Source organism: Anser cygnoides, chromosome 2 (genome assembly GCF_040182565.1).
Source record: "Anser cygnoides isolate HZ-2024a breed goose chromosome 2, Taihu_goose_T2T_genome, whole genome shotgun sequence".
Taxonomy (NCBI): Eukaryota; Metazoa; Chordata; class Aves; order Anseriformes; family Anatidae; genus Anser; species Anser cygnoides.
In genome coordinates, this window is record NC_089874.1 from 20954542 (window position 1) to 21531257 (window position 576716).

A 576716-nucleotide genomic window follows, 5' to 3' on the forward strand; every position below is an offset into this window, starting at 1 on the left:
CTATGATTCAGAGCATATTGCCAGAAAGTTGTGGAGAGGATGATGGATAAATATCAATGTGAATCGTGTCTTGTTACTTCTGTTAAACTTGAAATAATATGCCAGTTAATAAGAAAAAATCAGCTGAAAAGTTGTTCTGTGGTCCCAGGTATGAATACTATTGTGTTATTAAGAAAAAAAAAAAAGTAAAAGAAAAACAAACAAACATACCAAAAACCAAAACCACCACCCAAAACTAAGCAGTCTCATGCATGATGGAATGAAGACAGGCTTCCATGCACTTTTCTGTGTGGAGACTTGAAAGGCTAATAAACGTCAAGCATTTCAGATTTCCCTAAATTAACACAGATACTATCTGCTATCCATATGTTTATTGTAATAAATCTGAAAGAGTATTGTATCTTTGAAACTTGCCAATGGGTTTTAAATTAAGTGAAAATACAGTAAAGGAGGAAAACATAAGCACAGCAGGAACACTTAAACCTTCAAGTTGAAAACGACCTCTAGATAATTCAAGTGGGCATTATAGAAGATGACATATTCTAGTTTCTCTAGAAAAGACATTTCTCTGTAAATCACTAAGCTAAATACATCAGTAGCACTGTGGTAACCATTGTAGAGCTGACCAGAGGGAATTTGGTCAGATATGGCTTTCAAGGTTAATAATAAATATACTTATTTAAAATAAATGTACATACCAGTGTGTCACATTGCTGAATCACATACTGAGCTGATATTCATATCCATGATTTACGACCATTTTTGATTAGCTTGATATGCTTCTAATTATAAAAATACTTTCCTTTTTCTTCTGCCCCTTGGAACACTAAAACAGCTATTTAAAATCCCTTTCTAATGTAAAATTACAGAAATATTTGTTATCATTTCTCAAATAATAGGGACAAAATTATATTCTCAGACCTCAGGAATCTGGATTGGATTAAACATTTTATTAACATACTGGAATTTGAATTGCCCAAATGTAAAATGAATTCACAGTTATAGTTACCAATCCATTTCTGCATCAACAGAAATATGAAAGACTACATATATATATATGGATTGATATATGTTTATATATATATTTATAGATTCCATTTTAATGTAATGTTACATTCTGAATATAATTATACCAATAAAAGAGTTATTATGTAGAGAGTTATTCATCATATTGCAAATGCTGCAGTATCATAACATACTTTCAGATTTTAGAACAAATCTTCAGGCAAAGAGTCACAAGCAATATTAATCCTCTTTTTTGTCTATTTTCAAGGAACTGCATAATTTCTCCACGTCTTCTGTTGCCTCACCATAGAGAGGATTTAGAAAAGAGGTAGCATTCACACCTTCATTAAACGGATACTAAAAGTAAAAACAGAACAAAATTTAAAGAAACAACTAATTCAATTCATTAGTTAGAGCATAAGAATGGCTGTAGACTTTGAAGTGTCAAAGTAATATGGTAAGTTCAAATAAATTGATAAAATCTCTTAAAATTCTAGACCAGATTTTCAGCTGACAAAAGATAGCATAGCTACACCAAAATCATCATCCACCATTTATACCTGACTAAGTCACTTAAACTTCTTCCGCATCTGTTCCCACTTTGTTTTATTTGTCTGCAGAGCTCCTGCTCCAACATATACTATTATTTTGGGAGAATCCATGTACAGTAATGTAACTGAAGTAGGTCACTAATTTTGTTACATGGTATTGTAATTTAAAGGAGAAACAATGCAGACATATATCTCTTGAAAGATACTTCAGTTCATTACCAGTTCTAATTTTCTTGACTGAGGAACATATCAGGAAAAAATATAATATGAACTCTTCAGGCAAGGACTTTAATTGTTTTAAATATTTTATTCAGCATCTGTCTTACTGGAAATTTTTGAACTACTGTATGACATAACAAGCAGCTATAGTAAATAGTATTGATGAAATTTCTATTTTGAGGACCTTGGTGGCCATTACAGCCCGGGTCATCTTTCTCAGAGTTCCAGAGGTGCGAATACAATGAAGAACAGTATACCTTTAAGTGATTTCTTTCTATTTCATCTGCTACAGCATTTTATTTAATAGCCCAACACATATCCTACTTTAGAAGAGAAATATATTATTACATACCTCATGCCATGGAGAAACGCTGATTTGAACAGTGGGTGAGATGGTGTACCCAGGACACTGTAAAAAGACACAACTGTTTCAGAATATTTTTGTTGAGCTGCAAGTGATATTCAGGAAATATCATTCCATGTGGCTGTCAAAGTAACACACCCTGTGAATGCAAAAGTGCAAACAATAGTGTAGACAAGAGTGTGTCAACACTAGGCTTGCATTTAAGACTTGTTTAAGTGTTCAGAAAAAGTACAGTGAGAATTGTTCTTTCTTTATGAAATTTAGATGCCCACAAGTGCTTAACTTGTGGGTATTCAGTCTGAGATAAGAGTTGTTGCTCATGTTTTACAGTATCTTTTGATTGGTGATACATCATTTGGATTTAAGGTTCATCAGACTCAGGCAAAACTCATAACTCGTTTTCTCTTTTAAAGGAAGACTTAGTGAAAACACATATATTCACAGTCTTAAAGAAAACAGGAAAATCTGGTACAGCATTGGACTTCAATCACAGTGCCTGGAGCTGTCTTCTATGAAAATCTCTCTCCAGATATTGTGCTTCTGTTTTTTGAGCTTGCTATTAAATGAAGCATGTCAGGAATCTATTTTAACTAAAATACAAATGTCCTGATAAATTGGACATTATTGTGATGGGAAGGTTTCCAACGCGGAGCTCTCACAAATCCAAACCTATAAGTGAATTAACTTGATCTAATATCTCTAAAATCATGTGTAAGGAACCTTTTATAAAAAGTAAATGAGATGCCATAATTAATCCTGTTCAAAACTGTGGTGGAATCTTATATTACTGACTGTGGAAAGGACAAGGAAATTTTATTTTTCTATTTCTAACAAAACCTAATTATTTCAACACTAATAAGGGTAGTATCAAAATGAAGATGTGTTAAATTTTATTTGGTTCCTAGTAAATCCCAGGTCTGTATTATTTTCAACAATAAATAGCAGAGAGAGCTACATTTTAAGTCTATTATATTTCTCTTGTTAAATGTAAAACATAAAGTTTAGCTACCACTCTAATGTGATAGTTAAATCTAGACTTGAAATATTTTACTACACTATGTTCACTTTTAGATATATATTTTGTTCACAAACTTCTTTATTACTATAGAAGTCTCTTAATTATGATCACCAAATGGCATTAGGGAAAAACGTGGCCAAGGATCAGATAGTGTGTAGACTTGTTTGTTTAGTTTCAAGATGAATTTTATAGTGACGGAAATAGTAATGCACATTTTATTAAACATATGTGAGTGTGCAAAGACAACTTGAGTGATGAATTGTGTATTATGTTTGCAGTATTATTTAATTTTGTTTTGTTTTATTTTATTTTATTTTATTTTATTTTATTTTATTTTATTTTATTTTATTTTATTTTATTTTATTTTATTTTATTTTATTTTATTTTATTTTATTTTATTTTATTTTATTTTATTTTTTTCCAGAAGCAAAACATGGACATAAGTCCCAGTGAGCTTTTCTTCGATATGTTTGGCTAAATACTTAACCACTTAATCGAAAACCTTGTTTTTTTTTTTTTTTTTTTTCAGATTCAATAGCCCACAGCCAGTATTTGTTGAAAACATGTTCTCAGAACTGAATTGATTTCAAATCTGCCTCTGTACTGAAAATGCACTGGAACTGATCTGAGTGGTGCAAAAGTTTAGTCTTCTTTTATTAAATAGCATTCAGTGAGGAATTACACAGTTTGTTTTAATGGGAAACCTATTTGATGTTAACAACCTCACATTTTTCTAAATGTATAGGAACAGCTATTGCTGCTTACCTTTACTTTCCCAGGTGAATTAAGGTCTTCATACAATGGGTTGGCAAATGAAGTATTAGTCGTTTCCTCTAGTTTCCTTGAAAAGTCAAGAACAACAACAGCAACAAAACACAATATCACACAGGTTGTCAAAGAAACAGATAATTTCATGATGAAAAAGCCTTTTAAAAAAGTAAAAAAAAAAAAAAAAAAAAAAAAGATGGCTAAATATATTCCCAATTGAGCTCTACTGAAATGAATGAAAATAAACCAATGTTCTGTATAATTGTGATATATTAAAATAATTATTTTTATTTGTTTCTGTTAAAAAATATAAAGCTATTAAATACTCACTAAATGCAAGCACTGCTATACATTAGACAAAACAAGATATTAGCTAAAAAATTGCATTGCTATAATGTGTATGAAATTTTTTAATTTATTCATGAAAACTTACATTTTAGGCCATTTAAATAATCAGAAAGTTCTAAAGTTATAAGAGTTCTTCATAATTTTGCTGGAAAGTTAGGAATATTTTAAGAATCACTGAAGTTATTGGAATACCAAGGATTTATGATTGGATGCAATGACATAAGCAATTTATAATAGACAAATAGGAGAAATTGTGCTAATTATGGGTCTCCTATCCATTACCTCAGCTGGAAGGTTAATTTAATTTAATTTAATTTAATTTTATTTTATTTTATTTTATTTTATTTTATTTTATTTTATTTTATTTTATTTTATTTTATTTTATTTTATTATTTTATTTTATTTTTTGAAGCAGAATGAGCTGTACCTATTGATTCTGCAAAAGCAATGCCTTTTTTTTTTTTTTTTTTCCATATGTTTGACTTCAGAAGAGCTCCATTTAGCTTTTTGGTATTTTTTTCCCTAATGCTTTTATAATTTAAGAGCATACGCATTGCTTTGTGTACACAGAAAGCTGTATTTGCATTTGCTTTAAGCATTATCTCCCTATTGACTGTTAGACAGGCTCTGAAAGGCAGCAGTGAAGGGACAAGAGCAGCCACCAAGACACAGCTGACGGAGTGGTTGGGAAGGGAAGCTGTTGTTCCTCAGTGAGAGCTGGGGGCGAGACATACCACTTGATTTCTTTTGCAAAAAAATTTAAACCAGAATGGATGCTTAGAACAATGACACAGGTAGGCTACAAAAATATATCCCCTTATGAGTTAAATCAGTGCAAGAAAGGTCATAGGCTAAAAAAGATGTCTCCTTAAATTCTTTCACTAGACTGTCAGAAAGAAATTCCTTCTGATGTTAGTTTCATTATTCAGTTTGATTACCTGTCACGACAATGAGAAGAACTGAAAATTTCAACCTGTTGATTTGTTCATGTGGTCTTAATCATAACCTTAATTATTCATGGTATTCTGATGATTTTAGTTAGTTTAGTGAATCTATAATATACTGGATTATTTATACGCCTCTTAAGTGTATATTTGCATACTAATCCTCCTGAATAAAGCCCATAAAAATTACACAGAATAAATTTTTACTCTAAAATCACACTATGGTTCACAAAACCTGAAGCCAAAAGAAAACCAAGATAAGAAGTTTTCAAGAAACTTTACTCTGCTTGTAAACTAGTGCCCAAAGGGCCAGATTTGCATGCCTTAATTCTGGTGTCTCATTTAGACGTCAAAAACCAACTGTATGGGCTAATGGCATGATAAGGAATTAAATACTTAGGTTCTGCCTATAGTCAGTGGAGGCACTTCCAAAGGACAAGTCACACAATTCACAGTGGGAACCACCTTTAAAGTGCCAATAGGAAATGATATGAATAGAGATGGCTCTAATTCTCTTTCATTCCCCACTCCCTCATTGACCTTATACAATTTGTGCAAGGCGTATATATATTACATATTTGAGTAAGAACACACTGAGTACTTAGGTGTGTCCTGATGGAAAGGAGACTGAACACACATCTCCAGCTTCCTCTGCAAATCCATTAACCAGCAGGGTCCTGTGCAAAACTGTGGGCACAAAAAACCAAAAACAAACAAAAAAAACCACCACCACCAAAAAAGCATTGACTGTTTTCTTCAACAAATTCTCTCTGCCTGCTGTATTTAGAGCTGAAAATGGTCCTGCCTGTGTGTATGAGGTTTTCTTAAGCATGACAATTCAAACTTGCTCAGAGTGTCCAGCATATTTCAGATATCCCTCCACTTTAGGTCTGAATCGCAAAAGAGCTTATGTAGTTGGGCACCTAATCTGAGGGGACCATGGGAATTTTATGTGCATAATATGGATATTGTTTGAATTTATACTACCCAGGTTCAGATGAAGTGGAGAGTAAGCTTTGTTAATTGCTCTCCTGTTCTTAGGATTTTTTTTTTTTTCTAAACAATATTTTGGATGTCACTTTAAGTGTATTACCTTGCATATTACATATAGGCTATACATATATGCATATATATCCTGTATTCAAAGGTATTTATACAAACATATGTATGGATGCACCCTGTTTGTGAATGTAGCAAAAAATTCTTTTAAAGTGTATACCAATAATTATCCTTAAAAATTTCTGAAATCTTTTGGATGACTTAAAAGACCTCAAAGAATATACAAATGAAAATTTAGTCACATGTTTACACAAATGTTATAATCCATGAGTTAGATGAGGTGGTAATTGCCTGAAGAAGAGCGTGCTTAGGAAGTGAGATTATGCACTCATGTTACATGTTGTATGTACATCCCTAGAAGTAAATGCAACACATTACATTTTTTGTTAATTAGAAACATGAAGCCTTCCTTATTAGAGTAAAGCTGTGTAATGCTCACTCCACTACTCTGTCACCAATATAGTTACTGTTGAGGAAAGCATAAAAGTGCAGTATTACTCAGTAGGATAAGTATTGCCATCTGGTCATCAGTTTACATCCTAATTTTAAACTGCCTGATTGGGCAGCTGAACTAAATGTACTGCAGTAGCTTGAGTTAAGCTCATTCTTGCAGTGCTTGCTGTGACTTGCTATAACTGAAACATTACCCTCACTGGAAATGATACCTCATTGCTACAGTAAGGAGCAATATGCCCATCACGAGGTCTCATGATGGGAAAAAAGTTACATATGTGTTACCACTCTACAGTAAGGGCAAAGGTAACCCATCACTCACAAAAATGATGAGTCAGAATAATTAACAAATTTGAAATGTTGACAAATGTCATTTATGTAGAAAACCCATAAATGCCAAGTTCAGGACATTGTAACAAGCAGAGAATGAGAATAATTAGTGTTAAAAAAGCCAAGCATATGATGCTTTAGGAAAGGAGAAAAAAAATAAGACTCAAACGTGGGTGTTTGAGTTCCAGAGGGAGATGGATTTTCTAACATAACCATAAATACCACAACACGAAAGGAGAGGATTAATCATCTTGGAATGCATACCAGGTCACATGGGTCATAGCTTTGCTAAAGTCATCTGTATTCCTTAGTAACAAAAACTACTGCCTTGTTATAGGGTTTTCCATACAACCCCGATGGGAGAAAATTATATACTCCACAAAATACCTTCCAGAGTAGAAAGGGACTGTTGAGTAACACCATGCTTTCTAATGGAAAATCAAAGTATCTAGATTTGATTGGTTTGGATGTAACAACTCAGAATTCTTCACTTTTCCATGTACCTCTCAAAGAAAAATCAAGTATTTCTCTTTGTCAGTGCACAATTTTGTAGGTAATATATAGTACAGAAGAATATTTATCCTCAGGTTTATAACAACAACAAAATTCTAGTGGACTAAAGAGTCTATTACAATTAAAATACTAATTAAAATAATCCCTTAAAATAATCCTTTATACTGATAATCCTTTATACTGGTTTCAAAGCTTCTCTTCTAAATAGTAACTGTAACTCAATATCTCAATTTCCAAAGCATTTACAAAACCTTTTAAACTAAACTTACATTTGCAACAGTAGGTTATGTTTTGCATATACCACAGAAGAAATGGGAGACAAGATGTAAGGAGGGAAGACACTCTAAAAGCTTAATTTGGAATCAATCTAAAAGTCACTTGGTTGCTTGATTAGGTTGTTAATATCCTGCCTGGGCTTCCTAGGTCTGTACCTTTTACATTTTTGGTCACTTAGGAAACTTTATATGTATATACATATATATACATACATATATATATATAGTCCTTTTTATCTTTCATTCTTGGTGACACTGAGGGCTCCAGACCAACAAATTTCCTCTATTCTTTCAGCATGTGATCTTCATATTCTTTGCAATCTTTCCTATGTGTGATGGCCATGAGACATAAATTTCAGAAAAACTCTGAATAACAGCAGAAAGAACTGAATATCTCTTGTTATAGAACTTTTTTATGCTTCAGAAAAAATATTCTGCAGAAGGAATGGATTAGGATAGAAAAATTAGACTAATAAAATAACAAATATGGCTCTTTTTTTTTTTTCTTCACAACTATACCTTTTCCTCTTATTCCACACAAAGAATATCTGTCTCCCTTCTAGTTCACAAGTGGAAAACAACTGAAAGAAATGCTGAAATAATTGTCTTATCGTCTGTTTATCACTTAGGGGACATAGGAACAGAAGTATAGCAGCAACCACCTCTGGCAGTCTTTCAGATGTCCCTTGAGAACCTTCCCTGGAATACACTATCTGTTCCTCCACATCGAACTTCCAGAACTGGAGTTTTTGCCTAATTGGAGAGGGTACTGGGGACAGTAACTGGGAATGTTCCTATTTGTAAGGAACCCTTAACTGTGAAGAAAGGCTGAAAGCACCGAGCTTGCCTAGACTAAAGAAAGCAGACCGTAAGGACCATAAAATTGGCCTTCAAGTATATAACAAGATTTTTGCAGGGAGGAGGGGAATGTTCATCTGTACATCTCCATGGCAAAAAGGACAAGAGGTAGTGAACTTAAATTGCAGAAAGACATCTTAGCAGTTAGAAAAACTTTTTAACTTTCCATCTGTAGTACCAAGATTGCCTGAGGAGGCCATCAAATCCATGTTGCTAGAGGTCTTTAAGTGACATATTTGAGTCCCTCCTGTAACAGGATGAAGGATGACATTTGTGTCCTATTTCCCCATGATTTTCTGTCATTCTAAAATACTTTCTCCAAGGTGCTGTTTTTCACTCTCTTGCCTGTGTGATATAATATAATATGGGTATTCTTTGGAAAAATTTGTGTTCCATGCTCATTTCGACATATAAGCACTTTAGTGCATTAGCATTGCAGCTGATGGCACAGATCAAGAATAAAAAAGAAACAAGCTGAAAGGATCCAAAGACATTGACTGCACTGGAGGAAATCGCAAAGAAACACAGCTTAGCTGGATAGAAGGCATTCGAGTCTCTTTGTGTGTGTGTGTGTGTGTGTGTTTTGTTCTTGAAAGCAAAATGAAGCATGAGAAGGCAGCTGCAATAAATAAAAGTCAAAGTGAAGTTTTGTTTCTATTCAGTCAATAGAGACAGATGCCACTGAAGGAGTGAAGTAACTGGCAGCTTTTCCTTCTGACCTAGAACACGTCATCTCTGGAGCATGTACAGGAATGTGAGAAACATAAGCTTCCTCCAATTTGGGTAGTCTATACAAAAGTTTCACATATCCCCAGCTGGGATCTGGGAAGTTGCTTGCATATCTGAATGCCATTGTGGTAATGAAATCCACTGCTGCCAAGGCATGTGGCAGGCTGCTTTCGTCCATTAGTAAATAAACTTATGTGATGACTTCCAGTAACTCCCACTCAGGCAGTGAAGATTTTAAAGCCTGCAGATCAGAGATGAAATTCTTGCTAAAGAAGGAGGAGAAGGAGAGAGTGAAAGAAAAGAACAAACTTTTTGGGTTGGAGAGAGGGGATAAGGCACTAACACTCTTTTCCGTGAAGAAAAGAAGGATGTAATGTAACTGTCAGCTTCTCACCACTGCTAGCAACACCTTCTAAGGCCGCAGGTGACTAAGGGGTCACCAGCCTACCCCTTCAGCTTGTTAGCTAGTTTGCTAGTGAAAAACAATAGTTCTGTTGGACTCCGAAACTTTTCCTCTAGCTCTTGTGCACACTCCCGTGCCATTTTCTTTGAGGTACAGATGGATCTGCACTCCATTTAAAAACATCCTGAGAGCTAGCACCTATACATTAGTGTGCTTCTTTGAGGAGCAGCTACAAATGCCTGCACATGTGGTTCTATAGCAGGAAGGAACAAAGGAGACTCTTACAGAAGTTATTAAAAAATAGCTAGCAAAATAATTTATCAAAAGTCAGTAAACTTTTGCTCAAGTGTGCAAAAGCTTCATTGTGAAAAAGTGGCCAATCAGGCAACCTTAGAGTATGGAGTTCCTCTAATGCCTAACACCTTTAAGAAGAGAACATGACCGAGGAAGTCTAAGAGTGGACACAAACCTTTGAAACAAAAGTGAGTTGTAGGAAAGCATCGTGTACATAATTGAATGCCTCAAGTTCATTGAATTGCCTTTAAAAAAATGAGGAGAAAAATCTCATGCCTCTGTGTGGTGCTGTCACATTGTACATTTTCCAGCCCTTATGCAAACACAAGTCACTTCTTATTCTAAAGCTTTATCTTAAAGATCCAAACTGCAGTACTATAACACTGGTTACATTTTGGCTAGTCACTGCTGATTGCTGATTAAGTAGTTAAGGAAAAACTTGCATTAATTTACTGCTATGCTTCCAGCTATGATTTTTATATACAAAATCATGCTAGTTACTAGGTAGTTGAAGATGGAGAGACCATCTGGATGAGTTTATGTTATCAAATTCAAAGTTTCAGATATAATTGTTTTCACAAATTCACAATTTCAATCAAACTATCATTCAGTAGTTAGATTAGTTCTTGAAGAAGACTATACAATGCATCTTAACTAACATTTTAAGTCAACTGTAATTAAAAACAATGAACATATACATTTAGATTCTGTACCATGGGTTAAAATCTCCATCATTATAACTTACCTTTTTGGCAGCTCCAGTGAAAACAATCAAGATCAGAATGAACTCTGCTGTGTAAACTATCTAACCTGATTCTCTTCATTTCAGAGCTTTAATATTTCCTTAGTGCAATAGTGAGAAGATCCTTGTTCAACTCTGTTTAATTTCACACCTAACAAGAGTCTAAAATGTTTGGCATGTTGCAACGTGGTACCTTTTCATGTACAAAAGCAAACAAACAAACCCGAATCCCCACCTCTCTAGGTGCTTTTGTTTGTTTGTCTGTTTGTTTGGGTGTATATAATTACAAGAAAGAAAAAAAAAATTATTCTCTGAATACAGATATGAAGGTGGAAGAGAAGTAGAAGCCACTGCAGTAAACCTTAAGCAAACATTCATGAAAGAAAATCATAAAAGAAGGTGTTTAAAGCACAAGAAAAGTAGCTTAAGAAAAATAATATGATAAATAAAACAAGTTTTATTTGCAAAAATATTAATTGAAATTATGAAAAAATAAAATAAAATCAAGCAGCTCTTGCAATACACCTTATCTTGCGCTTGTGAGGTGCTTTTTCATATGTGTACTTTAGCAGGTTGTGCAAATGGAAATGAATTAATTCTTAAAGCCTCTGTGAAGTAAGATAAGGCAATGCTATTATTCCCACTTAACAGAAGGCGAAGCAGACATAAAGAAAGTAGGTGAAGCCATGCACTCAATTAACGGTAGCACAACCACTAAATGTTCTTGCTTCCCCATTTTCCTTCTGTGTTTATAGACAACTATCTGTCAGGGGTAGTGTGTGGTGTTAGGAAAGGTGTCAGCAGCAATAACATCATGACAGGAGTCTGTACAGTTTAGTAGATCATTTGGGAGATAACAACATCCCCAAAGAGAGAAAGATTTATAGCAAAGAAGAGGCTTAAAGGAAAAGAGACATATTTGAAGATGAATTCTGGAGAAAAAGATGTGGGGTGAGAGAAATCTAATACAAAAATGCGAAAGGCAATTCACTACAGGAATTCCTGAAATGGACGACACTGTTAGGCACCTGCTGAGGGAAAAGGATCTAGCACAATACATAAAGAGATAGGCAGAGAGAGAAATACAAATGTTAGAGGAAAATAAAAAATAGGAAAAAAGAAATTATCTTAGGAAGATGAGAGAAACTAGAACTTTTCAGAGAAGGAAATGCTAAGAGATAAGGGATCTGTGAAATAATGAACTGTCAGTCAGGGGTATGTCTTAAATAAACTGGAATCAAATAACTGGATAAAGAGAGATCTCTTTACCAGTACTACCAGTAATGTCATCCAAAGTACTTGAAATAAATTTTGAAATAAAACAACATCAATTTTGCTGTTTTTGTTGTTGTTGTTGTTGTTTCATTCAGTAAAGATGATCTCTATGCAGTGGGGTGTCAGAAGAAAATTTACTTGCTATTTGCACCGTACTAATAGCAAGCATAATACTGGATGGAAGAAACATGTATTTGGGAAGAAAAATTGCCATCTAGAGCTCTCCTTCACCATGAGTAAGACCAGTACTTGGACCACGAGCCAAGAGTCTGTACTGGAGTGGTGCTAGGGAAAGACAGCATTACTAGACAATGGGTGTGAGATGAAGAGGTAGAGGAAATGGGTGGAAGGAACAGATAACATGTCATTGCTGAGGCACATCTAAAGAACCACTGATTAAGAGGCCTAATACAAAATTAAACAGAAAACCAGATTGTGAGTGCCTGTAGGAAGTAAAGGAGAGGAAACAAAACAATGATTTGTGGATAAGGTCACATGATTCTGCAGTTTATCAGCTTGTATTTTTCCAATTTATCAGAGAGTTTTATACAAAACACTAGTCTTTTAAAGTGGAGAAAATAACCTAACACTTACTCCATCCAGTTATCACAGGTAAAGGGAGAATTCTCAGATGTCTGTAAGTATTGAAATATTTAGGGCAAAACTATTCCTTTAAGGCAAAACCGTTCCTTTAGGGCAAAACTGTTCCTTTAGGGTAAAAATGTTCCCCCAGGGAAAATTCTTAATCAGTAGCTTCAGGAAGAGCTGTGAGCCTGCCTTAAAAAAAAACTAATTTAGCCTCAGAGGTTTCAAGAAACCACAAATACATCATATTTTTCATATTTAACTGTCATGTACAAAAATCAGGGCTACTGCTCTTAGGATGGATTAATTTTCTAATTTAAGAATAATTATATAAAGTTGAATAAAAATAATCTAAAAGTCAAGCTATAACTCATTGTTTCCAGTCTGGGTTCCACTAAGATCAAAACTAGGTTGTTGCAAAATTAGGATTTACATTTAGTGTTGCATATGAAGGCACACAGACTGTGGGGATATTTAAAAGTTGAAACCAAGGAGACTGGGCAGTTAGCCATTGTTTTGTGCCACATTTGTGTCTGCTTTACACAAAATAAAAGTTTCACTTACATTTCAGGCTCTTTCTTCTTCCATAGGAAACACAAGGCAGCAGCTGCAATTTTAATCAGCAAGAAACCGATACCCAACCCAATCCAAATATCTGCAAAAATCAGAGCAATCAAAGGCGGTAATAAGAAAAAGGAAACACTCGAAGGATGAATAGAAAGATATTTCTTTTTTTCCAGACCCACCTTTTTGAAGGAGACTTGAAATTGGAGGTTGAAGAGGCTTAGCACGTATGTGACAACGGTTTCCTTTCCATTCTTTTCCACATCTGTGAATAAAACAAAAATTTCTGAAAAAGGGAGAAGCAAGAATCATAAACTGTGAAACTGTGATGAGCACAGAAGAAATAAAAATCCCTTCAAGCTTTTCTGCCAGTGACCAAAGCTCAATCGGGAGTCACAAATACTTATAGAATGAAATTTAAGTTAGAAATACATGAAACAAAGAATCCTCCCCATACAAAACAAAACAAACAAACAAAAAAAAAAAACATAAAACCCATCAAAATTCAAAGACTAGAATTGTCTTCCTTACCCATGTTGGCATAGTATAGTTATCCCCACAGCAAAATAAATCTGATTCGTTTCATTTCTCATTTCCCTACTTTCCCTCATGTGAGGGTTAAATACATTTCTGAACTGGGGATCTGGGACCCTAATATAGAGAAAGATACACAATTAGAGATGAGAAAGTTTTCTCTCCCCATCTGTCTCTTTTTTTTTCTATTTTATTGTAAAAATGATATCCCTTCAACAAATGTCTCTTCAAAACCTAAATACTCAATTTGAACTAACAACTGTAACCATGTCGAATTATAGTAAATTCGCTGTTTAATTCAAATGCAATCTTAATTTGAAGGAACCAAAATACAAACTGACACAAGCTTTGCAGTTGTTGCATAACAGTTAATTACAGTGCCCAAGTGTGTAACATTTCTCTCTTTATTTGTTTTAGCTTTGGGCTAGTAGCTTTTATTTTGTCCTTCACCATCAGGGTAAAGAGAACTTGGAGACCCAGGTCTCAGCTGCCTCTGGTGAGATATGGCCATTTAGATTGCTCCACACAGTTCTCCTGGGTACTCCAAGGAATCACAAATTGCAGTAGGTACCTATGCATACACACCCCAAATCAAGATTAGTGTGAAGGGTACTTTATACTGTAAAGGTAGAGGTTCTTTACACTGTAGAGGTATAGCAGTGTATTGACAACTACATTTCAGGCATCACATTTAATGATCTGAATCCCACTGTGACTGTCTCACTGGGTTAACTTCTATCAGCTTTTCAGTTATCTGAGTGACTGGTGGTTTAAGATCTCCAAAATTTCTCTTTTTTTTAAAATTATTATTTTTTTTTTTTTTTAAGAAAGAAGTGACAGCAGTAATCCAGTTTCAGTCCTACTGATGTTGCATGAATAGGAAAATAATTTCACTTCTCATGTCTTCTTTTTACGCTTTCACAAGCAATTAATTTGGGGGAATTTTACATTGAGCAGCTTTCTCACTGTAATATCAACATTTTTTTCATAGTCACCAATTTTTATGATGTGATTTTACTTTATAATTGTGATTTGCTCTCCTACCCTTATATGTATAATATGAAATTTCTTCTATACACGATTCAATCTTTAAATTAATGTTGTTTTATCCGAACACATGAGAAAGAATGCTGAGCTGTTTGTCATGGGTTAGTACACGGTATTGCCTATGTGCTGTATCCTAGCAGCTGCACTCTGAGTTAACTGAGGCATTCTGGAGAGAGGGGAGTATTTCATTCTCCTGGAAAACAACAGAGTGTGTTCAGATGGATGTAGGGAGAGGCCAGTTAGCATTATAGGAGCAGGAAGCATCTGTCTGAAGCCTCACTGAAAATTTGGAGAATCCTGAAAGGATCAGGCTGTGTCAGAACACAGATTTATATCCTAGTCTCAGGGATGACTAGAGGAAGATGACTTCACCAAAGACCAAAAGAAACTGATGTGGAATTTGTTGTGACTTATGGGGCCATGCTGTGTGGAAAGTACCAGCCCTACTCAGACACAGATAGCAAAGATTTGTTTAATCCATCTTCTACCACAGACCTGAGTTTTCTCTGGTTAAGGAGTTACTTTGTTCAAGGTTAGTAACTGGTATACTAATGAAGCCTAGCATTAGAGACTGGAGCCAGTAGTATCTTCTGACATTCATTTTAAAGGAAAAGTGGAACAATTTCAGCTGCTGGAGACCCATTGTACTCAGTGACTGAAAATACCTGGTCCCTTTAGTCCTCCTTCTTCTTCAGGATACTACGAAAAAATCATGTCATCCATAAGCTGTTCTTTTATGCAGACTGATGATTTTATACAAATGTGAAATTGCTCTTGGGCTCATACCAAGCCCTGTGGATCCATGTAGAAACATTGCAATCTGATGGTAATCACCCATCAAAATCATTTTCTGATTGCTCTCGATTGTATAATTTCCTTTCTTCCCATTTGCCAGATTTTCTGCTGAGCTAGATATGCTTTTAACCAAAATTGCCCTCTTTCTTGTCACTGCAGAACTTACTTGACTGTAGAAGAAAGAAAGAGAAAACAGATTTGCAGCTGTGCACAAGCACTACTCAGATATGGCAAAAGAAGTGACATCTGCTGCACTGCAGCCACCGGGGCATGACACACCTCAGAGCTGCAAAGACATGGTTCTGATAAAGTGTTTATACTGGTAAGAGTACGGTGAAATTCTACTACCTAGTAATAACTAACTATATCTTCATGTGCTATTATGTTCCCATTTAATGATGAAATATTTCTATTTATTCATGCCATCTGTATTTGAATAATGAATAAATGTCAAACACCTTTTAGTTTTACAGGAAATTTATCTTATACATTTAAACGTCTTTTAAAATCAACTACCAACTAACTTATGTTGGCTACTTATTCCCCTCCAAATCCCTCAATCCTAACAGAATGATTTTATGTTTCATGGCACATACCAACTAGGTAACTGATTTCTGACTATCAGTGTGTAATTTTGGCCAGTGAAATGACTTTCTACTGTGTGAAACTAGGTTGTTACAGCAAATGTCCTCTAACAATATATGCATTCAAAAAAAAAAGGTCAAAAATGGATTAAGTTGGGGTAAGAATAGTATTCTAAAACTTGGTAAGTAATTTGGACAAGTTCAAAAACAAATTGGTAGGGAAAAATATTGTGAGGCACGAAGCACGGTAAGTATTTCTAGGAGGTAGAAGACAAAGAAAAAAATGAAGGTAGTAAGGCCAATATAGCTAATTATCAAAAAACAGGATGGAAAAGGATTGCTAAGGAACAAAAACCCTGAAAAAATGAGTGTATAGGTTGGTGAAGATTTTCCACTTGTAGCTTCATGCATATATTTATTTGTTCATTTTCATCCTTGGAAGGGGAAATTAGCAATCATCCCCACCAGTGAGGTAAAATATAAAATTATCAGAAAAATCCAAGTTATAATTTGAAAAGCCATTCAACTCTTTCTAAGAATTGGCTGTTCATTCATAACTTGCAAACATCTTCTCAAGTAAGAAACAAGAGAAATATAGAGTTACAGCTTGCTGAGAAGCCTACAGCTGTCAGTAAAGCTGGGGAAAAACAAAACAAAACAAAACAAAACAAAACAAAACAAAACCTGTTCATTAACATCGTTGGGTCTCAGCTGATACAGATGCTGCATGAGGCTTCTGCTGAAACGAAGCATTTCTGTGCACAGAGCAGGGAGAACTTGCATTAAATATCCCAAACAAGATTTTTTTATAGATGTTTTACAAGATTTTTATCCTTTTATGGTTATCTTACTCTGTAGAAACTATAGCTGACTACAGTGCTATGACTGTGGCAGAACTATTACTCACTAACTTGAGGGGAGAAAATAGAATGAAACTTTCAGTGGCACCAGAATCTGCTGATAACTCAGATTAGAGGATATAACAGTTCTAGATCTTGAATTTAAAATAAAATACAAATAATTCTAAACAAGTTACTACAGTTATTTCACTGCAAAACGAATAAATACTATAGATTTTACCTTACACAGGATAACAGGAGATTTAGATAAGAAATCCAGAGCAATGAGAGTATTTTACAGGTCTTCAGATGATATACCACCATATATATAATTTTATTCTCTGTGTATCATCTCTGCTACACAATAGTTGCATAACATTAGCAGCTGCTAGATTAACATCTGGCTGAGCTGAACATGAGAGAGGGAGAGGAGAGGAGAAGCAACATTTGATGAACTTGTCCTGAATGCCTGACAGCATTTCACAGTGTTGCTGAGTTGTCAAACAGCTGCAGACACAATAACATTAGTATTAATATTAGTAAGAGAAGCAATAATAACATTCTATTTTACTGTAGCGATAAAAATGCAACATCAGTGAATCATCGAACTTATATGTAAAGATGAAAGAACCTTTATTTAGCCAAGCCCACCTGCTCTGAGGCCCCAGAGAGTTCCACAAGGATGACATGAATTTATATGTACTCAAAACAAAATCCAGAAGCCATTGCAGGCCATCCTTTTCAGCAAGGAATCAAATAGAAATATCAGGAAAAAAAATGGGAAAGGCAAGTTCCAAACCAGACATGGTATTACTTCAAGGAGGAGGTTCCCCTTAGATATTTCTACTGAGGGCACAGAACATATTCTCCTATGCTTTTGCGTTCAGAACAATACCGTCTCAACCACCAGACTTGGTCTTTGGCTGGTACTGCAAAGCTGCATTAGTGAATAACAGTAATAATAGTAGGCAGCTGTATATGACATTAAGTCTAACTTCAACTTTCTGCTGTGCTGTGGTTGGCATATGAAATCCTGAAGTGAACTTTAATTACTTTAACAGCTCCAGGTAGGTCATAGCAGCCTGTGGCACACACCCAAGAGATGGATCACTTGAAGTGTAGTTAATGGAAGAGAACACTCTTAATTACCTACTCACTGCTGTGCGAGGACTGTATTTACAGTGCTTTACTTTCTTTTTACTTTTACTGTTGGGAGGCAGAGAAGTTGCTTCTTCAAAGTCACCATTAGCTTCCTGTTTGACGGGAGCAGCTGGGAGTACGTGGATGATGATGTGGTGGAAGGACCTTACAGAGCACAGATCAACCGTATCTTCTGGGCAATGCGTTAAATTTTCATTAGCAGGGTAATGGGAATTTTGAAGAGGTTCCTTAATAATTATTTTCTGCTATTTTAAAGACAGGCAACTCTGAAAAGGACCTGAGTTCACTGTTTGAGCCGTGAAGCTGAAACTTTATATCATTTGTGTACAATTATTTTCCTTGGACTAATTACATCTTGACTAATTAGCAACAACATATTTTACATAAGTCTTAAGCTTATCTGAAATAGCCATTGCAATCCATTCAGACAGGAAGCTCCTCACAGTTGAAACAGGAAGGCCAGGAGAGAAAGACAGACGAAATAGCATTTGAATCCTTCCATCTCAGTGCACATCCTAAGCTATCCTGCCTGACAAAATGTCTTCTGCTATTAGCAAGTTCTTACAGGAAAGTGACCCTGCAGGAGAGAATGTTAACCCTCCAAGTTTTCTTGTAGAAGTTCCAGCTCATCATTTCCTAATACAGATATTGGTGATGCAGAGGAATGAACTTTAACATTGTTCATGTTGCTGCATCCTGTGCCTGGGGTTATGCCTCATTTCACTCAAAAAATGAAAAACGGACTCATTTTTTGTTGTTTTTGATGTTCATTCAGGACAAGATTAATTTACAAGAACATGTCTGGCTGACATAGTGCTGCATTTCAGAATATCAAACTTTATGCTGTATTATAGATAGTATATGCAAAATTCAAAATAAATGCAGACGTGTATTTGATTGCTTATTTTCCTACTGACATCTGATCCCTTACTTGTGCAATTATTTCCTTCAGTGTGAGAAAGATAAAAAATTCTACTGCTCTAATGCATCAGTATTACACATGGGTCTTGAATAGTGGTGAATGACAGGAGGAAATCTTGGCAGGAGGCAACCAAGCCCATGACCTCCAACAGCAAGCATGAACACAGTGCCTTGTTAACTTGGAAAGAGAAAGTTCCAACAAGCTGTATTTTCAAAGAAGACTTTGAAGCATGTGAAAAACTGAATGCTGAAATCTGTTTTCTTTCTTCTTTTTTTTTTTTTGCCTATTTGTTCGTTTGTTTGCTTGCTTTTTTTTTCCCCCACAACAGGAATTATTAATATTTTACAATGACTAAGGTTGTTTAGTAGACAACGGTGTTCCGTATTTTAATTTTTTTAATATGTTAACTTCTGCAAACATACTGTATTGGTTTCACCTTTTTCAAGACTCCTCATATTTTATGTTGCACTTGATATAAAAGGTAAAAAAGTATTAAATCATAGGTGATGTTAATCTAGCAGCATTCAAAGCATTAATTGCATTAATTACTAAGTATACATCTCCTCTGCACTTCTCTCTGTACTTCTTCAGATTTTATAATTTAATTGCAATCTCCTTTAAATGTTTGCATTAATACACAGATTGAACATCAAAAAATATCGTGAAAAGTTAATCATTTGTGATCATGGAAATACCTACAGAATTTTTATTTCTACCTATTTATTTAAATCTACACACGTGTGTAAAAGGAATTGCTCAACAAGCCATGGAGACAAAACAGAAAAAAAGTACCTGCTAGACAAACAACAGTGACCAAATCTGCTTCTGTCCACAGAGATTTCACAAGTAGATTGGAGTGAGATAAACTTAGCATGTGATAAATGTAAAAACAATACTAGTTTCTATTTTTGTCTACAAGTGTCAGTAACATAGCTCACTCAGTTACTGACAGAAAACAGTTAATGAATGGGAAATGCAGAATTAACGATTTCTACTTGCCAGAAGTCTCTCCATCATTCCCATCAATAACTCTTGGCCAAAAAACAATTTTTCTCTCTTTCAAGACACATCTGTTTTATTTATTTTTAACTGAAACATTTGCCATAGAAAAAACCTACTCTGCTACGTTATGTGTATATTCAGAGTGACCAACAGTTAGTCAGCTAACCATTTAATGCATGGTATTAGCAGTATTTAAATTAAGGCAGTAAAATGTAGATTAATATATTTATATTTTTGACTGCATTAAAATAAGTAGCATGACTCCTTATTTTAGGAGTATTCTCTAGAGACTGTTTTTACTTATAAATCTGCTACAAAGCATCAAGCCTGTGTCTTCTGTGTGAACCCAGATTTGCCATTGCTATGTGCATAATACATAACATGGGGATCATTACATATATGAGCATTGACATTATTCAGGAGCAGTGCCATCCCTATTGGAGTACAACCTGCTCCAGGACAAGTGACAGAAGATACAGGGGAAAAAAAGAAAAAAAAAAAAGAGTTCTCTGCAGAAAACAGACTTTATGTCCCTCTGTTATATCAGTGCAGAAGAAGCTTCTCTGTTCACTAGTCTTTACAGTCAGTATTATGCAAAATAAGCTTCACTGGATGTTTATGAGTATGATGAAAACAGCAATTCTTCATTCCACTGTAGGAAAAAGTAAACGCTACCTCAGAAAGGTAGTTATCCACTTATACGGTCTGTTATTAACAATGTACTCAAAGAAATAAAAAACAATCATATTCTTTCATTAGTCTTTAATGCTGATCCAAAATATACAATATTCCAACAGCAAAAATTGCAGGAATAGCCTCAGAAGATATCATACTTATGATGAATACTTTCGCCAGCTCACTGTAGCTGGAACAAGGAGACACATGACTACCTCTGTGGTTAAAATCACAGGACATGTGGGACAAGGAGAAAACTCTTGGAAAAGATGCGTGAAGTGGATGATAACCTTGAACGTCAAGAGCTTCAAATCAAGCATTCAAACACCACAGCTAGAGAGGCAACCAAACAATCCCTGAGATCCGGAGATGGATTTTGACACTGTTCCTCATGATATCCTTGTCTCTAGATTGGAGAGACATGGATTTGATGGATGGATCACTCGGTAAGTAAGGAATTGGCTGGATGGTCACACTAAAAGAGTTGTGGTCAACAGCAATGACCAAGTGGAGATCAGTAATGAGTGGTGTTCCTCAAAGGTCAGTATGAGGACCGGCACTGTTTAACATCTTTGTCAGTGACATGGACAGTGAAATCAAGTGTGTCCTCAGCAAGTTTGCCAATGACACCAAGCTGCGTGGTATGGTTGACAAGCTGAGGGAAGGGATGCCATCTGGAGGGGCCTGGACAGGCTTGAGAGGTGGGCCTGTGCAAACCTCATGAGGTTCAACAAGGCCAAGTTGATGCAAGGTCCTGCACCTGGGCTGGGGCAATCCTGAACACAAATACAGGCTGGGTGGAAAGTGAGTTGAGAGCAGTCCTGAGGAGAAAGATCTGGGGGTGTTGGTGGATGACAAGCTCAGCATGGGCCAGCAATGTGCGCTTGCAGCCCAGAAAACCAACTGTTTCCTGAGCTGCATCAAAAGCAGCCTGGCCATCAGGGCAGGGGAGTTGTTTCTGCCTCTCTGCTCTGCTCTTGTGAGACCGAACTTGGAGGGCTGCATTCAGCTCTGAGGCCCCCAGCACAAGAAGGGCATGGACCTCCTAGATTGAGTCCAGAGGAGGGCCACAAGGATGATCAGAGGGCTGGAGCAGCGCTCCTATGAAGACAGGTTGAGGGCGTTGGGGTTGTTCAGTCTGGAGAAGAGAAGGCTCTGGGGAGACTTTATAGCAGCCTTCCAGGACCTAAAGGGGGCCTACAGGAAAGCTGGGGAGGGACTCTTTGTCAGGGGGTGTAGGGATAGGACAAGGGGTAATGATTTTAAACTAAAAGAGGGTAGATTTAGATTAGATATTGGAGAGAAATTCTTTACTCTGAGGGTGGTGAGGCATTGATACAGGCTGCCCAGAGAAGCTGTGGATGCCCCATCCCTGGAGGTGTTCAAGGCCAGGCTGGATGGGGCTTTGAGCAACCTGGTCTGGTGGGAGGTGTCCCTGCCCATGGCATTAACATCCTTCATTCTATGATTCTATGAATAACAAAAAGATACACCTTTGTACAAACTTTCGTGTGCTGCTTCCTACAACCATTGAACCACTGGGTGGAGATGGCAGAGGAAGTAAAATTTAGATATATTACCAGAGTACTATGAGTTATCAATACAGTGCAACCTTGGGGGGTGGAGGGGGGGTGGAGGGGAGTGGGGATAAAACTGAAAACAAAATAAAAACGTGTAACATGTAGATAAGGGCACAGTAACCCACTGGGAAAGAACTGGACATTCTCTGAAACACTGTGTGCAGTTCTAGTCACTCTTGTTCAGAAAGATGAATTCATAGGACTACTAAACAGAGCAGACAAACAGAAAGTCTTTCTTTCAAGAGGATTCCAAAAGAGTTCAGCTTGTTTAGTCTACTGGAAGAAGAGCCAAAAGGCATATGGCTTTTCTCTACAAAGACTTTCGATAAACAACAGAGGTATTCATGTTAATGAAGGATACTGGCACACACAATTGGGTATAAACTGGCTATGAATAAATTTATGAAAAAATTATGAGAAAGTATCCAAGCAGAAGAGAAAGGCTTTTATCTGTCCTTCATTTCCCATAGCACATTGCTTCAGAAGAGTCAGCCATCTAGCTGGTATTCTCTGCACCTGGTGCCATGTACATGAAAGAACCTCAGGTGTTGGAAATTCACAGTAAAACAGCATAGCAGAGAGGAATATTCAAGCCAGGAATTCCCCATAATTGGTCATAAAATGAATCTAGCTAAATTTCCAAGTAAAATTATATGATGAGATTGTGTGTGGTAACAAAGGCCTGGATTTGCTGACCCAGATATATGCTTTTATTCTGAAAACTGCCAAATTCATAGCTGACAAGTACAGAAGAATTAACATGAGGCAGAATAATATGGGGTATAAGCAGATTCTAAATCAAATGTAAGCACTCTGAGAAAAGACCTGGGAATCCTCATAGATTATTCAATGAAAGTAAGTGCTCAATTTGTATCATAAAAACATACTATGCATAAAAAACTATGATAGAAAATATTAGAGATTACAGTGATTAAAATCATATGGCAGAGACTGAAAAGATCAGTTGTAATTTATACAGAAGATGAGTGGGAGTAGATATGCTAAAGGTAAACAAAATGATATATGGTAAATGGAAGAAAAATTGCTTGTTGCTGTCTATCCTCTAGAGCATTCAATCAAAATGAAAGGAAATACATCTTAAACTAATAATAAAGAAGCTATTTGTCACATAGTGCATAACTGACCTGGGGGAGTCCTTGCCATAATAAGTCTTAGAAGCCAAGAACTTAACACTATGTACTGGAGACAGATCCTTAAAACAGAGAATGAAACTCTTTAGAGACTGCAGAGCTTTAAGTTCTAACTGATGGTAAATTAGAAGAAAATTCTTATATAGGCATCATCATTTTCTACATTTGTCTCTCTCTTTTTTTTTAAAAACACTCCCAGGGTATGCTGTCATCTCAGGTACTCCCAGGTCCCAAGTGTGATACACTGATTACTCACTGCTTTTACAGTCACAATGAGAAGTTTTAATTACAGCCTACATAGAATAAGAACAGTACCTGTTAGAAGGAAGGACTCGGTTAGTATATCTACTTGCTGTTAACTGTTTAAATGAAAATTATACAAGGTCTGATGTAGGAGCACGAAGGTGAGCTTTGTATCACAGACAGCTTGTGAATGACCTCCTGTTAGGTCCAGGCAAAGCATTTATTAAAGATGGAAAGGTAAATACTATCTCCAGCTTCAATCGTTTTAAATAGCAATGATTGGAAAGTTTAGAGCAAATATTTCTTCACTGAAATTAGCAGTCACATGAAAAAAACTTATATTTCACAGAGAGTTTGAATTTAATTTTTAAAGAAATGCCACCAGTGCCTGAAAGCTGCATGATTTCCTGTTAGCTTTCTTGTCTGGCTACTATCTAAAAACCTCAGAGCAAATGCAGATTTTGAAATTATTCTGCTCATAATTAGATTGATAGTATGATAGTCTTGTACATGATCCATTTTTTTCAGTGTATTTTATCAAAAGGAAATAAAGACCTATATGCAAATTATTTACTGTGTCATTTCCTTTTGTGGCTTTACTCTTCAATTAAACAGTCCCCAGAATTCATTGAGGGGTGGTATGTAGCATGTACTCTTTCTAATGGCACAGATTCCTTCAGCTACAGCAATGAAGCATAGTTACGCACTCACAGCAGATGGTCAGACCTGAAATTCACCATTTCAAATATTTATGCTCATTTTAATGCTATCTTTTCTCACCTTAGACAATAGTTTTCTGGTTACAGAGTTTCTATTATAATGAAATAACACTGATGGTTAAAAGCCCCAGTGAGACAAAATATAAAGCTACTCCTGGCAGTTAAGAAAGCATTTGGTGCTAGATTCAACAGAGAAATGACTATCCATTTCTCTAGCCATTAAACAAAATAAAACCCTTCGAATTTCTTCCAGAAAACAAACAAAACAACAACAGAAGACAACAAAAACAACCAACTACAAAAGCATTTTTTTGCTTGTTTTATGTGATTTTTCAATAGAACTTTCTCTAGGACAAAAGTAATATTTCAACCCAACTTTTTTCAAAGGTCAAACCATCAGAAAGCATATTAATTCTAACTGATGCTAACATGAGACACTGACACAATAGGAAACAAATAGCTTGAAGCAGTGTTGTAGGTACATTGATCACTGACCAAGGGAGATCAGAGTTCAAATTGATACTAAGTGAGTATCAGTCCACTCCATTTGAGTCTGGAGCTGTGCTTTGTGAAAAATGGTAATCAGAATAAATAACCTTGCCTATAAAAAAAAAAAACTTGCTATTTTTAGTAAGGGTAAAACACTGAAACACAGTCACTCTGTGAAATAGATTTAAAAGGCTGGGAATGCAGGGCTGGCACCGTGTTAGCTGAGGAAACTTTGGTACAGGTACATCAAATGATATAGAATCATAGAATCATGGAATCATTAAGGCTGGAAAAGACCTCCAAGATCATCTGGTCCCACCACCCCCCTACCACCAATATCACCCACTAGACCATGTCTCTAAGCACCAAGCATAGCATTCAACCTTTCCTTAAACACCCCCAGGGACAGTGACTCCACCATCTCCTAGCACAGAGCTAGCACAGAGACATTTCACCAGTAAAAAGGGGCATATCACAATTTTTTCTTGCTCTAATATGGAACTAGGAGATTGAATTTAAAAAAAAAAAAAAAAAAAAAGTTAAGTACAATATGAAGTAAATCTACTCAAGAAGTCTATGTCAGTACAGAGGTGTCTGAACTGCTGCAGCAAAGTACCAGCTTACAGTAAAGAACCAGTGCTTTATGCCAGTCTGGCTGTCCATCTTGTTTTCAATTCTCACTTCACTTTTTTTTTTTTTCTTACTTTTTTTTGGTCTAATTTTCTGCCTTTCTTTTGTTGCCCCTCTTGTGTTCCTTTGTTCATCTTTTATTCTTTCCCTCCTCCCTCCCTTTTGCTACTCGTGGAACATGGGTTTGGAACTGATGCTTGATATGCTCTTGAAGTATATTCCAAGAAGAGGGAGAGGATAAGAGGGAGAGAGAGCAAGGACAAGGTGACAGAAAAACAGAAATCTCAAAAAAAAAAAAAAATCCACTTTTTGCATGTTTGTCTTCGATATAGCCCAGGGCTGCAATTTCTAGAGGACTGAACAAAGATTAAGAAAAGACCTAACAGAAAAGTCTGACCATGCAGCTGTATTGACAGCTGGTAGCAAATCCATTTGCTTTCAGAAATGGCACTGATTTCACATTTAGGTAAAATTAGAAAAACTATAAAGGAGATAATGCAATGAAGTATAGAACAGACAACTAATTTTAAGATAGGCCTATTAGATTTCAAAGAAAAAAAAACACAAAAACTTTTTGCTTAAATAAGAGTTCTGTTGATAGAAGAGATGGAGTTAAGTATCATTAGAAAGCCTAATAAGAATCTGAATATATTTACAGTGGGTAGATTTTTTCCTTAGTGACCTTTCCTTTCCTGCTTTTTCTATTTTTTTTTTTTATTTTTTATTCTTATTGTCTTTTATCAAACTGCAACTCTACTACATAGTGTCTAGTTTATTACCTGCATTTAGTTGGGAAAGAAATAATAGATATTTACTACAAAGTAAGTTCACATATCTGTTTTTCACTGATGTTTACCCTCTGAATAGCTTTCATATGGATGAATCTGTAATTCCCTGGTGTAATAAAATAGTTATTTTAAAACCTTGAACAATGAATGTTTTTGTCTGTATTAAACCACATATATGATGCAATAATAATAATAAAAATATAAAATTGTTTTCTTTCCTTCTCTCTCACCTCCCTTCCAGCATTGGTGTACTCTTTTTATCAGCTGAAATGGTCTGTTTTAACCACAGCCTGCCAACACAGGACATTGCTCATGGCAGGTGGATTGTAGTACATATTAGAGATTATAAATCATTTTGTCATTCCCAGACAGTCATAAATTTATCTGCTTACATGGGAGACACCACTATACAATAAAATCTGATGCTTCTGCTTCTCAACACTGTACAAATGTGGTGCACAAGCACAGGCTAAGATTATATCAACACATACTGATATTTTCTTTATTTTTTTTCCTATATTTTAAATGTATGCCTATAAGAAAACAAAACCAAAAAGCCAAAGAAGTTTTGCTTTGCTTACCATCCATGTAATACACAGCCATTGGTTTAAACTCCATTTGAATCATTCCTCGGAAAAGGCTTAAGTCCAGCATTAAATTTAACATGTGCCAATGTGATCCATGCAAAAAAAAAATCATGTTGGGACTCATAATGAAAATGAATTCCACAGAAGCATGGGGAATTCACTCTCTAGCATCATGCTAAGAAGTTAAAATTATGAAATCTTCAGAAAAATGACCTTTAAACAATTTATGAGAACCTAAGACACTTTAGATGCATTAAAAATAATTTTATCATAACCTTTCTCCCAGCTCCACATTCTCTTAGCGTTGTTATGGTTACAGAGTCAAGACTTCAGAATTTAGGAGAGGCTGGAGTTAAGGATTCCCATGCATTTTCAATTCAAACCCTCACGCATACTTGTTCAGACACAGTATTTAATTGGAAGACCATAAACTCCCTGGCACCTCACTCCCAAAAACTTCAATTCTGGTATTCAGTGTTTAGCTTTGCAATGAGATTATTATCATGGCATACAGCAGAGATAATTTACTTAACATAAACCAGAAAAAAATATTGTTATTATGAGTAGCTAAATCATCTCTTCTGTCATCAGTGCTCAAATCTTCAAACTTCAGCACTGAATACTAGTTTATTAGTTGACGTTAAGAAAATTGTGAACTCCAAGTGCATTCTTGAAACTTTTACTGAGGAAAATAGATCAAAATCTGGCTCATTTGCTTGAATTCAATAAAGGACTGAACAGCTTATTCCAATGTTATACTTGGCACTTTGATAAAGCAAAATCCTTCCCATGGTCTTTAGTGCATATTATTTTTAATAATATATGCTGAGCTATTGCTAACGATAGAAGAATTTCTAACAGCATTTAGTTTATTCATTCAATAAACTCTTTCTTGATTGCAGCCAAGGAATATGTAGTACAGATGAACGATGCAGAACTACTCCCCTGATGTTAATACTGCTGTGCAAGAATCACTGTACTTGTAGCACTGAGAACAGACTTTATGCTCCTTTAATGTGTACCACCAGGCAGAATGAAAACCAAACCTAGTTAACCTGCATTGCCGGTAAACAGTCTAAACTGATGCAGGTAGCATCCTAACATCTGTGAAGTCAATGAATTCTTGCCACGTTCTGTTTTTCTACTGATTGTCTTATGTCAACAGTTGGGATAAGGTGGCAGGGAGCCATGACAAATATTCCATATTAGTAAGGGACAGATTTCATTTTGTGAAGGTATAGTGTTAGTGGAGTAAGGCTTAGGACCAAGACTTATATAAGCTGAAGTCAGATGAAAAACTGACCTCATCAACCCACTTTATTTTTTTTTTTTTTTCCCTCTGAATGCAAGCACATTGCAATTTTTCATCAATTTGAAATAATAAAATATTTCTGCATGGTTCTGGCAGATGATTTTTTTTTTTTCTGCTCTTGAAACAGACTATTACAAAGCTGGCACAAGGCTTTGCCTTTATTCTTCCACATCAAATAACTGAAAGAAGTGATATCTTAATTTCACAAAACTTTTCAAAGAATGAGAGCAAGAAATGTATCATGTTACTGCACATCAATCACTTCTTTTACACTCATAATTTCATACTATAATTCATACTATAATATAGTATAATATTATATAATTATAATATAGTAATATAATAATTCATACTATATCCAAGCATGAAATATTTGAAAATGTGTTCCTAAATATGACCTGAGTAAGCCACCTCATATGTAGTATGTAAAAGTAGACTGAACGTATTTACGCGTAACAGTTTTCCATCTTTTGACACAGATTAAACATTGATGTTTTCTGTTTTTTGTGTAGTTTTTCTTACTAGAAAGATTTTCTCTTAGCAATTCTTTTGAATATCATTTTTTCTCCTTTTCATGATGTACTTGATGACCTGTTTTACAGAGTTGCCATTTTTGTCATCTAAACATTTCCTGCCCACTTTTTCTGTCCTTTTTCTTGTCTTGATACTCATAATTTTAGATATCAGAAGGCTATGGTACCCTTTTTCTTCCTCCTTCAGATTTCTTAGTTGTATTGAGATATCAGCCAAAACTTATTTTCAGAACTGAAGGTGATGATGTTACATCTGGACTCGGAAGATGTGGTATAGGCACCAAATATATCCACAAAATAATGAAAATAGTGTCACTCATGTTGACATGTTGGCCATCCTTGTGATTTTATCACAGAGGCTGTAATGCTTGCTTTTCATATTGAATATTCAAGAATATCAGACTGTTTCTTTCCAAATGTAAACACACAGATAGACTGTACATTTGTTCTCAGCTTTAATTTACTTTAAACAGCCTGATTTCCTTTAAAAGCCTTGAAACCTTTGGTTGAGGGAGGCAGTAACTTGCTCTTTCTCTGAGTGTTTTATCCCACTAAGCCTCAGTGTTTTTCACAGAAAAAAAAATAATCATTTTTTCTCTGAAAAACTCTGGGATTCAGCAGAATAAGGAGGTACCACATTAAGCTGCCAGCCTACAGCTCACGTGAAAAGACTGAGAAAATACTGAAAAGAGAAGAAAAAGGAAGAAAGGAAGAAGGGGAGGGGAGGGGAGGGAAAGGGAAAGGGAAAGGGAAAGGGGGAAAGGGAAAGGGAAAGGGAAAGGGAAAGGGAAAGGGAAAGGGAAAGGGAAAGGGAAAGGGAAAGGGAAAGGGAAAGGGAAAGGGAAAGGGAAAGGGAAAGGGAAAGGGAAAGGGAAAGGGAAAGGGAAAGGGAAAGGGAAAGGGAAAGGAAGGGAAGAAATTAGGGCTGAGGGGAAATTTCTCTAGGGCCAGAGGAGAAAAACCTCTCAGAAAGTGTTGAAATTAACCACAACAAAACTGGGAAGCAAGGTCATGTCTATGAGGACATATAGGCAAGGGGACAGCAGTGAGTAAATCCTTTTATGTCTACTCTGTCAGCCCTATTCACACTGAGTTTTCTCTATTTAGATAGTGTCTGGTTCAGATTCCAATAAAAGCTGTCTTTTAGTTTAAGAGCATTTTTGTGTTTGGTCTGGGCACATCCATTTTTAAGACAGAGCATATTACAAGTACATCTTAAGGGACCAAAAATATAGCACAACATTGCTAAAAACAAAACAAAACAAAAAAAGCAAATGTTTTTTCCTTGCCCTGGGTGTGACTTTCGGGTAGGTCATACAAGATTGCAATGTTGGTAGCCACAGAACTAGAGCTTCCTTTTGAGGTACCCATCTTGTGGGTGTGACGATATGGTCAAAATTTCGGAAAAAAAGCACTGCCCCAGGTAGCAGCTGCATCTGTAGGCATTTCCCATGCACAAGCAGAAGAGGAGATATTCAGCTACTGGGAATGGGCCTGCCTCTGTTCCTCTGCCTCTGAAAAGGGGGCAGGCCGTAAGAAAAAGTCTTGATTGATGGACTATTTCTGTGAGACAATGGTTGGAAATTAGTTTTGAAACTATTTTTTTTAAAGATTCAAGCAATCTCCAGCCACAAATTGCAGTATAAGTGCTAAGAATGTGCATTTTTCCTTATTCCCTAGATTCTCTCTTTATTGAAGTTTTTAATATCTTGAAATATTACATTCTATATAGTGCTGATTATGAACACTTTTTATAAAAAGATGTTTTGCTAACAATGGATCTAATAATGCCTGGCTTCCTATGGGTTTATGCCCATTCAGATTCACAATAACATCACTTTTCTTGTCACATCCTCATGATTTCTTCCATCTTCACCCTATAGCTCCCTCACATAAACTGATACTGTTGGACAAGAGTGTGTGTGGTACCACAAAATGAATGTGTGTTGATTTGATGGTCAAAATATGCAGGCCAAAGAGGACATATATCTGTTGAGTTCATGCTGTCACTTTGTCTTATTTTGGAGAAAAAAGAGGAGTAAAAAATTAGGTTGTCATATGCTTCTATAGTAAAACATTTTTTTTCCCAGAAAGTTGTAAAGATATTACATCTTTGATATCTCTATCTTCCCCACCACAATTGGTTAAAATTGGCTTGCAGTCTAAATATGCATTTAGGTGCAAAGAATTGTGGACAAATGCCATAGCAGTACAGTCACATTAACCTTGTTTTCTTAGGGTTTAAGATAAAAAGGTTAACAATGTAGAATTTCTCTGTTCTGCCTGTAACTCTGTCCGATGTTCCTTAAGATACTGGTATGTCCCAATAATGGTCTCAGACATACCTTTTCTCATAAACCATTGAGTCTGACAAGACTAAGGGATGGCTCACAGGTTATTTACTATAAATCACAGAGAGCAGTCCTGGGCTAGAGTTGAAACCTCTCACAGGCATAAGCTTCAGTGATGTACTATGCTTTCAACGTAGGCAGTTACCAGTGTGCACGGTGGCAGGGATAGTCAGTGCCCAGAATTTCTGGTGATTTCTCTGCTTCCTTCCTTCCTTCTTTCCTTTCTTCCTTCCAACCCTCTCTGTCTTCCCAGCAATTTAGTAAAGTGAAAAATCTTGTAGTCAGGCTCATCCCGGAGGAAATAAAAAGGAAAAACAATGTTGGTTTTCTTCTCTTTGCTCTTAGCGGGGTACAACACTAACCAGGCTGGAAGAAAACAATATATTGCCAGTATTTACATGTCTGTCTCCTTATCATCATTAATGTGCTATCTTCAACTTAATTTTTAGCTCATCAGACCATCCACCTGTATCTCTATCACCTACACCCTATTTAAGTTACTAACAAAACATATCCATCTTTTAGTTAAAGGTCTTAAAAAGTGATCTTTTCAGATCACAGAGCTCCACCAGTTTTCAAACACTCCTACATATCCCCACAGGAGAGATTTCACTCCTACACTGCCTGACCATGCCTTTCTTTCCAGATTTCTCATCCTACTTGAGCCTAACTAAGCAAGACAGGTAGGGAGAATTCAGATCTCTGCTCAGGCTGACCCGTTGAAAGGTTAAATTAAATGACTTGTAGGGCAGTGAATTATTTCCATTTGAGTGTAAAAGTTATTCGGAATGGATCAGAAAGCAAATTTTGACTCAGACCTCAAGCATACACATGACCAGCCTTCCCCTGCCTTTTAATTAATTCTAAAATGCCTTGACAGAATAGAAAGCCACAAACTGAAATCTACTCCTGAATGGATTAAAATAAAAAATGTGTAATTATTTTGCTTCTTGACTGCGTATAATAAATAAGAATTTTAAGTGGCTGTACTTAAGGAACAATATTTTGTGATGTGCACCAATTTTCAGTGTGTGATTCATAATTATATTTGTAAAACTTTATGGACATACAGGTTTTCTCCTTTAAGCAGTTAAAGTCCCGGGTAATTTCTATAACAAGGAACTCAATTCAGGATCTTTTGATCATATATCAAGGAAAGAAAAGAATGCTTATAATCCACTTTTATGTTCACAGATTTACTTTGAAGGTCAGCAATTAGATAGGGATCTAATCACAAACATTGGAGCAGATAGGATTTCTGAAAATGGAAGAGTTATAGTGCTGTCCACCCATAGCAGGTTGCGGATTATAATATTTTCTGAGCCTCTTTGCTTGATTTGGTTTGGAATTCCAATGAAAAAAAAAAAAAATATATATATATTTCCTATTATTTTATATTTTGGACAGACAGTGAATATCAAAAGACTATTTTGTAGGATACTTCTGCAGAGGACCTTAGGAGGAGAGGAAGCAAACCAAAGTAAAAAAAAAAACAAAAACAAAATAACAAGTTGTTCTAAATACAAATGAAAAGTAATACCTGTGCAACCAGTTTCACTAATAGATACTTGGCTGGTATTACTTTAGAAAAAAGATATTGCGTGTTGGATCTGAAGAAAACTCAATATCAATAAATTAAGACTACAACAAAGAATAAGATCAAATAAGCTACGTTAGGAGTCTTGAAAACCATGGAGTTTTAAAATTGGGAGACACTATCAAAAACATTAAAAATATTATTTGAATATTCAAAAATGGCAACTGTTATCCAAACATATAATGTGTACGTGAAGGACTGGGTTTTGTCACAAACTTCAAATCAAGATGAAAAAACAAACAAACAAACAAACAAAAAACCCCATATCAAAACAAACAAACAATAAACCCCACATACAAAATAAAATCTTATCTTTAAGTAGCTTATACAGCTCAATACCATGAGTTAACGGTTTCTTTGTTCAACAGACCAGCACCTAAAACGTTATATCTGTCAAGGACTGTTTAGCAATAAGTTCAACATTAAAAGGAAACATGAATGCCAGGTTTTCTTCAAAAACAGTAAATCAATTAAAAACAAGGCGTTGTTTCAAAGTAAGTCCTTTTGAACTTGAACAAAATCCTCCCTAACTTACAGGCTGTTTTTTTCACTCTACACTTCCAGATGGAGGTACGAACATTTACATCAGCTGAAGAATTGGCCCAATTATTCCTGTGGCATTACTTACTACTATGAGCTTCTTTTAGTGCTCCAGAACAAAGCCAAAAATAGAAAACCTATGCACTGACAAGAGTTGAAACTGAATTTGTTGTAGGAATTTAAAAATCATAGAATGTGTATGAACACCAGTGCAAACTGAAGGATCTACTCAATTTAGTAAACTGAGGGTCTACACTATTTGGTTTTGATTTCACCATTGAAATGTTGCTATTATCTCAGATTATCCTCAGTCTTTTCTTGAGAGGTTAAGGATTAACATGAGATTAACAGTGTTCATGAACATGGTGTTTTCATGAATGATCTCTTAAATGAGTTTATTTACCTTTGAGGTGAATTGTTTTTTCTTCCTGAGAGTTTAATGCTGTTTTAGAGCTTGTCCCTAAGCAGCACTGTTCCAGCTCTTCTTTAATTTCTTCCTCAAAAAATAAGCTTTGAGTACTTACTTTCCATGAGGATTCAATAAAAACAGCCTTCCTGTTGCTCTGGTCACCCACAAAGCAAAAAGGAAGTTAAACTGTTTGCTGACATATCTCTTATGGTTTGGGCTTGAGCCTTTGCTCATGAGCAGGCTGCCAGAAGTTTGACTTGCACAGACAATACTTTGTGGGTGGTGACTTCACTGAAGATTGAGAGCCAAGAACTGGGGAAATGTCCTGTGTGCCATATCTGTGGTGATTAGAAAAACATTACTGGATCCACACTTTTAAAGTTACAGCAGATGTGCTTATTTTGTGGGAACCATGCAGTGGAAGAAAGCTGTTCTCTGGTCCTTAAACCCCAGCTTAGCTAATCATAAAGAAGGTAAGCAAATGCAGTATTTTTCTCATGACATTTCATAAACACAGGGTTTCAAAATGAATGTGGATGGAAAGGGCAATAATCGCTTCATCCCTTGTCATCTGCATATAATTGTGGTTTGCCTGAACTGGATGAAAGCTCAGGATAATTATTTGGAAAGATCAGCCTTGCTTAGAGAGCTAACTGTATTAATTTCTGTCTTACCTATGAATTGCTTGAGAAAACACAGATGAATGTTGCTATATTCACCACTAGCAAATATGTAAGGTCCCTGTGTTATCCTAGATCCCGATGTAGAATTTCTATTATCACTGATATTTCCCTACAAGGAACTTAGCTCATGGTCAGCCCTAAGAAAGCAGATATGGAAACATTAACTAACGTTTACTAACAAGTGAGCAGAAATTAAAAATGTAGAGATATCAATAACTATTTAGCCTAAAGATACCTGGTTTACTCCTGTATATGCTATATGACATTATAAACAAAAAGGTAAAAGCTCCAGCAACAGTTAAGCAGTGATTCCAGGTAGAATAAGCCATTCCAGTTTTGCTTACATACATTACTGAAAATAACCTTTACTGAATATTCTGAGTTCAAATCCACAACTTCATTGCTAAAGTCCAGCAGAGTTTATTTATCCTACTGTTATGTACATCTATTATTGCCTCACTCCAGCACCAGGCTTCCAGAAGTTTCAACAGCATTAAAAAATAAATAGCAAGTGTGCTGTTTTTTAATTCAGTTTTCAACCCTTTTGAAATAAGCAAATAAGAAAATCCAAGTGTTCTGCAAGAACTCATATTATGCTTTTGCATTTTTACAACCGAGTTATTGTTTGTTTATTTATTTTGGTTTTTACTTTTTATTTTTCCCCAGAAAGTGATTAACTAGCTTCTCAGGATACTCAGAAGTCTCAAAGAACATGTAGGACCTTAACATTTGTTTATGTACTTAAAAAATACTATTGCAGGTCCTGTCTCATTGTAACTGGTCCCAGTTTCATCAAGGCAAACAAAACTCCAGGGTCCCTTTCTTGAAGAGCTTCAAACAAACAGGACTGAAAAGGCTAGAGAAGGAACACTGTTATATTCTCATTACTGATGAAGTAAGTATCAGAGAGGAAAAGGGTGAACTGTAATAATACCTAAGTAGTATTATGTCAAAAAGCCTCTTGAAGTAAGAAGGCTTTTAAAGTCACTTCTGTACCTTGGAAGGGTTTATATTAGGGGAGCTGCACCGGCTGGACTCTGAAGCCCTCATTTCCAGACCTGTATTTTAATCTCATGACTAGTTTTTATACCCTCACAGAAGCAAAGTGAATGCATATGCACAGTAAGTGTTCAGTTGCTAAAGCACTTTTCTCTGTGGCTTTAGAATTTTTACTTCAAAAATTTGTTTTTAAAGGACCAGGTGTCTTTCCTGCCAGGTTTCATGAATCTTTGCCTGAAACTTGTGCTTGAACTGCCCCAAAAAATAACAACGGGGGAAAAAAAAAATCCATGTGGGTTCTTTGTTGCAGAAGAGAGAAATCAGTCATGAGGAATGCACACACTGGCACAGCTCTGAACACTTAGCTCCAATAATTTCTGTAACCACAAAAAAAAAAAAAAGCCTTTCACAATTTTTCTGTTCTTCCTGTTGCCCTGATGATACACCAGAATATAAGCTACAGATGAAACGGTCTTCTTACAATCGTTGTATTCTGGTAACATTAGAAGGGAGACTGTTTTGGGATATCATGTGGAAATGTTTTGTAATAAGTACACGGTTTATTTACATGAAGGAAATTATTTTTTGGATGTTCAAAAAGTTGCAACTCTCTTGAGAACCTCTTCCCTTCATTGTGTAATACATATTTGTTTCTGATGTATTTGTACAGTGACAGCCCAAAGCTTGTACTGAGGACAGGGAATGCTGAATGGATATTTCCTTGAAATCTATATTAAAAAAAAAAAAAAGCAAGCAAACAAACAAGAAAAAAAATAAAAAGGAAAGTACAATATAAGAATGAGAATGAAGACAAGTATTCTTCCTTTCTAATGATTGCATAGATTTTTTTTTTTTTGCGAGGACAAATGGAATATTTTCTCTAAAAAATTACTTTGTAGACACTTTTTTGACTAGACAGATTTTTTTGCAGAATATTTTGTTGAAATTTATGTTTTTCATCAAAAACCTGTAAAATGTTTGTTATTATAGTAAAAAAGAAATGACCTCTTGAGAATTTGTTCAAGAATAACTGTATTCTCATTTTTCTTAATATGTGGGGGGGGGGGGGGGGGGGGGAGAGATTGAAAGGAGAAAAAGTTAGTACTTCTTCAGCTAACTTTAATTCCAGAATATAACATTTAGCAAATTTGAGTTTACAGAATTAGGGTTAAATCAGTCTATCTAAGAAATAATATTAGGTCCCTATTACTCTTCACATTGAAATCAAATTGTTCTTCTCCCAGCTCCAATTTAAAAGAAAACTATACAAAAAAGGGTGCTCAGCCCATGGCATTAACAAAGTTTTTTGTGTTTTTTTTTTTGTTTGTTTCCCAGAAGCCTCATGAACTACAAATTACTTTCTTAAACCAACATGAAAAAGAGGAGTTTTAATTTTGATTATTATGGCAGCACGTGTGCTTCTGAAATGTCGTCAGCAGAGCTTTGCATGTTGAAGACTAGCCTGACTTTACAAAATTTTACAGTTCTCTGCTGTACTTTTTTTTTTTGATTACTTGTTGTACATTCTTCACAGTTATAAGAAAAAATATTCCAAAAAAGATGGCCTGGAAAATTTATGAAAGTATTTGCTCTAGCTTTTGCGTGCCAATACCAGCTGTGAGGGCTTTGTTACCGGAACAAAGTAGATTATTAAAAAAGAAAGCTAGAGATTGAAGATGAAAAAGTTGTAAAAGAAGCTCAAATGTCAAAGGCAAGATTATTGTACTATGCTTTGATTCTCTGGATTTATAGGTAAATCATATGCCTAATTCCTTCCTGTGCTTAGTCCTTGTTTCATGTACATTTAGAACGAAGTTGTTTTGAAAGACATTCTTACTTTCTGTTCAGTAAGTATGAAGTATTTTGCCACATTGTGCTTTAAACGTTCACAAGGGCACAAAGACCTGTTAGAATATAGAAAATTAATTGCTATGTTTCTGCTCTGGAAAGGGCACAGACTTTGTTATCCATATTACACCCTCGACTAGCATCCAGTATTTAAAACATATTCAAATTATATTTGTTTAATGAGTCATAATAGATAGAGTGGGAAAAAATATGAAGGCTGTGAAAGCAGAATTAATAATTTACATTTGATGCAAAAGAGGGAGCAATGAGATGCAGAAAGAAGAATGATATGGTCAAAGCAATGGTCAGAAGAGCACTCTCTGCAGCTGCTTTCTGAGGAACATCAGCCTAGCAACCCTATAGTCATCTAGGCAAGTAGCGACACTGCTGTAGTAACTGAGGCACGTAGTAAAGACAGCTTGGGCTAGAACTTTTGTTAGATGTGACTGGTAAGAATGCATTCTAAAATGCTAAATTATCAAAGAATGTGTGAGGTTTAGACACAACCTGCCTGTAGGTAAAAGGGAAAGTTCAGAGTGGAGATTAAATTGATACAATTCCTATAAAAGCCCCTATGCTGTTGCGCAGCCTCAAAAAATATTTTACCAAATCACCTCACTTTCACCTCTGGAAGCAAAAGAGATGTGAAGACAATCTCAGTAGATTTCTATGACAATGTAAACACAATATTTTTCATATACTAAAATATTAAACAAGTCTGGGGAGATTCTTATTCCCTCTTCCTAAGTCCCAAATAAATTGAACATTAATAAAGTATTAATTTATTGGAAGGAAGGAAGGAAGGAAGAAGGAAGGAAGGAAGGAAGGAAGGAAGGAAGGAAGGAAGGAAGGAAGGAAGGAAGGAAGGAAGGAAGGAAGGAAGGAAGGAAGGAAGGAAGGAAGGAAGGAAGGAAGGAAGGAAGGAAGGAAGGAAGGAAGGAAGGAAGGAAGAGGAAGGAAGAAAGAGGAAGGAAGGAAGGAAGGAAGGAAGGAAGGAAGGAAGGAAGGAAGGAAGGAAGGAAGGAAGGAAGGAAGGAAGGAAGGAAGGAAGAGGAAGGAAGGAAGAGGAAGGAAGGAAGGAAGGAAGGAAGGAAGGAAGGAAGGAAGGAAGGAAGGAAGGAAGGAAGGAAGGAAGGAAGGAAGGAAGGAAGGAAGGAAGGAAGGAAGGCTTTAATACCTGGTAATATGAGTACCTAAAATCTGAAAATGCAATCACCAGAGTTGAAATAACTATTTAAAAAACAGAATTCTGCTCTGTGCAAAACATGTGTTAGCATGTTCAACTTAGCAACACTTAAAAATTGTTTCGTTTAGCTCCTAGTCATGAAAAGCTGTACTTTCAGTGGCTTGTGCAGGAAAGTCAGGTATGCCAGAACTGCGCAATACAGGTTCCATTTAGTTGTTGCTAGTTGCAAATGATCAAAACGTTAGTCTGCTGTAATTTATTCCTGATGTTTATTCTGGAGTAACGTTGCTGAGATCAATATTGAAACTCTTGCATGAACCACCTTACCTTTACATACTTTAAAAAATATTTCAAAGTTCACAACTTCAATCTATATTTTTGAAAGAGAAATATTTTTGTACACTGAAAATATGACTTGCAGACTAGAAGTGGGCAAAATTATTTTTTCTTTAATGTATATGTACTTTTTCCTTGTAGTAATATAAAAAAGTCTGTGTGGGAATGGCACATAGTTACTGCTTCCCTCTTAGAGATGCAGCCTGGTAGCTGATTAGAGCAATAGCAAACATGAAAAGATCCTTCCAAGCGTTGAGAAAAATCCTCTGTTAGTATGTGTTTAAAATTAAAATGCATGGAGCTTTCCAGATCAGTCAACACTACAAAAGCCAGGAAGAAAAGTTCAAAAGTTCTTAATTTAGTAGAATTTGCTGCTTTTAGGCAATCTCTTAGCCACCTAGCAACAGCACAAAGGGTATAATTCTTGGAAACTTAAATTCACGCTGGCTGAATAAGAGGGAAAATTGTAAACCTGCAAGATAGCTTGAGGACATTGTAACACCAGGGAGTTTTGTGGGTTAGAGTGGTTAGGACACATACCAGGATGTAGTTAGTACATAATAGAAGTTATCTGTCTTTCCTACACGATTTATGTAATAACACATTATCAAATACAGATCTCCACCATCCTCACTTTTCCTCCCACCATAAGCACAGGCCTATATGCATCAAAACTTTCCTCAATGCAGTGAAAGTTCAAAACTCTTAATAACTTGCTTGATTTTATATAGATTTTCCAAAAGTCTCTAAGTCCCTTACAACTTTTATAAAATATTGTGCATTGTATTAGATATGCTCAACCTGTAGCATCCAGGTACCTCCTAGAGAGATCTCTAGTGATGAGCTGATCCTAAGCAATGAAGTTTTGATAGCCAGACATGCAGAGGTAATCTTAGGATATGAGAATACTATATTCAGACAAGGTACTGTTTCCTATTCTTCATTTAAATCTAGAATGACAATCTGAAAGGTAAGTAAGAATATCTGAACCTAGAGTGTATTAACAGTTGTTTGATGTCATATATATAATTTATGGGCCTATGAATGGATATACCAAGATGTTTTTAAATTCAAAAAGGCAGCTACATGAATGTGAAGAAGAGGGGGCTGTAGCACAGGAATCTTTGCAAACCTTGTGTTTATGTTTCCTTCACTGGTATGTAATTCTTCAACTGTTGTCAAGTTTTGTTTTTATTGAAAAGTATTTCTGTGAATTTACACCTATTCCTTCCTGTTATGAGTAAATCAGATTCAAAAATGTTATGATTTTAAGCTTTTCATCTATATCTCCTACTCTTCAGCATCTGGAGTTCATAGGACTAACCCTTCGGGGAACCCTCATACTTTGGCAAGCATCCAATATCCAACATTAATTAACATCCTCCCCTGTAAAAACCTCTCTCATTATCACTCAATAAGCATCCTCTCCTACAGATACATTTCCCAGATCCTAAACTTGTCCCTGTCGTAGACAAAACTGTCTCCTGAATTTTAAGTGCAATGATGTTTATAGTCTTGGGGTATTCAGAGGTAAAGTCATTCAGAGGTAAAAGTGCTCTTAAGACATTTTTCTTCATTTAGTAATAATAAAATCTTCCTATGGTAGAAACCTTATTTCACTTTGACTTTGTTTTTAAAGAGGGAATAGAAAATCAAAATAGAAATATAGCATATTTATCAGAGAGGCTGAATGTTTTTAGCATCTCAAGCACTTTTGATACTAAGATTTCTTAGTAGAGGAAAGAAGGAGAGGAAATCCAACTGAAGAGATTTTTTTTTTTTCTATAAGCATTCTTATATGCCAAAGTAATTTTCACTGTATCTGCTAAATTATGTCTATTTGCATATACTCTTATGAATAAGATTACAGTATCTTCATATTAAAACATAAGTTATTTTGATCAGACTAAATATAAGTCTCACTTTGATTTTGAGAGCTGCAGTGGGGTTGGTAAAGTACTAAATTCAGGAATATACTATTCCCCTTGTACAGGGAATAAAAGAATATTTACAAATTTCAGAAATATTTTAGACTGTAAAAGAAGGGCATTATACCTAGATCACATATATGATGATTCTTTTGTACTACTTGTATTCTTAATGCAAGAATGAAAATATTAATTATTAATGTTTGAGTGTATAAAATTCCACAAACCTCTAGCTGAACTCAACTGATCATTTCATATGTCAGCCAAAAGCAAACACAGAAGTTTTAAACATGACAAATTTATTTTTAAATTGAAACACTTGGTGAAAAAAAAATCCCTATTCTCTCTCTATATATGTATCAGCAGCCATGCAAGAAATTTTATTGGGAGATGGTTCAGTTTAGGTTGCATATACTTCTGCTGTTTACATAACTCTATTGCTTTTTTATGAAATGGGAAACATTCCTGAAGAGTTCAATTTCCTCTGATGCTTAGTGTTCTGTTATCTCATATATATTCTTAATGACATGATGATCATCTGTCTTGGGAAAGACTATGAAGTCAGAAACATGAAAATCAAGATGCAATAGGATTACTTAATCAGAAATAAACATCTTGATATCATGAAACTTTTCTGAATAAGAAAAGATAAAGAATAAACAGAAAATAATACAGGAAATAGAAATTTTAGGAAAGAGTTTTACATAAGCATCAATATACTGTGTATTTTCTTTCACAATAAGCTGTGTCTTGTTTATTCTGGAGAATAGAGATTTTGTCCTTTCATTCTCAAATTAACCCAGCTCAGGCAAACTGAATTTATTATTTTATCTGCATCAACATCACTTTTCAGATGGCTCTTGGGTAATGGAAGGTTATGAGCATGCTTTTCTAAGTCAGCTATGTATGCTTGTATATGTGTTTACATATGTCTAAAGGCATATAAAAATATTCCTTTGTCTTCATTCCCCAGAAGTCAAATCTTAGCATAACATCCCTTTTCAATGTCTTATCTTTTTGACTTCTTGTGATAGTTTTCCTTTTCATTCATAGCTACACCCTTGTTCCATTCCTTCCCTATCTAAAAGTACTTTTGCATGACTAACACCTTCTTTGGTAGATATATAGGCTCTATATAGCTTTATCAATTTACCTATATCACATTTGTTCAGCAAATCTAAAAGAAAATTCTTACAAAAATTGAGAACTCAGTAGCAGTTTGCTGTGCTTCAGCAGGTTGTAACCCGCAGTAATTCAGCAGCTGTTACACCAGCAATCCTGCCTGCAACTGAGGTGGGAATCTCTGAGATCAGTAGGACAAACAGCTGAAATGGGAACTGTCATCTTCTCCCATTGTAAACTCATTTTAATAATGAATTGGATGTGTCTGTCTTGTCACTCTCTGGGCTTTATATTTTCACCAGATGACAGGCTAGATGCTTCAAAGCATTTTATTTTCTTAGTTGGGAATACTTTTTCATGGTATACTTTGATATTTAAACAATCCCCCTACTTTTAGTTTTTAAACACAACTATCAGCATCCCTCCTCAAAAATCCACAGCACATGTAAGAGCAGATCCAAGGGCAAGCGTCTAGAAAAACGCAGTCATTCCTCACTGGAAGACATTGCCCAGACAGGATGTGAAATTTCCGTTGTTTGGCACACATGATACTTGTCTGGAAAATGCATTGAATGAGTCTACTATGACATTATTTAAAGTTGCATGCCACCTTGTAGGGTTTCTTCTCAAAAATGTATTTTGCACAGCAGAAGTTAGCACTTCGAAGACAAAATCAGATTCTGAGAAAATGTCTCAACTACTACAAAGTAATGTTTTCATTTTTGTAGAATACTGTTATTGTGCCACTGGGGATAAAATACTTTATTTGTCCATTAAAACAGACCAGTTGTGATTAGAATAAAGGGCTCATTTGAAAAAGGAAGAGGAGAGAAGTAAAAAATAGGGGATCAAATAGACTATAGCTTTTCTAAGCAGAATAAGCAACATCTGAATCAATTATAACCCTGCAAAATAAATTCTTTTCTAAAAAGTAAAAACAAAAGGCAACTCTTTCACTATTATCAATCAAAGCAAACAAAATAATTTAATTTCTGTATTTTGAGCCAAATCAGCATTTAGATACACAACTACAAAGATAACATTAAATAATTATCTATGTATAAAGGCTCCTTGAAATTCTAATCTCTACAGCTCCATTAGCTAGATGGTACATATTCAAAAATGTTTAATGAAGATGTATTTCTAATTTATAACATGATTGTTTAATTACAGGACAGTGAATGTAATTACATTTTCTTTTTAAGGATAGAGCTTTCTTACAGGCCAGGCATTAATAAAAGCACTCTCTTTATACTCTTTTGTATAGTGCACTTACAGTGCAACTGCTCTGAATTTTGGTATATTACACAGAAAGTGTTTGTATAAAATAAAAGGAATAGCAAGCACTATAACGAGTTTATTATATGTAAGTTTTAGTATGTTTTATATGTGAATATATCTCATTAATCTTGTCTAGTTGGTATGAGAGTTAAAATATTGCATTATTGGTCTGGGAAGAAACATTTTTATTCTATTCTCAGTGTGGTTCATTTTGGTGGTGGTGGTGGTGGTTTTTTTTGTTTGTTTGTTTGTTGGTTGGTTGGTTGGTTGTTGTTGTTTGTTTGTTTGTTTTCCCAGCACTAATACAGTCTTTGAAGCCTCACCCTTCCATTTCAGTGGGTTCCAAAGACACATTTCCCAGATTGCTTTCCTATATTTCTAGAGCTCTGTGGTCTTACTTAAAAAAATTTAAAAAAAAAAAGAATAGGGAAGGTACATGTAAAAAGTCAAAAGAAAATTTTGGAAATAAGACCTTTGTATGTACAAAAATTCTAGCATTATCGCTCAAATTATGATTATTTGCATGTGCAGCCACAGTAGATGATTGCCAGCACTAGCCCACTAGCTACCTGGCTACACATCTACTACAAAAGGGAACTCAGGACAAACAGGAGCCACATTTTGTGAAATAAGAGTGACCATAGCGTTTGAGTTCCATCTATTTTGGCAGTCAAAGAGCATACCCAAGAAGCAGTAAGAACAAGATAAACGTGTTTTATATGTACTCCAAATACTCTTCTGACCATATAGGAGAAATGATCACAAATGGCTCTCAAACCCAACTATCAGAGAAGACCAGCACAGCCATTAAGCTGGCTTCATTCAAGTAGTAAGCTAATAATCACCTGCAAAGCACCATTGCTCTGTGTTTTGCCGCAGACTCTCACTGAGGACATCCACCACCATAACTTTCTTAAACACTGTGGATTCGCACTGAGGTTACAATATGCATTACGCACCAGCTAAGAAAAGCTATTTTCAGTAACATCAGAAATGACAACAACCCTATATACCAACCCTGTTACCCAGTCCAATAAATGCTGAAACTTTTCTAGAGTTTTATCCACAGTTATCTTTTCCACCTGGTCTACTGATAGCTCTTCATAATAGGATTCTGGAGCTCACTTTCTACCTTTTACTGAACTCTCTTAGTTACAAGCTGCTGAAGTCAGGTTGACATCCTTAGTATTCATGTTATATATCTAAGCAACAGTGGAGAATTTATATAAAGTTATACAGCACCAAAAGCACCTAAGAAGAAGTAATAAATGTACAAAATCTCATATATGCATATATATAATCTACTATCAACTCAATCTCTTTAAATGGTTTATTTGCTTTGCTTAAGCAGCTACTGCAAATTCATTCTGTTTCCCTGCTGACATATCAAGCTATTTGGAGGAATGTATACAGCTAACTACTTCAACCACGTTGCATTAAAAACACAGAAAAACAAAACAAAACAAAACAAAAACCCCTTGTCACCAATAAAAATGCTTTCCAGAGACTGCATTTTTTCAATCAAAGTACCTCAGATTAAGATAAGATCAACAGGGATTTGGGTTTTCATAGGACCATGATGGAACCTTGAATCAGCCAAAACTTTGCAATCTGACCAGGCTTTATTTTGTTAAACCAAGTTCCTCAGAGAAGGCCAAAGGAAGTTTTTATTTCCAGAGCCAGGTTTTATTTAACAGGAACTAGAACAAAAGTATCTCAAGTAGCTGAAGACCAGAATTCATTGTGTATGCAAAATAGAAACAGAAGGACATGCTAACACAAGATCTTGCTCTCTGTGTTACCGAAGAGTAAGGCCTGTTCATTTTAGTCAAATTCAGTGACTTTTAGGGTCACTTTATCTCCACAGTTACAACTGGGTATCTAGGAAGGCTCTGTCACTTCTGAGTCAGGGCATTATCTTCTGCACTCTGCTCTCTTCAGGATTCTCCTTGCTGTCCCACAGGCTAACTGCCTTTTTATTCTTTTTATTCTTTTTTTTTTTTTCCTCCTGATCTAGCCTGCAGTCTAGAGCAGCAGTTGCTCCAGAGAAGAAATCTCCACACAATTCTGTCATCTTGTTTAATTTTTATTTATTTTATATATAATATATATATATATTATTTTTTTTTCAGGAGGTGTAATCCAAGACCTGAGCACAAACTAATTCTGCTTTAATTTATAGGTTTTACTCCACCGCCCCCCCCCCCCCCCCCAAACCCCAACCCCCTTCCCCTGCCCTTAGGAAACAAAAACTGGAGTACTTCTACATTTCTGTATTCAAGATACATTTTTGTTCATTTTTTTCTTTCCATAATGGAGATGTGGGGGTTTCAAATATCATACAGAAGCTTATTCCAGAAAAAGCTAACTCTCCTGTTATATATATGCTTAATTCCTTCAAAATATTGTAAAGTTTTGATTGGTACTGTATTTGGTTTATGTGGCAAAGTTTTGGAAACAAGGGGGCTTCAGGAGTGGCCTCTGTAAGAGCAGCTGGCAGGACTGCCCCATGATAAGGACTAGTTTCAACTGACACCAAAAAGGAACCACTTCTGGCTAGAGTTGAGCCAGTGAGTGATGTTGGTTGTGCCTCTGTGAGAGCAGATTCAAGAAAGGGGAAAAAACTGCAGCGTAGCAGCAGCTAGGAGAGCGAGGAGTGAGAACCAGCCCTGCAGACACCTTAGGTCAGTGCAGCAGGAGGGCAGGAGGTGCTCCAGGCATGCAGCACAAGTTCCCCTGCGGCCTGTGGAGAGGCCCCTGGTGGAGCAGGCTGTCCCCCTGCAGCCCGTGGGTCCCACACGGAGCAGATCTCCACGCTGCAGCCCGTGGAGGAGCCCCCGGCGGAGCAGGTGGATGTGGCCTGGAGGAGGCTGCGGCCCATGGAGAGCCCCCGCAGGAGCAGGCCCCGGGCTGGAGCTGCAGCCCGTGGAGAGGAGCCCACGCAGGAGCAGGGGGCCTGGGGGGAGCTGCCGCCCGTGGGGGACCCGTGCTGGAGCAGTTTGCTCCTGACGGATGGACCCCATGGTACAGACCTATATCTGGAGCAGTTCTTGAAGAGCTGCTGCCTGTGGGAAGCCCTCGCAGGATTAGCTGGGGAAGGACAGCATCCTGTAGGAGGGACCCCACGTGGAGCAGAGGCAGACAGTGACAAAGCGTTACAGAGTGAGTGCAACCCCCATTTCCCATTCCCCTGTGCTACTTGGGGGAAGGAGGTAGAAGAGGGTGGAGGGAGAGAGGAAGGTGTTTTTTGGTTGCTTTTAATTTCTCCCTGTTCTAACTCGTTAGTAGTAGGCAATAAACTACATTAATCTATGTTGGGTTTGTTTTGCCCGTGATGGTAATTGGTGAGCGATCTCCCTGTACATATCCCAGCCCTTGAGCCCTTTCTCACTGTATTTTCTCACACAGTTCCTTTGGGAGGGGGGGATTGAGAGCACGGTTGTTCAACTGCCCAGTAGGGTAAAACCACCACAGGTTTCCCAGTCCCTCTTTTTCCTCTGGTTATCTATTCCATGTTATCTGCAACCTCCCCCATGTTTTCATTCCTCTTTCTCTCTGTTTACCAGGAAGTTTTGAAACAGCCATCTTGACGAAATTCCAAGATGGCAGAGGCCATTCTCTATGCTATACTACTGGACATTGTTTTGGAAATCTGTGTATAATTAACAATGTTTTCTGGGAGTTAAAGTATTCATATATGAAAGTCTCTGCATCATGTATGAAAGTGCCTGTATTTTCTGAATATGTTATTTATAACATTTTGTCAATCAGCAATGGCTACATCTCTCATGAAAAGATACAGGTTCTTCAATAACTGAAGTTTTGTCAGTAGGCTTATTAATGTGAGTTACCTAGAGACTAAGAGACAAACCTCAATGTCTGGTCATGACTAAGACAGATACTCTGATAAGACAGTCACTTTTTTAGTAATTTGGCAAACCCTTTGGCAAGATCCATTAAAATACATGAAGGACAAAACTGTGATAAAGAACAACATTGTTTTCCTTGCACTTTAAGAGCCTCCTGTAATTTCCCAGTGGGAAACAGACTGATACGTTGTGTAAATGAAAACTGTCAGATATCTCAAGACACTTTCTAGTGACTCTTACATTCCACAACAGAACTGTATTTTTTTTTTCAACATAGAACATTTCCAGAAAAAATACAAGCATATATTTAACCCTTTGTTTAGCATAAGTAAAAAAAAATAATAAAAAAAAATTACCTTCTCTCTACCAAGATATTCAAAAAATAACATTATAACAGAAATACAGTACAAGTTCAAGCAAAGACAAGAATATGGCCTGTTATAAATCTCATCTGAGGGACACAATGCCTGCTGTATATAATATATCCATTTTCATAGAAATACACATTGTTAAACGTTGTGAAGCATGAGACAAAGAAGGGTGTCAGGCAAACAGGTTCTCCCATGTAAAGATAGATGAAAGTTACAGAAAATTCTATTCAATAAGTAACATTCTTCTCAAAATACTATTTCATTCAGCAACTGTAAATAAATGTATGTTAGGCATGGAGACATTTAAAAATACATTTCTACTGAGTGTCATTTCAGTCCATAGGAAAAAACAAACAAAAAAAAAACAAACAAATCCACTCTTTCAACAGTTCCTTTCCCCAATCTGAACTGCAAATCAATCCCCCATGAAACTTACTGGCATAAAGGAACGTCATCTTTGATGATGCAGGTTCCTCCATTTTTGCAGTATTCTTCAGGACAAACTACAAACAAAAGTAAAAACTTTGATGTAATTCCCCATCTCACCCCAGCACCACCCCCATTATTATATTTATCATTGTCTGATTTTCAAAATAGTAGAATGTTCACACCTGCCATTTTGGGTGCTCAGCTCATCTGAAAACTCTTCCTTTAGTCTTTGATTTGGTGATAACAGTGTCAAATATAAATACATTAATATCTATGAATGACTCTTGAGCTTAAAGAAAACCTGGTGCTTCACTTGAACAGGCTTCTAATTATTCTCAAGTTGTAGTTTCATCTGATTTCAGAAATGAAGCTTTTGTCACTTATTGCATTTTCAGACAAAAATATGAATATATGTAAGACCCCACAAAGACAGAACTTATATTTATTAACACTATTAGTTTAAATGCAAGTGTGACAAAAGAACAGATGCTTATTGTTTACCAGTTATCACCAACTTTCTAATTAATGATGCCAAGAATTTTAACATACATAGAATTACAATCTTGTAAAATCTAGAGAAATGTTTTATACTGGGTCTAGAGGTAGTTTTCTACATAGATACCTGTATGGTGTTATGTTTCTGATTTGTAGCCAAAACGGTGTTGATAACACACTGAAGTTTTAACTATTGCTGAACAATGCTTACATCAAGTCTTACTCTGTTTCTCACTCTGCCCCCACAGTGAGTAGGCTGGGGGTAGACAAGAAGCTGGGAGGGAACACAGCCAAGACAGCTGACATGAATTGACCAGGGAGATGTTCCATACCTTATGATGTCACCAATAAAACTGGGTGTTGTTTTGCAGGCACTGCCAGTGCTCTGGGATTGTTTAAGCATCAGTCAGCTGGTGATAAGCTTTCACATCACTTGCTTTTATTTATTTATTTATAGTTACTGAACTTTATCTCATGAGTTTTCTCACTTTTGCCCTACCAATTCTCTTCTCTATCCCACTGCAGGGGATGAGCGAGCTACTGTGTGGGGTTTAGCTGCCTGCTGAAGTTAACCCACAACATCAGTCCTGCAAAGAGCAAAGTGTTTAAGTAGAGGGAGATGTCACTCATATACTGTTTTCAGCTTTTGACATCTCTTCACATATTCCATACTGTCAGGCTTAGCTCTGGTACTGGGTCTGTCTGTGATGTTAACTTTCCTTGCAGCAGCCCATACAGTGGTGTGCTCTGCACTTGTAGCTGTACAGAAGTTTAGTTTTACTCCTCCACAGTGAGAAAAACTCCAAATGAAAATGAAAAAAATGAATCCACTTTTTTTTTTTTGTTGTTGTTTTTGTTTACAGTAACTGGTAAAATACAAATATTTTTTCCTGTTAAATTAATGACTGTCAAGTTGTATTTTCACTTTTTGCCCTCAAATACTAAAACAATGTGTAATCACAGCAGAACAGTATATATTCTTCTATGCTTTCATATGATATTTATGCATAATAAAAGCAAATGTAATACATTAAATTAAGTCTAATTCTTTGACTTTTGGGTATATGCCACATAAAATCATTTGCTGAGACAAATAAATATAGTTCTCTTCATTGTGGACACCTGCAGCTTTAAGAAATGTTGGAAAGCCAATTACTTAAAAGATATGCTGTCTGAAAAAAAAAAAAAAAAGTGGAAGGTTTGTAATTTACTGTCATGCAAGTCTATGAGTTTACGTTCTGTATTCTTCTACATTGAGCTAATTTCTGAATACATTCCTTTTCACTTACAATATTCTTTATCAATCATATTTAACAAGTACATATTCTCTCCGCATTGTGAAATTGTTAAATTTTGCTGTTAAAACATGATGTTTTCTCTCATATTCAAGAACACCCCCCCACACCCCCACATATATAGCAAAGACATAACTAACTTCTGGGCAACTTTTGTTCCAATAACTCAGAAATGCTGATCTTACTTAGGTGGGTTATTCAAATAGCTAAAATCAAGAGTGCTTTAGTAGTAGCATTTAGTAGTAGCATATTACAGAGACCTTTTTTTTTTATTTTTTTAAACAATGTGTTTATAGCTAAAGAAAAGCCCGTTGTGCACATGTTAACTAAGCATATTATTTTCCATCTTTTTCTCACTATTACTCTGTTTGACATGTTCATCAGGCAAATTCATGCCTGATGTAAACTGGTTAACAGAGGGAATTCAGTCTAGTTTGTGGGCTGCCTCTGGTTTCATTAATAAACCACTGTATTTTTGTGTTGCTAATGACATTTTTATGGAAAACTAAGTACCTGAACAGCTGGACTCATCAAGACTGAAATCAATGCAGTCTGCAATGCCATCACAACGCTGGGAGACTGCTATGCATCGATTAGTTGACGCGCATAACAAAGAACCATTGAAACAACCTGTAAGGGCTGGAAGGAAAAGTAACATGACAGTTATTGTCAGATATATTCCCTTTTCTCATTGTTAAAAAGCTATCAGAAAACTTTATTTGTACTATAGTTTATAATCTTGGGTCCACATGACCTTTAAAAGCTTTCGTCTTTAAAGTCATACAGCTTTATTATTGAGTAGATAAATAGGTAAACAAACACAGAATACAGATGCTGTTTTTTCCCATGTTGTATTTGTGAAAGAGAGGGGGGCATATTTACTTAAAACATTGACAGAATAAGATGCAAAATGCCAGTGAAAACCCGTAAGAAACTTATCACACAACATAGTCAACTCCCAGGCATAATCTAGTTTTAAAATTATGAAGTTAATTTTTAAACACAAAACAAAAAATTGACTTAGTATAGTTTCCTCCTAATACAAGAAACCAAATACTGAGATATATTTAATGTATAAAAAGCAGAAAAATATTATACTAAAAAATGGAACTTGCACACCTTTATTATTCTTGGGCATTCAGTTGTCTTTTCTAAATTTTTGCAGAAGAATTATGAAGGGGAAATCTTGATGGGAATCATGTAAGCCTCCGGGTACTGATTTATTACTGACTCACTGGTCTACAGGAAATACCCAATGGTCCTGCATCGTCCTGTATAGCATTGTTTTGTCATTTTATCTAACACAATGCTGCCTTAAAGTATTACTTTTAAATGCTTTTATTTAGGTAATATGAGCTGAAATCTTTCACCATAAAACTAATACAAATCAGAGGGAACTCTGACTCCATTAAAGTTAGATGTATTCACATTAACTTTGGTTAGAAGGAGAGAAAGAATCTAGAAATATTAACAATACCCCAGTGCCAAATCTAAATTTCATACTACTTTCCTACTCCTGGGTTCAAGAGCCACTTTATACAGCAATGAGCAACCCAGCTTGAACAGCCAGGCTCTTGTGCTATAGGATATATCTGTTCCACCCTTAGATATAATATAAATCACTGGCCTATATACACTACAAGAGTAAGCTACGCTTAAAATGCTACAGTTCAATTTTAGACTGCAACAGTGGAGTTAAATCCTTCCTGTTCTTGTCAGTTTTGATATTCTTACAGAATTATGAAATTGCTCATCTGATTAAGGGTTTGTGGGATCAAACCTTTTAATTATGTGTACTGACCATTTCATAGAATCATAGAATCAATTCAAGATCATCTGGTCCAAACATCACCCTACTACCAATGTCACCCACTAAACCATGTCCCTAAGCACCAGCTCAAAGAAAAATCTGTAGAAGACTATTAAATTTTGTTTCCAATTTTCATTCATCTTTTAAGAACTTAAAAGTTTTGGCTGATTTTAAACAATCACAACAATGTTCTACAACTGGAGAAGTCATAATAGAGAAGAGGGAATTTGCTGCTGGTGACAGCAGGATAAAAACAACAACAACTATTATTTCCTTTTCTAGCACAGGTCCAAATGAAAGCTCTCTCTTTTACAATGGCAAATACATCCCTTACTAAGTGGAGTCCACACTTTGTCACTTACTCATGGATATCACATTTTTCCGGTCCCTTCTGTTATGAATGTGATGTAGATTCTGTTGTGTAACTATTCCCTCACTGTCTGCTCTCTGTTCCCTATTCCCTCACTCTTGTCTGCTCTCTATTCCCTTGACCACTCAGTCTCGCCAAATAGGTCTTGGCAGACAGAAAAAAAAAAACAACAAATTACAGCATCACTCCACTTATGTGGTGCTTTCCATGATCCACACTTGTAGCATATCCTACCATCTATCTCAGGATCTTGTCAGCTTTCCAGAATGTAACTGGCAGTCCCATGCCCTCTGTTGCACTTTCCTAACCAAATAATAATTTCATATTTACTTTATATGCAATCAGATCCAAATCCTTGACAATCTTTGCAATTTGGGGGATGATGTTCCAATGGTATTTGAACTACTTTTCTAAGTGTTCATTTGCACAAAAATACCCAGTCAGTAAATATAATTGCATGTTCAGACTAGAGCTTCAACAGAAACAAAGTTGGAAATTTGACATAAAGCATATTTAACTCAACAATTCTTTGTGTGTGCTTTAGATCTTGTATGCCTGCACACATATTTTGAGGAGACCACTAATGTGGATATAAAGTACTGTTTATGTTTTGTCATATATATTATGACTTACACAGAGATTCAGTTCCTGAGCTTTTACTTGCATTGAGGGTTGTGGTAAGAAGTGTCATTCTTTTTGACACTTTTTTAATTCCCCCAGTCCTGGGCTGGCTGATGGACTCATACTTGAAGATCAGATAGAAGAAATACTAATTATTTTTGGTCCATTTATAACTGTTGATCATCAAGGTGGTCTTGATGTATCCCTTTAGCCCGAACAAGCTTATTGCACTGAGGTTTTTATACCACTTACAGAGGGAAACTTCATAACAATGGATCTGACTGCTCAATGCCTTGTACAGATCCAGCATTTAAGAGAAAAAGGACAATAACACTAAATTATTGGTGCAGAGGTAAGTAATGTTAAGAACACAGTTTAAAGATGTTATTTCTCTCATTGCATTAAAACTAGAATTAATATTGATTACTGTTAAAACAGTTGCAAGTAGCCTCAAATTTCTCCTACTAATTATTCTTTACTTTTGTGAAAGGCCTTCAAGTGCTTTTGGGATAAAGATATTAAAGACATTAATAACAGTGAAGATATTAAAGTGAAAATATATTTTCACCTATATATCAGTTTTCCAGTCTAAATTAAAACTCTCAAAAGGATAAAAATCTCAGGGTCCACTTACCATAGAATGGTTTGGGTTGGAAGGGACCTTAAAGATCATCTAGTTCCAAACCCCCTGCCATATGCAGGAACAACTTCCACTATACCAGGTTGCCAGGGCCTTGTCCAAACTAGTCTTGAACACCTCCAGGGATGGGGCATCCACAGCTTCTCTGGGCAGCCTGTGCCAGTGCCTCACCACGCTCTGAGTAAAGAATTCCCTCCTAATCTCTAATTTAAATCTCCCCCACTTTTATTTTAAAACCATTCCCCCCTGTCCTGTCATTGACTGAGCAAAAAGTTGCTTCCATCTTTTTATAAGCCCCCTCTAAGTACTGAAAAGCTGCAATAAGGTCACCCTGGAGCCTTCTCTTCTTTAGGCTGAGCAGCCCCAGCTGTCAGCCTTTCTTTCATAGGAGAGGTGCTCCAGCCCTCTCATCATCTTCGTGGCACTCCTCAGGACCTATTCTAAAGATCAACATCCTTCCTGTGCTAGAGGACCAAGCCTGGACACAGTACTCCAAGTGAGGCCTCACAAGAGCAAACTAGAGGTGGACAATTACCTCCCTTGACCTGCTGGCCATGACTCTGTTGATGCAACCCAGGACGCAGATGGCCTTCTGGGCTGCAAGCGCAGACTTCTGGCTCATGTCGAGCTTTTCATCCACCAGAACCCCCAAGTCTTTCTCTACAAGGCTGCTCTCAATGAGTTCTCCACCCAGTCTGTGTTTTTGTCTGGGATTTCCCTGGCCCAGGTACAGCACCTTGCACTTAAGTGAACCTTAGTTGCACTTGTTGAACCTTGTTAGGTTCACATGGGCCCACTTTTCAAGCTTGTCTAGGTCCCTTTGGATGGCATCCCCTCCTTCTGTCGTACCAAATGCACCACCCAACTTGGTGTCATCTGCAAACTTGCTGGGGATGCACTCGATCCCATTGTCTATGTCATTGATAGAGATATTAAACAGTACCAGTCCCAAGACAGACCCCTGAGGGACCCCGCTCATCACTGGCCTCCACCTGGATATAGAACCATTGACCATCACTCTCTAGGTGAAGCTTCAAGCCAATTCCTTATCCACTGAATTGTTCACATTTCAAATTCATCTGTCTCCAATTTGGAGATCAGGATGTCATGTGGGAACGTGTCAAAGGCCTTGCAGAAGTCCATGTAGGTGACATCAGTTGGTCTACCCTTGTCAACTGATGAAGTTACTCCATCATAGAAAGCCGCCAGATTGGTCAGGCATAATTTGCCCTTGATGAAGCCTTCACTCTTCGGAAGTTCAGGATCCTGACTTTGTTCTTCATCAGGCCCATATTCCTTGAGATCACAAACTCAACCAGGGAGCAGTCACTACAGCTCAGACTGCCTCCAATCTTAACTTCTCTAATGAGCTCTTCTGCATTGGTAAGCACCAGGTCCAGTAACACTTATCCTCTGGCTGGTGTATTATATACCACTTGAAGGTATATAATTTTTAATATTTACAAGGTAATTAATATTTAACAGAACTACAACAAATATGTTTTAGAGTACATTGGAGTACTACAGAGAACTGAGAAATCATTGTTTATTCCTTGCTATTAGCACTTGGGTTAGATGTTATTGCATCCTGTGGAAAGCAATATACATATGTTAATACATTTATTTTATACTCTTACCATTATAATCAACCAATTAAAAAAAATAGATTAAATAGGTGAGATAAAGTGCTCTTCACCATAGTTATCAGTGAGAAGAGGGGTGGCCAAGAAGAACATCTATAACTGGAAAACAATTCCAAGATTTTTTTTGTTAAAAGCAGCTAGTAACAAGGTCTACCATGTTAGTAGGTATAATACGGTATTCATACTGTACAACTTAACTGCTGAGTAAACTCTGCAGGAAATTCTGCCTGCATAAATCTCTAAATCATGCAGAAAAGCATTCCTGTGGTAGAAATGTTGGTTGTAGTAGAGATCTGACTAAAGCATTTTTGTTTGTTTTTCTTTGTGCTGGCCTACTTTTTGCTATACTTAATTTTTGCAGGACGTAGAAGATAAATCTCTCAGATGAATTCCTGGAATCAGAAGTCAGAACATTTTTGAACGTTTATTGTTACACTTAAATGAATGAAATTGCTAAGAGACATGGCATACACACAATGGAAGGTGTCAGTAATTCCTGAATTTAAATTTTCTAAAATTATCAGGAAGACATGATCTTCACCAAGAAAACAAAAACCCACAGCCTGTTTCTGAAATCCTACTCTGGGTTCATAACTGGTTAAGAAAAAATCAATTTCAGGTCTCTACAAAATCTGAAAAGAAACCTCACAGTCTATTATTACAGTATACATAGGCTGGAGTTACTAGCACAGCACTCAATGATTTTATAGATTATGCAAATATTTCAATATTTAACAAATTCTGCTTAGTCTATTTCCTTTTCCTCTCTCTCACTTTTCCCCATCAAAAATCTTACATGGCATTTCACAAGTTAAAAGTAGACAGCTAGAGATGAAATGCTGTGCTTTCATAGTGTATATATTTCGGTGGGAGAACTGAGTGCATGACAGTAATCAGCTTTTCACTGATTCCATTCCAAACCACCACTAACCACTTACTTTTTGCTCTGCCCTGCAACCAATATCTTCATAGAAAAACACAAGTTGCTGCTTTTGTATTCCCGTCTCATATTGTCAAAACTTACAGGTTTGTGTCATCAAAACTGAATATTGGAGTAGCAATATGATTACAGATGTAACAGAGTTCCCACCTCACATACAATTCCAAGGTTTATAATAACTACAGAGAATTTTTGTTCTTTGAATAGACCAGGAGTTCATTTCCCCTCTTTCTCTGGGCATTGCTTAGAAGTCAAAGGCAATGAAATGATATCTCAGTTGTTTGGAAGCACACATTAGCTACTGTGGTCTGGCATTGGGATTTACGTGTAATGGGATACAGCAGAGAGGTCTCTAGTAGAGGAGGGGCTGAGGAGGCAACAGGATTGAATGAAGATAAATTAAGAGATGTGTATTTGATCTTTGGGGCAAGTAGAATTTCCATATGCTTTTGGGGCACACAGACTTTAAGGCCTCTTACAAAATCATATTTTTCACCAACAAAACCATGTATACAGATAGGCTGCAAAGCCCATCCTATGTATATGGAGGCATTTTTAAAAGAAATTGCTTGTGTACTGACCTGCACGTATATTCAGTAGTTTTGATCCAAATGATTAAAGAACTGTAATTTCTATCCTACTGGAAACTGATATTTTACTAATTGCTTTAGTTCTAATCAGGTGAAAAATAAAAAGTTAAAAAAACTTGCAGAATTATAAAGATTAGAAAATAATGCTCTCCTATGTGTAAAAAGCTATGTAGCTAATTATTCTGGCTTTCTTGTAATGAAACATCTGGTCAAGCACTGATACAGGCTTCCTATAGAGGTGGTTGATGCCCCATGTTTATCAGTGTTCAAGACATTTAGAAAATGCCCTCAATAACGGACTTTAACTTTCAGTTAGCCTTGAAGAGGTCACGTAGTTGGACTAGATGGTCTTTGAAGGTCTCTTCCAACTGAATTTTCAATTTGGCTTCAGTTCATCTGCCAAAAATGAAACATTTTGAAATGGGCAGATGCTCACTTTTGTGTCTATCTGAAACTTCATGGTGTCTCTTTATAGTTACAGTTGAAAGCCTGTTATTCTTGTGTTTTATTGTGGGCCATTCTCCTTGGTCAGGGCACAGATTGCTGCTACTAGATGAACAGACTTGCTTTTGAAATCCTTGAAAGAACAGGAGTTCTGTGAATGGTACTGAATTGCAGAAATCTCTCTGTCATATTGTAAAGAGATGAGACAATGAAAATACAACTCACTGATCTATGGAAAACAGTGGAAATGCTTTCAATTATTAACAGAAATACAATGCAAACATTTTCAAGCATTTGTCAAAGTCGATAGCCAGGGAATAAGAAAGCATAAACAAAATTGTTCGTAAATGTAGAGTGTCTCTCCAGGTAACGCATTATAGGCAATATAAACAATGTTTTTTCTTGACTAGGGAATAACGAATACTACACTACATCATGTTGCTCTTTTTCATGTCACTGTTTTAGGAAAGAAAGTTAGCATGGTAGCATGGCTATAACTGTAGCAATGAAAGTAACTTACAGCAGCCAACTTCATCTTCGTTAAGGGGGCAATCAGGCACACCATCGCATATCAGGAGGGCTGGGATGCAGCCTTTGGAAGGACACAGGAACTCCATTTTTTTGCAGGAGTTCGGAGATACAGTGGAAGGGGTCCTTGTGGGACAGTTCATTTCATCACTTCCATCCACACAGTCTTGAACACCATTACATTTTGCATCAAGGGACAAACACTGCTGCACATATGCACATGTGAACTGTTCACTGCTGCAAGCTGGAGGCCGTGGTTCAGCTGGTCCTACAAGGAAAAAACAAAGCCCAGAAAGGAATATTTATTGGTTATCTTCTTTCAGTAATCACCTATATTGCCTCTGAGAAGTGTATAGGTGCTGCTGGGAAGGCAACTGATTTTGAATATAAAGTCTTTTAAAAAAGTAAAATAACTTGTATAAAAGCACAGCTCCTAAGCAGAGAACACTATTAAAACACACACTTTGTCACATCATACTAACTACATTGCTGCTGTTGTAGTATTTGGCTTCTAAAGCTCAAATCCAGCATTTCTTTTGATCCCATTATTGCTTCTGCCATGTTTGTACAGAAAGGTTAATACCAAAGTATTAGGGAAACTTGCCAGTATCAGGAAAAGGTTAAAAAATATTCTTGAAACCCCTCAAGATCTTCCTCTATTTGTATATTGAATGGATAAAAAAATATTCAAATACCATGTATGATTAACAAGGAACTTATTTCATACAAAGCTGTTATCCATAGTAAGGTCTGAACCATCAGCAAAGGAAGAAACAAAGATTTTTTACAAATAATTTATTATCATTTGGATTCCGTAGCTTTGCTTGACTTGATAGAGAATTAAATCAAATAAATGACTAGGTAACACTTGCCAGAGCACAACTGAAAACAAGAATAAAATTATTTTTAAATTTAAAAATTTAACTTATTCAGACAACTGACAAAGGAAGAAGTGTTCCATTTTTGCTTACTGGAAAAAATACCGGAAAACAAAGAAACAAACAAACAAACAAACAAACACGTTCTGTGATCATTTACACAAATTAATTGAAGACATTTAAACTCCCCTTTCTTCCTACTAAAATCACTGCAACTGAATGTTACCAGCAGAAACATCAGAACTATTTGTGAAAGCTGAATTCTAAGAAGCTGTTTATGCTGACCTTATGTTCTTCACACCACCAGTGTCTCCCAGGGGAGAAATTTGACTTTTTTGTTGTTGTTTTGGTTTGGTTTTTTGATGTGTGGGGAAAGGAAAAAAATGTCTAGAATTTCATTGTATGCATTTAATCTTTTTCTAGGTCAATTTGTGACAGATGAGTAAAGAAACTATTAATATTATAATCGTAAGCAACAAGGGAAAGACAAATTTATGTCACCACCTTTGAAAAAGATAGCAGGATGCTGAAGAAGAGCAGATCAAATGCAAAAGTTCATGGGTGGGTCTTAGCTTATCTCTTGAGAAGGTGCAAGCATTGCCCTCTGACCTCAGAAGTCAAATGCTACAGATACATGGATTTTTGCATTATTTTGCTACTTTTAATCCAATCAGCATAGGATTGTGTATATTCTGTGCTACCAGGATGCAGTTTTACAGTGGGAGAACTTTGCTGAAACATGCTCTGTTTCTAAAATAACTGCATCATGAATATCAATAGTATTTTGGCCGAAGATGAATTGCTAATATATTCAGATAAACTGAATACATAATATTAGTTTACCATCTTGTCACTGGCAAAGCAATTACAAGGAAGAAGAGCTCAAACTCTGCTGTCTAACATTGACCCTTACAAGCTTAGCAATCCTTTATCTTCATGTTGAGTCAGATAATCACAAATGAATAGCTTCATACAATATTCCTGATATCATTTTATACTGATAGTATAAATTCATGCTGCCAGAAAAGATGTATTTCATACATTGGTCATAATATGCACATAAAACAACAATAATGGATTTTGACACAGTAAAAATAATAACCTACTGATTTTTTTTGTTTGTTTGAATTCAGAATTAAATCATAAATCCCCTAAAGACATGTACTTTTAAAAGGGATGAAAAAGATTACATTCATGATGTGTTCTATAAATGTGTTACTCAAAAAATTAATTTCACTTTTCACTTATGCTACTTCAAAAGGAATATGAAAGTTGTCTCTAGATAGTTAAGTATAGAAATTTTAATAACACACTGAATTTATTTTTAAATGTTTTTTTGTTTTGTTTTGTTTTTTGTTTTCAAACTTTTGGTCCTATGTTTTAGCAAATCTTTTCAAAAAATGAATTGTTTTATAATCTTAGTTTGTATTTTCTCTGAAAAAAAAGAATGGAATTATGATATTAGATAACTATATTTTTCTTTTGTTACCTCTGACCCTTTTTGTCATAGTACTTAGGAAGTATTTAAGAAGTGAAAATTACTTAAGCTGCAGTCAGTTCCACTAAGTGATGCACTTCTGCATAGTTCAGTTTTAATTTGCCTGTGCTTGTTCTGTTACAGTGGAAATTAACCCCACACAATTTCTTAACAAATTGCAACTATACTGTTAATACATTTGCCTTTCCTATGGTCACTTATTGCAGGAACAATTGCATTTATAGAACATTTGTGAGTATTTTTAACATACTTTGTTTCCCTATAACTGTCATATTTATTATATGTTTGCTAGTAGGTTTTTACCTGAGTTTGTTCTGCAATAAAATTTTAAATCTATTCTTAAATCAATAATGCTTGAATGTGTTGTTACGAATCTGGTCTTGTGTGTTAAACTATCTTCAGGCTTTTGTAGCACTGATCAGTTTAGCCTTATGATCTCAGTCATAAAAAAGTGCACATGCATGTAAATGGCCCCTTACTAAATTCAGTAGTTAAGCAAATGCCTGAGTGCTTTTTTAAATGGAGGATTATTAGTTTTTTTTTTCTGTCACGATTCCCTATTGTTTTTAGAAAATAATGCACAGAAACAAATTCTTCCTGACTTGCACACCAATTATTTTAGCGTGCAGTATTCACCAAGAGCAGTGAAGATGTCTTTACACTGAAAGTTACATTAGGGGTAAGGTTACCAAGGGTCTTGTTAACTCTGTTTTATGTTTTCGGTACATTCATAAACATCCAAAGCAATATCCTGAAATCAGCAAAATCATTTTGGATCATAAATAAAATGGGAACATACCTCGAAGGCCACAAGAATATCACCTTGTTTACTAAGTCACATTACGTATCAGTTAGTTCTTGTCTACTTGGTTTCAAATTCACTATGAAAATTGCTCTGGATAACAGTCTATAAATTGTTATGATTGCTGTGATCTGCAAAAACTGTATGCCTGAGTTCAATCTAGTTTCTTCACATAAAGTAGGCAATATTTTTTCTTAATTATAAATTAACTGTCTGCTTTAAAGAAATTAAAATTTATAAAACATTAATTGGTATTTATCTAACAGTTAAAACTGACTAATTGGAAATATAAAAATCTAGACAATCATTAACTAATTCCAATCTGAAAAGAAATTATAAGCAACATATCGTTAATGCAAAACTAATTACTTGCATTTAAAGCTGCTATCTATGTAGTCATTTATATTAGGCTCATTGTTGCAGTATCTGCTGTTGACATGTTTCATTCTTAACAGTGGCAATATTCATTCAGTTTCCTTGCTGCTGGGAAGATTTGAACTAAAATGTTAACACTCCAATATGGTTTGCAGGGAAAAATGAGCTGGCACTAATAAAAGACTCATAATAAATATCTTTCACTGTCCTGAGTTGCACTCACCTTACTCAGCCTTAGAAGCTAACTTTAAACTTCAGCATATACTTGAGCACTATATCCAGTCTGTAGATATATATGACAGTTATGTAAACAACAGAATCTAAATTTCTTTTTTCAGTACTAATTAGGCTATCCATCTGTGGCATTTCAGTAACTTAAAATCATACGATTCAACAATTACCTAACCCTGGCATGCCAGAAAAATATTTCCCTCACCTTTCGCCAAGTGTGGAAAAGATGTTCCCAATCCACCACTCATCTCCTTAGTGTTATGTGGCTCTAATTTTCAGACCACATTCAGAAGTGGGAGAGATATTGTACAGGTTTCTTTTTAAAAAGCAGTGTCTATTTGAAGCTGTTTAAGGATTTGGAGATAAATCTACTGACAGTGGTATGTTCTAAGGAACACAGGATAAAAGCTTAGCTTTCTGTATCCAAGCTGCATGATCACGGAAAACCAGGACTGGAGATACTCAGGAATACTTTCAGTATTAGCACACAGATGAAAAGCAGACTAATCAAAAACAATTTCAGAGAAAATAACCTCTGCTCTTCTGAACACTGAGTCTGGATTTAGATCTGCAGGAAAACAGCAGCAAATTGTTGAAGTTCCATTATACCTAAAGAAATCATGATTTTTTTTAAGTAGCAAGCTCAGAACATGTATTTATTTTTACTTTGCACTTTTGTTTTTTACATTTATTTTTATGTTGTACATGGCAAATAATCAAAATTAAAGTTTTTTTAAAAGTTCATATAAAATCTACTTGTACTTCATAAAAAGACATTTTAATTATGAGTTTATAGTTGGGTCCTAAAATCGTTTGTGAAAATTGCTCATGCAACTGTGTTTGGTGAGTAATAACTTAAGGACCAAGAAATGCTACCCTACCAGCATCCTCACACATCAAAGAGAAATTGGGTAGCTGAGTGTGGTGGTTTCACACTGATGGCTGGCTAAACTCCACCACACTGCTCCCTCACTTCCCTTCCTCAAAGGAACTAGGGGAGAAAATACAATGAAAAAGCACTCAAGGGTTGAGATAAGGACAGGGAGATTGCTCACCAATTACCATTGCAGGCAAAACAGACTCAAGGAGATTAATGTAATTTATTGTCTCTTACTAAAGGACTAAAGGAGCAAGAAATTAAAAGCAAACTAAAAACATATTCCCCCCCCCCCCCCCCCCCCCCCCCTCCTTGACTGGCACAGGGGAAAAGGGGAATGGGGGCTGCGGTCAGTCCATAACACTTAATTTCTGCCACTCCTTCACAGTCACTCTCTGCCCCTGCTCCAATGTGGGGTCCCTCCCACGGGATGCTGTCCTTCCTGAACTGATCCTGAGGGGTCTGCCCACAGGCAGCAGCTCTTCAAGAACTGCTCCAGCATGGCTCCATACCACGGGGTCCATCCGTCAAGAGCACACTGCTCCAGCATGGGTTCCCCAGAAGTGGCAGCTCCCCCCAGGCCCCCTGCTCCTGCGTGGGCTCCTCTCCACGGGCTGCAGCTCTGGCCCGGGGCCTGCTCCTGCGGGGGCTCTCCATGGGCCGCAGCCTCCTCCAGGCCACATCCACCTGCTCCACCGGGGGCTCCTCCACGGGCTGCAGCGTGGAGATCTGCTCCGTGTGGGACCCATGGGCTGCAGGGGGACAGCCTGCTCCACCAGGGGCCTCTCCACAGGCCGCAGGGGAACTTCTGCTGCATGCCTGGAGCACCTCCTGCCCTCCTTCTGCACTGACCTTGGGGGCTGCAGGGCTGCTTCTCACTCCCCTCTCAAGGAGCAGTTTCTTTTTGTTTGGTTGTTTTTTCTATTTCCCCATCCTTCAATCTGTTCTCACTGAGGTCCAACTATCCTGGCTCACTGGTTCATCTCTGGCCAGCACTGGATCCTTTTCGGAGTTGACTGGAGCTGGCTCTGATCTGACATGGGGCAGCTACTGGGCTCTGCTCGCAGAGGTCACCCCTGCAGCCCCCATGCTTTGAAAACCTTGCCATGTAAGCCCAATACACTGAGATACATGAAAAAATCAAAAACCTGGAACCAACTTTTGTATGTACTGCTTCATGAAGTGCAATAACTGCAGCTGAATATACCTGTATGCCCTTGTTGTCATATAAAATGGGTGCTCTTAGGGATGTTTTTATATCAATGTGTTAATCATCCAAACATCTGTTACACTAAATAGAGTTTTGGAGCTGATGATTTGGGATGATTTACAGTGTGAAAAGTCTTCTGTGAATGAAGTGCTCATGGTCAACAACACAATTCCATATTCATGGGATGGGGATTTGTGAAATACTTATGAAATGTTTGATGAACATTTTCTGTATACAGATGCTTTGTTGCACTGTTGTCTGTCATCTATGGAGTGTGACTGAGGACATGGTATTGATGCTGCTTCCTGTCTGCATGCCAAACGTCAACATGTGACACGAGTCCAGCCACAGGAAACAGCGTAGCTGCTATTTCCCAAATGGTAATATAAAATGATAGTATAAATGTTCATATTACACAGTCGTTAGCACAGCCAGAAACATACAAACATACTTAAATTATGTGAAACAAGACCTCCATGATATGCATTTCTTTTCTGTCTTCCTTATTCAGATAACAAGATTCCTGCAGAGTAGGTCTCCATATATTCATGTATCACCTATTAACAGTGAATTCTACTTCAGACTAGTAGACATTGGCATTAAAATCAACACCAGAAAGCATGAAATAATGTTACCACACACTATTATGCAGCATTAGCTCAGTTGTGTGAGAGCTTGCTCTAAAGTCCATTTAGGTAAATGGGCAGACATTGATTTTAATGGGTCTTGCATCAGACCCTTGAAAACTAACAATCTGTGTGATACATTTGCATAAGTAGTTTGCCTACTAAATCTAATAAAAACTGCAGACCTATTAACTGTAGCTAAAAGAGTCAAAAATAAACCCCTTCAACAGTTTCCATTAGACAAGAGTATAAATTAATTTCAGACCCAATCCAGTGCATTAATTAAGTTGAAGTAAGTGGCAGTCTTCACTTTCACTTCAGTACACGCTGGATCAGGGCATTAAATCAGCCAATTCAAGGTGGCTGCAAGGAAGCAACCTTGTTAAAAAAAATTCAATGCACTGAACTTGTTCAAATACTTTTACAAGCTGTCCATGAGTCTTTATCTATGTAAGTAAGGCGTCTGCAACAAAATAAAACGTTCATGTCAAAGCTTAAAGAGAAAAAAAAATAGGGTACGTGTATGTGGGGAATTGAGCATGGATAATTGAATATATAGTCCTCTTCCCCTTTTGAGAATACAGACGTATAGGGCAGGGTGCTGGAAAAGATCCCAGAAACGCTGTTACAAAGCCAAATTTAACAAAACCAGAACTTGTCCCAGTGATATCACAGTTTTGTATATCTGTGCAGAATTGTGCAGAATGTATTTTAAAGGAACCCTATTTGCACACGTAAGTAACATGCTGCTAGTAAAATCAAGCTATATAATTTCCACTCAGAGATCTACCACTAAAGACTGGAATTCACTTACTACCTATGAACAGTCATAGCAATATTTATCACATTTCTGCTAAGAGCAGTCCAGAAATTGCAAGCTATGCCTGTTATCATAATGCATTTATTTATTTATTAAGAGCAACGAAGAACTGGAGAAACTGTGAAGCTTTAGTTTCCAGCAAAGTGATAGGGGACAGGCTTAGAGTAGAGAAAAGAACAACTGGTTATCAGGACAATTTTCATAGATGGAGCGGTAACACAATGCTATGCTATTTTTTTTTTTTTCTCAGCTTAACTTCTAATGAAAAGCAGTTTGTACAGCTACAAATTTTTCATCACCTAATAAGAATCTCCTGAAGAAAAACTATGGTAAACTCTTCATAATTTGATAAATCTGAGCTTTACTCTAGATGAGGAGAAAAGTAAGTCTTACCTAATGAAGAATCTGAGAATTTTCTTCTCTCCAGCAGTCTCATGAAAACAATTATTTCCAATAATATTTTTTTATGAACAAACTAAATGTAAAGCATCACCTCTCTGATCTGAGTCTTTTTTGTTTGTTTTTTATTGTTGTGCATGTGTATGTAAATAAATGAGACTATTCTAAAACACTATTAATAAATCCAAAGACTTTTAATTTCTTAAAAAGCATCTAGCTTGACTCAGAAGATTTCAAGATTCTGGAAGTATAAGAAGGCAGAGAGAAACTGGAGAATTTGGACAAATATGTTTATTTATGCATGATACAACTGCATTCAGGACTTGCCAGTAATTATGCTAGGTTATGTTCTGTAACTGTCTCATCCTAGAAATATTCCCTACTTCTCTTCCTATGAAATTTGCAAAAATTGTGGCTTCACTGACAGCTAGGCCTGTGCACAGGAAGATACTGAAATAGGCTGAAGAATCTCTCTAAGGTGCTGTTCTGTGCCATATATGTATATATATAATTTTTTTTTTGTTTTAAAAATGCAGAAATGTCCTATCTCTGCCAAGCAGAGAAGATCTAAACCACATTCTGATTAGTTTCAGGGAGAGACTAGTTAACTAGAGAAACTATTCACAAATATCCCCAGTCCTCTATCACTTCTTCCTTGCTTCTCTCTTCCACTCCTTTGTTTTACAGGTAGACTCCTCCAGCAGCTTCCCCTGAATCATCTCTCACCCTTGAGGAAAGAAACTCCCTGAGCTCTCAATCTGAGAGGGATTTCTGCTTCACTACAGCATGAGCAGACAAGCTAACAGTGATTCCCCTGGCTCTGCAACTTAAAGAAATCAGAAATTAAGTCTCCTCTACAGAGTTTTTCCCCATGATCTAATGCTGTAGTATGAGCAGCTCAGACAGTTAACCATTCCAGTGTCTCCTGCACTCAGGCTCTGGGAGTTTCAGAGGTGGATTATCAACTCCCTCTAAGCTTTTGTCAGATGAGCTCTGTTCCGCTGCAGAATTTTCTATCACTTCACACGCACACACACACAGCCTTCACTATGGCTTTTTGGGTTGATAGATACATGAATGAATTATGAATTCAGGTATGAATTATGCTATTCTTATGAAACCTAGTGAAATGATATTTAATTAAAGGGCCTGAGAGCATTTAATTTATCTATCAATGCACACTTCTTTCTAGGCTGATTATTTGGCTAGTTTGACCTGTAACACTTTTGCTGGTCTGCCAGTTAAGTAGAAACATTGTGTCAATGTTGTATTTTGCTTTTTGTTTAAATTCAATGTTATTTATTTTTCTGACTCTGAAAAGCAAAATTTTGGAGATTTCCAATCTGATGCCCAAAGATACAGGAATTATTTTGTCACTTTCTTTTTAGTTGGCAGTTTGGTTTTAGCTTTAGAAAGCATTATGCAATAGGCAGTAATTATGGAAGTAATTATCACATATTTTTGAAGTATTTGGGCACAGTAGCTATAAGGTGTATAGAAAACCTTGTAATAAAGATAAATAATTCTGCTTTCAGAGGAGTAGTTGAAAAGCATGCATGCAAAAAATGAGAAATTCAATTATCTCTCATCTTTTTGTATTGAAAAAAAAATAAGCAGAGGGTCTTGTGAATAAAATAGGATTCAATAATTTGATTAAAGGTTATGTCAGTGTATATGAACACACAGATCTTGTTGGGAAGCAAATACAAGTCTGTGGCAACAAGAGCAGAGGAAGGTTTATAGATGATCTGAATTCAAAGAGTGTGTTCCATGAAACAGGGAAAAAAAAAAAAAAAAGAAAAATCCTCAGTGTATGTTGGAGATAAATGAATAAATAATTATTAGCCAAGATGTTACAGAATTAGAATTTTGTAACGAATATGTGCCTTTGCTTTGAGGTTTCTAATCTAAAATGACAAGGGACTTAATTTCTGAAGAATGACTATTCAATATTTCCTGAAAATTAGATACCTTTAAGACAACACAGAGCAATTAAAATTATAGTAGCTCAGAGCAATGGGCAAAATATCAGGGGAACCAACACATGCAGTTCCCTTTCTGTTATATTCTTCCCCAGACATCCTTAGTTGGCCACTACTGGGGACAGGTTATGGTACTAGCTGGACCTTTTTCATATGATGGCTGATCTGAAGTTTTGAACATATCTGTCCTAAATTTTTTGACTAAAATACAATTTCCTTTGTCACGGCTCTTCATTGCAGCATTATCTCCCATGGAAAGTTAAAAAAGACCATCCATAGGAATAGATCCATCCACCTGTCATGACGATGGCTCAAAGAATGTGCAGATTCAGTTTCTGGAGTATATTAGGTTTTGGGGTAGTGAGAAGCTTTGTGGGCTTTTTTTTTTTTTTTTTTTTTTTAATTAAAGTATTAGTTGGCTTGGGTTTGTGGAGCCAAATCCAGTCTTGTAATTCACAGATCCTGATATGCTTTACTTTACAAAATTGAAAGCTTGCTCAAAGCAAGGATTATTTAAAACTTTTTCAGCAGGTCTAGTTTGTATTTTGCTACAAAGCAATGGAAAGATTTGGACACATTACGGCATGTCAAAGCCATCTTTTCACCTAAGCGAAAGCAGTCAACAACCACTGATTTTACTGTACTTGAGCACCTACATGGCAGATCTCTGACCATTTTGTTGGTAACCTGTGTGGTGAAGTCAAGAACCATGACAACATTAGACAAAAGACTATCTAACACAAGTCTGGGAAATAACACTGAGTTTTGTGCAATTCCACCATAATAGATGACACAGAGACAGCATGTTCTCCTGTCTGCACTGACTGCTTTCTATTATTTGAGTTGCCCCTTTATCTCCAATGTATCCTTATATAATGATATTTCCTGTTGTACACATATCTTCCAGGTGAAAATGAAGCTGCAGTAGGGTACAGGAGGATAGTTGTAGCACTGGCAGTCCTTTCTCATGTATTAAGCTTATAGGCTAAAAATACATAAATAAATATATTTTTAACACCTTGTAGAGGAAGGAATGTATGAAAAAAACAAAAGTAGAAAACGGTCTAAAATAAATTATGATAAAACGTAGTTCGTGAAACAGAAGAAGAGGGAAAAATACTTTAGAGCATTGAGCAGGTACAAGAAGTTAACTATGAAAGAAGGCAGAAAAAAAACAAATGAAAAATACAGTGTTAAGCAAAAGTTGAAGGGAGATGACAGGAACCCATTTAGATTTATTTTTCTTCAACTTGTTAGTTATTTCACTAAATAATGTCACCAGTTCAGTATCAACAAACACTGAAAGCTTGACTAATGGTGGAAAAGCAAATGCTGTTTTCTCAAACACTCTGGATGCTAGGCTGCTGGATGATGTTTGCACTTCTGTTTATATCTGAGGTGCACCCAAATATTCATCTTAAAGTATCAACTGAGCGTGTCTTTTTTGTTTTGTTTTTTAGTAAATGAACACAAAGTGCTTATTTAAAGCATTACTAGAATTTAGAACTCTAAGTATTCAGGAAGTACTAGAATTTTTAAGTATTTAGAAATATAAGTTCACAAAGGTGTCGCTAAAGAGGAGTTAGTAGAAAACTTCACTTCATGACAGGCCGCAGCAGCAGCCAGTGATGGCTTTGTAGTGAGATTTATGTTCTACCAGCAATCTCCACAAACAAAAATATTTTTGCTTGGGTGATCTTTGGAAGAGATCGCAAAAGCAAATGTTTGTCTTTGTTTATGACAAAACAATGAATTGTCATGAGGCATAAATATTTGTAAACAAAGTAGTTCTATATGCCTATATTTTATTAAGCAAGCCTTAAGATCCTACTTTTGGTGCATAAAGATATGTGTAATATGTCTTGAGGGACAACTAGCACTTGAAATATTTGAGTTTGATGGGACTGGAAATGATGGCCACCTCACAGTACAATTGTAAATATAGAGAAAGTTGTCTCCTTTCTGCTGAAGTTCTGTAGCCGTGTAATATCAATCTCCAAGGTAACATCAGTCTGTTTAATTAAAAATAATTATCTGTAGAAACTGTGACAAGCCAAATGCAGATATGGCAAGCCAAATGTACTATATATGAAGAACACTTGATAAACATGCTATTTCATGGATGGAAATTTGAATCAATATTGAGAGTGTAAAACATGCATGTATTTATTAATTAGGCTTAATGATTCTAGATTATCAGCCAGATAATATCTTTAAAATATATTTACTACTTATTTACTTCCTGAGAAAACTCTCCCAACACTGTAACTAATATCTCAATATTTAAGTTACACATACATTTTTCTTCCATTTTACTTCTTCAGTGAGTGAAGAAATATAGCATTCTGATTTACGTGAGTGGACTAAAGTTTGTGTGTTAGGCATCTTAATAATGTTTTAACGTTAACTTAGGGATATAAATTCGGAAAAAAGACATTTTAAGAATTTCTGTAATGCCTCCTATTTTCAGGTGAATTACAAGAGAAAGATATTAATAAATATCTGACTCAATACTTCAGTATTCTTGGTCCAACTGAAACTAGGAATGTAAGGATATTTTAACTTTATTTTTAAAAATAAACTTATTAAATAAATTAAATAATCAAAATTCTAAACAGTTTAAAATCAAAATATATTTAGAAATGGGTAACAAGTTTTGCAGTCAGTAAGATTCACTGACTCCTGTATTAATGTTTTTGATTATTGGTGGAAAATATAAAGACTTCACAAACATTTATCAGCAGAAAATAGCTGACCTTGGAAATGGTAAGAGTATATCTCATTCAGCAGTTAATGCTGAACTACGGTAGATCCTGTGCTACTAGCAGCTGGCACTGCAGCTTTCTCCATGCACGAGCATCAGCTACAAGTTACTTCTGCAGAAAGCCAGGGGCTAGCTTGATCACATTTTGTTCAAACGTTCAGAAATGTTCTTCAATCTGAAGAAACTCATGGCTAATGAGGGCTGAGTACTTAAAAAAAAAAAATCTCACCTGAATTAGAGCTGCCGGTAATGCTTTATTGCTTAGAGCTCCCAACTAGCTAAATTGTGATTGCTTCTATTTAGAACATGTTGCCTGAGGAAACCCAAAGTAATTAAAGAAAAGCTGAAAAATAATCATACAGAGAGGGGGAAAAATCTTCAATAGTAAAGCTATCTTCTGAAAGAAATAATACTACAAAAAAAACTGTACTGCAGGTATACACACTTCTTTGAGCTAAGTCTTTGAATAAACATGAAGAGCAAAAATCGAAGCAGGTCTGGCAGCGGAGTAGGTAAACTTCCCCACCATTACTGCTAAAGCAAAATGTTCTTGCTCAAATCTCTGCAAGAACCGCATACTGAACTCTCTTTACAGGGCAGTTATTTTGTACTATTTGCAGGTAATTTCAAATTTTACTATCTCAATTTTTAAGTCATTAGTGAAAAATAGAGCCTCCTCCTGAGTAGCTACTCTTTGTCAAGCACGTCTTTGTCTTGATTAAAGTGTCACAGTTCTGTTCTTCCCCCTAAACAACTGGATTTATTTCATTGTACAGATTTTCTGTGGTTCTCTCGCCTCTTTGCAAACACAGATTTGGCCTACCTAGCCAGCAAGCATGACTAGGAAAGGACACTTGTTTGCAGTACAAAACCGTTAGAGAAATCAAAATTCAGAACACATGCAAGTAATATCATCTAAATATTATTTCTGGTCTGGACAGAAGAGGATATATCAAGTCACAAACTCACTAGGAGATTGCCTTTCATGATACCATTTATTATTCTTTATTGTTATTAGAATGGGGGAGAAATACACACTTGGGGCAACAGAAAGAGTGACTATAACATTAGAGGAGGGTGGCTGGCAGAAGAAACTGGCAGAATTGTCAGGGTGCACATACCACTGTGGAGTGGTTGGAGGAAGCAGAGAATGTTCAAGTTACTTCAATTCAAGAAGTGTTTGGACAACACTCTCAGACTGATATGGCCTGATTTTTTGGGTGGTCCTTTGGGGACCCAGGAGTTGGATTTGATGATCCTTGTGGGTCCCTTTCAACTCGGGATATTCTATGATTCTATGAGAATGTGTGGGCAATATCAAATTAGAAGGCCTGAGAATGGATGACTGGCTAAGTGAAGAAGTGGAGATGCATTAACAAAATTTGGAATTGTGGAAGCATCAGGTTTGAGTAGGATGGATCTAGGATATTTAATGCAAACTGTAGGTTACAAATGGAGGTATAAACAAATATTGTAAGGATAGAAGGCTTAATATCCTAATTCCACACAATGGGCTTAAATGAGTGGAAGAGAATTTACAACAGAGTATGGAAGAGAGATGTTATGTGACAGGAATTAAAAACCATGAAAAAGACCTCCTGCAACCAATGTTTGTTAATTGATGTCTTTCCAATAATCACTAAATGCTAAATTATTTTCCAGTAATAACTGTGTATATTCAGAAAGAATTTGTTAATTCATAGGAGAAGAAGCAGCTGAGAGGTATCAGAAAATATGACCTTCAGAACTTCAGAAATTCTGTTAACCAAATTAATGCAAATTAGGAAATATCTCTTTTTGGGGGGGTGGAGGGACAGGACAAAGAGGGGGGAGTATTTTATTCTTCATCAAAACGAATGGATATTAAAATGAATGATTTGTTTTATGATATACCATATTTTCAAGGAGTACAGAGTATGACACAGGTAGATACTCAGAAGTATTCTACAATGGGAAAATCTCTGAAGCCAATTAGAAAACGTTACTTCATAAAAATTACATTATTTCTGTAGTTACAATTTCAAGATACCTTAGCATACATTTTCCAAGGAAGACTTTTCCTCCCTCTGAATTCATGCTTGTTCATAATAGATTGCCAGAGTACCAGAAAAATAGAAATTTGCTTTATATACATTATTGGAATATAGATCAAAATATATGATTTGACATTTTCACTTCCTGTTCTGCTACATTTAGGCATTTTCATGCTTAATAATTCTTAAGGTATGATTAACAGAAGTTATTAAGATAATAAGGGTAGAACAAGCACTTGTTTATTTATATGGTTTGCAGCTCATTGTAGTGCATTCCAAAATAATTTTTTCCTGAGCCTACTGGTGGGAAAATAAAAACTTCTGTTGATACTGAGGTGGAGAAAATGTCACCTCCTTGAATATATATTTCACTTGAAGCTTTAATCAGCATGTGGTTAATTCTCCAAGGAGCTGCTTAATCATCACAATAAGAAAAACAGTGTATTGAACAGATTCACAACTAATTTATACACAAACTATCCTATCTGAACAATAAGAGCTGTATAAATAGAATGTCATTCAAGAGCATTTTTAAAACATCTGTATTACCTTTTATTTAACCATAATTGTTCCCTGTTGTTTCTTATGAATGAAAATCTACACAGAAACTTTCTGTTTCTTCATTCCCTCCCCCTCTTCCTTTTCTCCTTAGAAAATGGGATGGCTGATATTCCTATCAGAATCCCTATTCACACACATACTTTCTTTTTTAAAATTAAGTATGACATTATAAGGCATTAGAATTTAATTCATTTTCTTTACAGAGTTCAAGTCACTTAACTTGTCTAGCAGAATTTAGATTATAAACTCTCAAAGAGCTCGATGACAGGGTAAATTTGTTATACTTCTGAGATATTTGATGAAGAGAAAAAAAGATACAAGAACTAATCATTTTCTTTTTAAAATAATTGTGAATCACTTTGATACTCATAAAACTCTTCCATCTCAAATTATGTCCTTTGACTATTCTCATACAACAGAAAACTGTTACAGATGAGTGACGATAAATCCCTCTTGAACATGCTTCGTAAAAATACTTACAGGCCCTCGATGCCACTAACATACTGAGTTGCTATAATTAATGATACGTTCAGATGCAAGTTTTAACACAAAACTGTCTTTTACAATCACAGGCAAATATATTTATTCAGACATTGCATTCAACCAACAAATAGATAGGAATCACTCTGATAAGTATACTAGCTCCTTTCCTTTAGAGAAAAAGGCACTACTTTTAAAATCTGCCATGTTTGTTATATACGATAAATTTGATTTACTCTCCTTTGCACATTTTTCTTTCCTTTGAAAGCACACCATTGCATGACTTACTGTTATTTCTTTTTGCTATTTTTTTAACGTGATAAAAATATATTAGTACCGCAGTTATTTAAAAAAAGTAAAATCAAAATAAAATTTTGTATCTACGATTCATAGAGATATGAAAAGCCCCAATTTTCCTCTTCTTGAAAAGAAAATAGGTATTGTAAATATTTGTGTAATAACATACCTCCATCCATACACTCTGGGGTGAAAGAAATATCATCAAGAGCGAATTCTGTGGGTTCACTTTGCCCCACTTCAGCTTCAAATGCAACTCTGAAAGGGCTGTTACTGGAGAGGACCACATTTGCATACATCCATTTGTTTTCTTTATTTCTACTAGAAGACCACATAAGAATATCCATTCCATGTTCTTCAACTGCATATACCTATTGACAATGAAAGAGATGCAAGTGAATCAGCATTAATAGACAGAGGAATGAAGTTAGCTGGAGTAACATAGCCTAAGCCAAATAGTGCAGCAAGCTGTGTAAGTAGTAGTGACCTTCTTAAGTAAGATTCAAACTCACACCTGCACCTTTGTTAATGTTAGCTCAGCTGCAAGTAAAAGGTACTCTGAAAAAAAAAAAATAACAAGAACTGCTAATACAATCACTAATTGGAAAACCTACTGTCCTGGTTCCAGTTAGGACAGAGTTAATTTTCCCTCATAGTAGCTGGTAGGGTGCTATGTTTTGGATTAGGATGAGAAGAGCGCTGATAACATGCTGATGTTTTAATTGTTGCAGAGCAGTGTTTACACCAGGCCAAGGACTTTTCGGCTTCTCGCTCTGTCCTGCCAGCGAGCAGGCTAGGGGTGCAGCAGGAGCTGGGAGGGGACAGACCCAGGACAGCTGACCCAAACTGGCCAAAGGGGTATTCCATACCATCTGACGTCATGCTAAACAATATATAGGGGTGGCTGGCCGGGGTGGGGGGCCGGCTGCTCGGGGATAGGCTGGGCATCGGTCAGCGGGTGGTGAGCAATTGCATTGTGCATCACTTGTTTCTTACACATTATTATTATTAATACTATTATAATTATCACTATTATTATTGTTGTTATTATTATATTCCTGTCTTAATAAACTGTCTTTATCTCAACTCACAGGCTTCACTTTCCCGTTTCTCTCCCCCATCCCAGAGAGGGAGGGGGGAGGGTGAGCGAACGGCTGTGTGGTGTTTAGCTGCCAGCCGGGTTAAACCACAACACCTACTGACTGTCTCAGCTGATAGAAGCTAATGAGTGAAGACCTAACATAAATTTCATCTAAATACTGAAGAAAAGATTCAGAAGGTTCTAGAGCTATCCTTTATTCTCTAAAGCGTGACCTTCTTATAGTTGTTAGACTGGGTGAAGATTTTAGAGACAAATATAAGGGTCAGTATTCAGGGTTTAAAGCCTGTAGTTCAGTAAATGTAATTTATAATACTGTGTTTTGTGGTAAATAAACCCAAACATGTTTAGCAACAATACAAATAAATAAATAAATAATTATCCAATAGTGAAAGCAATAGGAATGACAACAAATAAATTCAGAAGTAAACAACTGGTGAATTAATGTCATGCACAGCATTCTGGAGATTACACAGGTAGTTACATTTCCTACTCAGGTATCCAAAATCCTCATGCAATCTAAATTAGTTCAGAAATAATGACAAAGAGCTGGAGTCATGAAAGTCGTCATATTCCAGCCATTCCAGTTGATAATTATTTATTTATGGGACTGAAGATTTTAATCATTATCCTCTCTTCCTTACTTTCAACACTATCTTTCTCTTCAGCATTTAGCGTGATTTTCCAGTGGCCCTGGGGTTCACATTCCCACTTTAGTGTCCCAGTTTAACAATGGAACACACACACACACACAAACTGACAAACAAACAAAATCTTTAAGTCTTGAGAAAGTTATAAACTTAATTTTATAACTAATGATATGTATATTACCTACCTCTGACTCTCCCAGTGAGCGTGGTGAGACAAACAAGCTAAAAACCCAAATGACACAATGAATCACATGCTTTATGGAAGTTGCTGTATTGACCAAAATACCTGTAGTTCCTGAATACTAATGTACATTTTTTCTGAGTTGGAGTAAAGGAGAAGTAAGAGGACTGACATACAATAATTCAAATTAGGACCCAATTTTGTCAAGACTGATGTTGTGCTACAGGACTGTGTAACAGCACTATCCAGCATCAATCTTCTAAAAACCAAGCTGGGATACAATGAAAAGTTTTGAGAAGAAATAGTTGATTCAAGCCAAAAAAAAAAATGGATTACAATGGAGTTCAGAAAAATGTGAAGCCCAAAGTGTCTGTTTCTTTACCTGGGGATACAGACTTGATACTCTCAAAGCTTATGCCCACAGAAAGTGAAAGATGTAAAGTGAGGTTCTTCAGTGAGGTTACTTTTGTCAATGAGGGTTTGAAGCATCTTCTGAGTCAAGAAATATACTTAGCGTCTACAAGATTTTTGCTGACCTTTTCAGAAGGATACACACAATGTAACTGTTGGGTAAGGAGTAAGTATGCCACTAATAGTGACATAGAAAGAAACAGGAGCATAGTTTCTCTTCAGCAGAACATTTACACATGTACATTTACACATGTACAAACCCAGCAGCACATAAAGAGTACAGCAAATTCTCATAGATATAAGTTCCCTAGAGCCCTGGAGAGTTACAGCTCTGTAATGCTTAGTGTCTCCAGAGACTCCAACACCTCCCCACACAGCATCCTATGAATTGTTTACAAGTCAGTCTGGTAGTGGAAACAATTTAAAAGAGGAAGGGAAGGGAAGGGAAGGGAAGGGAAGGGAAGGGAAGGGAAGGGAAGGGAAGGGAAGGGAAGGGAAGGGAAGGGAAAAGGAAAATCTACCAGCCTGAGTAGAATGTGCTCAATCTTATACTGATCTAGTTGTAGGCTAAATCCCATCATTTTAATTTACAAGTAACAAGCATGTATTGTACTAACTAGTCATTGTGTACTGATAGCATTTCTAGAGTGCACACACAATCTAAATCACAAAGAACAGGAATAAACAGTAGTAAAGCTATCACTTCATTTACTGTGGAGTGAAAAGCTCAAGAGTGAAAATATCCCAGTACACACTTCATGGTGATTTTAAGAAGAATTTAGCATGATAATATCCATGATGTAAATGCATGAGTGAAGCTTTTATACTTGCTTCTTGGTGTTTCTCCAAGGTGCCTTTGCCAACTGGTTCATTTGTAGTCCATATGTGAACAGCATTCTTTCACAAAACCCATTTTCCTGCCTTAAAATCATGACTCAGTTCTAATTCACCACAGCATGTCCTGTGTGCTAGAGACTTCTGAATTCCTTTTTCAGCTTCTAACTCAATCTGGGGGTGGGGAAAGTGCATGTACTTTTGAAGGTCACAAAATATACACTGCTATTTTCTACTTTGTCATCAGCAGTTACAACTCATGTGGCTATCTTATACCCTCATGCTGACTTTTCAAGATAACATATCATCTTCCTGATCTTCCCTGACTCTAGCAGTTGGCATGCTGGAAACTATGTTCTGTCTAGAAGGTTAATTACTTGGCTAATAACCAATAAGCCAATGCAGATCTGAAGGGTGCATAGCAAGAGGTGTATTCTCCCAACATTCCCATCATGTTGTCTTTAATCACCAGCCAAGGAAGAAGAAGAATCTTGGGAAAGACAACACATATTTTCACTTCACTAGGCACCGGATACACGTCAGCTGAGAAAAGCTACCACTAACTCCAGTGAATATGATATTAAGTTTTCCACTCTACATCCTCAAGATCACTCCTTCAAACTGTTCTTGTTCCTTGGCAATCATTATTTCATGTCTTTGTTGGGATAAAGCTACACTACAAAACCCTGAAATTGTTTCTCCAAAGCCCACAAAACAGATTAGCAAAATTGTATCACCATTCACTGTCACATTAGAGAAACACTAGAAAATTATGCCCCTTTTTTTCTTTATTTCTTTAAACATGAGTTTGAAGTAATAAAAATTTAGTCATTTTAAGTGAAATTGACCTGTACTATACAAAAATTTACCACATCTCAGTTCTTTTAGTATCAACAAATATCAGGGCAGGAATTAAATTCGGCTTTAACTCTCAATTATTCCTGGAATAAACTGATAGACAAAGCTTTCTGCAGCTTAATGAAAGCTGAACGCTTTCTGTCTGACAGATGAATAACAGGATCTCCACTGGAATAAAACAGGTGTTAAAATAACATCAATTTCTTGCTGAAATGTCTCTACTATTTCATTAATCAAAATGTAAAGAGAAATGAATTTTCTAAATTTACATTTGTAGCATATATGTAATAAAAACTGTTTATATTTAGAGTTATCCGTTAAGCATATTCATTAATACTTTAGACTAGTCTTGTGTTTAATGCTGAATAAACTCACCCCTTGAAGGCTGTTGTCAAGTACTTCTAAGGAAAGCTAATGTTTTCTTAACAAATCATTATGAAGTTTTTTTTCTTTTTTTTTTTTCTTTTGTTGGCTAACAATTGAATGATGTCCTGAAGCATCAGTATTCAGATCTTTTAAAAATAACTTTCACTCTTAGTGTAAGAGTTGTTGTAGATCTTGTATTCTTTCTAAAGACAATAATAATAATAGCCTATACCTTTATTTCCTTGTAAAAAATTACAAAGTTTATAGCAGTAGAATTTGGCCAGAGAAATGCACATTGTGAATAAAGAAGAGCAGCGATTTTAATACATACTTCTCTAATCTCAGTGAATATTCTTTGTTTTTTCTTTGTAAAAATAGGACTATACCCCTTAAAAAAAAAAAAAAAAAACAACTTTAAACAATTTTGTGTAGTTCAACATTATTTATTTCCAATACTGAGACATCCTTCATTTTTTATCTTTCTTTTAACCAATTTGGTGATTTTAGTCATTCATCTCTGCTTATGTTCTGTCTCTCTGGTCTTTCCTTTTTTCCTTTTTCCTTTTTCCTTTTTTCTTTTTTTTTCTTTTTTCTTTTTTCTTTTTTTTCTTTTTTAAAATTCAGACCTGACAAGAATGTTGCAGATAGCTGTATTTCAGATAATAGCTATAATATCATCTGTTGCAGTGACATAACTACATTCTAACACATTATTCAGACTTCCTATTACCATTTGACTTTTCTTTTTTTTTTTTTTTTTTTTTTTAACCTCCATTGCAACTTGAGCACGAATCTTCACTGAGCTGTTGCTTTTATTTTCTTCCTTCTCTCTCTCTTTTTCTCTCTCTTTTAATTTTTTTTGGGCTTTTTTCATTTAAGTGATTACAGTCCATTTTTATTCTTTATTTAGTAACAGCAATGGTTGCTGCTAAAATAGATTATTAGTTCGATAGAAAAAGAAGTGTAACATCTAAAAGGGTATGTTGGGTCTGCAATAAGATGATAATTCCTTGTTGAGTACTTCAGTCTGTTACAAATATTATTATATGTTTCTCCATAAAAAGCAGAAGTTGCAATGCCATAAACAGGAAACCTTATGTATACCTATATGTAAGACATTTCTTTATGGATCTCGTTACGAAATTGAAGGTAATGAAAGTTAACTAAACTATTTTGTTTAAAAGGAAGAAAAAAAGAGAATTAGAAAGAAGAAAGAAGAAAAAAGAAAAAAAAAGGAAAAAAAAAAAAAAGAAAAAGCAGACTGGCTGTCTGCCTAACTCCACATACATAGGCCATATACATCTACTTATTCACTAACTCTAAGGGTTCTGTAATACTTGAAAAATTTCAGTTCAGAAGCTCCTTCAAAAAAATCTTGTCTGCTTTCTTGCACAGTAAATTTAAACAAATCTTTCATAGATAATCTCGGAGTATTTCAGTTACCAACTGATCCAAAAGGCAATCACTGTTTTCTTTTTACTTCAATTTAATCTGGAACTGCTCTTGACCTTTACCTACTGTTCTGTTTTTTTAATCTTAATGTGCAAAGTTTGAGTATGTGGAGATATAAATAATTTAAACTGGGAAGAATGGACTTGAGGACACGGCCTAATATTTTAAAAGCTATAAACAAATATTAAAATTACAATATTGATATAAACACTTCTAAAAATTCATGTTGAATATCTGAAATGTCTTTGTGAAAAATAAGGTTTTGAGCATTTTTATTGACTTGATAGTGAAAAATGTTAAAATAAAATTACCTGAAAATTCATTAAAAATCAGTTTTGAAAAGCAGTCTGAATTTTGGCTGGGACTGAGTTAATTTTTTTCCTAGTAGCTGGTATGGTGCTGAGTTTTGGATTTAGGATAAGAATAATTTTGAAGGATCTGCTGCTTATAATAACTTTATGTAATTTGTTTTTTTTTTTTCTCTATTTACTCTTAATTAAGTGTATGGCAATACTCAGACTCTCCGTGAACTAAGTGACAGAGATAAAAATACCATCCCATAATAATATACTTTAAAAAGACAGACAAAAGGTGGAATGAAAGGTAACTTTATTCTTTGAATGGATATAAGAAGAAAATATTTTATGCTGAGGGCAGTCAAGCAGTGGCAGGGGTTGCCCAGAGGGGTTGGGGGTTGGATAGTTTCCATTTCTGGAGGTTTTCACCTAGTCTAATCTTGTAGCTGACCCTGCTTTGAGCAGGAGGTTGGACTAGAGACCTCCTGAATTCCAGGACGAATTATACTGTATTCCTATGGAACTGGGCTATGATCCTTTTCAGTGGGGATGAATATAAGGCAGAAAACCAGACCAAAGATAAACATTGTCAATATAAAAACACCGGTAGTGCATGCATTTTTTTTATATTCCTTCACATGTAATAAAACTGTCATAAATACATGTTTAAAAATACAGGTTAACAAGCTGATGCATATAGGAGTCCTGCTCAGGCCTGTAAAAAAGGCATTATGTAACATATTTATTCAGTGAGCCATGTGAAATGAATTATTTTCCAAGGATTCACGTCACTGCTTGAGATTTTACAAAGGGAATTAACAACTAAGAGTTGGCCCATTGAGGATGCTTGGTGAACAGCAAGAAGATATTTGAACTATAATTGGTAATATGGTTAAATGCTTTATTGCCAGTTATTTCAATCAAACACCCTTGATACATGATGACATTAATTTGTTTAAAACTTTTCTTTTAAACCGCATATCTTGTTTTTGTCCTAAACTTTGGAAACTAACACTGTTTGATGTTAAAGAGTGAATTGTGCAGAGAACTGTTTTGATGTTCAGTAGGTTTGAGAATGATAGATAGGCAACATTAATTCTTACATATGTAGGAAAAGGGCTTCAACTGAAATTAAGAGTAGAACAAAATTGCCCCTGTTGATCTTGACAGAAAATTTTTGTATATGGGTGTAATGACAGCAAAGCTGTAAAGAAGTACAGCTAACAGCCTCTGAGATTTAGATCATTTTAGACACAGAAATGCAAATACTACTAGTGCAATTATTACTGTGGCATGATTTAGTAGACATGCTTTTTCTCTTACCTTTAAGACTCCTGTTTGCCTAGAAGCAAACATCCAGAACCAGAACCGAACTCTGCAGACTCCAAGGCTGGCTGGGAAGAATTTGGTAGTAATTATCTTCGCTCTATTTCCTTCCTTCTGGTTAGATGAGTTTACATACAAAAAATGTTGTCCTTTACCTCAATAAAAAGATTAAAATAATTTATAGTTTTTCAGTACTATTTTATGCTCTAGAGGAAAAGCATTTTTACGCACATAGATACTAGTATCTGATACAACATACATGTATACCCATACATTACAGAGATGTTCTGGGTTAAAACTTCGTGTATTTCTGTTTATTACATACATATAATATTAATGTAACCTTCATCAGATCTCACTATGCCTTTTTTACCCACGTGTAAATACTTGATTCATATTTGAATAATAAATTTAAATTATGTTGCAAGCACCAACACTCATTCACAGATTCTGAAAAAGTAAGTAGGAGCTTCTGCACAAGAACATTACTGTCCCAAACCATTAATCTCTTCTTCAATACTATTCAGAAAGTCAGCCAATCAATCCTTTCTGTTTTTAAATTACATAAATGTATGAAACGATGGAACAGGCTGGTAAGGTACACGTAACAGAATCAGTAAGCCTACTTACAAAACTTTATCTCAGTAAGAACTTTCTGATTAAGCAAGCTTTCTCAAAAATCTATTTTAAAACTTTTAAAATACCTGTTATTCAAATAACTTTTTTTTTTTTTTTGGGGGTGGGGGTGGGGGTGGGGGGTGGGATGGGGCAGATCATGCTTAGTCTTCTTGGGAGAAAAAGTTCAGAATTTTTAATTTAAGGAATGAATCCTAACTGCTCTTTGCAGGGACATAAGACATACCAAACATTCAGAATCATAATAGTATTCCAGCTAGCCTCACGAAAGCTCTTATAAACCTTTCTGTAAATAAGTGATTGACAAATGGTATATCCAAAAAGATTGACTCTCTGCAATCCGTTTCCTTTGTCTTATAAATAAATGTTAATGAACATTTTGTAAAGAAGATGGCAATCCCTGTGGAAAGGGATTTTAAATTAAGTTTCAGATAAACTTAAGTGAATTGCTAATCTGCACTACATCATCTTTTATTTCTTAGGTCAATGAATCCTCAAACCCATAAAAATTAACTTGTCACCTTCACATCTACCCTGTTTATGTTTCATGTATAAAACATACTCTGCAGTTGAATTTACGAGCTTCATATGCTCAGCAATTTACAGTTTCACAAATATCATTCTGCGCTACTACAATACTTCAATAATTCAAGGATGCAGATTTGGGAAGAATATGGTATAAGATTTTTGTGTCTGTTGTGAATGTAATTTTTAAGATGCTGTGATTGTAAAGAGAGCAGCAATCATGATGGTCTTGAGGTAAGTACACACACACACACACACAAAAAAAAAAATATGATGAGCTAATTGCTATTCTGGAAAGGAAAGAAATGTTTGTGGAACAAACCAAATAGTCATGGATCCAAATTATTTTTTAAAACCTAGCTTCTCCCTATATTGACAACTTAACAAAACAGTTTAAGTGTTATATGCAAAGTCATGATCACTAAATTTTCAGGCAGACTAGTGACAGTCCCCTGTCTGGCAGCCTTATTATAAGGCCTAAAAGACAAATGATCTCCTTCTCCAAGATCTATTCCATCATTTAAAAAAATCTGTTAGAACAAAAATATTTTTTTTCTTTCAGTTTGTAAGATCAATAAGAGACACAATCTGTCACTTACTAGTAGGGTGACAAATAATGCTTTTAAGAAAGCAAAAATGGAAAGATATTCACTGCTGTGTCACTTCAAGAGTCAGACTCACTTGGACTGCAGTTAAAATATCAAAAGTAATTTCCCATCTGAAGTGAGTTGCAGTTATTTCCACCTAAAATTGATTGCAATTTTAGTCCTTTGACTCATAAAGTGAGCTGTGTAATGGGTTTTCGACTGCTATTCGACATGCCATTCTTACAGACCTGTAAATGAATATTAGTTCAGAGTGAGAATTTTTCAGTTTGGATGTCAGTGGAAGGAAACCCAGAATTTGGACAATTTGTAAATGGCAGCAACTGTCAAGGAATTGCTCTTAGTTTCTATTGTTGCCTTTGAAGCAATCTTATTTGAAATGATGTTTTCAAGTGGGATTATCTGGGTATCATGTTATGCCTCAAACTTTTTCAGGGAATGTAAATTTTCTCAGGTGAGAAAAAGCTATTTGAAAGATTACAATGACATGGATATACAACATTCTTCATAAGTAGAATGGTGTTAAATATTTGCATGCTAAGCAACAGACTGGGAAGCCAGGGTGCCTGTCTACATATTACATAATATATGATATACGGCATAATGATATACAGCAAAAGTTAAATAGAATTGCTTTTTCAGTTGGTTGATATTTTTGAAGTTGAAACATTCTGAACTTGAAAAGTTACATCCTCATAGTGTTTAAATAGCTCATGGATACTGTGGCTAAAGGCTGGAAGTGTCTTGTTTTGGGGCAGGAAAGAATAGTATGATAAGGAAATTTATGGAAATGATAATTTTTAAAAGTGAGACCTGAATAAGCTACATCTTGGTCAAATTGCAGAACGTTAGACATTGCTGTAACATAGTCGTTATTTTTCACTAAAAGTCTTTCTGTTCAAATCACAGGGTTTATCTTATCCTTAAGACTGTTCTAATGCACTAAGTTAGCTCTGTTAAACTAATGCAAATTTTTCAGAAATTAATGTTGCTACCCATCTGAAATCTGTGTTAGTTTAGATTTTGCTAGATGAGGCAATATGACACATTTACAACCAAACCTCCACACAAAGCTCTTCCAATATACGTAGTACGTGGTTTGTATAATACCACAGGATTCATTCTATTGCTATAATGGCACCCATGATCTGTGCAACAAATTTATATGCTTAGTAACTACAGGAAATGAGTTTGGAACTAGAAGGAGTTGGATCGGATCAGGAATGGACTGACAGATATTGCTGGACATTACAGAGAGTCAGTATCTAGACTGCTGGCAATTCTAACAAGTGATTCTTTTTCATTATAGCTAATGTGAATATTTCTTGCCCACTTAATTTACAAGTAAATTACAAATCCAGGCAATTTTGTAAACACATTTGCTGTAATTCCATTTTACTTTTTCCTTTCTTTTTATTAACTTTATTTTTCTTACAATTGCTGGGTAATTTCAAAGATGCAAAGAAGAATCAATTAAGTAAGAGGAACTGAAATAGAAAAACACACAAAATCTCCTTGAAGAGCCAAGGGCTAGAGGTTGTTTTATCATCACACTGCATCAAAGGAAGAGCAAGAAAGCAAGTCAGACTACTGATTCACAAGGAACAGCTTGCCTGGGACAGCTGAATTAGTTTCTACATCTACCCTGTCTGTTCTGTCCCTTTCCAAGAGGAATGGACTTCCACAATTATAGCCAACAGCAACACAGACTAGTATGGATATCTGCTTCCTATAAAATGACAAATTGTGATGTATAGCAGTAAAACAGTTCCCTCGTGATCAGGTGAGCAGTTCCTGCAGCAGGTGCAGGGTCTGCCAAACAAAAAGGAAAGATAAATGAGTAGGACAGAAATGGTTACAGCCATGTGCTTATAAGATGTCTCTGTTGAGTTTGGAAATGCAAAACACCAAAAAAAAAAATAAAAATCCACCTGGAGATCATGCAGGATACAAATTCAAGATTAAAACAGTAAAGATTGTGACACCTGTACAGTGAATCTGAACTATTCTTTGCTAATAAAATGAAAATTAGAACTGGATAAGATTCCTAACAAATAAAATTTATGGAAAGGAAAATTAAGCACTTCTCAAATAGTGATTGGTACCTTTATGATGAAAATTAAATTTCCATTCAGCTTTACAATAAATACAGAATGTAATATAATATAATATAATTATATATATATTTGATATATAATTATAGTTTGCTGTCTACATAACACAGATAACTGTAACAGCCCATTAGTACATTTTGTTGTGCTGATAATCAGTAGTCATTCTGTTAGTAGTCTGGCTGTATCATCTTGTAGGAACATGTTAATAGAGGAAATGTTTCTACATTAAGATTTCTTACATTAAGATTAAGATTAAGGCAAGCCAATATCAGGGAGAAAAGTTAAGACCTTACTTATGAACCTTAAGCATTTCACATGCATCCACACACACTGCTCATCAGCTGCTCCTTAAGTGTTTGACACTCCAGGAAAAGTAGATTTTTAAAACTATTGACAAATAGAGCATCATGAGTATCAGGATCTAACACACAAGGTTTCATATACAGATTTCATATGAATCCAGTAGCTTCTTTGAGGGGTGAAAAAAATACTAGTGATAGGTGAGAAAAATACAGAGCTGATGATCAGGAGAAGGAAATAAAACAATAGACTAATCTGGGTTCTCAGAAAATCTATTTTTTGAAGATGAGTTAGCTAAAGGTTTGCAGGATGTCCAGGGTGCAAGCTGATATTGGAAACAGAAAACTGGCACCTTGTTGAAGATGCCTGAAAGAAAGCCTACAATGCCACAAACTTTTCCAGAGATCGACTACAGCACAGTCAGGGTCACTGGATGGTCTCATCAAGGTACTATTCAATACAAAATCTATACTTCCTGCTTAGGTGACTAAAAAGAAATGGATGACTGGACTACTATTTTTACAGTAACTTAGTAACGCATGATTACTGACAAATATATCCTCTTTTATGGTATTAAAATTTTCATATCTGTATTTCTTTTTTTCATTTTTTCAAGTAGACCCTTAATTATAAATCTCATTGCAGACTTATCAACAACAACTGCATTTGCAGAAGTATGCTGTACTGTTTTAGAAAGAGTTCTGTTATCTCCCAGATGGGATGATTAATTAGATATTTTATATCGTATTTAGTAGCTCATTGTTTTGGAAATGACTAAATGAATGCATCAAGCTAATGTGGAGTATTAAGAATGATACAATCATGACCATTTTGAAAACAGCGATCTTTAAAATTACAGTGCTGCTGAAACCACAATTAAAAATGTGGGCAACAGGCCACTATGCAAGGAGGGTTTTTTTTTGTGTGTGTGTGTTTTTTTTTTTAAATCTGTGTTCAGATGGAACTAGAAGTTATCAGATAGTATAAATGACAAGATTCAGTTTGTTAAAACATTTAATATTTTTGTCGTGTCTTTTTTATGTATCCTCAGTTGTAATTTTAATATAAAAGGGTGTGTTTTAAACACTCATTGGAACTTTAAATATTGCTATAAACTTCGTGAACTGTGCTAATTTTTCACTATTATTTGTCTGCATTACAGTAAGCTCAACTGATCACATTTAGATTTCATGGAATCATAGAAATGTTTAGGTTAGAAAAGACCTTCAAGAACATCAAGTCCAACCATCAGCCTGACCTATCAAGTACCATCACCAAATTATGTCCTTAGTGCAATGCCCACCCATGTCTTAAATACCTCCACGCATGGGGACTTCAACACTTCTCTTAGCAGCCTGTCCTAATGCTTCACCTCCCTTTCCATGAAGAAATTGTTCCTAATACCTAACCTAAGCCTCAGTTAGTGCAACCTGAGAACATTTTATTGCAATCTGTCATTTGCCACCTGAGAAAAGAGATGGACACCCTCCTCACTGCAACTTCCTTTCAGGTAGCTGTAGAGAGTGATGAGGTCAACTTGCTTTTCTCCAGACTAAACAACCCCAGTTCCCTCAGTTAATCCTCATAAATCTTGTTTTCTAGTCCCTTCACCAACTTCATTGCTCTTCTCAACACATTCTATAGAAACCCAACATCCTTTTTTGCAGTGAGGGGCCCAAAACTGAACACAATATTTGAGGTGCACTCCACGTACAAAGGGACAATCTCTTCCCTAGTCCTACTGGCCACGCTATTTCTGATGCAGGCCAGGATATCATTGGCCTTCCTGACCACATGGGCACACTGTTGGCTTATGTGCAGCTGACTGTTTACTAATTGATGCTAATTTATGGGACAGTGGTTTTTTTTTGGAATTCAGTGAATATTTCATTTTCTCCACGGTGATGTAGGACACATGGCAATACCTGGTGTATGGTCAGTATCAGGACCCGTTTGTCCAGAGACACCACCTTTGCTAACATTCCAGTCAAAATCATCCATAGAGTCTTGTATTAATCCACATACAGTGGTCCATTCTTGATCTTGTGTTTCAAAGTTACAGCTTCCAGGAATACTTGTGTAGTAACCTGAAAATATAACAGGAAGTAAATTATCATCTCAGTTCTTATATCTACAAGACTGTAATGAACTTATTGTACATGGTGATGGAGAGGATTCTATTTGGCTAATACTATGATTCCTTGAACTCCCATGTACTGACATAAATAATATATGGTAGTGAGTGAGAAACAAACAAAATAACCTACCCCTCCCCAGACACACACACACAAAAAACACCATCCTTTGCTTTCTGAACAGGTGTAAACAGCCTTAAAGGTTATTGCAGACATATGGCCATGTGAGTCTTGAGGACAAAGCTATAACTTCACCAATTTTAGCTTTTATTCAAGGTGAATGGACAGAATGATTTCTAGAAAATTACCTAGTAAAAATGGACTCCACTTCCCCAGTGGTGTTTTTCCTTAACATATATTGAATCACCCCTGTGAGTGTTAGGTATGAAGGTAACTTTAAGATGAGAGAGAAGTCCTAGTGATTAGGGCACTGGAATGAATTCAGGATATTTTTGTTAGACTTTCTGTTTTTAGATTTGTCTCTGATTATTTCAAATGACTTTGGAAAAGTAATTAGTCAACAAAATTGTACAAATGTTGTGGAAGAGATTAATCTCTATCAGAAACACTGCTTTTGCTTTTAAAGGCCTTTTCCTTAGGTATAATTGTTCCTTGATTACCATACCAAAGACCTGAATTTTCCAAGAGCAAATTTTTCTGTTTTTTCAGGTTAGAATTTGAGCAGAGGCAGCTACATGATTGCTGAGTGAAAGCAAAGACTTCCTCTGTAAAAGGACTCTGGGGAAAGATTCCAAACTATTAAACATCATGGTCAGTCATGCATTTGAGAAGCAGGTCTGACTGTGACTATTTCAGAACCTCAAATGGATGTGAGGAATTAGAGTTTATTTCTTGATTTAGAAGTATTCTGCAACATTAAAATACAGTTATTTATGTATCATTGTCTAGGTATAAAAGATATAGATAGAAAAAAATACATGTAAATTGTAGACAATTAACTTTTAGAACTTTTATATCTTATCACTATCATCAACTTGTATTGTATGAACAAGATCTGCATGTACACAGACTGTAAAGCTTTTGGTCTTGCTTTTCTGTAAATCTTTCTCACCATAGTTAAATGTCTAGGACAAATATCTTAAAAGAAGAATAACCTTTATTGAACCTATATCTCACGGAATGCTAGAAAAAAGATCTGTACTGTTTTGTAATGTACTGTACTCCTACTTTATTACAAGAGACAAGCATTTATCATAAGGAGAGGCTGAGAGAGCTGGGACTTTTCAGCCCAGAAAAGAACAGGCATAGTGTGTATTGGTGGGCATAAATAATTGCTTTGAGGGTTTAAAGAAGACAAATCCAGGCTCTTCTCAGTGGTGCCTCACATCAGGACAAGAGGCAATGGGCATAAATTTAAATATAGGAACTTCCATTGAAGGATAAAAAATTATACTATTTTATTTTACTTTATTTTACTGTTGTGCTGGCCAAACACTTGCCCATGTTGTCCAGAGAAGTTGCAGAGTCTCCATTCTTGGAGATATTTTAAACCAATCACAGCCATGGGCAACCTGTTTTAGTGGATCCTGTTTTGAATAGGAGGTTGGACTAGATCTGCAGAGGTGCTTTCCAACCTCAGCCATTCAGTTAGTGCTATTTGCAGCATGGTCTTTGGAAATTGTGAAAGGAATACACAAATACACTGAGTGTTCACACTGACACTGCATTACAAACTTCATGGAAACTCAGTGAAGCATGGCAGGGCAAAGAAGGGAATCCATTAATCTCAACAGCAAGTACAATTTTCTTGTACAGTTCTAACAAGATCAAAGTCCAAATGAATTTATATATGAAATTTATACTATTCATAATAGGTTATCTGTCCTCAGGAATTTTACCCTAATATTTTAACAGTACATTCAGAAAGTAATTATCATAAATATTTATAAGCAGTATTTACAGGTTTGATGGAATCACCTGACGTATATGTACCTGCTGGATACTTTTTATTTTCAGGGTAAACAGAACCTACTTAGAAGCCTTCAGAAGACAATTGTTCCATTTATCTGAAAAATTGCTTTTATTTCAATAATTCAAGCACTCCTCTAGTTGGTTCATCAACAGTGAGGTTTGCTACTAATCAAATCTGTGTGTATAACTGAGTGCAGTTCATTAAAATTGAAACTGCTTTCATGTGTGCTTTTTTCACCTCAGTACTTCCAATGGGTTATTGAAAGAGAATGAAAATTTTGCAAGATTGCCTGAATGAATTGAATGAAGCATAGAGTAATTTCTGTGAGTTTATTTTTTTTTTTAGAAAAGACTTCACCAGGCTATGCGGATACAATTCAGTTTATCCAGATTCTGTTGTAAATCCTGCACAAGGGAATTGCTCTTGAGTAGATTATCACCCATTGGTTTCTTTGGAATTACACTGGTATTAAGTAATAGTAGAAAGTGAAATAAGCCTGGACTTTGAACTCTGAAAAAAGGGAAAATTGTAGGCAAATTAGGCCATAACAACTTGCAATGGGGCAGGTTTGACCATGAAGGGCTTTCTCTGTGGGTATTCACTCTTCTGTGATTAAACAGTTAAAAAATTTTTCCTTAAAAAACTTTTCCTTAAAAAATTAGGTTTCTATTTCCAGATGGAAATAGTTAGACAACTATTTCTGTTATGTAAAATATTTATGTTTTATGTATTTATGTTATGTAAAATAATTGTGCTTTTTAGGTAAATCCTGCTTGGGTGAACCTACTTCATAACTATAAATGTACTGTGGTCAGAGTTTTCAGACCTGATAGCAGGTAACTATGGGCTAAAGAAAAATAGCATAAAAATATAGGATAAAATATATATACATATATTTGCCTAATAACGTTTATTTTGGTCTATATGCTTGGGAAAAAATGTGCATTTATCCAAATGTTCATTTGTTTTTTATTTTCAAATGTTTTCAAATGTTCATTTTTTTTTTTTGCATTATTACTTCATTTGTTCAAACTAATATATATCAGGTAGTGTAATATTATACTTGAGACTTATCTGGGTACCCTGTACATGAGACTACAGCATCTGTCTCTTATTTTACCATGCTATTTTGTCACTTCTGCACCAACATCTGGACCAAAGAGAGATGAAAATGTTTTTATGTAATTAGAGCTTTTCCATGTACAATGAAAGGATATTTCACTCTATTTATTTAAAGTGAATATCAGTTTGTTTGTTTGTTTGTTTGTTTCCCTTGGAAAAAGCTTTCTGCACTATTGCACACTAGGTTGCTTTACTGTGATTCATTAAAAATTATGGCCTGAAATATCACCATCTATTATCTGAATAAGGAAAGAAAGTTGATGCCATTACAGCCCCTCCAGACAACACAGGCAAGCCTTTCTAAGGAAGCTACTATATCTTGTAACAATATTTACAGAATAAATCAAGTTCCTTGATAGTTTTCTGATCATTATTGAGCTATTTACTTTGGACAGCAATTCCGATTTACTGGGTCTCTGTAAGGTCTGTAAAATGTTAAAAGGATGAGTTTACAGTGTATTTTGCTATACTTACTTTGTTTAATTACTGAAAAAAATATGCATACTACATACAGGAAATATGGAATATCTGTTTAAAATTTGTCTAGTTGAAAAAGATACCCTTTGAAAGTTATCATTCAACTTTTCATTTCCATCAACATGGTTCACAAAAAATCACTGGAATGCAAAGCACTGCAGTAGAAGCAAAACCAGAAACAGAGACACCAGCATCAGCATATGTACTTCAGAACTGCCATTTACTTTTACAAAAACAATAAAGAGGGAGAAAGTCCAAGTTAAATGTCATGTAGTGACATTTTCATGTGTACTAAAATCTTTTGTCTGTCTAAAACAATGTAATTTACATGACCAGGTAATGGGTCATTATTTCTGTACCCTGTTCAGTCAAAGCGTTTAGTAAAAATATGTGAGAGGAAACACCTTTGATTTTCAAGGGACTGCCAAGTGTTGGTGAATTTCAATGGAGTATTTGGGCTTCAACGCAGTATGAACATTGATGTATGTGATTCAGTTATTTTCTCTGTCTATCAAGATTGCTTTTAACCATATGTACAATATGGCAGAATTTGGTCCTGCAGTTTGAAGATTAAGAATTAGATTTATTACTGAATTACATATATGGACTGTTTAGACTTCCTGCTCCAAATATCTGGTCTGGAAAATTACTGTCAATAAAAAAAGAACTGGAGGAAGAAAACAGTACAACGTTTTACTGCTTTTCAATTTCAAATCTGAATTGGAAAGACTGTTAATTTGATCCGGATTTTTAAAATTGAGCTGTGTCCTTCCATCTCAGATAGCATTAGTAAAGAATTCCTGCAGGCAAATTTTGTCTGTCTTCACCAGGATTGCAAAAATATAAACAGACTGGATTTTATCCAACTGTTCTGAATAATGTAATAGGAAGAATACACTGTCATAGCTCTGCAGTAGCAGCAAGAACAAAGAACAATGAATATGTCTTAGCAACATGACTCAGATTGCAAAAACAGGATTAATCTGAAAGATGGGCTTGTTTATGCATAATCACTTTTTTAATAACAGAATCACACCTAAATGCTCTTGTACATTAATTTGCTTATTTAGCTTTTTTTTTTTTCATTCAACATTGACAGCCTAAAATGCTTTCAATTAAATAAATAAGTTTATGTATCTTTTCAGAGTAAATTTGGATTGTAATCTATGGGTTTTATTCCTTAAATAAAAGTGTTCATTTTTTTCTTCTATATAATCTTTGTAATGACTAGGTTACATTTTTGTGCCCAAATCACACAAATATTTTTGTGCAGTAAACACCTCTGAGGATCTTAAAATGTCAGACCTTCTGTGCTGGGGGAACAGGCAACCAGCTTGTAATTATCTTCTGAGCAGATGCATGAATCCACCTGAGCTATGCTACAGAATTTAAAGTTATAATTTTAACTGGAGATTACATTAACACACAGATACTTACTGCAGTCAGCTTCATCCGATAGGTCTTCACAGTCTGGTTTATAGTCACAGACAAAATGAGATTCTATGCAATCCTTATTCCAACACAAAAAATCGGTGAGGGCAGGGCATTCCTTGGGATCCTCTCCAGCTGAAAACAACAGGACATTAAAATCAAAATTACAATTAAATCAAAGAATGCTCTTTTTTATTTGTTTAGCCATTATACACCATGACTTCAGTGATTTACTACTTCCAACAGATGTTATTTGGTCACACTCTTTTAATGCTGCATTATCTTTGCCTAGACTACTGCATTGGCCTAGCAGGGCAGGGTGTTTTGCCTGGAAGGAAATCCAGATTAGCATAAGCATGACTGTTTCCCTGCTTTATTTGTTGTGTACATTCCATAAAATAGGATCTATGAGCTGTTAAAAGGTAGACAAGCTGAAGTCTTTATACTAGTCATAATTATAGGACATCACATGGAAAATAAGACCATTTTAAATGGGGAAAATTCAATACTGTACAATATTTGCGTGATGCATACACTTCTAAAACCTTTTTTTTTTTTTTTTTGAAGAGTGTAGAGAAACTTCGGCGGTGTGACTTAAATTGCTTAACAACAGAAAATATTTAAAGGTAGAACTATTGGGATGCAACAATTTTCACATCTTATTTCATCGCATATGACATAGATATGTTATTACCATGCCGAGGAATTAAGAAAAAAAATAGCATTTTTCATTAGTTCTACCTTTCTGACTGTGTTATTCTGCAGCTATTTTTGGGAAGCTACAACAATAAAATGCATCAGTGAGCCATGGAAAGGAAAGGAATGAGCTGGTTCCACATAAGAAAATGTCAAAGGTGGAAAACAGTGAAATATCTGATATCAAAACATGGATTTGTCACACAATAGAAATGAGAGAAATTACAGGAGGTAAAATTTTTTTGGTAAGTACTAAGTTTATTTCTGAATATGCTATGAAAAGTTTAAACAGAGCTGAGATATCTGAGATATCTAAAAGCAAAATAAAGATTTTAAGAAAACCAATGACTAAAAATAAACTTGCATTTAATGTTGCATTAATGAAAAAGAACAACCCCCCCATTTTTTTTTACCTGCCCTTTTTCTTGATCTTTGACATAGGCAGTAAACTGAACAATACATTATTTGCTCCGTTATACAAAGAATTTTACATAATAAAAAACATCCATGCAGATGCAGAATGCTGGTTTACAGTCCTAGCATAAGTGATAACAGAAATTGCTCAGAGCAATGGAAGGCATTTTGTTGTTGTTGTTTTTTAAATGAGAACAGAATTTCCAAATTCTATTATTCTATTCCTATTATTGAAATATCTATTCATTTCCAGAACTCTTGCACATTTCATGAGTGAGGTACTTTCATTCTTCACTATGCTTTTTCTCCCTTCTCTTATAATTATCAAGTCCACAAGTTTGTGGGATTTGAAGACTATGCAGATAGGCAGCAAATCAAAAGATCATGAAGGTCTAATTTTAATTTTCATGTTTCTAACATGCAAATAACACTAGTAGTGAAATTATCCTGAGAAAAGACATGATGACAGAAAAAAAGAAAAAAAGAAAAAAAAAGGAAAGAAAGAAATGAAAGCAAAACAAAACTAAACAACAACAACAACACAAACTAGATAAGAAAACAATAGGTACAAAAGGTTCTATTAATACAATGAAAATTTGTCCAGAATTTTTTCTTAACTTGGTCAAAAAATACCTTCTCTTAGAAACAGATATTCTTCCATTCCTTTCCCACAAAAGGAGAATATTTAAAATAATGAAACCACAAACCAAAATAATAAAGAATATAAAATCAAAAAATGATTAAAAAAGATAGAGGACTTCTCTTAGCTTACAACTGAGCAGTAGAGGTAGAGAAACAACTAGATTAAGAAGAATCAGTTGAGCAGTTAAACTGTTGATCTTCTCCTAGATCAAATTTGCCACGCATAATTTGGTAGACCAACGTATTTACCCTTACAGTGAATACTCTGAGATTCTCATAAATTAAAAGATTAAAAGTGTTATTACGGCATAGCAATATGGTAATCATTTATCATTCTCCTTTTATTTGTTTCCCTCTTGGAATGGCAGCATTTCCTGAAAACTGGGACACCACAAGAAACTATCACAGGACATATTTTAGGTAAAATAGGAACTACTGACTTCATGTTATGCAAATCCCTAAGCCAAATGAAATGACAGGACTTGAAAAACAAAAAAGCGTACACAGGATATCACTTTTCAATTAAGTACAATTTGGATTGATACAGCAAAAGTCATATAATCTTCTAAGTAGCTTTTAAGAGACCAACAGAATTGACTTGGCTTGTTGATCACTAAATCCTGCAAAAGAAGTATGTTGCTGATGGTTGCTGCAGGAACATACATTTACATACACTCACATTTTTAAATATCTTGTTTTGTACAGCCAGAGTACCAGCAAAGATAAGAATTTCCCTCCTAAGAATATGTGTGTTTGTATATATACATAAGACAAGCAAGATAGGCTTGAACAAATGTGTGCATACCAAAAACTCTAATCTGGATTCATCACCAGCTATATATTTACATTTCTCCGTCTCCAGTCTATAAGTTATTTATGAAAGAATAGTTCATATAGTACTCCCATAATGTATAAGAATGATGAGATTCATTTGAAGACAGCCAATAAATACATGAATATGAATCTAGACACTTTGTTTCAATTACTAGGAAAAGATCAAGAATTCTCGAAAATGGTCTTGTTTCCTTTATGTTTGCTACTAGAGGACTATAAATGCAAGACCTTTTTTTTACAAAGTTGTATAAGATAAAATATTCCTGTGATACCAATCACATCGAAAAAAAAAATAATCATGGGAAACAAACAAACAGACAAAAAAACCACAGCTCTTTCGTATTACAACACTTAAGATTTACATACATTGTCAGTGGTTATGTTGACCAGTGCTATGTGATTGTGAAAGGTAAAGGGTAAATCTCGAGTTAATTATTGGCTAAGACCACAGAGAACAAGAAGTTGAGCTGTTTTGAGAAGCAATGTATAACTCAAACACAAGTACGCTGAATTGATGCTCACCAGGAATCTCATTTTCTCTGCTCTCTCCAAGAGGAATACATACCCTCACTTAACAATACAATGACACCATGTCAACAGTAAGAAATGAAACGTATGAATGTAATGTAACGTATATTCAAGGTAAATAATACTTTTAAATTATTCTTTTTTTTTTTTTAGAAATTCTATCTCAGTAGAAATGTTTTAAAATGACAGCTGAAAATTCACCACTTTTTATTATTTGTTGTTTAAATTGTGCTGAACAGTGAGAGTATTTATATAATTTCTCTCTCCTCTTTCAAAATACCTGGAACAATCAAACTTAAAAAAAAAAAAAGTTAAAAAGTGCTGTTGAAAATATTACTCAAATATTTCTCTCCAAGTTTCACTCTGCTTAAATTATAATGTATGAATAACAAGCTCCTAGAAGGCTTCATTAGATCTGCAGCTCAACTCAACTATATTCAGTACTGTGAAGTTCAGAATTTATGAAACACAATTTGCATCAAGCTTGTCATTTGCTTACCTCAACTGTTTAGTACCATTTTCTACATGACTTTTTATATAACATTACAACACCATTAACATACTCATCAATAATGTTTCTGTCTATGAATGACCTTGGCAACCTTTTGCAGGGAAAGCTAGTTGAAAAGTTTATACTGATGCAAGCTAGATATCATTTCGAATAAAGTTCTTTTGTAATTCAAAAACTGTAGGGAATTCTACTCACAGTATGTGTCACTGAAAAGGCCAGATTTAATCTGAAATCATTGTTTCTGAAATAAACAGCAGATCTAACAAATTATATTTACTCTTAGGACAGAATTTCACCTGTAGATATGAAAGTCTGCCAATGGGCTTCCTAAGATGCTCAAGGCAAGTTGGAGTTTGCCGACTAAGGAAACAAAATAAACTGGAAGAATAAACACTGAATCCATAGTTCTGGAAATGTACAACTGGCTCTGGTTCAACCAATAGAAAAGATTTTTAAAAAAATCTCTTCAACTTCTTGCACTGATACACATGTCAGACAAGGTCAGAATATTTTATATTTATTTAAGAATGAGAGACTCTGTGTAGGCTGTAACAGCAAGATAAGGAGCTCATGCTTATAGTACACTGATGTAGAAAGGGGCAATATTTTGCTAAATTCTAAATAAGACATTAAGGAGAAGCACTGAGAACTGAGGAATGAGTAATGTTCTGGTTTTCCAGGCTTTACCCTTTAGATGCCTACAAGTGGTAACAGAGAGAAGAGGGGATGCCAAAAAATCAAGTGATTCTTTTGCAGAAAATTCTACTTCCCAATAATTATGAACAAGTTCAATCACAGAGTATATTATCTACTGAAAACATTTGACATGTGGTCTCTGCCTCCTGATCATTTCCCCTCTCCCTGCATCACTGACATCCTGATTCCAGTGCAGAGAACTAGATTATATCTCAAAAAGTTCATCTGAATAGATTACTTTCAGACCTTTTCAACAATATTTAACCTACAAAATTACTGTCACTATGCCATTTCCATTGTGGTATAAAAGAATCTTGCCACTCAGTAACAGCACTCCTCCCAACCCTTATCACAGATTCCTTAGAAACATCTCATGTGAATATTATGGAGGTTGTTTGTTTGTTTGTTTAATATATCGGCTTGTTCCAGTGCGGTCCACACGGGTTGTTGTTAGTCCAATGGAGTACAGCACACAGGTGCAAATCACATTATTTGCAACAAGGATGCACTTCATTCCTTGCTCTTGCAGAGCCATCATGAGATATGAAATTCTTCTTCGGTGTCATACTGCATGGAGAGCTATGATGGAACCAAACATTTGTGTCATCTGTATTCTCTGCTGAGTACAGCAATATCTGAGTTCAGTACCATTTGTAGTCAAAAAGGATAAAACACATTCATGTTAACACATGTTAAGGTAACACAAACTAAGTTAAAGCTAGCAAAAATTACTACACTTCTCAAAGTTAACCTTCTTCCCATACAACAAAACAGATTCAATGGATACCAGCAAATAGCAGGATTTTTGTAAATTGACAGCCCACCATGAACTGAAAGAACAATTGCCTTCTAAAGTAAAAGCCAAACATTAGTCTATCAAATAAGAATTTTACCATAAATATCACCAGGTTTACCAAGAAGTTTTAGCCAGATGATACAATAATGGTGTCCCTCATCAGAATATCCTGACAATTATGTGGTTATATATACATATATATATATATAAAAATATATATATAAAAGCAAAAAATAATATTCTCAGGAGGAAAAAAAAATGGAAAAAAGAGAATGATTAAAAAAAAAATAAAATCAGGTAAGTGGACATACATTCTATCTGAATACAAATATGTATCTTGAGTGACTGAGTTTTCTCCAGCAGTTTTCCCTGCAAGAATTCCCTTTCCCCTCACTTCAGGGCCAGGTTTGTACTGAATATTTCTGTTATAAAAGTTTGAACTTTTCTTAAGTGTCTGGACCTAAAATCTTCACTAAATGTAATGCCTTGCATGATACATAGTTAAGCATTCAAAGAAAACGCTGGCTTATTCTAAGCAAAAAGGTTGGCCTATGCATCCAAACACTAGGAAGTTTCAGTTGTTTTCTCTCTGATCTGCAAAGCTTGGATGGAATCCTAATGAGAAAGGATTTCTCCGCTGAGACTTTCAAAGCTTCTTATTTATGGGAGCATGGAAGTAAAGTTGTTCGAAGGATTGCTATACCTTCACCTGTGGTGTCTGCTATAAACAGAAGGTGAGGCAGAATACAAATATGCAAGAGGAAAGGGAAAGAAAGTTTACCACCAGGCAAAGGAAGCTTTGCTATGTTTTAAATAAAATTTCTTTTCAGCTCAACTTGTTAAATCAATCTCTTATTAATAGGAGTATGATGACATTTTGGTTTTGTTTTCTTGTTAAAAAATGGATATATATTTTAATGCTAATTATGACAATGTCTACCGTGTTTTGTTTAAACAAGGGAAGAAAAACTTGTGAAGTCTGATCCTGAGATCATTGGATCTGTAATGGCTTTTTTTTTTTTCTTGGAATTTTATTACACTGAATTGTTAGATAATGAGGAAAATATATAAATCAATGCAGTAACCAAATATTTTAGAAATCTCTGTTTAATCTGAATTCAGAGGTGTTTTTTTTTTTTCCCCACATTTTCATATATTTCTCCTCGTTTATTTTTCAGGTGATGCCCTGTGATGCCAAAATAAGGAGTATGTTCGTGTTTGTATTCTGTGTTTTCTGTATCTGGAGTACCCTTTTCTTTAGAATTACGGGTGTACAAAATCCAGGCTAACAGCAACAGAATGTCTGACGAGTTGCACATTTGATTCACTATTACAAGACAACAAGCCGAAGAGCAAATCAGTAATGCTTAAAGTGCTCCTTAAGGTTACCAGGAATAGTATCAGACTACAGCTTATTTCTGATGGGATTTTTATATGTTATCATGGCACAGGTATCAGAAATCTTAAAAGCAAAATTATCAGTGAAGATTATTCTGTGAAACACAAAGGTATATTACCTTCTTATTAAAGCAAAATTAAAGTTTTTGTTCTTTTCTTTTTTTTTTCCTTTTTTTTTTTCTTTTAGCCTGCAAATAACTTCATACATGTTCAAAGTCAATTATTAGAAAGTATACAAGATGATCACTCTAAATACCATTCAGATCGCATAGGATATTCTGGCACTAAAGCTGTAAAAACTTGTACAAGAAGGTGAAAATACACAAGATAAAATATTTCAATCTTAATTAATTAAGAAATTGATAAATTAATATTAAGAACAGTCTTTCTCTGTCTGACACATGACTCCACTCTTACATCTCACATCCTTTCTATAAAAACTTCAAAGTAAAAAGATATCAGACTTGGAACTTATGTTATTTTTGTTATCAAAACATAACTTACTCCTTAAAAACCAACTGATACAACTCATTTAAACCATCTTTGTTTCTATCTCTGACAATATTTGCAAGGCCTCTCACATTTCCAATAAATCTACAGTTGCTTCTTGACCTTCACTTCCGTAGAGATCAGTGAGAGCTGAGGGAAATGAGCCTTGCTGGATAGGGCCCCAGCAGCTCAAATCATAAAAAATAAAGTTCTCTCTAGTATTCTACTGATACAGAAGATTTTAATTAATTTTTAAAGGAAAATAAAGTGAAAATATTTTCTTTTGTCAGTTGAAAATGCTCATATACCATAAGCTACGTAAAACAGAGTTATATAACTGAAATTCAAAGTCTAAAGTTATGGTGCAGTTGATACAAGAGAAGGAAGGGATGCTATCCAAAGTGACCTGGACAAGCTTGAGAAGTGGAGCCAAGTGAACCTAATGAGGTTCAACAAGTCTATGTTTCAAGGTGCTGCACCTGGGTTGGGGCAATCCCAGACACACGGACAGATTGGGTAGAGAACTCATTGAGAGAAGGACTTGGGGGTTCTGGTGGCCAAAACCCCTACATGAGTCAGAAGTGTATGCTTATTGCCCAGAAAGCCAACAGTATCCTGAGCTGCATCAACAGAGGCATGGCCAGCAGGTTGAGGGAGGTGATTGTCCCTCTCTGCTCTGCCCCTGTGAGGTCCCAACTGCATGAGGACCTACTGCATCCAGATATGGGGCCCCCAGCACAAGAAATATATGGATCTGTTAGAGTGGTCCAGAGGAGGGCCATGAGGATGATCAGAAGGCTGGAGCACCTCTCCTACGAAGAACGACTGAGAGAGCTGGAGACGTTCAGCCTGAAGAAGAGAATGCTCCATGTAGACCTCACTGTGGCCTTTTAGTACTTAATGGGAGCTTATAAAAAGGATGGAGAGAGACTTACACAGGCAGATAGTGATAGGATAAGGGGAAACTGTTTTAAAGTTAAAAAAGAGAAGATTTAGATTAGATATTAGGAATAAATTCTTTACCCAGAGGGTGGGGTGGAACGGAAGCTGCGGATGCCCCATTCCTGGAGGTGCTCAAGGCCAGGCTGGATGGGGCTTAGAGCAACCTGGTGTAGTGGGAAGTGTTCCTGCCCATGGCAGGGGGTTGAAACTAGATGATATTTAAGGTCCCTTCCAACCTAAGCCATTCTATGATTTTATGATTCTACACTCTATGAAGTCTGCAGAGCTAACCTGTCTCCATGCAGATTCCCTTATGATGTGTACAGCTTCTTTCTATAACATGCTGTATGAAAGCAAGCTGAAAGCAAACACATGCACAATAAAATAAGCCTTTGGATTTATTAAACTCTGCTATAAATATTGATTATTACTATACTGCAAAAAACAATTCTAATATTCACATGGCCTTACATATACAGTCCCCCTCTTCCTTCTTTGCTCTCTTCAATGAAGTACATTATTTCTGTGAAGAGGCAATTATTTTGTTGTGTTGACTATAAACCATGAACCAGGAATATCACTCAGCAGATTCTGAAAGGACAGTTTGTGTGGAGGAGAAGGCTACCCCAAAACATCCCAAAGCTTCAGAACTGATCTGAAATCTTTGCCCACTGGGAAGCAGCTAAACTTTCAGTGTTTTCCCATGCTTTTCCCTATTTAAGTCTTTCTTATTTCCATTCCTTGCTGTTTATTTCAAACCTGTTATTCAAGTTTTAATTTTCAACTATATTTTAGGTTTTTCTGTGCATGGTCTATTCCTCTGCTTATGTAATTACCTTGGCTAGAATATCTATAATACTGTATGAGATTTTAGTTTAATCTAAAAAGTCTCAGCGCAAAATACAGATGTGGCCTCCAGTTCCCATATGGGACCCTGGCCATGTGGCTAGGTCAGCAATTCTGCAGCTACAAACATGGTACATGAATAAGTGCTTTAAATCAAGTCAACCCCTGACCCCTTCTGGTCTGTATGCTACTCTTCTTGGGTTTGGCCACAATAAGATTGTGGTTGCTGTCTTTTAGCTTTGTTACAACAACCACAATAAATATGTGAACTGTGTGCTGAAAAACAAAAACAAAAACAATTTAGACATGACATGCTTTCTCTGTCCTGAATGCCCCAGGCCTGGGTCAGACGGGAAATGTTGTTTTCAAGAATCTGGCAAAATGTATTTTGTTTGTCTGTTCTATAAAGGTAAAGAATCAATAACAACAAAAAAGAAAAAGGTGAGATCAGGCTCCTTCATGTCATCGTGCCAACAGGAAGGTCAGCATACCGAAAATCTTGAGAAAATTACGCAAACAGATTTCAGCTTGTGGAGTACAAGGCAAAAAATATCATACACGGAGCTGATGTGAAAGTCACTAACAATGCAACAATACCTCTTTACTTTAATTTGAGCCCCAATTGCACTGTTGATACAGAAAACTAATGGGGGGTCGGTTGCTATTTTTGTTTGATTGATTGTTTTGTTTTGTTTTCAGATGTGCACTTGTTTTCTCCCTCTTTTTTTTTTTTTTTTTCAGACGTTAAAAAGCAGGTATATAACAGGGTTCTGATCCTGCTGAAGAGCAAAGGCATAAGCATAAACACATTCCAATAGGATACAGGCACCTTAACTTTAATGAAAACTCTGCTGTGCATAGTATATGCTACTGAAGATGTTCTGAGTGATTTCTTTATCATATAAAGATAGTGTCTTAAATGCAAACATATACACCATGCAAGTGACAATTCTATGAAAGATTATTATCTCGGGATTCCAACTAACTTTTCTAAACCAATCTTTAAAAAAATGATATTTGGATTGTATTTTGAACTCCAACTGTGCATTTTAAACTCCATGAGAAAGGCCTCCTTTGAATCACCCATCTTCATAAACATTAATTTTCTGAATAGTACACAGGCCTTTTCCTATGCAAAAGCTTTAAGTATGTAAAAATCATCAGTGCAAATGGTGCAACTGCTTTCCCAACAGAGGTTCTTGCTGAAATAATGCTATAAAACAAATAGTTGCTATACTGTAACAAACACAAGTTACTTTCTGAACTGGTTCTCTGCCAAGGTATTTTCATGCAGTACTGGATATAATACACTATTAACATTCAGACTTGCAGTGTCATAGACTAAAACCAGTGTAAATTTCAGCAATTTTAACATTTTGAGAGCTTTAGGATCCTTCATATGACACCTTTCCAACTCCCTATGCAAACAACTTTCTTAAGCACAATGACAACTCTGTGGAATTTTTCTAGTAATATTCTTATAACAACTATTTTCGGATTATCATAAAATACATGGTGTTAAAAGTAAGCAGCAGTATTTCTACATTTTACAAAATATGTTGATACCATCCTTATGAACTTAATGGGGAGTCATCTTCTTCCTTAAAGAAGTAATCCTGCTACTTTTATTTGATGAGTATGTTCATGTAAATGACTGTGAATTGTCTAAATTGTTCTAGCCCCCAAATGGGACAGAAAATCCCAGGAATGGAGTTTAACTAGACCCTACCTTATGAAATACTATGTCTGAGCATAATTCAGAAATAAACTTCAAGAAAGATCAATGTCCTTTTTTCATTCAAGAGTTATAGGGGAATGATGATCTCCCACCTCTTCTTAGGGCATCCTTACCCATTTATTCACGTCCTTTGGAGAATTATTGCATGCCTAGCTATGGGAACAAAGTGGCACTTTGAAAAAGTATGAGGGAATCACAAGCATTCATGTGTCTAAAAAAGCTTTTAAGGGTACATCAGCCTTATAATTTTATTTAAGTTCATGTTGAAGTAGATCCCAAGTTGTATCCATTTTCCATGTCTTGCTTTACACCACAAACACCAAATGGAAAAACTACATTTTTTTCAGATGAAATTAGATAAAAAGATAACAGAATTACAGAATCACAGAATTGTAGGGGTTGGAAGGGACTTCAAGAGATCATCGGGTCCAACCTCTGCCAAAGCAGGCTCCCTAGAGAAACAGATGCTCTCTAGAACTGCACTTTCCATGCTCTAGCCAGAACATGGGCATCCAGATCATGGCAGGAGTTTCAGTTCAGCCTAAATAACCTCCCCCAAATCCATACAGTATTGATACGTGGTCTTATCAATGATTTTGTTACTCAACCAATCTGCTTTTATTGTCACACTGTTTCCTACCAGGGACAGAGACCACATTCTTCCTTAATGGAAACCACAGTTCACTCAGTTTTCTACTTTTCTTAGTTATTGATTGATTAAAGGAAAACTCTGTCTCTGTCTATGTCCACAAAGAGATGCATTTAATAGGATGAATACCTTGTGATGGAGTCACAGGTTTTGTTTTACTTTGATGGCCCTAACATTTGAGCTGAACTGAGAAAAGGAATAGTGACAGTGGTTCATCTGTAGTCTCAACTCATTTTTATGGGAAGAGTCTTTACAATAAAACGGGGAGGCCACAGGTTTCACTTAATATAATCTGACATAATTTATATGAAACTATTATGTACAAAACCAGATACTCAATAACTGAGCAATGAGTTAAACAGAAGGAAAGGTCTTACTCAAAACCAAGTAATGAAACATAAATTCAGACTTTTATTGGATTTATCTGCAGTAATTTACTGTGAGAATGTAGCACTAATGCAACACAGTGTATGAATAGAACACTAATAGAGTTATAAAAGGGAAAATAATGTATTCATAACTGATTTTATGGATAAAGACACTATGATAAAGTCAGTAAAACCATTATATACTTGAGCAAGAACATCTTACATGGCCTTCTGGCATCCCTCTAGAAACCTCCCTCTTGAATTTACCTGTGGTACAGTTGTTGAACTCTATGTCATCTATTGCTGCTCCTCCTCCTAGGTCTATGGTACGAATGCCTTCAAAGATAACTTCAAAATTTCTCAGCTTCCCCAAGTGTAACTCAACTTTGTTCCATTCATCACCATGATTTCCTGATTCACTCCATATTTTCACGGTTCCAACATCAGTCTGAAGTTTGAATAAAATATATACAGTAAAACACATAAGCATGGATTATCAAGTACCAGTTTTTGTATAAAAATATAGAGAAGTCTGTAACACGCCCCTTCATTTTCATCAAGAAATGGTAAACATATGTTTTGCTGGGATATTAGGAAAAATAGCAAAATGAGATGATTACCATAGAAATCACAAACATCAATAATAGATCAAGTCTTGATACAAAAATTACTGTGTGTATGATTGAACTCCAAAACATTTGGTAGAGTAGTATTTAAATTTATATAATACTGAGATGCTTTGTGTTTAGAATACATTACTAAATGCAAAGTTGCTTTTCCATTTTAAAACTAGGGTATCTGATAAGAAGAATCTTTAATATTTGTGATAAAGGTAGTACAAGGGGAAACAACTAACAAATGTCAAATAGTCATGTTTAGTGTAGTTTATCTGAAGTTAAATAAGAACATTCTGACTTTCAAATATGTTAATATATTAAAAAAATCCTTAAATATTCAACCATATCACCTAACTAGCAAGTCAGCAGCAAACAACATGCATTATTTTTTAATAGCTGTATTAGAATGCAGATGCACCAGTTTCAGTTTCTGTGAATAGATGATCCATATAGATGATGACACTGACAATAAATATTTGCAAAAGTTTTTTATATGTCCCAATTTAAATTCTTTATGACTGTATGTCTAATCATCCAAATTATAAAACAGACATTTTTTGCTCTTTTTTTTTTTTTTTTTTTAACGAAAACCCATTAGTACTCCATCTAGGGTTAATAAAAACATTGTGCAATGCAGCAAACAAGTAAATGTAATGCATAACAAAGGCTCTAAGAAAGCAGTACATGAAGAAACAAGATCTAAGTAAAATAGTTACAACAGTAAAAAATAGCCAGGGAAGTAAAAGACTTACATTTCTTTCTATATAGCGAACCTGTTAGATCAGATTTATGTTAATAAGATTGTCTTATGCATATTAATGATGAGAAAATGAAGCTGGGTGCTTTTGATATTGTATGCTGAATAAGAAAGTGCAGACAAGCATGCACAAAGATATTATATTAGCTGTTTCAGAACCAGGGAATTCACAGAATTATTGATATCTTTTGAAAGGAGGTCCTCAAACCTACCATAGCATAGTTACTGAGGTACGGCTTGATGATGGCATTTTGGTGTTTTGGAAAATCTTCATTAATAAATATATTTAATTATTTAATGCATATACATATTTATTCATTAAATTGTTAAATAGAAAACACCAGAAATGATCTCCATAACTGTGTGTGACTGTGTGAAAATTTTACTCCATAAATATTCAGCTGAACAAATCTATTGGTGTATACCTAATGGTACTACACCAGCAGCAATAACATCTCTTTGTAAGTCATGATGATTGATCACAAACAAGTACAGAGGCAATCTTAGGCATTGCTTCTTCAGTGATGTCTCATTGGTTTAAAGCTCACACAAAGAGAAAATAACATAATAGGACATTGTTGGTACTTTGCACCACTAATTCCACATATGACAACTGGTTATGATATTCACAATGCATTTCTCACAGTGAAACTCCTGACTTTTATGTGCTGTCATATCAGAGTTCCATTTGTTCTATAGGGTGCCAGCTGCCTATATTATCAGTTGGTTGATAGTCAAGTTAGGGGGATTGAAACCAGAATGAATACTAGAACCTTTCTAAAAATTCCACTTAAATTTCTATTTGGAAACAAAGTGTAGAGGAATCTACATTAACAAACAGTTCAACAATAGTAAATACTGTAATTCATGCTAATTTTAGCAGAGGTAAAACAGTTTTTCAAATCTAACAAATTTACTCATATTATTTTTGTTCATCACATACACAGTCAACAATATAACTTAATTATTCTGGTAACTCTGAAGTCTCCATTCCCTTGATTTTAACGTTTTTGAATAACCTCCAAAAGAGTATTACATATTATTGGGGTAATTTGTTTATTATAAAAACATCTTCCATCTATTCACGACAAGAATAAAATGCATTGTTATGATGAGTTTTATTTGGCTTTGATGTTTCCAACATGGAATACAAAACAAATCTTAGAAGAGAAGAACTTTTTAACATTTTATTAATTTGTTGTTTCTGGAAACTCTTTTGTCTGCCCTTGGAAAATGGAAAAAAATTCTCAGACATTATCTATAAGAAACTACTCACTAATTTTACAAAAGCAGTTCAGTGCTGTGTATTAGTAGTGAATTTAGGAGAGTTAATAACGGAATTCCTTTCAATTTATGCATTTTAATGAGATAGAAACATTCAAAACTTTTGTGTATCGCAACATTAATCTCCAAATCTATAAAAAATTGCATGTTTAAGTTCAGATATATAGAAGTCAGTGGAACTTCTTTCAATGTACAGAGATAAATATTTATATAAATTCTGAAAGTGCTAAATGTAGCGTAGTTAACCGTAATATAAGCCTCAGTTGTGTTGATAGCCATGGTGGCATAACCATGAAATATCAAGTCTTTACGCACTTACGGGAACTAGAGCTTTATTATTATTATTATTATTTTTTATCCCTTCCCCCCTCCACATCTCCTAGGAGACACTGAAATATGTAGAAAACTTTTTGCTAGAATGAAGATTTTTCAAATAGAAATTTTACAAAAAAATAAAAACAAACAAACAAAGGTGTTCATGTCTTTACATTTCACAAAATCTCAAATATGGGTATGCTAGCAAAACAGAATAGAAAGCCATTTCTTTCTCTGAGTTCAACAGTAACAGTTCCTATACAACAGCAGCATTTCAAAAAGCATGAAAGGCTGATTTTTCACTTGCTCAGCTACAGCTCTACAGAGCAAAATGACAAAAAAAAAAAACAAAACATCACCGACATAACTGAATGAAGGCTGTTCTAATCTGGAGTGCCAAGTCCCTTCAAAAATACGTGCACGCTGTCTGCATGAAACAACTAAGAAGAGGTATGAAAAGGAGTGACAGGCAGGTTGTCAGCTCTCCTCCCCGGGTCCAGACAGTGGAGCTGGCTTGGCTAAGGGATGTAAGCTATACATTTTTCCTGGATACATACTTGGCATGTGGGAATCATAGTTTGTACTCTTTGCAGATTCTATTTATGAATTATTATTTTGTTTTATTTATTCATTTAATCTGTCTAGTGCTTTGGCATTTCTTTCATATCTTTGGAATGTGTTTGCTTCAAAAACATAAATGCGGCCTGGGGGTGGGAGGAAATCAGTCTGTGCTTTGGCGTTCCCATTGCATCCAGAAATCCTGTGGTTTTTTTTTTTGTTGTTGTTGTTTTGTTTTTTCATTCCAAACTACATGTATTAATGTAGAAGACATATATGAGAATCAGAAGAAATGTATCTCAGCATAGAGGAGGACTGAGGCCAGAGTCACCTTTCTTTCTGTTTTGGTGAGGCTGTTCTACTGACACACACACATACTGAGTGTCTGGATTGCTCTTCTACCTGGCCTGATGGCAACAGGTCCAGTCTAACTCTATGCTCCACTAGACTGATAAAAGATAATTAAGATTTGTGGCTTTGGCTGATAATATCAACGCTGTCCATGTGTGGGGGTTGATCATGCTGGCTAATGGTCAGGGTGAAAATCCTGTTTTCCTACTAAGGCAGGTAAACTTGCAGGAGCCTAGCTGCATGTAGTACTGTAAAAATAATATATATATTATATTATTTTACATATTAAATATTATATTATGTTATTATATAGTATATAATATATATCATATATATTTACTATATTTTATATTATATATATATATATATATATAAAATTAAAAAAAAAGCTATGATCTGTCTTGCTACCACTCATCCACATCTCTGGTTTCAGCCCTCTTCTGCATTGTAAACATCATACCCTGCGCAACACATTCCCTTCTTTGCTACAATTGCTTGAACTTAAGCTAGTCTCTTTTCCTCATGCCAGTACTTTTGTATCAAAGCCATATGTGTATCTTTCTTACTTGTCATGACATTCACCTTGGCCTTCCTTCCAGTTCAGTTTTGTTCACCTCACACTCTAACTTCCCTTAACTTCTCCCTTTCATATCTAAAACCAGGTCATCATCCACTTTCCCATGTGCATTGTTGCCAGCACTTCCACTCCAGCTAAGCGCAATGATAAGATACTTGCATCACTTGCACTATTACCATCCCACCATTCTCAGCCTAAGGAGATGTTTCAAAGAAATGTAAAAAACAGCATCCAGAAAACAGTGTATATGGAAGGAAACAGACCTTAACAATACCACATCACTTCTAATACATGACAACCACCTTTTTTTTTTTTTTGTTCATACTAAACTGTCTAGTTGATATTTTTCTTCCCCAAAACACACACTGAGACTACTAAAACCATATGTGAAGAGGATGTTTTGGTTTCATGATCTGAAAAGTTGTTATTAATTGTATGTCACTGCCCTCTATGGGTCGAACACAGTGGAAGTCCAAGCTGAGGTGATAAACCAACCCCAACCTTAGGGAAAGTTTACCATTTAAAAGACATTTCTATTGGCTTGTAGCAGTTAAGTCCCGGTCTTCCACTGTCCCATCATGCTCATTGATAAAGGTTGTCAAAGAGTGGGAGAATTACAGTCCAAGAAAACCATGAACTGTTTAGATCTGTACAATTATACGTCTTGCCATATTGGAAAATTCCTATTCATATGCAGAGGATTTTTTTTACCTACCCTCTTATGCTCTGACGGGAGTATTTCTTAACAATTACATTACATGGCAATTCAGAATCTTCTCCATGCTTGCCTTCGTCTGAAGAATGATCTAAATGCTTACAACCACTCTTCTGAGAACCTCATGGGGATATAGCATATCTTGCTGGTCTCAATATCCTCATGAACTCACTTGAGGACACTAAAAATGAAGGAAAAGGAAGAATTTCTTCCTCTCATAGAATTCCTTTTACTTTGTGGCTGGGTTTAACGTTTTCCCTATGCAGCAGAGGCCACTATTACTCTTAAGGCTACATTTCTAATGCAGTCAGAACAATATTAGAAACTGAATCCAGAGCATGCAATAGGAGCATGTAATTCTCCCTCACAAGATATTGGAAAGAAAGTTCTTATGAATCCACTCTCCACCAGAAAAATACACTAAGAATTCCAACTTGAATATAAAGGTTCTGACATGAGACAATCTGCTTTGTTAATTCTGCAGTGAAAGAGCAACAAAACCCAGGTTTTGCTCTCAGTCTGTACCTCTCCTATTCATGTTGTGAGCTGAGAGGAATTCAGAATCTTTCTCTGGCTCATTTACATCGATATTTGTTTCAGCAGAGCCACAGGAAATGAAGCCAAGCTTACCAAACGGATGGAGGCAATAAAAACATTTGCTAAATATTCCTGGACTCCTCAAATCAAATATACTAGAGGGCTTTTTAATCAGAGAGAGAATATTTTAAAATGAATAATCAAAAAACATTAACTGTTTATTATTAATACTATATAAAGACTTTTCAGATTGACAGTATCAAAAGGCTTCCTGAAATCTTTCTGTGGAACCATTTTGACTTTTGAAAGAAGTCTAACTCTTTTAAAATTATTTTTAAACATTTAGGAAAAAGCTTTTCTCCTCTGCTTTCACATTCATTTGAAAACAGCATCTTCCTGACAAACTGTTGCCATACAGATTTTTTTTAAGCAGAATATATGCTATACAAAGCACAAAAACGTATTATAGAAACAACATGATGCAAGTTTAACTGTCACTGTTCATTTCTCTACTTTTTCATGCATGCTAATCCTTCTGTTTCACACGAGTATTTCAGGAAGGCAGTTTATTTTTCAGGCTATGTCTTCTCGGTTCAGAATCAAAAGTATTTTCATGATGTGCAAATTAAATTTACTAATAAATATGTTTTTAATGAAGTTTTATTTTATTTGCAGTAATGTCATCATTAGAGCTTTTTGATGGCTGACCATGTAGTTTAAAGCGGGGGCATCGCACAAATACTGCTTCTCTGCTTCTCCCTTTTACTCAGCAAGGAGGGGAACACAGTCCTGCACTTTTACATGTACATCCAATAAACAAGACATAGGAAGAAAAAACACAACTTTTCCTCATTTGCCCATATTTTAAAGATATTTTCTGTGAAGCAGTGGCTCTCTAAATCAAAAATCAGTGAATATCTTTTCTGACATTTTTAATACTATCTATCTGCTTATTTAGTTCTCACTGCTTGAGAGTTAGCCCTATTTTCAGAAGGTGCTGAGCACCTTCTAAATAGATTTTGGCAGTCGTTACCTCAACACTGCAGTGCACAGAATACTTGTATATTTTTAAAGATAAAAAAGTTCCTAGGACTAAGTTTTTCATACGTTTTTGGAAGAAAAACAATGCACACAACTGCAATATAACTGAATGATGCTTTCTAGCAGAATCTATCTTAAAATGAAAAAAAAAAAAAAAGTGAATTGTCTTCTTCACCTAAACTTTTCAAAGCACTTGACAGATTCTAACTCTTCATTTCTCACCAATTTTCTCTTAAAACTTAACTTCCTAAAATAATATTGCTTAGATTATTTTAAAAAAGTAATAACCCTGCCACGACTTACCTAATATTTTGTTCAAACAAAACAAGTTCTACATCAGGTAGATCAATCCACATACAGTATCAACTTATTACAATAATTTAAATGAGTCAAAGTATTAACCCGAGTCAAGATTTCTTCATCTAAGATTTGAATGTTCAGTTCACTTTTTTTTTTTTTTTTTTTTTCTGATTCAGTGGCAGCAGAATTCTGACAGAACTATCTAATGTTTTGAAATTTTCACTGTTGGAGATGATGGACAATCACAGAATCACAGAATTGTAGGAGTTGGAAGGGACCTCAAGAGATCATTGAGTCCAACCCCCCTGCCAAAGCAGGTTCCCTAGAGCAGGCTGCCCAGGTAGGCGTCCAGACAGGCCCTGAATAAGAATAACTCAGAAGAAAAGTCTACATATTTAGAACACTCCCACTGGGGTCAGGATCGGATAGCTCTGGGAGAGATTTCTGCTGGTTTCTTAGACTGTATGAGAACATTCTGAGAAACCCAAGCTGAAAAAGAATTAAAAATGTCTTAATACAGGAAAAAAATTATCAAGATGAGGAAATAAAAGGAGATTTTTCAGGAAGCTGGTGACATGAACAAAGGTAAGAACAGATAATAATGTCATGAAAGTGTGAGTTATGAATGAGCACGTCTTCTGGCGTGCTGTCAATCACCATGGTGATAACAATTCAGTACAAACTGCTCAGTGGCACTTTATAACAGCACTAGTTACAACAAGTCTTCTCAGTTTTGACAGTCTACTTTCTTTCAGAGAAAGACATGTACTCTGTATAGTAAGTGTAAGTTCGAAGTGTACGCAAAGGCAAATAAAGCATTTGTACATGTTGTTAATCATGTAGAAAAATCCATTACAACAATAGCTACATACAATTCTTCTTTTAGCTACTGCTTTGAAAATTTGTCCCTCTCTTTAAATAAGCTTGCAGAGACTTGTGGTTAACATAACTGTTAAATTTCAAAAATCACTGTGAATTATCTGAAGATATAAGTTCTGCATCAAACATATAATTCCAAAAGCATTAAGTCCACATAGAAGAGCTCTGAGACAGACAAATAGAAACAATTTCAACGTAGGGAGAGCTTTTAAAGTTGAACTTTACACTTTCCATCCCTATGCTGAGGGATTCTGAAATATTCAGAGAAACAGAGGTAACTAATACAATAAATAAATAAAGGGGGAAGGGAGAAGCAGGTAACAGAATTTAACAGTCTACAGTTTAGTGTCTCAAAGGACAGGAAAATGTACATGATGAGTAATGAAACAGCAAGTTTTACTTTAGGAATATATCAGTGGAGAGTGATGAGCTTACTCAAGTCAAAGTTACTTCAATGGAGATTTATGATTCTCAGCGCTGAAAATAATTCATTAAAAATAAGTTTCTCTCTAATTTTTCAGAGTTATATTTTGAAAGAAACCAGAAATGCTGTTTAGTATGCCTCTGCCTTCTATAAAAACAATTCAAAAAGAAACTTCAAACTGATCAAATGGTATCTTTAAGAAATTATTTGATCCAGGCAAAATGTATACTGCATAAATACATTAGCATGCATGAAAAATTGGCTTCACTTTAAAGGATAACTTACAAAATCATATAATTGCATTTCCACAGTGCATCATAGGAAAGATGAAAACAGCAAGATGAAACACTGATATTTCAGCCTCTGAGCCTTTTATTAGACATTTTGCATATATTAGTCTCAGCAGGTTTATGTAATAATAGTTAATGACAAAGCCCATTCATCTATCCCTTTCATTTTCTCCTTAGTGCAAAGCAATATGATTTTCACTCTCTGAAATATCTTGTCCATAATTTTAATTTTAAAAATTAATATTACTATTATAAAAGAATATTCATTATAATGAGCAGTTTTGATGAAACTTATACCACTGATGACATTCCTATTTTTTTTTTTTTTCAAATGCACCAGTTGAGGAATTCAGGAATCTCATAGTGAATTCCTTCAGAGTATCAGAAGGCATTAACACCTCACCCTGTTGAGAGTGCCAGCACTTGTGATATTTCTAGGAGCTAAATTGTAAGACTGCTCTTTCTTAATTGCTGTAAATCCGGAGTTGAGAAAAGCCAGTTTCAAAAACACTTTGATAAAAAGTGACTGGTAATTCATTTGGAGACATAATTTTGTTTCAAGCAGGTAGTTATTTAAAGGAATGACAAGTTGCAAAGATGAAGTTATTGCTAAAAAACTCTTATTTTGGAAAAGAAATCTATACTGGGAATATAAGAATAATTTACTGATTGTCTTTGAAATATTCCGTCAGTATCATCTTCTTAAAAGCTTGATTTATCCTGTAACAACTATTAAATCAGTTAGATTTCGTTGTAGTCAGCTTTCATTTATAACCAAGAAAACACATTTGTTTCTTGTTTGCATCTTTTTAGATTCCCCTGATATGCTTGCCATCATATATATCTACATGTTTAGGCTGTCCAAATACATCTTCATTCCATATGTTACCCTCACCAATGAGAACAGCGCAATAAAATGGCTCTTCTTTTTTAAAAGGGTATTCATTATGCACCTTGTACTATTACCTCCTGCCTTAGTTTCCCTGCCCTCCTTTATCCTCATGTGCAAAATTTTCTTCTTTATTCCCTTGAATAATCCACCTTTGCGTGATTTTGTTCTTTTAGGTAGATTAAGGGATATAACTGTGATCCCTTCCCTTCCTTTTTTTTTTTTTTTCCTTCAGTTTTACTGCAAAGACTAACAAACGCATCAAAAACATTTTATAAGACAATTAACATAATGAGTAATTTAGTTTCACTTTGTCTGAAACTTTGCCACACCTTTGTTTTAATCACGTTTGACAGGTTTCCTCAGTTTATTCCCATCTTAGTGTTGAGGCAACTATAATTCTCTGGAAAAGCAAACTCATATGGGAAATAACATTATAAAAACTAGAAAAATTTTGGGCAACTATTACAACAACCTGTAGTGCCAATATAAAGACAGTATGCTAGGCATCATGCAGTGCTAAAGTCCTTGGACTATGATAGAAAAGTTAAACCTTAATTTATACTGACTTCCTAAAAAAATGCAGAACATGTACAGTAACGGATGTCACAAAAGTTTATGAATCAAAACCATAAAAAGACATTTGCAGATGTGAGATAACTTGAAATCTGTCATAGTTTTCCTCCTATAGAGCATATGTTGAAGTCACTATATTGGAATACATGAGAGGCAAAACCATATTCCAGTTTCAGTTTTTGTTTATCAGCTTTAACTCATCTTCCCCAGCTCTCAAGTTTTAAAAGCAAGTATCTTCAAAATAGTCTTGACAATTCTTTAAAATGACTTCTTTTTCTTTAAGAACCATATTGTAGATCCTTTTTTCTCTTAAAAAAATATACATTAGTGTCCTCTTTTATCAGCTGGGTTACTGAATGACAGATAGGCTGCAAATTTGTTTTCCAAGTACGAGCTACTTGCCCTTAATAGCTGTAGAACCTGAAGTGACATCCAGGCTGCATCCTAACCTCAGAGCACCTGTTGTGGGGGGAGCTGGTAAGCACAGACCTCCCTCCCACTCATCCCCAACCCCAAATGCTTGTGAGCAGCCATGGTGAAACTGGGACATGGGCAAAACTCACATGTGAGGATCACAGAGCACACTGGATACTGCCAACATACGCCCAGGGTGTTTTTTAGAAGGATGATGAACCAGCTTTCTTTTCGTCTATATGTGTGCCTATGTGTACGCATACATCATCTGAAATCAGTCTGGTGCTGAGTTCTTTGGCACTTTCATTGCCTTTACTGAATGCAAACTAAAGCTTTCAGATAGGACAGAAAGTCTTGCTGAACTGCAACAAAAAATGTGATTTTGTCAGTTTTCCCTGTGGCCACTGGAACAGAAAATACAGAACTCTCTCCTAAAAATGAAAGAGATTAATCTGGTCTAGATGCTCTGACACTGAATCAGTGTTCATACAAACTAAATGGAAGGACTGAGAAATTCCTTGACTCAGGTAATTACCTGGCAGTTTGGATAATTATTCAGTGTTTAACTGAACTATAATTTCAAACTTTTCAGGCAGTGGCACCAAAATCTTATTCATCAACACACCTCATCTTGGAACAACTTATCACTATACATGGTTCACTCCTAGGCAAAGATCTGCTTGGAAGTTGAGCACCTTAGTACAGCCAACCATATGCCTTGAAGTACTGTCTGAGTGACACAGTGGGCAGACAGAAACTTTGCTAATGGGACTGACTTTTTTCTCTGAAGTTTTGACAATGAGTGGTGAAGGGACCTTATTTTTCCCTTGAGGGCTAGACAGCTTTTATGGTAACATTACAGCTTTTATGGTAACATTACAATTACTCCTGCAGGAATCACTTGAAGAGTAACTTTGTAGAGTAATAACTTAAACCAGTATATCTCCAAAGTTTACATACATACCGGAACAAAATCTTTTGCCCAAAGAGGAAAGTCTTTGACCTTTCCAATTTTGTGATAAGTATACATGGTAAGCGTATGAAACTCTTTCCTGCTGTACCAGGGAATCAGATTTGATGTCTCAGAAGCTGTTCTTAAGCCCTATGTTCCTGTGTCATGTCTAATATTCATCCCCCTTCTGGCAGACCTCAGAAGTGGGTTTTCTGACTGTCATCACACTCTGTAGTGACTGTGATTGTACAGATTAACTAAGTTGCATCTGACTGACTCCTTCACAAACTGATGATCACCAGACCACATAAACCTCTTTGTCTGTACTGAAGTACATTCCTATGCAATGTTCTTGTGAACGTTAACATGACAGGAAGATCAGAAGCATTTTTCCATTCACAGTGTTACAAAATCAGTTCTACTAGGGGAATCATGGAATCATTCAGTACAAGGTCTACTCTGCTCTTCAAAATATGCAGATTTGCTCATGAAGAACTCTAGTACTATCCTTAATTTTGGCTTCAAAAATAAAAGTCCCAAAGCAAAGCTAATTCAGCTAAACACCAACATCTGGAATCTTTCAGGGATTTTGTTTGCTTTAATTAATTTTTCAATTTAGCAATTCACCTCAAATACAATTTTGATTCATTATTTAAAAAAAATGTAAAAAATAGAAAAGCATATCTTTACGGGACTCTGCTGAGAATTTACAGATTTGAAAAAAGATGGAAAACAGGTACATATATCTGCTGTAAACTAAAGAGCTTTGCTGAGAAAAAAGAATGAGGGCAGTACAACAAGATTGTAAGACTAGCAATAATAATTCTTAAGACTAACAATGGTAACTTAATTCTTGTCTAATTATTTTAAAATGTTTAAGTTTTTACTAAATATTTCACTTGTCATTTCTTCAAAGTGACAAGTCTGCAGGACAAAGATTGACATGAATATTCGCTACTAATCATCAAAGAGGATCTTATTATGCTTTTTCAGAAGTATGAAAATGATTACTGTCAGTCAGATGTCACTCCTACTTTGATGTAGTGGGATGTTCACTGGATATAACTACTTTTTTCTTTGTGACATTTACAGACTATTCTTATTCCTATTGGAATGTTCTTATCAATTTGCTTGTAGCTTTTGGGCTTGTAGAAATATAGAACAGATTTCTAGGGTATTAGATGAACTGGACAGGCTCAGGGGAATCAAAACACTAAGGCTGAAAAGAATGGCAAGCTCTTTAAATAGTCAAGACTTGATTAAATATTTTTAAGCCACACTGAATTGATCCTGAGCAAAGAGAGCAAAGAGACATCTTTAAGAGGAATGCTCAAGCTCCATCTCTACAATATTTGATGGACACAATATTTGATGGACACAATATTTGATGGATTTATTTTATAGAGAATGACAAAAAAAAAAAAGCACCTCTTTCAACTGCAGTTATAAAATATATTCTCTACAAATTGAGGGCTCTCATAACTGACATTTCTCATTATATTTAAGCACTTCAATGAAATTCCATCTCTTTCCCTACTTCTCTCCCCAGTGACCATTACTTTACATGTTCAAAAACATATAAAGTTATAAGTATATGAGTATATATGAAGTTAGGAATGTAGAAGATAAAAGTTTGTAAGATTTATGAGATCTTGGTGTTTAAATTGCCACCCTAAATATGAAATATCTATGAAAGTATTCAATATACTTAGTGAAATATCTAAAACTCAAATATTTATCCAATAGCATTCCAGAATGTACACAAATTCACCTACAGAATGCTATATATTACTGTGTATTAAGATATACTATATACAGTTACACGTCTACAGGAAGCTATATGGAAAGCAATAGTCACTGTCATTTGACCTCTCGTAGATGCTTACAGAGATAAATCACACACAAGTCTCCCTTAAACAGTGAGCAAAATTCCACCAACAGCAGAGAGAAGCCTGGGTACCTGGCACAGTGTCTGCACGGCAGGCATTTATGACTTCCAGTCACAGGAATCCCATCCATACTGTGACAGATTATAATTTAACAGCAGGTCTTGCAATCTTAATGTATTTCTTTAAAAATTAATCTAATTGCTAGAGAAAGTGCAGAAATCTCTTTCTAAGATTTCTTTCCTGTTGTAACATCGAAATAATTGGTTGGATGACACAGAGGCGAAACGATAGGTCTGAAAACAAGCATCAGCCAGACTTCAAATGTATAAAAGAGAATTTATAATAACTTTCAACCTGTCAAACAAATATAAATAGAACTAAGAAATAGCAGGAAATTCAGTGGCATTTCTTCCCTCCTTACAGGATCACAAAAGGGTTTGGCAGAGCTTCTCCCATTAATTTTTTTTGTCTTCGATGAAAAAACAAGGGGCCCATACTGGGATCCCTCAGATATTTCTTCCAAATGCAGCAGTTGTTGTACAATCCATTTCTGTTTTACAGTTTTAGTAACTGTGATAACCCTAGTTTCCCATTTCCACTTTTTCAGTTTTTCTCTATGTTACAGACAGTGCAGAAGCAGAAGCACTGTCTGCATTTTCTAAATGGATTCATTCCCTACAGCAAATAAACATAGAACTAATTATCACAGGAATATAAATCTCCTTGTGTGAACTAAAGAAACATTGTGACACTAGGAAAAAAAAAAATATATAAACACTGAGTGACAAAACAACTGGAATGAGATAATTCCAGTAGATTTGTGGGAGAACGTGCCTTTCCCACTCCTCCTACAGCAGAAATTCAGTCTGTATGGAAGAGGATATCTTACAATGAAGTAAGAAGTTTCTACATCAGTAGCATACAAGATGTACCACCAAAGACTTTAAGTCATCAGATTGGCATATTTAGACAGGTGAACTAGATGGTATGTTTTAAATTATTTTAACATGCTTTGAGATGGCAGTGTGCCTTCTTTTGTCTCACTATGAGGTTTTCTGCACTTTTCTTCCTCATATGACCACACCTTCTTTGGATATCATTTGTAAGGCCTTTCAGGATCTTCATCTACTCACAGCACAATTCTTCCTTTCAAGCTGAAAAGATTGACTCTGAGATAGATCTCTTCAAGACAGCTGACCTCTTTGGAGTGGTCTCACTGCATCACTACTGTCAAGAGATTTCAAATCCTACCTGGAGAAATACCTCATTTCTCTGTACAAAAAAAATATCTTGGTACAGCTTAGAAGGAGACAGCAATTTGTACAGAGATTAACTTCTACATGTACTCACTTAAACACACTACCATGCTACACTACTGACTTGGGCAAAGTCTAAGGCTCTAAGGCAAAAAAAAAAAAAAAAAAAAAAAAAAAAGTGCAGATGGTAAATCAGGGGATAATTTTATTTTTATTAATTTTTATTTCCTTACCATAGCCCATAAAATCCTAAAGCAGCCAGGAATGAATAAATAAATAAACACTAAAAAAATGCAGAACTGTCATTCTCTTAGGAACACTTGAAGAACACATCTGGTGTGTAGAGATGGAAATCCACTTAAATCATTTTGTGACTGCTAATAAACTTTTTGATAACATACTCCCTCTGAACTCCCATTGAACACAATTCTAAACTGAATCACACTGTCAAACTTCTCAGAGTAATGTTGTGCGCAGCAGAATCCTTCAAATCTAATGAGTATTTCGATGTCATAAATAACAAGAGTCGTCTTCTGTTCACTGATCAATGAAATGAAGTAGATGGTTCATGTATCAAAATTTAAATACTACTTCTTCTGGATCACATAAAAAATTCTTGTTCAAAGAACCTCTTCTCCCATACAGATCAAACCACATGAATTTAGAAAACAGCAAGATACTAGATTCTGCTAGTCAGTGTAAGGCAGCAGTGAGCAGCTGAGGTGAAGAAGAAATAACATCTAATATAGGTGTATAGGCTGCAGACTTTCATTGGATAAATGGCAAAGCAGCCTTATCATACCAACATTCAGTTGAAAATGTAATATTTTTAACTGCCCAGGTGAGAAGGTATAAATGTAAAGAATACAAGACTAAACGAATTACTGAAAAATTGCAAAATTCTTTGTGCCTTGATGTATTAATTCAGCTGAATATACATTGTGTGCCTGGCCCATTTCACTGTAATTTCAAACAACAAAACACAGTTTATAGCAAACTGATTGATAATTTAGCTACATAAAATGAATGGGTACAGTTGTATAAGAGTAATTTTCCACCGTGGATTCATAAAACCTTTCCACAACAGCTGTCTCCTCTTACTTTTCAATGAGGACAGCAATTGCCATCCAAAACCTGTTTATAATTATTAATCACAAGATGGCACCTGAGGCATCAAACTTTCCCTATCATTTTAATGAGAAATGCATGGTGACATTTAATGTTTTTCTATAAAACAGATTATTTTGCAAGGAAATAAAAATAATGGTTTGTTCTCCACACTTTTGATTGTTTTCTTGTTATCATGAGTGTTAGAATTAAAACTATTCTAAAATATTTCACTGAATTTTTATTCATTCACCGCCAGCCAACAGATAAAATCTAGTCTTACAATTATTTATTGTGAAATTTTGAAAGGTATCCACGTTTTTTTTAGAAAATGCACTTTTCTTTCAGTGTAGTCTCAAGGTTGTTGTTTTGTTATTGGTATTTTGTTGTTGTTGTTGTTGCTGCTGATTGTTCGTTTTTTTGTATCTTAATTCTCTTCAAAAAAACAAGACCCCAATTCTTTTAATTCTTTATTGACTTTGTCCTGGTTTCAGCTAGGATAGAGTTAATTTTCCTCCTAGTAGCTGGTAGGGTTCTGTGTTTTGGATTAGGATGAGAAGAGCGCTGATAACATGCTGATGTTTTAATTGTTGCAGAGCAGTGCTTACACCAAGCCAAGGACTCTTCAGCTTCTCGCTCTGTCCTGCCAGTGGGCAGGCTGGGGGTGCAGCAGGAGCTGGGAGGGGACAGACCCAGGACAGCTGACCGAAACTGGCCAAAGGGGTATTCCATACCGTCTGGCGTCATGCTAAACAATATATAGGGGTGGCTAGCCGGGATGGGGGGGGCTGGCTGCTCAGGGATAGGCTGGGCATCGGTCGTGGTGAGCAATTGCATTGTGCATCACTTGTTTCGTACACATTATTATTATTAGTTCTACTATTATTATTATTATTATTTTCCTGTCTTAATAAACTGTCTTTATTTCAACCCACAGGCTTCACACTTTCCTGTTTCTCTCCCCCATCCTGGGGTGGGGGGGGGGAAGGGGGAATGAACGGCTGTGTGGTGCCTAGCTGCTGGCCAGGATAAAACCACAACAGACCTTCATAATCCATCCTCATCCAGTTATTCCTGGTCTACAATAAAGTCCAGCTATAGCTGGATGTTAAATAATTCTATTTTTATTCCATAGGATCCAAGCTATGGAATATAGGTCATATATTTAAGGTCATTCTTTTTTTTTCCAGTTGCATTAGCCTTTGAAAACTTTCCATGTTGTCTAAAATTACTGGAACTAAAGTAAAATAAGTATCACAGATTAAAAACACTAACTGCTCTGATATGTGGGAAGCCAAAAATGTAATTTTAAGTATGCATTTCATTCTTTTACTGTTCTGGTTGAAAGGGAAAATCAAATATACTGTGCAGACCACACAGTTACACACACATATTCCAGGAATTTAAGCCAAAAGTGTTTTTAATTCCTTATTTCAGTAGTACTACAGTATAATTTCTTATTACTTCATTAATTCAAACAGAACACCACATTAGTATGTTTTACTCTGTTAAAAAGACTTCAGTGTTAAGAACAGTACTGAAATTATTATATTAGCTCTTCAGATTTTTAATACAGATACAGCCTGGCAAAACTTCGGATGAGGCATGCTTGGAAGTGTTGAGGATAGCTGGACAACCCAAGGTGTGTGGCTGAACTGTACAAAGAATTTGAGTCTGAAAAGCTAGATAAGAAACCTGAGTGCTCAGAGAGGCTATGATGGGATTAAATACAAAATGCAACATAGAGCACCTCTGATTATGTTTACTGGTTTGCATGGTATGCCTCACAATCTTTTTTATATCATATTTTCATGTCTGTCAACAGTTTTACTTAGCCAGTATCAATCTTGGATGAAGAGCTGTTGATGCAGCAAGAAGTCAACATCTTTTAATGTGGTGCTGGAAAGAGGAGATCGTAACAATTTATAACCAGCTTTTACACACTGATACATCAAAATGTGTCTAATCTCATTAACAGGCATTAGAGATAGGAATACAAAGTCAACTTAAAATATTTTCCGATATCCTGCCTTTTGCATATACATGCCATTGCACAGTTGCAACTGAGCTAAGAACGTTCTTAATTTCTTCCTTTCAAACTTTAAATTCAAGAGCTTCATTTGGGAGCTATTTTCTTACCACATAGGCTGTTTACAACACTTGTCATTTTCATCACCATTTTTTTCCCTGCTTACATGGTATTACCATTCATTTATCAGAAGGAGGATGTGTTAATTCAGTATAGGGCACGACTGCCAATCTTTGAAGTCAAGAAAAAAACCCCACACCAATAAGTAACAAACAAGCAAACAAAAACAAAACAAAACAAAGCAAAACAACAAAAAACAACAACCAAAACCACTTATAAAAAGCATACATTTTTGCTTCCTCTTTAGCCAATGGAGAGAAATGTAGAATAATAAATTCTGATATGTCCAATTCCTGTTATCACAATTGTACACTTCTCATTTATTTATCTTGTTCCCATAAACTTGTTTAAAGTATTTTTAAAAGATTGCTGTATTCAAAAGACTAAATATTTTAAATTTATCAATAACACAGTAGTAGATCATTCTATAAGTCATTTGATGCACCTCACACAGGCAATATTGCTAACAATAATTTCTGAATGGGTCTTGATCCCCATCAGATTGAGACTTTCTCCAAAATTAAGTCTTATAAAGTGGAATATTATCATGGAATAATTCAGCTAAAATATTATGCTTTGACAGTATAAACTACTGAATAAAAGGTCTCATCATTGGAAACACCAGATAACCTTAAATATGGGTGGTGACACCTAATCTTTCTGTAATAATTAACGAAAAAAAAAATATGAGAAACAGATTGATGTAGGATTACTGACTGCCATGACTATAGAAGATATCCTGTGTGTAATATAAATCTTGAGCCTTGGAATGTAAAATATTCATAATGTCTTATGACAGTGTCTTTATTTATTATAACAGATTATTTAGGAAACTTTACGTTTATTTTAAAAATTTAGAAAGGAACATTATTTTAAATTTCACAGAATCACACAATCACAGAATGTTAGGGGTTGGACGGGACCTTGAAAGATCATCTAGTTGAATCCCCCTGCTGGAGCAGGAACACCTAGGTCAGGTCACACAGGAACGCGTCCAGGCGGGTTTTGAATATCTCCAGAGATGGAGACTCCACAACCCTCCCTGGGCAGCCTGTTCCACTGTTCTGTCACTCTCACTGTGAAAAAGTTTTGTCTCATATTTAAGTGGAACCTCCTATGTTCCAGGTTTCATCCATTGCCCCTTGTCATTGCCCATTGGATGTCACCGAGTAGAGCCTGGCTCCGTCCTCCTGACACACATCCTTTACATATTTTTAAACATTAATAAGGTCACCCCTCAGTCTCTTATCCAAGCTAAACAGATCCAGCTCCCTTAGTCATTCCTCGTAAGGGAGATGCTCCATTCCCTTAATCATCTTTGGGGCTCTGCGCTGGACTCTCTCAAGCAGTTCCCTTTCCTTGAACTGAGGGGCCCAGAACTGGATTTAAAAAAATTACATTTTAGTGATGCTAATCTTTGAACAATTAAAGCTCACAAGCCTTAAATTCCAAATCAGCATATAGTTTATACCCAATGAACAAGTACCATGCTTATATATATTGAGATATGAAAATTACACTTAGACCAATTACCCAAGAAGTTGCCTTTTGAAGAAGAAATCTTCACAAAAAGTAATGTCTACATTTCACAGTTGGTGAAATGATTGTGAAACTGAACTTCAAATGGTGAATGGTGAAACTGAACTTCGTTCAGTTTCTCAGCTTCTCTCCTTTCCAAAAATCATCAGTAACTTCACACAAGTTCATAATACTACATTATTCAAATTTCTAGTGTATACGGCATCATAAGATCTTTTAGTTCTACCTGCAAGACTATTTTCTCTTTTAAAAGTGAGACATTACATATCTTTCTTGTGTCTTTACATTAGTTATCAATAATGAGCCAAAGGTCCATAAGATGAGTCCAAATTTAGGTGCAGGGATGCCCTATGGTGCATGCAGTATTTCTGTTTCAAGGGTGCATGTCCTATGGCTTCCTCCTCTGGGAAAGATACACTGGCCCTGTCATAGGCCTAATTCTTCAATCCTTTCTGTTGTATCAGAGACTACTCCATCTCTCAAGGGAGACTCAGATACATGCAAGAATAAAGCACAGCTTTACAGGGAGCCCGGACAGAGGGCACTCAGGATGTGGCACTAGGATAACATCACAAGCAATCTCCACATTATTACTCAGACTTATGGACTGAATCTGATAAACTTGGCAGGGAGAACATGCAAGTTTGTGTAGTATTTTGCAGCTCCATTCTCAATTCATTCTTCTTGTACATTTATTTTTCTTATATGTATTCTATGCAAAACTGATAAATGTGTGCAATTAACAGAATGCCATTTGTTTTATCAAGTTATGCCACTGATTAAAGATGGGAAAGAAGATTAAATTTTAGAGCTGTAATTGCAACATAATCAAGAAAAATAAAACAGAAATGTTAATCAAGGAAACAGGAAAATAAAAAAAATGTCCAGTTTGTTTGGGTAACCTTCTGAATTTCCCAGCTTAAAAATAAATAAATAATAAAATAAAATAAATAAAATAAAGTAAAAGGATGAGAAAACAAACAACAAGAACTTTCATCTCAACAGAGAGGTCATGCAAAGCATTTGGTACTTTCTGAGTTTGTTTCTTTCTATTAAGAGAATAAGAAAAGGACAGTATGTCAGATTAGGCTGTAGAGACCAATTTCACTAGCTAAGGAGTCAGTATGCAAGAAGGATTCTCAATAGACAATCAAATTTTAATAATATATCTTATTGCTTTATGTTTTGCAATTCTGTTTTTGTACTCAGTTTTAACCATATTCTTTCACCCTTAAATTTTACCTGATGATTAAAAATCTCTCTCCCACAGAATCTTATTCCTTTGGGTATGGAGAATCCATCATTATGAGATAGCATAACAACTATGAACAGACTATGGAGTTTCCATGAGACTGCAGACAATTTGTCTCTGCACTAACCCTCTCATAGGCAGGTAATACAAAGTTATCAGGTTATGGAAAAGTATGTCTCCATGGTAAGTAAGACAGTGGGAAGAAACTGAGGTTACTCAAAGTTCTTCTTACATTGACTCCTTTGAATGATTGTCTCTGCCACCATGGTAGAATGTCAGTGCATGCAATGATTTAACAACTACTTAATGCAGCCTTTCATCTTCCATTTAATTCATCATTACCTAACGCAAAAGGGTCAACATACAAATACACATATAGATTACTCACAGCATAACAGGTGCTAAAATCTGTCTAGTCTGACCCTTGCATAAAACAAATTGGAATCAGATACCTCTATCTTTGTGAAATAAATTACAGAAAAAAAAACAAATAACCACTGCCTTGCCTTGTTTTCCCTTTCCTTTCCTTTCCTTCTTCTGTTTCTCTCTCTCCCATTCTCCCTCTTTCTTTCTCTCTTTCTTTCTTTTCCTTCTTTTTTTTTTTTTTTTATTTCTTTCTGTTCCTGAAGATACTGTGAGTTGGAAGCTGAAGGCCAGAAAGAGAAAAGATTTCTGTAACCACGAAAATAATACTTTTTATTCTAAGACCTTTTAATGATACATCAAAGTAATTTTAAGCACACTACAGCTTGATACTACAAGCCTGAGAAAGATCAAAGACTACCAGAAACTAAACCAACTCCAAGACAGTAAAAACAAACAGTGAATTAAAAATGGAAGTTGTATTAAAGGAGGATAAAACTGGAAACAAATCAATGTTCTGCAATGAGCGTCAGCGTTACTTCAGTCCTTGCGGAAGTTTTGCTAACTTAACAACAGTTCAGTTCAGTTTGTTTCACAACAGGAATAATTTTCTTAGTGGAAGACCAAAGTATCTTGTGGTATGAAAAGAAATAAGAAAGGAAAAAGGAAAAAAGGAAGATTTTCCACCTTTCTTTTAAATAGAGCTCTTGCAAATGCTTTTTTTTTATTATTTATTTATTTTTCTGTTGTTTTTCGTTGGTTGTTTTTCCAAGTAGAGCTGTTCATCATGAAAATCAGATACTGTCTTGGGATTTCAGGTCTGACAATGCTATATGCTTTCTAAAAGGTATCAGCAGGCAACAGGTTACACTGCATTATATATATATTAAAGAAAATATATGCTAATTCAATTTCAAAATTTTCCCATTTAGAAGAAGAAATTTGAAAGAAACAGCTCAGAGCTCAAAGCTACACCTAATCATTTAGAAAAAAATCCCTTTGTCTTCATAAAAAATCTTTTTTTCACAGCTGCTATATAAAAAGATCTAATTTTGATGTCTGTTGCTTCAGTCAAAATCATTCAATAGCAGCTCTATGATCCTTAAAAGTCTTTTCCCGAGATATGCTTAAATCACGACTTTCACTGTTGAATGTCTGCACTGCAAGGTGTTAGAAAAAGAACAAAAGAAGTGTGACTTGCAGAGATTCCCAATATACTTCAAAGCCTTATATGCTAAAAAAGCAGCAATGTAACCACTACCACTCTTTGAGATTATGAGCCCACAAATCAATAAAGTAAGCCACTGGCAGAGATCTCCAATTTAAGGAATCAGTTGAATGAAAAAACACTGGAGAGCTGTGCAGTGTGGAAGAGACTGAAAGTGCATTTTTCATTTCTGTCATATTGTGTAATACGGTGTCAGGCTGGAATAGAAAACAGCATATTTCACTCGGAGAGGCAGGGCTTATTATTCCGACTGTAATATCACAGGATATTGTTATGTTACTTTGATTATTCAGTATGCATTGTGCTGTCTAAATCTGTCAGACTGCTAAGTTCTCTCACAGCACTGCCCTGCATGACAGGAGATGTGCCCTTAGTCACACTAAACCTTTACTTCTCATCATCATTACCTCCCAGGGGAGATAAAAGTCAAATTCTCAAAGAATTTAAACAAACAAAACAATACTAAATAGTTCACATACAGACAATTTCTCTTATATGCCTTTCTAGAAACATCATGATTTTAAATTACAAATGCTCTGATGAACCGCTTGTATTCATAAGCAAGATTCCAAAATACAAGGGTGATTCTTTAATCCTTCTTCAGAATATATATATTTTTCTTCTTCAAGCATGTCCAAATGTAACATTCTGGCTCACCAAGCTTTTTGGAAAGAATGCTTATATGTGGTTTTAGTAAAAGAATACAGTGAATTACATATTATTATAATATAATATATACATATATATTATTTTCAATAATTTACTGGTAAGAAGACTGAAATGACTTCACAATAATCCAAGAATATAAAATGTACTGAATGGCATCTCTCCTATCTAGGGTTGTGCATATTTGTCTAGCCATTCTAAATTAACTATTTTTGAGAAATGATGCTTCCACTGAAAACTCTTTCCTATTTAATCACTGATTCAGTCTCAATTTACTTGGACATATCCTTACTTCATGGGGTGAAATTCAATCCAGTAACAACCCTATCTGAAACAAAGCCTAAAAAAGTGGAAAGTGCTGTTAATAGTTTTGTTATTAGATTCTGCATTCACATGTAAATGTAAAATTATCTTGCTCTTGGAAGTAAACCTACAATAAACGTTAATCTTCCTTTTTTTCTTGGCTTTGGATTTCAGCAGTCCCTCAAGTAAAACCTTCACGTAAATCTTTGAAACTGGAAAGTTTCTTCCCCTAGCTACATGGAAGTCAGATAATCTGCTCTGAAGGCAACACGAACCCAATGAAATCTATAACTTCTATATTAATGTGAGGAGTTGATTGTTTTTCACGCAGCCAGTGAGAAGAATCAATGCAGAAATAGACTATTTTGAGCTATGAGGCAGAGTAAGTTGTTTCTTCAGACTCTATTCTTGAGTGACTTCCCAAAGAAGTAAGTAAAGTCAATGATATTGATTTGTAAAAATTTCATTTAAAACTACTCTATCCTAGAAATACAAATGTCCAGAAGAAATCAGTGGGCATCTGCAGCATCTCTACTGCACTTTCTCCTGTTGAAAACTCAGGACAGTAGGTTGCTTCACTAAAAATAATCAGGGACTTAAAAAAAACACCCTCTGAGTCACTTATATCCGAGCTGTGACACCTGCTAGCTATACATTTCTACAGGTGTAGTTCTCTCACCTCCTTTCCACCTTAGACAAGCTAAATACAATAACAATATTAAGGAAACAACTGCGGCAGCTTCCAGCTTTTGCTGAGAAGCTGCAGCAACCAGGTGATGGGGTCTGTGCTCCATCAGCCTGTGAGCAGCTGGAGAAGGTCTGCCAGCTCCAGCTATTTGGTGCATCAGCCTGGTTGGTCTGTCATCGTGGTGGTGCCAGTGGAGCTCTGCTTCACTTGCTGTGAGTTTGCCAGGACTTTTGCCCTGAATATCATTATGTCTTTGCTCATTTGTAACAGGATAGAATTAATTCACAAGGACAAACGCCTCAGTAAGGTCCACTGGAGCTTCTTAAAGAGATCCTGTGTATATTGGCCTTGTCATGTTCAGTGGAGGAAGTTACTAATGGCTAGTTTCACCTTCCTTATAAATCTGCATACGTCTGCATATTCAGACATTTCTTTCAAATCCTTGTAAGAGGTCTCCTTAACTGTATGAAAGCCTAAATTATCTTTTTAATTTTTTTCTATACGAAGGGTGAATTATCATTCATCCTCAAAAAAAATTATCTTCAACAAATGTTTTTATCCTTTGATTATTGTTCCTTTCGTATTGTAATACCTAAAGTATTACAAGTATTACAAGTATTATCCTCTTTTTTTCTTTCATTTTTTTTTCAACAACAGAAACAACATAAGTGGGATTAGGAAATAAATCTTCAAATCAGCATAAAAATAAAATGTCTGTCTTTCCTTTCACCTAAAAATTTTTGCTTGACTCTTTAGAAATACATTTCAAAATAACAGTTTCCTCCTGTCTGTGAGTCAGTATAAGAGTGCTGAATAAGAACCCCACAATCATCACTAAAACAGACACACTGAATATGAACTTTTTCTTATCGTACTTTTGCTTCAAAATATCTCTTACAATATACTGTATTCTCATGCAACTGCCAAAAAGTATAGTAGGAATATCTCAAAATATTACTTGCAGTAGAAAAGTTTTGACTAGTAATGTCCAGATCTGTTCTGCTAATATTTTGCCTGGTGAGCTTTTGCACTGCTTTTAAACACTTTGTAATTTCAGTTTAGATGGACGGTGATAGATGTTGCAGTCTCTGGATTTTACAGCCTCCATAAATAGCTATAATGTCAACATCTCCCATTTGCATACATGGTGAGGGTTTTTATTTGAAGTATATTGCATTTTTTTCAACCAGTTCAACTGCCCATCATTTTGATTGGATTATTATTCCACATAGAGAGGTTTGTATTAAGACTATATAGTACAACATGAGGGAAAAATGTATTAACTGCAGACAAATTCTCTTAGAAACTGATTTTTTTTTCTAATTACAAGCCTCAACAGAAAAATGTATGCTTGCGTATATTATCCTCCTCATGATCCTGCAGTTTTATTGGTTATATCATAATCTGAGACACTGCTTTAGCAGTATAATACTCTTAAGCTTCCTGAAAGTAAACAGTCAACCCTAATATTAAGAGAAGTCATCAATGATTACATACCTTATCTAAGATTTAAAACAAACAAAAATATTTTTTTTACCCTTTGGTTGCCATTTTTCTTCCACTGTGATATTCAGAAGGAGGAGAAATTTCTTCCTCATTCTGTCTCAATACAATCATGTTGTTTATTATTGTGCCATTGGTATGCATGGTGTTCTCTCTCACTTCAGCTTTTGTCATCTACCTGGACTACATGATCCTGGTTGGAACTAGATGATCTTTAAGGTCCTTTCCAACTTGAGCCATTCAATAATTTTATGATACGATTCTTATGGTGGAAGTGATGACTAGCTAGAGATGGTTTGCTAAGCTGTGAAACATGAGATGGCAAATTCCTTTGGAGGTCATCTCCTCTCTCTTGTCTTTTCAGCTAATCACAGCAGATCAATAGATCTGCTTCCACCTACATTAACTTAACTTCAAGTCAAGTTTGATGGAGATATATTAGTATGGTAGTTTGAACTAGCAGGAGAACCTTCAGTATGATTTCCCATGACTACGTATTGGTTAATCAGACCTTATTCTTAAAGACATTGTAAAATAGAAACTCTGATTAGAGTACTGACACACAAATCTTTATAAACAACAAAATGGGTAAACTAGGCTGATCAGTGAAACTATCTAGGATGCAGTACTAATGAGAGTAATGTCTTATAACTCCATCTAGAATTCTTGCCTGCATTAAAAAACAAAACAAACAAACAAACAAACGAGTAAGTATAATAAATCCTTATTCAAACATCTTCCATTTACATTGTCTTTTAACTCCCTTTAAGCTCAGTGGACACAGGGATAATTTTAAATATTAAAATAATGTCTGAAAAGACTAACACAGTAGTATTAGGTGAAAATAAAGGGTCAAGGTCTCATAATAAGTATAAAGGAACAGAAAACAAAATTATTCCCAAAACCAAGAGAGAAAGGAAATATTACAGATCATGATCTAGGAAATTCTATATAACACATACAAGTTAAGGCAGTCAATATGTTCACTGGAAATCAAACAAAAAATTAATGCAGTTCACCAAAACAATTTATATTCCAAGACTTTATTAGAGACATCGAAGAGAAGGTAACAGCCTTGTGGCAAATAAATTGCACCATTGATTTGAACTTGGATAACGAGCATTTCCTGTACAGATACAGGTAAGCACAAATACACAAACTCCTTTGCAAAAGTTTCTGTTGCATCTAAAATTGGAATATTTGGCCATTGTACTGGAATACTATTTAAATGCCCTGTGGTGACATAGCACACACAGGGAGTTGAAATATACACATTTGCTACACTGATAATAAATTTATGTATTTTATTCACAATAAAAAGGTTTAAAATAGTTTAAAACTTACTTTTACAAGCATTTAGTGTTTTTTCTGGAACATGCAACAAGCAGCATGGCCAATTTTCAAAGAAGGTACCAGTTTTCATTTGTAACTGAATAATTTTAAATAGTTTTTGCTTTCTTTCATGTTTTATGTCATCCCACAATTAGTGAAGAAAATTAAATTTCTAACGAAAACCAATTATATATTCTGTGCCTGTCTACATAAAAAGACAAATAATTTAATACATGCATACTTTTGCATTTTCTTCCTACTTTGTGTTGGTTGCTATTTTTTGGTGGTTATCATTCTATCAGAATTATAGGGTTGCAAACATGTAGCTACCAATACATATGACAGCAAAATAATAAAATAGCTCTGACATGGAGATTGTCAAAGAGAATGGTACTATATGTGAAAAGGGAAAATGGAAAGAAGTTTTGAAAAGTTTTTCTGTGGCTTTTCAGTGAAACATATTTTGGAATAGAAATGGCAAAAGCATTTTTAAGAGACTGGAAGTGCAAAAAAAACAAACAAACAAACAAAAAAAACCACAGAGCTGCACTAAGAGGTGCCTGGGAGACACAAGCAGTGGGAGCTCTTTCAGTCTACAAGCCACTCTAACAGAGCCAAACTACTCTGCTGAAGCACATACACCTTAACAGATACCAGGTATTCAAAAGAAGACAAATTTTTGATTACCTTAATCAGAACCTGAATACATCCTGCAGCTTTTGATGACTTAAAGTACCAGAAGCTCATCACACAACTCCTGCTTGACTCTTTCAATCTGGAACTCTTCACATGGGCTTTTTCATCTTTTAGCCCTATTGCAGTGGCCTCAAGATACAGGAATTTTCCTGAAATGAAATTATGTATTCCTGAAAAATTGTTTTTGACATTCAAATTAGATTCCATGACCAAAATTTAGCAATACAAATGCAGAGAGATATGAAACGGTTCCCAAATACGTCCTGTGCTAGTGAACCTCTACCTAGGTTAAAGAATTACCTGATAATTTTCCTTGTATACTTGTTATATCGCGAATAAGCTGGGAACAGAGAATAGTTCCATGTTTCCCAGCTACCTTGATCGCATCTCCTTGTTCAACAGCACTAGTTACTATTTTGACAGTACATCATATAATGCCCACACAGTGATAAATTTCAGGATTAATTTTTTCTGAAAGATAACCTTCAAAATAGCAAGTCAAGCCATAGAAAAATTCATATACTTATAGATCATTGGGTATCCCTAAGGATTCCCATTACTTTTGGCCATCTGTACTCATTATTGTATGAATATTAACTCAGATTTAAATTATTTAGTCAGAGGAAGTTGCAAAAACAGATGCTTACAGTTAATACATTCTGAAACTGATATGCTCCTTGCGTTTTCCATTCCTATTTTAATCAGAAGTATAATAAATTCTGCAAGTTTCAAAATTATTTTTTTCTTTTGTGCAAACAACAAATATATAGTTCACATAACATAACCATTGTATAAACAGCACACTGACAAATTATAACTGCACATCAACTGAATTTTGTATATGAATTATAGATAAAAGCCCCATGGAGTAAAAAAGGTTCTTTCTAACTTTGACACTTCTCTAGCTCATTTACGGCTATAGATGTTTGCCATAATATTAGCGGATGAGAACATTGCTTCATCCCTGAGGCCAAGCATAGTCTTAACAAGTGTAGTGACATCTGAGATAAATATTTTATTTTAAAATATACTTAGAAAACACACATGAAAATTTATTTATTTTTTCCACATCTGCTGTTTTGTGTGTTAAAAACAGCCATGTACATAAACACCATGAGGTATCAAAAGCACACCTTAGCATGATTTTGATGTTTGCTAGGAAGATTTGGCTAGGCTGGACTGAGTGCTTCACATGTTGATGTTTATATTAACACCTATTTCATCCTAGGAAAATGATTTCTGTTTGGAGGGAAACAAACAAACAAATAAAAACCTACCAGTCTTCTTTGGGAGGAAACTTGACTGAGTGAGGGGTAGGCTCAAGATGTAGTATGCTCTGAAAGGTATGATCTGTATGATCTGAAGACTGGGACCAGAGCTGTGGGCTGGGTGTGCTGCCAACTGGTCATGGCTAGCCAAGCTTGGCTAGGAGGTAATCTATTGAAAGTCACTTAATTCCAATGAGAGTGGGATAATTATAATTTTAAGCAAATTCTCAACAATTTAATGTTGAAAACTGAGGCACTAATTAGGGGAGCCAGAAATAAGCAATTGCTAGGTGCAAGCTCAAGAACTGTGGTTTTGGAAGTAAGGGCTGAAATCCCTCTTTCTTTGTACTAGGACCAGAAGGATCCCTGAATAATGCAGTCTCTATCCCATAACAGAAAACTTTAACAATTGAACTGAATTTTGTTTTGGTTCTCTCATGATGAACACACTTATTAAGAGCTATCAGTTCTAACAATACAACCGTCACCTTTAAACTTTTGGCCACAGTAAAGTTGTGAAAAGTGAAATGAATTCTGCTTCAGCGTGACGTTATTGCAGCTTTTTAGTACTTAAAGGTGGCTTGTAAAAAAATGGAGAGCAACTTTTTGCTCAGGCAGACAATGACAAGGGGAAATGGTTTTAAACGAAAAGAGGGGAGATTTAGATTAGAGGTTAGGAGGAAATTCTTTACTCAGAGGGTGGTGAGGCTCTGGAACAGGTTGCCCAGAGAGGCTGTGGATTCCCCATCCCTGGAGGTGTTCAAGGCCAGGCTGGATGGTGCCCTGGGCAACATGACTTACTGGGTGGCATCCCTGCCCATGGCAAGGGGATTGGAATTAGATGATCTTTAACGTCCCTCCAACCCAAGCCATTCTATGATATGATTCTATGATATTTGAGAGCATGATATCAAGACTAAAAAAACATTTTATTCTTTTATTTAGAGTCAGTTCAATATATACAACACAGACATGCATAAATCTGTGTTGTACCAGAACCAGATATTTTAAAAGATAAATAAAAGACAGTCCCTACATATCCTTGGTTTTATTTAATTTTGTCCTTCAGAGGAGTTCATGTAAATATTCAACAAATACTAAATACACATCCTACACCTTCATGCAACCCTGCTGTGGCATATTACATATTAAGATCGTCTGAGCTCAGCTTCAGTAACATCTTTGCCTGGGCTATGGGAACTTCAAAGGCAGAGGAAGAAGGCATGGAGCCTGTAGCAAGAATGAGAAGAGGCTGCTTTGCCAGAACTAGTCAAGGATCTGCACTGTTGCCTGTAAGGGACATCTGTTTATTTAAACATATTTTTTAAAAAATTACCCCAAATTGAACTATAAATAGTCACTGTGGGTAACTTTAAAATTTCAGATAATTTCTTAACTCCTAAATAGCCATTTTCCATCTCTCATCAGGTCACGCTAGATATGAGTAAGGAGAATAAAGAAGGATTTTCCTAAGGTAAAAAAGCATTCACATGTGTCCTCTTTAATTAATTCTCAGGGAGAAATTAAAATGTATTATTACCCTTTAAAAAACCTCTCTGTTATAAGTAATTTTGTTGCCACCCAGAAGTACTAATACCCAGTATGCAAAATATTGTATACCAGTTTGTTTGTTTGTTTGCTTGTTTTCCTTATGTTCAGAACAGCATTAGAAACTCTAACATGAACTGGAGCTTCCTGGAAATGAGCTCAGGCTCTGGAGGAGTGGGACCCAGTGGATCTCAGATCTGAGCTACTGCACCCTTGCAGGCTGCAGCCAGATCAAATGCCTCTCTAAACGAATTATCTTGCTGTACTCATAGAGAAATACTTAAAGGAGAAACAATTGAGAATCTTTTTTTTTTTCCTAACCTAAAATCATTTTACAAGAGTAATTAATATTTGGATACTGTTACACATGCCATTTATTAAAAATGACACCCTAATTAGACATGTTGCTTCTGAAAGGAGGTATGAGAAGATCCATGAAAACAATTACATCTCGTTTGTGAACTGACAACATACCAGTTCTGTTTCCAAGCGTGTGGTCCCTGGGAGGTCTTAGACTTTGAGGTGAGCCGACCCCCAGCACCCAGTCAAAATTGTCTGCCAGGGAATTTTGCCAGCCACATCTGCTGTTCTCAAAGGTGCAGGAAGTGCCGCATTCACTCTCATCTGTATTATCCCCGCAGTTGTCTTCAAAATCGCAGCTTTGTTCTGGTCTGTAACACTTGCCGTTCTGACATTGCCAATAGCCATGTGAGCAGGAGCCTGAAAGGAGAAGAATAGGGGTATCCTGGTGAATCGCACTGCCATGCATCCCAGCAAGGTTACTGGAAGGTTACATCACAGAGAGTTTGATATTTAGGAGGAGGAGGGTGGTCCAGGGCACTTTTATTAAAAGCCTTTGGTTTTCCTGAAGTGCCAATCCATTATCAGTTTATTTCTTTTGTATTTTGTCAAGGGATTGCCTACATAAATGACTGTTTTCCTTGTAAAGCCTTTGAGGGCAAGTTCCAGCCAGGCATTCCTTCACTAACAAAGCTTTCTAGTCTGACTTAATTGCTGACATTCTCCTTTCATGTGGTGTAGGATTAAACCATTCTATTTTAGCTGCAAAGTTGAGCTTAGTTTAGCAGCCCCAAATTAGAAGAAAAAGCTTTTATATTTTAACTACAGAGGTTTGCCTTTTAATGCATTTTTCTTTTGCAAATGAGTTCAGTGGGGTGATGTTGTCCTTTTTGTGCAGTAGTCCTGGCATTATTTAAGGATAGTTCTGCTATTATACAGCTTCAATATTGGAGGACTAATTTCACAGGATCTATTTCCAAGCTTCAAGTTTTCATTTCAGATCAGTTTCTGCAGGTCTCTGGATAAAAAGCAGCCCCTACAGTATGTTCTCTAATCAGGAAGGGAGACAAACACAAAATTCTGAGAAGGACTCCCCATTCTCATTTTCCATTGTGCTCTGCCAGAAATAAATGCACAAGCAGAATTTGATTTACAATAGAACTGACACTATATTAGCTCACAGACATAAAATGACAATATGCACATGTATGAAGGTTGTATAAGTACAGGCAGAATTTCAGTTAATTGACGGTAAAAATCACATGGGGTTAAAAATATATTTCCAGTAACACTACCTTAATATAAAGGAGGATCTGATAGACCTAAATGAAATTCAGCTACAGCTGGGCTTTATTATGGGTCCAAAGCAACAGGTTCATTAACAAAAAGAAAAAAAGAGATGGTGTATTCAGCTGGAGAGTTGGCAGCATTCATCTCTAAGACTCTCTTTAGGCCAGAGTGCAAATTGCAAATGACCCAAACTAAGTGAAAGAGAATTGTCACACCCCTTTGCTGCATGCTTTGGGTAAGTTAAAAACAAGACTTGAATCACCAGATGTGCAAACGAGGACTAGACCCTCATTTTAAAATAAATAAATAAATAAATAAATTCTCCTGATAGACATGCTTTAAAAAATAAAATGACTTTTAGCAGTTGCTCAAAGAAGGAAGGAAAAATCCTTAACAGAGGGGTGGAAGCCAGAATAAAGCTCTGATATGTACTCAGAAGGGTGAAGAAGATTAGGCAAGGGTTTCTGCAGCTGGAGGCGAGGAAAATGGGTAGGCTCTGAGTAGAAGAAAAAGACCTGTATGAAGTTCATTGTTATAAGTTTATGGAAGCATCAATGTAGTTTTTATTAAACAAAATGTATGAAAATAATCCTATCCAAAAGAATGCATTCGTCATATCAATACATAAGTCAAGGTTTAGTTATTGCAACTTGCAAAACAGTTGAAGTCCATCAGAAACCCATCCTCTCTAACAGTCTGTAGTAGTAAATGCAAACTGCAGAGAAAAGTTATTAGGAAGTATATCTGGCAATCACCTCTATTCAGTTGATATTCCTTTGGAAGGCAGTGCATACCACAAATATTTTGAGGGAAGCAATCTTCAGAATTTCAATTATGTGTGTTGTTCCCCAAAGAAAGTTATAAATTTGTTATTAAATCTCTGCCTAATTTAGATGGCATCAATTTTTAGGAGCTAGTTATTATAACCCTTACATTCTTTTTATGTAATTGCCCTAAGAATTTAAACTTTTAAATTTATTTTCTTCAAATAAGGAATTTAAATTTTAGGATGCAGTCCATGCTTGGAAACCCTTTCCCTTGTTCTTCATCATGATCAATAATTGCATTACCTATTGCATTTTGAGGTCCCTTTATAGCATTGCTTCCAATTTCATGTTGAAAAAAAAGTGAAGTTGAAAAGTGGAACGCTTTGTTATTTGAGGCAGAAGAAAAATCTATCTTGAATCCTGGCATGAATGACTCTATTCAAGCATGTGTAATGAATGATATTACACTGTCTAACTGAGTCTGTAACGTGACATGTTTCTGGATGTACTTCCACAGCATGTTTGTATGCTTTCTGTTTAAATGCCATATTTCTAAGACATTATAACTGGGCAGGGAACAACTATAAGAAAAGTTTTTTGGAGCTCTCTTCCTTTCCTCTCTACTTTTATTCTCAACCCAAAGAATGCAAACATTATATAGATTATTGTGGGTGTAATAGAGACAATTAATTGAAAGGGACTTCTACCTAAGGCTCAGTAATTTTTTCATCTGAACAGTGTTTCTTAAAAAATTATTAGCATGTAGGCTTTTTCCCCTATGTACTAATTACAACAACACACTAGACTGTAATGGACTCAAAGGATCTCTTAGTGTCTTTCAGATCAATAATCTCCATATTGAGAACTTATATAAAAGAGGAAAAATGCTGCATCGGTCAATAATCCCCTTGTTTTAAATGACCTGAGCAAAATTAATAAATGGAACATCTATATTTTAAAATACTTAATTAGGGCAATCAATAATAACCTTTAATTATAAAGGTGTTTCTCTTAGACTGTGAGAAAAAATTGCTCCTGCAAACATCAAGAGAGAAAATAATCCTACTAGCAGAAATAGAGTATGGCTAATCTTCTACATCAATGAACTTTAAAAGGTTTAGAATAGTAATAAAGATAACATGGTATTTACATTGTAGCATTGAAGCAGAACAGCAATGAATTATGGAAAATACATTTATATTAAGAAACAGCATCTGCATATGTTATTTATGTAAACTTCTAACTCTGTCAAGAATGGTTTGTTTCCTCAAAGAAGTAATTCCCGAGGGGGGAAAATATTCTGTAATCTTTGAAACCATATGTTGTGCCATAACAGGACTTTTCTATGAGCTGGATAATTTTTATATCAGTCTATGTCATTAGTACTAACTTCACTGCTTGTTTAGGTTGTGTCTGAGCTGTGTTCTGCATTGTCCTCAGCATAAGACTCTCTTTTTGAATAAGTCCATAAAAACCAACCGACCAGCCAAACAAACAAACAAACCCACCACATTTCAGTACATACAAATCCTTCCTAAATGTATATATATTTTCTGTAAAGAAAATTAATATAAATTCATGGAAATAATTTATTTTGTGAAAACATTTTTCACTCCCTTCATGTTATATTACTGTAATACCTCACATGATCCATTACCCCTTGCCAAATAAGAACAGTTCAAAGAGGTTAGCCATGGGTTTTTCCCTTTGCACTACCAACAACAAGAAGAAGCAAAAACATAAATTCTTCAACAGAATACTTGTTTCCCAGGCAAAGAAAATTATTACTAGAATTAAGCTTCATTGGCAATGGAGTTCAAAGAACTTGTAAAGTCACACAAAGAAGTGTGACTCTATGGGGATATTCACATTGTGACTTAAACTCAAACTATATCTTAACTATAAGTTTTGACTTATCATTTACATCTTCAAGACCATGCAAAGAGACCATCAAAACCTGAGTTTCAAAACCTTCTTGACTGGTGAAACCCGATACATTTTTCTTCACATATGTGGGTAGCCTAATGTACTTTAGCCTATTCAGCAAAGATCCAGAGCTCAGGTTTTCCCAAGGGCAGTACAAGCACTTGGGACATGAAGTACATTCAGCAATGTGGAAGTTATCTGTCTTTGTACATAATAAGAATTATTTATTCATAAAAACAAACTATTTAGGTACTCTTTTATCCAGTTTTCCCACATCTTTTCTTTAAATATTTTCACTTCAATAGTTTCCCAGACAGTTCCTAATATACACTCAACATAAAGGAGATCATAAATAGTTCACAGCAAAAGTCATATTTCTCCAGTAATGGTCAACGTGGTCATGTTCAGGAAGTTTCTTTGAAACTGAACATTAGTAAAGGCTCACAAACTTTTGCTCATAAGAAGTCAATAGAGTATGTCGTTTCCCTTTGAGGTGTATTTCCAAAGGTAAGTTGGACAAATTCAAGCAAAAAAAGCCAGACAGCCAAGGTTTTCTAGTTAGTCAATGCATATACTGATTTATTGGCTAGGAATTGTCCTAGGAAATCATAGAATCATAAAATGATTTAGGTTGGAAGGGACCTTAAAGATTATCTAGTTCCAACCCCCCTGTCATGGGCAGGGACACCTCCTACTAGATTAGGTTGCTCAAAGCCCTATCTAAAGTGGCCTTGAACACTTCCAGGGATCTATTTGAAATTTTTATATTCTAGAGATGTATTTGTGGTCCTTCTATTCACTACCAGTGGGTCAAAATGAAAGACGACGATTGATCAGAGGACATAGCATTTATCCTGACATTGAGTACCTGAACATACAATCATTATCTAGATAGCTTATTCTTTGTGAGAAATAAATTAAATTAAATGTAAATAGTATATAATCCTAAATTTTAAATAATATATATATATAAAAGATAAAATGCTACTTTTAAATAGTTGTTTGGAGAAAAAACTCATCACATGACAACTGTGGAACCAGCTGCACATGGATAAAATGGAAATATAGACATTAGACTAATTAAAGAAGTCATATAATTACTAATAAAAATGCTGTACAGATGAGGGACAGCTAACAGTGTTTAGCATTTTATGAATAAGTTTCTAAAACAGGTGAACTCCATAAATGTATTATAAACTGATGCAAAACCATCCTTCATTTATTCTTTTGTTTCCTTTGGAAGATTGGGACATTTGATATGAACTTGTTTTCTTCTATTCTCATTTAAAAAGTCATAAGATCTTTAGATGATCATCCTACATCTAAGTCCAGAAAAACCTTACGTGCAAAGGTACTATATTTTTAATCACTCAAATTCTCTACCAGTTGTTTGTTTCCTCCACAACATATACTTTGTCTTTTATTTCACCATGGTTTTATCTTCATCTTTTCCTTTAAGCAGGCATCAGCTTTTCTAATTTTCTTTAAAATACCATTTATAGCTTTACAATGAAAATCCATTACAAGTTCTTACAAAGTGTTTGCATCTAATTTGTATCTAATGTATCTAATTTCTCATTTTTTAAAACAAATAATTAAAAAAACCTATCATCATTTAATTTTCACTTGATGAAAAAAAGTTGTCATATTTGTTTGGAATGGCCATGAAAGGTTCCTACAGAATTCTACAGAATTCTCAATTAATGTAATTTATACAGAATCTTTATCTACATAATATACCTGTTAATAACCTATAAAGTACTCTGTTAACAGAAAGCACTAATCTCATAGAAAACAACAACAAAACCAAAACCCAACAAGATCCAGTGTTGGAAAGTTGAAGTTAGTGAAATTCAAAATAAAACAAAGAGATTAATTAATTACTGAACAGATAATGGAGGACTGTGATAAATTCTCCATCATTTAAGGTCTTTAAATCAAGACTGAAACTTTTCCCTAGAAACGTGCTTTAGTTCAGCTAGAAATTATTGAATAAATCTTGAAATTCACTAGATAAAAACTTAGTCAGTTTAAGAGGAGGTCAATTGAGGTATTAATAATAATGTTTTTTGGCTTAAAAAGTCAAAGAACAGTTGCATACCTTAACTTGCTTATATAATTATAAGAATGTATAAGAGATGAACAAAATGCTAGTCCATGCCTAAAGTTTCTACAAATACAGATGAAAATCTCACATTTCTCCATGAGATTCCAATCTTCTTCAAACTGGGCTTCTATAGAACTTTTCTTACTGGAAACAAATTAAGTATAATAATTAAACTGATAAGAATATATAAGATCAGAATGCCTAGAAAATTGCAAAACTGATTGTGTGTGGGATAACACTAGCAATGTCACTTGTCATAAGTATTTAACACTTAATTTTCATAATTTAAATGATTCTTTTTCAGATCTTATGGTATTTCAGCATTGCTTTAAATTCACCAGGAAACTAAATCTTGCTTTAGAACCACAGGAAATTGATTGATGATGAGCATATTCCAAAAGTTTTTAAACCAGTACTTCTTAAACTGCTTGTATTTAGTTGTATTATCTATGTTTTCCACACTAAAATCCAACTCATATGAATGGGAATAGTCAGTTCTCAGAATAATATATTAGTAGGCTAGAGAAATTAGATCTACTTCAAAATATTTTATTTGCACTCACATGGCTAGAAATATACCTGTTCTTAAATCAAAGCTGGAATTCCTGTAGAACTATAATATTGTATAGAGGTCAGAGTAATTAATCAGCAGACTAAGTCTGACATCCCAGGAAAAGGGGATATCTGGATAACTTAGATCTCTGTTTTACTTTTTCCCCTGCAACAATTACTGTATTATTATTCTTGCTCCGAGTTGACATTATTGACTGAATTGTATGTCACTAAAAAAAAAAAAAGTTAACAAGAACATCTCTCCAATATAACTGAAGGACACAGAGTAAAGTGCTCTGTTGATGATGCATAGTAGTAATGACAGGAACAGCACAGGAACGTGAAAAATACATCTCGCTTCAAAAACAAAGCTTTGGAATTTACAAGAATTCTTAAAGGCTTTCATAAGTTGAAGTGCTGGAAATAAAAAAAAAAAAAAAAAAGACTTTAAACCTACTATACATTATCATCTCTTTCTCAGAAATGCTTTTTTTTGGATTGAGTGGAAAACTTTGAATTTTAAGTTTTTCTCAGTTGATTTCTTACGTTTCTGCTTCCACATGTAAACACAAGAAGATTCCATTCAAATAATCAGATCCAGTAATATTCATCTTCAGAATCACTAACAGTCAAAAAATCCAGCAGGAAGGTAGCCTATCGCTATTCCACCTCATAACCTCTACTGATTGCAGAGTACTGAAATATCTACAATTTTTGCTTTGTTCTGTTTGCTGGTACTTTATTGTTACTCATTAGAAAGGGATTGCCAGTCACTTAGCTGCAGCCGATGGAGAGGAGTCCACGCAGGAGCAGGGGGGCTGGGGGGAGTTGCCGCCCACATGTGGGGGACCCATGCTGGAGCAGTTTGCTCCTGATAGATGGACCCTATGGTACGGTGAGCAGGTCTTGAAGAGCTGCTGCCTGTGGGCAGCCCCTGCAGGATCAGTTCGGGAAGGACCGCATCCCGTGGGAGGGACCCCACGTGGAGCAGGGGCAGAATTGACTCTGAAGGAGTGGCGGAGATGAAGTGTTAGGGACTGACCGCAACCCCCATTTCCCGTTCCCCCATGCCACTTGGCAGGAGGACATAGAAGATGGTGGATGGGGGAAAGTGGTTTTAATTTGCTTTTAGTTTCTCACTGCTCTAGTCTGCTAGTGATAGGCAATACATTATATTAATATCCCTATGCCGAGTCTGTTCTGCCCATGATAATAGTTGGTGAGTGACCTCCCTGTCCTTATCTGAACCATGGAGCTCTTTCCATCATACTTTCTCTCCCTATTCCTTTGAGGAGGGGGAGCGAGAATGAAGTTGTGGCAGACTTCAGCTGCCCAGCAGGGTAAAACTGCCACTCCACTCCATATACTTTAAGACATATCAATTCTGTGACACATTAGGGTGCTTTGCTGTGTTTAAAGTTATGAGAAATCCTCAAGAATAAGAGGACCTTATGGCAAGATGGTGGGCATCAGAGCCTCTTCGTATTCCATTTATTGGATATACCATAGGCAGGACAGGGGAAATCTAAAAGCACTATTATAAAGAATAAAAGCATCAGTCTAAAGTGCTTAGGTGTATGTGAATATGCATTCACTCAAAACACAACAACAGTTTTTGACTAGTGGAGTTCTCATTGGCTATTTTAATCTCCTCCATTATTACAGTACTAATAATACTAATAATACTAATTAGTACTATAGTACTAATAATACTAATACTGTCAAGCAGTAGAAATAACACATACTTTCTCATGTTGCTTGAGTAATTCTAAACATATTTGGTCTATAAAACATATTAGCAAGTCAGCTTAAAAGGAAATTCTCAGTGAATCTCTTCTGGTAAATCCTGGTAAATCAGAAGAAACATATGCCTGGGTTCACTAAGAGAGACTCTTTCAATTGAAATAGCATTAAGACTGTTTTGTTCCTTGCCAGAAAACTAAAACAAGACACTAGCATGTTTTAATGATTATTCCAGTTCTAATAGGGTGGGTTAAGTCTCATATATATATATATATGTGTATATATATATATATATATATATATATATATATAAAAAGGAAACCCTAGGAAAGTTGCTGTCTATGGATAATGTGAACAGGAATATAGCAAATCTTATACACAATATTCCCTTTACAAATCCAAGCAGAAATTTAGAACTTATCTTCTTGAAGGAAGACAAAGAAACAAAGACAGAAAAGCATCCATGTGTACTTTGTAAGCAAAAGTTTTTTTTCCAGAAAAAAAAATAGTATTCATCATATGCATTTACTACCTTGAGAAAAATTAAATACTGATCTTAAAAGCTTAAATCACTTACTTGAGTCAACTCCTAGAAAATAAAAGGAATTAAAATGAAATTAAATTTAGGTTTGCAATACATTAAGCCTAAATATTCCCAGCTTGAACTCCTTAGCTAGAACACAAGCAGAAAAAATGTTGCTTATATACAAAATCCAAAATACTTAAATATGTTCAACACTTTAAAATATTTTATTTATTTGAGACTTTTAAATATTTAAATATTTTGGTTTTGCATATGCATTCTCATATCAAAGGCCTAAACTCATTCTGTACCTCCATGCTCTCTCCACCACACAAGTCAGAAAAAAAACACCCTGTGCTCACGTGAGGATATCTTGGTTCATCAGCTCTGGGATGAAGCCAGTAAAGTTGCCTTCTGAAGACCTCCAGGCTTGACTTGAACTTGAAGCATGTGCTTTACAAGTACAGCTCAACAAGTCACCTAAACTGTGCTGTATAACTGTACACTGAAACCTTGCCCGAGCAGCTAATTGTTACAGCGTTTGGATCAAAGCCAGGAGTGATGAGTAGCTGATGACATCTCTGCCTTAGAGCCCATTGTGGTTTAGTTATGACCTCCAGTTTAATGACCTAATTGCTATTTGCTTGCTACAGGGTTGAAGGAGGTAATATTAATTTCCATTTCCTGGTGTCTAGTGCAGAGCAATACTGTGCACAAAATCTGAACAGCTGCAATAGGTCAGAAGAGAACTTATGTAACACCAAAGGAAAGCTTGGCAGTCAGTTATCTACACGTATTTGATGATGTTATAACTCAAGCCAGAGGAGAGATCTAGCTGAACTGGAATATGTGATCTCTTCACATTCTCCACTGTACTCCAAGTTGTTGCCCAAAGCATACGGTGTAAGGGGACCTGCAGTGCATTGATGAATCTGTTTTGTACAATTTGCCAGAGCTGCTGGACTGTGCTCAGTAAAAGTGACAGGTGGAAAATGCTTCCCTCAAGTCCCACACAAAGCCTGGCCTACCAGCTCTCATTTACAATCACATCCCTGACTCTTGAGGCCAGAGGATGTTCTCCTGGTTGGATCAGACCTAGGTGAGAAAAAGTGATGGACATGGAGTCCCAGGATCTGAGCACCCCTGGTTCCTCATCTAGAAGGAGCAGAATAAACTGCTTTTAGGAACACCTTTTCTGGTAAATAACAGTATGGAAGTAGACATAGTTTAAGCAGTAAAGTACAAAATAGTCACTGAGTGTTAAGTGTCCTCAAGATTATATTAAGACCTCAGAATTCTCTTCCAGGAACTGATATTTTCATTAACAAGTTAGACGCTATGAGGTGGTTCAGAAAAGTCTTTAAATTGGCATAAGTCCAGTGTTCAAAGGGGAAGATATTGAATAACGTATATGTATTATTAGTTTGGGATCACTACCAATTATGAATACCAATCTCAACACTTTAATCAGTGTTAAGATTCAACAATATAAACATGTAAAATACAAAGGAAACCTCAGAGAAATATCCTTAGTGATGTACAGATGGATGTACAGAACTGCAGTAAACATAATTTGGTGAGAAATCCTATAAACAATTGTACAGAACTGCAGTAAATATAATTTGGTGAGAAATCCTATAAACAATTTCAGAATTTAAAACCAGCTCTATTTAAACTCTTCAGCAATACTTGAGTAAGAGTCAGGTGTAGGCTAAACTAAAAAAGTCCCAAACTGATTAAACTGAATCTCATGGCACCTATAAATCCTTCATCTCTCGTTGCTCAGAACAAATAAGTTTCGGGATTACTGCATTCACCATATGATATTACAGAACTTTCTATCTATCTCAGACAGAATGCTATAGTGAGCTGAAGAGAACAAGATGATTAAAAGATTTTATTGATGCCTTGACCAGGCTTCCACATACCTTTGAGCCTCCACTAGAAAGGTCAATAGGAAAATGAAAAATGTGTTATGCTTTGTGAAAGGGAAAGATACCAACCAACTCTAATCATTCAGTATCTCAAAGAAACATATACCTTCTAATATAGTCAGATTTTCCCTTTCCTCTGTGTAACAGTCATGTTTGTTATTAGACAATGAAAGTGAAGAGGATGAAAACTATATTTATGAAGTTAGCTTAAGTAGTTTGAGGTGAGATTCTGCAAGTAAAGGTTGTATTAGGAACCTGTATATTCCAAATGTCACTGGTACTGTTAACATCTCCTAATGTGATTAAGTAGTTCTGCTCCTTCTGTTTCTCCAGAACAATATATTTTATCACTAAAACCATTAAGACAAAAGCAATTTTTATTGATTACCCCCATTTATATCCTCCAACCTAGCACAATGATTTATTTCCCAGAGCGACGATAGCTCTATTAATTGTACCTCAATTCAGCATGCATTCATCTATAGCGGCACTTTTTGAGGCACACAAGCTTAACAAATGACTGAACAAGGAAAGAGCAGAAAAGTTTATGATTGGAAAGAGAGCCCTCATGAAACTGTGTTATTCTACTTCATGGGAAACTGGGTCTTAAAAGAAAACACTCAAATCACGAAGGCCAGTTCAGTGTTATAAAAGGTAACAACCTCAAGCAATTCCTCTTCCTTCAATATAACCAGTAACTTTCTCCATTGTTGCTACCAGAACACTATTTTTTGGTCTTTATATAAGGAACATTTTTAGCATCTAGCCTAAATTTACGTATGATCAGTTCAGATGCACTCATTCCTTTGCAAGCTCTGCCATTCAGCTGTTCTCTGCTGAGAAAGGAAGGTAAGGGAAACAAACAAACAAAAAAGTATAAATAGATCTGAAAATTAATGACCAATACTCATAAAACTCATATTTATCTGACCCAAACTTTCACCTGCAAGTCCCACAGAAGCTAAATACTTTCTCAGAATATTCTTTTGAAGCCTAGCCAACACTAGCCAACTTCAATATATGGAAGAATAATTCTATAGCTATGGCTGTGACAAAGTCATTAGAATCCTGTGTCATTCTAATGTGTGATGAATTAGGTCTCATTAGTTCGAAGTTAAGAATCCAAATTCAAGATTCTTTTTGCATCCAAAATATATCTCTCAGTCTTTCCAAATTGACAAATCAGTAGATGATGCTTTGTATGCACCGTACGGAACTACAACACCAAATACTAACTTGATAACCAAGCTCTCAAATTAGCAGTTCTAATTCATAGAACTTTTTATCTCCACTAAAGTGCCAATACTCTCTCAGAATTCAAGAGTTCAGTCCTGGGTTGTTCCTCAAGGACAGAAGGCAAGAATTATGATCTCCTTTGGTTAAAGCAGCCTTACTACTTTAACTTCATGACTGAAATAGCTTTTTGACCGATGTATATCATCTACCTGGAAGTTATTCTCTTGGGAATTTGCATTTGGATGCATCTGAATGTCTCCTAAAAGTCACTATACAGAATCATGTAAGAATCTTTCACAGAAATTGATTCCAGAGGGAGTAAATTGTCTGATGTACATGAATCCATCTCTGGCCCTGCCTGGCACAGAACAGCAATATCTCTGGTACAGAAGGGATCTTTTCCTCATTGTATAAGGAGGGAGACAAAATGTTCACTTAAGATAGCACAGATAGGACTACTCTTATGAAAAAAAAAAATACATTGACATTCTGGGTCTCATTCACTGAAATTGACGGAAACTTTTTCTTAATGCAACACCTTGTACTAAATCATCCGCACGTTCCTCACATAAAATAGATTGCTTTTTTTTTTTTTGTAGAAAAACATTTCTTAAGTCAGCTTTTATCAGTCTAATAAAATAATTTGTGATATCACATCTTTTAATGCTTTTTCATTCTCTATCCAGTTACACAAAGTGCTCCATATAACGCTGAACAAAATATGTGCTTATAAACTATATTGTTCAACAAGTGTAAGCACACATTCAACCAGTGAAAAGGTCTGAAATGAAAAACAATAAAAATAAAGCAGTAAAGTTAACTTTAAATTTATTGGATGACAACAAGTTTTTCATGCAACCCTGCATAATCACCAATACCTCCTTAAAAAACACGTAATAAATGGAGAATGGGAAAATATCATATTGTACACAACTGCAAAGACAGCTATTACAAGAAAGATATTTGGCTGTTATTGTGCTATCAGCAGGCCTTGTAATTTAATTTGGCTTTACAGAATAACATTTACTACAAATATTACCCTGGAAACCTTTCTGTCAAATAATACTCTTCTATTATTTGACAAAAGATTTAAATTATTCTTTAGTTATACTCAAGCTGAGATGTAATACCTGAGATGTAATTGCTTTAAGGTAAAGATGTCATAAATTTGAAACTTTATGCAGAAAATTCATAAACACTTTACCAAGATTAGGAAAAAAAAAAAGTACTACAATACTAGGTATCTGCAAAAAAAAAAAAAAAAAAGGCAGTGCGGGATAAATCACACAGAATATTAAAGATATTAAAGTCTACCATTATTTCAATTGCATTAAAGTCCTTAAAAGAAATAGAGAGATCTTCAAAGCAAATGCAAATTAAACAGGAAAACATGTTTGAAGGACTTCTCCCATACCAGCTATAAATTAACCCTAACCTCTTCATTCCTATTATTTGAAAGCCAATATTCTGAATTTTTATATTCTCCTCTGCAACTAGTCTGGTATCAACCATCATCCTCAGCCCCTGCCATGAACCTTGTTGCATGTGGACACCATACCTGTCATCTGTCATCTGAGTAATAGTGGATTAATGCAACTGAAGAAATTTTACCTTGAGCTTTTCTTCCCTGAATTTGCCTTATATGTCCACAAGTAATTTGCACAGTAATATTGGAGGTGTTACTTTCCATAGTATTACCTGCCAGAGACCATTCAGTCTGAGTTTAATGTCTTGAATCTAAATTAGCATCTTGAATCTAAATTAGTGTCTCCTTAATGTCTGTCTTGAATAACTGCAGCATCCAGGTGTGGGGCAATGTTACTGCAGTTCTGTATGCAAAAATGGCTTTGACCTGGTCAGAGCAGAAATAAATGAGGGACTGAAGGCCTGAAGTGACACCCTGCAAAAGCAGATAAAAAGCAAGAGGATTTCAAAGGGAGAAGATTGGAATAGAAGGTTCTAATGAGAACAAATTAAAATAATAATATTAAAAAAAAAAAAAAGTCATCTCTTTGCTAGATGTATGAAAAAGGGAAATGTTAATACAGCCACTCCAAGTGGTAGGTTGCAACCACTGAACATGACCAGAAGCAGACATCAGAGGGAGAGTACCTCATGCACTGCCACCCTACAACTGCTTAAGCTACAGCTAAAGGAATGTGTGTCACATCCCAGATGAGATGCTGCACCAATGTTATGATAAATAGTCTCTGAAGCTGTCAACTTAACTCCTCAATGTCACATCACTTGGCAGTCATTTCTGCTTAAGCTAGCAACAAAGCAAATCAGAAATAATTTCTGGTAAGTATAAACAAGTGTAGGAAAAAGAGACTGATAGGAGATGAAAACAAAACCAAGTATGTGAAAAAGAGTTCTAAAATAAAAAACTTAGATAACATTCAGCTCACAGAAAGATAGACATTTATGCTCATGTGTAGGCAAGCTGTGTCTAAATTCCCATTAAAACTGATTGGGATCTAGTTGGTATAATCATTGGATTTCAAAGAGTGATGACATCAAGCTAAAATAGAAACCTAGAGTTTTATTTGATTCCCCACTCATAGAGCATCTCAGAATATGTAAAATATTCTTCCTCATCAGCAGCTGCTACACCTGAGGGCATAGGCTTTCCATGTATCCTTTGCTACACATCTGTCAGCACTACAGAGATTTCTCCTGAGTGGCTGGGCAGCAAAAGAGCAATATAGTATACTGTCTATAATTGGAATTTAGATACATAACACATTGAATCACATGTAGACATCTGATTTAAGTCTTGGAGCTCAATCCCACCCTAAATATTTCAAGTCTTATATAAGCCTATAAAATTTGGATTTACTTTTTGTAAAGATTCATTATGCACATTAAGCTGGTTTTATTTATCCCTCTCCTTTGCCCCAACTTTATTTACACTCAGAGACCTAAAAATGCAACACAACAATATGAGGGATTTCCTCAAACAAATAAGTATTTACTAAAATGGAAAGGCAGAGAAAGAACCTTTCATCTCTCCATTTCACTAACATATTTCCTACCTGGTCTGGCAAAAAAGGAAAATCTACAGGTTTTTCGTTGTTGTTGTTTTGCGTGCGCTTGGTGAAAAGCATGTGACCTCAGTCCTTCCACCTTTTTGTTCTGGAGGACAGCTTCTATGATTATTGGTGACATATCCTTTGTCTGTGTTCTGGGTTAGCTGGAAGTTTCCACATATCAAAAAGCACTTTCTCAATTTCCATTTCTTCAATCTCTTCTGCCTGTGTGAAGCACGTTAGGTGATCTGACTTTTGATCGGTTGAGCATGGTATTTCCACATTCAGAAATGCCTTGAGCATTTTGACTGCTAACACATCTTTATACCACTTATTTAACTTTATCTACCTGACCACTAAACCCCAAACTAGGCAGGTTAGGTATCTTTTCTGAGAGCTACAGTATCATTTCACTTGGGAGACATAGTCTGTTGAAAAGTTTGAGAACAAAATAAATCCCCTAATGAAAATGAAGCTGTGCAGTGAAGTGACTCTACTCTTCCTTAATGTAAAGCACAAAATATAAACTGAGCTTCCAAATAACATTTACAAATACCTAGTGAAAAATAACATTTTTGTTTTCTCTCTGATATGTATAATACTGAAAATGCAAACACTTTGACTGAGGAAGTAAAACACAGTCTGGATTAACTATTGATAATGTATGTTGAGTAGCCTCTTCAGATTGTTGCTACAATTAGAGAGGGAGAGAAAAGAAATAAGTACATGCCTGCAGGCTCAACCACACATGGAAATCTTGTTCCAGAATATCTAGATATTTGAAAAGCCCAACAAAGATACACTTCACTAAAGGTAAACTAGGGTTAGATACTGTGATATTTAACTTTTCTTTCAGAAAACAAAACAAAAACAACTACAACCAAAAAAAAAACCCTCTTTACACTCTTTATACTTCTAAGAATATCCTATATTGCAGCATTATTTCTCTACCTGTATGTGTGTAAGAGAAAAATAATATCTAGACTCTAGTAAGAGGAATCGTTTAGTCAGTCCTTGGAATGTAAAGGGTTAGAGCTTTCATGTTCTTGGTTTACCCAGGCAGAGGCAGGCTTTGCAGATGGAGTATGTAACACATAAGGAAAGGCCCGAGCTAATAGTGCCAGCATCACTTACAGTCCTGGAAAAGTTTAAAATACTAAAAAAAAAAATCTTCTAACTTAGTCTTCCCGGTAAGGTGAAAATAAGAGTGGGATTCTTTAACAGGGAGTCTCCTTTATAAATATACTATCAGGAATCACACTTCGCCATTTCAACATGCTGTGTCACCTGCTGCTTAAGAAACTCATTCTATCCTTGAAAAAACATTTCTCCTGACCTGACATTTATTTATTTGACTGTTTCTGTTGGGTTTACGTGGCAAGGTTTTTGAATGCAGGTGTGGCTTAGAAGAATCTAAGAAGCTGCCTCATGTGTGATTAGGGCCAGTTTCATCTGTCTCCAAAAGGGACCTGCTGCTGGCTGGAGTTGAATCAATAAGCAAAGCTGTGTGCACCTCCGTGAGAGCAGATTTAAGAAAGGGAAAAACAAACAAACACACAAACAAACAAATAAAAACTGCTGTTCAACAACAGCTGGGAGAGCGAGGAGTGAGAACCAGCCCTGCAGATACGAAGGCTAGTGCAGAAGAAGGTCAGGAGGTGCTCCAGGCATGGCACATAAGTTCCCCTGCAGCCTGTGGAGAGGCCCCTGGTGGAGCAGGCTGTCCCCCTGCAGCCCATGGGTCCCACACGGAGCAGATCTCCACGCTGCAGCCCGTGGAGGAGCCCCCGGTGGAGCAGGTGGATGTGGCCTGGAGGAGGCTGCGGCCCATGGAGAGCCCCCGCAGGAGCAGGCCCCGGGCCGGAGCTGCAGCCCGTGGAGAGGAGCCCACGCAGGAGCAGGGGGCCTGGGGGGAAGCTGCCACTCGTGGGAGACCCGTGCTGGAGCAGTTTGCTTCTGGGGGATGGACCCTGTGGTACGGAGCCGTGTGGGAGCAGTTCTTGAAGAGCTTCCGTCTGTGGGCAGCCCCTGCAGGATCAGTTTGGGAAGGATGGCATCCCGTGGGGCAGAGAGTGACTGTGAAGGAGTGGAGGAGACAAAGCCATGAAGGAGTGACAGAGATGAAGTGTTATGGACTGACCACAGCTCCCATTTCCCATTCCCCTGTGCTGGTTGGGGGGAGGAGGTAGAAGAGGGTGGATGGGGGGCGGGAGGTGTTTGCTTTTAGTTTCTCACTGCTCCAGTCTGTTAGTAATAAGCAATAAATTACATTAATCACCCTATGGTGAGGATGTTTTGCCTGTGACGATAACTGGTGAGTGATCTACCTGTCCCTATCTCAGTGCTTGAGCCCTTTACACTGTATTTTCTCCCCCTTTCCCTTTGAGGAGGGGAGAAGTGAGACAGCAGTTGTGGAGCTCAGCTGCCCAGCTGAGTAAAACTACCTCACTGTTCTGTGACACATTTCACAGAAACACATCTGTGGAGGCCCAAGAGCTAAGGAAAGTTCTGGAGATTTTAAATTGTTCTGCAAAAAAGAAAAACAAGTGCTGACAGTGCCCTATCTCCAAGGACCTTAGATGACATTAATCATGGTTTCTGTCCACTTTCCAGAGTTGTAATCAGTTACGGGACAAATCTAGGCTCTGCTCTGACTGCTGAGTTCACAGACCTGCATTTAATTCACGTCTCTGTCTACCTAATGCAGGGAAAGCCTTTATCCACTGTGATGTTTCAGATAACATGTTTTGCCACATTCTATTGATAAATTAAACATGTCAACATTATAATTGAGAATTTTAGTCTAGTTTTTCATTTTTGTTGAGTTACCTGCAAAAGTGCAGCATAAAAATCTACTCTAACTGCTAGTTTTTGGTTGACTAGCTCGAGCCCCCATCAACTGAGATAGGGAACACATTGTTTCCTTTGCAATAAGAATCTGTGATGATTATACCTTTTCCAAGGGACAACTCTGATGGATTCCTTATACCTTAATCCTGGTTCCGTCGCTGACTCACTATGCAGCCTGAGGCAAGTAACTCATACTGCCTCAGGCTTCTCCAGTGTAAAATAAAAACAGTATCATTTACTTCACTTTTAAGTAATAAAAAGAGTACACATATAACTAAGAGAAAACTGCAAACAGAAATGAATCCTAACCTGAACTCCTAATAACACATTTACAACATTAGGAATGAAAAAAATAAAATAAAATTGCTGTTGACAGTAAAATTATCAGAAGTCTGTTTAACTGAGAACATTGATGCCTATACATATATATAGGTAAACCTCTATATTATATATGTATATTCTGTCTACAAAACTTCAGGAGCATATCAGAAGTTATGAGTATTCTTCACAGGCTTACTGTTTGTTTGTTTGTTTGTTTCCCCATCACTGGTTTTAAAGTGCTTTAAATATTTTACCTTATTTGTTTAATGTCCTCCTCTCTCAGACAATGGTCAGGACTGGTTGCTTCAAAGGCAGATATAAATTCTTTGTTATTCAATTTGTTGTACATAAGGAGACATTTTTTTCTTCTATTCTGTAGGACACCACATTATGCACAGAAGCATAAAATGTGATTTTTCTTATATATTAATTAGAGTAACTGCCGAGGTTATTTCTATTAATATGTCTGTAAGATTTTACAAACCTTTTATCTGCAAGAGTGATTTAAGCAACATCTCTTGCTCTTTATATTACATGCATTTGGGGGTAATATCTCAAAACGATTTTGGCAAATCTGATTCAATGACACATTTTTTTTCCTTTGCATTTATTTTCATCTTTAGATTTGTTGCCAAAATCTCTCTCTCTCTATTTTTTTTTTTTATGAATTAGACATTTGTACTAGAATGATTCAAAAACCTGCTTAAAAACAAAGAAACCCACAGCCTTAGACAAGGCTGTATTCTTTAATGTCTACTCTTGAAGGACCAGAAAAGTTCATGAGCAATGAAATAAGAAACTTTGCTAGTGATAGGAAAGTAGCCAGGGTGATATGGGCTACACACAGCACCACTGCAGGACACAAGCAAAACATGATATTCTTCCATACTCTATTTATAGAGTGAGGAGTTGATAAGTGCCAGCCTAAAATGATGCTTATTTTTTCTCAGGCACAGTGTTTTAAGTGGCTCTCATTGACTTGCCACTTCAGCATCACTGTTGCTAAGTAGCATCATGAGGACAGTTTACAGCATGCTGTCAGTCTACAGAAAATGACAATGCTAAATTTGAAAATGATTTTTTTCTAGTTGTCCAGCACACTCTTTCAGCCTTTAAGCATTACATTTTATTTGTCCAGAAGAAAAATACCCCCCATTCAATGTATATTTGTATATGTTTAGAACTTCAAAGAGTTGGCATACAGTCAGGGGACAATCCTTCTGAAAAGTCAGAATCCCTGTCCCGGGTGTGCAGATACGTATATTTTTTTTAACTCTATTCTGTTTAGTCCTTACACTATACACATTGCGTAGCATGCTATAGCATTCTGTGTGCAGAAATAACAAGCACAGGACACCTTGTTACTGCTCATAAGACTCAGAAGAATCTTGCTTGACATAATACAGTAAATTCTGAATTAAAAATAAATAACCAAACAAATAAGAATAGTATTATTTTTTTTTTCCCATGTGGCTTGTTGAGTTAGTGGAAAATCAATTGCAGATTGCAGGTATTTCATAAAAACTACAAAGCAAGCTCTTAAAACAGTGAGAACAAAAAGTGCTGAATAGCAAAATTCATTTGGGTGCACAGAAGGGGTAAAAAGCATTAGGACAGTTGCTATTCACCGTGCTATTTTGAGTACCTAAAATGAAGGAAACTTTCTTTGCCAGACCTGAAAAAAAGGAAACAAATATCCAAATATAGAAGAGAGAGCATATTAATCAGATGGATAAATAAGTGTCCATATCAATTCTGCATTGTCATGGAAATAGATGCCAAGAACTATGAATCTCTGAGATAAAACATTTCAATTTTCTTAGCCAATATTCTCTCCAACTAAAGACAAGAAAACAGATCTTCTGCATCCTCAGAAACTTTTAACAAATTTGAGCAATAGATATAAGTGTTTCACTTTTGGTTAAAGCCTTTTTGTCTCTGCATATAAACAGAGAAGTCTAGGAGTCCACATTTCTGCATCTGATCACCACATCCATTTTAACTGTCTCTAGTTATATAGTTAGATCAGAGCTCTTTGCATAGCCCCCAGTTTGCTACTGTACAGAACATTTCTGTATGCAGGAGTAGATTTCATACTCTGATTTCTAAGCCCCCATTTCAAGCAGTTATCCAAACAGACGTCACTGTTAATTACAGAATCACAGAATCATCTAGGTTGGAAGAGACCTCCAAGATCACCTAGTCCAATTAGTTGCTGTAAGTTGGAAGCCTCAGTAGTTAATGTAAATTCTTGTCCAGGACAAGTAAAAATTGTTGACATAGAAAAGACGGTATGTTATAAGGATGATTTTAGACCATTATCTTAAAGTGTTGTGAATCTACAAAGTTCACAAAGTACATCTTAGATGAGCTACACCAAGAAATCAGTCTCTGGTGGCTTTTTCCTGAGATTTTAGTAGCTTTTTTATTATATACATCATAAAAGTATTTTGGAACATCCTTTACTATCAAAACTAAAGCTTTTAAAGTTTCCTATGTTGCCACAGGGACTCACATCTACCATTAAGTGGATAGAGTCTGAAAACATCAAAAATAAGAAATCAGAAATCTCAGCTAGTGTTCCTCTTGGGGTAACATTCATATAAAACTGAACTTTAAAATACAAATCTCATTTGCAATAAATATCTATGACTGTTTTTGTCAGAAGTAGAGAGCCAATAGTGCATACTGTAAGGATTTGGTAATTTTTCAGCATATGTCTGGAAACCATTACCCACATCGTTCCTGCTTATCTAATGGACAAAGCACAGTATAATTTTTTAGGTTTGATGTAGTCTCATCAGTGGTATATTCCAGTGCCTGAGCAGTGCTTAATGATATCCTAAAGGGGAAGGCTACTCATTAGCAGCAGTAACAAAGCAAAGCAGCTCACATAAATTAATGATCCATTCTCCCAGTACTCGACATTGGGAAATATTAGCTTTGTTTTATTCATCAGAAAGACAGAGAAGCTAAATAAAATGGCTTGCCACAGCTATGCAGGAAATTTGTAGTAGGCCCAGGAAATCTCCCAAATTCCACTTTGGGAGTTTAAATTTCAGCAAGGGTAGATGTGGAAGGAGAGAGATTTGTTCTGTTCTGTCAGAAAGAGTTTCTCCTTTACCATCCAAGGAAATATTGTTAATGAATATCATCAGTGCTATTAGGGGCAGCTATTACTTTGAGGATAGTGGGATCTGTGCCCATCAGAACTTTATAATTTGTTTTTTTTTTTTTTTTTTTATGAGTCTTATTTCCTTTGTGCAGTAAGTGAGGCTAATGCAAATAATAGCTCCTATGCTGATACCATATCACAAGGGAACAAGATATGTATGGTGCCAGCTCTCAGTACAGATTCCCACTAACCAAAAAGCCTTAGAGCCATTCCTATGTACTTACTACTGACCTTATTACAAGATGGGTGTGTTGGCTCTGTCCTACTCTTAGTTCTTTATTTTACAATAACTATATTTTACAAATAAATACTGATAAATAAATCCCACTGAATTAGCAGGATATTGTCTAAACATACTTGGCAGAACATATGTCCCACAGATTCATAAGAATTAACTTAATACCACAAAAGTTATTTCACGAAAATAACTTCATCAGCATTTCAAAGAGCTACTTAAAAGCACGTTGGTTTCAACATGCCATTAGCAAGAGATGTGTTCCATTTTTATTTTGAAGGAGAGACAAAGAAATTAAAACAATACTGCTATGTATTGTTTCAGAATTTAGAGACATACATTCATGCACAGTTTTATCTCTAGCAAGAACATACCTGTTGGAGGCAGTGTTGTGGGTTCTGCTGGTAAAAACTCCTGGAATGGTAAACACTCCTTAGATAATGTGATGTCATCAAGTGCTACACCATCTTTGGGACCTTTTCCAGCTATCCCTTCAAAGATGACTTGGAAATCTTCCTCTCCATCTCCAATCAGGTTCAGTGCCTGGCTCTGCCAGAAATTTCCCTGGTTTCCAGTAAGACTAAGGAGGATTCTTTCATGTTTTGACATAGTCCTCTGGTAGACAATCAATGATCCAATGTGAGCTCCATACATATAGTAATAGAAAAGTATCTGTAAACAAGAGCAATAGCCTCAAGTATACAATTGGTAAGTTCAGACATATTCTGCTACAGTATTTACCCTAATTTTTAAATGGAGCAGCATTAGCAGCATTCAGTCTAGCTCTGTGTTTTACTAATTCAAAGACGATTTAATTAAAACACACACGAAAATGACTTACTAGTGAAAATTTTTTAATTATTCCATAAATCAAGCTTGGAAATCAGCATTACGATACTGTGACAGCTGATCTTGCATCTCTTTTGAATTACTTCCATGTGTAAATGCAAAAGAAAGATTACACTTGGTAAAAATAAAAAATAAAAATTAAAAAAATAGAGGAATAGAGCTGTTTACAATTTTGGAAATAACTTCAGTTTTCTGGTGTTTGTGATAGATTACAGAGTGTATAATTAGAAAATAATATTATATAATCTATTATGGGAGCAAAATGGGCTGCATAAATGCAAAAGATAAAATAAAAAGTAAGTAGTCCTTGGATCAGAAAACTGTGAATTTCAGTAAAAACGGGAAAAACAAATTAGTAAGTCCTGAAGTAAGATCAAGTACATACAGAACATAGAAATAAAAACACTGACTTCTCTCTGCTATTTTCAATTCAAGAGCAAAGTAACAGTTGTATTTGATTATATTAATACTTAGGCTAGTTCAACATTGTTTCTGACAAATATAGAATATTTCCAAGAATGATATAAGACCCTGAAAGAAGGCAATTCATGCTACATTATGCAAGAACACACCTATAGTTCAATTTTTTCCTAGTCTAATGCATAGCACAAACCCTAAAGAATGAAAACTCTATCTTATTTATTATAGCTATAAAAAACATAATAGCAAATATTATGATACCCATGTAAATGTTAAGTCAACACTCTCTGTATTACCTAGTGCTACAGGATTTCATAAGCTTCTGCAGTCTTTTGCAAAACATATACTTAAAATAATAATAAAAATAATTTTATTTAATTGATTTTCTCTGCAGTTGATTAGTAAAGCTGTCAACGGCTTTGTGTTACAATTCTTATGAAAATTTTATTATGGTCACTTTCAGAATATCTTCTGTGCAATGCAGTAGTCCAATATAATTTTTATTAATCAGGTTTCTTGCATGGAACTATTCCTATTTACCTGCTGTTTTCCTGTCCTACAACTACTCTATTTCTTTTAAAATCCTTTTTGTAAATTAATTTGTGCATTCAGTATATCATTTAATTATACAATACTTTTCACATTTTTAAGACTAATTTCTATCCCTTTTTACTACAGCTAAATTTTGTTTGATTTTCTGACATTAAATTTTGAGCTGATATTTCCATAGGACTGCACACCACTCTGCTGCTGATTGGCTACAGTTCTTTTCAAAGCTACCAAACTGTACTATGTATGTTTTTCTTTTATGATCATTGAATTCTTCTTTCCCTCGCCATGATACACACACACACACACACTCTCCTGGTGCAACTTGAAGCCATTCCCTCTTGTCCTACCGCTAGTTATCTGTAAGAAGATGCCAATTCCCAGCTATTTTCTATTTTCTATATCTATTTTCATCAACATGTTCTAAATTACACTGAATAATTTGGTATTTGGAAATAACATACTGGTATTCTGTAATGTCACATCATTTTGAAGTATCATATATAGTGGTAAAGTCACTATTGCGAACAGTTATACACACAATTTTGAGCATGTATACAAGTCCTTTCAGGACTGGGACTGCACATATATGACTTACTCTTGAGTCAGGCTTGAGCTATGCCCACTGCTAATTCCTATACAGAATTTCCCTTGCATCAGAATGCAGGCTAGCTCTCTAGCCTTCATTCTCCAAGGTTCTCTAGATGTGGTCATTTCTCTTGGCTACTTAATGTTTTCAAGTCTATCCTGAAGATTTTTTCACACATTTTTGATTTATGTATTTGTTTTTAAATAAATACTGTTTTTGTTTCTAACTAAATATCAGATGCAAGAAAATTCAGGAAATACAAGTACAAACAGCCCTCCCCACACCATATTCTTTCTATCATGCGCCCTTTTAAAGAACTGATTTTTTTGACATCTTTCATATATGTTATTGACATTTTTCATATATCTTATTAAAACTTCTTGGCTTCATTCTTAAATTCTCTCAGAATTCTCAGTGTATACCACCTGCATTTGCTTACTTAATGCAATTGAAATTAAGACTTTTTTCCAACACCACCTCTTTTGGTGTTATAGTCTCCAACAATGCTGCTTCTTCAAGGCTGGTTCGAAGGAGCAGCTCGCAGGCTAGTACTTCCACAGTGCCCTGCAGTGAATATTAATCCAAATAAGGTATTTAAACTTTCCTGCAACATTTTCAACATAGTTATTTTCTCATTCCACTCTAGTATATATAGGCTTGGTGGTTTTTTTAATAGTTTCCATTTCCAAGTAGTAAAATTATGGGTCACTGACAACTCGACACTGAATTTTCCCTTTTCTTTCTCAGATTTATTTTGGCATATTCTCATTTTTTTTCTACTTGGACAATTTTCCCTGGCTTTCTATTCTTTTTCAAGCTTGGTCTGTATAAAAAAAAATAAATAAATAAATATTTTTTTTCCCCTCCCATGTACTTCCCTTTATGTTTGCTTATATATATTTGTTTTATTGGCACAAAACTCTTGTTGTCCCAATGATGTAAAAGTTCATCTTCCTTTGACTTGAATGGGCCTAAGATTCCAAACTAATTCTGAAATAATATATGATGTAGCATTTCCTTCTCTAGTAACTCACAGAAAGGAGCAAAATACTTTTGGGACCATCTAATCTGCTGGGGTGAAGCTGTTGCTTGGAACAGTTGTTCATTACATGCATTTTCCGTTACAAGAAATTTCACTTCCCTTGGTTAGCTGCATAAATCAAAGCTTCAGAACATGTCAGAACTTAAAAAAACAAAAACAAAACAAACAAACAAAAAACTACTGAAATGTCATTATTTAGTTACATTTTCAGGCTTCACCATGGATGTAGAAGTTTTGTTTGTAGAAAGTACATAGACACAATGTTTTTTGTAGATGTTTTTTGGCATGACAAATGTAACTGTTTCCAATAGTTATGTTTTGAGCACTTCATTATATTTAATGTGTGATACATTATGTATATTCAGACACAATCCTGTCATCTTCAGTTCTTCCACTTTGTTTTGTATATATGTTTTACTGTTCACAGATAGAAGTTAAATAGTGGAAATGTTTTTTTTTTTTGTTTGTTTGTTTGTTTAACCATAAAAACAGATAAGGTCAAGAAAGATGTTTTCAAATACAAAACTAAAGAAAGAAGCAAACATATACAAGCTCAGGTGAGCAGAATTTGTGTAAAATTTATAAATACATTTTAGCCAATTTAGAAAATGAACTTAGAAAATATGAGATCCAAATTTGAAGACATTTTTTAACGGCTAGATAAAGTTTTGCTACTGACATTATTCATGTTTCGTTTGGATCATAAAATCATCCCATTTATGTTTAAAACTTCATTACTTTCTATCTATAAAGGTGTTTGGGAATTATCACAACTAGATTTCTAAACTAAACAACTAGAATTTCAGTGAAATTGACTGATCAGAAATCTCAAAACAATCATAACTCTAAGTTTCAGAAAAAAACTCTTTACAGGTTTTGATTTTCCTTGTAAATGAGACTAAAAGTGAGATAAATGGACATAGAAGCAGATGATTGGTAATTTTTAATAGAGATGTCATCAATTGTAAAACACTTTAGGACTATATCAAGCTAAGATAGCCCTCATTCAGTGAGCATGGTGATGTGATCATATAACCAGTTCAGCTTGAAGTTTTTTTTTGTTTAAATAATTCCTCTTCATCTAGATTTTCCTCTTGAGAGAGCTAGTTACTAAGGCAAGGTACAGTAGATATGAATCTGAACTTGCAAAATGGGACAAAATTCTAATATAAAATGATTACGTATCCTGTTTTACCGGCAAAAACTAAATGAAATTTTACATCTTCTATAAATATAAAGGACATTGATATTTCTCAGGTATGCACAGAGATACAAAACCAGTATCACTCAAACTAATAGAGTAAGAATTCCATTTGTGGCATCAGGAGTAGAGATGCTCCAGATGCTGGAGAACAAAGTGGTTATGTTATGCTAAGACCATTAAAAAGCTGTTGAACAAGTGTAATTGGGTAAAGGTAAAGAGCCAATAAACACATAAACACTTCTGCTGCCAAATTAAAAAGATCTTCATATGTGAATAGCAAAACAATTAGCAAAAGAGTAGCTTGAATGTTGTTTTCAATCACAGTAGTTCCAAAATTCTTTACCTTAAATTCGAGTGTGGCATAATGCTTAGACCACTATTCATTTGTTCACAGTTCCTTTCAACTCTAATAATTCACAGAAAGGAAGGATTGTCTTTTTTGTTAGGAGAAAGTCCAGAATCTTAACTAATAGAAAAATTATTTCCTTAATCTCAAATAAAATGGTTAAATTATATGTTAACACCTCCCCTTCCCTTTTCTCTTAACTATTTTTTTCTGTTTGTTTGTTTTTTCTTTTTCTTCTTTTCTCTTCTCCAGATCAGTTCTTTAATTCCGGAAATCCATTCCCAAATTTATCCTAAAAATGTTAAGCCATTTTCTGCTCCTCTAATTTTCTCATGTCTTTCTAAATTTTGGGTGAGTGATTTTCTGAAGGCTAAAACCCCTATATTTCCTCCCATAGCAGCTCCATTTATAATAATTTATAATAATTATTAATTTATTTATAATAATCCTCTCCATTTAAATAATATGTAGATGTTAGAAATTCAGATACCACTCATCTTTGCCTTGACATTTGAAGATGATTTGAAAACAATAGATGCATACACAGGGGAAAAATACCATTTCAAAATAGCACATAGTTCAACTTTCTGGAAAATTCCCTGAATTTTCAATATATATCAGCGTCTCAGAAATGTGTTTTGAAAGCTGTATTATGAAACTACAAATTACCATTTTAGTACAGACTGTAAAATATATATCACAACTAGAAAACCTTTTAATCCAGATTTGCAAAGAAATTATCAGGATCAAATCACAACAATATGTTGTAACACCTTAGAAAATAAAAGCTTATTTTTCTTCGGTTTTTAGAGAAGAGTCAATTACAGCTTTCTGTAGTGCAGTGTTCCTTTTGAAGCTGTATTCTTTCAAAGCAACTTGTTACTGTATTCATACACATTTTCTCCATTAAAGCACATACATAGTTGTAGGCTAATTAGGGCTGGAGTTGCATAAGGCATATTCTAAATTACATATTGCTTTCACTGCTGACTTCATTTCAATCTCCTTCGAAGTACTTATGTACAGAAATCATTCTTCTCCCATAACTAGCAATGAGATTCATGTTTTTTCATGATTCCAAGGTGGAAATAGTTTGCTTCTTCCACAACGTTTGTTTTTATCAAGAAATATCTCATTTTAGGAATATTATCTTGGTGTAATCTAGAAATCAAATTCTGCATTCCTGCTAGTATCGCACCCCACGTACCTTGCAGTTTTTATTCCTTCTGCTTAGCACAGGGCTAGCAATCCTGGCTTTCTGTCCTGGCAGCTGAAGAAATGAACTCTTTATAAAAATATAATGACCAGATGGCTCTTGCAATGTATGATCAGCAGCTGGTCCAGTGCCCAATTTTGTAGTACTGCTTGTTCTGAGGCTCCAGTCAAAATCATCATTTTCATCTTGCTTCCATCCACAAATATCAAACTCAAAATCACAATGCCCAATAGAGGTACCTGAAGGATATTTGCAAACACATGAAAAGACCTTTTTTTTTTTTTTCAGAAAGTTAATTGGTTACATACATTACAAACTAGTATACAATTACCTTAAAAAAAAAAAAAAGTATCAATAGAGAGAAAACCACCCATGTGTCTTATTAAACAGAGTATTTTTAGTGCCCTATAATATAATTGTGGGGCAAGATAAAACTGAATATATACAAGGTAGATGTCTGTGCTCTTAGTGTAACCAACACTGCTGTAAGTATAAAAAAATAAAGGTAATTTAATATAGCAATCTATTTTAGGGCAAATTGTCTAGCTCTAGTTTTATAGGCCAATTCATGCCCTCCATAAGGCACCCAAGACATCTGCAGAAAACTAGCCTCTTCTTGGAGGAATACTTTAAAGCCAGGTGAGATCCCTGTAGTGCTGAAAAAGATAAAAAATGCCTATATTTATGGAACAAAACCCCATCCAATTAAAAGTACAGAGCACTAGAGAGACACATCCTCCATGCAGACACAAACAGGCAAAACATAAATGTAGAAGTGTTTACTTTGAGCTAAATCATACCCGCAGTTAGTTTACTTCAACATATTTCCAGAAGAATTCACAGGTAATTTATTATCCAATATGCAAACATAGATAATTATCTACACTTCTTCTTGAATTGTATTTAATGCCTAGAAAAATAGAAGGCTGTCATAATTTTGATTGATATTTATATGCCACAACATGTATGCTCTTCACTGATTTTCTAGTCTTGAACGTCAAAACAGTCAATGTGGTTAGCCAACTGCCCACATAAATTAAGGTTAAGTCAATTATACTGGTCCAAAGGTTTAAGCTGCATATATTTCTCTACTATGCATCTATAACTTCATTATAATGATTATCAAGCAAGACTAAACTTGCTGAAATAAGCTGGAATTTTGCCAGAGCCTTCAAGAGACTTTTGACTGTGCTTTTTGACTTACTATTGCTGGAAAGGAAAGTACTTTGAAGATAAGTTGGGAAACTGAATAGATCATTTGGTCTGACAGTGTAAGAAATGACAAAAGCTTTCCCCTAAAATATAAACAAAACTTGAACCTCTTCTAGGGTCTGATAAAGTTCAGCCACTTAAAAGTAACTTTATTTAATTGGCAGCTGGTCAGATGCCTCAGTAATGAGGCCAAGGAGTCAACATCCATGGAGTCTACACATGGCCCAAAACAGTACAGACAGCTGCCTCTTAAATTTGAGGCTGAAATCAGGTGAAAGATTTATTTTTTTTCTATTTTTCACAAGATCACACGGGTGGAAGAGAAGTCTGAAACATTTTCTTATAAATATGAACTAGTAAGAAAAAAATAACTTCACTTTTATCTTTGTCTGAAAATACAACGCTATCTTAAATACTAATAATAACAACAACAAATCCCTAATGCACTATAGGATTATCATTTATGCAAAACATAGATAATAATTTACCTCAACTGAATATAACTGTCCTCATCTTTTGCTATTTGATCATTTAGTTACATATTTCAGGATCCTAGCTAAAGCAATTTCTTCAATTACTCACAAATTTCATCTCTAGTCAACAAAAAATCATCCATGCAACTGACCATTTTACTTTAAAGTCATGTTTTAAAGAATCAAGGCCTTTATACAAATCCCCTTTAAACAACAAAAGCATAAAGACTTATCTCCCTGAGACAAGATAGTAGGTAACCTCCATTCCCTATTCAGCTGTTTCACATAGGGATAGAAAGTTCATACTCTTGATGTTTTCCTCCCTTATGCATGACTTAGAAGGTTGAGATGCTACATGTGTATGAACAGGAAGGACTCTCTATGTGGTAGGCACACAGTTCTAGGTGGATACGTCCCTTAGTAGTTAATGAAATAAGTTAATATTGGCAGTGCTTACTTAACATTAAATTTATTCTTAAACACAAGGAAATAAAAAAAATGTCTGAAGAAAACTACTGCTTCAGCTGAGTTGCAACTCACACATCTCAGGGTAAAACAGCTATGTCTAGATGAACAAGCAGTATGGAACTATAGAAGCAGATTTGTAGAGCTAAATACATGGTATTGGGGACCTGATTGTACTTGGGACCATGGGGAAAAGGTCAGGAAAGAGGACTGAGGTGTGCACAGGCTGAATGAGCAGCAGAGGTTAGAATGCATTTGATGCTCTCCTGGGCATCTTTACCAGTCATTACCTCTTCCAGCAACATTGTGATCTAATTTGTTCTCAAGTACATGCAGTCAGAAAACCATACTAGTGGCATTGCATTTAAAGAAAACACATACCACTCATTCAGTGTCTAATGGAATAATTTCTAAACATTGGAGTCTTCAGTACCTCTGTAAAAAAGTATACTTGAATTATTTTACAGCATTGAAAGTCATGCAGCTAGCTAAAAAGAGCCCTCAAGAAAGAAAACAAAAACAAGGTACAGATCTCTCAATAGTAATTTAACAACTTTATGAGGCATAGTTTATATCTCAGCATCTAGGTTATGTCTAGACGTTGCTAATTAGACTTTGTGAGTATCAGCTTGTGATACGGTCCTATTAACAGTTCAGAGTTTCAGGAGTATTAGAGAGATCAGGGACTAGTTTCTTTTCAATATTTCATTAACTAGGTTATGATGACTCGTGTACATAGCAAAAAAGAACTGTGGTTAGTGGTAGTGATCCATGAAGGCTTACTGCTAAAAGGTACTTTGGAGAAGTCTTGAAACTGCACAATTCTCATGTTTTTTAAACACAGTTGCCATGCATACCTATTTAGTGTTTTCTATCATATTTTAACCCTACTAATGCTTTTCCCTGTCTTCTAAGTTTGAGGTTTTCAAGCTATTGTTCTATGGGTCAGCAATGATAAAACAGTTCTTCTCTGCTAGCTACAAGGAATGAAAAGATGTCACAAAGAGCGTAAATATGTGCTTCCTAAGGTTGGTCTCTTCAGAGGCAGTCTGTCTTACACAAAAGCTGTGAAAACATAACTAGCCTTTTTCTGTGTTCAGGGTACTAGCCTTACATTCAGAGGGGTAAGAAATTAATAAAGTCCATGACCTCAGTTGGAATATTAGCCTTGGGATGATTTGTCCTGGTTTATGACCTAAAAATAAAAAATTTCTAAATTATCTTTGAAATAGGCTGACTAGAAAAAACAGGTCATGAAACTAATTAATTATGATGACAAGGAAATCTTTTTTGTCATCACAATATCATCATGTATTGTGATAAATGTGTACACCATTTTTGCAAAAAGAATATTTTCACCTATTGCTGTTATGCATTTCTATTTTATTAAATATATAAGGCAGTTCCAAGAAAAGGAAACTGAAATTCTTCAGTACATAGTGAAAACTTAAAACGGCATACCTATTTCAACTTTGGGGTGAAAAAAGAAAAAAAAAAAGGAAGAGAAAGATAAAGAGGAAGAGAAGGGAGAGGGACGGGGAGGGGGAGGGGGAGAAAAGTCAGGGAAAGCAAAAATTAAAGTCCAGTTCCTGATGTTGTTACTGAAAATTCTATTAAATAGCTTAGTGACATGCTGTCCCTGGTTTGGAAATCAATTAGAAGTTTATTAGTAAGAAAATCAGTCAAAAAACACAGTTTCTTTGCCTCATACCTCCACTTCAAATGCTATCAGTGGATTTGTGTACCTTTGCTTCACAGAATTGTATTCACTAAGAAATTGATAAATTGTGTTCATAACCTCAATAAAAATGAGGCTACTTTTCATACTGTAGCAAACAATGGAGATCTGATTGTGTGAGAATTTTCTACAATTTTATGAGAAAAAAAGACAGTGTTAGTACTACCTAAACAATATACGTGATCCTTTTCTCCAGAGGAAAACCCATTTCTTATTAAACACCATTCTTTGTATCTGATACTACAGATGCTGTTTCTTGATATCTCTTGTAAAACTAAAATTGTACTGTATTCATACTAAAATAATTTGCTAAGAGATCTGGCAATCCTTGAAATATCAAAGAAGGTAAGTCCCTATATCGCAAAGATATTATACTTGATGCATTTTTTCAGCTTTAACACATTCTCTTCATATGGAAAGCAGATTTTTACTGTGTTTTAAAGACAGATGCTTTCTGAATTATTTTAAGAAATTCACTAACAGCACTTTTTATTTTCCATCATATTATTTCAAAGTAAATAATAGTAATTTAAAATCCATAAAAGCCAAAGAATATAATTAAATTATTACCTTCATGTTTGCTGTCTTTAGCGATGAGCTGCCAGCAGTCTTCAAGTATTAACAATTCACAACTGCCATGGTTATTTGTGATAATTATATTTTAAAAAACTACTATACTTACTGCAAATGGCAGGGCTCTCATCTGAGTTATCTGCACAATCATTTACAAAATCACAAAGATTATCCTTTGGGATGCAGTACTTGTTGGCACATGTGAATTCCTGTAACGTGCAAGGTCTGTCTGGGATGAGCAAAGGGGAACAATCTTCAAAAGTAATATCATCCACTGCCACATCTCCCATGTAACTGACACCACGTTTCGCCCTGAAAAGAATCTAACAAAAAATTATACAGATATTACAGTAAAACATGGATAAGATATGCATGCATCATGAATAGAACAGAAAGCAATTGTTCCTGCAAATCTTGGAATAGGAATTGGTCAATTCTTATTCTTGTAGCACAGTCCTTGTAGGTACAGTAAGCTTGTACCACTGTGTGTACAGATCTGTCACTATAGTTATTGAAGGACCATTACCACAGGAAAGAAAATGAGTGATACAAATAGATACTAGCTCCTGCTCTTCCTGAATTAATAGCAAGGGTTCACTTACTTCTGCAAAGCGTGAAATGTATTAATCTTTCACCCATTATTCCCATGAAAGTTACAAGTTAAAGTTCAATTAAAAGCCATTCAAGACAGGAGGGCAATATAACATATTTTTAAATGTTCCAGACTGTCTCTGTGTTTTTTTCTTTCATTGTTGTTTTGTTGGTGGTGGTGGTTGGTCGGTATTTTCTTGTTGTTGGGGTTATGTTTATTTGTTTGCTTGTTTTAGAATGAAAATTAAGCACGACATACTCATGACTAACCATCTCTAAGATGCTGAAGCATCAGCTTATATTTGGATGTGCATATCATGCTCAAGACTCTTTTTTTTCTTAATCAAATGAAAAAATACAATTCTACTGCACACTAAGGAGAAGGAAGTGGAATAGTTCTAAACCAAGTCAGTTTCAAGGATAGAAGGGATTTCTGTCTTAAAAATGGATGTCTGTCTAAAATCAAAGAGGAGTGAGAAATTTACAAAAACTTGTGTTCAGTTCAGGTAAATGATCAGACAGCCAAAAATATTATTTTTTTTTTTTGTTGTTATTCAGAAGGGGAGACAGAGTGGGGGGGTGGGGGTGGGGGGGAAGGGGGCAGAAAGGGAAATATGGTAAATGGTTAATGCAAATATGGTAAAAGGTAAATGCAAAACAAAAGTATCTAAGGCCAAGCTGTCTAGAGAGAACACAAAATATGAATACGCACCTGAAAATTTGAACGAATTCCCAAGAACACTTCTGCTCTGTTCCATTGTGGACCTTGGCTGCCGCTTTGAGTCCATAGTTTAGAAGTCTTGTTACCAGTTTTACAGAGTACCTGAAAAGGAAATAATTACAGGTCACAAAATATCTTTCCATTACCAACACACTGCAGGTTCCTTAATTTTGTCTAGAGTATCCTGTATAATTGATCTCTATACCAACATTAAATATCAAGTGCAAAAGGATTTGCCAGTGTAAGCCACTATTCAAAGAAAATAATGCTTTAAAACTTTCTGATCTGCTCATGAACACACTCTGCTCTGGGTCTTACCTCAGTTAATTTACCCACTAATTAACTGGAACAGTTAACCACAAATAAAAATTGCTCAGGAAAGAGTCAAGATCCATTTGTAAAACATGAAAAACAGCACTAACAACATGTATGAATAGTTCATGCATTTACTACATTGCATTAGATTGCTCCATTATAGTTCCAGGAGAGATTTAATGTCCTGGTTCTATATGATCATATGAATGATTTTTTTTTTTTTTCCCCTATAGATAAAAACTTGTTTTTACCTTCTTAAGACTGTATTTTACTTGTTTGGATAATAGAAGACTCACAAATACCTATAAACATTTGAATAGCCATTGAACTGGAGAAACCTAACACTTCAATATTAGCACATTAACACAAAGTCTTATATATGCTTTACTCCATCCTCTTGGGCATCCAAATTCAACTGAGCTAATAACATCCAGATAGGAGTTTGATGATGTTTCAAGTTGTGTCTTCAATCAGTACTCACAGAGCTAAACATCAGTTCACTGGTTGCTTGCACCACTTCTGCTTCCAAGGATTTATTGCTACTTTGTGTAATCTTCTTAGGGTACCCCAGACATTTTTCATCTTAATGAAAAAAATGCTTTTTTGAAAATGTATGTAGTCCCATGTGTGTGCATGGTATTGTATAACAGGTAAGTTCTGGCAAGCAAATAGCAGATCCTCCCACTGAAGAGCTTTCATTCCAGAGGAACAAAAGAAACCAATGTTTATTTGGAATGGAATGGAATAGAAAACAAAATGACACCTGGCTTTATAGACAACAAAAACTGCTCACAGAAGACATGAATTTTAAGGCAAAAATAAAATGGAGAAAAACAGAGGTTACAGATATTATCTGAGAGAATATGAGGTGCTGAATAAGAGATTTTTCTTACTCTTACATACATGCTATACAGGTGTATGAATATAGATATAAATGTTTGGGACAATATAGACAGATGTACAATTTTCCACAAACTGTACATTACCTATTAAATTATAAATCCAATTCCTTCATCAGTAATTCATATTTTCTCTCATATCATGCCAGAAGTTACAATTTTAAAGATGAACATGCCCATAAATTTATATCTTATTAAAATCCAGGGCTTCTCTGTACCCTAATTTACCTGAAAGCTTTGCAGGTTGTTGAAAAACGGCTTCTAATACTTTGGTAGAGTTAGCTATAAAAACCAGAAAAAATGTTTCCAACAATTATTCAAACTGAAGTCGCACAATAAAGTGACAACTAATCAGTGTTTAAGAAAGCCACAGAAACACAGGAAGACAGACACTCCTGCAAATAGCATGTCCTTCAACATGTCCTACATTACATTTGATGGCATGGACACAGACTAAGGTGGAAAAAACCGAACTTGTGAATTAAACAAAAATGTGATAGTCATGAGGGAGAAGAGTAAAAAAAGGATATAAGTGATATTCAGCCATAGAAAAGATTCACATTTGTATAATACTTATAATCTTTAAAAGAAAATAAAGACATTAAATAATTATATTTTCTCTCTCTGAGCAGAGCCCAGCAGCCACCCCATGTCAGATCAGAGCCAGCTCCAGCTGGCTTCAGAAGGGACCTGGTCAGAGCCAAGGCAATAAGTGATGTTGTTTGCACCTCGGTGAGAGCAGATTTAAGAAAGAGGAAAAGCTTCTGCACAACAGAAGCTGGGAGAATGAGGAGTGAGAACCAGCCCTGCAGACACCAAAGTCAGTGCAGAAGGAGGGCAGGAGGGGCTCCAGACCCTCAGCAGAAGTTCTCCTGCAGCCTGTGGAGAGGCCCCTGGTGGAGCAGGCTGTCCCCCTGCAGCCCATGGGTCCCACACGGAGCAGATCTCCACGCTGCAGCCTGTGGAGGAGCCCCTGATGGAGCAGGCGGATGTGGCCTGGAGGAGGCTGCGGCCCATGGAGAGCCCCCGGGCCGGAGCTGCAGCCCGTGGAGAGGAGCCCCCGGTGGAGCAGGGGATCTGGGGGAACTGCCACCTGTGGGGGACCCGTGCTGGAGCAGTTTGCTCCTGGGGGATGGCCCCCGTGGTACAGAGCCATGTTTTTGAAGAGCTGCTGCCTGTGGGAAGCCCACGCGGGATCAGTTTGGGAAGGACAGCATCCTGTGGGAGGGACCCCATGTGGAGCAGGGGCCGAGAGTGACCGTGAAGGAGCGGCGGAGATGAAGCGTTAGGGACTAACAATAGCCCCCATTCTCTGTTCCCCTGCTCTGTTTGAGGAGAGATGGTAGAAGAGGATGGATGGAGAGGGAAAGGTGTTTTCAGTTTGCTTTTAGTTGCTCCCTGCTCTAGACTAGTTAGTAATAGGCAATAAATTACATTAATCTCCCTATGCTGTGCCTGTTTTGCCCGTGTTGGTAATTGTTAAGTGATCTCCCTGTCCTTATCTCAACCATCGATCCCTTTTCAATCATATTTTCTCTCCCTTTGAAGATGGGGAGTGAGAAAGCGATGTGGTGGAGTTTAGTTGCCCATTAAGGTGAAACCACCACAACAATTAAGCAATTGAAATTAGATACCTATTTACAATGTTTAAAATGCAATAGTTTTGTGATTTTCCTTTGGTACATCTTAAAATCAATTAAGTTATAGATGGGGGGAAAGTCAATTATGTAATAGAGGGACATTGTCTCCTGCTAGAGGCAGTGGTTGGAACTGAGATTAAAAAAAAAAATCTCACTATGTTTGTCTTTTGTGGTGGTACCTTCATCCTGTGATTAATTGGGCTGTTAATTTCTGCAAAAGCATCTGTGGACTTACTTCCAAGTAACACGGATTCCTACACTCTTCAGAAACTCTGGGACACTAGGGCAAATGAAAAGAGGTCAAAACAAATTGACCTGTCCCAAAACTTTAAACTGAGAACAAATCATCTTTATACTCTGATCTCCCTCTAATTCTGATGAACTAAAATTTGAATACCTGCCAGTGCCCTAGGAAGATCTCTATTACTTGGGAGAAATTCAGTGATATTTTTAATTTGTTTAAGAATTCAAGGAAACACAAAACATGCTTCCTCTGAACAACTCGCAAGACGAATGCATTGTCTGGAGGACACCTAGTTTTCTACTGTCAACATACATTTTAATTTCATCTTCAAAACAGTTGAATTCTGCCAGCTTTTCATTATAATTTTGTTATTCAGTGTAATTGAGCCAGTGAGAATTTATTTATAAAATTAAATTCACTGGCCACAACTAATTTGATACTCACTGCACACATGATTGGGTATCATAACATTTATGATGATGTAAGTTATTATGCAACATTCATGGGAAATTCTCTTATATTTAATATGATTTGTGGAAAGAACATGTTGAGAACAATTTTGCTGTTTTATTCAGTCACTTTGTAGTGACTCACTTGATCTATAAGCTGCTGAACAGTTAGATTTCCTTTACAGAAATACTTCTATTTTAAATGGAGCGAAGAAAATTGTATTGATAAGAAAGCTTGTTATTGTTAAGTCCTAGAAATAACTCAAAGTTTCTTACATTAATATAATTAACTATTGAAAAATATATGTTAAGCTTTCCAAGGAATAAGGTATTTCTACAAAATTTCACAGTGATTTTTGAAACAACTACTACTTTTTTCTAACTCCCACATTCAGCCAAAAACCTCAGTTTCCAAATACATACTGACGCTTCTCAGTGTTAAGGGGTATTACACGGTACTTTTGCCTATATGGAAGTTCCAACCACGATACGTGTATAAAGGTCATCATTTTGGCTTGCTGTAGAAACTTATATTTTCCACAGCTTACACAAGCTAATGCTTCCTTCAGATCTTAACATACTGAGAGCAGTAGAGTGTTAGCAATTATTCATTTCTGTTTATTAGCAGCCTAGTCTCTAATGAAACTAAACGACAAAGCATTAATTTTCCAGCAATTTCAGAGAGTAAAAATAAATCAAAATAAATAATATCTCCATACCTCCAGAGAACCTACTGTTGAACCATTCATATGGTTCCAGAACACAATTTTGCACTTGGGCCCCGTAAGGGAGATGACTGGGGTAGCGATGTCAGCAGTGTGACCAAATTCTCCGTTCGAGCTGTCTGCAAACAAATACCAGCCTTCTGCAGTATACCTGCTCAGAGAGAAAGGTATTTCTTTATTAAAAGAAAATATTTAATCAAAATTAATTCAAGTCATACTAAAGTGGTAATATTTCTTTATACAGATATAGCACTTTCTAGCTGGGTATCTGGATACCCTTTAATTAATAAATGTATTACCAGAATTCCACAAAATCCCTTGAAAAGTCATCTAGTACTTTTATATCACATCCAGACAAAATACAGAGCTGAAGTCTGCCTTTACCCACAATATCACATCACAGCAGATGGAGGGCCTTTGAGCCCATCCTCCCCCACCCCACCCACCCATCCTCTTTCATCAAGAAAATCAGAGGCCTACTCAAAGCTGGGGTATACATGGATATTTCCCTGCTTGAAGTCAAGAAATCCCAAGATATTGGGTGAAACTCTTCCTGCTGGGAAAGACAAGGCTGCCTTTGCAGTATGCATCAGATTCTGAGTGTACGCAGAGAGTTTTAGGGTTTTGGGTAGCTGATATTTGGTTCCTGAAAAACTTTCCTTTCAAAGAAAAAGTGGCAGTTGACCAAATACAAGATTCTGTTCTCTTTAATGGAGATGCTACACACTCCATTGCTGAAAAGATCCTTTCCAGCAAGGGCTTATAGACTTGACTATAGGACCTACATTACTTAAAGGTCCTTACCTGAAATACCTTTATTAGGATTTCCTGGCTTTTCAGTTTGCCTGTTTGGCCAAGCTCTGAGCTACAGCTCCAAAAGTAGCATCACTGCAATCGTGAGAAGGCAGTGACTGTACCAATAAGTATTGCCAAGAGAAATGTGGGTTATGCCAAGAGGTTGTTCCCAGACTGGAAGTTTTTGCAAACAGGAATGGTCAGGACTACAAGGTACAGATTCAAGAACATATTTTTAATTCACAAGCCTGCTCTAAGTAGGTAGACTTAGAACAACATAAAGGATTATAAGACTATTGTCTGTGGTATGACTCAGCAGTTACTTAGCTGTCTTTGCTGCACCAGCAATATTAAACAAATATTGCAAAACCTTTTTTTTCAATAATCTACTGAAGTCTCTTTGAAAAAATCTGATAAGCATTTTTTTCTTTAAAAGATGTTATAAATTTAGAAAAAAATAGCAGTTATTTGAACAAAACAGATTACAGTGCTTACATTGAAATCAACATGTATTATTTAAGTGATAAAATAAATATGAAATTAGCACATACAGGTTTATCACTGTAAAGTTACCACAAAGTTAGTAGATTAATTTTTCTGTGTATAATAATTAACATTTAATAATAAAAAATAACATATTAAGGTATATTACTTAACTTGTAGGTCAAGGAGAGTCTGAATTGCACCTTATATTCAGTCATTTTAGGAGCAGTATAATCTAACTAGAGGCACTACATAGTACAAGATAGGCTAGAAACAGCTAAAATTATCTCTATATTCACAGCAATTTGCTCTGAGGATTTGAAGTCCGTTCATTCATTCATTCATCCTTAGAATCAAGTATGCAGTAATTTATATCTAATATGACCTGTGACAGACTGATGGTCTGAAAACAGCTTGATCTTCCTGGGTAGCCCAGGGCAAAGAATTTTGCACAGTATCTCCTTACCCAACCTGTGGTTGCTCATAAGGATATATTTAAATGAAAATCCTTTTCCATCTCTTCCTCTTTCTTGACAGAAAAGACTGCTAAAATTTTCCTTCATAGGGAAAATTAAAACCTAGTAATAACTACTGACATAAAACAGCCCTTGAAAAATCCTTGTAAATCAGCATCTGGTTCATTGCTTGTTACGTAGAGTACTCTTTCCACCTCCCCTGGTCTCCTAACAGGAAAAAAATAGATTAAACAGACAACTGCTCTAACCATGGGCAAGTACAGAAAATATTTTAGTAAGTGAAAATTGCAGACAATTCTGACACTATAAATCTTTTTAGTACAGAAATTACAGGCTATGTCCTTCAGCAGGGCTGAAGGAACGTGTAATTATAAGAACTTCCATGGATCAGAAGAGTGGGAGCACTAGTTAGTTAATCAGCCACAGTACAATCCTTTGGCCATTAAGCACTTTCTGGAGGTTTCCCCAAACCTTACCTAGCATGCAAGAATGAGAGAATAATTCTTTTTGTAGATACTGGTAAAGATGTGTGTAAATTAGTGAAAAGAAGTGGGTTATTCTCATAATTTTTTTTTAGCTAGGGAAGAAGATTCTCTAAACTGTTAATATATTTGCTTTATTTAAATATTAAGTGGAATACTAAAATATCTCATAAAATGAAGAAATTTATTGCAGGAAAAGATAACATCATTTTGCAGACAGTTTCTTACATGCTAATTGGAGAATGTGAAGTACACATGATTCATAATCAAAAAATGAAGACTTTTATATAAAAATTCAATAGTCTGTGGGATGGGTTTCCAATACACTTTTCCAATATACTTTTAGATAGAAATCAGATACTTGCAAGAAAGTCACTGTCATGATCAGAGTTAACATCTTCTACTGCCACCCATAAAATAGTTATCTACTCTGAAGAGTTATAATGTTCCTTTCTTACAAAAGAAGAGCCCAAAATTTTCTAGAAGCAAACAAACAAACAAAAACTGTTTCTAAGCCATATACAAGTACATATTTTTGAAGGAGTAAAAACGCTTTAAAAATAAATCTCAAAATGTGGGTCAAACTTTCATTTGGCATAGGTCAGACACATTAAAGGTGAAACCTCTAGGGATTGTTGATAAAGATAAGAGGTGTTCTGGTAGTATTCTAGGGGAAAGCGTAATGATCGGGGAAAATCTGAATCTTCCCCACAATCTTATTTTTGTTTTCATTCAGAAGCAGAAGAGAGGACTGGCTCTGAAGCTTTTGTTTTATCACAGATTCATAGAACCACACAAGAGTTGGGAGACCTTGAAAGATCATCAGGTCCAACCTTTCATGGGAAAAGGGAGCCTAGATACTTTGAATTTCTAAAAATAAAATAATACTAAATGTAAAGAGCTGTATCTCAAGGAAGGAAATCCATACTTCCTGAATTACTTTCCTTTGATCCTGGCAATTTAGACATCTTTATAATTACTACATGCATTTACATCATCCTTGAGAAAGTTGGAAATGAACTATTGCAGAAAATAACTAATAAATAGAGTAAAATATATACAAGCCTTAGGGTAATTCAGTAATAATACATCCAATATAAAAAGTAATAACGCATTTTTGTTAAAACAGCTTCTAATAAGCTGGTGTGACAACTGAAGTAGAAACCTACATAGTTACAGATTTTTCAAGCAAGTCTGCATTTGAAATATTCATTTCCCTCCTTTCTTCTGAAGAATGATGTTGCTTCAATGTAGTAATATTTTTTTTTTCCCTCAGCTCAGAGTTTTCTACTAGAGTCTTGCCTAGAGATAGAAGAATATCCAGTTCTCTTAAGGTTTGTAAAAACATTTAAAAATTCAGAATTTGCTGCTGGGAATTCATGTCTTCAGTGGCCTAAGACTATCAGTACAATATTTAGAACAACATTCAAGAGGGCTGTTTACAATCAGCAGAATGATAAAGAGGTCTGAAAAGCAATAACACTTAAAAACATCTTACTTCCCAGAATATTCAGTATCAAGTTCAGACCTCTCAGTGAGATTAGTTTGAAAGAGCAGTAGGGTACAATCAGTGCTCTGATGAAATTCAGACATCCATCTCTTACTTGGTGCATTCAGTCTGAAGCAGACCAAAACCACATCTGTCTAGATAATTCATGTCTCATAGTGCATACTTAATATTATTTTTGCCCTTGTTTCAGTGTTCGCTGCAAGGTTACATTTAAAACTAGTAAACCAGATTAAGGTCCCTTTGGTGATACACTTGAGTGCTACCTACACAGTGGGTAGGTCACAGGGAGAGTATGTGGTTGCAAAAGAATATTAAGGATGTGTGGGAAAGTAAAGGAAAATGGAAAGATCAGAAGGGGCTACATAAATCTGTGGAGAGCATCCTTGTTTACGTAATCTTCACTCTTATCACTGATGACCTATCTATCTATGTTGTTGTTTAAAAGCTTTCTGCTAATGTCTGTCACCGACATTAACTTGCAGCATGTTTGCTCAGAGAGCAAAGGAATCTCTTTAAGTCTTTAAGCTAGCTGGTATAGAGACGTGGAATTTACAGGAAGATGAACATACAGTAGGGAGATGAGTTTGAAGGAAGCAATAAGAAATCATATATTTGCATATAGTTCACATGTTATAGTACTGGCATTCTCTATGGATGTATCCTTTGTAGCAGAGGCAGCTAATACATAGGTGATACCCTGTTCAGTCTGTCAAGCTGTGACTTTTAAAATGAACTATTTCTTAGTTCGCATATATATGCAGTCACTTGGTATTCCAAAACTTTCCATAAACCCAAAATATCAGTCTTTCTTACTCTGTACAAAAGTTGTTCTCTTCTTCCCTATATCTATTCTTTGAATGATTTTCAGCAAATGTAATAGTGTCTTCATTCACTCTCCTATGAAGACAGGCTGATATAGCTGGGGATGTTCAGCCTGGAGAAGAGAAAGCTCTGGGATGACCTTATTGCATCTTTTCAATACTTAAAGGGGGGTTTATAAAAAACAAGGACAGCAACTTATTTGCTCAGGCAGACAATGACAGGACAAGGGGGAATGGTTTTAAACTAAAAGAGGAGAGATTTAGATTAGAGGTTAGGAGGAAATTCTTCACTCAGAGGGTGGTGAGGCACTGGGACAGGTTGCCCAGAGAAGCTGTGGATGCCTCATCCCTGGAGGTGTTCAAGGCCAAGCTGGATGGGGCTTTGAGCAACCTGATCTGGTGGGTGGCATCCCTGCCCATGGCAGGGAGGTTGGAACTGGAACTGGATGACCTGTAAGGTTCTTTCCAGCCCAAGCCATTCTATGATTCTGTGATTGCACATTTACTGACCTGACCCCTCCTTAAATTCCTTTCTTTCCTATTCCAAAAACTAATCCCCACTTCTTTTGATATTATTATTATTATTATCCTTTAAACTCTAGAAGTCAATGATCTTGACTTCTTGATATGAAGGTGAGTAAATCTGGCATTGCCTGTATATCTTATGAAAGTGCTGAAATTCAGCATAGTAAGTTTGCAGGCACCCCTGCCAGTAGCTGCAAGATCCCAGGCTTGTTTGGAAAATTATTTCATGGAAAGCCTCTTAAAGTGTTGGCAGCAACAATAGATTTCATTAAAATCTTGATACTTGCCCTTTGAAAATAATTAATTTTACCTCTTCTCAGTACTGCAAGCATTTCCTATATAGTGAGATTCCTATGACAGTGTAATTATCCTAATTAGTTTCAGACAAATTGCCAACATTTTAATGGATGTAAAAATTTCAACATAAACAACTTTGCATATTTTCATACTGTGATTTTGTTAATAACTTAGTACTGAAAGTATCTTTTAACATATTGTTAGCAAAGAATGTGCATATATAAAAGGATCCTTGCTGTATTTCCCCTTTCAAGGCATTCAGGAGAACCGTGGGAACTGAAAGCACTAAATGGGAATTGATAATGAGGGAAAGATCAGGTGTGTTAAAAACAACAACAACAAACAGTTGGAGCCTATCCAAAGAACTAGACCTAGCTGAAATATGGAAGTGTTATTCATCTGTAGTATTGTCAGGTGAAGACTCATGTTGTGACTTGCTGGTTTCACAGTAGTAATTATCGTTGTGATGTTTGAAAGCGGATCAAAAATTAATCAGCTGAACTTTCCTATACACAAAGTCAGAAAGTTTAAACTCTAACTTAATTTAGTGTTGGACATCTCTCAGATTTTGGTAATTCATCTATGTATCTTCCACAAATTGTTTGTGAATCCCTGACTGAGTGTTTAGATGGATGCAAAAGATACCCTTTACTCTCTGGTTTTCATTTAAAGTGAAAACTAAATCTGGCTGGAGAGCAAACAACTCCTTTTCATAAATGAGTTCCAATTTCTTCCAATTCTTAGCTATAACAAGAAAACACAAAAAGGCAAACAAGAAATAGAAATGCCAGTTTCCTGAGAGGAGTAAGCATGCCAATGATTAGCACATGATAGAAAATTTGACATTCAAAAAGCAGCAGCTACCACTTACAACAACTGTAGTAGATCCCTCAGCGTTGTATCTCCCTTTAGAAATACAAAATAATAATTAAAAAGAAAAGAAAACAAAAATTTTTAAAATTGCAGTTTCTCCTCTTAAGCTAGTTACTTTTTCTAGATTCTTCAGTCAGTACTATTCAAATAAGAAGAAAACAATATAAAGTGCCATGACCAGGCAGACCTGGCTGGAGAACAGACTGGCAAATTAGTGCACACAGACATAAATTTGGTGCTTTAGATTAGTTAGTGATAAGTTAGTATATAATCACAGCAGAAGAGAGATGAGTAACGTGTAAGCACCTAAGTCTTTGCTTAGTGCTCTGGCACAATTTTTCATATTGTGCTGAGTGCCACACTTCCGTATTACAGCAATCAGAACCAGTAGTATCTAAAATTAAGCAGAAATCGGAGTACTCACATTAGCACACTTGAAATACAGCACTGACACACAACTTACAGCCAGAGAGCAAGGTGCACAATGCTAAATGAACTACAAATAAAATGAAGTACTTTGAATCCTGTTCTCTTTCTCATACTAGCTGAGCAGAACATCTTGGAAATAGCAACCAATATCAAAATAGTTTCAAAATACATTAGATTTCTTTCTCAAAGCATGATCTCTACGCATTCCTGTATATACAGCAGTGCTTTCTCTATGGATTGTGCATTTTCAAATGTTGAAAATCTCTGAACTGAGCTCTAGACATGCCTTTTAAAACTACACAATTACACCTTTTAAAATTGTATAGTGTTTGGTACTTTAAGAGCAGAAACTGTATCATTGGTTTAAGGCTAAAATAGCATAAGACAGACAGACCATACAGACCCGTAGATATCCCAAACTAAGGCATAATAAACTTATCTGCAAACAAACAAGCCTTTATAACTGAACAGTAGAGCAAAGATTAGCATGTATCTAACCAGTCTAATCCCCCCCCCCCCTTTTTTTTTGTGGCTTGTTCTGTCATTGTTGTTGTTCTCAGAGAATGTTCAAACTCTCCCAAGATTTACCAATAGCACTTAAAAGTATTGCAGCATACCAACAACTATGCAAAGCAAATGACCTCAGAGATGAAAATTCCATGTTTTGATCATAACACAGCAGTCACTGGCTGTTAGTTAGATTTTCTCCATTGGAGATTTTAGCCTGATGGCTTCTGACTGACACAGAGCTGAGATTAATTCATGGCATTTCCATGGCTCATCTGAACCTGACACAACTCATTAGCATTCTGTCATATCTCCATAAATCCTGTGAGGCTGAAGGCAAAGGGAAACAATAGGAACAAGTTTCCTTCTCAAATAACCAAGCTTGAGGTGAAAAAGCCAACCTTAATTTCTAATCACTGTGGGCATTAGTTTTAATTAGCAATTTTCTGCATATCAGTATAGTATCAAATTGTACTTTACTGTAAAAACTCCTCAGTAACTATATATTTGGTTAGCATCACATGTCTAATACCTGTGGTCTTGTTACTAGCCTTATTGTCACCCCAGATATTTGCCAGTGTGCACAGTACACATTACCTGTGATGATTTTCATTACCTGTGATATTTTGTTAGTGCTTTAATGAAGTACTAACACAGCCATTTAGAGAACAAGCATATTCTAAACTACACCTTGTTCAAAAGACACTTCAGAGAAAAAACTGTTTTCTGAATCTTGAATATGTGAGTTCTTCTCTGGAAAAAAAATCCTAATTAAACCAAAAAGGATTATAGAATGAATTGCTAACAGACTTTTCTGTAAATGGTTTTGTCAAGATCTCTGGCAAATCTCTGATTATTGGTAATAATACAAATATAATAAGTATAAAAGTAGGAATTTTCTTGACATTACTGGATAGATAGAAAGGCTAAACTTCTTTGTTTTGTTTTGAAGAAAAAAAAAAAGAAGAAAATAAAAAGAAAAGCTGTATCTTCCTGTGACTTCTGCACAGCAAGTGACTCTAGAGTCCCTTTGTTCATCTCTAGCTCACTTGGTTCACCTCACCCTCCAGTTTACAACTCCACAGTTTGCCTTTGACTTCCAACTTTGCACTCTTCCACCCAGGCACTAGGAGGCTCCTGCAGCAATGATTTTCTTGTTATACTTATGGATTGTTCACCTGCCCTTGCACCCATGAATCCTGAGACAGTGCTGTATCTATTAAATCAGGTTTCCCCATGGGGTAGCGATTGCCACTTGTGAGAGAGAAAAAAATGTCTTTACTCCTTTTTCCAATTCCTTGTTTTACAACTTTCAGTTCATAACTCTGAACTAAGGGGAGAGGGGACACAACAACAAAAGCAACTGCAATACATGGTGAATAAAATTGTAGGTAATAAACACTTGAATTATCCAATAATTAACAAAAAATATACATACACAAAGTTAAAAACTGGTCAATGTTCAGTTCTTGCCTTTGACCACAGTGTGTTCTAATAGTGATAAGATGATCTTAAGCAGGGAAAAACAAAACAAAACAAATAAAATAAAAATAAAATAAAAACAGTAGGAAGATCAAGCAGGTCCTCATGAAACACAGTTAAGTTTCTAGCTTCTATTGTAAAAGTTATGGGGGAAATAAGCTGTACTGAAGAGGATGTTCAGTTCAGGGAACCCGTATTACTTCTGTTCCTGGCTGGTCATTTTTCCCGTTAACCTTTTGTGTTTTGTTTGTTTGTTTAACACCAAAAAAAACCCCACAAACTTATCTTTAGGTTCAATGTATCCCATCAGCTACTGGATATTCAAAAAAAAAAATAAATTTGTGCATGTTGCTACCAGCCAGCCGCATCCTTTGCACAACACTTTCCAGGTCACAGTTGATGAGGTCTTTGTCCCCTTCATACAAACTACTCCTTAACCAGACTTCACAATTTTAGAGACTACATAGTATTTAGCATGCACCCAAAAACATATTTCAGTGTACATTTCAGTGCTCCTTTTGTTTTCAGTTCTCTGTTAATGGCACAAAACAAGGGAGACATGTACAATGCAACAATACAATATAAAGATGTTTTTAACAATGTCAGCTAAGTGAAATGCAGTATGAAAAAAATAAGCTCCTTTAAGTAGTTAAATTCAGCTTTCTCTTCCTCTTCTCTTCTTTTTTTTTTTTTTTTTTAATGAGCAGTTTACTTTGGGATTATAATACTCTCATCGATTTTAAAGTTCTTAGACTCTCAACTCTCTTTTCAGAAGTCAAGAACTGTTTTTAAGAATATTAATTAAAAACTTTAATTTTTCCAATTTTTTCCTATGCTAAATACAGATAATGATTGTCTGAAAAAAACAAAATCAAGACAGATGTGCTCAACATATGGTGATCAAGGTAATTATTTACAGAGCAATAATTATCATGTGATCTTAGAATTTTTGTTCTACATCCTTTTTGGTTTTGCTTCATTAGTTTTGATGACATATTTGGGTATGAATTATCATATCAATTATGTGCCTACAATATTTTCAAATAACAGTCATACCCAAATATCATTATTAATATTAAAGAATTTACTATACCACTACCCAGTTTCTCTCAAATTTAAAATGAAACAAGCCGTTCTATCCTCCATTTCTCAAGTCATTATTTTCACTTAATTAACGTAATTACAGGTTCAAGTGCATACCCCCCCCCCCCTTACAATTCATCAGTCTACATGTGGTTGGCCCAGATGTGTATTCTATGAGAAACTGGTAGTTTGGATCTCCAGCAATTCACAGGTATTCTGCTGAAAGAGCTCATTGTAAACTGTATTGTACTCCACTCTTGTATCAGGATGAATCTACTAATTTCTACATGAAATAAACATCTTTTACTTTAGAAAGCAAATACATAAGATGGAGTATTAGAGCTTCTGTCATCTAAATCCATGGAAATTTGGGGAAAAAAAAGATGAGAAAATAAAACATTTCACAGTTTTAGTTCAACAAAATGCTGCTCAGTATTCCCTGCAGTAATTTGGAGGCCTCATGCTCCCATTCTGTTCTATAAGGCAAGAGAGACAGAGAGAGAGAGAATGAGGAAACAGCACAACCAAATTACATCTCATGTGAAACATCACAACAGCAGTTCATTTCAGTGTTGCCAGCAAACCACGATCTTTATGGATCATTTAGGTTCACTTTTTATCAGTCATTTTAAATATATAGTTAGTTTCATTAAACTTGGAAAACCAAGAAGTAACAGCTCCCATCAGTGATCTGATAAAAAGTATTTTGGCAAGGAATAACAATTAGTCACATCTTGTTGGAAACTGGAATACTACAGACAGAAAAGCAACACTGTGAAAGTCTTAGCAGAGCAGTAATATTTTCTTTTTTTTTTTTTTAATGCAATGATATCATTCATCAGAAATAGATGTATTATATATATGTATTATAAGTATATATGTGTATATATATGTTATACATGTTATATATGTATATATTATATATAACATATATATGTATTTCTGATAAATATCACTGCATTAAAAAAAGAAAATATATTTTTCTTTATCTATAATATTTATAGATAAAAATAAATATAAAAACATAATAAAATAATATAAATTTATAATATAGATATAATATTAATATAATATTAATATTAATTTTATAATATATAAATAAAATATTTGTATGTATAAAATGTGTATATATATATTTTCTCTCTATATATAGAGAGAGAAATTAAGCTGAACTTAACTCTAAACAAACTCTGTTTGTTTGTTTTCTCATACTATACTGGTTAATTATTAATTGACAGCTGAATTCACCAGACCCTTCCTTGGGGAAACTTGTACTGCCCACCCCTGGCAAAACTGCATGGATAACAATAGCTAGTAAGACAGTAAAGAAAGTCTATAGTGTGTGTATACCATCTAAGAAGGAATTATTCCCAAACTAATCAAGAGGGTGACCACCAGAAGCCAAATTAAACAGTAACCAATGAATTGCAGTCTGCTTTCAAGCAAGTGAGGAGTCAGCTTGCAAAGAATTAGCATGAAAAATTTGTCATAGTGAAGAGAGTGGAAACAGCAGCAGCCCAAACTTGATTTTGTTATTCCAAAAGTTGCTTTGCTGGTAAAGCAACAGACCTGCATAGACCAGAGCATCCTCCTCACTGGATACTACAAGCAGTCCACATCCAACTGGTGAGCTGACAGTTGAGGTGCTACAAGGGGGCTGATTTCTCATGGCTTATGTATAAGTGGATTGTAGGTTGTGGCATGGATACACATAAAGCTGGAGCAGCTGTGTCTCCAAACCAGAATAGTGTGCAAAAATTGTCTTCCCAAAAGGGGGAACATGTTTGTATCCTGCATGTCCTCTGGCAGAGGAGGTGCAGATGTATTACTCTAGAAAGGCATGTGTTAGAACCTTTGGGGATTGCTTACAGAAGAGCATTTAGAAATTTGTACCTGTTTATTAATATTTTATAACTTGATTCATCTGTTATATTGACAATGCTGACTCTGCTTATTGTCAGTTAATTACATGTCAATAATAAATCAGTAAACTGCTTCAATACTGAGAACTGGGCATTTTTTCCCTGTGGTTATCCATATATGGCTAAACTCAAACTGTCCAAGAGACAGTTGGGTACCTGAAAAACTTTACTCACGTAGTATGATCAGTTGATGGGCAGTGTTCTTCTTCCCCAGGATATAGATTTGCTCCGCTTCTAAGTTCCCACTTAAATATATTTGTGTTGTGGATGGAATCAGTTCTTGAATTTTGTTCCAAGGCTGGTTGATACCATCCGCACAGGGTACGATCCTCAAAATTGCAGACTTCCATGGCTTTAGAGATGAACAGTGAATAATACTTCAAGTTTATATAAAAATAGGGAATCAGTAATTTATATCATGATAAAATAAATAACCTGGCAATAAAAAGAATTCATTTTAAAGTATACAGTGTATGCTTACTCACTATGAACATGAATAGTTTTTCCCTCTACAGATAAAATACCAATGATATTTTCCATATTATTTTCTAAGAGGCTAATATACTGATGACATTAGCAACTCATTTCTCATTGGATACAAAATCCTCCACAGAAACTCTGAAAAAAAAAACAACAAACAACAAATCTTTGTTTCAAGCAGTCCCTGAAAGTTACACGATAATGCAGCTATTTGGCATTGGTGTCAACTACTGAATAGTTATCTTACTAAATAAATATGCAGCTGCTTGTGCCTCAGTTTTTTGATTTCCTGAGCAACTGGACAAGGAAAGTAGGTTCACTACCAACTGTCCCTTCCAATGAATCCCCCTAAAAGAATTTTTAGATGAAAAAAACAATCAATCAATCAATCAAAGTTTTTTGTTCTGCCACTTATTGAATATTTATTCTCTAGTACACACTTCCTGAATATTCTGCAGAAATTTTGACTATAGGTGATAGAGTGAGGAGTGAGTGAGTTTTAATTTATAGCTTTTATATCTCCATTAACGAAGCAAACCACAACCAGTCTGGTTACTCATATAAAGATGTGATGCTTCTTGAGACTGATGAGTGACATAGTATTAAGGTATTATTTCTTTCTTTCTTTCTGTTTCTTTCTTCCTTCCTCCTTTCCTTCCTTCCTTCCTTTCTTCCCTCCCTTTTTTCTTCCTTTCTTTCTTCCTTTCTTTTTCAATTGCTTTAAAAACATTGTTTCAAATGCCTCTGAGAAAGATAACACCTTCCTGAGAACAAATTTCTGCCCTTAGTCAGGACATACTTAACTCCTATTCCAGCATTATCATTTGAGTGATAAATTGCCATCATTGCTATAGTTATTGGAGACTTCAGAGAGAGCAAATATATGAAAGTGTATTCTCCCCAGTACTTATCTCTCTCAGAAGGAAAAGATGTTTTGTGAGACAATGTAAATATCTGAAGAAAAAAAATCTTCTATACAAAGGGCCTTGCATATATTTTTCAGTGCAGTTTTTTCAAAGGTTGGTGTTTATGCACTCTACAAGAAATTACCCAACTGACATTTATATAACAGATTAATTCATGTAAGAAATAGACAGAAGGGAGCCTAATGATACTTTTTCTAGTTGAGTCTTCAGCCCTGAAAGAAGTGATTGGAGTTTCCACACCATGTGTAATGAATGCAGAGTTTTAATCATCAGTGAGAATAGGTTAGCTTGCAAAGAGAGATGAGGTCAACGTCTCTAGATGTCTGTCCTTCTCATTAGTCATCTTCCAAACAACAGTAATTTCAACTATTGTGCTTTACGGGAAAACAAAGTCTTTCAAAGTTTCTTCTAAAATGCTGTAGTGGGAACTGCCTTAACTCAAAAGCAATCAGGAAATGTCTTAGACCTCTGTGGACAACAGACAATGTCTGGTGACCCTGTTCATTGTCCCAGCTTCACTATTCCCATCTGACTGTCAGAGCTTTGGGAATTTAGAGACTGGGATTTGCTGACCTTTATGTGAGTATGCCACTCCACATACTCTAGCCTAACAGCTGGCACCTACAGCAGGGTTAAATCTATTATCTTTCTGACCTAGGAGTCAGTAACTCTAATGTAACCCTAGGTTCCTCTGCCAATTCAAGATTTACAACTTATTTGGATGCAGAACAAAATCAGAGTTGTCAAATAAACAAAGAGGTGATGGCAAAAACATCCTCATGTCCCTTATGTCCATAACTGAATTTCACAATTCAGTATTGCTGAAAATACTTTGGGGGGGGATGGAATCACTGAAGTAAGAAATGGACCCAAGTCCAAGATATGTGACCCAAATACCAAATATAAGACGATAGAATTATTCTCTCTTCAACTCTGGCTAATGAACATTCAAAAAAAAAATAAAATTAATATGCCATTTAGTTTGAGAAACTGTTTTCACTTTAAAAAAGAAGGGGGGGGGGGGGGGGGGTTGTACTTTGGTAGTAAGTTGAATTGGAATATAAAATACCATGTCTAAATCAGCCCATTAGAAAGCAGAAAGTGCACAACATCTCACATGTGCTCATTAAGAGCAAAATGTTACTCTTTTTCTGGGGAAAATCATGTTAAAAAATAACACCTAGATACTATTATCAAACGTCAATGCTAAAGAAACTTGTGTTAAGCAATATATTGAATAGCCACAAACTAATAAGATAACTAACAAAAGATTTAGTATACTCACCACAATCTGATTCATCAGACTTATCAGAGCAGTCAGGTCTAAAATCACACCTCTGGATCATCTGGATGCAATGTCCAGAGGCTCTGCAGACAAACTCATTCTCTGTGCAGTTGTTCATGGGGAGCGTGGCAGGAACTGAAGTTCCTGATAGAGTTGTAGATACTGTTGGCAAGTTTCCTTTAAGAAATGAACAAATTTCTGAGAAAGACAACCAAGGCACATAGATTTTTAACGATTTCTTCCCTTACCACTCACATCCTTTCTCAAGGATAAAGTTTTACTGGAAACAAGCCTGGGTGGCCATGTTGAATGTCTTAAATGCCTCCCATTGGGAAGCGAATTGAATGTGTAGTGGCTAGGTGTCCTCAGTGGAAAGCACTACATTGGTCGTGTTAGCCAACCACCATTTGTAAAATCCTCAACACTTGTAGGAATTTATTTATGCCTCTTGCACGTCTTTCAAATTTAAATGAAATTGGTCAGTCATTTCAAAAACTGTCACAGAGACTGACAGAGAAATCAGAAAAAAATAATTTCCCTGTGAAACAAAGCTAACATTATTAGATTATAATGGCCTTATTTCAACACATCAATTACTGCAACTAACTGTTGAAATTACTATATAACTTTCTTAACTTTAAATTTCATCATTGAAAAAATTAGTTTTTCCCAGTAGAAGAATTATTCTGAGGTCATCAGCTTGTCCCACTACTTCTTTTCTGTTTCATTCAAACTCATTACCACATCTTTTAAATCCATTGTCTTTGTCTTTTCCTCTTATTCTTTACTATGCATACTATGCACCTTTCTTCAGGCTAACTCCCATTTCTTGAAAACCTTTGCTATCACTGTCCATAAAAAGCACTTTCATTTTACAATTCCTTGTTTAAAATCAATCATTATTGAAATCATTAGCTGTAGTGCACAAAGCACTACAGTAATAGTAATACAATAAAGTAATACACCTGAGTTAATTAAAAAGTACATGTGAAGACTTTGATATAAAATTTATCTGGGACAGCAAAGATTTTTTTTTTCCCCCTTAAGGCATAGAGCACCAAGACTGATAATGAGGGAGGAGGAAAAACTTTTTGAATTAAATGATATAATAAATAGATCTACAACTCATACTAGCATCACGGACTGTATTGGTCAGAAATTTTTAAATACAGATGGAACATTCAGGTCCCTGCTCCTGCTCCCACTCCACTGGAACAAGAGAAGACTTTTTCAAATACCATAACCTTCAGAATGGAGTCAACTCCTTTCCCTCATTTGAAATAACCCATTTTGTAAAATTTATGAAATACCACTCTGTCTAGAGCAAATATCATTTAATAGCTTATATTTCAGGAATTCAAATGATTCATCAAAACTGTATGCTCAAGTTTCTACATATTTAATGTTACTTATGATTGACTTTACCATCAGGCTATCAAGCCCATCTCTCCATGGCATCTCTCCATGGTCTGTATCTCTGTATCTAGTTACTAGTGGGACGATACCAGCTGGGCTGCCAGTACTTAATTCCAGGGTTCAGGAATGAGATGTGGTTGCCCAGTTTTTTGTCCCTGGTCCAAGACATTAAATTTGGTGGAAAGTGTTATAGCTATTGACTGCTTTGCCTACTATTCCCACAGTCTCTTTGAATCTTTTTTGTTTCTTTGGATTTTTTATGGTGTGGAGGAAGTAGAGGTAGTAAAATATAAAAAGAAGGATTGTGAAATGTCTCAAAAATTACTACAAATACTTTTTAGAAGTGTAAAAAGCACAAAGGTTGTTTCCTATTCAGCTGTCTGCTATCACAATTGAACAGTTTACTTTCATTTTTCCACAAAAAACAAACTTTTTTTTCTTATTTTTGAACTTTGAAACTCTGATACACTTTGTACTTTGCAATTTTCTTGTTTATTTTTATATTTATTTATAACTCATTTGAAAATATGTAGAGATTTTCTGGTTAATCTTTGAAAGGTTTTCTTCCTCAAATATAAAGCATTGTACAGTAATTGTGTATTTGAAATTTGTTCTGAATTGCAATTTACATGCAAAATTTTATAATAAATGTCATTGCACATTGTATAAACATGGCAAAATTTGAGTTACTTATCTGCAAAGAAATATGCCACAAATATTCCTACTAGACCTAATTATGTATCTAAAAGAATTTTTAGAATAGCAGAATAAAATGCATCTGCACCAAGTTTTAGACTTAGTGCTAAGACACTGATATTTAGAAAAAAAAATATTGTTCTCAATTGTTTGCTGTTCTGCAGCCTTTTTATGACTGTAGCGGCAGCTAATAGTCCTCCTAAAACCCCTTCTGTGACAGAGGTAATGTTCTACAATTCTGTAGACATTGTACTACCCTAGGTAGCAATGACTTCTGAGAACAAACTGCCTTATCATCAGAAGTGTTTGTGTGTTGTAGCAAGAGAGCAATTGACACTGTAACATTAAAAATTATTCAGGAGAGAAGGAAGGCTGTATGAAACTGATTCTGCTAAATGAAAGGTCAGTTTGCTTGTACACAGTTAAGTTTTCTTTCCTTTTAGGAATCAAAATTCCAAAGAGTATGGAAGCTCCATACCTGTTAAGCACTTGTTAAAGCGGGTTTATTTAAGACCTTATGAGCACAGCAGAAACTATTTCCTGTTGATGGCTGGATATGAGGTAGGAAGGAGGGAAACAAGTCTAAATTTCCTTGTCAGATGTGAGTTACAGTTTGATCTGGTTTTGTTTTTCCCGTAGCAATACTTACAAATGACAGAAAACAATCAGCACGGATAAGAGATTTACACGTAACTTTAACTCTGCTCTTACCATTGTAAAGAGTACAGCCTAGAAAGGACATGTCATCAAGTCCAATGTCTCCAGTGAAGCCATCTCCTACTGTACCTTTCACCAAGATCTGGGGAAAAAGCAATTACAAAAACATTTTTCAGTATATAGTAGACTTCCACTTCTCATTAAATATTTCATAACGATTGATAGAACATTTGCCATGTTTCACACTTAAAATGAGATTAAAATTGTTCTAGGGGATATATTCTATTTAGTGACACTTTACAGAAGACACTAATTATTATCAGCTTTCACTGGTGGTCACATTAATCATGGTAAACCATAACACTGGCTGGCTTTACATTCATGTAAATCCACTGAAACATCATTGTGATATAAAATGATGGCAAGACATTATCATAAGTGGCACATTATGATTAGCTCCTTTCGTACTTATCATAGTAACATTAAGCATGATTAATTATAATAATGTTCATGTGAATTCATTATATACCCTTATACAAATCTCACTGTGATGAAAACAACTAAACAGGTTATAGATGTGCTCTGGAACCCTTTAAAGAAAAATGTTCTACAAATTTATTAGAATTTCCAATGCTATATATGCTTATTTTCTCATTACTGTCTACTGATGAGGAATAGGAGATGTTAGTATTTCAGAATCACTCTATGGATGACTGAATAAGCCTCTTTTCTTCTGACTGGTATTGAATTATAAAAATCCAAGCAGGTGATTGTGAAAAGATTTAGTGAGAATTTCCTTGATGTAACTAATTTATAAAACCCATAAAAGAAGAAAAATGTCGTCCTCAAAACACACTTAAAAAAATATTTTAGCTGATCCACTGGACTTCAAATATTAAAATTGCTTCTTTGCCTTTTATTTTGAAAAATGCTTTTGTGTCACCTTCCCCACCCACATAAACATTCATGCTTCCAGATCATTCTGGAAACCTGCATAAAATTTCACGTTTTTCATTTTTTCTTCCTCAGTTCAATAAATAATTTCTACAAAGAAAGAAAGTACAAATAGTGACAAAAATACTGCAATTGTGCTTCAGAGTAGTGTTACTTCTGGTATTTTTGTTATAATTTAATTTTTAAATATTTTATTTGTAAAGAAAGCTAATTTTCACCAAGTAACGAAGCGCTGCTCCCAGTTCGAAGGTGCAACATTGTGTCGTAATTCTTTTGATCAAATGTCCTTGACGTTTTGGAAATATACTCACATTAAAAGTCATTTCAAAAATATATGCTTGAATTTTATATTTCAGGATTTCATTTGTCCTATATTAAAGAAAATCATGTGATGGATTACCAGTTTCAGAATTCAGCACTGTGTATTAAACAAGCTTCTCGGTAACTTGAAAGTGAGGCAAATAAAAGGATTCTTCTACACACTGAGAACCATTCATGTGATACACACACGGAGCTTTTGTAAGTCTCACTTTAAATTATTAACAAGTGAAAAGAGAAAAAAATATAAAAAGTGCAATGAACATCCTTAAAGCTGTAAAAATGATAATATCAGTCTTAGCATGTTGAGACTGATAAATTTGTTTGTGCTATTCTGAAGTTGCATATGAATAACAGATTTGTTACTGATGCTGACATCACAAGAGTAAATAAAAACAATTATACTTTATTTATAGATTATGTCCAATAGACAAAATAGGTATACTACAAGAAGATGGATATATGACCCTTACTATGGATATGCTGCAGATGTTTAATTTAGCATAAAATATCTAAAGTGAACAATGTAAAATGACTGTATTACTTATTACTGATTTCATCTATTATGAGATTCTTACTTTTCCCTCAGAATATCCACTTTTTTTTCCATGTTTAACTTAAAATAGCTACAACTATTTGTCAACAAAAATAGCACAAAAATGTATAGAAACAGAAACAATCAAGATATCTATTATTCAGATATGTCATGCATGAAACTTTATTATTCCAAAACGACAACATTCGCTTCAGTTTAATTTTGACTGGCATACACACAGCATCTTAAATAAAATCTTGACTTTATTTTTAAGCATGAGTTATTATCCACTCATAATTAAATTAACTGTGAGCTAAAATTCAGTCTTAGAGGCAGAGGGTTTGTTAAACTTATTTATATAGTTATTACTAAGACAAAATCAAGCTCTGTAAAACTATAATATTTTTCAGTAGGATTGTGCTGAACTCTCACTAATGTTAATCAGTAGGTTGAGATTCTCTCCCCATCCTTCTCCCCGTGCACATCTCCCCATCCACGAAATTCACACATTTTGAGGATATGCGTATCTATCATCTTCCACCAACATTTACCTGGAGGAGGTAGCATTCCTGCACCTTAAGTAGTAATATTTAGTGACAGAAATGGCATTCCACTGTTTACTGTAGAAGTAACACAATTTAGAAAACCTCTTTATTGTTATGATGATGATTATCATTACATTACTTAGCTGTTTGCCCCCTCCCCCCCCCCCTTTTTTTTTAATCTTTTATTATTTATTTATTTATTTATTTGCTTGGAGAGCCTGACACTTTGACATATAGCATGAATTCAGTTAGTAAGACAGAAAATGCAACATAGAGGTGTATGTTCAATAGATATTCCTTAATGAAGGAATATAAATAGATATTCCTTAATTTTGAGTACATTCAGGCATAAAAGTACAGTTCTAATCAACATAAGGGAAGCATAATCTATATGAAATTATGGTTTCTTTATAGATTTTAGAAATGAGAACCACATTGTGTTGCATTTGATAGCTTAAAATTGAAAATAGTATCAATTTATGATCTAGTTATGCAGTATAAAACTTCTGTCTGCACTGTGGTTAAACATTGACCACTTAAATTAATTTGCCTTCTGAAATTCTGCAAACTTCATGAGCTATTATTAAACAACCTCCAGGAAACTCATCTACCATGAAGCTCATTTCACATCTCATTTATAATTTGAATGAGGATAAATTGTTCCCAGTTTCTCCAGCTTTCAGAATTTTAGAGATCCAGTCTGAATCCACTGAAAGTTTGATCCACTAAAAAGGTGGCAAAACGTATGCTACATAAAAGAGGTGAAAATACTCCATAAGAAGCAAAATGCATTAGAATGACACTTTGTGTACAAAAAAAAGGATTAGTATTTTTATATTTTGAATAAAGTAGATTTTTGAAGGGTGAAAGAACATTATGACAAATGTTAATAGAATAATTCCATGTGACATTGTTCTGTATAAATGTTCCATTTCCACAGTAATGCTCATTTCTGTCACTAGCCAATTCCCTCTGAAGGTTAGCAAAATGAAACCTTAATTTCCATGCAAACATAGTTTTAAGTAGAATTGAATTCATTGCAAAATCCGTGAGGTACTGACAATTCTAAAGATATCTGAACGTGTAGGGAATACTGATCTTAGTTCTGATGTACTTAACTAGTCATAGAGCCAAACAATATCTCAGGTTTGTCACAGGAAGTGTCAACTGTGTTACTTAGTGATTTTATTAGAAGTTAGAACTTGCTAATTTTAATTAGGGTTATTATTATTATTTCTGATTTTAAAAAAATGGATTGCTTTGAAGAGGGGAGAACAACCACACAAGTGTATAATAGTACAAATAAATTACAAATATTTTGTTGTAACTTACTGAAAGCAAATGCAGTATAGAAATATGCATTTCATTGCATATCTCTGAAATAAACTAGTCTATATTTTAGTGCTATGCATATTCAATGGAAAACAGTTCATGCCATCAAGAAAAGTAACCAATTTCTTAAGAGATGACAGAGTTTTTGTAATTACAGATAATGGAAAAACTGTAGAGCCATTCATTGCATGAAATCTGTAACAAAATTTCATCCTTCATAAATCCTTGTAATGAAGATATTTTCATGTAACATACAAGTCATAGTAAGACTTCACTTTATGACCATTTTTTCAAGAATAAGTAGAATGATATCTCAACAAGTACACTGAGAAGGGAAACTATTTAATAAGTGAAGACAAATTCTCAGAATAATTGTGATAAAATCTGTGAAATTTAGATTTAATTTTGACTTCTTTAATTATTAGTTTATAGTCTCTTTGATAAGTGATTCTGAACATGTTAATTTTTTCCTCTCTAGTTTTGTTCATCTGTTTCATCTGTCATCAAAGAAGTCTGCTCTGCGGGGCCTGAGACCACTTCCCAAACCTCTGATCTAGGCTTCCAGTAGTTGCATCCTGACTATGTGGCACTGAACTCTTCTGTTCCTTCCACGCATGGTGTTCCTTGAAAGAGCTCGGGTGCACTGGCAAGAAAAGGTGTCACAGTATGTTGTATTGACTCTGGGAGGATTAATGACTAGGCAGTCAGGGTTACAGGCATAATGGGGAGCCCTTCTACCCCTTAAAACAGGCACAAGTAGAAAAAGCTCATCAACTGCTGGAAAAAACATCAACCTTAGGTAACCAAAAAATTCCAACACTACAAGTACAGAAGACTGAAATTCTATTGACCATATTCAATAGCCTGTCAGTCCTTTCCTTTTGTTTCCATGAAAAACACATTAGAAGTGAATACTTCAGAACTTCTGAAGTTGAAACAACGTCTCTTTCATGCAAGGGTCCAAATTAATTCTTATAAATGATCTTGAGGATATATACAACAAATATTGTGACAAATCTTGTGACAGATATTTGATGCTTTACAGCGCTTGGTTTTACAAGATACCGAAAAACACCAGCTGTAATCCAGTACAGCATTTTATTGTGCTTCATTATAGGCTTGTTAACCCTCATGCTGCTTTATGATGTTTTTCCAAGCATTTCTCTAAGCTACAGGGAAGTATTGCATTTCTGTCATTTTACTGGCCATTCCTTGGTGCCATTGGGACTGCTCACATCCATAATAAGTGTTTACATATTGTGGAACTCAGTACTTTGCTGTATTAAAGCTTCCTTCCTTGGTACAAAGCTTCCTTCAAGATAAAAGATCCTGTTTCCACTCCATAATATTAACATTGGAAGGATTATTGCAGTTGTAATACACACATATATATATATACATAGAGTTCCTAAAATTTTGAGAGAGTCTAGTTTAATGAAACAGCATGGTTAGCCTGCTCACTGGGGAGACAGCTATCTGCTAATTATAATGCTGAAACTGTATTTACACCAATTTAAGTTTAAGGTTAGTTTTGACTTCATTTACAAGGATTTAGAGAAGACTCCTCTAACCAAATAAAAAAATAAAAAATAAAAAAATTCCAGAATGAGATTTTCAAAAGCAATCCAGACTGTAAATATGAAGTGCTTAAAAATAAATAAATAAAAACCACACATGCACAAAAAAGTAAACCACAGCTGTTCCTCCCCCTCCCAAACACGACATAAACCCATACAAATGCCCCCCAAAATATTCGTCACAGAAAATCACAAGCACACCAAAAAAACAAACAAAAAAACTTCAACAAAAACAACAACAACAAAAAAAACACACCATAAACACATTGAATCATAGAATATCCCAAGTTGGAAGGGACCCATAAGGATCATCAAGTCCAACTCCTGGCACCACACAGGTCTACCCAAAATTTTAGACCACGTGACTAAGTGCACAGTCCAAACACTTCTTAAATTCAGACAGGCTTGGTGCAGCGACTACTTCACTGGGGAGCCTGTTCCAGTGTGCGACCACCCTATCGGTGAAGAACCTCTTCCTGATGTCCAGCCTGAACCTCCCCTGCCTGAGCTTGACACCATTCCCGCGGGTCCTATCACTGGTGATTAAGGAGAATAGGTCAGCACCTGCCTCTCCACTCCCCCTCGCAATGAAGTTGTAGACTGTGATGAGGTTCCCCCTCAGCCTCCTCTTACCCAGGCTGAACAGGCCAAGTGACCTCAGCCGCTCCTCATATGTCTTCCCCTCTAGGCCCTTCACCATCGTCGTTGCCCTCCTCTCACACTCTCCAACAGTTTAATGTCCTTTTTGTACTGTGGTGCCCTGAACTGCACACAGTACTCAAGGTGAGGCCGCACCAGTGCAGAGTAGAGCAGGCCAATCACTTCACTCGACTGACTAGCAATGCCGTGCTTGATGCACCCCAGGATACGGTTAGCCCTCCTGGCTGCCAGGGCACACTGCTGGCTCATATTCAACTTGCTGTCAATCACAACCCCCAGATCCCTCTCTGCGGGGCTGCTGTCCAGCATCTCGCCACCCAGTCTGAACATATAGGCAGGATTGCCCCATCCCAGGTGCAGGACCCGGTACTAAATAAATAAATAAATTCCTAAACACTCATCTCTGCAAATAATTGGGAAAAACACAAAGAGAAAGACTAGGAAAAGGAAGACAAGCAATGAGAAATGGAAAGTTGAAAATGAAGCTATTGCTAGAGTGGAAATCCATTATGACTAAATCCTTGTCTGAAAATTACTACCAGGAAATAGATTAAAGTCAAAATGGAAAAATGATCACAGGTGGTTATTAGAAGTCTAATAAACAGAGAAATCCTTGATAATTTTCAGACCAGCTTTCAACACCAGATTTCAATGAAAGAAATTAATTTGGCCAACTAAACATTAATGAACTCCAACTACTATGTGAGCATACACACTGAAATTGAGGCTTCAAACAAGGAAGTAAGCAGATAATCAAATCAAGCCAGAAGGCTAGCAGTTCCTGACAGCAATAAACTTGGCTCCATAAGGGAAAAATGACTACAGAAAATCTGGAATCATAGTTAGTATATCAAAAAGGGTGAGCTTCTTGATGCACCTCAACTCATTTTCAGCATAATACTTCAATGCACAAGAAAAGCCACACCAGAGACCAGGTCAGCTGTACAGCTAACTGCAGTGTGCCTCCAGAGGGCTACTGCTACACTCGCAGTGAGAACAGAACAGGCATGCAGTGTTAACTCCCAGTCTCTGGGCAATGTTCACAAGGCGGGGGCTGTAGACACATTGTTGTCCTAGCAGCCCTTGACAGAGACTTTTCTTTAAATAACTTGCCAAATTGCTTTTAATTCTGTTCATACTTCCTTGTACCCAAAATATTCCCTTGCAATGAACTGCACAACAGACCATCCCAAAATAGTTCGTTTCTTGATATTTTGTGTTGCCTAATGAATTCAGTCTACCTCTTATTCTTTGTACTATAAATAATCATTCTCTGCACAGCTTCTCTATGACACCGATGATTTGATATTCCTCTATTACCTTTAAGCCACCTCTTTCCAAGACAAATACTCTTAACCCTAGTATCATAGAAAGGGTCCAACTTTTCTACCACTTTTTTTTTTTCTTTTATCTTGATGAGTTTTCCTAACATACCAGCAAACATACAACTACATTGTTTTGTTTTCTTAGGATAAAGAGATGAAAAAACATTTTTTTTTTTTTCAGAACCAGTCAGCTCTGTGAGTGGTGAGGATAAGTCATAGCTGCATATGCTGGTACACTACAGTAACAAGCTCAAACATGGTCTCATCACATTGCTATTCACACTAAGAAATAATGCTTGTCTTTGGGACAATAAAAAGGTATGCAAATTCTTCCAGCTAAGCTGTATGCAGAAAAAATGAATATAGTTAAAATTGGTCGCTCCATTTTAACCAGTGTAAGTCCAGATATTCAATCTGAAACATATCAATTAATGTTTAGAGAAGACTGAAAAAAATCTCTACATTTATCTGGAACTAAAAAAAAAAAAAAAAGAAATTTCAAATGCCACTGCAAATTGAGAAACCTAGAACCTTGAATTTCAATAGTTTTGATGCTTGTTATGCAGGAAATAAAAATTGAAATTTTCTCTCTTCCAGGATACAGTTGACAAAGAAGCTTAGCAAGCCATTGTCTCTTGCTACAAAGGGAACTAGATGATCTTTAAGGTCCCTTCCAACCCAAATCTTTTAATGATTCTATCATCTTATAACTTGTCCTGCTATATTATTTAAGTCTAAAATATAATTTTCACCACTAGAAATGTGTGAAATACAAAACATTTATTTCTAAAATTTCAAGATTTTAAATAGCATTCTTTTTGTTTGACACAGAAATCAGAAGCACTTTAAATTTTGTTTGTAAAGTGCACTTACCCAAAAAAAATCAAAAAGACTTTTTTTCCCCATTAGAACTCTGTGGTTTTGTTTGTGTTTTGATTTTATATATACTACTACAGAGTTGTGGTTTTTTTTTGGGGGGGGGGGGGGGGGGGGGGGGGGGGGGGGGGGGGTGGTTAAGCAATCCACTCTCAGAAAAAGTAATTGCAACAAATAGAATCACAGAAGTAAGCAAAGAGTGAGATTTGTTTTCCTTACTACTGAGCAGTTTACCAGAATCTCCAAGCAAGAATCACTATTTCATCACACTAAAAAAAGAAAGGGCAGAGAGTTGAGAAAAAGGTAGATATTAGCTATGTGATTGTGATCTGTTACCTAGTAGTACCCCATATACAAGTTTTAGCCCTTCTTGTCTTTTTTTAGATCAATGGTTAGAGTTTGAATGTAAATCATATATGTTTACTCCAGATGTATTTGACACCAAACTTACCATATCTCATGGATATATTATAACCATAAAATAAAGAGTAGCTGGATATAATTAGGGAAAATATAACACATCTCGATTATCAAGGTTAAAAAATCAACCATAAATACACACCTCCACAACTAATTTTAAGGTTATTATAATAATTAGGTAAACCATCCCCTCCCCCCAAAGTGAGCTAATTTGCCTTTGAATTTGAAGATTTTCCTAATAAATGTATGTATGTGTTATCTCTCTGTAACAGAAATAAAAAGGTGAAAAATGAAGACGTAAATTAATGTATTAAAAGACAAGACAATCACAAGAAATCTTCCTTTTGATTCTAATCTTTCTTTAGATTAATTTTGCTGCTAGGTGTGAGTAACTTAGAAAATAATCTCTTTTTTCTCTTTTATCCAAAGTATTTTAAAATATACTAATTGTAAAAAGGATACCTTTGGAAGTGACCCAAGGCTTCCTCTACAATAGACAGCCAACACTTTTTGAAACGAAACTTCCAAGATGACTGTCTGTCTAAATTGGTACCAATGACACTTGTAACATTTCACTCTGTGAGTACTCTAGCAAAGTAAAACAAAGCCTTCCTGAAGGCTGTTTTGCATCACTTCATGTCTGCAAAAGAAAGAGAATCCCAGTGATTCTCAAAGTTGTTTCCCAATGGCTCATCTAGAAATTATGCTCAGTGACTGCAAAGGAGAGTGCCTCCCAGTTCAGCAGTGGGTGGTTACATCAGATCCTGGGAGCTGAGAAACTTAAAAAGGAGAAGACACACTGGAATCCCTTAGAGTTTTAGGACATACAACAACAATTTACAGTTGTTGTTGTCCATATGGTTTGAACCTTATCAAAGGTCTATAACCATCTTTGTTTATAAGAGATACACATATACACCTATTGCACAAGAACAAAAAGTGCATTACAGTGGTTTAAGATATTTAAAAGTAATAATAATATGTTTAATGATATACTAAATTTCCCTGAGATATCCTAAGAACCATACTGTAGGTATGTGATTTATATCACGACTAAAAGGAGATTACACTGCCCAAAAGGAGTGATACAGAATTTTGTCATGGTTCACATAAAACCACCATTTCCTTATTCTGTATCCAGAGAAAATGGAATGAATAGAGCAAACTAAGTCAGCTACATTTATCCAAGATGTAAATATAGAATATTTGCACTTTCTTCTGAGCAGAAACTATGTCAGGTATTATGATTATTCAAGAAAGATAAAAGCAAACATTATTCATAATTGATATAAGTAGGCTATCATGGACAGATTGGTATTTTACTACTTTTTCAAATGCACTTTTAAGGAAAAAACATGTAAGTACACTTCCCAGAGAGATTAAAATTAATTTAGATCAAGCGAAGAGATAAGTACACTCAACAGCTAGTTTTATTTTCCACGTTAAATCAAGTGTCCTATATATTAAAAATGAAATTTGACATGGAATATATTTTCACTTGCAATTTTCACCAAAAATAAGTTAATTAATATAACTTTGTAAGCTATTTTAAAAATTACAAAGGTTGATTACTTTTGCGATGCATCTAAAGAGTTACATATATAAAACAGCTGCTGAAACATTACAGGTGAATATTGCACTGCTTGCTTACATCTGTATAGAGGGGGAATCACAAGCTCTGGCAGTACACTATACAAACATCACTAAGCTCCCAAGAATGTGAGAGCTGTAAATCTCCATTTAAATTTAAGTACTCCCCAAAAATGTCCAGAATATACAATCACTCAGTAATTGCTTACATTAAAATACCAGATTATTAAATTCTTTGCATACTTGTCTGTCATACCCATTTTCTGAATTCAAAGGGAAAGTCTGGATCACTACAGGTGCAAGATATGTGTGTTTTGGACCAGTTTTGTTACTTGTCAGTTTTAGCATTTGAAAGAGATGCTTAATTTTGGCTCAAAGACATGTATTCCTTTCAGTTAAATAACCTACCTCTAAATTTCCTTTTTCACTTATACAGCTTGTCCTGTTTGGCTCATTGACATCACATTTAACACTCCGATGTAAATTATCTGATGGAACAACAACAAACCTCAGCAACAGTTTGATATCATCTGGAACAGAGGTTTCCTGTGAAGTTCAAAATTCTGAGAAAAAGCTTGAGAGGGGGCTGATGTGAGAAAAAAAAAAAAAAAAAGTCTTTGTGTGCTGTTCCCTTTGGGTTTATCCCAAAGTATTCAGTTAAAGGCTCTATAACAGTTTCTTATCTATAGACTTCCAAATATTCAAAAGTCAATCTGTCTCTCTAGATGGCCTCAAAGATTTCTCACTGCTGCTTTGAATTTTTGGCCAAGAACCCCTTCTTTAACTAACAGTCAGTATATAGGCACAATTGTTTTTAAGTTCTCATAATTGGCTTTACATGCTTGTAAACAGACTTAAAATATGCATTTGGGAGGTTTACTATTAATAGACTGTTCTTTCTTGGTATGAGGTAAACAAATAACAGACTTGCATAGGGAGGGAAGAGGAAAATGTGGTATCAACTATCTTAGATATATATTCATCTCTTGCAAATAATCATCTCATGATGACTTAATTCTTTGTAAAACAAGCCTTCACATTACTTCGTCTAGAGACTACAGTTTTCTCTTCACTAGGACCCTCTAGGAAAAAAGAAACAATAAATAAATAAATAAATAACCATTTCCTTTCCAACATGAAGGAGGCCTATGAGACATCAAGCACTTCAAGCATTCTGGAAATATCAAAACACTAATTTGAGAGCATGCAGGGAAAACAAGATAATAAACATGAAGACGACAAATGTACTACTGTTATCCAATCAAAAGATGACCTAAAACTAAATGAGAGGCTATTCTAGCACACATCTCAGCAGAAATATGGCTTCAGAGAAAAAGCAGTAACAAGGTGTGGAGATCTTTCCCAAACACATTTTTAGCCCTAGAAGGATTCTGACACTCTTCATTTAGAAGGAAGAACAGAAAGAGGTCAGATTTTGACAACTTATTAACAACAGAATAAGTCTCTCTCTTTAAAATTTCTGAGTATTGAAGGGTGATGGGCTGTGACACAGCACACTCCATCACTGGAAATGGAATACACAATAATGAACACCCGATATTGATCTTTCTCTTCAGGACAAACTATGAAATGATACCTTACACCACAAGTTCCTCAAAAATTAGGATAAAAAAAAATTGCAAAAATTCATTAAAAGAATACAGGATCTCTGAATTCCCTACAGAGAACTAGGCAAGTACAATAGAAAGCCCTACAATACTTAAGAAAAAATACTTTCAGTTACCAAACAGACCTTCCTAACCTTCAAGAGGGTATATGTAGGACACATGGTTTTATAGTTCTTTAGAGAAACTACCAGACATAGAATATGTTTCCTTACATATATATATATATTAGCAAGTACGTACAGCTTAATTTATGCTAGAATTACACGATAGTATATCAAAATTAGTTTTTTTGCCAAATGCCCTTGACCACTCTCAGCATAAATTCATCATATATACACACTTATGAAGCTTCCATGATAAAAGTCCCAACATTAAAAATAAGTAGTGAAAATTTATTTTGAAAGATTTTTTGTTCAATCAAATGAAATGCCGTCACATCTGAGATTTAGTTCTTTCATTTTTACAAATGTATAACATTAGAAACCGTATGCAAATCAATGGACCTACATTACTAGAAGACCAACAAAAATGAGAGAAGAATCAGTTTGTTAGCAAAAAAAAGTTCAACTCTGCTGCATGTTGGATGAAAAGGAAAAGAAATCAGGGCTTCACAATACTTTCAACCTAGCAGTTGTCATTGACACCAACATACCACCATCACAATAGTGCATGGTCCAGCTCTAGGCCAAATTATCATCAGAGTTAAAAGAATGATTTTTCTATTTAAACATAAATAAAATTTCTTATGGTCACACCTGCTGAAACTCTATAAATTAATATGGCCTTGTTAGGATTATATCGATATGATTCTCCTTTACATTTCTACAAGTGGTCTTGGCAAAAAATTATGTTCTTCTAGGGGGCTCTGTGCAGTCAAAGTAATATAAGGGTCCTTTCAAATACAGTAGAACTTTTCTCAAACTGAAAATAATCCATTGGGAAGCAAATATGGGACATTCTAAAGCAGATATTGCATTATGTTGGATACAAAATGTTTTTTTTGTTTGTTTGTTTGTTTTGTTTTGATCTCAGAGGGAGGGGTGCTGTTTTTTTTTTTTTAAAGTCAATTTTACAACCAGTTGGCAGTCAAATGAATCAACGTCTACTCTAATAAACATGCAAGTACATTAACCCAACCAGAATAAACAGACCACACGTAGCAAAGGTAAATAACATACACAACTTTAAAAGGCAAGAAAGGAAAGCAAAATTTATAGCTGAAACTTACAATAGTAACTTCTTTCCTTAAATGGTATTTGATTGTTCACCCACCCTTGCAACCAAATATTTTGAACTAACAAACATTTTTGTCTGGAATTATATAATTAAAGATTAATATGTAACTATGGAAAACTCACTCATAGAAAAGCCTATTCTTTTTAACTGTCCTTTTTCGTTGAATTATTTTTTTGTGAATCTGTTACAAAACAGGCTGGAACAGAAATTTGTTGTGACCAATAGTCAAAAACCAAAAGTAGCAGCACCTACTTTAAATACCGTTTGTTCACATTCAAAATATTATAATTATCTTTTTAGAGGGGAAAAAATAAATTCCACAAAAATAAAATCAGCCATATTTCCTCAAAGAAATATTACCCACAAATGGATTTCAAAGTCAACAGCTACTAATAGCTTTAAATTGTATTCATTTATATGTTTCCACTGTTATACAATGCAGCAAATAAACATATCACAATCTATAAGGATCGTACCTGAAATGGCTTAGAGCTGCTGATGTACAGTGTCTGTCTTATCCATCTGTTTCCTTGATTTCCAAACTTGTACCACAGCAGCCATCCCTTGGTATTACTCACAGTTCTCTGGAAGACTGACAGCAAGTAAACTTGCTTTCCAAACATATGATAATGAAAGCGGAAAATGCAGGTTCCGTTGCCAGAAGGGTTGAAGAGAGGACTAAGCAAAACCGCTTTATCTCCAAATTCGTGTGGCTCAGAAGACTCCAGGTATAGGTAGTGTCCCCTGCCTGTGCCTGTCGTGTGATCCTTTAATGGGCCTGTATTAACCGTTGGGGTTGGACCCTGTATTCTGATCCAGTCAAAGTCATCCTTAGTGTCCTGCTCCCAATTGCATAAACCATTTTCAAAGTTACACTGTAGGTCAGGGTCTGAAAAGCAGGCAGAACAGTCAAGTGAAATCAGTATCAAAAGGCAGTACTGTTTTAATGTACTCCCCATTCACTTTCTTTCTAGTATAAAAATAAAATATTTTCTTTTTCTCCTTACAAAAATTTCTAATATAGATAAAAACTCATTTACTTTTTGCAAAAATTTCCCTCCAAGGAACAAATTTACACTTACATGAACAAAAATAAAATAAAAACCTTTAGTTAATCACTTCCTCTTTCAATATACATCTGGCAAACAGTACATAATTAATTTGTTGAATAAATAGAACTGTGAAGAACAAGTTACTATTCATGTATTAGATAAATTTATGCATTTCAAAGCATATGAAGTCCTTTAACTCCTTTACACAGTTAAGTTTCAGGTAAAACTGAGGATAACTGGATGAAATAAATCACAAAATTTAGCTTTGTAGATAGATGTAATAAGTGATCTAATATGTTTTTGCAAAGCAGAAGTACTCTCAATAGCTTTATAAAAGCTAAATTTGAGGCATTTATAACACGACTGCACTTCATTACATGACATCAAGCCAAAATATATTGATTAGACCAATTACTTCTAATGCAAAAAAAAAAAAAGTGTATCATAGATAGTGAATTTATGTTCCACCTTTGCATCTACCTTTCATAAACAGTAATTAACTGAAATAATTTCTTTATTAAATAAAATTCTTTTTTTTTTAATTATTAAGCTTTTATTTGTTATGATGTTTAAAATTGCAAACTTAATCATCTAGTACTTTCTTACTATAGATATCAAAATGGGTTATAAGGAAGATAGGCATTTTACAAGAGGGAAAAACTGAGATAGAATGGAAAGCCTGTGCTTTCTTTGAAATTCAGATGTTTAAATTTGATATTCAGCAGATATCAGAGCAGGCTGGTATCCCCTCAAGCATGTAAGGTATCCACTGCTTCTCAAACTCACTCTGATTTACATAATTTGGTTACCTCGGGATGTGATAAAGCACCAGTTAGTTAATTTTCTTTTATATTAATGTTCTTAAGTTCTTAAAATTGATGAATGCATGCCTGGGGGAGGAAATCATCAACAGTGCCCTTCAGCACTGCAAGGTGAATGTCAAAAATGTGAATGACCTATAGCTTTTCTCAATTCCTACAAGTTCTTTCTCTGAAAGGGACAATTAGGTCCAGTATGACTAGAATCCTATAGTAATACAGATATTTTAATGCTTTCTGGTTAGAGAGGGTTATACAGAGATAGGACATGCCCTTCTCTCAGTCCATATAATATCTTGCATTGTAGTTCTGTCAGTGTAACCATGAACAGCACATTCACCCAGATTAACTTGCAGACTGTGAATTCTCTCCTTAAAAAAAAAAAAAAAAAAAAAGGCACTTGAATGTGTGTACTTCACAAAAATTAAAGAAATTTATCTCATTAGAATAAAGGAGATTGAATGACATTTACTCTCAGATGTAATAAATTATATGCATTTAAGTTAATAATTTTCCGAGTGTTTCAGCAGTAAATATATTCAGTTGCACCATCTCTGGTTATGACACTGATAGACGGTACTAGTACTGTGCTTTTTTTGTTCCAGAAATGAACATGGCAACTAATATTTTTTTTTGCAATAAGGTAAGCAGTAATGGAAAGTACTCACTACAGTTGTCTTCATCAGATCCATCCCCACAGTCATCCACAAGATCACATACCAATAACCTGTCAATACACGCTTTTGTGCTTCTGCACCAGAAATGATTAGGACCTTCACAGCTTGATGCAGGTGGTGGAAGAGCACAATTTTCAAATGTAATATCATCAATTGCTGAGACGCCATCATAAAAGCCCAGACTGATCTTATTGAGTGAAAACTGGAAGGGATGTGAAAGGCGTCCAAGCTGAATGAATGTCTTCAACCATTGATTTCCATGATTGTAGTATACTCTCCAAAGGACAGTACGTTCTTTCAGCCCGTCTACAAGCAATTGCATCTCTGCCGCTCCAACTGACTGACCGTAATTGTAATACCTAAAATGATAAAAACCAAGTTAGAGGTGTAAATGATAAGAATCAAGTATGCTGGAACATTTATCTTTTCTGTCATAGCTCTGTGAAATACAGGACATCCACTATGCCTATTTCCAGTTGCCTCTAATTCACTTCACTTTCTGTACTGATAGTAAGTAGGTATAAGAGAGAATAAGCCCTAGACTGACACAACAGTCTAGGGCTTATATCAAGAATTGAAAACTGTGAGAGAAGAAGCAACCTTCATTAAATTATAAACCATAACTGAACAGACATTGCTTTCACATTAAGCAATGAACACTGTTCCTTCAGATGCATAATATGCCTTTTATAAATCGAATTTAAGACATAATTGTAAAGTTTCCAGAAGGAAAAAATGAGCACTTATTCAATGCAAAAGCACACCTTTCACCCACGCTAGTTATTATTAATATGTTGCATTTTTTACAGTATTTTTTGAAAATCTCACAATATTTTAAAATGATAAATGCATAAGTGAGCAATCATACAACAAAACTGAAAACTTAACCAGAAGTGTGTAATTTCCAGGCCTACACTGAGTCACAAGTCTTTGATAAAACAACATTTTGTCTTTCTATGATAGATGTATTTGACATTGCAAAGAAACACTACACTGCATAATGCAAAAGTCATACAAACATTTATTTATACTCCACCACCATCTTTGACCTTAGTACACAAATTATCACACATTATTTTTTCTGTCCTTCTTTGACAAGCTTGCACAGAGGTTGTGATAAAAAAAAAACAGTTGAAAGGATTTTTTTTCCCCTGTGTATTTCAGGAAGGGATTGAAATTGAAGCTAGAATTCCTGCACTGGAGCTTCCATTCAAAGAAGATACAACCCAATTTTGAATAGTCTTTTGATAACCCAGCTGGTAACTTCATGAGCTACTAGAATTTTGGAAGGTTTCTGATTCTTAAGAAAAATTCCATAACGTTTTCAAATCGATTTCAACCTAAGTAGAAATATTATTACAATTATGGTGGTATTTGTCTATGTGCATGCAGGTACAATACTTTAACATAATTTTGACCAAAGTCTTATAACAAAGAAGTCTCAAGCTTCAGTTCTGAAGCTGTTCTACAGCTTCAGCTTTTTTCTGCATATTAGTATAAGACTAAATGATTAAGAAATAGGAAGAGACAATAAATACTGCAGAGAAGAGTGTGTATACTACTGCAAACTATAACCACAATTTCAATCCAAGAGAAACAATGTGAGATGGTCCATGAATTTTTAAACTTTTTTTTTTTTTTTTTTCATACCAAAAAGACATTGTGCAATTTGATCCAGCTTGACTGAATTTTGGGCTTCGTAGCTGAGCAACTTGTGAAATGCTGCTGCTGTTTTTCAGAATGAACATAAAATGACCTATCAAAAGAAAACAGAAAACAACTCTTCAGGCTGAACAAAGAAATAATTTCTAAGTGTTTGGAAAAAGTTCACAGTCTCCACTTTAAATACAATTAAAGAGTAGGTATATCTATGCCAGTTCTCTATTTCTAGCATTGTCTTACCTTCAGACTTGTTGTAGGTGTGATCCCACAGAGGAGCTTGCTTCTGAAAATCAGGTGCAAGAGCACTACTGGAACTTCTTACCCAGTCAAATCCATCTGCACTTGCGGTTTCAAACCAACCACAGTTATCTCTTTCAAAGTCACACACAGCAACTGAAATGAAATAAGAAACATTTCACTTTGACTCTGTACATGACATGATCAAGGGAGCTTTACATGACTAAAGAGGGAGCTTTACAGTATGAAAAGGAAATAAAACATTTCCAATATGTCACTGGTATTTTAGACAAATGTCTAGGAAAGGGGTAGGGGGATGAGATGGCATATTTGTTTTATAAGAGTTGTGTAAGACAACAGTCCCACAGGAACAACCAAACTATCTCTGTACAAAATGTATTCATAAAATGAAGCATTCTCTCTAAGGACACTGCAGCCAAAGTACAAAAAGCAGGCAGAAAGAAGCTGAAAACAGACCTTGCAGTCCTCATGCTGCACAGCAAAACACAGAGCATGCAAAACAATAACAAGAATTCTGCAAGATCTTTTAAGGAATAGATGCTGGAGTCAAAAATAAAATCAATTTCCCAAATCTCTGCAAGTATGCTAATGATAGCAAAACCATTCTTCTAGTTGGAATAGAAATCAAGCTGAATATCAGGCTTTACTGAGGTGCTATGATATAGTAAAAGGAAGACATCTCTGAAACACAAAGTGCTGTGGTGACAACGATTTGAAAAATATATTCAGCTGCATTCTTCAATTCTTAATTTAAAAGAGTAGAAATAATTTAGAAAATATACATAATGCAAAAGAAATAAAAAGGAAAGGAAGATGATGTTTGAATGTAATTTCACAAATATTTATTATGTTAAAATGATGAAATGTCATATTTTCCTCTTCTGCACTTAAAAAATTCCTCACTAAGTCACAAAATGATACATTTGCTTACTGTAATTAGAACAGGCATTTAATGGAAAGCATAAGGAAAACTATTTCAGGAAAATTAACCAATTGTTCATTAATTACGCATATAGAATAAACCCCAAAATATTCAGACAGCCATGATTGTCAGTTCCACCATTATAATATAAAGATTTATAACCAGTTGCAGTGGCTATAACATTATGACATAGAAAATTCACATTTCAGAACCAAATGATGTCTCTTGGTAAACAGAATTATATAAATGTTTATTGATAGGGAAGGGCATTGGCTTTTGTTGTTTGCTTTAATCTTCTTGATAAACCTTTCACATTTTAGGTTATATATCATTTGTTAGAAAGAATGAAGAAATTTTAATTTATTATAATTGTTGGTTAGGGTTTCTAAAAAGATGAGATTTTTGTGGGTTATTAAGCAAAGCACATGGAAATGCATAGCTATTGATTCTGCTACAAAAAATAAAAAAAAATCCACAAAATGAAAAGCCAAATAATATCTAAGGGATCAAAGAAAACGTGTTTTCTATACTTATATGTGGTTCAGAAATGAACTACATCATATTTATGACTGACAAGTGTAACAAAAAATAAAAAGGATGATTTTTTTTAAAATGTTTTGCTATAATAAAATAAAGATAAAATTATTTATGGATATACATATATAGGTACAATGGAAATGTCTGATAATCCACTGGCAGAATATAATGATAAGGAGATATGGAAAACTATTTCTGTTTTTTCTTTCGCTTGCTATAGGCTTTAAGAAAAACAAGAAACTGGCCCATATCCCCAGGGGAACAATAACGAAGAATATGACAAACTTTACACACAGATGGTTATACCAAAAGATGAAAAAAAAAAAAAAAAAAAAGATAAAACAGTTAAGTCTCTGAGCACAGACTTGCATCTGTAACTTGTAACAAGGATAAAAATGAAAGAAAAGATGCATTTAACTTAATCATGGATGAATACTCTGAGATAAAATAGCCCTCAAACTTTCAACTAAAACCAACTTTAAAAAAAAACACTAGGGAAGATACAAGAATAGTGTAAGCTGGTACAGCCTGTGTGAAATGCAGTTGTTTATGAATGTTTGATAGAGCTTCAATTATCTAACTGTCTCATAACCTGTTTGACTGGCACTTCTGTTTCAAAAAGACTACCCAGAGAGAAAGTCTGCTACCTGGGTACCTCTGAAGTTCCTCTCACAGTGAACACACACAAATTAATCTACTGTCTCTCCTGACACCTTACTTTCTGCTTTTCTCCTATTTCTTATTTTCTTACATGCTCTATTTTGATCGAGTCCACCCTCAGTAACTTTGCAGAAGACACCAACGTAGGCCCAACTGTTGATCTGCTCAAGGGTAGGAAGGCTCTGCAGAGGGATCTAGGTAGGCCGGACCGATGGGCCGAGGCCAACTGTATGAGGGTCAACAAGGCTAAGGGCTGGGTCCTGCACTTGGGGCACAATGACCTTATGCTACAGGCTGGGGGAATAGTGGCTGGAAAGCTGCCTGACAGAAAGGGACCTGGGGGTATTGGTCACTAGCCAGCTGAATATGAGCCAGCAGAGTGCTCATGTCGCTCAGAAGGCCAACAGCATCCTGTCTTGTATCAGAAACAGCGTAGCCAGCAGGGCTAGGGAGGTGATTGCTCCTCTGTACTTGGCTCTGGTGAGTCCACATCTCGAGTACTGTGTTCAGTTTTGGGCCTGTCACTACAAGAAGGGCACCGAGGTGATTGAGCATGTCCGGGGAAGGGCTATGAAGCTGGTGAAGGGCCTGGACAACAAGTCTTATGAAGAGAGGCTGAGGCAGCTGGGGTTGTTTAGCATGAAGAAAAGAAGGCTTAGGAGAGACCTTAATGTACTTTACAATTACCTTAAAGGAAATTGTAGTGAGGTGGGGATCGAGGGGAAATGCCCTGAAGTTGCACCAGGGAGGTTTAGGCTGGATATTAGGAGAAATCTCTTTACTGAAATGGTTGTGTGGCATTGGAATAGGCTGCCCGGGGAAATGGTTGAGTCACCATCCCTGGAGTTTTTCAAGAAACATGTAGATGTAGAACTTAGTAGCATGGTTTAATGGTGGAATTGTCTGTATTAGGTTAAAAGTTGGACTAGGTGATCTTAGAGGTCTTTTCCAACCTGAATGATTCTATAATTCTATTTAAATGCTAACTATCAAGCAATCTTAAAGACTCTGACAAGCTTTCTGCTTCTTCTATATGAGGAATTTATTGCTAGTTTTTCCTTAAACTATATTTGGTCATCCTTACGGTGTTTTGGCATGTAACCCACCACAATTTATAATCATCTCTTATTATTTTTTTTTCGTCTGGACATTACTTCAGCTATTTGTTTGGCGTCTTTTTGCTTCAAATAGTCTCCATGGCACCCGTATGCATTTATTTTTCTGCTGTCCCTTTTAGCTTCTCATTTAACATTCTCCCTCAGTAATCATGAAGGAACCAGAGTGATAGTATGAACATACCATTTCAGGATTGTGGCCTTTATTAATGTTTTGAGACAGCTGCCTTTACAGTGTCAGCAGATTTAGTATTCTCTGAGATGATTTGGTATCACGAAAGTCTAGATTTCTTGCTGATTCTGGGTTCTTACAAAGTGATTTTACCCTTTTCTGTTTTGAGGAACTTCACTCAAGAGCCTCCACAAATCGCATATGTAGTTTCTCTGTAAGCTGAATCAATGCCTAACAAGAACTTAAGGAATGCTCCAGTTGAAAACAGTACTTAAAAATGAATGCTTAAGATGATAGCACTTCTGCAAGACTGCAGCTTCATAAATCTCTACATCCCTCAAAAAATCTTTCACTGTTTGGCAACGCATGCATATTTACTCATACTGCACCATTCTAAGAAAAGCCGGACATGAAAAAATCCAGGTGAGAAGACATCATCATCATTACTGGCTTTCAACTTTCTCCTTTACTTAGAAGGTGTTTAAAAAGCCTCTCCTATGTCAATAGACATTCAACCTTTTTTTTTTTTTTTAATCATCAAATTTAAGATTAAATTTAAAGACATAGCTAGATGTCATGAAGACAACAATTTATTGACATCTTCATATCTAGGAAGAAAAAAACAGCTTATCAATGGCCATATACATCCTAACAAGCTATTTTAATACCCTTTCTTATATAATCACACTGAATAGTTTTATATCTGCCTTCCTGTGTTTGTGGTTTCTCACACTGATACTTTTTGCTAATGCCATGATATATACACTCAGGTAATGCACGACAATACTTTGTGGGTGTAACAGCATAATTCCTACAGTAAAAAAATGAATAGTGTTCACTAAACAATGCAAAAGTTCAATAGTAATAAATGAGAATAACTGAAACAAAACAACAACAAGCAAACAAACAAACAAAGGCAAAATTCAAGTCTGTTTGGAGGTTGACAAAATCCCAAGAGTTCCCCCTTCCCTCACTTTCCATCCACAATTATTGCCTACAGCTCTGAAATAATTTAAAACTACTTCCATATAAAGGCTCAAAATTGAATGTAAACCCGATTTCCATGATGATATTCTCATATATTTAAAATACTTTAAATCCAACAATCACTTGGTACATATGGATATGGTAGTCTCCTCTATGGATGCCTACAGGAAACAAAACAGTCCAGAACATTTTCTTCCACTCTTAATTTCTGTGGGGACATCTATTTCAACAGCCTACTATTGCAGCAGACCTACTTGTGATTTCAGTCACATGGGCTTTTTTAGTAATAGACAACCATGACTTGCAGATAACAATCAGGTATATATCTCCTATGTAGTGGGGAACGGTATGGCTTATAAGATGGACAAAATGTACTGAGGGGAAAAAAAAAAAAAAACACACTATAAATAGCACTAGTGATTTCACCTTGTGCCTATATTTTTAACAAGTTGACCACAGTACATTGCCTAACACTGTATAGCTTAGCTGTATGACTTAAAATTATTCAGATTTTTAAAGGGGGAATATAATATTCTGGGCATGCACATGCAACACTAATTAACCCTAATCTAAATATTGCCCCCCCCCCCCAAAAAAAATGCAGTCGCCTGCATTTGCTACAACTTCATTTTCTAATTAACAATATGAAAATTAATCATACTCACTATGCAACTCTTATTTTGATGGCAGGTCCTTTCTGTACAGTGAGGCAGATATGCAATCATCTAGGCAGTTTCCTAACAGCATTTTTAAGTGGAACAGTGTCCAAACACACTGATTTGTTAGATCTGACATTTTCTGGAAATTCCTCAGTTCATAAGAAATTGCCATTTGCAAATGCTTCTCAGGTTCTGAATGTGAGTGATTAGTGTACTGATATGGGAAATAGTCCCAAAACAATAAGAGCCTCCAAAATAATCAACTGATGTTTTCATTGGAAATTTAGCAGATTAGGTCCAAATCTCTTCTCTATTCTAAAGTGTTAGTGTAGTCTGAAGAAAATGAAATTTCTTAAACGATGAAATATCCTGGTAATTTAGGATGATGGATACTCAGGTCCAGGCAAAATAAAATAAGAGAAACATAAGTATTTTCTAACAATCAAGTGCTTTCTACCTTGATTAGAGTGTTCCTTCTATGTAACTGAAAGGGAAAGGATTTTTTGTTATTGTTATTATTAAATTAAACAAAAATAAGATGTTACGGCCATTATTCAGTCCGTCTTATTTACACTGTAGTTCTCTGACATTTGAGCTAATGCAGTATTTGTTGTCACAATGCATGAAGGAAACCAGATAAGAATAGCTATAAAACAATGAGATACCTATGTAACGTTTTGGGGCAAGAATATATATTTGCTAGTAGAAGTACAAAAGGTAGGTTCATGATTTCTGGGTTCTATAGCAATTCTGAAAGTGTCTGTGGTCTCAGGCAGAAAAATGCTCTTGCTAATTCTTCAATGCTCTTCCTTTCCACAATGTACTTCCCATTTTCACCTGTTCCACAGCTGCTCTTCTCTGACCCCTTATCTCAGTCCTACTTTCACTGGGAAGCCAGAAGTCCTCACTGCCCTGTTTCGTGCAGTCCTCATCTCTTTGTCCATCCATTTCCCCACACAGCTCCTTGCTCCTAGACATCTCCTGAGGTCTCAGTTATTTGCCACTTACAGCAAAGTTTTATGCTCTTCTCTACAAAAGCATCACTGCTCTACATCTATGTTCCTCATTCCCATTTTCTCCATATTTTACTCTCTCTCCCAAAACTTTTTTTTTTTTTTCCTTCACTCTCCTGGTACCCCACCACTGGCTTTTTGACCTTCTAGTCTTAATATACCCCCCCTCTCCTTCTTTTCCTGCATTCCTCCAACTCCCTGGTTACTCCTCTCCCACATCAGCGAGCTCAAGCAACATAGTTGTCTATCAGATGACTTTCCAATTTGATCTTATTTCCTACACCATCAACAGAATTTTTAGATCAGAAAAGTAAGTATTTAAACTCCACCAAAAGCATAGGGTGTAGACCTTAGAAATTATACTATACATTCACCTTCCAGAGCACGAACACACAGTGTGATAGGTATGTTAGGTCACTGTTATAAATCTGCAGCTTGAAAAAGGCAGTTGCTTTTCTCTTCTGTCTTAATGCATGGTAGTCATGTATAACACTTTATACTCATAGTAAATTCTTCAGCTGTAGAAGTAAAGCTGTGAACTAATAGTCAGCAGTAGCACCACTCAAAAAAGAAAACATTTCATAGGTTATATTTTATATTGTTTTTACTTTTCTCTACTATGTAGAATAAATCTGAAGAACATTTTTTAGTCTGGGACACGTAATTTTGTACAACGCAACTAGGAATCTGGAAGAAAAGTCTAAACGTTGTTATAATAAAAATAATAATTTTTAAAATCACATTATTGCAGCAGAACCAGATGAGGTAAACTAATTTTTAAATCACAAGTCACACAATAACAAAATACTTTCACCGTACCGTAAACTTTGGACCAGAAGAACCTACCAAGTGCATTTGTACCTATTAAGTAGGTACTTTTCTTACACATGGCATAAAATCACTCTCATTAAAATGTGTTGACAAAGAACACTACCAAGATTGAAGCTTCCCAGGGATTAAATCAAAGTAGAGAGTTACAAAAAAAAAAAAAAAGTTTGGTGTTAATTAAAGTTAAAATAGACTATTCCATGAGGAAATTACCGTATGTTAATTAGCAATAGGTTAGTCTCACGATGATTTTGAGAAAAATAGATTCTCATGAAATGCCTGAGATTTTTAGTAAGGATGAATAACAAAATTGTTACAGGTTGAAATATACAAAGAAAGCACATGCAAATAAGGTGTCAGAGAATAAGAAGTCAAATAATTGATGAGCACCTCTGTTATGAAATAGAAGACTGAAATGTTCCAGGAAACATTTTTTCTTCTTCACAAAAAAGCAAAATTAAGTTCTAGAGCAGGTGGCTGCCTGATGGCAAATAAGTAAGTAATTCAAGGGAAGCAGAAGCTTCCCCACCACCACCACTGTAGAAAAGAGTAAACAAGGACACCTGTCCTCAGGTGGGCTAGCCATATGCCACAAGTAATTAACTCGTTTGAGCCCAATGGCAGATTTCTCACCTGGACTAGTCACCACAAATACATTATCCTGACCAACATAAACACTGCCCCTGTGATACTGAAAACCTGTGGTATGAAGGTGTTTAAAGGGGGGGGTTAAAACATATGTGCAGATGTAAATTTGCCACTATTCATCAATAGCTAATGACAAATCTGATACTAGTCTCCTATTATTGTGGAAGGATTAAACATAATGACTAGGTAATTTAAAATAATTAACTTCTAATCCAAGGCCCTTGCAAGATCAAGGTTGCAAGTGAAATGGCCTTGAGACAACCAAGAGGAAACACTGCTGTTTTCATGCTGGGAGGTCCTTCAATCCTATTCAGCAATGAGAAGTGTTTTGGTACTGGTAGTGATTTGGGTGTCTATCAGTAACAAACAGTGAAAAACACTGAGAAATATTACTTTCATTCAATAAATCATATATTATATAATAATATATGATTATATATATGATAGTATATATGTTAATATATCATATATTATCATATATGATTATATTATAAAATTATTATATTATAAATCAAATAAATTCATACAATAAAGTACTAAACTGCATGTTTATGTGTCATAACAAATGTGTTGACAGCAGAACCACAGAAATATTGTATAATTTTTTTTGTAATTCAATAACATATACAGGAAGGTCCAAAGGTTTTCCTTTAAGTGTTTGTTGTTAGTGTTGTTGGGTTTTGTTTCTTTGCTTTGTTGTTGTTTTTTAACTGATCTTATGAATGCTATTATCAGAATTCTGAGTTGTTGATAGGTAAACATGATATAAAGGGACTCATTTTCAAAGATAAAAAATATAACCATCATTTCTTATGCAGAACAGGTAATTGAATGAATTAAAAAATATTTCTGAAGCTATATGTTTGAGGCCTTGAAACTTTCCCAAGGTCCCTTTTGACTGTGTACTGCAGAGGGATTCTGAGATGCACCAAGACATTCCATGTGTTAGTTTCCATGCAGAGAAAACCTAGGGACATAGCGAAGATGGAAAATATTGACACAGCCTAAATATCTTTGATCTGTGCATGGATGCTTTATTTACCTGTCCAGCTGAGGTATTGGCACATCCAAATTAAGTATATAAAACTCACAGTTTGAACAAAAGTCTGTACAGTACATTTTCAATGCTTTCTATCTCACTGTCATCTTTAACTGAAGGAGCGTCTAACCATTAAGAGGCACTTAAGACAGTGCTGCCACAGAATTTCCAAATTTATATATGTAATGTACTTTCCTTTCATTTCATTTTATTAGCTTAGTTTTGTATATGTGAGAGCATGTGTGCAAGAGTACACACACCAGATCTGTTTTGCTTCACAATGGTTTCCTGAATCAGCTTCCAATATCTTAAGATTAGGACTTAATTTGGTATAACTCTGTACCTGGTACTTAACATCTTAAGAGTTACAAAATAAAACACTGTATATTAAGCAACCCTTACTCAATTAACCTAAGACCATTATTCTAGTTTCAGTACTAAGAGGGACATTGTTGTCAGAGAAAAGAGAAGGAAAAAAAATCACAATAGAATCAAAATGAAGTTTTTAGAATTCAAGAATTCTAAGTTCAAGTTCAAGAATTTTTAGTTAAATTGTAGCATTTATGAAGTTACAGAACCCTGACAAGTAGAACATACAAACATATTCACGGGAAACTAACAACCTAGATTATTAAAATTTTCACTTACAACACTTGGCTTCATCATGGCCATTTGAACAGTCAGGTGTAAAATCACAGAGTTTGTCAGGTGAAATACATTGTCCATCCCCACATGAAAAAAGTCCCAGTGGACAGTAAAGAGATGAGGAATTAGTTTCTGCCATTTCTGTTCCCCCTAAGGAAGGAAAAATAAAAATTAAAAAAATAATTAAAAAAAAGGAAGAAAAATCTGGATATATCACAACCGATAAGAAACACATCTGATACCTTGTGCTTTTAAGCTATATATCATTCGCCACAATATTCAAGCAGATGAGTGAAAAAATATATAAAAAAAAAAAATAAATAGATTTGAATGGCCTGGCTCAAGTTCAGGTGCAAGGTTCTGTGTACAAGCTCTGTCTCACAGAGAATCAAGCAACCTGCTGTGGTCCCCATGGCTGCGAGCAAGTCTTTCACAAAATCTTTGTGCTATAGCTGTGGTCTCTCTGAGTTCAGTACACAATGAAAATTCCAATAAGCCAAAATTTTTGTTTTGCACCACTACTGGCTTGCAAACTACACATTAGAAAACGACCCAGATTTCAGTGAATGGGGAAGAAGGGAAGGGAAGGGAAGGGAAGGGAAGGGAAGGGAAGGGAAGGGAAGGGAAGGGAAGGGAAGGGAAGGGAAGGGAAGGTACTTGACAGTGATGATGGAAAAACCCTCTTGCCCTAAAGATAATGCAATGGAATTTGCTCTTCAGTGGAAGATGTAAGATGATTTGCTTCTGTCTCTGCATCCAAGTGTGTATATGCACAGGTTCTTGTAAGTGATATCTGGAAATTCCCACCATAACTTACTTCATAGAACCACTGCAAACTACCTAAAGCACCTAGTATGTAACGTAGGATGAAAATTTTCATTATAGACAATTCATTAGCACAGATGGACATTTTCCTCAGATTATTCCCTTCTTTCTTACAGGTATCTTGAAACTGTCCATTGAATCCAATTATACATAGCAGACATAGTGGAAAATGTATTGAAAACCACAGAACTTACCATCACTTTGTTGGCTGACAGCTGATACAGCTGATAGTGATTTATTTACAACTCTACATTCTTCTGTTATACTGATGTCATCAATAGCAACAGTAGCATTCATTGTTAGAATGGTAGCTCCGAAAATAATCTTTAAAAAAAAAAAAAAAAAGAGAACAGAAAAAAAAGAAATAAGCATGCCTATTAATGATGACATGATAAAAAGACACATGTATATTTCTTTATAATTTAACTATCTCTCCACACAAGAAGCAATACCACCTACAACCACCTTTGATTATCAGCCAGCAAAAACTATGACTGAAATTTGATCAAAGTCAGAAATTTATTCTACAACTGTCAAGCCCATAACTACATTTACTTATTGAAAGTTATGTAACCCAGGAAACCTTGCTTCAATCTCAGGTGATAACAGCCATCATTGCTTGAATGAACCATCTTTCTGATGGAACTGTTAAAAGTTATACACCTTTTAAAATGAGCTGTTCAGGATAATCAGACATGGTGGTTAACAACTATATTTAATTGAGTTCTATACTATGTCTGCTGAAGTGAATGAGACATTTCCATGCAAGAAATCTATTTGGTGTGATGTCTATAAAATATATATCTTAACAACAACTAGAACAACAAATCATATTACAGATTTTCTTCTAGCTAGTACATTCATTCTTCATTCTCCCCATTTCTAGTTTTCTGCTTATATCTTTCTGCGTATCTTTTCTGCAGATAAAGGTACGGTATATTATTTTAGAGAGAGGGAGAGAGAGGTTGTAGGATTTTTTTGGTTGGTTGGTTTGATTTTTATTTTTTACATACAGTACCATTAATATAAGGATTATAAGTATACATTTACAAATACAAAGAAAATTTCAGGAGATCACAAATGGACGTTCAGTTAAAACTTATCAATGATGAGAAACAATTCATTCTTTTAGATTGTTTTATAGATGACAGACAAAAGGAAGAAACCAAACCAGGAATTTTGATGATTCCCCTACCAGCTCCATTCTGAGCTTCACAAAAGTCTAGCAGCCTGACATTATATAAAAATAAAATAAAACTAAAAAAATGCTCATTATTTCTGAAATTAATGCTCTAAATTGAAGCCCAAGGATCTGCACTTCTCTTGCCTTTAGCCAACATAAAAAGGCCCTCACTTTTTTTGAAGTTCCTTTTATTTAAAATGCTGTACTAGTGTTTCTTGGTTTTGTTAAAATAAAATATATATATATATCTTTACTGAAATCTAAAGCACAGGAACAATGGTGATGTTCTTTAGTAGCTATATCTACTTAAAAAGATGAATGGAATTCTTTTTTTTTGATGAGCACTAAAGAATAGAAGTTCTCTTTTCATATTTTATTGTGAAACTAATGTAATTCTAAATACCAAGTTAAGTAAAAAAAAAAAAAAAGCAATGTAAATGTAATGAAGACAAAGAAAATGTAATTTCTAATTACCTGAAAAGGTAAGTCCCCAGCTGCACTTTCTATTGGCATAGTCACCTTTGTCCACTGCATCTCAGGCAATCCTGAAATGTCACACAGTTTTTCCAAATTTCCATCCAGGGCAGTTCTCTTAAAGACAGAAAGCTGGGAACCCTGAGACAGCCGATACCAAAATCTTACCTGTTGAAAGAGTTTTAAATCAAATACTTTAAAAACTATATCATCAGTCTGCAATAAGTTCAATACCAACTCAGATACATACACTGTAACACAAAATGATTGACAGGTCTATACAATGCCTTGACATAAAGAGATTTATGAAACTATGGTGTGTCAAGGAGCAATATTATGTCCAAAGGCAAAGCTACAATAAAAAGCAAAACTTACTTTAAAACTTACTTTAAACTTGTATCTATAAAGGGGTACAGACTAATTGATATGACCTCCCTTAAGTTCTTTTCAGTTCAGTAAAGACTTGGAAACTTGTCAAAGATTATTTTGCTCTGCGAATGCTGAATATAGGGTAGCTTCATGAGTATGTTAATCTGTGAAGTCTTACAGTTGAGTTACTTATATGCAGGGAGCCTTATGATCCTATTCTTCCACAGTCAATGCAAATTACACGAAGACAATACTCTATCGATCAATAACATTCTGATCACCTGAAACAAGTGGATTGAACACTACATGGGAAGAAAAAACAATATCTGTAGCAGTGAGGCTACAAAAAACTGCTTACCAAACAGAAAATAAAGAGAATCCTAGCACACTATGCCTGTTCTGCAATACTGAATAAACCTGATATATATATATGTGTGTGTATATATATATATATATACATTTTAAAATACTACACAGGCAAAAATTCAGCTGAGAACTGTAGGGAAAAAGAATATGATTTTCAAAGGTGAGTCCTTCCTCCTTCTTCACATACTGAAGGACTAAATTTTCAGCAACTGCAGACTTTCTACTTCCCTGCAAAATCTTTGATAAATCTTGAACCTTAGTGAAGGTAAACCAAGCTGCTGTGCAGTTTTCTGCCCATCTTCACATGATTTTACACCACGCATCTTGAATTGTCACATTATATAGAGAAAATTTCCTTAAATTTCCTTTTTATTTTATCCCCTCACATTGCATCAACTTTTAAGCAAACTTAAAAAATGCAGACCATTTTAGGCTAACAGCTAAGTGAAGCCTGTCTTTTGCCTCAGGACAATCACAGATCAATGTGTTACCCAGCGTTCAGTTAGACACAGGAAACAGTAGAGGTCTTTTATTTAGGTGAGACAACTGACACATAATATTTTTCGAGAACCTGTTGGGACTATTAACATGCAAAACAGTGCAGTGTGTGTGCGCGCATGTAATTTTTACTTAATTTATTGTGAAGAAATACAAATTTCTAATCACTGATTAGGAAAAAAAAAAAAAAGAAAACAAATGTCCTCTGAAAGCATGGATCACCTTGTTTACAGGATCACAGAATGGCTGAGTTCGGAAGGGACCTATGGAGATCATCTAGTCTAACGCCCCTGATGAGCAGGGTCACCTAGAGCATGTTGTGCAGGGTGGTATCCAGACAGGTTTTGAGTATGTCCAGAGAAGAAGACTTCACAACCTCTCTGGGCAGCCTGCTCCAGTGCTCTGTCATCTTCACAGTAAAGAAATGTTTTCTCACACTCAGCTGGAACCTCCTGTGCTTCAGTTTGTGCCCGTTGCCTCTTGTCCTGTCACTGCACACAACTGAAAAGAGTCCAGCTTCATTTTCTCAACACCCTCCTCTCAGATATTTATACACATTGATGAGGTCTCCCCTCACTCTTCTCATTTCTAAGCTAAACATGGGTGCATCTGCAGCCATGTCCCCGTCAAAATGCTCTTACAAGCATATCTTCCCTGCTTGTCCCCAAGACATCTCCCCAGCCAAGTCCCTTCAAATATCTCTTCCCTTAGAGGCCACTGCTTTTTCTGAAGGATGTCTGAGCAGCAGCAATGCTCAGAATAACTTATTTTCAGAACACTAAATCTATGTAAAGCATGGAAATAAACATTAATTCATACATATATCATGGTCAATTCTATTTATTTATTTATTCATTTATGCTAAGGGAAGTAGTAGTTTTAGTATAACCAGTCTTCGAAAGGAGTTTTTCCTAATTATCACATTAACACTTATGTTAGAGCTGTAGGCCGTTATTGTGCCTACCAAGTCGAAGAGCAGGACTGGTCAATTTGAGAACTCTTTACCTACAAATCATCAGCTAATAATCTGAAAGTCATCATGTGTGTGCATGCACTACCTTTCACTTCACACACCAAATTTAATCTCTTAAAAAGGCAACTGCATTAAAGATACAACTTTTATGTATGAAAGGAGAGTTTCTTTTGACTTCTGTTACATAGGACAAGGTAGATCAGCAGTTACTGATGGAAATATTCTTTTTCACAACACACTACACTATTTTTTAATTATCTCCAGGCTTCATGGTCCATGGACTTGGTCTGTCAGTTTCCCACAGTACTCCTTTTTTCCCCACTCATGGAAATTATGTATTGTGTAATCTCAAGATTTTAAAATAATTTTAAATACTTTTGTGTAGCTTTTTTCCCCCAACAGACATCTTAAGGGATGCAGCAGGTATTCAAACACTTTTCAAAATGAGCTGTTTGAACAGCTATACTCTAAAGAGTCAAATAGCTTTTCAAATTATTATATTTTTTCTGGCTTTTCCTTACATAAGAATAAAACTACCTTTGCTCACTATGACTACATGTTCTACTTCAGGATGACTTTTCTGTCCATTAGGAACATAAACAGAGCTTGGACTAGAAATTTGTTTCTACAGCTCTTAAACCTTGAGTTAAATGAAGATGTTTCTTACCTGACAACTACTGAAAAACTCAGCTACAAGAAGCTGCACAAAGAATTTACTTCTAAGCTTCAATTAACTAGTAAGGTACAATGTAAAACTACTATCCCTCAACTCTGATTTTCCTTTTTCCTTTTTTTTTTTTTTCTTTTTTAACGCCTGGAACCAAAGAACTTGGAAAGCTTTTAATAAACATAGATCTCTATGCAGATCCCTTTATCCTCTCAGTGGGACATCCAACATAGGACAACATCTCACATTTATACGCAGAGAGCATAACACACCAATACACTTCCTAATGAGCAACCACTATTCCTTGCTCTTTCCGAGATATAAAAGTCCACAGGGGAAATGTGGCAGAAAGCCAAGAAAGCCAGTCTTCAGAAACACTCTTTTTTTCAGACCTGTATAGCTGGATAAGAACTTGCACTAGCTTTTGGTGAATCTCAAAACTAAATACATACAGTATGTGCATATTCAAGACTGAAAATAGCTATTTTTCTGACTTTGTATTAGAGAAGGGTACATACATCCCCACTGCACTTATATTTATTTGGAATGCAGAGCCAACTCTGCAAGATGTCTTAACTGGAATGATTCATTGATTCACACACCAGTTGTGCCCAGCTAACCTTAAGGGATTCTAAGATAAGTTCATTTGAACTTGAAAGGTGCTTATCTGCCCAGTATCAAAGTCTACAAAAGAGATGTGAAGCTGCCTGAATGAATGCACTGTGTGTATAAAGGTTGTTGGTTTCCCAGGTCTCATGCAACATGCAGGGTTCCAATGGGATGCTGTGAGGCCTTCTGTGTTCCCTGCAGCACCATTCTGCTTGATTTCATTCTGCATCTATTTTATTTCTGATTCTTTAGAAGAGTATGATGACATGTGAAGATTAAGAAGTGAGAGACTGTGTTCAGTGATAGCGAGGTGTTCTTAAGATTATTTGTTTGACTTTCTATGTGCTGTTCCTCCATATATTGTTTAAGTGACTTTTCTTTCTGAGGAAAAAAAAAATTTCCTAAATGAAATTACAGTTTTTATTCTACATTGGGTTTGAAAAAGCAACCAATCTCAATTTTATTCTGTTTCTCTGAAGCCTCTTTTTAACCACTAACACAGGAAAATGATTTTGATGTACTTTCACTCTTTTCCTTTCCTCTTATGTGACTTCTTAAATCAGGAGGCATCATAAAGTAGCAGAAAACATAACTCTGGAATCACATATCTTAACATCTCCCCAACATGTCAGAAGGTTTGAAAAGTTAAGTAATGGAAAACTAAAAAAGACTCAGGAAAAAAGAAAATGCTTACATAAAGATGTACAGAATCTATTCACTTTATTCAGTGAGCAAAAAGAATAAACAAAATGCAGTTAAAAGCTGTTATATATATATTTATTTAATTGTATATATTCCTTCAATTTCAGTTTTGAAATAATTTTGTCAAACATTCCAACATTTTAATCATAAAATTGTATTTTAATTTTTCCTTCCAGATTTTTTTTTCTTTTTGAGCACTCCTGACCCCTTGTTTTTGCATTCCTCTACAGAGGTACAAGATACTTGACCAAAAAAATCACTTCAAGGTAGGCTTTTAATGACTGCACAGATCAGCTTAAAAAACTTCCCCCTCTAACTATTCTTAAAATTTAGTATATCTGGAGCATGGTAGCCAACTCTCTCCAATCACACCAATTTATTTAATCTGTATACCAACCACAGATCTCCAGGAATGGAAAGCTGGATGTAGGAGTATTTTCTGCTTACAGACAAGAGCATGATGATTCTTTGCCAGCTTTTCCTCATAAGGCAGGCCGATTTGACTGTGAGCTGATATGACCCTAATAATGTTGTCCAGCTATTTTTTTTTTCACAGCATAGAAAACTCTGAAGTATAGCCTTAAATCTGAGCCACCTTGTGAACGTTTTAGAAAGAATAATAATATGATATAAATGTAAGTCAGCGAAGCAATAAAAAAGCCTCCTGAAACTCCTTCCTCCCAAGAAATTAGTGTTTTGCTTCTTCTGCTGTTATTCAAATTGAGCTAGTTTTTCTGCAGCAATACTAACAGCAAGAAAAATACCCTAACATGTGACTGATAGCTTACAAAGGTGGGGACAGTTCATATCAAACTGTTACCTGACAGCAGGAAAGCCCAGGGGACAACTTGACAAGGAAAGGGCTCCCCAGATGAGACATGGCCATCTTTGTGTACATCTGACATGATCCATTGAAGTAAATGAATGTTCCTGTAAACAAAATTCAAAGAAATATGAGAAATATGTCATGCTCCAATGGCAAATAATTACCTCTGAGGGGTAACTGTGTTCTGTGAGGCATATGAAGATTATTCATAAATGTAAACAAATGGAACAGCATTCCCTTCAGTTCAGCCCCTGTGGAGAAGGAGGAGGGAGCTGTACAGGCTATGACAACCAATATCTGTATAGGCAAAGACAAAATAGAATTGCTGGATGCTCCTGCCTCTTTCTTCAGCAGTAAAATTAACTAAGTCTAGAGATGAGGAAAGAAAGTAAAGAAAAAACTGTTATTTGGGCAGCCATTGCTAAAGCTATCTCGTCATGGTGCCTGCAAGCACTTTAACTTTAGGAAATAAACACAGAGCCCTGCAAAGGGGGGTTCATGTGCTGCTTCCACAAGGGTTTTATTGGGCAGACCTGCCAAATGCACCTTTATCTGCCCTCTTCAGGTAAAACCATCAGACCCTTGTCCTCAAAATGCTACAACTACATCCCATCGCCTTGTTCACACTGAGCCCCTCCAATCTCAGCGTGGTCTGGGGAGAGCTCTGCAAGAGCAGAGCGCACCAGAGATCAAACAGCACAGACCTCAGCTGGGATCCCTAAAGGACACATTTTAATTGGCTTAAATAATGTTACGAACAGAATTTGAAATAAAAATTAATTTCCTTTAGGGTACAGTATTTACTCTCAGCACAGCCCAGACAGTTTTAAGCATGCTAACAATGTTGCAGACCATGGGAGCCAATGGAATAAGCTATATTTTCTCATGGGCTCCACAGACTTGACATTGTTGTCTGTGCTAGTGGGGATGAAAGCTTAATTAAAGATCTAATCTGAACTCTGGCAAACTAACTGCCTTTGGATTTGAACTACAGCAGATGTGCTTCAGACAAAGGTAGGAAAGGATAAACATCTTCAAGGGGCCCTAAAGCAGCATATTTTGAATGCCGTCAGTGCTGCCTTCACTGAATACTGAGACTTTTTCATGAAAGTCTATGCAAAATGACACTAAGGGCTCAGTCTTGTTTGCGCATTGATATTACACACATATTGCCTTACATCTTGGAAAATCAGCTATTGTGCTGCCACAGTCATACTCCTTAGCCATTTATTTCCCATGGATACATAACAAAGCAGAGGGTTAGGTCCAGACCCACGTGAATAATCGCATAGCTGTAGCAAGGCCAGTACAAAGAGGTGACCGTTACCGCCCTGTGTACAAACAGGCGTGCTGCATGCTGTGGCGAGAGGGAAGCTCCCCTCATTGCAATGCAAGGGTACATCAAAGGATCCTCTTTTAATTCGCAGCTGAGGCTCTACAGTAGCCTCGTTAAGATCTTCATTAACCAAAATTTGCTGCTGCCCTCCCCAGGAGAGAAGAGAGATGAACACTCAGTGACATCACAAGCAACTATTTAAACCTGAAGTACTCTGATTTAACATTGACAAAAACTTGCTCAAATTCTGAAAGCCTAATTGCACAGATGGGATGTGTCTGAAGCAAGCACAGTGATAGATGGATACAAAACCACCCCAAGAAAGACCTTTGCACTGACTTACAAGGGTAATGCACCATTACTGGTTTGAGAGATGCTGTGAGGTAACCTCGAGATCTACCCAAGGCAGAGACTTCAACCTGCAGCCTGCAGCTCGTTATAAAGACACAAACCCACTATGCAGTGATACAGGTATCAGGCAGCATAAGTGCAACAGCCCATATCTCATATGGCTAGTTTAACATGCTGCTTAAACTGCTGAGCAGATATTTCTTCAGGCCACCTTTGTTATGACCACATCTCACCAACACCTCAAATAACCCTTCTGGGAAAGACACAGTCATATCAGTGCTCCTTTCTGGAGCTGTGAGCATTGGAAAGCCATAAGAAACTAATACTTGCAGAGAACACAGTAATGCAGATTCAGTGGTCCTCTAGAGTGACAATGAAATGAAATATTAAATAGCTACTCCAAAAGTGAATAGCAACCATTTGGTGCACTTCACCACTTGGGGACCAATGGAAAAAGGGTATGTGATCATGCATTTAGAGGTATTATACAGCATGCACACATATAATTACACCCCACTAAGGCTTGCTCAAAAATAAAATAAAATAAAATAAAATAAAATAAAATAAAATAAAATAAAATAATCCTGGGATTCCTCTGCCTTCACATGTTTAAGGTGGAATTCTTAATGTTTTGCTTTCCTTTAATGTGAACATATGAGAGAAGTGTGGAGATCTGGCAGTAAGATAATGTATCCTTTAAAAAGAAATAAAGGGATATTGGACTGTAATCCAAATTTTAAAGTAATCTAATCTCTACTGGAAGCAGGATAACAAATACATTTTAATAAAATTAAAGTCACAGAATATTTAGCAGTATTATTTGACAATGACAAGCATAGTGGGCAGTTTCAATTTTAAACAGTATACTAATAACATTTTCATTTTGGAAAAAGGCTTTAAACAAGCCCTCTGTTGGAATCAACTTTTTCCAGCTGAGTGCATTTTATAGCACCTATGGGATGAAGGAAGAAACACTGGTCAAAGGATATTACACTCACTCTGTTTATCCTAGATAAAACCAATGAATTTACCTGTGCTCTACAAAAAGCTGCAGTGATATTTTGTCCAAATAAGATTTTAAAAAACAGTCCCTGTCTGAATGCTGGATACAAAGGTGCTTACCATATGTGTGAACAAAGTTAGCTATATCAGTTCAAAGGGCAACATCTCAAAAAAAAAAAAAAGTTACAAAGGCACAAAGGCATAGTAACCATATCACATCTAAGAAAAAGTATCCCTGATAAACAAACTTTCTGTAATGTTACCTATGTTATATACATGGTATATAGCAGCATACATTTCAAACTCAGTTTCATCAATCTAACATCATTAAGTATAATTAATATTTATGTATGTGTGAGTGTATATATATGTAATCTCTCACCATGTCTAGCATTAGTTGTATGATCTCTGTCACGGAGTCTGCTGTCCAGTGGAGCTTCTTCTTTCATTATGTGCCAATCAGCATCACCTGTGTTCAATGGCTTCCATCCACAGAAGTCAGTCTCAAAATTACATATAGTGTAATTAGCTGTTGTACAGAGAACAACGAGAGATCATTAAGTTGAATTTGATGCAGCAGTTTAATGCCAGATCTATCAGTGATTTGTATTTGGATGTAAAAGGAGTTTTAATCAAAGAATCTCTGGTATGTTTCACTGAAATGTGTATTATTTAGCTGGAGAAGTTATAAAATACAGATAACAAATCAGGAAGGTCCTTCCATTCTTAATCAAATTCAGAACTGTTAAAGAAAGCACCTCGAAAAGAAAAAAATATATATATCCTACTAAGGATGAGACCTGTACATAGGCTGCCATCAGATTATGAATGGGCAATTGCATTTTTTTAAAAGATAAATTTTCCTGGAAATTTAATTATGAGTGTATAGGAAAAAAAATCAAACATATTTAGCGGTTTAAATATGCTGAAAGTAAAGATAAATTAAGCTGCTACTTATTTTATTTTTGGAAATGAGATTTAAATTTTTGAATTATTTAGATCTTCTGGAAATTTTGTATTGCAATGTAAAATAACAGTTTCTCAGTCGATATGGATTAGACCAACTTAAACATACTCTTGCATTTCTTGAAATAAATTAATTATTTTGCTAAAAGAATAGTGTAATATGAGAGTCTTCTTTCCTAGTCCAGAACTGTTGGACACAATTCTTTGGGCTGCTTAGCACAATTGTAAAAATTACTTTGGAATTGTACTTGGCACTTTCCAGCCTTCATGGCACATTCATTCCATCATGGGATGCATGGGAACAGCACAGAGCTGCTCCAGGGGATGTTCAGAGTGGACATTAGGTAAAAATTGTTAACTGTGAGAGTGGTCAAACACTGAAACAGGCTTTGTAAAGAGGGGGCTGATGCCCTGTGCCTGTCAGTGTTCAAAAGACTTTTGGACAATGTCCTCATTAATATGCTTTAACTTTTGGTTAGCCCTGAAGACATCAGGAAGTTGGACTCAATGATCTTTGAAGATTCATTCCAACTGAATTATTCTGTTCTATCTTATAAGCCTCAGACATAATATTACTCTAATTTTGAGACTGTACAAAACCAAAATGAAATAGCTTTGTTGAAGCATCATCGCATTAAATTTCAGTATAAAGTTGTTCCTGGCATAAGAAGGTTATTTGAGCAGTGTATTCTTAATGTAAAAATAAATCATGGAATCACAAAATGGTTGAGTTTGGAGGGGACCTCTGGAAATCATCTGGTCCAACCCCCTGCCAAGCAGGGTCACCTAACGTACATTGCACAGGATCTCATCCAGGTGGGTTTTGAATATCTCCAAGGAAGGAGACTTCACAACCTCTCTAATCAACCTGTTCCAGTGCTCTGTCATGCTTACAGTAAGGAAATGTTTTCTCATATTCAGATGGAACTTCCTGTGCTTCAGTTTGTGCCTGTTGCCTCCCGTCCTGTTGCTGGCACCACTGAAGAGAGTCCGGCATCATCCTCTTGACACCCTCCCCTCAGATATTTGTATACATTCATAAGATCCTCTCTCAGTCTTCTCTTCTCCAAGCTAAACAGGCCCAGCTCTCAGCCTGTCTTTGTATGAGAGATGCTTCAGTCCCCTAATCATCTTCATAGAACTACTGGAGCGAGTCCAGAGGAGGGCCATGTCCCTCTTGTACTGGGGAGCCCAGAACTGGACACAACACTCCAGGTGTGGCCTCGCCAGGGCTGAGTGGAGGGCGAGGATCACCTCCCTTTACCTGCTGACAACTCTCTTCCAAATGTACCCCAGGATAGTGTTGCCCTTCTTGGCCACAAGGGCCCGTTGCCAGCTCATGGTCAGCCTGCTGTCCACCAGGACCTCCAGGTCCCTCTCTGCAGAGCTGCTCTCCAGCAGGTCAGCCCCCAGCCTGCAGTGGTGCTTGGGGTTATTCCTCCCTAGGTGCAGTACCCTGCACTTGACCTTGTTGAATTTCATGAGGTTCCTCACTGCCCAAATACCAGTATCTCTTAATTGGATTGGATGTTTATTAAAATTCAATGGAGTATGTTTTTCTGTTTGGTGTAGTATATTAGTTAAACATGGAATTTGTTTAACTTAATTAATTACAGAAGGCTTATGCTTTTGACAAGGTTCCTTGTTAATTAGACTTTGGTTGTTAATACATTAAGGTAGAATATGCAAAATGATATCCCAGACTAAGCTGTTTTTCTGTATGGTAATTAGCATGCCTAGGCATTGTTCTTTGCTTAGCTAAGCAGTCTTAATATAGCCCATGTGATATAAAAAGCAAAAATTCTTTGATTAAATCTCTCCTTACTCTGGACTTTCTAAACCTTGTATAAGTTTTTTGACACAAGAAGCTGACTGAAGTGACTGCACAGTAATATCAAAAAAGATACCAATAAATTACCATGTAGACACAAGGAACTTACTCATATACTAAACAACTAAAAACTTGTTTCTAGAAGGTCAGAGGCACCAGGACAGAGATAAAATAATGGTTTACATATGAAAGAGAAATCAAGATGGCACTAATGGTTAATATTTTACAGACTGATAGAGCATTTAACCTTTTTTTGTTTGTTTCTTTTTATTATTATTATTACTTTTCTTTAAAAAAAAGAAAAAGTTATTACAGCCATATGAAGAACAGGGTCTTCCACATGCTCATGACAGCAGATCTGTTGTCATTTAATGTGTCTCAGTGCCAAGCTCAGGGTTTTCCATTGGCTCATAGTGAAAAGGTGACTAATGAAACTACATTAGGAAATAATATACTGGCAGAGTTGGCAAAGCAAAAAGGCTGTCAAACAGAGCCCATCATTGCCCTTGATTGTCAATAGGAAAGAGGGGAAATTTTGTGAAATTGTCACTTCTGAAATTATTAAGCACTAGTATAATTTCTTCTTTCTAAACACAACATGTTAGAAATGTGTAAACATGGTGTTGTGGTTTAACCTGGCCGGCAGCTAAGCACCACACAGCCATTCACCCACACCCCAACCCCCTCAGAATGGGGAAGAAAAATGGGAAAAAAAAAAAAAAGTGAAAGCTTGTGGATTGAGATAAAGACAGCTTATTAGGACAGAAAAGAAAGGAAAATAGTAATAATAATGATAATAGTACTACTACTAATAATGTGTACGAAACAAGTGATGCACATTGCAATTGCTCACAACTTGCTGACCACTGCCCAACCTATCCCCGAGCAGCCGGTGCCCCCACCCTGGCCAGCCACCCCACGTTAATTGCTCAGCATGACGTCAGATGGCACGGAATACCCCTTTGTCCAGTTTGGGTCAGCTGTCCTGGGTATGTCCCCTCCCATCTCCTGATGCACCCCCAGGCTGCTCACTGTTGCTCTGCAACAATTAAAACATCAGCGTGTTTTCAACATTATTCTCATACTACATCCAAAACACAGCACCCTACCAGCTACTAGGAGGAAAATTAACTCTATCCTAGCTGAAACCAGGACGCATCATCTTTTTCCACTGCTGCTATATTCAACCTAAATGACACATACTCAGAAAAAGACAACTCCAAATCAAAATATTTAGCCCAATCATTTTTTCAGACTAAGTCTGAACAACACTATTAAGTTATTAAGAACATTAATGGTGGTGGGTTTTTTTTGTTTGTTTGTTTTCTGTGGGGCAAAGAAAAATGTCCAGCTCCAGTTCAGTATATGTTATATATTCAGTATATGTGAGAATGGATGCTACTCTTTTTTTTTTTTTTCCCCATTACATGTGTGTTTTTAAAATGACATTCTATATAAAATCATCAAATCATCCTGTGATCAAAGACTTTGGACAAGACACACGTACTAAGTCCAAGTGTTCTACCATATGTAGTTTCTGGAAGTGATACTTCATGTTAATTAACAAGAGTTTTAAAAATATTAACATGTTACAAAACAGTTAGGCTATAAATGCAAGTGAAGCTTAATTGCCTAAGTTAACAGTGTGACTTTAATTTTATCCCTACTTAATTCTCAAAAACTTGAGTGCTTGTAAATGTTTAATCAAGCACGAAAATAATTAAATAAATAAAACTTTGCACTTATGTGACACACAAATCTACACGAGAGTTTCTTGGTGTGTTTTTTCATTGCTCCAACATTAATAAACTCCTTTCTTGTCAAAACAGTGCATAACTTTTACTATTCTCAGCCTTTTAATATGTTTCTGTTTGAAATATCGAGTGATTATAGGGAATGTTTCACCATCCATAGTTTTGAAAATAAGTGACAACACAACCAATATTTCTTGAGGAGTTGTACTGCAGTCATGTAAGTTAAACAGATGGTAAAGCATATTTCTGGTATATATATTCTCTCCTACTGCATCTCTTACCATCAGAGCTTATGTTATTTATTTCACTGGGAAGATTTCACTAGATTCAAACTGCAGGAAGATTTTCTATGTTCTGATAGCAAACCCAGCGAAGCCTCATTTTTGGACATTCATCTATTTATATTTCAGCAAACGAGAAGGAAATTTAGAAAGGAAACAACAACTTGCATTTATTTTAATAAAAAGCCAAATTTGAAAAAGTAATCTATTTTGCCTTGTGGATGTATCAGTATGTCTCTACTAGTCAAGGATTAAATTATTACAGCAGTTCTGCAAAAGCAATCACTCTGAGAAGTAAACAGGAGAAAAATGTTCCCCAAACACATCTACTTGAATTTCAAGAAATAAGTGGAGCTTACTAAATTCATAAAATACATTGGAAAAGTTTTTCAATTAACACAAACCATTTTTTCCACATGTTCTAAGTGATAATAATAATAAATAATAATAATAATTTAATAATGGTAGTATTAAGAGAAACTCATGTCAACACGGTCTGAAGAGGGTAGGCTTGCATGAGTAAACAGGTCCTTGAAGGAAACTTCCATGCTGAAATTATCTTGCTTAGATGTTGTTTCATTTTATCAAAATAAAACCATCTCATTAAGTGGCTACAGCCCTGTACCAGTACAGTTGTCTTTATTATGAGGCTGTGAATCTCTCATCTTTGGAGCCAATTAATTATTTGGTTGAATGAACCAAATATACCTCAAGATCTTTTAAACGGTATATGTTTTAGGAATCCTAGAACACACTGACATCTTGCCAAGCTTTTCTTCTTCTAAAAATAAAACCACATAGCTATCACCATGCTATGCCAAAGATGTGAACAAAAAAATAATGGAAAAGAAACCAAAGTAGTCAAAACTGTGATGGTGAAACACAAAACCAGTGCTAAATAGTGTTCATAAGCAATGAAGTTGTCTGTGAAATAATGATGTATCTTCTTTTTCTCCACATGTACATACAAGATTGATGGACAGATACTGGCAATTCCAGAAAATTAATGTCACAGGAAACAGATAAATATGTACTAAAACAAATGTTCCAGAATAATAAAAATGCTGTATTTCACACTTGAATAGTAATAATGGGATTTGCATGTATGTTCATCTGCTCTAGAAGTTTTCAATAATTTGTAATTATAAATTGCTGTACAGGAATTGCTTTAAAATTATTCTAGTTTCCTTCATTCTACATGTTATTTATATAACATGTATATAATGTATTTATATAACATGTATATAATAGGTAGAGCTTACACAGAAAGTTTAAGTATTGTAAAATAAATATATATTTGCTCTTATAATAAATTGTGTTTTTATGACTATTCATGTCATGTTAACATGAGCAAAGATAAACGTTATTTTCCTTCCCCATTGTAATGAAGCAAAAGTAAATCCTCAAAGAGAAAAATCTTCACATTGCTAAGTAACAGCTGTCTGCCTTTGTTTTCATTTAGTATGGAGATCTGTCAGCTCTGCATCATGAGAGTACTTCATCAAAGGAAACTACTGGGGATGTGTTCAAGGGTAGATGCTAAAATACCTAAAAGAATAGAGGCTAAAACATGTCCTATTGTACCAGATAGTAATTTTTACTGAAATGTGAAGTGGGTAGATGTAGCACACTCAAAATATCACAGAGGACAATTTCAAGATTATGTGGAAAATGTACATAATGGGAGGAAAAGAACAAAGGACAGAAGTAAAGGACAGCTTTTGCTTTAGGTCTCTTTTGTTCAAGAGTGCAGAAAGTGTCAGAAAGATGAATTTTCTAAGCCAACCAAACTGCTGAAGAGCCAAATTCCACCTTTGGGGTCCTCTTTCCTGAAAAGCGTTATATGATGTATCCAAGACAATATAACCCATGAAAATAGACCAACCTTAAAAAGGTTATCTGGATATTTTATATATTGTTTCCTTTCTTTATTCTCAGCCAGTAGTCAGAGAATCATGCATCTGCTGTGATTTACTTATATTTTAGAAAACCATGTTTTCTCACTTTTTTTTTTTTTTCCAGAGAGAGAGGATGAACATACGTTTGTGCACTGATAGAACAAGATGATGAATCTTTAACCAGTGAATGATTCAACAAAAAGTGAGGCATATAATCTCTGCATCTCAGGTTAAACCGAGTGGGTTGTTTTCTTTAAACTAAAATATACTAGAAGTTACTGAGAATCTGAGCTATGTGTTAAACCCAAGTCAACTGCAGAGGCAACAGCAGAGAGTGGAGCACTAGATACTGCTGTCGAAGAGGGTTATGCAGTTCCTGGGCCTCTGTCAGTTCATGGGACAACACCCTAATTCCAAAAGTGTCACAAGGACAGCATTGAGACTCCTGGGATGTTCTGGCTTTTCTTTTTTCTGCCCACTCTTTAATTTTTCTGACCCATCCACATAAGCATGATGGAAGCAGCATTACCAAGATTGAGTCCCACGGTGTTCTGTGTTGTACACTAAAATACAGATTATATCTAGGTTATTTACTTGCCTTATATAATGCCAAAGTCTGGCGTCTGAGACAACAAGGGTTAAAATCAAATAGACTGTGTGCAAAATATAACTGCCTACAATGTTTTGACTTATCTTTATTTTCTCTTTGTGTAGTAGTATTAACAGCTATTCTTGTACTAGAAGAATTATTTTTCATCCCCTATTTGGCCTTCAAATTATTCTTCTAGATTCCCACTCAATATTCACCACAATTCTCTGATAATGTTACTGAAGCAGGAACCTTAAATCACTGAAACAATTAAATCTGATTTATAAAGTACTCTTCGCTTTCATCCCGTTTTTCTTTCTAAACAGCATGAGAAAATTATTCCTACCAGCAAGTGCACAGAATTAACAGCATAGGATCAAGTCTTATAAAAAGGGAAAACGTATTTAAAATCTCCAGGAGAACCTGGAGATAGAACACTATAAACCTTCCTATTGAAAATGTTGTTTCAACATTCACATATATCACTTGTTTCAGAGACGGCTCATGCATGGCTTTTTAAGGGATTGAAAGGATTAAGAAATTTAAAATGTGAGCCAAAGAGAATTCAGTCAAAAATTGTTCATAAAGCCTTCTCAAAGAATTTGAAAAAAAACATTATCAGTTTTTGCCATTCTGCCACTTTGAGAGACATACATTTCAATCTGCACCTCACAGCAACATATATCATTACCAATACCTGAAATATGTACACAGTTTTCTACAAAACATGTTTAAGTATTGCTGCCACAGGCAAACACACAAAATAAATATTATACAGCATATGTCTGTTTAAGAGCTGCAGGATCTCTAAAACTACTTTTACATTGAGGTCTAAAATATTTCGTAATTATTATAGACAATTCCCAGTAATTTTATTTTTTTTTCTCTTGACTGTACAGTAAAAGCTATATCTTCTGAGCAAAGTTACCTTCAGTTCAAAATATGACTAAGATAAACCTCCTGATCAGCTAATGTCACCTGATACATTTTCTCCCAAAAAATAATTGGCAGTATAAATTAGAGAAGTGTTCAAACAAATTCCAAGGTGGATTTCAGTTCCTCTCAAATTAAGGAAGAATAGATTATAAACATTGTAAGAAAGGAACACATTTAGATAAAAATGTGCAAAATTTTGTGTTTCTGCAGACACTTAAAAAGCTTGCTATTTGAATCCAAAATATATTGCTAAGACCAGACAGAAAAAGAAAAAATATACATGATGACAAATTGAACATTGCCACGAATTTGTATATCATTAAATATTCTGTGAAAAATAATAATAATAATAACAGTTAGCTTTCTAGGCATTTCTTGGATAGATCTATTTAGGTTTCACTATACTCTTCAGCACTGTGTTCTTTTAAAATTCACTTACAGCAGGCTGCTGGATCCTCATTGCTGCCATCAGAGCAGTCTGGGTGAGAGTCACAGGGTGATCCAGGCTCAATGGACTGCCCATTAGTGCAGGTGAATTCTTCTAAGGAGAAGAAATCTGGTGGCTCTGATGGTGTGGTATCCAAGAACTGGATGTTACTCAGACAGACGAACCCCCCCCTGCTCTGTATTGTTCCTTTTAAAGTAAGCTGTGGATGGTTACAGTTAAAATACTTGAATTAACAGACAGGGAAAAACTGTTTTGTTTCTACCATAAAAGAGTAATGTCCTATTTGTAAAAAGCACTAGGTGCCTTCCATTAAAAAAACATGCCAAATATCAAATCAGAAGCTGAAATTTTGCAATGACTACTTCAAGTTGGTTTCTCTGAAAATTTTCAGCTAAAATGGTTTGACAAATTCCAAGAATGAAGTTAAGAAAAAGAATGTTTAAAGAAAAGCTCCAAATATCATGACTATTTGGCTAAAAAACAGCATTGCCACTGTACTTCAGAAGAGTGACCTCACCTGTGACATCCTAATGACCATGACTTCTGTTCTGAAGTCTCTTCAGAACCTAATTTTGCTGGTGCTCAAGACAGAAAATTCAGGTTGCACTCACAGGTGAAGAAGTTAGAGATCATTATCAGACACTAGCTGCTATAGCATAGGTCAAAGCTGATCTCTCTCAAGACAAGCAAACTGCACCCAGATATGTAGTGAGATTGGCTCCTGGCTGCTGGCAACCCCTGAACTCTTCCAGGCTTTGTCTGTGAGACCGCTAATTTGCTTGAGTCAAAACCTTGGTGTGTGCATGCTAATGTTTTAATTATTTTGGCTATCACATGACATTCCTTGAGCCTGTGCCCTGCTTGCTATCTGAATACTACTGTTGGCATAGACAGAGATGCAGGGAGCTTTTCTCCCTCCTACAGACTTCCCTTGCACTTTTACACAAGCTGATTTAGAGCAATGGAGTTTTAGGAGAACATCTCTTGCTCCCGGCCATTGTTTATTCCAGCTTTTCTGAGTCTCAAAGCAAGGAGAGTATCCTGTGCTCATCAAGTTTCTTTTACCTGAGCTAAAGCAGCAAACAAAAGGAAGTGGGCTTGAATTCACTAAGAAGTTGAAAATGGCGTTGGTGCAAAGCACCAAGAGACACAAGCAGAAGCTGGAAGCACAAATCAAAAATGGAGTTGTGGGTTTTGACAGGTGTGGACATGGCCAGAGTAGGAGCCTCAGAAAGCAATCATGTGCAGGGGGCAGAAAATACAGTGGAAGGAAAGCTGGGGAAGATTATCGGACAAAACATGAGGAAACTAGAATAAATATTTTTGGGCATAAGCAGAAGGCTCTAACATACTATATAAGCCCTAGAAAATTTTCTAAAAAATAAAAATTATATATATCACTGTCTTCTGTTAAGAGACAATATCTTCAAAATTCCCAAAGCACTATCAGTTCTCTACTAGTTCAAATGGCAGAATGCTGTGCTGAAAATGTCACATGGTCACATAACTACATTATCTGTCCTTCCCTAAGCACAAGTGATCATGCTGTTTTTGCATAAGAAAGCATAGTTTGGGCTGCTGAGAGCATAAAACCTCTGCACTCTTTTGTTTATTTACTTTTGGATACTACAGATAATCTTATACACATCTGGTTCTTTATTTTTTCCTTATAGGAAAAGGGATTGGTCTTTGTCCTTCACACAGATCACCTGCCCAGCTGATGTTGAAACAGTAAAATATAAAGCTTATTTACAGAATTATGAATATCTAAACAAAAAATTACTTATAATATAAAACCATAATTCTTCAATTCTTCTCTGTACGTTTAAAAAAAAAAAAGGCAAGGGGAAGATCCTCTCCCACAGTTACTGATTTACGTCATTCCACTGAAATCACAAAAAAATCATTCACATCATCTCACTTAATAGCATGTTTATTTTAATGAGATGGTAATAAAATGGACTCAAATGACCTCCTAAAGAATGGTGAGATGTGTATGCATTTTCTTGCATGTTATTAAGACCAGGAGCTTTGGGATGTGAACAGGGAGACTGCTTTTATTAATCTGTGACCAGAGCTTTACTCAAGTGATGCTATGAAGAACAGCAAGCCCTTCACATTATACATAAATTTCTTAAATTCCTACATTTCCTAGAAGACTTATAAACAATAAAGTAAAGCATTTTCAAAAATCAAACACTTGTTTCTTTCATTCATACCTTTAATTTTTCTATCCCTGTTGGTATATGTATATCCACTTTGGCCCATTCCTTGTTAGTTGTCATGCTGTTTTCCCACAAGATATGTTCCTCCTGTGGAACACAGAATACAATATTAAGAAATTCTTTTTAGACCCTTACTTATGCCACTTACTCTCATTGATCTTTTCATATCCTAGCCAGACCACCACTATGTAAACGAAGAAATACAATTTCACATATTTGTTCGCAATCTTTGCATCAAAGTCTTTGTGAAAGAGGATAAACAAAATATATTTATGGTGATTAAATGGGTTAATTTTATATATATATACATATACACTATATAAAATTATCAGAACCCAGCTTGGTAATAAATGAAAGCAAATTAGTATGGAAATTAAACCATACTAGGGCTGTATTTAACAATGTATTTCCATGTCATTCTTAGCACTATTTTCTCTTTTAGAAGTAACTACTTATACCAAGTTGTGCTAATATTAGAATTAGTTTTTTTTTTTTTTTTACTTAGAACCAAATTTTGGGGTCTGTCAAAATTACCCTATAAACTGTGCTAAAATCATATTTGTTTTCAATCAGTAAAACAAGCAGAGTACTACCAAGCAAGTCCTAATCATATTTTGAGTTACCTCAATCCCCATTTTTACTATACCTACTGAGGAGTAGTATAGCAAGAGTGCTAAATATGCTAAGACTCCCTTTATGCAAGCACTCAAAACCCTTTTAATGAAAAAAAAATCTGACAAAACCAACTCATGCTCATTCTATTTTTGTCAATATTGAAGCTCATATAAAGAAAAGAAATATGGCAATGTGAACTTAAATAAAATGTTTCCAAGAATCAGCTCCAGTATAGAGCAAATCAAGAAAGTCAGGCAAAAGGGAAGGGAATGGGAGGTGAGGAGAGAGGAGTGGAAGCGAGGAAAATTTACTATAGGATAAATGTACAAACAGATGTACCATTACAAGAATCAACACTGCAATGCCTTTTAAGATACTATGCAAAGTACTGGTCATATCTTTTCCACAAAGGGTATTACAGAATTAGAGGCAGTTCAGAAAATGATATGAAGCCGGGTAAGAGAAATGGAAGTCTCCCATACAGAGAGAAACTGAAAGGGTAAAAACCTTTACCTTACATGAGAGGAATAAGAAGGGATATGATAGGTATATGAATCCTATCAATATTATAGACAAGGACAGTTATCTATTTCCTGCCTTGCAATATTTAAAAAAAAAAAAAAAAAAAAAAGGAGGAAGACACTGTCTGCTGCTTGACAGACTGAGAGGTCTGAGCCAATAGAACAACACTGGTATGATTTGTGACCAGTAGTGAATTACTTACCCTCATTGTCCTATAAAGGCTTGAACTGTTGTGACATATTAACAAAGTTGAAAGACTCTGTTGAATATGTCTTCAAGATCAGTTTTGGAAAACTGCAAGACAAGGCTGAGCCAATGTCCTAATACCATAGAGCACAAATTTGGACAAACCACATGACATACTGATTTCAGAAATAAAAGCTGTGAGTTTCCACATTACTATAAGATATATGTGTTTGTCAACTTGTTCAAATGGTAGATATTCATCAAAAGTGTTTCAACTTCAAGGAAAATTTCAATCTGCTTAAAACATGCTTGATTTTGCTAAATAATTCAACTTCCAAAGAAAATCTGTTAATGTTAGTAGGTTTATACAATAGTCAGATATAAGACACAAACAGGGATAATGTACTAGGAAGCATACTGCATAGCAGGTTAAAATGATAGCCTGTGGCTTAAGTGTGTGCTTTTAGGAATATGTAAGCTAATGTATCTGAACACGTACACATTCCTCCATACATATATACAGGCATGCTTCAAGGACACTTGTATATCTTGTAGGAATAAATATTTACTCTTTATTTATTTGGATACATCTGAATACTATAATTTTGTTCACATGGGATTAACAGTTTAGGTACCCATCCCCATGGACAACTTTCTTTCCAATTTATTTGAATAAAAATAGCTCATGGCAGTAAACTCTTGATTTTTCAGTGTGCCAGGCATTCTAGGCTGTTTTTACACCAAAGGCAGTAAATCATTTCAGGTGCAACAACATTTAAAATTAGCTATTGTAACATGCAAGAGATATTACCCTCTGATTTTTTACAACTATAATAAGCCAATAATACTATTTCCCTTCCTCACAATGTTTTCTCTATCATATCCATCTTGCTTGTGGAATTCTTCCATCATTTTAGTATAAATGGGTTAGCTCCTCTAGCACATTCCTTGTTTCTCTAGCTGTCTTTTAGGAGGTTCAATGTATTGATTTTACAGTACTTTCCCCTGAGATTTGTTTTGGTGATGCAGAAGAGCAGTTGCTCAAAATACCTTCTCTCTATTTCCCTTACTGAGATATAATACTATCTAAAACCAATTTTTTTGTAAGGCTAAGATGAGCAAGAATTGTGGGATGTTTCCTCTTACTATTTTTTTTTTTTTTTAAGATAATGCTGCTCAGATTTGAAGAATGGAAGAGACGATCATGACTTTTTCTTATCAACTCCATTTCTAAACCACATTTTTTATTTTTGGCATTTCTCTATAGATACATTCACATACTTCTACGCAACTGCACTCATCATTTTGTCTCCCCCCCCGCCTTTTTTTTTTCATTTCAGAGTAATTTGGAACAAATGCTTATTTGTTGCCTCAAAATGATTAATGATTAATCTTTCGCTTCTACCAAAGAGTGTACTTGCATGGACTTTGCAAGCATTGCTGAACACCTGCAGAAATTTTAGCGTATTAGGGTAAAAACATGCTTGCACATATAAAACAATGAAAGATTATTTTGACCTATGCTTATGTTCATCTAAATGGGAGAAGTGAGCAAGTAATCGAGGGCATGTGATAGACTGAACTCAACAATATCTTCTTTGATTTGAGTTTTCAAATAAGAGTTTAAAATTTATCAAATGCTGAAGACAATATTGCCAAATGTGAATGCAATCATGGACTGAAATAGAAGAATATTAAAGGTAAGTAAGCCAGAAGTACTAAAACTGGAAGGGGACCAGGAAGAGTAAGTAATGAAGGGAGTATCTTACTATCAACAATTAACTTTGAGAATATGTGGGAAACTAGAGATCTTTCTTTGTGCTCCCTGTTCTCTGGTAAGGTAAGATGTAAGGTAAGGTGTAAGGTAAGGTAAAAGTATAGACAATGCAATTACAGCCCAATCAGCTGAAAGGTGACAACACATAAGACACCGGAACAATTTGGTAACAATAGTCTTGTAAACAGATAGAGAATTAGAAAATGAGAAACGTACATTAGCTGCTTCTGTTGAGGAGCAACTCACATTCAGCCAGTGTAATATGCTACTTTTTGACATAATAAACAGCCTTGAAAAAACAGAAGCGTCTTGACTTTGGTGAAACTTTTAACAATCTCGTAGAACATTCTTTGAGCAAATTGAGATTTGGTTCATATATAGACACACAAAAAAGTCTATGTTCGCTATTCTTCTCCATATCCAAGAGCAATTTAAATTCCGTATCATCCAATGTCATAATATCAATATTAGAAAACACATTCAGTTATTTGAAGGTTGGAATAGACGATCTTATAGGTCTTTTCCAACATAAATGATTCTAAGATTTTACTATTCTATGATCTACGGATTCTCTGTTAAAAGGGTGAGGAAGGTTAGGGATACATCTGTAACATCTGCAGTGCTTTGTGCTCTGAGAACCATACCAAGAACTACATTAAATGCAATCCAGTCTCTGTGTCAGTTTTATCAGTACTGGGGCATAGTAAGAGTTATTCTGAGGTAGGTTCTAACCATTAAAAACAGCAAAATGACATGTGGGGAACCTGCACAGTACCAGATCATGCAATTGACAGGTTATTTTGACTGATGGCCCCCAGGACAGCCACTCTGTTGTCTTCTGGGATCAGAACCAGGCTCTAGTTTCCATTTCTCAGTATTTGTCTTCTTTTGAAAATTCATTTGTTTTTCATAAAGAGCTTACCAATTCAATAGCAAAATGTGTAAAAGCTACTCCCCCATTCATGTAAGAAGTTTTACATGTGAGTCTGCTGGCTTTTATTTTTGAAGCTATTGAAAAAACATATTTTTGAAGCTTTTTCTGCCAAATTCTGCAATATGAGTAACTTACATCATCTCTAAATAAGTCTACATTCAAAAGATACGCTTCTGACTGAAGGAGAAATTCTAGGAAAGCATCAAAATGATATAAGAATCCATGGAAACAGAGTAGACTGAACTGATTTAAAAGCTGCCAAAAAGGTACATCCGATACATATGTGAGGAATTATTTACCAGTTATTATCAGAATGTAGGCTCCCAACACTATGGGAACTCAAATACCAGTTTTTCTCTCTCTCTATTTTTTTTTTCCTCATATGTTTTGCTGCATTTTCAGGGAAAGAAAACTTTTATATAGGATCCATTGATTCTACTTTGACAAACCATAGAGATCAATATTGCTAAACAGTCTCAAGGTTACCATAAACATCATACCTGGGAATTTATTGGCAAGCATTATAGCCCAAATCTCCATTTATTCTGACCTGAACACTGATTATGTTACAGTTCCCTGACACAGTAATGGGTCACAGAAAAACATAATTATTCCCTCTTTATGGACAAAAAATGAACAAGAGCTTGAAGTCTTTTTCATGAATACTTGAAGATGCAGGGGGAGAAAGTAAGATGTTTTTTACTTGTTCCTATATTTAGACCCCTTGATAGTGTTATACTTCAGTGTGTTTTTTTTGCATCTTAGCTTTGTGAATTAAGTGTGAGGTGGATCAGCCTTTTTAAATATCTGTGTTGATGGGTGAAAATAATTTAGCTCCAACATCAAGATATGAGACATTACCAGCTGCCCTATTCTTGCTTTTATTAAGTAGAAGTACTACAGCATCAATATTAAGTTATTAAACAAGGTTTTCAAATGGGGACATTCTATGCATAGAAAGTCTCCACAACACAGTGAAGTAAGAAGGAAGGAAATGGTTTTCACTGTTCAATTGGCATTTGTGTTTCAGTTTGACATGGCTGTTTTATCTATTAATAGGTAAAAGAAAAAGAAAATTACTGCTCTGGAACAGTGGGCAAATTTAATCAAGCGGCTAAGTAAGTGCTTTCCAGACATACTGAGCCAGCAACTTTCCTTTATTCTGTGTCTCCATAGAGAACAAGCATAGTTAAAGCTTTCCTGCTACTGATTTTCCCATTTCCAGTGAAGAAGGGAGGCTAGAAAAACTGCTGCAGATTCTTCCCTTGAAATCTCCAAATCATTTAATTCTATAGTAGCTGGAGCTTCTCCTTGAAGTCTTATTGCAGAACATTCACCCATCAAATTAATTTATAGCTGACAGGCAAATACCCAGATTTTACAACTGCATTCATCAGTAGAATGAAACAAAGTTACTGCTTGCACAGACTAACTTAGGGGGCCTGCATGTACTAGCAGTCATATATCCTTCCAGTTTTGCTGGTAAAAGCTCAGCTGTCTCATCTTGATCATTTGAAAATGAATGTATGCTTCTTCTTACCTGATTAGTATACAGTACTGCCTTGAGAACGCTGCTATCTGCCATGGAGTAATGAAATTGAAAATGGCAATTCTTGCTGGAGCAATGACACATGGAGCTGTTAAGATAAGCACTTTTGTATAATGCATTGTCATTAGCTTCTAACCACACCAAACAGCCTGAAAATGGAAAAAAAAAAAAAAAGTACACTTTTTCACAAAATGTGTCTTTTGTATCTCAGTCTGCAAAAATAAGGACTGCTTTGCTGCAATTAAATCATGGTCCTATTCCCCCTCACACTGCAATCTGATTGTCATGCTGATTATATGACTTGGATGTCACCTAAGCATTTCCTATTAAAAAGATAGATATCTATCTGCATTTGACTCACAGAGTAGTCCCAGCAACCAAGAATGACATCAGTTGACAGTATCTTGAAGTTTTTACTTCGTGTGTTAAAAGCTGTGAGCAGGCCCACATTCATCTCAGCCTCCTTAAATTCACAACCAGTCAATCCCTATCTCAAATTTATTTGGAAACTGCTTTTTCTCCCTTCCTATTATGTTTTCCAGGATTTTTTTTTTTTTCCCAGTAATACTTCTGTGGGCTTTTCAAAATAAGGGGAAAATTGTTCTTCTTTTTTACAGCTACAGGAGACAATAGCATCTCCACCACATTTAATTAAGGTTTTTATTTCTCAGCCACAATGTCTGCAACAAAATGTTGGGAGTGTATTGTCTTTCCATCTGAAGCAGGCAGGAAAGCAATTTGTGCTCTTCTTGACCTACTGCTCCTTATAAAAGCATTCCTACAGAGATCTAAAATCGTACTCCATCCCTTCAACAGTGTCTTTTATCTTTCAGAAATAAAAAGGCTAAATTCTTTTTTAATCAAATATAACAGGTTCCCCCCTCCCTCTGCAATGAATCACTGAATGTTTTACTGCCTTCAGAAGCATCTATTAAAATAATAAACAAGGACTGAACAAAGGTCTTAAGTTTGAAGTTTCTGTGTTCATGTCTAACTGCAAGTTATCTCAAATGCAGAAGCTACATAGGTTATTTCAAGCTGAAGAAAGAAACCATCATTTCACAAGGTTTGATTTTTTTTCCATTCTTTTCCTTTTGTTGGCAGTTTACTCTGTGTTATACAACTTTTTACACTGAAATACATGCTTGCAATTTCATTGGAATTAGGTTTGTAATTTACTGACACAGCAGTTACACTGGATAGAAATTAAATATTACAGATGTAACCCAGGATTCTATTTGAAAGAGATTAACACAGCATCTGTATTTATATAGCTATTGACTTCTGCAGAAGAGAAATATACATTAAAGTTAGATCTATATCTGTTCCTTATCTAAATTCAGAATTCTCTGATGCTGTTATAAAACCAACTAATTTTGTTTTCTAATCTTAGTGATAATGAGTATTCTTTTTCTTCTTTCATTTAAAATTTCAGAATCTTTTAAAAACAAGACAAAGTGGAGTTAATGTGAATGTTTCTAAGATAAATTGAGGCCTATCTTCAGAAACGAAGACTCCAGAAACTTTCATCCAGCAAATACTGACTTCTTTCTCCCCTCTCTATAGCCTGTGTAAGTAGAACCATGTCGGTTTAACTGGACAGGCAAAATACTGTGCTATACCTTTGTTTCCCTCTACCAAGGAAACTTTAACTATTATTACCTTAGGCAGCATCTATTGATTAGCTGTCTAAAGATTAATGGTATTAGGAACATTTTTCTTTCATTATTTACAATTTTTGCAGCTCTTTTCTAAAGTCTGAATTTCCTTCAGTTCAATAGACTGCATAGTATTTTAGTGTTTATGCTCTGAATTTCTTTATGTATTGCTCTCTCAAATTCTCAAGAATTTATTTTTCTGTAGTGCCAAGCTTCCCCAAGCTTGTAGAAACAGAAGAGAAGTCCCAGAAAAGTCATTTCATTCCTGCCAGCTTGGTAATAGGGCTATCAAGTTGCAGAGATGTGTGCATTTCTGGCAAGAAACTCTGGGATCATTGCCAGGAGAGAGTTCATAGGCTAATGTCTTTCCATAAAACCTTTTATTTTCCTTTGTGGCTGCTTAATCAGGTTTTAGATAGATTATTTTTTTTCTTTCAGTTTCGAAGAAAAATTTAATAAGCAAAATCTTAGTGGCTGATCTTTCTGGAGATTTCCAACTGCAGTGGAACCCAAGTAGAAACAGACCTTACAATTTGTTGCTGAGGTGGTCCAAAGTCATCTTAGAGCTGGGACTGAACAGTGAGCCTGCTTACATCCTGCTACCCTGAAAGCTCAAAATCTATATATATTTAGCTGCTTGTCTCCATTTTTCCATTTCATGACTTTTAATCTAGGTTACAAGCTTCTAGATTAAATACTGAGCCTTCAGTTGAAATTAAGCCGCAGAATGTAAGCTTTTCTTTTCTACCAAGTTCTCTTCTCTAGCAGGACAAATGTCTCTGAACTAGTCCTTTTTAACTTTCCCACTCAACCATTTTGGTGATAAAAAAGTTCAAATCTGAACTGACCTTGTTCCCACTCTTTGGAGATAAATTTTCATGAACTCACAAATCAAGGATAAAAATTAAAAATTAAAAAGTAGCACAATAGGAGAAATATAACCTAATGATTAGACTATTTTCATGTTAAACTTGAGGAATTTTCTTCATTACAGTTACCTGTGAAATATTGAGTTTAAAAGACATGGAGCTTTTTTTGACATTTTCCTTTTTTTTTTTTTCTTCATCTCATAAGCACTGTTTTTATTATGCAGAGAATCGGTTTCAACTGTATCTTATTAAATAAGTATTACCCCAGATGTAGGAAAATAAATGAATCCAATATAAGAAGAATGAACTAGGGAAACTGTATAGCATGCAGGGAACACCAAGAAGGAAAACAGAGCAAAAATGTACTTTCAGAACAACATTAAATGGGAATATAAAACCTCTGTAAGAACTTTTGACACCAGAGAAATTAAGAGAAAAAGTTATGGTGAAAGTGCCTACAATACAACACTGGAGAGAAGAAGCAATAAAAGAACAAAGAAAAAAAGTCAGCCAAGGACAAAGTATTTTATTAAATTTAAGAATACCAAGAAAGAAGGATTATGCAAAGCCTATAAGCAATTCTTTCTTTATAAATATAATTGTCTAGACCTCTGCTTCATAATTTAGTTTCTTACCCCTCTTCTATTTATAACAGTGAAAGCTTTGATCAAAATCAGAAGCCAAATTTTAGTCAATCTCTATTTGTACTGCAATGCTAAGCCTTCAAGCATGACATTTTTTCAGTTTGCATACCAATTCTTTAGGTTTTAGAATTTTACTTAATGTCTAACCTTTTAATTTATGCCTTGAAACCTGCATGAATAGAAATGTTGAATGTATTGAGACCTGAGTTGTTATATTTCAAATTTCTCAATATCTTCCAATGTTAACAAAGATTTAACTGCTGTGTGTTGTTTTGACACTTGTTTGTTCTCAGGTTTTCTTTTTTTTCTTTATGATATGGAAGGATAGAGCGTATACCCAAACAGTTCTTTGTGTTTGGCCTACTCAGCTGCCTGTTGATATTCATATATTAATGCTTAAGCCCCTTATTCAATAGGCATTTCAATATGCATTCTGCTTCTGTAGAGGTTTCTCGTAAACCAGTCCTGTAAAAGCTACTTATAGAATTTCAGTATCATTTCTGTTAGCTCAATATTGCCATAAAAGGGAAACCCATATCAATTACTAGCCCTGGAGGTATCACATTAAGATATGGCACTGATGGCAACATCTCTCAAGGAGGTGTTTTAAATAAAAAGTCTTATTTATTTATTTTTTTTGTTACATGTCCCTTTGGAAATTCAAAGGTGCCATGATTTATTTTTAAGATAAAATCTCTTTTACTATATGCACTCTGCAGTACATAGATGCTATCTTGAAAAAAAAATAAATAAATAGTGCTTATATGCATTTTGCTTGCTGTTTTATTGTAACTTGACTTACAGTTACTAGAGCCTATTGAAATAAATGCTGACAATTACTGCCAAAATATTTCTCAAACTAAAACAATACCTAATCACTCATTCTGTTGCTATCAGTGAGACTGAGCACATTTCTATGGGCTCAGAGTTCAAGCAGTAATCTCCACACTATCAGTTCCTCAAAGCTGCATCACAAATTACACCATTACAGACTAGTGTTACTTAACCCCTCTGAACAGTCTCAATAGACAAACTAAACTCTTAGTTGGCATGGTGATTCCATTTCATGTTGCAACGTTTGCACATTTGTACCTATTGAGCTTTCAAAAACCTTTCCCATAAACCTGTAGATAAGCACTACACAGTTGTTTCAAAAACAGGTGCTGCTCCTTACTTTTGAAAATTGCAACTACATTATTTCTCTTTTGTCTTCAAGAGTAACAAACTACTTTGTATAATAAGTGTTTCTCTACGGCTCACCTAATTACATGTTTAGAATAAATGTCCTGATCATGTGCTCAGAGTAATACTACACAGGTAAAACAGCCAAGCATCAAAACAAACAAACAAAACCATGCAAGGACTTAGTTGAATTTAATGTCACCAAAAGACATACAAAGAATTAGTGGTAGAGTAAAGCAAATATAATTTTATATTGGAATTATGTTAAAATCTTCCATATCTTGTCAGTATATGTGTTCACGGCACCCTTACTAAATAGAACAGCAAAGGCTAAATTAAGTACAAATTCATACAGTTATTTTTCGTGGTTTTGATCTGTTTCCATACTGGGTCACCACCTTTTTCCAAAAAGCTCCATGATCTTCATGACATCTAGCAACTATGCATTAACTTAAGTTTCTCACCTTCAGTATTGTTGCTGCAAGATTTCAGAGAAAAACAAGAGGCAACCCTGTTCCCAGCCTTTAGTTGTGCCCAAGAAACAAGCTCAGCTGGCTGATCCAAATTCCACTCGCAGATACCAAGCTCAAAGCTGGAAGTCTGCGGTGCTAAAAGACAAAGGAAAGCAGTCATTCAGCTTCTCAATAAGTTATTGTTTATAATACTATTTCCCATCAAAAATATATGCTTATTAAACTTTTTGGCAACATTTCTGACTCTGGTTAACTAAAAAGTAGTCAGTCTATCATTGAGTGTCATTTCGTATTTCAGGCTGCAGCCCTGTATGACATCATTTAAAAAAAAAAATAAATCCCTAAAGACACATGCTTTTTTTTTATTATTATTATATATATTTTTTTAGAGAAACAGACAACTATTTTCCTTAGCTGATCATTGCAACTTTGGTGAATTCACTTCCACAGAGAGAGTTGCCAGAAAATATCAAAAATTACTTGTCATGGAGAGAAATATCTATGTACTTTTCTACGTAATGCTACCATAAAATCATTTCAAACTGAGAGGTTCACCTCAGTAATATCTCCATAATATTTGCATCAGAACACTTCATTTTAGAACCAAAAAGCTCTGAACACAACTATACTATTTCAAGAACTGTTTTAATTCTTGAAGCTTGAGATGCTAGGTTGTAGCTGTAAAATTTTCTGTAATTAATCATGGCTAGAGGAAGAAAGTCATGATTTTAAGCAGAATTACAGTATGGTAACAGAAGTTCCACTTTTTAATATTATTGCTGGGGAAAGGCAATCTTCTAGTTAACATGGACTTTTAAATAGCAGTCAGAATATCTCAGAGGAAAAAAAAAAGATTCTTTACTGTTTGGAGGAATCAATTTTATGTCAGTATAAATACACATTTCTGTCCACCACATCTTAAAGTTATTGTTTTATTCACAATACCGACATCTCAGTAAAATGTCCTGTCCTGCTGGTGTTATAAAAATCACATTTCCTCCTTTATTTTGGTGTTGTATAACCATGCAACCATGGTTATGAGAAGAGCCTGTTGGCAACTTATTTCCAATGGAAAATGCAAAATTTTAAAATGTTCTACAAAAAGATAAACTTCTTCAAATTTCAACACTTAAAAAGAGTTACAAATAAACTCAAAGGGAGAGCTAAGCTCATCATTAAACACTAATTATTGGAAAATTTTTTATTCATTCTGCATTTTTTTATTTCATTGTAAATATTTATGATTTTTTTTTCTTTTGCCAATAATCTCAGTCTCTTGAAATAAAACAATAATTTTCTAGATTTTCATTCTACAGCAACTGATAACAGTGACTTTTTTGGACTTTGGATTTTCTGCCACCCTTCCCTGCAATAGAATCATAGAATCATAGAGTGGCTTGGGTTGGAAGAGACCTTAAAGATCATCTAGTTCCAATCCCCCTGCCATGGGCAGGGATGCCACTAGATCAGGTTGCCCAGGGCCTCATCCAACCTGGTCTTAAATAGTCACCTGAATGACCCCACACTTAATTCTGCACTTTTGATATTAAAGTCTACATCTTTTTAGGCTTACATGCTACCAGAATTAAATAGGGATTTTAATTTAGCTGAGATGTTGCCAGCTGAAATACTCATACTGTAATTTGTAAAAATGTATATATTATAAGTAGTACATATACCAATTACTCCAGTTTTCCAGGAGAGATTTAACAACAACAAAAAATAGCAATAAATGTCACACTAGTTTTGTAGACAAGGTATACTACTTTTGCATTACAAGCAGCTTCAGGAGGACAACACAAACACCTCATTCTCCTTTTTAGTATTCCAATTTAATGTCCTGGGGCTTTTTGTTCTTATCCCTGTGGCAAGCTCAGAATGACAGTCTTAATAAAAGACAGTCTTTGCATATACGATTTGCCAGTTTTCAAGAGAGACTTCTGCAGGGCAATTACAGACACCCAGATAAGAATATAAAACCTTTGAATGGAAGGCATACGAGAAGTATAATTATAGGAGGTTGTGTTACATATGTTCTAGAACATAATGTTAATATTTTCTATTGACAGCTAAAATAGTAATTGAGTGATAGCTGAATAAATTTTTCAGGTGTTGGGAAGACTGAAGATAGTTTTGTGGGTTTTTTTTTTTTTTTTCAATGTATGAAGTTTGCTGTTTAGGAAAATTGGACAAGAGACTGAAGAGCTGCATTCCGGGGGGAAAGGAGTAGGGAAAAAAAAAACATACTGAAATTACATTTATATTTATCCAGCACAGTTTGGATCAGAAGACTCCTGAAAGCACAAATACATAAACTACTTTACTCGTGACCCTAGCAACAACATCATACGAATGAATACAAATGAATAGGTCATTTCACATAGATATGTTAGGGTACATTAAAAATGTAAATTTTAACTACAAATTTTATGCAATTAAAGTGGTCTTCATTTAAAGCTTATCCAGAGATTCCATAAGGACTACAGAAAAAGTTATTTTAAATCCAAGCTACCATTAATCTGACCTTTTGTTTTAATTATTGGAAAACTTTCAATAGTAAAATTCCTCTTTCAGGGAGAAAATTAAGATCCTTTGACCCTGTTTTTGGCTGTTGGGAACAATTTAGATGTCTCCTAATGAAGTTCACTTCTCCTAATGTGGAGGCACAGAATAAGAATGAATTCTTATTAGAATAATCTTGAGTTCTGTCGTTCAATCTGTATGCCTCACTATGTACTTCAACAGCTATGATCTAAGGTAAGTTTAGCACTTAGATTTATAAGCTGTTTATTTTTATTGTATAAGCTCACCCTATTTTTGTCTCTATTTTTAACTTTTTTCTCTCTTTACAACAGTATTTCATCTGTGTGGCTGATGTTCTTTTCATTTTTGTTTGCTTTAGAAGCACTCTGTTTAGGAAAAAAGCCAATATATTTGTAAAGAGAGATTTATATCTACCCACAGGAACTGCTTAAACAGTCATGTACATTACTATATTTTGGCAATGCTTTTTTATTTTTTATTTTTCTATTTTGATCCTTTCCTTTTATCTGCAGAAATCCTCCAAGGAACAGAGTGAAGTTGTGGAGAATCCTACACCTGCCCTCTTTTCATTCAGTTTCAAATTCATTTTTCAACTAAAGTACATCTAACACTTTACTTGAGTTCATAGGCAAATATGCCCAAGGTTTTAGAATCCCCACCTTTGCTCATTTATGTTGTAATTTACTGCTAGAAAACCTCTACAAAACAGAAAAGTAGAATGGGCCCTGGCATGAAAACATTTATATAGTTGTCCATTTCAAGAAAGTTGAAACATGGACAGACTTACATAATCAAGCTTAGTTAGCCTAAACTTCACTTCTCCGATATAGACTCCCTTTTAATCTTACATTTGACATCTCCCTTGACACTTACATTTGTGTCTTGTTCTTAACAGCACTCTGCCTGTGATTGCTCAGCACTCTAAAATGTTAATAACCACATGCATCTGTTTCCCCAGTGGGACTTCCAGGGAGCTTTATTTTAGAATGCAGTAAAAAGCAACAACAACAACAACAAAAATACTTTCATGAGACCTATCTGGGTATGTGTTAAATATAGCATTCCATATCTGATGTTCTCGTGTTAAATTTAAAGACCAAATTCTCATCACCTGTGCTGTGACTCAGAGGCAGGAATCAAAGGGGGTACTTTGAATCAGTACTGCATTCACCTGTGGCTGCAGACTGGGTGCCACAGTGAAATCTTATATGTAATAGAGAGCAACAAGTAATCTATTTTTTTTTACTAGGAAGAGTTGCATTCTTTTCCCATGAAAGTGTGTTGGGTTAAAAAGAGAAATATGAAATATTTTGCTGAAGAATCCCAACATGCATAGATGATTCAGCTGCAGAGCTGACCAGCCTGACATTACAGCTCTTGAATGTAGCAGAGCAGAACAAAAATATCCCCACTACAACTGAGGAGCAGGACCTTTTATACATTTAAAAACACACAAAAGTTTCTTGGGAATCTCTCTAAAGTCATCTCCAAGGCTTTTCCTGAGCTGTCTGAAAACATTAGTTCTTTGGCCTGTTTCTGCCTGTTTCTATCCAAAGAAAAGATATTTTCTGCCCACTGAGACCTTGGTTCTCTCCTTGTTGCAGGGAGATCCCAGTGTATATATATATGTCTATATGTATGGTGTAACATACCAGATGTCTTAAGGTGTTTGTTTTCATTCTTTGTAACTCTGTTTAGATGTAATATGACAGCTAATGGTTTAGAGGAATGAAAATAAGCCATGTGATAACGTGGAGTTAAGAAAGCTTTTGAGTGGCATTTAGTTCTCCTTTGTGTTTCTCTTCTAATCAAAGGGAAAGACAAAGCAAAATTATCTGTCTCCAGAGGAAAAAAAAAAAAGAAAAAAAAAAAGAGGTATGCTTACCAAATGCTGGAGAACATCCTTCACTGAAAGAAATATCATCAATCGCAACAGTTTCATTTTGCCTCTGGATTTCCACCATCGCCCAAAAGATAACCTACGGAATTCAACAGCAAATCAACAAGAAATGGTATTTACTAGTGCAATAGATGAAGGGGGCAAAATCAAAACTAAAACTAACCAGTCAAACAAAGAAACAAAACAAAACAAAAACACCACCTTCCAAGACACTTCAGTCTTGTCTATATGGTTTCTATTAGAAACAAGAACTCCAGTCATAGCCTTAATTTTGGAGGATTACTTTAGTGGCTTTTGCACATATCTGTGGCTCGTCAGCACAGATATATCATCTAAATCAAGAATGAAGTTGCAATTAAAAGGAAGTATCTAGAAACCACAACAAATTACATTAAAACCTAAGCAGGGATTGTAATATTTAGGAAATTGAAAGAGTGTTATGTTTTATCAAACCATTCTTCCCGAGACTGGAAACATGAACCTTTCCTGGTTATTTTCAAAATTTATCAGAGACCTGGAGCAAAGTCAGGGCATCAAACACTATTTCAGTCAGAAACCTTTCATTAACAAGGTTTTAGCCAAAACAAACCTTGAGGAGTACTCTGAAAAGCAAAACTCAACAGTTATTCTGCTCTAATAATACAACAGTGATGCTTTTCCTAACAAAGCCTTCTATATAGATGAAGCTACAAATATTCGACATTTCTGTCTTAAGGACAGATTTCCGTCTACTTTAGTAAATGTACGGACTATACCACAATTTATCAAAGTTTTTGTGTAGTGAATTAGAAGAGGATTGAGCAACCACAGTCCTTGGAAGAAGCAATGATTTATAGTGCTTAATGTTAGAGGCAAGCATAGATACATGAAGATAGGCTGTGCTACAGGATAATTCAATAAATTATTCTCATGCTCTGAATTACCTTCTTTCTCCACTGACAAATAAAAGAAGTCTCCGAAATCTAGCTTTCTAGTTTAGGGATGCAAGTAGAATACAAAAACACACATAACCCAAAACATTAAACATACAAATAACATTCTCTAAATTATTCCCTAGCCATTGCTTTGGATATTACCACTCTAGGCTTTTCCTGAGTCCTAGGGGCACAATCTACCTAGAGGTACAATCTAGCTCTTAATAGTGAATGTACGGCATTATCTAAGTAACAACTTTTAAAATATTAACTCCAGGGGTAATTTTGTGCATCCTTTGAGGGTGAGGAATTGTTCCAGAATTTATAGGTAAAATGCATGTTTTATCATCAACAGTACACTATTTCACTTTACAAGACTACACATTTCAGCTAAGGAATTGTGTGTGTGTGTGTTGTTTTAATGTGTACTTGACCTGTGCAAAAGGTTTTTCAGCCTGCAAAATCAATTTATCCTGGCATTGTATGACCAGAGGGATATGCACATCCTGATGTTCTGAATGCCCAGGGAAGTTTCTCCAAGGATAAAAGAAAATACTTATTTCTATTAAAAGTGATTAACCACAGGAGTAGAGCCAGATGCCCTGAAGTCTGTGAAAGGCTAACTATTGACTGTATTGGGAACAGAGTCAGCACTGCAACTCTGATCCCATCTCACTAGAGAAGTGCCATTTCTATTTTTTTCCTCATCATGTCTTGACTAACTTCCCCACTTCCACAATGATAGAAATGCTAGACACCTCCATCTGTTCCTGAGTCTAAAGGGAAAAAAAATTACCATGGCTTTACCAGCAGATAACCAGGGGTTCAATCTAGTAATAATCAGACCATTTCCTATCCACACTTGAGCAAGACTGTTCAGTTTTCCTTTTCACACAAACTCTAGAGCTCTCCAGTCCAGAAGTCTGTGATGAAAATATCTACTAATGACAGCATTTGCTTGTAACAGTAATTAACAAGTGCTACATAAATACACTGTTTCTATGGCTGTCAGAACAAATTAGCGCTGCAGCTCCATTAGCAGCAAGTAAAGTGTGAATTTCTGACACAAGCTGGGCTTCCCAAAACATTCCCATTGCAGCAGAAAAGCTCAAGGTTAAACACAGGAAATGACCACAAACAGAATAGAATCCCTCAAGTCCAGAACCTTTTCCCTTATTCAAATCTGTGAAGCAGGAGTTTGTTCTCAATAAAAAGTAGTAAAAGTAGATTAGGAGATCAAACCAGAACTTAGTTCTCCACAAACCAGCCAAAACAGATATACCCAGATTGGGGTGTGCTGGAAAATTAAAGCAGTGATAATCTTCATGTTTCAAAATTCCCTGTAAGTGGAGATATTTGAAAGCCAAAAACCAAAACACTACCCTGTAAAGACAGTCAATATTTTTTCTGTTTGTTTGTTTTGATTGTTTTCATGAAAAGGAGGAAGAGACAAAAGGTATTAAATAGTCCATATCAAAAGCTGGGAAAATAAATAAGCAGCTGAGGCTGGTTTTAATTAAAATCTCACCTCTATTGTGCTTGCAAAATTGATGAAAAATACTCAAACACTGTATTGCAAAACAAAAATAAAATACAATTTATTCACAGAAAAGTGCTTGTTTCCTATTCATTTTTTTTCATAGAAAATGTAATCATTACTAAGAAATTTTATAAGTAAGAAATCTGAAATTATAATCAAAATATCCAATGAAAATGACAATTTATTGAGAGAGATTAAATGTCAGTCCATGACAAGGTTAAAGACTTCAATTATTTTGCTAGTTTGGAACAGAAAAGAAATTATATTTCTAATATTTCCATTGTAATGGGAATTTTCCATGCTGGTGTGATAAACCTGCACAATTATTAATTATTTTACAAGAGGTTTTTCCAAGTTAATTTGTGCATAAATGGAAAGTTTTTCTTGAAAAATGCTACAGACAGCCCTGTAAGGCTAAGATGAAAAAAAACGCATAAGATGAAAAAATCAAGTTCAGAAATGCAAATAAATTGCATCCACTTGCGTGACCAGCATCTTGCAAGCTGTCATTGGACGGAAAACTTGCAACCAAAGAAGGAAGTTTGCTCAGCTTTGTTCTCTGTGTTTGGTGAGGTGCCCAGCTACATTCCTTCAGACAACTGTAATGATTATTGTAGAAAGTTTGAAACTGCCTCTTTAAAGCTGGCTGTGCCCATCCATTCACTTTTCAGAGGCCGAATGATAATAAGGTTGGCAAGCCATAATCTAATTAGGATTTGATCCAGCAGTTTAGAGGCAGAAAGATTGCATATTATATTGACCGTTCCCAGACCCAGTCATTTTTCTAAACAGTATGAAGAACGAAAAATTAAATATAAAAATAAACCCTTCCAGTACAATCTCACATTGCTAAACATCCACTCATATCAGATAAAGGTAAGTTACCAACAGGTAACAATATTGATACTTGAGTGGGTTGCACATATTTTGTAGCATACATACTTAGTCAGGGCTGAGCAGGCAAGTATTATTTTGAAAAGCCAGACCTTGTGTGATGTTTTAACATAGTGTTACCTCTTCAAGTCAAGTAATTATGTTATTCTTATGGTTTACTGAAATAAGGCTTTGCCTTCATGCCTTCGGGTTTGTATGCTAAACAACTCTTCACAGTAACTGCTGTAGAAGGAAATGTCTCTGATTTTTTTTGTCTGCTTCCAACTTTTCCTCCAGTATTTTGCATAATAGTGATCATACATCGTCCATATTATAGCCCTGTCATATTTATTGTGCTAATGTTTTGTGTAAATGTACATGTAAAAACATTGAAATAATCTAAGAGACTTGGATTATTTTTTCAGCAACTTTGAGCAAAATATAAATGTATAAATGTGTTTTGTGATAAAGGACCAAAGCTACAATGAATAGTTAAGTATCTCTATAGAGCAGTATCTTGTAGTATAGAATAGTCAACACATTTTTAAACTAAATCTCGTATATAACAATACAGTTAGACTGAGCCTAAACGCATAGTGTATTGAAAATTAAGATCCCGAGTATATCACTTCTATGGGCAGGTAGATAATTTATAACGCAATAAGACATTGTTTTAATTATGTTTGGCATTTAGCTTTAATACCACCAAGGTATCAGAACAAGTGGTATTTGGTAGTACCAATTCTAAGCTTCCAAATGTGCTCTCTGTTTTATCTTATGCTTTCCATTTACAAAATATTTAGTTTTGTCTAATTAGAAAACACACTTATAAACCATTTACCAGGTTCAATTTACAGTCAACTCAAGTTACCCACCTCAAACTTTTCCGTGTTATTGATTGTGATGGTATTTGGTTTCCACTGATTTTGCAGTTCTCCTGAATCTTTCCAGATGTTTTTAACAGCATCCTCAGAGTGCTTTTGAAGTCCCACCATCAATGTTCCACCCTGACTGATCCAATAATGAAATGTAATCTAGGACAAAAAGTTTCTGATTATTCCAGGAAAGTACTGTGACAGACAATGAAATACAAAGACTATGTATCAAAATACCTGGCAAACATGTTCTTGGTCAGTCGGAAGGAAAACAATGGTCCTTAAAGTTGCAGAAGATCGCATTTCAGAGGACAATGAAAGGAAATAAGCTGTTAAAAAGAATAAAATGGAAACCTTATAAGTACATGAAAAATATTTACATATATATATTTAATGTATATATATATAAACTGTATATAAAAGGCACTATATAAAAGAAAAGACATAATCAGGTATGAATTAGTAACTAAAAAGCTAACTAGAAATTTTTCCCTGGAAAAGATTCATAACACATTTGTAGCCGTTGTGTGTCAAGCTTTTGTTCATATTAAATTTTGACATAACACTTCTCTATTTTCTGGCTGAAATTTCAGGTAGGCTTCCAAAATATTTTATATGCTGCCAGCTTGAATTCTCAATAAGTGCAAAATTTTAGGACAAGCCTAAGACTAACACGGTAAGCTGATCAAAGAGCTTAAAGCTTTGAACAGTTTGCTTATTTCATGCTTAAACAAACCATTGTGACCTACAAAAGATATTTATTACAGCAGTTCATGCCTTTAAAGAGATGGTGAAAGATGGAGAGGAAGCTATGGCACTCCTCTTTTCCAGAGGACATGGGTATGTTTTTTGGCCACTCAGGAAATTCCCTCACAGTGGAGAGGAGGTTGTATGGCCCTCATATGAGGGAATGGTTGTTCTCAGAGTCTCCACAGTACCATTATCCTTACATTACAAAACAAGTCCAAATTAAGTCTTTGCTTTAATTGAATGAGTAATGGTCAACAAGATCAAGTGAAATGTGGTTGTCACTACATCTCTTCCCGGCATGATTGTTTTAGATCTTCTAAACAGATGGAGGGGAACCACCCCATTTTAGGATACCAGATATTGTTAGTGAAAATTTTGCTCTTCCTTAACTGGAAGATTTCAGAGATGTTAGGTGTTATAGTTGAAGAAATGGAGGAAAAAAAAAGGGAGGACTATTATAGTAGAAGGAAGGGAGGAAAGAAAACATTTAACCTTTTTATTTTTTTTATTTTTTTTTCCCTCCTTTCCCTTCTCTCATCCTTCCCAAACACCAAAATGTCAGGTAAATTGTTGCCTTTTAATATTAATATGTAAAGGAAAGGAGTAAAAGAAAACTGGGATTGAAATAAAAAAAAAATAGTCCCAAAGACATCTACAGAAACAAAGAGACTATGCTAAAATGTTTAAGTAATTCATTTATAAAACCACCCACCTTGACCTCTCATCCTTGAGTGCAAGCAGAAAGTCATTGACAAAGGACCATAAGACCAGCTCAGTACTAGAGGCAGCTGAACAATTCCCCTATACTCTCGCCCCACACCCCAGAAAACATTTTGCAACTTGCTAACAGTGCAGTGGCTGCACTCCCCTAGATTTTAGAACTTTCATGACTATTCAGTCAACACTTTTGGAGCCTGCCAGCCACAAGGATATTCTTCCTACTCACAACAGATGGTGGATTAGTGGACTAGGACCCTCTCCCTGACACCAATTTATTTCATCAATTTTTCACTTCCATTATATTGATTTTTTTTTCTTTTGGTTCCTGAAGATAAATGCATTTAAACCTTTTAAACAAAATCAGATTTCACCTACCACAGGAAGTCTAAGTCTTACACAGATGGGATAGAAATAGTAATTTTAAGAAATTCTTTGAACAGTAATTTTACATTAAAACTCTGCACAGATAACAAGCTTCAATTATTAAAAAACTAATTAGTGTTTTTGCTGGTTTTGATTTTGAAAGTTGTTGTCACTAATCTGTTCAACTATATTATCAGTGCAAATAAGAACCATGAGGAGAAACAAAGCTAAAGAGAACCAACTGGGTTCTAGTAAATGATTACATAAGCTTTCAAAGGAGTTACAACTACCAAGTGATCTTTGCTCTTCTGCTAATGTGTTTGCAATTACTCATCATGATGGCAGGAACTCCTCCCTTTAATACTCTGTCATGGGGCTCAATTGTCACCATACAATATCTTTCCTGGTCTTTATGCAAGAACACACAGCAAGATTACATAGTCTGTTAAGTCTCCAGCAGTGGGAAAACTTGAATAGTTGTCATAAAGAGATTAGAATCAGCACTCACAGGAAATGAAAGTATAGTTTAGCCATTCACCATGTAGAAAACTGAAACAACTTAACACATTTCATTCTCCATAGTTATTCAGTCTACAGGTCTGTGTGCACAGCCTCTCATCAAGCTGAGTAGGCCCAAGTATTGAAGATTTCTGTCATCTGATCAAAACAAGAGATAGATATGGTTACAGGCCAATTTAGACCTGACAGCTACAATGGTGACCAAGTACCCTGAACAAGTAACTGGCAATATATAAATGACTAACAGCTCTGACCCCTTTACAGACATTTGAAGCTGATGGTTCTCAATCTTTTGCTGGCTTTGGGTATCTGAATAAGTTAAGTTTCCCACTCTCCACCAATTCTTCACAAGATAAGTTTAAACTTCTATTGGATATAGGCAAGAATATCTTCCAGATCTTTGCTACCTCTTGGTGCAATATACTACCAAGAAAGAAGGGACCCAAGAAACTTCAGCTAGGGCAATATTATTGCCTGGTTAATTATTTTTGATTTTATACAGAAGTTTAATAGATTTTTATTACACTGTGTTTATCTTCTACCTGTTTCTTGATGAGAAGACCTGTTATTATTTTAAAGATCAAGTGTTTTACAAATCACACTTAAAATAAAAATTACATAAGTTTATGAAAATCTTTGGTAAGAATTAAGATTTTTATGCTATCAACATTTATTGGAAAAGAGCCCTATTTTCAGAAAAAAAGAAAAATAGTACATGTAGCAGAATGTTGTTATATGCTATGTAAGCAAAAGGTTGTCAGAAATGCTTCACATGGGTAAAATTTCCTAATTACAGAGCATCATGAAAATTTTCAGCTGTAGAAAAAAAACGTGGAGAATAACAGTGTTTTGTTGTTGTTTTGCTTTTGTACAAAAAGTATTTAAAGTTCTGTGCAATTTTATTTTTGTTGATTTCAAAACAGAAAGTTTCCCATCCATTCACCTGCAAATCTGCAATTCACATTCATTGTTATGTGTAACATTTTTTAACTAGTTTGTACCTTATAAAAATGTGCCACTTGCTTCAGAACAGTACAATTTCCACATTGCCAGGTTATAGCAGTTTGGAAGTGAGGTGAAAAAGCCCTAGGCTAGTCAACCTCACAATGATAATGTAGAAAATTTTGTTGTTGTATACTCTCCAACATTGCATGCCTGCCTTCCTGTGCATGGTCTGAGGACTGCCAAACCGTTATTGTGCACATGAAAAGTGAGTGGGGGTGGATGTTGGGGGAGGGAAAGGCAATAAAGGAAAATGTGGAGAAGAGAATTAAGCAGTTTGGGTTGTAAGCCCAAAAGCTAATAATTGGCTTAAGTCAGTTAAAAAAAATATGAAGAAAATTATATACTACAGAAGGAAGAACCAAGATTTTGGAAAACAGAGTTAAATGGGCATGTGGACTAGCATGAGGGACAATTTCTCTGTGTACAGGGACAATGAATTACTTAGTAGAGGGATGGTCTTTGATACAAAGTGAAAATGTAATAGAATTTAAAGGAGTTGGCTCAAACAGGCTATGGAAGCTTTTCCCATTCCCAGAACCAGTCAGTCACTTTCCCTCAAAATATTACGAAAAATAATGTTGATCATAGATACATACATACATGCACTCTGGGAACTCCAAAAAAAAAAAAAAATCCAAGAAGAAATGTAAATACATCTCAAAGTAGGGGACCCAATGCTAGTTTCTAAAGTTTGCAGCTATCAAGATTTACATTGTCACCTGATATCTCCATAACATCTAAATGTCACTGAGGCAGATAAATGTGACTCTTGATGACTGATTACTTATGATATACTTTTTCCTGGAATTCTAGGCTATTGTGATTATAAACACCTAAAAACTTGGGCAAGAACTTTCTATTTTATCTCAGAAAAAAATGTGTCAGAACTCAACTCAGCTATCAAGAAAGTAGTAATTTTAAACAAATAATATAGAGCAGTAAATAATTTGTAAAAGCCCATGGTTCCTCCAAAGAACATGAGAGTTCTTACCAGTGTCATTCCCACTGTGGTCAGAGTATGGTGGTCCCACACTAGATTGACCATTTCTTCTAATCCATCCAAGCTGTAAATTCTCTTCTTGAAGAGCTTTGCAGAGATCATTTTCAAAATCACAATTTTCACTGGGGGAACCTAAACTCAAGCAAATTCAAACCTCAAAACCAGAAACAGAAAGATGCATTCTTACCATCACTTGCTACTCATACTCAACTCTCTGAGGTGGGTATGAGGCTCAATACATATTTTATTCCTAGGAGAGAAAGAGAGATTTGTTTGTCCTTTGATTTCAGATAGTCCTTGCATCGAACATGAAGGAAAATTACATTGTGCCCAACTGGCTGGACTGCCCTGCCCTACTCTCCTGGAAGCACTTCTTGTAATGGTGTAAAGATTAAAAAAAAAAAAAAAAAAAGTCTAATTAGATGCATCTGTAAAGAGCAAGCTTATTGCAGCTTTACCCTAAACAAAAAGGCAAAAAAAATTAGTTCATCTGCTTTTGCTTGAACACAACAGAGAAAGCTACGGTAATGATCTGATTTCTAAGCAGGATTCTGGTTAGACACAAGAGCTACATCGCCTTCACGCTCCCTTGAAAATTAGTGCTCACTCCAGGCCCTTGTAAATGGTTTTGGTCTATTCTATAATATTAACACACTTCACCAATCATTTTAAATAAAGTTGCAACTGCAGCATTTATAGTCACACTATGATGTGCAATTTCATAGCTTTCATATTCACATCAGCTTACAGCAACAGTTAATTATAAGGTGAGAGAGAGGAAAATAGATATAATTCACATAAGCATTGCAGACTCAAGTTAATGTGCAGACTGGCTGATTCATCAACCAACATTTTATTGCTGCTTTTATTCTTTAGCTCTTTAAGTGGCTGAAGCACGTTAGTGGTTCATCAAAAGCACACACACTGCTGAGGCATATCTGCTTCACATTACAAGAAATACACAAAATCATGTTCAATATTCTCTCAGGAATTTTCTCATAGCTGAAATAAAAACATTAAAAGAAAACAAGATGTGCAAAATAGTAAGAACAGTATCATTTTCAGTAAAAACTCCTTGATCATTCTTGATTAATTTTCAAGATATCAAGAGAATATTAACTTTTACAGAAAATCTATCTTGAAAGAAAAACAATGTAAATTAGCTTGGAGATAAATTAACAAAGATAAAGTCACTGCTTAAAAAGAAAAATGCCAGAAGGAAGAAACACGTGGGATGTTTTACCTATTTTTTTTTTCAGAATTCCCTGTTAATAAAACAATTTTTTAAAATAATCTCTAAGAAAAAAAAAAAAAAAACAAAAAAACAGGTCTCACAAAAACAAGGTTCTATTCCAGCTGTATCTGTATATAAAATATCACTTGGGAGGGCAAAATATTTTTAAGAGTAGTTGTTTATATATATTAATAGATATATATAAAATACACAAATATTTATAGTGAATATTTTGCAATAGCAGTTCAGTTTTCAATAAACAAATAAATAAATGAGACCATAGGACTTATTCCACTCCTTTTCCAATGCTGTGGCAAAGCACAAATAAGCCACATCCGAAAGCCAAAATGACAACAAAAATGCATCATCTGAAATTCCATCTTTGATACATTTTCAGTGCAGAAACATCTTTAAAACTGAGCAGAGCACAAAGAAAACAGCAGGGACCTGTCATGAACGTAAGATTGCAGAGCTGAATTTAAGTAGAAAAATAACTTTGCAGAAATCTTGAATCAGAAGAGAGAGTAGAAGCAGGGTGAGAGTTCAAACTGACACCCTGATCTCTCTCTTCACGTTTGACAGCTAACTTCTGTCCTGGAGTGATCCAGACCATTATCCAAGCAGCCCCAGAATCCACAGTCAGTCACTCAGAACCTAGTTCCACACTTCTTCCTCATCCTTAGTTTAAATACAACATTATTTGGTATTTAGGTCTTGCACACAGCCCATAAGATACTGCTTTTGTAAAGTGAACTATGGAGAAATCTATTCTACTTTCATTTTAAGTATTTGTATGTAGCAGTATTTAGTTAACAAATGCGTAAAAAGCTTCCATAAAAGTTAATAAAAGAATGCATATCTTGCTGCATATTCTACAAGCATAATACTGAGTGTTGCCTAGTAGAAATGTTTTTTCAAAGAAAAACGAAGACTAAAACGAGGACTTACTTCAAGCTATGTAGGGCAAATATAACTATTTCTTGCGGAATTGATATACTAACTTGAGATATGTTAGTCACACATCAGGGGATTCAACAGGCCTAATTTTCAGCCAGTGAGATTAAAGTGTTTTAGTGCAACACAGTAAAGTCGCAGAGTGTATTAATACACAAAACAGCGTTAACTATTGTCTTATTTGCAAAGGAACTAAAACCAAGTATCCTAGAGTTGTTTCTAGACTCTGGTTCTTAACATATATCTGGATTCTATTTGGATAAAAGTCATGTCAAAGAAAAATCACAGGTATCTGCGCACACAATCATAACTTGAGGAATCTGGATTTAAGTTGCTGTTCTTTCTCCCAGATATCAGCTGAATGCACTGATTATTAACGTGTTCTAATTAATATGTGTGCACAGATAAACACAGGTACATCTAAAGATCATCTACTTTAAATTTAAAACTAAGCCCCCAGAATCCAACAAATAAAATACCTTTCTTTGTTACATGGTGAATGAGAGAACTTAGATAAGCTTTTAATTAAAATTAGAAGTCTCAACAAATCCAAGCTCTTTGAACCCCAGAACAAGGATCCTCAGAGAGCAGGACTATCTAATGCATCATATGAAATCATTTGCAGAACAATTTTGTGTTACAGTGTTCTGAAATAGTAGATTTCTGATGCAAATTTACCCAGACAATATCAGTTCAAATGCATTTTCATTGCTTAGATTCCCTTCAGGAAAACAGCAGCAATCATATTCATAGTCGCTTAATGTTACAAGATTAAGCTAGGACTATCAGTTCATAAATTCAAGAAAATTTCTCCCCTTCTTTCTAGGAAGAAAAAAAAATCATTTTTCTTTACATTATTGACTCCATTTACAAGTATTCTGTTTTATTTTCTTATACCTTGATCCAGATACATTTTATGAAGCCTGAATTTCAGCAAACAATTTTATCATGTATTAAGAAAACAGTAATTCTTGTTAAATTTCCTCTGAATTGTAAATGGATAATGAGACACTCACTTTGCCACATAATATCAGCTTTATGAAAGAGGTGTCGTATATAGGCTGAAATTGAAGCAGGAAGAAATAAATTGAAAGAAGAAATAGAGACTTAGAAAATCAGAAGAAAAAGGAGAGACAGGGAGCAGAATTCCCAAATACTTTTTTAACATGAAAAATCCCACCCCCAGTTCCCACCACTGCCATGTTGAGTTATCAAACTGTATCACACTTATACTAAAGCACACTGACACTTACCTTGTCCCTCATCACTGCTGCCTCCACACCAGTTGGTGAAAACACACAGCTCCCCAGATGGAGTAGAGGAGCCATCACTACATTGGCATTCACTTTCTGCAGGTGACTGAATATCTGCCAGAGCAACACAGTATAATGTACAAAAAATTATGAAGTTGTTCATGGGCTACGCTACTATCTAAGCTTTCACTCAGAAAAATATTTGCTGCGATCTGTCTATTATTTGTCATAAAATATCTTTGAAAAATCAGTGTTTCCACACATCTCTGAAAGACTTTTTCAGAACGTCACTTTCCAAATCTACAGTTAAATGAAACATGGCTTCTATGAAGCAGCGACTTTCAACCCGGTGTGTCTTTGGATAATATTTAACTGAATTATAACATTGTTTTCATAACATTGGTTTATGACTATAAAGTTCTGATGTATGCTATGCAAGTCAAGTGTGTATCATTAACTGAATTTATTGCATATAGTTTGCAAACGTGAGATAAGAAAATAACAAGAGAATACAGTAGAAATACTAACTAACCAATATTTATAAAGAATTCTCTTTTGTCATAGGGATTTGGCAAATTCTTACAAATCCTATGAAGAGCTTGTGCATCAAATGTAGAAACATAGCTAAGAGATTTGATGTTGATTTTGCATCGCATGGACAAGAGACTGATATAGTGAAAGAAAGAGAATTTTCAAAGCCTGTAAACAAATGATATCAATAGTTGAAAGTGGTATCTAGTACTTACTTGGACTACAACTGTGGATAAATACTGAATTCAAGGTATCCAACTGATAATAATAAGACTCAGATGTCCAGCCACAATTTGCATAAATGAACTGTGTATTAATGATTATTTTCCAAGCGATTAGATTCTGTATTTTCTGGAAAAATCATATTTGTGTTATTGCTAGTAATGACTAAATTTCAGAAAAATAAGAGATACCTTGGATACTGCATGTGAATTGTTATGAACAGTAAGCAATATAATCAAGAACAATCTGAAACAAGTACCATCCATTGCAGGAACCCATAGTTAGGGGATATCCATACAAACCCCAGAAACATTCTCCTTCCAACCCTCTGTCCAGGGTTAGTTAGTAAGTAACAGATACAATCTTTCCCCACCCCATAATTTAAGTATTGACTAGTTCTACAATTGTACAATTATAAGAAAAAAATTATAGTTAGATATTACACAAGAGTTTCTTTTTAATTTGTCAAGAAGTGGATTTGCATTGTGTAAATAGATTTGCAGTTCATTCTATGATAAACTCATCAGGGCTTACACAGAAGAGAAGTGAATTACAAAAGCACCCCCACACAGAAGGACTCCATCAGTACAAGAAATAAATGTAAATGTTCTGGCTGAAACTATCAGTTGAAGGCTACAAGAAAACTCCAAACATTAATTTACACTCAGCAGAAACTGTACTGCAAAAGGTAGATTTCAGAGAATAAATCGTTTGTTTTCTTTTAGAGGAAGACAAACCCATGTTACATTTTTCTAAGGACGACTATCCAAGCTGTGGAGAACTGCATAGGTTATCTTCAGCACTGACTGTGTAACTGAAAATAAATAAATAAATAAATAGCTCTCTCCTGAATTCGAACCATGCATTTAATATAAGGATTATTGCTCAACTTTGCCAGATCTGTCCCTGAATCAACTAAGTGATTTTAAAAGCCTTGCACGCAAGTAGAATAAACTAGTTTAACAGGCTTTAAAATCATATGAGTGCCAAAAGTGGTTTCAGGATATCTCCAGATATTTCAATTCATAGTGACCTTAAATCATGGGAATGCATTCACGTGCACTGGTTCATACATATCATAAGTCATTCATTCTTCCAGTGTTGGTAAGATACTACACTGTGAGCTATAGTTAAAATAAACTGATAAATAATTCAAGATAGTGGTGTGGAAGAGAATTCTACTCTTCACAATCATCAAAATTTCTTCAGTGCTTAGATACCAGAGAGTAGAGGGCTGGAACCAAGCTCTCTTTGAGATTATACCAACTGTTCCCATGTGCAGGAGTCATGCAGAAAACTCATTATTCAGGGAAACAGAAACTACACCTCTGCTCAAAATTGGAACAAACTTTCACACAAGACCTTTCTGGCAGGAGGCTTTCTGGTGGCTTTAGGTTTTTTGTTGTTGTTGTTGTTGTTGTGTGTTTGTTTGTTTCTGGGTCTTTCTTCATGTCAAAGAGGACCTTCATCCATATCAGCTCAACCCCTTTTGAACAAAGTGATTTTCAACAACTTGTGACTGACGTTGTTGCCGACGACAGTTCTGGATTTCCCTCTCTCGTCATTTATTTCTCTTTGTTGTCAGTAAGAAACACAAACTGAAATTGAGTAATCAAGCAGAGCCAAAAACAGAATTCATACTCTAAAGTGCATTTTGAATAACAGCCAATTAAAAGCATGATCTTCCAGTCATATGCTCAGCTTTTACAATTTACACCATTTTCTTCCTAAAGCAAACACCTTTAGCAACTGTTTATTCTAGAAAAATAAGGCAATAGGAAAAGTTCACTTCTGGATTTGCTTGCTTAGCTGTTTTTAACTTGATCTAACAATAAGGAGAATTGCAAATGCATGGCCTCAGGGACCACCTGCAGTGTTCAACATGTCACAGCTTGGTAACCTTTCTGCTATTAGTCATAGCTTGAAAACTGTGGCTCAGCTGAACAGTGATGTTAATCACTATTTAAAGAAAAGAATGGTGTTCAGGTCTTGGCATCTTAACAGGCTTATGATATTTTATAATAAGGATGGTCAGATGATTTGCCCTTTTATCTTATTTCTGTTGCCAATTTGTAGGATGGGCTGCAATGTTCTTCAACAAATGACTAATTACTTAATAAAAATTGCACATAAATTGAAACAAAAGTGGTTTGTATTAATAAAATCATTTTTTCTTAGTTAATCTTTTGGATTTATACATTCAAGGTTGTGGTTTTGTTTTTGTTTTTTTTTTTTTTTGATATGCCCAGGAGATGTGGGGGACAAAGGAATCCTGCTGTTCAATGAAATTTAATAGGAAGACTGGTTTCATTTAGTACAGTCTCTTTTGAGCAAGACTGTAGAAGACCATAGCATATACATTAGCAGATATCCAATCTTTCTACAACAAACTGTAGCTGTTCAAATCAGATGATGCTCTAACATGCAGAATTAGGTACCTATGTTTATATCTCATTTACTAATCTGACTTTCAGTAACAGAATCAGGTGAAAATTATGCAGAAGAAAAATCAATCACATGAATCATTTTCTTCCAATGTTGTAATCTGCAAAGAGAAATCAAAGGGCTTACAACCTATATGGTTTGAAAAGTACTTCTTTTACAACTGGGAAAGAGACAAAAGCCCCAGGAATAAAGAGCAAGGAATTAGTTAACAAAAGGTCAAGAAAAAAAAAAAGAAAAAAAAAAGGAAAGAAAGAACTAGAACTGTACCTAAAAAACTATACAAATAGCATAGTACACCAATGCTAATTTTTATTTCTACAAGCACACAAACTCTACTATCCACTAAATAACAAAAGCCAATGAAGTTGAGACTCCTAAGTTCACCACTCTCCAGGAATCACAATTAAAAATAATAATAATAATCATAACAATACTATAAGTAGCAGATATTTTTATTTCTGCACAACTAAGAACTGTATGTACTACTACATTAACTGAAGGGTATCAATATTTTGTAAACTTGAACCTTTGAAATGTTTCAGATTTCCTTACCACAATAATTATCTCATGCAATCAGAAGCTTGCTTCATGTAAACAGTATCTTCTGTTAACCTTGATTTGATATATAGTTTAACCACTTCAAGTGTTTACCTGTGGGTGTTTTCTTTTTGAAAATATTTGGAAAGCAGTAACTTGCTGAAACTATAACTTTTCACTGAAAAACACCAGTTCTGACAAAGCTTCTACATAGATGAATCAAAGATGTTCAGACCAATGTTTAAAAATAAAATTAAAAATAAATAAACAGATAAAAATGGAGAGATCCATCTAGTTTAAAAAGCCAACCTTGTGAGAGAAGATTGAATCAACTTGGTTTATTCAGAGCAGGGAAATTGTATTAATCAAGTGCCTTAGATTCCCAAACCCAGGGGAAGTAGAGATAGGAGGAAAAGGAGAAGATTATTACAAAAGTTAAAGGACGGTGTTAGCTCAAGGCAAATGACTGAGAAAACTAGACAAAATTAGGCTGACAATCACGTAAACCTTCTGGCACTATTTTAATAGGAATAGTGGGATGGGGGGAAAAATCTAACTAGTTTTATGACAAAATTGTATTACTTAACAGATCAAACAGTTGTCCAAGTGACAGCTTGTAACAAATATCTGATGCCAGCAACTCTGGAGATTTCTTCACCCTTAAATTCCCAAGACTGAATAACTGTATACACCACTGTAATAGTTCTGATTTGTCCATTAGCTCCAATGACCAGAATTAAGACAACACATATCTGCAACTAAATATCAGGGAGCACAGGTGATACAGTATCCACAGGGGGAAAAAAATAAAAAAGCATAATACTAGAAATCTCTCATCAGGATATGTAGACTACTGCTGCAACATTGCCTAAAGGCTGAGTCCAAGGTCTGATGCAGCTTCCTCTTATCTCCAACACCAGAGGCAGACATTTTTATTGTAATAAAGGTTTCAGTTCTACTTAGAAAGCATTTTCCAGGTGATTTGGTTCAACTCCACCCATTTGATTACTATCTTTCTGTGGAAATCATTCCATGTTCTTCATTTTAACACTATATCCTCAGGCCATACATAGGGCTGACTGGAAAATTTGCTGAAGAAAAGGAGACTTACTAATAAATTAATTAAGAGTTCATTAAAATATAAACTAGACAGCTCATCAAGAATGTGTATCATTGATTTGTTTTCTTCCCTGCCATGCATACATCTTAGATTAAGTGTTTATATATTTTAATATAAAAGCTCCATATAAAATGCCATACAGATACTTCTGTAAAGGCCTAAAGGTTTTATACTATTCAACTATTATGTTTTCCACGCTATTTTCTCCAACATAGAATATTTAATCTCATTCCTTATTTTCCTCTATATGTTCTAAAATTCCACACGCTATTGTTCTTCATGTTGACAGGATTTCCTGGTCTTTGAGCTTTCTCCAATTTTATTAAAACTTCTGCTTAGATATTCCAAGTCATTCTCCTCCATCTGTAGCATAAAATCTGTATACCAACTCTGCAAATGAGAGCGTAATTTTTAGCAGAATCTGTTGCTCATTTCTATTCTAATTATGCCCTAAAACAGTAGTGAGAAGCAAATTGCATAACACAAGTGAGAATTACTATTCGTTCTGTTATCAGTGAACATATATGAAAAAGTACCCAATTTTCAGAACACATTTAGGTTAGTATCCACTTATTTTTAGTAAAGAAACAGAAAATAATGTTGCAATGAAGACCTAACAAAAAGTGCAAAACTAAAGAGAAAGTCTTTTTTTTTTCCCCCTCATCAATTAACAGCAAGAACAGTTCCCCCAAAACAGTTCAAAACAACAGTTTTTCGTAAGTCTGAGAAACATAAGAAGAGAAGACAACTCAGAAGCAAAAGACTTACAGGGAAGTAAAAAGGACAAACACTTCAAGTGTGAGCAGCCTGAAAGCAAAAAGGATTGAGATATAGAAAGAGGAGGAGCAAAGAGAGAATGAAGACATATAAACCAGTGAAAATTCAGAGGATATCAGAAAAGCAGAAGGATGGGCAAAGTTGTTTTTTGTTTGTTTTGTTTAAAAGCAGTAGAAAAATTTTTCAGAGAAACAAAAAATTAAAAGGAGAACAAACTAATACAGTCAGGTACTAGGTATATTTTTGAAGTTACTATAGTAACTTTGGTGTGCTACTATTAATAATAAAAATCTTATGTAATAGGCCACAGAATGGTGAACAATGAGATAACAGTTTGACATTTTTATCCTTACGTCTGTATAAGTCATCCATAGCTATTCTGTGAGCCTTTTTAAGAAAAAGTGAGTGGTGCTTTCCATCAGTGGTAATTAATTTCAAAATCTTCGATTTTGAAAGATTCAAGATACACTATGTAACACTGAAACTCAGAACATTCCTATAATCCAGTAAAAAACAACTTATTAGTGAGCCTTCTTCCTATCTTTATGAGGCCAAAAACCTCACTCACTGCAGACAAGGAAATCTAGGGATACAAGACAGGAGGCAAGATTAGAAATCAGATAGTAATTAACATCAAAAGATAGCTACTTGAAAGTAGTCAGAACTCTACCCTAAACAGTTAATCTTCAAAGATCAGTAAATGGATATTAATTGATTTAATGCTTATTAAAATTCTGTTTTGGAAAAGTAAATGCCCATGACAATAAATAAATGATTGGTCATCCATCACTGCAAGAAAATTACATTTTAACATGAATTATGTAGAAATAGAGTAACTCAAATACTTGAATAGCTTAATATCTGCTAAGGTTACAGGTGTGGAAAACATAGAAACCAGGAGCAATGTTTCACAGGCAGAAATTACTTTACAGCAAACAGTCAATAATTTTCTAAATGTGGTAAATACAGTCCACACATTATAGCCTATCTTCAAAATTCTACTAAGAATAGAAGAAACGACTTCTAATGGCATTTCAATTTTAAAAATCTAATGACAGACAAATTTGTGACTTGGTATGAAACACTCAGTAAATTCAGAACAGTTTGCAAATATACACTTACTCAACTTTTCTTTAAAATCAAGCTGTAATAATGGAAATTTTCAAATAAAAGAAAGAGTTGCAAAAAGTATCATCACCTTTCCAAAGAAACAGAATATACCCAAGTACCATGCTGAACATTTACTCTACTGACTGGCACTTTACATGTGGAACAAGAAGTTAGCAATGTCCCCATAGCAGTTTCTAAAGAGGTTTAAAATGTGAGGTCTCATTTAGATTTTTGTCAATTGACTTCAGACTTTATCATTCTTTAGCTCCTTTGTTCTTCTGTTCAAACTGTTGACAGCAAAGTTTGCCAGATTTGGCTGTAGCCATTTCTGAAGCCTAGACCATGAGATGAGATTAACATAGATAACCCATCTCATGTGAGAAGAGCAAACAGCAACTGACAGATACTAATGAATTTCAATTCCTGGTGACACTAATGAAATATTCACAGGATGAGGATATATATTGGAAAAAAAAGGTGGTAGACATGCTCATAGCATAAGCTTATGAGCAGAGATCTAAAGAATGGCTGACTGAAAGGTGTGCAATAATATCAGCCTATGATTCAGATAAAATTAGGGACTTCACTTCTACTTGGAATCCAATTTTTTTTAATTTTTTTTAAATAACTCCAGATCAAAAAGGTTAACTAAGAACCTAATACAGAATGATAAGCAGGAAATGAGAACGAATATCTGAACAAAGATAGGTCCTGCAGCTGGCTGAATGGAGGTGCAGGAAATATCAATGACAGAGATTAGACATTTCTTTAAATCTGTTTCTTTCAGGCAGCCTTCTGGCAGATGGATCACTGACAGGTTACTTACACCCTTCCAAGAAGGAAAACCAGGTCTGGCTGAGGGAATAATACCCACCAAGGTCTGGAAAGACAGTGTGGAGGCAGACAACAAACCAGAGAGTTAACCAGCTATCTTCTATCTTCTGTATCCTTCTCTACAACCCACAGCATGAGATACATGCCCACTACTTTATGCTGGAAAACCACAATTCTGGCAAGTGCTAAAGAAATTCCTAATTTTTCTTTGATTTCATTTTGCCATTATGACATCTTAGTAGGAAAGGCATTCCAGTGAAAACTGAGAGAGACCATGGCAGTGATTTCTCTTTGCCTGAAGGTGTCCAGGCCTGTGCAGGTGCAGGCACACCTGGACAAACTAGCACAGACAGATTTCCATGGCAAATCAGCATCATACATGTACCTCCAGGGTAGGCAATGGCTTCCTAAGAAAGAAAACTGTTGGCAGGATATATGCAGCCCCAGCTCTGTTTGCAGCTCGCATATAAGTGATTACACAAGGTGCCCTCCAAGCGGGCATGATTAGTACTGGACAAGAGGCCTCCAGGAGCCACTGGTGTTCTGGGATCCATTGGCTCACATTAGCCCTGGAAAATCACAGCCCTTTTCTGACAATCTCAGGCATTGAGTGGTGAAAAAAGGACAGAAGGGGAAACCAATCTGCCAAATTGCTAATTAATCCTTCTTGCCCTTCCAGCATGATGAAAGGGATGAAGGGCAGTGCTGAGCTCCCTGTTAGAGCCAAGCTCCTCACCAACCAGCATAGAGATGGAGCTCAGCCACTGCTGCACTTGAGCTTTGAAGCAGAGTTTCCCTTAATAATCTCCATAACCTCAACAGAGAAATGTACAAGAAACAAGTCAACAGAGGTTTCATTCGGTCATGCATTCACCTTTCCAGGAGACATATATATATATATACATATATATATTTTTTTTTTACATTAGAAATAGAATCAAAAAATTATTAAACAGAGATATCTCAATGTTTTACTGTATGAAATTAAAATTGCATTTTCCCCAGGTATCGATAAAATGTGGTGAACACACAGATTCCCACCTCAGCTTTTTTTATGTGGTCATTCACTCCACATTAAGTTTTGTTGTTTAATTTTGTTGAATGAAATTTAAATGTTGAATGGATTTTAAATTTTAAGTCCTAGAAAGATAACCAAGAGAAAGCAAAAAGCTAATCATCCTAAAGAAAGCTAAAATCCATGGTGGCTCGCATCAAATACAATATGTATCTCCTGTGCATATGAACTCTGAGGAGGTCTTGAAGATGTGAGTTTAGGTGGAAACTTTTCCCTTACCCTCTAAAGATAAATTCTATTGTGACACTGTAATCAACATTAGAAATGCATTTTCTCTGGAATTTTAAATAGAAAAACAGTCAAAACCTGCCAGCAACATCAGACAGGACTCCATTTTAGACATTTTGGAGCCTTTTTTTTTTAGTTTTATTTGATGGAACTGGCTTCCAAGAGTTTAATAGACATGAATTTTTTATATTATTTATTTATTTGAGAAAATATGACTTGGTGGCTGGGAGAAGGAGACTGGAATCTGAGTTGTCTGTTTCTAATAACTAATTTCTGATTTTTAGGAGACTAGAGTCCTTGGTACCCCCATATGCAAAAGCAATATAATGATATTTATTAATGATGCACAACTACAGAATGAAATTATTGTGGATAGTCAGATCAAATTATCAGAACAATTTGCTTTTGCCTTAAATTCTGTCTTTCTGTAAGTTACTGTTAAAATACAAAACTAGGTTATCTACTGTTTTGATCTTTAAATTCTCATAAATGCATTACTTACAAGGCTTTTTTTTTTTTTTTTTTTTTTTTTTTTTTTTTTTTAATTCAAGTACAAATGATAGAGTATTTCTGGTGGTAGGTGACCAAAATACTGACAGAGACCTAATGATACACAGGTGGAACGAATTTGCGAAAGCAAAGGAGAGGAGATTTTTAAAATCAGAAAGAATGACAGAAAATAATGCTAAGAATGACTGGAAAGACAACCTTATAACAACACCTCATGAAATAAACAATAAAGTAATCAGAAATGTGCCAGGATGGACAAAATAGTAAAAGCTGTTTTATTTGAGTTCCGTTCAAATGTTCAAACAAGTAAATTAAAACAAGTTATTTAGGTGACAGAAGAAAATGCTTCTCTGCTAGTAGTGTACAATGTCAGAATTCCCAATGCTGTAACGTACAGTAAATTTAATTGTTAGCAGAATTACTTTCTGAAATTTTAAATAATACTGTTACATGTGTCCTATGGTCACTCACAAATAAAAACACAAAATAAAAGGACTGTGCAACAAAATGAAAACATATCGATCACCCACACATAAGTATACATACCTCCTAAGCAATAGAAATGGGCCTCTGTGCAAATAGTTTACAAGAACAACAGCACTAAACTAATCTTTGGTTTTTGAAAAATATTTTTGAAAAATATAATTTCCAGAAAATAAATAAATAAATAAACTAGATCTAGTTTTAGATGGACCTAGCAAAATAATCTGAATAGTATTTTAGATTTAAAATATTTTTGAATTTGTTTATCACTTTGCAAATATGCCACCTTCTTTTTTAATCTTCCTTTCTTTACCTTGAATTTCCTGCCCAGTTTGGTGAAACTGATGTTTAAACCTAAGTTTAATGAATTTAAAAAATGTATCACATCAGATTAGAAATCAAATTTTTGTCACTCTGTGTTTATCTTTCATCTCCTTCTCACCTTACTCTTATAGTCATCAGTATTCACTATTACAGATTGGAAACAAACAAGGTCTACCACTTTTGGTAGAAATTGAGTCAAAAGTTCTCTCAGAGATAGACTTTAGAATTGGGGTTGAACTGGACTTTCCTAAATTTAAATCCCATTGAGTTTTGGAGGGAGAAAAGCAGGAGTAGCAGGTTGTTGAACCTCTGTTGAACCTAGCCTCTGCCAGGGAAAGCAATTTTTTCTCTCTGTTTTCTTATACCTGCATAAAAGTGTGTGGCTGAGAAAGTGTAGTATTCCTTTTTCACATGTGCCAACAAAATGAGTCTCCAGAATTTCCACTTTGTTTACAGGCTGGCATCTATCCTAAAGACTATACTTTCTCCAAGGTTTTGTCGAGCTCCACTACCAGAACACCACAAAATATTACAAGGGAAAACTTGAAAAGAGAACAGGATAACTCAGCTACAGCTCCTGTGCCATCTTAAGCACAAAAAGGGATATCAACAAGAAAAAAAGGCGCAGGAAAATACATATAAGTAACCCGCAGGAGGGAAGATTTGGCAAACATCAGAATTGTGGTGGATGGAGTGGGTGTTAGCTCATAATACTGTTTCTGTGTGTATGTGTATATGTATATGTTCACACAGTGCAGCACTGGGAACACAGGTTCCCAGATTTACTCATGAACACAAACACTATTTGAAGTCAAATCTGCTAGTGGAACAAGTCCTGTCACATGAAGAGGCTTGCAGATCAAAACAGAAGATTTGGATGAAACACATGCAGTTAAAGACTTGTTCTCATGATTCTGTAGAAAACTGAGGTCTTTCAGTTCTGTCCTATTGTAATTCTGAGAAGGCTAAACCAACTCCTCTCCTATACTCAGAACTAAAATTCCAATAAAACCGAGAGGAATTAAGATATGAACTTAATTATGACAATAAAAATTAAGCTCTAAAGGCAAAAGAAGTATTCTTTTTATTACTGACAGTAAGTAAAATATGAATGAATGTGGTATAAATTGGAAAACCATTCACTGTGTAATGGAAGCTCCAAACAGGCTTATAGACGGAAAGTAAATGAGCTGGAAAAGAAAGAATGGACAGAGAATGTTGTTTTTCATATTATGCACTGTGTGAATCTGAAGAGATCCTACTGTACTGGGTTTTTACCTTCAGTTTAGATGGAAATGTGTTGTCTTAACAGAGAAATACATTTGCATTTCATTTCTTAACCTTTCTAAACATTTAAGAACATTAGAACCATTTCCTTGCCAGAAGTACTGCAAAAATACATACTCTGTCGTCAAAATCACATACACAGCATTATAATCGTAACTTCTGCCAGTCTCATTAATCTCCAGGTTCAAAAGTATATTTGGTTTAAGTATTAAATAACTTGTTTTATCTTAGTGAGAACTGAAGTGAAAGTATAAACACGAAATTAAATCCTGGCTGGGTCTGACTTTAAAAACATTAAATTTTAACTTTTCATAGAATTAAGGCATATTTAAGGATAAGGAGAAACACAAAATGAAAAAAATATAGCAAAATGCTGCTAGCATCCTCTACCTCCTCAAGACATTCTGTAATGTTTGCACAGTCAAGAGAAATACTGTCATTGATTTCAAAACGCTTTGGATCAAGCCTTTCAGAAGTCAGCAAATCTATTCATGAGTATAGCATTAAGGCATAGTCCTAACATAACTGCCTTGCTAAGCCAGTGTACTGTTCTGCTACCAATTTTAAATCCTAAACCTGCTTTTGCAATGGTGTGAAAAATGTTGGTGTTCAAATCATACCTCCCCAGTATAGTATTTAATTGGGGGTCACAAAATCTTTCTTATTTTTGTGCTTTTCTTCATGTCTCTCTTTCAGGCACCTAGTTCCAGTATTTTCTTCTAAAGTTATATAAATGATATTTTTTCTTTGAGTATCTGTCACAACAGCTTTCTTCCCATGTTTCCGTAATGCAAATGTAACTGTGCAACCAGTGTAGGAGTGTGAGTCTGAACACACTCTCTCCAGTCTCTTTAACACTTTTCATTACATGAAGCTGATAAAGTTTTCAGATGGACATGCTTAAGTTAATTGAGATCTTTTTATGATCAATGAAGGCAGTTAAAACTCTTCTTTCTTCCAGACTCTCAATGAACTCTAGCGTCACAGCATAAGAAAGATATAAAACAGTCAGGGAGTGGCTGAAGGAAGATACAAAAAGGGTGAAGGGTCTGGAGAGGAAGATATATGAGGAGCAGCTGAGGTCCCTTGGTTTGTTCAGCCCAAAGCAGAGAAGACTGAGGGGTAGGCCTCATGGCGGCCTGCAGCTTCCTCATGAGGGGAGCGGAGGGGCATGCACCGAGCTCTGCTCTCTGGGGACAATGACAGGACCCGAGGGAATGGTGTGGATCTGTGCAGTGGAGGGTCAGGCTGGACATCAGGAAAAGGTTCTTCACTGAGAGGGTGGTCAAGCACTGGTAAAAGTTCCCCAGGGAAGTAGTCATGGCACCGAGCCTGCCGGAGATCAAGAAGCATTTGGACAATGCTCTCAAACATATGGTCTGATTCTCGTGTGGTCCTGTTGTTACCAGGAGTTGGACTCGATGATCCTTGTTGGTTCCTTCCAACTCAGGATATTCTGTGATTCTATGATTCTATGAGACCAGTTCCTTGACACAAACCAAATAGAGTCTTCTGGGTTGCTCTTTTGTGAGCAGATTACTGAGGAGAAGCTAAGGCATAGGAAGGGATTTTGTCCTGAAAATGGTTAAATCCCTGGTCAACTTTCTTCTCACATTTTTTTTTTTCTGAAAGACATGAAGTAATTTTCTGAACAGAATTTAGAAATTCACACAGCTATTCAAAACTTTCATATTTGTGGTTAGTGATTTTATTACTATCACCTGTCTACTATCATGCCTTGGACTCGCCAAGGCGATTGGCTCTGGGGCAGACGCGTTCTGCAGCAGAGCGAGGGATCGAGGCGGACAGGGCCTTTTTCCAGCATCGAGGCCACTCAAGGCAGCTGAGGGAGCCACTAGGACCTGGCAGCCCTCGCGAGGGAGGCTGATGAGGGGTAGGCGGAGTGAGCAGCATCCCCTCCCCTGACGTTCAAAGGCAGCCCCTAGGGCGCACAAGCGACTGCATAGCGCGGCAGTTTGCGCAGCAGAGCATGCAGGCAGGGTGTGCTTGGAGAGGGCAGAGCATCCCTCCCCACTCAGTAGAACAGCTCATCTACCGGCTGTCTACCTATAGCTAGACTGCCATGGTCTGTACTAGGCCAAAAGCTCTTTCCAGAAAGTTTGTGGCGACCCAGACTAACTGCCTGCTCAAAAATGCGGCAGTTGAGGTCTCTGGGAGTGCCTGAGCCTGTTGCTGCCATCTGAGGGTGGTAGAGACACCATGTGTGTAAGGTGTGAGCAGGTGGATGACCTGGTCAGCCAGGTGGCAGAGCTCAAGGAGGAGGTGGAGAGGTTAAGGGCTATCAGGGAGTGTGAGCAGGAGACACACTGGTGGAGCAACTCCCTGCCAGGCCTGAAGGAAAGGCACTGGGGTGAGACACCCCAAGCAGTGGTGGACACCCTGCCCTGTCGCTGTTGGGCAGAGCGGGGGGAACTAGGAGATGAAGAGGAATGGAAGCAGGGAATGATAAGGTTGAGTCCCTATGGGTTAGGATCAGCAGGAAGGCCAACAAGGCAAGCATCCTGGTGGGGGTCTGTTATAGACTGCCAAACCAGAATGAGGAGACAGATGAGGTGTTCTATAAGCAGCTGGCAGAAGTTGTGCAATCTCCAGCACTTGTTCTTGTGGGGGACTTCAACTTCCCAGACATATCCTGGAAATACAATACAGCTCAGAGGAAGCAGAGGAAGCTTAGTGATATGGTTTAGTGGAGGACTTGTTAGTGTTAGGTTGGAGGTTGGACTAGGTGATCTTGGAGGTCTCTTCCAACCTAGGTGATTCTGTGATTCTGTATATGAAAAGTCAGCTGGCATTCACTTGATGCCATCATTGTTGGAGTACAGGAGCACTAGGGAAATTTTATTCTGATTCCATGTTGTAGCCTTATGCTTTCTCAATAGGAAGAAAAAAAAAATTGGTTTTACTTCCATCCCACTAAGTAAACAGTTTAGTAGAATTTGCAGCACTGAAGGAATTAACCCATAATGTTATGCACCATTTGAACGAACATAGCAATAATCATCAGATCAATACTGTAGACAGCCTTGCTCATATTGGTTAATTCAACAAACAGCTAGAAATTATTATATTTTGTTCAAAATCTTTTTAGAACCGCTGCACTTTACCGGTAAAATCTGAATGTGCTACCTTTGTCTCTAACAACCCCAATTATGGCAGCATTTGCCATTAGTACACAGCAAGCACAAATATCATACAACATTAAAACCATTATTCTGAGGAACTGATTGTTGCTCTTATTGCTATACTTTGGGTAGATAAACAATTTTATAAGTGCATATCTGTTAGTCATATATTTCTTAAGTGCTTAATTAGAATTTCTTTATGTAACGTGAACATGAGCTAACGAAAGTTGTAAAAGAAAAAACTTGTCATGGATGTGTCCAGGTAAAACCACTAATATCTTAGGACATAACTGGGTGTGTGCATATGCGCTTCATGAATGGTTTGTAAGCTAAGGTATATACTTAGGGCAAAGAACAAATTTCTAATTATCATATATTACATATTATCATATATTACATAATTTTTATGAGGTGGAAGACTACTGAATGAAATAATGGAAAAACATGAGTCATTAGCAAAGAAAATATTATTAGCAGTAAGTTTCACTGTTCAGTCTTACATAGTAGGTTTGCAATTAAATGTCTGATAAAAGAACATTTTATTCTTGCATGAGGGGGAAAATAATTAATTAAAAAGCACAAAACAAAGAACTTGCAATAATATAACCAAGATACAATGAACAGTAGAGCAGATATTTATGTTTAAATTTTGACTGTTGTCATTTGTTCAACTTCCAGTAATGTTCTTTTCCCTTTGTGTTAACTTACCATGCTTAAAATGACAGGGTCTTCAAAGATGACACAGCTTGGAGTCAGTATGCCGAATTCATAGACAGGAATAAGACTCCAAATACAGTGAGAAAATAACAAATATATCTCATCAGCAAGTCAAACTTGGATACGGAAGCAATTAACAGTGTCAGAAGAATGTGCATTCTGCCTTCAAGGAAATAACAAAAGTTGCATAGAATTTGCATACAGTATATGAAATATGTTAATTTTTCTGTAAACAGACATATTTTTGGCTTTGATTTACTGTCATCATTAAATGATGAGGATGTGCATAAATACTAATATGAAGGTATTAAATTATTCATTTACTAGGGAAACGTAGAGGAGATGTAGAGAAAGTAAATGTTCTTACACTCATTGAAAGAACTCCCATTTGATGTGGGGACTTAAGTAGGTAGAGAAACAACTTAATCAGCTTGATATTGGAAAAAAAGGTAGGAAGTTCACACAATCTTTTTTAAAATGTGCACAGGAGTTCTGGAAGAAAGAAGGGTTTATACAAGGTTCCAATGTGGGGAAAGCTAGAGTTTGTTTCAGAAATGATGTACAGAAATGTCAGTGTATTTTTGCATCTTTATTTAATGCATTTTTAATGCTAACAAATTTTCAAACACTTCTACTACACCTAAGATTGTTACACAAACGATTAAAATATTGCACATTCTTCAGCTTAGAGATCTTTCAGGAAGAATTTTAAATTTGAACAATGAATTGTTCAAATTGTACCTGAATTCATGAACAGATATGTAAATCAAAGCAGACAGATGCTTTTTTCGTGAAAGTTCATCTTCCTCCTATTCATTACACTTAGCCAGAATTTGAGGTATTCTGGATTTATGGCATCAAATTATTTGTATTTGTGTAGCTAAATGCAGAAAGCGTCTTATATCCAAAATAACAATGTGAACAGATTCCATGTGATGCAGAACAGAGAAAAACGGTTGAACCTGAAGATCTCATGTTGAGTGTGCTGGTCTAGAAATTCATCTTAAAAATGCTCATTCTCTTACAATCTTTAGTTACTTCATGAGATGTAGGAACAATGCTTTCAGAATCCAAGGGCTCTCCGTTTTTAATATATCCTAGCATATTTTAAAATTATATTCTGTTGTTTACATTGGATAATACTGACTCCACTAAATTTGAAGACAAATTTCCCATACAACCCACTAAAGTACAGTGTTTCATCCTTTCCATTAAGAAAAATGCTTGTGGAAGGGAAGAAAATCAACCGAGATCTTTAAGTTCTTCGGTTATAAAAGTGAATAACTGCTAAAATGCATGTTACTCTTTTTCTCATAACCCTTAGAAATTATATATGTATATATAATTTATAACAAAGGAGTGTTGTGAAAAAACTTTAGAGAAACAATAATAATGTGATTTACCTTTGACATTTTTGAATACAGGCATAACCACTGAAATAGAATGGTTCTTGTTATATATCAATGTAAGTTTTGGTAATGCATTAGTAATCGTGTCAGCTGAATTTCAGTATTGAAGGTCTTATGGGTTATTGTTACAAAATAACACATTTTGCCACAAGGTTGAAATCTGAAGAATAAAAATGACATCTGTGCACTCAAAAGATTGACACGTTCTTATTTTTTATAAATTAAAATACATAAATAAATAAAAATAAGACAAAGATAGAAAGAAGACAACACTTTTGGCAATGGGGAAGAACCTGAACAGGTCTGAATTATCTTTACTGATCAATATTGATCCAGTTTGAATTTTAAGAGCCCCCTGAATGTCTATTTTTTATCTCTAGCCTATGAAAGTAAATGTGAAGATACAACATAAATGAGCAGTGTGAAATTCTAAACAGTGTGGACAATGGCAGCTAAGACAACTGAAAAAAAAGAAATGAAAAAAAGAAAGTATTTTAGTAATTACTATAAATTTCTAAAAACTTTCACATTTGTTTAAGGGAATAAAGATATCCGGATGGTCTTTAAAAAGAGTTTGACACCAGGTTAGTTAAATAGGTATGCTACAAGGTTATGGACTTTTACAATGCTTTTTTTTTTTTTCAATTTTCTACTTTGTCATTTTTTCTAGTGGTCAAAGCCATTTCTGTTGAGTCATTTTCATACCCATATTGCTTCTGCTATGTACACCTTCAATGAATGTACAAGTATACTCCAGACAAGTCAAGGAGAAAAATCTGGGTAGGGTTATAGTGCAGTTTTGTATGTTGGAACCCTTAGCTCAAATTGAATCACAGAATCACAGATTTGGTAATTCCATTTCACAGACTTTCATATTTCTATGTTATAAAGGTCATTTTATCTATACATATCTACCAAAATGTTGAGTTAACAGCTCAAGGCTTGTTTTTTTTTCTATTTCAGGATCTTAAAAAATGACGCTCAACTTCTAGAGAGGCCTGATGGAAGGTTGGATCAGATAATTTTTGAACATGCATCAAAAGAGTTTTGTGAGGGTTAAATCATTCATATTTCAATGCCAGACTCACTAAGATAACAATACTTCCTGCAAAACAACTATTCATAAAATAATGTCTTCAATTATTGTTTGAGTAATGCTCATTGAAGTTTCTATTCATGCCATTCAATATTTGGAAACAATATAACAGTAGCAATAAAGGTCCATATTGGAATGACAATTGCTGTATGCATCACCAAGTGAGATTTTGCCTTTAGTGATTTCAGCAGCTAATTTTAAAGTTTCTATCTGACATTTAAGTTAGGTATTAAATATAACTGTGGGAACCATCTGGAGAGCTATCATAGACAGAATAGCCTAATAAATGTGATCTGCCATGATGGCATGCCTTTAGATTATTTATCTTCTCTTTGAGTGCAGGCTGCAGTAGTAATTTCTTTACTAATTTTAGAAAAAATGATGTTAAAGCCTAGCAGTATTGCTTACATATGATTATATTTGACAACAATTATCTCTGTTGATCCGACTCTAGAACTTGGACTTGTTTCATAGCTGAATAGGAGACTAGCAATTCAAGTTTATTTGTTTACAGAGTAAGCAGTGACCTGTTGAGAACAACTTACTGTTACTTGGTATCTTCACCTTAAAAAGTAAAAAGATGGCAGTGCAGAAGCCTAAATGCTGAGTTGACAGTATGGGAAGAATGTTTTTACAGATATGAAATAAAGTTGCTGGAATCAACAAAAAATAAGAAGCGTTCTGTGGTCAGCCACCTCAATATACATGACATCCAGCTTTACATTAATAATAGCACAGTGAAAAATTAAGGGATAATTCGTGATGATTTTTTTGCACCAAACCTAGCAGTGATTTTACAAATGCATTGAATTAATTATGTGAAACTATTTGAGAGAAAGCAGAAAGTTCCATCTTTCCATGCCTGCCAATTTCTCTTTTAAGCAATATTATACTTTCTTGATATACCCATATTAATCCTGCAAATTCAGCCTCCCAGCAATTATGATCTCACTTTAGCTCTTGATCATGTTTCTCCAAAAACATGATAGTTCTGCATTTCATCTCTTTCCTGCGGATCTTTAGCAATACCTTTACGAAAGCCTAACTGGCTCCTCTTCCTTTGAAAATGGGAGAAGAGAGAAATCAGAAAGCCTAAATTCCCAGCAGGTATTTAGCAAGTGCTGTTACACTGATCTTACATTTTAGAAATTATTTTTCTCTGTCTATGAACCCTCGCAAATTGTCATAGTTTATACTCAAATTATAATTCCATGAATTGTGGCTGGATAGTCTTTAAGTATCTTGGCTTCACATTCCTGTGGCAAAGTAAAATTCTTAAACGCGTCATCAAAGTTTATTGCAAACTCTTTTCATTTTGACTTACCTGTGCGTGTGAGATTGAACGTTGCTGGCCTTGACCCAGAGAGTAAAGCAAGAAAATTAGAACATTTTTCTTGTCTCTCTTCCAGATTTCAGCTGATAGCTAAGATTTCATTAGACTTAGACTATTTCATAATATTCAATTAGACTTAGACCAACAAATGGAACTAGTCCATTTGATTTAAGATTTATGATGACTTTTGAATCATCAGACCTAGCCTGGGCATCTCAGAGTAACAAAAATTGTTGGGTACTCTAATAAGAACCTTGGAGAATCCAAGGATGATAATAATGGAAGATGATCACCAGAGTTGTTTTGCAGTCAATTTTAAACCAAATAATATTAAAAAATGATTTGGCTGCTGGACTCTCTTTTACCTCTGAAATCCATTCATGCTTGTTGTTATGTCTTCAGAAAGCATTTGAAATGTACATCATGTACATAAGAGAACATCACTGATGCATAATTGCTAGATATTCTTTGACCACACTCTTTTCTGTCTTCAGAAAGCCCTGAAGGAGCAAAGCCATGCATATTAAAAGGATGAAGAAACAGTAACCCAGAAAGCCATAATATACTGTAGCATTTTCAATTAATAATGTCACAGGCAGTTGATCACCATGGAATTAGAAACTTCACAATGCGCTACTCCACGTTTTGCAAGCAAAAAAAGTATGACATATAGAGTCTTATTACTTTAGAAGAACAGTGAAGCTTGAAGACCATGCATTAAGTTTGAGCAGCCTTGGTGAAAATGAGATCTCGTTCCCTCATTATGCAATCCGACATCCTTCATCTAAAACCAAATGAGATAATAAAGTAAGAGAGATGAGATATATTTTCTGCATAAAGAACCATATAATCCTTTATCTCATTTAAATAATAGATTCATAAAATCTTTTTTTAAACATCCAACTAAATGATGCAGTGAAATATTAATAAATCTGCATATTTAATAAAACTAATACCAAATGCTAAACGATACCTAGATTAATTGATATCCCTTAAGAGATACACAGTAACACTGATGTGTTTATTTTGTGGTTGGCTGTTGGATGTGAATTTTGTAAAGGGTCATGTAAAGAAATGGATTGCAGTATTGTGCAAATTCTGCCAGGTGTTGTGCATCAGCACAGCATTAAAATACTGGCTTTATTTTATGCTTTCATATATTCCCACTGAAGAGGGGACTATGCTGATGCTTGACATTAATATGGTGTGGTGAAGAGACAATATCCTTAGTGCTTTGCAGGGGAATTTCTTAACTTTTCATAAGAAAGGCAATCAATAATTGTTAAGAATCAATGTGTTCCAATGAGAGACATGTATGGAGAGTGTACCCTCAATAGTTGCTTTTCTCTTATCTGACTTCCTTTTAGCTTTCCCTTTAGCAAGCATTTATGGTAAGAAATAAAATGCTAAATAAGAATCTTGATTAGGAAGCAATGAGTCATTAAGGGCAAAACAAAATTATCATGGGCTTCACTGAAGAGGACTGAGTAAAAGGAAAACAAAGAATTGAACTAACTACCTGACAACTTCTTGACAGACTGTGTGTCCGGAAATGACAGGGACAGTAGGAGAAAAATGCTTCCTGTTTGCTTCTGGCTCTGATTTCATCTGTACATCTTTGCTTTGTCACTTTCAAGCACTAATTAGTCATGAATGAATTTCTGTCCATAACAACTCTGCTGTGTAAAAGAGCATCTTCAGTCTTTTCAGGATCGAGACTTGAAGCATAGAGATTAGGGCTCAAATCCAAAATAATCTTATCCAAACATATATAATGAAATTTAGGCAGAATGTATGCAAGCAGTTTCAAGTTTGAAATCCTCAAAATCCTGGTCATTCACTACCTATTTCGGGAAACCCCTAATGATGACAGAGGAGAAAAACTTATCTATCAGCTAACAATGCCACTTAGATAAGAAGCAAATGTGAACTGAGAGTATCCCAAGCAGGATCTCCATTGTCCAAAGCACTGGTGAAACTGCATTACAAATAATTTGCACAGAATTATTCCTTCACTTAAAAAAAAAAAAAAAAGTTTAATTACAGGAATAATCATAAATTACCTAGACTGAGAAGAGGCATAGAGGCATGAAGGGATAACCTTACAAAATAAGCTGAGGCAGCAAGTCTGACAAACCAAGGCAAGAGACACAACTGCTTTCCATAAGTACATTAGCAAGCAGGAGGATAAATACACTTCATTGAAAGGAGATACTTAAAATAAGTGAGTGTTGGGAGGAAAAAAAAAAAAAAAAAAGCATAAACTATCCAGAACTAATAAAGATTTTTAACCTACAGTGGATTGGTGTTCTGGAATACAAACTGGACATACAATCTGAAGTTGATCAGCTAAACAAATGCAATATAGTGCGTGATTGTCTGAAACTGCAGGGAACTGGCCCTGGAAGTACCCAAGGAGGTCAATTTTCATCCCATTTTCCAAGATACAAGTGGAAATTTTTCAAAAAGTGGAAGTTTTCCAAGTTTTCTAAATTAAGAATAGAGGAAGGTTTTCTCATTAAAAATCTTAATGTTACTGAAAGACAGGACTGAAGAAAACAATATTGCATATTATGATGATTAGTATTGATATTATAAGGAAGACAAAATGAAAATACTGACTATGCAGAATGTTCTCCGAAGAACTTAGACTTCAGGAATGTTAAACTGTATACACAAAAACTAGTAAATATGTACTGATCTTCTACTGCTGATACTTATATGCTGTATATATTGTTTGCAGATTCAAAAATTAATATATATTCAAATGATTAAATTTCAAAGATCTAAGATTTAAAATGAATCCAGTTTTCTAGGGAGAAAAAAAGCAAGAGATGGTGAAACTCCCACTCACTACTGGTGTCATCAAAATGATACCAACCACTGGAGATTTTCTTCTCATAAATTTATATACCTACAAGACCACGTAGCCAAATGCTTAATGGCTCTATCTTCAAGCCAGGACTACCATTTTTATTCTCACCTTTGTCACTAATTCAAAGTCAATTTGGTCCAATCACCTAGTTAATAAAAATGCCAATGTAATCTGTCAGACTAATGTCAAGTTAACATTCTCTATAACATTTAAAGGATATCGTATCATTCTTTTGAAGATATTACTCTTCTTAGAATAAATAAATAAATCACAGGTGTCTCATAGGACAAGCACAAAGATCCCAAGATCATAAGTTTTCTCAGTACATGCCTTACAATAGACTTATTTGTCCAAGAAAATAGCAACAGGAAAAGTAATCACTGTAAATAAGATCCATGAAGACTATGAGCAGAATGAAGTGAACAAGAATTCAAAATGTACATTGGAACTTCACTCTAGTTATACTTCCAGTATACCTTTTATATATTTATATATATATATATATGCGGTATATATACTTTATTTTAATCTCTACTTTTTGCTTTCTGGTGTCTTAAACAAATAACCATTTGTGGTTATCCAAGTTAAAATTGGAACATTTTTTAATGAGACATCACAGGCTGATGTGTCTTAATTGGATTTGTTATCTATCTAAGAAGATAAATGATTTGATTTTAATGCCCACAATGAGTTTACAGGTGTAGCAGCTTCTTTTTAATAGGGAAATAAGGTGAATTATTATAGTATCAGTGAAAAAATAGAAGCTTCTAGGTGTCAGTATTACCATCTCTTTTTCAAAATCTAAGCATTCTTCAATCTGCCCCCCTACTTTTTACATTACCATGAAACAGAGATGCTTTATTAATATATATTTTAATTATTTAATGGATCTCCTTCCCTCAAGCAACACGTTCTTTCAAAGCTGTGCTACAAATTGTGCATGGCATGTCAAGGACCAATGGAACAGCATTTTAATCAGACAGAATTACTTTCTTTAGATTAAAGATGGTACATGTCCTTGTCTGTGGCCTGCTATCACATTCTGTGGCATAACAACTTATTTATATAGCGATGATAGGCACTGTAGGGAGCATTAAATGAAACAGCATATTTGAATGTAGGGTGAGAAATGGCTAAAACATTAATTGCCTTTGAATTGCCTGCTTTTATTATGCTAGCATTCATTGTGTCTTACACAGAGAAAATGCCAAAAAGTTTGTCTGAACTCATAATGAATCTTACTGTGATTATAGCCATGTCCTACAAGACAAATATATGTGTGCATGTATGTGCACAGGAATCATGGAAAAAGTTTCTATCCAATCTTAATTTTAACTTTGAATTTATTAGATGTTAAGAAAAAAAAATAGGATGTTTGGGAAATATAACAGCTGAGATCCATGCCCCTTTTCCTGTTCATAGTATCACTGAAACAGGCCAGAGAGATCAGAAAGGTCCTAATATCAGAGATCACACATGGATATAATTTAAGTAGCTAAAAGGTGTTAAATAAATAAATAAATAAATAAATAAATAAATGTCATTAACTGTTAATGAATCCATTAACATTGTTCATTATGAAAAATTCAGATTTTAAACAAAGCTTAAAAAATCTTAACACTGGTTAAATTATTCACATAAGTAATTATCAGACAACAATAAAAATCAAGACTTATCTGCATATAAAAATAGAATAAAAATAGTATTTTTTTTCATACCAAGAACTGCTACCATAATCAGTTGCTGCATCAACTCAAAGCATTTTTAACCTCACTTGACACAAAGGAATACTGGTAAGATAGTGCAAATTTACTTTCTCTAGTTGGATTTATTCTAAAATCTAAATGATATATATCCTCAGCTGAATTGCAAGCCCATACTTATCAAGACACATCATTTTTCTGTGGAATATTTGTCATGAACAAAACCCATCCTGTTCTAAAAAAGTGTAGTGATTATCTTATTTTCATTCCTTCACACGCTTCATCTAAAACAAATGTCATTTGCTTTCATGACATAATATCACTATGAAGATTTATCTTCATATTTTCAAATCAAATAGTCACCTTAATAGCAACTTGATTGCATGAAGAATAGTTGCCTATCAGGATACATTATCATTCTGTAACGTGCACATAAAATGAGACAAAATTAAAGCAATGTTCCACAATTTCATTATCATGACAAATGAAGACTAAGTCATTTTACCCTGATGTTCTCCAATATAACTTCTGAAAGGGCTCAAAGTTTACAGCGATTAATACCTCTTAAGAAACTCTTTTTTTTCCTTAGTAGTACATTATGGATGGGATCAACTTGAGCAAAGTATTGCCTGATGCTACTTTAAGAGCAGTGTATCTTCATTTTCAGTGGATTGAATTACATGATGCTGAGAGAAATAATGCACATGCTGGCTGGATTAGCTTTCCATCACTTCTATTTTTAACTCAAAGATGTGTTAATGTGATGGCGTTTTTGTTGTCATGATTAGTAAATAATAATTTTCAAAACAATTCAGGAAGGATCCAATTTTAAATATGCTGCACTATGGAAGTAGAAAGAAATTGATCCAAGGTACAACAAAATGTTGCTGCCATACAGAATAAGAAATAAACTGAATTACTTAGCTATGTTCCATTGACATGTTTTGATGTAAAATGTGTTTACATTATGTGTTTCAGCCTTATTAAAAATTAAATAACAGGACAGGTTATATGTGTCTTTATCAAAGCCTAGACACAAAACTGAAGTTTTTTGCAGTCCATTTGTTATAATGTATTATATTTCAGGAGAAAGACTATTATTTATACAAACCATAGACACAATTCTGCCATTGAAAAAAGTGTTGGCTCTTTACATATGTATGAAGATCAGCTGATGGCACTATGCCATCAGAGGTGTACTTTTCTGTAGCTGATAGGAGGCCTGGGACCAAAGAAAACAAAAGCAAGCAAAAATCTGTGACATTCATCCTTTCTCAGGAAACTAAGTATAGAAAATTTCTCACCTACGCTATTACATGCTTTATAGAAGTGCCTGTTTCCATTCACTATGGATGAGTGGAACAGAAGGGAGTGGATTTACCTGAACTTGCCCACTTCATTTAGGTTATCTTTATAAGGTAAATTGTACTCAGAACTGTTTGGCAGCCAATCATCTTGAGAGATGAATCACTGAAAAAAAACCTGACCATAAATCCATTCTCTACGTCTTTCCCTGGCACCATCCATCCCCCTAAAATCTTTGTCGCACAGAAGTAATAGAGCAGCATCAGAAGAAGTAACCTTGCTACACATTTTCTTTGTGCAAGGTGCTTTTTAGCCCCAGCAATAACATTTCAGAATTTAATTCTAAATTCTAACCTCTAACTTCAGCCTTATGAAGTTGTGGAAAGTTGTAGTCTCACAATTACTGAAGTAATTCTAACAGTAACGTAAATGATGTACATTTTGGGCATAGCAACCTTGATACAAAATGCATAAATGAGTTGGTAGAGACTCATATCTTTATTGCTACATATATAGAAGTTTTGCAGAGGAGACTGGAGACTTTGTTATCCATTGAAGGAAAAAGCTTCCTTGTATAACTCAGCATGTTGAGACTACACACTATGAGGGCATGGAGAGGTAAATGAGTAAGCAAATGAGGTAAATCAGTAAGCAGTTATACTCATCTATCGAGCAACAGCTTCAGTAAGATCTGGTATATCCCTCAGCAGCAGTCTGAAAAGGCTCGTGTTGGTTCACTGAATGTAGACTCATGCCAAAGCCACCGTGTAATGGGCATTTCTGCCCACTAACACTGTGAGCTTCAAATCCTCAACATGGCTTGAATAGGTCTGAAGGGAACTAGCTGCAGTAATATTAAAACATGTAGTAACAATATCACTAAATTTGTCCATATTAATCTGTACAACAACATATATGACACATAAAACAACATATATGCATGTTACATGAGAAAGAACCATAAATTTAAGCACTTGTGAACTTGGAGTTACAACTTACTGCTGTAGTTTATTTCACACCAAATGGAACAAAGCAAATCACTAATTGGAACTGGTAAATTAGTGGAAATAATAATCGCAGTAGTCACATTGAGAACGAACGTTTCAACAGTTTTTTTTAGATTGGTGGAAATATTCTCCAAGAAAAAAATATATATATATATATATATATATTCAAATGTATTTTTGGGGAAATCAACTTTAAAATTAGTCTCTTGCATCATGTATATTATCTTTATGGAGCAGGATGTAGCGAACCAAAAACACATCACTACAGACACAGGAGATAACTTGATCTGTATCTTGCTGCTGCAAATGGAGGACTTAAGCAGGTAAAGGTAGCTGAGATTCGTCATATGAGTCATTTTGCACCACTGGCTACAGAAATTGTCCACCATGCTGCCCACTTTCATCACGTTTTGTTTCTCTCTTTCAAGGGCACAGACTATTATTACTATTATTATTATTATTGTTGTTGTTGTTATTATTATTAATAATAATTTGTAGGAATCATAGAATCATGTAATGACTTGGGTTGGAAGGGAACTTAAAGATCATGAAAGTTCCAACCCCTCTACCATGAGCAAGGACACCTCCCACTAGATCAGGTTGCCCCATCCAGCCTGGCCTTGAACACTTCCAGGGATGGGGCATCCACAGCTTCTCTGGGCAGCTTGTGCCAATTCCTCACCACCCACTGAATAAAGAATTTCTTCCTTATATCTAATCTAAACCTACCCTCCTTTAGTTTAAAGCCATTACTCCTTGTCCTGTCACTACACTCCCTGACAAAGAGTCCTTCCCCAACTTTCCTGTAGGCCTCCTCTAGGTGCTGGAAGGCTGCTATAAGGTCTCCCCAGAGCCTGCTCTTCTTCAGGCTGAACAACCCCAACTCCCTCAGTCTGTCTTCATAGGAGAGGTGCTCCAGCCCTCTGATCATCTTTGTGGCCTTCCTCTGGACTTGTTCTAATACTTCCATGTCCTTCTTGTGCTGGGAGCCCCAGAGCTGAATGCAGTAAATGGCAGTACTTACAGATTTCACCCCTGGGACTGTGATGTAAGATGTCAGAACAGAATCTGACTGCATCTCTCCCAGTTCTACATAGATTGAAAAATATGTAATTTTGATGGTGAATGATAGTTTGATAAACTTCATCATAAACTGTGATTGAGATAGAAATAATATCATAGACAAATTCTTGGAAAAAAAGAGAAAAATCCTAGTTGTAATGCTTCTCAAATTCTCAGCCTGTAACTGTTCACCAGCTGTTTCAGATGCTGTTTCTTCACAAAATAGTGAAAGTTTCAGAAACTTATCCTAGACGTCTTCTGCAGGTAGCAAGATATGAAATGATAATATCACATATCCACTCACCCACCCAGTTCCAGTTTCTAAAGCCAGGCACAGAACGGACCCAGAAAACCAGTGAATCTTAAAGACAGTTTATTTGAATCAAAAAATCCATATTCTTCCCCAGTCTTCTCTCCACCTTTTTGTTTATGATGTCCGCTGCAAGCACAGCTTCAGCAACCACCACTTTGCTACGAATTTCAGATCTTTCTTTGTGACCAGATTTGTCTCCTTTTATTCAAACTAGGCATGGGCTTTCCTTAAATTCATATACACACATCTCCATTTCAGGTGTTCCTTTTTCTCCAGTCTTGACAAATAAATCTTTACCCATTTCAGGCTATTCAATTTGTTATTTTACGGATGACACCCCTGAATTTAACTTATTCATGTCAGTTTTCCTCTTAGTCTCTAAGTTGCCTTAATTTTTTCACTGCCATGTATATACTAATCATCTTTGGCTAGAAGCCCATTCTCTTTTCAATGAAAAAGCTAAGGCAGCAATAAGAAAGCAATTAGAAATAAAAGACCGAGGAAAAGATAAAAAGGAAATTAAAGTAGATTAGAAGTTATGAGGCATATAGAAGTGACAAGGGATAATAAATATGTTGGGGAAAACCAATTACTGTTAGAGCAAAAGACACAATAAATAAATAAATAAATAAAGCTTTTAACCATATTGGAACAAACTCTAGAAACATTTTTATCATTATCAGGTGGAGATGGTAATGATAACAACACCAGAAAAAAAGTCAAAATCAGAGTGAAATGTTCAATAAAAAATTCTATTTTAAATTTCGGAAGAAGTAGAATCATGTAAAAATTTTAAAATGTGGATGACTTCACAACTAGCAACAACTAGGGAAGCTGTCAATCAACACTTAGAAGTGATGTAGGCAATACAAAACTGTGAAGAGTGGTGTGTACAGCAGAGAGTAGTGTTGCCATCCAGAAAGACCTCAACAGGCTGGAGAAATAGGCTGACAGGAATCTCATGAAGTTCTACAAGGAGAAGTCAGGGCAATCCACCTTTGTCAGGGCAATCCCAGACATGAGTACAGACTGGTGGAAAACTCATTGAGAGCAGCCCTGCTGAGAAGGACTTAGGGGTGGATGAAACTCTTGACATGAGTCAGAAATGTGTGCTTACTGCCCAGAAAGCCAACAGTATCCTGAGCTGCAACAACAGAGGCATGGCCAGCAGGTTGTGGAAGGTGATTGTCCCCCTTAGATGACACGAACTACACTTTCCAAGACTTTGTTCTGTATCCCTCTGCAACACTGAACAGCCATGAAGGAGGCAGATGCCACACAGCCCCAGGAACCTGAGAGGGTTCTCCATTATGATACAGTGTGAATATATCTGACAAAGATAATAGGATTATGTTCTCAATTACTGATTATTCCTGTTTCAAAAGTTGGATCTAATATCTTGTCAGACACCATATAAAGAAAGTTGCAGCACAGCATATCAACACCACTGTAAGGTGTTAAGAAGCATATAAACTGGATATATTTTTTCCTCAGCATCTTAAATTAAATTGTTATTTTTTCTTGGCATTTTTAGGAACTGAAAAATAATGAAGTTTTATGAACTGGAATATGAGCAGTTGCTTCTAAAATAAAATAAACACTAAACTTCATTTAAACTCTATTTTTTTCATTAAACACTATTTTTTATATAAAAGGTGAACTGTTCGTCAAATTCAATCTGGATTTTTTTAAGCAATTTTAATGGATTTAATTAGCAGATTCTATGAAAACAGAGACATAACCTTGACTTAAGGTGGGAAATAGTAAAAAAATGGTCTATTACAGATCAAACTCTATTCTGAGAACAGGTTCCCATACAAACAAACAAGACACTCTTACAACCTTCAAAAATATACAATTATTCATATATTTCAATCAATAATAAAGCAGCCAATCATCTGATTCGTAGATGATTTCAAATTTTTATCGTATCTATAATTCCAGAAGTCCAGGTATATCGGTAGTTTTGTATATGTCTTTTCATTTCTGCTCAGTAGGAACACTTCTGTTTTTATTGGATTATTTGATTCTGACACCATTTCTTTTCATTTATAGACAAGCCTACTGTCTGTATACCTGTTTGAATTAATCCAAATTTGAGTGACAGTGCATATTCAATGAGAGCAGCGCTGATCTTAAGTACAGAGAGATCAGTGATGGAGTTACTCTCCCAAAGCAACGTAGAAGAGAGTCTTCAGAATACAGTCTGCTTAGTGCATTATGTTGTCAAGAACGTATTTCAGCTGTTCTTCATCTATGCTATTTCTTCTAGTCTTTTTTCTTTAGGATTCAGTGTATTCAAATCTATACACTTAAGTGTGTACACTTAAAAGCCATTTTCAATAGAACTCTCTTCCCATATGCTAATGCAAGGGTACAACATAACCATCCCTTGTGAACTGTCTCCTATTTCAAGACCCATTCTTATTCTCAGAAATAAAGTAATTGGATTTTAGATTTTAACTTAAAGCACTGTTTTGGTTAGAATTGTACCAGCAATGAAGCATAATGTGCAATTGGTCTACTTCCTTGAAGACAAAACAGCTTCTTAACATGACTTCAGAGTTCTCGCTGTCTAAAGATAAGGTGAAACTACATCTGGATATTGATCCATAAACTCTATTATGTCAAAGATTGGCCGTAGTTTGCAGTGACTCTCTACATTTATCACAAGATAAAAAGAGAGAAGGTCTAATGCAGACATGGTGTTTTTCAGCAGCATATATGACTCCACAACATTTTCCAAACAGTCCTTTTACCACAGCCGTGGATATTGGGTAGCATATGGAGCAAATCATGTTCTCTTTCTTGGAGAACAAAGGAGTTATACCATTCTTCAGGGGCAGATTTATCTTACAGGCAGTAATGCAAGGAATCAGTCTGAATTCACATAATATTATATCTATATTCTTCATGAAATGAAATAAATTAAACAAAATATATTTCTTTAAAATAAGATAATATCCCACAGGAATTAACATTCTCATCTTTGAACTCATCTGTGAGCAGGGTTTACGAACAAATTAACTTCTGGCAAACACTTTATGAATTGTGTTTTTCAGAGGAATACTGGCATTAATATATCTGTTCTGTAACTTCTGGCAGACTGTATATTTATTTAATGCCCACAGAAATTAATTTACAATTGCCAAACATTTCTCCATAGAGGTCATTTATGGAGTTTTTTATTCCAGTTTGCTCTGATACTGACTGAAAAATGTGCTGTCTTTCATTATTTCATCTTTCTTTACTCCTTCCTTGGTCACTGTATTGAGGGGAAAATATATTTTAAAATATATAATCTCAAAATTCAATTTCTTAAGGAAATATTGAAGGAGCATTCTCACCTTTGATATACACAGACCTTAATGGTTACAATAAGTAATGTATATATATATATATAGGCATCCAATATAAACGCATCCAATAATTCAATATTGATAATAATTCAAAAAATGAGAACTCTGATGAAGTGAAAATGAGTAGCTGCTAAAAATAACAGTGTGCACAAAGATGTACTAATAACCTAGAGAAGATAAAGCAAACATTACTTAAAACATGATTCATAGCCATAAACTAGGACAGGGACTATCCAACAAATACAGCTATAATCATTAAAATTCAATATCATTGCACTGCTGTCTAGCGATCCCCTTAAAAATCTTTAGCTTTATCCCCTAAAGACCTTTCGGAAATTGAACTTCTTGACCTGACACAGTCTTCTTCAGGCATACACATCATTCTGGTTATCTATTACCTGAAGAGGTCCTGATGGGGTCAAAGTCATTATCTATAAATTCTGAACACTATAGAGTGAGATGGAAAAAAAGGGTACAACTTCTTCATATCCCCAAATCATAGTTTTGGATAAAGAGTATTTTTTCCCCAAGTATAAATAAATATGATGCATGGCTGATGTATACTTTTACACACAAAATAGTCTGTGGACTGCAATACCTAATCAAATACTTAAGAACTAATGACATAAGAGATAATAATAGATGTTTTTTCTTTAAGTATTCCAAAATCAGAGGTGAAGAGGTTGTGAGGTCAGTAGAAAATGAAAGTATAAAAGAACATCTTAAAGTAGAGAGGTCTTCAATCCATTTATAACTTTAGTCACTATACAGATGTAGAAAAGTTCTCATAACTGAAACTTTCTTTACTTGGAATAGACTGAAGAATCTGTCTCAGGTAAGAGTGCCACTAGCAGAAGCTTTAGAAAATTACTGAAAATGAAGACACAATTCTTATATCAGAAAAAATTATGAAAATTTGAAATATAAAATCTCATGATTATTAACCATGCTTCTAAACAGTGTGCTTTTAAACTGTGTTAGTACCATGTGAATGAAATATAGCCAAAAAAGCAATCAATTTTTGAAAGACTCTAATGGTAAAATATTGAAAACTGTTTCAGACCTCTGCACTGAGAATGCTGGTAGAAACTGGAACAATTACAGAAACAATGAAACACAGAATCATTGAGGCTGGAAGACACCTCTGGAGATTGTCCAGAGATAGTCCAACCCCCTGTTCAAAGTAGGACAACAGAAGCAAATTGCTGAGGATGCTTTCTTCCAGTCCTCACACAACCTCTGCAGTCACCATGAACTTTCAAAGATGATCAACAGTGGCCTCACAATGGCATCAGCCAGCTGCCTCAGCACTTCTGGGTACATCCCATCAGGTCCCATGCATTTCTATATGTCAGGTTTGTTTAAACATCCCCTAGACAGATCCATCTCCACCAAGGGAAAATCTCACTTGCTCCAAACACTTAAACTGGTTTCAGGAACCTGGGATTTCTGAAAGCCAGTCTTATCAGTAAAGACAGATGTGAGGAAAATGTTGAGTACTTCAGCCATTTCTTCATTCTTTGCCTCCCGGTTCTCTGCCCCATTTATCAGTGGGTTACATTTTCACTAGTCTTCCATTGCATCTGATATGCTTGTAGAAGACCATCTTTTTTTTTTTTTTTTTTTTTTTCTTTATTCCCTTCATCAGACTCAATTCAGATGTACTTTGGCTTCTCTAGCCCTGTTTCTGCAGTCAGTGTCTGTACACTCCTTTGAGGACAACTGTCCCTGCTTCTGTGTCTTGATTACTTCCTTTCCACACCTGATTTTTAGTTACGAATATTCTGTTCAATCATGCAGGCCTCTTGCCACCTTTGCTGAAGACATCAAATGCAAGTAGCGGGTGGCAATTCCAAATAAAAAATAGAATACCTGCTTCATATAAATAGGAGGTAAACTGTATGACTCATTGTCCCAAGTTGCTGAGGATGTTAAAAGTTTACTTGACTTCAGAATTAACTAGATCCATTCATTGAAAAGAAAAATCTGTTAAGGCCTTCTAAACACAAAGTAATGACAACTGGAATAACCTCTGAGCTGTTGTTTGAAAGTGGTACAGTGTATTGGGGAACCACCTCCTCAACCTTGTCTTGTTCCTGACCATGTTCCTACATTGCTCCTTCGTCACATACTATGAGCCATTGTTTGCCACAATGAAAATAGTCCTCCACTGAAAAACAAAACAAATGAAATGTTTGGACTGGAAAATCATAAATGAAATAAAAATCTCAAATTCATGTGGCCTGAGAATTAAAGCAAAAAATATGTATTAAGAATATCAAAATATGAAAGCAGAAAGTACAGCAAATATTTTCTGAACTCCTACCACTATATTTTTCTGTACCCTAAATTTTCATGAAGTTGTACAAGATCATATGCTTGTCTTGTTCATATGGGAAACATAATCAACCAGATCTCAAAAGCCTCAGTACACTCAAAAAGTGAGAACTCTACATATGTCTGTGACTGATCTTCCTAGTTGAGGGGTATACTATCAGTACATCTGAAACAATTTCCTTTAAGCTTTAAGGTGAAGAGTTTATGCTCCGAATAAAATTGCATACATAATGTAAGCCAGTTCCCATTTATTTATTTATTTATTTATTTATGGCAGCCTAGCAAAATACACAATATTTTGTAACTGTGGATATCTCCATTGTACGCTTTATGGCGTTCTGTTTTCATCTCACTTAGCAGCATTTACTCCCTTATTCTCACCAGATATGGTTTAAATTGCATCAGAGATATTCACTTTACCTAACCTAAGATATATAATTTAGATACTCTGCTATGGAAGCTAGTCACTATGAATACACAGGATGGGTAAACTCCTTCAGAGGGCACTTAAAATCACCTTATATTCTCCCCAGCAATTTTTTAGGAGTCAGAGAAAAATGGTTCCCTTTAATTAGGTGCCTGAAGCTAGGTTGCATGAACAGACAGCTCAATGACAGGCATCAATTCAGCTGGTTGAATATACATCTTGCCCTAAGCTTTTAAGACGAAAACAATTTCTCAATATGATGTTTTTATTATCTCTGCCTTTTTTACTGTGAAAACAGAGAGCAGGTATTCTTGTCAGAGCAGGAGAAGCAGTGATCACCCACCATGTATCCATGCCCCCACAGTGCTAGCTTTCAAATCCAAAGATGGCGTCACTGCAGTGTTCTCCCTACACAAAATTATTCAAATGAGGACAATAAGAATAAGATCATCTGGCTTTCTAAGCTCAAAATATTTTATTTTTATGACGTATATTCAATTATTTTTCAGTGGAAATAAAGCCAACACACAGACAAACACAAAACCACCACAGAATATTTCAAGACAACATTTAGAGATACATCTTGAAATTAGATGGTCCCAGCATGCTGCATAGAAGATGCACAGGTTTAACCCAGGAATGCTTCAGGGAAAAGAGTGGTACTGAAAAAAAAAATATATATATATATACATATATATATATATAAATATATATCCAAATGATCCAAATGATCCAAAAGCAGTATTATCTGCTTTACTGGGTACCTCATATGTCTATGGGAGCAAAGGAGATACAAGGGAAATAAAGAGGCAGGGCTAAAGGACAGGCAAAATTCATGTCATTATGTCTGAGGCTGCTGCACACCCTGTTGTTTCATCCTGCAAAGATGACATGAGCTGTAAGGTTGTGAGGGAACGAACAGTAAAAAGGAGAAAGGCCACTTTCTGTAGTGAAAAAATAACTTGAAAAATGAGCACTGAAGATGCAAATATTCGAGTAAAGCTAATGGTAGATAGTACTGCAGATATTTTACAAGTGTTTTTTTCTTTTTCTTTTTCTTTTTCTTTTTCTTTTTCTTTTTCTTTTTCTTTTTCTTTTTCTTTTTCTTTTTCTTTTTCTTTTTCTTTTTCTTTTTCTTTTTCTTTTTCTTTTTCTTTTTCTTTTTCTTTTTCTTTTTCTTTTTCTTTCTTTTTCTTTTTCTTTTTCTTTTTCTTTTTCTTTTTCTTTTTCTTTTTCTTTTTCTTTTCTTTTTCTTTTTCTTTTTCCTTTTCCTTTTCCTTTTCCTTTTCCTTTTCCTTTTCTTTTTCTTTTTCTTTTTCTTTTTCTTTTTCTTTTTCCTTTTCCTTTTCCTTTTCCTTTTCCTTTTCCTTTTCCTTTTCTTTTTCTTTTTCTTTTTCTTTTTCTTTTTCTTTTTCTTTTTCTTTTTCTTTTTCTTTTTCTTTTTCTTTTTCTTTTTCTTTTTCTTTTTCTTTTTCTTTTTCTTTTTCTTTTTCTTTTTCTTTTTCTTTTTCTTTTTCTTTTTCTTTTTCTTTTTCTTTTTCTTTTTCTTTTTCTTTTTCCTTCTAGAAGAATACCACTTGCGTTTTTGCTTTTTTTTAGCTAGTTTTAAAGTTCCATGTGTTCCTCTTGCCTCTGATCTACCTTGTACAACTGAATCTGAAAGGGCCTTTTGATAAAGTCTACAGAGCCCTCAAATAGCAGTGAGGAGCAGCGTTATACACCTTTTCTCCTTCTTCTCTTGTCTTCTTCAGCTTTGAAAATCAGACTACCTGTTCATCTCCATCAGTAAGTAAAGGAAACTCACATCTATCTTTGTCTTTCAGAAGATGGCATAACCTTTGCCTTTTGCACTCCTCTACCAGCATGAACTGTTCCATAGTCCTGGAGGACACTTTCTTCCTAGAGATGGGAAGAACATGAACAGGAAAAGATGAACAACTTAAGAATGTTATTTAAAACATGCCTTGCATGTGAAATTCATGATCCTTTTTGGCACATGGAAAAAAAAAAAACAAAAACAACAACAAAAAAAAACTGTAATTCACAGGGTATGATGGACTCCCATGAACAGACATCTGAACAGATCTGTTTGAGCCTGAGAAACATAGCCTTTATTTTTTCTAACACTGTTTCGCTTTTTGACAGAATACTAACATTTCAGGCTAGTATGTTCTCTGTGTAAGTAAGCAAACCAGAATGCCCTTAAAAACATTACGCCACACTTAAATGCTCCAGCTATAGCCCTGCCAGGAGAGCTAAAGAAGCTGTACCCTATCTCCTTTGTAGCATGGACCAGTCACAGGACGGGCAGCAGTCCTACCCCTGTCAGCTGGGTCAGCCGCAGGCACAACAGTGCCACAGTAGGCACAATTTGCATTCTGAGAGATTCAATTCTGAAAATTATTTAAGTCCACCACGGTGACACAGGTAGCATAAAAGTGTTTCAGTTGAAGTCACAGAATGCCATCACTAAATGAAAAACCCAAACACAATAGAGAAAATATAAAGCCAGTGAAAGAAATATTATCATTACTACTTAAACCTTCTTCATTTAACTAAGTCCAAACGCAGATAGAACAAGGTTTTCTCATTCCTCTTTCACACTTCTTTTCATACTTCAGTTTGGAGGTAGATGTTTTGTTGCTTTCTAGGGCTTAGAGCTCTCTAAGACATACCATACGCACATACACTAGAAAATAAAGCAATGAAAAAACAAACAACAACAACAGAAGACTATTTTCCTTACTCAGCAGACCGTTATTCCACTTTGTATTTACTGCAGCAGAAATGGCTAATTTTGTTTGGGTCACCTCCTTATTCACACACTTCAGTGCTGCTGGTACAGATGCCACCATCAGCCATGACAGAGCTGCTGCAAGAACAGGGCTCAGTAGCTCACATTTGTTTTGTCTCCTGCCTGACAGCCTGCTACAGTCTCTGCAGTACTAAATTACACACACAGAAAAACACTTTCTGACTCTATAAAGCTCAGACATGATGGCTTTGAAATTAACAGCTCATCCTACACCTTTTTTTTTTTTTTTTTCTAATTTATTGAATAGAGTTGTGGGGATTTATTTATTTTTTTTTAAAGAAATGAAGATTTTCAATCAGAATAATGTTGTCTCTTGCCAAGACTCTCAGTTTTCAGCCTGGATCTAGGAGAGCATATGCTTAACTCAAAGCACATTCTCAAATGGGACTGACACCATTATAGTGTATTTTTGCCCTGCTATATAATGCTGTATAAGCAGGAAATGGCAGATACGACAATATCCAATATAATACAGCCAGAGCATAGATCAGAGCACCAATTCCTGCATATCTTGTCCTTAGAAGCAGTGTTACTAATATCAGAGAAAATGCTCAAGCTAAACACAAGAATAGCCCTGTCATGGCTTATCTTTCCAAACTAACATATGTACCTTAACTGGATAAATAATATGATTTCATGTATGTACAAAGCTTTTAAAACTACAAGCTTTGAACAAGCCCTGTAGTAATAACATTATCAACTGTATTTTTCCTCTTTTAATGTAAAAATCATTCATTTTTCTTTTTTTTAAATCTCTTTGTTACAAAAGAATAAACATTTCTAAGATGTTTACAAAATCACAACTACCTGCTAAGTATGCTTTGTTTATCTTTTGCTATATTTTAAAACTTCGGTAAGACACTGGGTCTCATCCAAGGTTGTGACTACCCTGTCATAGGTAAAGACCTACACAGGGTAGTAAGAAATCATTAAGGTTTCTAGGTGTTTTGTTGTTGTTTTTTTTTTAGCAATAATAAAACAGGAGTTTTCTGGTTTTCATATTAAACCTGTTCTTCAAAATGCAGTCCTAATCATTGTTCACTTCTTCACTCATATTAGGTTTTGATAAATTAGCTGCTAGACTTCTTAAACCACACTGGTCTACATCCACCATGCATGTACTTAAAATTAGGTATTGTGTAGATGCTCACCAGATGTGCCCAGAAACAAGCATTAATGGAGAATCCATATAAGATGTTTCAGTTGTGCAAGTTAAACATGATAACATATTGACTATCCATTAGTTCAAGCTGCTGCAAATTTCTAACATAGCCATATACTCTGGGTAAATACAGGATTTCAGGGCTCGTTTGTCCTCATTTCTTTGTTGGCCTTGAAAGGTATCTTCCCCAGATCCAGATGTGCAATGGAGACATTGCCACTCTCAGCTGCTTGTCATTGATGGCTGGCTGGGTGCTGCTGCCTTCATCTCTCTGTGCATGGAGGGACATGTTTTTTACTTTTAATTTTACAAAGTAAGATATTTGGAAGAGAAGTTAGAGTATACACAACAGTGGGCAGGTTGCTCCAGTTAAACTAAACTTTTTTCTTTTTTTCTTTTTTTTTTTTTTTAACTAGTATAAATTTCCCTTGGACAAGCTCCAATTTCTAACTGTTAACCTGGTATTTCACAAAAACTATATTTTCAAATCATTCTTTCCTCTCTAAAAAAATATGTCCGTTGGAATAAAAATCAACAACAAATGTCTGTAGGTTTTTTGTTTGTTTGTTTTCTTTTGTTTGTTTTCTTTTTTTTTATTGCTTTGATTTAGATTGTTCAATCTAAAAATTCTGTCTACAGGTGTTAAAAACAACCATATGCACAAAATCATATTGTAGTTCATATTGTAGCAATTTGTGCATCTTCCCCACCTCATCAGCAGTTAGTTCTGTTTCACTCATTCTGACTTTGATGTAACAACTTCAGTTACACCAGTTATGTAGCCCAGTGTTATCCAGAACACACTGCTCAGGAGATGGGTGGTGCCCCTAAGGAAGCAGCACATGAATCAAAAAAAAAAAAAAAAAAAGCTCACATCACTATTACCCTCACACCCATGTTCTTAATTTCCCCCCTGTATTTATTTTGCACTAACCAGATTGTCAGAGTGGGCCAGACCTGGCTTTCACAGCTTTACGGCACCCCAGTGAGAGAATACTTAGTGTTCTTCAGCCTCTGAGACCCAGATGACAGTATCAGGGCCAAGACTGTGGGTGTTCCTTGCACAGGAGAGACTAGCAGCAATGATATCTGTGTGGAGGGGTGGGCACATGCAATATTGTGTAGCTCTGGTTCACAACATTGTCCAGAATGGAGGGTCTGTCAGAGAAAACTACAGCTTCTTTCTGGCTTGTGTGCCCAAAATGCCTTCCCACTGATACAAGGATATGGTGAATGTTTAGATGTCAAGAGATACAGTCAAGTCATGGCAAAAGCCCTTATGGGCTCAGGAGATGGGCAGTGCTCCTGAGGGACCAGCACAGACATCACCGATGTGATGTGCTTCCTCCCTTAAGAAATATTAAAGAGGAGAGTGTGACAGCAAGGAAAGAAAATGTGAACCTTCTTATTATGTGAAGTCCAGCTGCACGCGGCATTACAGTGACCTTCTTGTGTTTTCAGTATTTTGATTACCTGCTGTCCCATCCACTTCATTCCTCAAAGGTTAATGAGGCTAAACAAGAGAGAAGCAGAAAGGTCAGCCAACAAAATGCTTATCTATTGACAGAACCTAAGGAATGCAAAAGGAATGCAGAAGCCCAGGAATATGTGAAATACTCCTGTATTACTGATATGCTAGAGCAAACCCATACAAACCATCTCCTTCAGAAAGTTTCGCTGTGCATGAGGTAGGGAGCTGATCCTCTCTCTCAAGTCCAGAAAGCAGCAGCTTTAGTGAACCAGCACTATTGCAACCCCAAAGCTGAAGTTCTATTTTGTAATATCTGTGGTAAGGTGAAACATGATGAGGAGGGATCCAGGTATGCAATCAGAGAAATGACTGCCTTCCTAATTACCTACCCAATACACACGGAAGGACCATGGTTTGCCTCCCACATCACTTTACCATGTCACTTCTGCTCTTCACATCCAGCTCAGGTCTTTCACCAAGGCTATATAAATAGTAGAAGCCCTGCTGATCTCACTAGTGGTATAAGCAAGTGTACAGCTGGAGACTTTTCCTGTAACCAGATATAGGAGTAGAAAAGGGCAGAGGACGTGTCTCCTAATCTAAATAAAAACCAAGAACAATATTTAAAGAGCAATTTATGATGAGAACATTTCATTTTTTTTTTCCATTAGAAACTTTGATCACTCAAGAACAAAACTTTTCATAGGAAAAGACACATCGGTCAGTGGGAATAAATGTTTAAACCAAACAAGCAAGGAAGAAAAATCCATTCCTTCCTATTGCTTGTCTGTCTGAGCATGGACATCAAGCTGTTATTTTTAATAGGACAAGGGATGATTTGTTTCAGATTCTGAATTCAAGATTCCTGGAGTTCTGTGGGGGTTTTTTGTTTGGTTTGATTTTGTTTTTGTTTTTCCTGGAAAAATGCATTTTTTAACATTCATTAGATTTTTAAAAATCTATTCTTATTCTTGGAAACAGAGTGAATATTGTTTTATAATAATCTTTTTTGTTTACCTAACACAGATCTCCATCTATATAGCAATGTAATTGTTTTCTTTAATTCCATTTCTTTGACAAGCAATCATTTAAAACAAAACAACAGTTTGCAAAACTCTCCCTGGACTCCTGCTATAATTGACAATGATATGAAGATACTACTATTACTGAAAACTACCAGCAAGTTGTAAGATTATAGGATTAAATCAAAATGTCTAGAGTGTTGGTTTTGAAAGAACAATCTATAATTTACCTGAAAGAATGATCGTAGAATCATAGAATGGCTTGGGTTGAAAGGGACCTTAAAGATCATGCAGTTTCAACCCCCCTGCCACAGGCAGGGATGCCTCCCACTAGATCAGGTTGGCCAAGGCCCCATCCAACTTAGCCTTGAACAACTCTAGGGATGGGGCATCCACAACCTCTCTGGGCAACCTGTGCCAGAGCCTCACTAACCTTATAGTGAAGAATTTCTTCCTAATGTCTAGTCTAAATCTATCCTCTTCTAGTTTAAGACCATTCCCCTTGTCTTATCATTATCTGACTAAGTAAAGAGTCCCTCACCATCCTTTTTATAAGCCCCCTTTAAGTATTGAAAGGCCACAATGAGGTCTTCCAGGAGCCTTCTCTTCTTCAAGCTGAACACCCCCATCTCTCTCAGCCTTTCTTCATAGGAGACGTGTTCCAGCCCTGTGATCATCTTTATGTCCCTCTTCTGGACTCTCTCTAACAGCTCTACATCTTTCTTGTGCTGGGGGCCCCAAACCTGGTTGCAGTAGGTCCAGGTGGGACCTCACAAGGGTAGAGTAGAGGAGGACAAGCAACTCACATGACTTGCTGGTCACCCCTCTTTTGATGCAGCCTAGGGCTCAGGTGGCCTTCTGGGCTGCAAGCACACACTGCTGGCTCATGTCAAGCCTTTCATCCACCAGAACTCCCAAGTCTTTCTCTGAAGGGCTGCTCTCAATGAGTTCTTCTTCCAGTCTGTACTCCTGTCTGGGATTGCCCTGACTCAAGTGCAGCACCTTGCACTTAAACTTGTTGAACCTCATGTGGTTCACATGGGTCCACTTCTCAAGTTTGTCCAGGTCCCTTTGGACGTCATCTCTTACCTCTTTGTTATCAACTGCACCACTCAGCTTGCATTTGCTGAGTGTGTTCTCGATCCCATTGTCTATGTCATTGATGAAGATATTGAAAAGCACCAGAACCCTGAGGGACACCACTTGTCACCAGCCTCCACTTGGACATATAAACATTGACCACTGCTCTCAGGGTGCGGCCATTGAACAAATTCCATATTCACCGAATGGTCCACATCCAATTTAGAGGTTAGGATGTCATGTGGGAACATGTCAAAAGCCTTACAGAAGTCCAGGTGATATTGGTCAGTCTTCTCTTGACAACTGGTGCAGTCACTCCGTGATAGAAGGCCACCAGATTAGCTGGGCAGGATTTGCCCTTGGTGAAGCTGTACTGGCTGTCCCAGGTCACGTGCTTGTCCTGCATGTGCCTTAACATTACCTCAAAGAGGATCCATTCCACAATCTTACCAGGCACAAAGGTGAGGCTCACCAATCTGTAGTTCCCTGGATTTTCCTTTCTATCCTCTTTAAAATGGGTGTGATGTTTCCCTTTTTCCAGTCACCAGAGACTCCACCTGACTGCCAGGACTTTTCAAATATGACGGAGAGTGGCTTGGCAACTACATCAGCCAGTTCCCTAAGGACCCTAGGATGCATGTTATCAGGTCCCATAGATTTGTAGTTTTTAAGTTGCGTCACAAGGTCCCAGACTTGCTCTTTACTTACAGTGGGAGGGACTTTGCTCCCCCAGCCCTCGCCTAGAGGTCTGGGGACTCGAGAGAAGTGGGAAGCCTGACCACCAGTGAAGACTGAGGCAAAGAAATAGTTAAGTACCTCAGCCGTCTCTATGTCTGTCGTTACCAGATCTTCTTCATTTGTCAGAGGTGGTACGCTCCTCTGAGTCTTTCTTTTGCAGCTGATGTATCTGTAGAACCCCTTCTTTTATTCTTTGCATCTCCCACAAAGTTTAGTTCTGTCAGTGCCTTGGCTTTCCTGATCCCATCCCTGCACATCTGGACAGCATTTCTGTACTATTCCCAGGGCACATGGCCCTGTTTCCACTGTATGTGCATTTCCTTCTTTTGCCCAGTTTGACCAGCAGGTCCTTGTTCAGCCATCCCAGCTTCCTACCTTCCCTGCTTGATTTAATGCATATGGGAATAGACAGCTCTTTTGCTTTAAGGAAAATATCCTTAAAGAGTTGTCAGCTCTGATCAGATCCTCTGTCCCAAAGGACAGTGTCCCACGGGATCTGATCCACTAATTCTTTGAACAGATGGAAGTTTGCTCTTCTAAAGCTCAGGGTCCTGACTTTGCTCTTAGCCAGGCCCATATCCCTCGAGATCACAATCTCAACCACGGCATGATAACTACAATACAGGCTTCCTCCAGTCTTAACCTCTTTAATGATCTCTTCTGCATTGGTGAGCACCATGTTCAGTAACACTTCTCCTCTGACTGATTTGTCTGATACCTGGACCAGGAAATTGTCCTCGGTACACTCCAGGAGTCTCCTAGATGGCTTGCTGCCTGCTACATGATGTCTTTCCCAGCAGACATCCGGGTGGCTGTAATCCCCCAGGAGGATGAGAGCCTGTGAGCGCAATGCTTCTTGTAGTTGGAGCAAGAAGACCTCTTTCTTCCACAGGCCCCCCTTGTTCAGGCAGTCTGTAGTAGACCCCAACCACTAGGTGTCCTTTGTTGGTCTAGTCCTTAATTTTTACATACAGGCTCTCAACCTGCTCTTGGCTGTTTCTCAGAGGCACCTCTTCATGACATGGAAAGCAAATGTGGAAAAAATATTGTATCTTAACCATTGCAGAGCTGCCCTTTTATTTACATTAAAGAATTTAAAATGTTGCTTCAGCAGACATCTTCAGCAGTAATATTAAATAGTGAAGAAAGTAGGAAATAAAAAAGGAGAATTGAAAAGTGTTAGCAAAGTAAACCTCCTTCATTTCTTGTTGGAATTAAAGGGTAAATTTCATAATCAAGACCATTTTACACATCAAGGGGCTCGAAACAAAAACAAATAAAAACTATAATCTAATCTAGTTGGTACTATTAGTTACAAAGTGTAAAATCAAGCTAAAGATTCCAAAAACAACTTCATGCTTTATAGCTCTCCACAATCCCTTTCTGTTTTGTTGCGTTTTGTAGGAATGGTAAGTGAGGCAACAGCACCTGTCACTAGACCTCTAAACAAATAGTGTCTTCCCTTTCCATGGACCACTGGAAGGAAATTGCTGTCTGCTGCTTCCATTACTTCTCCCTTGACATAAATTATGAGCCACTTACACTGATGTAAAAGGATAGGGTTTTTTTGTTTGTTTGTTTGTTTTTGAATGGAAACTTATCTGCTGAATACTCCGGAGCTTTGATTAACGTTTCTGCCCCATTTTGTATGACAGCTAGGAAATTAAATATAGTTGGTACTCAGTAACTGCATCAGTATAGCGGACAATGATGAGCCATAGCAGGAAGGAAGTATGGGACAACTGAAATAGCTAATGGCATAAATGTTACAGATCCGGAGGCTGAGGCCGAACGGGAACTTACCTCATACTCAGTCACAGCAATGATGGAACAAGCTATGATACACTCAGAAATTATGAGAATGGAACACCAAATACTGCACTGCATTTGTGGTTGTGGTGTCTGTCTCCTACCAATGGGAAGTACTTTACTGAGTTATTTTTTTACATCTGTGCTAAATTATTAATGGCTGTTGTATTGCTTTGGGAAAAAAAAAAAAAAAAAAAAAGCAGATACATGAAGCAATTTGTGCCGTAGAGGCACTAGTTCATAGTGATCCATCTGGGGGACCCCAAGCAGTGCAAATGTGGCAAGCCTTCAGCAGGAGTTAAGTTTAAGGAATTTCTTCCACTAGCATGCACAACTACACAGGAACATCAGTTTCCATATAGAAGCTGGATACGGCAGCAGAAGAGACACAGTATAGGAAAAGGGGGGATATTCACCTATTGTTTTGACACAAAGAGTAAGCTTAGATTACTTTACTACAATTACTAGCTCCTCCTTTTGAAGGGAGGGGGGATCTTTATACTTGGTATCAACTGTTACAATAGAGTTTAAGTGCAAGTTTGTCAGAGAACACCAGAGGCAAAAAGCCTGAAATTGTAAAAAAGAAAGATGCAAAACTCTCAAATAACAGCTGCTACAGTATGTTGCATGTTTTCCAAATAGTTAGTGTGCACTATAACCAGCTAAAGAACCGAGTTTGTAAAGGGGAGCTAAAATACAGCATGTGAGCGTCAATACTTCTGTCCTGTTTCCCATGACTTTTGTGGTGTCCACATTATAACCAAGCCTTGAGGCCAGCATAAACAAACAGAAACACCACATCAAATGCAGGCACTAAAAATATGCTTCCCTTTGACAGAAATAAAACAACACGTAGGAAAAGCAACATGTAGGAAAAGTGTGGCAACTTCTGCTTGTCTGACTGACATAAAGGTGCCTCTGAAACTGCTGGGTTCTTCTGCAGCCATACATGTATTTAAATATTTTCTAATGGAACATTATTTTTGTGGAGTGAACCACTCAATGTCCCTAAAACAAGGATGTGTGCGTGACTAGGCCTTGATGACATAGCATTAGCTACTGGGAAGACACATCCTGAAGGCTGCTGGAGAAAAACAGGATTACTGCAGTGTAGAAGACTAGCACGGGAAGAGAGCAGAGGCCAAGAGAGTACAGACATGGGATGGTATCAGCAGCCCCAAGAGTACAAACAAAAGAGCATTAATGGCGGTTGCTGTATATATATTACATATATGTGATTGTGCTGTGAAAATTACTCACTATTAATATCCATCCAACTGCAGTAATATTAGTGGCATATTAATTAAACTGTTTGAAGTAAATTTTCCTGCTTTCCTCCAAGTTACAGCTCTGGGATGCAAATTTCTGCTTCAAAATCCCTACTTTCTGCACAATGAGGAAGTGATACTGGGGCAACCCAGGGCTCCGCTGGACTACAAGGATGCAAGCAGCTCATCACCTCCCCAGCCTCTTTCAGTTGGGTGTTAGAGCAGGCACAGGCAGAGAAGGAGCCTTTCTGCTGTTCAGAGTGTTACTGATGCCTGAGCAAATAATTCCCACTTCTTCCAGAGAAAAGGGAAGATGCTGGGAACAGAATGAAATGGAATTCATTTAAAATTTTCAATAATGATGTCTGTTTCTTATCAAAATACGTCACTTTGCTTGTAAAGGTGGAACCATTTTGCTTATGTTATACACAAGGGGAAAACTTTTTTTTTTTTTTAAATGAAAATCTTGTTTGAAAGAGAGTTAGGATATACAGAGGAGTGTCTACAGCCTTTACTTGTGCAGAACCGCTCAGGTGTTCTCCTCTACATGGCAGGCTTAGGACTTGATTTCCTACACTGTGGCTACAGGGAGATGAGGTTCCCATTTATAAAACCTGTAGATGTTCTGAAGGAAGTTTCATCAAAATCAGTATGCATAAGAACAATTTTTTTGATTCTGTTTGTGAGAAGAAAAATCTCCAGTTAAAAATTCTGTCTTGATTTAGTCAGGACTTTATGACTTCCAGCATTCACTTTCATGCTACGTATCATAAAGCCAAGAAGCTTTCTTGGAAGTCCAGACATTTCAGAGTCTGCAGGCCCAAGTGCGTAATTTTCACTGTTTCCTGGTGACAGAGATGAATGCCTGAATGTCCACAAAACAATGTCTGAGGCCAAAGACCTGGGGCTTGCTGTCTATGGGAGACCTCAAAATATTTCCCTTCCTGCCTGGAAAGGATGGATGGAACATGAAGCACCTTGGAACAGCACCTGGTAGAGTTGTAAGAAAACAATTTAATCTGGTTCTCCACAAGGCCATGGGCTTGGGTTCATAGCTGAGCTTTCTACATGTTCAGGCAATTCCTGGTGCATTGGTTTCCTTTGTACACTTTTTATATCTTCTTTTTTACATTATTTTTTAATCAATAATTACACACATACACACTTATATATATGCACGTAAGCACATAAATAAAGATTATAGTGACTATGTATGAAGCAGTAGTTGAATGATAGATACAAAAATCAAAAGATAAAAAGACCATTAAGGTCACTGAAAAGAATGTATGAGGTTATACTACAAGGTAACCTGGCCATGTACAGGAAAAAAATATCTATTATTTCATAGGTTTTAGGCATAAAATGGGCCATTAGGTTTATCTGGTCTAAACTTTTGCATAGCTGAAGTTATAAACATTATGTGGAATTTCCTGGATCTGATTTACAACCCAGCAATATCAGTCTGGATGTAGAAAAAATTGTAATAATGAAAATATGTTTCCACTGTTTTGAAGGAGATAGACTATGCAATACAGGTCTTACCACATCAGTTAGATCACTGTTACAAATATAAACCTGTAACCTGTCAGAGAAATCTATGAATTGTGTAAAAGACAATTATACAGAAGCACATCTATAGGAGAAGAAAAAAAAAAATTCTGCTATCATTGCAGATTTTTTTTATAGGCGTCAGTGACTGAATTGTCCAAATAGGAAGCTCATCAATATTAAAGAGAAGGCTATATTAATTACAAATTAAATTATCTTGTTCTTCTTGATTTGATTAAACATAATGAATAATTGAATCAATCAATGAAAAGGAGAATGAGGTCGATTAACAGGCCTCAGACACACATTCTTAGGCATGTCTGTGTCTTCAGAGTATGCAATGAAGCAAACAGGCACATCTGAACTTCCACCCTGGACACAGCCATTCTGAACTCCTTCCTTCCTGCATTTAAAAACTCATTCTGGTTGTAGTTCTTATAGTTCAGCTTTAGGTCAATGTTAAGACCATAGTAAATTTTGAAGTGGCACAACAAAATCACTTAAAGCCAACAGAGAACTCTTCTAATAAAGATCAGTGTAAACATTTATCTTATCACAATGAGATTTGAATTCCTTTGTGGATAGCAAACATACAATTATGCTTTAAAGTTATGACCAGCTATGGATACTTATTCACAAAAAAAAAAAAAAAAGGAAGATTTTTAAAACGTGCATAATATTGCTTTACCTAGAAAATACTTGCCTCTATTAAATGGATAAAGACTAACTTACTGTAACAGCTAACCTGATATTCTTGACTTGAAGTTTATCATTATTTCAACTATCAAAAAACAAACGTACCACTCCAAACTTTATAAAAGAAAAAAAAAATCTTTTCATTTCATGGAGTTAGCTAATTTCCTGCAAGTCTAACATGTAGCTCCTAAAAATAGAAAGTCTGTAATTAATTTATTTTTCCAATATATTGCTATTTATTAAATGAGCGTTCAAATTCCATATTAAGGCACTTACAGGAACACTCAGAACACTTAGAATACATTTAGATGTAAACAAATAAAATAATTGTTAAGACCAGACTCGAATATCTTAGTGACTATCGTTTCCTGTTTTGATAATCAAATTGCATTTTTCAATTTCTTTTGATTTGAATTTCAACTGAGGCTTCAGTTATAGGATTGGTTTATGATTTTAGGTTCCTTTAAGCTCATGTGGGTCCAGTCCCCTCTTCTGAAGCTTAAAGTATGCACAGCATTTCCCCCTCAAATGACTCACCCCTAGCAGTGGGAGTATTCTGATCTTATCTTTGTTCCGGATGGCCAAATTAGGTCTTCTTAAACTGTTTTAATTTTAATTTGATTTAAGTTCCTATTAGGTTAAATCAGTCAAAATGGTATTATGGAATCTGTATTCTATTTTAGTTTGATGAAGTATACACAAAGAATATTTAAGTTTAGTATAAAATATGTCTCAAACTACCAAAGACTCAGACATCTGATCAAGTTGACAGTTCAACAAGACTAAGGTAATCTGTCCACTCCAACCCTACAGCAAAAATAAGCCATGCCTCTCACTTTAATTTTGTTGAACTGTGACTTAAGTAGACTTAACTCAATACTTATCATGTTCAAAGAGTGTATAAATTATCAATTTATCAAGGATGAGTTGATGCATTTCAAGCTAACTTGTTTGTCTGTACCTTAAATTAATGTAAAATCATCCTTTTTGGTTTTCTTTAATTAAATCATTTTTAAAAATATTAAATTAGTTAAGATAAACACATCTTTTGTGTGTGTGTGTGTGCATCCATAAACATCATCTAACTGTCAGGATTTCAGTGGGGGCTGAGGGAAGGGAAGGGAAGGGAAGGGAAGGGAAGGGAAGGGAAGGGAAGGGAAGGGAAGGGAAGGGAAGGGAAGGGAAGGGAAGGGAAGGGAAGGGAAGGGAAGGGAAGGGAAGGGAAAAGGGAAGGGAAGGGAAGGGAAAAGGGAAGGGAAGGGAAAAGGGAAGGGAAGGGAAGGGAAGGGAAGGGAAGGGAAGGGAAGGGAAGGGAAGGGAAGGGAAGGGAAGGGAAGGGAAGGGAAGGGAAGGGAAGGGAAGGGAAGGGAAGGGAAGGGAAGGGAAGGGAAGGGAAGGGAAGGGAAGGGAAGGGAAGGGAAGGGAAGGGAAGGGAAGGGAAGGGAAGGGAAGGGAAGGGAAGGGAAGGGAAGGGAAGGGAAGGGAAGGGAAGGGAAGGGAAGGGAAGGGAAGGGAAGGGAAGGGAAGGGAAGGGAAGGGAAGGGAAGGGAAGGGAAGGGAAGGGAAGGGAAGGGAAGGGAAGGGAAGGGAAGGGAAGGGAAGGGAAGGGAAGGGAAGGGAAGGGAAGGGAAGGGAAGGGAAGGGAAGGGAAGGGAAGGGAAGGGAAGGGAAGGGAAGGGAAGGGAAGGGAAGGAAGGCGGGGAGAGGGTAGGAGACCATAACTTGCATGTTTATCTTTCAAAAAAGGAGACAGAAGAGAAAGAAAAATAAATGAATAACTGAGGTAAGGAAAAGAAAATGTGGCTTATCACATATATTAGAATATATTGCTTTTATTTGAAATACAAGTTTCTTTTTGAAATAAAATCAGTCTTAAAACAAAATGCTAGCAAATAATGTATGTTTTTATTTAAAAGCTATTTTAGCTTGCTGATCTGCTGAATTTGTGGTTCTATAATTGGCATAATTCTGTAGACTTTGAGAGAAGTACCAATTTACAGCTGATAAAGAGCTTAGCATTTTCTTTTCATCACTTTCATAGTGTTTTTTCTTGCCACTTTCTATCTTATAGTTTCCTTTTTCTCACTGAAAAACAATTTCCTTCTGAGATAAGAAGCTTTCTGGTACATTTGATTATTATCAAACAAGGTAACGCTTTGAAAACAGAACCAGTCACATGTTAAAGAGAGGGACTGTCAATACAGAAAGGAAGGCTGATATAAAACTTAAAAAAAAAAAAAATTAAAAAATAAAAAATAAAAAATAAAAATGACCACTGGATTAAAATCTGTGACTACACTAAGTTAAATTCCTTAATACATTGTTCCCTGTATTTTCTTCTTCACGTCTCAATGGTTATTCAAAAAGTAGTCTTAAGCAGCACCACTGCAGAGTGTCTGCACTAATCCAGAAAGCAAAATAGTTTATATCACTGTAGTCCCCTGAAAATTATATACACAGGAGGATTATTAGAAAGACTTCAAGCTACTGTTGTGTAGTTAGAGAATCAAAAACTATGACAGTCAGAATGCAACTTGTTAGGTGATTGTCTCTAGGAAAGCAGTTTGCACCAGGCTGAGAACTTTCTGGCCCTTAGAGGAGTTAAGAATTTCTACCTTGGAAGAACAACTGAACAGAAACACAGCTTCATATCAATCATATTCGTAAGGTGATTTCACTTCTCCAATTAATATATGAAACATTTTTTTATAAATCTAGTTTTATAATATATATACAAGGGAGTTTGGAGTTTAAATGTTTGTATCTACCTTGCCATGATTTTTAGACATAGATAAATAAACTAGACTGAAAGAAAGACATATCTTTTGTCAAATTACTAACAGAAATTTGTTTTGCTAGCCTAGCATCAAAAAATATTTGGATGGGTCATCTTTTATTCAAATCCTTGATGGTAAGGAAGATTCTGCTACAGTAGAACCTTATTTTGTGTCCATGTCACCAATTTATTAGTGGAATTATGCTATATGCAAGTATATGATTGAACTCATTTACTGAAATAAATATATTGAGGGAGGAAGGAAGGAAGGAAGGAAGGAAGGAAGGACGGACAATTTAAAACACATATACTAAGAACTATTGAAATGACAGCTGGAGGGAAAACTGGATGGTGGTAGGCTCACATTTTGTTTGAGTTGTTCATATTTACAAGTTTCAGATAATCCATTGTTTCATGTATGGTTGCATTGACTGGCTTTTTGAGATTGTTAAGATGGTGAGACATCATACCTATCTTTGTAAATAATAGTTTAACTGTGACTGTTAAGGAGACTTCACAGGTGATATGGGGATTTCAGTAAAGGCATTCTCAACAGCTTCGGCTACACACTTCTAGATTCAAAGGGACTCTATGTCATTATTGGCATTTATGAGCACTTTGAACAAAGCTCTTATAAATTCCAACATTATATTAGTGGAGTGACTTATTTCTGCTGCTACCAGTTTTAAAAGTTCAGAATATTAATGACATAAATTAATGAGTTAAGCAAAGCATGCATGACCCGAAAGTTAAGCAAAGCAATCCTGCTTCACCTGTTTCTTTGGATGACACCTAACAATGCTGCAATGTTGTTGTGACCAGCTACTATTCCGGGACCAGTAAGTGTACGAGGTAGATATACTTTTTCCCTTCTATAGCACTAATCTTTTAGACAAGACAAGGAAATTCTTAGCTAAAGAGATGCCAAAGAGTAGCTGAAAGAAATCAGTGACTCTAGTAGTTTCTATGTCAAAAAAAAAGCACTCAGAATTAGGAAGAGGAGACTATCTGTCACAACAGTTATCCAGACCAAAGTGGAAAAATAAATTAGTTAGCAATTCTAAATGAAATGATACAGTAAAATTGAAACTGCAAGCTCAGTTTTATAGTCTGAAAGAGAAGTCTGCATGTCTTTTAAACATTAATGATTGAACCACACAATTCATGATGAGAGTCATCATCCTCAGTTGACAGATGGAGATGTGCTCTGCATTGTGAAATTAAAAAGTGACATTTCCAGATGGAAATTAGAATTAGGTTTAGCTGAATCTCGTCCCACTTAACCTAGAAGAGTCATTTGACTTAGGGAAATCCATAAAAGACAGCAATGGAAATTATAAGTGTATGAGGCAAAGAACAGAGTGGAGGAAGAAAACAGAACAGAAAGAAAAAGGGAAAATAATAATAAAAAAATAAAAAAACTGAAAAAATCAAAGGCATAAAATCCCAATTAAGGTGGAAAAATAAATGTGTGGAAAAGATAAGGAAAAAGGAAATGGAGATTTGGATTTCACAAAGGGAAAAACTTTTAGCAGGAATAATTAGACAATGGGAAAAAATTGCCTAAGAGTAAGGTAGCCACTTCAAACTGAATGCCAAACAAATTGGGAATGAAATTGGAAAAACACAACAAAGCTATTCAGGCTACATTTGACATCTTCTCTACCTTATTTACTGTAAAGGTCTCAGAACTCATTAATACTATGGAAAGCACTAAAGCAAGTTTCTTCCACAGCAAGAGCTCAGACTCCCAGGAGTAATTTCGCTAAGTACATGATTGTCAGATCATATTAGGGTCACATCAAAATTGCTTCATTAATGCTTTGAAAGATTTTCAAATTCAATTTCTAATTCCAGTTTACGCACAGTCTTATTAACAGAGATGATTTCAGTGGTAGGCATCTAGACTTTGATCAACCTATCATATCATATAAAAAAAATAAATAAATGCATTGAGATTTGCATAGCATTTAATTGTAATTTTCCTGAATGAAGTATATTGTAGCTCTTTATTCAAGTACTACTAAGTTTAATTATCCTTCTATCATATCAAGCTGCACACCTAGACAATTTTAATGTGCTTCACGAGGTTATCTTGTTGTTTAATGAAACCTTCATTTTGCAGCAGTTACTAAAATATTAAATTTTAGAAATACTTTAGTAGCTATCTTTCATAGACAATACACAGATTTACCACTCCACAGCTGTCAGGTGGATATTTTTTGCAAATAGAACTTCATTAATTTCCAGTAAATTATGCTGAGCCCAGCTCAGAGTGATTCTCAGCTGGTTTATGTCTTCATAACCACGAGCAAATAAAGTTGGAAATTTTGAGTGAATTTCTCTTAGAGTAACAGAGGTTCAAGCTCAGCTAAAATAATACTCTAATAAAAGCATTCTAACTACTCATCAGATAATTAAATTAAAGATAAGTCAGCATCCTAGGTGCAAATATAACAATGTGAAATTAAAATAGTTCCCTCCAAGGCTGTTGTCAAAAAGAGTATAAATAGCATGATAAGAAAAAAAAGGAGGGCTAAAACATATTAAATACCATACTGGGAAAATGAAGACTGCCAGGACAGATGCAGCAAAGAAAAGTAAGAACACGCGTCCTCTGAAAACTGTGTTCTGTCCAGTTTAATCTGGTTACCAAAGAGATAATGGACAGAAACTGCTTGCAAACTGAACTGTAAGGTGACAAAAATCCAGAAGGAGATTGTTGCTTCAATTATCAGCAGTTTTTGAAGAAGTTTGTCTGAAGAAAAAGTAGTTTGCTTTTTTGGGGTGGTTTGGTTTCTTTGTTATTATTATTTATTTATTTATGGGTTGGTTTCTTACAAACAATGTTCTAAAAGTGTTTGTAGGAAGAAACATCAGTATATCAGACTAAATACCACATATACACATGAAGCTACAATTTTTCACAGTTCAATGGCTGTCTTTGAGGGCTGCAAAAATCTAAAGTCTGCAATAACTCTTAGGTCTGTCAGAGATACAGGGTATGACAAAGGGCTGTCATTATGGCTCTACAGGCAGAAATAAGCAAAGCAAACCTCAGAATCTTTCCAGCCAATTTATCAGCAGGCCAGCATAGATTGTAGGGTACAGATTTTCATTCTGGTCATCAAGAACCGGAAGAACTCAGAAAACAATCATCATGGAAGAACTGACTGAATAAAAAAGAAAATATTTGTGACCACATTTTGACAGTTTTATGCTGCTTATCTAAATAAAATCTTTGTTTGAGACAGGTTAATAAAGAAAAAAAGCAATCTACAAAGTGGGCAGAGACACTGAAAAGAGAACAAACATTTTCCTAGGTTGTTTTTCATATGCTCTAAAATAGATGTATTCTGTTTTTAACAAGCCTCTGTTTACAGTTCCCAAGATTAGCCTCTAAGCAACAAATCAAGTAGCCCTCTATCAGCCTGATACAAAAAGATTTGGGAATAGAAATCCTTTGAACAAGAAGATATCAGCATTCGGAAGCATGCAGAGTTATAATAAAAATTTCCACTTGACTTAGTGCATTTTTTCTAATTCTTCACTTGAAAATCTCCTTCTACTGCAGAAGTGGCAATAGTGTCTAGACTCTGCAGGCTCCAACAATGTCTAGCACTAAATGGTATTGTCCCCACTGAAACAAACCAATTTACTGAATTGTTTGATGTTTTTGGTAGCTTTATTTACGAGCAGAAGAAACTACATATATCTCTAACTATAAGTTCTGTACAGCTTACATGATCAGACTGATTGCTTTGTTTCATAATCTTGCAGTCACATATATGGATTTTTCAACAGAAATTACAGAAGGAGATTACTGGTACATCATGTACACCATGGCGTGCAGCCCTGCATGTATGCTGTATGATCATTCTTTCTCCTGCAGGTCACAGGCAGGGCAGACATCTTTGGAGACATGATTCTCACTAGTTATAGACTTGAAGATCACTTTTCTAAATAATTTTGTTCCTCCTGAAAATCATATAGTCAAGTTTCTTTTCATTATTTTTTTCTCTCACTACTTGTACACAAGTGGGGATCCTGCAGAAGCTTCAGAGCAGAAGCTGTAGCTCTCCATCAAAATCTTAAAGCTTTCAGAGTTAAGCAATCTGCACTGCATGTTAAGGAGTGTTCATTCATCTCAAAAGATTTTTTTCTTCTAATGTCTTAGATATTTTATTTGCTAGCCAAAAGCTGTGGTTGTCTTGGTCTAGACCAGAAGATATGAACTGTCTTGTAGAGGGGCTGCAGCTATGCCTGAAGCATACAAAGTCCATCAGTATCTACTCTTAAAATTCAGGCAACTATCTTGTCTTCCAACACAAATCTGAAATACAATTTGATTTGGTACATCAAACTGGAAATCCATCTCATAGGGGATCGATCTTATGAAATTATTTCTTACTAAGTTTCCCGTTCTCACCAGCTCTAAATGTCAATACTTCCAGGTTGTGTCCAGGGACAATACTTGTTGGGATAAGTGAATTCTCAAATTGTCAGTGGTGGCCTGTTCGCCAAACTTGTGATTATACTGATAAAACATATGCAATTAATATGTAGAATATATGTCACGAGAATTGTGTTTTTACCTTAGATACCATGGCTATTTCTTCCTTTCAGCTGGTGTGTCTAAGGGACAACATTCAGCAATAACTGACAGTTTTTAGTGTGGAAAACCTTAATGCTCAAGGAGACAAAGTTTGAGAGACAGCCTTAGAGCAGGCCGGTACCTATTCTTACTTTTCCCTATTGCAGGACACATCTATTCTTTAAAGTTTAGACATGATCAGCTATTTACTCCAAACAATTAGATATAAGCGTGTATAATATAAAATACTATATAATAATGTAGTGTATTATATATACATGGGGATAATATATATGTTATATATCATATATGAAAATTCTTAAAAGCTAAATGTATTTGTATGTATTTTTATCAATATCATCCTTCCTCCAGGTATCAGAAACAATCACATTATAAGAGAAAGAAATATACACCACAATGGGGAACTGAAGGGTGCAAATTTACTTCTGCAGAAATTAGACCACTCTATTTCACATTTACTTTTTTACTGGTGCTATTAATCCTTAGAACTAAGCTAGCACTTTGCAGGACATAAAAAGTTGTGAATTTTTGCTTCCTATGTCTTCACAATTACCAAAGGTCAATTACAGGAAACCTTTCCCCTAGAAAAACAAAAAGAAAAAAGTAGACTCTAATAGATTTATACAGTAGGTGGAATATAGCTTTCAAAAGCACAATAATCAAACACAGTAATTAGTAACTAAGTAATTATTACCTAGAACTTTGACTGAAACTAACAGGAGTCCCAGGTTTGAAAGCCATGTAAATTTTGTCCATTTATTTGAAAATCCACTACTTGTGCAACTGATGGCACAACCAAATCCTAACACCACATAACACAAAGTGGAAGCCATTTTTTATCATTTTCCATGGTTTCTTCTAGACATCAGAAAGGTAAATAAATACATAAAATAAAATAAAATAAAATAAAATAAAATAAAATAAAATAAAATAAAATAAAATAAAATAAAATAAAATAAAATAAAATAATAAAATAAAATAAAATAAAATAAAATAAATAAATAAAAATAAAATAAAAAAGATTCATGGCTCAGTTTGTGATTATCCAGATGAAAAATCAAGGTAAAAGTTATTTGGAACACAACCCCAGCCAAAGGAAACTGGTAACCACTGCAGCAAACTATTGTCCAAAGAGGAAAAAATACAATAAAGAAAACAATATGCCTGTGCTACAGAGGTGGTAACATCAGACTTCTTTAAATTCTGGAAAATACTGGAACATGGAAAACAGCAAGATGTGATGATGCAGAAAAAGAAATACATTAAAAAGGAATAGACAAGTTTTATGAAGCTAACCTTATTGTGCTAGTTTTATCAAGTTCTTCGTAATTGCAAATTATGTCTTTTTAATTATCATGCTAAATCTCACTTAGCACTTTAAAAATCAATATTAGATGGAGTGGAAAACTGGGTAATACAGTGTTAAAGTACCAGCTTTTCTAATACTTAAAAAGATTTGGATCTCTACTGCTGAGACAAATAAGAAAATAAAACAAACACAGTAGCTGTTTCCATCTTTACAAGATAACATGAAAGTGCTTATTTCTTATGGAAAGGCTAAGTAGAAATCACAACTGAATTTTAAAAACTGGCAGATATTAGAACCCATGAGACATCTCAGGTATTTGAACCATGAACCTGAAATGTTTATGAGGCAAACACATCAGGAAAGCTAGATGATTATAGTATAAAATTTCTTTGTATTCCATGTCAAAAATCAGGAAAGATTCTGTAATATAATAAAAATAAATAAATAAAAATAATAAGTAATAAAATAAAATCATCAAAGAGTCCAAAGTACCGCAGCCTTGAGTACAGTTTTTTGGCAAAAACAAAAAGTGTGACAGCAAAGGCAGAGACATATCAAAACAAAAACAAAACAAAATAAAACAAACAAAACACTGTAGGTGGAATTGAAACCAGAGGTGTAAACTCTTGTAAAATAAGAATTAAATCTCCATTTATATACTGAAGAGATGATACAAATGGGGCCACTGTCATGCCATACAAGGAAATTCTTTTCTCTTTTATTCCCTTTACCATTATTTAAACCATTTTATTCAATATACTCATAGAAAAATGACAGTTTTAAAATGTAGTTTTGAATTTACCCTTGGAGAAGCATTATACAAATCTCATCAGAACAAATCTATAGGACTGAATTTCACCTAGGAAGGATTTCTATTATTTCTATCAGAAAAAGAAAAAAAAAAAAAAACAAACACAAACTTGTGAACGAGTGATTCCTAGCCAGAAGTATTAATATTAAATCAATGGTGGTGAAGGGGACTAGAGACAAGCAATAAGGCTCTGTAAGAACCCTATTTCCATTGATACTAATATACAGCGCAAGGCAGAGCATCTCATCATTGCACTGCAAAACTATTACATGCACTTTCTGATGAGAAAGGTAGGTGCTGAATTTTTGGCAGTATATATAATATACATATACTATACATAATAGTTCATTATGAAAAAAAATCGTGTGATTTTTACCAGGACACACATTGAGTTGGCTGAGTTACTAGCTAAACAACTACAGAGGAATCTGTCCAACATACTAATGTATTGTTTATGGCCCGTACACTTCCCATCTAGAAATGAATGAGAATAGAGAACCAAAAATTTGTGTTAGTTTCTGTTGTGTGGGTTCCAGCATGCTTATTTGCCCCTAATGGCATGGAGCAGCGAGGCAAAAGAGAAAAGCCTGAAAGAGACACATTGCAGATATAAGGAGCTTCAGCTGCAACCTGTGGAGCCCCAGACAGCACTGACTGTGCCTGTGGTCTTTCCCATGTCTGCTCCACTTCCAAGCTGAAGTATATCTTCTTAAAGATCTGTCTTAGTAGATGCTGAGTTCTTCTCAGTTCTTCTTTATTACTAACAGTTGTGGGCAGGCAGACCAATGCTCCAGGATCCATCTTAGTAGACGGGCACATATCTCCACCAATACAGACAGTGAGAAAAATTCTTTGCAAAGACCGCGCATTTCTTTTGCAAATGAGGAACAGACCAAAATCCATGGCATCCTCTGCACTGACTGTTACAATGTACAGATCTAGGCAAGTGAGGAATCTGGTAGGGTTTTGCTGAGGATGGTCAGACAAGGAAGCCATTCCTCCTGTTAACACGTGTTGTGGAGGCTATGGTGTTGCCAAAACAGACAATATGAACTGTGCTAGAGCCTTTACCAAGTTGCCAGTTACCAAGTGTCATGGTTTTGTCTGGGACAGTTAATTTTCTCTGTGGAGGCTCATTTGATGCTGTGTTTTAGATTTTTGATGAAAATAATGCTGACAACACACTGATGTAGTTGTGACTGGGCAGTGCTCACCCGGAGCCAAGGCCTCTCCTACTCCACATGCTGCCCGGCCAGCGAGGGGCTGGGGGTGCTACGGGAGCTGGGAGGGTACACAGCCAGGACAGCTGGCCCAGGCTGCCCAAAGAGGTGTCCCACCCACCCCACGGGGCATCAGGCTCAGTAATAACAGCTGGGGAGAGGAGAGGGAACATTTGGAACAGGTTGCCCAGAGTTGTTGGATGGTTAGATGTGGTTCTCAGGGACATGGTTTAGCGTGTAATATTGGTGGTAGGGGTACAGTTGGACCAGATGATCTTGGAGGTCTTTTCCAACCTTAACGATTCTATGATGGCGTTTGTCTTCCCAAGAAACTGTTAAGTGTGACGGGCCCTGCTTTCCTGGGAGTGGCTGACACCTGCCTGCCAATGGGAAGCAGAGAATTAATTCCTTGCTTTGCCTTGCTTGTGCACACAGTTTTTACTTTACCTGGTAAACTGTCTTAATCTCAACCCACGAGTTCTTGCTCTTTTACCTTTCTGATTCTCTCCCCCATCTCATCACCTGGTGAAATTTAACAAATGGCTGTGTTGTGCTGAGCTGCCTGACAGGGTTAAACTACAACACTAAGAAAGTGTTTTGTACTGCGTTATAATCTATAAAAAAAAAAAATGAATAAACAAACTTAGCCACTCATTTCTGCTTGAAACTAATCACAAATTGAATAGAACAGATAAACAAATGATTCCAATATAAGGCAATATCACCTTTGACTGTCTTCAGTTTCTAGTGTCCCATGTTGCCCACCTACTTGAACATGGAAATAAGTAATTTAGATTGTGTCTTGTCATTTTCACTCTAACATTTTATAAGCATGAGCTATGTCTCTTGTTATTAAAGGCATATGTGAAATCCAGAGTCAATACTCCATCTGGTGGCAGATCATTACATTTTCTGTTAACAGAAATAAACTTAAAAAACAAGTTTTTATAAATCAGTTAAGACTGAAAATGTAAAAATAGAAATCTTTTCCCAGAATTAGAGCATAAACATCTGCATATCTGTATGTGATGATAGGAAGTAATTGCTATTAGAAATCCCTGATTTGCACTAGTGCTTTTCCCCATCAAAACAAACAAACAAACAAAAAATCTCACTAATAACAATACTAACAATAAAATAAAATTCCTGACATATTAAAAATATGAATTATGACATATCTTTCACTGCTTTGATAGAAAATAACTTAAAATGGAATCACTGGACTAGCTAATCTGACTTTTTTTATGTTATAATTCTTTAAGCACTGATCAAAAACTCTAATACTTACACAAAATACTGCAGCCTTCCAAAACTAAAACCTGTGCTGCAAGAAAAGGATATGTGGTGTCACATTAATTTCCCAGAGATACACTCATCTTTCTCTGATCTACACATGAATATAAAGAAAATCAATGGTCAAACCCTTCTCTGGTTCTTCTACAAAACTATATGTGTTCTTCGTTCTAAAGAAGAAGCTGGAAGCCCTTAAAATTACATAGATATATCAATATCAAATTATAATACTGAATCACTCCAAGTAATCGGAAAGTCAAAAGACTAGTAAAGCCCAACAGTCACACAGTACCAAAGTCTTCTCTTCGTGTCAGCCATGTGAACAGACAAAGAGAGTTCTGAAAAGTCTTAGAAAAAAATCAATAATAGGTAGATAATGGAAAAATACTGCCCTCAAACTATTTTCATATATGTAGCTTGCTACCCTGAAAGGCTCAAAGAGATAGTGTTCTTTGTAGATTCTGATTTTTTTAGTTTCTTAGTTTCATGAGAAGTCTCTATTTTCCTTCAAGAACTTTTGTTTCAGCTCCACAAAATGCTATAGTGGATATCAAGGGTAGCAGATCCCAAAAATAATTTAGTTTATTTTTCAAGATAGCTGTTGTGGGAACATATAAGCCTACTTCTGTATTATTGGAGTCCTGTCTACATTATCAGACTCAAGAATGTTTTCAGGTTCTTTGCACTGTGTTCTAACAATATACCAACTCCATATCAGTGTAAGATGATCAAGAAGTCCCTCACCCACACAATTTCTTCCATGGCAAGGAACTATATATTTGCAGACTAGATGGGAACTTCACATATTGGGAAAAGTGAGTTTGCAGGCAGGCTGAATGTTTGCAAGTGTTCCATGTCTGATCACAGTTATGGCCTTTATCAAATAAAGCATCTGTTCTTCAAAAGGAAAAATCTATTATTAAACACATACACGCTGACAAACACCTCTAAAGAAAGCATCATAGGAAGCCACTAGCTACCTTCTCACTGCCTAGATTCATTTACAGGATAATACAAAAGTGAGAAGTCTATAGGAAGTCTGCTACAGTACCTGGACATCCATTTTCCTCAAGTACACCCTGTTGGGCTCAGATCAAGTAAGATGCAGAAAGCACTGTATTGCACTCGCAGATAATCTCTTCCTTATCTCTGGTGGAACACCAGACCAGAATTGCCATTAGTGTTAATAGCAACCAACAGGTTAAACTTGTTTTAGAGGTAAAGAGAAATAGTGAATAACCTTTGCAAACTAAATCCAAAGCTTGGCTCATTTGTATTTAATTTTCAAGATCTTCTCTACGGAAACCACTAAGCCATCACAGAAACTCATCTAAATATCTGGTTATATTAAATGTGAGGGACAGCATATTCCAGCCCATTCCCTACCCCCACCCCTCCACCAGGCCTTGCTGTTTAATGTCTAGTTGAAGATGAAATACCAAAACAGACAGGCAGAAAAATTAAAAAAAAAAAAGAAAAAAAAAGTATTTTTTTTCTTTTTCTATTTTCTTTTTTTTTTTTACCAATATCACACAAAGTAAAACTTCAGACTTAGTATTCATTCTGAATCTTTACTACTTTTCATTCCCATTATAGTCATGGTCATCTTCCTCTGGATAGAAAGTTGTCCCCAGTATTTTATATACATACAATTGTGTTTCAGACAGTCACGATCTTCAGTGCTGATGACTATAGCTCATAGCTAAGTCCAGAAATAGCAGTAGCTGTTCTTAAATACTGTGGCTGTCTACTAAGTGTCAGAGGTCACCATAAATGCATCAGATTGCTACTACTTCATTGTCTATATTGACTGTACAACAAATAGCACTATTCAAAAGCCCTTTTCTGATATGCACAGCCTTCACTGGTTTTAGAAATGCTTGATCCCCCAAATGGACACTGAAACATTAATTGAAAACTGGGAGAATAGCCACCAAGAGCTAGTTTCATTTTTAACACTATGTTTATGCCAGAAATCTCATATAAAAAGTATGTTGAGGACATTTATAACAGAGACAAAGAGAATATCATGTCATATGAATGTCATATGATCTGTTTGTGATTAAAGCCTCCCAGATTTCCAATACTGGGACAAAACTATAAAGTAATATACAGATCAGTATTCAAACAAGGTTTTGCAGTCAGCACGATCAGCTCAATATATTCTTTGCCTTATGCTAAGTGATATTAGTGACTTTTGATAAACTTTATATTTTTGCCATTAAAATTTACTCTAAGAGATGAGAAAAAAAAGAATTAAGCTTTTAGTAACTGATCATTTATATTATAACCTTTATTAAAACTCTTAACTTCACCTGAAAGAACACATTTACAGAATTACTGAAGCTTATGAAAAGCTAATATACAACAAGTGAAATGACAGAACCTTAAATTCAGTGGTCTCCAAGAAAATTAGTGTTCTGTTTTTCCAAAGATTTCTGGGGAAGGCGGGGGGGTGGGGGGGGGTCGGTGGGTGGGGAGGGGAGGGAGGGAAGCTAATTTAGTATTAGAATAAAAGAGCACTTATAAATTGCTAGAAAGAAAATTTAGCTTACTATGTTTTAAGATCATCAAGATTCAATTGTACAGGCAAACTAATATAAACAGCATAGCTGGAGGAACTCAATGACTTTTTCTGATAAAATCTGATTAAAGATATCCACAGAAACATTTTCTGTAATGTAAGCAGTCTATCACCTCTATTTTATCTGCTATGATCTTGCTTTTGCAGACAGGACATTTTCTAACTTAACCAAAAGAAAATTAAAACAGCTTTAAATTATATTCTAAATGTAATTTATGAAATTACAAATTTATGAAGGGGAAATGAATTCCCCTTCTTATGTCAGTTAGATATCATGCTATTCACTTCATGCTCCACTGCTAACAGCTGATGTTTACAGCCCTAGAGCATGTCACATATCTGTGCAGGTGAGTAGATTCTGTGTAGATATTCTACAATGTAGCTGGGGTGAAAACAGTGCCACATGCATAAATTTATTATGGATAGACATTTTTCATCCAAACAAGTTAGTGTCTGTGGAATTCATGAATTTCTCCTCCTCTGCATATGCTTAAGCCTTCCCACTGTCAACTGCATCCCTGAGACATCACACTAGTCCATTGACAGCCCGTGACCAGACATGTCACTGTTCTCTAGCATCATCTGGAAACTTCTAGCTGAAGGTAATACAGGTACAGGTAACAATGGACATAAAAACACACACTGAAAAATAAAACACAAATCTGTAGAGGTGTCAGAAGGGATTAGTTTTCCTCTTGAGTTGAGGAACAAAGTAACTGCTAAGAGGAAATAAAAAGTCCTGGTGTTTTCACAACCTTTCAGTAGAAAGATCAGCTACTATCAGATGTGAAAAGAGGGTCTTCAGCACATTTGGCTGATGGATGTATTAATAAGAAGTGCTTATCTGTCTACACAAGTGTTTAGATAATGTGTAAATATGATACTATGTTTCTACTGTACAGCAAATTATATGTTCTGATATTCCTGCTTAAAGTATTTTTTTTTAAATACAGAGAGAAAAAAGTTCCTTTTTAAAGGCTCCAAATCATAAAACTGATTTTATTTTTTTATATATATTTTTTTTAAGTACAGGATGGTCCCTTCATCTAGTGAAGAGTAGCCTACATTTAAACCTAAAGCTACAGCCTTTTTTTCCTGCTTTCAGGGAGTCTCAGAGAATTTTATCACAAAAGATGCTTAGAAATTTCCTCGTGTTTTTATTATTATTATTATTCTATAGTAGCACCTGCAACCGTGCTGTAGTCTTGTCCCATTATGCTATTCACTATATATTTATACTGTAAATTGGGAAGACTAGAGAGAGAAGAAAGTTTAAATTACTATCTGAAACACTAATGAGCCTTTCCCTGGAGATAGCACATCCCATTTCTGCTGATGCTTTAAAGTAGAACTTGGCAAACTGGAAAACAATCAGAAAAGAGCTACAAGAACTAGTCCAGGTTTGGGAAAGCTATTTTAGACTGAGACTTAAAAAAAAACAGTCTGTTTAATGCAACTTAAAGAAAGCTAAAGTACAGGGTAACCTATGCAATTAGAAGATGTTTAACTGCAGAAAGCTTTCTGTTTTCTGTTTTGGTCCAATGGAAAAAAAAAATCAACTGAGAAGACAAGCATGTCAGAGAACATAGCCTTAGTCTACTGAAAAAAAAAAAAAAAAAAAAAAACAAGAGGGGGAAAGTGTGCAGTAGAAGTTTGAGTAGAAGGGGAAAGATGAGAGATGGATTATTGGCCTTAATATGCTAATATAGAACTATGAATTAATATCAAATTAATTAGATATTAAACTTCTGCCTCTCTTAATAAAATATTTGGACCAAGAGGGAATAAAATTGCTTATCTGCAGTATTCGTAAGTCTTCATCTTTTTTTAAATTGCACTTAAATCACTAATCTAACCTATCTTCTCTTGAGACATAGACAGTTGTACAAGATTCTCCACAAAGCACAAGACACAGAACCTTTTATCCCTTCTTCCCTCTGATCTTCCTGTAGTTTCACAGCTTCTCTTTCCAATAAGCTTATCTTTCTCCTACTTATTCAGATATTTTTTCCTTGTGTTTTATCAGCCCAGTTTGGGGCCTGAAGCTCATTCCAGCTCTTCTGCTGTGACTGACGAGCACCAAAGACAATCAGAATGGTAGAAAAGAATGGCAGTAGACACTGTCTTCAGAAGGTAAGAATGAAGTCCAGAAAATTAAGCATGTTACCGGTCAACATCTGCTTTTCACATGTCACTTCATGGAAACTTTAATGAACCAGCTGGAAACATTCTGGAAAGCAAGATAATTTTCAGAGACCTGAAGATCACTGGAAATTGGAGGAACATAGGAGGGAAATGCACTGTATACTTGTTCAGCTCTCTTTCTCCTTGCTAGGCATCAGTTCCTTATGACAAACAGGATACTTGACTGGGTGTATTTTTGATCTAATTCCATACAGCAGATTGGAGGTAGGATCAAGGAAAATACAAAATAAAGAAGGGGACAGAAATTAAGATAAAATGCATAGACATTTCTGCTTCTACTTGACTTACACATTTCTCAGCAGTTTCTTTGGCTGTGTTTTCTCTTGCATCCTTAATGCTAAGTGAGTTCCATACCAGCTAATTAATTTATTCCCTTTTTAATTTCCATATGCTTTCATGAACACTCACTTCAGAGAACTGTGCCACCTATGGCTAGAGTGAACCAGCTCTTGCTCCCTTCAGAAGGAGCTGATGTAGGCCAAGCTACAGCAGCCGAGCTGAGTCCACGTCACATCAATCATTTTCACTTGGAAATAAAGGAATAGTGATTCAGTACCTGCACTCCGCCAAGTTGGCCATATTTTCTTTTTGTTTAATACATTCTTTTCCCTTTTGGCTCTTGTTAAAGATCAAGACAAGTTCATGCATAATAACTGCACACACTTGAGAACCAACAATGATTCTCATGAGGCAAAGAAGTGTTTTTGTGCCACTATGGTTATGTAGTTACACAAAAGAGAACATGTGAGTTGTGCCTAATCAGTTTTCATCTCTTCACAGTCAGATGAGCCTGCCTTTGTGAAAAACATTTTGTAATTCTGAAGTTCACACTTAACTGAGTGGAATATGTGAAAGCCATGGTAGAAAATTTGTTCTTGCTTCTCAGAAGTAACAGTCTAGTTGTTGGTGTGAACACCACTGTAGGAAACGCCTAGAGGCCTTTGGCACAAGACACTTCATAACTCAGCATTTAGGATTATTCTGAGGTTACAGTGGTATTTTTTAAAGCTAATTTTTATATGTCAGCAATGAAACAATTATTCGTAAGCATATATAACTTCATTTAGAATACTTGAAGTGTTTTTGTTCCATCAACAGTTTTCTAATAACTATTTTCAAAAGGCAGAGTGATTTCAGAAACCATTATCCCACACCCTTGTCAGACATAACAGAACATCAATGGCCTAGGGACTGACCCTTGAAAGACTTTTTCTTACAGCTTCTTGGAATAAAATAAAATAAAATAAAATAAAATAAAATAAAATAAAATAAAATAAAATAAAATAAAATAAAATAAAATAAAATAAAATAAAATAAAATAAAATAAAATAAAATAAAATAAAATAAAATAAAATAAAATAAAATAAAATAAAATTTCTTCCTTTATCAACTTCCAGATTTTGTCATTACTCTGACAATTCTTAAGGTTCTTTTAGAGAATCAAGTGTGAATTCCAGTCTCTGTTAAAAATACATATATCAAAAATAAATACTTACGCTTCTTTTCCTACATGAAAGGTGACAAAACTGAATAAGTTAAGAAAAATCAAAACATTGAGGGCAAAGAGAATTATATCTAATTATTACGTGTATTCTTTTATTTTAAACCTCATGGTGCTAAGTCTATTGAAGTTAATTTTAAAGTACTGATGCTTCAGCTTTGCAATGTTGATTATTGCAGTTAGAAGTTGAAGGCATAAGATGATATAAATGTAATTCCTATCTTATTGAGCAGATAAATATGATCAATGCATCTGAGATTGACTGAGCTGATTTGGGGTGTTGGGGGGGAATTTTTCAAATTTTAAGACTAATGAACTAAAATTAGATTGTTGATGAAAACTATGATCCTTCTGTTTCGACCTTAATTTACATTTTCCTGACTTTTTCTACTTCTGTGTTCTAGACAGCATTTTAAAATGTCTTAAAGTACTTCAAGAAAGCTTAAGAGCTGTTCTGCCATTCTTGTGTGTTTTTTTTTGTTTGTTTGTTTGTTTGGATTTTTTTTGGTTTTGGGTTGTCTGGTTTGGTTTGGTTTGGTTTGGTTTTGAGATAACTGTCTTTTTGTGTAAAGATGGAGTCCTGGTAACTTGTCAATGAAATGGCGTCTTATAAAGTACCTACATATTTTTTTAGATTTAAGAATAAAAACTGATTTAAGTAAAAACAAAAGAATTGACAATCTTGACCTCAAACGATTCTAAAATTATTTCTGAAATTTGTCTAGTCATATTTTTGTATCCTTTTAAATAGCAGGTAGACAATGACGCATCTGCCAGCATTCTAGCAATGAAGTGCTAGAAAATGATTCCACTAGTAAAGCCCATAGAGAGGAATATAACTATTTGCAAAACATGCACGTAGAGACAGTGTCAGAAGGAAACTACTTACCTTCTCCAATTTATAAAAAAGAATCTCTCCTGTAATAAAGGAAGGTGTAATAAAGCTAGTGTTAAACTTCAACTTACAAGATTAATTTACCAAACAGTAAGTGAAGTTGACAGGTCTGACAACTTCATACAGCAGGAGATTTTACTCACCGCCACCTAAACCTGAAGAGAAAGGAGAGCATGGATGAAGAGTAGATCCTGCCATTTAGCACTTGCTTTATAACAAAACCAAAATATTTGCTTTTCTATGACAACTTACCTTTGGTAGAGATAGCATCATAGGATCATAAGCTTGTCACCTAGCATAACCTCTGATTTGAGCAGCATCAACACTGAGTTTGAAACTTACTTTAATGAGTATTTTCAAAGTCAGAAAAAGAACATTCCAACCTATTTTTCATACAGATAGTATGCTTTTAGATCAAAAGCACTGGCATCAAATATTAACAGAAACTCCATGCAGACATCAGAAGATATATCTGCACAGCAAAAGAAACATCCTCTTTAAGTAATGCATTCATATGTTTCCCTTTTCCTTTTCTTTCTTTGAAAAAAATAGATTAATTTGCATCATCAAATACAGAAGCAAAGCATATATGTTGCTGGTGCCAAAATTTACATCAACAATAATAAGCAAGATCCTGTAGTACTGTGAGAGTCCAGTCCACAATAAGCAAAGAATCCAGAGGCATATCAACTGGTAGAAAATGTTTTATTTTTGTAAAAATTGTGTACTAACAGGAGAAAAGCCACTGACATTCTGTACTCAAAAATTCCACCATGGCACCATTGGCAGTAAAGAAGTTGTTAGACAACTGATAATTTCAGTATGAGCAACTTTTTTTTTTTTTTTCTAGCAGAAAATGCTTCTCTAAAAAGAAAATGTGAGAATTTATTAAGATAAAATTAATATTTTGTTTCACATTATAAACATTTGTGTGGAAACCTGGATTCTGAAAAATAATTAATTAAATAAATAAACACCATTAAAATCCTATTACAGCTCCTACTTTGTCTTCAGTGCTAAAGATAATAGTGTGAGATCCTTGTGTGATAATGAGAAGCCCTTGTCCCAGATGACATAGGGCAATATATAAACAGGATTAGTGGCAGAAAGTTACCATTTTTTCTCTGGGAAAAGTGCAAACAAATAATTCACTGTCTCATTATTTAATTAGCAAAAAGCATTTTGGCTAATAACTTCAACGTTGAAACATAAAAAATGCTATGCCAAAGCAGAAAAATGCAATGTATTTTTGCAATATGATTCTATATAAGAACTTTTCTTGGAATGTAGCCCGAATAGCTACCAAAATTATTATTATTATTATTATTATTATTAAGCATGATTGCCTGCACTAAGTTTAAAAATAAACCAAAAAATACAGGCCAAATTAATTTACCCACTGATAGTCATGTAACCTTTGACTTCCAGCAAATCATGCACGAAACTTTAGCTGGATGATCAAGCTGGGTCCTTAATACTGGTCTTTCCAATTCAACTTCCATTAAAGAATTTAGTTATATCTACTTGTGCAATAACTTCTGTCACATCTAAGACAGTTTAGTTTATATATATTGTTAAAGAGAAACTATTTGAGGAATGAATGCATTTGGAATGTTTTCCAACCCCTCTTAAATCCAGTGAAAAGGTTTATAGTTCCTATAACAGACTTAAAGAGAGCCATTCAGGAATTTAAAATCTATAGAAATCTTGCAGTCAAACACCTAAAATTAATCTTCTGTTTTGCCAGCAGCCAGTGAAACATAATACAGGATCAAGTTAAAGTGGAACAAGGATCAAACAAGAGATTTCACTACTGAATTTTCCAGTAGTTATGTGCAAGCAAGCCGTTCGGATCAATATTTTATGTCATGTTTTGCAGTGGGCTCAAGGATTAGAATTTGTATGATTAATATGGGTTTCAGGATAAATATTAAAGTCTATCAATCCACCAACATGTTGAATACAATTATCTGCCTATAATAAAGACACATTAACAAAAAATATCTCATATTCATGCATAAGTATTTGATGTATACAAGACAATTACAAGTTTTCCACTGTACATTGTCTTAAAAATTTTAAGACATTGAATTTAAGTCTGTGGACATTGAAACTGTTCTGTCCACAAAGGGTAAAAGCAACACTTGCACGTTACCTAAAATTTAAGAACAGTTTGCTGATAGATTATGTCACAAGAATCTGCTTCATAGAAATTAAATCACAAATAATAGAAGTTGAAATCAAGTCCAAAGTAAAGGGCAGAAAAAAAAATGAGACAACAGATACAAAGCTGAAAAAATAATGCTCTGGTGCCTCAGACTATTATGTAAATTACAGTAGACAGATTTATGTATTCTATTCAGCAAGAGAGGCAGAGAACTTGAAAGTATACTAGAGAAAAAAAAAATAATAAAAAGAAAATGAAATAAAAGTACATGAGAAGTTCATATGTAAAAATAAAATGTATGAAAAGAAAGGTCAGATAGTGTACATACTGTGAACAAGCTGCAATTTGCAATTTCAGATCAGATTTGGACATACTTTGCATGCTGCAGTTATCCTCTCATACAACATTTGAAGTGAGGAAAAAAAAAAAATTAAATGCAGGAAATCAATTCAAACAACTTATCTCAAGGAAGATTTCTTTAAGAACAACTCTATTCATCTTCAAACAAAATACACTCCTTGATTTCATTAAGATTTTTGGAGCCAAACTGATCTCCTGCTCACTTCAGCAGCAGGTCTTGTCTTAAAATTTTGCAAACACCCCTCAGACCCTGCCTGTGTTCTCACCATCCGTCAGCTTCAGCTGATGAGGAGCAACTGGGTGCTGACCAAAGCTACCCCTTGGGGTGCAATGGTCTTTCCTTTGGTCAGGAGACAATTCTGGGTATCTCTTCTCTACCTGGATGTCAGCCTCTAGGTGGATGACAGCTTTCACAGGAGTCACATAAAAGGTGGTACCTATAAGGTTTTCATCACTCTGCCAAATTGTTGGAAAGGGAATAGGCTCCAGTGCAATTTGGCAAGAAATGACAGGTTAACAGACAGCAATGGATTCAACCACCCAAACATTCTTTTTAGTGCCATTTTTACACCCTGAGCACTCAAGACACAGGATTAGCAGATGTCACCCAGGGCCTACTGGACTTTTGGACTGGCAACTAGAAGCCAAATGGGAAGTGTTAAGGTACCAAAAATGACACCACTTGTTTTGGCAACTGGTAGTGTGAATGTATGTCTCTTGTTTCTCTACAAAACCAGGCTTAAAAAAAGAAGAAATATATATTATGTCAAAGAAGAAAAAAATCTGAGGAGCCCTAAATATTTCCGATCTGAATGAGAGGACAACTAAGAATTCTTTTTATGGCACATCAGATATAGATAGATAGATAGATAGATAGATAGATAGATAGATAGATAGATAGATTTTTTTTTTTAGATGTAAGGTAGAGAAATAGCAGAGCAATCGTTTTCCTTTTTTATATAACAGAGTTGTTTCATATTTCTAGCTACCTAGCATTGCTCTATCTGGGTTTCAGCTCACTTTCTCTTTTTATATGAGTACTTTTCTATAAAGAATAACAACTATTTTTAGTTCTTCAGTCTTCTAAATGCAACACCATCAAATGAAAACCTAATCTATTGTGATCTGCCAGCTATCCCATTCAGTGATTAAATGCAAGGTAAAAATAGCCAAATGGCTTTATATATTATAAAAAGTGGAACAGGGAGATTGCTTATAAGACAAAAGAAGAAACTATGATGAGTCAATCATGAGCACAGGAGAGGAGAGCTAATAACACATATTCTCATGAATGAAGACTGGCATGCCCATTACCAAAGTGGAAAAAAATTTTAGCTGTAAAAAGATTAAGTACGATGGCATGAAGTTAAAAAAATAAAATGACTAAACTTTATAGCACATGGAAGTTCAGGGGCTTCAAAAGAATTATTAAAATCTGCTGTGAGCAGAAGCCTTCATGAACAAAAATAATCACTGAGATTATGCTACCCTTTAATGTAAGAAAGAAAAAGTGACTAACTTATCTCTTCTACAAGCATGCAAAGTAGAGATAAATTATTTATAAGAAAGAAATAGTAAAAGAAAGGATGAAAAAATACAGTCAGCTGTAAACTACTGCAGAAGAAAATAACAAAAGTAGAAGATAATTGCTAGGCAAATATAAAGATCAGCATAGCTAGTTAAGTGCCAATTAGTTATCTAGAACTCAAAGAAGATTCTTTTAGCCACAGATGACCCATAAATTTGTATCTGGTACAGTCTTTTGCGGAGTTGTGCAGCTACTATTGATCATCTTACAAAAAGTTGTGACAAGCATGGAATATAGCTTGCATTCTGTTCCTCTAGCATCTTCATGGGCTTCTGGTTCTTCTTTATATTGGATGATAGATTGAGCAGCAGGTCCTCTGTCTTCAGAGCAGCACTTGAACACTCAGGACAAACGACACAGTCCCTTCTGCAACAGAACCCTGCACCAATGGATTTTCTCAATATTGTGGCTTTTCAGAGGTTTAGTGAGCCACACATCCACAGGTGCTGAGGGAGCTGGCCGATGTTATTGCTAGGCCACTGTCCTTCATCTTTGAAAGGTCATGGAGAACAGGAGAGGTGCCTGAGGACTGGAAGAAGGCCAACGTCACTCCAGTCTTCAAAAAGAACAAGAAGGCAACTACAGGCCAGCCAGCCTCACCTCCATCCGTTGAAAGGTGATGGATCAGCTCATCCTGGAGGTCATCTCCAAGCATGTGGAGGGTAAGAAATTGATCAGGAGCTGTCAGCATGGATTCACCAAGGGGAAATCATGCTTCACCAATCTGATAGCCTTCTATGATGAGGTGACTAGATGGGTAGATGAGGGAAGAGCAGTAGATGTGGTCTACCTTGACTTCGGCGAGATATTTGACACAATCTCCCATAATATCCTCACAGACAAGCTCAGGAGGTATGGGCTAGATGAGGTTGCCCAGAGAGGTTGTGGAGTTTCCTTCTCTGGAGATATCCAAAACCCACCTGGATGCCATTGTGCGCAGGTGATCCTGCTTGGTAGGGGGGTTGGACTAGATGATCTTCAGAGGTCCCTTCCAACCTCATCCATTCTCTGATTCTGTGATACCAGTAGATGAAATTAATATTGAGTGCTTCTTTCAGCTTTAGATACTCACTCAAAATTGAAGTTTAGCATTTTGTTACTATATCTTATTCATACACTGAAGACAAAAGAGCTGGACCAATGTATAAAAAAATTAAATAAATAAAAGTATTTACATCACACTGATGTTTTATACCTGAAGTTCAGACCTTTTTTTCTTCTTTTCAGATTTCATATTTTTCAATGAAGTTTTGCTAGACTGGATTTTTGAGCCTTTTGGTTTAGTATCTAGGAAAGCCATCAGGAGACGTTTTTTTCTTCACTACTATCTTCATGCTTTTATAAGTAAGCATTTGCTTGTATTAGAAACAATCCTTGACCAAAGATGTTCATCTTTTAACACTTGCATCTTACCACGTTATTTCTATGCAGCCTGTATTTCAGGCATATTTAAAAGATAGATCATAAATGTGGTGAAGTATAGATCTCAGAATTTATTTCAGGATGTTTATTTCAATGGTATGTGGTAGCAATGAAGGAAGGAGGGGAAAAAAAAAATGAGTTCCACATTAAATCCATTTCTATCTTTCATTAATACAGGTGGATAAGCTGAAGTATTGGTGTATAGCATTAACAACTGTTTGATTTAATCATTATTGTTAATATGTCACAAAATTTCAAAGATAATAAAAAGTTATCACTGAAGATTTAGAGACAGATTGTAATGTTCTGAATTGCCTAACAAAATACCTAACAAAATATCATTGATATCTGTCATGCTAAAGGCAGGTAAAAGGAAGGAAGGAGGGAAGCAGGGAAGGAGGGAAGCAGGGAAGGTGGGAAGGAAGGAAGGAAGGAAGGAAGGAAGGAAGGAAGGAAGGAAGGAAGGAAGGAAGGAAGGAAGGAAGGAAGGAAGGAAGGAAGGAAGGAAGGAAGGAAGGAAGGAAGGAAGGAAGGAAGGAAGGAAGGAAGGAAGGAAGGAAGGAAGGAAGGAAGGAAGGAAGGAAGGAAGGAAGGAAGGAAGGAAGGAGATGATTACGTTTTAATTAGTTTTACTTTAATTTTCATTTTAATTATAAAAGCATGCCCGCTAAATATATCCCTTAGTGTTACCAAAGCAGATTCCCAGAGCAGTTATCAAATTTTTGGGTTTAGTACCCTATCTTGGTACTAAACAATAGAATATTGACACTACTTATAAAATATTTATAAGGTAGTTATCTGTCTTAATAAAACCTGTTTTAAAATCAGATATACAGAAACACATTATGCATTGATTTAAAATTGTGGATTTATAAGCTTTCAATTTCAAATCATGACTTATTACATTAATTTAATTTCCTGAATTTTTCATAGTACTTATCTGTACAGTATGAGCCAATGGCTTTATATACAAAATGTCCCAACAGCTCTGATTTACCTTAAGGAAATATATATATTTAAGGAAAGTTATATATTTAATTGTCTAAATTTAGGAGCTATGAATCTCACCCACAATGTCTACCAGGCATTTTTGTTTGTTTGTTTTGGTTGATTAATTTATCCAGTTTGTTGCAGAGGTCTCAATGTCCAAATGTGTGGTTGCAATTAAGGATTGAGGGACTCAAAGTGAAAATTTCAGTTGTGCTAAAATTCATGCTTGCCACAGATCATCAGTGCTTGGCATTTCCCATTTCTGTAGAATTTTGCTACTCCCTCATGCCTGGATCTTTAACTTTAAAAGCGTGGGATGAATGATAGATAAAACAGCACAGAGTTTGCCCTCCGGATTTCAAATAGTACATAGATATTTCCTGCAGAAAGGACTTCATATTTTACTGAAATAGAAGTTTAAACTATTACTTAAATCACAGCACTCTGGAGATGTCTCTAAAATTGAGATTTGCTTCAAGTGATGCTTACTAGAAACCAGCGGACAAAAACAAGGTCTGGGTGTACACTGATAAGTGTGGGTCTAATAATCATAACTGTCTTAAGCATATTAATGCACCTAGTAAGAGTAGGCTGAAGCAAGCAATAGCAAATACCTGTGCAAAACATTGTATTATTTCTCATTTTTCAAGCTTCTAGTTGAAGTAAAAAAAAAATATTTTTTTTTTAAAGCAATCCAAGAGACATCTACTGCCCAGTCATTGTACAGACACCGTTTTTTCCAGTGCCCCACTAGTAGCATGTTGCAAAGTACTGCTGTTACTAGCACACTGGAAGTGGTTTGGGGTATTTCCCTTAGGGGAAAAAAAAAAAAAAAAAAAAAAGTAAGAGGCAGTTTAAGCTTAACTTCACAAAAGCAGTCCATGACTACTAAAAATATTTTTTCCTCCTTCTCCCCAAAGGAGGACAGAGACCCTCTGATACAGTCATGCTGAGGACAGGCAGCAGTGAAAAAGATGGTTGAGTCCTCTCTGAGTAGGGCTTCACCTCCTCTCACACACTGAGCTGCACTTAGTTCAAAGGAATATTCCAGCCAAATGAAGGAAGTAGTCACAATCATAATAAACATGATAATTTCAAGTAAAAACAAATTATTTCCTTTTGGACAGAAAAATAAATAAATAAATAAATAAAACTAAAACAATAAAAATAAAAATTAAAATTTCCAGGAGTGTCTGATAAATATAAGTTCAGCAAGATAAGATGAGAGCTTTAGTTCTCAAAGAAGATGTTGCTTGATACTCCCCACTAAAAAACAAAACAGGGTAAAGGGTATACAAAACAGGGTAAAGCTAAATCTGTCTCTCTATTTTAGGAAAGGTATGATTTAATCAAACATCAGGATAAATGTATATAATTTTAATTCTGTGCATAGTGCACGTCATGAGAAGATAGCCCAACTCAATTGTTTCCAAATGAGACATTTTTATTCCAACAAGAGAGGTACCAAGCACACATTCCTTCTCCCATAATTTATCAGTTTAAAAAATAACAGGGTAGATGTTAGCCAAAGAACTCTAGTCAAAGAGCAGCTGCTGACATGTTTTTCCTGAGTAAGTCCACAATGGAGAATTATAATTATTTTCTTTGTGTTCTTTCCTTCTAATTAAAGAAACAAGAATTTTAATCCAATTGGAACTGTATAATGGAAGAAAATATCAGGTCTACTTAATTTTTGTTGACATTTCCTGTCATCTAGATAACATACATTAACATTAGGCGTTAATATGGAAAATAAATAATCCACATTTACTTTTTTCTTTATTTATTCTCGATGTTTTTAGAAAGGTTCTAAAACTTTGTTTTTTTCTTATTGCATGCTACAGAGATTAAGATATAAAACCTGCAGCAGAGTATAATAAGGATACCTGAAACTTCTATCAGTTCTTTGTGTCTTCCTGTGATGTCTTTGAATGATTTAATGCAGTAGTATCTGTTAAAAATAGGCAAGAAAGCTGAAACATGATAAGGTACGTCAAAACTCTTTGTTAAGCCAAATTGAATTGAATTTTCACATACATAGCTGATGTTAGTTTTGGAGAAATACCTGTAGAGTAAGCTCAAGAGGCAGGCATATATAACAGCATGCTATTCAGAATTATTTTTTCCTATCATCATGAACAAAAAGTAATTTTAGTGTTATATTGGTCAAAACTATTCAGTAATCTGTTAAGCCAATAAGAATTCTCACTGACGCCTCTCTCTCTTCATGATAAAGGAAACAAACAAAAGTAACTTCTAACAGCACTAGACTTGCAATCAATCCTCTCATTGATTTTGAGTCACAATCTGAAGACTGAAGAGAGAGAGGCGTTAGGCAACTGAATTATGTTACTGAACGTCCAGAACTTCTGAGGACCAGGATCACATCCAACATGCAAAGACAAGAGCTGTTCCTGTTGCACATGCCACCTCTTCCTTCGGCTCTGGGAGGAGAAGGATGTGTGCCTGGAGCTTCCATCAGTCTCATTCAGGCTGTTGCATCCTAACCCCAAACAGCACTTTGGTACAGAAGGGAGCAGACCTTGCACTGCTCCCCAGGCATGGTCCAGCAGGAGAGCTAAGCCAGCATGAAAGACAGTGAAGATAGGGAATGGGGGTTATCATTTTGTCTTTTATCCATTGACTTGCTTTCCAATAAAATAACCCTTTTCATATCAAGACAGGGGAAGAAAGAGATAAACAGCAAAAGAAGTTGCTATCTTTTGTTTCACCAAAAGCTGTAAAAAAAAACTTGCAAGTGCCTCAGGGTCACAAAGACAAGTAATAGATTTCAAAGCCTTTAAAATTCTATATACATTTATACAATTTCTGTTACTTTCATTTTGAGTATAATTCTTCTTTCCAGTGCTCCTCTGACCCTGATTCTCCTGCTACAAGCAGAAGGGCCAATAGGCATTTTAATATCACTAGTGCTGCAAACTTCTACAAGATTTCTTGGATGTTCTTCAGACAATACTTCTTCAAAGGAAGCCCTCAGGGCTGACTGTAGTCACAGATGATCAGTAAGACTCTCTGAGGTACCAAAGTTCCCATATCCTCCTGCACTTGTAAAGATCTGAAGGAAGTTTACAGTTCTGCAACTGGTACTGCTGTCAACATGTCCCTCTGAAGAGCTGTGTGGAAGATTACCCATGATCTAACAGCTGTCAGAAGGAAAAGGTTACTTATAAATTCTTTGGATCAGGTTCCTGCTTCTGAGCATTTTTCCCATTGGTTATTAAATGTCCAGGAATAAAACTTGGGAAAAAGTACACCCAAGTTTGTAAAAGCTGCCACAACAAACTTTGGCAAACTCCTCCATGACAAAAGGACACATCTAAACTTTGATATTTGACCAATGTTACATCTTGGAGTGCAAAGAGAAGGACTGAGAATAGTCAAAAACTTAATTTCATTATAAATGAACAAAATGAAAATTAAAAGCCTACTCACTGCCCACGAAAATGATGGCTGTTTTATTAACAGTAGTGGTGAGGTAGATCTTTCAGTAATTGATTCTGGGGGTGGGGGGGTGGGGAAGCAGTTGTTGCCTGGGGAAGACTGGATGTGTAAGCGTAATAATTTTTTTTCCCCAGAAAATGTCTTCCACTACAGACCTGAGCCAATAAGAGGAGTGAGCTTGCTCTCCATTAGAGAACATGACAACCGCTGTTTTAATGTTAACAACTTTATTCAGACAGGTCACTGATTCTGGAATGGATCAGTAGTTATACAGGGTAATTTAAAACAACTTTGTACCTGTACAAAGATTAAAATACAACATAGTTTAATTCTACATCTATGGTGACATACTTTTCCTAGTGTGATCTTGAAGAAAGGGCTGTTGGGAAGGATCAGTGGCTGGAAATGCTGAACCAAGCAAGTGGAAACAAACAGAAAGCAATATGGAAACTACATCAGCATGCAGGATCTGGACCTTAAGCCTCTTCTGTAGCTTGTGAGAATAGAACTTCCAAATGTCCCAGTGTTATTAAATAAGTCCCACAGTTCTGTTAGGTCTACTATGATTGCTTACAGTTGTCCAGATTTTCTAGAGTATCTCAACAGCCTTGACAGAATAACTGTGCAGTAGGTCCATTCCAGGAAGGAAACTCGGAGACAGCAAAGCCAAAACTCTGTTACGAGGTCCACAGGTTAAGTCTGTTACAAAGTGCTCAGCAGCCTCTTCATGTTCACCTCTTCAGCCTGTGCCTCAAGTGACAGACTCCCCTTTCACACAGCTTCCTCCATCATTCAGACATCTGCTAAAAACTCCTTCAGACAACTCACAAAGACCCAATCATCAGCTCCTTCTTCTCCATCTCTGATTTTAAAAAGTTGTCTTGCAAGACCCCACAATGCCAGTATACATTTCCAGTTTCATGTTTGAAAGCTTTCTGAGCACTCTGCTGAAGCTCTCTTGCAGCATGAAACAACGCTGCTGTGCTTGACCGGAGCTATATTAAATGGTGGCAGTAATGCATGTCTCCTAGGCACGTATCCCATCCTGTTTAACAAAAGGCTTACAAAATAATGCACCACTCCCTCTTCAGGAGACAGTGAATCCAATTAAAAAAAAAAAAAAAGTTGAATGGAGCTTTGACCAAAACTGTTTCAAGTAAGCAAATAAAAAATATCGAAAAGGCTATATCATAAAATGTTTGCATTTTAAACTGTGCCAAGTCCACTTAATGGGTCCCTTTTTCCCTTTAAATAATTAAGTAGCTTGCTGGTGCTTTTCTTTTTAGAAAGAAGATTTAAATAATTCATTTATTGGTCATTTTTTCCTATTCTCAGTTCCCCATATAATTATATTTTCTTGTATTAATTCCTTATGTCTCATTTTCAGAACCATTTGTCACCTGCTTGTAAGAGGAAAGTTAGTCAGCTGAGAGAATTTTTATTTAGCATCTCCATTTTCAGCACCTCTGTAATTTATAACAAGTAACAGTGAAAAAAAAAATAAAATCTCAGTGTACTTCAATATACAGAAGTTATCTCTATGACAAGTAACTTTCAGGAAATAAATAACGGTAGTTTTAGAAAGTATTGAGGCAATGTTTCCCTGGGAGTAATAAGGGCAGCTCAGAAAGTGCCAGTGAACTCCATCTTTTGGAAACACGTCTTGCATTCCCTGCCTCCATTCTCCTGTTTTCACTCATTCAAGATAATTGGGGAAAAAAAAATCATTAAATGTAAAACAGCTGAACTTTGGGCTAGGGGTTATGTTATGTTTTGTGGAATACAACAGCATGGAGATGCTGAAGAAAAAAATGTTTTTGTTTTTGTTTTTTGAAACCAGGGAATGATGAAAAGCAACATAATCTTGAAAAAAAAAAAAAAAGGCTGTTACTCTTGCAATCTAAGAGACAAATACACATGCTTAAGTCGTGTGAGGACTCAGAATGATAAATATTTGTTTTGCAGGAATGTAACTACAGGTGTTCTACTCTACTGCACTTGTAATTGGCTCGTCTCTTCCTTGGCTGGCCAGTGCTCAGAGGATGTTCTTGGCATGCAATCTTCACTTCTAGTTGCAGTTGCTTTTTTCTGACTCTCCTAAGCAGGAAGATAATGGCTATTTCGGAGGCAAGAAGGAGATGGGCACCTCTGAGAGGAAGTCTGGAACCAGGAGTGGAAAAAAGATGAAGGATGGGTAGTGAGGTACTGAATTATGTAGATTTTATGAACATGTTGCAAACATATTGGCATGCCTGAGTCTTTCAGGGCGAGATGGCTAGAACATATCTCACTTGGTTGGGTGAAGGAGAGCAGTTTTCTGGTCTGACACAACTGTGCTGTGACCAGATATGGGAAAGGGGTAAGAATCTATCCATATTATGAACATTGACAATGGGACATGCTCCAGGCACAACAGCTACTTCTACATAATATAGCACCAGCTGCTGTTATTGTCTGATGTGTTACTTTGCTTCAGAAATTCATCTGGTTGGCAAAGACAACAGTCTAAATAATATTTGAACAAACTCACAAAGTGCTGTAGATCTGGTTAAAGGTGTATTTTAAATGATGCCTTTCAAATACCTGTATTAGCTAAGCAATCTATGAAACCTGTTGGCTTTGGATTATATCTGAAATAAAAGTAAACTCTCAGGACTAATTTGATTGCTACTTCCTAATTTTATGTGACTTTTTGAAACTTATATTTCATTGTAAAAATGAATGTACAAAATCAGAGTAAGATGAGAGACAGATAGAACACTTCTATTTTACTGTTCCTTCTTGAATGGTTTTCCAAGTTATTTGATTAATAACAAAGGTAAAAAAAGTAAACATCATCACCTCCATATTTACATCATTAGACTACTCTGAACAAAAAGCTATGATTTATCTTAGGCAAAAGTTCTTTTATTTACTTTTTTATTAATATTTCATACCAATGGTGAATAACACATTCACTAAGAACTGGTTTTATGGCAGGAGAAGTACATAAAAGGAAGGCAGACACTGGGAAATCTTTTTCATGCTCCTGCAGTGCCAAACTGCAGGGTGGCATTGGCATATAAATAAAATGTTCCTAGGGGAACAAGTGTGCAAACGCACTTTAATTTGTAACCCAAGACAGATTTCAATCCAAGTTGGTACCTGAATATAAAAAACTAAGAAAGCTTTTGTGGGGCTCTCCTCATATGCAATTCTTCCCCAGACTCCTCCGAGCAGCTAATTACAATCACTTCAGTGAGGTCTTTTAAGCCTTGGATAGCTGTGTCTGCAAATAACCCCTAAATGCTGTAAAGCTTTCTGATGCATAAGTTATACCTTCAGGCCTTTCACACGGCATTTGCTCCACATTCTTTCATATAACATTCTCTAGTGTAGGGAAATGTTTGAATAAACACTTCACTGTAACAAGTGAATGGAAGAGTAAGTGGCCAAACTGGGAAAAGAAAATGAACTGAGCTATCGATATTCATTCAGGAGTTCCTGAGTAAGAATGACAACATCGTCATTCTAGTCTACTTCTCCTTGTCCCAACTCTCACTTAGCAGGTAATGGTTACATTAAGATGGTTCTCTCCTCAGAGTAGGGATTACCTGCTAATGACTTTATGAAATACACATCCTTGCACAGAATCCAAACGTACGTAGCAATGAATATATTGATGTGCTGGCTCTAGCTTAAATATTTAGGAAACATCCAATTAGTTTTAGAGACATTCCAGTGCAATACTTTCACCATCACTAGATCTAATAACTTCCCTTACTGCAATTCTACATATTTTAGTTTTTTTTTTTTTTTTGACCAGGGCACATTTTTTAAATTGGGTTTAATAAAGACAAAAAGTCTTAATTTGCTAACAGAAAGTAGAGGAATTGTTAAGGTATTTTAAACAAACAAATGATTTCTTTACAACTGTATCTACTCCTCTCCTCTTTTTTTTTTCTTTTCTTTTTTTTTCTGGAGTGAAGATAAACTTACAGTGAGAGATAGTGACAAAGAATACACACAAACACAGCTGTGTTTGTTCGTGATTTTTTCATTTTTAATTACAATTTAAATTTTATGCATAATGTATTTTTAATAAGATATTATCCCTACAGATAGCAAAATCTATAGTCCCAAGAAGCTCAGCACAGCTGCACATAGTTCAAGCCAGTACACATTTCAGATGAAGCTCTTTTTACAGGATGCACCCACATTAAGCAGACTGACTAGAGAGCATTAAAGCCATTTGTTATACATCAGGTGACATATACAATGAAAATACAACAGGTTTTATTACTTAACATCTACTTAGTGTTTAAAAATACATGTTCAATGTTTAGACAGTTTAAATGGCTCTCAGGTTTCATGCTTCTAAGTTTGATGCAGTACTTTTGCTAACTCAGCGTTAAAACACACAAGCAAAGTTGTTTGTCTCTGCTCTATGTTTAGCAGAATATTGAGAATTTTAAGAGGATTGATAACTTCTAATAAACTCAGTAAAGCATATTTAGGATATTAGAAGTAATATAGCATATTTACTTTTCACAGGTTATCACACTAACATGACCAAATTTTTTCAACAAGTGATGGAAAACTACATTGTGCTGTCCTCATGGGTTTGGTGTAATTGCATTGTTTCCTCTTCACTGAAGTTTCTTTAAATGGATGGTGATAAACAGACTGTCATATGTGAGACCTCTGCAGTTTGAATAATCCAGTATAGAGCAGAAGATATGATTAGTTAACAAGTGATGCACTGAGTACCATGGAAGATCACTGATCAGTAATCTTGGGTAGAAATCTAATGCTTCAGTGGAAGGTTCATCAGAATAGAAGGAATTTTAGATTATTAATTTGAAATATTGCATGCACACAGAATAAACCATGCAAATTCTGTCAGAAATCTCATTATACAACTGCAGATGTTGTCAGGGTATCTGTTGAATGATTAATTCATCCTCAGCTGAAAGAGGAGCTGACTCTGCACATCAGTCACTCATGCATGCAATCCTTGTTCTACAGCAGTGTGAATATCTTTTACAGGCAATTGATATCTGTGATTTTCATGGTTTGTAGCAGTTAATATGTTGTTCTTCTAGCATTTAACTTTTACTGCCTCCAAGATATTCAATCCCAAAATTTTCCAACTTCCAACTTGCAGGTTTGAAGCTCTATTGAGTCTAAATCAGTGATCATTTTAAGGGTCTTTCTTTTATAGCTTTGTAGCACATATATTGTGTCCTATGTGTTCAAAGAACATTTTGCTGTCATAGATACATTGAAAAAATAGATGTCTACTGTTAACTTCACTTTCAGTCACATTTCCAATTACATTAATATTTTTCATTTTCTTTAAGTCATGAGTGAAAATAGAAATCACACAATTGCCATGTAATTTGATCAATATAATATTTGACAAGTCTGAGATAATTTTTTTTTTTTACTATTGTCATTTGCAACTAAAAATTTCTATTCAGAATGTGGTCTGAACCAATCTACATTAGAGGCCAATTGTTTTATGACTACATAGATATCTCTTCTTCCAGGAAACTAGCTTATAATAGTTATGTTAAATATACTTCCGATATTTTGATGGAAAATGAAGGAAAACTGAGCTGGAAAAAGCAGGCTGGTGATGTTAAATTAAAATATAGGGAATTTATGAAACATCTTTAAGATGTTAAACTTTAAAATCACAATGAAGCTGGGCAGCATTGCATAGTATAGTATATTGGAGGAAATAAAGTGATGGAAAGGAACTATGTTTCTTTGATCTCTAGAGGAAGCAAGCAAGATCAAATAAGATCATGGATAACATTACTGAATAAACAAGTTTAAATCTTAGGGAAAAATAAATAAAAAAGGCCTTTTACATCACATGTCAATCTTCTTTAGACTTCATCCAGTATTTGCTGGTAGGACTGTCATATGCAGGAAGAATTTAAAAGACATATTGTCTGCACTTACACTAATCTCAGGTTATTAAGTGGTATTTTATGTTTATATGAAACTATTCGAGTGAAAAAGGCATGTAGTACATACAAAATATTAGTTAGTTATATAAGAATGTCATTCACAGTTATAATACTCTAAATGTTATTTGGATAGCCCAATTTATTAACCTTATCTTTAGCTCTACTGTAATATACAAATCTTGAAAAGAAAACTCAAAATTCTCTGAGCTGAAGCTTCACTTAGAAGCCAGGGAAGGAAAAGATAGAAACAAAGAAACCATAGATAAAAAATTCTCTTTTTTTAATGTATTTTATTATTATTATTTTTACATGCTGTCTCTAGAATATCACCTTGTATAGCTCAGCTGTACCTAAGCTCTCGCTTTTGCCAAATCCCATTTTCTTTGGCTGCATTGTCCTTGTTGAGAGGAAAAAGAACAAGGATTTAAATAACAGGTGTAAATCTCTGACCTAGAGCTTTTTTTTGTATTCAACTTACTATACTAAAACTTGATCTCCATGAAATTTGGTTGTCTTATTATCATGCTATGTGCTTCAAAAACCTGATGCTGTACAATAAAAAACATCTTAAGATTATTTGTAAACAGTATAAAGCACTGAAAGGCTGTTAGAGTTAGCAGATTTGCATGTAGAATCAGAGGGAATGCGACAGCTTTCCATTACAAGTTCAGATCTCCCAGAGGCTAAATTAAAGTTATTTTACTATAACAGAGAATTAAACAAAGTGAATACTTTGGCTGTTATTGAGCTTAACTTTATGCTAGGGGAAAAAAAAAAAAAAAAAAAAAAAAAAGAGCAAGATCTGGGACAGGAAGTTTCTGTGAGCTTTTTGTTTGTTTAGTAAGAACCAGGGCTTTGTTTGATTTTACATGCATTTCTCACACCAGTTCCAGACTTAGAATTGGACTAGTGCTGCAGCTTTCATAGCTTTCACTGATCTTTGATAAAATTGCAGCAAAGGCTTTTTTTTTTTTTTTGAATGGATCCTGAATTTGAGACATTGCTGAGAAGTGTACTTATGCATTTTTGAATTTCATTTTGGGAAGTAGAAATAAGTTAATGGATCCTGGTTGTGTTCCCTGATCTCCCAAAAAATGATTTAAATTGACAAAATTTATCATGTGCTGAAGTGTAAGAAGTCATTCGCCTGTGTGTGTGTTGAGAGGTGGAGTGGGAAGGGACAGTTTTTGCATTTACTGAGAAGTCATCCATTTTTTTTCCACATTCCTCTACCTCACTTTCTGCAGGAAGAAGAGCCAAGAGAGGGCCCTGTTAACACCGATGTTGTTACTATTTCTCTTGAAGTCATTTAAACATTGACTTTTAGCCAAAACAGCTCTGTGATTCACAGTGTGTTCACAAGGATACTCACATGTATGTTCAAAAGCATGCCCTAGGCATGGAGACATGACTGCACTTTAAGTGGCTAGTGTGGATAGGCACAGGTACTTGCTGCCCAAAGAGGTTTTGTCCAGGATGACTGGACAAGGCTCTAAGGCAAAGTTTGAAGTTGGCCCTGTGTTTTGCTGAGCACCAAACAAAATGAGCTCCAAAGATATCTTCCAGCCTAAACCATTCCATGACTCAACCCAAGGAGGCTCTCATCTTCCCAAACCTGGGTTGACCTCAGACACTTTCACCATCAAGGTTCTTGCCCTCTTCTTCTTCTTCTACTTGTCTTGCCATATAATCAGCATGCTTCTGCAATCCTACCCAAATACTCTTCAAGAAAACCAGTGAAGCAAACATTCGTTTTCGAACAACTACTGAACAAGGTATGTTATCAGGGAGTACATCAAATGAAGAAAATACTCCAAATATCTGTTAGCAGCTGAAATCTGGAAACATGAAGGACAATGAAGAATGTTTAAAGCAATTTCAATATCTGGTTACTACGAGTCAGTTCAAGGAAGGAAGACAGCCATAGGATTCTCTATTTCTGCAGACAGAAACTAGTTCTGAAACAGCTGAGGGACACTTTTAAATAGACTATATGGGGAATAAGTGAAGGCAGAATGAGTCTGCAACTAAAAGCTGAAAAGATAAACTTGTGATTTTCAGAGATTATCTAAAAGGGATCAGACAAAAAACAAAGTGGGAAAAATATTAAGTAACTAGAGCCAGAATTATTTTTTAAGTAAATAATAACAAATTTTCCAGACAAATATCACTCAAGTAGAAATTATATTTATTACATACAGAACAACATATAACACCACCAACATGACAAAGCAAAACAAAATGTTACGAAAAAACAAAAAAAAAAAGAGAGAAATGAAGCAGAGGGACATTCAGATGTTAACAATGGAGTCACAACAAGGCAAAAAAAAAAAAAAAAAGAAAAAAGGTCATACAACAATAAAGTGTGGCAGAGTCACAAACCAGAATATGCCCATCACTTGGAAATATAACTGAAACAATAAAGTGGATCACATGATTTTACCAGAAAATGCAAGTGTTAGCAAACCATAAGCAGCATGAGCAAAACTGGAAACAGCATTATTAACATAGAAGAAATGAACAACATTGCTGTAAAAAGTGCATGGGCCATCAATTTTCAGGAAAGCAGAGTGTTAATTTCAAATTGGATGCAGGTGAACAATCTGGTGTTATCAGGACATGGTAATTGTTGCTCTTGAGAGAAAATCTGCAGGTAAACAGAAGAAACTCAAATGTTATAGTAAAGATGTTATTCTCAGCTGATGAAGCTTCTTAATTTAATGAACAGTAAACTAAGGCAATACAAAAGGTACAATCTATATACAGTATTATCAGAAAGAGAAAAAAATGTCAAATAGCATAAAAGATGTGTCATGAGCTCTGCTTCTCCACTAGGAAGTGCTGATATGAGAGGCATCAAACCAAAATAGCTACAGAAAGAGTTTGAGGATGTTTCTTAAGGTGAAGGCTTGAGAAAGCCCATCTATTTCATGCTCCTCAGGCTCAGCAAACGGGTAAGGTTTTCTTGTGTGTAGGGCTCACCAGCTGAATTTGGACATCTGAAACAAAGTGGATATTTGTCCAATCTCTTACTACCTAATGGTTTCAGAACCACTAGACAGACCTCTTACCAAGCTTCCCTTTCACTCATCACTGCCCAGTTTGGCACCAATATATTTAATTTTTCTTCTTCATCAGGATTCCATCCACAGTAGAAACAGAGGTTACAGGGATGTTCAATTACAGAAAATGTACGCGAACATTTAACTGCTGAGTTTATCACACAATGTCATTTTACAGTCAATGTTTAAAAACAAATAAATATATATTTAAAAAAAAGTCATTAGCATTGCACCCAACCACAAGTGATGGCAGGTATTTAGCTACTATATATCCATAGCATTAATACAATTTTTATTCATTGCTCCACTGGAAATTTCTTTATTGGCTGTATATTTAAAAATAACAAGTAGATCTTTTATTTTAAAATAAACATCATCCTGCTCTCAAAAGGTTTATTTAACAATTTCAGATGTGTTCAGAATACCAGTACCACCCAGAAAGGACACAGCAATGGGATAATTGACCTTGTCAGCTAGAAGTAGTCTTCTCTTTTCCTTGGTACATTTAACTCATAGATGCAGTCAATTACCTTCAGGTAATGCCTGGTTCAGGGGTTTTATTGCTTTGTTCCTTTGAAACAAAATAGATTTATTTGCCTAAGTTGGATCTGTTTTGCCTGAAGTTTTAATGGTGTTTAACATAATTTCAGCAATTTACTATTTTAGTATTAGGCTTTAAAAATAAAGCCAACTGACATCTGTTTCAAAGCAATCAATTATTTATGAATCTTGTAAGTCATTTTTTCATAACCCTGAATTCATTAGTATGTACGTTAAAGTAGATTTATAGGTTTAATGGCTAATTTTTACTTGACATATTATATAAGTGTCTTGGACAACTTTTAGCCTAAATCCATGCCTATAATTTGTGGGGAGAGTCTATGGGTCTTTGGCTTAAACCAGAAACCCTGGCAGAGGGAAAACAGGGCACAGCAGTATGCCATGGTTTATTACTCTGTCACCAGCATAGTCTCTGCCCAAGAATGCTACAGATTTTGTGTTTGGTGCTGAAAAATCCCAGCTGACAAGAAGTCAGTAGAACAACAGTTGAAAAGATAAAGATTGGAATGTAAAGCCAATGACTTGCACATGAACCCCTTGTTTATTACTTGTTCAGTACAATTAAAACAAAACAAAACAAAACAAAAACTCAAGTTCCTTTTACTCCCAAAGAAGCTTCTAAATTAGTCACACAGCAGAATGTAGACATTCTGCATTTGGAGACAGCTTCTGAGGGCTGGACAATCCAGCCACAGACGGGGTATACAGGTGCAATCAAGGTGTGGAGATCTCAACTTTCCTAGAAAGCATGTTCAGTTCTTGAAGTGTGTGAGCTTTTAACACAATCCTGTGCTTGTCCTAGTACATTTATCTGAGCAGATTTGTGAACAGAGACATATCTCATCCTACAGACTCAGAGCACAGTGGGGATAGGTCATGACTGCTTACACTCACCCCTATAGATTTGTCTCAGGTTTTATGCATGAAACACTTTCACAACTAGCTGTGAAAGGCGTGCTGCAGAAACACATAGAAAGTGAGTTTCAAGAAATTTTTGCTGACTACTTTATTAAAGAATATCCTTAGAGAAAAGCTTAAGCAAATTATGGTCTTTTTAGATTTGACTACCTAAGTGCTCCACACTGTTCACCACTTCATTTCTTTCTCAGTAAGGAGGTTAAGCCTTTAAGACCATACAAGTCAATTCCATCTATAATGAAGATTGGCCAGTAGTAACATTTGTAGTGGACATCAGTTGAAGTGCCAAGTACTAGGCAATACTCTTGTCAATAGTAATAATTTAAGTAGTTTGCAAAACCACAACTGTATAAAGAGAAATACATAAATTATGAGGCCATGAAATATAAAAGGAAGAATTATACATTCACATTTACTTTTATATAACACTGTGTTTTCCTCTTCTGCATATTTCAAAGTATTTTACAGGAAACGACTTTAAATTCTGTAAATGTGCTGCACAGATGAGGACTGAATTCACTTCTATGATTAAATATGATGGCACTGGGCTTTGCAAAGTCATGAAGGAAAGATTTAGCAGGGACAGAAAAAGAGTTATTTTGCTGTCTAGCCCTAAGTGCCAAAGAGGGGATGCTAGAGGGGCAGATGTAATGTATTATTACCTATTCTGGGTTAGTCAGGGAAAAGTACCTTTCTGTGTCTGAAGTGTCCTGCGGTTAAAAGAAGTACTTTTTTTCATTCCAAATTCTGCTTTATACAAGAAGCAAATTTGAAGATCCTAATTTCACCACCATAAGGACATGGTTGTGGATGCACAGATCAAGAATTCATACTGGCAACCATGCCTCAGGTAAAATTCAGATTGGCCAAATTATATTGTTTTCATCAAAGTTATCAATAAGACACCCTTTAATAACACCTCTAGGTTGCCATCCTGTTTTGCTAAAGACAGCATTTTTTTTTCTTATTATGAATTATCAAATCTAAAGCAAATGCATACAGCTGTCCAAGTGACATAACTACTGGAGAACTGGTAGCATGACATGTCACCATACTGTGCTTTCTCACTCCATTGCAACCTTTCTTCAGCCAGAAGCAATATTTCAGCACTACACTTCAATCTTTGTTCTAGTCTCTCCTCTCACCCCTACCTAAATTTCAAAGAAAGAAAATTCTTGTAGGCACCAACGTGTCTCAGGTGGTTCATTTATTTTCATGAACCTTGTAACATTTGGTACAAATCCACATTCCTTACCTCTCTCCTTTCAGATGTTTTGATAAATACTGAATCACTTACAACCAATAGTACAGAATAGCAAGAATTACTGCCAGTTCACAGGAGACATGCATTACATCTACTGCAACAGAAATGAGATGGGCAATGAAAGACTGTTAGTGGTACTGCACATTGGGACCGTTGTTATTTTGAGTACTGCTCATCATTAATAATGACAACAAAACTGCTGTGTTCCTTCATTTTAGCCTTCATATGCATTAAGTTTATAGGAAAAACTATAAAGTCAGCATCATGGTTAAACACACAGCAAAGTATCTTCATAATTTTAGAAGTAGAACTGAAGGTTCAAATGTTATAGATCTAAAACATTATAGACTACCATATTTGCCTTGAAATTTCTGAGTAGTTGTGTAACTTGGGAGAGCCAAAGAGGAGCAAATAACAATCAAAATTCATAAAAAATAGTGCACGTCATGGACAGCAGGCAGACGTTGTTATAAAAATGAAATACCATCTTAAGAACCATATTCATTTTTTTTGATTGTCTTTTTATTCTCAGATAGAGCTACAATAAAAGGTCTAGAATGCAATAATTTTAACTGTAGATGAGAGAAAAAATGCTTTTAAGTTGTAGAACTGAGATTCAGAATTCTTCGGAACTCACAGCTTTGCAACAGAAGGGATTCAACTGTCCTCTTCCCTGTGCTTTCTCCTTTGTATCTAAGCATGGTTCCCACGATTTAGCTGATACACGCAACCACTCTTTTCTAATGAAGTATTTTTAAAATCCCTTATGCCCACACCGAAGCACACGAGTTTTGCAGGTCCTGCATGGTTAAAGCGATCCTTTCCTGCCATCTAGAGGATGTGCCGTGCACAAATGGAAGAACACAAGCAAGACCTATGCTGCAATAAACCGTGTGTAATTATCAACAGCTATAAAGAGAGGAAAAAAAAACAGAAAGGATCAAGATATCTGTGGTCCCAGAAACTGAGCAAGTTACAAAAAAAAACATACTTGTACCACACCTGATAATATAAAAACTCAGTTCAGTGCCAGAACTTGCTTTGAAAATATCATTTATATGAAGTGCTTTTTCAGAGTCTCGTGCACCTGCCTCATGGCAGGCAGAGCAGAAACTTAGCACCAACCCCCTCCATACACAGTGCAGCCTATGCACCTTTCTTAACAAAAGCAAAATATAAACATTTTCAACATCAAAACATCATCATGTTAATTACAAATAAAAATAAAAGAAATTAAAGGTCATTCCAAGATGCAGGTTCTTATTGCTAGTGTACGCATCGTGATCATAGTTATCGTTATTTGCCCTCTATACTATCGTCTGCTGGTCTGTTTCACAGGGCAGACTATACAAAAGGAAAGAGCAAACTCAGCAGAACTCTCGGCACAGTCAAGTGCACACACAAAAAGCCAAACAAGTTTATTTCCTGCTTTTCCATTTCGATTTGTTTTCCTTTTACTTTGAAAGGCAACAGTAAAACAAACACCCGTCATGAAAACAAACAAAGACCCATACTTCCCATGGCTGAAGTGATGTGAAAGTCTCCTTAGGATCAAAGCTGGGGGCTTCTCCTGGGATGAAAGGAAGCAGGTGTACAACCAAGATGTTTTGTGAACTGGCTACGTTTGGGAAAAATGTAGGCCTCAATTCTGACCCAGATGGAAGATGAAATGTTTTCCCTAAAAATGTACAGAAGAACTCTTCAATTAATTTTCTTTTGATAAAAATATTGTAAGTATCTCTGCCTAAGTTCTCTTCCTATTACTGCATGCAGTATGTTTAAACAGATGAAGGAAAGAAAAATAAAATAAATCACTGGTTTAGGAATATTGAAAAGCTTCCCCAACTAGGCAAAAAATAAACAAGTTGTAGGAAAAGAATGAGAAGCAAACTGACAGGGATCACAACTGTGTACTTATAAAATCCACGGTGTCAAATGATTTATAGCAGTATAATATAAATCTGTTTAAGTCACTGTTATTTCTTGAACAGCACACATTTCAGTAGAAGAATCTCAGTGGTGAATGGCAATTTTTAAATTTGATACAGAAGAAATTGGAAGGATTAAAACTAGAAACTGCTAATGCCCACAGGTATCAAAACAAGCTGTGACATGGATCCTGAGTGTTAGTTCAGCCAGGCAGGCTATGCTTTGGGAAATATGTCCCTGTAGTAGAAACTGCTGTCCAGTTTTTGTAGAATATCCAGTTAGGGAACTCTTTAGGTCCCCAGATGAGATCCCAATGACATCAAGTAGACCACTTCTCTTGAAAATGAAGACTGTGAAGGGTTGGAGGATAAATATGAACACAAAGTACCAGAAAGTACTTAGTTAAGGTATATTAAAAAAAAAAAAAGGGGGGGTGGGGGCGGGGAACAGTGAAACAAGACTGGGCTTAGTAAGACAGCTGTATGTATGAGATGTATGAGGAAAATGCAGCTTACTTGGTAAACTTGGAAAAACTTTTTTTTTTTTTTCATTACCTCATATGCTTTTGGCCTTGCACTTGGCCTTGTTGAACCTCATGAGGTTAGCACAGGCCCACCTCTCAGGACTGTCCAGGTCCCTCTGGATGCCATCCCTTCCCTCCTGCGGAAGGCTCAGGGGGATCTTGTAAATGTCTGAAGCGAGGGTACAAGGAAGATGGAGCCAGACTCTCTTCAGTGGTACAGTGCCAGGACAAGAGCTAACGAGTACAAACAGAAACACAGGAGGTTCTGCCGAAACATCAGAAAGCAATTCTTTACTGTGAGGTGATGGAGCACTGGCACAGGTTGCTCAGAAAGGTGGTGGACTCTCCCTCCTTGTAGATCCTCAGAAGCAACCTTTACTTGGTCCTGGGGCAAGCTATTCTGGGTGGCCCTGCTTGAGGAGGGTGTTGGACCAGATGTCCTCCAGCAGTTTCTTCCAACTTCAACCATTCTGTAATTCTGTGAAACACTGCATGATTTTTGTTTGTATGTATATGTAGATAGTAAACATATGACAGGATGTTTTGCACTTTGAAAATACTCAGCACTTAATGTACTGTTGAGAAAGCTGTTAATCATCTTGTCAAAAATTACAAATGTAAGGAAATATTAGAAACATTCTCAAAATATTGTGAGGGCTTTTTCCTAAATCCATTTTGCTCAAAATACAGGATGTTGCAATATATCAATTGATAAATATGTTATAGTTTATAAGATCATACCCATTGTGCTAAAACAGTATTTCATTATGAGAGAAGCAGTTTTGACTTGTTTAGCAGCTTCTATGAGCAAGCACCTTTGAGCAATATTCATCATACTTGGTTGAGGTTAGAAGGATCAGCTTTTTGAAAGTAGTCTTTGAAGACTTGGAAGTTTCTTTTACTTAATTGAATTTACTATGTTTATTTGGAATGGAATCACATTTTAAAATGACTGCAGTGATGTATTCCCTCTGAGAGCCAGCTGTTCTTATTACAGTAGTTTATATGAGAAACTGATATCATCTACCTGGACTTGTGCAAAGCATTTGACACTGTCCACCATGATATCCTTGTCTCTAAATTGGAGAGACGTGGATTTGATGGATGGACCACTTGGTGGGTAAGGAATTGGCTGGATGGTTGCAATCAAATTGTTATTGTCAACGTCTCAATGTCCAGTTGGAGATCAGTAACGAATGGTGTTCCTCATGGTTTGGGACTGGGACTGGCACTGTTTAACATCTTTGTCAGTGACATGGACAGTGGGATCAAGTGCACCCTCAGCAAGTTTGCCAATGACACCAAGCTGTGTGGTATGGTTGACACGCAGGAAGGAAGGGATGGCATCCAGAGGGACCTGGACAGGCCTGAGAGATGGGCCTGTGCGAACCTCATGAGGTTCAACAAGACCAAGTGCAAGGTCCTGCATCAATCAGGGCTGGGGCAACCCCCAGCTCAAATACAGGCTGGGTGAAGAATGGATTGGGAGCAGCCCTGAGAAGGACCTGGGGGTGTTGGTTGATGAGAGGCTCAAAATGAGCTGAAGTGTTTTCACAATCACAGAACGCTGGAGTGGTTGAGGTTGGAAGAAAGCACGGGAGGCCATCTGGTCCAAGCTCCCTCCTCAAGCAGGGCCACTCAGGTCACCTGCACAGCAAAAAAATGCTTCCCTATATTTAGATAGAACCTCCTATGTTTCTTTTTGCACTCATTACCTCGTCCTGGCACTGTGCCCCTCAGAAGAGCCTGGCTCCATCTTCCTTTCAGGTATTTGTACGCATTTACAAGATCCCCTTGAGCCTCTTCTCTGGTCCCGACTCTCTCAGCCTCTCCTCAGAGGAGAGCTGTTCCAGTCCCTTGATCACCTTTGGTATCCCTCTGCTGGGCTCTCTCCACTATGTTTACGTCTCTTGTACTAGGGGGCCCAGATCTGGACACAGTTCTCCAGATGCAGCCTGACCATTGCTGAGCAGAGCAGACATCCCCTCTCTTGACCAGCTAGCGATACTTTCCATAATGTAGCCAAGACTACTGTTAGCCTTATTCACAGCAATCAGCCTTCTTAGCAACAACAAAAAAGTTTGGGTAAAAAAAGTTTGGCAGTAAAAGAAAGCTATAATGCTCTAAAGCACCCCAATGTAAAACTGATTTTCACTGAACCCCTCCTCCTTTAATAGGCTCTGAAGGTGATGAAGAATATGAACCTGAAGATTCCACACGAAGCGTTTTTCAAAAACCACAACACACCAGCTGTGCTGTTAACAAATGGATGTCATAAATGGAAGACTGTTGTAGTAAATTAAGTAGTAAGCTCATCAAAATCACTGCTATTGTCAAGAATCGTTTTTCTGTAAAGGAAGTGATAAGGAATTAAAACTTTTTTTTTTATTCTGATATAAAAAACTGTTTAAAAAAAGCTCCATCAGTTCAAGGGCTGTATATATATATATATAAAGCATCATCTGGATATACGTATATAAACATATTCAGGATCACGTCTTAAATTACATAAACTTGAAAATAAATTTAAATTACATGCAGAAATTAAGTCACCACACAAGAAACCTCATTCACAGTATCATTTATTTTTTCATTTATAATTTACTTCCCAAAGAACAAAACAAAACTTATTTCCACAAATTAGAACAGTTGTTAGCATGAACATCACAGCAATAAGCTTTAGTATCAGAATTTAACCTTGTTTTGCATTCTCTTTTTAAGTATTAGTTTTGGTTTGCATTACTTTCTGAGCATTTTGACTTGACACTCAACATAGTCTCTCCTAAATATGACTTTTGCTAGCCAACATTAATATGTAGCAACCAATCACTGATTCAACTTATATTTGAAGTCTTTTTTAACACTTATAACATATTTGATGGCATTGTTAACATTTCATTAAGCTTTGTTCAAATAAAAATGGAATCATATTGGAAATTTACAAAACTTAAAATTTTATTAAAACTCAGTGTGCTTGAATTATTAAAACAAAATTCATCAAAAACATTTTGTCATTAAAGGACTCTAGTCAATTAGAATTTTTTCTAGTGACCATGCTCCATGTAGTTGTTCAGGCATGCAGAAGCACAGAATGGTGCTTTTGTGTAGTTTAAGCATTTACGTAGGTTAGATATCTCATTGCTAGCAGGGTTTTACTCGGAATTGGATGCCTAGTGTTGATTTCTTTTCCCCCTCTGGATTTGCATTTTGTGTGTGTCCAATATGCTCGATTAACACAGAATCTGCTGTTTCAGATTCTCTTTCCAGATCTAACATCATCTCCAAATTGAATTAAGAGTTACTAGGTCCAATCTTTTACCACCTGTTTTTTTAACTGGAAGCCCTCTACTTTTTCTGCTTCCAGTTCATAAAGTTCAGGTGAATGAGTAACTCAAACCACAAAATCAGAAGGTCTCTAATCCTGCAAATAACTGTAAAAACAAATATAAGGCAAAATATTTTCCGTGCAATGGAATCTAAAAACATTTAGATTTGACAGTATGTAAATAAGGTCAAGGTTAGCTTCATTCTCAAATCCACAGATACATACAGATACAGCACCATGATTCTGTTCTGTTTATAAATCTGGCTTCCCTTTTGATTTTACATTCATTTAGAAAACAGCACTCTCAATAAAAGGTGAGAAAGGCTCATGTATGTACAGCATTTAAAATTTTAACAGATTACACATAACACTGTCTGCCATGATTCCAAATTTAATTACCAAGGGGTTTATTTTTAAAAACGGTATTCAAAGTCTAAATGAATAAACCAACACTTAATAACAAAAATTATTTAACCACTGTGCAGAGATCTATTTGCAGGTGAAAGGAAGAGAGTCATAACCTATAATTACTTATCAGACAAAATGAGGAGGACAGATTTCTTTTAAGGCAGAAATTCAATTATATACTAGGTTAAAAGCTACCTTAATAATTAACTATAACTAACTCATTCAGCATTTAAATTTTTGCATTCTTTACTAGTGCTGGCTAGAACTCTGCTGATGTTCCAGGAAGCCCAACTGAATGGTTTTCAGTCCCCCATGGTTATCCTTGAAGACTAAAATCTATGCCAGAGTAAAGTCAAACTACTCACTACTTTTTCATTATTAAACAAACTATGTTGATTTATTATGTTAGTAAGTTATAGAAACTTTTTAGAAAGAGGAAGTATGAAATATTGACAATGACAAAACAGATTTTATAAAGCTATCATTGAAAAAGTTAGAATACATAGTCAGAGGAATTTAAATGCTTAAAAACAGATTCATATATGTCCATCCAGTTGAAGATTAGTGTATTAAAAAAAGGTTAAGAAAATACTTTGTGTTTCAAGTTCAACTGCACTTGATTCAAGTACAGCTTGGAGATTGGCTGATATAAATTAAACATGGTCACTGGCTCAGCAGCCAGAAGTACAGAAAAATGTACATGTTCACAGGATAAATAGAAGTCTCTTCTTTTGGAAAAAAGCTATCTCACTCCAATACGGGAGGTCATCCACTCCAAGCCTTGGCATAATCTGAAAAATAAAGAGATATTATATTGGTACTAGATCTATTGCAACATCTTAAAAGTGTTTTCTACTTCTCTTACAGTTAAAATCATCTGCTTAAAATTAAAAAAAATCATCTGGAATGGGGAATGAAACATCAACAGAATACACAATGTTTTAAACTAAGTCCACTTAGGCTTTAGCCGTAAGAAGCTAGTCAAACATGCTATTTTATTGAAGCTTGGCACTCTTTCAATTTTTGTTCTAAATCTAAAACGTGCTACTTTTAATTTGCTTACTCAGAAGTACATAGAACCAAATCATGAGAAACTGCCTAACTGAACACTAGATCTTTTCATTCCAAGACTAAAAGACAAAAGACTCAGTTACCCAGACTGAATTGGTTCAAAAAAAAGGCAGTGCATCAAGAATTCCACAATACAAAACTGTAAGCATGTCTATATTGAACACCAGGATTGCATGGGATCTAACCTGCTTACTCACTCCTTTTCCATGTCTATTTAAAGGCCTTCCATTTCAAGACAGTATTCCCTTTGATTTGCTAGGGATTCAGTTACATAGTTGACACCACCTTTAACTTCACCTTTGTAAAGTAAATCATGATTTATCCAAGAAGGCCGCCTTCCCTGTCATGGTGCTAATCTCCTTTGATTCTTCTAAGTTCATCCTGAAGAGGACCATGCAGTTATTTTACTCTGAGTGGTTTTTTTTTTTTGCTTGTTTGTTTGAATGACTTGGTCTCACTAATATCACAATTTTAGAAGTTCTAATTATTTAAGGCTTCTTATTCAAAAAAGGAGCCTAGGATGATTAATGTTTCTGAACTGATGTTCGTGAACGCTCTCTGCGATGCCCCCCCCTCTGCGATGCCCCCCCCCCACCACATTGTTGTAAAGGGTACAGCACAGCTGAAAAAAACTTTGAGAAACATTAGAGAAATAGAATACTGCTTTAAAGACAAGATGAAATATCAGTGTTCCATTTACCATATATTATTGTACTTAAACAGGAAACATTTACCCTTCTCCTGTCAAAGCACAACAGGACTGAATGTGCCATGGGTGATCCTTTATGGAGCTAAGGGTGAGGTATGTAGATATCTCGGCAGCTGTCATGCAGCCTTTCATGTCCTGCTTGTTTGCAAAGATGAGAACTGCAGCTTTTCGTAAATCCTAGAAGTAGTTAAAAGTATTCATAGAAGTTATTATATAGAACTAACAGGCTATTGCATTAACTGAGTATCTCAAGAAAACGTAGATTAGCTTGAATGCAATTACAATGTAACAGATATTTTTAACAGCTTTACTGCATTAAAAATCAATTGCATTAATACTGAAGAGACCAATTTATTTAGAAGTGTTCACCGTAGGGAATCAAATTATGATGTATTATACTACTACCCTTTTGGTTTTGTCCATATGTTCATATGTTAACTAAAGTAAGTCTTGTCAACATACACTTCACAGAGCTCTAAACCATCCAGTGGAATTTTTACTGGATAAACTATTCAAAATCAGTATTAGATGCTATTCAAATGGAAAACCCTGCTAGATATCGTTCCCTTGAAATTATTTTCCACTTCATTAAGCAAATTCTGTAGTGATTAAAACAGTAACAATCAAACAAAACTTTTATACTGCTGTTCCAAAAAGGGAGCTCTAATAATGCTGCAGCAGCTTAAGGAAAAACAGAAGCTAGTAAGAAGTTGGGTTTTTTTGTATGGAAATTAGGATTCCACAATGCAATGAAGCACACTGGGCTGCATGTTCTTAGGAGTGGAAAAGGGAAAACAAATGCAAAATGCAGGCAGCTGGCAGGTTTAATTAAAAGTGTTTAACATATTTAAATGTATATTAAATTCGGAGACAATTTCTCCATTAAGAGAAAAACAAACCTTTAGGATCCAAAGATAAAAACTCACTACTACAAGTAGTACTTATTACAGTTGAGGCCTACTGATTGTTTTCAAGAGATAATAGATCACAATCTCCTAATCTTATAACACTAGAAACTAATTACAATAGAAAATTTCACCACAAAAAGTCATATTTCCTCCTTTTTTGTTAATATATTTGCTCCTTACTACCAAATGCCATCTAGATTAATAAACTTTAAAGTAAAAACATTCATTTGAAACACTGTAAATCACTCAGATTTTTGATTACAATCAAGCAAGCCCTACTACAAGAGTGCTTCATGATAGCTTTCCCTGTTTATTTATAATTTATATGGTTTCAAAACATAGTCAACATGCATGCACATTTAGGCTCAACTTTTCTGTGACAGTGTAACTTCTATAAATATAGGAAGCACGTAGTGCTATTTGACTGATCACAACAAAGGGAGACTATTATCCCAACACCCTACTTTACCTCATGAGCCAGCATTCTATAAAGTTCCTCTTTTGTAATAGAAAGTCGCTCTCTGTCAATGCTGTCAACAACCAGAATGATGAACTGGGGAAAAAACAATAGTATAATATGTAAGTAAAAAAAGTAAGTTATAGAAAGTACATTTTCAAGTGATCACTACCACATGTCTTTGTATGTAAGACAGACACAGACTTTTAGAGCACATTAAAAAATAGAGCAAGAAGTTTGTTACATCCTTTCATTAGTGCCCTAGGAATCCTACATAAAGATTATAGTTTAAAAAAACATCTATTGCTTGTACATTTCAGCACTGCTATTAAGCTCTACTTTTATGTACCACACTTAAAATCACGAGGCTTGATTTTCAGCCCCCACAGCATACACAAAATAGTGATGTAGGTACCAAAAGCACCTACAGATCATGGATCACACTTAAAACACGGATGACAAAATTGCTACGAAGTTATCAATGAAAACAGCTATTAATGTCCACTACTACTTGTATACTCAGGAAAACAAAGCTGAAATTGAAACTCCCTATTTAAAAACACTTAATCTACCATCACCATCCTCACAAGGCTTAAGAGAACTTTTTTCAAAATCCTACATCAGACCTCAGAAAGCTACGCACCTGTAGGGCTTAGCATTATGGTGCAACACCTTACCCTTTGTAATGCAAAGTTGGCCTGTCACAACTTTGCACTGGTCTACCTAGGCACTTGGAGACAGCTATGGCACTGATTTTACCCTTAATGTTCTTCCAAGTGACATTCTCACGGTCAGGCACTCGTGAATCCTTTAACACTGCTAGGTCTGCCACATCAGGTTTCCCATGGGAGGCAATTGTCACTAGTGTGAAAATGACTCTTTTAACCCCATTTTTCTTTCCTTTTTTTGTATCTTTTAATTCATAGCCTTATACTAGAAGTGGAAAAAAAATAATGTTACATAGTAAGTTAGATACACTTAAGAAAAGCTTGTAAGCATTATGCAATAGTGTGCATACACAAACCGTAACAATTGATCAGCGTTCAACACTTGCCCTGACCGGAGTACACACTGAGCTGCTCAAACGGCATCATAGGTTGCTGCCACCAGTAAGGAGATCAAGAGGCAATATTATAAAAATTATACAGCTACTGTAAAAAAAGAATTACAGGGAACACATGCTGCACTGGAGAGGGAACACAGGAGATGACACTCATCTAGAGACTCCAGCGCTTCTCTTCCCAACTCTCCTCTGGGAATATTTTGCCATCCCTTTTTCTCTCCTACTGTCTCTTTCCTTTTGCTTTTCTCCCTGAGAATAACTTAACCATGAGAGCTTCCTGCTCTTTCCTCTCCCTGCAAATCCTGTGCTATCTCAATATCTTCTGTGTAAAAAATGTGATCCCTTAAAATACAATTGCAGAATCAATCGAGTTAAGTTGAAACTAAATATAATAGGTATGCTCTACAAAACTATTTTTTTCCCTCATCATTCCAAAGATTTGTTAGATTGCTTCAATTGCTAAATAAGGAAAGAGAGAAAAGACAAAGCTGCACGTGAGTCGGTAACAAAAAAGGAGGACTGGAAGTTACTGCTACAGTTCTCCAACATACGCTCCAAATCACTGTGCCTTAAAAAATTAAAAAGATTCATTGCCCATTGAAAATGACCACAAACTATGAAATACTAAGTCAATTTAATGCTGCTGTGGCTTTGAGATGTCTAGCAGATGAGGAGGAACAGTATAGCAATTATTCATAACAGGGATGCTAGGATTAGCATACCAAACAGACCCTTTTCTTCTTCAGCTGTTTCCAGCAGACAAAGCTGCTAAGTAAAGTTCTTTCCAAATGCCAGAAAGCGTTGGATTTCACACGCTTACTAGGCAGAACATGGAAAGCATCTCCAAAAGGATCAAAAACGAACTAAGATGCATCTACTCAAATTCCAAAAATCAAAGAATATTCAATGAACAAATGTCAAGAACTCATCTGCCAGATATTGCTCACAGATGTTCTTCACCCTCTTATGTATGTATTTGTATCACACATACACATACTTTTCAGATAAAATTAAAAGTAAGCTTAAAATACTAGAGCTAAGATTGAGATGTTATCACCAGGTTTTTAATACATAGGTTTCTGAACATCTGGGTTGGATCACTCTAACCTCCCCTCTCTCAAAGAGGGGGATAGGGCAAAAAAAAAAACTTATTTTCACATAAGGTTTATATAATGAATAACATCTACAAGACATCTCTATTTTTAGTAGAAATGGTAAGAAAAATTTAAAACCCTTTACATCAAGGTGTAAAGTGAGGCTACAGAGATTTTAAGTGCACATTGTGTCCATAACCTTTCAGCAAAGAAACAGCCATTGACAAATTCTACTCCATCCTTTCAAGCAATAGCAGCTTTATCAGTACATCAAGAGTACTGCAGTTAGGTTTTCCTTTATCCCTTGGATAAAAGCCACAAGCTGATGAACTTTTAAATACTGCTGTCTAGATTAAAATTTTATTCTTCATCCTTAGTTATCATTACTTCAGAACCATTTCAGACCGATGTACAGAAGCTAGGTTAACCACTGCGTATCCTCACTGAACTTGCCAAGTACATGGCAAAATTTGCTTTAAAATCCACTCGAAAAATATGCAATAACTCAATTTCTTATTTTAATATCACTCAATTGCCTAGGAAAAAAGTCTAACTTCACAATTTATGCCACAGATCAAACAACATTGAAGTAAACATGAAAAATACTTAAAATATTACCAGGAAATTGGCTGCATACCAGAGACATATTACACTTTTAGGTTTTGTCTTTTTAAGAAAGAACAAACACAATATAACCACGAACTTCATAAAAATCTACCAATGTTCCCAGTAAAAAAAAGAATTTTAAACAAACTTATGGAATTTGCATACTTCAAAGTAGCTTCTCATACCTCTGTGTTCGAATAATAGGTATTCCATGATGACCGTAATGATTCTTGTCCTCCAATATCCCACATTAAGAAATGGGTGTTTTTCACCACTATTTCTTCTACATTGCTTCCTATGGTTGGAGAAGTATGAACCACTTCATTCATTAAGCTAAAGGAAACAATATAACATTATAAAGACCAGCCAATAAAATTCACAAGGCTTGTCACAGCTCAATTTGCTTAACAAATTTGTTGCAGAAAAAGTAAATATGTCTAGCTCTGATAAAAACCTAAAAAGATGACGCATTTCTCAAGTTATATATTTGAATTTCTATGGAAATAAAGCAAATATTTAAGAGCTGTTCTTTAGTAAGGTTAGTTTAATGTGAATATCGTCTGGAAACTGTGGTTGACAAAATTCAAATGTACTTGTTTTTGTTGCAGACTGTAGACACCAGCAATGAAAAATACGCATGTAAAAGGTTTATAACAAATGCAGATAAGCATCTGCATTTTAACAGCGTTCCCTTATTAAAAGGCATTTTTCAAATGACTTTTTAGACAAATTAGATTCTTATAGTGCTCTTATTTCAAAAGAGAAGTCACCTTTCTGAAGATCACAAATAAGGAGAGCAATTAACCGTGCAAAATATAAACCAGAATATAACTTTAGACGAGCATTCAACTTAGCAATTTGATAACAGAATAAATTCTGAAGGACCACCAGTTTACTTAACTGAAAATTTCTCAATTCTACCTTTGAATTTTGACAAAACTTAGGAAAAAGGGTTTTCTGGTACCTTCATATCTAAATATACAGATAGTCATTTCATTATGCACTCCTCCGTCTCCACAATCACAACAGTAACTATGTTCCTGCCAATATGCTTGGATTTATCATAGATATTCCTGCAATGCTGGCAAGATTTAAGGGTGATGTGATACAGTGCAATGACACTGTAGAAAAAGTTTATGGTTGGACCTAGGCAAGTTGAAATACTATTCTGAGGAAAACTTCCATCACAGATTTTAGCTATTGAAATTAGGAAACATTTGGAAACATTTATGGATTTTGCACAGTGGCTAGAACTCCCATTAATATAAAAATCTTTCTTTCTAAAAAAACTTTCTTCTCTGTAGTTCTTGGTCAAATTATTTTTTCAATGTTTACCAATAAAAATAGGCTTTGATAGCAATGAAATTTTCAGGTCACTATGTGCTTGTATGTACAATTTTGTTATTCAATTGATTTACAATTCAGTTTTAAAATACTTCAGTTCTTCCACTTAGCATTTAAATACTAAATCTAAATATGTTTAGAACAACTAACACAATTCACATACAAACTACGACCTACCGCACCCCTGGAGATTCTGCCAGGTTCCAAACCTGAATTTTCAATGATTAAATCAATGCCAAATACTAAAACTAAGAAAAACAAAGTAGTTTGTATACTTACAACTGGTAAAGAATTGTAGTCTTTCCAGCATTATCAAGTCCCACAATGATTACTTTGTGCTCTGCATACACAGAAAAAAAGACAAGAATAAACTAGCAGAAACAGCGATAATTACAGTTCTTGTTAATTACTTTTTCTTATTTAAGAAAGCAACAGCTTGTTTGTCCGAATTCATTATGCTACACAAAGTAGTGACAGCTTCTTGGAAGAAAAAAATCCATAAAGCCTCTTCTCCTAAGACTACAGTTTAAGGACAAGTCAGTATTGGAAGTGTTCATAAAGGAAGAATTACTAGCATGAATCCATTAAAAAAGGGAAAGAAAGAAAAGATCTAGTATTACAAAGAAAAATGCAAGGAAAAATATAACTCTTATCAGTGTTGTCTTCTTAAGAAGATGAGCAAACATCCAAAATAAAATTTATAATACGTCAAAGCCAAGTTTCAGTAAACCACCAGTTACAGAGAATTTTCAAAGAGATAGTTTTCCACAGAATGTATGAACCTGTTCCTCAGTGATGCAAAGGAAATCCAAAGAGTGTAGAAAACATTAGCCTGCAACACAAGGCTGAACAATAACCATTAGTTAAGGGACCACACCACCATCATTCTCATGGTACAAAGAGGAAGCTGTATTTTCAGTAGGTGACAAATTCCAACACTCAAGTTCTGAGCTGAAAAGTTCTGCTTATATAATAGCAATCTCCCAGATGCTGCAATGTTATTTTTTCAAGCACTGGGGAAACAAACAAACTCCAGAACTTATCTGTTTCTCTGTATTTAATCCTTTTTAGAATTTCAAATACAACAGCCCAGTCAATTACAATGGTTTTTTTTAGATACATGCCAGAAGTCAGAAGATACCAATTTGCCTACTGACAAAAAACGCAAATTATTTGAGAGCAGAGAGAAGCTACAAATAGATACCAGAAGCAAAACTCACACAAAAAGCTTGTAAACAGGCTCACTCACAAGGGGTCATATTTAAAATTCTAAAGGCATTTATTCCAAAACAAAACTTGCTTCACAGCTTAGAGACTTCCTCTAAAACACCACTTTCAAATCTACCACACTTATCACAAATTCCTAAGAGATCTATCAAATATCAAGGTGGTAGATTTTTTGCCTGCGAGTGCGTAGTCTAAGGAAGAATAAGGAATTTGTTAAAAAAATACATCTACTGATGTATATTCAGGGTTTTCATACTCAAAGTAATTTTAATAAATCCCTTTGGGCTTTTAGAAGTTTTGTTAAGAGACATGGCCCTAACACTTGTTGAAACACTTTTCCCTGTATTGGTTTTTGTACTGCCACGTCCTGCCAACATATCCTAAGAAACTAACTTCTCCTGGCCTTAAGTCCAGTAATACTTTTAGCCCCAGAAGAAGCAGCACCACTAATTAATAATCTTCCTCGATACATAAATAGTATGAAATCCTCTCTGCTTTCAACTCTAATAAAACATTCCACATAGCTAGCCTCTCCTTTTCTTCTTCAAATGCAGTACAGTTTAAAGGGCTTTCGAAGTTGAAACACAGAAATACCCTTCTGTTGTTTTCAAAACAACCATATTTCTCAACTATTGTCTGGAATATGACTAATTTCACAACACTGTTTGCATTTTTTCAAGGAGGAAAAGAAGCCAGCCAAACAAAACAAAAACAAAACAAAAATTTAGTAACATGTTACATCTGCTCTTTCCCACCTTCACATCAGAATCCAGAGCCTTGCTTAAGAATGAACATGAAAAGCATTGATTAAATGGTACCACACTACTGAAAGTAGGAAAAAGTATTTTTCCCCAATCAGTTGATTTTTTGAAAGCCACTGATATGCAAATGGTTCAACACTAATTGGGAAAGGGAGGGCTGGGGGGAGTACGATGACACACAGCTTAGCTCTGTAGTCAAACAGTATTTTATACAGTAACTCAACATCCACATAGAAGAAAGTCACACAAGTATTAATTAATGAGGTGAGGACAAAATTAATGAGATGAAAGCAACAATATCTTATGCAAATAGCTGTCTCCACCTTTCATTAAAGGTAGAACAACTCATTGCTTTCAGAACTGTCATCTGTGCTAATGAAAATCTCTTCACCTACAAACACAGAAGTTGAATTTCTCTCTAGTTTGGTTAGATTACACAATTTTTACTTGTACATGTACATTAACAGATAAACATATGAACTTAAATATTGTTATACTAAGACAAAACAAAGCTTTACCAAGTACTTGTTTACAAGAGCAACAAGTTGAAGGCAGATGCTTCATTTAAGAGGAAGGATGATTATGGGGTAAACCACAGGCTCTGATTTAAGCGCTTTGTGTTCTGTACTTTGAGACTAACCCAAGTTTCTTACACTGGGTGGTATTGGTATCAGTTTGGGCTGTGCTCCTGAATATCTTCCCCATTCACTATGGTCTTGGCAACAGGAGAAGAAAATCCTGAAGACAGCTGCCACAGTAGAAGAGCTGAGTCTTTATGAATCAGGTAGAAAGAGGAAAAAATATAATAGAAATGAGTAGAAGAAAGCAAACACATGAAAAAAGAGTATTAGGCTACTTGAAAGAATCCAAAGAATTCCGTTATATCAACCTTTCTTGGGCGGTTGTTAAAAAATATATCTATGTGGTATTGTTAAAAAACTGCTGCCAGTCCAGTATTACAACATAACAGGAAAGTTAAAATGATCTTGCAGATGTCAGAAGACAGACATAATACGCTCTTCTCTTCGCTTGCTCTTATATTTCCCCCTACATAAGGGTTTTGTAAAAGGATCTGAAACTGAAGATTCAGTTAGTGTTTTTGCCCCTTCCTCTAACTTGACAAAAATAAAACCACAAAGAAAAACAAAAGGCTAAATACTTTAGTGATGGGCAAGATGTTGTATTTGAAAGAAGAAATCACAGAGGGAAAGAGTACTGATCATTATCAGGCACCAAACAGCACTGCCCAGTTGCTAAGTAAAACTGTCTTGGAGGCTTCAAAACTGAAAGCAGATAGAAGTTTGCTAAACAGAAAGCAGGTGGAACAGGATTTTACCAAAACTTTCCAGCGCAAGAATGCATTCTGCACACTAAGTGAAAAGCTGCCTTTGAATCTTCTATTTAACACAAGAGAACTGCTTGAATACATCTTATATTTCCAGACTTACTAACAAGAATGAAAACTTGTCTATAAACTTCACTAGTAACTGGAATCAAACCCCAGATGGTTTTCTAGATAATGGTCTCTGCTAGCCTGACTTTATGGTCTGGGGACTGCCAGCAAGCCTAAATGAAGTAACCCATGGAGTTACAGAAGTTCTACCACCTTGATTTAGAGCCAACCATTATTTTTCTTATGGTAGCACTTCGTTTTTTTTTTTTTAAACATCTATAGCATTTATTCAGAGTAACCTAGAAGATTATGAACAGCTGTCATCCAAAGCAACTAAAATATAGACTCGGGAAGGGTCAAAAGTTGCCTTTAACAAGGTTGCTATGCTCACTTCTGTTTTGTCCTTATACCTCCATTAAGAGTTACACAGATCATGATGAGTAAGTCAAGCAAGGTTTATCCAGATATGTACTGACAGACAGTAAGTTAGCTGCACCACCATTTATTCATATCTCCACATGTTGCTTAGCAGACTGTTATTTGAGTTCTTAATCATAGCTTAGACTTTAGAAATGACCTTCTTAATTTAAAAAATATATACTTTAAAAAATGAAGTTAAAAATAAACAAGAGTCCAACTTGAACTTACAATAATTTATAACTAGATTTGAATTGGCTGTAGGTGACAATATTTTAAGTGAAAACAATACTCAGGCAATGTTTTTCTGACAGTTTCAAAAACACTGAAAAAGAATCAGGAAGCCATCAGTAAGTCACCCAGAACAAAGATAATCTATTTTAACACCAATTGTTTCTCTTATAAATAAAATACCTACACTTCAGTTCGCATAGTTCAATTACTCCTTGATTTAGAGCCAGTATGTACTGAGAGCTGAAAAACTCAGAAGTGTTTAATCGTCTATTTTCAGTCTTTAACCTCTGTACTGTAAAAGCATGAAGACAAGAAAACAAAATAAAAAAGATTAAATAAGGCCCTGGATCAGTTTTGATCACTACTACTACCACCACACATAATAAAAAAGCCACTGTCCAAAGGCTACTGCCAAACAGTCTGGAAACAAATCCTTCTAAACACAACGGCACAGTTAAACAGATGTTCCCTGACAGACTGTTCTAAGGGCAGACACGCTTAGCTTTCCTCTTTCATAGTCATCAACTCACAGATCAGCACAGGCATCACTCGAATTCCATAAACTTGTCTGCACTGCATCCTGTCTTGTTCCAAAATCCTACACACCGGTTTTGGAGAGTAGATGGTGCACTGCGATGGAAGTGAAAGCACATTCTGCAAGGGGAGTAGGAGAAAGCGAGAAAGCTTTCCCCATCTAAAACTTTCCATCATTGGCTATTGTCACAGAGCACCATTTCAACTATTTCATCTTCCATCATGAACTAGTACGGGTTTGCCAAACTGAACCAAAACAAAATAGGGTGAACCACTTGGTACAATCTCTATTGCAAGTGCGGCGAGTTGGAACAGAACTGACAGGCTCAGCTCCCTGACAGAAACATTCAGATGCTACCTCAATCATAGGGATAAACCAGTTAAATACAAAGAGTAAAAAATGCTGCCAGAAGAGGTCAGTAGAAGAGATTAGTTACTAAGTACCATTGGATGCCTATAGGAACATGTTAGATCAAGTCTCCCCACCTTGCCTCCAGTACCTCATCCTTACTGTTGGAAACAATGATAAGAGAAACAAATTGCCAGAGAAGTGGATGACATGTAAATTAATAAAGTGACATTCAGTGCTTTAGTAGGATATAAAGTGTCTCTGTTACGAATCTTTTTTTGGTTTGCAGAAATCATTCTGAATGTACTTAATTTTCCATACATCATGCATTTACTTTAACTGTGCTTAACCGGGAGGCACAGAAATGCCTGGAGCTTATTTTAAGATGTTAGTATCTTAAGATGTGAGTTTTTGAGAAGGCTACCTGCCTATCTTCTTCCTGTAAGTTAACAGTGTTAGTTCACCAGTTGATAATTCCTTAATGTATTTAGCTGCCTAGATACTATTGATTAAATGTCTTTTAAATTTGGAATTTTCAGCTCAGCTGCTATTAACCTTTATGTAAAGTAAAAGTGCATTGCGTAGTTAATACCAGAGTGAAACAGCTATGATTTCCTGAGCTGTATCTTCTAGCACTTTGGCACACCTCCTCTGCCATGCTCTCCTCGATGGAAGCCACATGGCACTTTCTAAATCTTTGTTTTGCCAGTATCAAGCACCTCAGACTATCAGCACAACCCATGCTAGCCATGATGAACTGATTGAGGACATGCTCCATGCACATCTGGGTCTATTTTTATATTTGCAATATTCCCTCTCATTTGCTAATACAATGATTTTGACCATGCTAGTCTGCTCAACAAGGAGTTTCATGGGTCAGTCCATGAATTCTCCAAGAAAAAGTCTAGATTTAACATATAACTAGAAGGACAACAAAAACAAATCAGTAATTACTGCCTTTATAATTAACATCATCATTATTACGGGAAAAGTAACTGTGCATTTAGAGGAACATCCTAGTAGATTGGTCCAAAATTTATCGTTGAAGAGAGCTTTTCTAGGGTGGAATTTCAATCTTGGCCATGAAAAGAAACTCACTTTACTCTCTGCAGTTGCCATAATAAGACCAGGGAATGGGGAAAACAAAAGCAAAATGATTAAACAAAATGATTTTATCTCCCATTGGGATAAAAGGTGAATGGTAAGTATTTCACGGTACTGTCTCAGCCACAATAACCGTCATACTAACAGTTAATATTTTGAATGCATTAAAAATAACTTTCAGAAATTAATACACAGTAACAAAGACACTTTTTTCCACTAATGAAACGGAATCAACATAACCCAGTGATGTCATGTACTAACAAAGAAAGAAACCAAAACAATGAAACTGTAACTCTTACTCCCTTCCTGAGGGTAAATATCACCATCATAGGGGACCATACAGACCAGCAATAAAAGCCACCAGAAGTTATCTTCTAATCAGATCTCTGCTCACAGAGAACTCCACCACGTCTTGGTGGAGTCCTTGAGGGAAGGAAGGGAGCAGCGGGCTGCAGTATTTAATAAAAAGCAAGGTAGTATTTCACAGTTTTCTGGAGAGTAAGGGGAACCTTGAACCCTTTCAAATGGTTTTCCCACTTGAGAAAAATAAGAGTAATCAAATAGATGGAAAGTAATCATTCAGAAGGCCTGGATAGAAGACTTCAGGAAAAATGTGAGGATAAATGAAAATGAAGATAAATGGTTTGGATCTTACCCCCCACTCCCATGGGGTGAGAAAATGGTATGAGATGGACGGATGCTACTAAGCACACACACGGAGACTTTGCTCTGCTATTTACAGACTCAGAGAAGTTCACTCTTGGTGACAAGACCTTTAAAGGGGCAGCGGGCGTGCTCCGCTCCCACAACTTCTGAAGCCGTGCCGGCAGCAAACACGAGCCACAAAGCCGCAGTAACCTCGCTGCGGGAGGTAACAGCCGGAGAGCGGGCACGGAGCCGGCACGGGCAGCCTGAGGAGAACAATACCTCCGCCGGCCTGGCTGCTCCGAACGCTGGGCCTCACGGAAAAACAGCACACATGGGGAATCGCTCGAGTATGTCGCTCCCTAACCAATGAAGGCTAGGGAAACGGGATTAATTACAATAAATGGGTAGTAAGGAGTATATTTTAATTTACGGTAACCGAGCTAGCGGCAGCCGCAGGCGCTGAGCTCGGCACAAGCCCTTTCCGCGGGATGCACCGGGAAGGAGCCGCCGCTCCCCTGGGCTCGGAGGTGGCTTTTTGGGGTCCCCACACCACCAGCACCGCCCTCCCCTCCCCTCCCAGGCCCCGAGGCCACCCGGGACGGAGCAGCGGGGAAGGGGCGAGCTGAGCTGCCGGAAAGCCGCGCGCTGAGAGAAGCCCAGTCCGGCCCGGCCCAGCCGGCCCGGAGCCCCCCGCGCCCACCTTGGTTCCCGAAGAGGCTCCAGAGCTTGGCGAACACGAGGCCCATGCCTGGCCCCGGGGCTCGGCTCGGCCCGCGGCGGCCCCGGGGCGGACCGGGCGGTGAGGGGAGGGGGAGAGCGTTGGCCCCGCCCCTAACGGCTGATACGTCACGGCGCCGCGGGCGTCATCACGCACTGGGGCGGGGGGGGGAGCCGCCATTCCTCCCGGACGCCTTAAAGGCGGTCAGGCACGTTGCCGTGTGCTTGGTTGCCATGGCGACAGCCGCGCGGCCGCCGCCCTGAGGGGCTCCCGCCAATCCGCGGCGGCCGCAGGGGCGGGACTTCCTGCGGCACCGGCGCGCGGCAGGTGGGGGCCGGGGGGAGAGGGGGAGCGGGAGCGGGACGGGCCTGAGGGGGGGGCGTGGGGCCCTTCGGGTCCCTCCCGGTACCCTTAGGGACGGGGGGGCTCGGGGAGGGACCCCGGGTTTGTCCTCCTGGGGGGAAAAGCGTGGAGCCTGAGCCTCGCTCGGGACCGCCGGGGCTCCGAGTCCAGCCCCGAGCGGCAGCTCCTGCGTTTAACGTTTCCAGGCTGCTCACAGCGGTTCTGGTCCTCTGACTGCATTTTTTAGCAGAATCGCTTCTCGGTTGTCATGTTTAGGAGGATGGTGGTTTCTAAGACGTTATAACTTCCCTATTTTGGCATCAAGTTTAAAACCACTGAGATTCTGCAGCATTACGCGTTGGCGAAATTGCCTTGTTTATTTGTATCATGGCTCTGCCTCTTCCCTTTTGGAACACCTCTGTGGAACTTTACTGCACTTCTGTCTGCCTGTGTAGTGTTTTTGACCAACCGTTTTGGGGTTTGCCCACCTACTGGCTCATTTTTCACGGTATCCTTCAGACACATTTTAATAGCGTGGTAGAAACAAGTCCCGTCACCAGCACGCTGTCAGATCGGTTGTTGGCTTACTGAGAAGTGACTGCAGTTGTGAGATCACCTCAACAATTCTGTGGGATTCTGTGGTTATCATCAAGTACCTATTTCGTGTCTTAAAAACATGCTTTTGTAATCTTAATACAAAAGTCACTCAAATACAAATATGAATCATATGATATAAATCATATGTATTGCCACCAGTTGTCAAATGACTGCATAATTATATTCAGGTTTCCAAATCTTATTTAAAAAAGTTACAAGAGTAGGATTGTTGCAAATGCTAAACCCTTTACTTAACCTGTGTCAAAATCTAATTAACAATAACATTACAGCCATAATCTGATCAATATCTATTTTACTCAAAAAAACAAAAATTGCATTGTCTGAGCAGAAGAATCAGAAGGCTAGTGCAGCGTAGTTTGTTACATATGTTTTATGTTACATTTGTAAACTTATAGATTCTGATAAAAACTGCTAAGAAAATATGTTACTTATTTCAGATCTCTGCCAGGAGAATTTAAACACTGAAGGAAGATGTCTTTTTTCCCGAAAATATATTTCCATTGTGAAGTTGAAGAGTATCTCACCAAAGTGTTCAGAAATAATGAGGTATGTGAAACAGATACTGCTACTATTCATCAGCAAATATACACAAATCGAACACTGTTAATATTCCTTCAATTTAATATTTTGTTTGATTGATGCCTTACAATAAGTTATTATCTTCACATTAGCCGCAGACTTTTAAATATAGTTCAGTTTAAAATACAAAATTATTCTTTAGGATTGTTGGGTCAAAGTAACATGAAATATTTAAACTAAACAGTAAATCTGAGGCTTCAGTTTTGGATCCTGCTGAAGAATGGTCACAATGGAAATTAACCACATCTTAATCCATAATATTAAAGAGAAAAACTTTCTTGCCCCAGTGCAAAATCAAAAATACTATAGACAATTTATGAATTACTAATGTGAAGGGACACAAAAATGATGTTTTTGTATATTGGTTTAAGAGTTATCAATTGATAATTTTGAATCTGCTTGAGCATCTCTGGCGTATTCTTTCTTTAGTATCGCAGAGCTCACTAGTAGTTGTCTTTGATATTTGCTGCAGCCTTTTTGGAATTATCTTGCTAATAAGACCGTTTTCGAACAAGTCCTTTTCAAGAAATCTATAAGGTTATCTCTGGGTTTAGACCTCTATTGCAGAGACATTCCTCACTACTGCACACCACACAACCATTATTCCTCCATTTCCACATAATGTTTATTTTATGTTATGTTTTTTGTAGAGCAAGAGGCTGCTGTGTGAATCTTGTTAATACTTATTTTAAAATTTATCTTCTTTTCCTCCCAGCTTATAACTGCTTTAGGTGCAAAGGAAGCAGAGAGTAAATATCAATCTCTGTTAAGTCATCTATCTCATCCACCGGCTTTCACAACTGTTAGAGTCAATACCCACTTGGCCTCAGTGAAACACGTGAAAAAAATGCTGTTTGAAGAGATCCAGAAGGTTTGTGCAATTTCTTTGTTACAGCAAAAATAAAAAGATTTTTCATCTTTTGCCTGATTAAGAGAGCTTTTCATTACTGGAAACTATTCCTTAACTTAATACATGTCAACTACTATTAACATTATACACTCGTATTGATTTCCTGTCAGCATTAAATGTTAAATGAAAATTCATTGTATAGCAGGATTCAGCAGCTAATACATCCACAAAAAGCAACAAGAGAAGGAAAAAGACAACCAAGTCTTTTTTAGATGGCAGATACAGACTTTAGATAGGATTGGGATACTTCTGTAGTAAATCTGTACAGGCATCTAACTCTAGAGAAGATGGTAGAAACAGTCGAAAACTGTAGTTCAATATACTGTGTCTAAACTAGTATATTTAGAACTTATTTTTAGTAAAGATTAAAGGAGATTGGATTAATGTTTGCTTACATAAACTGTTTAAGAATTGGGAGAATCTACATGTTGAAGAATCTTGCTAGAGGGATGCCCAGCAGCTACCATGACTTTTTTTTTCCTGTTTTTTAATCTTTACATATTGTTTGTTTTTACCTAATTAAATATTTGTTTATGTGATAATATGTAAGCCATAATGATTAAGAAGTAAATTATTTGGAAACACTATTGTAGATCTTTACTCTGTCTAAAAAGATCCCGTTATTTAAGTAAATTATTAATGCTAGTGGGTGTATGGGTATACGGGGAGCTATTGGATGACAGGAGCCAAGATGTTTCTCTGGTGCAGAGGCAGTTGACAGTGTTCTGTTGGCTAGAATGATAACAAGTTATGCTAATTTTAGCTTGATTTTAGAAATCTGGAAATTGATATTTTGCTTTGAGGGAACGTGCTTTGCTGAAAGCTGAATAAAAAAATGGCTTTTTGTAAACTTTCTATATTTTCAATTATGGTTATATTAGAAAAGGAAACGACACAACAGTTTTAATAAAATTATGCACATGGATTGTTTTCTTTCTTAAGAGAAAATAGTTATTTATCAGATGCAAACTAATTTATGGTTTTGCATGTTTTGGGTTTGTATTTCAAAAGCCTCAGACAATGAGACATCCTCCTTTTAAAGTCCAGGAGTAGTTTTTAAGTTTTTAAGTTTTTAAGTTTTAAGGCAACCTGAAATTTTTTATTTTGCAACTCTACACACGACTCAGCTCTCAGTACCCAGTCAAACTTACGTTGAAAAGACAAAAGTGTTCCAGCGTGGCACGTATTGTACAACAGACAATACATAAGTTGATTTTTCCTGTGATTTATAATTAATAGCATCAAAATAATAACATATATATAAATAAAATAATAACATATAAATAAAATAATAACACAGATTAGACCCAAGTTTCCCTGGTGGTGTTATTGTGACCTGGTCATAATGTGACACAACTCTTCTCCACAAGAGAGTAAAAACCAAGTGGTAGGATTATGAGTGTCAGGACACCATCCCAATCTCTGAAGTAGTTCTCTCAGTGAATCCCTTTACAGCCTTGATACCCAATGTTCATTATTTGGTGTTTTTATTATGGAGTGTCCCTCCCAACATAGCATTTCACAACCTCTCTCAACTGTTTGCACTAAATTTGTTTTTTGTACTCTACATCTTTAAATTCTGAATGGAAAAATACAGTTTTCAGTGTAAGTAACTACTTAAATACTACGTTTCATTCTTAACAACTGTATGTTTGTTTTTTTTTTTAATTTAACAGCAATTTAAAGGAATATGTGTTCCAGTTCTTGAGCACCCAGAACTCCAGGACATCTTATTAATTCCTACCATTGGACCTAGGTTTGAAATTTTCAGACTTTAACCTTAAAATGTCATAACACATACTTTACGTATACATTTCTTGTTAAACGGTTAACAGAACTAATTTGCTAGAAATAAAACTTCTTTTATATTAAGACCTATTGGACAGTCAAACTGGGTGAGAGTTTTAATCCTTGAAAGAAAGCATAGAGATGGTTCTTTCCTTATGAGATAAAGTTTTTATAGGGAAAATATAACATTACTGCATCCTCTCTGGAAAGCCAGGTTGGTGGCAGACTAAAGAATTAAACTTTTGTGTGGGGGGTGGGGTGGGGTAGAGAATTATTGGATATTGTTACAGGATAGAAAGTTTATTTGTTATAAACAAATAGCTTAATGCAGTGTTTTCTTCCCCTGGGATCAACTCCAGAGCAAGAGGTAGGGAGACTAGCATCAATAATGCTGAGAGGACTCTTGAATAAATTTTATCCTCTACAAAATGACTATTCATTCATCTTTCTTAAGCTATAGTAGAGTATTTCCCTTGTTGCATTTGTGTTTGCCCCTTGGAGTTTTTTCATCATTTTATTGAATACATTGATGAACGTTTTATTTAAAATATTTTCTTCGTGAAAATTAACATACTTCAATTAGTGAAAACTAACATACTTCAGTTTATATCATTCAGTTGTAGAGATTGGTAACAAGCTGTTTTAGTTAGTAAATGCTACACATTCTAAAATACCATTTAATGCTTTTTTTTTCTTCATTCGCATCTAATTGTCTTTTGTGGCATTTTTTTTTGAACATTCTGTTCTTTTTACACTCAAACATGTTTACACGCTAATACATTTGGGTAACTATCTTCTTCACGGTTCTTACTGGCAAAGTTCTCTGCATCTGGCCATACGTTTATTATAGAAGTACTTAGCAGTTGTTAAACACAAAGTCACTTCGCAGTTGTCTGGCCTAGGAAGGGATAGAGATTATTTCTTGAAACCAGTGTCATTTATTTGTATTCCTGTATTAGGTTTGTAATAGTGGCAGAATGTGTCTGAATCCGATTTACTTCGGGGCTGTTTTTCTGTTTGGCTCTGTACTTTGATTCCTCTTGGAAGTAAAATGAAACGTTTACATTGAATACATGATAATACAGAAGAAAAAATATGTAACTGACACACAAAAAAAAAGTTATGAACCACATAGCTTATTTGAGGGAGATATATGTATTTCAGTATTTTGTTTTTTTTTGACTTAACTATGTCTTGTTTTCAGGCAGGATTTAAAAAAACATGAATCTGAAGTCATTGTTGGAGCACAGTGTGGGTATGCAGTACTTCGAGGAGCACATGTTTATGTTCCTGGAATCATATCTACCTCAAGATGTAAGAGTTCTCTAAATATATCTAATCTATATCTCTAATATATCTAAATCTAAAGTTAAGATTTAAATAGCAAGGAAAAAATGTCACTCTTTGATGAATTTCCAATAAATAGTGCCATTTATTTTTTTCTTCTATTCACAGTTGAAATGAATCTTACAGTTCTATTATAGTGTAAATATACATTTTAAGTTTATCTAGCTTTTGCTAGAAAATTTCAGTATTGTTGTGCTATACTTATAATAAATGATATGTAATTATTTCTCACTTGCATTGTTACAAGTTCTCCTTACAATACATAATTAATAGCTGAAGTATTAGTTCTCAAAGATTTCAGTTTCTTATATTTATTTAAAATTCTACATTTCTTATAAAATTTAAATAATTTCTTAAATTTATTTAAGACATATTTAAAGTAAAACCTGGCTAGCTTTTTAGTGTTTTTTTTTTTTTTTTTACTAGTGACGCTTTCCAATGTTGTGGAAAAAAAAAATAAAAAATTAAAAATGTTTCCACAGCAGATACATCTGGATGGTAGCTGAATGTAAGGTGATAATTTAGTAAACAGTACTTGAAGATGTGTTCTCTCTTCATGTAGCCATGAAGGCACTTGACTTTATGATCCTCTCATATTCCAAGTCACAGATCTACAAAAAAAAATTGATCTTTTTTTTGAGAGATCTTGATGAAAAAAAACTTCAATTTTAATATCAGGTTCGTAAGAAATAGAAATCTGTGGTTTTCCATCTATCAATGCCTGTTAGACAAGATTAAAAAAAACTACATATACATGTTCAGTGTTCAGCAGCCTATTTATTTTTTATTTAAAGGTCAAATTAACTTTACGTGAAACTAGTATAATTTTGAATGATTCACCTCATTATTCTATTGTGATGAGATGTACCAATGATCATAGTCCTTATTATTAAACAAAGTGATTCAGGAAAGCCTTTTTCCATCCACTTAACTTCCATTCTTTTGCCAAAAAACACATTCAAGAAGTTTTAAGCATGTGCGTAAGTCCAGTTCACTGAACAGGAATGTTTATTAGTCTAGGACATGCTAAAGAAATAAGTATATTTGTATAGCAGTTGTTGAAAATGCTTATTTTGACAACCTCATAAATATTAAAATTCCTCTTTGAGTCAATAGTGATTTGTCATAATTGCTGCATGTAATTCTGCATAAAACATCACATTCAAAGAAAAGAAATGATACTATAACTAAAACTTTAGCAATGCTTCAGGAGAATTGCAGATGTGAAAATAAAATAGAAGGGCATGCTCCTGCAGGCCAAATATAATAAGGCTATATTAAGCACAGATAGTTTTAACTAGGGAAAAGAAGAATACAGCAAGAACAGACATTTAATCACTGAGCTAGCAACCCAAATGAGAGGAAACTAATTATCAAAGGGGGGAAGGGAAGGTGAGTTTAATTTAACTAATCACATTCTAAGTTTCATGTTTATGAAATACCAATATAAGCTACCCAAATTAACAGAAAGGACAGTTATCAACAGAGAGTGATTTAAAATCCTTTTTGCTTGAATACTGCAAAAAAACATTGGCAAATACCTTGCTTGTTGGATGGGTTAAATTGCTGCAAATTTTTGTTCTGTGAAGATTAAACAGACAGTAACAATAGTTACTGTTACACATTTCACATAATGTTTTGGTTCATGTATAAAAAGAAGCTACACATAAATACACACACACACACACACACACAGAAATGTTCAGTGGCTATCCAACAGATACTACCATTTAAGAATTCCAGGGCATTTCTCCTTACTGAGAAGGCTACTTGAAAAGTAGAAGAAAAGATTCTCAAATACAGCTCATGGAATTCTTGGGAAGCTGAATTGTCATTCATCTTACTCGTCGTATCTTCTGGTTTCACCAGCCAGTCAGCAACCTTTGAAGTGTCATTTCAGAAAATTGTTTATTGCAGTTAGTGGGGACCTTTATTTTTAAGCATGTTTTTACCCAAGCTCTGCTCATAGAGCTTTCTCACTATTCTACAAAATCACCTAAACCAGCCCCCTTTCCCATCTATTTTTTTATTCCAGCTCAGAAAGCTCACTTAAGTCCCTACAACCAGAGTTTTTTGTATGCTTAAAACTTTACTGGTATGGAGGTTTTTAATTGGAGAAGTAAAACTTTTATAGGATTACTGAGAATAGCAGTTGCTGTAGAGGAAAGAGAGCCATAGTGAAAAATTTCTGTTAACAGGAATATATAATCACGTGTATTAAAGCAACAGTTGGAGATAAGCAGCTGTAGCTATGTTCTACTTAGCTATTGAAAGTTCATTAAGCAAATTTAGTATTACAGTCTTTGTGAAATAATTGTCTCTCGGGTTTGAACCAGTGTGGTTTGAAGTACTTCTGTGCTTGGAGTACACAGAAGACTGAATCCTGAAGAGCGTGCTTAAAACTCCTGGGTGACCATGTGGTGATAAAAATAAATAAAGCGAAGGTTTGTCTAGCCTCTAAGAAACAAGTCAAGCTGTCTGATTTGTAACCTAGTGGCTCTCAATACCTCTAGCTATTTGATAGCCATTCACCATGTACACTTTCAAGCCTAATGCCAGTTAGTTGTTTTTTTTTTTATCACACTAAGAAAATCTAAATTATGCTGTGATATAGGAGTTGAAGTAATCTACTGAATATCCTAAAATATTTGGTCACTACTGTCGTGTCAAGTATAAGATTAATCTCAAAATTTCTTTTCTTTGCCCAGTTATGAAAGCTGGAGATTTGGTCTCAGTGTATTCAGATATTGAAGGGAAATGTAAAAGAGGAGCCAAAGAATTTGAAGGAGTCAAGGTTTTCCTTGGAAATGGGATTTCAGAACTGAGTCGCAGTGAAATCTTCAGTTCACATGGCCCAATGAAGTAAGTGCATAGTAACTGCAATCTTTACCTACGGCTTTTCAAAGGAAAGGGAGAAGATGAGAAGGCATTTTAAAATGTTCTGTACCCTGTGTGAAAGCCAAAGTTCGCTTTGACTGAGACCTGTGGGTATGTAGGCATTTTCACCATTTTGGGGGAAGCATTAGCTTTTGAGAATATAATAGTATTGTCCCTCCTGCTGTCTTGTCACTTCACAGCTAAGGTGGTAGCAATACGATGACTGTGTGGCAGCATGTGAAGGAAATCCTAATTATGATTAAACTTCTACAGTAAATATTAGCAGATAACACATTTAGTTGCATAATGGAATCCAGATACCAGTTTACTTGAAAGACAGGAGGAAATAAATTGAGGTCTTTTCAAAATTTGCTTAGCATATAACTTCATTAATATAGAACAGATATTAATATAGAACGAAAAAATGTTAGTACAGAACAGTCTGTGGTAGAATTGCATTTTGATAAATTCTTCTCTTATTTGGATGGAACAGAGCAGTAGCCTCGACAATTTCTCTATCTCCTAAAAATATTTGCAAGCTTTTTTTTTTTTTTTTTTTTTGGAGGGTGAAGGGAGCAGGTCATATATCTTTAAAAATATAACAGCATCTGCCACGGTAGTTATCTAATTAAAGATTACTTGCTTCTCTATTTTGTATCCAAAGCATATGGCTTGTTCTTCTGTTGTCTAAAATGCATACAAAAAGCAGCGTATGAAGAGTGTGACATCAAATTAATGACTGAAGCTTTACATCATAAGAACAGACTACAGAAGATATAGTAACAAAGATCACACTGTTAGGGGATTTTTGGTGTATTAGAGCTTAAATGTAGTAGATGTAGTTGTCTTATATTCTTGTGGCGTTGTTGACATAGACTGGCAGTATGTAAGATCTGTAGTCTGCAAGTTTGCTTCCTCATATCCTTCCTCCTTGTTGTAGGACAGTGCAGTGTATATACAAAATAATACTCATTCTTGTTATCTTCAGAACTCTAGAGTATTGTTTCCAGGCTCAGTTTTGTGTGTTTGTTTTGTCATTTTCTTTTTGTTGTTGTCCATTCTCTTGTAAATTTGTCCTAACATAACAAAGTTATGTCAGAACTTCATCCATATTTGAAACTTTTGGATTGCTTCTAAGTTTAAACCTTTGTTTTGCAGGTAAGTAAGGGTTTTGAAAAAGATTTTCTTCAGTTATTTGAATGAAATCTCAGACAGTCTAGAAAAACAGAAGATCTAAGTAGGGAATCATATGCTAGTGCCCTAATGCATACCTGGCTAGCCAACAGCAGTAATGGATTGAAGTTAACATATTTTAATCTGTTTTTCTGCATTTTCTTGTATTGTCAAGGCTTGGATTAGATATCTGTTTGTCTTATGTATAAAACAGGTAACTTTATGCAATTTTTACAGATCATTCCAATTTATAATGTAGTAGATTTGGTGTTACAGTTTACGCAACTTAATGATATCATTTTAAAGAATATCAGATTGCTAAATTATAAAAGTATTTTTCTTAGTTTATAAATGCTTTCATTTTTGCAAGATTTTCTTTCAAGTTTCTGTATATAAGCACAATGATTTTAATTTAATACTGTTGAAAATGGTAAATCTGAGTTCTTGAAATAAATTGTTTCATGTTTTTCAGTGGGATGGGCATCAGAATGATAGAGCCAGTCTACCTCAGTCCATCCTTTGACAATGTGCTCCCTAGTCATTTGTTTTTACAGGTATGTTTTTTACAAAAATAAAAATCTCTACTGTTCACAGAATGATGAATATCCTCTAAGCACACCCACTGATTGTATATTATGGAACCTAATTCACTATTTGGCTTTAAAGAAAACAAAGCACTGAAAATGAACGTAGTATGTACATGAGGCTAGTTTAATCACGCTGGTTCTGAGATATTATAAGGGACTTCAAAGTGACTTAAGAGATACTTAAAAAAGTAAAAGTTCTTTTTGCACAGATATTCCACAGAACTTCTAGCTTTTTGGAATCGGCTTATGAACTACAAAATATGAGCTTCTTTCAGGGTACATCCTTCTGTAGATAATGAGGAAAATCTCCAAATATTCCATTGACTTTAAGCTTAAGAGAACTTGAACTTCATTCAAGACAGCTTTTTCTTTTGCAGCTTTAATGCTACTTTTCCCGCCCACAACAAATCTGATTAAAATATGCAGACATGACAATGGGCCACCTGTGCTATGTTGAAATGTAGGATGATGAAATCATGGAACTTTCTAGTTTTCTTAGATCAGGTAAATTTCTTAATTTCAGTTTGTTGAAATAATAAATAAATAAAAAAGAACACTTCAAGTAGATGTGGAGACTATGCCAATAATTTTTTTTTACTGTAAGTATTAACATTCCTTGGGTTAAAAAAAAAAAAAAAGGCAAGCCCTCAAAGAAGTGGTTTTAATCTATAAAGCAAATGTAAATTCCATGTCAAATAAACCCTTGTCAGCTCATGTCAGGGTCATATCATGGCCACAGTCAGTCAGGTTTGAATGCCTTCAAGGATGAAGACTTTCTGGGCAACCTGTTTCAGTGTTTGATCACACTCACAGTTTAAAAAAAAAAAAAAAGGGCTTTTTCTGATTTTTAAATGGAATTTCCTGTATTTCAGTTTGTGCCCATTGCCTCATGTCCTATCACTGGATAACACAGAGAACCGTCCAGCTCTGTCTTCTTTACTTTCTTCCATCTATCATTTATATATGTGTGGATAAGATCCCCCTGAGACTTCTACAGGCTAAATGGTCTCAGCTCTCTCAGCCTCTTTCATGCCAGGTTCTCCAATCCCTTAAACATTTTTGTGGCCCTTGGCTGGACCCACCCCAGTATATCCGTGTACTGGGGAGCCCAGCACTGAACACAGCACTCCAGATACGTCTCACCCATGCTGAGTAGAGGGGAAGGATCACCTCCCTTGAACTGCTGGCAGCACTTTTCCTTACACAGCCCAGGAGGCTGTCAGCCTTCTTTGCCAGGAAGGCGTATTCCTGGATCGTATTCGACTTCTTGTCCACCAGGATCCCCAAGGCTATCTCTGCAAAGCTGCCTTCCAGTCAGACTCCAGCCTGTGCTGGTGCATGGGGTTATTCCTTCCCAGGTGCAGGAATTAGCATTCATGTGTGTTGAGCTTCATGAGATTCCTGTTAGTCCATTAATCTGCCAAGGTCCCTCTGGAAGGGACCTCTGGAAGGGTTATGCTGGAAGGCAGCATAACCTTCCAGTTTATCAACTACTCTTTCCATTTTTTTATCCTCTGTAAATTAGCTTAGGATGCACTCTGTTCCATAACCCAGGTCCCTGCTGAAGAGGTTAGATGGCATTGGCCCGTGTTGACCACTGGGGTACATTAGTATTGACTGGCCGTCTGGACTTGTTGCCACTGATCACAACCCTTTGAGACTGGCTTGTCTGACAGGAATTTGCAGTGTGTGAGATGAAGGCCCACATATGATAGTGTTAGTATTTAATTATTGTTCATTTTCTTGAATGCTGTGGCATGGAACTTGAAAATGTGCTAAGCAAAGAGAACGTGTAGTAAGGTCACCCTTAAAAGATTTTCGTACCTTTGTGTTCAACCATGTTAGAAAAGATTTTTTTGGAGTATTTCCTTATTTTGTACAACGCAATATTGCTCACACTGCATATTACTTCTCTTCGGCATATCTGTTAGGTTAATACAATTAGTAGCACAGCTTCTCAGTACCTTAATTGAGCAAGTTTAAACTCCTGCCTATTAATCTGATTGCTTGATACTAAACTACACCAGTATATTCATAGAGTAAATGTTCCAGTATACCAGGTTAATGTAAAATGCTTGTAATATACAAAGCCGCTCTATGTCTGCGGTAGTATCAGTTTATTTTATTTTCATTTTTAGCATTGTTGGCTCCCTAGTCATGAATCCTTAAATTTCAGTCATGGATACTCACATGCAGCTTTAAATAAAAATAATTTTTAAAAAAAGAGCCAGCCACTGGTGATTTCAGACATCTATAGTCTCTTTTATATAAAAATCACAATATTTAATTTTCTCTTAAGGAACTGACAGCAATATCTTAAGTATCTTCACAGATGAATTTTTTTTTTAAAACTTGTTCGTTTTTCCGTAATACAGGTTTTGGTACAGACCATAAGATTTGAATTCTCCCATTTTTGTTTTTATGATAGAACTTGCCTTCTGTGGTTGTGAGCCATGTTTTAAACCCTCAACCAGGAGAGAGAATTTTGGACATGTGTGCTGCACCTGGAGGAAAAACAACCCATCTTGCAACATTAATGCATGATCAGGTAAGAGGAGTCATTAGGCATTTTCTGTCTCAATAAAGAAAATCTGACCACTGTTCATTTTGATAGCGTCCTTCACTTATCTCTGTGAGAATGCACAGATAACTTAGAACAGCAAGATGCTAATATTTGAACATTCTGCTTACCAGTGTTTTTTGTTTGTTACTGAAATGGGCACAAACTACCAAATACTCACTGTCCCATTTAAAACCTTATTTCCTGCAAACTGAAATCAAACATTTCAACAGGTCACTTTTTGAATGTTACAGACTTAGTTATAATGGAAGAATTTGTTTTTCTTGCATGCTACTCAGGAATATGCTGGATTCATGAAACTGACGATGTTTGGAAATCATGGGTTACTGCTGTGTGCTGAAAGAATATACAGCTTTAAAATAGGAATTGGAAAATAGACAGTATAAAAAATACTGTCTAGAGCCCAGACCAGACCACCATTTTATCCAGATGTCTTTCAGGAAATTGTTCCAGTAGTGGCTGGAATGGGCCAGATGGGGAAGACCTGTTTCAGTCTGTTCTTGTTCCTGAGAGACTCTCAAGAGAGGGAGTTATCTTTGTATATCCACAGTACAGCACATGTGCAGTAAATCCACTTTTTTAGCAACAGACCTAACAACTTTCAAGCACCATCCGATATTAATGTGCATGTGCAGTATGTTGAATGGTGATAGGGAAGAAGCAGTGGCACCAGGTCATCGAGTGCTCATATGAGGGGTGATTTGGCTCACAAGAACGAGGCCTACTGATTTGGCTTTGGAGAACGAGGACTACTGGAGTGTAGATTTAAGAATAATAACATTCTTTAGGTAAAAATAAGCTTCATTCATTACATTGCTCCAAAGGAAAAAAAAATCAGGAATTACACATCCACTTAATCCCTTTGTTTTTGATTTTTAAAAAAATCATTTTTTTCAGGGTGAAGTAATAGCAATGGACAAGATAGCTAACAAGGTCAAAAAAATTAAGCAGAACGCTGAATTGCTACAGCTGAATTGTATTAAGGCATTTTGCTATGATGGAACAAAGGCACTTTCAGCTGAGAACAGAGAGGATGAACAAGGTAGTGTAAACAACTTGGGTAGTAGTAGTATTTAGAATAAATAATAATCTTTTTTTTTTAACAATAATATTAAACCTGCCACAAGTCCACAAGTTTTTGAAATCTTGGCAGATAGCTAGGTTGCTTCAGCACTGTGGATGTCCAATTATTTTCTACTCTGTTGTGATTATCAGCTTCTCCATAAAGTAAATACAAAGCTCAAACTAACCGTCCTTATCATAACCTAATATGCTCAAAAGAAATGCATTCCTTTTCCAGATACTATCAAAGATTGATGAAGCCTTAAACCTTCTTTCATGAAGATGTTTAACCCCATCCTCTGAATTGTTTGGCTTAGCCTGAGAAATAAATTACTTCTGCAGAATTGTTTGGTTTTCCTGCCTCAGAAGCCTCATCTGTAAAATGGGGTTATTAATACCTAACTCCCGGGTGTATTGCAATGTTTAGCTCATTAATGTTTGTTCAGCTGTTTAGGGGAAAGTTCTATAGATGCACAGTGTATTATTTTGAGTTCATTTCATTTGCTTTTCTGTGGTACCATATTTATGATACTGGTTCTGTTCCCATGATGAAATGATTTGAACGGTATCTGCTGTCTAGATTATTTTTAGTTTGTTGTGCAATGTATGCTGTTCTTTCTCACTGTGTCTCATCCCAGTCACTGGTTAGCCTAAGTAGGGATCAGGTTGCATAATTCACCTTCCTTGTCCCCATGCCTTCTAGTTTGTTCCTAAAGGTATTTTTCTTAATCATCTTTGAGCACTAAAATATTGTAGGTGGTTTGTAGCACTTACACAGATGAACAAGAGCTAGCTATAATACTGAGAGATCATGAAAGCTTTTCTGTACAGCCCTGCAATTATGACATATTTTGAATGTTGTAGTAATGAATCAGAGGTAGATAAATTGGTAGTGCCAAAATAGACTCATTTCTGCAGTGCTGGAACAAGCTAGGTAGCAGTCGTGTGAAGTCACCCACTGGTTTTCACTTGTGACCTAGCTTGCATATCTGAGGGACAGAAGGAGAAAAGGATGCAAAGCTCTCTTCCTCGGTTACTCACAGATAACACATATGGAGCCTAGACTTTTGTCTTCGTAATCCTGAGCTGAAGAGTTTCTCCAGCACTAAGACAATAGAAACTTTTTGGCTGTTAAGCCAGTGTGATTTGGAAAGTTGAAAGGATAGGTTCTGCATCTAGTGTATTCCCTTATCTATCCAAGCAGTATTCAAAAGTAGTTCTTGTCTTCATAATCACTGTTTATTAAATTGTTCTGCTGTGGAGGAAACGTGTATTGCATTAGAACTTGTAATATTTCACATTATTATGAAGCGCTTTATATTCTGTATGCATCACAGTTATTATCTAGACAGTCCAATTATGTTACTTCAGGCAGTCTTAATAGTTAACTACGGGCTTCTCTCACTAAAGATTTACACACTTGTTCACTCAGTTATGAGCTGTCTGTGGTTCATAACCACCTGTATGTACAGCTTGGTACCTAGCACCTCTGACCAATTGTATTTCAACAGATTTGATTTTTACATTTTACTTCCAAAATATTAAAGTTGAAAAATATTGCTGTCTAAAGCAATCATGTATTGTTTGAGCTCCCAGAACGGTAAAACCCTTCTGTGCGATGAAATCCACCACAGGCAGTGCTGAGGCTTGTCTCTAACTGTGATCACTTTTGCAGAAACCGTCTATAGCGCTTAAATGTTTTATGGCAAGCAGGCAGTAACAGCTTGTCATTATCTGTAGTGAAATCTCAGGGAAAGACAACCACGTTTTACATCGCTGTTTTTACAGAAGGACCTCCGTTCTTACCAGAGTCATTTGATCGGATTCTTCTTGATGCTCCGTGTAGTGGGATGGGGCAGAGACCAAACATGTCTTATTCCTCAACTTTAAAGGAAGTGATGTCTTATCAGCCGCTGCAGCGCAAGCTTTTCACTGTGGTATGTATTAATCATTTAGTAGCTAAATTAAATTGAACATCAATAGTTTTGCAGTGTAAAACTTACCCCCCAAACAATGCCTCATTTTCCCTACATTTTCAGCGGTTAGGGGTTGGGATGTAATTGCACAGAACCAAAAATTTCAAAGTTCATTCTGTTCGAGGCAAATGGAGTGCCAGAGTTCCATGAAAAAGTTCCATGAAACCATTTGCCATTCTGCAGTATGTCACTCTTTCTGAATATAAGTTTCATGTCAGTTCTCTGTCCTTTTCTAGGTCCGCTTTCTTTCATTGCTAGTTACAGTTCTTAGCTGCTTTTAGATCCTATTCTTATTTGCTATAATGTAATACTACAAACCTTTAAGTACTAACATTTCTTTTTTATCAGAGGATATCTTTGCTAAGCTTTTCTTCTTTCTTTGCTTTTCCAACTAAAGTCTTTTTCTGTCACAAAATCATCAGCAGTTTTTAGCTTATCCCTAAATTTATTTGAACAATACTGAAGCTTATGCATCTTGCCTGATTTCCCAGCAGATCTTGTGCTATCACAGTCCTTGGGGACCAGTAGTTCCCAGAACGCTTGTTCTTCTGCAGATGTCTCCTAGGGTGCAGCCTGCCCCTTTGAAGCTCAAGTATCTGAGTAACTTTCATCAATTGAAATCTACCTAGTTTTCAGTTTCCTATTCTCCATACACCAAAAGATGTCCAAATATTTTTTTTTTCTTAGAGGAAGTAGTGCAGCTTTCTTTAATGTATCTGTAAATTTGGAATTTCCTGTTTTAGAACTAAACCCAACATCATCTAAGACTTTTTCTGATAGCTACAGAGACTGAGGAATTCCCGAAAAACAAATAACATGGTGTTCTTTCAAGATGTTAGATCTTTAGGGACTTATTTTCCTCTTGCATCTGGTGTTGTGTAGAACAAGTTAAAGAGCTTAAGCCATTTGGTCAGCTTTGTTTTCTCTCTTTCATAGCTGATATAGTCAAAGAGAAGGAGGAAAATTGAAATCCTTTATGACCATTTAAATATTTATAAAACAAGACAGTGCTCTTCAGTCTTTAATAAAACCCCTCCTGTAAGTAAAGGTAGCATTCAGTTAGCCTTTCAGCTCTATCATATCTGCTACTGGGTAAAGTCAATTCATTGAAGCATGGGAAAGATACGTGTAAGACATATATAAAAAAAATTATATTTGTTTTTTTTTTTTTTAATCTTTCAGTTTCATCCATTTCTGTTTATAATAATTGGAAGGCTATAAGTCACAGAGCAGGTTAAAGTATTTTCTGTGCAGCAGCGTGGACTCTTGCAACTTCACTGCATATAACTCTCCTGCAGTGGTGCTGTAAGGTACTATATGGGATATGTGAGGGAGTACAAAGCCAGGAGGCCATATTACAAGTTCCCTTGCTAGTAAGAGCGTGGTTGGGCTGATGCTGAAGGACAGGATTCCACGATTCTTGCCTACATCTGAATTATGTGTATTCAAAGTGAATCACAGCTTGAAAAGCAGCATAGATATAACTTCATGCCAAATATGTGGAAACAGCTGACATCTAATATCACTGATAAAAATACTGTATATCGATGCTTGGAAACAGGTGATGAAAACAGAATGTGTCTGTCTGAGATAGGCAGAGCTGTACAAATAACAAATCTTACAAGGTGAATCATCTTAGTAGCATTAATAAACTGCATGCATTATAATGCTGATTTTGAAAGAAAAGCCTTTCTATTCCATAGGATCCTTTAATGTAGTCCCTGAGAAGAAATAGCATCCTAATGTCTATCTTAGACAGAAAGATTTGAGTTTAATTAAGTGTTAAGTTTTAATAATATAGCTTAATGTTTTTCTTGGTTAATGTTGCTTAATATGCAGCTTTTTACATTTAAATATAAACCGTTATTTTTTCTCTGCAGGCAGTGAAATTGCTGAAGCCAGGAGGTGTTCTAGTGTATAGTACATGTACGATTACACTTTCTGAAAATGAGGAGCAAGTTGCATGGGCCCTAGAAACTTTTCCATATCTCCAGCTTCAGCGACAGGTACTACTATTTACAGCATACTTCACACAAGCCAATGAGCTTGTTTTGGCACTGTAAAGTTATGCAGTGTATTTACTATCAATAAATATCATTTTTACGGCAGAGAATTCTAACTGCTTGGGATAGAAATAATGCAGGAATTTCTGATACTCTTGTAAACCTATTTTCATGTTTAATTGAGCTTCACTTAGGGAACATTAAGTAGTTTCTCACTGTGTACTATGGTTGTTTTGATTTGTACAACAGTCATTTAAAACGAGAGGGATAAAAGTTCAGACAGGTTAAAATTTCTCTTGCTATTCTTTCTTTATATTAATATATTTTACTCTCTTTTTCTGCACATTAATAGTAAAGGTGAACATGTTTTTATTAAAGCTTCTGAAGTAGCGAAGACTTAGATAAAGCATGGGAAATAAATTGGAAGAACGTGGTACTTTGAGAAAGGAGGATTTTATATGTATGAGAGCCATCTTTGTGTTACTTTAAGAATGAGGGAATAAATTTATTTCAGGCTCAGTGTCCCAAGACTGTACCTTGTCTTTTTTGGAGCCAATGTCTAACATAAAGGTGTCTAGATAGGTAGTATATAGGGAGATGCTAGAATTTTTATCTATGATGCGTACATTTCAAAAATATATCACTTCTACTAGTGCCTCAAATAGTTTACCATCAGACCATATGTGGCTCTCTTCTCCTTTGCTGATGTGATGTGTTGGAGCGGGTTAGTGTTAATCATCATGGCTTTGGGGAAGAGCCTAAATCTGGTACTTGTTTAACTTGTACTTTCTGTAATGACTTGTCCTAAGAAGTTTAGATGCATCTTTTAACTGAAATTAAAAAAATACACAATAGATATACAACGAGAAATTATAAGAAGGCTGCTAAAGATTTAAGAGAACCGAAGCTTTTCTTAAAACATTTTGTTTGTCAGGGTTCTTCTGCCTGTTGGTACAAATCTAAACTTTCCATCTATTTCCATCTTCTCAGTATTTTTCAATTCAATCTGTTTCAGCTGAGATTACATGTTTTACCTAAAAGTTTAGAAAATCATACGCAATAGAATGACAAAGCAAAACACAAGCCCTATTAACTCAAATGCAAGATTTTGATTTCATAGACTTGATCTCTCACCAGTAGTATGTCTTGAGTGAGGTACTAGTTTTCACACAAAAAATGGCATCCATATAAAAATTAAAGTTTTGTGTATAGCGTGTTTTAAATAAGATACTGGCTTGTTTACCCACAGATTATAGTATCTTACAACCAGCTCCCCAGTAGTGTAAACTAAGGTGATCTTTGCAATGAACAGGAAGCTGGAGTCTAGGGCTGACTTACCTCATGGTCCTTCATTTATTTCCCATGTTCTGTAGTCTCTCAGTGGACACCTGCTTTACACCCAGTCCACTGTTTCCCATGTTCTCACTTTTGCAACGGGTCCTGGAATCATGTTGCGCAAGGCAAAACAGGAGATGGAGCCATTGGTGTTGATCTCATAGGTGGAGGTTACTGCATGGCAGCCGATCCTTTGTGCACACTTACTGCCTCTTAGGGATTTGCACACAGGAGATACTGTGTATCAGCTTAAATGCAGTAACTGAACTGGAAGGAAAAAGGAGAAGGTAGAGGAAAAAAAATTGGTCTTTGAACGAGCAAGTCACTTTACCTTGTGTAATATTTTTGGTAGTCTTTTACCTTTCCATCCTTCAATTTCATTGCTTAAGTCTCTACCTCTTGTCTCCCTTTGTGTATTATTTTTTCTCAATTTGCTACAGGTACTTCCTTTTGTCTCTTATCTGGAAAGCACTGAAATCCTATTGAGGGAAAGCAAGAGAAGACTCAGTCTGCAGCCTCTTGGCTGCCCAGCTTTAGAGCACACAGTACATGATTAAGCAATTAGCTCGCATCATGTGCTGTCTGGGTGAGCGCGTGTGTCAGCAAAGTCTGAGGGCTCAAAAATTCTCTGCTCTCTGCTGCATTACAGACTACACCAGACTAGATTTACAAAGGAGATATTTCTTTTGATATTACTTGTATGGTTTTCCTTTTTTTTCTTTTTTTTTTCTCTTGAATGCATTGGAGGAATGACCCAGCTAAGAATTAGATTTTTCCACAAATCACCATATTTATTAAATAAAAAACATCATCCAGAAGAGGGCCATGACTTTAAACACAGCTCCTCTCTAGGATTTTGATGCTAAATGTCCTCTCCTAAATTGAAGAACACTAAAGCAGTTCCTTTCTTTCTTTCTCTGTCATATATACACATAAGGGGTGGTATCAGTATTTTCATTTACCCATTAGTCTAATTACATAACAGAGAAAACCCGAAGCTCAGACTTTTTTCTGCAGCAGCATCATCTTCTGAAATTATGCCTCTTTAGGCAGTACTCTGGAGTGGCACTTTCAGTCTCTCCAGTTGAAGTTTGTAAGGTAAAGAATCCAGATATTTCTACTACTAAGTATGTTAGTAACTGACTAAGCGATCACTGTTTTTGACAATTTAGAGCTATTAGTATACAGAAGAGCTTCAACACAAAAGTGAAAAAAAACCTAAAACCTTTCAGACATACTGGCTGGTGATAACAGCTTTCTCGTGATGGAGGTGATTTCAGTCTTGGGTGATGAAATGATTTGGATCTGTGTATAGCCTTAGAGGAGTACATGTAGGAAACTAGGAACTTTTTACTGATGCGGTAATTTGCTTTTCTGTGTCACTTGCAAAGGAACCTCATATCGGAGGAGAAGGCATGAGGGGAGCTGGACTGGCACTTGATCAGCTGAAGCTGCTGCAGAGATTTGATCCATCCGCTGTGACCGTGCAAGGAATGGATATTAAAGCCTTGCAAGATTCCCGGGAAGATGATTTGATTTCACTGGCAAATAAGGACTGTATAGGTTTTTTTATTGCAAAGTTTATTAAACTGAATGGTAAATAAGCATGCAGCAATACAACCTGGAAAAAAATACCTCTGTAAGGCTGAAGTGTGGGTCTTGGTGCTGTGCCGTTGCCAAGCCAACAGGCTGACGGCAGGGTTGCTGTGGCAGCCAGAAAAGCTGCCAGCTGCTCTGCTGGGAAAGGGCCACGGGCTGGGGGAAGGGCACGGTCATTTGGGGTCGGTTTGCTTTCCTATGACAGCAGGTCACTGCTTGAATGACAAACACGTTCAGTCGCACTTCGGTCTGTTGGCTCTCGCCATGCGAGCAGCTCGGCTAGTGCAGGAAATGCAGGAACAGGGTGTCGTGTTTTTTTTTGGGGGGGGGGGGGGGGGGGGCGTGGAACTGGGGAGGTAAGGTCCTTTAGAAAATGCCATAATAAATAGGCGGGAACTATTACTGTGAATTTTGGAAAAAAACCCGTTTCAGTGGAGATTTACCGATAGTTAATGCTTCGTTAAGTAGTGCTTCAGGAAACACTGTAACATTTTACAAATAACTTTTATAAATTGATACTTAGAACCTCATTTCTCTTTTATTTTAATACAAGCAAGATTCTCTGTACACATAGTATATACACAAAATACGATTAGGCTTTGTAGCATGTCTTTTATAGCAGCATGAATATATTAAACCATCTCACTCTGGGAATGTAAATAAATATTGTTTCAACATCAAACTTCCCATGCATAAACTGTATTGGTTCCCAAACAGCCTTTTGGACTGGCTGACAAGTGACAATTTTAAAATCAAACATTTGCAATAGAAGGGGCTACAGCTGTGATGAAAATATCAAAAGACAGAAAACAATGCATAATATCATCTTAAATGTTGCAAATCACCTTTCAAACAACTAAGAATATTAAGTCTTTACTGGTTAGAAAGCATCAACGGCTAAAATCATATGAAAATTGAAACTGGGGAAGCATGCTAATGAGAACTGACTTAATACACTGCTCAAAGTTTTAATAATCTAAACTTCTTAAATGTGTTGTATGTGTTTGAAAAATTCTGCTTCAGTTACAGAGGTGTTCTCTGTCTGAATAGTGTTCTCTTTTCGTAGTACTGCTGGAAATAGCACAAAAATTGGAGGGGAAAAAGTAAGTACGATTCAAAAACCTAAACTGACACCTATGTTTTGTTGTGGGCTTTTTTGTTGCTGTTGCTGTTTTCACACTGATTTTCAAAGCATTATCTGGAAAAAATATCTTATTTTGCACACATGGTTATTTGGTTGGATTAAAGACTGACATTTCTAATTTGCTTTTGTACTGTCAGAAGTGCTTTTGCATTTACTGAAAACAATTTATAAAACTCTGTCACTAGTCTGGTTGTGTACTTATATTTGCTATAAATGTTTTGATATATATATAATGTTTTGTACTGTACTTGAATAAATGAAATGTCTCCTCTTCTGTTCTGCTAAGGCTGCTTAGTATGTACTCTGTAAGGCCTATCCTGGCAGACTAGGAGGAGGGAATTCTTGCTTGCTTTTGTAGCTCACTCCTTGCTGTTAACCATGACATGCCAAAACAAGATTTGAAGTCATCTTGTTTCATCAGTAGTAGGTAAGATAACCCATTTAGAATTGTAATCACTTGTACTATAAATTACAGTCTTTTTAGTCAAAATATGGCTACAATAACTACTTGGTAACAAAATGTCTTAGTCCTTTACTGTAAGTACATGTTGAAATCTTCAACTTGGTGCTAGTAAAAAAGCATATTTTTTTCAGAATATATAAACTCTGTAAACATTAATCAGCATACACAGACTATGTATTGAAATTTGCACATACCTATAAAGGGAGGAATTTTTGCCTCCAGTTTCAGTAGCAGGATCTGTGCAATGCTGAATTCTTTGTGAAAATTTGAGAAGTTCCCATATATATTAGTTATAAACAGTCTTTTCAAGAAGATGATCTTGATTTTTATATGAGAAATTTCTTAGCTCATCCCCACCCCCTCAAAAAAAAAATTGTAACTGACTTGCATTTGATTCCAGTGTAATTGCAGACCAGACTTAATGTGAAAAAACACTGCCGATATCTGAACTTTTAACTATTAGAGTTGTTTCTGCAAAAGTTACTGATAGGCTCGAAAAAACAGTCAGTATATTAAAGAGCTAAGCCTCAGCTTTCTCCCCTGGACCTTCTCTCTGCTGGTAATTCAGGGAGAGGGGATGAGACAAGGGGAAAGAGAGAGAGATTTCTCCATCAGGCAGTTCAGAACAGGAATTTGAGATGCTTCAAATCATCCCTTGAAGGAGCCAGCCTCATTTTGACTGTGCTCAAAGCTTGCTAAGTTAGATGTCTAAAACTGGATAGATGCCCTTTTTGTTTCTCTTTCCAGTGTGACTGTAACTTTAAAAGTACAGGAATTATAGTACTTTATTATTTTCACAATCTTAATGTATGGAGTATATGTATTTTTAATACCTAATAGGGTTATTTTCCTGATAATGCTTTGCAGACTGAAACATGCTTCACTGTCTGGTGCTGAAGCACACTTGAAATATATATATATTAAATACATATATATATATATATATCTCACACTGTGAGATATTTATATATTAAATTAAGAAAAAAAAGTTACTGTCATTTTTAATGAAAGATTAACTCTACAAAATAGATACAATCAGATCCTGTCTGGAAAAAAAAAAAAATTTAATCCGAAAAGTATCTTTCCCTATTTGCAGAAATAGCGATTAGTAATGATGCCAAATCTAAATATTTATTTTGGTCAATATAAAAGTACTAAAATTGACAGCCTAGTATAGTATGATATATTATTATACAGCTTCTTTCTGTTCATGTGTCATGGAGCCCAAAAGCTTTTAGATCATAGGGTTTCATGTGCTCTTTAAGGAAGAGGGAATACTTCAGTAACAAACAGGCTAGTCAAGGTGATTGACAAGTAATGACTTTGGAGTGGGTAATTTAAAATAAAAAGAGCCTTCTTTTTTTGTTGTTGTTCACTGCTAAAGCTTTATGAACAAATCCAGTTTGTACTGTTAGAATTTACTGCCAAGTAGGATGCCTGATAGGTAAGTGGTAAGAATAAAGAAAGGAGACAGATAATATAGAAGAACCAGCTGAATCTCTATTATATCTGATACAAATCTTTTTTGGGGCTGCGTAGGAACACATCTCTAGGGTGATAAGCTATAAAAAGAAACTGTCCATAAAACTACTGTAAGCACATATTTAACATAGTTTGTTATATAAAAGTAGGGAAATAAATTATAGACAAATTGCCGAACAGTAAATCTGACTGAATAACATTTGAATAAAAATATTCACAATATAGTGTCATCCACATATTTTAAAGATGATAGAACAGCTAAAATTTTGGTGAACAATCTGCAATAAAGTAATAAATATACATAAATGTACACCAGAAATATTATATTACATTCTCAAAAGGAATTTCTCTGTTCTTTGTCCAGACTGTGTAATAGTTGTCTGCAGTGTGCTATTTTCACAGAGGGAATACAATTAAAGTCAAAATTGTAAGAACAAAAAACAGGCTCATCAGAATGAGCATTTGGGAAACAGCCTGATGCATCAAAGCAATCAGAGGTCAAATGTAACCAGAGACAAAAATGCATCTTGAGGAGGCCTCAGTAATGCCACAGGAGGTGGTTTACTGTAACCTTGTACTTTGGACAGACGCTGCCGAAAAGCCATAGGACCACTCACTGCATTCCAGCTATGGGAATGCTGATACGTCACCTTAAAACCTCTGCAGTTGTCACAGAATAGAAGTATGACTTTACAAACCAATGGAGCTTAAAAATGGTAATTACTAACAATTTCATAAAAGATAGTAAGTTTAAGGAGTGTTTGAGCTGGGCAGGAGTTGCATGGATAGGATGCAAAAGATCTGTATGCAAATGCAGAGAAAAGTGAAACTAGGTATCTAGATTGATTCAGGATTTGATGAGTAGGACTGAATTTCCTTAGCCTTCATTTAACAAACTCCACTTAAAACTGTAGCTTTAAAACCTGCCTTCATTATTTAGGGCCAAATCTTTAGGAGACACTATTTATATTTTACACCTTTAGAAGCATAAATTATCAAAGACTCTGAAATTCTAAACTCCTGATATCATAGCCTATGAATTCATGAGCACTCTAGAAAAGTTTTTTTTTTTTTTTTTTTTCATCTGTAAATTAATTTTTCAATTCCTAGTCAGTGGATAAAATTTATGAACCTATTTCAAAATAGTTTCTTCCAACTCTTAACACCTAGTGATGCGAACTGTGTATAAACCTGTTGCTTATTTGTCCCCGCTCTCCTGTTCCTTTACAGGTCTGGAGACTGTTACTCCCACCTCCTTCCAACCCCTCCTCAAGAATCCTTTCTTCCGTGATGTCTGTGATACTAAACTGATAGACTTGAGCTGCTGAACAACACAGATGTGTACTCATTTGAAAAGACATACAAAAAAAGTTAACACCTAACATATATACAGAGAAATGTTAAATTGTATCACATTCCTTCCATATACTGTAATCCTTTAGAAAAATATAGAGTAGAGGTGACAAGACCTATGTATCACTCAACTGTTGTATTTTCCTCCCTTCTCACTCATTGAGTTTATCATCTTTCTGATTCATTTGAATAGAAATTTTACAGGTTATTTTGTACCACACATACATAAGAAGACTGGAGCTCACTGGGACCTCTAGCATTCCTCAGATTCAAAGCTCCTGAAACCAGATACAGAAATATGAACTCATTAGTATCCTAATGCGAACAATATTAAACTTTCTATTTGCAAAACTCTGCAAAGACATTTCATCACAATAACCTTTGATATGTCCTCCAGCTGGAGTATTTTTAAAGCTTCTTGTTGAAATAATTCTGTTAAAGTGCTTTTCAAAGTAGTGCTCAGCAGGCAGGTGGTATTGTGCAAAATCTGTAGTACAAGCTCACATTACAACTGATTTGTCACTCTTAATAACTGAAGAAAAATACCTTAGCAAGGCTAAAATAAACCTACTGTCTGCCTAAGAAATGTGTTAGTATGTTGCCTATACATTGTTAGTTGAAGTATACAAAAGATAACTCATTAACTGGACGGGGACATGCCTTTCTTTGTAAGATATTTATATTCCATACATCAATATCTAGACCATACTTAAATATTAGGGCTTGGACTGTGCTCTTTATTTTCTCTTTATTTGTCTGTACATGGCTACCTTAATCCATGGTTTTAATATACTGCTCACTGCTTTGAAATTCTGCCAAACATTCCTTCAAAATAATTTAAGAAAGGTGGAAAATTAACACCTCCTGTAGAAAATTTTAGAAAAGAAGAAAAAACATTCAAGGTATTGTAGCGGAATCTATACATCACTTCTTGCAGGACAAAACTGTCATGTAACAGTTGCAGGGAGCAACAGCAGTTTCTGAAGCTGGCAAAATACGTAAAGCCAGGCTATATAGAGCAAGACAATACAACTTTTTGCATTAAAATGCGATCTGATATGATTCAAATAACAAACTCTTTCAATGTTTTTCTCCACTGATACCCTGATAATCCCCTTGTATCAAAAGCCACTTTTTATATATTCTTATATATCCATTGAGTAATACAGCAGGTCTACTTACCTATGCTTCCTTTGTCTACAAAGTCATTTAGATGTTTAGAGAAATGCTGAGAATTTTGTTTCTAGAAAATATACCTTTTCCCTTGTGTTCCCCACAGTTCATGCTTTGAACCAACTACTACCCTTGAATAACCACAACAGTCAGCAGCACTAGGAGGAACATCCAAATACCTGACAGCAGAATTTCACACTCTTGAGTTGTAAAAAATGCATATGAAGCATGAGGGAGAGCAAAGTATGTTTAAGAGAGTCAAACTGAACTGCTTGGATGCTAGAGAAAGCATGCACCTCCATTTCACTAAAATGATATTCAAAAATCAGGCAATGCTGATATTCCCAGAATTAAAAGAATAAATAAAAAGAAATTCCAGCTAAATGAATTATTATCCCACTACAGTCTTTATATAATGCGATATTTACAGTGAAATACAAAAAGTATTTCATTCATACAATTACTACAAAGACTATACGTGATGCAGAACAGCCTTTACACTAGGCAAGGGTATGGAACCTGTAGCCAAAAATAATTATGAATTTCCCCCCACTTACCAGTGCAACAGGTGTTCAATACAAAACAAACTGTTTTCACTCCTTTTGATTTCAATGCATTTTCTCTAGTAAGCTCGCAACAGAGTATTTTGTCATGTTTTTCTAAGCTCTCACCGGCAGCACAACATTTTAGGTGAAGGAAAAGCAGTGAGCTGGCTGCAAAGTGGGAATGCAGAGGAATTGGCAAGTGTAGAAAAAGTGGAGAAGCTACAAAAATTTATTTTCCAACAAAATAATTCTCCACAAGCTGTGTAAACTTTTCTTACTAAAACAAATACTCTAAAACACAAAGATTTTACATTTCCAGTGAAACACTCACAGTAACATTTGCCTGTTTTTACTCTCTTGAAGTCTGAACAAGAGCCAGCAGATTTATGCTTTCTCAATTACCTGGGTCAGTAAACTCCCTCATATTCCCTGACTGCAATTTGGATTTTTAAACTAACAATAGAGTGAAGAAACAAACATGTTGGGCTTTTGAGTAACCTTTGTTTTCTTCAGTAGATTTTCACACTTTGCTGCGTAACGTGCACATGCACACGTATGCCCATCCATCGCCCACCCACTCACATACACACCTCCATCACGTGTGCTCTATTATTCTGAAAGCAGAACAAAAATTAGGTTGTGTCCATTGCAATTTTGTGACCTGTAGGGAGAAGAATAATTTATAGCGGTAAACTAGTTATCTTTACCAAAAATTTAAAATGCAAAGTTGGGTTTGCAAGGACAGCGTAAGGTATAAGAGTTGGTTAGATCCTCTGTCTCAAGCACTCGTTTGTATTTACAGAAGTATAAGCTTTCTGCTACAGAAGAAAAAGTATTTAGATTGAACACTGTTACAGATTTCCTAAATGAGGCTAGTTCCAGTTGCCAGTAATTCAAAAGCATATCTGCTGACTTGGCATTAGGACTCTAAAACAGTGTGATCAAACTTATATAGTAAGAAGGTGTCGGCAGAAAGAACATTTATAAACTGTATATACAGTACACAGTACCAGTACATAGAAAATTGATTTTGACTTTATGATCCCCTGTGTGTAAGGCAAGACTGAATTCCGTCCTCAAATGGAGACCACCAGAGGTACAAGCAACAGATAGTGGCTTTTAAATCAATATGCAAATCAAGTGCATTACAAATTAAAAATCAGAGCAGACAAAAAGTTTTAGATTTTTATGTGCTGATTCTTGCTTGCTGAATACACGGGAAGTTATTAAACATCAAATGTACCTTTCTCTTTTTTAAAAAACACTAACAACACCTTGATGGCAACAGATATTGTTCAAGTGGCAGCTACCAAAAAACAGCTTGAAAAACGGCATAGTACAACATCAGGGACTCTGCAGTTGTACTACGCTAATTCATATAGCACTAACCAAAAAAATAAGTATATGAATATTCTATTTCATGCTATTGCTATGCAAGCAACAGCAATACAAATCAGCATACAGAAGGATACCATATGTTCTGCAATGAACAACCCAAAGATATTTTCAAGGGGCATTGTTACAAGACTTCGAAGAAACACAAGAGTGCCAGAGGCAAAAGTTACTGACGGATGTAAACATCCCTGTTCCATTCTCCTGCGTCGTTACGTTTTTTAGATATCACTTCTCCATCCTTGTCACAATATTGGTCCCTCGATTTATGACGACTACGTTGTTTGTTGCATTCATTGTGGTCCTGCTCCCGGTCCCTCTCCTTTGAGCGATGCCTTGATTCTCTATGTCTGTGATCACTGCTCCCATGGGACTCGTCTCTGTGATTGTGATCCCTGTGAGAATCATAGTGGTCACCATGCTCATGTGAGTAGTCCTCCTTTGGCTCTATGTAAGCTGAATCTCTGCTATCTTGTGTTTCTGAGTCAAAAGTTTCTTGCCTAGACAGGCCTCTAACACCACTGCGATGGTTATGGTGTTGGGTTGAAGAGCGATGCTGGGATTTCTTGATGGGTTCAACCCGTGCTTCCTCTTCAATTTGTGAACCGCTGCGTTCAGGGACTGAATGGTCATTCCTCTGGTCTCCTTGAGATCCCTGCTGTCACAACCACCAGTAAGTAAGTTCACATACATGACTATACATTTTAATACTTTCCCCAATACCGCATTAAACTAGAAAGCATCAAGAAACAAATGAAATTTAAGTACACAACACTCCACTTTGGATCTAAACTAGAAAACATTTGAATTCAACTTTTACTGAAAATTCAGTATTATAATACAAACAATTCTTTTCACTCTAATCAGAAAGGAGGGTGGCACTCAGTGTCTGTGACACTGACTCGTCACCTGTGTTTTGACTGTGTCAGTTAGCAGTAAGTGCTATCCAGACAAAAAAAGAGCATGCAGAAGCAGGACAAACTGCAGAAAAATTAAAGAGGACGCATCATGCCAGGAGAGGGCACGTATCAGTTTAGAGTTTACAGATGCCTGCTTGGAAACAGACACTATAGGAAAGCGATTACAGAGGGCTGAGGAGACTCCAGAAGAGAACCAAAGTACAAAACCTTGGCTCTTTTATAGTAGCTTCTCTCTCTCTCTTTTTTTTTTTTTTTTAAATACAAATGCAATTGGATCTGGAATCAATAAAGTTTGTATTATGATACTAATAGTATCACTGACCTCCTGTTTTTCTCAGCAATAATTTGATTTCCTCATAGTAATGAAAAATTATAACATTAACTTCATAATTTTAAGAGTCCAAAAATACAAACCATTGCCAAGGAAAGTGGAAGGACAGTGATATTATCACCTAAAGAACTTCCTAACACACCACTGCTATTAAAAAACTCAAATAAAAATTACCAGGTAATATCAAACCTACTCTTTGTCAGCATAATGCTTTGAAATCACTGCAAAACGAACAAGTGGCATTATTTAACTCAGTTTGGGGTTTCATTACATTAACCCGCTTTTATTCCCAAACCACAGCCAAAGGTTTTTCAAGCTTAATTGCCAAATCTTCAGAAATAGTTTATGGTGAAATTGAATTACCCTTCTCACATTAGCTTAAGAACTTCAAGACAAAATCATTGCTACTGGCACAAAATTAAAAGTTGGTTTTAATGAAGTTATACAGTCATTTGTTTGTGAGACTGTACTGCAGTTACCAAAGTTAGTCTAAAGTTTGTCCTCGTATGTTCAGAGCTATCTCTGAAAATAAGATTGCCTCCAGGGCAGCTCACAGACGTGTTTTCTTTCTGTTTTTGTACGTTGTGGAAAAGAGCTGGGAGAAGGAAGAAATGTTGTCCTTCAGCCACAGATCCTGGCAGGTGGGTTTCCTAGCAACCCAACAAGTCAAATTACAGGAAATTGGACAGGAAAAAAACTGTATTTTATCAGGATTTTATCAAAAGCAACATATTTCAAATCAGCAATTTGACATCGCCTCATTTCTCAGACAGTATTTTATACTGTAAACTTCCCAGCAACTAGCTGCACTGTTCCATGTGTTCCTCATTTGAAACAAATGGCATACATGAGAACAAGGTACCAGAAATGGCGATACAGGTTTTTTGTTCTTGTTTTTATGATTACCAAGATGATTGCGATTTGCTGGAAAAAGAACGTAGTAATTGTAAACATTAATAGATGTGTTCAAGGTGAATCGAAATGACTCTATGGAGGTGAACTATAAATGGAATTAAGTGAAAAGCTAAAGAGTAAAGCAATGTCTGCTTTGGATGTGTAAACACATTTTTATTAGTTTGTAACCATGACTTTTTAAGACACACAAACTGGATACACACATGAAAACCCTTTAATTTTCATATGGCCAAATGCCGAATATGTAGGCATCTCTATAGAATTGTGACTAATAAAATCTGTCATTGCTGTGGTTTGAGAACAAATGCAAAATCTGAACCTGCTTTGAAGAGAATCCTGGTGTAGAAACTCAGATGCATCTCCTTTGCTATAACGAGCTGTGAGCAGGAACACAGTCAACACATTTAGAACCAATACTCTTATTACCCTGCAAGTGCAGAATAGTGTTGGGGGCTACTGGCATTTATGAGCAAAGTCATTGACACTAAATATTACAGGGACACTGAGCTGGTACAGTTTGAGTATGGATTAAGATCTGGCTTTGTGGTTCACAACCAAATTAGGACTCTGAACTGGATTAGATTTTGCAGTGCAGAAATTTCATGGCCCAATCTCATAAGGTTTTCACCTAAAATGGAGAAAGTTTGAGATAAACTCATTTCAGTATTCAGGTTGTAATTGCAAAGAAGTAGGGGTTCTTGAAAAGAAGCCTAAACAGCGTTGAAACGAGAGAGAAAAGTCTGTGTCCACACACTCAATTAGACTTGCTCTCTATTTCCATCCAGAGCGCCCCTAATCACCTACACCATGCGCTTGATCCCAGTCTCCTTTTGGAATTCACCAGGTATTTCTCTACAAGAGGAAATCTGAGAACAGACGTCAGTTATCAGGACACTGCTCCAAAGTGCAGCCCATCAGATAGGCAGGTGGGATATGGTGTTTACCAGCTCATTCCTCAAGCACCTCATGCCATGCAATGCACACCGTCAGCATCGTGCTACAAAAATACCACTCTGGCAGCTGGCAACTCAAATCTGTCATTACAATATACACCTGGGTCTATCAAAAATACAAAAAACAATTGTGTCTCATGGCAAAGGGGTGCCACACTGGACCCAGAGGAGAATGCTTTCCAGTGCAGATGTGGGCCTACCAGTCCAAATGGCTGGTGGCAAGGTTTTTCTCTCTAGAGCAGTCCACAAAAATAGTACAAGACATACACTTTAAATTCTCCTACTAGAGGGTCTCAACATTACTGAGAGAATGGTTTCAGCTACTGTAAACCCACTCCATTCCAAGACCTTGACAGACTCAGGTTTGGGATGACAGCTGAAGGTGTGTCATAGGAAAACGAAACAAAAGGAACATTAAGTTCTACATTCCACAAGGGACCCCCATTGCTCCACACTTTTGGATTAACAGGCCTACAAACAAACTGTAAAACTACAAGTACACTCTTGTTTTTAGTCTTTAAAATAAAAAGTTGTTAATTTGTAGGGAGATACAGATAACACAACATTCAAAAAGGTGTTATTAACCTCTGTATAACTCCTCCAGGACAGGTGGTTAATATTATGAGTAAGTGAATTATAAATCCACACCCAAAAGATAAAAATCTTGAGAAAAATAATTAACAGATCTACAAAGCAAAGGAAGTTTATCTAGCAAGTCTGCACACAATGATACTGAATTTCATACTCAGAAATTCTTCCAGCTCACATTTTTTTCAGGGTGTTTCAGCTCTGAGGATAGAAAAAAAGGCAGAAATGAGCTACAGCTTACAGTCTCTCTTTTCTTGCAACTGCTTCTGAAAGCAGAAGGAGATACCCTGTAAGGTTGGTAAAGCAATATTCCTTATGAAAGAGAGAACCTGATAAGTCTGTGGTCTTCTAATGGGAAATAAATTCTTCAACACACACACAATTGTTTTGCAAGACCATAACAACAAAAAGCGATTTAAAAAACAAATGTTCAGCATTTCAATTTGGGTGCAGAGACTTTTTTTTTTTTCCTTCATTTTCTAAAAGGATGTATTTTTCTTAGCCAAAGTCATGAATTCTAACTAATATATAGGTACACAATTTTGGTGCATATAGGTTACTTAGGTGGAAATTCAGATGTAATAAGACATTCTTGGAGCTGGAACAGATGCATTTTAATCTCCACTGTAATCTCGACCTCAAGGTGTCACTCACTGTTTATAATGAAGTAGCATCTTTAAAGTCCTCATTTCAAGCCATGCAACACATATACAGAGGAAAGGCTCTCTTTATGCTGAATACCTTGATACGATTAAATAACGCAAAAGTTGAAAGAGAAAAGAGAGGACACAATATGTCCAATGACAATAGGCAAGTCAGTGCAGAGGTGAGAAAAAAATGAATTTCCCAGCTCTCTAGACAGTACCTTGTGGGTTCAGAGCAGACTGCCTCTCGAGGTCTGTCTGCAATATGCAGCAGGACTCTGGTTTTATGTCAGAGTTTGGCTTGAAGGAAATATGTACTTTTCATAGCAACGGCCAACGAATAAAAGAGCAAAGGAAACACTGGGAGGGCCACCTTGACCTTGAGACTTCACTAATGCAGTTAGCCATTTCCAACCTTTACAACTGTACAACTGATACGCAAAGATTCCCCCTACCCTTTGTGGATCTGCTCTATACTTAAGCCAGTTTGTCACGGAGGGCCTCTGGGGCTGGCATTTGCCTAGCAGAGATAGCGTGCCTATCAGTCAGAGATTTACCAGAGGCAGGAACATGCTATGCACTAGCCCAGTTTCATTCCTCTGACTGGATTCCATACGACCAGTTATAAAAATGCTTATGGCTGGTATACACATGTTACTGGCACAGTGGCGTTCTGGGCACAATGAAACCTTAAGTATTCCACTTCAGATCACATTATGTTTTCAATCAAGTTTGCTTAACCTTTGGCATCAAAAACAGCCCACTAGTGAATATGCTAACACACGCTACTGTGAATACAGCAGTGGTAACCATAATGTGCTTGTATTTGGCTTTTATACAAAAAATGGGCAACTGTCTTCTGAAAAACTACTTACTCTATCACCAGCTGTAAGATGTATTCGGCATATTCTAGTATCAGACTAACACCGTGCTTTGGAAGGGGAAGTTGACAGGGAAAAAAAAAGAAGAAGAGATGGCATAAAAACTGTACCTGTAAATTAATATTTGGACCTGGGCTAATAGGAAGAGTGGCTGTTGCAAGTGTGCGAGTGAGAAGCTGGTTAGGAGGATTGCTGCTAGGTGGATGTGTGGCCTTCCAGTAGGCTTCCAAATAGTCAGCAAGGTGCTCACAAGCATCTTCCAGCTGGTTCTCATCAAGAATTACATCGAACATTTCCTAATAAAGGAAAGGTTTTAGTGAGAATAACCACTTGATTAAGGGAGATCAGCTAGAGACAATGATTATCACACTTTCCATTCGTCAAAAATGAACCACATTTGTAACACTTGTGTTAAGGTATTTCACCTTTTTTTTTTTTTTTCATGCAAGTGATACAAAAGACAGCAATCATAACTACTGCTAACATTACACTTGCCAAAGCAATTCCTCGTGACTTCCACTTAGTAGCACCAATAGTCAATAAAGATGGGAAGAAGCAGCTTGAACAAATTTTAAAACTCAAATATTCAGAAAAAAAGGTTGAATATTAAAGCTTCAAAGCTACTGGAACAAAATGGAATGTGAAGAAAAGGAATTCAACCTCCATACCTAGAATAACTGAGTCAAATGAAGGCAAACTAAGACAATTAACTTATAATAGTAATAAACAGGAGTAAGAAAGAGCATCCAGTTTCCAAGTTCTGTGCAAATATTATGTGTAAGATTAGTTACAACCATCTAAATTTAGGAGGAGAGTTTCCTCCCTGGTCAGGGAGACAGAAGTTCTGCTGAAAGCAGCTCTGAGAGCCTATGCATTTTTCTAGCATTGTTCATTGCCTTCTTGAGGAGCTGAGGAAACTAGTCTCTTAACAGAGATGCTTGAACTTAAATGATGAAATTTCCACATCTGCAATTGAACTGAACCTTTATCTTCCGGGTTCTTAACATACTCTTGGGAGCCGAGTATGCAGATAACAACGTTTGCCACATTTTGCACGCAGCTGGGGTCTCATCACCTCCACTTTATATGTGGAAGTTGAGAGAATTTGCATAAATGCATATCAACAGAAGAACCACAGGGCTTCTCAGCTACATGGTACCCCACAGCTCTTTGCCTAAATTGTGACCAAGAACATAAGCTGTGATGGGCTGTGGTAACATATGCCCACGGAGAACTACTCAAACCACCTGCCTTATCCTAAACTGCACAGTCATCAAGAGAGTTCATTAGTCCATTTTCAGACAAATACCACACCCCCCCCCTCAAAAAAAAAAAAAAAGGTAAAACAAAAACTTGTTTTGTTCAAGCAGTGAATGTGTTCAGCACACATCCTAATAACTGTGACAATGAGTGTTTTTTTTCCCGGTACCCTAGTGAAGAACCCAGAGACAGGAGGCATTCTGCAAAAAAGCAATAGTGAAATATGGCCAGAAGGGGGCAAACATTCCCAGAGATCACATAATTAAATGCCTGAAAGTAAAGGCACCTTTAAACAGGAATCAGATGTTCTCAACTGAACAAGACATAAATTAACATAACTCACAGGAGGACACTGTGCCAGTTTGTCAGCTGCCACCATCTGAACATTAAGGTGTTTGGCCTGAGATTTTCCTCGAGATTTTATTAACCTCTGTAAAACCTGTGGAAAATAAGACATTAACAAAAGTATGTTGGTAGAGGAGACAAAAAGAAAAAGAAAAATGTTTAATCCTTCTCCCATTAATTTTAAGAAAGCATTTTTCAGTCAGTGGCCTGTGAGCAGCTTTGGACTTAAGGTACACCTATAGCCACTTAAAATGTTCATTCTTTTAGCTGTCCACTTGAGCAGATCAAATTCTTCATTTGTTAGCTTCAGGAGCATCTCTCATGCTGCTTACATCCAGGACAAGCTAATGTTCACGTTCTCCCTAGCATTTACTTTTCTGTTATCAACAGTAAAAAGTTCCCTTCCTGTTCTCCTCTGCTGCTTCTGTTGTTGTTTGTCTCTAATTTGAAATTCTTTAATTGCTTTCCTCTTCCATCTTCCAACCATTTGATCTTCTCTTTCAAATGCCTCTTCACAAGGCCTGCACAGGTTTTTTCAGAGAATGAAAGTACATAACCAGGAGATGTTAAGAGTTCATCAATCATTCATTCTGATATTCAGTATGTTAAAATCTTTCTTTCTTTTCTTTATTATTTCAATTGAACAAACTGTTAGCACTACTTACATGGTTGATACTAAAGGACAGAGGAACACATACAGCACAATCCCAAACTAAAAACACATTGGAGCTACAGCATCTTTTCCTTTTTTTGGTAACCCAACACCTAAGATATTTGTTGATTAATAATATTTTACTATTCAAAGGAACGTAATAGCAACATATAACTCTCTGAACTTTAGTAAAGACATATGACCATCTGCATTTAATGATGCAAAACAAAAAGAACACAGCACAAATATTAGAAAAAAAATTTACCTTAGGAGAAGAAATTTTTACGTATACTATAATGGGCGCCAGAGAGGTTTTGCTCAGTTGTGCTGGGTGATTAATGGTATCAGCATCAAGCACTACCAACTGCAGTGTCCTTGCTAATTCAAAAATCCGCTCAATTTCACTCTGAACTTCAGCTGCAGATAAGTAGAGAATTAGAGTTATGGAAATGTTAAAAGGCAGTTAGTTGTATGAAATGTAAAAACTGAGGTAGGTTGGTGTGCTGCTCCACCGAGGCATGAGGAGGGTGGCAGTAGCCATTAACCACCCATGTCGCTGGCACCCTAGGGAAATGAACGCACCATTAGCAAGAACATTTTGCCCAGTTCGCTTCCCCTGAGGGAAGGGGTACTCCCTGCCCCTCTCAGCCTCCACCACTTCGTGTGATTCCAACCTGGAGAGACACTGTTAACATGTTCCTGTATGACCCTACTCATGCACACAGGAAAAAACAGGGTAAGTACACCTGCTGCATCACATGCCAATCCCCATGCCATTAATTCACTACATGTACATAATTTCCTCTCAAGCATTAATTCCACACAGCAATAAATTTGCTCAAACTGGAGTGCCCAGGATAAGCCGTAAGTTATACTGAGGTGTCTATGTCAGCAGAAGCTTCTCTTTTTCCATTTACTTCAACTTACCAAAGCTCCAGATAACAGGGTTTCCTTCACATACTGGCCTCAGTATGGTGCCAGGTTAAATATTTGGTTAGCACATGTAAAACACTTTTAAGAACAAATAAATCAATAATGTAACTTATACTACAGTATCAACCTCACAACCCTATGAGTTCTGGAAAGGTGATTTTTTCACAGAAAATCATCTTGTCTTCTACTAACTCATGCTTCTAGCTCCCAGGCACCCTGCCTGATGGGAGCAGCTTCCAGGGCAAACCTCTCCATGGCAGATGTACTGTGTCCGATTTCACAAGTGATGTAGAAGCTGTCTTTATTTCCAATAGAAACAAAACTAAATGATTAAATAGCAAAGTCATTCTTGAAATGGAATGACATTTTCCTGCTCAACTCTTTCCATATCTCTACTTCACTAAGAAATTAAACAAGTTGGGTGATTTTCACAAGTCTATAAAGAAAGTTATAGAACCAGACAAGATTGTAATTCATATGGGTTCCCCTTATAAGATTGTGCACACTCCATGAACCAAAACCATATTTGATACCTACGTAGTTCAAAGTAAATATTAGAAGATACTCAACAGACACTTAAATGTCAGCAAGAGGTATCAAATACTTACTTATTCAAGATTTTCTTGTAACTACACTATCAGCATGTTATCTATTGTGCTGGTGACAAGCATTATTTGCTTGAAAATACAACCTACGTGGTCTGGCTACCTGAAGAGCCATTCACAAAAGAAACGTCTCTCTCTCCAAAGACAGATGTCCCTTTCAAGGGTGTTAGGAGATTACTTTTTGTTTTCTTAGAACAGAAACTGAATAACGTAGGCAGCATGATAAGGTTGCAAAATTTTCAAGAAAGAGCATGGCACCCCAGCTAGTCTCTGTTTAGCTGAAAGTCTTTTGCTCCAAGTCAATAGGTGACTACTATGATCATTTTATAAACTAAACAGTAACTTGAATGGCCACCAGAAAAATCTATATATGATGTTCTCTACTGGAGGAGGTTTACATTGTATTGGATCTGTTAGAGATCACCTCCATCCATTCGTAGCTTTCTGCAGTTGTAGCTGCATATATGCCAATCAGTCTTTTATAGCAGAGAAGATTGTGAGACGTGCATGGTGTTCTGGTACAGACAGCACTGTTGCTTGCTTTCCTGCTTGTCAATAAAAGCACTATGGCCCAGCTGCTGTCTGAATGAGGACAACATTTTTTAAGACAGGACTTCTGATAGTTCTTGGCACACTTATGGTAACGTTTTCTGCAACTTCATTGCATACAAATATTGTTGAAATGATTCAATACCATTGTCTCTGTGATTTAGTAGAAGATAGTCAATAGTCTATCCCTAATTAAAGTCCAAGTGGCAACTAGAATAAATAGATCAGAGACAATTTGTCATACTGTTCTGATGATGAGTTTGAATTGCTTTCCTGCAATTTCAAACCAGGCTCAACACTTCAGTCAATATAATAATATCAACTAATGCATCATTTTTAAGACCATTCCAGACTGCTGAAAACACTTGTTCAAGACAAACTGTACCAGTAAAATCCAGCCTTTTGCCAGTGTATCATAATTTTGGCTGGAGAAGTAGCATTTGCTACACTGCTGGAAGCAATTTTCTGTCAGTATAGGACACATCCCTGTATACTAGATTTCCTGCTGTATTTTTGGAATCAACCCTTTGTTAGGGCAGAGGATGCCTCGCTATCTTCTTTTGTGAAGCATACCCAGGGCAATAATTTCAGGTAACTATGATCCTATGAACTAATAGTTTCCACCTGAGTCTTGAGGTGGAGGGATATCTTTTCCATCAATTAAAGAGCACTTCAGTATTTATATTTCTCAACTCTGGTATAGGAGAAAAGTTCAAGGACCTACACTGCATGGCTGCTGAACTAACATGTTGTGTTTCAACCTCTCAAACCAAGAATGGATGGAAAAAATGTCATAAGTGTTGCCAAATAGGTCCTGATCACCTGTCCCTTGGAGTACTTCTCCAGCTTCTGGAAAAGCCTGCATTTTTCTTCAAATTTTCCTTGTATTCTGGCTTTTCACTACACGTAAGACTGTTGCAACTACTGAAGTAAAAATAGCTTCTCTTTTTAGCTTTTTTATTTTCCATCTTTCTTTAGTCATATCTCTCAGAAAGCGCATTCTGTACCTCTGAATATTCCTTCCCAACAAGATACTCAACACAGATTTTCTCTCTGACTTTTGACCAAAGTAAGCAAAGAAGCCTAATTTTCATGTGACATAAACGTCACTGGTAGTTAAAATAGAGAGCTGAGACCAAACAAAGAACAGTGACAGTGTGGAACAGTGTGGAATCTTCAGCAGCACAGTAATAGGTTAGCAGCTTCCCATCTCCGTGGATTAATTAAGGTTGGAACTGGATGGTCTTTAAGGTCCCTTCCAACCCAAACCATTCCATGATTCTATGATTCTATGAATACATTTTATTTCCCAGTCATAATGAGAGGCATCAGTATAATCAGATCTACTGTGAAATGTTAGCAGCCCATCTGTAACGGTCAAAACCAGAAATAAGCTATCAAATTTTAAAGTGAGTTTTACATGTTGCAACACAATCTATTTGACATTGACTCCTTGGTCATTAGAAAGGGAACATATTTTACATGACAGGAGCACTTGACTATGCAACAGAAGGTCAGCTCTAAGAGATGAAGCACTTCTCCCAGCCAACATTAATCACTGCAATTTTACAGTTTCTCCTATATACTAATGCCAAATCTCTGTTGTGCCCCCAAATGAACAGAAATTCAGTGCAATAAGAGTACAAGATGGCTTGTTCCATCATGGGGGCAGTCCAAACCAGTCGGGCCTTACAAATGAATTTCAAACAAAAATATTTAACAGTCCACTACAATAATATCACCTAAAGTAAATGCAAAGACATACTAACATCACACTGCATCCACGTCAATTCACTAATAACAAAATTAATTATAGTGGAGTTTCGGGACACTTATGCATTCTATTATACAGGTGGAGAAACAAAAACCCCTTTTAAACCTGGGCAGAAATCATCCACAACACTCAGGAGTTACTAGGACATGCAGCTTGACAGAGAAGCAGCTATATTAGTGCTGTGTTTTAGGAAGACCCTGATGAGATGGCAGTTTCATGATGGGGATGTGGTACAAAATGGTGAGGCTACTGTCCAGATTCTGGCCTGCAAGGATCAAATTAGAAACCACAAAACATTGCTCGTATGAAGCAAAGAGATTTTGGTCTTCAGCAGGAACATTCAAGTTCACATATTGTCAACTGAGTACAGTATGACTTTAATATCAATTTTACCTCACCTACTTGTCTTTGGTATCAGTGGCATTGTTTTGTTCCTATTAACAGATTTGTAAGTTATCACTTGTGCTGCAACAGCCACAGAGACAAAGCATTCTCTTTTTTCTACAAACGCCTCCTGGTATTACATTTGTATAGCACGAAATGAACGTACCTAGGTGAATGCAGATCATATTAAAATGATTAGCAGTATCTTGCACAAATGACTTTCAAACAATTTTATAAATTAAGGAGAACAGACATCACTAGCCCTATTTTTTAAGCTAATTCTTTCATATGACTACACTTACTTTGAAATGGTTAATCTTTAAATTCCATGAACACAATGTGGTGAGACATTTAAGGCAGCCTCAGGAATTCCAAAACAAAGGCAAAAGAAACAAAGCACCATATATTGCCAGTGCATTAAAAGTGCACAAAAAATATTGCAACAAAAGGACAGCTGAGAAATGATAAAGTCATATCTGAAATCCAATTAAATGAAAAAATAAAAAGGAAGCTATGAGTATTGGAGTTGTGCCCACATACCTCTTGATGAAGAAATAGATCATGCGTTTGACTGACAAAATTCAAATTTAAAATTTTAATTTCTGAGTATTTGTGTTTATACAAAGGCATATACACACAGGTGCATCGATCTGATGAATAGTGTATATGCTAGGAAATCTGCCTGACGGAATGTGTGTGTGTCTCCCTGTATGTACATGTGTGCTTATATCAGGGGTAAGGCCACCAAAGTGTCTACATGAGGTACTGCACCAGAATATAGGTACTTGGCATGCTACCCCAAACTAAATGAGGTGCCTGTACTCACTGTATCAAAGCGGAGAGAGTGAGGTGCTACCAAAGGTGATCCAGAAAGCTGCTCGATGTGCAAGCAGCCCAGAGCTGGCCAATAAGAAACACCACACATACGGAGGTACCTGGTCTCTTTCTTCTCATCACACCCTTCCCTCTGCCAGCCCCAGGGTTGCTGTGGACTGGCAGGGAGCTGACAGCGGGGGCATGCTGAATGGGGTCCAGCCCTTGCCCAGCACCACCCAGGTCCTCTTAATCTCCTGCCCCACACTGATGGCAAGGCTGGGGAGCTTCTGTGCCCCCTTAGCATAGCCAGCTAAGAAGGAAAAAGACTTAGATGGAAATGTAAGCAAGTAAGAGGGAATAACCACTCTAGCTGAGTCTTCATGCAACGGGACAGAAGATACTTGGACTACAGGTGTTTTAATGTGACTTCCGACATAAAAGAAATTTTTGTGAATACAGTTACATTTCCCTGGTGTCCACCAAGTCCTTAACCACCAGCATGTTTCATAAAAAAGGGGGGTGGGAGGGTGGATGACTATTTTTCAGGGAAGTGTCTGTGTGCGTTACGCATGCCCAAGATCCGGGGCTGCTGCGAGGCCTGAGGCAGAAGGGAGAGGAGCAGCAGCGAGACCGGGCATCTGCTGCTGCTCCACCGGGCGCTCACATCTGGGGAGCCGCGGGGCGAGGTGCTGCAGGAAAACGGGGCTTTCTCTTTCTGTTTGCTGAGGCTCAGCATGAACAAAAGCATTCGTGGAATGATGATTCTTATGCCAAGCTTGAACTGGAAGTAAAGTTTAGTGGCCTATGAAAAAGGAGCTTGAAATCAGTGGATGGCAGCAGAAAGATAAATGGACACAGCACGCTGAACACAGGGGAAAGCTGCATGGAAATGACTCTGGCACAACTGCAGGTTCTCAGAAGGGGCTGTGTACCCATCACTAAGCTCCCCTACACTCTCTTAGTGAGTACGTGGGGTAGTAAAGACTGCAAGGAACCAGTCTAACATTTATTTTGCTCAGGAGACCAAGCAAGTGTCTCCTCATTGCTTATGATGGATGTGGCCACATCAGGCTGCCACTAACTTGGATGGATACTTCTGCACCATGCCTCATCACTCGGCTTACAGATATGGTCCATAGATACTAAATAAGTGGTCCCTGGGTTTGTTGTTTTATTCAGAACAAATGTAAATAAAAATGTTCAGTCTTCCTCCCAGATAGGATGGGGAGCCACGCCAATGGTGGCCATTCAATCTCCCTTACTGATGCTATGCTGCTCTTAAAACATTTGTGTATTCACTGAGTGAGAGAGATACCGCCTCTGTAGCCTGATGCTTAGAGTGGGAGGACCTGGATTCCAGTCCTTTCTCCAGGGGAAGTTAAATTATTATGCGAAGTGCATAAGACTCAGCAGGAGCGACTGACAACCTTCATAAAGGTGATCACAGCCCTGTCATGGGGATGGGAGTTATGAGCTCATATCTCTGTTAGCAGAGATGAACAGAAAGGAACCCAGACTTCTTTGCATTCTGCTAGAACAACCTAAACCCTTACTCTTGGGCACAGACACCAACTTTTTACCAGTTCCATAGGCCTAGGAGAAAGAAAAAATGCTGTTTCAATCCAAACTCCTGGTGTGAAAAGTTTTCAGGGAAGCAAACAACTAGCTTATTAAAAATATTTAATTCACCTGTCCAAGTACCTTGGTTATCACAGACATATCTATGACCTTAAAAATGTTCTTGCATTACTATATTGCTTTGTCTCTAAAACATGCTTTGTTTCACTACAGTTATCAATCATATGTATTTCAATGCAATACCATAGGAAAATACAGTGACGTACTGCTGAGAGCTCTCTCTAATTTACAGAAATCAAGATTTTTTTCCCCCCATATATCCTTTGGAAGCATGCAGGAAATTTAATTAAAATACTTTGACAACACTGTATCAAGAAAGGTATTTGTAAGTTAGAATAGTGGAAAGTGAGAATCAAAGTTCTATCACAAAACTACCTAGAGAATTCATTAGAGAAACACTGATATTAGATGTTAAAAACAAAACAAAACAAAACAAAACAAAAAAAACAAAAGGGCTGGCCCAGAAGGATGGAAGAGCATGTTCAGACATATAAGGCATATAATATAACATTTTATATGTTCAGACATATATATTATAACAAGTTTAGGATCTTCATGCCACTCTTTCCCACCCCTATGTGAAAAGAAGTGTAGCCCCATCCTCAGGATAACCCAAAAGCTCATGACTTCTTCTGGCTCAAAGCAGCTTGATGTTTAGCATATTACTTTACCAAATCTGAGGATTTAATGCCTACAACTGATAGTTCTGGACCTTCATCCTAGCTATTTTTAAGATATATTATAAAGAGACAAACAAAATTTTCCTTAACAAATTGAAAACTTTTTTTTTTCCTTCTTTTCTTTGAACTACATTAGATCCATGAGACTGTGAAAGGCAAATATACCCTTAGAAAAATTTTTGCATTCGTGTTCCATGGCCTCTGTAAGTAGGGAAGGAGTCTTCTGAGGCTTAACTAGCACTCTTTTAAGCTTCCCCCCCAACCCCACTATTATCAGGGCAGTATTTACAAGAAACATCATATATATAACAACTGTTATTAAATCATCAAACATGGAGAATCATAACAATATTATCATATATACATAATGCGTGCGTAAACTGTTACCATAGTTTCAAACATTCAACTGTTGTTTTTTTTTTTTTACATAGACATCAAGAAACTAAAAATACAAGGCTGAAATTTGCACTGATAATCCATTGCTATTTATTCAAGCATTTATGTTTCAATTCCAGAAAACAAAACTCTGGAAATATCAGTGAAATGATGTGAATGGGAGCTTTATATTTGTCTTGAGACAAATTTCCAAAGGTAGGCACTCAACTGAACATGCAAAGTAGGTGCATATAATGCCTTACCGCATATGCGCATACAGTTAGGTACAATAGTAAATAAGCAGATTCACAGCCTTTGGACTGCAATCTATTTACTATACACACAATAACAGATCAGCATTCACATGTGTGTACTAGAATATGCAGATTAGGTACAGACACCTTAGAAATTTACAGTGGAAAACACAATCTTTAGTGTTTACTTGTCAATCTCAACTTTATTTTTAGAACTGCTTAATTAATTGGTTGAGAATACTTAAACAAAGAAAAATGGAAGGATTTTTGGATAAAACAAAAACAAATTTAGCAACACAGTACAGCACTGGCTTTTGTCTATCAGTGAGTCACTTCCTAGAAACACAAGTGGTTTTGTGAGGTACAATAAAGCATTGAACACAAAACAGCAGGAAAAGTAATTTGCAAGCTTGTATACATACCCAAAACATCTGGAAAGGGAGAGCATTAATGAAGCAAAGAATGGAAAAAGCCAAGACAATCAGGTTCTTGTACAAAGCATACAGCATGAGGCAAGGTTATAACAAATGTAACATACACAGAAACAACAAGAAAAAGGTTCGGGCCATTTTGACAAAGAAATGCAGCAAAAACACAAAGCTGGTTCAGCAGTTTCTGCAAATGGCATGTGCACATATGGAATTTAACTAAGTCAGTTGGGACTGCTTTTCAGGTGAATGAGATTTAACCATCTACTGTACCTGCTCAGAGAGCAAAGTCTTTTTTAAAATAATAGATTTCTTATACTCTTTTAAAGATATGAACCAATTGCCCTTTCCTTAAATTTAATTCTAGCATTTCACATGTTAAACAGATAGCAGTATTGACAAGCAAACATTTCCCTTTAACATACAAAACAAGCTTTCATATAAGAGAGGAATAAAACTGTAGTGCCCTACTAAATCTTTATGAGTCAGTCACTATATTTTAATAAGATTCTTGGAGACATTAATTTTACACTAGAATACTCAAAGAATCATAAATATTTAACTGTAGCCTTGGTTTCCAATGAATCAAATCCCCAAATCTATTTTACCTGATTCCTTTATAGAAGCAAACTTTCAGTCAACAGGTGTCAATTAAGTCCATTGAGACTTCCCTATAATCCTGTGAAGACAGTTCCTCATGCTAATTCCTACTTCTCATTATCATGTTGTTTGTGTATGCCTCCTTCAAATTAATTGTTTTATTTATTAAATCAGTTCCAAATAGTGGCAACTCACTCAGCTGTTTACTGTGCTATGAACATTCATGAACAATATGCACCATACTGCAAACCTATACTGGGGGATAAGGTAAGAGGTGCTCATTGAATTCTCAGGCGACTGTATTTGGTATTGATGTATTAAGCACATTACCTCTGTACCATATTCATTCATTTCTAGAACAAGAGCCATATATTAAAATAATACTTATATAAAAAGCAAGGATATATTTTCAAAGGTCTACAAAATAGCCTTCTCTGCTGCAGTTACAACAGCTGCTCACAAATGTGAGCATAATTTAGGCAAAAATTAGTCAACTTGACTGTTGAGCTGCTTGATGTAGTACATAAAGGGGGGTGAGAAAGCGAACACTTCCCATTGAAGCTGGAAGGGATCTGAATGAACACAGAGCAGTTCTGGGGAGCTGCATTTGCCATAGCATAAAGACGTTTTAAAATTATACTGGATGTGGAAATAAGCATGTGGGTTTCAGTTCATGCTCTGCTGGCTGTTCAAGGAGGAGACAGAGAGCAATTCATCCCTCTTGTCCCACAGCCACGGAGCCAGCAGCCCCCATTCAGAGCAAGACCATCCTAACCCATTCTTCATTAGCAAGATCAAATTTCATTGCAATAAATATTACTTCTATACAATCAGACTAGAACTAAGTAATTGTAGACACACTGAATAAAAATAGCCACACAGTGTTTCCAGAAATTCTGTCTTTTCCTTGAGGTAACTTGGTAAAAGGAAAATATAGGTGGAGAAAACTTATTTCCCAGAACCCCTCAGCAGACCTGTAGCAGATACTAGAAAAGAACTAAGGTAACCTGAGTCCTGACTTAATGATTTATCTATGACTGATGTTTTTAATAATATATTTACTGAGATACTTTTATTATACATACAGGTACAGAGCATATATATATATTAATATGTGTTGCATATATATTGGCTGTAAAGCTAACACTTAGAAATTAGGAAATGACAAGATAACTGTCTTAAATCAAACCTTTTGTGGCTTGTAATATAAGCCAACATTCTCAAGAACACATAACAACATTTCTGTAAGACTAATGCCTCAACCAGCACACAACTCCATACACTGTCAACTGATAAGCAGCTATTGAATCATTTACTTTCCCTTCGTCGTCAAATGTGTTACATGTCTCATTTAGAGCACATTGTTCAAACCCTTCTCTGAAAATTGAAAGAATAAATTGTTTGTGAGCTAGCTCATGGAACTTACTGTGGTGGTATTTCACTGCTCCAATAAAATCCAATAAAACATCCCAGTTCAGTGAAAATCTGGAATTATTTCTATTTTCCAGATATAAAATTGGATGTCAGAGAATAACCATATTATCACTCATTTCGGGGGTGGGGAGTGGGGTTCAATTTCAGAAACATAGTACCTGATTCTTCAGAGTAATTACTATATTAAAAATTAATTTCAAACTATGAAGATGAAAGCCATCCTACAGGAAACCCTGAGTTCTAGGGATTCTTTCTTCCAAAATCGAACATAACCTTGAAGCTTCTTTCAAACGTCCGTACTAAGGCTCATGGCATTCCTGATGCTACTGTGTACTGTCAGCACATGACATCAGTACTGACCTGAGAGAAGAGAAAAATTCTTTGAGCTAGGTTGGGCATGAAAATAATATCTCCCCAGCTGAATGACTGCAAGGAAAGAGTCTAAAATAAGAGGACTTCTGGGGAACAAAGTGTCGTAAGCCTGGTATTTGGCAAGGTACCCAACAGTAGCTCCAGCAGCCCATAAAACACTGCCTGGTTTCCATCTGCATTTTTAAAATCAGTACGCTACTGTGTAAAATGCTGATTTTGATGACACACATTATCTTTTGATGGATTCAAAGCCCAAATCTCAGTTGCAGCCACAATACTTAGTACCTCTATAAATCATGCCTGAGGAATGCAGAAAGTGCAGGGGTGAGGGTGGGAATTGCCATCTATAAAGAGCCTGTAAACAACTAGTCCAATGCCATACAGGAAACTCTGTATCAGAAACAGCATGAGCCACTATTGCTAGTTTGGTCAAAAAAGAGCCTCCCTTTCCACTCCTTGTACACTGCACCTCACCTCCGACTTGGTGAGCCCGGATTGCCATTGGTGCAGCAAAGGGGCCCGTCAGGAAGGGGACCAAGGGGATGCCCCTTCCCCTGCACCTTCCTCCACCCTCCATCAGCACCAAGCCTGGCTCTAGGCATGGGTGGTCACCACAATGCAGGCACAGCATGCTCTGAGCTCCCTTGGTGGCATCTTGGTTACAAGGTGCCACCTCCAGAGCCAAACCCTCAGTGGTGCCACAGAGCTACTTGTAGGCCCTGGGTGAGGAGTGCAGGCTGCTGAGATTCAAAACAGAGGCTCATGGCACATCATGCTGTAGCTTACAGACTACTGGGTTGTAGGCAGCAGACCTCCCTCTCCCACTGGGGCAGTCCCATTTTCGAACAGGGAATCAATGTCTGCTGAACAAAAAGGAGAGTGCTCAGTATACTTAAGACCGAAATTCTGATCCCTCTTCCACACCAGATGCAGCAGAAGCTTGACTCTGGGTGTTGTATATCTCAAAAATGTTTTAATTACTGGGGTATGAGCTGCTTTGAAGGTAGAAGATGGGTGATGATGAATATTCCTCTTTATGAAAATAATTTTATCTTACCTTGGTTCCAACAAATCTCCTCTGTCAAAACTAGCAGATATACCACCACAAGTGTTTTTGTTCAAATCAATATTTTCTGGCCTGCCATAAATTTAAATTGAAAATGCCCTATTGTACTTTTAGAGAACTTCCTTTGCCTTCCTGAAGTTTTTTGCCCCATATATTATACAAGCTTAATAGCAACTGAAACAGTTGCTGACCTCTGTTTCTGAGCAGTTCCAATTTCCTGTTACAAATTTGTACATTTTTCAGAAAAAAATAAAAACTAAGACAGAGGATTGATGGAAAACTAGACCACAAACACAACCAAAGACTAAACCGCAGACTTAGTCATGGTACTAAGCTGAATAGTTAACCTTTATACTATTACTTCATAAGCTTTATTTTGCATAACTTCAATTTGTAAATCTAGTAATATTCTCGTAATGGATTTTTTGGTGACTTACCAAGTATAGCATCACATAAACTGAAAATAAAAATTCCGCTATCTGGTATGAGATTGCCACTCACCTCTGCTACTTCAGCCAGCAAAGCACTCACAGCAGTGATAATGCTGTCATCTTCTTTGTGAACCACTGCTACAAGAGGCCACCTAAAGGCAGGCTACAATGACATTTTCGGATTCTGATTCTACTTCTACCTTGATGTACGTTGCAGCAAGCAAGGGAACAGGCTGTAACACTCTTTGACACTCTTTGTATTTTTTTTTTCCCTTTTCCTTTTTTTTTTTTTGCCCTTGCACAAGTGTTTTCCCACTGACTTACCAAAACAGTTCTATTTTCTGATTCCAGTTATTTTATCCTATCTTAGTTTTCCTCCCAATCCACTGCCCCTACATCATCATTTCCCTTTCTGGCTTCCTTCCTGACTGGTTTTGCTCTTCCCATTGTTTCCCCCATGTCTGGAGCACAGCCCCTAGGAGTGCTTCACCAGCAGCTTCAACTTTCCCAGCTCCTACTCTGTAACTCCAACCTTTTCTGTAACGGTGTCTCACCTCTTGCCTTTCTCCCTACTCCTTCAGTTGAACACCTTTAAATTAAACATCTTTTTACTCCATTCTGCACAGCACAGTAGATAATGAAAGCTTATACACAAGTGCCTTCCTGTTTCATTGTGTTTTTCTGCCCTGATCCAATCTTCTGGGGGCAAGTTCTGCTCAGCATCATCGCCGGACCTTGCCCAGCAGGAGCCAAGTCTTTAAGTAATCCAGATACAAAGCTTGGCATGCATTAACTGTGGCTTCTACTATTGCTTATAGGAATTTAGTCATGGTTGCTCATTATTTTCATAAAAATACCAAGGAGCACATAACTGGAATACATTTCAGTTCACAAATTTCAAAACCTTGCTAGATTATTAAGTGTATGGGAGTATTGGAGCTTCCGAAAGAAAAGGTTTTGAGAATTTTTTAACACAGGTAAAATTAATTTTTGTCCTATCTTGTTAAAAGTGACCTGTTTGATCTAGTATTTTCCAAGATAATTTAAAACAATTTTATATATCAGTTAAATTTTAGAACAGTTATAAACAACTGAAAAACAGATCTGTAGCAGGAAATATTAGCTAATAATAACAGGCATCAGTTACAACAAATAGACAGACATACCTGTCTATAAACATTTATACAGAATCAGCCATGTCTTGGATGTTTCCAACTGATATTCTGTCAGCAATTCCATCTTAAATAACTCTAAGATGTTGATAGACTTAAGGTATGGTTTTGCATGAGATAAAGGTGAACAATTCAGAGAGCTTATTATTATTATTATTATTATTATTATTATTATTATTATTATTTGTACATGTCTTGGCTGCATTTATTTTATAGTCTCTTTTCCTGTATATGTTTTTGTGATAGCTATTTTACATGTATGAAAATATTTTAGCATGGGGAGTAGATGACATTCTTTTTATTACTTCATATATTCGTACAGCAGTGTAACCTCATGCTTTGATGTTCAGTCTGGGAAATTAATTCCCATGGTTTCTGCTCATGTTCCATGACTAGGTGACCTCCATCTTTATTACTAATTTTCAGTTCTATTAAGAAAAAAAATAACACTTCATCTCCTTACTACACTGTTTAACAGACTTTGGACACAAAACTGAAATTCACACTAAAGAATATTCTTGTATGTAAAGATATTCATTATGTTACATTACAGTACATTTTATATTTGAAAACACCCAAATTAAGACAAATATGGAAGCCATCAGATTATTTGTAAGTGAAGATTCACATAGCTGAAGACAAGGGTTTTCAGAAATATGCCTTCAAGAAAGGGAAGTCAAACTTCATAAGGCAGAAAAACACATTCTACAAAAGACAGTTATTTTATGCAAATGTGAAACAGTCAATGCTCATATGTGCTCAGAAATTGTGTTATAAGACTAGGGATAAGGAACACATTTGGTAGGGTGAATGATACTATTTCTTGTTCCACAAAATTGTAAGATTTCAAAATATGATGTGGTGTCCAGGAGAAATTAAATTCTCTCAAAAGCTTCTGAGAGAAATACAGTCTTTTAAAGAAAGCCCTAGCTTTGTCTCTTAAAAAAATAATCATAAATTGTGTACTTCAGCACTTTTTTACAGGTCTAAGATATCAGTAGATATCACTACTTGGAACCTCACCAAAGATAATGCATAAAATCTATAACATCCATATAGTTTCAGACATTCTGATACTGTCACTTCTATTTAACCAGAGGAACATCTGCTTAGATTTTATTTAGCCTACGGACAGTTACTTCTTCCCACCAAGGCAAAGAACAAACATGAAAAGTGAACATAAGCAGGATAAATCAAAATCAGCACTACGTGAAGTTTATCTGGTAATGATTTAAAAATGACCTCCAGAGCCAGGATTTCTGAAATACAAGAATCATGATTGTCTCACAGCAGAGAGAAGGCTATTTTTAGCTTACACAGATGAATTAAGAGTAGTGTACTGTACAGCCATTTTTTAGAGAGCATCATTATAGTTACTTACCTAAGCTTGATCTCGTGTTAGATCGCTCTATTATCGCATGCTTACTGGGGTTATTTAATACTGAGCGTTTGGCAAGCGAGATGTCTGCTGTGACTCGTGTAATTGATATACTGCAAAAATAAAATAGAACAGAATGTTATTTATCTTGTGGGGAGAAAAGAGACTCATCTAACATTAGAAGATGTCTAAGACTACAGGAAAACAAGTTCTCAGTGCTATAGTATGCTTTTCACAAAGAAAACAAAAAAGAAGATATTTTATTTAACTACTATTGTTACAAGAACTATTGTAAAGACATCCTCCTTTCTGCATAGCACCAAACTGCAGTATGACCATGAACTGCAAAGCTACATGGATCTGCAGAGAGTGGAGGCATGGACAGGGCAGAGACATGCTGCAGAAGATGCACTTGTCCTCCCTAGGGACTGCAGGCTTGCTGTGGTGAGATCTTGCACCCAGTATGCCCAGCATCAACTCTATGGAGTTTCAGGGCTCTAAAACTCCTAATTCACTGAAAGAAAGTGTAATTTGTCTCCAACTAAATAGGCTGCTTTCTTCTTTCCCTCATTTTGATTAAATCTTTTCAAAGATTTACAACCTGGCTTACCTCAACCATGTGTGTAAGAAATGTAGGGATTTTCAGAGTTAATAGGTGAAGGTAAGGCTCAACAGGCAAGCTAGTACAGCCATGCAATTCTTATCTTTATTATTCAGTTTACTAGCATATGTTTTGTTTTTTTTTAAACTGAGTGCAAGAGCTACCTATATTTTTCCAGAAAGATCCAGAAATATGCTGGCCTCCTGAAAATGGAGACTGCAGCACAGAGAAGCAAACCACAGTAGTGAAGAAGCAAATGAAAACTCTGGGCTAAGTATCTGGTAAGCTCAGTTTTGTGTTTAGGAGAAAACATAAGCCGAGAAAAAAGTGGTTACTTCCAGCTGTTTCATGCAGACCTGCTACATAACTTTCTGCATATTCTTCTTCCTAGGAAAACGATTAACCCAGTTTGTTTTGCTTTCCAGGGTCAAAATACACCCTTTGGCTAAATTCCCCTTTAAACTCTGGTCTAATGAGGTTTAGAGGTCACATTTTTCCAGTGGTGAGGGTTAAATCAGACTGATGGTATTCCCTTGTTCTTCCTTGTATGATTTTACTTGCAATTTAAAAGGAGGAAGTGGATTTGCTAAGAACAGGGAGAGCTCCTCTCTAGAAAGCACGCTCAGATGCTATTCAGCTGAAATGTAACCAAAGAGGTCATTTCCCAATGAGCTTAACATGTGTATATATTTTTCTAAAGCGCTATAAAATATAACAAAGCCAGAAGTTAATACAGAAAAACAGAAATATTTTCAAAATACTGATCAGCAATATCATTTTGAAAATTTAGGCATGATTTAACTTAAGCTAAAAACATGACCAAGTACTATTTCTGGCACAGCTCCTCACAGATAATCCCACTAGCCTTAAAATGAAATCCAACATGTTATCTGTGCTACTGGTTAGTTATCTTTATTTGCTAATTGATGAATAGTACCACATTTTCCATTTTTTTCCTTCCTACCTGCTATAGGAAAATAAAATCACCTTTTTCAAATTCAATTGTGCAGTATTGAACAAAGATTTATCACTAAAAATGACTTTTTAAAATTATTTTAAGATCTGTTAACAACTTTTTAAGTTCATTTTAATATCTTTTGAGATATATCATAGAATCACAGAATATCCTGAGTTGGAAGGGACCCATAAGGATCATTTGGTCCAACTCCTGGCTCCACACAGAACCACCCAAAAACCAGACCATGTGTCTGAGAGCATTGTCCAAACACTTCTTGAACTCCGGCAGGCTCGGTGCCGTGACCACTGCCCTGGGGAGCCTGTCCCAGTGCCCTACCGCCCTCTCAGTGAAGAACCTTTCCCTAACCCCCAGCCTGACCCTCCCCTGTCCCAGCTCCATGCCGTCCCCTCGGGTCCTGTCGCTGTCCCCAGAGAGCAGAGCTCAGCGCCTGCGCCTCCACTCCCCTCATGAAGCTGCAGGCTGCCATGAGACCTCCCCTCAGCCTGCTCTGCTCTGGGCTGAACAAACCCAGGGCCCTCCGCCGCTTCTCACACATCTTCCCCTCTAGACCCTTCACCATCTTTGTAGCCCTCCCCTGGACACTCTGTAATAGTTTTATGTTCTTATATTGTGGTGCCAAAAACTGCACACAGTACTTGAGGTGAGGCAGCACCAGCGCAGAGTAGCATGGGGACAATCCCTTCCCTTGACTGATATAACAACAAAAAGAAGTAGTCTACTCTCCAAACAAAGGGTACATACGCCATTATTTCTTAAAAACTAATTAGTGCCTAAGTAGAACCTGAACTCAAGTAAATTTGCAATGCGAAGTACTTACCGCCCTTCGAATCTATGTTTTAAAAAATCAAATAATGCTTTCTGCATCATATCTGTTACCTAAAAGCAAACAAACAACAAATTAATATTCAAATATGAAACTGATAATACTTGATGTTAATAATTTGGAAAAACCTGTAATTAAAGTTGACAGCAAATCTTGTATCTGAACAATATGACAGGAATATAAGTAATTAATTCTTTATTTGAAATTGGATATGAAATAAAATACTTGACCAGGTATCTAGTAAAAGTGCAAACTGTATATATTTACCTATAAAAAAATGTTATTCAGCTTAATTACTTTTGAATATTCAAATTCACATAAAGCAAAATATTTTTGGCAAAATAAAACCATTCCCAACAATCACGTACCTCATATCCCTTCAAAGAAGGCCCCACTAAAACTACTGGTCGCATAGAAGGCACTACATCATAGGGAGGGATGTGCTCTGTCTGTAAAACAGAAAAAGCTCTCAGCATTGCAGCACCTAGGTAGAATGCTCATTACTTACAATATTAGGAACTCTGAATTTCCAGTGATGTCACCACCAGAGGAATTGTGGACTCATTCACTTTTCTTGAAAACTGGTACTACAAGGACTTCACAGGTATAGGGATTTCTTTTGAAGAAGCTTTTAAATGACTTTCAGTTTTCTTACTACTTTTATGTTTGCTCTGGATAGCTCGAAAACTGTTATTCTGGAGATGTTCACATGTGCCACCCCATAATTCCTGACTGGTTAATTGAAAAGGTTATTTCCAATAGTTAATGACTTGATATGATTGACTCTACAGAGATGACATCTGTTTTCCCAACAAAATTTTATTTAGGCAAATTACAGAGGAGAAAAATAAAACAAAAAGCGAAAGAGAGAAGCCTAACATATCCTCTGTGCTCCAATCTGCGTACTGCTTTGCAAAATATCGTGACAACACTGCAAATTCCAATGGAAGCACTCATAATCTGACTTCCACATTTGCATCCACAATTCACTTCCAAAAGAAAATAAAATAATGACTGATCAAGTTAGTATTTACAGAAAACTTTCATAAACAGAACTTGGGATAGCAACACTTCCACTCTAGGAAGTTCCCATAACTACCCAAGAGTGGATTATGTTAGTACAATATCCACCAAACTACTTACTGATGTATCATGCATGATTTACAAAAAAAACCATTTTGAACTAGAAATGTAAAAAAGATTGCCTGTTTTCAAAGACTGCCAACATTTTTATATTGTTATTGAAATAAAATATAAGCAGATTAAACTGTTTTATTTTCTTTAATAAATGGCTATTCAATATATATACCCAAGAATGACTAATGTTGTTTTATCAGAAAGGGCTTTTTGTTTTTAAGAAAGGGTTTGGTTTATCTTTGTCTAGGGGAAAAATGTTTCAAATCCAAACCCAGGAGCCTGTGGGTGATACGAAAAGATGGTATACCGGATCCATTTTTCAGATGCCTACATAGTACAAATACATCAGTCAAGACTGTAGAAGACAGTCATTGTTCATTGTTTCAGTACTCAACATATCCCAAGATATTTCACAATAAAGTATATACATTCCAAACACAAAAACACAGACAGACATTAATACAGTGACAGCACAAAATGCTACACAAGCAGCAGTCTAAAGCAGTCTAAAACATGGAAAACATTTTGGCAAATGTTTTTAAATATAATTTATCTTCTTTTTGTTACCTGTAGCTTCACCAGATAATTAGTAACATAAGAATGAATACCAGTGCCCAAGGCATCATAAGCATGTCATATGAACTTATCTTAAACAGGGCAGAATCTAACTCAACACATTTCAAAGCAAAACCCTGCAATTACACCGTGCCAGTATTAAAACGCAGCCCTCCAATGTTCTTGCTGATATTACTAATAATCTGATAAATGTATTAGAGTCAGCTCCTAAGAGAAAACAGTTACAGATGTGTAAGTGCTTATAGCATGAGCGTCCTGATGCAATAGATCTTTGTTTTAATGCAGCGAACTCAACTGAAGATACTCGTGCTAGAAGTTAACCAGCTATTTGAAAATTAGGAAAAGTACAGAAGCTATCTTATTTGATGGAATATGGGTTATATTTAAGATCTGTTCTGCTGAAACAGGCTTTATTAATATTATTTTTAATCTTTGCAGCTTGAAGTAACAAAGGTATCAGCAGGAAATTGACTAAGTAATCTAATGGAAGCACATAAGTAATTTAGTACTAGTGAATTTAATATTCTAAGGGACTGGCACTGAGCTATACAGTTTTCACTTGCAGAGTCAAGTTCAGACATGAACTTGGAATAAAAACTAACGTAGTTCAGATTATATACCTTAGTGGTTTCACCATGAATGAGTACTTTGGGATGCCCATTCAATTTTTACTGTAAATGGCAGTATTAGAAAAGCAACTATAACCAGTAAAGACTGTGATATGGAAGAAAAGAGGCCCCACACAATTAAGAGAGATGGAATTTGTCACTATCCAAAAACATGCCTTTTTTGTCCACAAAACACATCTTCTAAAGATGCATTATGCAGATTAGCATTGAGTATACATCAACGTGTTACTCTTCCTTAGCATTTATACTTGGTTATATATATGATTAATGAAGAAATTATTCAGAAGCAAGAAACTGCTGTTGAGTTCCACAGCGGGCTGTGAATGACATGGTGCTTAACACAACCTACTGAAGAAAATACTAATGACTGAAGATGAGAAGGATCCTATAGTATTTAAAGGAGCTCATGAGAGAATAAAATGTTTTATTCAGCTAAACAGGAGAGCATCCAACAGCACTGGCAACAGTGTCACTTGGCACTATTTCTAAGCACCATATACAGTCTGTTGTTACTTTAGATGTGAGTGGTTAAAACAAATGAAGAAGAGCTATGAAGAATTAGAAGATTTAAAACAAAAGTAGAAATGTAATATCCAGTTTCATAGTTTGGTTGCTAGCTAGTGTCTTGATAACATATTCCAGCAAAGATCCTAGAAGCATATGGCATAGCTTGCTGTAACAGGATGCCAATGGCCTAATTCTGCAGTGCTTTGGGCTGTATATGGGGAGACACTGGCTCTCCTGTGAGCCATCAGTACCATTTCCGATAGCTGAGATACTAAAAAAAATCTGACTGATGGAAAGCAAGAACATTTGCCCAGTAATTTATACATGACAATAGGAAAAACTCACAGTAAACTGCCAAAACAAGTCTGCAGTTTTCCACTGGTCTTGTTCATCTGCAGATTTTGCACCAAGTGAATTAGAAGCTGAAATACTAAGTAAAAAATTCAAGGATTTTGACCATTTGTTGTGTAAGTCCAATCTGAGTATCTGATTAGATTCCAAGAATGATTTCAATAGACTGAGTTTTAATGAAAAAAAAAATACTTTGAAAAAGAGATAGAAAGAACAAGCATGCACTAGAGGGGTGTATTATATGTATTTACTAGAAATAAATTCCTCAGATTTAGAAGGCCTTCTAAGTGTGTCTATTTATTCCATCAAAAAGGATAAGTACTGTAGCAGGGTTTCATGGATGCTCTGAACTTAGGACTTTATCTTTTAGTGTACTGAATCCTCTAACAGCTTGATTAATCTCTTCTTTCAATCTAGGATAGCTGCACTGTTAAACTGGGGTAATAATGCTAATGATGCCAGTGGCAGGATAAACATAGGTAATGCTGATATAAACTTACCGATTTCTGCTTCTGCTTAGCTACAGCAGCATGGAAAAGAAACAAAGAACAACAAAGCATGCATGTTATTGGCTTGTCAAAGGACGCAGACAATTAACAGGACTAGAAATGTGACGCAGTGCAGGTGAGCAGGTGGACAAATGGGAGCTTGGAAGTTGGTGTTACCTTCTTAAAGAAGGGCATTCTTTTCTCTTTGGAGTGGGGTGATGTTACACTGTTTGCACTGGGTTTGGGGGAGCGATGGTTTGCTGGAATATCATTTTCTTCTGCATCTAAGCCAGTGGCATCTATGTCTATAGCTATATACAGACAAACAATTCAGAATTATCAGATGACAGGGAAAGTAAAAATAGATTAAAAAGGAAATTAAAAAATAAAGAAAAATCCTGTCCAGAGTAAAATAAAAATTTAAAAAATCAACCATGAATACAAAACACAATAAAACAATGGGAAAAATTTAAAGGTGCAGTACATTAGGATTAAAAAACACAAAGCAGTCTGTGACAGCTACTGTAACATTTTCCTCTGATCCCGTATTACAAAATTAAATCAGACATACACATAATTACTCTTAGAAAACAGAGGGGTGGCCAAGTTTTTTTGTTATACCAGTGTAAATCCAAACTAATCCACTGGAATAAAAGAGACTTGCACCAAAGTAAAAAACAGAATCTGACCAACAACATTTGGCCAACAACATTTGAATTATTTTATAGCGATGAACACTAAATAAAAAAATGTGCATCATCAATTGAAATTTGAAGTGTTACTAGTGTGTACTTGGAAATCAAAAAAAAAAAAGAAAAAAAAAATAAAAATAATTTTTGGAGCCAAAAAAATAAAAATCAGCCTAATAGTGGTACAGTAATATCAATATTTATCTTAGGGCATACTACAACTGGTATTTTTAAACCACTTTAACTAAAAATGCACAGTAGGCATAAGATACATTTATTAAAAATAATATAAACAGACCTACAGATAATGAAAACTAAAAAGAAGAGGTATCAGAAGAGAGAAAATAGATCCAAGTTATCTCAGAGACCTGGATCCTGTGTGAAGAGTGAGGATACAGGCAGAGCAAAATGGAGCTGAATACAACAAACCACTGTTCAACCTCTTTCCCAAAGGAATAAACAGCACTCAAAGCCTGTACCATAAATATAAAATAGCTACCCTCTTTACTAAGTAACTAGCTTGCAAAGTATAAGCAAAAATCATCAGAGACTCAGAAATAAACACATCTTCAAAATTCAAGGCCATGTTATCCTGAAGACAAAGCCCAATGGATACCTGACAACCGAAAAATGAGACACTTCATAAACCTTCTTGTTTACAGCACCCAATCCTGATCTTAGGTACTGTATTAACATTGTTTTCATAAAGCAAGTACATACACAAAAGTGATCCACAAACATGCTGTACAACATCACCCTTGCGTGAAAAGATCTTACCCACCTCTTGACACCCGCTGGTAACAGGCCCATCTTCTCCTGCCATTATCATGCACTGAATGTAACCCTAAATAATCTGTAAGCAGTATCGTTTGTATAGACTTTATCCAAAACTATAATTAATCAGTGTAAACTATTATGAAACCACCTTAGTGACCTGCTTTCAGCTGCATGATGAGTGGGACATCAATTAATACTGCAGCCTGAGCTAATAAATTATGCAACACACAAATATTTCTGTCAAGGCTATGTGCAACTGCTGATTTAAGAGGCACTTGGGACTGCGATCTCCTCCGTTTGAGAGGAGTATATTTTCCCATTTGAATTGTCTACACATCTAATGCCACAATCCCTGACATGCCTTGAGTTTGTACCTCTCCCTTTGAGGCTGACCTTGCCAGGAAAGCCCATGAGCAGATCTGCAGCCTGTTTCTATACTCCTGCTCCTAAAAGCAGCCACAGAAATCACGTAACATTTTCTTCTAGCAAAGCTGTTCCTTCATCCTCTTCATAATTATAAAAAGAACATATTATCTTTTCTTGAATACAGGCCAGCACAGCCGCTATATAAACCACTCATAATAAGACATATTAGAACACCTCCACTAAAATCATCTGTAAAGAAAATTGGGATTGTTAAGTTTTTCCTGTAAAAGAGAAATGCAGCATTTGATCAGCTATCAATATCTTCATTTTTCATTCTCAGTTTTCCCCTTACATAACATCTGTGACAGGTGTGGTTTTTTTTAACTGCCAATTATTTTTAGTTAGCTGATTTATTTTTTTTCCCAAACTCATTTTCCCAATTATCCACATCCTGTTTGGTAGTCACGGAGGACTGCATGGGTTGATTTATTTATTTATTTTGAGTCTTTCTTCACCTTGTTTCATGCTTTTGCAGCACTAGTTTATATTGGGAAAAAAAAAAACAAACTGTAACTCAAAGTCAAAACATGAAGTTAACTTATTCTTGTTATCTTTTCTTCAACTTATTAAATAATTGATGTGTTTGCCATTTATTACACTTTCACAAAGAGGAGGCCTGGGATTAGCAGAAATGGACCAGGTCAGAATTGAACTGCACTTCAATGTCAAGTGAGTTCTTGTCTGTAGCGTTAGTTACAAATTATGCTTCTTTCACCCTTGGTATGTTTTAAGATAAGCAACAAAATACTGCATATCCCAAATGAAAAGATCATAGTATACGCAAACACAATCTACTCATAAACACTCTCCAAATTTTCAATGTAACTGAAACAACTTAAATAGATTTTCTTCTTTCTCCAGAAAACGATGTTTCTGAAAACTACTGTCTGAAGAAATGACTCAATGCAATGAAAATTACAGCATCACTAGCAATCAGTGAGTGGGCAACCTAATTATGCTATCTGTTCTCTTACCTTTAAATTCTGTGCAGCATTCTGAAAATTTCATATGCACTGCTATCTAAGTGGGTTTAGCATATAAAAATATTATAACATTTCATATGCTCTAATTAGAAAATTACAATATAGGTCTATGGACACTTTCTACTGCAAAAATGCAGTCATTGAAAAAGAAGCCTTAACAGTAAATAGGACAGTTAAAGGCCTTTGTAAGGCCACAAAAGATTAATGTGTGTTCTACCAACTTGTGACAGACACATATTAGTAAACTAAAATATATATTTTCTTACAAAAATGGCAGATAGGGAACATAAGTGGAATTTTGATAAACAAATTGCAACTGTAATAAATGTGGTCATTACAAACAAATTTATGTTTTCACAAGAAGGACAGATACATTTTTCAATTAATTTAACCACATGAAGCTACTACCATAACTTGACTGAACTCCTGTCTCTCAATGTCCGTGTAATGCTTTAAAATCTTCAGGACCATTTTAAGATGCCTGCTACGTATGCCAGCTCCATATAAACTAATATGATATGAAAACACTCATCTCAGTCTCTGTAGGCAAGACGCTAGCAATATTCACTAGTATTTTCTGATGTCGAGTATTCCAACTGTCCTTTTTTTCTCTGAGGAGAAGACAAAGATTACAAAGGGACTAATGCCAGCGTCCTACTCCAACTCATGATAAATTTGCTTCATACTTCTTAAATCTAACATAAACAAAGTTAAAATCTGTCTGTTGATGCTCTAAATTCAAAACAATACTCGTGAAGTCTTCTGTCAGAAAAGAAAAAAAAAAAAAATAACCAGTATGCTAGAGTTATGTGAAGCAGATTTTCATCATCAGAACTGTGAAACTGAAAACTCCTGTTAAAAAAATGATGTGGTTGTTGATGCTACGGCAGAGACCTCATGGACATTTTTATTCTTATTGCTGTTTTTTCTCCTCTACCAGAATATATTTCTTGTTCAGCAGGATTCCCCAGACCAAGTCTTTAACTATCTCATCACAAGACTGTCTCACCACTTGATGATTCCTCTGCTATAAAACCTCGCAGGAAAAGCAAAGAAGGAACTCTGTGGATTGCTAAGAGCCTATCATTGCCTAACCTTGCAGACATTAACTCTACTACTTCAAATGAACCCAAATCAGACCAATAGGACAATGCAAACACACTGGAAATAAGAAAAACAGAACTAAAAGTAATATAAATTTTAGCAGATGAAATGCCTGATTCTGTAATCTGAAGGGTTCATGACCTACTCACCAGATGATGGAGGCGTCGATTTTCTGGAACTAGGAACTATATCACCCAGACTGGATGAAGAGTTTCCTCCTGATTTACTGGAGTAAAGCAACAAATTAGTTTGAAGTTTTATAGCTTTCTCAGAATTTATTCTAGCCTATTTTTTACTTGTTTTATAAATGAGCTGCTAGCCCAGAAGCAAACAACATTTCTGACAGTGGTATAAAATATACATCTTACACAAAACGTATGTACATTTTGAAGACTGAGGAAGTGCAAACACCAATCACGCTCCTTGCTCTGCTGTGCAACTTCATTCAGCTACATATGCTCTTACTGTGATCTAATCTTTAATGACAAGTAATATTATTACTTACTACTATAAAAAAATTTTTAAACCAATAAGAATATCTGTTTAACAGAATAATTATTAAGAGTGCCCTAGTGAGACTGACAGTGTGTTTGTCTAATGTCTTTTCAATTTAATTAAGCTGTCTTGGTACAAGGTAGCGCTTAGGTAAAAGAAGTCTGTCCAACGAAGATAAAATGGTCTAAGATTTTGTCACGTTCTACTTTGTGAAAGCCTAACCAAGTGGTGCAAATGGAAAAAATATTTTAGAAACTTTATTTTTGTTACCGTAACGCACTGAAATGAATGTAAGAACCTATGTTTCTCTCTTCAAACAATTAATGCGGCAGTACTAGTTGATACTTCCTCTATCTTAAAATATTTATAATCACTAAGTAAATTTATTTGTAGTAGGACAGCATTATCTCCAGTGAGATGTTCTGGAGAACAGAAGCTTTTACAATTTGGGAAGTGACCAAATCATTGGGTCAGATGTGGCTGCATCAGAAAGGCCAGGAGACGAGTAAGGAACCAACTTCCTCCTGCTGAGGATGGGACACTCATACAAAAAGCATTTCCCAGCCAGTAAAGACAGCTGACACTGCAGCATCCTGGTCTCCTCCTCTTGTTGATATGTTCTTCAGACACTGCTGCCCTTCCCATTGGAGCAGAAAAGCCTTTCTGACTTGCAAAAAGTTTCTCAGATGTTTTCTCAGCTCCAACTCAATCCCACTCAAACATAGTAGTAATATTTCTGTATCCTATATACTCAAGGAGAAGCAAATGGCATTTGTTTCTCCATATGTTACTTTTTGATGGAAAACTACTGTATTAAGCATTCCATACAAAGATCATGGTATTAGATCTTACATTATTGAACAATACAGTTAGATACTGAATCTGCATTTTTATGTCATTATGGCTGCAGTCAGACACAACAAATGAGATAGAACAAAACATTTTTCTCTGACAGCTAAATAACAGCCACTGGCTTCACTGTATGAAAAAAAAAATCATATTAACATTCTCTGTAATTTCTGAAATCATCTTTAAAACGGTTTAGTACATATAGTATTGTGAAAAAAATATAACGTTGTAGAACTTAGGGGGACTGATTTTTAGCTCAAAAATTGTGCTTGCACATAGCAAATGTACTAACTGCAATGTGTATCTGCAAATACTGTATGAAACTAAACCAGAATGAAAATCACAGGCCATCACAGACCACCACCCTAAGCACCGACCTGCACTCTGCAATGGCAATGACATTATTAATCGTATACATAAATATTACTTTTTTCATTGACTCAACATTTTTGAAACCATCGATTTTAACAATTAAAAAGATCTACAGCATACACAGCATTGATTTCCAAAATAACTGCTACAAGCAGTGCTACTACTTTTAATGTTTTGTTGTTGTTACCTGGAGTAGAATTTCCCTTGCTTTGCCTTTTGTTCATGCTGCAGCCTCATGTTTTCTAGTTTGACTGGGCTTGGTATGAATCCTATTTCACAGCCTTCTTTTACCAACCGTCCTATCCACCAGTCATTATTAAATTTCTACAGAAAAAAAAAAAAAAGAAATAAAAAGTCATGTACTATGAAATTACTGTATTTGTGATCATTTTGTTATTATTTTTAACTTGCAGCTAAGTCATTTTATGTAATTCTTCCCTGCAGTTAATCATTGTACTATGTTATTATGGCAATGAAGAATAGTGGTAATGTTCAGAAATACATTAAAATAATTATACCTTCCAAATTATTAAAATGCTACAGTACTTAAGCAGAAACTTTCCCTCACAAAACATCATGATTCTCCCTGGCTGTTAATTCCACCCATTTCACCATCTTTATTTCTTTCTGCTTCACAGTCTTTTCTCTTCATACATTAGTTTCTTTTGTTCTCCCTTGATCTTTCTTCTCAGTGGACACCAGAGATTTCTTCTGATCTGCTCCTATCCACTGCAACAATTTTTACAATCTATTTTTTTCTTACCGTATTAAACTCAGTTCTGTACTTTAAATAAAATACCACTTCTCAAACTCTACTGCTTCTCTGAACTCATTACTACCTTCTGAAATATGACCACATTCCACTTCTTATATATCTTCTGCTACCTACATACAGCTCATGTGATCTGTATGTTAAGCAGACAGTGACAGATACACAAGGAATGGATATCTTTGGATAACTAAAAAAATTACAATTATACAAATGCACGATATTTCAATTAACTGAATTTCTGCCATTTAAGTATGAGATAATGAGTGCTCCAATTTAATAATATTTATTCATACACGTTATTGGGTTTACGTGGCAATGGTTTGGTAGCAGAGGGCTGCAGGCATGGTCTCTGTGATCAGAGCCCAGCAGCTGCCCCATGTCAGAGCAGAGCCAGCTCCAGATGGCTCCAAAAGAGAACCATCACTATCCAGAGCTGAGCCAGGGAGTGATGCTGGGTGAGCCTCTGGGAGAGCAGATTTAAGGAACGGGGGGAAAAAAAATACAAACTGCTGTGCAACAGCAGCTTGGAGAGAGGGGTGAGAGCCAACACTGTTGACCCCAAGGTCAGTGCAGCAGGAAGGCAGGAGGTGCTCCAGGCATCCCCTGTGGCCTGTGGAGAGGCCCCTGGTGGAGCAGGCTGTCCCCCTGCAGCCCATGGGTCCCACACGGAGCAGATCTCCACGCTGCAGCCCGTGGAGGAGCCCCCGGTGGAGCAGGTGGATGTGGCCTGGAGGAGGCTGCGACCTATGGAGAGGCCCCGCAGGAGCCTGCTAACTAAAGACATGCATGTGCGTTTCAAATACACTGTAAGACAATATAGGTAGAAGAAGACTATAGTAACTGAGTCAACAGAGCTTGCCATTATATGGATCTGGCCTACGTTATACACAAAATCTGCAAAAGTAGTATCGCTTAGCTTGGTAAAAGGAAGAGACAGATAATTAAAAAAAACACCACTATATTAAAATCTGAACAGTCAGTACTTACTAAAACTGTCCTATAGTACAACAGACAAAACTAGTCAATTTAATTAATAGAAGTACTAAATCTACAGGAATTTTTTCTTCTTACAAAAATAAAAGCACCTTCTTACAAAAATAAAAGCATTCATGCTTGCAAAGTCTCAACACTAACTGCTGTTGTCAGTATATGAAAAGGAGGATAAGGTAGTTTTATGAGAAAGTAATACCGCAGATGACACTGCCTAATGTTACAAAGCAATAACAGAAATTTTGGTAGTGATGTGTCCAGCTCTCAAGGTGCTGGCTGAGGTGAGTGATTCTCTTTAAGACAGCTGTGCTTGGAGAGCCAAGTGAAATACAAAGAGGAATTAAATGCAAAGCAGAATTATGCCCATGAACTTAAGCCCTGAAAAATTCAGGATTGACTGTGATGCAGGACGTGTTTCTTCATACAGGAAGCAATCTGTCATCTTTATATGTACTGAGTTTTAATGACTCTAACTTAATAATAAAAACAAATTTCCCTCATATTTAATCAGTGCAGTCCTCAAGAAAAAATGAGGTTTTCCTTGCTTGAGCCCTCTTAGCAGCATAAATTGGAGAAAACTCCTCACAGACAAGAACAGGACAACATCAATCCTACATTGCTGTGCAGTCAAACATCACGGGAGATTGTCATAGTGTTGTTTTTTGTTGTTGTTGTTTTTCTTAAATATTTGTGATGTGAAAAGCAATGCTACATTTTATAGCAGTGTATATAATATGATTTTTTACTTTCATCTGCAGAAATAATTAAATTTTAGAGATTTCAGTTCTCCCTACGTTAACTCTAGGGAGCACCAAAATGAGTGAAGGAGCAATGTCTGGTTGGTTACAGAGCCTTGGAGATCAAGCAGGAGAGGGCCACTGCAGGGGAATGGGCAGGATGAGCAAGGGGTGCTGCTTGGGCACCCTCCAGAAGAGGTCTGAGCCCCCTAGAAGCAGCAGCCACTGCCCAACGAGTCTGATTCCTTGGGCTCCCAGCCTGGCAGTGCACCTGACTGGGGTGCAGGGTCCCAACCACATCCCTGCTCTTGCTTAGCATCACTGGACAGTCAACTTCCCTGAACTGCTCAGAGGGGAAAAAAAAATTGATTTTTAAAGTCAGTTAGTGCAGAGTGCTTGTTGTATTACACCTGAAGCTGCATAAAGAACTGCAGTCTAATCTCGTTTTTCATTCCAAAGCACTACATGCACCCACCCACAGACAATATAACACCTCAGCTGAGTTAAGCTTCCTTTCAAGATATTTCTGAAGATTAGGAAAAGTTTGGGAAACTCTGTCTTCCTCATTATCTTCCATGTATTTTTACACCCAAGACTAAGTTCAGCTATGAGGGAAAAAAAAAAAAGATATTCTAAGAGAAATATGCTGACAGCCTGTTTCTGGTTCACATGGAAACAGGGGAAAGGCTTGATGTGAAGTCAGAGATTACGAGCTCATTTGACATATAGATGGAATAGATAATTATACAAAATCATTTAATCCAACCAAACTGCACCGTATTTTTCCAGATTCACCAGAAAATGCTGATGACTTTCTTTTGCCAAGACTGCGCCTGCTCGTCCCTACTTCTGTCATAAGAAGCAAAGCAATTCTTTTTTGCACTATCATCAGACTTCAAACATTGTCTTTGCTATAAACACTTGCTTGGAATACAAATTATCCCTTTTTTCTATGTGTTTCATATATATGGAAAATGCTGATCACTAGTCATCATGATAAAGGTACTAAAAGTCCACTTCTTGTGTTTCCTTTGTATTTGCCCACCTGCACTTCTACCTGTGTATTAGGGAAAGCTTCTTGCTTCTACAAAGTACCTGTCCTAGCAGAAATTACTATGCAACATGAATTGTAATGACTGAGGGATTTTTTCAGCGTTAAAAAAATGGATAATCTAAAATGGGTCAAAGACATAAATTCAAGTGTATGACTAAGTTGTTCTCCTCCTCAAGCAAATTTTTCAGTTCTTCTGCTACAAATCTCCATTGTCGGATGGACCATTGTGTGGCAAAATACAATGGCATATGACCAGAACCTGGGAAATCTGGTAAAATGAAATCATTCAGAATAGAGCAGTAGGAAGGTTTGGAAGAGCTTAGGAAGGTTTGTATGGGAAAGTTACTAAGTTTGAATTGTCTTGCAAGGAGGAGAGAAAGAACAAGAGTTTAGATGTTTGAAAGTTTGCAGAACCTGAAAATTTTCAAAGAAAAACTACAGGAAAAGAAAAGCAATGCAGCAAACTCAAAGTACATTTTTTGACAGTTGATATGTATATCTTGAAATTTATGACTTCAGTTCTTCAGTATGTAACTCGTAAAATATTTTCTATGTCAGGGAAATAACTTTCGTGAAAAACAGGACCTGAAGATTTGAGAGATTAATCTAACCATTAAGAAATGGTAGCACTGTTACTGAAACAGACCTTTAAAGAGATTCACTTACTCCTTAAGTTTTACTTACTTCTTTAACGTGAAGAAAATCTTTAGCCTCAAATGAGATGGCCATGCCTGGGACTGGAACATCATCATCATGAGCTGCACTGTAACCAACATTTGTCCGAACTGCAAATGCAACAGGTTTTGTCTGCAAAGTAAAGAAAAAAAGCTTGAAGTTTTCCCTTACAAATGTGCATATATACAACAGTACGCACAGAGGACGGTTTCTGTAAGTTGTCTTTTTAAAATTATAAAAATGACAAAGAACTTTCAAAACATATGCTGTTCTTCTCAAAATATTTGCTGATCATATGACAGTCAATTTATGTGAGGCAAATGGCTGACACTTTGTTCCAAAGCAACTGAATCATCAGGAATGCTTGTGTTAGGCTCATCCTGAAGGTCAAAGTCTTCAAAAGTTACTAGCAACTGAGAGCACAGAAAGACTGAAGCACCTAAAATCTCTAGTTGCTATGGAAAACTCAGAGCAAAAGTCCATGTTAAATGTGCGCTGGATCAACATGTTGTGAAAAATCAACATTCTACAAATCACACTAGGAACTAAAGGACAGCATCTTTTTTTTTTCCTGTTGTTAAATAGTCAAGCTCAAAATGTGCTTTTATGCTATAAACTATCCATTTAAAACATTATGAAGGATCATGTTTACTTACCTTCGTTATTTAATATCAACACATTTTATGGATTGCAAGATTTTTTTTTTCTAGCTACTAGCACTCTGAACTCATTTGGGATAAACCCAATCAGGAATTAGAATCATAAAACAGTTGGCAAGCCATATACTATGCTCAGTTATGATGGAATTGCACAGTAGATCTTCATTTGGCTGAGATTTATTGGAGATTTCTAACCATAGTTCTGTACTGAGGTGGTCATGCATCTCACTTGCATTGCAGTATATTTAAGAGGTGTGCTTGCACTTGCATGGAACATTTATTCTGCTTTCAAGGCAATTACAAGGCCCCTATCGACTTCAGAAGGGAATGAGAACAAGGGAGTCAGACTTCAGGTTTGCCTAGTACTCATTCTTGAAGTTTAAATTGCAATGGTTTACTATGCTTTGCTAATATACAAAGAAATACAATTAAAATGTACATAATAATGAGAATTTAGGTATACAGAGTAAAAGTCATGAAATTCAAACATGGTTATGGCCAAAGCTATTGTAATTTGGCTCCACTGCCTACACACTGTAATCCCACTCACAGCAGCAATGGAAGGAAAAATTTAAGAAAAATAAAACGCTTTTAAATTTTATTTTTATTTTTAAGGAAGCCAAATCCAATCCTGAGATTTCATCATCAGCACTAAGCTGTTACCTGTCCTTCAGGTAACTTCAACAAAAGTTGAGCGCTTCCTCCTTGGCTGAGCTGAAAGTCTGCTTCCAGTTCTGCTGCCGTGTTTGCCTACAGCTACCTCACACTACAAAGAGTCCCACATCAGCCCCAACACAGCCTTCAGCAAACTCCAAAATGAGGAGAATCAGTGCCAGCATCCATTATGGATCCCGACAAGGGGCAAGACGCCCTGCTGCAGAGGCATTCTGAGAGTGTGGTCATGTCAGGCCATCACCAAATACCGGCAAAACATCACCAAACACTCTCTCAGAGAGAGACTTGCTGATTCCTGTTACTCATACCTATACCAGTAGTCAGTATCAGTAGGTTACAGAACTTTTACAAGTTTTATTTTCAAGAAGCAGTTGCAGGAACAGACAGGGGGTCTTGCGGCCCCACACTGAGGCTGAAAGCCTTTCTGTGCAGGAAGGGTTAAGCAGGTAGCAGGAGCTGCCATCCAGCTCAGTGCAGCCCGTACCAGCCTATATGGAGGGCTTCCTCTTCCCCTTGGAGCTGCAACCAGAACACAGGAGAACAACCTCCACTGTGGTTTATTCTCCCCCAAACAATGCCTTGAGCTTGCTCTCCCAGCAGAGGATATGAAGCATGGCATTCCTGGGACCCACCATTGTCCCACCCCAAATCCTCCACACTGCTTGTCAGGTCTGGTCTAAAGGCCCTACACATTATGGCTGGTATATCTTTGTGAACTGAGACCCACGGGTGCTCACAACTCATTGAGGAGGGTGTGACATAACTTTTCATCTCAAAATATATTAAAACTTTTACCAGAAAACAGTTTTAGTTTTATTAGTAATGATTTCATTGATGCCAATTCGAATACAACCAAGAGCAGACATAGTTGGTATGGGTCATCATTTTATGGTTTGGGTAGAGTACGGTATTTTGCTAAGATGACAAGGCAAAAACAACAACCACCACCTCATTTCCTACATAAGGAATTGCATCCATTTCTTCTTGAGACGGAAGATATGAAAACACATCCCGTACTTCATGAATGCAGACCCAAAAACCTGAGACCAAGAATCATGCAATATTTTTCTGATTACCAAAAATCCCTGACTGTTCCACCCAGGTTCATTCTGACAACTTGCACAGTGCTAGAGGTCAGAAATCTGCAGCATTTAAAACCATGATAAAATAGTGATGGAGACATATAAATAATTCTAAAAACAATATCATGCTACCTGTCCTGGAAAGGACATTTTGAAATGACGGGGGGAAAAGGTTCCCTGCTGCTTAATTCAAGTCTAATGTGCTATAAAAGCCACAGGGTTCCAATAAAGCACATTTTAAAACCCCTTAAATAGGCCTGTATTTGAATGAACTGCCGCAGTCAAACAATTTACATCTAAGTGCACATTCTAGGGAGGATTTTTAATTTAGAAGGAGAAATAGTATGCTTTTTCATAACATTGGGTCAAGATTGTCTCTGTGTCCAAAAACGAAACAGTTTCACTAGCAACAAGTTTTGGAATGGGCTTCATATTTATGTGGTATTTAAAATCTAAATAGGCATTTGTACAAAGAGATCCTCTGGAAACTATCAGAAAAGGCCTTTATCAATTCTGTTCATTCTTTGGGATTTGATGGAAAAATCTAAAAGGCTGTGGAGAGGAAGGGCTCTCCAGGCTGAAACTGGTACCATTTAAACTGCAAGGCTGAACATATTTACAGGTTACCTGGCTGTGATTGTTCTGCTACTCATTCCTCTCCTCCCCATCTCAGTGTCTAAAAGGAATTGATGACTATCTCTGAGGTTTTAAAAAACTGGTGTATCAGTCACCTGAGTGAAAAATAAGTGATTATTTCAATATAATTCTTACACACGACCACAGGATTACATTATTACAGAAGCCACAGTTAAACATGGAAAATAATTATAGTTGGAAACAAATCTGCTCAGTACAGTTTCCTGAAACTTTCTGGAGAAGAAAGTTTTTTTCCTTGTGCAATGGGACATTAATTAACAAAAACCTTCTTAAACCATCTTTGCATATTCTTCGTCTGTTCCAGAAGCCAAAATACTCACTTTGGGATAGCATTATGGACAGAAAGTAACACTTATCCCAACCCATGTGATTGTATGGCAAAAGACAATTTACAATTTACCTTCCATATCACCAACAAGTTCAGAATAAACTCCACAAATCTTCACATGTGCTATTAGTTACAAATAGCAAAACAGATAGAGCAACATAGAGATGAAAATAGGAGAGTGGCTCTGTCTTTCCCTTGCTTTTAAGGGAAAATGGAATGTTTTAGGACTTATTTTTCCTTAAGGGACCTCATTTAATACACAAATCAAAACTACGTTTCCTTTGGAGATAAGTCATACATTATAACAAACAAACAAACAACAACAACAAACACACATGGAAATAATTAAAGAGTAAGTTTTGGCACTTGTGTATTGACATCACATTATTCAGACTTTTCATGTAGTACATCTTAGTGCTTCTTTATCTTCTCAGAAAATTTATTTATTTATTTATTTTTCCTACTCTGGTTCTCTTTGCCTATGAATTTAGGTATGCATTATGCATCATATATACTGTGGCTATGAACCACTGCATATTTTTTCTGCTTGCCTCCCAGCTTTTAAAATAACACATCCCAAGAGTTCATTGTATTTCTTGTTTAGCTACAGTTAGAATATTACAAATACTTGATTGCTTTTTTTGCAGATCACCTCTTCCAGGTGTTGTTGAAACAACAACAGAAATTTTTAAACAAAAAATTAACAAACTAGAAAAAAAATAACAAATTAGAGTACTATGCGAAAAGCAATAATTAAATAGCCAATAATTTAAAAAATCTGTTTTCTTTCAATAAGAAAAATCCTATTGCTGTTAGAACATGTTGGAGATGTTATTCAGGTGGTAAATTATATTAAAAGCTTGACTGCATTTGCAGGGAATTGATTAAGATTATTTTACTAGATGTTCTTATTAGCTACCACCCTGTATTAGAAAATGATAGCCACAATGATAGATATTGCTTGCACATAAACAATTATATGTAAGTATACATTATATATATATACATGTATATATAATATATACATTTAACAATACAATCAAAAACTAACAGATGCTTATTTTGCTGAGCAACTTTTTAATACCCTGAACTATTCCATTTTGATGCAGAAGGGCACCTAACACAGATTTCTGGACTCCAGTACGAGAGAGATGTATGTAAAAGCTAGACACCCAGGTCCTTTAATAAGCCCTTAATAAGTTCACCTTGTCATTAAACAGATGAACTGTTAGAAGGGCATCAAAACATGATTATGCATTCATGAATACATTTCTGAAAATGGGCATTTATGAGAATGATCATCCACAGAATAAAATTTGGCAATTCCTCCATAACAATTTAAAAACATTGCAGTGTTGATGCAACATGGATGTCCGATTCCTAGCAACCCAACATCATATCTGATTCAATTCCTCTAATATTCTTACTTGCAACAAGCACTCAGTTATCCTATGCCACAGATAGCTATCTATAAGATGCTAGAATTAAGCACGCCAGAAAGAAAAAGCACTAGTCATATAGATACTGAATTCACTGGTATCAAGCATCTTCCTTAAAAATAAAAGCCAACAAAAATTATTGGTTTTAATTTTTTTAAAATATACATATTCATACAAAACTCCACAACTTTCCTGAATATAAAAATTCTACACTAACAGAGTTGATGCTTTATATGCTATTATTCATTTCAATATCAGAAAATATGGATATGAGTAAGCATTAAGTTGTTAAATATCCTAAATAATACTTTATCATTGAATAGCAGAGAATTGAACATATCATTCATTGTTATGAAGAATGAGTTTTCTGCAAAGCATAGTAAACTGTCATTGTAGAACTGTATCTCAGAACAAGAACAGAAATATTAAGGAACAATCTTTGCTAAACGCTGGTAGGGGGGATAATACACTTACTTATCCTTCTCACATTTCCTATATCCTCTAGCAAATATAAAAGAATGCTCAGCAGTGTATTGTGACTTATTTCTAACAGTATCAGTGAATGAAAGACTTCAGGCTGACTAAAGACTTTAAAATCTCTGCTGCATTGCAACAAACAGACAACTTCAGCAAGCTAATGTCCTTGACACACTTCTAAGTATTCTAAAATTTTCTATTAGAGGCTACTCAAGAAAAAAGAAAAAATGAAAACTACTCCATAACCATCTGAACATGAAAGTTAAGTAGCAGGTAAAATAAATAAATAAATAATCTTCTTTCATTTTCTGCTATTGAAAAATTAATGTGAAAATGTAAGTAGAAAGCAAAGCAGAACATTTAGCTTCCAAAACAGTTCATGTCCCATTTTAGATACTCGTCATACTGGTACAAAGGGAGACTAAATTACCATGGGATTAGACAACAATAATTAACCTTGCTGAACATTTAAAACTAATTAATTTATAAAATTTAAATGCTAGCTATTTTACATTGATAAATAATTCTGAAAGTTCCACAGAACTGTAGAATTCAGTACCTTTTCTTTTCTTGAACTCTACTGTCTTGGACTAAAATAATCCAAGTCTGTTATGCAATTCCTTACTTTCCTAAGGAGCTCAAAGGAAAAATAGGACCTTATATCAAACAAAATAAAACTTTTTTTTTTTTGAACATACACATATGTATGTTTTAAAATATATCTAGCATTTGCCTACATATTGTACAGTTCTAAAATTAGACTTGGTCAAAACAGTTAAGTACTTTCTGTTCATTCTCCAAATCTTCAGGAAAAAGTGATGGCAGTTCAGCACTCACTTAATCCACAGGCAGGACTACAGGGACAGATATTCCAAGATGTTAAACACTAACATTTTCTCTCTCCTGAAAGGAATAACGCAACTTGAAAATGTATACATCTTCACAATGAAGATTTGTGACTTCTTTTTTTTTCCCTGGAAAAATACAATGCTCAACAAACAGAATATCCCATTAGGAGAACAATAACTAGTCTATGAACACCACCATAATCTGTACCACTGGGGCAGCAGGTGGCATACTCTGGTGTGGCATTCTTCATGAATCAGTTTCAGCTTCTGATTTAAAAGCAGAATGTAAATCAATGACACCATATTCACCAACTGTTAAGCAAACTTTGGCTGAGGACTTTTTTGTAACAGACATAAATTAATGTGGGACTAGGGGGACCTGACTTAATATCCTTTTTTTTTTTTTTTTTCTGTCTGGATCTCATTTCTTCCTTTTTGTTCACAAGTTATATTCATTTTAAACATCTTTGTGCAAACTCTCACTACTAACTCAATACTATTTACAGTATTATTATACTCTGCTACTTATATTCCTTATCCTCTGTTTTATGACTAACTTGCATTCAATGCATACACAAGCATTTGCAGTATCTGTCTCACTCTGTTGGTTTAAACAAATTAGCACCTGCTTGCCTCAATCTGTACTTGAGAAATATTGCACCCTAAAAAATACAACCCGTTTTCTAGTAAAGTACTTAAAACATGACAGAACCATCTTTTTTCCGATAACTCATTTTAGATTTTTTATACTGTGCCATAAACCCAGTGCATGCAGCCCCTAGAGATCCTTGCCAAGTAGGTAAATTTTCTGACACGAAATTTGCTCACAGAACAGGTCATCTCCCTCATGGTCACTAATTTTGGGAAAGGTGCTTGATAATCAAGGTATCTCTATTCCCTGGATTAGAGCATTCTCCAAGCCACTTTCATTTACACCTAAGGTTGTCCTACACAAAGCAATGACCCTAGGGCTGAAGGAACACAAGCAGGAATTAAAGCTGCCTTTTTCAGCAGTAGGTGATGAGGATCTAGGGTCTCAGATCCATCTCATTTCTCACTTCACTTCATTGTACCCAGAGTAGAGGTACGCTGCATTTACACAAGCTTAAATGAAAACTGAATGCTGTTCAGACTGCATGTTTTATGAAGATAATGCCAGCTAAGTCCAGAATTGACTCAGAAAATGACTTCAGTTATCTTTTTGACGAAGTGCTTGTTGTTGTTGGCATCTGTGTTAAAGTTCAGAGAATTCGTCTCAAAGCAAGTCACCTCCCTCGCTATTTATATATAACGTTATGCATCGTTCATCATACCCACTTTTCATGGATGCCTGTAACTTTAGCTTGAAAGCAAGGAGTTATTTTTCTCTTGGGTAATGCATAAAATGGGTCTCACTTGAAACACTACCAGGTTTGCACTCATGAAAATTTAAAATAACTTTCTTTTTTTTTTTCAGCTAAGGAAAGATGATACTACTCCCAAACTTCTCTTTAGTAGTCTTGGTCAGGAGTAAATATGTCAAGAGATGACCTACATTTGCCACTATTTCTGCAGAACAACCCCATACATACTGTTTGTGCCATAAATGAAATTCATACACCACATAGGACAAAGATCAATAGGAATGTGACAGTGCAATAGCTGCAGTCTTAAAATATGTCATTTTGTTTTGCCCTGCTGATGGCTGAGAGTCAAACGTATAGTGCAAAAGCCAGATGTTTTAGAGAATTACAAGATTTTTGTGAACAACTCAATTATTTTAAGGGAGTTTGCAATGTTATGAAATAAGTATGGTAACAAAAGTAGTTCAAGTGAAGAATGGAAAAATAAAACTAACAAAAGAACTTTCAGCTTTTTAATTCATTATTTGGTAATAATTTATAATGCTGTAACAAAAGAAACAAATCAAAATCACCTGAGTATGAATACAATTCACAAATTTACCTCCTAAACACTGATTATTGTTGGAGCCACATTACGGTTAAATGTCTGCCCAATGTCTGCTCAGCAATCTCATTGCTAAGGAAGCAAGAACAGTTCATGGATGTCCCAATGGAAAATCAGAGTAAACCTGCTGTCATTAAAAGTACCGATCAATAATAACTTCCCAGCAAAGACTCAGCCCTCTTTTATTTGTGTGGGTGTATGCATCAAAGAAGGCTGGTAGCAAGACAGAATCACAGAGTAACTTTGGTTGGAAGCAGCCTCTGGAGTTGTCCAATCCATCCCTCTGATCCAAGTAGGTCTGCTTAGACCACGCTGCTCAGGGCTGCGTCCAGGTGAGTCTTAAGTGCCTGCAAGGACAGAGACACCAGCACCTCTCTGTGCATCCTGCTGAAGTATTTGACCACCCTCTTGCTAAGAAAAAGACCATAAAGTAACCACATATCTATGATTAAGGACATTAAATCCCTAATGGATCACAAATACTGGATTTTATGCTGCACTACAAGGAAAATCAAGTAGTATTACAAGTGGAAATCACCATTTTCTAATTTTAATTGCAAGTGGCCTAAAAGGAGTATTTTAAATATATATATATATTATTATTATTATTATTACCATTGTGTGGGTATTGGAGGGTGAGGGGGTATTATTTCAGGTTAAGACAGCAATTTTATTACTTTACTACAGCAAACAGCAGTGCTCCCATAACTCATCTAATGCCTGAGGCTCAGCTCTTGGATTTGTGCCTCCCAGTGCAAGGTGCTGTACTCAGCACTTCCTACAAAGTGAAGGAGCTGAAAAACAAAAATATGCTGGGAGAACAAAACACAACAAAATTGTAGTTAACAAGAAGCAGCCCAAGTATAGCTACTGTATAATGAGATTCAAACTCTTTTGAATTATTAAGACTTCTGATATTATGGATCTGTCTTAAGGGACTTGGGAGACAGCAGTCAGACAGAACATTTCATTCTGGAGCCAACTTTCATCATTTCTCAGTGTCCAAGTCAGTAATTGGATCTGAGCATATTTTACCACATATTTTCCAAACTAAGGCAACATGAACTATGGGCAGCTGTTACGAGTGCTTACACTGCCACCTTACAGCGGGCTGGACTTGCCAAATTCTCACCTAGGAGCTTGTGCACCCTGACAGGAGAGCAGTGAGTGAGGAGACGTCCCCATTACACAAGCCACAGTCGCCATCAGCCTTTTTGGCCTCTCCAAACAGGCTGTAAGGAACGACATGGAAACTGAGCTTTTAAAGCTTAAGTGGGATTTTCCTTAGGATCAAGGTGAAATTCACTGAGGAAATCTTCTCTGAATCCTTTCAGTTACTAAGGCTCTCTGCTACTGGAAGGCCCATTCTTAAAGAAAGGGAAGTTTAACACATCCAGCTGGCACAAAAGAGTCTGCCAGATCGGTTTTTTTCTTAACAATAGGTATGCTTAAGAGAATTTTTTGTCCTCTCATACTCTCTAGAGATACATTTGTTACTATTTTAGCTCCTCTTCACATACAGCTTGAAAGTCATGCTTCCTACTTCCTTTTACGAAATCATATTTGAATAGAGAGTCACCGATGTCGGTTTACATTCAGCACAGGAGGCAGCAAAGACTGAAATAGCTTTAGTGACGCACACAAAGCTTTTTCATATGAGCTGGGTCTTTTTTTATTAGAGCATAATGCCATCAGTCAAAACTCATCGGTGGCATGGTGTTGTTTGCATGTAAGTATGCCAGAAAGGTGGACCTGCCGTACAACCCTCTTGGGGAGCCGATGGGAACAACTGGAAACAGCACAGCTGAAGTCTGTTTGTGCTTACTGAAAACATGCTTATTCTGGCAGCAAAATCCAGCAGATGAAAGCTGTCATTTGCAATAAAAATACTGTGCTGGGATTTCAAGTTCTTTTTTCAATGTCACAAGTGAGGACATTTTATGCTTATGAGACATTTCAAGCTTATGAGACAGCATTTTAGTAATCTTAGCATTTTGGCTAAACCAAGGTTCACACAGATAAAAGATCTGCATTAGTATTTTCAGACGATTCACAAACAGAAAATTGTCCAGGAAAAGCATAAATCCATGACACAGCAAACTAAAGCAAACACTAAATAAATCAATAATGCAATGGCTGATAAAAATGAAGATACTATTTTCAAAACCTTCTGAAAAAGGTATAGCACTGAAAATGTTTCTTAATTCAGCATTATGCTTGCAAATTTTATTGGTAGTTCCAGTATTTAAATAATTTCACAGTTCATTCTTTTTCAGTTTGATCAGAAAATCTGTATGACCGCTAGAGTCAAAGATTAATATTATTAAAATATTTTATTTTTACATGATATGTTAAGCATGCATTTTTAAAAAAAAACTGTTCTAAAAAAATTCTTTCTTGGTTAGAAACATACATTTCATAGCTAGACAGCCCTATTTACAGAAGTGATATGAATATAAGTTTAAGGGGTGATATTTTAGAGTTTGAAAAGTCAAATGTCATATTAGCTCTTAGTACACTGAACAAAAACTTGGAAGTTATTTCAGAAGATGGTAAACTCTACATCTCATTCAGTGGGCCTTTCAAATGATTACAATTTATGTGCATAGCTTATGTTATCCCACTCATGAACTAAGTGCAATTTCTTAAATCCTGCACTATCTGAGATACTTTCCATATCTAAATTCAAATGGAATCTCTACTCCAAGTCTCCATGACAGCCTAGATACAGATTACAGAAATTATTGCATGACACATACATTTAAAGTTCTGCTGAAAGAACATTTCTTAAAGTTGAAAGTTAAGCATTCCAGACTTCGGTAAAGTCAAAATGGAGTTGCCTTTAACTCACGCAAACAGTGGTATCTTTAACAAGCTCTAATTACGTACAGTATTATGGTACGGCCATTAACTTCAGAATGATATGTTGTCCTCCAACCTAGTATATCTTATTTACATGCAGGATGGATCTCCCCTTGGGATAGATAGATCAAGAATATATGAAACATAAGGGCCTATCTATAGCATCCTAAATTCCTCTGAGGCATTAACTGTGGCTAAAGAGTTGGGCTTACCAAGTCCAACAAAAAGAGGTAAGCAGTCTGTAAGGAGTGGTTTATCTTTAAAAATAGCATGAATCACATTTTGCTTCTTTCTTCCACAACTAGTGAACTAAAGCACCAATCCTTAGCTGTCAAGGCACATGAAATCCCATCCAGTACTCAGTGTTATGAGTGAAAGGTTTCTTGAATTTGACATTCAGCATTAATGGAAACTTTTGATTTTAATCTGTGATTTAGCTGCCCAGCTGCTATCCCATAAAGATAAATCAATTCTCACACAGCATTCAGATAGCTTCTCAATAAGGCCCCACAAAAACAAGAAAATGTTATAGAAATCAATACTTCCCTCTTCTCAATATGCAGTGCATACAACATTGGGCCACAACAAGAAAGAAAACCAAAATTAATCAAAAACTGCATGTTAAATATGATCAGACTACATAGTAAAAACTATACCATTATATATTCACACTAGAAGGAAAATTAAGCTAACTCAAACCACCTTCGTTTTCTAGTTTTAGAACACTGGATATTGCTTAGTTAGTTTTTTGTTGCTTTGTTTTGGTCAATGCACAATTTTCGATGTTTAAATGAAACAAACAACAAAAAGATCCCTGAAATAATAATACATTTTAGTGTTGTGTTGACATTTGCATTTATCAACAGGACAACTAAAATCTTTATATTCATTGCCAAAACTCCTTGCAACTCCAACTGCAGAATTAACAGACCGCAAATGGTTTACAGCTCTGTAAGAGGAATAGCACTAGACAGAGTTGAGGCCCACTTTGGCTGTGATCTTTTCAAATATTTGCTGAAAGCAGAACAACAGTGAGACTTAGGAACTACGGCTATTTAAAGCAAAGCTAATCAGAAACACATAGTTTTGTATGATTTTTATGTATTTTTAAATAATATTCAGCTGAAGGCAGTATGAAGCACAAAAAATATTAGGCCAAATATCTTAATTTTGGCAGAATGACAAACAAAAGCAAAATAGATTCTGTGACACCAACTTTATCTGCTATAATCCTCCTGTAGCTATTATAATTCTCCTTCCACCCCTCAGGCAAGACCCATGGTCTTGGGTCCTCAGCCTAGCCATGGACATGCACACCTGGGAGATGCGTGAACACTCACCCCTACTCCTCCTCTTTGCATGGAAGAGCTTCTGGGAAGCTGAGCACCAGCAGAGCCGCCGTTGCACTGCAGTTCTCCTGCCCTTTTATAGCAGGGTCACGGCCTTACCCATATGTTCTGGTGATCCCCTTCTGCCAGAAAAGACCCCTGGAGATTGAGAATTAAGTCACAGCAGCATTAAGGCTTCTCTGACATAAGCCAGGAACTAGCCAGAATTGTGCTGGGGAGAAGCCAACATGAGAGTGGCTAAAAGCCAGGGTTTGGGCCATTCTTCATCTGAGCTGTGCCAAGAGCAGCCCCTAATCAGGGCCTAAAGATTTAACAGATCTCTCATCCCATTCCAAAAACAATCCCTCAAAGTAACATGCTAGAAATGAATTTACTTCTCTTTAGTATTTCCTAACATTCCTAAAATCCTTTTCCTTAAACATCTCATTTGGATTCTTTGCTCCAAGCACAAGATAAAACAGGTTTCCTGGTGGGTGTATCAGATCCAAGAGTGAAATGCGGTGATGACGCTATCCTTACAGAATATATTATACAGCTGGTGCACAGCTAGTCATCAAACGAGCAGATGAAACACTGGCTGGCGATAAACCTTCCTCTTATTATAGATGTAGAACTGCTAATGTTTAATTCCAGGTTGCATGCAGCAAGAGTTACTACAAAAGCATGAAACAGAGCGACACAGAATTGCATTCTTCGTAAGAAAGAGGCATGGCATCAAAATGGAAAGTGGCAGTTACAAATCCAATTTGGGTTTCTAGACATATTTAATTTACACTTTTCTTTACACTGCTCAGTGGACTGCATTTTCTGTGGGTATGCTGGGAGGTAGTTCCTTAGACTGAACCAAAGCAAGTGGAGCAGACCACACACAGTCTTACCAGGGAACGAGCCTGAGTAGGACAATACCCTTGTACGATACAGCTGCTTGTCTACACACAGTTTACCTTAGGGAAACCACATATTTGTTATCACCAACAGATGCACTGGGGAGAATACCCAGAGGAGGACATTCATCAGGGGACCCCATCACTTCTTCTCCCAGCTGGCCAACAGCTGTCCTTCCTGTTTTTTTTTTTGTTTGTTTTTGTGTGTGTGTGTGTTTTGTTTGTTTGTTTTTTCCTTTTTCCCGCTCCTCTGCCTCCTCTGTCCCCCACGTCTGGCTTTTTTTTTTCCTTTTTTTTTTTTTTTTTTTTTTGCCTTCCACAAGTACCTTTTGCTAGAAAGAGCTGATCTAGGTCATCACCTATGCACTTGGTGACAAGGCCTTGTGCATGCAAGTCTGCCTCAACACCCTTTGTGCATCAGTGCCATTTGGAAATGGCCATTGTGGCACAATTCACGTGCACACGGTAATACTAGGGTTGCAGGGAAACAGATGGTAGATTTCTGCTTTTTAATTATGTATTTAATTTAAGTGAATTTTATTAGTAGTGATATTGTGTTTCTCAATTTACTTAAAGAAATTAGGAGACTGTAGTCAAACTTAAAAGGAGGATATTAACCCACAATACTGTTAAAACAGTATTTTTGTGAATAAAAACTGTTTATAAACTATGGAGAGGGGAGAGCGAACAACAACAAAAAATCAGTAGGCATTATTTAATTAATATATTTTCTTCTCATTTTATCTTTGTATTTCTTCCCCAAAGTGAACAGGTGTTCACATCAGCAAAGATTATTTAAACTTGTTGATTGTTTGTTATCAAATACAAGATTCTTATCATTTATTCCTATGACTTTGCTCATTTTTGAGGCACACATTAGAAGACAAAAGTATGGTTTACCAGCTTACATATAAACTGAATCCTTTTGTGCACAATGGGAATAAAAACTACTTAAAATGAATCAATATAAATACAATACTAACTTTACACAGCTTTGTAATTTTTATGACTTTAACACATGGCCAGCTTGATTTTTAAAATATTCATTGTAAAACATTGTTATTTAATATAGCACATCATGATAATACAAAGATTGGTTTCACATGAAACAATGCAGACTGTGTACCAAACTAAGCAGCATCCTTCCATTTGTTAAGAACTGAAGAAGACTAACTCATCGGTTTATTCATCACTAAACAAATTGCATACATCTTGTGTTGTCACTTTGCAATGTCACCAATATGGGAAGTGAAATGAACTGGAAGTCCACTGTGTAACCAAAATTATGTCTTAATTAACAAAACAGTTGTGTGATAAAAATTTGCATAATTAGAACTTACATGAAGGGAATAACATTTTCTGGAAAGGAAAAGAAATATGCTGTCTAGCATAACAAACGTGGACCTCCTCTAGGGTTCAAAATGCAGACTGGGATAGCTCACTTAAAGTACCTGATTTAAGGATAAAATGGAAAAAATAATAAAACAAGGGAAGTGAAATGGAAGAGATGTTATCAAGTCTGGAGAAGGAAGTGATTGATGACAATTTTATTTGAATAATTACAAATCATATAAAAGTAGTTTAAGTATGCCATTAAAACAAAGATTTACTGAGAATGGAGCAAATGACGATACAGAGTAATGCCTTTGAACAAGCTGGAAAACCCAAGGAGGGAAAACAACATAGAGGGGGCTCTTCTATATTTGTTTCTAACCAAATGGTACAAACTATCTGAGAACATGAAAGTGAAAGGAAAGATGTCGCAGATCTCGTAAAATACAGAAACTTACCAACAGTGAGGAAAGAATGATAATAGAAGAACAAATGCAATGATCTCTGGGAAAGTAGATTTTAATATACTTTCAGTATATTCTCAAGTAAAACTGCTTCCCATGGGAAGCAGATCTCAAGGAAAAATTAGTTCAGGAAAGTGACAGGTCCTTAGTGAAATAATATTAAGGGCAGAAGCACAAACTAACCTATATGAAAAAAAAGAAAGCAGGTACATAACCTGAAATTTAGGAAAGAATACTAAAGGGGAAAATTAATATGAATAACAAAAACAACAGATAAGATTAAAAAAAAAGGCAGCATAAAATTATATACAATTAGTTAGGAATATTCAGACATTTTTCCTCCTGCTTGTAATGTGTATTAATAGTAAAAAGCACGATCAAGAAGAGAGAGCTCTCACCCAAAGGAAAAAAAATAAAATAAAACTCAATGTTCCTAACAAAGCAGAAACAAAATGCATTTCTGGTTTAGTCTTCAATTTTTTAAAAGTTCTCTACTCCTGCATATTTAATAATTTTAAAAATGCAGTAATGAAACAAACACCCTGCTAGCAAATGAATAAAAAATTAAGGATAGAGAAAGAAAAGCACAGGTGAGAGACAGAGGTGAGACAGAGGTTTAATAGCACTCAAGCTACAGTATACCTTGCTCAGGCAATCTTTGATCCATAGTAAGAGGGGAAAAAGGACCACCAGAATAAAGCTAAGTTCAGTTTCTAGAAAAATGTAATTCAAATGAAAAGGTTATGCAGAAAAAGCTGGAAGATAACAAGAAAAACATCTATAACAAGTCCACGCAGTCCCAACTTTTTTTCTGTAGGAGAACACGCAGACAGCAAGGATTCTCTCTCTGCTGCTCTGATTGATGCTCTGAACTTTGCTCCTGTAATAGTCTAAACAAGCAAGCTCTAAAAGTGCTTAAGTAAGGGGACTGCTCAATGGATTGGAAAAGCTGATGGTAGGTTGACATCAAATATGGAAGATGGATTAATTGATTTTCTGCAGCTTTGTGTCCTTTGTCCATTTCTAGTCGGTATTTCCATTAACTATTTAGATGATAGGATGCAGAAAGTCCTTTTTAGGTTTACAAATGATAGCAAACTGGGAGAAACAACAACAACAACAACAACAAAAGTGGAAGAAAGGACAAGAATTCAAAAATTGTCTTTCTGAATTATTCAAATTAAAAATAGGCCACAATTTAATCAGGAGCACAGCAGATGAGCAGACTTCATACTTGTGGAGTTGGCGACTGCTAAATATATAACTGATTTGACAGTTGTCCTAACAACAGGATCTAAGGACTGGATCACAATTAGAAATGATGGTCAGACACATGTGAGAGGCAGAACCCTGTGGAGGATTAGTAGGCAAGAATAAAGCCTGAAGGGGACAAAACAATTCTTCCACGTGATTTGAGAGGGCTGGGGCAACAAGAAGCATGTGCTGCCCCACCTTGTGCATAGTGCTTCCATAGGGTGTAAGACAACAGAATTGGTTTGGACAGGAACAGCAAAGATGATTAGAGTTGTAGAAAACAGAATATAAGAATGTTCTCTGCTAGCTGCCAGAAGTTTTAAGAATGAGTTATACAAATACTTACCAGGAATTGTTTAGGTACAACTCATGCTGAACTGATGGAGAACAGACTTCCTGAGGATCTCCTGAAAACCCTTTAAGTCTTCATTTCATTTTAGCCTAAACTCTTTCATAATTACACGGGTTTATTTTAAAAAACAAAATGTCAACCTCATCAAACCCCTTTTTTTTTTTTTTTTTTTTTTTTTAATATCTCCAGTCTTGGCCAGCTATTATGTCAAAGGTGGGATCATTTACCACGATTTAAATCTTTACCAAAACAAACAAACAAACAAACAAACAACAACAACAAACAATAAAGTTTACTTTAACCACCAGGCAATGGACTGTAGAACCTAACAGTCACAAAACAGTCAAACTTTCTCTGTTTTACTACTTCCATTTACCCAGTCAAACACATGCTGGATGTCATGAGTCACCAGAAAAGCTAATCTCTTTGCTCTTGCATATCTCATAATATTGTTTTATCAGAACAGAGATATTACTAGTGATTTTTTTTTGTTGGTTTTGTTTCCAAAGCAAACAGACAGACTCTATATGAATATATATGGGTTAGTTAAGTATCTACCTCTGATAATCAACAAACTTCTCATGTGTTTATTATGTGGCATCTAAGTGCCACACAAAAATTCATAAAGCATTCATATGCAGTTTGCAGTGGCAATATGCAGGCCGAGAAAGATGCATAAAAAAAATGAAAGACCCAAAGTGACAGAAGGAAAGGTTTTTGCTTGGATCCCAAAACAGACGAGATGGTGTTTATAACAACCCGGGAAGCTACTAAGTTCCTAGGCAGAAAACAGCCCTTAAAAGAAATACCATCCTTACTCAGGGCAGAAATCATCTTTCTCATTTCCAGTTTTCTCAGTTTCATGAAGTTCACTGTTCTAGTTTCTTAAGTTTTTAGGGAGTTTTGAGCAGATCTCAGGCACTCTGAAAAATGAGAAAGAACTCTGTTTTGCTCCGCTCTTTGCGGTGAGAAGGATAGCACATGACTATGGAAAAGGAATGGACTTACCAGAAAGGAGAGGCAAACAAACCCTCATGTACTGCAGGCAGACTGCTCTACAAGGAAAGTTGACCAAGGCCTGCGTGCTGTAACTGCTGCTCAGTTCAGACTGGGACAGCACTAACTGCGGAGGAGTTAATGCTGGCTCTGGGCTTGGGACTAGAAAATCTACCACCCTGCCTGTTGGTTTTTGGTTGGTTTGTTGTTGCTGTAGTATTAAAAATAAAATAAAAAATCCAGTACAAATCATATCTTTTCCAGACATTCACACTTTTGCAACTAAAGGTACAAAGCCATCACCATTTAAATTTTCTTATCAACTATTATTCTAAATTGACTCCTATTATTTATTCTCATTTTATGTAACAACTAAAGACAAAAGGTACAAAGAGAGTTTAGGGCAGAAATATTAATTTACCCCCCATTTTCTACATTCCAGCACTGTATTACCTGCTCTGTCCATGTAACTGAATATTCTCATAAAAGTCCCAGAGCTCCAACCCTTTCTGATTTACTAGCATCAACATTATTTTTTATTTTTATTACACTTTTTTTTTCCTACACAGGATCACATTAGCCATTTCTTAATTCACAATGAAATGGTATTGTTTTTATATTGGTGTTTGTATCAAAACTGTATTTTCCTTTGCTTCTGAAATCCAGAAGCACTGGAATTAAGGCGACTGCACAGACCCAAGGTGTTTCTGAGACACTGCATACGCAATGGAATGAGCTCACAGCATTAAAATGGTGGCTGTGCATGACTGTGTTCTGGTGCTTCCTTGGCTTGCCATCCCACACACCATGACCCCTTCACCCAGTAAGTTTCCAATCTTTCACACAAATTTGATAGAGAGGGTAAAAGTCTATACGAAGTAAGTTCTTTTAAGTTTTGTGATAGGTGAGCAAGCAAAAGCAAAGAAAAAAACAAATATATAACCGTGCCACTAATGTACAAATGTCAACTGTACTTTGCAATCAATCAAAAATCAAAGTCATAGAAAAAGAACATTTAATTCTAGTGCTAGAGAACTCCTTTGTTTTGATGTTAGCATGGTAAAATGACAGCCTCAGCAAAGAAAAATTCAGTATGAAAAAGGATCTAGGGTTTACAAACTACATTTACTACCCTAAATACAAATCAAGTTAGGTATTAAACTGGGAAACAAAAGGAAACATCTAGACGTTCTGTGAAAAAGCTGTGTTCTTCTGAGCAACCTGCAGGAGTGTTTTTCTGCCTTATGCTACAAGCAAGCAGTGACGAGCATGCTGCCTTTCACTGGCTAAATCACATTATACCAGATTTGAACCATTAGCATTGAAAGCAACCAATGAATTCCTCAGGAAGCAGAAGCCGTAGCTGACCCAGTAATCCTTGAGAGGCTTAGGACAAGCTTAGAGCCTTTAAAAGCATAGCAGACAAGCACCCAGCAGATCCTCCATCATAAATAGTTTCCTCTCTGGGAAGAGAAAATCCCACCACCTCAATGAAAAGACCTTGGAAGATGTATCCTTCTTCTCCGAGGGGGATATTTAGTCAGGCTGCCGAGACAAGCACCATCCCACGGGACATGGGAGGGGAATAAAGAGAGGGAGGAGACTTCAATTCCTGGGAAAATGCCTCTTGAGGTCAGGAGATTACTGCTGACCAAGCCAAGAAAAGGGATGCACTATTCCCAGAAGGAAGAGGGAAGGAGCAAACAACATAAAACCTTCACCCTTTCTGTTCACAGTATCAAAGTGGTCAACCAAAGGGTAATGGTAGCTTACTGGCTTTCGCATCCCATAACCTCCCAAACTATTAGAAGCCCCGGCCTCGTCATTTCTCTCCCATCAACGTTTCATTAGCTGTTTCTCAAGATTTCACCTTTTCTGTTCTTTTTCTAATTATAAAGCAGCTCTTCTACTAGATGACACTGGCATAACTCTGTTACTGCCTTTTGAAAAGTCATCTATTCCCACACTAGAGGTTTGTTTTCTGTTTAGGTAAATGAAAGTCTTCCAAAATTTCATTCCAATAAAAGAGATTAGAGACAGAAACAAACAAACAAACAAACAGAAAACAAAACCAAAGACAACTATTTCCACTGACGGCCAGGAGACTTTTCACAAAGAAACACAGGGAAGAAAAATAAATAGGTAAGCATAACAAGTGAAATAATTGTAATATGGGCTGCAAATTTTTACTTAATTTTCTTGTTCCAACATGCAACTAAGCTGTATTGATCTTAAGGTATACACTTACCTCAAATGATGCTTAAAAATTCATTTGGATTAGGGGTTAATGAGTTCAAATCAAATTAATAGTAAATGAGTTTTAGAGAAGTGTAAGAATAGTTTTAAGTTAAATAAGAATAAAATAAGAACAATAACAACACCTTTCCAGAAGTTATTCTATTCCAGGGAAAGTTCTCAACCTTTCTGTGAAAAGATAGGGAAATATCATTTTATTTCTTTATGTAGCTTCACGTAAACCTGTGAGGAAGCAGACATTCGGTTTTACCTGTACACCCTGGCAGAAAACTTTCATATGCGTCAGAAAGTTTCAATACAATTAAAGTACAACTCATCAAGACACAATAATCTATTGGATAAAATTCAAGAATAAAGTATCCTACAAGTACCATTGTGACAACAGAACATAAGTAACTAATCAACTATTTAAAAAATGTAATAAACCAGCTGCTTTGAAATCCAATCTATTATTAATGTAATATAAAATTGTGCTTTATAAAGATAAGCTGATCAAGTGAGTGCTCAAAACAAAGTCTCTTCTTTCACTGAATGGCCACCAACAATCTTGCATTTACTACAATATTCTTGATTCTCAATTAGCTCTCCAATTATATAACTGTATACTCCATATCAATTTAGCAGGGTTAGTGTCCTCCACTCAACGTTACTATTTCCATTAGCAACATTTTTAACTAATATACAAAAACATATGCGTTGTGAGAGCTATTACTTGAATGCAATAATTATAAATGACTTTTCATTCAACATTAATCCTGGACAAAAAAATGACCAATCACCGCATAGGGTAATTAAGAAATTATATCTATAACCTCTAGTGCAAAAAATATTACATTGAAGAAGCAGTGTCAGAGGGGAAGTTGGTGAAAGAGCAATCTCGAGTCATACGTTTTCCGAGGAGGAAAAGGTATATCTCTCCTTTAAGAACACAAACTTACTAACCCTACAAAATTTTTGAAACAAAACAAGGATAACTACAAAGCATACATAGATTACGATGGTGTCAAACAGTTTTGTCTTTGTTCTCTCTCTGCAGAGTAGCCAGTTTAAAGAATGGGAGCGTGGCAAGATGCTGCGCAGGTCTAAAAAGCCACAGTAAGGAAGCTTATGTTGCTACTTGCACATATGCAGGACTGACTAAACCTTGAAGTGCCCAGTAGAAACCATGAAATCACAGGTATTAAGATCTGTGGTATGCTCTAGATATAGATAATTTAGGTCATAACCATAAGAGATACAAGCAGTCCTCTGAGATAATCCTCATATGACACTGTTACTACTTTAAAAGGAGTATTTCTATAATAACTCTTGATTAAATATAGAAATATGACAGCAGTGACTAAATCTAGATGCTTTATGGCTCTTCTGTGAGATTCTTCACTCAAATCTGACTGCAGTCAGTGGACAGACAGCATTAAGGTTTCTCACAAAAAAACTGGTTTCCTTTTTGGAAAATTAGTCTCCCATCAAGGCATTTGTACATTTTAAATATGTTTTTCAAAATGGTTTTAGAGATACAAACTCACTTCAGGAAAAAAAAAAAAAAAGAGAGAGAGATCTTGGAGGTCTCTTCCAACCTAGATGATTCTGTGATTCTGTGATCTATCTATAGCCTTTGTCACAAAATATAAACAGATATTATCGTCTTTCTAAATGTCAGAAATCTCTTAACATTTCATCTATTATCTTCACCAACTCCATTTATTCCCAGAACACTTGAACTCAGGAAGTCCCTAATGTACTGGAGTATCTAAGTCTGCCTAAATTACTTGCTGCAGTTATTCAGCTTTTAAGATTTAAAACAAAAACGAGCAGGAGATGTACAGATGGCTGCATGCACTGGGCAAGAGTGTTCAAGGGTGAAACGATACAGAACGTTTGCATTTCTCAATCCTCCCTGTTAGCTTTCTGAAAGCAAGCGAGTAGTATTGCCATATGCATTATTTTATAAATGCTGGATTATTTAGTCCTTATTCTTATAGCCTGTGGTCTTAAAAAATTATGATTTAGCTAGAATGACAGCTTTCATTAAAAATAAAAAAATAAAGCTAGTATTCCAGTCCTTGCAATTGTGAAAGAAGGTTTGAAGATATTTCCCAAACCTTGCCTAAAGGCTCAGAAACTTTGGAGTGAATTTCATAAATGACATTGTTTTCAGTGTTCAGCTTGTGACTTCTTGAGGTCTGCAGCTAAACAGGGATTTACAGCATTTACTTCTCTGATCTTTTTTCCCATTACTTTTCTTCCCTTCATGGCTGATTCATCATCACCAACTATGGTTCTCAGATGTCCTATGTTTTGCTTTTTTGCTTTGAAGTATTTTGGGGTTTTCTCCCTCCCCTCTTTCAACAGACACTTGCCACATCCTCTCTTCTCATCTAACTCTGTCAGGAGGAACTGGACAAAATTCTGCCCAGCCTCTCAAGAACTCTGTGCTACCATGACACCTGTCTGGTACCTGTACAAAGCTACTGCTTTCAGCAGCTCAGGGGAGAAAATAGGAGAAATGCCATCCAGCCTTACAACAGGGCAGATAAAGCGCTGTTGTTTCTTGTAATAGGCCACAGACTGCATGTTAAATTAGTAGCACAGGCATGAGAATCTTACCTTGCCCTGCCTGGAGACTTGCTTTAGCTTGTAGCAGAAATTACCTAGTATCCAGGTGACTGGCACAAATACTTTGCTTTACCTTTCTCTTAGCTTTTTACAACTGTGTTGTAGAATGCCTATTAAATATACTTTTGCAACTTATAGATAGTAATAACAAGGAATTAGGCAGTGCACTCTACACAGGATATGACTTTAGAATAAAATGCAGCAGACAGTACAGGCACAGGAGGAAGGCAGAGCCCTGAATGTGCAGGCACAGGACAACCATGCAAGTCCAATGGCTAGAAGTAACCTAGAAGCAACCCATCCATCACAACCCACGTGCATAGAACAGTCTTAGGGGTAGAAAGAGAGCAAAGAGCCAGTATCCAGCATAAAATAACATCTTTGGTTGTAAAGTGGAGTTACAGCCCAACGAAGGAAGTGCAAACCACAAAGCATGCTGACAGAGTACAACCCAAGATGGATGCTATACTGAGGAAGAAGAAAGCACCAACACCAGCACTGTACTGCTCCTCTTACACGACTCCACACTGATGATTCCCTGTTTCCCAACCCTAATCCCAACTGCTCCCTTCAGTGCTGGGACCCAGAGGTGCACTATAGAAAGTATCTATAATTTAATTGCATATAATTTGAAACTGCTGAAATTGAAATAATAGTTAATTCACTGAGCTAGCAATGAAATCTTGGCTTTCCAAATAAAAAGCTTTCTTTTCTCCAAAGCCAATTTGTGAGCCATAAACTGGTAATAATTCAACCAACCTATTCTGTAACTGAGATGCAACAAAATTGATAAGAAAAAAGAATGTGATAAAAAGAACATCCTTTCTGAGAAAAACATCCTTGTACGAAAGCAGCTGGAACATTAGGACTGCCTCCCAAAAGGTCAGTCCGCCTAAATCATGTTGGTATTGGTAGGGAAAAGAAGAATCTGGCTTATTTTTCCTACAGATTACAATAGAGAAAGCTCCTCGAAAAATGCATGTTGCTAGCAAAACCGAGCTCAACAAATGGATAGCATTAAATCACTGTGGGACTGTTTTTTTGTTTGTTTGTTTGTTTTTGTGTTTTTGTTTGGGGGTGGGGGGAGGGGATTGCTTTTTCCCGTATCACTCAAGTTATTTGCTTTGAAGTTGTCTAAGAATGATCCAGACAGGTCTTTTTAAAGTCATACTTCTCATATCTTCATTCAACTCTTTCCAAGGTTCAGGACTCACAATGCATTCATTTTTAATTACTATAACTAATAAATAAACCAAAACCACAGTTTATTGGATTTATGCTGTTTTCTGTTATAAAGAGAAACTTCATTTGTAGAAATATGGGCAAATGATTGAAGAAGTTGTACTTTTCAAAACAAATTACTAAACACAAAGGTAAAGCACAGAAAACAGGAATAGACTCAATCATGCTGCACCAGTTTTCTTCTGGTTTGAAGTTAGGTTTGAAAGGCTGCATGTTTTTTCCAAGCAAGTATGACATTGCAGTTAAACTTTTCCTTGGTCTCCTGAAATTTCAAACCAAGCTACATCAAAAAAATAAGGCAAACATGTAACAAATTCTGCCCCCGCAAGACTGTAAATCAGATTTTCAATTGGATTTTTTTTTTCTCCTGTGCATGCTCACATATCTGGAAAGGACAAGAATAAGAGGAATCTTTTGGGTAAAAATGTTCAGTTTTACATTGTTAAGAGCTGTATTTAGCTCTTAAAAGTACCAAACGTTCCTAAACAGAAGAATAAAGATAGAGTCACATCCAGAATTCGAGGCAAATATTGTCGCTGCCTTTATCCTTTTCATGCATAACACTGATGACTGTAATTTTGTCTGATTTTAGTGTTTGCAAATTCTCTTTTGCAGTAAAGAGAACAGCCCTTTTCAGTGTTCCCGATTTGTAAGCTACTGCCCACTATTACATAAACTTAGAGAATATGTTTGCTGAAGGAAGACATTAAGTACCTTTGCAAGCTCAGAGATCCAACGTTTATTATCCAATGCGCCTTTACATAGTCACGTTGAAACAGAGATATATATAAACGTGCTTCATGTATGAACATTATCCACAGTTCAGTATCACCCAGACCAGTAGATTTTCAATCATTACACCTACTTTCCACAGAAAGACAATATTCCTCCCTCATTAAGAACTATATGCAAAGGGAGAATGGCAAGGGTAATTCATTGTAAGGAAAGCAAATGCAACAGAGATAGCTGAGGTGGCATTATCTGTACTGGCAAATCACTGCTAATGTCTTCAACAAGTTTCTAAAAATTCTGAAGCAATTTTGCCACAGGATGATTCCCACAAAGAGGTTACATTAATTAAGTAATGGATGCTACACACACTATCTCATATTCCAGAAAGCTTGCAGCTTCTAGCACCGTGTCCATAACCATTTTTGTCTCAAAATACTGTAACCCATTTTTTTGCCTAAATGCAAAATTTAGAAGCACACACTTTCTGATTCTACATTCTTCAAAAAATTATGAACATTCCATTCTACTTTTATATACCAAACATAGTAAAACTATACCACCTTAAAATACAAGAAATCTAAGCTTATTTGTGATTTTTCACCAGCACAAAAGAGCATCATCATTTAAAAGCTATCAACTATAGATATGGCGTTTTCCATTTGATACTCCTGCAGACAGCTGCATTTACCAGTATTCTGCATACCTTGAAGTCTTTGCGATCATAAGGCACAAACTGGAGAGGAGGAGATGTTTCAACTTTAAGCAAGAAAGCAAAGAAAGAAAGAAACCAACCAACAAAATAATAATGAAGCAACAGTAACATAACACTCAAACACTGTGGAACAGTAGTTATCTTTGAGGAAAGAAAGAAAGAAGTATCTGATATGAGAAGACTTTAAAACAGCTGAACTTCCACAAACTATAAAAATAAATAATACAAGTAGAAATCTATTCATAACTTCCAAATCTTGAAGAAGCTACCAAGTTCTTGAGAAACATCCCAAGCAGATTTTGAACACACTCGGTATTAAGTGGATGGTACATAATAAAAGAGAGGTGCCAAAATCAGGACCACAGGGCTTTCATCATTTTGAGGCTTCAGTGTTTTATCATGAGAGAATAACTCAACTTACAATGGGAGCAATATTGCCAATGTCACCACTGATTCCCTGTTTTAAAAATGACCAGAAGAACAACTGCAAGCATGGCAGGGGGACAACTCAGTAATACATGTAATCATGTAAGAGTCTTTGTCAGTCTTGAAAATCAAGTTTAGTAAAGAGAAAACAGCCACATCTCACCCTGTTTATGCAATACATTGACATAAGATACACAGGATAGCCAGAAAATGTTATCCAAGGTACTACACAAAAGGTAACCATTTTGACATTTTATTTTCACAAGCTAAAATATCGAAGAGTATTAAAAATCACAAGCAAAATAATACAGCATTTTTAAAGATCAGCAAATAATTATAAAACTATAAGAAGTTTGCAAACGAAATCCAAGAGAAATAAGGCTTGAATGAGAGGGAGGCAGAGTTGTTGTACAGCACATGGGAAGGAATTAAGAGCACTGGTCAGTCTGCTCAGCTCTATCCAGAGATAGCAAATTCACTTAAAAGTCTCCACTGAATATGTCACATATGTTGCCCTAGACATGATCATTCATTCAAACTATGATATTTTATTTTGGGGGGAAAAAAAAGGAAAAAACACAACAGGAAAACTGCAGATACGTACAAAAAATGGAACACAAAAATCATAGATTACAATGCCTACTCATGTTTACCCTTCCAGCATGGCAAAAAATGCATGCTGAGGAAGGAGACCTCAGAGATTTAGGTACTGAAGGAAGATGTAAAAACAAACAAACAACGAAAACAACAACAACAAAACAGTATTTAAAGAACATGAGAACATGGGAAAACAACATGGGGAATAAAGAGGCAGCAATCACTCCAAAGGCTAAGGCCAAAAGGCCACTTCATCGACTTCCTGCTTGGTCAGCATGCGGAGTATACAGAGCCCGCAAAGTCTTACATGAATCCTGGAAAATGAGCTTCATGCCTTGACGGGGAATCCAGACAAGTGAAAAAAGTTTTAAGACATTTACTGGTGAAATTTACAGTCTAGATTTCTCTTATGCTATAAAAATGAAACTTGCCATTTCTTTCATGTGAATTCAGCTTCTTTTTTCCACACAGGACACCACAGCAGTGGGATTTGACAATTTGCTAGTAAAAACACGAGTGGACACTTTTAGAGTTCTTCCACAATCAATGCAGGCTCATTTCTTTACCTGTATCTATCATTTGCATACATATATTATAAACGTAATAAATGCCAGCACTGATAGACATTCTGAGCTGACTGGAGTCATTAAAAATAAATTGCTAAATTCTAACTGCTGCCTTCTACTTTAACTAGGCTAAATTTAATGACTAATCCCAGGCTTGAATACAGATTTATATTACAATTTAAAAGTTCAACAGTAAACAAAATATGTTACTCAAAACTGGCTTTCTGCACATGCAGCCTACCTACCACCTTTCCACGTTAGGGAAAAGTAGGAGTGATTTAGAGGCCATTTAATATATGACAGATTTCTTTTCCTTCAAGTTCTAGAATAACACTAAAATATACATTTCTCCTATTCATCCAAACATGACCCTAAGATGAAATAATCATTTAAGCATTATATATGTGTCACTAAATAAATCTATTAAATGTGCTTTGCAATGAAGTCCATCCAATGAATTTTCCTTCTGATTGTGCTGAAATCAGATGTCAAAGTAGGTGACTGGAAGCAGGACAGTGTCAGTGTGGGTCTAAGTACCACCCACTGGCCACAGCCAGCTTCCAGCACGCCAGTCTGAGCTGGCTTTTAGCAAGGTTGTTAAAATCTTTGAGCTGCTGGTCAGGGAGTGGAAGCAACCTGAATCTTTTCCATCTCTAAAAGCAGACTCTAAAAGCTGTTAAAGCTTCTGTTGGTCATCCCAGGAGGGGAGATGCTGAGGAAATGCATGTTGGGACTCAGAAGGGAATAAAAAATGAAAAAGACATTAGAAATACTTACAGAATGTTCACTGAAAAATTGTGAGATTTTACCTCCTATTTTATTTTACTTCCCAAAACGAAGCAACTTTCTGTAATGATAGACAACATACAGTGAACCACAAGTATTTGGCATGTTTACATATGATGTCAAGCAAGAATCTGGCATCAAAAGACACCATAAACACAACTGAACAAAATCTATCATACAAAACGTGTACCAATAGTCATACAGACAGGTCTACCTGCTCTGAAAAATTCAAACAAGGCAAATGTGTAAATAAAATTTATGCAAAGAATGAGCCAGGCAGAAGTGTTAATACCTTCCATTACAAGTGCATTTTATGCAACAGAGATATGATAGAGACAGTGGCTAGTTTCCTGTATTTTGTTGTCATCTCTTTTTGATGAAGGTCACCCAAAATCAGAATATATGTTTCAGACAGCCTGGCTGGAGACAGTTGACAATCAAAGGGATATTTGGCAATAGCCAAAGAAGTGCAGAAATAGAATCACAGAACAGTTTGGGTTGGAAGGGATCTTAAAAGATCACCCAGTTTCAACCCCCTGCCATGGGCAGGAACACCTCCCACTAGGCCAGGAGCCCGAGCTTCAAAAGATCTCTGCAACATCTTGCAACACCACCGACCCCACACACCCAGCACTCTTTCATAGGATAAACAATGACTGGTGCATTGGAGCAGAGATGCTTGTTGCTAAAATACAGTGTTTCATAGCCATCATTTGTCATTTTACAGATACTTAGAGAAGTTTTACTCTCCACACTTGAAATTTCTTTAGGTGTTATTCAACTCACTGCTAAATTTGACAGTGTTATGCAAGAGCATGTGCATCCCCCACCCCTGCAAAAGGTTTTTTTCCTGTGCATACTTGATACTGATTTCACACAGGACCCAGCATGTACTGAAGCTGTTACTGTCCTTAATATAGTTAAAGCAACACAGAGCAGCTATTCAACTGCTGCTAAAAGGAATCATGCACTTAATTTGCTGGATTTTTAACAGCTTCATTTCCTTCTACTGTACTAAAAATCTCAAACCTTATATAGAGTGTGAAAAACCTAAGTCACAAAAAATACAGAATGTATTGAGAATGCCAATCAAAAAGTAACTGAAAACCTCTTTAGCTGAGCAAAAATCTACAATAAGGAGAATTTAAAGAATATACTTTTAAGGTTTAGAATTCTGCAATAAGTGAAAAAAAAAATCTGCAAAAACATATTTTGACACTCTTAAAGTAATATGTGTGACCACAATGCTGAATTAATTTATATTCTTTGAACAAGATAAATTTGGGTTCTTAAACCTTGAGTAACTGCTTAATTTACCAGTTAAATTCAAACAATATGCTCTGAACTGCCCCAACGTGTTATCTGCTATTCCCATTCAAAGTTATTCCACTCAAAAGAGCATCAACAGATTTCAGTAATTTGATAAGACATCCTCCCCCTTTTATTTTCACCTAACTTTCAGCTTGTTAGAAAATGTGTCAACCAAGTTAAAGAAGGAAAGAATGTCAGGACATTCAAAGTAGATGACTTGTTTCTATAAACATATTTTATCCAAGCAGAATGGCTTTAAAATAAAAGATTGAAACATGGAAATGAGCAAGAGAGACAAACTGAAGTGTTTGCTATAAATGATGAGAAATGGAATCCAACCTATTTCTCCAATATTTCTAATAAATACTAAGATATTTCTTAGCCCTAAATTTGAGGTGGGCAAGTGCATTAACTTTTCTCTAGCTGCATAAACGCTTGTGTTTATGTAATCACTTACTTTCTTTTATTTCTACTTAAAACATTAAAAAAAATACTTTAAAAAGTACTTAAAACAAAAATACCTATTTTAAAAAGAAAGAAAACATTTGTGGGTCTTGACATAGAGGTTCTTGATTTAGTTCCAGCTTACAGAAGGTGATTTAAAGAAGTGAGTTTATTGATGAAAGTCAAGATTTGGAATAGTATTTTTTATAATTTCTAGAGGTTGATGCTATGATTATCTAGAAAGATAAACAATATAAATATACAATACCATAGCAATACTGTCAGTGAACACTCCATATGAGCATGTAAATGATCCATCTCTGAAAAATATGCTTGATGCAACATCTCAAAGAAACTGATTTAAAACTTGAAGTAATTTTGTTTTACATACAGGTATATGAAACCTGACAGTATCAGTAAGGAATTAATTATTACTTTTCAGAAAGAGAACTATTTCCTGTATCCACAATTAATAAAATGCCTACTATTAATGCACAGTATGATGAATTTTAGTTTTTTTCAAACATTTGAGAATAAGATAAAGTTATGGCCTATTTAGCAGCTTTTCATCTCTGCACTTCCAGGCTCTCATAAAGGAGTTTGCTTTTGTGGGCATGGCTTATTACATCTAGCACGTTTTTTTTTTTCTTCTGATAAAAGACCACTGTGGTGAGAGCTTCAAATCAGGATTAAAACATACAGGGATAATCTGTGGGAAGTCGTGTACCAGGAGACATTCACTGTGCCTAGAATTAATGATCGTGGCTTCAAGACCCCAGTCATGAATAAACAGAAATCAGTCTCTCTGCAGTGACATGAAAGATGCATGCAGAATGGCATGCATGTTATATGTTCCAGCTGTTGATTTATATTTGTCTGGATTCCTGTCTTCAGCAGTAGGAAATTGAATATAAAGGATTTCTCAGCTGAAAAGTGTGCACTTTTTTTTTTTTTTCCATTCTTGTTGTATGGAGCTTTCAGTCTCAGTCCACATTCCCATGCTACTGCACATTGCTGCCTGTGAGGCTGCATCGTGGTCTGCTGACCATCGGTATGATCTACTGACACAACTACGAAATAACGCTACTGAAATAAATGATCAGAGCAGCTGCTGAACTGAAACTTCTTAGACTAATATTTTGGAACCAAAGATGCTGTCATGAAACCACATTGACAGAGACAAAGCATAACCAAAAGGTGCGATGGGAAGAGAATCCAGTCTGAGATATGCAAAATAAAATTGAGTCTCCCAAATCTGAACATTGGTCAAGAATGTCAATGCTCAATTCTTTCCATCTCCTCCTTTCCCCAGATCTTCAAATTGAATCACAGAACAAGTCTGCATGAATCAATCCACATTATGTCCGTATTTCTTTCCAAAAACTATTTTGCCTTGTTTGCCCTTTCCTCATCCTCAGGCCTGCAACTCCATCACAGGCTTTCTAATGAAACTCAGTTTGAGAGCTTGCCTTGAAGATTTTACCCAGCAATGAGCCAAATTCCAAGATGAGCTATTGCTCTGGATGAACAAACAGCAAGGAAACAGTTTTATGCTGGATGGCTTAAACTGGTGATTTTATGTTGAGGGAGTTTAAAAGTAGAAGTAGGGAATTCTTCCCTCTGTGAGTTCACACATGCATAGCACATCTATGGCAGCACAGCTCCACAGGTTTACCCTTGCAAGAAGGAGGCACCAACCTCCTTTGTCACAAGCTTTTGGACCCATCCCATTCCTAAAGTCACTCCCAGCAGAACAGGAACAAACACTGGAAACACAACTCTTCCTCATCCTTCTGTCAGGGAAAGAAGGATAAGGACTCTGCCTAACTCCACTGTGCAACACCCAACATGGTTGGAATAGACTATTTGCTGCCAATCTCTCTTCTGGAGTAAAGGTGTTTTGAGAGTGGTTAGAGATGTCTAACTGTCTTTGAGCAGGTAATTTTTATTATTATTATCTGAAAACTATGAGGTGGTGCAGCAACACTGCCCATCATCCAATAGATGGGGAGCTCTGTCAATAGTCCTTCAACAGCTTATGACGACGCATAGTGCAGCCAGGGGGGCCAGGGAAGTGATTGTCCCCTTGTATTCAGCTCTGGTGAGGCCACACCTCGAGTACTGCGCTCAGTTTTGCGCTCCTCACTACAGGAAAGACATCGAGGCCCTGGATCATGTCCAGACAAGGGCTATGAAGTTGGTAAAGGACCTGGAGCATAAGTTTTATCGGGAGTGGCTGAGGAAACTGGGGTTGTTCAGTCTGGAGAAGAGGAAGCTCAGGGGAGACCTCATTGCTCTCTACAACTACCTGAAAGGAAGGCGTGGGGAGCTGGGGGTCGGCCTCTTCTCACAGGTAACTAGTGATAGGACTAGAGGGAATGGTCTCAAGTTGTTGCAGGAGAGGTTTAGGCTGGAAATTAGGAGAAATTTCTTCTCAGAAAGAGTGTTTAGGTGTTAGAACTGTTTACCCAAGGAGGTGGTGGAGTTACCGTCGCTGGGGGCATTTAAGGAAAGGTTGGACGTGGTACTCAGGGACATGGTTTAGTGTGCAATATTGGTGGTAGGGGGATGGTTGGACCAGATGATCTTGGAGGGCTCTTCCAACCTTTATGATTCTATGCTCCCTGATCCTGCATTTGACAAGTCAAGTGCCAGGAGAGGCAGCAAGACGAGGAAAGCCCATGGCTAGCCCCACCAGACAAGGAAGCCACACAAATTCAAGTCCACAGAGCACACGAGGCCTGCTATAAAGGCAGAAAATATCAAGCAATACCACAGTTGCTGGATTAACACCAGGGGAGAACACAAGAAAGTATGCTCTTCTGTGTATGAGTCATTTGACTTGCTGAAAAAAAAAAAAAAAAACAGAAAAAAGAAAAAAGGAGTAAGGAGTCAAAATAATGAAAAAACTGTGATAAATGTAGTAAGCTTCCTTACAGCTCCTCTGGGAGGGATACTTTCAACTGTAATTTGACTATTATTGAAAGTCAGAAATATATTTCCCTTTCCAATTACTGCCATTTATTACTGATGATTACTAAAAGCAACATGTACAGCTGAGTCTCAAGATGGCAGGTACTCAGCATTTCTCCTCATTTTTATTTCAGACAGGAAGCATCTCTTTCATGACAGACAGAGCTGACCTGGAGTTATAGGAACCCCAAGTGCTTTTGTTCATCTGTTTCATTTCAAGTGAAATATTAGAAGCCAACAGCATTTTAAAACTCAATTTACAAGTAATTGGCAGAAAAGATGGAGTCAAAAAGCAGCAAGCACGTCTCTTCCGTTACTTCAACATTCTGACATCTCTAGTCAAAATAATCAAAGCAGCTGCAGCTTGAGCCTTTATCTTCCCTTTCAAGATGTTTTTTGCCTTCACTTTTCCTTCAGTCACTGAAAAAAGGACAGTTTGCGGATCAATAACACAAGAATACTTGCAAAATAAAAGCCCAAACCAGGGGGTGGATCCCTGCTTTCCATACTTGTCAAATTAAGATCAGTTCAAAGTACTGAAAACAAAGCTGGAGTTTCAAACTGTATTTTGGATTCCAAATATAATAAACAGCAGGTCACCTTGAAAATAGGCATCTACCGGATAAGATTCCCAAAAAAAGAATAAAGGACAGTCTTATTGATATGTATTTCAGTCATACATTTATCTTAAATATTGTATTTTCTCACTGATGTACTATCATACGTTTCCAGGAACAAAAAAGAACAAATTTTATACTCATAAGAAAAAATGGTTTAATTGTTAGCAGGGAAAGAGAATTTTGTAAGAGTTAGAAAGAAGCAAGAAAGGAGTCTCATCTGTAAGAATAATAAATGAAACAGAAATTCATGATTTCATGCCAATTGTTGAAGGCAACTGAAAGGATAAAAAAGTAATATAATAATTACAGCATGGTAAAATTCTCCTGATATGGACAGGGAGGAGACCAGGCACAGTACAGCTGGATATTGTAAAGAAAATTAAAATGGAAGAAACCATAGTATTCTCTCGACCACTATCAGTAACACCTTAGTTGTTTGCACAGCTGTATTGATCATCATTGTACAACTTTTTAAAACTTACGTAGCATGCACATGTGATGCTATCAACAACGCTGGATTTAAAATTAAAAAAATCCTGGATGAAATTATCATCATCTTCTCCTTGCCAAATATATAAAGAAGGGTTTTCAAGAAAAATGAGTGCAACAATTAATATTCCAGTGGATACCTTCTCAGTTAAAGCTAGAGAATACCACCTAGAAGTTATTTAAGATTTCATATCAGATCCAATAAAAGTATTTGATTGCCAGGTGAATATGAAATGCCAGAGGAAAATGTCAGTGCAGGATTGGAGGTACAGAGAAAGTGTTCTGAGGTTTGTATAGGCTCCACAAGTGAATGTTAGGGTAAGTTTATGCCATGGCTGTATGTTTTTTTTTTTGTTTTGTTTTGTTTTTTTGCTCTAGGGTATGCACTGGTTTTATGTAGAATATAGAAGAAAAGATGACAGGAAAACAACCAGGAATTCTTCACTGGGGCCTTCTCTGAATCTTCAAATGTTTTTAATGAATTTTTGTCATACTATGAATAACGCAGAAACAAGACACTGTTCACAGTTCAAGCTGAGTTTTGCACTTAAGATGTTCCTAACCTGGGAATACATCTTCCTCCCAGGTATCATTGCTTTACTTTGGGCTCCTACTGATTTTCTCTTTAAGTTTTACACAGCCAACGACTAGTTTATGTAATTAAAGTTTCCTAAGAAAACACTTTTGAATTAGCATCTGATGTCAGTCTAATTTTGTACCAAAACACTCTACTGCTACCTATAGTTAGAACTCATTGGCATCTTATGTATAATGTTATAAAACAAGATGTAATTGTGAAGAAAAAAAAAAAAAACAAAACTTATCTTTCAACCTTCCAACCATTCTTTTTCCTGATTAAGCATAAAAACAAAAACAGATAATTCCCCCTCCCCACCTCCTTTTCTCTTCCTTCTTGTTTTTGTTTGTTTTTTAAGAGAGGAGGGAGGGGAGTCAGACTCTACATATCTTTGCCTATGACTCAAGAACCGTGCCTGGAGGCTGAAAAATGGGCACTTCGGCTAGGTTGGACAACTAAAGTTTTGTTTTCTGCCACTGAACTATTCTCCAAGACACAGAACCTCATCAAGTCCAGCAGTGCAAGCTGGGGCACCTCTGCATGGTGATCTACTGGCAGATACACTGAAGTCCTTTTCTCCATCTCATTCCTGCTCCCTGGCAGTCCCGTCAGCTTTGATTACAGGAAAACTTTGATCTCTGATAAAACACTTCTACTTCATCAGAAGTTTACCCTTTAGTACAACAGTTCTCCTTGTGTACAAAATAAATACTTTATAATAGGAAGTTACCAGCTGTAGAATATGTCCAATTCAAGTCACCTGTTCTATTTACCTAATACACGCAAAAATATATACACACATGTATTTGTACATGAATATATAAAATGCAAAAATATATGTATAAGCACACGCAGCTTCTATAAGCCTGCATCGATAATGCCTAACTTGAATATATTTTATATGTACATACTTTTTAAAAATAGTTTTTAAAAGATAAAAGATAAAATCTCCAGATAGATTTTACATTAAGTTGGAGTTGAAGTATGAAATACACATCGCTCAGAGTACAGAAAACAAAATTATATAAATTGTCCCCAAAATAGATAATACAGATACAAAATCTCAGTATTTATCTTAAGGTGATTACAAACATTTTAGTTACCTTTAACAATGGCCTATGTCTTGCAATCTTATTTTCCCCTCTATTTTTGAGACAGTAATCTCTAAGTAAAAAAGGCATATGTTAACTTCTCAAAAACAAACAAACAAACAATGGCATGAGAAAGCTGGACCAGCTGCTGAGAAGAGTCAAGTTCTGGAACATGGCATACCGTCTGAGATGTTGGCAAAAGTAAGACACTAATGTAAGCCTCAAGAAAGTTAATGAACCAGGTAATATATGTCTTAACTGGAAATTACTTTGCTTAGAACCACCAGCAGCATCTACCTACATCTGTATCAGCAGAACTGCTCGCTTTGTGCCAGCCTGAACAGCATGCAAAGGCGTATCTTAATTCCTCCTTTCCCACGCCCCATCAAACACACTCACTCCGCACCAGTCACAGATAGCGTCCCCAAATCCACTTCTCATCCTCTCCTATGATTCCCATAACCCTGTGCAGCCTCTGCTGAGACACAAACCAGCATCTGGCCCCACACCTGAATCCACTGGTCACAGCCACCTGAACCACACCAAGGGCTGGTCCAAGCATCCTTACTTAAGAGAGCAGGAGTGTGCGAAAGCAGCAGGTGAAGAGCTGGCAGAGAGCTATGAGCTACGCTTGTCTCAGGACTTTCTTAGAACTGCCTCTGTTCCTCAGAGACAATCCATCTCTTGCTGTTGATTATTCAAGGAGCTGCAGGATACTAAAAGATCTATCTCAAGTAAGGTATCTAAATTTAGGCTGAGTTAATGTATCACCACACTTTTTTCCCTACTCAGCCTCAAGAAGCAGAAGAGGAAAGGATACTTATGAAACAGATTTGATCACTCTGTAATCACAATATGAATGGGATGTGACAGATGTTTTTTTTAGAGACGGTACTATTTCTGGAGCACTTGGTTCCAGGTTACATGAGACCCCACTGGAAGAAATTATTCTAGTCCCCAAAACAATGCAGTCAAACAGTGAGAATGGATAAAATGTTCAGGGAAATAATGCCCATAATGACAGGCACTAACATAAAACAAGCTTATACACTGAAGTTGAAGAAAAAATAGGTCATGAACAGAGACAAAAAGAAAACTACAGGTCACAGACAGCAGCGTAAAGAGAAATGTTTGGTGCCCCGGTGTTACAATCTTAAGAAAAACAGCAGAAATGACTGAAGAAAATTAAGAAAAAAAAGAGTATCTGCAGCCTGATTCAAGCAGATCCAGCAATGCAGAACTCGCCCCCAGCTAAGCAACAACCAGATTTGCAACTGTACTTTTAGATCAACAACTCATTTATTCCCAGCTAGACTACTGTGCCAGCTCACATGTAATCCCAGCAACTCTGATATGCAACATTAGCTGTCTAAATGATAACATGCAGTGGAAGTATTCTAAAACAAAATGGCAAATGAGAAGAAATCAATGAAGAAATATTACCATACACAACAGCTGACACAAAGCACTACCCTGTGTTGCTATGGCTTTGGATGCTGTTCAGCACCACAGCGTTCTCATAATTAAGAGAGAATGGAAAGGGTCTCCATGCTGTAACATGCTGACATAATATAAGGACACACATCAAGATGATGGGCGCTTCTGGTCTGTCAAAAGTGCTGCTGCAGCTTAAGTAGACATACCTTAACTAGCTTTGCAGCTGCCTGCTAGCAGCGTGGGGTCATTCAGAGGCTGTGAAACCTGCCTGAGAGTGAATAAATACTTAAATAACTAGTCTTGGCACACTGCACTGGATAATTACATCTGACAATCTTTTTCATGCCTTCAGCCTTGCAGGGATATGTAGGCATTATCCCAGCCTGCTAGATATTTCAAAGCAACGGTCCCCAAACCATGCATGGGGCAATGTGTCGCACTTTAAGACACTGCACTGTTGCAGTCACAAGCCCTCACGACTACTACAGCACACATCAAGAAAGCAACACGTCAGCTTTCATTATTGCTCTGTATTTTTGCCTAAGAGTCAGCAAAGGGATACTTGGTACCAAAATTGTAGTGGTTCACAGTCCTAGTGTAAAAATGATCAAAATTAACTTTTAAACCAGGATTACGGATATTTCAAGTTTTAACAAACTCCTAAAAGGATGCTGGCAGTAGAGTAGTTGGTGGCTTGCGAACAAAGCAGAGTTGAGAGGAACTGAGATTTCCTATTCTGGACACAATTACTGACTGTAGAAATGACAATTTTTTAAAATATAATCACTAAAAAGCAAGTAGTGTCAACAGGCTAACTTATTTTTTGACTTATCAATGCATAAGATTCTGATTTTTATATAAACATGAAATTCGGCAAGAGCATCAGAAAAAGTCCTTAGATCCCAGCATCATTAGGGTGCCATCATCAGTCACAGTGCAGGTCCGCTTTAACCTAATCCTCATACTACGGACTATGGAGTCCATGCGAAAAATAATAAATAAAAAATCCACCTTTCAAAATTTGCATTGTAAAACTGTTCTAACCAAGAACGTTTTATCTTCAGGCTTAACAGCTTCATTTGGAGGACCGTTTCCCCTGGGAATAGCTGCTGGCCCACAGGTACCCTCATCTGTCGCCTCTTCATTTTCCATCCCTGGATGATTCCATAGATTCGCTGTGCCCCCCGCTTCCTTACAGTAAATCTCATGCCAAAGTGAGTCAGCAAAATCTGCTTAACCATTTTCTAGAGAAGCAAGGCTTTTAAAAATCCAGGTGGCAGAATGCATATTTTCTTACAGTCTTTTTAGTTTTTATTTGTTTTATTTATTACCCTATCTGGGTACATATTGGATGTGATATTAGAATCCAGAAAAAGCCAAAATTAAAAACCTTATAATCTGCCTAACAATTTGCCATTGTGTGCTTTATTAGTATAGTTTTCCTCTACAGTTTAGGTGTTTTCCCTAGCTGTAAGAAAGGAAAATGGATGTCATTAAAGTGTTTTCACCGAGTGCGTGACACAGTTCAACAGTTTTTTTTTTTTAATCTACCCTTAATTCACTATCATTTTCTCTCCACTGCTGCATTATTCATATATGTCAGCCTTTTCTAATTCCTGTGACAAACAGAATTATAATGACTTTATTTAGGATCAACACTTCCACTCACAGTATTAAAAGGTGAAAAGTTAAAGCAGCTGCGTCACTTGGCTCTGCCTGATAGCTGGTGCTGGCGATGGCGAGGCAGCCAGGGAACCGCTGCCTGTGGGGAACAAGTCCGGGTGCACGCAGGAGCCAGGCAGCTCCAGCAGAAGTTACTGCTCCATTGATTAAACCGTGTTTCAGGGAGGTGAAGAATCACCAGCGAAGACAGAAAAGCACATCCTATAATATTTCAGAGCTACTGGGTTAGGTTTAGTTTAAGTCTTTTAAAACATTTATTTTAAATGAAATTGACAAATACGTGTAATATTCTATTTAATATTAAGTATTAGTATTAACACTAAATATTGCATGGCCGTAGCCACTAAATAAAACTATTTCCACACATTACAGCCTGGAATATTTTTTTTATTATTATTTTTTAACATTTGGCTTAAGAAACAAAACTGCTCATGTAGTTTCAGCGTCAATCTATTTCAAAGCACAAGAGTTTTAAATAATTCATTTTGTGTTTTATACACGACTAGAACTACCCATTGTTATAGAAGGCTGTTTTTGGCAGTTGCCTTTGCTACTTTGACTGTTCACAAGTTGTCTTATAGTCTCAGACGGTGTCAGACCTAGAGACTGTATCTTATGCCAGCTGGAGTGAGAACATTGCCTGGATGTATAGAAATACAATTTTAAAAACTCAGGATCTGGTAGCATTTTTCTCTATGAACTACAATGGCAGCTGTGCTAGAGGTCATGAATATTACATAAGGGCTGTCCATGCATTCAAGCCAGCATCAGTAAGCCAAATTCCCATAGCAACACTCGCATAGATTTACTCATCACTGAGATGCATCAGTTCAGCAGTAAGTGCTGTAGTGCTACCCTGATTAGTCTGCAAGATATTATTACTTCAACTCTTCTTTTAAAGATTGTGCATTTACTGATAAAATTCCACACTTAACCCAAATTTCAGAACAGTCTTTATCATCTCTCCTAACAGGAAAAAAAAAAAACCACAACTAACTAAAAGCAATCCTGATAAAATTGAAAGTCCTGATTACGATCAGCAATAGCTGTGAGATACAAGGGGAAAGGGAAGAAACAGGCTGCTTTTGGGGCATTTCTGCTGTACTGATCCCAGGGCAGCAGGATCTGACCAAAAAGAGATGTTCAGCACCTCCTATGGTTGGCAAGTTCCAGCAGCACATCAAAAAGCTGCATTAGGAACTCTTGTTAAATATAGGTCAATAATTACATTTTCCAAAAAACATCTTCAGCTTCCCTATTCAAGTTTTCTTGAAGAGGCTGTCTACTTGTGGATTACACTATTGTTTTATTTATGGAGCTGGCTCTCGCTAAACAATCAGATGAATACCTCAGTGATATGGACTCCTGAATTTATGAAGAAACCTTGTAAAACAGGTGGTGTAAATGGGCAGAGGCAAAGCTAGCAGTGGAAAAGGAGACAGAACAGGAGATAGGTCAGAGATAAGGAAATAAAAAACAAGGCAAAATGGAGGAGGGGAATCAGAGAGAAATGCAGAGAACACAGGAGAAAAAAAGGTACATCTGAGGAGGAATCTCAATAGTGTATTTTAATATATAAATATGAGAAATGATACTGAAGAACAGATCTTGGAAAACAGCAATGCACCAAGATTTGACCAGCAGCACACAAAAGGAAAGATTGGAATGAAGTGATATATGAATGATAACAAACAAGATAAGCCCCATTTTTACAGGTGCAATAATATTTAAAGATATAGTACATACGAAAGAAAGACAAGCCCATACTCTTTCATTGTATTACTGCTAAAAGCCTTACAGTCCTAACTAAACACACAGAAAGAACCTGAAGCTCATTTAGCATTTTCTTACTAATCTGTCACTATCTGCCAGGAGTATGGAGTTAGAAGCAGAAATCTTAACAAGTCCTAGAGCATATTACTCACAGGGTCATTTAACACTCAAACTGTAAAGAAAGCCAGTGAAGTCTTCAGAAAAAAAAAAAAAAGAAAAAAAAGAAAAAAAGATCCTTCCAACAGACTCTAATTACATATGACTTTTAGGGACCAATCCTTTCCTCAAGTGTGGTGAACAGGATGTTTGAGGGCTGATTTCTAGAACTCTTAAGTGTCATAGGGATCCACAGGCAAACTTCCATGAGCATCTTCAGTAAAAACTCTAAGCTTTGAGCATATGCATTGCAAATTAATAAGTATATTCAATAAAAGACATCTAAATCTAAATATCTCATCTAAATAAGATTATTCTTATTGATGCATGCTAACTGAATGCCTTTTATGGCAAATTCAGATTCTAAGTGATTTTTCCTGAAAAATATAGTTCCTACTGTTGTCTGGAAAATCTTTATAACAGGTCTTGCAGTGTATGTTAACACATTATAAACATTTGTACCAGTAATGGATGAGATGACAGCTCTTTAAAGCAGAACATTTTATGAATCTTACTCTTTATGAATTTTATGAAAGGAAAATAACATCTTACCTTTGCTTTTTCCAGCTGTGCCTGGGCCTGTCGCTCTGCCTCTCTCCGCACTGCTTCCCTGTCTTCTTCCAGAGATACATCTGAATCGGATGGACGGCTGGTGTAGGAGTCCGCCGAACCCTGCACAAGGAAAGGAAAAATAATGTCACAAGTTGCTTCAGCGTTCAATAAGAGCAGAAGTGGCTATTCACCTTGTCTTTCCTATTAAATCTGTATCCCTGAAAAGAGAATAACTGCCAAAAAGGGAAAGTCACTTAGTAAAATTACATCTAAGTAAATATTTTCTTCTGGACACTTTCCAGAAGTGCAGGTGTCTTCCCCAGTGTTATATTTCCTGCACTATGCCCGTGTTCTTATTCATATGCATTTTAGTAAGCAGAGCCAGTTGCTCTGTAGAGTTACAGCAGTGGTGCAGTGCAGGGCTGAAGGACACACAGCAGCTTCAAGGATGGCTCCATAAAGATGAAAACTCTAAGCAGTGACATTATTAGCAAGGAAACAGATTTTTGTAGCCAAGATGTAACTTCAGTATCAATAGTTACCATTACACAATATCCCTACTAGCAGAATTAAACTCTGCTATCCATTTTTATTTCAGGGCAACCTCTTTACCTGACACACTTTCCCCATCAGAACTGCAAATGGCTCATATCCATCTCTGCCCCTCAGCAAAACATGTAAATGACCACAAATCAACTTCCAACTAATAAAATCTGTCTGGACTCAACACACGTCCACGTATCGCCACAATGGAAGCAGTCACAATGCCAGAACAGCTCTATAAATAATGACAGCTCTGATTTCCCCCTGCATCTCCCTGCATACAAAACAGAGTTCTGCTAATTCAATCAGAATGAAAACAACTGCACTCTCCTCACCGTATTTTTTTTTCCTCCCTCTCTGCAATACACATAATATATGCCAGTAATGAAAACGTAGGGCTTACACAGATATCAGAATTCTTCAGACGTCCTCCTTTGGCTCTTTTCAGAAGCCTGATCCAGGTGGCCTTCATTAGCCAGACAGCTCAGTTATTGTCCGCAGCTGCAGCGCCCGGCACTGATCTCATAAAACATGTGCACACTAAGCACCGCAGAATCACGGCTCCTTTCCTATCCATGCTCTGCTGTGAGAGCCTTCCTTCTCTTCCCTCTGCCTTTCAAGCTTGCAGCCTCGCTGCTTCCAAGTATTCTAGTGCAATTAAATTCTCAAATTTTCTCATGCCAGTAAAAAGGCAAAAAATAAAAATAAAAAAAAATCCACACCACCTCCAAAAAAAAAAATCAACTTGAATGATAAAAAGGTAAAATAAGCCAGACTTCAGGTAAATGTTGTGAGAGAGGCTTCAATTGATGATAACTGAGATCGACCACAGAAAAATACCTAGGGCTTTTTCCTTTTCGTTTGGGGGGGCGGATTTGGCTGTTAAAAATAGTGCTTATAAGAGAACCTTTTAAAATCCTGTGCAAAATGTATTCAGTGACATTTGCAAGTGCAAAGTTCATTTCATCTCTTCCTAGATTGGCTGGGGGTGGGGTAACAGGCTGTTCAGAGCACTGGGCATGCTCCATATGTGCAGCCTTTTACGCAGATGCTCACATCACACCGTGCTGGTAGCCTATGCCAAATTGCCATTTTACATCTCAAGGGTAAACAGCTGGAAAACGTGAGGTCCCTGCAAAGCTGGAATAGCTGGTACAGTGTCTCGCTGCTGTCATGCGTGTCTGCTGCAAGCCCTGCTCCTGTCACGAAGCGCTTCCCGTCACTGTAAGGCACCGAGCTCTCTTGCAGAGACGTAAATCCCAAAATGCGCCTGTGGAACGGGAATTTAACCCCCTAGTCGCTGCTTGTATTTTCCTGACATTGACAGATGAGAACAGCAAGGATGCTGCAACTTACCGCTTAATGCATAAATATTAGATGCTAACAGGGCTAAAGCAAGAGGGAACATTTCATTTCCACGTTCTGCTTTCCAGAGCCACCCTCCATCCTTTCATAAACTGACGTGGGAGTAACAGACTAAGGCATGATTATCCAGAACATTTACGATTCACTGGCAGATATGCAGAATTCTGGTCAAAAAAAAAAAAGATCAGTTACAGCTAAAAGTTTAATAACCTGTCTTTGAACAGACATCGAGGAAATTACATTAAGAAAATTAAGGGATGTTTTGCTTACAGGAGTCCAAATAGATCTAATATGTTACAGTGATCTTCTAAAGCTAAAATGCCCAGTGAGCTAAAGCAAAAGGAGAAAAAAATAAAATATATTCAAACTTTCCTTGGAATTTGTAAAAAATCTTGTCCATTAGGGAAATGCCCAGAGCCACTGTAAGCACATTTCAAAGGTGCCTATTGTTTAAATTTCCCCTTTACTGTGACTTTGCACCAGTGGAGCTAGAGGCAACGGTGGCAAAGGACGAGCAGCAACAAGTGGCCAGAAGTTCAGCCTAGACATTAAAGGCTATTACGGTTGACACAATAGTGACTATTGGTCAGGTCAAAACCATTAATATTATCGAGCATTAATGAAAGCTGAGACTGTGACAAAGCCACCCCCCCCCCCTCCAGAACCCCAGCCCCCCAACACTCCAGGATCCCCCAGCACCCATTCACTGCAGCAATGGCACCTCCAAACCCTTCCCCAGCTCTGCAGCTCCATGGTGCTCCTCTGGAGCAGAGCAAGACAACCGGTCACAGATAACCCCTAGGCAACGCTGCCTTTAAGCAAGAGGAACACCAACGAGCAAGCCTGACACCGCAATCACACAACTGACACTGGGGGTGTTAGCTTTCTACAGTGGTTCCACAGTGAACGCATCACATTTTCCACTGATGAAGTGGCACGGCATCACTTTTACTGTCCTTCATCCTGCTGTCCAGAAAGGATGTTGCCTAACTGGTCCTCAGCCAATAAAAAAAGACACAAAGCACAGAAAAGTAATTCCTGTGGCCCTAGAGGAGCCAGATGTTAGGTCAGCATTATTAAAACTGGAATTTCATCTTTCCGGCTGCAGAGATCATTTGTAGTGCTGGTCATGTCTTATGTTGGCCACAAACCCAACATACATTCAAAAAAAATCATAATGATTCAATTTATTTTAATTATATTGACAAATCACATGTATCAAACACAACATTACATTTATTTCCCCAGTGGGACAGACATGGTCATGTAAATTCCTGAGCACGGAAAAAAAAAATTGGAAGTCTGACATCCAGAAAAGGAGGATCATACAATTAATTCATTTTATAAGCTAGTGACTACTTTTATACAAACTAGGAATGTTTTCAACTACTTTCATATGAAAAAACTATAATTTAAAACTTAGTTCACTGCAGTTTCATCATCTTTTTTTTTTTTTTAATCTGACTTGGAAATACCCTGACTATTCAAGGAAAATATTGCCACGTGGTTGTGTATTGCCCATTCATTACAGGTAAGGAAACTGCACTACCTCCCTGGGTTACACTAAGTTTCAGGGCTTGCTCTGGAGACTAGCAGAGATTTTTCCCAAGTGCTTCTGAAATCTTGTGTTTCTGCAGGTGTTCATCTCATTCCACTGCAATATGGAAGAGCTGCAACGATACATGCTGCTATAGTCCCCAGTCACTCATCTTTCATGGGAAGCTATCTAAGAAAGGTGAGACAACTCACGTTAATAATTATCCCATCTATTTATTCTTTTTCTCCTTTTCTCCTCCTTGCGTGGCAGGTTTACAAAACGTGTTTGTTTTAAAAATCGTTCCCTGTTTTAATGACATACTTGACAAATATTTGCCAACTATCTTTTCACTTATTCTATTAGAGTAGCTTCTATAAGGTTCTTTTTTGTTTGTTTGTTTTTTACTATGAAGCCATACTTTTCACACTTGTAGTGTAAAATCATGTGATCATATCTGAGGTCCTCTTTCCTCAAGACCAAACATCTTATCTTTTGTAGTAGGGGCGTATCATCTTCATAAGACTGTCTTCCAGGTAAAAAACACTGCTCTGTAAAGATAATTCTTGTTGTTATTTTCCTTTACTTGTAGGTAGAAATTCCTTAGTTAAATTAGGTGGTGCCTCTAGAGATCTTATTTTTCATGCTAATTTTCTTTACCCACCTGTAACTTTGGTCAGTACAGTGGGAGCCTAGGTACAGATTTTGTCTGCAAGGTTACGTTCATAGTGCAAAATCTGATGTGTTTGGTCTGTTACTGTAATAAATTCTCTCTGGGTTCATACAGCTATCATTACACTTGCAAATTCAGTCATGGACTTTATATTATGCCTTCCTCATGAAAAATAAAAGTGGTCCTCTGAGAACACAGGGTTTTTCTTTAGCTTGGTAATCCACTTATGAATTGAATATCATTAGGACAGATAACTTTCCAAACTCCTGAAAATTCTCAAATAATTATCTTGTTAGAATTATCAAACAAGTTCCTTCAAGGAGGGACTTTTTACAGTATTATTTATTAAATGAAGACATGAAACAGTGTGCAAACATACAAGCTTTTGCAAGAAAAAAGAAGTACATGTGAATGCACACACAGTCCTCATTTATAATGCCAGGTTTTCCTCTGAGATGTATTTTTCATCTCTTCACTTATTTAATGCTGAAGAGAATTTTAAATCCAAAAGGAGAAATATCAGTATGCCTTCATACTTTTAACTGTTCCTTGTTAGCACAGTAAGATCTGAGCTACATCTCACTAGGTTAGGACATGATTTGAGATGATATACCATGTCTATCTGATGCACTATGACACCTGGAATGCCAAAAAAAAAAAAAGTTAATAGAAAAGAAAATGTTGAAAGGTTACTTCTCTAAAATTTTCAATTCATTTAAAAATCTTTAAAAGTAATGCAAAACACAAGAAAAATGTGAAATGTTAAAATATAGCATAAAGTGAAACTGCTGACATGGGCCAATTTTAATCATAACACGCTAACAAAGAACACAGATTGCCATGTTTCATCACAGACTGACCAACCTGCAATCTGTGGGCCATACAATTAGAAAAACACCACCAGTACAATGGGTACCTCAGTCTGGCACAGTGGCCAGAGCTGGCAAACGTGACAATTTCTTGTTTAGGATGATTGCTCTAGACCTCTAAGCAATGTCATTGTTTTGAAAGATGTTCTTCAAAGCCTAAAACACAGCTCAATTCTGAAAGTGCCATACAGTGTTGTACAGATTGCAAAATTAATTACTTGAGGGTTGTATTTTTAAGGAAATACTGAAGTAATTCTGATTGTTTGGCATGTACCTGTGGTACGTGCAATATGAAATATATTTTGGAAAAGGAAGGAGAGCACGCATTCATTAAGGGGATATGAGGCAGGAATTTTTGACTCCTTGGGTAAGGGCCATGGACACTTCACAGCCTGGCAGGCTCAAAGGCTAGTCAGTCCTCGTGCCCTCTCTGGTCCTTGGCACGGGCAGAGGCTGGCCATTTGCCCAGCACACGCCCATTTCCACTTAAATGCTGTAAAGCTGCTCTCCCACAGGCACCATATAGGGAATGCAAACAACTCTTAGAACAGTCACTGAAATGCTTTGCTTGCATTTAAGAACCAAAGCAACAGTGATTAGAATTTTTCTTTATTTTTTGGTTTACAGCAAATTGGGCATTGCAGCGGAATCTACATCCACAGGGGACGTTCATATAGCAGGAGGAGTGAAATTTTAGAACAGCTGGGAGCTTTAGGGTGGCAATGTGATTAAAAAGGAGATTATATAGAAAACCAGTCTTCTCTTTACCCTTAACATGACTTTGGCAAGCTTAATCGCAGCACCCAGCTGGACATTAACAGGTTTCCAGGATGCTAATCCAATCAACAGCTGGATGAAAGAGTTTTTTAAAACAGATCTTAGCTTTGCAGAAACCTAGATTTTGGCATTCTTAGACCAGGGAAACAGTTGTACCAGGTACTTTATCAAGAAAATAAATAAATAAATAAAAAATTGCACACCAAACAAAAAAAAAAAGGCACACATTTGTACTAACATTTTCACAATACTAGCCTAAATGTTTGTTTTTCTGTTGTTGCTTTGTTAAGAGAAAGTAGCATGAGTTTGTATTTTTAGAGGACTGATTGGTTTTTTGTGGCTACTCTTTGGAAAACTTTTGGCAACATGCAAACTGTTTCCAGAAAGGCAGCTGCGGAGCTTAGCAAAGTGATCAACCAAACACACAGACCCCTCAACCAAAGCCAAACTTTCCCAAATCTGTGGGATGTTCTGGTGTGTTACAGTTTACCATATTTTGCAAAAACCGTCTAAAAGAGAAGACTATTTGAGGCCACATTGTACTAAGCATTGTACAGTCACAAAGTGAATGACATACCATGCTTAAAAGAATCTGCAGTCTGAAGGATGTCAGCAGAAAAAAAATGGGAGTAAGAAAGGGATCAAGGTAGCAAGTGCAATAGAAAAAGCAATTTTAACCATTCAGTAACAGCATTATGACTCATCATTGCATAACCATGGTGGGTTGTTATTTAAGCAAGTTTTCTATATGTATTATGGCAGAGATTAGTTCTGTGAAAGCCTCTGAAGGAGGATAATCTGGTAGCTCTGTATATTCTGACAGAGAGATTCTCCCACTTATAAGAGAAAGTTTAGAGTGCTTTTTAGGAAGAGGGCAATGATAGGAAACCAAGGAGGTCTCCCAACTCACCAAAATATGGTTTATCAACAATAATCACATAATCAAAAACTTTATATTGTTTTTTTAAAAAAAAAACAAAACAATACTAATTTGATTTTTCATTGAAACAATTAATTGGATATAGAGGATGAGATTAAATTGTTGATGATTTTGAGCTGTAAGAAAAAGTCAGAGCAACAACAGAGGTAAGATGTTTCCAGTGGAACAACTCAGAGAGAGGTGTCAGAGTAACAAAAATACACCAAGGACATGATTGCAAGCTGCTTGAACTTGAATCATCTCACTTTTGTCTCAGACTGCCAGCACACACACGGATCTGAGCACAACTTGGTTGACTCATGACAACTTCTTAAAGCTATGGTAACTTAACCATATGTGCAAGCCCTTAGGCAAAGGTAAACCAAGATTATTAGTAATAACAAGTTGCATTGTGGTGTTGTTTACTGAGACAGAAACAGGTAAAAAAAATAAGGTTTTCACGAAAGAAAAAAACACTGGTTTTGACTGCATTAATCAACAGCTGATATCACAAAGGAAGGATTTTAAATTACAGAAAGACAACACACAAAAAAAAGTATTTAAAATATAAAATGGTATGAGCTGATATACAAGAAAGAACAGAGAGAGAGAGACAAAGATTAGGTCAGATACAAAATCGCAAGGGCTCTCAATTAAAACGAGGAAAAATGGAAAACGCATCTGAGATGACACCAAGGAAACAGAAAGACAACTAGAAAAGGAAAGAATTTACAGAAAAGCATGGCAACCATCATCTCAATTTGTCTCAGCTCAGTTAAAAGTGCCAATTTAGATTCTCTGTTCCAGATCTTCAGTATATTTTTATCTGGGATTTTGGTTCAAGTCATTAAGATTTTCTGCATACTTAAAAATAACTTCCTATAAAATTTAGCATGAAATGCTGTTAGCAATGGAGAATTTTGAAGAAAAAAATATTGCCTTTGCATTTCATCAAATTATCTCTATATATACAAGCCCTACTTGGTTTTCTAATTTAATATTTTAAGTCTACTCCAGACAACTAATGGAAGGTTTGGGTTTGTTGTTTTAATTTTTAAAAATGTTGAGATTAAACATATAAAGTGAAGTCTTCCATATTCTACTATTTCAAATGTAACAGCTGCTTTCAATACGTATTTATGCTTGCTACCCTTCCTTTCTATACTGTAAACATATTCATCTGTTTAACTAATTATTTTATTTCCATGTATCTTCTCGAGTTAGTTTGGCAAGTGTGCACTCTGAAGAAGCTGCTGTCATAGATTAGTTGTCAGAAACAACATTTTTCTACCTCTGACAAGTTTATTTTCCAGCTCACCTTCTACTGCTGAAATCTTGATTCTTCCAGTCATGATCTTTTGTTAACAGTAATCAGCGACTGTCATGACATAAAACACTGCAATTTGCTCACTGCTTATATTAGGAGGGCTTTTCTTCTCAACCCCATTGTCAAATTACACACAGTGAAGACTAATGAAATAATTAATGAAGTGTTCACTAACCCAGGCTCACTTAAAGCTTGTCAACCAGCGGTCTGTCTGTCTGTCTGTGACTCAGCCCAGGTATCGCTAGCAGGCACGACCGTCCTTTAAGCATCCGCAGCCTTGCTCTCTCCGTTAGTGCCAGAAACACCAAGCGAGCTGCTTACACACTGCGTGGCACCATTTATTCCAGGCCATAAACACTACCTGCAATGCACATAGCCTCATCGGTGGGCTAAATGTAAGCTCGGTTTCCAAGTGTATCCCGAGCCACGTGGGTCCTTGTGGTTTCAGGTGTTAGCTCCAGCTTTCAGCCTTGTGTGTGCTGCTTGGGAAACATCAGGACTGGTGCTTTACACCCATTACCTATCTTCCAGGTCTAGCATAAAGCAAAGCAAACCGCTTGCAGTTTTTTGAGAAGATGAGGCCCCTTACACTATTTAGATATTACCAGATTTCTAATAATTAATCTCTTCGGATTTCAAGAATTCAACAGCGCGTAATACTTTAACAGCAATGCAGAAATCTCTCTGGAAAGACCTCCTGCCCCTCTTGTCTATCATATACCAAAATAATAATCTTGGAAAATTGCATCTCTCCAGCATTTCCTATCTTTAAAATTATTGTTCTAAATCCAAAATACCAAAATATACCAGCTGATGTATGGATTGCATCATGTCAACTGTTCGCATCTATTGGCTCTTTCAGATTTGACTCTAAGCTGTATCTAGCCCAGTGCACCCACACAGACAGGGTGAGGGTACAAAGCGTGCCACCCAATAGTATATATTCTCTAATAATTAACAAATCTATGCGTATTTTTGTTACAGCTAAAACAGATCTTGTACTTTGGATTTGTAATAGCACCACTGAGATATGACCATTTAAATAAAGATGGGAGGGTTAGAAGAGGAGTAAATGTTTTAGGCAACCTGGAAACAGAAACGTGTGAGCTACTGAAGACAATGATTAGATGCTAACCTGAAGGAAAATAAAATATAAATGAATTGCAACAGAAAAATTAAAGGAAAACATTTAAAAAGCACAAGATATTGTGATCTTTCTGAACTCAATGCTGAAATATTTTTCATACTCTGGAATGTTCAAAGTTTTGTAGAGCACAACAGCCTCTTTCCAGGATAATAAGTGAACTCCGGATTTGACCTACAAGACCAAACATTTTCTGTCTTTCAGACATAAGAGAAACATCAGGACCAGACTTCTTTCTGATTCAGAACAGACTTTGTCTGGGTCAGGAGAGCACATTACATCATATCCCCCTCCAAGCTATTTCCTCCTTGAGAGGAAGCAACAAATTGTGAACCACTGGTTGCTCTTTTATCTACTGCTGCAATACTGAATATCAACACAAAATATGCTTGATTTGCTGACAAATTCAAAATCCTCAGAAAGAACGCCTGAGGACTAAAACACCTGTGTGAGCTCTCTCCGGTGTCAGAGACTTAACATACTCCATCTTATTCTCCGGACCACAAGGTATTTCAGGCAGAAAGGGGCCTCAGGACATCTCCAGTCCAACCTCCCCCCAAGAAGCCGTCTCATCTCCAGGCTGAACAAGCCCCTGTCCCTCAGCCTCTCACTGCAGCACGAAGGCTCCATCTCCAACCTTTTAGGGTCCCTCTACTGAGCCCACCCCAATTTATCCAGGTTTTTCTTTTTGGGAGGCATCAAAATTGGTCACATTAATCCAGACGTGGTGGATGCAGTACTGAGCAGAGTGGGGTGATCATTCCCCTGGATGTAGCACCTGTGCTTCTCTGTGTTCTTACTGCACAAGATGCTGTACTCAGGAGCTTAGGATTTTAGATGAATCTGCAGCTTTGGAAATCTAACAAAATACTCCTTGCAGAACTTGCACCTTGGCAAGCTGGTATTTCTAGACGTGCTGTACGATAGTCAGTTCATTTAAAAACATTAAGGTTAACAATGCTACACATCACTGTAAAGTAACATCACTAATATGCTACTAGCATCAAGCAACTTCGGAAGATTCCTGAGAGGAAGAGCTTCCTTCCACCACATCCCTACCCGGCTGCTGGTCACAGAGGAGAAGACAGCCTTCGGCACCTGCAATGACGACAAACTCAAGAATGGAAATCCCAGGTCTCAAAATATGTTGTGCTAACTCTCGCCAAAGCAATTAAAACAAACCCATGTCCTCCCTGCCAATTTGTGTTCTTCTGGAGCTGCACTGGCCAAAGACTGCTTTTTCCTCTTGCTCCATTGTTCGGAAATGAAATTAAACACATTTGGTTATGCTGATTTAAACTTCATTATTTCCTTCAGTTTATGAGGGAGTTTTATGAGTTTCCTCCAGTTTCTGCTTAAAAAATTGCCACCCAAAACCTCAGTGGACACACAGATTGTATATGTGTTGCTGCACCACAACTCAGGTATCTTCATACTCAAACGCCCTGGAATATTCTCCAGAGACACAAAGCTGGCTTCCTTGGTCAGGTTAAAGCCAGAAGTCAGCAATAAATGCAAGATGCATTCCAGCTCATCGCTGTTTTGGAAAAAGGAATTTAGTAACTCATTTATTTATTATTTTACATTTTTCCTTAACTGATTTATATAAAGCTAAAGCAGTTGTTACAAAGTATTGTAAATTTTTATTTAGGAAACCAGAACTTCCCCCTCTAGACGTGAACTTTCCTTCTTCCATCCTTCCTTCTCCAATAGTTAATTCAGTCTATAACCAGCGGTAACTCATAAACTTAGCATCTCCTTTACTCTTAAAGTTTCTGAGTTCACAAGGGGTAAAACAAAAATTATGGTTTATTATTTCTTTCTTTGTGGAGAATAAAAGGAAACGCTTGTTGCTGAACTTGGCACAGTAACACAAATGTGCTCTTTTATAACCTTTCGTGTTCTGTTGCCTGTCTGCAGGCTTGGATCCTTTTGTGATTTCAAAAGGCATCATGTATTTTAAAGCTCTGTTCGTTTTCAAAATCAAGATAGCCAATGATCTCAAGAGTAGCTCCTTCCTGTTTCCCCTTTGATCACAGTAAAAAAGATCTCATTTAAATGGAATAGCATTTTATTCACGCCATAAAATCTACCACAGAATTGCAGGGACAACGCTGTCAATTGTCACAAGGCAAGCTGATCCACAAAACATGTTGTGTAACCGGCAGGACTAATCTCTCCCACCACACTTACAAACACAGATGTCCAGGTTTATTTAAAATATCCCTAAGCAAAACAGCATAACTCGTGGTTGGTTTTTTTGCCTCTTTTTTTTTTTCCCTCTTTTAATTTGCCATTTTTTAATGTATACTTATAACTGGGAGGAATTTGATTACAGAAAGTGCTCAAATCTTCTTAGTCCTGTGCTGACGAGGCCAGAATGGTTGGAAGAAATGGTATCAGTTGGATTGTATTTTCCTCCCTCAATACACTAAGAATAGCCATATCCTGACCATTTCCCAGATGTTCTTCCCTGCTAAGTCCATCAAACCTCTGAACACAAGTTGATCTGAGAATTATTTTGCACTAACAAGATATGGCTGAGCAAAATTACTCATTTTTCCTTAAAATCCATATTACTGATGGGGAGAGGGCAATAACATCCATGCATGCATGGGAAAACTCTTATAACCAGAAGGCAAAGCAGTTTAAATTACTAGCTGGTATCGACAAATAAGTGTATGTGATAACTAGATTAAAAAATCATTTTCTTGCTGTTAAGTTTTAGTGGAAAGTCAATCAGCAAAAGCAAAATTTCACATATGGTATTAGAGTCTTGTACAATGAGCCTTATGATTTTATTTAAGCGTCTCTGAAGGCTACCCATGTTCTTGCCAGGATGTCTGTATAACAAACAACAGAATTATAGCAAACAATAAGACTTATTCCATCCTAGAAAGACCACAAGATAATTAAGGGAAGCAGAACACAACTTTCTTAAATATAAGTGGTAAACCACAATATGATACATATGATAAATTGACTATATTTGAGCAACAACCTAATGCCCCTGTTCTTCAGTTCTCACTGTATGGGTGCATAGGTGCATAACCATGTTTATATAGAATGCAGATGAAGGAAAAGAATTAGGATTAATTACAGATCAAAGGCCTAAAGTCTCAGACCTATATAGGGCATCCTTCAGCAATGGTAACTAAATCATTGGCAATTGTTGACTTCTGTGAGTGAGTTTTGATTTATACCATAAAACATGGGAATTTCCATTTCAGTGACATCAATATATCTCTATACCCTATATCCTCTGAAGAGAATCACATAAAAAAATAGACCGGAGAGGACCTCTGGAGCACATGTAGTCCGACCTCCTGCTCAAGGCAGGGCCAGATTCAAAGCCAGGTTAGGTTGCTCAGGGCCTTGTCTAGTTGAGTTTTGAAAATCTACATGAGTGAAAAATTTTGCAACTTTCTACAGAATTTTCCTTGCTAACCTCCTATACCAGAAAAATACAGATGAACTCTAAAAGTAATCTAACATCTTAAAATAATAAATCATGCAGTTAAATGACATTTAGCCTCAATTTATTTTGCTGAGAGGTTTGCACGTGCAGAGAAATATGACTGCGTCAAGTTCGAAACAAAGTCACTTTCATTACAGCCAGTTTCATCACATGGAAAAAGCAGTCACTTCCAGTGAGGAAAAAGTAAATATCTCATGTACTTTTGGGCAAATATAGGTTATAACAAGACATGCAAGGACCTTTTCCTTTCAATCTTGAGCTGTTCCTTAAAGGAATACAGTTCTATTATTATAATATAATACTCTAATAATAGTTATACATGTATCAGCTTTGCTTCTATGAACCGTCTACTATTTTTCCCTCTGCTTAAAATTCCTGTAATGGTCTACCCGACATTAGACTTAAGAATTCAGCTTAGTAGGAAACTTTTTTTTTTTTTTTTGGATCTGTGCAACAGCATTGCTTTGCTTGCACTAATACACAAATACTCTGATTTAAACAAATTCTTTTTAATAAGAATATTTGCTGAGAGATTTGGAACAAAACACAGCAACTGACTTTAAGAAGGTCAAAACTGCATTAAATATGATGCTTATTAAGTCCATTTGACTTGCTTTCAACATTTATCAGAACAATAAAACTATATTGCATAACATAAAAGAAGACAGTGCGTTATTCTAGAATTGTAAATGCCAAAAACTGTATGGATATTCAATCACGTATTGCTAAGTTAAAACGTGTAGATTCACATTGTGTTATAAATGAGAAAGAAACACACTCAGAACTTCTCAGGGCTTTCATTCATTCATTCCTCAGAGAAAAGTTAAAATTGCTGGTTCTTACAGTCCTGTAATTACAGTTGTCAAAACACCCAAGTTTCACTAAATTTTCCCCTGCAAAAATCCTAGTTATTAATATGGTCAGAGACGCACAAAATAATAAACAAGCTTGTCATGGTTAGCATTACCTGTTTCTACATAAATAAAAGATTTGCTGAAAGAAGAATTAGTGACTCTTACGGAAAATGCAATAACTATCCCCAGCATTTTGTGATTCCTATTCATCAGCTGAAGTTGCTATCTGGGAAGTAACACATAGCCTGAGTAAACAAACAGCACTTCATTTTGTCAACCCAATTGTTCAGAGCTTGTTTATCATTTACAGAAGGTAAATCTTCATATAAACAGATGCCCATAGCTTTGTTAAACAACTGGATGGATTTTTCTATGACAGACTTCCTGACAGCCAGTATTGAAGAAAAGTAAGTAATAAGTTTAATCTGATCAGTTGTTCGGAACTGGTTCATCAGACCTACTTATCATAATGGACTGGAAAACAAAAATCTACTCCCACACAGGCATGAACACACAATCTCAACTGTAAAAGAAGAAGAGAAATAAAGGGAACTGTGCCTGGAAGGGATGAACGGAATACTTCCAGATCACATGATCCTAAACAGATTTTTCTGGCTTTTGATTCACCTGTGTGGAAGGTTCCTATCAAAATGATGTCAGACTATATTCAGCCCCCCTGCCAGGAGTGTTTAATCTAGCTGTCATAACTACTGTGGTGTTGAAAGGTCAAGGGAGCAACAAGCGATCTAGGCTGCCACATACAGCATCATACACTGTAGATGGGAGAAACGGAGCTGCACTACCCGAGACAGAGCATCTAAACCAGGCAGTCTGCCACAGCAGGCAGCCGGGCACGTACGGCAGACAGCGTGAACATGCCTTTGTGACTTTAGCTTCCCGTATGTGCTGCAGGGGAGTCACGATTTCAATTTTTCACATAAAACAGCTTGTATATGTACCCCTTTTGCTAACTCCCATCTATCCGTGGACTAAACAACACAGAAATCAAAATGCATGTCACAAATACTTAACTGGAGAACAGACTTTAAAATAATGCTATTTTTAGAAACACCACACTGGGGCCCCTGCAAATTCTGGAAATTTCTTCTACCATATTCATGCACAGCACATACAAGTCCCGTTTCTTTAACAAGAGACATTTAGGATGCCTGCTTCTAAATAGCTGTGACTTTCCTGCATAGGGTTCCACCACGAGAGTTATAAATTAATGACTTAAAACAGGCGTGACATTAGTATCTCTTACCCACAAGACTTCTCTAACTAGAGATGTCTCCTGACATCTAATTAAATATGAAGTATGAATGTATGTGGCGTAACAGGGAGCAAGTTGTAAATAATTCCCAAAAGCCTGCGGACCTATACACACACATACACAGATGCGTGCAGAGAAATCCAAGCCAATTCTGCATTGTTGTAGCTATGTAAATCAGAGAAGCACAAGGAATTAGCTCATCATCAGCTCTGTGCTGCTGTAGCCAGCTTGGTGCCTCTCCTGCTAACACTTGTTTTGGCTATGTTACACTCGATTCAAATTTGTCACTGAAAAATAGCCATTTTTTTTTAATAGCGAGACCTGCAGAGCAGATGACAATACAGAAAGGAAAAACTCAGTTATTCCTGATCATGAAGTTATATTCAAGGACAGGTTGGATGGGGCTTTGAGCAACCAGGTCTGGTGGGAGGTGTCATTGCCCGTGGCAGGGGGTTGGAACTGGGTGATCTTTAAGGTCCCTTCCAACCCAAACCATCCTATATTTCTATGTTTGTTTCTTTGTTTGTGTTTTCTTGTAAAAGTTACTGCTGGTTGACTTCACTGAGGCAAACTGTCCAGCAAGAGGTGCTGAGCAGTGCTTTGCCAGATTTTAAGAGAGCACAGAACCACTTAACAAATCAGTAAAAATTCCTCCTAAAAGTACATGGAACATCACTGAACTACTCAAAGGTAATGCTACTTTATCATACATTCATACCACATTTCTGAGAACAAATCTACACAATCACAACTGGGTAAGTGTTTTCAATACCTGCCCCTAGTCACGACAGGCTTTCCAGAACACCTCTGTTCTGTTGTGAGCTCATGCACTTGGTTTTGACTAGCCTGGTTTGCCTTCACAGAGATCTGGGAGTCTGAGAATTTACTTTAGTTTTCTGCTCCTTTGTTTTCACTTGTATACAGATCTATTGTTAATGATGAAGGAAGTCAGAGACTGTGTGGTTTCATGTAACATGTAAAAACAGTAAATTCTTTATGAGATCAGCTGCAGTAGGATATTTCACTGAAAAAAAGTATTTGATACTGTCTTAAAAAAACTTGCTAGAGAAAAATAATTCTGTGTTTTACACACACACACACACAAAATTTGTACGTTTCCGTATTAGTAAATTCTCTCAATAAAAAATGGAACAAATTACATCCCCAGATCTAATATTAGCTTCTGCTTTAACCAGGTCCTGAGCAAGGCTTCCTTCTATCCTTCCAGCTGCTGACTCAAACATGGAAAAGGAGATGCAAGGTACAGGACTACCTCATGCAGTCTGATGGAGGGAACATGGAGACGGGGCTCTGCACTTGTCTCCGTCCTTGTGGGTTTTTTCCCCAAGAGCACTTAGTACAAGTTGGGAGAAGAAAGTGAGAAGCAAAGGAGGGAGCTACGGAAACAACATGAGGATGCTCACCCATGCTGTGTGTGCAACTTGAAAATACTTTGGTTTCTTTTCATTGTTTTTTCCTTTGTATCTGCGGAGGGAATTGCACTATTCTTGCCAACCCAGGCCAGTCTGCACACTCCTCATCTCTTCCTCTCGCCTCCATAAACTCAACTTTTCAAGTCCTTGAAGGAAGAAGGACACAACTTCTCCCTTGCTACTGGATCACCTGGAGTTGGGCAGCATGGTTGGTTTCTAAACGCCAGAAACCACTTGGCCTTCTTGATTTCCCAGGGCTCCCTCCTGTGTGTGCCTCAGTTACAAACCTCTTTCTCAGCCGTGGTGAGCTACTTGTGTCCCATTTCCACAGCAAGACGTACATTCATTGCCTTCAGACACTCAGCACTAACCTGGTATCAAAAGGTCCGGGTTAATTGTTGCCATCAATTTGCCTCATATTTGCTGCCAGAAATCCCTGTTTCTATAAGTTAATTGCAGATCCTTGCAGATTTTTTTGGACTTCAGCAAGGCTTTTGACACGGTTTCCCATAGGATCCTACTGGACAAAATGTCCACCATACAGCTAAATAAAAACATCATACGATGGGTGAGCAATTGGCTAACGGGCAGGGCCCAAAGGGTTATGGTAAATGGGGCTGCGTCAGGCTGGCGGGCGGTCACCAGTGGGGTCCCTCAAGGCTCCATTTTAGGGCCGGTACTTTTCAATATTTTTATAAACGATCTGGATGTAGGAATAGAAGGTATTTTGAGCAAGTTTGCTGTTGACACCAAACTTGGAGGAGTTGTGGACTCGAATGAGGGTGGAAAGGCCTTGCAGAGGGATCTGGATAGGTTGGAGAGCTGGGCGATCACCAACCGCATGAAGTTCAATAAGAGCAAGTGCCGGGTCCTGCACCTGGGACGGGGAAACCCTGGCTGCACATATAGACTGGGCGATGAGACGCTGGAGAGCAGCCTAGAAGAGAGGGATCTGGGGGTCGTGGTAGACAGCAAGTTGAATATGAGCCAGCAGTGTGCCCTGGCGGCCAGGAGGGCCAACCGTGTCCTGGGGTGCATCAAGCACGGCATCGCTAGTAGGTCAAGGGAGGTGATTGTCCCGCTCTACTCTGCGCTGGTGCGGCCTCACCTCGAGTACTGTGTGCAGTTCTGGGCACCACAGTATAAAAAGGACATGAAACTGTTGGAGAGTGTACAGAGGAGGGCTACGAAGATGGTGAAAGGCCTGGAGGGGAAGACATACGAGGAACGGCTGAGGTCACTGGGCCTGTTCAGCCTGGAGAAGAGGAGGCTGAGGGGAGACCTCATCACAGTCTACAACTTCCTCGTAAGGGGGTGTCGAGAGGCAGGAGACCTTTTCTCCATTAACACCAGTGACAGGACCCGCGGGAACGGGGTTAAGCTGAGGCAGGGGAAATTTAGGCTCGACATCAGGAGAGGGTTCTTCACAGAGAGGGTGGTTGCACACTGGAACAGGCTCCCCAGGGAAGTGGTCACTGCACCAAGCCTGTCTGAATTTAAGAAGAGATTGGACTGTGCACTTAGTCACATGGTCTGAACTTTTGGGTAGACCTGTGCAGTATCAAGAGTTGGACTTGATGATCCTTAAGGGTCCCTTCCAACTCAGGATATTCTATGATTCTATGATTCTATGATCCTTGTGCTGAGTTTCCGAGAGCACAGCATACCCCAGGACACCCGCTATGAAACAAACGAGTCACACTCCATGCGAGGGACGGCTGAGCTACAGTCAACAGGCTGGCATGTGCGTCATGATGGGGAGATGGAGGGAGGGGAAGGCCAGACACAGTGTGCATCTCTCCAATATTTGGTGAAGGGTCTTGAGAACAAGCCTTACAAGGAGCATCTGAGGGAGCTGGGGTTGTTTAGCCTGGAGAAAAGGAGGCTCAGGGGAGACCTGATACAGGGTCCTCAGGGGAGGCTCTGTACAATTATCTTAAAGGAGGCTACAGTGAGGTGGGGATTGGGCTCTTTTCCGAAGCACCAAGTGATAAAACGAGGAGAAATAGTCTCAAGTTGCACCAGGGGAGGTTTAGGTTGGATATTAGGAGAAATTTCATTACTGAAAGGGTTGTACAGCATTGGAACGGGCTGCCCAGGGAGGTGGTTAAGTCACCATCCCTGAAGGTCTTCAAGAAACATGCAGATGTAGAATGTAGTAGCATGGTTTAGTGGTGGACTTGTAAGTACTAGGTTAAAGGTCGGACTAAATGATTCCAGAGGTCTTTTCCAACCTGAATGATTCTGTGATTCTATTCTGTTCTAATACACTGTCAATAATCAGAATGGCTCCATCCTCAGTCGGTGAGATTCAAATTAAAGAAAGGAGACAAGAAAAAATGTACGAAGATCAAATAATGTCATCATTAATAAAAAAAGAATCTAATTTGGCACTACAGGAGGTTAAACACTTGTTTAACTCTGGGGAAAAAAAATATTTTCAGTACAATTGCACAGATCATTAACTGGAAAGCATGCTGGGCACCCTGGGAGTAACACAGAAGTGACCGAGACCTCTCTGTGCATGAGTTTAGCACGGTTTTTCTCCCCAGCATTTCACTGTCCCAGCTGACACCACTTCAGGGGCTGTCCCAGTGCATGCTTAGAGCCCACAGCTCTCCCTTGGGGGAATCCCAGAGCTCACATGCAATGCCTAAAGCACAGCTGAGACATCTCCAAGCTAGCCGTGGGGAATGATGCCATGCAGAATGACCCTTATTTTTCCAATTTAGGAAAGAAAAACTGTATTGCTTCTACACTTTGGCTGCTGCAGAGGATCCATGGGCAAAGGGCTGCTAAGAGCGTCTGTTTCACAAATCCACATCCAGCTCTGGCTGTGAACACATCTTTCACGTACCGTTCTTCTCACTAAACACCCTGTTTTAGGCATGAAAAACTAACTTCATTTCTAGTACATGCATATGTCATTTGCAGTTGCAACCTAATCAAATATCAGCATTTGTTATGTGTAAGGCCAGTAACTTTAAAGCAACTTACCAGCCTTAACAGGTTAAACCTCTATCATTAACAGAAGAGAACCAAATATCATCTAAAGTTTAAAGGCATTAAACCAAAATGTCAAGTGATTTGTCTGACGATGGACAAATCACAAGTTCAGTTTTCCCTCCTTTCAAGTCTGCCCTCCAAGTTACTCTCACGTATGCCTCACGACGTATTCACCTGAACACAGCACAAGAAGTTGCTGCCTTAGGCTGAGCTAAGACAAACAAGAAAAGTCGTTCCAAATCTCAGGGCTTCATTTTAAGTATTCTCCCAGAGGTAATTTGCAGAACCATCCTTGCAATTCGAGTGAGTGGGTTTCCCAAACATGCAATCCTGATGTATGATTTGTAGACATGGCATGGTCCTGTGTAAATCTGCAATATAATTAAAAAACCAACAAACACAACATTGCTCAACACTGACATGTGACTCTTTCCAATCTTAACAATACCCTGATTATCCTTTCTCCCTTTACTCAGTTTATGAAATAAGGTAATTAACAATGACTCAGAATAAACACTGAAAACACATAAATGTGTTTGCCTAACCGATTTCTAGGACTTACAATAGCAAGTTTCTAAAATAGGTGTTTTTTTCCCCCTTTTTATAGCAAAATTAGCCCTGTAAGCTGTTGCCTGCTGCAAATGGAATCAGGGTTTGACTGATTCACTAATAGCACTCAAAAAGCACCTATTCTCAGTTTGAATGTTATTTGACTGCTGCAAGACCTTCCACCCTTTCAGAAATTTAGCAGACAGACTTTCATACTTAGCAGATCAGGCTGCCCTGCAGGAACCATAAGTATAACTGGCATCTGTCAACATCATCCTTAATATTCTAGGCAAAGTGCTCCATCCTGCAAAAGGACATAAGCAAACTCCAGGGAACTGAAGATTTAATTTAAATTGACAACTTCAAAACTTTTGCTTGGAGAATCCAAGTGACAAATGCTGGATTTACAAGACAACCGGAACACTTGCTCTGGACCTCATGACCATATCACCGAAATTATCAGGAGGTTTTGCATTTCTCCTACGGATGTTTTCAAAGAGAAATCTATGAAGAGTAAGATTTTGAGAATCAAGTTTTGAGTTTATTCAGTTAAAAAACAGCTATTTTTCTGCAAAAGTTTGAAAGTTGCATGTGATATTTGAGAAAATGTATTTCAATTGTATGTGTAGCTAGAAGTAAAAAGGAAAAAAAAATGTAAATGAGATTAAATACTGAACACCAGATATAATTGCATGATCCTATTATCTATATGCTCCATTACCTGGCATGTATTTTACAAAAACTTGAGTAAACTCAACTCCAACAACGAATTAGAAAACTATCAGATGGTTTTCTGTTTTTTTTTGTTTGTTTGTTTTATTTTCCCCCAACAGGCTCATAATAAAAAGTAATATAGATGGCATAATGGAGCCTGTCACCTTTGTCAAAACACCATTTTTCTCTAATTGCAAGAAATTACGAGTATTTCATTTTTGTGATACTTTTAAAAATTTCTAGAAATAGTGTTTATTAACAAAAAAGTATCCAATCAGCAATTTTCCCAACAGCTTTAATCATTAGAGCTTAGTCAAACTTTAGATAGACAACTAAGGAAGAGGAAGAACCAAACCGTAGGCACTGCAGTGCCAAGTGGTGAAAGTGTCTTCTATTTCCCTGTTCGTGCAGGTTATTAAGCCCTCCGAGCTGCATCGCCCTTTCCCTTTACATTCACAGGCCTAGCTCTTCTTCTGCCGGAGATCTTTTATGTTTGCCATCTCCCTCATCCCACCAGGCTATTCTAGGGCTGCAGGACTTTTCATCTTTTGTATTGAATTTGTTCCACTGGGTAGAAATAATAGTAAGTAATAATAAAGATTCATTGGTGCAGAAGAAGAAAGCAAGGTGCCTGCAAACACACACTCCAAGTGTTGATACTGCTCCTTTGGGACAACTTCTGTTGTAGCAATGGACTATTAGAGCCATTCACTTCAAATCATTTCTGAGGAGAAAGGAGAAACTTTCATGCCTACCATTTTGTAGCTGGAAATTCAACAGATACAGTTCAAACCCCCTTTAAGTTGAGTTCAAAGGGTTAATACAATTAATGGAGACAGAGAAGGATAGTGTTTTAAACTGTGAATTCGGTTATCAGCACTTTATCTCAACTGCAGAGGTTTTGGAGTAGTTAAAATGAACTGCAGTTCTGAGGAGTTAAATCCTTTCCCAGACCACCACGCTTTCTCATAAGCTAGCACGTACCCTTCCCTTTGTCATTTCATTTTAGACTGGCTATAAATTTAATGAAGATTTACATGTAAATAAATATACATATGTCCTCAGGAAGGACATAAGAAACTAAAAGTGAAGGAAATACAGTGATTCTTCTTAAACGAGCAATTATCAAGAAAGCTCCTCCCTGCTTCAGAAATACTCCGCTACAAAACACCTTTTCAACAGTCAACCTGTCTTCAGAAGAAATCTGAATTAATCCAAACACGGTGCCTGAGCATGCTGCTAGAAGACTGCCCAATATATCTACCCCAGAGGGCTGCAGGGAGACACCGAGGTGTCTCGGGCCCGATGACAGACAGACAAGCCGCCCCTGACAATCTTTGTTTGTGCACCTAAACCCAGGGGCCTAGGAAGAAGACAGCGGTGGGACACAGCTGCAGATAACCCACAGCCTGCACAAAGCTCACCCGAGAGCAGGAGCAGAGGATCTGTGGCTGTGGGAAAGGCCCTACTGGGCCAAACGCAGCCTGGGGGGCCAGCCAGGCCTCCTGAAAATGCAAGCACAACCCTAGATTTCCCTCATCCCTTACGCAGTGACTAAAAAGGTTGTCTGGAGTAATTTTCAAATGTTTTTGCTCCGGGAGGTTAATGCTGAGTACAATTTACCAGACAGCCATGAAAAGGAGTTCCCACTCTTTGTTGGTTTTGACAAACTATTCCAATTCTGTTCTGTTCCAGAAGTTTATTTTGCAAACAGGAAATCCCTACACAAACAAGTTGTAGCCACAAATAAGATAGCTTGTCCTATAGCTGTTTATGGATTCCTCTATTTATGAAATAAAACTGCTTACTACACTCGAACATCTCAGTATTTCCAGGTTTACAGCACAAAAAATGTTTATTCCATCAGTTCTTAAGAGGTTATGCATTTTACCTAAAGTGCTAAAATGCAATGCCAAAGACATTTAATATCCCGATTCTGAACATTTATGAAAAAGAAATCATTTGAACAGGAGAGGATGGCAGCCACATGGTTCTATCAAGTGATTTTAAAAAAAATATATACATTCTCACTATTTCACGATACGAGCAATTTTTCTGAATTATGAGTCGTTCTAAGCCCCAGCATTGTCTCTGATATCTGATCCTTAAGTAATATTATCTTTGTTTATCCGAGGTTTGCGGGTAGTGTTACAGAAATTGAGTATCGGTGCTGACAGATATCTAGACTTATTATGCACTCCGAATTAACTAATAATCCATGTTTGTTTATGCACTGAAATAAAAAGAAAACCAAAGAGGTTTTCAAAACCACATGCAAAACCTGGTTGTACCAGTCTAAACAGCTGAAGTTCTGCTGTTGAGTTTAACTGAGTTGGAATATCACTTCACGTGCTCCTGTTTCTTCAAATGTGTGCACACGTAGACATAGAGGTGTGCATATGAAACACACACAGTGATCAAAAGAGAGTTATTCAAGGGTTGGGTTTCTAAGAGGGCTTTATCGAATTCCTTTAAGAGAGATTTTAATCACACGATGTTTAATTTTATTAGTAATCTTCTTTCTAGGATAAAAGTCACATTTTACTTTCACAGCTAGAATGCCTCACCCTCATTTTAAATTGTCTGAAATTAATAGTGAACTTTAAACAAAATCTCAAGATTCTTCATTGTCACTCTTTTCACTGACTTTGTCCTTCAGTGATTCATAAGTAATTGTTTGTGTAGGAAGATAAAACAAATGCCTTTTCCACAGCACAGAGCATATGGCTTCATGAACTACAGATCTGTACAAAGAGAAATTTTCCATTGATTCTAGATTTTATTGAACAATAAAACTGTTCTTCAAGCTTTCATAGGCTATCTTTTCTATTTTTGGTGATTTTAAGAATAGCCCCATTGCAATCTTATCACTGAGTAAACAAACATCTTGGTAAGTTTGGCTGCCAAAATAACACTAAAAAAAGCAGACCCATATTTTCCCCAGAATAATCTTGCTTAAAAGAGAGAAAAAAAAGATATTTTGGTATGGACTTAATAAAACATTTTATTTGCGCATAGCAATAAACTTTGGTTTCATGGACCTCTAGAGATACTTAAGGTAAAACAAACACACACACACACCAAAATCCATGCAATTCATTGTGGACTTCCTATGTTTTTCTACTGATGCTACTTCGCTTTGCCTAATTACGTGGAAGAACTGGAATGCAATGTCCCACCTGCCTGGGACAGGTGTCTTAAGCATTAAACTATTTTCTATGACAGAGAACTTCTATATTTTTAATAACATTGAAACAGTATCAGGACGAGAGATGGAGTGATGCACTGGGCTCCACAACCCTAGCGCCATTCTTCAGCCATTTAGGTGACTTTCAGGTTACTTGAGTATCTCAGACCCATAGCTCCCACTCTCTTTACAGAACAGTAAGTAACTGCAAGAGGTGTAGAGGAACAGAGACTGCAAAACAAAACAAAAATAACCAATACAGATTTGCACCCCTTTACACATGACTACAATGCAATGGATTAAAGAAAACAGTCTATTAAAAGCTTATAGTTGGAAACTTTCTTTTGCTTGTCAACTTTTTTAAACAATCAGTCAATCCGCAACATAATTACTGTAATACCCTGTTGTTTACTGCTTTGGAGCAACTAAGCTCTTTTCAGTTTCCGTGCTTGGTCTGTGAAAGTTTGTGCGACTTGCACACACAAATGAGTTCAATGTGCAGACAGCTGCATTTAAATTATTTTCCTCAACAACTTCTTCTACGTTTCCTGCATCACAAAAACATAGCTGTTTGGCATTACAAAACAAGGGAAAAAAAATCCAAAGTAACTAAATTAATTCCTTGAAATGTGTTGGAGAACCCAGAATGCCATAAAAGGCGCTTTCATACTTCAAAGAACAATTTCAATAATCAAAACAAAACATTTGCAACTGCAAGTTGTATGCAAAGAATGTGCCACTTTTTAACATGCGAAATTTGTTTTGCTTTCCTATAGCAAAGTTCATAAACGATTGCTTTGGTCTCATTATTTTTCCCCATAGCTCCTCAGGTCGTGCCGTGGTCACGAGTTGTGTGGGGGTGGAAGAATCCATCCACGCCGCTTACAACACAGCGCTTGAGCCTCAGGCTGCAAAACTGCAACTTTTATGTCAGATACCAATGCCATGCAACAATGCGGAGTTATTTGCGGTTTACTTCTCATCTCCTCTTACATCACCAACTAATTTAAAGTGTCATTTTACACTAATACTGGAGTAAAAACAGTGTCAGATCTTAGTGCAGGCGTGCTGCGGGTTTTTGTTAAGCTAGCTCTTATGATGGACGTAACATTACATCACAATGGCATGTTTTGAACTGGACAAAAGAAATGGCTTGGCAACACTCCCACAAATATACAACTAAGGTCAGCTCTGCAACCCACTTGTAGTCCATCTAAAGTGCAAAGTCTGAGAAGAATTCTCAATTATCTGGAAGTGCAGCCCAAAGTCTGGGTAGCCTCATAACAGCCAGTATTTTGGTATTTTCAGCATCAATAAACGTGACAAGGAAAGGAAATTCAGTTTTAGCTACCAAGTAATATCTTGCTACTTGGAGGACTTGCAGAGCAATGTCACTTTAGAAAGCAAACTGGCGAGCACTGAAGTCCAACCACAGAAAGCAGAGCACTGGCAGAATTTCAAAGCTGCCCGGTAAATCCTGAGAAACACCCAGCGTTACAAGAAACCGTAAGAAGAAAATCCACGCGTTATCTTACCGCTTCGTATTCCTCGCTGCCAAAAAGGTACATCGCTACCCCTTCCCGGCCGCCCCGACCGCCTACGGCACCGGCTCCGGCTGCATCTCCAACTTCTCCGCCTCAGCCAGGCGGGCTCTGCCCCTCTCTGCCCCTGCCTGTGCCGCCGCGCAGCTGCAGCTCCTCGCTGCGAGCGGCCGGGGAGGCGCTGCCCGGAGTCCCGCGGCGCTGGGGGCCGGGATCGGGATCGGGATCAGGACCGGGGCCGGGATCGGAATCGGGGCGGCCCCCCGGGCTCCCTTCGCCCGTCAGGCGCCGACTGGCTCCGCGGCCGCGGCCTGCGGCGGAGCAGAGCCCCCCGGGCCCCGCTGTGGTGAAGGCAGAGCCCTCGGGGAGATGGCGGGGCCGCCGCGGCAGGGGGAGAGAGGCGAAGTGAAGCAAAGCGAAGTGAAGCGAAGTGAAGCGAATCGCCCTGCGGGTCTGGATTCCCGAGCTCACCTAAAGGTTGCTCTGAGTCCTCTGAAGGCTCTGCAGAAAGCCTGGGAGGTATCTGTCCCGCTGTCTCTCTCGTAAAGAAGAAAAAAAAAAATCACTCCAGGATTGTTTTCCGTTGCTATGTTTCACTCACTTCATCGCTTCCTTCTGCTGATTAATCCCAGATTGCTCTGCTAGAGAAGCGTGGTGCAACTTAATCTCTGTAGCATGATGGCACTCAGGTACCAGACAACCTGTGCCCAGCACCCTCCTGGCACAGGACGTGGCTCCAGCGAGTCCTGCTGCCCGTGGCAGGGACACCTGAGGCCACACCTGGCCCCTGCCCCAGCTCCAGCCCAGCTAGGGAGGAATGCCCAAGGAATGGCAGGCAAGAAAGGGGAGAAGCGGCCAAAGAGCAGGGTAAAACACTAGAGACTAAAAGTCCTCGGAGACTGATTCACTGCCAGCATTCCAAATCTCATACTAAAACAGCACTTTAAAAACGTATCTCATTAAAACTGGTTTAGGAATACAAAGTAAGTCAGGTATACAGAGTTGCCTGCTGTTAGAGGCTGACCTCCACAGCTGGGGAAGAGGCCACCAGTTGGCATCCAGTATCAGCTTTAAAGCAGCACTAGGAAACCCATCTCCTCCCTGCTCATATCCTCTGATATGAGCTCTTCCATAGAGCTCGTATTGCTGCTGGCACTATATCCCGTACTCAGGACTACACATAAGCTCTAGGAAAAATTAATAGTGTTGTGAGCATGTAATACCTGAAGAAAATAAATGTGTGTATACTTGCCCATATATATATATATGTATCTATAATCACAAGCGTAACACAGTGATACCATGATAAGACACCATGTACACACATAGCACTGAAAAACAGTTTGTGCTGCTTAACTTCCCTGTCTTGCGCATAGAAAAGAGGACCAGATCTCTCACCTAAGAAAAACACCAAATGATGCAGTTCAAATATGGTGTAGACATCTTCCTCGTTCCTCCTCCCCCAGACCCCTGCTTATTTTAGATAGATCTTGACTATCTCAGTTTCTTTGCATGAGTTACAATACTCTTCTCTCAATCTGCCTTCGCTGTCAAAACAGACCTTTGGGCCTCTGTTGACTGTATGTGATGTGATTCATAAATCATGATTTAAGTTAGTGTATATATTCAAACACAGAGTTAAAACCAAGATAGGTACTCTTGGAAAGAGCATATTGGAGATCAGAAGATATTAATTTTGTTTCCTTTCACTATCTTCCAGCCATATGTTTACAAAACAGCAGTAGTTTAATCTGTCAGCCAGACTGGTCACTTCACATTATATCAATTGCAAAGTATGCTTCAAACAAGGAATATCATAATATGGTGTTGCCACAAATAAACCAAACATGCATCATTCCTGCATCAAGGTAAATAACAGATATAAAACACTGTTAACAGAATGCAATTATCACTCATCCAAGACAGGTGCCACTACTGATGCTGAAAGAACATGGTTACATACGCTTATTAATTTGAACATAATTGTCTGAGCTTTACTGCACAGCTTCTTAATGTGAAACCACACCTGTCAATACTAGGCAAAACTAGTGTCATCACCCATTACTTTACTTGTCTTATACAGCTCTTATAAGCAATTGAAAAAAAAAAAAAAAGAAACGAAGGAAAAAAACAGCGGAACTGTCACAACTGTTCCTACTATCAAGAATAAGGAAAGCATATTGCTCTCCATGTATTAAAAATTGTGGTGATCTTTTTCTGAACAGTTTCATCAGCTGCTGTACTTTGGGCATGAATATGAAATCAGGGGGCGGGGGGGGATTACAGTTCACATACACTCAGCAGAGACTAAGGGCTTTATTCAGACTGTCACCATAAGTGACTTACATGTCACAAGCAATTCTCACTACCAACAGTACAAGCAGCCAGAGTCTGGCAGCTTGGACGGTAAATAAGCTGAATTGCTCATTGCTCTCTTGAATTGAAACATCATGACAGGTACCCAAGTCTATCTTAGGGCTCCAGAAAGCAAGTCTGTATATAGTTTTTATGGTTCAAGAGTTAGTCTGCAAAAATGTCACCACTGTTGAGGATGTTTAAACTTATAACAACATGTGAATGGCTTGCGCTCCACTCCTAGTCCATGGCTAAGTGACAGCAGTGTATTTTCTCTGTGCACCCCTTCTCCAGTGGCTCAGTGTGGCATGGGACTGACCAGGACTTGGAGGACAGCATCTCTCCAGTATTGATCCTTGCCACAAGGCAGTACAGATGAAAAATATCAGCATCAGTGTAGAAAGAGTAAGCACAGAAGTGGAAATGGCAGAGAGAAGAGTGGGTTGGAAATGGGAATCAGGCAGTGATGGGACAGCAGCAGTTGTGGGAATGGGAAAAGGGAAAGTAAAAAAAAAAAAAAAAAAGTGCAGAACTAGGAAAGTAAGCAGCATGACCTACAGGAAGGAGACACTAAAAGCTAGGCCAGCAGACACATGAAGATTGAGTGATACAAGTGTTCAAGGTAGGGCATGGAACACAATAGGATTTGGAAAGACCTGCACAGGGACAGTCAGCTACCTGACTAGCCTAAAGCTAGGCTAAGGTAACCAGGGAAGAGGGGAATACCATGGAGAAGCTCAGAAAGATGCTGACCCAGAACTGGGATGCCCGAGCAGAACTGCCTGATCAAGCAATTAGCGACTACCTAAAATCCTCTAGGATGGAGACTTCAGCAAGAAAGCAAGTTTAGGATAGCAACGGAGCTGGGATAAACACAGAGTGCCAAAAGTACAGCAACAACTCTGCAAGGAAAGAATGTGGAAACAAAGCTAAGGACTCTGCCACAGTGTGGAATTGCTCCTCTCTTCCACTGGTACCCTCCAGCACAACACATGCTTTTAAGTATGTGTGACAAGGAGTTACACAGGAAAACAAACACAGCTTGATCCAGACTGCACCTTAAGATCCAGCCTTCAGACTAAAGAAAAACAAGCTACCTGGAGGTTTGGCCATAAAAGTCAAGACTATAGTCTGAAATGATGAGTAAATCACAAGAATAAAAGAAATTCTCTCTTAAGTGTTCTAATGTATACAATCACTTGTAGAGTAGTCCTTACTCATCCATGGAATCAAGGACAGCAGTAGCAATATGAAACATCTGTTAACAAAGGCAGGCAATCTAAACTGTAGGTGTGTCAATGAATGTGGACTCTTTGCTCTTGTTGTTTCTGTAAGTTTTGTTCCTTTCGTACAAATCTATTCATGTGTATAATCCCTAATGGGAAGGAGTAAAAAACGACAGAGACAGACTCTTTTCAGTGATTCCCAGTGACAGGACAAGAAGCAATGGATGCAGATTAAAATACAAGAAATTCAGTTGCAACACTGGGGGAAAAAATATATATATTTTTTTCCTCTTACTGTAAGTGTGACTGAGCACTAGAACAGGTTGTCCGGAGAGTTTGTGGACTCTTCATCTTTGGAAATACTCAGAAGTTGCCTGGACCTGGTCTTGGGCAACCAGCCCTAGCTGACCTTGATCCAAGCAGGCAAATGGACTAGCTTATCTCCAGAGGTGCCTTCCTACCTCAAGAAATCTGTGAAACCATAAAAAAACTTATATATATATATATATACGTAAAGTCTAGTACATGCTGATATGTTATTGATTCCACCCCTTGATTTTAATTTTCAAAGATTAAACATAATGACTTTTCAAATTGTCTAGGACAGCATTGAACTCCAGTATTTAAACTCTGACCCATGTCTTTTAAGCATAGCTATGAATCGTCTCCACTATAAATAACCTTGTATATCATACTACTTCAACATAGTGCCTTTGGGAAAACAAACAGAAAAAACTGCTGACACGGTTGTCAAGGTTAATAGACTAAACAGACGCTCCTTGATAAACACAAATCTTTCAACTTGCATCCAGCAGTAACAACTATTTTTTCCTTCAAGAACTCTAATGGAAAGCAATTGACTCCCTCTTACCTAATTCAGATTCACATTCAAATCCCAGTGAAGAGCATCAATAGCTTGTAACTTTCTTTTGCACAGCTAGCAACAAGAATTTTCTTGTAAACACAAGGAGTGCTTTGTGCTTAAGGGAATGTTGGCAATGCTCCTATTTTCATTTTTCATTTACCTGTGGCAGAAAACTCCAGAAAACTCATTTCTTTTCACATACAAGACCGAAGAGCAAGAGCTATTTCTCTTCAATTACCTGCCTTCCAAACTATCCTCTCCCGCATCAACACTACATAGCTGTTTAACAGTGTTACTTAAATTGGAAAATGATAATTATCAAGTAATTTTTCAGTTTTTCCTATGAAATTTAGCAATTTAGCTGTCCCATTCATTTTCTCCTATGGTGCTCAGGATAACTGCGGGCACTGCACTTACATTGGCATACACTGTGCCCAACTGCAGCTCCAGAAGTGTTATTGATCCATGAAAGAGCTACCAAAGGAAACTGAAGCCTGTGTTTCCCTCTTCCTTAGGAATGTTTTGAAGAATTGGTCTTCTTCAGTTCTTATAGCCAAAGTTACTCCTTGAATGAACTACACAAGTAAACAGTGTCCCAGTAGTTAAAGCAACAAGGAAATGAGACTGCCTTCTAAGAAGTATCTGAGTACTTTATGGAAATCGGACTCTCTCAGCAAAGGAGACTGGAAACAAACTAACCCATAAGAGTTAACATCGGTCAGAGCACCATGCTGCTGCAGGAAGGCTCATATCCTTTCACTATCAGTACGTAATTCAGCTCCTGCTAAATGTTCCTATCTGTAAATTATGATGGGAGGGGGGGACAAGTCGACACAGACCTCTTCTTCCAGTTCTCTTGGATAACACCTTCCTTTCTTTTTAAAGCAGCTCCCAAAAATACATAGTTTGAATCAATTAAAAGGTTCACTGGATATTGTTTTTTCTTAGATTTTCATTTCAGAAGCGTTGGGCAACATCCCAGAACACGGTGCAGACTCCAAACCACAGAGGTGCTCTGCATTCAAATCCAGAAGACTTTGTATTTCTTTTCAGTGTATTGTATTACATATACATAAATTTAAAGTTCATCTCCTTACATAAAAGACCATACACTACATTGGATATTTGTAATGTTCTACATATGGTGTACATCTGAAAAAGGGTTGATAAGTAACATTTTATTTGATGAGATACTATTTCATTTAGGTATATTACTAAACAATGTCAACTAAATGAAGATGCAATAATTAAAGACCTCCTTAAGATTAATGTCACATCTTAGATCCCCATAACAACCTTACAATTAATGAATAATAAAGTTTGAAAGTATGCCCATGGAACTATTGGAAAGCTATTTCAATTTTATTTTTAAACACTGAAGCTGCTTATCATTTGCAGATTGTTATTGGTTATTATGGTTACCATTCTCTAACACAATCCAATCTGCCTGCAGTTTTCTATTTCAGGATACAGCAGTGATAACATTAACAGCAGACTAGACTTCTCATCTTGCAAATATACATACATTAGGGGCACATGCTATCTTCTCCTGCATTAGAAGATAACATGAGCATGTTCTCAAAGTGTCACAGAAATAACAAGCTACAAGTGGCTGTCATTCTTGCAGTCAAATACTAAAACATTTAACCTAACTCACAAGGACAGTCATGAACATAGTAAAGTTTTGGTACCATTTTAGTTGTATAATAGGTCCTCTGCATTCCTCTGATATTGGAGAGGTGTTATAAAGTTGAAAGATCAGTCCACAGGTGATTGTTCCCATCTATGGGCAATATTTATTTGTATGGTTTTGTCTGTTTGTTTGTTTTAATATAGTGCAGTCATGGGGAATATCATATTCTTTCAGTCTTGAAGCAGTGAAGCATAGAGAATGGGGATACAAACTTAAGGAGCAAGTCAAGTGGTCAACATGCCCTCACTGGTCTAAGACACGTGCAGAAGTGGCCTGCAATTCAAAGTGTAGCCAAACATTTCTGAAACAGCTGTAACCTTTCTCAGAGCTTTATGAGGCTGGGGAAAAATTAATTGCAAGAAGAGAAATGCATATGCTTTGGAGCACAAGAACAGCAATAATAGAACCAATCTTTGAAGTAAAATATATAAAATCTATACAACTTGGAAAAAATAGCCTGTGATGGCTAACGTTCCTTAGAAAATACAGATTTCCACTGAAAATTTAGTATTTTAACTCTTTAAAGTCACCAGTACATGCTGCTGATCTGCTACATCAAATGCTACATTAAATTAAAACTGGGATGTACTCCCAGTGAGAGGACTTCAACTCTCATATGCGGAACATGTCTACTCCTGGGTGCACACTATATTTCACGTGCCTCAGGCAACTTGATGATCGCCAAACACTTATCTCCCAGAGCAAGTGACTGAGGAACAACTGTGGGAATCCCTTTGGCTTGTAGCCTCCTACAGAAGCCACCATGAACTGCCATGGATACTAACTACCTCTGTCCACATCTCCACATCCTGAAAATTATGCTAAAGTTAGAGGTTGTCCTCTGGGTCCTCAGGACATTCATTTATCAAGTGATATTTCACAGTGGAATGGTCCAAGTGCTGGGTCCTTTAAAACTGTTTTGTTTTTTAAAATGAGGCATTAATTCATATACCAAACCCAATCATACCTTAAAGTCATATTTATAAAAGTCCATGTAAAACGTGAGCTATTGATAACTCTGCATTCTGTTCTCATTTCAGAAGCGAAAGCATATCTGATTAGCAGAGCTATAACAGCAGGCCACAGAAGGCTTTTGGCACACTTTGCTTTTGTTTATTCATTTTTGGCACAAGCCATCATTCCATATTTCCATCAATTTAAGTTACTGATTCTCACCAAATGTTGTGGTTACTTTGGCCTCATCGTGCCTTCAAATCTCAGTTCCCATTCCTAATTTTTACTATATTTGTAATATTTCTGATGCCTGCATTTTTGGCAACCCTAGAAGTACTATTAATTATGTTTAATTTTTGTGAGAACCGGTTTGTAGAATTTAATGAGTTCCAGTGAAATGAGTTCTGGTGCAGTGCAAAAGCTGGAAAAACTCTGCTCGGCAGAAAGGACTATGTATCACTTGAGACCCACTTCAGAGCTCAGAATAGGAATTAAGTGGAATTTAGGCAGCATATGTGCTGTTGTAATGACCTCTCGCACCTCTGAGTATGAATGTCACCCTGGCACTGCAGAAACATACTTCAGTTTAATGAGCAGGGAGCCAGAAGCATAACCCTGGCTAATAGGAACAGTAACCGTAACTCTCAGTGTGTTGCGGTGAAAGCAGAGTCAGAAGAAGCAGTCTGCTAACTAAGTGAAGCAAGAAGTTAGGAAGGTAATGGAGATAATTTGAATAGTTAAGTTATACCATGCACAGATTTAATGCAATATGTGAGAAAGGCATTTTCAGAACTCCCCTGCTGAAATGCAGCCGTAATATACTTGCAGTCCTGCTGCCCTGTCCACCCTAATTAACAGAAATCTTGTTGGCAGGGAGTAAGAGTGTTAGATCCTGAATATAAGGGACAGGGTTCCAGAGTCTTTTCTCTTCTACACTGAAAATATATATATTGTTTCCAAGTCAGTTATATTCTTTTAGATCAGCATAAATTTGTGATTCTTAAATTACATTTTTCTGTTTGGTACTTTTTTTTTTTAATTCCCTGTTGCTACAATTCACAGTCAACATTGATTAAATAAGTGCTCCGAACAGCCTGGTTCTTCAGTGTTGTCATTACTGAGAATTCAAAATGTGTACCTCAAAGTATATTTCTCTGCTGGGTTTGCCTTCTTAACCTGAGACTGCAAGGTCATGATCCTCTGAGAGAGGCTTCAGCACTTTCTGCACCTCAGCTGGACTTTTAAAGGTGAACCTTCTGGTGTTTCAGCAGACCTTTTCCAGGTTCAGATACGTGACACTAAGGTGAGTTGGGTGACGACTTCTGCAGTCACCAAGAAATTCCTACTGAGTACAAAAAGTTTACTAAACCATTGATTTACTACAATGACAACAAAAAGTGAATATCATAAGGATTCTGATCAAATCCATAATTGTTCAGCTTAATATGGTAGTGACCTATAAAAACATATTATTTTAATCCCAAACTACATTAATTTCTCCTCTCCTATCATCACAAAACTGAACCTAAGGAGTTTATCGTGTTGGGCATGAGATGACCTGAATAATGGATTTACACTAAGCCAGCATCAATGCAGAGTTGCTTTTAAAACGTAAGAAAAGGATTCTCTCAAGCAGTCTAGTTCAGAAACCTTAAGCTTCTCTGCCTAAAACAAAAGATTTCTGCAGTTATGCTGCTAGTTACGTGAAGTCTATACAAATTATAACAAAGCCGAGACTCATGTGAAAGCACAGCAATAGAAGCTGATCACATTTTCTTAACAGAAAATATCCAGCCAGAAAATATGAAAGCCAGAAATATCACAATGTTCTGGGAACTCACCAATTTACTTGAAATCTGGCAGAAAGTTCTCAAAGTGCTTAGCTTGAAATTGACTTTTATAGCATTCCACTGTAGCATGAGCTCCTGAAACTGTTACCTGATTAAGCACTTTGGTAACTCATTCCTTGTACACAGTGATCCTGCTTCCAAGATGAACTGGAAATATTGCTGAAAAGCAATACTTAGACTTCAAATGTTACTTTTTTTCAATACCTTATATTACAATCCATTAGTTTCTAGAGAGCAAATACTGAAGAGATTACTCTTTCAAATACATTTTTTTCCATTGTTACATTATTAGAAAAGGAAAAAAAAAGAAAGATATGCCTATTTTATTATCATATAATAATAAAGTGTATGTGGATATGACAAAGAGAAACCACCAGAACCTTTCAAATGAAAAATAGTCACTGAGTGGCGCTTAAGGAAGCAAAATCATAGTCTCTTCATAAGAGAACAAAGCCTATGCATGTCTGGGTCTCACAAATTTGCAAAGAAAAGCTTTGACCAAGTACAAATTTAATTGCACAGAAACAATGATGCTTACTTTACTGAGGACTTTGTCAGACTGAGAAGATGCTGAGTGAAAACTATCACAATGGGAGCAAGTCTTACCAATGACACCCCTGGATCAGAACAAGCCCATTCAAAAGGAAATTTAACTTTTACCCAGAATTGCTAGTAGATCTTAAAAATGATTTTCTGATACTAATAGTCTACAAATATAATTTACTGTCAAGTTAATAATTTTTAAGTGATGAGTATTCTAACTTGTCAATCTGTCAGCATCTTTTCAGCAGCCTCAAAAGATTCAGGGAATAAAATATATATATCCATTAAAAGACTGCAAAATGCAATGTATCATTAATGACGAGCTGCAGAAAAACAAGTTGTTTTGTGAACAGCAGAAGTAATGAAGCCTGGTTTCCCACTCACACCTCCACAATACCTTTAGCTTGCTCTCATTTCCCTACACACCACATGCTCTGCACACTCAGTTCCCCTCCCCTCACCAAACTTCCCTTCTCTTTCCGTGAGTTGCTGGTTGAACAAGAGGCAGCATTTGGTTCAACTACTCTGGAGTTAAATTTGTGCTAATCAGCTGGCGGGATGCTATCTTTTAGATGCCAGAAGACCCCAGAGAGTGACTTGACTTAAACACTGGCATGCAGAGCAAATGGCTTTAGCAGCTCCAGCCAGGCCCCCAAGAAGGTCTCAGTAACTCCGAGACTTCTGTAAGACTGTTTTAAATTGGCCATTGGACTGAAGTTACAGAGAAGCAAAACTAACAGATGGAAAGTGGGATTGCATAAATCTTGTCTTAGGGAACCAACCTAAAATTCAGAGCTGTTACACAAAGACTGTCCATACGCTTTAATACTCAAAAGCTTGTTTAAATGTAAAATGCTGCATGAGCAGCAATGTAAACAATATACTTTTTGAACTATCTTTTTCTCAGAACAACGGTTACTGTTATTAAGCAGTTGCAAGCACAATGTAAGCACCAGGTCTTCATGCAGTGCACGTGCAGAAACAGTGGAGCATAAAAATATAAGTACAGCATTTCTCTACATAACAATGGATAGTAGGGATCAGTAATAAAAAGACTGCAAAAATCACATGTGCATATGTAATTAGAAAACCTGTTTTCACAATTATAATATCTTCTGCATTTTATCTCATAGCAAAAAGTCACTTTACAACAGAGCAGCCCAGTGGCTCAACAGCCACTGGGTAATGTAAATGTAAATGTAACCTCAGTGAAATGTAAACATTAAGTTTTAAGTGTAAACCTTAATGTAATGGAGGTTCAGAGGCCCTTTACCTCCCCTTCTTTCACACGCTTTTTATTCTGCATTTGTGCACTGTCCATCCTAGTAAGAAAATAACAAAATTAACCTGTTTGATTTTAGGCTCGTTCATTACAATTTGAACTAAAAACAGCAGCAGAAATTTCATACCCCACTGATGCTGAAAACAAATTCAGGAATATTGGGACAAATTGGCAAAAGTCAGGATATCACTACACTGTGTCCTCACCTCACCCGCGATGCAATGACAGCCTCGGCAGACCATAAGGAATTACTGTGCCTGATGTGCTTACAGTTTCTGGCAGTTACAGAATTTTCCATATTGTAGAATTTTATGTCACAAGGACTGTGTTGGTGGTGAAAACATGTCAGTGGTTATGCAATAAGTATTATTTTATCTTATTATAACATTTTGACTAGAATACTTCAGCAGTTAACTTGTTACAAGGGACATCTGACATTAAGAGACTATCACTAATAGTCACTTTACTTAATTACACATGTGAAAAATATGAAAGAGAAATCAGGCTGTATCTTTTAATCTTCCCAATCTTACCATTGCTTTCTGCTTAGCCACCTAAACAATACTTTTTTTTTTTTTTTCAGTTATATAGTGTTTGAGGACTGTTACTGCTAAAAAGAAGCTAATTTGCAAGCACAGTTTCCTATAAAATCCTTCTGAACAATGAGTGACTACGGCCAAAATTCGTATCAGCCAAGCTAAACAGCCCACTCCCCCTCAAAACATATCCAAAAACTAGGAGAAAAACTGAGGGATCAGGAAAAGAAGAGTCCTCAACCATCATTTTGAAAGAAGGGTTGAGTAAATGTTCAGAAATGCAGATCACGCTGCACAGATGAAATTGCTTTTTTTTTTTTTCCCTCCTTTCCCCTGGTCCATTCCCCGTATTAAGGGCCTGCCATGAAGCAGAAATCCACATGATGAATGTTGATGAATTGTTCCAGTCAAGTTTTATTCCTTTCCACCCATATTGCATTTTACCTATCCTGCTTTCTTGCTACAAAAGTCCTTTATATCCACAGCACAGCTCCTTGAGATCTTCTTGCCCTTTCGAGCAGGGGCTCTCCTCCTTCCACTAGCACCTCTATGACGATGCCAGGTAGAGCTCAGACTGCTTCATGCTGCGATACAGGAATAATCTCCCAGATTTTCTCCATTTGTAATTGTACCGGGATTGTCAGAGAATGCCAAAACACACTAATTAATCAGAATTTTTAAGAACTGATGGGAAAAGATATATTAAGACTTAAAGAATTAAGTATTTAACTATGTTAATAACATTAGAAAATGCAAAAGTCAGCTATAGTTACAAGTGTAATAGCTGATTTCCACTATCCTGAACATCTATGCCGAAAACAAATTTGGCGTAGCTGTAGACAGCAGTTGTATACCTTCCTACGTCACGACATACCTATAAAACCCACTGATGAATTAGTCCCCTCCATCCCCCAAACATAGGTGCGGATTTAGATCCCGAGTGAAGGGCAGTTGTCCACAGGTGGACAGAAGGGAAGTCAGCAATAATCACTCCACTTCCCACTTGGAGATCCCCAAATAATCCAGAGAAAGAAACAATTCAGATTTGCTTTCCTTCAGGAAGAGTGATGCGGAGCAGCTGTTACACGAGTCACTGTCCCTGAGCTTTGTTGGAATAATTCTGAAAAGCAGCCATCATGCCTCTGATACACTTCTTCACTGCAACCATATTCAAATCTCTCATACAGCAAGTTTTTGAGCCAAGCATTTGGCTAACGTTTGTTTTTACTATTACAGAAATACGTTATTTTTACCATTTTAAATCTCCATTCTCTGTATCCTATGGCACAAAAAGGAAAACCACGCACACCCAATTACAATTCTTATAACATATTTGTTGTCTATATTTTATTTCAGAAGCACTGCTGGTGCTGGGATACCTGCTGCTATCATTCCCTGGCACTAGGGACACACACCTGGGAAGATGCTGCCAAACCAACACTTGTGACAGCTGTACAACCCAACCCAAAGCAGAAATATCAGAGCATAACATTTGTGCCTGTCCAGAGAATGTACTTCAAAGTATTGCCAGCAGAGAGTCCCATTGCTCTCAAATTCAGGAGAAAACAATCGTTTAGCACAATCCTAAGAGCACAGTACAAACAGCAAGCTACTTCATTTCAGCTATGGTTAACAGGGTTACAGACAGAAGCGCTTGCAGCAGCAGCCACCTGCACAGGCTTTCGCTTCTGCTCAACTCCAGTATTTGCAGTTTTTCAGAAAGACAGCAATTTAGTACCTCTTTTTTTTTTTTTTTTTTAAAAAAAAAGAAAAACAAGAAAAACAAGCTCAAAAGTATAATTTGGTCTTCTACTGTATGGCAGGCACATTTTTCAACAGTATTTATTGGCTACATGAGAGCAAAGTGAAGCATTTTAACTGCAATTAAGTTAATTTGTTAGCCAGCCTGTACACTTCATATTAAAATGAAAGCGCTCCCCAGCATCTGGCCTGCACTCCTTCAGCATATGCTTACCCCCGGCGTAACATGCTTAGCTTGAGGAGCCATCAGGCGTCTGTCGAGCATGTCAGGCTTGCTCCAAGTGGGCCAGCCCTTCCAGCAGCAGCAACGCTTCCTCCAGGAGCGAAATCTCCAAAACAGAGCAGCACGCTGGCAAAAACTTCAGCAAATCAGCCTGCATTAACCAACATTTGAGTTTCTTCTCGTCCTAAGGCCTGGTTTAAAATGCCAAGCTTTTGCCTATATGAAGTGATACTGTTTGCTGGAGATTTCGCTCAGCTGTTGATCTGATTCAGTTCCTATGTTAGGTTACAGCTCAGCAGAGAACCCGTCACCATCAATTAACAAGTAGGAGTGGGAGGGCTCTGTGCTCCCAGCAACGTCTGACGACTTAGGAAAGAAGCCTGCACACTTACTGGAGTAATACAACATTTTATTAATCTCAGATGCATGCCTTGCAGCGCACATGGCCTCCTGTTAACGTCCAACAACTAGCTATGCAGTAATAAACAAATCACAGAGAAGTGTCTGAATGTGAAAAACAGATAATCAGATTTCTTTATGTTTGTGGATATGGATTTGTTTTTACTTTTTTTCCCCTTTCTGAACAGAGATGTTAGGCACTGGTATGTCAGGTTGGAAATCTCAAGTCAGGTGGGAAATCTCCCAAGTAAAAGGAAAATTAAGCTTGACTACAATTAGTCAGATGATACATTCTAATGAACCTCAACCATGGTTGCTTATAAAAGCCACCATTCTAAAAAAAAAAATAAAATAAAAAATTGCCACATCGGTATTCTGGTACTTCCATGCATTAGCTGGTCCACTCAGTGTCAGGAAAACTCCTATGCATGCCATTATCGGCCCCTAATACGTTTAAGAGTTTGCAGGATTAGGGTCAACCGGCTTAAATTAAGAGTATAGGGTAAATAAGAAGAAAGAAGAATAAATGTATGCATTTGATCAGAGGTTTCCGAAGGTGTAGCAAAGAGGAATAAGGTACAGGGAGCAACAGGTATGAACAAAGAACAGCAGGGAGCCAGCTTTCTGCCCCTGCTACCACCAAGAAATAAATGACAAGGCAGCGACTCCTGAGAGTAGCAAGAAGCACAACCATTTTCGGAGGGCTCCAGCTGCTCAGTGAGCCAGGAAATCTCTTCTGATTGTACCTGGAGACAGGCTTTTAATACGTGAAGCAAAGTCTCATCAAGTCAAAACTGGTCCGTGAGAGCTGAAAACATTTTGTATTTCCATATGCCAAACCCATAATACTGACTTTGTAAGTAGACTCTGTAAAGTCTAAGGTAGTTGGAGAGGGACACCTACTTCTCTCACTACAAGAATCAACACATTATATATGTATTATATGTTATATATTTATATATATATAAATAAAGACTTCAGAGTGGTTTCCATTTATATTAATTGGTTTCTACACATATTTTTATACTGTCACTTCTAAGGTGTACCAAGGTCAATATAAAGTTATCCTCTTTTCTTTCCCCCAACAAAAATAACTGTACATGTGATTTATTTATTTTTTATTTACAACGACTGCATACCACATTCTTAACAATTCTAGCTCAGAGAACAATTCTACAATTCTAGCTAGAGCTGGTTTTTAGTTTATACATGATTACTCATTTGTGGTTTTTTTTTTTTTTTTTTGGAAGGTGGAGTCTGGGAATGCAGGATTGTTAAAACCTTAGCACAATTTCAGATGCCAATATTCATCTTAGATGTTGAGATGGCAAATTAAATTAAAACAGTAGAATTAAATCAGCAGAAACCTATCATATATATATGATAGCCAAAGATTTATTTCTCATGAAATAGATACTTCTATTTACATGAAATGGATTCAGGAAAATATAACAAATAAATTACACAGAAGATCAACAAGTGCTTGTATAATTTAATTTGACTTCCAGGAGGCATCCTAGGCTGCATTATTAAACTGGAAATGTTGAAACCACTACTGTTTTTCAGAGGAAGCAAACAGAAAAGTCCAAGCTACAATTTTAGAAGGCTGTGAGAAGTATAGCAATTTCTGATGCAATACTATATTAATAAAGTTTTTTTTTTTTTTCCAGTACAATTACTGAGCTAGCTTTTTGGCAAAATCAACATCCTTAAAGAGTTTAAGGCATGCTGTGGGACACAAATACCTTGGGGCCAATCAGAACTGTTCTGAATACACAATCGTAGTCCCAGCTGGAATATCACGTTTAGTACAGGGCAGCCCTGATTCCAGAAGCGTACTTTCTGTCCTTCAGCAGATTTTACAGAATACCAAAACCAAGCTTTCAAGACCAGGCTGTCAATATGGCAAATTTCGGCATCACAATATTGAAACAAAAGAACTTTGTACTAGAAAACACAGTAAAAGGATGACTTAAGTTGCAGACACAGTAACAGGGAAATTCCCTGGTACTGATCATAAAGTTTCAAAATCTCCCTAAATCTTCTAGACATAGAATAGGAAATACTTTTTTTTTTTTAATTTATTTTTTAAACAAAACTTCTGAGCAACAGATTGTCACAAAACTAGAGTGGAAAAATGCCATCTGACTTCTGCCCTTTCTTGCCCAAGAGGGTGAATTGTCACCTGAGAAGTACCGTGTCTATTAAAAGCTGTGTGCTGTGCATTTCTCGACAAATTAATTAATGTGCCTTAGAACAAAAGTGAGTGATCTTCAGTCACTTACAGAAAAATGTAAGGTCTTTATTAATAGAATAGGGACACAATTCATCCAATGACTACTATTTTCCTTTATTCTTTAGTCCTGTATGGCACTCATGGAGAAGAGAAGTAGCTTTAACAATAAATATCAATATTCTATATTTACACAGTGTTTTTATCAGAAGTTTCAATCAATTTTAAATACAACGTTATGAAATTTTACTATATGTTTGGACTATAGTCCAAACGAGTCAGTAGAAGCACTGAAAGCCTAAATACTCAGTCTAAAAAAAACTCATTAGTGGATGTCTGATTTTATTTTATTGTAGTATTTTTATTTTACTTCTTTAATTGATAAAATGATGTATTTGGACTCTGTCTTTTTCCGTCCCAAGCTGAAAATGGATGCCTATCTAAAAAAGTTCTTGTTGACAAACCAGATAATGAGTTGCTAGAGATCACAATAGGCAATATCTCAGAAGTAATAAAACTTTAGAAATATGAGTAATTTTTCTCATCATCAACTGATCTATATGTGGACATGTGGGCACTCTTAGCATATGGCAAACAAATTAAGAGAATTTATTGTAATACTGCCTCATTAAGGATTATGTTATCTGGCATTTGCTGATGGAAAAATGCATGACTAGATAAAGCCTGGTAACTTGTCAATCCACATGTCTAAATCTGATATATTCATGTGGATCCTTCTGTTTCTCCTTTTCTTCCAATTTTAAAAGCAGAAATTGTATTTCATAGAATCATAGATGCATGGAATGGCTTGGGTTGGAACGACCACCCAGTTCCAACGCCCTGCCATGGGCAGGGACACCTCCCACCAGACCAGGTTGCCCAAAGCCCCATCCAGCCTGGCCTTGAACACCTCCAGGGACGGGGCATCCACAGCTTCTCTGGGCAGCCTGTGCCAGTGCCTCACCACCCTCTGAGTGAAGAATTTCCTCCTAACCTCTAATCTGAACCTCCCCTCTTGTAGTTTAAAACCATACCCTCTTGTCCTGTCATTATCTGCCCAAGTAATAAGGCGCTCCCCAAAACTTATTTTGCTTCAGTTATCTGAGAGACCAAAATTGCTTTTATTCAGTCATTGGGTACCTCACCAGTCTTGCACAATCCCTCAAAAGATAAATTCATGTTTTTGAGATTCCTCAACCAACTCTTTAACATGAAGACCCCATACATAGTTAAGTACTGTGTAAATTAAGTAAGGGTATAAGTTATGTACTGCCTAAGCCGTTCCCTTTCCTGACCAGCCTCTGGCACCAAACCTTACTGTGAAATATTATGAGATAACCCACCAAGGGCCTAACTTCCCTTGCGAGTTTAATTTCTATTTTGCAATTCATAGCAATAGCTATGCAATGGAATGTTCTTTCAGTTTTAAAGTACAAAAGAGTTCTGTTTCAAAATGAGTATCTCAAACTCAAAACATAAAAAAATATCTACCCCCACTTAACTCAAGTAAACACTTGTGTAACATTTACCAAAGTATATACAAAAAAAAAAAAGGCTTTAAGAAACAGACAGTTGTACTTAACATCTAAATGAAGCATTTTTGTATTAAAGCTAATTTATGTCACATTTCGCCCCCTAAAGTATAAATTTAACTCCAAACACAGTGAATAAAGGTACATCATCCATGCACACATTTGGATTTTACACTTACAATAGCTATGGACAATGTCAGCTCACTGATATATCCTTTGATGTTAATTCTCTCCAAAACATTCTTATTGGCATGACATGAAGCTTACGAGGCGCTCTTTGCTTGGCTTTAGATTAGGCCCTTACATAACTGTAACATCTGGGGCCTGTTTCTACTACGCAATTTCAAACAGACACAATTTCTGCATGTATAAATTCATTTCTGTTTAACAGAAGCAGGTGTTTCAGAAAAGTAGAACTGATACACAATTCGGTTCAACTGAACATATAGTACATATTCTCCCAGAAAATAATGAAACAAATAATGCAGTCTTCTATATCTTTAATGTATTCCAGTGTATTTTTCTATTTCTGTGCTCAGCAAATTCATGTCCATCTCTGCACAGGGGATAAAAAACACAGCAGATCATTATTGCTACTTCTGGAACTACTGGGAGGGAAAAGGTCCAAGGTCAGTACCCTTCTCCTACGTTATTCCCTGTACTGTACAAATTCTAGACTAATCTGTGGTCTTCCTCAGGGGCAACCTAATGCTAAGGTATAAAAGCTAAACTACCATAGCATAGTCCACGTTACGCGATTGTGAATATGCAAATAAATGTGTATTTTTCTGTGCAACTCCACAGTGAAGTTGGAAGGGATTGCTATAAATCAGTGAAAATTCCTCCTAAAATAGACAGTTCAGCTAAATGTAATGAAGAAGCATGGTGAACTGGTATAATCTTTCTTCTTAATCGTACTTTTCCCCCAAGTGAAGAGCAATTATAATTTCTTGTTAAGTTGCTACTTTTTTTTTTTTTCTACCAACAATAAAAATATCACACAAGGATATCTATATGAATCATGGTAACTGCACAAACAATAAAATATTAACAAGATTACCACTAGGTCCTTCTGAAGAATTCAGTATTCCTATTGCAGAAAAGTATTGTTGACTTAGTCTTGCTGGATAGTTAGGTGAGCCAGAACTACTATCCAGTAATATGCACTGGTTACTGTGAATCCGAGAACAGTCTTCAGATTACATCTTCTGAGAGCGTATTGAGAATAAGAGTACAACAATTCATTAAAGTGACTAAAGATAAATTATTTCTAAATTATTTTTAAAACTTTTATCAATGCAATAAGAGTGGATTATTCACACTCCTATCTATTTCCTTCTATTTCTGGTATTTCACATTCTCTGTTGAAGAAACATTTATCACGGAATGCTACAGCCCACAGATATCTGAGATTATCTTTCTATACCGATAGGAGTTATAGCTAATTCATCTGGCAGTTCAGAATATTCAATGATCCTTCTCAGACACTGCTCCAACAACAGCAGAGTCTCCACATATCAATCTAAAAGGCTGTGACTTTGCAGTTCACAGCTCAACACTACTTATCTGGATTAGGAAAGCAATTACTTGCCAATTAAGGCATATAAATAGGATCAAGAAAACAGAAAGTAACACAGAAAAACAACAACAACAAATAACATTCATTTTAATAATAATAAACAGTCTCATGATTAGTTTTTTTCCATTTTAAAATAAGAAAAGAATGACAAAAAACACATTCATACCAAGGTTAAGCTAAAATATATTATACACAGAGCTAACTTTGAAAGAAGATTAGCGAGACTGCAAAATAAAGCAATTAAGCATTTGGTCAGCTTTAATTGAATTCTCTTGTCCTACCTAATCATATTTTGATTTCCAAACAGCTCCTAAACTTTTCAGTGCAGAGAATGTTTACTGAACTGCTACTTTATACATATATATATATATATATATTTTTTTTTTTTTCCTCTCTTTGCTCTCCTCAGTGTTTGGGCCCTAGGCCTCTTTTATTGCTCTGAAGACTGTATTATTAACTTGTTCTTTGAATTTTGTGAGATGCTCATCACTAGCATTTTATATATCTTCAAAAAGAATTTATCTTCACAATGCACCAGCACAGGAAGATGAAGGGGTAATTTTACATTTTACTTTTTTTTTTCCCATTTACTACTGCATCAGAGTAATTGATAGCTGTGAGAGACCCCCCTACAAGGCCTGACATCTTTGTAAGACATGCACAATATGTTCCTCACTTTCAACATGACCACTTCTATCCAGATTGTCAGGACTTTCCTGCAGTTTTCTCCTCTGCTGCATAGCAAATTTTATATGAAAACAAGATCAGAAGCATCTTTCAGTTGAACAAATTGCATCTCCTCTGTCTCAGGATAGCCAAGTCCTCAAACTGACATAGGATCAAGGGAAAGTTGTTAAAGCTGCCATTTAGGGTGCTGAAATCCCTCTTTTGCACAGTTTATCACAGTCTTTGCATGAGAGGAAAGGAAATGAATGAGGAACCAGAAATTCAGTAGGTACAGAGAATACTTCTTCTGATAAGTGATTTCACAGCACTGTAACAATCTTCAAAGTGTCGCAATCAGAAGAAAGCTTTTTTACAGTAGAATAAAGGTGGTAATCAATGGGTAAAACAGAATTCAGATGCAGATAAACTCCTCAAGGCAGAAGTGTCCTTACTGTTGCATTTTGATCAGTCCCACAGAACAGCACAGGAAAAGACCTTGAGGCATCACAACCATCTGCAGTGAAAGTTCAGAAACTGTATTCCTCTTGAGTAAATAACAGTAAATTGAGTAAATGACAAAAACCCAAGAAGCAGGCGAACATGTTCTTGCAATACAAATGCATAGACAACCACTGAATACACATGAAATAAACCTTTAGTAGTACCTAACTTAATAGTACCACCATTCCAGTTCTGCCACATTTCATGGGGAACAAACCGTATTGTGGAAGGGCATCACTAGATGCTTGCTTTGTGCTTTTATTTCTCTGTATTTCTGCAACTGGCTACTGTTGGAAACTGCAAGGTAAATCCTTTGTCTAACTTGGTAGAGCTTATTTTATGTCAAATGCTAAATTAACAGATGAGGGGGAAAAAGAAAAGGAAAAAAAAAAAAAAGGAGAAGCACAGAAAAGGAGTTTTCCAGCTTTCAAAGTTAGCTTAAAGTCTAATTTGAAACTTAGCTCCCAGGATATACAGCAGTGTTAAGCTGCCCCTAAGGCTTCAGGACTGAGATGCCTCTGCAAAATCTTGAATGAATTCCAAGAAAGGAGGCTGGTGTTAAATATACTTAAAGTTTCCTTTCCATTGCTTTTATGTTTTCTTTTTTAACTCTGGTTCTGGTTTTGTGATCAAGGACTGACTTACCTGTCCCTCTGGTAAAATAAAAAGCCACAAGCCACCTTTTGTTGTGTTAGAGCAATCCCTTTAGATGACTGTACACAGGAGGGCAAAAACAAACAAACAAAAAAGGACATTCAAGGAACTAGTATGCACTTCCATTAAACTACATAGGTCAATACAAATGGTAGTCGTGTCAAGTACCAGGTTATGGGAAGGAGTTTTCCCTGGAGCAGTAAACAGTGCTTTCCACCACGAACCAAGCTGCAGAGGGACAGCCCACAACAGCAGGAGCTGCCCAGAAGGTTACATTCTCTCTGCAAATAGAGACTTCAGCTGATAGTGTTATTTTATTTTCCCTCCTAATATAATTCAGTCCATTTATTTCCCATGATTACTTCCTTAATATTCTCCAAGAGCCAAGGACATGACATACCCTGCTTTTAAACCTGATTTTGCCTGTAACCAGAAGTAATAGTAGACACTGCACTTCCTATTAAACATTGTTGTATAGCCAATTTTGGTATTTTGTTTGAAAAGTTTCACTTTCAGTACACAACATATCTGCAGAAAGTACTATTTTTCAAAAGCAGAAGAATATGGAAAACAATATAACCAAAAGAGTCTTATTTTTTTAAACACAGTGGAATATTAGGTAATGCATTTCAGAGTAGCTATAGAGTAAACTAAGAAAATTACACAGGAAAAAAGCTGCTGCTGTAAATTATCAAGCACAACATGACTTACAAGTGATTGCTAAAATGTAATCTCAGCCATGCAAAATGCCTGTCATTTATAGAAGGGCAAAACCAGCCACACTTTCTCAATGAACATGGGGGGACCTCCAAGGGCTGGAGGAAGACCAGGACTTTTTATCCTGGCTCCTTCAGCTCCTAGTCCACTCCTAGCAGTCAGCAGCACAATTCCAAGGCCCCAGAAGATAAATCAGTGACTACAGTATAGGACACTACTTTTGACTCCTCGTGCTGGAGACCCATAAAATCCAATGTGACTGAACAATTCTCCCAAACCAAAGCCAACTGGCTTGGAGTTGCAAAGTCCATGGTATTAAACTAATGTTCTTCCCCTTCAGAAGAGGACGGCTGAAGCCAAACCGCCTCGCAGAAATACTACCTGGCCTGTGCTGCCTCACAGACGATGCCAAAGAGCTGTCTGGAAGACTGCAGGGTAGTCCAGGCCAAACACACACCAGGGACCACTCTGACAACTCAACAATGGTCGAGCTGTGCCAGGAACCCCCTGACGCTCCTCTTCTCCCAAGGACAGAAGCAGCCTGAGTGCCAGACAGCTTCAGCAACTCCTAAAGGCAAAGCAAAGCCCCATTTATGGCCACAAATATATTTTAAGGTGCACTCAGACAATCGTTTCACCATCGATCCTAAGCCAACTGGAGTATTTTCATTTTATAACCTCACCTGCTCGTCTAGAGCTATCCTTCCAGCTGGCACTGCACAGCATCAGCCCAGACACCTGCCTTCCTGCTGAACCTCCCCGCCTTCTCCTCAGAGACTGCCCCCCATCTCTGACAGCCAGTGGGGCCCCAAGCAGGCAGGGGAGGCCAGCAGCCGTGCACTGAGCACCTCACGCCACTCTCACGGCCTGGGAAACCTTCACTCTGATCTGAGCACTGCTGCTATTCCCAGGGTTTTCCTTCTGAATCTTCTTCTCTTTCCATCGTAACTCAGTTCAGTTAATTAATTCAATAAAACTTTGGTAAAGTGTGTGAAAAGAGATTTAGAAAACCAAACTGTGCCGGACACAGCACTGATGTTTAAATGCCTGGTTAGTTTAATGCAGGTGATGGTGGTTTAAGGCCTGGGTTACCACACACACCCACTACACTTGCAGGCATCTTACACAAAAACAAACAGACACAAAACAAACAAACAAAAAAAGGAACACTTATCTCATTGCAACTGGTGTTATTTCCATGAACCTCTTCTGACACTGACCCATGCCAGTCACTCTTTCCCTTCTGCGCACCTTTCCACACACAGTTCATTCCCCTTGTAAACATAGTCAATATTCAGATGACTATATTATAATACCGATAAAGACATACATTGCCTTTGATTCACCTGGACAGGATTTCAAGTTTTGAGGCTCCCAGATGACCATGCTTTCTTCTGGAGGGGAAGCTGCTGGCCACCACTGGACCTGCAAAGCAGGTAACTGCACCCCTCAACACACAGGGCTGCTCTGAGTCTGCAATTTCCTGAGAGAACAGGCTTGTTGTTGTTGTTGTTTAATTTTATTTTATTATTCTTGGCCGATAAAAGGTTTCAGTGGTGCAGCAAATCAAACCTACTAAATCTGCGTGCATCAGCTCCAGAGCACGGTCAGAAGCAGAAAGTAATCAGAGGCGGGAATTAAGAGAATGATTTTGTGTCCCAGATCTGGTGAATGCCACAGGATTGCTGGGCAATATTTAGACTAGAGGCTGCTAGAAAGAAGCTTCTAGAAAAAGAAAAAACAAACAAACACAAACAACAAACACATAATTCCCATTTGCTATTTCTAGTACAAAAGAGATATTCCAGGTTTTACTTCTGATGTATAGAGATGTACTCTCTAAGAAAGAAATACTGTGAATTCTAAATGCAATTAGGCTACTTGTGTAACAGAAATAAAAGAAGGGAAAGGGATTAAGGAAGAAAAGAGAATAAAGTAAAACACAAGGGTATTTAAAAGAGCACATTTCCCTACAGAAGCATTTTTAAATCTGAAATAAAGGACTAAGCAAAAAGAAAAATATATAGAAAAAAAATATATAGATAGCTAGCAGCTATCTTCTACATTTATTCTTTTTGGAGAAAGGTCATAGGCTTGAGAGAGACACAGAAAAGTCTGAAAATCACAGCACTCTGCATCCCTGAGCCTTTGTGAGGCTGCGGCATGCTCTGTACCCTCCTGCCCATCCAAAACCCTCTGCCTGCCTCCAAGCTGAGGCAGGAGGGGTAGGAGGGACCCCCTTTTTCCAGCTCCTGGATGGGAAAGAAAGAGGGAATTCAACTTTTTCATTTCAGTAGACATCAAAGACATCTTCAGTACATGGCTGGGAATACCTACTGAGAATTTAACTAAATAAATACATATCTAAATATTGGTTTTGAATTTTGAGTTATATTTTCTATCATTGATAGTAGATAGAAATCAAATGTGAAGCACTCGTTTGTGTTGTTCAGTGTTGTTTTCCATGCACTCTGCATATGTTACTGGCAGCTCAGGAAAGCAGAAGTTCACAGTTTTATGGTGTCTGACAATGGTGAGCCCTGAGTTACAGATTTTTTCCTTCTCTAGAACTACTATTCAGTGGTATCCGACTTTTAGAATCCCAAATTTCAGTTTGGTACATCTCAAAACATTAAGTTCTCTACCACATCATCTCAAACAAATATCTATAAGTCAAATGCTTTTTTTAAGAATTAGATCATTCAGATTACATCTGATTAAAATGGCAACTGCTTATTTTTAATGTCACCTGTTTTCAGTAGCAGCTGTTACTCAAGATGGTTTAACAGCTCACCTTCAACTCTGGATTAATTCCTTTCTCTGTCTTCTCTCTGCTTCCATCTTCTGTCACTCACTCATGTCATCATTCTCTTCCCCCTCTGCATCTCTTGCTGCTCTCACTGTATTTTGAATTTTTTTTCCTAATTAATTTTATTTTCCTTCCAGTAGTGTTTTACTTTTTCTTATTATTTTCCTATACCGGTACTCCACAAAAGCCAGCCAGACAAACAAAACCCTGCAAGGAAACCTCAGCTCCAAATCCTACTTTCTCAAAACACCCAGGCAGTAAGAAACTAACCAAAGAGAAAGGAGAAGCATTTACTGACAGTACCAGACCTTTTCTTTTAAATATCTGAAACCTTTCCAGAGATCTTTCAGGCAACATAATTCACTTTAATATATATCTTAATCCTTGTTTTCTTATGAAATTCTGTCCAGTAAAGACAGACTAGCTACTTGTGAAATTACTTCAGTAGTAAATCAATTAGATAAACCCAGGCAAAAAAATAACTAATTTGCAATGGAGAATATAAAACATTTAAATACTTGGAAAAGTCAGGTCATTTGGAAGCTGCTGCACCTCTAACATTTTTGTTTTACATCTGCTTTGCAGCATCTTTGTGACAGGTCCCTTCTGATGGGGGTGTTCGGAGCCATCTTCTCCCCTTGGTGACAGATTGCTAAGCTGGCAAGCACATCCCTCAGTGAGGAAGGATGCACAAAAGAGGGACAAAAGCCAGGTATCACTTTGGGTCATGACCCATTATTTTTAAACTGAAACAGAAAGATACTCTTGCTGTTAAGAAATATGATTTCAGTTTTTCCCCTTTGCACACAGTCAGCTTACATAAAGACAGCATAATGCTGCAATGCCATTCAGAAACAACAAATTTGCTGGGATCATTGATCCATCGAAGGAAATTCCTACAGAGATCAGAAAAAATAACTTTCCATTTGAGTTGTTATTTTTACAACTTACTCCTTATCTTACTGTGCAAGCAAATTCAGTTACAATCACATTTTAAGAAATCCTTTAGAGCCAGAGCTTACTCCCTTGCACAAGCCATCCAGCTTCAATGGCCAAGGCAGTCTACAGGGGGTTGACTGCAACTCCTCAGCCATCTCCTTCAGCAAAACACCTCAGATAAACGCAGGCAACACACGACACACATTTGTCCTGGCACTGCTCTGTGTATGAGAGAAGTCTCCTGCCCACCCATCCCAACATGCCTCGCAGTGCTTGTTTCTTCCTAAAGAGATTTAGGCAGTTTGCGTCAATCAAGGATTTAACAAGAGACATAAATGCCATCCCCTCTTAACACAAACAGCTGCCAGCACCTTCCTTGATGATCTCAGGGTGCATGGGCGGCTGGCAAAAATTATCAAAGTTAGTCATTTACGGTGTATTTGCCACTTTTAAACATACAACCTAATCCTGCACTTTAATCATAGGACTGATTTTAAAGGTCCTCATTTTTTCTTTTTTTCCCAGTAGAAAAACTATTTAAAAATACCATAAAGACAGACATAAAATGGGAATTCTTATGAATAACAATATTAAATGTTTAGAATAAACACAGAATTACATATAGAGTACAAAAAAAATAAAAGGAAAAAATATAAACATTAACAGAGCAAGCATAGCTAATCATTAAATTTCCCCAACTGTCTACACAAGGAAACCGGTATAACCTAACTCATAAATTAATCTATAATTCCATGGACTATATCTAATGCATTTGCAGAACTATGGCTGAAAATAGTACACACATCTGGCTTCAAGTCTTTTCATATCACCTTTTTTCAGTAAAGAAATGAATAATAATGATGAAAATAACTTGAAATTAATTGTTTCAGATCGCAATATCAACACAAAATAAGCTTGTTTTTACAAGCAATAGCTTTTGCTTTTTAAACCTGGTTATGTTTGATACATACTTGCCAACCAGACAATTACAAAATGAAATTATGAATTTTTTAAAAACTGGCCCAATCATTCGCACAACAAACTTCAGGAAATCAGCAGGAAATTAGCAGTTTGCTCTCCAAATGATCTGCCACTCATTAGCTCAGTGGCAGGGCTGGGTGCATTTCTCTTCCTCACTCCCATCCACACACCGTTTGCCAACAGCACGGAAGGGCAACGTTTCTTCAGGTAGAAATGAAATGTGTAAAATATAGTTCATATATTCTCTTATTTTTTCATAAAATAATTTAAATGTATTTCTTCTATGTCCTAGATTCTCCTTTAAATAAGCTGTTTGGTAGCTCCCACCGAACACCACTAGCTCAGTTGCATTAATCCTTTTAGCGACACTTCCAAAAGTTGAGTTCATGATGTTAGAAGCTTATCACAATTATAGTACCTCTTAGCACTTGAACTTTTGATCTGATTTCTTAAAAATAGCAAAGACGCCCAGATCAAAAGCACATTATTGAAAATAACAGTATTAAAGTTATTTAATGAGCTCCAATTTCTTCCAGCCTCTCAAAGTGCAAGGCAGTGTGCTGCATACTGCATTCTACATTTGGACTGATTCAAAAGTCAAAAAGCTGTGTCTGAGTATTTTATTCTGACACTGTTCAGTAGCAATTTGGGAGGCGTGCAAAGCCCCATGCTAACATTCTGGGGTCAAGCTTGTCCATCTTAACTTCGTCTCATATTATTCCGCTTGCACCTTGGGAGTCGAATCCAAAAGTCTAGCTCTGACTTTCTATTCCCTTCCTCCCACCCCAAGCAGGGATGGTTGTTAGATCAGGTAGCCTAACCCAGAGGCTGAACAACTATTTTTGATTGTGTGTCTTTCTTAGGAGCCTTCTTGCTTTTCTGCAAAATCTTTGTAAAAGCATCCTATCATGGTGTAAGGATCTTTTCAAAAACCTTCAAAACTCCAAGTCCTGCTCACAGGATATCATTGCAGCATTTCTTAGACAAAGTCAAAATCAAACACATTTCTCTGGAAAGCAGGGTTCTAAACATACACTATATTTCTGTAAACTAAACTGAAACTGTGACTTAGTAAAACAATTTTGTGAACGCATCATCTGATTATCTTCCCTTCCATTTCCTTCCCTTCCCGGGTATGATACCACTCCTAACAGGTAAAAATAATAAACACACCACACAGATCAAAAATAACATAGCAATTGGTGGCACAGTTCTTGTCTTCACTTATGCTCACACAATCCTAATTAACACAGGGCAGAATCTGGCCCACCAAGCAAGCCCTGTCTAATCCCTGTACTGTATTCTGCCACGCCAGAAGGTTATTCCTTGAAACACTCCCAAGTAAGCTGGATAATTCTAGAAGTGGCATTTCAATGTCACTGAATCAGTTTGTCTAGTGCTGTGATTTATTTTCCATGCCTTTTCTACTTGACTGTGCTTGTATTACAACATACAAATAGTAACAATATCTTTTTTTGAGAAATAAGTCAAAAAGATGAGTATTTTGGCCTTATTGTTTCGGCATTTATTCCAAAATAACTCAGTCTTTGCAAGGGCAGCACCTTCACTCATTTGTTGTATGTTTACAAAATGCATCACAAATTATAAAATGCAAGCACAACATTGGGGAGGGGAGTATCAGACAGAAAGCATACAAACTAATGCTTAAGATAAAAGTAATGATTTTGTTTAGCATCTTGGGACTGCATAAAAATGATACCCTGGCTCAGCTAGAACAGAGCAGCTGTTTCAGCCGTATTTGCCTTCTGGCTCTCAGAAAAGTGGCTAGCAAGGGCAGGGGAACATAGGGAGAAGCGATGCACTGAGCATCCCACTGGCTGCTGGAGCAGAGCTGGGGAAAGTTGAGATTAGGTCACGTCATTGTCCCGAGGCTGATGGCTTAGGGCCATTTTGCACCTCCTTGCCTGAGCTGCACTTAGGGCTCATTATCTCTAACCCTGGATATAAAGCTGAGGGTTTAGCACAGGAAACTAAGCTTTATGATATAAATAAAACCAGATCCTGCAAACAAATACGTCTTCTCTACTAAATTGAGACCACTTTTACCAGTATATCCAAGTTCAGCTCCTTGCTGTACTGGCTCTGTAACCTGCATGGAATAAAGTGACATCTGCAGTGCTGCAGCCTCGGGGGAGAGTATCATCATTCCCATACTCTAAATTCAGTCTCTGATTTCCCACTTGTGCCATGTAAAAATTCAACAGGATTAGCTTCTGCATGAGATCCAGTGCACCATCCTAACATCCATGTGGTACAAGAAGAGCTGGCCCTGGTGCACTTGTTACCTCTTCACATCTGCATCTCTGCAAAATGGGGAGGGCCCAGCAGGGCTAAAAGGAGGCACTGCTGTGCATGATATCGAAGCCAGGAGCATTACACCAATAACTATACTTTTCAGGATACACCTGTCCTTATTGTCTAAGTGCCATGACATTTTATCTTCTGTTCTTTTTCATTGTTGTCTCCTTGGCACACCTTGGTACCATTTAAAGATCACTGGTTTTGTTACATCTTATTTTCTGATTTCACTTTTTTTTTTTTTACCTGTTGTCTCTTGCCTTGTGTAAAGTACTCAGACTTAGTATTTTTGATAAAACTTATTTTTAACTCTTCCACTTATGAGACTACCACAATGATTTTTTCTTATTTTTATTAGCAAAGCAGTAATATATAAAACCTTGAAGAATGAATTACAGCAGCATAAGAAAATTTGTAACTGCTTCCCAGCACTCTATACTCCCTCACATTTCCTTGAAGACAATTTTAGTATGGAAAATCAATGACTACCAAGTCAACTGGAGATTTAAGTATGTAGTTTTCTTCAAGTCAGATTCATTTCCAAACAAATGCTTAGGTGTATGTGCAACAACAGAGATTCTGATGAGCATTCAACTATTTCATATTCACCACTGACCAACATTTTTTAAAATTTTTCTTGGTAAATAAATTACATTCAGTTGAAAAATAATTTTCTAAGTTCTGCTGTAATAGTAATACAGTGTTAGGAACCAAGAATGACAAAAGAACACAATCTGACTAACTATACTGACATAGAAACATTGAAAAACTTCTGCACGTTCCTCCCCACAAAACATATCATATCAGACAGTCTTAAAAGACTGGGGGACATGGGGGTCTTCCTATATCATCAGCATGATAATATCATATTATAAAACACTGCCCATTACAAACATTTCTGAAGTTCACCAAAATCCTTAGAGAGGGGTCAGGTAAGCCAAGGTTGTGTGCAGTAGAATAAGAAAATGCTTTAGAGCAGAGAAAGAAGTGGGCATTAAGAAGGTTATTTTAATGGAGCAGGCAAGGCTATTTTTCAGTGAAACTCAAGGTGATGTTTCATCCTTGGGATCTTAATACTACTAGATTTTTTATGTATGATTCAGAGTACTCTATATAGATTTACTAAATTAAATTTAAAAGACATGTTTTTACTACAATCTTGCTAGAATTCACCTTGTAACTGGGACAATACAAAATATGGAAGGATAAAAACACAAAGTGCTGTCAACAGCATAAACTCACTTTATGTCAGGATTTTGTACGCGACAGAAGCAAGCAGAAGGGTAAGGAGCTCTGCCCCTCCCAGCACAGAGCAGCCACCAGCCTGGGCAGGCTGCGTCCCAGCTGCACAAGGCACAGTTTAGATTCTTCAAACCTATAGAAAACTGAAGTTAAAACATCTCTCTCTGAAAATATAGCACCTGAAAAATACAACTTTAGAGTTTCCAAACCGTTTTTTTTGCTCAGCACTCTATGGCCCATCACCATATCATTATAGACACTTCATTTCTCTATTCCTTTTTGTTTTGAAATAAATCTGATGATTTCATCTTTTCTTATGTCAAATTACACACAAAAGAGAAAATCGGAAAGTCAACACAATTTACATTAAGTAACTATAGCTTTTATATGGGTTGACATATTTCTGGCACAATATAGAAAACACTACAGAATGTTTCAAGCTTAGCATAATCCTAACATTTATTATACAGCATTTTTAGATTCAATTATCCTGACTTTGAAAAAAAAAAAAAAAAAGGCAAAATTCAGGGACAACACTAGAGTACTGATCTGCATAATCTTCCATCATAGAATCATTAAGATTGGAAAAGACTTCCAAGATTATCTGGTCCAACCATCACCCTACTACCAATGTCACCCGCCAAACCATGTCCCTAAGCACCATGTCCAACCTTTCCTTAAATGGTATTGATTAAATCTGGGCACATTTACACTGAGCTGTGTATTCAGAGTAATACACAAGGGGAGTATCACAGCGTTGCTCCTGGTTGAATTCTGAGCAGCCCTCCTTGACTGCCTTTAGGTTATATCCACACCCAGCAGTGCCTGGTGGGCACCACCTGCTCATGATGGATGGGTGGGAAGCACCAGATCCAGAAAAGGACCCAGAAAGAACACAGAGTTCAAATCCAGTGTTTCAACCCTGAAAGCTCTGTCCTTCAAGACTCCAAAATTTCTTATGGGAAAGAAGTATCTTGCTCTTGACACAAGAGCTCAGCTCCTAACGTTTTGATCCCAGAATATCTCTGCCTCGTTCCCCTGCCAGAGTTCATCTGGCAGCTTCAGAGCACACACAAACAGGAGTGAGCTACTGAAACAAGATGTAAACACGTGAGATATTATGACCTAAATGGAGACAAAGATGAACAAAATAAAAATAACGTAGCTTCATGAAAAGTACAGCAAACTAGTGGATTTCAAGGACCTGCTCTGTCAGCCTGAAAACTGAGAAAGCAATGTTGATGATCATGTTCGATCATTCCTAATCAGAGCTACTTGAATAACTCATTTTTGGAAGCAGGGGCCAAATCAATGTGTTGTAACATTATGTAATAGATTGCACAATACCAGGAATACACCCAATTTTTTTTTTCCAGTTTACTTTTACTGAAGTGCAAGTACAAAATGAAAAATGCACTTACAAAATTAGTATTTTAAAAATTGATATCTGATGCAGGACTCAATTTTAAGAGATTTATGAATTAAGATTGTACACTATTTGTACAATCTCTCATCAGAAATCTACATTTATTTGGAACTAGGTCATGAATGCACTGCTGATTTTCCTTTCCTCAGTAACAGTTAAACATATCTCCCATCTGCCCAACAGCTGAGATCTCAGTTTCAACTTCCATACTACATAGTCATTACCACAGTTAATATTAATTGTTAATCAAACAGAAAAGCACCTGAAACAAAGAAACAAGACAGAAATATCCTTTTTATTTCTACCAGGCAATAACTGAGATGTGGTAATAAGGCAGTATGTTTACCTTTTATGCTTACCCTATTTATATACAATAAAAGACTTCACCAACTAGAGTGAATAGTCATTCCATCAGCACCTCTGTTTTTCAAATGGAAGTGTTTGATTATATGCAAAATAATATTAAGCATCCAAAATAACTCTGTGATTTGCATAAACATCTTCCATGGTGTGCTCAAAGCCTGACAGCTGTGATTTTCTTTACCCATGCATAAATAACAACAAAATTAGCCCAAAGACTTGTACTTCACATTTTACATAGGAATTCTAAAAGGGTAAAGGAGAAGGTTATAACTTTCAGGAATACTGGAAAAATACTTAGCTCAGATCTAATAAATGAAACAAACAAACAAAATCATAAGTTGATTCAAGTTAAGATAATTTGCCAGTAAGCTCATGTTAAAATGTGTCTCCTAAATTAAGTTTACATTAGCAAATAAACCAGGTCAAAAGATGACAATAAATCAACAGCATAAAACTCCTAAACCTCCGGAGATTAGTACCTTGTGAATTCATTGCTGAGTGGGACAGAACTATAGTTACAGGGGCTAAATCAATGTATATTTCTTTCAAATGGTAAAAAGCATTTTAAAATATTTTTGGAAGTTTAGAATATTTTAAATATCCAAGTATTTGTGTATTTGGAAAATATCAAAATCTTTCAAATACTCATTTAAAAAAAGAATCAATAAAATACAAAATTTAAACATTTCAAAATACTTTTAGAACTTTACAGTAATTAAAGCATTTCAAAATACTTTGGCTATTCTATTCTTTGACTAGACTTTCAGTTACTTTGAGAAGTCTACAATGAATACCCATCGTTGTCCTGAACTTGGTGAAGGATTATTGTTTTCTTTGTTCTATAGCCATTCCTATCCATTTAAATTGAATGTATTTTTTGCTTTAACCTCAGTGGCTGCACTGTGGTGATGGAAAAGCAGGTTCCTCATTGGAGGTGATGATTTTCTTCAGATTTAATCAACACTTAGAAGGCTAGAGGATAATGAGAAAATTACTTTAATGACCTTTGCCTTCTTGCACTATCAGGTCTAGACCATTTAAATACTTCAGTCAAATTATCCTCTTTAAACAGTATAGTCTTTATTTAGACAGTAAGCTGCTCAAGTGAGAGAGGTTTCCAACTTCCCTTCAGCATAATATGCACTTTGGTTACAGATGAAAATCAAAGCTATTTACAGAGTTAATTCTGCAAAACAATATGGTAACTTGAATATAAAAGTCAAAATTAAACCATAATGTGAAAATCACTCAGTGATAAGTCTGAAATATTTAGAAGGAAAAAAGTCAATATTAAAAATAATAATATTAATAATTTTAGAAGAAATATATTCCTTCATTATCCCATAGAAATAACTACACAATTTGAAAAATTATCAGATGTAAAGGTTAACCACCCCCTTTCTCATTATATCTTTCATTCTTACTCACAACTTTTACAGAATGACTTGCTATTTTTTTATGTTTTGAAATTGTGTTGAACATAAATCAGGACAGCTTTTGGATAGCAGTCTCTCTGAGTTCCAAAATATTTACTTAGCTAGTTGCTTAGTAAGAAGGTAGCAGAAAAAATGTCATCACCCTTACGCTAAAAAAAAAAAAAAAAAAAAAAAAAAAAAAAAAAAGTTTAACAGCATTTGGGGTTAAGTACAATATGGCCTTGACTGTAGAACAGCACTGGAAAAGAGCCTTGAGGCATTACTGTAATCCACAGAGGTTAAAGTAGGAAAGCTAAAATTATTTAATACATTTTAAGCCCATAGTACAGTAAATGGTCTGTTGCTAGGAAGCAATGCTGGCTAAAAATATAGCCCCTGTTAATATGCTGACTTTACTTCTAAAAAATTCCAGAAACCAGTCTTGTTGAAGTTATTTCTCACATCCCTCCTTTGGATCAACAGAGTCCTCAGCTGACATTCACAAACATATGAAGCTAAAGTGCTTCTAGACCCGGAGGTTATCTTTGATCAGGATGAGATACGTTGAAAAGATGGATGATCTTTACTAACATTTTGTCAGGAGTACCCACACCCAGGGAACCACAGAAATAACTAAGAACTCTGCAAAATTATTAGATTTAAAGTTCTGACTCCCCTTTCTGACCATGGATTGACCATCCATGACAGAAGGCTTTCTCACTGGACACCTAAGACCCCATGGCTGGGCTGACTGTCTGGGGAGTTCACTTGGGGGGAACTGGAGGATGCAGTCAACAGTCCCAAACCCCATCCTCTAGCCATGATAAATGCCCATGAATAACCAATAACCGGCATTTGCTCAGTTCTGTGAAAACAAAAGCATTCAACTGTTCTAATTGACAGTTGTAAACAGATGAAACGATGTTTATTCATGCAAATTAAAAACTAGAAACCTCATAAACAGAGAGCAGAATTTGGCAGTAACGGTGCAGAGAAGTTGCGCCCATTTAGTTAGAGAACTGATCAGCTCCCTAATAATACCGGACCAGTAACAAAAAACAAACATTGCCTCCAAGGGATGAAAGTGCCATGAGTACCTTTAAAATAGGAACCCGTTCCTTACGGGATGTTCTGGATAATGTCTCAGTTTTACACTTCATGTAACAGATCCACTCAGTCACACTTCAAAGGATTAAGAATGCATTAATGGAAGAATAAAATAACCCTAGGCACAGAATTGCAAAAGTAGCACAAATTGTTGTAAATAACTTGAAGGCCATGATCAGAAAATATTATAACACCTGTTCATTCTATGTTTAATCTTTATTGAATGCATTCTTCAAATAAACTGTGACAAAAACCTGTACAAAGTATCCCTGAAAATGAATGTGCAAGTAGAAATTGATAATGGCCTTAAAACTGCCAATAAATAACGTATAAGAATTCTATTTCTATGGCTAGTTATTTTGTAATTCAACTTTATTTTTGCGTTTTTGCTCTACAGTCTTGGCTCCTTTCTAGGTGGTTTTCTGCTAGCAAGGAAGAGACATTGTTTCTGATTGCTAAAGTTGAGTTTTACATTTACGTTACTACTCTAATCCAAACTGCAACCACTTAACAGGCAGGGAGGAAAAGCTTAGAGCTTTGGTATACCTATTTTTCCACCCTTAAACTAACTCATAACTGGAATTGGTCGCTGTCTCAAAGAGTGTGGGATCAGACCAAGGTTATGGTGTCTTCCCCAGTCTTAAAAGTTAAGCCTTGATTCTAACCATTTGCTATTCTCCATAGCTTCATGGAGAAGCTATGGAGAAGCTATATGGAGAAGCTTCATGGAGAAGCTGTAACCTAAAATGTTCAGTGGCCACACTGATGTGATTCACTGAATCACAGTGAGTCTGTGATCTCTGTGACACCCAGCATCCAAGAACGTGGCCCAGTTGCTTACTGAGTGCAGAACATTTCCCCTGCCGACCACAGGAAGGCTATTCTGTGCCTCCATTGGCTTGGCATCAGCTCAACACCTAGCTCAGGTGGGACACTTCTGCTAGTCATGGATGCACTGGGGGATGCAAAAGAGAGATGAACACATCTGACCTCTTTGCGAGGTCATTAAGCAGTTAATTATGAGCATGTTCTGAGTCTGTTTTTAAAGACTGACAGCAAGAAACACTGAAGAGGTTTTACTGTCTGGAAATGAAGAATTATCTATGGATTTTACAAATTATTAAATTTGGCAAGTCTTGAAAATTTCAACCTAAACTACAATTATTACAGTGCCATTAAGTCTCTTGTTAATGATGAATGGACAACAAAACACAACACACTTCAGAGATATTTTATCCTTTCTTTTTTTTTTTTTCAAAATATGCTTCAACATTGTTAAATATTGTAATATTTATCATCTCCTTTGCACATTATACATGAAAGATCTGTACTAAATTGACTGCCCTCCTTTTCCACACACTTTGTCCCCAAATCTTCAATAGCTCAATTTTCTATTCAGTTTTAGATATGTAATACCATGCAATGTGGATACTATTCAACTGTTACTATAACTGTCTAACAGCTGTACAGCTATAAAATCACATTGCTAAAACCCACTGGTAAGACTGTACTACAACGGAACAAGAATAAATCAAGTACTACTACTTCAGGAAGAGACTGAATTCAAAGCCTACCATCCAGCACTACAATTAACTAATCTGGAATGTATAGGTTGATGCTGAAGAGCTTTTTCCTTCATTTTCCTTAAAAATGCAATATTTACAGCAGCGAGTTTACACCGTCACTAGGAGAACACCCGTTCCCAGAGCCAACGCGTTCATGACTCATGATGTAACTCACAGCATGAGGAGTTCCTTGAAAACTGTATACTACAAGAATACAGTAGTTTCCATTAGTGTGGGAACATACCACATTTCTCAGAGGATTCAAAGAATTTCCCTTAGCAACAATAAATCTACGGAAAAAGATACAAGGGAGTAGTTAAAAGTATTGGCTGCAAGTGAAAAAAAGTCCTTAATTCACTATCATGAATTAGTCTAACGCTGCTTAGCTCCTAAAAATGAAGAAATGACTCCAGTAGTTTAGACCAATTGGGTTTTAGATTTCAACTTAAGTGATTTATTCATGTTTTTAAAGGAGGCAATGTGAACATTTGTATGATTTTATTACCAAACACAATTTCAGAGGAGGTACTTTAAGAACACACCAGATGCGTTGTTCCTTGGAAGAGGTCACCTACAAAAATCTCTTAAAGTAATCTCTTTCAAATTTACCAATACATTAAGGGAAATTTACAGTAAAGGCTGCAATTGAAAAGCTCTCTCCCTCTCCTTCCCCCTCTGATGCAGTTACATACACACATAGATGTTTCACAACTGCTCGTCATCCAAAAAAAGTGCTCTGACTTTCTGTGTTTCTTTAAAGAAAGAAAATAATCTCATGCTAAAGATTAATTCTGATTATAGCTCAAAAAAAGAGCAGCTATTTCTTAATGAGTGCTCAAATCACCCACAGAAACAGTCCAAATTAAAATCCACATGCTTACCTGGATCTGATCACTTAGCATGCTGCTTTTCCCGCTAGCAGCAAGAGTTACAGAGATACCACTGCCTCACTTACGAATGATGGACCCCTTTCTGTGACCTCTGTACTTCTCATGCACATAACCTGATGCCAGCAACCATATCAACAATGGATACAAGGCCAAGATAACCTGGCCAACACTGTCAGACATACCAATATTGGGACAAATGGGGAATAAAGGTAATTAGGGGAGGTCTATGATTGGCTTTGCCTCAGACAAGTAAATATCTTCCCTCATGACACCAAGCACACTCCATGGATGCACAGCAGCTAAATGTCACATCCCAGCTGGAGCCCTTGGTTTCCTTTCAGCCCCTGCACCTTGATGCTCCCCCACCACACCAGCTAGTCCCAGTCCCAGGACCATGACCATCAAGAGCTGGTCCTGGGTCACTGGAGTTGCTGATCTGAAATAAGCTTCCCGTTGGTTTTTGAAAGGCAGGACATTCAGAGGGTTGCTTATAAAGGATGCCAGTCCAACAGTGTAAAGTGGTGACTGACTGCAAAGCTGGTGGAGAAAGACGGTCCCACTAACGGACTCGTCCAGTGCAGCCCACATGTCCTGTGCAGGTGAAAAGATGCCAGGTGAAAAGATGCAGGTGAAAAGGACCTGCATGCCTGTTCCGATGACAGTGCAGAAGGAAGTTGTGTGAATTATGTCATTTTATTAATCAGAAATACAGTATAATCATATTATATCAAGTATTTTCCTCACACTGTTACAAAGCACGCTGAGTTTAAATCAGAATGAATTTACTGACTTTAAATAAACATTCTGAGATAATTTCTTACTCTTATATGACAACACCAAAAACGTGACTGAGCTGATGGCATTCAAAACTCTACTTGAGAGAACAGTCTGTTCAAAAGAAAGTTGGAAAGTCACTTAAGAGATTTTACTCTATCTCTGTGTCATTTTGCCAGGAACTAAGGATCATAACCGTGTTCTGCCCTGTCCCCTCTCCCTTCATTGGCTGCAGCACTGGGAACTGTTCAAAATTTCTGGCAGTCCAACATTTTTCAACTTACTCTTCATTTCAAAGCTCACAATAGAACTTAATTAAGTTTATGGGCTTTTGAAAGTGACCTTGCAAGAGCCCAATTGTCAGCACTGAAATAACTGGCATGCAGCACTGAAATAACTGGCATGTTTTATTTTCTATTTACAATGGGAAAAATCTCTTCACATGAGTCTCTGGGATATTGAGAAATATTTTACCCCCAATCAAATCAAATCAAATCAAATAAAACAAAATAAAATAAATAAAGGAAGAATTTGACACCAATCTTAAAAAGAAAATTTCTTAAGTGAAACTAATTATAGACTTATTACATTAATACTTCTTAATGGTTAGAAATGTATTTGAAATTAGAAGTTTTATTTCCTTTGCACAGAAGAATACATTTTATCATTTTTTATAGTAGTTGATTTCCAAAGCTGCTTTAGCTGGCAAGGAGCCAGCTTCTTTCCTCCTCTAGAAAAATCTGCTCCAAAAATATGCTATTTTAGAAGAAAATTAATGTCCATTCTCTAGTTATGTTTTGCCTCATTAGCTCCTATTTTCTATCAATGGTTCGTGACTCCAAAGAATATCACCATGTATTAATGTCTTCCAGGTCTAGTATAGAATCCACTTATGCACTCTGAGTACTCGTGCATTCCTGTTTCGCAAGTGTTCAGAAACAGACTAAATAATTATTAGTTATGGTGTGTGTTTGTTTTTTTTTATCACTTACAATAGAAATTACAGCAAAAGTGAAAAGTACGCTCTGTCCTAAGTGGTCAACTAAACACCAAACAAATCAGTTGTCTTTTTGAGAAGACTTTGAGAGAAGCAAGTCATGGTACATGACCAACTACCAAGTCTGCAAATCAGGGCTTTATGGAGAAGAAGCCAGAAGTCCCTAAAACTGGAGGTTGTCCTCCGAGGTTTCTCCTGTATGTTAAGATCTTTATGAATAAAAGTAAAGTGTATTTAGCTAGTGCTCTACGTTTTTGATGACCAAAAGACAGAGAGGCCATAAATATGCTAAGGCATCCCAGTAACATCCTACTTGTACAAAAAAAAAAAAAAAAAAAAAAAAGGAACAGCTCCATACTTCCCAGTGAGAAATAAATAGAGAGGTAGATATCAACAGCTGAGATAACATTAGTGCAATTTCTCCATTCCCTTTGTGTGTCTGGGATTTCATACTCTTTCCCTTGATGTTTTTAGATGTTCAAGCACTTTGATAGCCAAAGAGTAAGCCAGGACTTGTAGTTTAACAGTTGGAAACCACATTGAGGTGTGCAGCAATTAAAAGAATCTGTAAAATAACATCTTTCCTTATGCCTTCTCTTTTGATCGAGACATTTTCTCCTATGGTGCATATGTATTTTTTATTCAACACAGGGTAGATGTAGAGGGAAATCTGACAGTAAAACCTCAAAATGACTGGATGGCTCAAGGGAAATCATATTAAAAAAAGAAGTGCAATTCACTCTGCCACAGGGTAGGTTTCAAATTGCAAGCAAGTCTTCCAGTGGAAGATAAAACAAAAAAGATAGTAAAATCCAAACACACTGAACACGGATGAGCCCTACAATAAAAATAAATCAGACCTGAAGAACACAGTATTGATTTGAAATGCTGAATATTTAAAGATTTATGTTTCTTTCAAAGCATCTCTTGAGTATCAGTTTCTAAAAAATCTAAAGATAACAATATATTACAGTAACTATCAAAGTGCCTGTTGAAGTTCATCAAATTTACTTAATGAATTCTCACACAGTTGACTATGAATATTTTGCATTCAAGAACTCTGTAACATAGCAGGAGCATAAAGGAGAGGGATTTGGCCTGAAGAGTGGCCAAGGACGTGCTGAAATGAGAAAACAGCATTTGGCATGGAAATAGGGCAAAAATTAAATATGCTATATAGAACTGAATCCATTATAGTAGCCAAATACTTACTTACCAAAGCCAACCTGAAGGTAAGGAAATTAGGAGGCAGAGACAGTGGGAAGTCAGACAGAACGGTAACTCCTTAGACCTCTGCAGAGAAGGCATGTTGACAGACTTCAAGCAAAGGTCTGGATTTTTGAATTCTTGAACCCTAAAGCTTTTCAAGCTGTATTTACTTCTCTGCTGTTTTGTTTCTTTCTTTGTTTGTTTTTCCCAAGTCAAATTACTTTGAATTGTTAATGATTTTGAATCTCTCCTCTCATTTCCACGATGCTCTCACTTGTGACTGAAAGTATTTAGGAGTTGTATAATGAAAAAGAAATACATCCACGTTGCCAGAGGCCTTCATGTGAATGGAACACATACTTCCACACAGGTAACTGTTTGCACATTATTTGTACATGTACATTCTCTGCATGACATACCTTTGTACATCTTTGCCCAGATTTATCTAGTCTAGCAATTAACAGTTATACTCTGTGTTAACAAGTGACAATACAGTTTTCACTCCATTATTGAAGCCGTCTAACCAACCTCCCCTTAAGAGGCAACAAATAAACATTTCTTAGTATGTTTGTAATTGTATTCCTCACGATCATTCAGAGAAGCTATGGTAACTTTTTTTTTTTCCCCATTTTGTTTTGTTTTGTTTTAAATCATGGACATTTTTAAAAAAGTTATTTCTACAACAATAAATAATAGAAATGCATACTTTCCTTGCTTTAGTTGTCTGCACAGTCAGACATTCAGATTAGGTCTAAATACTCAGAAATAATTTCCACATGGGAAAAACTGTCTTTAGTTGACTTCAAGAACAGACTACCTAATGAAAATGGAACTTAGGAAGGCTTTCAAGGGAACTGACATCCCTTATGAATTCAAAGTTAAATATAAATATCCTCTTATGAATGAGTATAAACAGCAAGCAATAAACAGATACACAAAAGCCCGAGAATACAATTACTAAATTTCCATGGAATTCTGGCCAACTGTATCCAAAAGTTTATGACTAAAATATGGACACATTTCTTGAATATTTATCATGAGCCTTTCTTATTTTATGCATGGTTTTTGTATGGCATCACACATTATTTGAAGGGCAATATAACTTGGTATAAAATAACTGCAGGACATTACAAAATCCAGGATTCCAGTTGAAGTTTGGCAACCACGACCAGCACAAAGATTTCAAAAAGGGAACAAGATGAATCCAAACAGAAAACTTTACAACCATAACATCCAGGGCTAGTCTTAGACAACATAACAGCTCTATGTCATCTATAATAGTAATCAAGTATGAAGGGGAAAAACTTCCCCATCTTCTATAATATTTCTGGAGTCTTCCTAATATTACAGTATGTTCTCAGTCCTAAATACCTGGTAGTTGGTCTCCACTCTCCCTTTCTATTTCCCTTGGCTACCACATTTTTAGGAATAATTCTCCCATTAATGCACTGACAATTTGAGTGAAGACCTCACAAATGCTTATGCAGTTACATGTTTAAATTTGTCATGCATCAGTGGAAAAATAAACCATTTAAACTTTAAACTCTCTGGGTCCACTTATGCCTCCAGAAATGCAAGATGTATCTGGCAATTTGTCATAAATTTAAGTAACGGGCAGACCTCAGTCAACCTTATTCTTTGCAATTCAAATAGAGGAAAATTACATTGCAAATTTATATCATGAGCTTCTCTGATTTTAGCAGTTGCAAAGAAAAGAAAGAGAGAAGTGACAACAGAAATAACTAAACCACTGGAATATACAGCTAGCATTCCTCTATCCAGAATTGAATGTCAAAGGCCAATACAAATACCACCGAGAGAAACAGACATAATTTCCTTTTATCCACAGATGCTTCTGTTACTTCACTTTTTATTTCATTTCAGACAACATTACCTTCAAAGTCAGGTGTATACTTTTTCCTATGCTCTCTTCTATCCCAGAATAAACTGAATAAACAAGGAAAAAAAATTAAATCTCTTAAGACAGTTTAGGTCAACTCAAATTGATTGTGACTGGGTCAACTGGTTACTTCTTCTGTCTTTTTATTAACCCTTGATACTGAAAAACAAACCAAATTATACTTCTTTTAAAGGGAAAAACATCTCTCTGACATTCCCCTCTGTATCTATGTGATTTCAGAAGTCTGTAGAGATTAGAAGTAGCAATTAGGTTCTGTGATATATGCTATATACTTGCTATTACATGATACAAGAAAAAGTACTCCAGGAATGTTTATCAGCCGGAGGGTATCCCTGACATCAGTCACCTCCCACTGCTGGCAGACTGAGCCCAAACACCACCCTGGAACACGCAGACAGGTCCTGCCCACAGCACACTGCCACCATGCTGCCAGCCTCTTTGGGGAGGCTGTGGGGACGTGGGCAGAATCCTAGCTTCCTTTATCCATGGCAAAACTTTCAGAAATTTCCAGGGAAGCAAGTCCTCCAGCTGACAGCAGACCACTTGATGTTCTGCATGTGCAGACAGCCTTCCTGCTAACTGGATTATGCATCTAATTCCAACCAAAATCAGTGGGGATTACACCAAGAAATAAGAAAAAAATAGAGGAGCCGGTAATATGGAAATAAATTTTGCCTTTGGTTTCCTAATGCTTCAAATCTCCCAAACTTTCTGCAGTGCAGCACTGAGTCTGTGCAAGCAAAGAAAGACAACCTGGTGGCCACAGCAGCTTTCCCACAGGTTTGTGTTTGAAGCACGGAGACAGACCAAGCCTGCCTCTATTAATAGAAAACCTGGACTGCTGGCAGCCAGAGCCAAAGTGTTAATCAGAGCTTTGCCGAGGAAGCTTGCTCTATCTTGCAAGAATGCTAAGAGCTGTCACCAACAAATACAAAGGACTTGATAACAACCGAAAAGAAAGCAAATGACAATGTCATTTTAGTCCATGGTTATTTGACAGATTTAGTATCACATTAGCGCACATTAAGCCAGGCCAAGACGGAACCAAAACAGCAGCCTATTGATTTACTGGAAAGAAACACCTCTTTATAAGCAATGTAACAAATGTAAGAATGTTTTTGGTTAGTTGGTTTTGTTATTCTTTTTTTTGTTAATGATATTTTGTGGTTTTTGTTTGTTTTGCTGTTAGTGGTGTATTTCAGCCAAAAATATCTGCAGCTGTTTGAGCTATGTCAAACTTCTAATGTCAAGAGCCATGGTTTATCAAAGGATAAAGTCTCCGTGCAAGCCAGAGTTGAGCAATCAATTGCCATGGACTGCTCTGATTATTGCACAGATAGATCTTCAAGCCCACAGAGATACTGCTGCACTTGGCAGTCCTCTACTTAGAACTTCTATCAGATCTTTGCCTAGCCTCTTTCAATAACATCTTAAAAACCCCTGAAATGAGCAACAGCTTTATTACTGGTCCATGTTATATATAGATGGAAATCTTTAATATTTCCTCACTTCACCCACTTTTGTAGCTACAAGCAATCTCCTCACAAGATCAATACTAATCCATCCAGAATAACAGCATGCCCGTAAATAGTGACTGCTTCTCTCCAAGCTTCTCTCCTCCGTGTACCTTGATATCCTCATGCAAAAAGAACCAATCTGAGGTTCCAATCCCTTAGGAAAAGTACAGCAAATTTCTGTTCTCGTTATCCTCCATGTTTCAGAGTAGAATCTGTGCTCAGATAATTTTTCAATTCTTTTCACATTTTTCCACTGTCTATTCTTCAAAAAACTTACATAAATTCCTATTTCCAAGCTGACCCAAAATGCAGATACAAAAAATAGAACTCCTACTGTAGTTGCACTCTCCTCCTTGTATTTCCATATTTGTTTAATCCTTCCTTTCTAATACTATCACTTTTCTTAACATTCAAAGCTCTACTTTGTCATTTTCTTTATCTCCATTATCTCTTACAATTTTATCTTCTCCTTTTTTTTCTTTGAGAACTTAATCCTGCGTTTTTTCAAGATACTCTATATTACAAGAGTTTCTGGACCAGTATAACTGAATTTGTATTCTTTGTATTTACCACAGATGTCCCATCCACCGTTGAAACATTCTGAGCTGGAAACAACATATTTCATTATTTATATCCTATCTTTCCTCTTTCATTCCTCACTTTCTTTACCATTGCGAACCTATGTGCACCATCATATAACTTCTTAAGTAATAAAGTGAGATAGAAGTATCACTCACTTTTATTAGCTCAGGGAATTCATCAGGAATTGTAATTTAGTTAATTACATAAAGTCAGTCTTCCTTCTCTGTAAATTCCACTCCTTTGAATTTGAGTGATAAGAATGTGTGACAAAGAGTGCTAATAACTAAGAGGACAGATATAATAGATAATTTGCAGTCAAGAAGATTTCTCTCAAATACCAACAGTGACAACTCAATTTAAATATTAATAAAAGCAGAAACATACTGTCTATGCACTTTCAAGCATCCTACTTATGGTAATAGCAATGCAGCAAATTTTCTACCCACCCAAACCTGTCTTCCAAGGAAGAAGGGTTACTCTAGCATTGTGGCACACAGACTCAACTTGTTTTGCAATGGACATCATGATCTACAACTACTGACAGCAAAGCATGGCAGGAGGCTTTCAGCTAAAGAACTGGAATTTATTTAGGGGTTTCTGTGGCTCGATGACCTTTCTGCTCAGTAGTTTGGCTTGGCACTGAGTCAAGACCTGCAGCCCTCCAGCGGGGCTTGTATGGCTCCAAAGGCCAAAGGACGTTTGGTTGGGGAAAAAAGTCTGTATGTGGAACTCTGTAAAATCAATGCTACCCTTGAAAATGACATAAGGTACAAAATTAAGTGTCTGTCATAGAATACTAAAAGGTGTTTACTTTTTGTAATATTCTAGTATAATGGACTGGCCAAATATTTTAGAAGAAATACAGAGAGGAATATTTCATTAACAGGCATAAAACATTATTTTGAACACCCTGTGGTACTTCAAAATTAAAAGTTTCTTTAAAGTAAATTCTCACCATCATCTGCTGCGCAGGTCAAAAACATCGTTTAAAAATATCTACCATGTCCTGCATTTTATTTTGTCTCAAGATTGCAATCTAGTGGCTTTTTCACAGGTGTAGTTTGTATCTACAGCTGTGATAGAGCTTGAGGACAAGATTTCTTCTATGGACGTAAAGTAACAAATAATAAAAATGCTTACACTGGCCAATAAAAATGAAATACATGTCGATAGGAGACAGTTCATGATCTCCTTAGGGATAATTAAATGGATGCATTTTAGAAAACAAATTAAAACAAAACAACAACAAAAATCAACCACAAGGCATTAGATGACAAACAGATTTTACAGTCATCTTGTCCAGACAGACTCAGTTCTTCCCAGTAACTTTTCAAAAGCATTCACATGTGTCAGCACCAACATCCTTTAGAGACAGAGTAAAAATATTCTGTATATAATTCAAAACTGAAGTCACCACATCTCCTTCATGTCCATTTAATGAACTTTAAAGAAAGTCACACATCATGTGCAGCAGTGACCAAAGCATTCCTCAAGACCACATGCATGAAACCAAGGCTTGCATCTGGAAACCCTACAGCCTTACTGAAATCATGCAGATCTATCAAATGATATCTGAAAGGCTTCTGTAGCAGGGGGGAAAAAAAAAAAAAAAAAAGTTCTCAGTACCTCAGTACCTCAGCTCTTGAAAGCCATGAGACTTTCACTTCTCAGTCTTGTGATTTCTGAAGTGATGGTCCTTACATCAGTCAGGGTTCTGTCAGACATGTTGGTGCTAAATTTTGGCAAAGGTCTCAGGAACCTCCTAGCTTTTAAACACTGTAGAAAGTTTTGGTTTGTCCTGTTTTTTGTTTTGTTTTTCCCAGGTGAAGGCACCCAGGTAGGCAGTCTGAAGCTCTACAGGGGAAATATGACTTGCGTAGGTAGCAGCCATTCGTACAATGATACACAAGCACAGCATGCTTCCTGTCCTTAAAAACTTGTATTCTAAAGACACAGGGATCAAACACCAACTTTAATTATAGAATAACATAAATTTACTAAACACCCTGATTTGGAAAAACATTGACCACAGGCTTAAGTTTTAAGCAGGTGGGTAATATGCTGAAATTTCAGCAGATGTTGAAATGCTTTGCTGGACTATAGCCAAAAATTTTTCTTACACTCATGATTCAGCCTTGAGCCCTCATATTTCCACTGAATATGTACAAAAGTCAAGATGAAATCACCAGATAGGTAAAACTTCCAGAGTCAAATTCCAGATTTTCAGGAAGTTGAAGATAATCTCCACTTGTTGGGATTTAAACCAAGAGATACTTCAACCACAAATCTGATTCTGTAAGGTGCCTTTATGCCTCACTGCAGGCTATCTCAGGTTTTCAATACATTATAGCACTAAAAAAATAATCACCATTACGTACTGAAAAATTCTCATTAATTGTTTTAAACATCCTCATTGTAATACCTATGGTAAACTTATTCTCATTTAAAATACTGGTCATAAAATTATCTTTAGGTTTACTAAGAAAATTATACTCGTTGCTAAGAAATGGAAGGTAAGTTTTATTTCCAAAGATGGAGAAAGGAATTTAAAACAAGAACAATAACAACAAAAAATAAATCAAGAAAACCAAAGGGAATGAGCACAGAAAAAGAAGGTGAATGCAATAGAGTTGCATAAAACAATTTCATCTTTTTATAAAGCTCTGAATTTCTTCTTTTTGCCCTCTATATCTCAAACAAATATCCAGTCATAATCAGCAATTACTACTAGAACACACTGATTTCAAATTAAATCAGAACTCCTCAAAAATAACTCTTGCAGTTCTATTTATTTATTTATGAAGGGGGAAAATGTTACATAAAGTAGAAGTAATCCTGAAAGCTACAGTGGCTTGGATGATGAATATATTTCTTTATGTAGCACTTAGTTCCAGACATGTAAGTCATTCCAGCAATGTTTACACTAGATTTTTCAAATCAGTTTGTAGTTCAATTTCACATGCATGTTTATGGTTTTAGTGAGACAACTAAAGGCCATTAATATTTACAACACAGGGATATGCTATCATAGATACACTCTTGATCAATTGTTCAGCTGAACAGAGTACCAAAATTTACTACTTCCATGACACCATACATTATTTCCTTTTGTATGCAAATCAGTAATGAAAGTATCAAGAGGGAGAGAGTTCATATTTACTTTATTCTTGGTGATTTTTCCACAGTGTAAAACTCCAGGTAAGACTAAGGACCTTGGCGATCTCAACACAACCAACAGAAATAATATACAAAATGCCTTAACCTGGTGACAATCACTGCTGAAATGATGGGAGATCTCTCCCTCCAGGAGGAAACACCATGCATGTTAGGAGTTTATGCCCCAGTACTAAAGTTGTGGAATACAACTATGATTAAATACATCATGGGGACACATATTTCTAAGTTGTCTGAGACTTAACACATTATGACAGATTCTAATCACTGAGCAGGGAGAAGATATCTGTAACACTGTACCTGGCAGATATGTCCTTTTATTCTTGAATAACCCCTACTCTCTGGACAAGGTAATATAGTTACAGGCAACACTATTGAGGCAAGATTTGAGACTCGGTACGCTCACGGGAGAAGCCCTAAAGCCATCCACTGAGCAGCTGTCCATGTGTCCAGCTTTCTGCATGGAGCCACAGTTTGATATTCTGCTGGTTGGGTCCAGCAGGCTGTACTCTGATAGCATTATATAATCGTATGCAATGGGGTTAGGAAAGGCCACTGTTACTTACTCTGGAATTATATTTCATGTGTTACTTTATTCCCCAGCAGGGAATCTGGCTATCTGACACAGAAATAATGCACAAGGACGAAACAGCAATGTACTTTCTTAGAAAAGATGAAGAAAATCAACAAAAATATACGGAACGCAGTCTGCTTTATCCCACTGTGTGTTACAACTTATTACGACATATCGATCATTTGGAAACAACTCCTAGGGCTTTTTCAATAGCATTTAAAGATCTGTATCATATTACATACGAGAATGTCCACAGCCACAAACCATTGAAATATATAAAAATAGAAATTAAGACATAACTAAAATCATTAATCCCTCCAAAAAAGTCTTTAAACCTTACTCTTAGGCCTTGACCTTGTATCCTGAAAGCCACGCTGGTTTTGCAATTGATTTAGAAGTAAGTAGCACAAATCCTTTACTAGCAGAGATGAAAATTATACATCAAAAGCAAGCAAGTTGAAAGCCTACCATTTTAAATTTTTCCAAAGATAGATCCTTCAAAATATCAATGTTCCAATTTATGTATTTTTATTACTCTTAATTCTTAGAAATAAATGAAATAATTATGGTATTTAATCACTCATCACTTTTTAATCTACCATCTACCACAGTCTATTTAAGTTTATGTTTTGAGAGAGAAGCGTACTTTTCCACAAGTATATAAAGAAATACATATATTAAGGGAACTTTGTTCATCCTTCTGTACTTACCCAGGACACATTTTTAGCCTTGGGTGTTTTTAGCATGGCAACATGCAAGGCTGAGATGACCAACAGCAGCCCCACCAGCATGGAAAGTTGGATGGAGGGGTAGTCCCCGTGCCTTTGTACCCCCGTGTACAGAGTCCCTGTGCCTGGATAGCAAAGGCACACTGAGCATGTGGTCAGGTAACGATAAAAAAAGTCATTTTTTCTTCCTGATGTACAGTCCAGTCAGAAAAAAGCAGATATTTGTGAAATATATGTCTTCAGCAGAAGCTGGCTATATTTCTGTATATCCATGAAACCCAAAGTTGGCTCTCCTCTTGGAAAAAGTTAAAACTGAAATTCAAAAGGACTCAGTCTCCCAGACACTTCACTTTCACACCGGGAAAACACAGTACTGGCTACTCACCCAGCTTTCCTAAAGCTCCAGCTCTGGAGCTTGCAGGAGAATTAAGCCCAATGCTGGGAGCAACGCGTGAGCAGAGGATGTTGAAGAGCCTGCCGGTGCCGTTTAACTGCTGCTATGTCTGAATATTTCACAACCCCAGGATCTTCCGAGTAACAAAACAAGTCAGGACCCGTGTCAGTACGCAAGGCATGCCCCCGGGCAGCATGGTACCCAGGTGCAGGATGGGGACTGCCACCCTGAGCAGGCACCTCCACCGTGGCGATGTGCGTGCCCAGCCAGGCGTCCCAGGAGCCAACGCAAGAGCAAAAAATCACCCTCCCTGCTCATTTCTCTTTGTTCCTCTGTCCTTCTGTCCCTTTACTTTTACCTCCTGTCAATCTAGATTACCAGAGCAGATCCAGGCTAAATTTTGCAACTATCAGTAGTGATTAGAGTGAGTTGATTGAAATCGGATTATACAGGAGGACCTCTGCCTTCTCACTCAGCACGTGGGCCAGCACCATTTGCAAAATACTTATGCTTCACCGCACAGGATCAGAGCATTTGGAGCAGTCCATTTTAAGAGAAATGGTGCAGCAAAAACAAGCCAGTCTGCACTGTCTTTACAGAAGGAAGAAAAAAAAAAAAAAAAAAAAGGATCCTGCTTTTCATAGCTGCGTGAATTTATAGGGAAATGTTTCAAACCATTTCCAGATGGAAGAGTTCACTGGGTTCTCACAGATTACCCAGACAGCATGGTATAGCAGAGAGCAGTGTTACGTACCAGAAGTGCTCTGTGTACCTGGTCAGTGCTGCTCAAACGTGGATCCCATGCAAAAGTACATGTGGCATCTGAGCACTGAATGCATGAGAAGCATCATCCTTTCCCAGGGTAAAGCCTGAAGAAGCTCGCTGCTGGTATCTATACAACTCACAAACATTAACATTCAAACGTGCTCTTTCCAAAGCATATCATTAAATGTATGAGAAAGTAACCTGCTTGAACTATACTTAAATATAAATATTCAGTTAGTTATTTAAATACAAATTCAGGCTACCAAGTGCAAAGGTAGTACGTATTATAAAATTATAGTGCCACCTCTAACTGCGCCTCCTAACTGTGGTAGGAAATCTTGAAAAGAAGAAAACAAAAATTAAAATATAAAAGGAGGTTGGTCGAACAGAACAAGAGGCTGAGATGATGAAATAAAAAAAAAATCATTTAAGTTCAGCTGAAAGACACCATGAATGTGATACACAGGTGTAGTATACATTACTGAATACCATTTTTCTAGGACTTCCTAACTTAATAATATTATCTACACATGATACAGACCTAGATTATGCTCAAGCAACATCTGCCACTTTACACTCGTTATTTAATGTACTTGTATAAATGCAATGAGTCCATGATTCCACAAATTCAGTTTATAAATGGTTCATTCATTGTGGGGGATTATTAATGTATTATTAACACCTTTCAAAGACAACAGCATAAACATTTTTTGTTGTTGTTGTTAAAAGAAGCCTTAGAAACTGCTTACACTGACTGGGGCAGACAGAAAAACAAACATTTATTTTCCAGTTGAGATAATCATCTGATTTCAAAATGATTATGGTCTTCTAGAAATTTGTTGTCCATACTGAAGGTAACTAGCCAAAGTTCTGTTTTACATATGCTAGAATGAAGGGGGATATGCACATTTTTAGTGGATCCGTCCTCTTTTAATAAGTCCACCCAATCTCATGGAGCTGAAACAGTACCCACCACTGGCTCATCAGCAGCTTTAACTAGGAGAATCTGAGGACCTTGATTTCTGTTTAGGAAATCAGCAGCTGGTAGACTCTAGAAGTTCATGAGGCAGAACCACACCTATCTAAGACAGTATGAATTATTGGGCAGTTTAACAGCAGTTTTTTGTTTGTTTTTAAAAGGAACATAATTTTTATACTGTATATGTTGAAGTATAATCCAATCAGCAGAAATTCTGCTAGAGTTAAGGAAACTGTAATTCAATTTAAATATATATATATATGTGCAAAGAACACAGCTATTGAATGTTGACTATATTTTGAAAAAAAAATAGTATTTCAAAAATATTGAGATACAGAAAATCTTGTCTATTACAGAAAAGTTTTGAAAAAAGGTGTACTATATGTTGGCTGCCTTATATCATGACAGATTGTGTAAGTCACAGGAAAATACACATTCCAGGAAATATAATGTTAGAAAACAGCAGGTTGAACTTGCTTCTTTCAGTGAAGCTCAAGGTTGAACTTGTAGCCCTAAATTTCACTAATACATTCCACATCATCCTTTAAACAAGTAGACCATTTATGAAATGCATACAATTGAAAGTTTCAGTGAAAACTATACAGATCAATCTTAAAACAGAAGCTCATGTATAACCTGTTGCTATTAATTGCATAACCCAATCAGGTAGAATAGTTTGAAGATGCACGTATAGGCAGAGGAACACCTATATATATTTTGATAAACTATGCAGCCCTTCTGGGATACAGACTATCCAAAATCTTTAACTGTTCTCTCATGTGGCATATGGAATAACTTTGCTCAGTCTTAGAACAACTCTGGCATTGATTTTCACTAGTAAGGAGCATTCTTCTTGTATTCATTCTTAAATGAGTCACATATCATCCCCTTTGCTGTTAATGCTGACCACAGAATCACTTGCAAGCAGACCATGAACCAATCCGTCATGATATACAAAGTTAACAGATGCACAATGACAAACAGAAGCTCAGGATTTATGCACTTTCCCAGTGATGATTTTCCTCTGTCTGGACAAGCTGTTGCATCGCACGGAGAAGGATCATTCAAATATCTGACATGTCAGAGCTGGCTGAAACAAGTCAGAGGAAATACTTCTTGTTCAGTCCTAACCACAGGAGTACTCCATGCTGATAATATTTTATCTTTTCAACCAGAAAAGGTAAATATCACTCATCTTGAGAAAGAAACCATAAATTTTAAAAACTAACACTGAAAGGCAGAAACAGTAAAAAACCCTCTGGAAAAATTCTCTAGACTATCAATGTAATTAAGATGGCCAAATGAAAACCTCCCCAGAGAGAGAGAAAGAGAGAGAGAGATTATCCACAGATGGCAATGCGCAAGCGATAGTTTTCCGAACATAAAATGCCATGGATAGAAGCCTACAAGGTAAAATTGCCTGGAAACAATGAAGTACAAGCCAATTTTGAACACTTTAGCACAGCTTACTGGTTGGGGCTGCCTTTCACTCATCGGTGACACCTCATCATAAGAAGCTTTTTAGGCCATGCTTTTGTGTCTGTTAGAGGCCTGTGCTGAAGTGCATGGGATTCTGTTTCAATACCAATGAAGACCACTGTATTTTTACCCATTCATTTATTTGAAACATTTATAATCTATTATGTGCTCCTCACCAAAGACAAAAAAGTACGTATTTTATGAATAACTACGTGCTATGCGTCTGCATTCTCTCTTAACATCACTGGAATAGAGCTCTGGTAAAACATAAATTACTTGTATGAGATGAATGCATTGTTTCGTCTCATAATATAATAATAGCAGTAGGAAACTGCCACTGACGTTCTCTTTTTATGGTGGCAGAACTTCTCTTATATACGATATTTATTGTATGCATGAAAATTTCTTTATACATATGTAACAAGCAAATACCACAATTTCCATATACTTTGATATCAAATTATTATTTCCCCTTATTGTGACTTCGACCGTAAAAAAAAAACACATTAAAGTAATAATAATAATAATAAAAAAAAGCCAAACAAAACAAACAAAAGGAGTTAATGATAAAAGCACAGGAGATACTTTCAGTGCCATTCTGCAGCAAGTTAGTTTTTAACATAGGATAAATAACTTTAGAAACTAATTTGCTTTCCACTGGTTGAGAATCAAACAGATACATTAAACTGATAACACTTGTTTCATTATTATTTCCAGTTATTCTCTATAATCCCAGTAATCCCAATTCATTGAAACTAATAGGTTGATGTAAGCAAGAGCAAGGTGGAGCATCCTTAAGCAGGCTTGAACCTGTGGTTTTGTGATCTTTGCTGAATTCCCACTACAGGCAAACTATATCTGATAAAGGACTAGGCTGAGACAAGTCTGTCTGCAGCCAGGTTCTGGGAGGAGCAGGCCCTGAAGAGTACAAATCCCACTTTAGCCTGGAAAAAGGAAGGAATGGCACAAACCAGTATACGTAAACCAGAAGAAACATTAACATAAATAGGGTCGTGTAACATAATTGAGTCTGTCACCAGAGTAATCTCAGTTCCACCTAACAAAATTACCTGCAAATAAATTAAAAAGCTCAGAGCTTCTGGGCTTCTCAAGATGCTAATAGTAGGCATCTACATATTGCATTCTTGCACAGATACAAACACTATAAACATACATTTGTGTATTCATAAAAGCATAAATTTCTACTTCCTAGTTGAATTTCTACAGTTTATGTGGTTTTAATATGATACATGTATCCTCAATGAAACAAACTGTTAGAGACTCAATTAGATGCTAATTAAAAAATGTGAAGTGAGTCACCACTAACACAGTAGAAAGCTAACATGGTTTTTCCCAGTGTCCAAGTACATTGCAGCATGCACAGACCTTGGCACAGTGGTTACCCTACAGACCAGGCTCTTGGTCTGGTCCTGCAGCAGAAGGGCAATAGCCTCCTTGGGAAGAATTCTGTCTGTAAAGCTACGTTTAATTTTTAAATGATTTGGGCTCAAATGAAACTTGATCATTACCTCCAATAAGTACCCAGAGGTTCAAATTCTAATAGTTGGACTGGTGAAGTAAAAGGCTGGATAGACATCCCTACAGCAGTGTGGCAATTTTCCATAGTGAAGCACTTAAAAGTACAAGAAAGATTCCCAGTGAGATGTTAAGCAGTTATTAGAAGCAGTTCTCTTTCAACTGCACCATGTCTAGACATATTAAAGAAAAAAAAAATATTTCACAGAGAAATTGATGACTTTATTCCATTCTGAAAGTCAGAGGATGTAAATATAGCTTTTTACATTTGTACCTAACACAAAGCTACCCTGTCACTGGTAAAAGAGATGAAGCGACTGATCAGACCTGACCCTATATATTCTGCTATTAAAAATAAACTTCATCCCATACAAACAAGCTGGAAAACAGCTGGCATTTGAGTTTCCTCCTTCTTAATATTAACCCAGTTCACAGAATTTTAGAGCCGCAGCTGCTGATGGCTTGCCAGACGTGCTCAAGTAAAATGAACTAAATTTATTTCCTCACACAGAAGGCTTTACTGAACTTTATGTAAAGCAGCTAATTTTAATGCCATTAGAGTGCATTACAAATTCCTACTTGAAAAAATAACAATTAACAGGCGCAGAGGTTGACACATGTTGACATGACGGGAAAGTCCAGAAATTAGCCCTGTTGTAGGTAACTGTGGTGGAATCTTTTTTTTTTTTTTTTTGAAAAGGACATGAATTTCATTGCAGAAAACAGAAGGTCCTCACCTGATGAACTCCACTGAACAATAAACACAGACATACTCTGCATGTGTTCATCATTAAACCATCGTCTCTTCTTGTCCCACACTCACTAAGCTTCTGCTCCACCAATAAAGTGAGGCTGTAGCCTCATAAAAAGAGAACTACACTTTCTTTTCTAAGCATCAGCCATCCAATTATGTATATAGCTGTTATGTTTGGAAAACCAGAATGCAGTTCTTGATCTTTAAATACTGTATTGCGGTATATATTTATACAGCTCTAACATATTTCAGTTTTCCAATAACTGACTTCCTAATCCAAACACTTTAATGCAGTGGCTTTCTTTTTTCTTTCTTTTTTTTTTTTTTTTAATTTATAGGTTTTAATAAAATTCCTAGCACTATCACCAGCAGGAAAACAAACAAAACAAAACAAAAATAAATGCATGGAATAATTTTGATTGCAAGATACTTCAGGAGGCTGCCTGTAACTGTCCCCAGTTCAGAGCTGTCTGAAACAGGAGCACATTGCTAGAGTCATTTCACGTTGACTCCTCAAACTAAGCAGGCAATGGAATTAACGTCTGCTCTCCAGATACAAAACAGAAATAACAACGTAACGTTGCAAAAAAGTATTGTAAATTTGCTCGTCAAAGTTTGTGAAGCAATTAGATGAATGTTATACAGGACTGCAATGCTCAGTGAAAATCATTACAGTAAAGATTTCATAGGCATAACACAGGAACATGTGCCATGGGCTGCCAAATGCTACTTGTTATTCTTTACATAGGGCAGGCCCTCAAAAAAGGCAAGGCACGTGCTCTTCTCCTTTCTGATGCCAGAAATATACTGCAGCTCAGACAGTGGTCACTCCTCTTCCTCCTCCTGCTGTCCCCACCAGCTCCGTATCTCGGTAATCATCTCCTCCCTCTACCGAGTGACTTCTGACTGCATGGATCAGCTTCCCACCTCCACTCTGCTCTCTTCCAGATGCTTATAAAACTTCCAAGTTATGCATTTTCAGAGCCAATGTGTATGGCAAGAGATATCTGTATGTATCTTTTGTATGTATTTCACATGAAGTATATTTATGTTAAGTAATCCTTTTCACTGCATTTATTTAAATAGTAGGGCAATATCCTTTACTATGACTTACAGGCATAATTCCTTGAATATTTTCCTTTTTATTTTTCTGTTATTTGCCTTATGACTACTCCAACATTTACTTTAGAGCACACTCATAAGAAATAGAAGCTAAGCCGATTCATTTGTAATATTTTATATAATACAACAACAGGAACATTGTACACACATAAGCAAAGCCATGAAAGTATTTTAACTTTGGCTTTATTTCTAACACTATTAAATACACCCTCCGCTGATATTGTTGTCCTCTGGCCATGTCTTGTATTGATTGAAATTTCACTGACTGAAAAGCCAAATAACCTAGACTACAGCAATAACCAAGATTATAAAACCTTTAAACACATCCCAAGTTTTAAAGGACTGGATACTGAATTATTCAACGTTTAACTTTTGTTATATATACTGATATATATGTATATATATATATATATATATATCAGTAGATAGCATAGATGAATTCAAGCCTTCTGCCACTGGTAGGATTTTCTTCTCTGCTGTTATTGCACAACTTTGTAAAATATCTCAAACCCAAATTGCTAAAATTGGGCAATGAAGCTTAGAAATACTCAAAATCACTACTTGAACTGTGCAAATCTTTGAGAAAGAGTTTCATTTTAAACACAGTGCTGTATTTAAATCAATGAAATTATCAGTGAAAAGCCTGTATAAATCAGAATCTGTTCAACCATGTTATATTTCTCCTCAGGGACAAGCAACATACTATGAGGCAAGAATTTAAAAACAAAAACACTCTGAAACATGCTCTTAAAGATGACAGCATTTGGCATCTGTGTGTTAAGCATGATACTGGCTTGTATCTTTCCTTTTTTAACCTCATCTTTACTCATCCTTATTTGTACTTGCTATAAACGAAATGATATGATGGGTCTGTATCTCTGCTTCTCATATTTAAGCATCTACAGGCAGGGAAAACAGGAAGTGTAGTATGAGCAACCAGTCCTGAAAAGATTGAGGGAAAACATCTAGTGCTGGTTAAAAGCATAGTTGTAACTGAAGTCAACAAGAAAGGCTCTGAAGAGAAGAGGCAAAACTGAGGAAAGGGAAAGGGAAAAAAAAAGGTAACTAAATAAAGTTCAGTTTGTCCACGTAATATTTATATATTACATACATATATTATACTCCTGAGCTGCCAAACACAATCCAATATAATCCGAAGTATTGTACTGGAAAAAGGCCACAAATTGCATCATCTTTCATGCACTGAAATAAATATCCTGCTAGCAGAGCTAGCTCAAGAGCGTGTCTTGGGTTTTGATGGATGAAAACAATCAGGACTAGCATGTGATAGAGCAATGTTCAGCAATTTGTCTGTCCTGCTAACAGGACTGTTGGGTTGTGCATGGCGTCACAGAGTGCAGACTCCTGAGCTGAAATGACAGTAAGTAGGACCAACCACCCCTGGAAAATAGAAAGGTAAAGAAAAAACAGGACAGATTCTTGTAAACTCCATAATTTAACACAAACATCTCTACCAAACAATATGCACAATACATAACACTGGGGCTGCAATATATCTTAAATTTAGGCTATGCCCTAGCTCATGGGAGACCCCTCCATTTGAAGCCTGATTGATGAGAAGAGATTACTCTGGCCTTTGCCTGCAACATGGGTAATATTGGGACATAGAGCAACAGGAGGCAGGTAGAAGGTGTGGGGCAGGTGGCCTCTTCTGAACTATCTCCTCAGTCCTTCACAGCAAAGTGAAGCCACAATGGCAACATCAGCAACACTGGGAAACTTCATTTTGATAAATTGCATGAACTCTGATATTTGGTTCAATATCCAAGACCTAAGAGTGAGGTACATTTGGAGATGGGTCTGCCTTGCACAGTAGAGACCCACAGCTTACTAGGTACTCCTTTTGGTGTACACCAACGTCCCTGCTGCTGGCCAGTTACAGATGCCAGCTTTGAACAAGCTAAAACTGAACTAAGGAGAAAATGGGCTTTGTGACTACAAACAGTCCCAAGTACATATTCTCCAGCTTGCTGTCTATCTAGCTTTGGCAAGCAATACTCCATTATATTCCCTCAAATAGGCCTTAAATTAGTCTACTTGCTTGTCTTAGCAAGAGATCTTATCCTCCTGAGTTGTGAGTAACTGGTATGTTTTACTTTCTCATCCAATTCTTATTAAGAAATCTAAACAATTCTCCATTCCAGATAGAAGGAATTTCTTACAAATCATTTTTTCCTAGGTCCTAATGTTCACTGTGTCAGGCCAATCCTACCAACTGGACAAGCTATATAACATAGCGTGATGCTATGATAACAGCACGTTATGCATATTCAGTTTAGGAAATACACTTAAGAATCTCTAAAATTTGAACTGAAAAAGTTAATCTATTGAAATTGTGGTATGAGTTTATGCATGAGTAAATTAATTGCTTATATTATTTTTTTAATGTTTATGTAATTTGCTAGATTGAATCAAGGATAAAGAAAGTAATCATTTATATAAAAAATAAAACACCTTTTTACCTTCTAGACCAGAAATTCACATTTTGCATGATGTGAAAGTGACATAAAAGTTACTTTCAAATCCATTTGCAATTCACACAACTTTGGACTGGGAGAGCACCCCAGAAACTTGCCAGGTACACAAAAAAAAAAAATACAACTTCTAAAGAAATGACTGCAAATTCAAGTTTTATTTTGTAGTCTAATTTGTTTTTCTTTAGCATGCTTTTAACTTTGAAGCATGGAAGTATAGAAGTTCAATGCAAACCACAGGCTAAAGAACACATGACCACCATTTTATCAGTAAATTGCTTTGGGTCTCTCTGACCTTGGCAGTTTTACAAAAACTTTATTTACAGCTGGTTGAACTGTTCTTGGACAGTATTTTTTTTCAGTGTAATAGTAAACAAAAAAAAAATCCTTTTTTGCATCACCAATCATCCATATTCTCCATCTAAAAGTATATATTTTTTTCCCACAATATATATGACTTCCTTAATGCAAAACATCTGCCCTATTCTTCTGGTACTTTTATGGCATCCTAGAAAAGCAAAGATTTTTTTCCCCTATAATCATGCCATTTCTCAAAGGGTACAGAAAACATTTTTGTTCAGTGTTCCTGTGACAGAGTCTCACAATAAGAACTGTTGCTGTGACAAAGCTTTGCATATGAAGCCAGAGATTTCCTTTGAATCTGGTCAGTGCTTGGCCGTGAGTGACTGCAGAGTTCAGAGAACAGAACATACCTCAGGGACCTCAGCCTGGACCAGAGGCAAAGATCGCTATTTCTGGAAAGGTTTTTCTGTCTTCTCTGTTCTGTCTCCTTTTAATTATTCTCTTTTAAGAAAAAGATATTTCATTTCGTGTTTCACATTCGTTTCAATATACGGGGCTCTGGCATTGTTCTTTTGAATTTACAAGGATCACTCCATCCAGCTTAAAAATGTTGGTATGACTGAGGTCAACCCCTTAACTGTAAGTACTAGCATAAAAAATTATTAGATGATGCCATATCTCTTTGAATGCAAAGCAGTTTCAAAACCAAGTATAAAATAAGGAGAGAATATTTGGCCTGAACACCACATTTGCAAATGCCTGGAGGAAGGGTCACAGTAACTCCTTTGCCCAGGGCTGGCAGGAGCTCAGCAATGGCAAGCATATCACCGCAGATCATAAAATGCAAAACAGTTCTAAAATGGTTTGTGGCAAAGTCATTGAAGATCTGTTCATACTTTGCTGTCTTGGTTCCTACCAGCACCTGGGACTTGCAGACCTACTTGATTCTGGGACACGCTTCCTGCCCAGCAGCTTTTCTGGGGCACACTTATTACCCTTGCACAATCTGGATACTTTGGACAAAGAGAATACATTTCAAAATATGTGGTAAATACACTGGGACATTTGACTTGTGATAGGCTTGAGTGGCCCATGCTTTGGCTCAGGCACTTTCCAACAGCTAATACAATCCAGGTTAAGATAAAAACAAACAGAAAAATTCTTCCTTACAACTTTGGAAGCAGACAACAGTTAAAAACGTTTATGAAGACAAAAATGAAGAAATACATTTTTTCTCCAGCAAACCTTCCACAGACTTTCCTGTATTTCTATTCCACTCTTCCTCTTTCTGCATCTTTTAGCCCTCAGGCCACAGCACTCACTGAGCACTTCTTTTTGGTGAAGCACTTAGCTTCCCATAACCACTCCAATCATTGAAGCCCCCTTCCATCTTTGTCACCGAGAATTTATTGCCTCTTGATTTACAGAACTGCATGGTCATTCTTCTTATTAAAATAAATGCTGTTTCATTTCCTCTGAGATGTAAATATCTCCTTCTCAGAGATATCATCTCATGTAGTTGCATGGTTTAATGAGCATTTCTTTACCTCACTCAGGGAAACATTTATTTCCTTCTCCTGCCATTTGATGACATGTTGTGTCTTCTCCTCAGGTTTGTATTTCAGTCTATACATAATCCACACAAATACATTATCACGTGTATAGGTCAACTATTAGTAAAAATAGCCAAATATTGCATTATTTTTTAAAATGATTAATAAAATGAATATAGATGGGATTAATGAATCATGGCATACAGCTGGCTCAGTATTTCAAACATGACAATACTTAATGACTACCAGCAGTTTTTAGCCAATATTATTTAACTAAAAAGTGTAAAAAAAAAATCAGTAGTCCACATTATTTGAATTGTTGTACTGCTTGTAGATATATAATACATATATCTTAAATGAAATGAAATCATAAAAATAGCAACAATTTCTTTCATACCAGAAGGTTCCACATATGTGACCTCTCTTCGTTTAGTTTTTCTGTACATGACATTCCTTCTCAGTGTCTGCTGAATTCTTGTTTGGCATCCTTTCCAAATTTTTCTTTATCCTTTCTCTAATTCTCTTCATTTGAAGAGGTTCATTATTTCACACAAACAGTCTAGACTACACTCACTTCTTGCCCCACATCTGAACGTTTTTGGATGATTTTTTCTAATATAATGATATATGAATATTGGCATTCCTCAGGTGTGTGTATATATATTTTACCAAAAGTTGGAAAAGTCAAGATGCAAGAATAGTAGTCATATAACTGCTAAATAGTATTTTATTTTCTACAAATCTATAGCCTGTAGCAACATTTAATCACTTGTTATTTCAATATTATTATGTGGTAATAGAAATTCAATGAAATGGATGATAATCCATTGCCTCATTTCTCTTGGCTCACAAAACAGATAGGGTAACATCAATCAATTTATACTGTCCTAAAGCAATTGTATGACTAAGCCTTTCTTTAACTGCTGGGGCCCAAGAACCACATTCTTATATTTATTTACTGGTGCTGGTTTTATGTGGGGCCACACTATTTTGGAATATCTTCAATGTTCCAGGAGAACAGGAAGACTAAAAACATGAGATTAACTCTAGTAGACTATTTTTTTTTCTTCTCTTTTGGGTAATCTTTTACTACATTTAATTCTGATTAGGCAGATAACTAACCAAACTAGTTTATTTTCTGAATCTTTTAAATGGCCTGCAGTGGGCTACTTCTTGTTCAAAAATGCTTTTCTTAGAAATAGTAAAATATCCAGTTTCAGTAAAATCTTGGGCCCCAAATTAATTCAATAAAAAACACATGGAAAGTATACTATGTAATACATTTAGCTCGCATTCACAACTAGGAAGATACGAGTTGAAAATCCTTCACTATTTCAAAGTCAGATAAAAACAAACATTGAAAGAAGTTGCATATGCAACTAACTGAAAAAAAAAATCACAAAATATGGGAAAAACGTTAGTAAAGAAAAAGGAATCTATATTAACAAGAACAGTTACTGGTAAAAAAAAAAAAAAGGAAATAGAGAAACAATAAATGAAGCAGGATGTTCAAATGAAGCAATGCCTGGTATAGTAGACCAGGTTCTGTGCACAAGCCCATAAACAGAAAGGGTTATAAAATGTGAAGATGGTGAATGTTATTGCTAACAGTCTGGTTATAAACTCCGAAATAGAGTTTACAGAGACCAGGGACAGCATGAAGAATCTGACTGCATTTTGCCAGATGCAGAATAAGTAGGGCAATATTCCCATAAAGATAATCATATTCACTACTCTATAATAGATCAAAGTTTGCAAATACTACCTTCAAATTATTTATTTCCAGAAGCAATGCAAAACCCAAGAGCACTCCTTCTTTTGCATCATGCCTCTAATGCCACAGAGTATGCTCCTAGCCAGGCATGTGCACTTCAACATAGATGCACAGTTGTAAGTGCATGTTGCGGCATTTTCTTCAGCTGTTAAACAGTACTTCAGCCAAGTGAAGCAGCAGTGTGGTTCCATCTAGAGGAAGAGCGTGTAAAAACTACTAATCTCTCATGACTAGTAGGTTTTAAATAAAGAATAGGTACAAACTGTTAATACAGCACGGCTGGGATAAAGAGCCTCATGTCATAGTCCTATGAACAGTTCAAATCAACGCAAATCAAAACTCAGCCCTAATTTCATTTCTTCTTGCCTTCACTAGCAAACATTTAAAAGATTCCACAAAGTAGAAAGTTTCTTTTTCTACTATACATAAAAGTCCAGTGTTAAGTCATTACTTAAACAAAATGTTCTTTCAGCTCTTATGAAGAAGAAAGAACTGATCTCCTTCCAGTCATCTTAATTTGCCTGTTCCAGCCTATGTATGTGCACCCCAACTCTCTGTGTTTCTTCTCTCATTCACTAGCCAACAGTTACCTTTTCTTTCTACATCCCTGCTGGAAGGGGATATTTGATCGCATCAGAACCATTTCATGACTTTTGCAGAGAAGTTTCTACTCATAGAAGCCGCCTTGCTGTGTTCAGCACTTTACCAAATCTATTTTAAAATTCAAATCTAAAAATATTATTTATTTATTTATCTCTAATTTCCCTTTAGTAATTTATTCACTTTGCTACTCTGGTTTGATATAAAGATAGCAGGAAAGACATTAAAGATGGCATCTGTCCTCAGAGAAGTCAGGAGACTCAATAGCATTATAAGACAGACAGCTAATTTATCATGATTTCACAGGCTCATAAAATTGTTATGGAATGCCAACTTATCCAAAAAAATGTATTAAAATTGGCAGAAAACTTATGTTTTTCCTCCACAACTGAAATCAGGAAGTAGGGAACAAGAGAATGAGAAAATAGATAAAAGAAAAGACAAAAAAAATCATAGCCAATGGAAGCAGGGCAAAAGCAGGAGAGAATAAATAAGTAAAAAGCAATTAATGGCTAAGAAGAAAGGTGAAAAATATTTTTACCAAGTGAGAATAGCAAAACCTACTGTGTAGAGAGTGGGGGAAAAGGCAGAGGGTAAAAAGATTGTGAGCTGTAAAGAGGTATTGTGCAGCCAGGAAGGATGAAAAGGGCTTACATCTTGTAACAATCTCTTAAAATACTTGTGTCCATTTTTAATACTCATTTATTCAGGTTTTGTATACAACAGTGTACTTATACACACATACTCGTGTATCAGGATTCTCCTTCCGTCAAAGAATCACAGCTTTATGGAAAGTACGCACCTCAGGCTTCTTTTTACCTGGTTTGTCCCCAGTCCCGGGATGAATCACTGGCAGGTCTGGAGACAGAGGTTACATGTCCTGATTCCCACTTGTTATCTCTAAAACACTAACAGTAGAGCACACAATACTATACTATACTATAAGTGTATGCCTTATAGTTGCAAATTGGCAAATTATTGTCAAGAATGTAACACAGATTGCCAGGAGCAATGCAAACAATGTCACTACTTTTGTATTTCCAAATTAGTGGTGGGTAACAAAATAATGATCCAGTTTAGCAGTAAGTTATAGTATTACTAGTAGAAATATGAATTCATCTTTAACAGACGAGGATAGAGGAACATAAGTAAAGAGGAGTTCTCTGTTTCAGTGTATTTAAAACTATGATATTGCTGCTGACTTGACATTTTAAACATTTTTAATCTATTATTCAAGTACAGTTATATTACATGCAGAATGAAAAGAGAGCAGGCCCTTATTGTCACAATATTTTATCTACCAGCTATATTGTTATATAATTTTACTTCAGAATGCATAATGAGCTATAAATGTTCCATTTAATACTCCTAAAAGTAAGAAGTTTTTCAAAAGAAGCTCCTTTCACTAGTAAATTAAATTCAAAGGTCGTACCTCGGGAATGCAGAAAGAAGAAAGAATTTAAAGAAGGGGGACAGGAAAATGTATTATTTTGTTCAACTCTAAGCTGGAAAAATGGAACAGTCATTTAAATGCAGCCACAGGAGTCAGAAATAAGAAATTATGGCCACCTAATGTATAAAATAGATTAAAAAACAACAACAACAAAAAGCTAATTGAAAAAAATGTGTGAAATTTCACTTGAAAGAACTGGAGCTACAATGAAAACAGTTTAGCTTCAGTAATAATCCACAACATAACTGTAATGGTCTCGCAGACATCTTTATGTTAATGGAGGTGGGGGGGTTGGGGTTCACACTTATGAAGGGCACTTATTTCCATTTAATTTGGGCAGTGCAAAGTTTGTCCTTGTTCTGGCTAGTATACAATGACTGGCACACAGAGTCTTGGTTCACATAATTTTCCCTTCAAATATTTCCATGCCAGTTTACTCTAATTTATTCATTTACTGTTTTCTTCCCATATTACCAAAGTAAAATATTAGAAAAGTAGGCTGCAGAAAAAAAAAAAAAAAGCAAAAGGACTTCCAATAGGTATTTAAAATGCACACTTTCCCTCAAATCCAGAGATTATAAGTTGCTCCCAGAAAGTTTTATGTCAGTCAGACCCACACAGAACCAAAGACAATCCAATCACATAAAAAAGCTAAAGCTATTTTTGCTAGTCCAGCCAATTCCTTTAAGGTGTAGATATTCCATGGTAATGATAAAAGATGTCACTTCAGTCTCATTATCTATCAGAAAACCACCATTTTTCTGTTCTTCCTTTCCTCCTTCCCAACAGTTTGGTTTTCTTTCTGTAATACACATAGAAAAGAAACATCGAGGAAAATCTTCATAATAATAACTGCCATAGCCTGCAACTTCTGCTTGAGAATAGATGTGGTTTCCACTACAGGAGCAACAGAGAAAAGAGGGATAGATGGAAGGCTAAGGTTGATGGTATGGGAGCACAAAGGGTCACAGGAATAGCCCTGGCAGGTGCAGTCCCACAGTCCCAGGAAGAGAAAATACAAGACTCAGACTAACGTCAACAGAAAATTTTGCAAATGTGAAGCAAGATTTCTGCTTGTCAAAATCACAGAGAGTGTGTGGTGGTGAAAAGGAAAAAAAAAAAGTAGTTAAATCTGGAAAAAAATGTATATATATATATATATAAATCAGCAGTGAAGAAGAGATATGGAGGCAGTGAACAAAAGGAAGAAGGACAGCATCTGCTATGATAAAGAGTGGTCTGGTGAGAAACATGATTAAGTGATAGATGGATAAGATTACAGTATCAAGAGGAACAGACAAAAAACACTAGTCTAAACCTAACAAAACCAAAAGAGAACATTCCCTCAGGAGGTTTAAGATATCCTCCAGACACAGGCACAAAAAGCCTGCTGTCTGGATCCTGCCTGCTGCTGCAGGCAGAACGCTCTCCAATTATAGTCCCCACCATTAGAAAAGAAGCATCTTAAAACACAACTGTACTAAGCTCCTTAATTACATTAAACTAAAACACACAGTGCAAGCCATATCATAAATTTCACTTCCAATCTTTCAATAAAGTTTATATTGTTTTGGAATGCATTTTTTTAAGGTTGTTTAGTTTTGGTTGGTTGGTTTAATATCAAAATGTAATAGTTCTTTGGAAAGGATTTTACTCATAGTAATGAGTATTTGCCTTCCAGACATCATCTCCATCCTTCATCAAATTAGTTCTATAAAAAAAAAATCTTTAAAACATTGACTCAAACTTATTCTGAATGGTCCTTTCAGCTAAGCAAAAATCCCATTTGATAATTCTAAAAAAATAAATAAAAATAAATAAAAATCAAAAAGTGAACAAGATGAGTTTTTAAACTACTACTTTTCAAACTACTACTGACTAAGTATTAAATACAACATTGGGAAGTTTAGAAAACTGAGGATTTTAAGCTGTTATTAAAAATACAACTGGAGTCCAGCCTGTGGCTTGTCTATCCAGAATAAAATGTTGGTCATCCCTGGCTACACTCCCCTACTGTTTGTTGTACAGTTCTAAGAGTGGCATCAAATGCCCTCTGAGAACCCAGGCAGTGCAGGTATGCTTTGTAGCATAGTAATGTGCTCTGTGCATTTGGATTTGCCAGTCTTATATGATCCAGTAGGTGACTTCCACCTATGTATTGCATCACTTCCAAGTTCACCATTTTGAAGAGCCTTTCAAGAAAGTATGCAGACCCTTCTCCTATACCTATCAGTGTTTTCACGTGCCAGGGATTTTCACGTGCCAGTTTATACTTAATTATTTCTTTGTTGCCTTATAAGCATTTTTCTTTTCCTTTTGGACAGGTACGTTGCACCACTGCAAATAAGACCACTCTCACAGCAGAAAAAGGAGAGAGTATGTACAGAAAGGCAAAGCAAATTGTTTGACAACTAGTAGATCTGTCCAGAAATGTGCAGGAAACATCTTGGATTCTGCATTTGAACAGCCTTCATGGTGCCTTTCTAGACATACTCAAGGAGAACAGCTGAGTGCTGAAAACAGCTCAGGATTTTTAAGTGACTTCCACCAGATTGCAACTTCTCCTGAAGGCTGGAGCAACAGATGGACAGACTGGACTAAAGTTTGAAAGCTAAAATATACTAGTCAGTCTTTAGGCTTCAGTGCAGTTAGATGCTCAGCAACATGCTGGCAGTGAGAGTTGTGAAAATATTTTTGGGCAACATATAATTAGTACTAATGTTTTAGACTCCACGATCCTGAAGGAGATGAGATTGTCTGCTGGAAAAGTTCCATGCAACTGCTCCTCCATACTACCTAAAATGGATCCCATTTAGATTCATAGAATCATTCAGACAGGAAGAGACCTCTAAGATCATCTAGTCCAACTTTTAACCTAGTACTGAAGTTCACTGCTAAACCATGCTACTTAGTTCCAAATTTACACATTTCTTGGAGACCTCCAAGGCTGGTGACTCAACCACTTCCCTGAGCAGCCTATTCCAAATGCACAACTGCACAACTCTTTCAACTACAGCTGCAAAACTCTTTCAGTAAAGAAATTCCTCCTGGTATCCAACATAAATGTCATTGTCCCACCTCAAAGACATAACTAAAAGAATAATGTTAAAATGTTATTCAGAATTATCTCCACATTTCACCATGAAAATGTTCAGTATAAGAGTTTTTATTTCTGGAATTGAGTGTTTACACACAGCTATAACATCCACATGATACACCCTGCCTTTAGGAGCTGCAGATTATGCCACAGAGTATTAAATGGAACACAGCTTCCCCCATGCCCTGATTATTGACCCACAATGAGAAATTGTCAGAACAGGAACAGAAAGACTGTAAACATCTGGATGCAGGTTGTACACAGAGCTAAGCTGAAGAAAGAGCCGGGGACACCCCGAGACACCTAAAACTGATTTAATCGTGTTAATGTGTTGTCTGCACATCACTCAACAACACCAAAACATGAACAAAAGTTGAGGATGGATATATTCCACTCAGGCCTTCAATTTTATCTCTGCACACAGGTGCAGGACTAATCTCTTTGTGCATTAGTCTAACATGGAGACCACAGAAAGGAGCCATGTAAGAATACTACCATCTCCTCCTACCATAATGCTGCTCCTCCAAAGATACAACGTGAAACCACATAACTAATTGCAGTGATCTGTCTATTTCTGACCCAAAAGCCAATCAAAGGGATTGATTATAGCCAAAATCTGCACAACTTTATAGGGTCTGGACCAGCAAGAGCTGGATTAGTCATAAAACAATTGTAAGACTTGATCATACATTTCTGAATGCCTAAAGTACAATATCCTAACCACCCTCTAAAATAAACCAAAATCTTCTAAGCTGGATCATTCACCACTCCAACCATAGCCAACTTAAGAACTGTAAACTAATAACCCAGAATAAAAGTCTGGTGTTTTTCCCCAGTGAGTCAGACGTTAATAAAAAGGGTCATATCTTAGCTCACTTTAATTTCAGTGCTTTCATCCCCAAAGAATCTTACAATATAACCTCAATTAGCCCAATGCCATGGGGACCACCAAAAAATTCAATAATAACGGGTTTGGATAATCAAGGATTCAAAAAACAGAGATAATCTTCATTGTAATTAAGCCATTTGAGAACGCGGTCATCTTTCACGTAAAGACCAAAAAGATCAAGGGCAAACTCTATTTCACTTATCCTAACCAAGACAAAGTATCATTTCTGTATACAGTTAGCAATAAATGGTGCTAAAGATACTCAGAACACCCCCAAGGCCTAGCAGCATATGCACAATAAGTGTTATACAACAAGTATTACAAGTAAGGTAGAAACCTAAGTATTTTATAAGAATCACCAAGCATGTTTCTCCCCATTACCCACAAACATTCAAAAAGTGATGTTTTGAGTTCATGGAGTTTAATGTGCTTAGTCTGAGACAAAACATGAGTAGATGTCATTCTGGTTTACAAATGAGCATTCTGACGCTTTCAGATTGTGAAACACACTTTGCAAACAGGCAAATATTTTATTCTGTCCAGATAATGTTATTCATAATGGTTGGTGCTACTGCTAAATAAAAGTAATAAGCAGAAATGAAAGGATGGGTGATGCATCTCAAGATGTCATTATTTTCACATGGCCCAACCTCCACTGCCATGAGAACTAACAAATAAATGCTTTCAACTTATTCACATTTCAATTTCTGCTTAACAGTGGGACTAGCTATATATCAAATACATAGCTGTATAACAAACATCCAACCTTTTTATTTTATATTGAATTGATTGTTAAAATGAACTACACATTGGATGGTGCATATTACATGTGAAATATTGTGCTGTTTATGTTCTACTCTTGGTCAAAGATCTCATTTTAATCTCCATTCTTCTGCCTGTTTTCTGCAGAACAGTATCAACTGTTGCATCAGGAAGAACAAAATATATCCAAAGTCAAATTAGCCCTGCAAAACTACTATGGCCACATTCACCTTTCCAATTGTTTACATCTCTGAAATATGATCCACAGGAGAGAAGTGTTTCCAGTAATTTTACTCTCCCCATCAATCCCCTATGCAAATCTTGATTTAGATCACACCTATTTATGACCTTGCTTGTTCTGTGGTCATTTTAAACATTTTGTATAAGAGCTTTCTATATCACAGAGAAACACACTGGGTATTTCTCCTGACAACAGAACTATTTCTCCTGATATACTGCTCTTGTGCAACATGCTACAAGCTGCTTGTTGCAAATGCTCAGCAATTTCAATTTGCAGCTTAGCCACATCGTTTGAACCTCCTGTTTCTTATCACATCCATCTGACAACTGAATAGCAGAATAGAAAAGGAATGTTAAAACATAAATGAATTACTTAGGAGATTATCACGTCAGCTGAGTATAGTTCAGACATATTTCAGCTAACAGCCAATCTTTTTCATTACTAATACTTAAGCTTTGGCGCTAGCCTTCCTTGTGGAATTTATTAGAGACAGCCATTTTGCAATACAGAGCAGTCTTATCACACCAGAGTATTGAAATACCCTGTTCTGGAAAGCAAACAAACCATGCAAAGCATCAGGCCGTACCTCTGCCACTGTGCTACTGCTCTTTTTCAAAAGAACTGCCTCACAAGAGGATTTTTATGTTACTCATGGTCTTTTGTACATTTTTTTTTTTGTGCCAGTCTATCATTCTTTATAACTTACATTGATTTTCAGTTATCATATACGGGTAAACACAGATGACCTATTCTAATGACTCCACTTACACAGGCTATTACAAAGAAAAAATACACAATTAAACAAACAACAAAAAAAGTCAAAGTGTTAACAGACTACAAGTCTGACCCTTCTAGGTTATTTTGAAATAAAATTAATTCTTTGTATGAACAAGTTCTGAAAAAATAGATGACACTCATACCTGTGAAAATAATCCTTGTGTCTCTGTGCTGTAAAAACTTATTTCACAGATGCTGAGTGCACCAATTGGTCACTCAGATATACATTAAAATACCTGACTGAGACATACCACACCATCTAATATATTAGGAGTTGAACATACAGGTTAGCATCATTCTAATACAAATAAAAACTTACATAGGAAACCCGTACTCGCCGTCGGTGCACCAGCCCACAGCACTGCATGAAGAGGACAGCAGGCAACAATCAGTGTATGGTTTTACCAAGCTTCGGTCACTCCTGTCTCCTCTGAGACACTGTCCATCTCTCCTCACTTTTCAGCCCCAGGTGCAAGGAAACAGGTAGAAAAGCAGTCACCCTCCATCTCCCAAGATATCCTTTTAAATTATCTTGAAGACGGATGAAACTTACTTTCTCTGAGTAAATCAAGCTCTTCTTTTTCAGATGATTAAAAAAAAAAAAAAGGAGGCAGAAAAAAACCCCAACAACAAAAGCAGAGGCACGTCTTTATTTCCTCAGCATCCAGTTATTACAAAGCAAATTCCGAGTTCATATACATCTTTTACTACATGTGGCGTAAGGTTTGTATCAACCATTCTGAACTTAGGAAAGACAGAGACGTAACAGGATCTTTATATCTCAGACTACTGCAACACACAGCTTTCCGAAGGTCTCTTGCTGCTGCTGCTGCCGCTGCTGCTGTTGTTATTGCTGCTGCTGCTATTACAGCTTTCTTCCCAATGCACAGACTAGGAAAAGCATCCTTGCTTCAGTGTTACCTCTGTTCTATCTTGGGCACATCTGATTTGTTATTTATCCCTTCCCAACAGCATGAAAAAATGTCGGAGTCTAGACTTTAATTCACTCTGGATTCTCAGGACTACAGAACCACCCTCCAAGTAGTCAGATGCTTTGTCTGGCAATACGTGTTTCACATGAATTGTAGGCAGGACTGCTGAGTGGCCTTACTACCTGACTCACATCAGAGGCACAGGCTCTTCTGCTGATACAAAAAGAACTTGAGAGAAGATCAAAACTCAGAATATACACTTATACACTGTGATTAACAATCCCCCCACCACCTTTTTTTTTTCCTAAAACACTAACAGAGATAATTAAATACTTGGATAATTGAGATAATGTTTTTGAAAATATAAAAATCATGAAAAATTATTATCCTTAAAGCAATAAGGGCACACATCTGAAATCAGGTCAGATTCAATTAACCTGTTTATGATTACAGGTCATCATTTAGGCAGGCATCACTCTTCTTCTGGGAGTGACTGAATATTCCAGTACTGAAAAGGCTTAATAGCTATATTATATCTTAAAATTAAATCTTTCAGTACTTTATGGCAGTGGTCTAAGAGTCTCAAACATCTCCAGAACTGTACATCTCCGGTCAGATGAATACATGATTCACTTACTTTTTTTTTTTTTAAACACTGACACAAACTTAACTCTTTCACCACTGACACTTGGCTGGAAAATAGGATACACAATATGCTCAACATAATTAAAAAGGGGAACAGTATATTACTTTTTAAAGGTATATACTTTTCATTTGAATTTCATGACTGAATTTGTTATTAAAATCTACAATGGAAAAATTGCATATAATGTGTGATATTTCTATTCCACTTTTATGTTGGCTGTGTCATGATGGCCAAGGAAAGGGTTAAGCATCTTCAAAAGAGTAAAAGAAAAGAAGGTTGTGCTTCTCAGAGATTAGTTTGGCTCCCCCAGCTTGATAGTGAAGATGCCAAGAATGTTATCTATACGTAGGTAAAATGGTATCAGGAACCTAAGCTAGCTGAACAGTCAGGAGTTTTCTTCCAGCTGAAGATAATGAAGATATGCCCACATGAGAAAGAAGTCCTCTGACTCAATGCCGAAATCAAGTAACTAAAAAAGTTAACTTTTACAAGCCAAAAAAACTGGCCACAACTTGATTTATTCAATTAACACCTGCCAATGTCAAGTACCTTTTTCAAGTACTATGTCCCTCTCTGAATTAAAAATAAATAAATAAATCAGTAAGTGTTATGTATCTATGCATTTTGGGGGATACAAATGCATATTTAGCATATTTTGGCTCTTTTTTTTTTTTTTTTTCCAGACCATCTAACAACCAGCAGCTCCCATGTATACCAGTGGGTTGACTGGCCTCTCTAAGCCCAATGTAATTTTGATGTAAAGCTACAATTGTTAGGGAAGATGTTTGGCTACTAACTCATCCCAGCTGGACATGCAGATGCTCACAGGATCTTAAAAAATGTATAAGCAGACTAATATAATTAAAACCAGGAAATTGTGGATGTAGGGACCTCATCTAT

General features: G+C 36.3%; 4 protein-coding genes across 22 annotated transcripts in view; 1 reads left to right on the forward strand and 3 right to left on the reverse strand.

Annotated features, from left to right (window-relative positions):
* Window positions 1-931: 931 nt before the first annotated feature.
* Window positions 932-264014, reverse strand: MALRD1 (MAM and LDL receptor class A domain containing 1). Of its 2 annotated transcripts, none has more exons than XM_066991641.1 (41): window positions 263651-264014; window positions 260201-260341; window positions 256090-256181; window positions 255853-256011; window positions 251636-251729; window positions 247198-247341; window positions 242372-242529; window positions 236792-236884; window positions 234564-234771; window positions 226252-226398; window positions 223175-223284; window positions 218171-218338; window positions 216708-216837; window positions 215692-215838; window positions 206446-206598; window positions 206194-206299; window positions 204535-204902; window positions 202473-202885; window positions 189055-189142; window positions 186232-186408; window positions 183715-183892; window positions 171850-172006; window positions 167575-167685; window positions 166381-166594; window positions 161802-162049; window positions 155970-156267; window positions 134082-134327; window positions 130783-130940; window positions 103612-103792; window positions 91804-91932; window positions 86625-86786; window positions 80517-80668; window positions 73216-73417; window positions 57206-57481; window positions 50141-50266; window positions 47845-47911; window positions 13480-13562; window positions 13298-13388; window positions 3923-3998; window positions 2128-2184; window positions 932-1362 (listed from the first exon to the last, which is right to left on the reverse strand). In XM_066991641.1, the coding sequence occupies exons 1-41, from the start codon at window positions 263811-263813 to the stop codon at window positions 1246-1248; spliced, it is 6588 nt and encodes a 2195-aa protein (XP_066847742.1). In that variant the 5' UTR covers window positions 263814-264014; the 3' UTR covers window positions 932-1245. The 2 variants fall into 2 exon arrangements, with proteins under 2 accessions (XP_066847742.1, XP_066847741.1); XM_066991640.1 differs by having other exon boundaries at window positions 80517-80674.
* A 92793-nt stretch (window positions 264015-356807) lies between these two features.
* ARL5B (ADP ribosylation factor like GTPase 5B) lies at window positions 356808-372729 on the reverse strand. 3 transcript variants are annotated; one of them, XM_048061743.2, is made up of 6 exons: window positions 372596-372729; window positions 365508-365568; window positions 364070-364217; window positions 361134-361217; window positions 359782-359933; window positions 356808-358767 (listed from the first exon to the last, which is right to left on the reverse strand). In XM_048061743.2, the coding sequence occupies exons 1-6, from the start codon at window positions 372639-372641 to the stop codon at window positions 358719-358721; spliced, it is 540 nt and encodes a 179-aa protein (XP_047917700.1). In that variant the 5' UTR covers window positions 372642-372729; the 3' UTR covers window positions 356808-358718. The 3 variants fall into 3 exon arrangements, with proteins under 3 accessions (XP_047917700.1, XP_047917701.1, XP_047917702.1); XM_048061744.2 differs by having other exon boundaries at window positions 359748-359933; XM_048061745.2 differs by lacking the exon at window positions 372596-372729 and adding an exon at window positions 366011-366172.
* Window positions 372719-394517, forward strand: NSUN6 (NOP2/Sun RNA methyltransferase 6). 3 transcript variants are annotated; one of them, XM_048061740.2, is made up of 12 exons: window positions 372719-372940; window positions 374011-374119; window positions 374868-375023; window positions 376739-376818; window positions 378055-378164; window positions 380906-381059; window positions 382720-382801; window positions 385263-385382; window positions 386313-386457; window positions 388266-388414; window positions 390334-390459; window positions 393183-394517. In XM_048061740.2, exons 2-12 carry the CDS (start codon window positions 374045-374047, stop codon window positions 393393-393395), a joined length of 1410 nt encoding a protein of 469 aa, XP_047917697.1. In that variant the 5' UTR covers window positions 372719-372940; window positions 374011-374044; the 3' UTR covers window positions 393396-394517. The 3 variants fall into 3 exon arrangements, with proteins under 3 accessions (XP_047917697.1, XP_047917699.1, XP_013027543.1); XM_048061742.2 differs by lacking the exon at window positions 372719-372940 and adding an exon at window positions 373000-373607; XM_013172089.3 differs by lacking the exon at window positions 372719-372940 and adding an exon at window positions 373000-373463.
* A 6204-nt stretch (window positions 394518-400721) lies between these two features.
* The window catches only part of CACNB2 (calcium voltage-gated channel auxiliary subunit beta 2), a 243719-nt gene continuing 67724 nt past the window's right edge, over window positions 400722-576716 (reverse strand). For 2 of the 14 annotated variants that reach the window (XM_048061800.2, XM_013172077.3), the window contains 12 exons: window positions 479979-480098; window positions 439344-439466; window positions 435294-435430; window positions 433540-433616; window positions 429589-429722; window positions 426092-426172; window positions 425718-425776; window positions 423324-423433; window positions 408697-408848; window positions 407778-407873; window positions 406285-406470; window positions 400722-401600 (listed from right to left, as the gene is read on the reverse strand). In XM_048061800.2, the coding sequence (XP_047917757.1) occupies window positions 401112-401600; window positions 406285-406470; window positions 407778-407873; window positions 408697-408848; window positions 423324-423433; window positions 425718-425776; window positions 426092-426172; window positions 429589-429722; window positions 433540-433616; window positions 435294-435430; window positions 439344-439466; window positions 479979-480098 (1764 nt within the window). In that variant the 3' untranslated portion in view covers window positions 400722-401111. The other 12 variants (XM_013172085.3, XM_066991644.1, XM_013172084.3 and 9 more) reach the window with 12 other exon arrangements.

What these genes read in the sequence shown, in the direction of transcription:
- MALRD1 (XM_066991640.1), bottom strand. Translation starts at nt 263,813, where the DNA reads ATGAACAACTTCATAATTTTTTGTACATTATACTGTGTTGCTCTGGCA. An exon ending in GCAGCTCTAAGCCATTTCAG is followed by an intron (nt 189,143 to 202,472) that starts GTACGATCCTTA and finishes CTTTTTCCCCAG; the next exon opens with ATCTTGGTGAAAGGTACAGT. An exon ending in ATCGGATGAAGCTGACTGCA is followed by an intron (nt 86,787 to 91,803) that starts GTAAGTATCTGT and finishes TTATATTTTCAG; the next exon opens with GTTACTACACAAGTATTCCT.
- ARL5B (XM_048061743.2), bottom strand. Translation starts at nt 372,641, where the DNA reads ATGGGCCTCGTGTTCGCCAAGCTCTGGAGCCTCTTCGGGAACCAAG. An exon ending in ACTACAATTCTTTACCAGTT is followed by an intron (nt 364,218 to 365,507) that starts GTAAGTATACAA and finishes TGTTTCCTTTAG; the next exon opens with CTTAATGAATGAAGTGGTTC. An exon ending in TGTGCTTTGACAGGAGAAGG is followed by an intron (nt 358,768 to 359,781) that starts GTAAATGTTTCC and finishes TTTATTTTTCAG; the next exon opens with ATTATGCCAAGGCTTGGAGT.
- NSUN6 (XM_048061740.2), top strand. Translation starts at nt 374,045, where the DNA reads ATGTCTTTTTTCCCGAAAATATATTTCCATTGTGAAGTTGAAGAGTAT. An exon ending in TGTTTGAAGAGATCCAGAAG is followed by an intron (nt 375,024 to 376,738) that starts GTTTGTGCAATT and finishes TTAATTTAACAG; the next exon opens with CAATTTAAAGGAATATGTGT. An exon ending in ATCTCCAGCTTCAGCGACAG is followed by an intron (nt 390,460 to 393,182) that starts GTACTACTATTT and finishes TCACTTGCAAAG; the next exon opens with GAACCTCATATCGGAGGAGA.